This window comes from Colletotrichum scovillei, assembly GCF_011075155.1.
Source record: "Colletotrichum scovillei strain TJNH1 chromosome Unknown Contig00006, whole genome shotgun sequence".
NCBI lineage: Eukaryota > Fungi > Ascomycota > Sordariomycetes > Glomerellales > Glomerellaceae > Colletotrichum > Colletotrichum scovillei.
In genome coordinates this window covers 5,071,480-5,593,039 of record NW_023336264.1, presented here as the reverse complement: position 1 = coordinate 5,593,039, position 521,560 = coordinate 5,071,480, and the positions used below count along the sequence as shown (strand labels likewise).

The following is a 521,560-nucleotide window of genomic DNA, read 5'->3' as shown; positions in this document are numbered from 1 at the left end:
TCATATACGACACCGTTGGGTGACAAATTTCAGCCTATAAGATGTATGTTCTGGCTAGGGTTACGAAAGACCTATTGGTGTTCTCTCACCCTGTGAGCTCTAGACGTGAATAAGGCAGTGCCATGGAATCACATCTGGATATTGTAGAACATGAAGCCCGCTCAAGTCGTTTCATCGTAAGTATCAAGACCCCATAGGATTCTCGACGTCACGTGTGAGTTGCACGATCTGGCGATGTTGCGAAAGATACACCCTTCTTCTCGCTGTCTCTCACCGACACTCACCTGGACAACCCCTCGGTGACTCCGTCTCACCGACATGTCGGTCTAGGTCCGTCCCTGAAGACTTGAACGCACCAAAGCGAGTAAACACCCCCCTTTCTAAACCCCCCAAGGCCAATCACCAGCGGTTAACTTCCCCGCAAGTTCCGCTAACTTGGGTTCCCCGCAGCATTCAATGCGCCCATCTCCCCCTAGGGTCTGGCACACTTACCCATTGGACGCCAGCAACATCCGAAATCCGCTAGTCGGGCAATTTTCGATGGAAGCAACGCCGGAGAGACCCCAGAGGAGGTCACAGGTGAAGAGGAGATCCAGTCTTTTTCCTCCTCCCGCATGACCTACCGAAACCTTCCGATCCATGAGGTGGGCTTTGGCCGATTTCACGATACTTGAGTTGAGCTTCACTTTCATGTAGTAAAGACTGGATTTAGCCGGTGAACAGTTGCATTAACGCCATCAATTACGTTTCTCACGATGCTCTCGCCCATGGCTAAGGATGACGAATCAACCGCGGCACCCTTCGACCGGGTAGAGAACACAGGCTCTCAGTCTCAGTCTCAGTCTCAGTCCCATTCTCAGTCACAGTCTCAAACTGAGTCTCACTCTCACTCTCAGCCTCAATCTCACTCTCACTCGCGTTCTCATGCCCGATCCCACTCCCAATCCCAAGCATTCTCACACTTCGGGTCAGCCGTGACACCAGCTGCTTCGTCAACATGGGGCCTCGGCGAGCCAACACCCTCACACCATCTCTCGTCCGAAGCATCAACGTCGCCGGCCGAGTCGTGGAGATTAGATGAGTTCGTCACCGACCCCGGGTATCTCGCCTACCAAGAGGAGCTGAGATGCCTCATCTTCAACACGGCACAAACGGCAGCTCCCACGCGAGAGGGGACGCCGGAGGCAGCTGATGGCGGCTTTTCTGCCGGGGGCTTCGCGGCGCCGGGTACCATCTTGGGCGATGAGGGAGCCGCGCGACGGCAGGCCGGCCAGATTCTGGGAACAGGTCGGAGGTTGGAGTATTTGAAGAACTACGTCGGAGAGGTCGCGACATGGGTGAGTTCGTATCACATTTAACCTCTTTACCACGTCGTTGCCCAAAGCTCATTCTTCACAACAGCTCGACATGTTCGACAGCGACAGGGCTTTTGGCATACAAGTTCCTGTCCTTGCCCGAAGCTCCCCTGCACTACTCTACGCCGTCCTCGCCCTCTCGGCGCGACAGATGGAGCGAAAAGAGGGGAAACAAACATCGTTTGACAGCCTCGAGCTGTACCAGGAAGCTATCCGCCTACTAACGCCATTACTGCAATCACGAGACCAGAAGATCATTCCCATCTGCACAATTCTGTGCTGTCTCGAGATGATGTCTGCCAGTGCACAGGACTGGAGGAAACACCTCGAGGGGTGTGCCGCGCTCTTCGAATCCTTCTACGTTCACGGCTTCAGCGGCGGTCTACTTCAAGCTGTTTTCTGGTGCTACGCGCGAATGGGTGTGTTCTGATTCCTTGAATCCTTTTTCTACGAACGGATCCTCTTGCTAATACACCCATCAGACCTATGCGGTGCCCTCATTTCGGATGGAACAGAAAGCACCCTTCTCACCCCCTCAAAATGGCTCCCCAGCGGCGCTTCACACAACGAAGCAAGCGAGCTCTTCCACCAGTCTGGAACCCCCGACATGCACGCCAACTACGCCGTCTACCTCTGCGCCAAAGTCTGCGAGCTCGTCGCCGACAGGACGCGCTACTTTGAACTCGGCGACGCAAGCGGCTGCAGCAGCCCCGATGAGCTCACCGACCGCTGGATCCGCCTCTGGGAAGACCTCCAAGCCTGGACGCGCGACCGGCCGCCAGAGCTGCTGCCCGTCCAGAGCATCCAGAGCAGCCCGTTCCCTCAGATTCTATTCCTGCACTGGGCGGCCATCTCTTCGAACCAGCTGTATCACACGGCCTGTACGCTCTTGCTCGGGTCCATGCCACGGCCGCTGAACCTTAAGCTGGGTGGTGTTACGGGCTCCGCCATCTGGCATGCGAAATGCATCTGCGGTATATCGCTCGCGAACCCGCACCAGGGCTGCTTGAATAACGCCATCCAGCCGCTTTGGGTCGCAGGTCGACTTCTCAGTCACAAGTCGGAGCACGCTCTTCTCGTGAAGCTCATCCGCAGCATTGAGGCTGTGACGGGATGGGGCACGTGTTGGAGAATTGATGATCTCGAGGCCGCTTGGGGTTACAAGGTCCGCAAGGAACTCAGAATCGCTGATATGGTTAGGTGATTCATTCTTCATTATCATGATGATTACTTCAACTGCTTGTGTGGTAGTTGTCACCTTGGCTAGAGGGGAACGTGGTGTGCCCGCGTCCACAAACCATGATTATTTACATCAACCCCCAATCCTCACGAACTTTCGTCGAAAACCCGTCGACGTTCCATCCAGTCGTGGATTTGATACGATCAAAGCACCCCAAAATCGCCTTTTGCTGAGGCTCATACGTCATCCGTTGCGCCGCCAGATACAGCGACGCAACCAAGCAAAGATCCCAACTATCTCTCCGGTCATTGTTCAGCGCGATCCCGCAGACGCGCTGAGCATGCCAAAGCGGCGACATGGACGACGACGACGACGACTTCTTACCCGCCGCCGTCGCCGCCTGCAACGTCCGCGGCTTGTTTTGAAGCAACAGCAACATGGCTGTATGATACAGCTGGTTCGCAAAAACGGCGGCACCATTAGTGAAGAGGATTACAGGGAAGAGCGTCTCGTCGCCCCCGTCCATCTCCACCATGGGGCGAAATTCCTGCGCCCGGTTGGTGTACCAGGACCCGAGGGCGTCGCTAAGCATCGTCCAGCGGTGGACGGGCGTGAGCGGGACGCCGCCGCCGAGGTCGAGATCGGCTGGGGTCTGTGGTGAGAAGCTGCCTGAGCAGAAGTTGATTACTTTTGCGCAGAGGAGGAGGGGTTCGATGGTGTATTGGAAGATTGTCTCTGCGATGGTGGAGGAGTTCCACTGTTGTGGGAGCGGGTTGTAGGATAGGTGTTCGGGGATCGAGATGGGGGCCCCGGTTACGAGTGCGGCTGCAAGTTCTGCTTTTTGTTAGTCTTTGACTAGCTGTGATGTGATTCGTACATCAGGAAGGGGATGTCGGAGCGGTGAGTGTACCTAGTCGAACCAATACTGATAATATCGAAACGGTCTTTGGAGTTGCTTCCGCCAGCGCCATGTTCCAAAAGTTGTGATCTATGCTATTAGACAGGCTATTCCAGCCGCTGGGGATGTTGGAAATGAATCGGCATGCCGTAGATAAAGTCAAGTGGACCAGATCGCTGTCGTTGATGACCGGTCCGCTGAGCTGAAAAGGTTTCGCCTCAGCCAGAGACTTGAGGTATTCGACGTCACCGGATACGATGCGCAGATCGGCCTGCTGTGCCGTTGCAGCAACAGCAAGAAGCGAGTGAAGAACCGCTTCGGATTCGATGGCGAGGCGAGAAACGTAGAGACCAAAGGTTTGTCCCATATCACACAAGTCAAGCTGCGAAACAATCATTATTAGCAATTCAAGGACCAAACCCTCATACACACTAGGCTTGGTGTTGGACTCACCCATGGCGCGACCTGGTACCTAAAGTGACGCAACAGCTGCAGCAGGCGATCTTGCGAAATGCCGCCGGCCGCAGACACGCCAGACCCTCTCCTCTCCCTCGTTGAGTTCGGCGACAGCGACATCATCTCTCCGGGGCTCACCACCCCAATACTATCACCACCACCAACCGCAAAGGACCCGGAGCCATGATCAGGCGACTGACCTAGCCCCGCTGGCCCTTCGTTTCCGAGCGACAGCAAGACATTTAAGGCCGTCTCGTAGGCAGCGTCATTATTTGGTGATGGCCGCGTCAGCTTCCCCGCAATATCGAGATTTCGCACCGGTGATGAGAGGCTCTCGTGACTCCCGAGGCTACCCAGACTCTGAGGTGGCCGCCATTGCTCGAGCGGCGGGTGCTGGCGGCCGTGATTCAGTGTCGCGAGGCTCGGCTCGAGAGGTGATGGTTTAGTCGCCGCCGCTGCCGATGGTTCTGGGGGTTGAGTATCTACGTGGAAGGTTATCACCGTTTGCGTTGGTGTTTGCGAAGGCGGCGGTGGCGGTAGAGATGAGTGGTTGCGGTTCAGATCGTTTGCGATATTCCCGTTGACTCCGTGTTGCTCGCGCGGCGGAGACGATGCATGTAATGACGGATCTTTGGCGGCTTGTTTGGACGACCCGGCACCTACGAACTAGATCTATGTGTAAGTCGAGAAACACTAAGCCGGGTGATGGTTCCTAGTTGTTTACGGACCTGAAGGCGCGAGTATTTTGGCGTTGTCGCATCGGGCACCTTGGGCGAAGGTGACACCGTCAATGCATTCTTATTCAAGAACGTCAGTCTGGGACCGTAGTGGCACTCAAAGTTTCCGTCGATGCAGCGCTGACATCGTGGCTTCCCTTCATCGCCTACGTTTGGTCAATAAAGAGTGTCAACAATAACTCGATGAAGCGTCACCGAGTAAACATAGCTAAGCTGCAGTGTCATGCGACGTCATGCCAGCTCTGCTCGGTGAGATAACATCTCAGTGGGTCTTGGACAACATTTACGAGCAATAAGAAAAGAGACATGGACAAAGTGAGAGAGAGGCTTACATTTGCGCCGTCGGACCCGACATTTCATACACCCCGTCCGCGTCCTCTTGTGTCTCTGTTTCGAACCTCCTGCTCCTGCTCCTGCTCCTGCTCCTGCTCCAGAGCCGCTTGCTGATACTGAATCCGTATCATCCGTCATTGTCGCAACCGGCTGCTATGTTTGGGGTGCTTGTTGTGTGCCCATGGCTGAAGAACGGACAACGGCGGCTGGGGGGGATAATCTTGTCGGATTGGGAAGGCGGAAAAGGTCCCCAACAAATAGTGGAGGGTTTCCCGAGGTACGGGCTTGCCTCCAGGAACTCTGTGAGCTTGGACGGGGAAGAAAGAGCTTTGCTGGAGTCTCTGGAGAAAGTTGGTGCGTGTGGAACAGGGGAAGGACGGGGTTACGGCGACAAGTCGGGCTCAGTTGACGCGAGTGCGGTTCGGGATAAGCGTTTGCAGGGACAATGCTGTTTGTGGATATTATCCGTGGGGTTTGATCACTGATGGGATGGTTCTCATGCTTTGGCGAGTGAGACGACATTCAGTAAGTGTGCGGTTAATACGCGACGAGTCTTCAATTCTGAGATTTACTCTGCCCGGACAACTTCCGATGCTATCGATGTACTTCTCTTGAGTCTATTTGCTAATAACGACTAGACACTCGGCTCACAATTCCCATTCAACCATGAGGTAGGCTTCGTCTCCTTAAGCGGGCTTCTAACCCCTCGTGGCACCCAGTCGAACACGAGTCAAACCGGGGGACGCTAAGCGCGGGGATACATGCCCTTTTCTGAATCATCAGTGCTTGAGATTGCCATATCCGGTAAGCTCTACCACCTTGCCTCTCATTCTTAACCCCTCCATGATGATGCTCAGAAGAACAGCCGGAGGGATGGGCGCTCTACTGACGGAGGCGGGGTTGTGTGCGCTTTTTGACTGAGGGCGGGGTTAAACGCAAGAAAAAAAAAGTAGAATCTTGTCACAGAGAATATTAGAACTCAAAGCTCGTCATTCTAGAGCAAACTCATCTCATACATCACGCAACTTCTCTTCCTGTCACTCTAGTATCTATACCCCCTTTGTAAAATCTTCATAATGGGCAAGGACACCATCACTCTCGCTTCCGGCCGTGAGATGCCCCTCGTAGGCTTCGGTCTGTGGAAGGTTCCCCGTGAGACCTGCGCCGATACCGTCTACAACGTGAGTTTTATTTCAGCACTCAGCTCTATACACGAGTAACCATGTTTTCTAACCCGTGATTGTAATCAATTAGGCTATCAAGACCGGTTACCGCCTCTTCGACGGCGCCTACGACTATCAGAATGAGAAGGAGGCCGGTGAGGGTGTTCGCCGCGCCATCGCCGACGGCTTGGTGAAGCGTGAAGACATCTTCATCACCACCAAGCTGTGGAACAACTACCACCGCAAGGAGCATGCCGTCGCCATGGCGAAGAAGCAGAACGAGACCTGGGGCCTGGGCTACATTGACCTGTTCCTCATTCACTTCCCCGTTGCCCTCAAGTACATTGAGCCCTCCAAGCTCGAGTACCCCGTAAGTTCATGAATGTCGCCATCATTCTAACCAAAGATTTGCTGACTCGGAGACACAAAGTGCTGGTGGATGGACGCCGCGCAGACCATCGTCGAGCCCGACAACGTCCCCATTCGCGAGACCTGGGAGTGCATGGAGCAGATCGCAGACGAGGGCATCGCAAAGTCCATCGGCGTCTCCAACTTCCAGGCTCAGTCCCTGTACGACATCCAGTCCTACGCCCGCCACCCCATCTCCGCCCTGCAGATCGAGCACCACCCGTACCTCGTTCAGCCCGACCTCATCTCCATGGCCCAGGAGAACAAGATTGCCGTCACGGCCTACTCCTCCTTTGGCCCCCAGTCCTTCCTCGAGATCTCCAACAAGCGCGCCACCGGTGCCCAGGGCCTCTTCGAGGTCGATGCCATTAAGGCGATCGCGGACAAGTACAAGGTTACCCCCGCGCAGGTCCTGCTGCGCTGGGCTACCCAGCGCGGCGTCGCTGTTATTCCCAAGAGCAACAGCCAGCACCGCCTGAAGCAGAACCTCGAGGTTAACGGCTTCGATTTGACGGCCGAGGAGATCGAGTCCATCTCTGACCTTGACCGTGGTCTCCGCTTCAACGACCCTGGTTTCTACCTGCCCCAGCGCCCTCTGCGCATCTTCGCATAAGCGAAGTCTGAGATGAGCGTTGTGGTGATGTATGGATTTGGATAAAAACAACCTTGACGGGCTTGGTAGTCATAGAACCTGCTACGAATTAATGAAAACAATTTTCCCAACTATCACGACCTCATTCGTATTTTCTTGCGCCTGTTTCGGATGAGTGACAAGTATCTATTCCAACAACAAGAGTGCACTTGCTTGCCATCTTCAAGTACTAAGGCTCTGATTATTCCCCGATTACGTCGAATTGACCGTGCTGTCTTTCGCCGAACCCGCATCGATGACGGCTCGGAACTCGGCGGCTTCGGGGGTGACAAAACGAACCGCTTCCCATGATCCAGACCCAATCATCTGGACGAACTATACGCAGCCGGCATGTTCCCCGGCGCAATGATCTAGAACTGCCGGGTGGTGCTTAACATATCCCAATCAGGCAACGACTTGACGAAGGCGCGACAGAAAAGGCATCCTTAGTCGCTCGGTCGGTTCCCCGCATGTTGCCCAGACCCTTAGCTATGTTGAGCTGTTGGAAATTCGGACATTGTTACCGGCAGAAGGGTATCACACGACGTTGAAAAAATAATAATTGTTTGACGGGACGGGACGCATGGCGGTCTATAGGATAGGAGCGCCTCCACGACGATTCTTGTCAGATTAGATTTCCAGCCGTTTCCCCTTTCACATCACGTTTCTTCCAGCGACTATCCTTGAACATTTGTTTCTCTCTTCCGTGTTGATCCCAATTACATCGTTTCGACCTGGCTAGCAGCTGTCCATCTACTTGAAAAAGCAGTCGTTTCTCCAAGTCACTGTCATCTCCCTTTCGTTTTATTCCCGGACGCCAACCACCTGCAAGATGGTCGCTACCACGATATCGCCAGAGGCGCCTGTCAATGGCATTGCGCCCACAAAGTCTAATGGCGTCGTCGTTGTAACAGAGTTGAAGCAACACAACCACCACCATCACCCCGAGCCTACCACCGTCAGTGCCGACCAAGAAACCATCCAGGCGCCGCTGCCAAATCCTTCGCTTGTAGTCACAGCCGATCATCAGCTCAAGGCAGAGGAGGCGCCCGTTCTCGCACCAAAGGCGGGAGAGGCATTGGTCCACGTCAAGGCTACCGGAGTATGCGGGTAAGTTTCGCTGGTCACGTTCATATTTGTCGAACGCGCAACCCGCCTTAGTACGACTGGAGCGCAGGTTCCCTCTACGAAAGGATATTTGAAGTTCGGGGCTGACTTTTGGAACGTTCTGCAGGTCTGACATCCACTTCTGGAAGACGGGCCGCATCGGAACGCTTGTATTCGAGGGAGACTGCATCATCGGTCACGAAGCAGCAGGCGTCGTTATTCGCGTCGGTGAAGGCATCAAGAACCTCAAAGCGGGCGACCGCGTCGCGATCGAACCTGGCGTGCCCTGCGGTGAATGCTTCCTCTGCGTCGACGGACGGTACAACCTCTGCGAAGATGTTCAGTTCTCTGGTGTTTACCCATACCACGGCACGATTCAGCGATACAAGTGCCACCCGGCCAAGTGGCTTCACAAGTAAGTCGAGCTTACCCTCTGAGAGTATCTCAATTGGATATATGTAGATATGTACCTAACACCGGACTCTGTATAGGCTTCCCGACAACATCTCCTACGCCGAGGGCGCTCTCCTCGAACCCCTGAGCGTCGGTATGCACGGTATCCGCACCGCAGGCCTCTCCCTCGGCGTCGGCGCTGTCGTATGCGGTGCAGGCCCTATCGGCCTCGTCACCCTCGCCGCGGCCCGGGCCTCAGGCGCTCACCCGCTCGTCATCACAGATATCGAGCCCTCCCGCCTCGCCTTCGCCAAGACGTTGGTTCCGAGTGTCATTACGTACAAGATTGACCCCGCGCTCGGCAACGAGGGCAACGGCAAGGCTATTCGCAAGCTGTTTGGCGACGACGAGTACAGCGCTCCCAGAACGGTGCTTGAGTGCACTGGTGTCGAGAGTAGTATCTGCACTGCCGCTTTCACTGTTCGTCGCGGTGGTACGGTAATGGTTATTGGTGTTGGAAGGGAGATTATGAACAACTTGCCATTTATGCACATTTCTCTTGCCGAGGTAGGTCGACATGCATACAGACTAACCAGAGCCGAGGACTAACAGGATTTCTCTAGATCAAGCTTGAGTTCATCAACAGATACCGCGACACATGGCCCGCCGGCATCGCATGCCTGAGCAGCGGCATCCTCGACCTCAAGAGCCTCATTTCTCACACTTTCCCTCTCGAGAAGGCCGTCGACGCCCTTACTCTCGCGTCAGACTACAGGAACGGCAGCATCAAGGTTCAGATCGTAGATGAGACTGACTCGCCCATCTTCTGAGGCGGTATGCAGGGAGTTGAGGGTTTAATATCAGGGGGCATGGGCAGGTCTAGCCAGGTAATGAGAATTGCATCAAGTAGCATACTCAGCGTATATGGCGTTACGGTTTATCGATTATATATACAAGCAATCTTCTTACGGATCCATTCATCACCTCTCAGCTTTGATCTACGTTCAATGGTCATGTTCGAACTTGATACGGCTGGAGACCTTGGGGTTTGGGCTCGGATGGGCAGAGTTCCTTGCAGCTTTGTAATACTCTGCCACGCTTTCTATTGAACTGCCTTAGACTGTGGATCACTACTGGTAGTAATTTGTTGTGTCTCACCTACCCATACTATGTGTTGGCCTCACTGACCAGGCCTGTCCTCGTGGATGACATGGACGTCCGACCCGTTGTATACTGCAACCGCCAGAACCTCCCGGTGACGATAGTCAGCCCACCCCTCGGTCCATACCATCGCATACATTGTGGGGTGTGGGTCTTCAAATTGGTCAATGATCTGGCACTTCCAGGGCCTATCTGACTGTTCCAGGTGGATTTCTTGCGACATCATGGTGTGAACAATCGCCGCGTCAAGCTGCCTGAGCACTGGGAGGAAGTGGGGGGAAGCCTCAGGGGTCGGAGACTCCATCCACAGGTCTTCGAAGTGCTCTAGATATCTTTGTTCTGCCCGTCTTCTGCGGCTGTCCGGAAACCGTGAGACTGGAGGCGGGTACCAGTAAAGGATGAACTCGCACATCTTCTTGCCGTAGCGAATCTTATAAACCATGTCCATTCTCTTCCTCTCCGGGTTTGACGGCCTGTGTTTGCTAAGTGCCATGTATGGTGCTGCGCTATCCGGCCATGTTGATAAGCCGAATGTCACCGATTCTATGGTTGGGGTTTGCTGAGACTCATCTTGGGTAGGAGAGGTCTGAATTTCTTCATAGGCAGGAGGTGGATCGTCAGGCTGGCGGTGTTGAAGAGGACGACGGGCGGTATCATCATTCTCGTGGCCTAGGCCAGGGTAATTAGGTGGTCGTGCGCTCATTGTTCTCGTTGGATTAGAAGTGATTGATGCCCTTTCTTAAGGCCGCATGAGTGTGGCCATGAACTAAATCTTTATACTTGGTTTAGTTCATACATCAGCAACTCGGTGTTGGTGAATCAAGGCAATCCTGGATCATTCGGTGCCAATGAATAACATCACTTCCTCGGAACTTAGCCTAGTTTCCATTCACGACATGCGTATATCTTAGATAATCAGGAGTGTGTTAGGGTCTGATTAGATGAAAGGGTCGTTCCATGTTGCTTTGCAAGATTGAAGCTACTTCAGGTAAGTAGGCATTTAGTGTAACGGAACTAGGCCCGAGATATAGATGTAATAAGGGCCATTTGACAGAGATTAGAAGGATTCCATTAAACAGTACATGATTCTCCCAGTTGTTGGGCAAGTACAATCCAATTTCCAACGGAAGTGGCATTAGATATCAGTCTCGTCGCCAGATCAATTCGGATGATATCATTCCCAGTAAATGCAACTGGAGTTCCAACCGGTACCGTTCTTGAAGCAATATTAACATTCTATTTTCCCCTTGGATCATAAGCGTCAGACTCACGAGTTATATACAGTTGTAACAGCGGTGTACTGCCAGTTGTACGCAATCTGGACGCAAGTATGTAGGATGAAATTGGGCGTCTGCGTCACATTGGCTGTTGGGGCGTTGCCAGGTGCTGTCAGGGCGGCCCAGAGTCCATCGATGCCGATAGTTGGAGGACCAAATGCGTCGTCGTAGCTCGTGAGATTCTGAGAAACGATCGTCGCCAGCTCCGCCTTGCTAGATACGCCAGGGGTTGAGAAAACGCTGAGCCACCGTCTTGTGATATCCCATGCTTCATCTTCGCAGAGACACAATGCTATCTCTCTTCTAGGAGATAGAAATGACCCACTGGTCACCGCTGCAAGAGCAGTGAGTAAAGTCGATACTAAAGCAAGAGGACGCATTGTGATCAGAGTAGGTACCAAAATTACAAGCACTGGTGGTATTGATGGTTGACTTTCCCTCGAGGGGACCGGTCCTCTTAAATTTCCAACACCTCCCCTTCCACGTGGCAAAGATTGTAGGCTTATTGCTAGAACAGACATGAAACCATCAAAACAATATCGCAGGAATGCGCAAACTCGGTAGCTTTCGGCTGGTCCCGCGAGATCATCAGTCGATACTGATTGAGAGGAATGTGGCGGTTCAACTTGCCTGCATCCGGAGATCTTCGAGGCGCCACAACAGCAGACACCAAGCAAAACAAACTTGACTGACAGCCATTTTGCGTTTGCGGTTATTTCATACATATCTTGACCAACAAGGTGGTATGCAGTGAAAATTGAGAAAAAGGACCCAGAAACGTTCACCTAAATATGATAGGTAGCAATCATGCCATCTCTTTGGCTCAAGTACGAGTGAGACATCTTCTGGCGTCTTGTATGATTCTGGGAGCTTCTTGAGAATTTTCAGCCGCACGACAAGACATAATAGCGAATCATCATGTGGAGATTACTGCTCTAGAGACTGGAAACAACGGTGCTGTTTTTCTATGGACTATGATCACGTCCAAGCCTGCATGCAGAAGTACGTTTGAGATCTAGATTGCTCAACGTCAAATTTCTCTCGTACATTAGAGACTCATATGGGCGTCAGAGAGACGGTCCTTGAAGTTGATCGTCGGTACTGATATGGGAAAGGTCCTGTATCGTAAAACATCTGCACAGCATGGATGGCACACCTATTACCCGTAGGCTTGTCTGCTTCACGGGCCCCGTTTATCATCAAACGTTTTTATTTTTTTTTTTGTCTTTTGCTAGACTATGACGAGCTGGAAAATGCAGAAATTCTCTATCTCGCTCGCGGGAAGGTAATTGGGGATCCATCAGCCAACGCGACTCCAGGCCCTTGAATTCTACCAGTCATGGCCGTGCAAGATCTCAATTGTGCGGGGATAGACTTTTCAGTTAGAAATCTATGAATAAAGCCCATGTATCCCGGATCACCTAACCAAAGCTTCGGTTCGATGCCCTTGATACGCTGATCAAGCCAAGCAAAGATCAACCAAAGCCTATTCGCTCCGCATTCTGATCTGCCCTGAGTCCTGTGCTTCTAGACATCGCAAATGCAAAAGCCATTCAGCGGTCAAGTTTGAAGTTTTTGCACCGATCCCCACGAATCCGCGGGAAGGGAACAGAGGGAAAGATCAGCGGCCTTGGCCTGCATCCCAACCTTGCAAGTTGTACGGAAAACGGAGACCATCGATCCCCAACTGCAGGTTTGAATTTCGGCAACTGCACACCGGGGCGGACTACGCATGCTGTTGTCTCTTTGGCTGGATGCTTGTGAAGCCCAATAGGCTTCCGGACGTTTGGTCGTGTTAGTACTGGCAGGTTTCAGCAGTTCATGCAACATTGCAACCGCGAGATGCGGGCGCCCGAACCATCACGGCCAACCTGTCAAGTTTCCGCACGGAATCGTTCGTCTGAACAAGGTTAAGATTACCCTGGTCTCCGTCGACCCCGTCGTGGTATCCCTTCTTTCTCCAAGGCCCAATGGCACCGAGCGTCTGCCCACGTCGGCGCCCGCCCACCTGGGCAGCAGGAAATGGGTGTCCAGTCCGAAGAACATTCGGCAGGCAGGGAAGTTCCATTTCCCACAATCCCAGGATCTAGGTTCTCTGCACCGCTAGTCGTGTCAGACCACAGCGGGGCCGGCTCTTCTAGTGTCGGGGTCCTGGGCCCGTCGCGGGCTGTCATTGCCTGTCAAAATTGGCTAATTCCTTGGGCCGACACTTGACAAGGTCCTCTTGTCCATGTCCATGTCAATCACTGCCAGAAGGAGTCTCACTTGCGGAATCTCCATCGCCTCATTCTCTCTAAGTTGGGCGGGATGGGGCCGAAAGCGCGTCTTTCTTGACGAGAAGAAAATCGCTCCATTGTGGGAAGGTGAATAGCCAGAGACTACGATTCAGGTGAAGACTTCTTGCTGAGGACGCCTCAAATCTCAGCTAGTGTGCCAGTCCGCTTCTATCACGTCTTCTCTAGTGTTATTGAAACCTTCGTTGGAAACCCTTCTGCCGGGACTATGTAGCTCCTAGCCCTGCCGGCGGGCTCAGTGCTACCCAAATACACTTTGTAAGTTTTCATAAAATCGCTGACTGCACATAAGGAGATCGCAAAGGATGGAGACAACGCGTAGACCCTGCACCAATCTCTCCACTAAGCGTTCGCAGGCACCGACGCCAAGCCCGCATCATGTAGTTGAGTTTCGACCTAATAAGAAAACCCAGGATGGGCAAGGGCACAACCACTGAGGAGTCGAGAATTAGAGTTGTAGTCGGGAGGGAATGGAGTCGGGCTCCGTACCTCTTTGGCAAGGGAGAACGAACTCATAATATGCACTCACGCACTCTGATTCAGTCAGGTTCTTGCGTAGTAGACCGCCGAGAGATTCAGGTCCACTGATAGGCAAGATCACACGATCATCGATGGCGTCTTGAATCTCAGCAGATCAACAGTAAACCAAATTGAAATTATAGAAGGGTATCCAAGGTATTTAGTATAAACGTGCAAAAAATGGCAGCGAACTGCAGCCGTGTATGGTGCGGACTAGTAAATGCTTACTTGCTCGCACCCGGCAGATCCAACAAGTGGTATTATTGAAACCCTGGCGGGATGTCCCGCGATCCACAACGCCCGAGAACACCGATTAAAGTTTCAAGCATCGTCTCCAGCTCAGAAAGCTGCCCCCTTCGTTGGTTTGTCGATCGTTTTATACTCGCTTGAGTGTCGAGATTCCGAGTCGTTTACGCTGGTGTTGGATTCGTACTGAACGTTGACGTTTGTGGTTCTGACAATTCCGTTGTATGTCATGATTTCCTCTTCAGAACCCGATGGAGAGACACTGCGTATTTCCGTGCAGTGCGCTCTTGAGCGCATCTCTTTGAGTGTAATATCGTTGCTCTCTTGCACCCCGGTTGGATTCCGCAATGAGCCGGTCGCGTATTTCCCGTAATATCCTTTACCGGTCGTCTTCTTGGTCGTACCGCCGAACAGCTTCGGCATCCATCGGCGGAATAGAGGGCGCAATGCAGGAATGCAGGCACAGAAAATAGCCAGATTGACCTCAACGGTAGAGCTCACAAGGCCAATGTTGTGGAAGTGATCGGTTCCTGGAGGTGATGGGACGAAGAATAGCTTGTAGATCTGGATGACTCGGATGACAGCAACAACCGTAACTCTATTAATCCGAAATCAATTAGCTTTGACCAAGGGTTATTGTCACTTGGAAATTTCACTTACACAAGACCCATCAGGAAAACCCCAATGACTGCCATTTTGGCCGCCAAGGGCATTTTGAGCCCGAGAAATATCCAAAAGGGCAAGGCGAGTACCAGGAGGTCCGAGACGATCGTGATACAAGATGCAATGACGTGAAACGAGTTGTCGACGCATTTTGTGCCCGGCTGGCCTCGCAGAGAAAAGTCCCAGTTGGCCTCCATCGGTAGGCATTGGAATAAGGCGGTAAAGAATACAGCAACTGCGTGGCATGCGTTGAAAATGTTGAGTCCGATGATTGCGGTTCGAACGCCTCGCTTCTGGCCACCTAGTCGGAGTAGAAATACCAATACCGATGCTTTGACCAAAGCGAGCACTGGATTGTAGGCCATCTGTACCAAGAAGTTCCACCACAACCCGGCCTTGTTGTCGAAATCCTCGGGGACATTTACAGCTCTCCATCCGAAATAATTTAGTTTGACAACTGAGTTCCGAAAGTGTCAGCTTACTAGCTAGGCCGCCAGTCCTTTAACTACGTTCCACTTACACATGAACAGAGGAGGTGTCATTAAGACTGCAAATAGCTGTTTAAGCATTAGCTACATCCTCAACCAAGATTATCTCCATATGTCCCATAGGGAAATATAGGGTGAGGCTCGTACCAAGGCTAGGCCACATAGCCAATCATCTAATGGTTTATTGTAAGCCTCAAGCAATAACGAATTCATGCTGACACCATACCTAGTCCCCATTGACGCGTGCTTATCCGACCATACGCCCGCAGTCCAAACGTGCAAACCGATAGAGCTGGAAAGAAGAAAATGATGATGATTGCAGTCTCCTGAAGTGGAGGTGTGGGTATCGTCAAAACATCGGGATGCGGCGGCGCGCCTCGAGGTAGTAGATGAAATGGCATCTCGGCCAGATCTGTGACGGTATCCGCTTCGGAAAGGTCGATTAGTTGCGAGAACGCGCAAAAGACTCGGACTAAAGGTTTGCGGTAGTCGGGACGGAGCGACTGGGACTAAGATCACCAGTGGAAGAGGAGATCCGGAGAAGAGGCAACAGGTCCCATCGCAGCCTTATGGGAATCGGGAAATCCTTTAATGTTCTATACTCTGTACCGAAATCTTTTTGCTGCCCAAGACTTTCTCGTTTCGTGCGGATTAATAGCACCAAGACGAAATACGACCTTCCTCTATATTAGCCAACCAGCACCAAATGGCAGATCTCGACACACGGATCCAACAGCCTGCCGCCCAGAGGAGCTGAGCAAGTCAAAGTTTTCGGCTGACCCGCGGAAGGATCCCCTCTTCGGTCTCTCCCTTCATCATCTCTGATCAAGAAGGATCGCCCTTCCATTCCCCATATTCGCTTGTTATGCAGAGCGCCTCACTTCCCCGGACCAATGAAGTATGCCAGCACATTCCAAGACACGCATTGTCTGGAGGGATCCGAAATCTGCAGTGGGCAGGGTTCAGAAAGTTACTCAGAGTGGTTTGAGATGAAGAGAGGGCAGACAAAAGGGCCAAGTTCGACCAACCAGTTCCCAACCTGAACCAACAAAGTTTACAGGCACACAGGCAAGAGAGAGTCAGTGACTAGAAATGCGTACGTCTACGGTTGGGGTGTGTATCGCTGCAAAGAACAGGAAAATGGATCCTAGCTGCGCCGAGCCTGACTAGCAACCGTGGCGTTCCGTTGAAGAAGGCAGACGGGCGGCGCAGAAATCCTCCGAGTTCCCACCCGTTCGACTGCCTTGAGCGGCGCAGATTTTCCAAACGGCCGGTGGGCAGTATGGTCGCTCGGTGTGATCATTGTCGGGGCCCGGGAGACCAATTTGGGCTGCTCATAGATCAAATGAAGTGTTCGAGTCGTTGTCAAAGGCGCACGGTTGCTGACGATATTACTCTGATCGGGTCTATCCCGAGAGTCTTGGTATCGATGAGGGGCCCTCAGTGCGTGATTTTGACTTCACAAGTGCATTCTAGAACGATAAGAAGCTCCAGAGCACTCGCTTCCAGGTTCAAAAAAAACCTCCCTGCGTTCGGCTTCTCTTTGACGTGGGTGTCAAAATAGGCGGCTTGGCAAAGTGGCAAGGGAATAAGCTAGTGCCCCTGAGATGATGCAGGACCGGCGGGACATTGTGCCCCGAGGAGGGGCCAGTAGGCAGCCAATGCCATTGAAGAATATTTGGATTCCACTCCGACATTGGACTTTTCGGCTGCTACGTTGCAGTTGCGGGAGGAGCTCTGATAGTCTTGACGAGTTTGCAACTTTTGGAGTTGGAGTTGTGTGTAGTAAGGTAGTTTCATCTCATATCTAAACGAACCACAGACGTTGAAAAAAGGATGGCCTCCGCAAAATAAAGCCCAACTTCTACAGCGCGGCTCCAGGTACGGCTACTGAACCAACCCGCAGCAAACTGCCGCGAGTGCCGTGAATATGCCGCTGTGTGTCGACGGAAACGGCGGTTTGCTAGGAAGACGTTGGGGGTAACTTAGGGGCTAGACAGTAATTAATTTCGCCCAAACCCTGGCCTGCCAAGTCTTCGTATACAGGCATCCCTGCTAGGCCATTGCGAAGCCCCAAGGAAGCAGAAATGCCATTCTCCATCGGCTCGGCTGGGAGTGGGAAACCACCCCTCGAGGATGATCATCCTGCTTTTTGGTCCTTCCAGGTGCCGCTTCTTTGATAGCAGCTCCTGGCGATGGAGTCTTCATTTTGCCTATACGGACATAAGATGCGCATCGGGTAGCCAAGGCCATGTTCCTCGTGGCAATAACGTGGATCCCGGCAACCTGGGAGGCATCATGCGGCTGATAACCAATAGCTTGCAAATGCTGCATGTAGCCACGTGTGGGGGGAGACTCGGGGAGAGAACTGACAGGACATGGAATGGTCCGAGGCCGTTGATGATCGTGGACGTATATATCTCCAGATGAGGAGCACGTCCATCGTGAACTCTTTTTCTTGTCCCTCTCCTCATCCCACTTGCATCCAACTTGCAAGGATCCTTAATCCTCTTCGACAAGCAGATTACCCTTCTTGTCAAGATGCCTTCTCTCGGAAGAGCTCTGTTGCTCGCCGCGGCCATGCCGCTGGCCAACTTCGTCGGAGCCCAGAGGCTCGTCGTCGATGGTGAGACCATCGGTAAGCTGCCTCCTCTCCCAGAGTCATCCTCTGCCGATTCCATCACCACCCATGCTGACCACGTTTTGCAGATGCCAACGAGGCCACTGTTGCCCCCGCCGCCGAGGAGTTCCCCGAGGCAGACATCCCCGAGGAGACCATCCAGTTGACTGATGCCGTGCTGGCCAACCTCACTCAGCTCGAGCTCAGCAACATTTCGCTCTTTACGTTCGCTGACGCCTCGAACATCGAGAAGCGCACTGAGCCCAACAACAAGTGCAAGCTCTTCCCCGGCGACTTCTTCTACCCTTCCGAGCCCGTATGGAAGGTCTTCAACCTCTTGACTGGCAACTCCCTCATCAAGACCGTTCCCCTCGGAGCTGCTTGCTACGCTGGTGAGCACTACGATGCCGAGAAGTGCCAGTACCTCCTCGACAACTGGACCAACTCCGACACTCAGTAAGTTGTCTTGCCTTGACTGATACCAGCACCTCAGACTAACATCCAAAAGCGATGAGGACCCTACTTCGGTTATGTCCCCTCTCTACCAGGGCTCTACTTGCCAGCCCCAGAACGCCGCCAACAACCGCACTTGCGAGATTGGCGGCTTCCCCCTCTACTCCGTCAAGGCCACCAACGTAGCCCAGATCCAGCTTGCCGTCAACTTTGCTCGCACCCTTAACCTGCGTCTTGTTGTCCGCAACACTGGTCACGATTTCTTGGGCAAGAACACCGGTGCCGGTTCTCTGTCCATCTGGACCCACAACCTCAAGGGTCTCAAGTTCATCAAGAACTACAAGTCTGCCGGTGGCTACGAGGGCCCTGCCTTCAAGCTCGGTGCCGGTGTCCAGGTCTCTGAGCTGTACGAGGCTGCCAACAACGAGGGCTACACCGCCGTTGGCGGCGAGTGCCGCAGTGTCGGTGTCACCGGTGGCTACATTGCCGGTGGTGGTCACTCCCCCATGAGCCCCGTCGCCGGTCTTGGTTCCGATCAGGTCCTCAGCGTTGACATTGTCACCCCCGATGGTCGCCACATCACTGCTGATGACAAGACCAACAGCGAGCTCTTCTGGGCCGTCCGTGGTGGCGGTGGTGCCACTTGGGGTGTCGTCACCTCCATGACCGTCCGAGTCTACCCCAAGACTCAGTTTGCCGGTCTTACCTGGAGCCTCAACACCGCCGAGAAGAACATCTCTTCCACCGTCTTCTGGGCCGCCATGGAGGCTTACTGGCGCCGCTTCCCCGACTTCTCTGCCAAGAAGACCTACGGATACTCGACTCTCTTCCCCGCCGGTAACGGTGCCTACCTCTGGAGCATGCGCCCCTGGTTGGTTCCCGGCATGAACCTGACCGACTTCAAGGCCATGGTCGAGCCTCTCTTCACCGAGTGGGCTGCCCTTGGCTTCAGCGTCGAGCCCGAGTACTTTGAGCACGACAACTTCTACGCCACTTGGAAGAACCACTTCCCCATGGAGAGCGTCGGTACCGACACCGTCCGTACCGCTAACCGTCTCATTCCCAAGGCCAACTGGGAGGACCCCGCCCTCCTTAACGAGACTATCGCTACCCTCAAGGGAATTATCACCGAGGGCTCTGCGCTGATCCAGTACAACATCAACGCCGCTGCTCCCTCCGACGTCACCGCCAGCTCTGCCAACCCGGCCTGGCGTGAGGCTCTCATGTTCGCCATCATTGGTGGCGGCTGGAGCGCTACCGCTACCCAGGAGGAGATTAAGACCGCCAACGTCCGCATCACCCAGGACTGGATGGGCCGTCTTCGCAACATCACCCCCGGCGGTGGTGGCTACGGCAACGAGGGCGACGTCATGGAGCCCGATTTCGGCCAGGCCTTCTTCGGTTCCAACTACGCCAAGCTGTACGCTCTCAAGAAGAAGATTGACCCCTGGGGTGTCTTCTACGCCCCCACCGCCGTCGGCAGTGAGGACTGGTACATTGCCCGCCAGGAGGATTGGCTCACCAAGCAGACCGATCGCCTGTGCAAGAAGTAAATACAGCTTAATCTTAGTTGATGATGACGGACGTAGCAAGCACGGAGTTAAGGGGCCGGCTTTAGTGTATATACCTAAGTAGACTCATGTATAATCGCCTTCTCTTCACATTTCTGTACCGTTCGCACGTATATATTTGGATATGTCCTGGTATGGATTGTTCATAGAAACATATGTCACCTCACCCTTCATGGGCATCTGAAATTAGCACAGCACCTTTAAAAAGAGTTTCCAAACCAATGCTAGTTGGCGCGGCGTCTTAAGCCATCCAGTGATGACCATTGCCCCCTCAAACGTTGACTCTGGGCTAATGGAAGGTTCACGTCATGGCTTCGGGTGGGGTGAAATGACTGTCGTTGAAGGCCTGAGAGCTGCCATGATCTTCCCTTGCTGTGAACCCTTCACCGTAAGAAGTATTCCTTCAGTCGCACACCCGATTCCGACTATCACGGCGTCATGAACATCCGGTGCTATTGCATGGCTTCATCGGTTCGTGTCCGGTTCCGTTGCGGACCTCATGTTCGAGCACCCTCTGTCTCCTCCGCATCCGCGGACCCGCAAACAAGGCTCAAACCGTCTCGACTACGGATACCTAAGTATGAATAGGAGGATTGATGTGCTTAATGTAACTTCGAGGACTCGATCTCTTGGCGACTTGGACGCTACAAGCGAGAGCGGCACAGTGGAAACGCGATCGAAAGAGGAAGCTCGGAAAGGTTCAGCAAGAGGCCAAATTTAGACATCAATTGAGTTTCCGCGGTGACAGGATTACCATGGTTACAGCGCTGGACAGTTCTTCTAATCATTGGAACGCATAATTGAGAATTACACCTCCAATTGCCATTTCCCGTCTCGTCTATTTCTCAACTGACCACATATCGCCATCCCCAATTGCGCGCACGAGAATTAATACGAGAGTCGATGCGGTTCTCATGCGCGTTGACTCGGGCGGCGTTGCTCATTTCGGCAGTTCACTGGAGATCCTTGCTGTCCTGGGGATCATAACGTCGCCCTGGCAGTGGAGTGGTCGACCTTTCTCGCGATTTAAGCTTGTCCGCCAAGCTTCCAAGGCCTCGTGTTCACGATGGACTCCTCCAGTGTTGGACGTCTTGTCTTGGCCCGTTGCCGTCATTTCCCTTCTTGATGGGAATGCCCTATGTATAAAGAGGTAAGGCAGGTAGCGATGACGGGTCTGGGGAATCGTGGAGATCTTTCTAGGGTGTCGCTCCTCTGCACGAACCGCATCGCCAATTTCCACCGACTTTCGATAGGATGATTTCGCGTGCCGCCGCAGCGCTGCTGCTTTCCTTTGGAGCATCGTCGGTTCTCGGGTCGCTCCGATGCTTCAACGATGACTTAGCCGCTATTGAGACGCCGACCATTGCGCTCCCAGCCTACGTAAAGCGTCAAGAGTCCAAGCCGGTCGACGTGTACTTTCACGTCACCAGCACCGTGGCCAACAAGGACAGGATCACCGACGCAGTTGTCGATGCCCAGGTAAGACCTGCTGACGCTCTCGCCAGAAGCAAATACTGACCGAATCCCAAAAGTTTGAGGTCCTGCACTCAACCTACCTCAAGCACGGCTTCGAGCTGAACCTCGTCAACGTCTCGCGCATCGTAGATGACGTCCTCGGCAAGGGCTTCTACGAGGAATCCGGCATCGGCATCCCCGACTTTGAAGGCTACGTCGCCTGGCGCACCGCCACACGCCGCGGGGGCTACGATGCGCTCAACGTCTACTTCTTCTCGGACCTGGGCGTCAGCCTTGGCGGGCAGTGCGCGCTCGCGGGTGTCGTGCAGGAGGGCAGCCAGCAGTTCTATACTGATGGATGCTGGGTCAACGGCGACTCCATGCCTGGCATGACACCCCGCAGCGGCAACGACACGACACCGCGAAAGGGGCATGTTGCAGTTCATGAGGTCGGGCACTGGTTTGGTCTGCTTCACACGTTCCATGGGCGTTTCTGTGAGGGGATTAATGATCAGGTTGCCGATACGCCTGCGCAAGCTGGTGGGAGCTCGGGGTGCCCTGTCGGACGGGACTCTTGCCCTGATTCGCCTGGTTTGGATCCCATCCACAACTTTATGGATTACTCGGATGACACTTGGTGAGTGAATATGCGGTGATTGAGGCTCTCCGATTGGAGTTGAAGATACTGACTGTTGATCTAGCACGACTGAGTTCACTCCTGGACAGGAAGAGCGTATGCACCAGCAGTTCGATGTGTACAGAAGATGGCAGGGTTAGATTTTGGTGGTATGATGGCGGGATGCTGCTGTTTTTCTACCAGTATTCGGGTTTCTCCCATCACTAGCTTCATGCTCCGACCCGAGCATAATGAAGTCATGAGTATCGGTGCGTTAATCATCTCAAGTGACCGTGTTCGATTCTTGGACTGTACAACTCTGCCTGTCTCTCAAAGCCTGCAACGCCGTCTTCCGGGCTATCATTAACTGCCCTGGTGTAACCTAAGTGCTATATTGCCGCGGGCAAAGGTTACAGAACGTTTTGAGAATGTCTTCATCGTACTCTGGTAAGAAATTGCATTGTCAAGAATCTTCTCCGCGACTCTAGGCAGAGAAAGGCCGACGGGATGGGGCTTATCCGGGCCCGAAAGCATCGTCGGCCTCGCCGGGGCGGCGTGACCACCATTCTGACGCACACCCAAGGCAGCTCAGGCGTGAAGAGAATCCTTCCAGGCTCTGAGGCTGGCAAGTGTAATAAGTAATACGAAACTCATGCGCAGTGCTTGTAGACTTGCAGGTTTATAAGTACTAAGGATGCGCCCGCAACCTCCGGTTCAGCCGTGTTGCGACACAACGATAGCAACAACCAGGGGACGAGAGACGCTTCTGGGTTGCAATATGGGGGCCGCTCTGGTAACTTCAGTAGGTCAGAATGCTGGCTCGCGGCGTCCGTCACACCGAAGACTCTTGGCCGTGTACAAAGTAAGTATGCAGAGAGAGTCCGATGCGCCACTTCTAGCCTTACGTCGCCCTATGTGGCGCCTGCAACAGAAATCATTGGTTGTGTATTTCGAGGCATCCGATTGCCTTTCCAAAGATCCTTTCATTTCTGCCTTGAAATTTTGAAATATTTCGCGACTGGCATTTGAGTCATTCACCTTGCATGCGAGGTATTTCAAAGCCTGCGGCATGGTTTTCGGCTCTTGCATTTCCCGTGACGACTCTCTCCCCTTGGGGCGTTCAGGCAGAGTCGAAGGCATACTCCGCGTCTTCCAGAGTCGCACGATGAAAGAGGCCCGTAATGTTGCTGAGCGATATACTACGTGTAAATCCTTCCTGAATATGAATCTTTGGTTCTTTTGCTCTCAGTGACAGGTTCACCAAGCCAACTTGCGTCTGCCAGTGACTTCCGCAACGTGAACATGGATCCGCTGTCTGTCACAGCTTCGATCATCACCCTGATCGAGGCATCGGGTATCGTGAGTTGATTCTAAAGTCCAAGTTCAAGACATAGGCTGACGGGGTGCGTTTCGAATGTTGTAGCTCACAAAGTCCTTGCATGGCTTCATTCATGGTCTGAAGACGGTGGATGCCAGAATCACTAGGCTCTGCGAGGAGCTCAAGAACCTGACGAATCTGCTAGAAGCAGTAGAAGGGGCCTTGAAAGATTGCCGGTCCTACGACCTTGCAAAGGTTGAAGAAGACTTGCTGCAGCAAAGCGACATCGCGCTTGCAGACTGTCAGACCACTCTGAACGACTTGAAGATGCTCATCGAGAAGGTCAAGAAGACGGCAGGCTCTCGAGCTCTTGGATGGAAGATCAAGGCCATGTTCGACCTCTCAGTCCATGGCAATGAACTAGTGGCATTCCAAGAGAAAATTCACAAGTCCAACGGGGCTTTGCAGACGATATTTCATACCATCACTGTGTCAGTATAACCGTCAATATGTCGAACTATCCCCTTCTAGAAGCTAGTAAAAGTCGCCTCTTGTTGAACCTGGCCAACTAATCCGTCAAGTCACAGGTCGCTATCTCTCAAGAGCAAGATGTCCCACACTCTGATCATGGACGAATTATTCAGATTGAGGCAGTCTATTGACCGAGCTCATGAAATATCGGCAAAGCCATCCGAAGTGTTTACGCACAGCTTCAGTCGCCTATCCGACGCAAGACTTTCTAGGAACCTGAAAGCTCTGGCGAAAGCGGCAGATGGCTTTTACTCTACTGCAAGCTCGTCTGCAGGCACATCACGAGGAGACTGCAGCGAAAGAACCTGGAAACCCTCATCGTCCGCCGGCTTCAGTGGGCCAGGTCATCTTTCATCGTTTCAACGAGAAAGAATAGAGCGATTCATCGTTGATGGTCGAACTCGAAACGGATCCATGACTCCACAGCTGCTTCCGCAAGTGAACACTTCGTTCCACAACCTGTCACCTCCAGAAACTTGTTTTTCGCCAGTCAGAAGCAACCCTCCAGCTCCAGATGACGAGGATGAACTAAGAAGTCTGGAGGTTGCCGCTGGTGGAGACGACAAACCAGAAGAAGAAGAAGAAGACGAAGAAGATGATGATGACGAAGCTGCGTTCAGTAGGGAATATATTCTCTGCATTCGCCAGATTGCGATTGAGAGCATCAAGGCTCGAGACTTCACTAAAGCTGGCGACCTGTTGGAGAAAGCTCTTGCACGATGCGAGAAAGCTACCGCAAACAACGAAGAGCACAGCCAGAGTAGCTACATCTCGATGCGCAGCCTCAAGATCCAGCTTGCCATTTGTTATTTCTTCCAGGGCAACTGGAAGTTAGCTGAACCTGTCGTTATGGGCTTGGCCTCTTCCAAGTCCAGCAGGGACAGTGTGGTGTGCAACTTATTGCATGCTCTGGCACTTGCGTACTTGTCTGAGTATTCCTTTGACATCGCTCTTGACACCTGCAAGCAAGCACTCAGGGGACACGCACGCTTATCCAAACTACGCAAGACCGATGTCATCATGCAAGACTTGAACAATAGTTTAGGTTTATTGGCTACGACGTACGACATGACTAGCGACTACCTCAGCGCAGAAGTTTTTCGACGCAGGCTATCACCTGGGTTTAAGTACCGGCATCCGGCCAATGTTGCGGAATTCCTCCAAAATCACTCTGACTTTCTCACTGTGGCTCTGGGACCGTATACCCTCGATCCAGCCTGTGTGGTTTTACCAGACTCCCCGATAGGACAGCCCAGTGATCAGGATGCCACCACGAGCTCACCATCTGAACAGGAGGTGTCACAAGTCCGATGGGATGGCTGGGGAACCATCAACCATCTGCCCTCGAATCTACGACTCAACATGGCGAATCACCGGCGACTTGAAGTTGATACGAGCAAAATAGTAGTCGCCCGCTCAACATCGTGTACCATCGAAGGCCACACAGCCGATGAGAGTTCGCCGACGGAAACAATCCTAACAAGCCCTGCGACAACAGCATCTTCACCTAATACCACACCTGAGAGTTCTCCTGTGTATGGTCGAATCGCTCGTTCATTCAGCGCCATGGGGTTGAACAGGTCAATAGCTAGGGCAGAACCTGGGTTTGGCACCGTTTCCGAGCTATCACTGCCATGCGATTCTCGCCGACAAAGCACCCGAGATACCAGACTGCCTCTGCGTCTAAACCGAGAGCCCTGGAGCGCAATCGAACCGGAGCGCCCTACAATGCTTCCAGCGGCAAGGCATACAGAAAGGTGGGCATGGATAAGAAGTTGGCGGACGCCTCAATCCGTCGGCGTGCTCGATGAGCGACCCCGGCCTGCCAAACTCCAGAGACGATCTGCTACTCGAGTCCCGGGGCGAAGTCTGACTGTAAGCGAGTGGTTTACTCCCGCAAAATGGTTCCGTACTGGCCGAACCGTTTTGAGACAGGCAAGTTCCTATCATCGCGTTGTAGTAGCTGCGGAACCCCGGCGTATGCCTGCCGGACCAGGATTCTCAGAACTCAACGGCAATGCTGTATCGGAGCTGGGAATTACTAGTCCTACTCCGGAGCTCGGACAGCATCAGTCGTCGCCGATCTCAGCTACACCTCAACAGGTACATTTCTACGTACCACTCTCTGGAGACAGATCAAACGTAACGGCACTGATGGAAGTCCGTGAGCTGGATGCAACCCCGGCGATCTCGTGCGCGTCAAACAATGCTACTCAGATATAGGCACAAACGCCTTGGAAATCTCGAGCTCATAGTCAATCTTGGAAAGATAATAAGGTCTCCTTGGAAGTTTCACATAGATCAGCCACCATCCAGACGATGCAGGGCATCAAGCCAAAGTAGGGGCTTGACTATGAGCTTCAAGTCGTGTTTATTTCAATAGTCAAATACCTAGCCGGGGGTTTTCTGTAGAGAATGCACCTCAACTTTTCATAATGCTCAAGCAATGATTTCTCGCATGAGCTGACAGGCACGTACCTCATTCCCCGCGGTTTCGCATCGCGATCTTGAAAGAGCATCACGGCCCGGAGAACGCCGGGCCCCACCAGGCCGTTGCAGCCCGGCACGCTGTCCCCACTCTCATCGGAGATGGCCCCACATAGCGGCGGGATGACGTCGCAACCCGCAATCTCGATCTGGGCCAGTCATTTCCCATTATCTTTATTTCTTTCCGCCCACTTGGATACCACGTCCCATCCCACCATCTGCCTCCCGCTGGTCTCTCTCCCCACGTGCTCCATCACGAAACCAACCAACTCGAAGAGTGTGAGGAGATGACTCTAGCTCACCCAGAGAGGCATTTTCCCACCACTCACTCCCCAAGGCGTAATCTGAAACCCAAGGCCAACAAGAGAGCAGCTTGCTTGTGCTGAGTGGTCAAAGCTAGCCAGGAGGACTCCCCCCCGCGTGGCGCATCTATCGCACAACTTTTGATGTGGCTGCCAACTTCCAGGATTTTGTCATTGCGCTTGATGATGCCGCTGCGCAGGGGTCCTCGACGGGGGTCCTCCCCGGCTGCCTGACAGCACCTCGAAGCACGGCAGCCTATGGCATCGCGCCTCGACGCCTCCATCACGGACCCGTATGACGTATCCATGGGCATCTTCAGCCACACGTACGCACATGCGTAGTAAAGTATGAGAAGGGATGGGCGAGTGACGACTCTGATGATGAAAGTGTGTGCGAGAGAGCTGGTGCTGGTGCTGGTGCTTGGGCTGGGCTGGGCCTTTTGGATGGACGTATATCAGGCTGATGGTCCACGTCGTGTTTCCCATCCGTTTATGGTGTTCATCTCGTTGATCTTATTGCATACTTGACTGTACTTTCCATCATCCTACAAACAGACAATATCACCACATTTCTTAATACTCTTCAACAAAATCCTTCATAATGGCAGAGTGGGCAAAGCAAACATACAACACCCAGTACGAGAAGTGGGTTCCATGGCTCGAGGACGTCTACCTGAGATGGTTCACCAAGGACAACAAGGCCAGCTACGCGACTAAGGGTAAGCCACCAACGCCTTCACGAACCTCTCCCATCACACTAGTACCTGGGCTAGTCAGTAGCCGTTGAGAATCCGTACTAACGTACTCGTGTTCAGATACCCTCGACAAGAGCAAGGTCACCGGCGTCGAGCAGGTCGACACTCTCCAAGACGGCGTGCACAACCTCGCTGCCGGCCAGGTCGGCCAGGGCGGTCTCCTCCAGCCCGTTGGCGATATGGTCTCCAAGGAGGGCGTCAACCGCGCCGAGCGCCAAGGCAAGGATGACGAGGGCGGCTACGTGCCCACCGCTGTTCCCGGCTCTGGTGCGCTGAACCAGGCGGGCAGCGGTGTGGCTGAGGGCAGCAAGACCGTTGCCGGCAAGACCACTGAGGGCGTCAAGGGCGCTGGCGGCTTCGTCGGTGGCCTGTTTGGCGGCGGTGCTGGCAAGACCAAGCAAGAGCAGAAGTAAATACCTCATCAACAACAAACATCGACTCTGTAAGGCCGGAAGAGCTTGCAACTTGTTGGCAACCTCTATGCTAGCACCTGAACGGGGGAACTCAGCGTTTTGATGCTGTCTTTGGATTACTGGCGTTAGATTGCGACGGAATTTTGTCGATTAGCTCTGACCACAATACCCACATACGGTCTCTGAATTGAAACTCATGATAATTGCAATACTTTGTCTTGATAGCCGTGACAAATTAGCTAGGCATGGCCCATTTCAGACAAACATTCTGCCCACATTCGGATGCGGCGTGAACGATGCGACTGTTGGTTGGTCCATGTCTGCGGGTGATATCGATGCCGTTTGCTTGCCTGCATGCCTGGTTGGCGGTGCTGGATGCCTATCCATGAGCGTTTGCTGGTAAGCCAGGAAGGTTGCGACAAACAGTCCCCTATCCCCAGAGTCTTCCCATTCAAAATTTCCAGCATCGACCTGGTTCCTTCTTCCTTCGCTAAGCCTTCTGCTCGTCGAATCGCTACCTACCGAGATGAGTGACCAGGTCCATCAGCCCGGCCATACTGGCACTCGCTCAATCGCAGGCCCCATCGCCCTGGTTAGAAAGCTCAAGAGGAGGATATCCTGCGTTCGATCTGATATCAAAGCCAGGATATTTCCAAGTGCAGCCGTTCCCAAGCTACATGTATTCACTGGCAGCGATTCCTCAGAGACCCTTGTGGCGCACGACGAGATATATCACGCTTCCGTCGAAGACCTGTTAGGCGACATATCTCACCATCACAATCACGACTTACGCAGGCAATCCCTTATTGACCGATCAAGTCTAGGTTTGCTAGACAGGCTTCCAAAAGAGATTCGAGAGATTGTATATCGAGAACTATGGCGTATGTCTGGCCTTGGTCAGCACATCATCTTGACTGAAGCCGGCTTTGGGCATTCCAGATGCTTATTTGAAAGACTCGAGTCAGGTACCATTGTCGAAGGAGATAACGCTTGGGAGTTCAACTGGATGGGCTCTGATTCTGATACCAGAGGATCAGTATCGCTCTGGTACAAGCGAGAGATGTCAGCGTGGTGTGATCACTGGAAATGTGAAGAGGCGAGAGATGAAAAAGAGATATGGCGATATATTGCGCGGTGCCGAACAGGTCACAGAGACTCGGTCGGAGCTTCTTCACCGTATCTACCGATGATGCTGACTTGTAAGACGTTGTAAGTTGGAACTTTCCACTTAAGGGTATGGAGAGGGCTTTAAAGACTCCCGCCCTCTATTATAGTCACTTACACAAAACCATGTAGATACGCCGAATGTTCCTCGTCAATCTACAGGTCTACCGTATTCACCATCACCGATATCAACCAGGCACGGAACCTCTTCGGCGTCCGATGGAAGACGTCCAACAGTCATCCGCTCCGGCGCATCAACTTCTCTTTCAGGCGCCAGGCAGACCAAGGGAGCACGTTCGAGCAGTGGGTAGAATCATGGAGCGCGATCTTAAGACTTCTCGACACTCCTCAGCTGATGACGGTCAATCTCTGGCTGGACAGTGACATCTACTACGAACGATACTGGTTATCCGTGACCGGCAACGTCCTCCGGCGGGTCCCGGAAGCACTGGCCCACAAAGTCGCCGTCAGCCTCCCGCCAGACGGACACGGCGACCGCATTGCGGGGGCCGCGTGGCTGACGGGCCTCGACGACACTGGCGTGCGCTCGCTGAGGCGCGAGGGAGGCAAAGTTATTCATCCTGATGTGAGACGGGCGCGGGTTTGACTTTGCGGGGAAGGATGGACGAGTCTGGAACTTTTGGGTTTCTCCTACCTGACCTTACGTGAGAGGAGGGAAACATGTGAGATTGGCCCGATGGGATGGGTGCCGTTTGAAGTGGTGATGGGACGACGCATGGGATGTGGTAGCCTGGAGGGGCTGAGAATCGGTCTAGATTTGTGTAGCCCGGGAGATGGACGGCAGGATAGCCAATGAATTAGTCTCGTGTATCTTGGAGATCTGCTCTGCCGGCATGCGCTGGACGTCGATGATCCCCGTCGTGAAACTGCGAGACGCCTCATCGGCTGAAGTGCTGTGGACTAAGAGCTTGCGAGAAGCTTGCTAGGGAGTGCCGCGGAGGGGATCCCGGGCGTCCATCATCACACCCTATCCGGCGGAAGCGAAGGAACACTTTTTCGCGTTGGCGAAGTGAGCGAAAGGCACGGCGGGAAACTCTAAAGTTGGTCCATCGTCCTGTCAACGCTCAGAGGTTCGACTGACGTGCGCGTAAGTTCTGGACATCATTCGTACTTAGTGTAGTGTAGTATTGTGTAGTATCTGTAACGAAAGAACCATTCAGGTACCGCGAATGTAGCCCGGTGCGTCTTCGGCGAATTCACATAGGCAACTTCGGTCTTCATTGTCAATTGGTTGGGGGCCGTAGTCTCGGAGCTTACGCCGCTCCATCTCTCGGTCGAGTAGGAGAGCTTGATGATGGTGATGTTGCAACGATGCGGGGTACAGGTAGCTTCCGGTCAGCGACGAGGTAGCAGAGAAGACTACATCGTTGTCAGCTTGTCAGGATCTTGGCGTGAGCTTGTTAACACGTTATGGGACGGAGTTGCTCGTTCGTTTGCATAGCTTGATCTGTCACTGCCTCGTTTCGACATGGCAACGGAAGCGGACGGAATGTTGTAGTTCAGTATCCGTCACAATAGTACGCGGAGTTCACATTATCACCGGATAGCGCGGATCATAATCGTTGTCTGTCAAACTCAATGCTGAAAGTAATTGGCCAGGGGTTGGGGGAGCATTTCCTCCGAAAGCGATAGAAAAAAGCTTGGGATATTGAAAACATCGTGAAGGTCCAAACACCTCTGATTGAATATGATCCACTGGGCAAAGTGGGATGGGTAGGGAGGGGTCCCGGCCGGTGCGATTCATATCCTGCCCCAAGTCTCCGGAGCTCGCGACATGTGTTCAACGCCCGCCGAGAGACTGGGTGCCCGGCCGATATGGGCCGCCATGATACGACTCTTTGATGAGAGCTGATAATCACGATGAGTTAGCCTGTCAGCTGCATTCATCGAACCATTTCTTCACACTTCCCGGTTCTTCCCCGTTCCAAGAACCTGCATTAACGCGTTCGGTTCTTCGGAAAGGGCACCGTTTTGGAGACATCTGAGGATCTCGGATAGAATCTCAAAGACTCTCACAAGCTCGCAATTGCCTCTCTTCTACTCCGTACAGGGGGGAAGAGTGCTTTCGGTTCACGGCCGAGAGTGGGAAAACGGGGTTCCATGCGACATGTAGACAAGACAGCACCAGCGCAAGCGGGAACCCCCGGGGGCCCGTTTCGCGAAAACTTCCATCAGGGACGGCCGAAGTGGGCACGACAGGCTCGACAAGATCGGAATCCAGATGGCTGATCGGCGTTCTGACAGCAACTTGCCTGGTCTGGCAAACGCAAAAGCGACAGGAGGCTCTGCTTGGGTCTTCTTCTAGCGCCTATATCGCTCTCATAGAAGGAGCCGGGGGTGTTGCTTAGACGCTGCTTTTCGAGCTAGTATGGTATAGAAAACCCCTCGAAAGTGGGAATTCTGCCTTGGGTCAGAGCTTCTATGCATATCTGCCGACTTTTCTAGAGAGCCATCGAAATCAGGTTTTCAATGATCCGGGCGACAGAGGAAAGAAACGGCCTAGCTCAACACGGCGAGGGGTGATGTTTCGGGACGGCGTGAGCCAGAACTAGGCATGCAAGCCATTTGAATTTCCCAAGTTGGGCGCAAACGCTGTGAGAAACTCACGAGACCTAAGATTCTGTGCCCTTCTTGGCGAGTGTACAAGGCCATTTGAATTTCCCAAGTTGGGCGCAAACGCTGTGAGAAACTCACGAGACCTAAGATTCTGTGCCCTTCTTGGCGAGTGTACAAGGAACTTTGGTGCAGGCTGACCCCATCCTTCTGGCGGGGGTCGCAAAAGCGAAGCTATTCACAGTCTTGGAGCATTTCGACAGAATGTAACCTCACCCTGACCACTAGCCCAGCAGCAGCAGCAGCACCTGCCACCTCACCGAACCCATAGCAAACCTGTCCACCAAGGGGTCGATGGTACCTCGCCATTAAGCTACCTGCAATCAGATAGGGCCGCCGAGGATCGAGACCGCGAGAAGGCTGGAGGCTTGTCTTGAAAGGTTCCGAAAGCAAGATTCTTGCTGCATGGCCATGACTACGCCGCGGCGAGTTCCTGTCATTCTCTCACACATCGTGACTCGAGAGGGATTTCATCTACATCTCGCAACATCGGACCATATTGGCCTATGCTTCTAACCTTTTTCTTCCTTGCCGGGCTTGCTGCACGTAAGCCTACCCTGTCCGCCGTTGGCTCCCACATGAGCTACGTTACCCTGTGGCGTGGGCCCTCCGCCAGCCGGAGAGTATGGATGAAAGTTGGATAAAGCTGCCGTATCCGGATGTACCGTCCAGGGCGAGAAAAGAAGCGGGCGTTTTCCACGATGCCCCGAAACCGCGATGCCGGATATGGCACGAAGCAGAGGATGGGGGAGTTGCGCCCGCCTCGTTCCCCATTTCAGCCACAGCCGACAGCATGTCGTTGGAGGGGTTAACAACTACACTAAAGATTTGCCTCGCGCGTGGGCAGCAAGGAGTGTAAGCGGCGTGCGTTTGAGTCCCCTGGAAGCTCATCCTCCTAGTCGGAGAATAAAGGCAAGCTCCGGGCTGGAAGTTGGAAGTTGGAAGGGCTGGACCTCTATAGCCCTTTGGGGGACCCTGCGACTCGCGAGAGGCACATCTGTATATTCCAGTTACCTAGTCCGGAGGAACCAGGTGCACCGAAGCTACGAATTCTAGGAAGCTGTGTTAATCCTGACTCTGGTATTGCACGGCCCAACGATGTTTCGCAGGGGTCTCAACGGCGCCAGTCAGCAATGCGTCAAACATGAGTGTTCTGTGCTCGACTCTGCATCAAACATGTCGCCCTCCGAGCGTTTGTCAGTTTCCCACCCAAGACACAAGTGAGGCTGGCGCAAGAATGTGGCACAGAGGCTGCTGCTTACGCCATCATCTGTCATGTGAGAGGAGAGGCACAGAGGGCAAGCGACATGAAGCAAGATCCGCAGATCCGTGAGCGTCCGTAGAGTCAAAGATTCCGCAACCGTGTACCGGCGCCGGTTTGTGCGGGGAGGGGCTGCTGCCGACAATCCACCAGCCTCCCCTCTCGGTCCGTGTAATGGAAAGGATCAGGGGAGCAGCGGAGGAACAGAGTTGTGGCAGGTAGCTTGCTGTCAAAGTCGATGTCTGGATCACTGGTGCGGAAGACTAGCAAGTTGTGCGAGGCCGGGATCAGGAAAGATATTCGGTCTGGCATATAGCAAAGAGGGAGTTAGAAGTGAGGTCCCGGAGTACTGGGGGTTGGTGTCATCGGAAGGGTATGGTACGGCGCCTAACAATCTCTATCTCGGACTAAGCTCACGATGGCTACACTGTATCCGTGACAAACAGTGGCAAGCCGGGTGCGGGGGAACGGTATCCCTGGAGGCTTTGGAGATATCCGTACAGATAACTTGGTATTAGCAAACAAAGATGCGACGGACGAGCCCCTGTCGGTTGGCACCGAAAGGAACGTTCACTGTTCACTGCAACTGGGCTGGTCGGTGCTTCTCGAGATTCGCGCCGTTGAGACGATACTCTGCCCTTGCCCTGACCCTATATCACCAAGCATTTATAGCCTTGTGAGAATTTGACGACAGTCGACACCGCATCATTCATCAAGGTCCAGGTTGCGAATCTTGTTCTGCGGCACCCACACGCGCACCGCCAGGGCCAGCGATGCTGGAACCACTCTGCCAAACGCCGACGATAGCGAGGTGCCATTGTCACCCCCTTGACGCTGTCATGACGTCCCGCCTGCTACCTTCTGCTTTCCTGTCAACGATGACACGGGCCCAGTTGACGGCGGCGAGGATGGAGAACAGGATGAACGCACCTCTCGTCGTCGCCTGGCTGTCAGGACTTGTGTGAGATCAGCCTACTGTCAACAGCGTCACATCGTGAGGTGTACGAGGAGCAGTCAAGGACCGGGAGGGCACGGCGCGATACGTGCCATCGACGGAGTGGACTTTGACCGCCGCGCTGTCAATCAACCGGTGCTGCTTTTCCCACCGCTTTCGAGGTCGATGACGGGTGATGTGACGGCCTGTTACTGTAGGAGACAGAGCGAGAAGCCCCGGGGTCAGCCAAGGTCGCGTCTCCGGAGCTCTTGAGATGATCTGATTTGCGGCATGGCGCTCGCCTTGCATCATGTAAATGCAATGATGAGGTTAATTGTCTCTACGTGGGATCCTCCCAACACCCAAAGCCCTGGATCTAGTGCTTCTTCTCCTACAGAGTCTCAGCTTGACTTGCATAGCTGAGTTATCTCTGCGCCGGCGATGGAAAATCCCGCTGCTTAGGCCAAAACTTAGCTCAGCTCACCCGGGATGAGGGCTGCTGCTAATCGACGTCGCATTGGGGGCGGCACATTTACTACGTAGAAGTCTCCCCGCGGTATTTGTTTGCTTGTGCTGGTTCTGCACCGCTCGGCCCTGTGCGAGTCTGGCCAAGATGGAATACCTAACACCCGGGAGGAGGGGACGACGAGTAATCTGTCGACTTAGACTTCAACTCCAAGGCTGCATCCTCTCCATGGGCTGGTCTTGGCACTTTCAAAAGTTCGAATGAACGAACGATAGTCGATGCAGAGCTCTTGTTAACCATTCCATATGCTTGCCGTGGGAGCCTTCTCCTGGCGATGTTTCCCTCTAAAACGACAACCTCCCCTTCCCCGTGAAAATCCTTGCGATGCGCCGCCCATGTCGTTCGGGCCCAGCCCATGCTCTCTTGGCGTAGCTCTCGACAGAGTATCATTAAAGGAACTCCATCGACGAGGATGGTGACGAGCGGACAAGCTTGAGCCATTGGACCGCCTCTATTCGGTGATTGAGATTCCTCTCCTCGTCTGTCTGACAACTGTGTAAGGATGTTGTAACTACACCATTAGGGCAGAGCAACGATATTTTGTTTCCAGGATTTCTGTCCCACGCTGAGACATGCGGCAGCCTCTTCAGCCCGCGGCCCTCGTGGCAGCATCTCCCAGGATGACAAGCGTGGGAGTAGGAGGAATGCAACGTCGGCGAGGGGGGATAGAGGTCTGACTATTGAATGCGGGCGCGCTTACACCGAGGCGGTGACTGCGTAGATTCAATGTGCATAGTGGCGGCGGCGTTGTCGAACAGGTTTGCGTAGGTATACCAAGACTCCCGACTCGTCCTCGCCTGGTATCTGGTCTCGGTATGCTTTGCACCCGAGATGAAATTCTCGGCGTTTTTGTTTCTCAAATCAATGACATCGGGACTAGGAGGAGGCGCGGTGACAGTAAGCTTCATGTAGCGGCTTCAGGCAAGGCATATAATTTAGTAGACAGCATGGGAGATTGCGATGAAATAGAACCGCGCTTCTTTTTGAACCAGTGTCGGTTGTCGTTAGACCACTGCGCTTCTCCGAGTCGGGCAGCTAGAAAGCGGACATGAAGGGGGGGAAGACGAGGGGGAACAGTAGCTGTCTTGGACTCTGGGTATCGTCGAGCGTTGCTTAGCATCAAGGAGGACGAACAAGAGTGGTCGCTTGGTTAGCGTCGAGGAACCCAATGTGCAAAACATTGGCATACCTAGCGTGGCATCCTATCGCATCTTGCCTTGCCTTGAACCATCCTACACAAGCCAAGCTATCTGCATGGGCAGAGATTCTGTCCCTCCCCGGACCAGTAAGACACGTCCTCTAGGCAATGGAGGGGTTGCGGTTGAACCAGATAGTTTAGCCTTCATTCCTAGCACTCGGAGAGCGGGTTGGAATGCTGCCGGGGGTCCGGGGGAGGAGGTTATCGTGGCTTTCCCCAGAACGAGGGGGAGAGGTTCCGCATGCGTCGGCGAAAGAGGCCGAGATAGAGAGTCAGAGTCATGTCTTGTTTCCGCATGACCCCTCTGCGATAACTGTGTCTTCTGCTTTGGGACAGAGTGCCCTCGACGATGAAGTCATTTTATCCTGCTTCAGGTAATCCGTCAGAGTTTGGGTTCTGAAGGGTTACTTTTCTGATAATGCACACGGATAGGACTCTGCAGCTCAGCCCCTACATCCAATATTCAATATCCCACACCGCATCAAATGGTGGCTCGTTCAATGGCTTGGTGTAAGTTCGCCAGGGCCGCATGGATCGCCGACGCAAAAGCAACCAGCCGCGCGCTATTCATCTTCCCCAGATTCTGGAGCTGGCAATTGTAGGCCGTGCTTACAGCAGAAGTGCGCCCATACCGATATCCTCTGGATTACCTATGTACATCCCCCTCAGCTTTCAGGAATGGAAATCATAGTTCGGCCCCTCCCCGCCATCCCCGGGCAAGCCGGGGGTCTCATAGCCGTCTGACCTGGTCGCAGCCGGGACCCGGGGCGTCTGTTGGCCGCACGCAGTACCACGTTCGGGCGCTATCCTGTGAGACTTGGCTTGCTGTGTGTGCTACCACGCTGCAACATGCTGTTGGCTGATGGCTGAAAGGAATGTCACGGGTGGGTGTGTTCGTGCTTCAGCCTGCTTGAACTGGTGATCAGTTACAGTCAACTGATGGATGATTCGGGATGGGCGCGCTGCTTTGTGTTTTGCAAAGTGAAATGGTCAAAAAGCGGCCACGACGATTGCTCCTGATGCAGGTGTGAGGTTCGGGTGTCATTGAACCAGCAAACCCGTTGAGGCTGCAATGACCCTGAACAACTCATCGCAAGTGACCTCATAAGGCTCGTGGCCGTGGTCGACGGGATGAATTGTTGGTCGAATAAGATGAGCCTGGTTAATATGGGAGACGCATTATGACTAAGAAGCGAAGCAGAAAAGCCAAGTTTCTGCCCTTGTCTTGACCTCATGTCTGATCAAATCGCGTGTGCGGTTCGTTAGTTGTCGCACGGGGGAGTCCAATCAATGACCGTTTCGCAATTCCATTTCTCGCAGTCCCGTCAATGCCGTCGGGACTGGATGAGCTGTAGTGTAGTGAATATAGACAAAACGCATACGTATTGGCGTATTCGTACCGCACTGTATTTCTCCTACATCGGTGACAAGAATCAAGGTCCTGCGTCTCTTCTCAGGGTCCGTAGGGAACGCGCCACTCGGCCAGCCGAGCCGCCCTGTCCGAGTTCTGAGCTGGGCAAGCCGTGATAGGGGTACCGGTCCACGGCTCACAAGACATGAGGGATGAGAAAGGGCTATGGTGGAAGGTTACCATTGACCGTATCTCTGTGGTAGGCATCCGCACGGGAAACGCTGGAGCTAGCACGGAGATGAAGACAGCCGGAAGAGGCACTTGCAGTGGAAATATAAGCCGGCCTGAGAGCGACTGATATTGTTCTGAGGCCAAGAGGCTTGGAAGACGAATACTCGGAGCGCGGCCGGATCGTGGTGCCTTGGCGGGTATGGACGGGGTGGAGTCGACAGAGTCCGCTTCGGAGGAGCAACACCACCTTCGGTTTTGGTTGCTTGAACATTGTGCAAGTTCGCCGCTGTATCCATAGCGGCCGTTGTTGGGCCTCGAGGTCTGATTCCTGTTGGTTGGCCCGGGGCATGGCGCGCCTTGTCTTACATGATGGACTCTCACCGGAGGACCGCACCCCCCCACACGAGCTTGCACGTTTTTCTCACCAGCATGCAGCATGGGATTGTGGGTCTGGAGAAAGAACGCCGAAGGCATGTAATCATGAATGGAGACGGCGGCGGCGGCGGCGATGGTTGAGGCGGATCCGGAGTCGGGTGCTGTTTTGAGGTCCTATGCGGCCATGCCAGGCTTGAGCTGTGGAGTTCCCCTGCAAGTAAGGCGAGATAGTTGCATGTCAAGATGGGCCAATGGCTTTACGATGGATTGAGAGTACGTCTTAGATATCACGATGCTCAATCGACTTGGTGTTGGCCGTAGACAGTGCCTACCTATTCGTACATGTGTTGGGTCCCTCCTATCGTGGAGTAAGGCCTACGAGGGAAGCAAACATGCCGTTTTGGGCCTTGGCAACCAGAGGACGGGAATTAGAAGCCGAGACTTGTGATTACGGTTCCGAGTTTCGTGATAACGACCTGTTGACTTGCATTGGCGCCGCATTACGGCCACAATATCTGGGCCCCTGAGCAGGGATCGTGTCACTTGCCTCTCCGCACATCGCAACGCAAACATCGGACGTGGCACTGGAAAGCAAAGGTGAGATTCTTCGCGTTGTTGCGTCTGTTCCCCAAGCATCAAATGTCATTCAGGATCCGGATGCCGGATCAAACGAGAACAGCACTCCTTGGCCAACGTTCCCTAATTTCGTTCTTCCCCATAGCGTCCGGAAAGGGCATACCGAGGGTGCGGGGGGAACATAAGGTCATGTTCATGTTCGTCACGGTCGAGGGGGGCCTTCTGCTCGAGATGATCTGAGGAAAAATGGTGCTTTGAACGCAGTGCTGTCATCTGTCACATTGTTGGCGAATGGACGGGGCGACATCACCCAAGCTCCCCGGCGGACTGGCGATTGCCGCATCTTACATCACCGTCGCAACTCGCCCCTGGCTGGCCCTGCTTGGCCAGCGCTGGATGTTGCACTGAGCTTTTGCCGGCCGCTGGAAGTTGCTGCCCTTCACCGCAAGCCCTTTCGGCAGTGTGATGGAGGCTTTGGTTCTCTGACCGAGCAATATCGAGAAACCTGGAGACGGCAAAAAGGGGGGTTTGCCTAACGGCACGAAAGGATCTCGTAGGGGTAATAGGGCGAAGATCACTCGAGAAAGCAGGGTAACAGAGCTGAGAGACCACTGAAGCTCCAGCAGTGACCACACCGATCCGATCTCGTGGGAAGGATTCGGTCCTCAAAAAACAGGGAAAAGCAAAAGGTATGAGCAAAGACTACTCCGTACGGGGTTGATTACTGCATGTAGGGGGTTGTTGTAGGACAGACCAGAGGTACCAGAGTGGCAGAGAGCCACTGGACAAGGGGACGGACGGCAGCCGAAGCGAGGGGGATCATTAGTGACGAAGAGGAAAATAAGGAAATAAAAGAGGGCAGAAGAAAAGGCCCTGGAGATCATTACATACATACAGAGTACAGGACAGGGCCATCTCCGTACGTGCGTTGAAGATCAATAATGGGAAACCGGGAAAAACTTGGTGACACCAGGCACGCCGCACGACAGGACGGAGGACATTGCCATTGCTAGTAGACAGCGCGAAGGCGGTAGAGGATCAATCAGTGTCCACTAGCAAGACTGGGCCGTCAATGTGCCCCGGAGAATTGGGAGTGTGTGTCCTGGGACTGCCCACGACTCCTGGACTCCTGGCAGGCTATGGCGTTGGTTATCCCACTCTGGAGACTCGAGTTTGGTGCCTTGGATTCTCTGGAAGGGGTAACTTTCATTACATCAACGTCCATGGGGATGATTGGCCGGGCGAATACTCCGCGACCTTGGGGGGCGATGTGAACCGTGAACCTGTTCCGGGCTGAATCCTGACGCGACGGGCTGGGATGAGAAGCGCGTTGGTGGGATTTCCTCGGTGGATTAGGAAGATCGATCGAGATTTGGGGGTGCGATTGTACAGGGAGGAGCGTAATTGTTCGCTGCCTTGATGTCTGGTTCTCTAGTTTCTACCGCGGTACTGTAGTGTACGCATACTAAAGACGGCCCTTGAGGGAACCAATGTTGGCGGGCACTAGAGCGGCAGATACAACTATTGTGTCGGATAGGGACTCCATAGCTTGAGCGTTTAAACTTGTAACTCGCAGTAGAGCCGAATAGAACGGCAGTCATGATGGTGACATCTTCTCCCGGCATAGTGTAGTCCGGAAGCTTGGGCCCAGCGAGGGGTTTACGTGCAGCATAGCAGTACAACAGTAGTCACGGATGTGGATGTTCGATGAGTGGAGATGGACGGGAAGAGACTGAGTATGGGAGACGGTATCCGAGAGGCTTTGGTGATTCTCATCCCCATTGTCAAGCTGGTGGTGAGAGTACGCCAGCGAGCAACGACAGCACGACGACCGCAGCGCCGCAGACTGACAGCCATTGTGGACACTGGAGGCCCGCGAGGGAAGGGTAAGAAAGTGGGCTATGGCGCCGTGGGAAAGGCAAGCTGAGAGAAAGACTCCATAGTAAGAGTATCCATGGAATCTCCAAGATAGACACAGGGTGAACGAAAGATGGCCAGGAGAGACAGACGGGTTCTCGTTGAACCTTGTGGATCTACCTATGAAAAAGTAGGACCCGGCGATGACAAGACCGACGAAAGGCCCTCTCTCTATCTCCTCAAGAGGGGAAGGCTACGGCGGCAGCGAACCAATAGAGGAGAGCGGCGCGAGCACACATCCAGAAGACAGAGTGGGAAACATGGGAGAAAGAGACACAGACAGAAAGTGAGAGACATGGGGGAGAGGGAGAGAGACCTTAACCAGCAAAAGAGCTGCCCCAGGCGCATGCAACGTTGGACCGGGGCCCTTGTCACCATTTTGTCACCCTGTCGAGTGTCGCCTTGTCACCCTCGTCCTTGGCCTGCCCCTGTCCCAGTCTGTCCAAGTGTCGTGCTGGCCCCTGGTCCTGGCTTCTTTTTTGCTTGCGGGTGCGGTACGTGCTTGCTTGGGCTTTCTGTCTCGTCCCTCTTTCTTGTCAATGGGTGTTGTGTCACTGCGGTATCCGGATGGATATGTGTATCTCCAACAAGAAGAGTTGGCCATGATATCAGCGGTTGTGCTTGTTTGCTCTCTTTCAGTTACGAAAGCTATATGACGGTAGACATATACGCTGTGTGGAAGTTCATCCCGCATCGGCGACTTACCATTTAGTCGTCACCATGCCATGCGGTACCACCATGTTGGGCATGGGCATTTGATTTTGATCTGGCGGTATCTAGTGTAGTTCGTAAAGTTGGTAAATCCTGCAGCTGCTTGTTGCTTATTGCTTCGGCCGGCCCTTTGCATCGCATCGCATCGCATTCGAACCCCCGTTCTGTCCTGTCCTCAACTTCTTTGGACAAGAGTGCTAGTCCCATCTTGGAATATCCGCATTCGACTCTGTGGTGTATTCCCGCACATCCGTACAAATCCCACGTTCTTGGGTTCGTCGTCCGAGTTCGACGCTTACCTAGTACATAGTTCTTCCTTGGGCACCACCACTACCATCACAACCATCGCCTCGTCCGCCTCGGCGAACCGCACCCCTCACGAACGGGATCAATTGAGGTTAATTCTCTCAAGAGTGTGGTGGGTGTGAGAGTGAGTGTGTGTGTGAGTGGGCATACGATACTCTATCTCAGGTTTTCATCTCAGACCTGCAGCGTCGGTCTGCCTTATCTCGGCGGTGATCTCACACCCACAAGAAACAAAACAACAAACGCCAACACCGACAACAACATCTGCGCGTTAGGATTTCACTTCTCCCTCGTCTCGTTGTTGTTTATTGTTCTCCCGCGACTCTGCACCTTGGCGAAACGGCATCGTCCCTGCGACTCTTGATCTCCCTCCGGCCTCAGCCCTCCTTCAGCCCTCAGCTCCCACTATCGACGAAACGTGCCTCGTCTAGCATCATCCCTCTCTCTTCATCTCACGCTTCAGCACGCTACCCGGACCCGAACTGCGGTGATCCCACGGATATCAATACTTTTAGCGATACCAAGACAAGAAAAAAAAGGGCACAGACGATCGTTGGCCGCCCTGTCGTATCGTTCCCTTGGGTTTTCCCAAATTCCCCTAGCTTTTTCTAAGTACGGAACTGGCACGACTGGGATTGCCGACTCTTCCATCATCATCTGTGCTCCACAGAGGGTCTGGCTTTAAGCGCGACGACGGACGGCGGACGGCGGACACGAGCAAAATAGAAACCCGAGACCCTCTTGTTCGTTTATCAGCCTCTCTCACCGGGCCATTGTCATTGTTCCCCGTCGTTTCCATCCAGGTCGCAGATCGGGTGCGAGGACCCGAAGTGTGGTGAACAAGGTCCTTGTGTCTTGTTGTTCGTGTTTACCGCATAGCAGCTCAACAAGCTCGACAAACGATTTGTCTTTGTACAGAGTCGGTGTCTAGTGACAGAGTCATTCTGTATCTAGCCAAAAAGTCAAAGCGAGAGACAGGAAAATAGAGGCGTTGTTCAAGACGCGAAGAAGGGGGGGAAACATCACCATCATTCATCGTCACCGTGTGGTGCTGGATCCCTCTTCAGGCGTGGCTTGGCTCGCTCTCACTTTCTGCACCCACGACTTGCTGGAGAGGAGGGAAAAAAAAGGTACATCTACCTCGCAGGCTCCCGAGCAATCTTAGCACTTGTCGCTCTCGGCTTTCCCGACCCAGGGAACCTCCCACTCTGCCACCTTCTCTCCACCACTCATCCACCCACTCATTCTCATTCTCACTCTCACTCTCACACAGGCCTCACTCCTGTTTTCACACACCCCTCTCACCTCACTCTTGCTCTCTCATTCAATCACTCTCAGTCTCAACTCTCACACCCCCCTCCCTGGTCATTCACTCCCACTCCCACTCTCTCTCACTCACGATCCCAGCCAAAGGGGACCCCTCCCAAAAGGCCACAAGGTGACAGAGCGCTAAAAGGCACCTCCCATCCGGCTGCCGCTGGCCCTGAGAGCTGAGCTGAAGCGCCCAAGAACTCCCCCCAGGTCTTCCCCCCCAAGTACCCAAATCTCAACATTTCGCCCCGTCGACCCGCGCGAAACTTAAGGTGCCTTACTCGCCCGCACGCTGCCCGGGAACCCGACCTATAATCTCCCTTCTCTGCCCAACTTCCCGCTCTCGGATTATTTCTCTCCAAATCCCACGACAGCCTCTTTCTACCTCATAACCTCACCCTCCTCCTCTTCCTTCTGGTTCCTGCTCCTGTTCCTACTCCTGCTTCTACACCCCATCCTCTGCAGGTGTACAAGACTCCATCCCATCGTGACGATCTTGAAGGACCAGCAACACCACACAAACCCCCACGAAAGACAACACCTATCCGAAGGAGGACGACGACAACATCAACAGCAGGACAGAGCCTGCCTCGCAACCTCACATCAACCGTAGTCATGCTCGACCCGTCAGCGAGCCGGCGATATCAGCCGATGGACTCTTCCACAGTCTACTCCCACTCCCGCACACGCACGACGTCCTCAAATACATTCCCCATTCAGAGCCCGACGCCGATGCACCTACAACAGCAGAATGCCATGAACCCTCAGCAACATACCCGCCGCTCACCATCAGTAAACACCTTCAGCACCTCCTCGAGCATTCCTCCACCCGCCGCCTACCGCACCTCGCCCACCACCGACCTTCGTCGCTCTACCTCCTCTCGCTCCGGCGGCGGCAGCCCCCAGCCGACGGGCTATGTCGCCCTTCTCCGCAAGCAAAAGGCCACCGTCTGGTGCGACCGCGCCCAATATGAGGATCCTCGCCTCTTGGCCCAGCAGCGCGCCGCCAAGATGCGAGCCACCCTCGAGGTCATCGGCGGCCAGCGAACCGCCTCTGGCCTCTCCGCTCCCTCCGGCGGCAGAACGAGTACCGGCATCAGTGCTACTGGCAAGGTTGCCGCCAAGATCCGTCACCACGGGAAGCCCGCAGTAGTGGGCTACGCTCCGGGAGAGCACCACGTTGGCGTCGGCGGCGTTCCCATGCGGCTGAGTGCCACCGAGGTTGAGGGCGAGGACAGCGACGACGACGACGCGCGCTTGCATCACAGACGGACCGGTAGCAGCGGCCGCAGTAGCACTGCGAGCCGTCGTGGCCCGGGTTACCGATCATCCGGCGGCGGACGTAGATGGAGCCCGGGAGATACACCCGAGAGGAGTGGTAGCATGGTCGAGGACGTACCGGAGGACGCCACGCTGGGCGACAACGCGAGTGGCAGGGCCATGACGACGGGCTCAGGGAGCAGTGCTGAGCGGGCGGACAACGTCGGCGAGCTGGGCAACACGGCGGCGGCAAGATTGGCGAGCAACTCGCTCATGCATTCGACCGTCACCCGCGAGAAGAGCGTCAAGGGTGCCGATGACCTACGCAGGAGGGGCAGCGTCGACGAGCGCACCACCACGCTCACCGGAGGCCGTCTTTACATCGCTAACCCCGATTTATGAGAGGCCACGCTGCCCTCGCGGCCCCGTACATACGTGTACGGACAAGCCGCCGACTTTCACAATACGTTACGAGCCCATCGGGATGGGCTTCATTCGCTTTACCACCGCGACGTGAGGAAAATGATTCGACATCTCTCCGACTTTCCTATTCCTTCCTCGTCATCGCCAATCTGTACGAACGTCTCTTTGAGGCATACAAATACGGTCGTTAAGGGGGGTGGGGGTGTTGGGTGAATTTCTTTTACTGTCACAAACTTGCATCACTCGGCGTTTTACTTGGGGATTGTTTTCAATTATGGGTGGGATGATACCATACAGAGACCATCCCGAGATGACACAGTTCGGTAAACCGGATGTGCTGGGGAGAGGGATCGAAATTCGAGTCTCCTTGTCAAAGATTTTCCAACATTGTTTCCGCTCTACGATCGCTTCCTACGGGCCTCTCTACCTTTGTTCCTACCATTTCCTTGGCTCGGACTCTTTTTTTTATTTTCCTAGGCCGCGATGCTCCTCATATGAACAGACCATACTGCGATCTGTTTCCTAATCTGTGGACAAGACATCAAAAGCGAGATAGGAGAGGGGACGGATGTTAGGCAGAAGAAGGGGAAGACAAAACCAAAGACGAATTGGGCAGGGCAAAGGGGGCGGAGGATGATACCACGGTTGAGATTGAAGGCCCTAGTGGAAGCTGTTTGGAATCACGGGCAACGGAGAAGGCGAGAGAGAGAGAGAGAGAGAGAGAGAGACAGAAAGAGAGGCTGAGACAAACAGAGAAGCTCGAAATGCTCGAATATGAAAAGCCATTCCTGGGCATCGCGATTGAACAACCCTTTTTTGCCCGTATTGACCTATACTATCCTATCAAGCTGTGTGTGTGACCTATGGTGCCCAGGAACGTGAATTTCGGGAGAATTGGTTACCGAAAGGTTGACTCAGCCCAGCCAACCGACCTCTGGGGGGGATAGTCAGAGACATTGTCTCCAAGGCTACGTAGCTATAGAGGATCGTCTTGGCTCGTCACGGAGTAAGGGGAACACCTTTCAGCCGACCCAGTAATAATGATATTACCGTAATGCTTCTTCAGCCGCACGCCGTTTTCATTTGCCACATTTTCTTGGGGGGAGGTTTTCGATGAGGGGATGGTTCAGGCTAAGTTTCCAAGCATGGCAATCTGTAGAAAACTCTCTCTTGGAACCAACCCATTCCCGCGTGGTTGGAAATGGGAGACGCCAAACCCCATCCTGCAAGATCCGGGGTTGGGAGGAGGATGTTTGACTCGAGGGGCATGTGGTGAGCCGCTTGCAGTGCTACCTTTTCACTTGGTCTATCCGTACAGAGCTACAGATACACTAAACTATCTACTTTACCGGCCAAACCTGTCATGTGTTCCAAAGATAGTACACTTTTGTAGATCTAACCTCTTCCTTAGCTTTCCCACCTCCCCTTCGGACTTGAGGCCGCCTCTCAGAGTTCAGTCTCGCTACTCCGTACGCTAACTTTTACCGTAGGTTCGTAGGTTAGGTAGCACGGGATTGCCATTGCTACCATACCCATAGGTACCATTTTGGACTATCGCAATGCGCAGGAACTACTGCGACACTGTCAGTTCGTCTTTGACACACATGCAACCTCGTGTTTCGAGGAGGTTCTGACGGTTGACTTGTCCCAACTTTCCGTACGGTTGGCGCCCCCCCTTCATTCTTTGGGTTCGAACGGAGACCCCGTACCCCAAAATGTTGTTTCTCAGGGTCTTTTGGTCTGTGTCTTGTCGATGACATGCATTTCCTGGCTCTCGTGGCTCTCTTCTGTAAACAGTACCAAAGAGTGCCCAAAGCAACACATGGTGGGATACGAGAACTTCTCAAGGCAGTCGATCGCGGACGTCGCCTTCAAGCGCACCCAGCAGCACCCACCCAACATTGATCTTCAAGAGGCAAGTTACATGGCAAGGATGGGCATCAACGCCCAGCACTCGGGAAACGCGGCGCCGCAAGGTCAGCGACTTGAGGAAGTTGAGCGATAGACAGACACACAGAGTACAGGATACGCCTCCTTCTGCAGGCCATCCGTCCCTGGCATGAAGTCCTCGCTTCTGCATCTCGTGCGTCTGCTCATTGCTGGCTTCCTCTGTACCCTCATTGTTTACCTGCATTTTTCGAGCGGGTATCGCTGCGAAAAAAGAACCACCGCCACTTAGCGACAGTCAGGCAGGGATCCTTCCTCGCAGGCGGCAAACAATCATCATCATAAGGGTCCTAGTTGACAGAGGGACCTTACGCGCAGGGCGGGCGGCGTTGTCGATCACTTCGTGTTTTCGCCCACCAAAAAAAGAAGAGCAAGACCCCTAGTTTTTTTTTTTTCTCTCTTCCATTTCCACCTTTCCACCTTTCCTCGGTGATGATTAGGTATCGCTCTTGTCCGTCGACTCCGTCTGCCCCGATTAATAGTGATAGGCAGAGACAGGCACAGGGTTGCGGGGGGGACATCGGGGTGAATGGAGTAAAGATGATGACAGGTGGGAAAGGATAGCCAGAGGGTGGGAAAAAGAGAAATGGCATCATGATGTAACGTTCTGACTTGAGCCAAGACCGATTGACACCGAAAGGCGGGTCTCCCCTTGCTGGTGAGGTGTGGTTGGATGGTTTTCGCCTTTGATCTCCACTGAATGTTTGGCGGCCCTTGTCGACGTCTGTCTCGGTGTGGTGCGAGGAAGATGTCAGACCGAAGCTGCAGACCGAGATCTCACCGAGGAAGAAGTAACCCCGCACTGACCATCCGAGCTGGGGTTCAGCCACATGAGGCTAGTGGGCAGAGACCATCAGCCACAATGCGGCCTTCCTCGTCATCGTGCTGACATAAGCTCCAATCTGACCAAAACGCGTGCAGGTGGGGGCTGCGTTTAAGAGGTTTTGTTAGTGCGCAACTCGCGGGAGCATTGAACGTCGAGTCCATGAACAACCAAAGCAAAGGAAAGATATTAAGACTCCTGTGTCTTTCAGGGCGAATGACGGGTTGTGTAAGAGTCTCTTCTCAGATGGACTATTGTGTTCACTCGAAAATACGTTAGAACTTGCCGGGAGCGTTCTCTTCTACATTGATAGTTGCTTCAGTGGCTCTAAAACTACATACAATTCACACCCGTTTCCCATTTAACAAAGTTTCCCCATAACGCGTCGCCCAATATCCAGTCGCCCGCTATTGGCAGGGCCCAATCTCCCCTTTCTGCACCAAGAAGGAGCCCTGCCACTAATTCAAATGGTAATGGTGCCTACCGGCCCAAAGACACGACCCCCGGCCTCCTCAACGCCAAATTTACGCGTCAGTCGCGTCCCGGCGGAACGTCCCCAACCTTGCCTGTCAACCTCCACAAACGGTCTTTTCCACTTTGCGAGACCGACGACCTGACCTGCCGCCATTGAGCCTGCCATCACGGCCCTTTCCTGAAGCCGAACGACACCTCATTGATTGTTCGAAATACCTGACTGTCGTCTCACCAGCGATTCACTCACCAAGTACGGATACCTCTTCTCTGCCTTGGTTGCGGGATACTCGATCCATTTCAATCTTCCCCACCACACCAACTGCCACGAACACAACTTCAGCCCCATTCTACACTTTACGCGAACACGACCAACCGACGAGCACTGTCGCGAACCTTGCGACACCCGGCGTCCGATGCCTCTATTCGAGCTGTCATCCAACATCAAACGAGAATCAGACATGGAGGCTAGCGGCCTGAAGAGAAGTCACGATGACTTCTCCGGTGACGAGGTCACCATTGAGGATCGTGGCTTGCAGAACGGCGTCAAACATCAGGCCACCGAGGCCGTGGTCCAACCCAGCAAAGGTATGAGCTGCCTAACATGTCCATATTGTGGCCATTATTTTGCTCCGATCATTCTCTAATCTTCGCAGCTGGGTCTCCCGCCCGCCAGATGCCTACCCGCGATATATCGCCAGCCCCCAGTAGCCCAAGCTCACTGACCGATGCCGGCACCCTCACACCAGAGCGCGGCTCGCCCTCACCCGACCTCACACCTATCAAGAGCACGAGTCCCCTCCAGCAAACCACAAGCGCCAATCCCGCTTCATCATCAAAGACACCTACCTCAACAACCCAACCCACCAAACGGAAGCGCCGGACCGCAGCCGAAAAGGAGGCCGAAGAGAAGGAAAAGGCACAGAAGAAGAAGGAGCGTGAAGAAAAGAAAGAAGCCAAACAGGCCGAAAAGGCAAAAGCCGACGCTGAAAGACAAGTCAAACAAGCCGAAAAGGCAAAGGCCGACGCCGAAAAACAAGCTAAACAAGATGAGAAGCGCCGTAAAAAGGAGGAGGAAGAACGCAAAGCGCAACAGGAAAAGGAGAAGAAGGAGCGTGCCCAGCCGAAGCTCATGTCCTTTTTCAAGGCACCCGCCACGCCCAAGAAGGATGCTCTGGTGCCTATCATCAAGTCGGGGAGCCCTTCCAAATCCGCACTTACGCCAGACGCCAAATCTCCCGCAGCCAAGAAGGAGGAGCTATCAGAATATGAGAAGCGGTTCAAGCCGTTCTTTGTGCAAAGCAGTGTTCGCCTGGCCAAGAGCCCCTTCGAGATGGACGGCGAGGCACACGAGGCCAAGACGAGGATCTTGGGAGAGTATTTTGATGGAAAGAGAAAGTCAACCCAAGGGGGCGGCTTTGATCCTATCGAGGTTTTCCAGCTTCCGAATCGTCCTGCTCCGCGAGGCAGAATCTACCCGCCAGTGCGATTCAGCATCGAAAAGATGCGAAAGCTTACACAAGAAGCAAGCAGCGAAGAGGACAAGAAGGCCATTGCAAAGGATATTGCAGATGCGCTGAGGAAGGTCCCTACAAAGTCACTCAAGTTCTATCAGGATGTGCGGCCCCCTTACAGGGGCACCGTCACCCTCAGACCCTATCAAGCAGGCAAATCTGGCATGCGACGCCTCGCCCGAAACCCCATCCGCCGCGACCAACTCCCGGTAAACTATGACCACGACTCGGAAGCCGAATGGGAAAGTGAAGGCGAAGACGTCGACATTGACGATGATGACGACGAGGATCTCGATGCCGACGGCGAAGACATGGACGAGTTCCTCGACGACTCGGAGGACAACGGCCCTGCTCGGTTCGTGAGTGCCAACGGCCTCGAACCGGAGAGCACCGGCCTCTGCTGGGAGGATCGCACACGCAAGGGTCCTAACCGTACCGTGTACGAGCACAGGATGGAATTCATTCTGGGTAAGCCATACCCCGTCTCCCGCTCATGTAGCCGCGTTAACACATGTTTTGAAGAGAGCCTCGAACACCACCATAGCATCGATCCCTTCTCGACGGAATACTGGGAACCCGAACCGAAGCCCAAGCCTGTCGGTCGTCCACCTAAAGACAAGACTGCCAAGGCTCAAGGGATTAAGGACAAGGCGGTCAAGACCCAAGCAGCAAAGGACAAGCCTACCACAGATTCGAAGCCGGCCGATGCCTTCAAAGCAATTACCTGCGGTAGCACAAAGAACAGCGTACAGTCGCTGCCGAAGAAGATCTTGGAGAATAACAATCTCCAGGAGCTCAAGAAGGTCATCGAGGCGAATCCCAAGATCGCCAAGGGTGGCCTGGTCGATCTCTCGTACGTTGCACTTGCTCACGCCAAGATTTCCCGCAACGACCTGAAGGAAGCCATCGCCATGATTGCCGAAAAGGTCGGCGGTAAAGGACTTGCTGGCTCCTGGGCTATCAAGTCAGGTTTCGACGTTTGAGAGAGGAAGCATTGGCATACTGTGAGAATTCGGCGTATGAAAAAAGGGAAGGCGTACTATTCTGATTCGATGAGGATACCTCGGCGGACATGTTTGTTCCCACAGTTTATTGTCCGCCATTGTTCATGTTATTTGGGAGGAGTATGGGCTTCGTTTCTGTTTTTTTTTCTCCAAGGTCTTTGAGATCGTTGTCGGCTGAGGGAAGATACAGGCCGGATGGACGAAGCCCCCAGCATCTTTTACGAGCCACCGACAATAGTGGTGGATTCTATTGCATGTACTACATGCCTTTGCGCCTTTCGGGCGGTTATGATATGATGGCATAAGGGCGGCGTATAGTGGATTATCCCAATTTCTTTCTTTCGGACGGTATTTCGCATGGATGCATAATTGCTCTCTGGGCCACCGGTGGCAGCGGCGTTGGTAGGCTCAGTAGATGGTAGGAAGACACAAGTCTCAACATGCTTATGTCCCTTCGTGTCTTACGCATGAGATTCCCTTCGAGTACTGGTGCCGATTAGTAGTCTATCCGCTTTGATTTGAAGCCACCGCCCAAGCTTCCACAGCCGTCATCCGATAAAGTGCTGCTGAAACGCCTGCTTCCTATGTGAGAGAACTTGATGCTTGTGTTCTATGGTTCATGACCTGACTTTCACAATCTGACTGGTGGGTGTCCAAGTTGTCGGGCCCGGGAAGTCGGCAAGCGGCGAAATTGAAGTAGATTACATCGGTAGTGTCGGGTTGAACAATACGAAAAAGGCTTCTTGAAGTAAGTCAGACGAGAGAGTCAGACGAAGGTTCATTCGGCCGTGTAACATATAGATTGCTGTTGGTGCGATTCAGAACTACGAGTCGCGCACTGCTGGCGGGCTGGCCAGGCGTCGGACCCTGCAACTCGGGTTCATGAAGACGAGACAAGCTTTCTGCGTGAGTGCTTCTCATCTGGGGTACCTGGCTGCGCTGCGCCTACGTTGCCTACTTTGGTCACAGACAACGCTGTTTAATCACCGTGCTCTCCGACTCTCAGGCCGATTATCCGGAGAAGTTCTGCCATTGGGTTCCGGGCACTCCACACGTGTAATTCGTAGGCTATGTTGACTCATGAGTGATGAAGGGAGGCCGCTTGGGTTGGAGTTGTCGCAGCCCGCGGGAACACTGCTCGGGATGAGGGTTCGTCCTATGCTTCTTTGAAGCAGGTGCTTAATCTAACCCAGGGGAAACCTACGCCCACGTCGCGCCAGTGAAAGTTAGTTAGAGGAGTTCATCATAACTCGACAAGATGATGGACTGGAAGACCTTGAATTGCCAAGCATGCCAAGATATATATAAGCCAACATGCGTAGAGCACTCAGATGCAGTAGACAGCAGCTTTCTAACCACGCCTTTCTTTTACAGTAGTTGTCACCATGCAACATCCACTCCTTAGCATCGCATTCCTCGCCTCTCTGGCCTCGGGCTACTGGCTGCCCGAGACACTGGGCAAAGACCAGTTCAAGACCTGCGTCGTCCCCAAGTCCAAAGGCGACGACGCCCCGACCATTCTTTCGACGGTCAAATCATGCGGCAGCAACTCCCGCGTCGTCTTCAGCGCCGGCACGGAATACAGCCTCCTCACTCCGCTAAAGTTCTCCGGCCTCACAAACGTAGAGTTCCAGATCGAGGGCAACCTCACCCTCTCAGACGACCCGGCCGCCGTCTCCGCCGTGGTCAACAACCGCTCCATATACCCTGGCCACTGGATCACCGTCGCCAACAGCAAGGGCGTTACCTTCACAGCCTCTAACGCCCAGGGCGGGGGCTGGATTAACGGCCACGGCGATAAGTGGTGGTCCAGCGCCAACGTCAGCAGCAACAATGGGCGCCCGCACATGTTCTCGTTCGGCGTGACGAGTCTGCGGCTGCGGGGGCTCAAGATCCTTAACCCCGTGGCGTGGTGCTTCTCAATAAGCGGGCAGGATGTCTACATGACCGACACCGTGCTAGACGCGCGGTCCAAGACTGCGTTCCCTTTCAACACGGACGGTATCGACGTTGGCGGCTCCGATATCGTGATTGACGGGTGGACGAGCTGGAACGGCGACGATATCATCAACGTCTCCCCGCCGGCTGTCAATGTGACCATGCGCAATGTCGTCGGATACGGCACGCACGGGATCTCGGTCTCCTGCGCGTCTGGCTCGGGTAGCGGGTACCTGTTTGAGAACGCAGAGATCCACGACTCGCTGTTGGGAGCTCGCTTCAAGGGCTCCGTGGGTACGACGTGCCAGATTTCGGATGTTACCTGGCGCAACTTTACAATCACCAACACTGCTTACCCCATTCACTTCATCGAGGACTATGTCGATCAAGAAAAGGGCGCTGCCGGGAAGGACGCTTCGCTGGCTGCGTTTGCCAAGAACTTCCGCTGGGAGAACATCAAGGCGCATACTGGCTCGGGTCTCAAGGATGGCAGCTGTACTTCCAGCCCATGCTGGAGTCAAAGTCTGGGTGAGTTCTAAACGATCGAACTATACCTTGCTAGATGATACATGTACGAGAGGATACTAACATGTTACTTTGATTTTCAGGCGCCTCAACCAAGAAGGGCTTGTACCTTATGTGCAAAGACGCGGCTCATTGTCAGGACTTCACCTTCAAGGACATCACCCTCGTCGCAGCTGTAAGTCTTCACAGGTGGCACCTATGATGAAAGGATTAGTCTTGCTAATAGCATATAGGATGGCAGCGCAGGTGAGATGGAGTGTGTTGGACTGGAGGGAGCCACAGGCCTCGGCATCCCATGCACGAATGGCACTTTGGCCGGAGGCAAATAGAAGAGATCTGACACGATAATTGAAGGCGCAGAGCCTTGAGTTCCTTTAAGCAAATAAACCAATGTAATCCAAATCAACAGGACCACAGAGATTCCAGCATCGTGGCGCGAGCATACACTCATGAACTCACAAGGGTGACTTCGTGTTTTTTTGAGCCTCTTTATTAGTCTTGTCAAAATCACTTTCCATCTCCCAATCCCACCTACCCCTGATTCTTGTAGGTATACGAAGAGAGGGGACTATGTGGAGAAGCTCCATCAATGGTCGAAGTAAGCATTAGGAGATGATCCACGCAGTCATGTCTTGACATGTCGTCGAATTGAAAAGATTCCGCGCCATTGACCTTAGACCATAGGTAGGAGTGTGAATGGAGGACTGGGAGAGCGATCGATGTTCTGATGGAGCGGTAGAAAGTATGTGACTTTGCTAGCCCAGAGATACTTTAGTAGAGATAATCAACCCTCCCTCACCACAATGTACCAGCTCATACTGTGCGAAATGATATTTCAGCCATGCTTGCAAATATAAGATAAATGAAATCCTCGTGTGGAACAGCAGAGCTTCAATTGCCGGACTCCTCTTAGCATAGCTTCGGGCTCTTCCCAAGGCAATGCTCAAGTAGAATGAGCAAACACCGAACATGACGAAAACATACAACATATGGCCAACTATAATCAATTACTGCCTACACTCAATAATACCACGAACCCCATCACAGCTTAGACTTTTCAACCCTCTGCCCATCAGCCCTCCCCGGCGCCGGATCCTTCTTCGTAACCTCAGCCTTGAGACTAACAGGATCTCCCAGCTGCGACGGGTTCCCGCTCTCGAGGTCCTCTTTGGCAACGTCCTTTAACCGTCTCTTGTCATAGTCCTGCACGGGTGACCCGTCCGAGTTCTTGGCACCTGCGGGACCACCGCTGCCCTTGGACTGCTTATTGGAAGAGGAAAAGGGAGGTTTCGAATCCGCTGCCGCGCCGAGGTCCCCTTCCGTCGGCGAGAGCTTCGAGACTTCGGCTTTGAGCGAGACGGGGTCGCCTAGTTGCGACGGGTTGGAAGAGTTCGCCTTTGCGGCGACGTGTTTGAGGCGCTCGAGTTGTTTTTGCTGTTGGTGAGGTGGTGTTAGTTAAGATCTTGAGCGTAGATCAAGCGCAAAGTTGGGTTGTGTGCTTGAGAGTGAGCAACTTACGGGAGCCATTGTGTCTGATTCTGAAATCTACTTGTTTCTATCGATAAGCAGAAATATTGATGTATAGCAATAGGGAAACGAGCTCCATTTTAAACTAACTCTCCTACCAGCAGACGAAGGCCGTTGCAGAATGATAGAATGCCAGCCATGGCGTCGCGCGGTCTTTGACGCCTTCATCTTTGATGACGTGTATGACTTACCAGCCGAGGGCCACAGCGTGGGACACAAACCACACCTACAGCACTTACCACCTTACAATGATTACCACGCGGATGGTCCCGTCATAGGTAATAAGTAAAACAAGCCTCATCGGATCTCCCAATTGCGGAGAAATGATCTCAGATTGTTTGGTAGTTAACGGGAGTTGAAGACATGTGACGACGAGCTAGTGAATTGGACGATCTATCCGTACTGCGGTAGACTTACATGAGTTCCTCGTGCATTTCATCTGCTTCACAACACACGTGCAATTCCACCTTGACGAAGTAACATCTTCAAGAAAAGAGATATATATACTATTCTAATCGTGGTATCTGCGGGTGCTCTTCAAGATGCACTGGATGCTAATTACGCTAATCTCCTAAAAATACAACAATACTACTCTCGTGATGCATTCAACCATCGGACCCCGTGTGATTTATACAACTCGTCACCCCGAACCGAGGTCTCCTTCTCTCCCTCGTCATCGCTCACAAGCGCACACGAAGTCATGACCTTGCCGCAATCTGCGCCGCGCTCGCAACAGCCTGAAGCGGCTCCAACTCATCCTCCATGTCGCGATCCGTCTGCTCCACCCCCGCAACCTGCGCATTCACCCCCGACCCGCTACCTCCACCATTCGTCGCTGTCGTAGCAGTAGCCGCCGTCGAGCCGTCCGCCGGTGGTGGCGCCTCCTCCTCTTCTTCGTCAGGCTGGCCCATGCCAATGACGTCGATCCAGTTCCAGTACTGCACTTTGCCCTCGCACCGCTCAAAGATGACTTTATCGTCCATGACACCGTCATCAGGCCCGTTGTCACCGTCCTCGTCGGTCGAGATACCCAGCTTCCCGGACCCCGTCCCGTCAACGAGGTCACCTATCCACGTCCGCGCCACGGGGACGCCATTTGCGCGCATGAGCTGCAGCTGCGCGCGCAGGTTCAGGCGCAGGGCGCGCTCCGGCTCCTCCGAGTTGAAGATCTTTTTGGTGAGCCAGGGGAAGAGGATACCGAAGTCGGATTGGGATAGATGCGCAGAGGAGCGGACGTAAAAGAAGTTTGGCTCGGGCAGGCTGACGCCGCTGCGGCGGAAGATTTGTGGCGTGATCACTGACGCCGAGGGTTGCGGAGAGAGGACGCGGGCGGTGACGTGGAGGTGGTCTGTCCATTTGTAGAATGCGTCGGACTCGACGGCGAGGATGGCGTTGCCGCCTGGCGCGGTGGACGTGTTTGCGTAGGCTGGGAGAGGCAGGTTGAAGAGGTCTGCGGAGCCGGGGGCGAGCAGCGGGAAGCACCACATGTCGAGGAGCATGGTGACGTTCTTTGGCGTGATTTGTTTGCACAGGGACGAGTCCGGTCGCGGTGTAAATAAGGGCTTCTGTACGTGTGCGAGGGCGGACGACTCGGCGTAGTAGGTCGTCTTGAGGAGCTGGACAATGGAGGCGGAGCCGAAGCTGTGGCCTCCGAAAATGATGCAGCCCGGCTCATGGACGTGGAGCTTGTTCTTGAACTGGGTCAAGCTGGGTGTCGACTTGTTGAGGTTGGACATTGCGAGGCCGAGGTCCATGTTGAGGGTGACCATATGGATCATGCCGAGCTCCCAGAGACGGATGCGTAGCTGGTCTTCACGGGCTTCGTAGATTTCGGGGCGGGCGTCATGGTCTATGCGGACGTAGGGGATCACGCGGCGGGTGTCGCGCATGAAGTACTGATCTTGTTTGCCGGGGATGCGGACAAAGGAGGCCACGGCGCTGCCGTCGCGGTGTTCGGGGCAGATGACGACGATGCCGTGGGAGGCGAGGGAGCCTGCCAGGTGGGAATATGTGTTTCGGTTGCCGCCGAGGCCGTGGGAGAAGATCATTGTCGGCCATCGTCGGTTCGGGGTGTCTGGGTCGAGGATCTCGGCGTTCTTGTGGACGGGAATGGTGGTGTAGTGCAGATGTCGCGGGAGGAATCTGTGGATTTACGTTAGTACAGCACCTTTTGCGCAGGTACTAGAGGAGTGTTCGAGGAAGAGGGGGCACCTACGAGACAATGTCTGCGAGCATGGGACGGATGCCAATGAACTGGGTGTACGCAGAGACATGTTGTCGTTGGGGCGAAGGCAACCAGTTGATGCGCTTGCCGTTGGATTCGGGAACCGCGGGGTAGAAGACGCGGCACTGGACGGTGTGGATGTCTGTTGCGCTGTAGGGGGTCGGACTGGGCGACTCCAACTCGGAGACGGGGATCTCAATGTCGACGGTGCCGACCTTGTGCGGGCCGGTGTAGTCGGGGAAGGACGGCACGGGGCTCATGCGGGAGAAGAAGGACGCGACCTTTTCGGCGGCTGTCGGGGGCGCTTGCGCGGCGGGCGACATGGCTGCTGCGGTGTCGTCTGTCTGTTTGTCTGTCTGTCTGGGTGTTACTTTTCGAGATGCGACTGTCGCTATGGTGATTGCTTTGCGTTGTGTTGCACTCTGCGCGTTGAGCTGTCGGTCTGAGGTGTGGGCGAACGCAAGGGATAAATCGAAGCGCAAGCCGACGTTGGGAGGAATTAGGACGCAGGGAAGAGGGAAAAAAAAACACGGGATCGAGTCCGGGGGTATTCGCAATTAGGTAAAGAACCAAGGTATTCGTAAGTATGGGATTGCGCCGGCAGGGTGAGTGGTTCGTTCAAGGGTTGAAAGAGAAGAGAGTTTCACGTTGAGTCCGAAAAGTTGTTGCTGGTCCTGTGTTCCTGTGTTGCTGTGTGCCCTCTTGCAAGCTCTTACAAGCTTTTTGCGGTCGGATATGCGTGTGTCGCGATGGTGTTTTAAACCAATGTTTCCGTCGATGCAAGTTGGTCCCGTCTTTCAATGCGGTGATCAATGCAAGCCGTCGTCAGCTGAGGTGCTCAGATGTATCCGTCTAGACCGTTGACAGCGTGTACGAATAGCAGGCCAATAACAGGGGTATTATAATAGGGGTGGGAACCGGCGTCTTCTTTATGGATCGATCGAGATGGGATTGCTGTAGCCCGTACTTCGTCGGAAACAGATGAAGCTTCGGCAATATCCGGCGGGAGCTTGTCTAGCACTGATGTATTCCGTCGTGTATTGAGTTTTTTTGCAGCTAAGCAAGCTCTAGAGGATGTATCTGTAACGAGGCGACGAAGAAAAAGGTTGGAAGTTGTGGCCGTGACAGCTGAAGGATTAAAAGTCAAGTAATGTGGATGAGTGGGAGCAGGGCGAATTAGTCGACAGAAGCGCAGTGTCCCGATGGGATTTCGAAACCCGATGACAATTAGCTCGGAGCAGTGTTCCCTGTTGGCAGCCAGCCTCACTCCAAAGTCGACAAGGTACTTGGTAAGCTGGTCCTCCAAAACTTGTCTGTTGTTGATTTCAATGCCGTAATGTTCCTTGCAGAAGAGTTGGAAAAAGTCATTTCAACTTCCAAGGTAAGTGGAAGCCAACAAGTCAAGACAGCGGACAGACCTCCTTTTGAACATGAGAGACGGCACGAACACCACTTCCGTTGAACCTCTAGGAAGAGGCTAGTGGAGAGAGGCAACTAGCAAAGCAGAGAAACCCGACAAAAAGGCTGCTTTCGTCTCTCTGGAACCAATCACGCACTCTGGACCGAGATGGTCTTGTGGCCACTTGCCCGAGGAGGAAACGTCATCCATCTATTCGTACTTTAGCTAAGGTACGGATACCACAGGCGTACCGGTAGGTGTTGAGTCGTGCGAGCTGGAGCTTTGTGCGCCAGAAATTTCTTGCCTCGGTCAGCCAAAACGGCTTAGCAGACAGAAATGAGGCGAAGCTGGGGAAAAGCTCTGGCGTTGGTTCATCGCGTTGCTGCTCTGTGTGTACTGTGTAGTGCGTACTCTGTGGACGAAGCTTCTTCCCACTTGCGGCCATCCCGAGACCGAGATGATCAAGGCACGTACAAGTAGGAACGAGTGGGACGTGAGCAACGGCGGTTCCGGCTCCTTTTCCCGCAGAGTCTACGGAGTATGTATCCATCCATCGAATGAAGAATATTGCTTGGCGGTGCTCTAGTTGCCATTCGTGATTGACGTGTTGTGGCGTGTGTGGTTCCTTTTGGGGCGGCGCATGAACGTTGGGTTCTTATTAATCTCGGTCAGGTATTACTCTCAAGCTTCTTAGGCGCGCATAGACTCGCTGGATTTAAACGTCTCGTCGATCAAAAGTCGCCAACGTCTTATCGCTATCTCGATCGCGATCAGTTTGGGGTTCCCATTCCCAAAAAAAAAATGCGACCACCTTAAGGCTCCATCATGGCGGGGAACAGGGAGGTTCCTTGGTTCTCGAGGTGCGTGATGGACGGCCGAAGCAGCCCAGACTCTTTTGAAGACTTGGCATGGTGAATTTGGTCTGTATCAATCGCATTCTCGAACTAGTGGTCCTCTCCATTGTCGAATTGAATTGGTCGGTGGTCCATTCATTCGAACAAAGTGGATTGTCAGTAACTGTGAAAGACGAGAAAAAGAGAGAAAGCGAAGGTGACAGGGAACCAACGTCATCGTCGGCCCCTGCAGCCTCCGACCCTCCGACCCGCCCCCCTCTGTGTACGTACCTAGGGCATTGGTCTCATGGGCTCCTCGCTTCGGTCCGGATGAGGACCCACTCAGCCCCGTCGAATTTTTTTTTCTTTTTCGGCTCTGCCCCGCCACCGCCAGTCGGCGGCTTCTTCTCTCTACGCGGGCACTCAAGGTCCAGTACACAAACGGGCACCACTCCAAAACACCAGGAACAATTCTTGAATCCTGATTCGAGGCCCCCCAGCATCCAAGATCACCTGATCATCATACGGAAGGGTGGCCGAGTTGGTTATGGCGCCAGGTTAAGGTCAGCTTAACATCTGTTTCCTGGTGGGGCAACCCGCGCGAGTTCGAGTCTCGTCCCTTTCATTTTTGGATTTTTGGATTTTTGACCTTCTAGCATGGTCTATATAAGTCATTTTTAATACAAGAATGGTTTCGGCCAGTGACCATCAGTAAGGTGTGCCAGTACGATCATCCTATGGAGTTCAAGGCGTACGTGGACGGATATCTCGTAGGCATTCTCAAACAGCTCTACGATCCTCCCCAATCACCAAGACAGACTTGCCACTACCCACCTCCGCCTCAACTTCAATCTCAACAAGCACCTCATCCCCAATCAGCCCAGCCGTGACCGTAGTATTAGCCGGCCGAATCCCATGACACTTGAAAGCCCATCCATGGGCCTCTGATACCTCCAAAACGTCCTCTTCTCGCTGAAGCATCACCCTCGTCCGCACCACATCCGCCATGCTTCCCCCCAACCTCTCAAGACTCCCCTCGATAATGTCCAGTGCAGCAACCGCCTGAGCCCGAGCAGAAACTCCTCCAACCACGGCAGCAAGCCCAGGCTGGAGCTCAGGTGGCGGGTTCGCCGTCGTCCCAGACACTCGTATCACACTCCCAAATCTCACGGCACGCGAGTACCCAGCAACGGGCTCCCACTTCCCGCCAGAGCGGAATTCAACCTTCTCCCCCCTAGCAATAGCCTTTTCCACCTCGTCCAACTCGCTCTTCCCCGAAAGGTGATGATGGCTCAAGTCCCCCGAAGCCGTCAAGAACGGCGGTCTCCTGTACTCGTCGCCGCAATCCCCCGGTATATCCTCCAACCCTTCCTGCGCAGCCTCAATCTTTCTCCTGTCTTCTTCATCCAGCGAGAAACCAAACACCGCGAGGTTCGCCTCGGCGTACTTCCCGCTCTCGGAAGTCAACCTCGCCCCAATGATGACTGCTTTTACGACAGGTATATCAAGCACCCAACTCACCGCCACCGCCGCAACAGAAACGTCATGCTTCTTAGCAACATCAGCAACGGCACCCAAAACACGCTGAAAGGCGTCCCAGCCACCCGCGGCGTGTATGAAGCGGAGGTACTTTCGCAGACTCCAATTCATCCCCTCCCCGTCATCCTTAGGCTCCGGCTTGCCAACCCACTTCTCACTCAGAAAGCCTCCAAGTAATGTCCCATACGTCAAGACACCAACCCCGTGCCGCTCACATGCCCTCGCCATCCGGCCCCTCGTCAGCCGGCGATCAATAACGGAGCACGAGACCTGGTTCGTGGCGATTTCGTAGCCAGAGTAAAGAAGCAGCTCCAAATGCGCCGCGTCGACATTGGTAAGTCCTATATGTGCAATTTTCCCCTGTTGTTGCAGAGTGCGCAGGTGAGATAGGTTGTAGAGGTACGTGTCGTCGGTGTAATCCCAAACGTGGTACTGCATCAGCGCGATCTGCTTCTGGCCCATTCTTTCGAGAGCGAGGTCGACTGCTGCCTCTGCTGTCTTGAAGGACTTGTCACCGGTCTCGGCGGGACACCATTTTGTAAAGGCTGTGACGGGGGCGTGGGAGGGTGAAGTATGGTTACGGTGGCCGATGACGAGCTCTGCGGGGCCGTAGTGGTCTGCCATGTCGAAGCCATCGAGTCCAGCTTGGATTCTGCCAAGGATGTCAGTAAGCTTATCCGCTAATGAAATCTGGGAAGCTGCAATAAATTCTCTAGTACAAGGGCTTCATCGCGTCTGCTGCTGCCGCGACGTTAACATCCTGGTCATGCCCGCCGGCGAGTTGCCAGAGGCCGTTGAGGATGCGGGGTATCTCGATGGACCCCGCGATGGTCGTCCGCTCGACTTTTGGCAGCGATTTTGCAGTCATTTTCGTTAGGATCTGTGGCGTACGGATTTAGTTAGGAAGTTGACACAAAAGTATGGTGAGATGAAGTGTTGACATGTTTGAACCAGTCTCAAGGTGAGGGGAAGTTGTTGCTTAACAATAAAGTCTGCCCAACTCTGGCCCCCAAGACGTTTTCATATCACATCTCAAATTCACGACTGTGAGTAAAGTTTAATCAACAATTCTATTGTCAATATCGTATACAGCATCATCTCAAATCCCGTATCTTCTAATGCCCTAGAACTATTCTCCTCCGGTCATAAGTTACAGAACTGAGAGCTGAGCTGAGCTTCACTTCAAGTAATTGCGATCATATCTCTCCGGAAATTGTCCAATGATGTCAGCCAGCACCTGAACCGCCGTATATCTGGACTGTGAATAACAAAGTCAGTCAAGATCATATGACTAGCGTTCCTCCCTGAGTGAGGACTTACGCTGGTTCGGCACTGGGAAATGGCCATGCCGGCAAAGTAGAGATTCGAATCTGTTCAAACTCAAGTTAGCATCACGATACCCAAACACCAACACAAGAATAGAGAGCAAATATACTCACGCCCAGAAAATGTCGTAAGCCCAGGAACCTCCCCCTCCTCATCCACCCCAAAAGCACTCACATTCACCAACTTGCCCGCCGTCTCCTCATCAACGAACCCGCTCCCCTTCCACCTGGCAGGCAAATCCACAACCTCATACCCAGTCGCCAGCACCACCCCGTCCGCCTCAACAACCCTCTCGTTCCCCGTCTCCCTATCCCTCACCACGACACCCTCCTCCACGAACCCAACAGCATCGCCCCTCGCAATCTGAATCCGCCCGCCAAACACGAGATCAAACGTCCCCGGCTGATCAACATAGAACGAGCTGCCTCGCTCCTCAAACACCTTGGTCATCAGACACGTATCCCGCTCAACAGCGTACCCCAGCCCCTCGAGCGCCAGACTCCTATCCTCCGCCCTCGCGATCGCCATCCCGATCGCCCCGCGCGCCATGTCCCGCATCATCCCGACCGGCAGCGACTCCTGCAGGAAATCCGCCGTGTCGACGGGTATGTCGCCCTGGTACCGTATCATGAGGATCGGCGCCACCGTCGCGAAGTCGAGGAGCACCGTCGGGCTGCGCTGGAGGATCGTCACGCTCTTGACGTCCGGGTCTGAGGCTAGGTTGCCAGCGACGTCGTGCGCAGAGTTGCCTACCCCGACTATAAGGACGCGTTTGCCCTTGTAGTCTGTCGGGTTGCGGTACTCTGCCGTATGCTGCACCGGTCCCGTGAAGAGTTCCCTGCCTTTTAGCTTCGGGACGCGGGGGTTATCGTTGCCGACGAGAAAGCCGTTGGCGAGGAGTATATTCTTCGCCTTGAGCTTCATTTCCTTCCCCGTCTTCACGTCCTTGAGCTGCACCGTCCAGATCTTCTCTGCCTCGCTCCAGGTGTTTTTCAAAACGGCAACCCCGCCGAAGAAAGGCAGCCCTAGCTCCTCAACCGCTGAAGAAAAGTACCGCGTGAGATCCGTACCCTTGAGATACTTGGGATACCCCTCGGGCACCGGGAACCGCGGCAGCTGAATCATGAAAGCCGGGTGGTGAAGTGTGACGTTCTCGTAGCGTTTCGTGGACCAGTTCCCGCCAGCCTGCGGCTCAGCGTCGAATACGGCTACGTTGGCGCCCGCGGCGTCGAGCTGGATTGCGTTGGCGATGCCGGTGCAGCTGCCGCCTACGATAATGGCGTCCAAGACTGCGTTGCCGCCGAGGCGGGGGAGACCTTGTGCATGGGGGTTGCCGCGCTGAGAGGGTTCGATGAGGGATGGGCTTGTTCGCGGGAGAGTACCAAACGGTTTCTCGTCGAGTTCGACTACGGCTGTCGTCAGGACGCAGATCTGCCAGCCTTTGGTATCCGGCCCGGGGATGAGTTTGGCGAGGCCGATGCATTTCGACGCCGGAGCTTCGGTGCGGAAAGTAAACGGCACGTCTAGCGTTGCGAACACGGGGCCAAGACGTGCCCATACGGCGTCCATATCCATGTCTTCATCCTTGTCACTGGAGAAGGCCGAGGGACGACGCGTCTTGGAGAGAGTCTTCCACGCTGCGACGACATCGTCCCTTGTATGGATCGTTCGCTTGTCAAAGGTGAGAGTCAAGTGGTCTCTCCAGAAGCACTTTTCGGCAAAGAGCTTTCCAAAGGCGTCCCAGTCGCCCTCGCGGATGGCGGAGGAGAAGCTGTTGAGGAAGGAAGCTGCTTCCTTTGCGGCGTTGATGTTTTCTTCGCCGTCGAGGGGAGGGACTGTGGGGATGTGGGAGGGGAGAGTGCGGACTGGGACGCGGGTTCGCTGCTTTGTCTTTGTCGTCATTGCTGCTAAGGAATATTTTGCAAGTCTGAAAATGTGTAAGTTTGTATAGTGAGTAGGCAGGCTTAATTTGTGGTTGAGACTCGTGTAAGTCTGTCTTCGGATTCTTCAAGAGCGGGAGATGGAAGCACCTTTTATCGTTTCTCAGCAAGACATAGAGTCCAGGGAACTATGCCCTCACAGTTGTCATGCCATCCAAAGCTTTCTGAAGTAAGACTTCCATGATGAGGAACCGAGGGGTGTTGTGGTCGTCAGATTGGAGAACAGACAAAGCCACGGGCGTTTGGTGGCTTCCTCTTACATGTCGATCCCCTCCATACGGAAATATCGGAGGTATCACAAGAATCTTACACGCAGCGGCCCTGCGAGCCATTAGCGTGGCGGGGAAATGGGGTTGGTGGTTCGAAGCTCCTACGGGTTGCCCGATTCGGAAACAGGGACGTATCATGTTTGAATTTGGTATTTGTGTGTACCTTTTCCAAGGTAGGGTGTGTAAGAGATGACTGCCGCTGGCATAGTCTAGGTAGATGGACGCCAAGCGCTCATCATCCATGGCCGTGGAAAGACTTCTAGAAAGAAAGTCGTGAGGGATCGGGACCGTCCTGGAATACGAGTGCGGGTTAGCGCAAGTGAATGAACGGTAACGCTGCAGGGGGCCGATCCGGAGATATCCACAAGCCCCGCTCCGCCGCCCGGCCTCCGGTGCCCCCGCCCGCATTTCTCAGTGCGATTGAGCCAATCGCCTCCAACACCTTTCCTTGGCTCGTATTGCCGTCCGAGTCTGTGGTGCCGGGCCGGATTCTCAAAGTCCCTCCTGATGCCCACAGCTCTACGCACCACCATTCACGCAATACACCTTGTAAGATGAGGACGGGAACAACCGGTAACTCGAATGGAGATAACATCCAGGTACTTTACCTTACTAAAGGATGTCCTTTGTCATCAGATAGTACCTCATAGGATAGCGGCATCATTCCTGTAGTATCAAAGTTAACACGCTGCTCGGATACTATTTTGCCTCCACCTTAGATGGTGGCCTTCGTCTAGTCAGGTGCGGACTTAACATGGAGGAACCGTGAGTGACAAGAAGGCAAGTAAGAGATTTCGGAAGATGAATAATACATCGATCTGCCTTGCGTTTGCTAATTTCAGGAGTAGTATTGTGTGTCTACATATGACCAATTGCTTAAATCACCACGGTTGAGGCCACGGTGCTAGATGTGAGCGATGGCAAACAGCTGTTGGTATAATTCACCTTCAATTATGGCAAGCTAAAGAAAGCATGTCAATTCAAGTGCTATATGAGTACTAAACTGTTCAATTCAAATTGTATTCTCGTACTGATTATTCTTAAAGGGTTGATTTTCTTCGATAATAAGGTACTTTGACTAATGGCCTCAACGTGAGGTCTTGTAGCTTTATCAGCCGTGGCCAGCCAGGTACTCACTTAACGAGACTTGAAAACATTGCATGTTGCTTTAGTAAGGTGGGAGTATTAACTTCAATCAAGGTTGATCACAGTTGTCCACCTTGAGGCACTGCGTTTACTAAGTAGGCCCATCACCTTGGGAACTTGAACTCAAATGACGCCATTGTAAGCCAAATTGCGCAGATTCACTATCGTGACTTAGCTAAGCATCTTACCTCAGCAGCGGTGCAGTGACCTGCTTAAACTGGCCAAGCTCTGCCCCATGCCCCCCTCATTGGGCCCCATGGCAACGGATTCAACGCTGTGCGATAAGCACCTCTTTTGTCTGCTTAGGTAAGATATGAGAAGGCGATAAGACAACGACCCCAGACATGTCGGCCCGTATCGGCGTAGGCTCATTCGCCGGAGCCAATCGAAGCTTCCGGCGGGTCGCAGATCCGCTCGGTTCCAGCTGCCCCGTGCCTCTTCGTTCCTGCGCCTGCCATGTTGTGCCTGTGACCGACTCGGACGGGAAGCTCCAGCTGAGGTGTCTTCAACCGCCAACCTCTACGATTCCCACTCCGCCTCTTCCTACCTTGTCACCTTGTTTGTCTGACCTTGACTCTTCTACTCTCTTCTCTACGACATCCACCGCGCATTTATCCTCCACAGCATCGCGCAACCTTACCCATTCCAATTCTCAGGCAGCGCGCATCGCATTGAGGGTCAATGAACCGCTTCCTCATCTCCAACTCAAACACCACCGTTCAAGCAACCCACCCCCTCGACGCCTCGCCCGCCATGACCAAACACACTCCCGACTCCCTTCGCTCCCGCGTCTCTTCCCTCTCTCTCCGCCTTCAGGCAATGGAGCACGCCGAAGCTCTCTCGCGCTCTCAATCCCCCGCGCCCTCCATGTCCGCCTCCACCACCGCCGCCGCCGCCCCGGGCCCGGCCTCGAAGCACTTCCTCCTCGCCGACATGAACGGCCGCCCAGCCTCCCAGAACCCCGTCTGCGAGTCCTGCTGGAATACCCTCCGCTACAGCGAGGTCCGCCAGACCGTTCGCGCCGCCAACCCGGCCGCCTGCAAGCTCTGCGCCGTTGCCGCCAGTAAACCAGAGGCCTACACCCAGCCCTTTGTCGACTTCCTGTCTGAGAACCCCACAATCTTCCACGCCGTCTCCTACTTCAAGGACAAGCTCGCTGCCGCAGGATATACTGAGCTTCCCGCCCGCGAAAGCTGGACCTCCAAGGTCCAGCCCGGAGGCAAATACTGGACCACCCGCAATGGTTCTGCTCTTATCGCCTTCTCCGTCGGCGAGTCCTACAAGCCCGGCAACGGTGTCGCCATGATCGCCGGCCACATCGACGCCCTCACCGCCAAGCTCAAGCCTGTCAGCTCCAAGCCCACCCGTGCCGGATACCATCAGCTCGGCGTCGCCCCCTACGCTGGTGCCCTCAACCAGACCTGGTGGGACCGAGACCTCTCCATCGGTGGCCGTGTTATCGTCCGCGATCCCGAGACCAACAAGACGTCTACCAAGCTCGTCCGCCTCGACTGGCCCATCGCCCGCATCCCCACCCTCGCACCCCACTTCGGCGTCGGCATGATGGGCCAAAACAACCCGGAGACCCAGGCCGTCCCCATTATCGGCCTCGACTCTTCAGACCCGGACGCCGCCTCCGCCACCCCTGTCGAACCCCTCGGCCCCAAGGGCGCCTTCGTCAACACCCAGCCCCCCAAGCTCGTCAAGCTCGTCTCCAAGGAGCTTGGCCTCGCCTCCCCTACCGAAATCGTGAACTGGGAACTCGAACTCTACGACTCCCAGCCCGCGCAGACGGGTGGTCTCGACCGCGAATTCATCTTTGGCGGCCGCATCGACGACAAGGTTTGCTCCTGGGCCGCCCTCACCGGTCTCCTCGCAGCCGACTCGGACCCCAAAGACGGCATAATCAAGCTCGTGGCCCTCTTCGACGACGAGGAAATCGGATCCCTCCTCCGCCAGGGCGCCCGAGGCAACTTCCTCCCCCTCACCATCGAGCGCGCCGTCGAGGCCCTGAGCGAACATGCCGACGTCGCTTTCGGTTCAAACGTCATTGGCCAGACCTTTGCCTCCTCCTTCCTCCTGTCTGCGGACGTAACCCACGCAGGAAACCCCAACTTCCTGGGTCTGTACCTGGACGAGCACATCCCCAAGCTCAACGTTGGTATCGCCATCTGCGGCGACAGCAACGGCCACATGACCACCGACGCCGTCTCCACGGCCATCCTACAGCGTGTTGGCGAGCTGAGCGGGTCCGCGACGCAGACGTTCCAGATCCGCAACGATACCCGCAGCGGTGGCACTGTTGGACCCATGCTCAGCTCCGCCATGGGTGTTAGGGCTGCGGATGCGGGATTGCCGCAGTTGAGCATGCACTCCATCCGCGCCACGACGGGTGCGCTGGACCCTGGTTTGGGCGTCAAGTTCTTCAAGGGGTTCTTGGATCTCTTTGAGAAGGTTGACGCGGAGTGGCAGTAATTGTTCATGGGTAAACCAAGATGGCACGGAGTAGAGGTGAACGTATATAAGTACTCTAGATATTTGGTAGGCGAGGAGTAGGAGTGAGGTTGTTCAAGCGCGGCGTACTGCGTGGGTGTCACCGTAGAGAAGCACGAAGTTACGATTGCTTGTAGATTTATACAATATGTACCAGCACAAATTAGACGCATCATTTTGGTTACGTTCCAAGTCAATATTCACGCAACCACTTCTTAAGACAGTGTTTGTTCTTCCCATTGTTCAAACAAGAATGCTAATGCGAATTAATAATGCTCCAATGTCTGCTCATTAGTCGTAAGCAGACCCTACGCCGAGACCCTACACCAACTCCTAATTATGATGAATCGACCGTCCCCCACGATCACGCACAAGACCATTCACCTGCCTTATCTCCATCGAATCCGCCTCCGACCCACCAGACCGGATCCCTTCCTCGTCGTCGTCAGAAGCAGACCCCTCGTCGTCGTCATCGCTCGCCATCCCGCCCGCCTCTTCCAGCTGCTCCGTCTCCGCGTCGACGGGTTTCCTTCTCTTTTCGAAGTCCTGCCTGTGCGCCTCAGCGATGATTTTGGAGAAGCTGCGCTGGATGGGCGTGATGCCGGACATGACTCTCTGTCTGAGGGTGCCGGATTCCTCGGCGCGGGGGTCGGATGACGCCGCTGGTCTGGCGGTGGTCGTTGCGGATGTGGTAGTAGGGCCGCCGCCGGTAGAAGCAGCGGATGCTACTGCGGCCTCGCTGGTCGTTTCTTCTGGTACCTTGCCATCTTTACCAGCGTCACTTTCAATCGAAGACCGAGGCGCGACGAGGGGTTCGATGCGATACGGGAGGGGGACGTCGCGGGAGGCCTTGTATTGCGCGACGTTGGCGCAGTGTTCGTTTTCGACGCGGAAGAGAGTCCACATGCCGCGGCGGGAGACCTCGGCCAGGGCGACGAGGAAGGAGACGATGGTGGAGTGCTGTGTGTCGTGGGTGAAGATTGCGTAAAAGATCCAGGCGAAGCGGAGGATTGGGTCGGTGACCATGATGAAGTAGTAGGGCCAGCGTTTCTTGAGGGCCGTGATGTCGCGGAGGAGCCAGTGCCGGGATTGGGGTTGAAGGAGGGAGAAGTCCATGAAGAGGTCCCAGATTGCTGGGATTGGGTCAGTATTCCACTGGTAATGGGATGATGAAAAGGAGGGCTTACATGTGTAGATTGCGTTGATGGAGGAAAAGGTGATGAACATTGCGAGGTTGCCGTGGGTGTTGTTGATGCGGTACATGGAGAGGGAGACGGCGGCCATGATCGACATTGTGTACTTGCCGCCGTTGACGAGGTGAGGGAAGATGTTCCTCGTGTCCTTGTAACGACGCAGACATTGTAGGAAACGCCAGATGGGAGGCAGGGCGCCTAGGAAGCCGAGCAGTCGGGAGTGGCTGGAGTTACACTGGGCCGGGTTCTCCCAAGCGTTGGCGTATATACAGAAGAACAGTTCGACGTTCTGATAAAAGGTCAGTCGAGAATATCAAGGGGGAACAGAGGAATAAAAACTTACACACATGGCGTACGTCAAGGAACAGTAAATATCGCCGAGGAAGAAGTCTCGGAACTCGACTGGGTACAGACCAGCCAGCAATAGGCGCCACTACGTATATGATTAGATTATACCTGTAGCAGAGAGGAGGTAAAAAACTTACATGAGCGTAGGCGAACCACCTTCGACTCCTTGCCATGAAAATAGGCGCCGGGAGGAAGATGATGAACACGGAAATAGCAATCAGGACTACGGGATAGTATTCATACACCTCGTTCGTCCCGTACTCACTAAAGTTGAGCCATATGAACACTCCAAAGATGAAGGTGAACAAGCTAGGGAACTCGGCTAGCTGCCGCCAGTCGAGATTATGCCGGGTATCGAATTCGAAAATAAAGGGGTAGTTGATCTTGTTCCGCGTCCAGATGGCACAGTTGAGACAGAACATGCAGAACAGAAGCAGCATCAAGAAGTACCCGCCGTAGATCTGCAAGAGGTAGCTGGTGCGTGACCGTACCTCGGGATCCTTGTCGAACAGCAGCTGGCCGCCAAAGACGGCGCCCTGGATGGCGAAAACCAGTCCAGTACCAAGGAGGATTCCGCAGCGGAATGCACTCCCAGACTCGTCTCCCGGTCTGCGACTCAGACTTCGCAACTTGCCAGCCGCGAGTTTGTGGTTGCCACGCTCAAAGTACCGAGCATATAAGTCTTCCACCGCCTTGATATGGCCGTCCACAGCGTCACTGTTGACGAACCACGACTTGCTGACTTTTTCGTTCATGTAGCGGTACTGGGGCCGGGCGTTGACAGCCTTGTCGTACTTTTTGTTCAGCTTGCGGAACGCAGTCCGATTCAGGAGAGCGTAGGACTTGAGCAGTTCGAGGCCGCGGTAGAACTCTTGCAGAGCGAGCTTGAGCTTGCGTTTGGCGGTTCGGTACGGGACGTCATGTTCGTGGGGTCGTCGGATGTAGTCCCGTCCTGCGTCGCCGCCTTTCGGGCGCATGACTGGGGTCTGGGCCATTTTCGACAGTGCCTTGGAATTTGGCCCCGGGCGGAAGATCTTGGACTTTACAGGATCGATCCAGCCGAGGGGGCCCTTTTGGGGACCGTCCGAGTCGCCGTGTCCGCCGTTGAGGAAGTCGATCTCTGCCTGTTGCTTCTGGACATGCAGCTCTTGGGTCCGCCGGTTTCTCATTTCGTGCAGTTGGTCCTTAAGCAAACTCAGACGTTCTCCGGCCTGGTCCTCCTTCAACTTGTAGAATGCCTCGACCTTTTCCAGCTCAGAGTCCAAAAAGTCAAAGAATTCCTTCTCCTTCTGCCGGACTAGGTCGATAGCCAGCCCTTGGAGCCCGTACTCTGGGTTCGTCCCTGATCGGTTCAGAGGTGACGCGTTTGAGAACAGGCGCCTGAGACCACCTCTCGGCGAAGCATTATAGGCAGATCCAATTGTCGCAGAGTGGGGGAGCCGTAGCGATGAAGGCGTGTTCTCGTGCTCGGTCGGGGGCGGGCCAGAAGAGCGAGGGGCATCCGCAATCATGGAGGCGCTTCTCTGCAGTACCTGGCGGGTGGGCTGGTCGTCCTGGGCAGAAGCGGGCTGCGGGCTGGCATCACTCTGGTGAGAAGGCACGCGCATTGCCGGCCCGGGCAGCTCAAAAGTTGCCTTGCGGTCCAAGGGGGCTCCGGTATCATGATTCGGCGGCGTGTGAACGAAGCTCCCGTACTGTAAATCGGTCGACCCGTTGTTCAACCCCTGACGTTCGTGGCTGGTGGAAACGGGAATCGCTCGTGCTGGTGTCGCGGGCTTTTGTCGTGCTGAGCCGACCGGGGCCGGGCTGTGGCGGAGCGAGGTCCGCTCGTCGGGATTTCCGCCTCGCGAGTGTCCATGTTTCTGGCTATTGAATGGCGAATGGCTGTGGAAGAAGTTGGCGGCGATGCGGTTCTCGCTCTTGCTGGCGTTGTTTTGGGGGCTACCGTTGGCGCGATTGATGGCACGGGAGACGGCCTTGACGTACTTCTTGCCGGCCTTGTAGTTGAGGTACTTGATGCGCCATTCTATGTGAGATAATTGTCAGTCAGAGTAGAAGGATAGCAGAGAAGCCATTCGCAGAGAGACAAGGGCGGCGCGCACCTGGTACGAGGTCTTGCTCGAGCTCCTTTGCAAACTTCATGACGTAGTGGCGCCCGTTGCGCAGCGCGGCCTAAGTAAAAGGTACAGGAAAACAGCGTTTACCGAACGAATGGAAGAGGCAACGCCATGTAAACTCTATGAGGTGTATTGAAGTAAGAGCATGTGTGTATTCCAGGGTACTGTCGAGAGATTCCAACGAGTCGAGTCGCACCGCCTCGTTCCCAGCTTGGCCCTTGTTTTTGTCGACGGGAAACGGGGGAATTTCAAGGTGTTTGGTTTTAGTCTTGTTTTTTCTTCGAGGTGCGCGCTTGGACGAAGCGTTCGCCTGCAACTTTTGGGCAGCCAAGCTTTTCGTTCCATTGCTTTTCAGTGCTTGCAGCTGCCAATTGCCCCCCCCGCCTTTTCTTTCGTCTGGTGTTCCGTTCCCTCAACTCTCATGTCTTATCGTTATCTGATTACCCGACTGAGTCCCAAACTGTCGATACCAGCAACGGCTGTCGCCAATCGCAGTCCAGTGTTACAGCACGTCTTCGCTATGACTGCCGACACCCGGCGCCGAAGGTCGCTGTATCCCGGGCTCAAGTGTTACCTAATGGTACCTGACAACGCCCATACCAGGCGACGGGAAGGTAAACTCAATTGACAAGTCCCAAAAACGGTGTTGCTTATGTCAGCTCGGAAAACGCGCCCCGAACGGTACGGAATACTTCCACTTGGCACTTGCCCTGTAAGTTCCGTGTAACTGCCATTGCTTTTCTTCGCTGCATCTTGTGATCCCTTCATCTTGACGTTTGACCACCCTTCTCAACCTCCCTGACTACTTTCCGTCAATATGCTGTCACAATGGGCTCAGCGGTCGAGGAACCCATAGCTCTATGGGGTTTCCTCGAACTTCCCACTTCATGCCACCCAACAAGACCCATCTTGCACTTACGGACTGTCTCGTCCAGAGAGCACCATCCTCAGACGTCGAGTCAGAGTTCAAGGGGTTCATCCGACCTCAGCAATGCATCTTTCAGGGTCCTGAACTGTCACGCTACCATCGCCATCTGGCACTGCCCTTCCCTGGTCACATCCTGGCTCAATCTGGCTCGGGATAAACGGCCTGCTGATATGTGACTTGCGCTGCAACCAACTAGCAGACAAGGGCCAGCCGCCTGCATACATGATGCATCCATGACCCAGTCACGCCAGCAGTTTCCTAGACGCTCTGGCTCCAGAGACATTGCCTGAATGGCCTCATGCGAGTCCACAGCTGTGTCAAGCTGCCTGTTGATCACCAATGGACTTTCTTTTCCAGACACAAAGCATGGACACATGTTAACGACGGGGAGACGGCGAGGAGCTACAGCTCAACTCCCCATGCAGTTTTCACGATACGACGCCGTCAGTCGCCTGAAGAAGGGCAGGCTAACCATAAACCGAGACTTGGCCCTTTCCAACATGTAGACTTCCAACAAGCACTCAATACGGCCTGCCCATCGCCAACTTGCAGCAAACCAATGCACGGGTCGTTGGGCCGTCTCGACCCATTCGATTCTCTGGGCGCTTTCTACCCCCAGTGGTCTCCAGTGCGCTCCACGCATGTCGACGCGGCCGGGCGGAGCTGTCGTCAAGGATAAACCTCGATGCCCTGCACTTCACCACATCGGGCAGCCCGTCGACCGGGCGGCCCTCCCCCAGTTCCCCGGGGCAAGGCAGCCTGAGCCTAGGTCCCTAGGACTCAGGAGGCCAAGGCCACAGAGTTGTGTCGAGAGAACATGGGAAGTCGACGGATAGTAAGGAGAAAAGAACGCCGTCGACGGGAGCCGGGCCAATAGTCGATTCCTTCGAACGCCTTCGAGACCACCATGGGCAGGGCCGAGCCTTTCAACGGTCTTGCGGCGGCTCCTCATCAACTACCTACTTCAGTGGTGTATTCACACATCTATATCCGCATGTGCCAACGGCGAGGTGGCAATCACAGCTTGACGCCATGCAGCCTGCACATGCAACGGGCGTGATCTCACCAGAGGTATTGGCTTCCAATTTGCAGCTGTACGCAAGACCGTTGCCCTTTGAACTCGCTTAGATCCAGGAATGTCGAGGGCGGGAAACCATGCGACTTCTATCCGCGAGACACACACATACACACGGCTGTGTCATGCTCACGAGGCGCGGGATCACACAGGCCGAACCAAGACAATTCTTGCCTGTTTCGGCGCCTCATTCCCGGGCAAAATTGTCACATTCGCCGACGAGCATCACTCGCTCAGCCGATTCAATAGTACTGGCCACCTTCTGAGCTGTGAAGGTAGCTGCAGTCTCACAGCTATTCTGTTGCCCAGTATCTCGACATTACAAGCTACAGGCGACCTTGCTTATAAGTGGGCGCGATATGTGGGCTTGAGGGGGGCACGGTCTCGCCCCCGACTTCGCGGTGACACCAACCATGAGTTCGCGAGTTGAGCAACAAGTCGTCACGGTCGTCAAGCCTCGAGGACTAGAGAGTCGAAGCGAACATAACCGATGATCTTTGTCTCACCACGGGAAGCGATCCGCAATGATTCCCGCGCCAAGTCGCCCCCTTTGGTCAGCAAGGTACGCGATCCTATCGCTGTGACAGCGCCTGCAGCGAGATGGCAGCTGCGCGGCCTCAATGTGCCCTATGTGCGCATGGAAACGAATGGGCGGCAGACGGCGGCGGAGACTCTCCTTTTGGGTACCAATTTTGTTTGGCACTGGTTGGGCTGGTTGGTTTGTTGGTTGTAACTTTTTTCCCTTTTCCCTCTGTTGGAACTTGGGTCTTTGGAGACGAGCTCCCCAATATGGGACAAGATGGACCCTATGTGCCGCATTATCGCATACGCCGCACTTAGCCCGCCCAACCCCATCTCAAGGGAGAACCGGTCGCACGAAGAGGGTGGGCTTTTTTGTTTGAAAGAGCCTGGGCAATCTTTGATTATCCTTGCTTTTTATGTACGAATCGGCGCATCTTCCTCTATGGATGGGGAGAGATGAGCAAGCGGGCGGGCGTGCCATGGCCCATGGGTCATGTGCAAGGCGTGTTTGTTCTTTTTCCCTCTCCGCAACACCCGCGTCAAGTTTGCTTGAATTCCCAAAACTGCAACTCTGGTTGGGCGAGGGCGAGGGCTTCTTTACCAAGTTACCGGGACGGTTGAACATTCCACAGCCTTGATTGGTTGCATACGGCTTGCCTCGAGGGTGCAAGTAGCTATCCAAGACACTGCGAAGCAAACAACCCATCTATATCTGGTCTGGCTTCCCTCTTAGCCCCCCAAAAGCTACCCTTGCCTTGCCTGCCCTCTCGTCCTCTTCTTGGATCTCTCCGCACTCTCTTGTTAAGGGTGACTCTTGCGACGACGACAGCTTTTTGACCTCTAGTGATTACTCGACACCCTACTGTACGGCAGACCACCAACATGACACTCGAAACCAAGGCTACGAATCTTGATGAGGCTATGGATCAGCCAAGTCTCTTACATAGAGCCTCTAAGAAGTGCCTGCGGGTTCTCAGGAAAGCTTCAATGAGAGAAAGGTCACGGCCTGACGACAAGTCAAGTACAAGCGGAAGATCTTTGGCCAGCAGATCATCGTTCAGGTCATCGTTCTCAACGTCATCTCTGTTCACGACAAAAACTATAGAGGAGGATCATATGACCTTGGACCGGCCCATCGCAGAGGAGCCTATCAGGGAAGAAGTCAGCTGCGATGGAAACAACTTGAACGAAAGCCTTATCGACGAAGAGTTTACGCAACAAGCGAGTTCGAAAGCACCGAGGAGAGAACATCACCAGGGCCAGTCGACCTTCTTTCGGCAGCTGCCCCCCGAAATCCGACATCAGATTTATAGACATTTCTGGATCTCGGCCGGGGTCGAACGACATGCTTTTCTACGAAATAGGAAACTCTTGTTTTCTCCCTGCATCACAGATCATGAAGCGCCTGATGAGCGTCAGATCGGGGTCGCCAAAGACTTCCAAAAGTCCTCTTCCACCGCGGAGGTCCAGCCTCACCCGAAATGGTTCAGAAGAATGACGTCTCCTTGGTGTAATCACTGGAAATGCGAGAGGTTATGGGAGGATATACGAGACGGACGCGAAGTAGACGGGAACAAGAAGCAAGCGTACATGTTTCTTCTCCTGTCCTGTAAGCGGATGTGAGCTTACCCTCCTCTCCCTAATCTGACGAGCAGCCCACTAATCATGACTCCCATTAGATACAACGAAAGCATAGAATCCTTCAGGGAAGCCAAAACCCTAACAATCACCGACGGTCAAACTCTTCACCGCATCCTCCGCTGGCCACGTCCCACGTACCTCCACCAAGCTCGCCGCCTCAACATCTCCCTCCGCCACGACAGCGGCAATTTTCTTTACCTCAACGGCGCCTCCATGTGGCACATACTCTCCGAGCAGGACTCGTGCCAGGCGGAGAGCATCTACCTCTGGCTCGACGCCGAGTGCCCCGTCACACGTCGCCTGCTGCCCGAGTTCCGCGAGCTGTACGACTGTGTACCGCCTTCCGTCGCGGCACGCCTGACGATTGATTTTCCCTGCGACGCCGAAGACGGGTTCTGGGCGTGGGAGGACGGGGTGGAGATTGAATCGCAGGAGGACGGTGGACAGCTGAAGAGGTTAGGGCCGCTAGTGCCTGAGTTCCGGGTTGTTGCGAGGGGGCGGCAAAGATTTAATGAGACTTCGGCGGGGTATGTTAGTTGTGTTGATCGGGGGAGCCCGAGGAGGAGGGTTTTGAGGGTGAGTAATCCGTTTGAGGATATTTTGCTCTATGGGAGAGGATTCGTTGATGGGTCATACGTGTAGCCGAAAATATGAACCCGTTACGGGTCTGGTTAGATGTCATTGGGAGTAATCTCTGATTCGAAGACGAAAATTGCACCATGACTATACGGTTATGTCTCTGTGAGAATGGAAGCTTATTGAGACCCCTGAGCAGGATGGACCCAGCTCGTTGCCCCAAGGGAACGAGGACTGCGGTCTAGCCCCTGATTTCAACGCTTTTCCACCCTACCTAATGTCACAAAGCCTCAGTCAATAGACCTTTGTCACCTTGAGCCGCTTAAAGGCACAGTCATCATCCTTCCGATACGACACCGATAGTCGCGTCTACCTCCATGGCTTATTCGAAAATGTCTGGACCTATCCAGTCGTCGTTGGTTTCCTTCCATGGATGGACCAACTATTCAAGTTAGCTCAATCATAAGCTAGGTTGTCAAGGCTACTTACATATTGTAGTAAGCATGGATGTTCTTGTTCGCAAAGTCTTTCCGAGCCTCCATGGCGAGGATCATGACCTCTTCTTTTGTCCAGTCGAGGCCTCGGGTCAGCGGCGCCATGAGAAAGCCTTCCCAATTAGGGGCAAAGTTCTCGTAGTTCCAGAGCCCAATCTCCTTGTGCTTCTTGTCCTTGGGCCAACTGTTGGTGGGCCATTTGAACCGCTGGATGTGCACGTCTTCGAAGCCAATCTCCTTGATAACGCCCTCGAAACGGCTGAATTCCTCGTAGGGGACCCCTAACTTGGCGATGGCTTCGCAGCAGAGACGGACGCTCTTCATCAGCGAGGTATCCTCTGTGAGGGTCCCATCGTCTGAGAGGGGAACGGCGTCGATGTCGTTGAGCTCGAGGTAGCCGCCGGGGTTGAGGTTACTAAAACCAGTTTTCAGCGTTCATGACGGTCAAACAGAGACGTGGGGCTCACTCGAAACAGCTCTGGAGGAATTGTCTCCAGTTTCTGATGCTGCCCGTCATCATGCGACTATGGATGTAATCGAAAGGCCTCGAGAACAGCCACGGCTCCTCGATATCGTCAATTTCGAACTGCACATTCGGTGGCACGCTGGTATGTACTCGTCAGCTGTGAGCTTCACTTGGAGGAAGCATCCTTCTTCCTACAATAGAGGCTGTATCGCCGATAGATCAACACCAATGACCTGGGAAGGAAATCAGCTTTTGTGAATTCTCTTACTGATACTGATAACATAAGTCCTCATACCTCGGATTCTGGGTGTTCGTCGCCAAAGTCAATGGCCCAGATTCCGGACCCGGTGCCAATGTCGAGCGCTCTGCCGACCTTTGCGTCTCGATCGTTTGGCGGTGCAGTACCCAGTCGATCATCAAAAGTTCGGATAAACAAGTTGTGTTGAAGGTCTGATGCGGTTGTATCAGTCTTCTTCTCAGCAAACTGAAGGCATGCGTCGTAGCATCGGTCTAATGAGCAGATGACGAACCTAGGCGATCACTTTCCCTCTCGTCGTTAGGGGCGGCGTACTCTGATAATATCATTAACATACTACTAGTGTCTGATTATTCCATTCTCTGCGGAAACTTCGAACTCACTGCCGTCCTTATACTTATGGTAAGTTCGCCCATTTTCGATACGATACTCCAGAATAGAACTAGTCACACTTGTTGTAGACGAAGCTAGGCTTGCCTAGGTATTGAAGCATATATGAGTTCACCGTGCAAGTTGCCGAGGAATAAGTAGTGAAGCCAAGTAGTTGCTTACATTGCTCAACGATGAGCCATCGGTGTCAGTCTGGAAGGGAATACAGTCTCAGAATATGGAATCTCTACACCTTTTCGAGCACCTGTAAGTTCGCGGGGAATCGTACCTCGTCAGCCGCCAGATGTTCATCCGTCGGTGTTTGCATGGTATAACTTATGTCTTTGGTAGTGGGATGGCGTAATGGATTCTAGAGATGAGAGTGATTTTGCTATGCCTTGAGGAAATTCGTGGGGTTCCAACAAACAGGTGGGAAGAGGTTCCGCTGAAGAAGCGGGAACGGGTGAGTATCGGTTCATTCGGCAAGGTAGCATGTAATATCTGCTCGCCATTGCTACCCCTCTTCTGCTAGGTAGACAAGAAAATGTAATGTTCGATGTCACCCCTTGGTTGGTCGTGGTTGTGCATATCACCCCTGCAACTAGGAACAACTGCATGCGACTATGCGCCTATGCGGCGTAGATATCAAACCTAGTGTCGGAAAGGCCATAAACCGAGATCAAGATGGTGACTAGCTAGCTATGTTGAGCAAAAGGAATCCGAATCAGATTTTGACTTTTTACATTCAACACCAGCGGAGAAATCAGGTTTCTCGCCCATTGTAAATTGAATCCTCAAGCCTTCACGGGCTTCTTCCCATAGATAGACCAGCTATCAAAGTTAGCGACGTACTATCACTCTATCAAGCGGGCTCACTTACATCTGGAAATAAGCGTGTATGCTCGCATCATCAAAGTCCTTTCGCGCCTCGACAGCAAGCTCGTGAACCTCCTGCTCGGTCCACTTCAATCCGCGCGTAATTCCAGCCATGAACATACCCTCCAAGTGCGGCGCAATGTTTTCATGATTCCAGATCCCCAGCTCCTTGAACTTCGAGTCCTTTGGCCAGCTATTTGTCGGCCACTTGAACCGTTCAACGCGAATGTCCTCGAACCCGACCTCGGCCAGGACGCCTTCTAGGCGGTTGAACTCCTCAAATGGGGACCCGAGGGCCGTGATGCCTTCGGACCAGAGGCAGAAACTCCTTTTGAGGGCGCAATCCTCGGTGAGGGTGCCGTCGTCGGAGAGGGGGATTGCATCGATATCGTTGAGTTCGAGGTAACCCCCTGGGTTGAGGTTGCTGTGAGAGATGTGTGCATTAGACGGCGGGGATGCTTTATGCGTGTGTGTGGGAGGGACTATGCGAGCGAAACTCACTCGAAGCAACGGCGGAGATAGATCTTCCAGTCTGCGATGCTGCCCGTCATCATCCGGCTGTGGATGTAGTCAAAGGGAAGCGAGAAGTGCCAGTCCTCTTCGATATCTTCGACCTGGAACTGCACATTTGGCGGCACGCTGTAGTGCAATGTTAGTTTTCGCTTCAGGAATATGATAGCTGGTATGGAATTGGAAAGCTCATACAATGTTGACTGAACAGCCGATAGGTCTACGCCAATGACCTGCGTATTGAACGGTTATTACTTGCAAGATCTTATGTGGCCACGTAGTCTACGACTTACCTCGGCATCGGGATGCTCATCGCCAAAGTCGATTGCCCAAATGCCCGATCCAGTTCCCACGTCCAAAACCCTGCTGACATTAGAGTCTCGTGCGTTAGGTGGCGCGGTTCCTAGTCTGTCGTTGAAGGTCCGGATGAAGAGGTTGTGCTGTAGATCTATTCCCCCGTGTGGTGTCTAATTAGTACCTAGCCCTTGACCTCGATGTGTTGTTGCGAGAGAGAGCCTTACCGAGTCGATCGATTTCTTTATCGTCGTTGGGCAGGTTATATTCTGGTATTGTGAGTGATGCTGCAACATGAAAATAGGTGCGTCCGAGAACTTACTTCCGTCTTTGTATTTGTGATACGTCCGGCCGTTCTCAATGCGGTACTCGAGAATTGAGCTGGCTACGCTGGTTGTCGACGAAGCGAGACTTTGCTGTTCGATTCTGAATGAGTTCCATGACAAACACGCGGATGAGAGTAGAGGCATGAAAACTGGCTTACATGGCTCACGGAGGAATTGTCGTTGACATTCTGTATAGGAGACAATGAATTAGTATCGGTATAGATGGCTGAATGTCGACAGATTATCCCACCTCATCTGCCGCCAGCACACCATCGTTATTAACTGCCATGACTTTGATGAACCGCTAGAGAGCTGGATATTGCGAGCCTCTGGGATGCCGAAGGCGCGGGCCGTATGAAGTTGGCGGGGCGTTGCGCTGAAGATATAGGAGTCAGCAAGCGTCTCGCATCAGATCATCGCTCTCTGACCTCGGTGATTTACCCCCATCGAGAGTTGCCCTTCGCCCTACCCCTCTTCTTGTCGGACAATAAATGCATGTTGGTTGTGAACATGCTATCGATTCTGCATCTTGACCCTGGCACGTCCAGTGACAGGGACTGGCTGCATGGAATAGCATTTGGCAAGCGGCACGGGCAGTACCGGGCGGCTACGCGGCTTGTATCCGCAACCCCTCGTTCCGCACCCGTAACTTGACAGTCCCATCTTTATGGACTCGCATTAGGGTATTGTACACCCAAAACACTGTGCTATCAATCTAGATTTGGCTCATAGAGCTCTTTCATTCATTATCGTGCGGAGTCCCTGGAGTACAGAGAACTGCACCTCATTCTTCTTGAGTTCCGAAGGGTGTGGGACAAAGGTGCCTGGGCATGGGACGGTCTCTGAGAGATGCATATGAGTTCGGCCGTAGTAAATACATGGTGAACTGGGAAATTCTTAAGCCTTGAAGTTGTGATAGTAATTAAGTCAAAGGGAAGTTGAGCGGTGGCATCTTGCGTGGGGAATGATAGTCTGCCAACAATCATAAAGTATGTTTACCTCAGGAAGAATACAAAGAAATAACATTCGCAGCCTCAGCTTTCTAGATCGCCAACAGATTTTCTAGAGAAAACAAAAATTGATTATTCGTAGAGTACAACTCGGTATAAGCTACTATTGTAGACTAAATTGGGATTATCGAGTTTTAGTTCTACTCTTAGTCTTCTAGTCTCAGTGAAGGTCTTAATCTCGATGTGTCAAGTGGCACAACTCCGCATTCGGCTTGGTTTCCGAGGTCTTGGTTGCTAAGCGAGCAATACGAGCACTGCCTTGCGGAGCTCCATCGGCTTTAAACGCCGTCCATCCATTTCTTCGGCCGGCGTCAACGTCAGCATCAGCGAATGGAGGCTCGGAATCTTGGAACTCCCCGCCCTTCCGACTTCCCGCCAATCTTGGATCATAAACTCGAGATCTGTAGAAGACCTACTGAGTGGGTGTGTCTGATGCCGGTAAGTCTCTCCTCTCTTTCCGGTGACACCGCATAGCAGCTTCTAGGGGTTCGTCCGCGACTTCGGGTATCAAGGAGCATCGGACGCGATGGAGGTCCTTCCGGAGCGGAGGATTGCAGCCAAAATTTCGAAGAAACCGCACAGAAAATCCAAGCTTGGATGCCACACTTGCAAGAGACGTAAGATCAAGGTTCGTCTGATGATATACTGTTACCCTGCACGCCACCTCTTCTTTTAGTGATGGATCCTTGGGCCCTACCGGGCCTAGTATCGTCCATGCACCAGACCACAACACCTCGGCCGAATTCTCACAATATGACCCATTCGCGCACCCAATATCCTTGACACTACTTTACTTGCTAACGCTGGCTTCTTATAGTGTGACGAACTGAAGCCAGCATGTCAAAATTGCGTGCGTCACCTGGTGACGTGCGACTTCCTGCAAAGTCGCTCGATGGCGATATCAATGCGCAGCATGCAAATCACCTTGCAAACAAGCCTTGACGCCAGAAGCGCAGACGATCTAGAGACATCTACGAGACCCGCGCCAGCTATCGACCAAGCCCTCAACTTTGTCGATTTGGAGCTGATCCACAACTTCACTACCGCCGTATACATGACACTATCAACAGATGACCTCGTCCGCCAGATGTGGCGAGTCTCGGTAGTCCGCATGGCGCTTAAATGCGAATATGTCATGCGAACTTTGCTCTCCATATCGGCTCTACATCTAGCCCACCAGCGGCCAGAACGAAAGGAGGCTCTCGTGGCTAAGGCCCTGCTTTATCATCGATCAGCCTCAAGGGAAGCAATGGAGCTGATGAGCGCTCTTGATGAACGAAATGCCGAGAACTTATTCTTGTTTTCACTTCTTACAATATTCTTCGGTAAGTGATCACTACGTGAGTGGATCACGAAATGCATTGTTGCACCTCGTTTTCCCTTTCCTATCTTCAAGTCAATTCGAGATTGCGCCTGCACGGGCAGTACACTGGCTTATGATTGAAACTTAGCTCTGGCATCGGGACGCTATCTGAAGGAATCAGTGGTTGTCTGGGAATCCGCATTCCCGGACTGGACATTCCTCCTATCCGGAGCTTGTTCTCTTATCAAACTCCTCAATTCGAAGAACTACGAGGGTCCCTTGACTCCTCTGTTGACATACGCAAAAGAACGATTCTTCACTGCACGTGATGACTCGCGAGCTCGACCAGCTGCCTTGGAAAGTCTGCGAAAGCGCGTCAACGGCAGCAACATTGACAAAGAGTTGCTGCGCATCCATAGTCTGGCTATTGACGAATTAGGTCACCCTCTTTCTCTTGCTCTGCATAGTGGAGGTCGTGGTATGGACATCATGGATATGTTCATCTGGAAATACTTCGTGTCGGATGAGTTCCTACCTTTGCTTAAAGAGCCGAGGGCGAATCAGGAGGCCATTGTTATTTATGCCCACTTTTGTGTTGTGCTGAAGAGATTAGAGAGTCAATGGTGGCTTCAGGGCTGGTCGATTCATCTCATATCACAGGCGTGGGAGTTGCTAGATGAGAGCCACAAACCTTGGATCCAGTGGCCGATGGAGGAGCTAGGATGGGTGCCCCCAAGCTAATCATAGAGAATAATGCGATGAGCTTTGTGACTTGGAAGCTAGATTATGAAGATTAAATGGGTACCAAGCCGGGTAGTCGTAGTTTGTGTGACTGTGGCGGCATCTCGTAGGCGAGGCTTGTACCACAATCTTTGCGGAACCAGTAATGTAACGACTCAACGAAGAGACATCTTGATAACTCAGTTGCACACAGAATAACCACAGTCCGTGAGCGCGGTATAATAGCGAATGCTGTGCCAGTTGAGGGGTTCACAGAATATACAATCCAACATCACACATTGAGGAGCCAATGGGGAGTTACGATGCCTCTACTACCAGGTACTTACGTCAATCAATTCCCTCGTATCGCATATCTCCCAACCTAGTTTGGCTAGGACGCCGCATATTCGAAAGAGACACCTGCTAAGCCGTCTACTTCTCTTATGATTCAACGAGAAACCGGGAACCACGTTCTTTTATCTTCCTGCAAGCAGCTCCATTTTAGGTGGAAGCAATCGCCTTGCTTCAGCCTGATACGCGGAAATCAATACCCTCAAAGTTACCCCGAGACATTGATTAGTTCACGTTCCGTTCCCTACACCAACGGCCGATAATGGAAGAAGCAAGCTCAGTCATCAGTGTTACCAAGTTATTGCTCAAATAGGCAGGTTCAATTGTGCTTCTACAGTTGGACGAAAGGCCGTCTTGGCAGCGCTTGGCATACTAGCAGTAACAAGCAGTTGAATTAATACAGTGCAACCACACACCGCTAGCGCCAGTTGTGAAGCTTGTCTGCCATTCGACCAACACCAAGACTCATCCCACGTCTTCCGCCCGGCCCCTCATCAAGGCCAGGTTGATCAACAGATCAATTTAAGCTTATCGGTCGAAGCCGGCGCCCGACCGTATTACGACGAGCATATTGTTCCTCTCGGCCTGATCGCTTCATGCAAGGACAGAACCTCTGCCGAGCCACAGAACAAGTCCCCACACTAATCTGACTCTCTCTCGCTTGGCTATCAATAACACTAACTTGACCGCAGAACACAGAAGGTAGCAGATATCGAACCCCGCGGTTTCCACGGGTGCTTTTTCGAAGACCCCGACTCAACCTCAGCTGCAACTGAGTCTTGGTATCAGCCAGATGAGGAAGGCGTATGAAGCAATGGAAAGACAAGTCTCGGGCTCGTTTCCGGTTTCCTTCTATCAGCTGACGCGCCTTTTTACTCTTGTAGTACAGTTGTTACTGGGCTTCCTGTTAGGGCATCGTTCCAAGCCGATTCAGCTCGCTGCAACGTACGAGGCAACTTCCAGAGTCCCGAGAATAGAAGCCCAACAACGACAAGATGACTTACATCAAGAGAGATGGATGATCGAGTATATATAGCCCAGATCTCTTGCCATCAAGGTTCCCCTTCTTAGCTCGACATCCCTCTCAGTCTCGCAACTCCTATCCAAGTCGCTTGTTCGCTCCCCGGTCCCCGGCTCACTCTTGTCAATATGCACTTCAACCTCGCCCTCGTCGCGGCTCTTGCCGCCTCCGTTTCTGCCGCGGTCACCCCCGCCGTTAGATTCGGCTGTGCCACCGAGGATCCGTCCGCCGAGCACATCGAGATCTCCAAGAAGCTTGCTGAGGAGGAGGCCGCCAACAACGGTACTGTCAGCCTGGCTGCTCTGGCCACCATTACCGTTCCTACCTACTTCCACATCGTGGCTTCCTCCCAGACTGTGGCCAATGGATACATCACCGTAAGATCTCCTAGCTTCATAGCTTCATGCTCTTTCTCCAGCTTCACTTTAAGCACGTTTCAAAGAGGACGGTCACTTACATGGGATATGGGTGTAGGACAAGATGGTCACCGACCAGTTGGCCGTGATGAACTCCAACTTCGCCCCCCACGGCATCCAGTTCAACCTGGTCGAGACTACTCGTACCATTAACTCCGCCTGGGCCGGCTACAGCAGCCAGACCGCCATGAAGACTGCCCTCCGCAAGGGTGACTATGGCAGTCTCAACCTGTACTTCCTCAAGAGCGTCGGAGGTGCTTTCGGAATCTGCACGTTCCCCACCACCGCCTCCCCCGGCTCCTCTGCTTTCATCGCCGACGGCTGCACCATCCTGTCGTCCACCGTTCCCGGCGGAAGCGAGACCAACTTCAACCTCGGAAAGACTGCCACCCACGAGATTGGTCACTGGTTCGGTCTTTACCACACCTTCCAGGGCGGTTGCAATGGTGGAGACTCCGTTGCCGATACCCCTGCCCAGGCTAGCTCTTCTTCCGGATGCCCTGTCGGCCGTGACTCTTGCCCCAGCATCGCCGGCCTCGACCCCATCCACAACTACATGGACTACTCCTACGAGTAAGTTACTATCCCGCTTGGAATCACAAAAGCTTCTTGCTGACGTATGATACAGCTCTTGCTACGAGGAGTTCACCGCTGGCCAGCAGACCCGCATGCTGAGCTTCTGGAACAACTACCGCGCCTAAGCTGTCCGCGTTTGCGCACCTAATTGACTTTGACACCGGCATGATACAACTACAGCATGCACCATGTAGCGTCTCTTGTATATATGTAGTTTGAATTCAAAGTTGTGCCTACAAGAACCTGAACTTCATGTTGTTAAGTTTTGCTTCAAGCCTTAGGCTATTGTCTTGCGTCCAGAATTACGGGGTTCCCGATGATCTCACCTTGTTCGTCGATATCATTGCAGAGTTCGACAGTAGACTTTAGGAGTTCTCTGAACAGGGAAGAGCAGAGGCAACTTGTAAGTTGCATGCCTTCCAGGCAAGTACTCTTCGCAAGTTCCTCACTTCTTGATCCACACCTTCTAAGTTACTTGAGGCTCTATCACATCCTTTTTAATCACACAATGTGAACTGCCGAGGGAAGCTACTAAGCGCATTGAAATATTTGGCATCGACTTCCTCAGAGACTATATGTCATTCATGGCTTGTTTAGGCTTTATCCTACGGATAACTGCAGCCTTGTTTCTGGTGTGCCAGTCTCAACTCTCCACTTGCCTTCAAACTCTTTCCTGGACCGTACCGTGATAGGAATCGGCTCAGCAGGAGAATGCAATGCCACAAAGAGACCTTCAACCTTGGGCATTCTCCACTCCCTCCCAGATGGGCCTTCGCCCTTGAAATCTGGCGCAATTTCAAAGTCGAGTTTCAAGGTCATCAACGCAATCAGCGTCATAGTACCGGTAGTCGCAAACCACCGTGCAGGGCAGACGTGAGGTGCCACGCCCCAAATGGGAAAGGAGTGAGGTGCCAAGTCTCCCGGAGAGGCTACACCCGGCGCATCAGGCTTCTTCTTCATCTTGATGAACCGGTAGGCATCAAAGGAGGTGGCGTCTGGACCCCACGTTTCCTCGTTGCGGAGGATTGGAATGCCGTTGATCTGGACATAGTTGCCGCTTTTGAGGAGCTGAGTCTTATCGTCTACTGTGATTGTCGTGTCGCGAAGAACCTCTCGGATGTGTGCGTGGATGGTGTGCAGGCGCTGCGCCTCTTGAATCGAGGACAGTAGTAGCGGACATGCCGACTTGATGACCGAGATGTCTAAGCTGAACTCGCCATTTTCGTCCTTCTTGACTGCCTTGCGTACTTCATCGCGGATCGCATCGACGAGCCACGGGCGAGAGAAGACCTCAAAGACGGACCACCATGTCGTTGGGACGTAGTTAGCCAGCATAGCAATATCAAAGCCAATGTTGATACGCCCAATATCGCGTGGCGATACTCCGTTCTCTGCCATAATTCGTGATCGACCCTTGAGAAGACCTGAGGCTGTCTCTGTGCCCCCGAGGCGAACGTATTCTTCGTACCGTAGGCCGTTCCGTTCCCGCGCTTGCATTGCCTTTTTCGCAAACAACTCTGCAATGATACCTCCCGGAAGAAGCAAGTGTGCCTTATCAGCGAAGGTCCTGTAGATTGTCAGCTTCTCGTCTAGAGCTCAGTCCCCTCAAACGAAGTTTACAAGGGCTATCAGAAAGTACGTACCAGAAGTCAGCCTCATGATCAGGGTTCTTGAAGGGGTTAAGAGGACCGAACATCCCTTCCGTTGCTGACAGCCCGACGGTGTGCTTCACCCAGGCGAACAGATCGATCGGAACGCCTGTTTCTGATGATTCGAGGGCACTTGTGGCTAATTTGTCAACAATTTCGAGTTTCACCTGAGTTGCAACAAGGCTCATGTCATCGAGCTCGGGACCAGCTGCTAAAGTCGTGCGTTGGACTCTATCAAATTCCTTGGCCTCGGGGCCACCTCCTAGGTGATCTTGTAAGTTGGTGGCCTTTTCATCGGCACCGCTAAAGTTGTGTGCCGCCTTGGCTGCAAAGGGCGCAAAAGAGATTGTCCTAGCATTGCGCTGGATAGACGAGATGAATTTGCGTTCTGCGATAATGTAGAATTTGAAGGAGAAGATGGGTGCAGAAAAGATCTTTGACTTGGCGTCGGCCCTGTCGTATCATGTCAGCCTGAAGATCATCCAATGTTGAGATCGAGCAAGCAGGAACTTACCCAACTTTGGTAAAGTAGTTGCCAGAGCCGTACTTATTCAGACCGAGAAGATGACCAATCAATGGTACGCGAGGTCTGATGTACTCTGGCTCTTGCGGACTTTTGGAGAGGAAGAAGAAGGACTCGAGCAAATAGCAGCCGATGACAACAACCGCGAAGACCGTGCCGGCCAGTGCAGGGAGCTCCATTTTGCAATGTTCTAGCAGTAGGATCAGTCGCAAAGAAAGGGAGGAACACCGGAAAGCCAATAGGGACAATCGGAGTCATATATCAAAAGCGTTGACCTGCCGCAGATCCTTCAAGGGGCCATTCGTAATCGTATTAGAAGTTCGGCAGTCGGCTGTCAGCATTATGAACCCTGTTAGGCATCGAGGATGGTCATCGAAAATCCCACTGGAACGTCTACACGAAAGCTGCATTTAGTTACTCCACAAAGCAGGGGGGTTGCGCTAGTTCGATAACGGGGCTGTTATGGACTAAGGAACCAGTCGAAATCAGTAATTGCGTAGGATTGATTGGCTTGATGGACCGCCAGTCTAATGTCTCACGTCAGAACCTTCGAAATGACTGAATCCCTTTGACAGGCAATTGAAATGGTTCGAATCGAAATCCGGTTTCGCACATAGCTCTGTAGCCACATGAGTGACTTGCCGTAAGTGAGTGTCTTGATGGTCGTCGAATACTCGGTTCGAACACTAAGACTGCAATGCACAGGCCCTTCGGGATATTTCGCTTACAGACGATGCGACTCTTAAACTTCCGTCACGGTCTCCGCGGTTTCCACATGCTGGTTGTTAATTTCGCAGCAGTAACCTCTGGCCGCAGCCCCAGCAAAATGTGTAGCTCGTAATCCATGTGAACCCAAGTAAGCTGGAGTCTTGCATCACCCTAATTAGACGGTTACCTACAAGACACTAATCCATAACTTAGATATTAGAATAAGATATGACTGGAAGTTAAGTATTTCAGTTATCGATGACCAGCTACCACCTGCCTCTCTGCGTAATCTTCAACCAGAAGTCATGCGTTATCCAAAACCCAGCACTCCACAATCTCATCGGCTTTTCAGGCTTTGCAATAGCAAAATCGTACCTGCGTAGAAGCTGCAGGTGAAGATGTCAAAAAAAGGTTTTATACAATAAAGAAAGAAACAGGACCTTACCTCAACGAAGACCTTGTTTAACTCCATCAATGCAATATTCATCCCCATGCAATAAAACTTGCCATACCCAAAGACCATGTCGGTAGTTGACATCATCGCCTTATATCTTCCTTCATCATCGGACATTGCTGCCTCTATCCACCTCTCTGGCCTAAACAGATGTGCGTCAGGTCCAAAAATGTCCTTCGATCGGCCGATGCTGCAGACGTTCTCCCCCAGTTGTGTACCAGGGGGCAACTGATATCCATGGACGATGTCCCCTTCTGATGGGACCTGCTTGCTGACGATGCCAGTAGACGGTGGGTATAGACGGAGACCTTCGCGGATTACAGCTTGAAGATATGGCATGAATCTCGCTTCCGAATCTTTGATCGGAGAGCTAATCATCTTCTTCGAGACTAGTGTATCAATCTCGGCTCGGAGGGCTGTGAAGGCTTGCGGGTTGGATAGGAGTGACAAGAGAATCATACGGATGGCCGTTGCCGTGGTGTCAGAACCAGCGATGCTATGAACAGTCAACTTTCGAACAGGCCAGGATCCTACGGCGAACGAGGCGCTCACGTCTCAACGTAGACTTCCTGTATTAGCTCTTCTCTCGTCAGACCAGCATTGATAAATGACTGGATCATGTCCCGGCCGGGCTTCGTATCCGGAGCCAACCGTCCATCAACAAAGGTTTTGGCAAACCTGAGCCAAGCATGTCAGTTCTCTCACTTACTCACATGATCTGGGTGTTCAACATCCACTCACCCCATAAGCGCCCCAAATCCAGCTGCGTCTCCGGACTTTGGCAGCCCCAGATTGAGAGGCCAACTGTGCATAAGCGTAGCCAACCACGGCACGTTCCCCATAGTGATCATGACCGGAAAGAAGGCGTCTTTCGTGGCAACATACTGATACAGATCTCGGTCTTCTTTCAGGAAGCCGTATGGGGTGCCGAAGCCAAGCTCGCTAATGACATCAAGGGCAAAGTAAGTTGATTTACTGGCCATGTCCATCGGTCTGAAGTCCTTTGCGGTGGAGATATACTTGCGATCGATGAGGTCAACGAACGCGGCGATATTCTTATCTATACCGGCTTCAAATCCTCCGTTCTCCAAGCCCGAATACTGCGATTTTCAGTCAGCAACGAGGTTCTAACCTACGCTGAGTACAGCAAAACTTACACCAGGTCCCATTTTGCTCTTCAAATACTTGCGCTTCTCCTCATCGCGCATCGAGAATAGATGATCCTCTCCTGGAGTGGTTCTTCCGACTGCATACCACTCGCCCTTGGTATACTTACTGCGAGTGCCGGCGATCTTTTTCAGCGTGTCTCCATCGCTGAACATGACGGTATTGGGACCGATACGAACCAAGGGGCCTTGAATTTTGGGTCAACTTATCCGCCACATCGGGCCTGAGATGCGGAAATGCTCCTACCGTATTTCTCATGCAGTTCCATATAGTACTCATGAACCGACCCATTTAATGCAGCTCGCGCCATCGAAAACCCAGTTATTCCATGCCAGAACGGCCCAGGGACATGGGACAGCCGATACCAAGAGGAGAATTCCTTCACCAGCAGTCCCAAGATGACTGCGACAGCGAAGATCAGAACAACAGCCATCTTTTCGGTCGTGATATCCTCAAAAACTCGGCGGATCTGATGGATGTTGTAGATGTTGAAGAGTCAAAGTGAGGTTCTCTGGCAAGAAACGGCGGAGGGGTTGGAGTCTCAGCTGCTAGGTTGAGAGCTACCTTAGTGCCATGTGCCAGCCATGCAGACGCCGCTTTCGGTGTACCCCCCCGTCTAAGCTTCAGGTCGTCACATTTCGCTTCTGAGCCGCTCAAGTGACACCTCATTTGAGACGCCTCGCTGACTAAAATGAGACGTTCGAGAGGACCACGAGACCTACCCGCCAGCCCAGGCTAAAAGAGGTAAAGCTGAACAAGATAAGATGCGATTTCTTGCAGTCAAAAACCGCCAAAAGAACCTCTACTGAACATCAGCTGACGCTTCTGAGTGTGCGCGCTTATCAGTTCCCTAGCCACATTTTAGAGTCCGTTCGATACTGTAAGCATGAAGTCTGATGCGACCAAGTTAGGTTGACTCTTGATAACATTCGAGTGTTCTGAGATCAGTTTTCTCAACAAGTTGCAACAACAACTCTGAGGGAGAAATTTAGCATTATTGTATCAATGCCTACGTCCGACAAGGGCCAGAGAATCGACCCAGGACTGGCTCGCCGCATTATCAACAAAAGGTTAAGTTCTGAGTTTTCAGTCGAGATTTATTGCAGTTATAGTCAAGCTACCGCCAACACGCCCCTTTGGCCCAGCGACCCGAAAATTCCATATTAACCTCTCGATGCACACCGATATATAATCACCGTCCCCACTCAGGCATTTCATCCTGATGATTTCACACACGACCTCGACCTCGACTCGCAAGTCACCGACCTTGGTCTCCTGTGCGCGCGCGAGCCTAGTATAGGCCAACGAGGATGTCACCTCGGACCCGAGCCGTGAGGTGAACCTCGGCTTCAAGGTCAAGCTTGATACCGACCATGAGGCCGGCGTCCTTGAGCTTGCCGTTGTCGTCAACGGGACCCTTGAGGAGGTTTCCTGCCGAAGTATCGTATCAGTCTTTTGTTCATGGCCTATAGGGAAGAGTGTGAGAGAGTAAGGTAGAGGGGATGACCTTACCGATGGGTCCGTTGGCGGGGCCGGAGAGACCGGGCATGGGGAGAGAGTTACCGAAGCCGCTGTTCTGGTTGTTGGTGTTGTTGTTGTTGATGGACTTGGTGTTGTTAGTGTTGTTGAGAGACGAGTTGGGGTTGCTGGTGCTGAGAGAGTTGTTAGGGTAGCTGCTGTTGCTCGTGCTCGAGTTGAGGGGGTTGCTGGAGCTGGTGGTAGTGGTAGACGGGTTAGAGGTGGTGGTGCTGGTCGGGGGAACCGAGTTCTTGGTTCTAAAGGGGAGGAAAATTCAATTGGTCGTGGGCTCAGACCTGTTGGGTGTGCTGGTCATACTTACGGGGAAGACATGGTTGCGGTGGTGGTTGACCGGGGACGTGGAAGGGGTAATAGAGGCGGAGTGGATGGACGAGGGGTTGAAGGTCGAGGGGACGAAGGTCTAGGAGACGACGGGCGGGAGGGCTGTGAGAGTGAAGATGGCGGACGTGGCGAGGCCGGACGATCAGGAGAGGACGGTCGTGAAGAAGACGGCGATCCCAAACTTCGTACGTGGATAAACTTGAGCGATGGTCTCTGGCGAAGCTCAGGCTTTTCAGGCGGTGGCTGCTGGTCCGGCGGAATCTTGTCGAGAGACTGCTCGGAAGGAGATCTTTTGCGAGAGTGCCTGGAGGCCGAGTTGCTAAGAGACTGAGGAATCTTGGTGCTGCCGAGGAAGAAGACGGCCATGACAGCTGGGCATCTGCTTCCTCTTTTATCCTCTGCTCGACGGCCATGAAGTGAGACATTGTCGCACAAGAGTAATATGAAGATTGGAGAACATCATCCAATTTTCCTTTCGTCCGGACGTCGCCGTCGTACGCTGCTGTAGCACTGCTGCTGTCGCCGCTGCTTGGGGGATTCTCGACAAGGATGCCATAGGAACCTGGTGGTGGAGATTTCTGCAATGGAGAGACAGCTCATTGACTCTCTGCCCGACGGGATATTTCCCGCGCAGCTCCCAGCAAAAGAAAGCACATCTTCGCTTTCGGGGGTGATGCCTGCTGATCGGTGAGCCTTTTACTCCATGGGAAAGACTTGAGCGGAATACATCGGGAGCAAAGTTCTGCCAGACGCTGGCATAAATCCATCCTCCGTTGGGCTGCATTGTCACCCTTTTCCTACCTGTCGAGTACACAATCGAGGCATCACCTAGACGATTGGAGAGCAAAAATGGTAGCACAATTTATCGTCGCCTTCTCGGCGGTCTTCGGCATGGCGGAAGCTATCCGACATACACAACAGTCAGCCAGGAGGAAAGAACATCGCAGCCGGAAGAATAACCTCATTATCCGCTGCCGCAAGTCAACTTGTCACTCCCCAGATATTCACGGGAAACATGTAGTCCTCTCGGGAGACAAGGTATCTCAGATCCCAGCCACACCAGTCCCGTTACCTTGAGTCCCAAACTAGATTTGCTAATGAAAGCTGCTTGCTCCCTTCTTAGCTATTTGTCGACACCGGAACTGATCCCGATTCTGCATTTGGACACCAATTTGCGGGCTACTTCCTGCCGTACCCAGACAGCCAATACGCCGGTCTGGTCTCAACTATCTGCGACGAGCCGCCCATCATGAACTGGATCTACGTGGATCGTGACACGTACGAGGTCAAGTTCGGGACCCGGCCGTACGCTCAGCACAACTACACGGGCCCGTTTGATTGCACTAGGCAAGACAAGCGACTCACATTCGCCAGTTGGGAAGGATTCTGCGTCGTGAAAACAGGGAACTTTTGGTCTCTCTACTTTGACGTCGAGCAGGACGGGCTAAAGTCGAAGCTCCCAGAGGGTGTGACTGCCCTCGAGGTGGATCTCTTGCGCGTCGAGGTGCCTGTTAAGCCGGTCAAACCTGAGGAACAGCAGCAAGCTGGCGGCAAAGAGTCCGGTCAAGAGGGCAAGGAGAACGGTGGCAGTGGCAGTGACGGCAGCAACAACCATGACAGCAGTACCAGCCCCCAAACGGGAACAAATGAGGTGGAACTAGAGTCTCCCGAGGTTGACTGATGTGTGAAGATGCTAGGGGGCGAGAGTAGCAAGGGGAGGCTGTTCATTGCTTTGAGGGAATCTTACTAAGTAGAACAACCAACGTGTTCAGGACAGCTTCATGAACGGAGAAACAATTTCATACCTTTAATCCCAGCTATTGCCTTGCCGAGTATGAAAAGTGTGGTCCATCGGACGATTCCCGCTCCCATTTCGCAAGGATCCATGTATCACATCTTTTCCATGGCGAAGAAAACGGTTTCCAATGGCAAAAGGGGGAAGTCCCAGCCGCCCCAACCCCGGATTCCATGTAGGTACCTCTCTTGAGCCTTGCCCCATGGATGTTCCACTCAAACTTGCAGTTGCCTATCCTGCCACGATGAAAATAACGCATCCTTCGTCTAGACTGGATTTATGACCCGGGCGCGGTCTGCGAATGAACAGGGGTCATGCAGATCTCCCGCTGCTGGTCTTTGCTTGACTCCATAATCCGCGAGCTGAAGTCGGGACGAAACAGTCCCTGCGGCCAGGCCTCATCCCAGCACCGATCATGGAGCCGTCATCGTAAATCTGAACTCGACTTCCGGCTTTTACCTATACGACACGTACATGAAAGCTCGTCTGCATACCTTACCTTACGGGCACCTCACATCGCAGCGTTGTGGAAAGTTCTTTCTCCTTCATCTTGCCGAGATGATACCCGCCCTATTGTTCGTTGTCCCTGAGACATTAATGGCGCCAGCCTTGCTGCATGGCGTGACTTTGAAGGTTTGTGCCCACCTTTTCCCGGTTCCGCTGCGAGTGCGGCCGACGGCTGAGGCTCGAGAAAAGCAATGCCGCGGCGCTTAGTCCTTACAATGAGGGGCCCGCATTGTAATATCGTGCCAGCTAACCGGAATTTGAATTCGCTGTAGAAGTCACGCCACATTCGAGGTTGGTGATTTTAATTTCATTATTTTTGAGCGGTCAAGCTCAACTCGGGGTTTCTTAATCGACTCATCCATCTTATATTTGCAATTCACTGGACCCCTTCCTTTTGTTCTTGTAATTCAAGTCCTTCATGCTCCGTGCGAAATCACAACTCTTCGCCTTATCGCTTGCAAGATGATCTGATCTTGACAAATCCGCTTCCGAAGAGAATGAATCAGTTTACTCGCAAAACCCAGCAAATCAACGTTGAACAGTCGCAAGCCTGGTGTGTTGGCAGATACCCACCTAGATCGTTACCCCACACCCAGCCTCACCCGCACTACCTAACGGGATCAACCTCGCGCGTGCCGGGTCCCTACGGCGGTGGAAGTTCGTGGGAAATATTCTCAGCGGGACCAAGACTCCAGACTCAAAATCCAGGAGCAGGAGAGGAAAACAGAAAGCGGGGTGAGACCTCAACCCGGGCCGGTCCAATCTTTCCAAACCTGAGACCGGACTGTGGTCTTTGCATTTCGCAGAGGCATAGGAGTGGAGTTGCCGCTGCGCCAAGGGATGCTACTATTGTCCTTGTACGACTGAGAGCGCCATTGGGAATCCATGACGGACCTCTCAACTCCCTTTGCAAAACTCTGCAAAATTTCGTGTCTTCACGACAGCCCGTTATACCAGACAGAGCCGTCAAAACCAGGCTGTAGTCTTTGCCCGGTGCTCAATCTCCTCCGTGCCAGCCTCCGCAAAATCGAGCCGGTCTCTTCCGGCCCTCAAACCCAGCGCCGCCGAAAGGCCCCGAGATCCACTCTTCGGGATGTTGTGCAGAAACTCTAAGCCCCGGATCCTAGCGCTCGTTACCTAGCATCCCGGGAACGATCGTGACTATGCACCCACCTGCAACGTGCGTAAGCCGTGACAGCTTCGACCCTGCCATAAACCATTGGGTCCAGAGAGTTCGGAGCGTGGCGGTTCAGACATCAGGAAGCATTGTAATGTCCACACCGGAGCCCGGCGAGATCCAGCCACACGACAAACTCCCAGCAAGGCCCAGCCTTGTCTAGATCCCTCGCCTCGTTGGCCTCGTTGGCCTCGTTGGCCTCGTTGGCCTCGTTGGCCTCGTTGGCCTCGTTGGCCTCGTTGGCCTCGTTGGCCTCGTTGGCCTCGTTGGCCTCGTTGGCCTCGTTGGCCTCGCCGTCCCAGCCGAGCGACTCGCGAGGCCGTGGTCACTACAGCAGTACATACATATGTTGGGCCGACATCACCCGAGCGGCCAGCTGGAGGAGGGCCCGCTATTTGATCCTGCAGCCTGCCGCAGTGGCCTGATTCCCCAAGGCTTCGTGGCCCTTGGCGAATGGTATATCCTGGTTGTGTCTCGAGCTTCGAAGCCTCGAACTTGGATTCTTGCCAAGGCTTCGTAAATACCATCTAGAGGATGATTGACGTTGAGTTCTCTCCGACAGGTGGCTAGGTGAAACACGTATGTGCTGTTGTGCATTGTACTCACCTTGCTGATGCAAAGTCATCATCCGGCCTCGACTGATCACATATTGAAGGGGCCACTAAGGGATTATGTGATCATTCTTGAACGGCACTTAGACTCCCTTAACCTCCCTTCCTTGCCAGCTCACTTCTGCTAGTCATATCTATTCTTCCTTTTATCCTAGACATGTAGTTACGTAGAAAACCCCATGATTTGCGAAGACTCTGCGAGTGATTATTCTGGAGCAACAGAAGTAGCATGCACGCATCCTCTCCTGCTAGCCATGTTCGTCAAACGTCTGCCCAAAATCAAACGGGAATCAAGGGTGCCAGCCGCGCATAGCGGGCTCACAGCCCTGTCTACAATGTTCTCCTTCCAAAGGGGCGGGACTCCCGCCGATCACTGTCGGGAGATTTACATTCTCCCACATGAGCATAATCTGATCTCGGGTAGGTACACTAGAAACTTGCGCCCTCATTGGCCCGAAGTCTGTGGAATTTCAATGACGAGACCACAGGTGCATATTTCCGTCAATATCCAATGTGTCAATAGCGCGCCTGCAGCTCGGATAAGTGTCGATCAAACAGAGATCGTCTCCCGCGGCAAGGAATTCGGCAGTGACTACGGAGTACTCTCTCACAAATCTCAGGGGGTGAATACATGCATATGGCAACGTCTTGGGGTGGCCATCAAGGTTGCCTTCACGGCATAAGAGTTCTTCTCAAGTGGAGTTAGAATGTGGTGCAATGGTCATGAGCAGAAATGTTGTAAAAGAAAAAGGCACAAAATTAACTAAGGCCACTCTTAAGACTAGAAGATAGTAGGTATCAATATTATATTTTAGGAAAAGGCTGCATTCGTTTGCCGTGCAGCACGGAGACCGTGGTCCTCTATAGGTAATTACATAAGAATAGACATTAAATCCCTCGCTAAATCGTGATTTATGTCGACTTGAAAGAAACCGTCGCGTTGGACTTTTGCAACTTCTCGAGCTCATCCTTGAGGATGTACAAGCTCAGTCTCACACCGGCACCGCAGTACTCAGTACTGTTACCAGGACACTTGAAAGAGCAGTCCTTGGCCGTCACGTTGGCCGCGGGGGTGGTGCCACCTCCGCCACCGATGTTGAGGGCGTCGCCGCACCAGCACTCACGACCGTACTCGACACCAGCGTAGTTCTTGTTGTAGCAGGCGCTCAGACACATGCTGATCGTCATGTTGTCGCGGTTGATGATCTGGGCCGGGAGGAGACGGCCGACTTGTGGCTCGGAGAAGCAGCCGTAGTAGGTAAAGTTTTCATTGCCGGTGGAGATGACTGGTCCGGTCGGGGTGGGGGTCGCGGAGGAGGAGGTCGATGTCTTGGTTGACGATGTGGAAGTGGAAGGAACCGAAGAGGTGGCTGAGGCCGATGAAGTAGCTGATGTGACAGACGAGGTGGCCAAGAGGCTGGTGGTGGAAAGAGTGGATGAGGTGGCCGAAGCCTTAGTAGTCGCCGGGATGGACGTGTTGTTTGCTGAAAGAGTGGATGCAACAGCCTCGGCCGTCACTCTAGCACTAGAGGTGGTAGAGTTGGACGGAGTCAATGAAGCGGTCGTGCTGATGGTGCTGTTAGACGCTTGCTTCTCGGCCAGAGGAGTTTCGGTGGTGGTCGCGGTCGTGGTCGCGGTTCCATTGGACGCGGGTACCAAGGAGGCAAAGGCAGCGGCCGTGGTTGTAGTCTCAGCCGATATGGTCGTCGCAGCCACCGGCGAGTACATGTAGACTTGGAGTCGGTCACCGGCACCACAGAATTGTGTGCTGTCGCCCGCGCAGGGGAAAGAGCAATCTTTCTGGTTCGCTGCGAGAGCGCTGCCGGTGCCGAATTCATCGCCACACCAGCACTCCCGTCCATACTCCGTACCGAAGTACTTGAGGCCTTGACAGAAACCGCCGCAGGACTCAAGGGTCATTGAGTCATTAGCGTACGTCCGAGAAGAGAGAGCGCGGACGCCGGTTCCCTCGGTATAGCAACCTTGGAAGAGCCAGTCGCCAACCCTCTCGTTTGCTGGAGGAGCGGTCGAAGTCGGGGCGGCTGTAGTCGTCGTGGTAGTGCCAGTCGGGACTGCACTCGTGGGCTCAGGCAAGGTGCCATCGAGCTTGTATAGGTTGAGCCTGGAAGGTCCACCGCAGTATTCGGTGCTATTATCCGCGCAAGCCATGCTGCAGTCGGCAGCAGGGGCGGCAACTGAGGCGGCGGCCAAAGTGTTTCCGCACCAACACTGTCTCATCATTAGTTGAAGTGTTCTCAAAGTCATTTATGGGAAAGATTTATAACTGACCTCCCCACCGTACTCCAAGCCGACATAAGTATACCTGCTAGCGGCACATGCTTCGACACACAGAGCAACAGTCTTTCCAGTTGTTGTGACTAGGTTAGGCAGGGCGCGTGTGTCGGCGGGCTCAGTGTAGCAACCCTGGCTCACGTACTGACCGACACCAGGGTTCACCTCAGGGCCCGATGGGTTCGGGTTCGGCGTGGGAGTTGTCGTGTTACCGTCCCATTGAACAGAGTCAGCAAAGACGGAGATGTAAGCTCCACCTTCGTTGGCTCCGAATCCGTTACCACCGCAGATTTGGTTGAGGTCGCCGCCGCAGTCGAAGTTGCAGTTGCGATCGTCCACCTTCAGCGTGGGGATGTTGGGGCCACCCCAACATTCAGTGTGATACTGAGTACCGCAGAAGACGGACCCCTTCTCAGCACAAGCAGCGATACACTTGCCGTTGGTGCTCGTAGCGTCGCCGTACAACTGGTTTGCAAGCTGGCGGCCGGGGTTGTTTTCCTTGTAGCAGCCGATATAGCGGTACTTGCCCTGGCCATTGCCGAGCAAAGGAGGTGCTTGTTCGGCAACAGCAGTACACTCGAAAGTGAAGAAATGCTTCTCAAAGTTGGGGTCGTTGGTGTTCATAGTCCAGGGTGCCGTGCCACTGTACGGGTCGGTGTTCCATTGAGCCTTGGGAACAGTGCACACCAGGGTTGCCGTGGCGCTCTCGCCAGGAGCCAGAACAGTTCCTTCGGCAAGATCAACCTGGTTGGCCGCTTGGATGATGCCGGCAATACCAAAAGGCGGCTTGGAAACGGTGAGAGAGAGCTTGACACCACCCTCAGCAGCAGCGTTGGTGACACGGAACTTCAAAGACCGGGAGGTGTTCTCGGTGACGTTGCCAAAAGTGAAGTTCTTGGTCGCGTCATACTCTACCCATCCGGTGCCATCGGGCGTCTGGAACTCGACGAGAGCCACAGGAGCAGGGCCTGCAGAGCCAGCAATGGTAAACGCCTTGGTTCCGCCATTGGAAACAACCTGAAGATACGCGCCGAAGGTGCCGCTGACAGAAGAGTCGAAAGCGATGCGAACGGTGACAGCAGTGTTGGCAGGAATTGTGGCCGGAACGTTGGTGAGGGTAAACTTTCCGACGGTAAGGGTAGCAGTGGCTCTGTCCCAGCTGGTAAAGGGACCCTGTGCGCTGCTGGTGGAGAACTGGACGTCAGTGATGGAAAGGCCCGAATTACCCTGGTTGGACAAGATGACGCTCTCGTCCGTTCCACCCGCTTGGCCGGCAATGACGCCCTGGAAAGTGATGGTCGGTGGAGTAATGGACAGCAAAGGACCCGAGCTCTCGCCAGTACCAGTGAGTCTGATATGGGTACCTTGGCTGTAACCCTCGGCCGTGTTGGTTGTGTTGACGACGATGTCGGAAGACACGAGACCAACGGTAGTAGGCTTGAAGGACGCGCCGATTGTGAATGTTTGACCGGCAGTCAGAGTGAGAGGTACTGTGGGAAGTCCGGAGAGGGTAAAGTCTTCGGCCTCATCTAGGCCGATGTCCGAAACAGTGACACCAATGACGGCCGTGCAAGTGATCGTGCGTGGGTCGCTCGTGGTTCCAACATCAACGACACCGAATTCGTTGGTAGCAGTGCAGTTGATAGGTGTCGTGACCGGCGAGCCAAAGGCGTACAGGTAGCCTAGGGTGGTACCTTGGTACATGATACCATCACCAAAAACGGCTCTCGTGAACTTTGTGCTGCCCGGAACGCTGAAAGACTTGATCATGTTCAAGTAGCCATTCTTGGGGACGGCCTCGAAGATCTTGAGCTGAGAGCCCTGTACGTCCAAAGTCCACAGAAGACCGGTGCCAGCTTGGCCGTTGAGAGTAGTGACAGTACCGTGACTGACACCAAGGATGTAGGCGTTGTTCTGAGGGCTGTCGGCCACCTTGGTGAAAGAGGGGACTCCGGCCTCACAGGAGAACTTGAAAACGTGAGTCGGGTATTGAATGACTGTTCTTGTTAGTGGCTCTGTTCGAATACGCGGATGCTATGAGAGGTACAATGGGGCTTTTGCTTACCGTTGATGTAGATGTAGCCACCTTCGCCTGGGTACACACCCGCACCGGCGTAGACGGAGTTCTCGTTCTGGTACACCTGAATCACATTGTCAAGGCCATTAGCACCGTTACGGTAGCCACCCAAGTCGTCCAAGTTGAGCCAATACGTCTTGCCACTCTTTCCAGTCACCACACCAATGCGCTTTACGTCGCCACAGGAGAACGTGCTGGGCAGAATCTGCAGGGGACTCGTTCCCAAGTCCTTGTCGGCGCCGTCCAGAGCTTGCTTCTCCCATGGCATGAAGAAATCGACCAAGCTCAAACTTCCATCGGCGTTGATTGTCATGTGAACAGCGGCTTCTTCCAGAGATGTCGGGGGCGTGCGGCCGTTGACGGGAATGGTGCTGAGCTGGGAGGCGTATCCGTTACCAGTAGCGTAGAACAAAGAACCTGCATCATCGGAAGCGAGACCGCCGCCAGACATCCAGACACCACCGCCCTTGACATCCACGGGGACACCGTCACCTTCGGTAGCGAAACGCTCGACGTTGGCACCACTGGTCTTGTCGAAGCCCATAATCCAACCTGTGAAGTTATATTGAACACAGTGAGAAGCAAAGCCAGCATAGATGTAGTTGCCGACGTGCAAAAGAGCAGGTCGCTGATGATGAATACCGCCATTAAAAGAGCGAATAGGGTTGTTCCTCGCTACGGTGCCTTCGAGGTTGACGGGGAAGTTGGGTTTCTCGCTGAGGTCGTTGACGTCCAGGGCATGAAGGTAGTAACGGCCAGCAGGTTTTCCTTGAGCAACGCCGGTCAAGGTCTGGTCGACGTACGTCTTGGTGGTGAGGTAGAGGGTGTTGGTCGAGGCATCAATTACACCAGTGGAGGTGACTCCGACGTGAGGTTCGATATCGTAGCAGCCATCCAGATCGGCAGACAAGAAGGGAATGGCGAGGCTGCGGGAAGCGATGATGCTGCCCGTCTTTGCATTAATTTTGTAGACATTATTTTGTGTAGTCGCGACGTAGACGTATTGCGTGCTGTCACCGTCGGGCGTGTAAACGAGTGGCTGAGAAAAGATCTGCTCTGCGACGCCGCCATATTTGCCGGGCAGAGGTGTGCGGAAGAGCTGGCCGAACTGGGAGCTCCCCACGACGGAGGGGTCCATGTTGTGGTTTCTTCATGATGGGATCTAGCGTTAGAACTCTTTTCTTGGTTTTCATGACTGGCCGCACTGGTCCCCCGCCGAGCGGATCGCCGGAGGAGACGATCGACGCCGGGGAATGAGAGTGTGTCTGGAGAGATATGGGGATCAAGGGAATGAATCTTGAACTTACGTCTGGTACCCGGCTCTCGAATTGTCGCCTCCCCAGGTGATGGTGTCTGTTGAGGCCAGGCCATTGGCAAGGCCAATGAGGGCCGTCATCACCCACGTCTTGAAAGCCATGATGAGTGGCTTGTGACCTTCACTGGCGAGATGGCCGGGCGGAGTTGCGGTGGTTTGGCTCTAAACGAAGGAAGCACAAACTGGCGTGAGGGGATGGGAAAAAGCAGAACACCATCGGCCTGGAGGGAAAGACGGGAGGGCAGCTCTCGATATTATCTCTAAATTGGATCTTTGGCTCTCGAGCGCGTTCGGCTCCAAAAGCTGCTGGGCTGCTGCGCCCACGGGCAACGAGAAGCGTGGGACCCATGCAGGGCCGACCCATGGATGATTGGCGTGGCATCAGCAAGCCCACCCATGATGCATCGCATCCCGGCCCGTTCTCGAAAGCTAGCGGACAGGCCTAAAGTCCTAAACCACCCCGGACGGTCAGTCGATGGGGACGGCAGCACAGATCTGACCAGTGAGCCGGCGTCTTGTCACCAGGCCGCAGGAGCTGGGCAGGCTAGATAGGTCTGGGATGCAATATGCGGCAAGGTATGCGCAGGCGAGGCCGGGGATGGAGGGGATGTGCCAGTCGTGGACCTGTTCGAGGCTGGCCTCGAGCAATATTATCATTGGCTTGGCCCTGTGCCAATGCCTTTGCCTTTGGAGTTCGCCGTGCTGCTCTCGAGTATTCTGATAGGTGTCTGGAGAGAACGACAGAGCGCAAAGTCTTGATCTGTGATCCGAGCTGCCGACTTGTCACTCGTGAAAGGCGACGAAAGACGAGCAGGCCCCTGACGATCGCACTGAGAGCCTATACTACACAGTAAGAGCCTAAAAGGTACCTAGCAGTAGGTATTGACACCGCCCTGTCTGCCAATGGATACTGGAAGGGAGCACGAAGAAAGTCCAGCCTCAGCACTAGAAGGCGACACGAAGGCCATGCTTGCTGCGATGCAACGACAACGACAACGGGTGTCGGCTTCGCTGGCGTTGGCTGGCGCCGCGTGCGATGCCGCGGTGCAATGCTGCAGTGACATGGTGGTATCTTTTATTGGGGATCGGCGGAAGTATGCAGGCTGCCAACGCCACGCCGTCCGGTGTTTTGGGGCACACTATTCCCAGCCAGGCCAAGGGTTTGGAGCTCGAGAAGGTTCGGATGATTTTTGCTCGTTTTTCTGGCTGCCTTTGTCTGTCTGTCCCTGGTAAGCCTGGCTTGAAGCAACGGCTTGGAAGGGCGGACAGACATGGAAGACTCGGCAGTGGCCCGAGCGATACACGATGTGAGGCTTGGAGGCGTCCGACGGCGCCCGGCGAGACGGACGGGAAGGAAACGGCTGGTCGATACGGTTACTTGTGGATAGATGGCGCAAAGCCCAACTGGCCATCGATGCAGGGCGTGATGGATAGATGGATGGAGGGGTCCGAAGGGATGCGATGATAGTCGATGATGGGATGAAATTCAAGGATCTAGGGATTGGCGGATTGCGACTCGCCAGCTCGTGCAGCTCCGAGGCGTAAAAAGACACCGGCCATGAAAGATAGGCATTGTGAACCTGTATTCGTTCGTATTCGTCGTTCGATCTTCAGAGTGTAATAACACAGGAACAGTGCTAGGGATTAGGCAAGAGCCCAAGTGGACGGGAGTGTTGGTGCCGGGATGATTCAGGTTGTGTGTGTGGGCGAAGAAATGCAGCTTTTTTGACGACTTTCCTGAAGGAGAAAGAGGCAGCAGGTACGTACCCACCCAAGATACGGTTAAAATGAGGCACCGTGGACCGTCTCCACTCCGTCCAGTACGTACCTCAGTACGTCCCTGCTCTTTGCCCCACATCACCACCTGCGCGCTGCGAGAGTGGCTCGGTTTAATCGCCGATGACCCGACAGACTCCACCAGCCCCCGCCAGGATGTTTTTTTGCTGGAGTCGGCCCTCAATCGCCCTCCTTCTCTTTGTGCTCCTCTCTGAATCCCTCCTCACTTCCTTGCGGTTGACCTCCCCGTCCCTGTCGTCCATCATCAGCCTGACAGTCTCCGAATCTCCATAATCCACAATCATCGCGCAAAAGTGGTTCGTGTTATGGTCCGAGATGTCCTTGTCTTTTGGCCTACCATGCTCATGTTCATATCTAGATACCTTGTACACAGTCCGAGAGTCGACCTCGGTGTTTGCTTGTCTATGCCAGCACCCGAATGATCCTCCCTCTTCGCTGCAGGGACCCGTGAAGAAGACCCCAAGGACTGGTAGCGAAACATGGCCTCGTCGAACAAAGCAAGAAAAACAAAGACGCAACAAAACAGACAGGCAGATAACAATGTCCCATCGAGCCTGAATCACCAACGGTTTGCCAAGCACACCAGCCAGACACACCTACGTAGTATACGGATACACAGTACGGAGTACACATGCAGCAGACGTCTTCCCAAGAACCAATACAGGATGCCATGCCACCGGCTGCGCGTCTTCCAGCATGAAGCAGGCTGCTGCTGCTGCTGCTGCACGACTGGCATTGCATCCAATCCCCAAAAGCCAAGGCCTCAACGCTGGAAATAGCACTCTCCAAGTAACCTGACCTGCAGCTGCCCCTAATCTCCCTCAAGCCTAGCGCCACAGACACGCGAGTCTGGCAGAGACAGGTCCATCTTGCAAAGACAATCTCGACATGGAATGCCAACGCCTTTGTTCCTGGCAAAAGTCTTCTCAGTCACTCTTGTCGGTTTATGGTGTCAGTTGTTCTTGCTGTGGAGTGAGTGAGAGTTCAGCGCCATCGAGCTAACGACACATCAAGAGCCCGAGGCCCCATTCGTTTCAGGCGGCAAAGAAACACCAAACAATGCACTAACAAAATAGTAGTACAGGTACCCACGACGCCAACGAAGCAATCCAGGAACAGATCGGACCTGAAGATGCCGCTGCTCGCTAGCAAGACGCCACTTATGCAAACTCAAGCCCCTTTGCCTTTCGCCGTTTCTTTGACGCTGCCCGCTGGCTCTTTGAGAAGCGGCGTTGGGAAACAATCAGACCGTCGCCCACGATAGACATACAGCATAAGGTAAGGTATAGATGGACCGAAGGCATAAAGATACATCGCTAGCGCTTCTCGTATTCCACCCATGGCCAAGACGTCACCTCCCCTTCGCTGTCCGGCGTTCCTGGCTGCCGTATTCTTGCTTTTGTTCGCTCTATCTGCTGTTAGTTCCCACTACCAGTATCTCCTAGAGCGTCAATTTCTCACTATACCCCATTGCTGGTCTCAGTTTGCGTAGTCGTCGAACCCCCTAATTTGCGGTGTTTCCTCATCGCCATCACCTTTTTTGTTCTTATACTTTCTTCTGTGGCAGAGAGTCGCTATTGTCTTGACTCCTGTCTCATTGGTCCCCTATTATCCGCAATGTCTAAGTGAATTCTTTTTCTGTCTTTCCCCCTTTGACTTTCCTCCGGCCGGACATGTTCCGCCCGGACAATATCCAGCGTCGCCAAGAGCTTGTCAAGCCTGACTTGCAGGAGACCATTGATTCCGTGCCTGGGGACTGCAGCCTGTCACCAAGAGAGACCTCACCGAGCGACCAATCTCGGTCAGCAACACAATCAAAATCTGGTGTTCAAAGTTTGCCCGGCTTCTCACGACTTGCTGATTACCTACTGTGGCACGTATGGGTGCTCCCACTAGAGGATGATGATCTTTCTCTCATCAGGCCACACAATCTCCAGAACCTCATCTCCCTGGTGCACTCCCTTTCCTCGACCGACGTAGCCCTCAGCTCCCCTACATCGCCTAAACCCAACACCACCCCGGCTCTCCGTCCTTCCCAATATCGACAAGCACCAACAAACATCGGCACACCCGCACCACGGGCCGGACGGCACGGCGCCCGGCAGAGAAGAAGCGAAAAGCCACCCAGCACCACCCTACCAGCACTTCTACGAAGCGCTTCATGGACAAGAGGCTAAGAGCCCAATCAAACGCCCCATCGCAACTCTCACCGTGTGGCGTCAGAACACTGACCAGTGACCCCATCAGGCTTTGCTGCTTATTGACTCGCAACGTGGTTTCGCTCAGACGCTGAGCTTTACGGAGGTGCTTGTCTGCCTTAGCGTTTCTGACTTTCTTCTTGTCGTCTGTTTTGTCACCTATTTTAGGTGCTTTCATCCCAAAGGGACGGATGGACCGGCAATTGCTAGCTAGGCTAGCTGAACAGCTGACACTTTGGGACAGGACCAGACGAAAGCCAGAGACAAGCGACGACAGCTTCACACGCGTCCTTTCCGTCCCTGCGCTTGTGGCTGTCTTGCACGTTTGCTCGTGCACCTGCCTGTCTCCCTGATGCCGCGAGCTCTAGATCGCAACCCGAGGTGGATTGAGATTTCCTGAATGGGCCAGTGCCGATTCAATCAGCCGACTTTTGCCGTAAGACGGCGTGGGCTGCAGAGTGCAGCAGTGCAGACTGCTGCAGATTGCAGGCACCTTCACTGTCTGACCATGCGGTCAGCACGACCCTTGGAGAGTTGGAGCTTGCTTATCACAGCGTCTCACTGCCAAGTGCCTGAACCAAGTTGGAAGTGGCGAGTGAGCAGTAGATAGGCACCTCAGGTCCCGCTGTCTGATTGTTGGCCGTCTTTTTGACCGCCTTTGATCTGGTTATTTGATAGAAGGGGTATATCTCGCGGTCCATATGATTTCAAGACCTGTCAGAACTCGTGGGCCGATCGTGCATCCGACTTCGACCCTTGCATCCCGTTACGATTGACTGGCGGGTGAATCTGAATCATCACGATTCATCCGGTGGGCGATCCGTTGGAAGAAATTGTTGAGTGAAGTATGGCGCGTCGCCTCTCGATGCTGCTGCAATGCCCACGTATCGTAGTGCTCCTCCCCCACCTCTTCCAGCAGCGACAGAAATCGGTCTTCCAAATCCTCAAAGTCCACGTTGAAATGTCCAGCCGCGGAAGCGGAAGGGAGCCCGCCACGATAAAAGAACAGAGGCGCAAGCCGATCCAAACATATCGCCGACCCACGAAGCGGCCTATCCGGATGAGGATGGCACTCCAGAAGATCATCCTCCCGCGGCGGCCTGCTGAGATCCAGGGCTCCGAACCGCGTCAGTACGCGCTGCTCGCCGACCAGGTTCGGGATGTTCTCGCCGCGGTTGAAGGGCGTGAGGAGCAGCTCTGGGACGCCGAGGCGCTTCCACTGCCCTCCGAAGGGGAAGGCGTCCCAGTACATGGGCAGGATGCGCTGCCTCACCATCATATAGTTCTTCTCCCAGTCTATGAACTTGATGTTGAGGGTTCCTATGGCCTTGAGGGAGCCGAGGAGGCGCGCCACGTCGTTGGCCTTTGCCCAGTGGCAGAGGAACGGCGCGTTCCACTGGCGCCAGAACTTTTCGGTGTCGAGGATGGGTTCACCCTGACATCCTCGATTCTGGGGTATGTTAGTCGATACATCGCGACATGTTGGATCATGCATGGACTCGGGGCCATATAATCGGGCGGAACGAACGTGAAGTCAGAGTGCCGCGGAGTACAAGTCATAGTCGTGAAGATGGTCTTGGGGTAGGAAGATAACATACATTCTTGTCAATCATCATGAAGCGAAAACCGCTTGTTTTTCTGGGAACATGATGCGGCGAGTACCACGGCGCATCAGCCGGAAACCACGGCCCCCGAAACTCCACAAACACATTCTCAATCTTCTTCGCGTCTCGAAGCTCGTCAAACACGAGATTATCCATATGATTCACATGAATATACCGCGGCGCCGGGAAATCCGCGCTCTTAACGCTATGCGACGCAGCGATGGTGATCCACTGGTCCTTGCGACATGTCGCCGTGATGCGGATGGTGAGGCAGGATATCTCGCCCGCCTCGTTGCGGGGAAACAAGTGCGGCGCGAGTTCGCGGGCGGTTTGCTTGCAGGTGTTGATGAGGCCTAGGACGGGCTGCTCATCGCAGTTGAACTCAAAGTCGACGGGGAGGGGCGCTGCGACGAGGGCCCAGATTGTGTTGCGGAGCTCGGGGGGCAGCTGGAGGAGGGGCGAGTTTTGGATGGTGGAGCCCATGTTTTGCGCCTGGTGTTCACTTTGTTATCTAAGATTTGGCTCTTTTCGCTTTCCGCTCTGGCATAGAGAATTCACAAGATGCGAATGAAGCATCGTCGTTTCACTCGTGAGTGAGCACTCAGCTTCGGTTGGGAGCATGTTTGGAAGGTCACGTGGCGGGCGGTCGCCTGCTGCGAGATCACGTGGTGGCTCTGCTGCCTGGAGAGACGTCTCCCACGAGCAATCCCAAAAGGCACAGCATTGCACTAACTTCAAGGAACACCTGGAGACCTCTATTTGCACAGACTGTTCCATTCTTGATTCGAATTTGTCTCGAAATTCAAGAGAAAATGCACAAGTCAGACTGCATTTTGGTACACCTACAGTGGAGTCGTCAGTTGACTTAAACATCCCCCAAACGCTTCTTCAACCTTGATCGTTGAAAGCCATCCTCAGTCTACCAAGGTCGAAGAAAAGCTAGAGCTTAAGGTTTCTGATCTATTGCTATGGATAGGCAACATAGGGTACGTTACGGGGTTCCTTAAACTAGAGGGTTGCTCAAACGTCTTCAAAAGGCGGGACACTTCTTACTTCATTTCCCAAACGCTCTCTGACCTCACCATCAATGATCTGTCCATCACTCTGACTTCACAACCATGGATAAGACTTCTCTACTGCACAAACTACCCGGAGAAATCCGCAACAAGATATGGACGCTGCTCTGCACCACACCCGCATGGCGACCATACCGAGAGAGGTTCGGGCCGACGACAGGCATCCTCAACTGCAACAAATACCTATCCCAAGAATTCTCATCATTCCTCTTCCATCAGAACCCAAGAGGCGAGATCCCGAGTCTCACCATCGTCATTACGGCTACGTGCCGAAGAGAAGCCTGGCTATCGTTGGCAATCGAGCCCCAGTGCCCGATGGCCAATAGTTATCACTTCAGCAATCGTATCGACAACGAAAGGTGCTTCGACGTTAACGACATGGACAACCCGGTCTTTGACGTCCTCCGCGAAGCCAAACAGATCAACGTAGTCAACATTCGATTCGAGGGCCCCTGGTTCGTCAACGACGCACCGCTGTATTCGCTCCCCGAGAAGCAAAGAGCCCCGTTTGGAGAGGATCCGATTTACGATGCAGAGGCCTTTTGGCGGCAGTGGGATGTTCCGTTTCTTTGTCACTGGGCCAAGGCACAGGACGTTGCTCGGCTGCTCGGGTCGTTTCAGAGGATCGGGCAGGTGGCGATACACTTCAACGATTGGGGTCGGGACAGTCGAAGAGACGGGGAAAAGTATTGGCATGCAATACCGTTCTACACTTCCATCAAGGACTCGGAACTGAGGAATCCGGCTAAGGTATGGAGGCTGCTGATAGAATGCTTCTCATACGGGGACGCGGATGGGATGAATTTGCTCAATATCGATTCTTCCGAGTACAAGACCTTGTTCGGCATCATTACGTTTCCCACGAAAAAGAATCCCGAAGGGGGACTGGCTCCCCGCTATTACCATGAAGATGGGTTGGCTGATCGACTCGAGGGGCTTGGGCCGATCAAGAAACCACAAACTCTTGAAGAAGCCCCCAAGCACCATGTAAACCGCCTCTTCGCCGCGTTTACATCGCTTTTGGAACAACAGAGCGACGACATTTACGACGTTTGGGCCCTTCGAGAGCACCGAGCGGCGACATTGGATTCATCGCCCAGGAACTTTTTCCACCGACTGCAACGTCAAGGAAAGTATCCGATCAGCTAAGTTCAAGTAGGATAATGACAAGATCATAAAACTCTCTGAAGAATCGCGGTCTCCGACCGGTGTGAAGAACATGAACGACATCATGCCCAAGCTCGATGCCTCCGTTTCCACGTGCACCAGATAGATAGTCCGCCTGCCATGTTCAGGCATGTTTTAAATGTCGTCAATCCTCGTGCAGCGGTCACATCTACATTTACGGACTTCTACCCAGCGGACGAATACGCGATAACCAATCCGACTTTCCTCATTGACGGGCACCCATGTTAGCTCCGCAGTACAAAGCGGACCGCAGCCCGGAATGCAACGTTGTTTAACCCGCAGTCATCTTTAGCTCGCTTATGTTCCACAACGTCGCCTGGCTTGCATCAAGTCGTCTCCTCGTGATGCGAGGGGCATCGAGGGCTTGTAAAAACATCGTGGGAGAGGTGAATCGTAGCAGAGTTTAGAGAATTGCAACATTTTTGGGCTTTCATCTCACTTTTCGTGAAGATGAGTTTCATCCCCGAAGCCATCACGCCGACGTCCGTCCTGTCATGGCAGTCTGCAGCTACGCTCCTCGTCATATGGATCACCTATTGTCTAGGGCGCGCCATCTACAATGTGTCGCCTCTACACCCTCTCAGCAAGTTTCCTGGCCCCAAGCTGGCTGCCGCCTCGTATGCTCCCGAGTGCTGGTACGATTTCGTGAAGAAGGGGCGGTACACCTATGAGATTGTCAAGATGCACCAAATCTACGGTACGTGATTCATGTTGGGTGAGACTCAACCTCCCTCAGATACATCAGCTGATGGAGAATAATCTAGGACCCATAGTCCGCATAAACCCTGACGAGGTGCACTGCAATGACGTCCGCTTCACCGACGAAGTCTACGCCATCAACGGAAGAAAGAGAGACAAGCACATCCACCACATGATCAACCTACCAGATCCGTAAAACTCCCACCGGCACTTCTCATGTCTTTAGCTTGCTTGCCTCTAACTCCCATCACAGCGCAACCTTTGCTACCTTTGGCACCCTTGACCACGATCTCCACCGCAGACGGCGAGCCGCCGTCGGCAAGTTCTTCTCCCGGCAGCAGATGCTCAAGCTCGAGCCGCAAGTCTACGCATCAGCGCAGAAACTATGCGACAAGCTTCTTTCGTTTGCTGGTCCGGATGGCGAGGTCGTGCCTTTGCAAGACGCCTATAGCTGCTTTACGACGGACGTGATTACCGAGTACTGCTTTGGCGAGTCGTTTGGGTTTCTTGAGCAGAAGGAGTGGACGCCTAATTATCGTTCGGCTGTTTATGGGGCACTGGTTCATACGTTCCTGTTCAAGTTCTTTCCGTGGACGAAGATTGTCATGAATGCTGGGCCCTAGTGAGTGCAATTCCAGAATTACCTGCTGGAGCGAGTTTCATCGACAAGAGCTGACTTGTCTAGTCTCAAGAATTACCTACCCAGGGACACGGCTATCTTCATCAACACCTACGATGTAAGTTTACCTCTGTTTCTCGCTCGTCATGCATGAATACCCTCAGAGAACGGCGATTGATAAACAAGCACCACAGACCGTCATCCCAGCCCTCGTAGAGAAGGCTAGAGACCGCAAAGTTACAGGCACAGATGCCAACGCTCGCCCTAACGTCTTCGCCGCCTTATTCGACTTCGATCTCCCACCCGAAGAAAAGACGGTTCCACGACTCACGTCCGAGGGTGCCATCATGATAACCGCAGGAACGGAAACAACAAGCTACACGCTTACAATGATCAGCTTCCACCTCCTATCGAACCCCGGAATCTTGGAAAAGTTGACACGAGAACTTCAAGGGGCGGTCAAGGATCCGAAGCACCTGCCAAACTGGCCCACGTTGGAAACACTGCCGTATCTGAATGCTGTTATCTCTGAGGGTCTACGGCTGGCGCCGGGCGGGTCGATGCGCACTGGCAGAGTCGCTACCGAGGAGGATCTCGTCTATCGCGGGGAATGGAGGCCTGAAGAGTCAGATGTCGATATGGATGTGTGCCATGTCATACCCAGCGGATGGGCGGTCAGTATGAGCGCTATCATCTCACATCTCGATGAGAGGATGTTTCCGAACGCCAAAGAGTTTATACCAGAGCGGTGGATCGATGAGAACGGTCAGAGGAGAAGAGAGTTGGAAACTGGATTCATCCCGTTTTCCAAGGGAACTCGACAGTGTGTGGGAATGCCGTAAGTTTTTGACTACCCCTTGCAAATTCGTTGTTGACCCGTACTGATCTTCTGTATAGACTCGCCTACTCTGAGTTATACATCGCCTTGACTTCTTTGGTGCTGAGGGTCTTTCCGCGCATGCAATTGTACGATACCACTTTGCGCGATGTTGAGTATGATCATGACTTGGGCGTGCCGATTCCCGCGACCGAGAATGGCGTAAAGGTCAAGATCGTCTGAGTTACTAAAAAGTCACGGTCCACCATGAAGAGACATGCTTGCTAGGAAGTTGAGGCGATTATCTCCGAAGTTCTCGTTCTTGTCAGCTGGTCTAGTACAGGGGAATCACCATGCAGGACAATATCTGGGAAACCGCTGGTCTTTGTGATTCACTAACAAATATAGCAACGCCTCTCTACCATGGCTCCCATTCAGTCACTCCACCCATCTCCTTACATATAAGAAGACAAAGAATGAGAACAACGAACCATCTTCCACAAACATCCCTCGTTCCCATAGCCTCTGCGATCAACTAAGCAAAACCAGTCTCTCGTCAACTTCTTCGTCATGAGGCTCAACATCTGTTTTCTCGTGGGTCTGGCTGCCATCAGCCAAGCCGAACAGGTCTCAGTAATCCCCATCAATGAGACGACATGTCACTCTTTTCCCAAGGCTTCTTCAATTGAATTTATCCCTATCAATGTAACTGCAACTTATTCACCCCTCAAGTCTTCGTCAATTGAAGTCATCCCCATCGACGTGGTGACAGGCCACTCCCTCCTCAAACCCTCGCCAACCCAAGCCCCATCGAACTGTACATGCACGCACGAGGACACGAGAAAACCAGCCACCAACAACCGCCCGGCTGAAGTCCCCTACTGGGGCTTCAAACAAAGCTGCACCGAAATCCACGGTGACGGAGACGAAGAAGCAGTCATCTGGGCTTGCTGCGACACGACACACGGCTACGGCATCCAGAACCGCTTCCGACTGGGCCAGTGTATCGAGAATGCGCGCGGGAAGCTAATTCCACGCAAGAACGGGGGATTCTGGCATACTTGTGAGGATTGTGGACTCAAGGATCCGGAGAGACCGACGGTGTATAGCTGCAAGTGCTGGCCTATGCCAGGGCATGGTGCGAAACATGAGCGTGTGGAGGCTGAGATTGAGTTGGTAAGTATTGGGGGTAGTCTGATTTAAGTAAGAATGAGAATTTGGTGCTAACTATACATCTAGAACGACTTCATTGGTAACGATCATGGCAAGTTGGTTTGCTTCGGCGTCACGGAGCAACGCTATTGGGGAAATTGCACCAACAACTTTCCTTGGGATAACTAGACTACTTCAATAGAAAATAGATACACTGAGTCTCCTGATACTCTTCAAGACTCATAAGCGTGAAAAACCTTTGCGATAATCTTCCAGCCTCCATCAACCTTGATCAACGTGTGAAAGTCGGTGTACGCCGGGCCGTCGGGGGTGTTCTCCATATCGACCTTGACGACGGCAGTTGTGGGCGTGATACCAATGACGTCGCATCGGGTCTTAAGAGACGCGCTTGTACCGTAGGTGTCGAAGAATGCGTGAAGATTGGTGTACGAGCCTAACGAGAGTGTGCCGTCGGCCGGGGCCCAGCCGGTCATTTTTGCGTCCTTATGGAATGCGAGATCGAGGAGGGCGCGGTCTGCTTTTGCGACGCTGTCGACGTAGTGTTGAACTGTCTTAATGACTTCGTCATATTGTGACGTCGGGATCGTCTTGGTGTTTTTGGACATTGTTGAAGGCTGGTGTTTTTGATGTTTGAGGTTCGGGGACTTGTTGATCGCACCAGGTGTAGTTAATTATTCAAACCTCGGTGTTTGGGCCTGGCTTCTTTACACTACTTGTCGTCTCTTTTAAATACTTGAAATATAGCCTGTATTTTCTTTGAAAATAGGTCCGCGCAACTAGCCAGAGGTGCTTTCAAATCAAGCTCCGTGGAATTCCACTCCAGGTAATGTTCTTTTCATGCCAAGGAAAACACCTTGATGGCACCAAAATGAACCCCACTGAGGCGCAGTGAAACAGCTGTCGAATTTTTGGTGTTGATCCGCGGAAACCTGCCAAAACCGGAGAATGAAAGAATGCACCTCCACGGTGTGCTAGAATACTTCAAATGAGGGTAGTTACTTTCTGAGCTAATATTACAGCCAAGATTTCACTCGCCCGAGAGGACATATCTCGTATGATATTGACAAACACGTCTATAGGGGGGTACTATGTGCAAAGCATGTAGAAGGAGATAGGGACATGTCAAGTGAGATCTAGCCCCGAAGTGAGAAAGGATTTATAAAGAGAGTCCATTATTTAGATACCACCTAACCTGAAGTAGGGGGAAAAGAAGAGACGAAATTTTGCACGACCTCTTTGGCACGCGTGAAATCCTCGCCGCCACTAACCACATTATGTATGAACTCGTGAAGCGCCCCCATCTCCGATTGTTTCATCGCGCACTAGGTGTACAGTTCATTCATCCGATATACATATATCGTGGATATTAAAGCTTTTGGCGCTTAAGAATCAAGAACCAAGAACTCCAACAATTCCGTTATTGGTATATACGCGCATCTCCGATACCCAATCCTTCCGTACTTAAGGACCTTACCTTTCACGGGCGACCAAGTTTACCAATTCCATTTCTTATTTTACTCATTACAACCCCAGCCTCGACGTTTCCAAAGACTTCCAACCTGTTTTGTGACCTCGACAGAAAGTACAACCGAAAATACCCGAAAAGTTTAACAAGATGGACCGCCAGCGTCTACAGAGCAATGCACTGCATAGAAGTTCCCTGGAGAGAATCCCTCCTGAATTACTCATAGGAATTTGCGAAAGCCTAGACAACGTAAGCTCTCCAGATCCGCGTCACTTCGGAAAATCCCTCAAAAGTCTTGCGTCACTCTGTCGAGCATCAAAGCTTCTGCATGCTCTCGGAACAGCTGTGCTCTATCGGCGATTCCAATTTCGATTCAGCAGAGAGGAACCCAGCTTGGGGAGGCTCGTACAATTTATCTTGACGATCCAGCGGAATTGTCTCCTGGCTGGGCATGTAAGAGACCTGGATCTTGAGATACATCATGCAGATTATCTGAGCTGCCTGTCTTTAGACCGCAAAACGACTGTCCACGAATCAGGAAGAAACCTAGAATTGGAACTTGTATTGTCAGCACCCACGCTCCTAAGTCTCCGGTATTCTACTTCGGCCTTGCAGTTCGCGATTGTTTTAGCGCAGCACCTTATCATACGGCTGACACAACTGACAAGATTATCAATGAGGTCTCTTCATCCTAGCTCAACGCGCATAGTAGGTAATTGGGCCTATCTCAGGAGAAATGGACGACCAAGGAGCTTACCACTTTTACGAACCGTGGCAATTCAAGCAATGGAAGCACCCACAGCGTCCCAACAATGAAGCCCTAGTATTTTACAAGCGCTTTGTCAAATCGCGCCAAACATCACCTATTTGAATACTGACCTGGTTATACCGTTGCCAGCATCCATTCACATGGCAAACGCAACCTTTCACCTGCGCAGCATTGAGCACCTCAATCTGAACGGAACAGAGATAGGGTATGAAATGCTGTCTTCATTGCTCCACTCCTGTGGACCACTGAAAGATTTCAAGTATCGACCGGCCGGCTGGAACATATATGGATGGCCTTCTCGGACGCGAGAAACTGCCGATATCACCGCTGGGTCGATCCTAGATGCACTAAGACCTCACGCAAACACGTTGAAGGCTTTGGAACTAAACATTATGGAAAACGTCTTCCGTTCAGGCCGCCGAGAGCAGCTGAAATCAATGCGACATTTCGAAACTCTCAAATACTTGGCACTGGACAGCTTCTGTTACGACGGGGGACAGTCCCTGGGAAGAATTCTCCCAGGCAGACTGGAAACTATTGAGATCACATGCATGCATGAAACGATGCATGAAGATATCTTGGAGCTGGCGCGTTCAGCCAATTGGCTTCCCAACCTCAACACGGTTAATTTATATCCTTGGCCCAATAGCACGAGCTGCCCTACGAGTATCCTCAAAATCTCGACCATTGCTGAGCAGTTTCGACAAAGAAACGTAGTATTCTCATTCTCTCACGGAACATATCTCAACCGTGCATCCGAAGAGGACTGTACTAGGTTTCTGACCCGCTTGGCCCCGTGGTGCTCTTCCTCCGGATAGCTTGAGACAATAGCTTAGCTAGAATATGATTAGCTGTTTGGGTAGCACTGACGGAGAACAGCCCCGCTTCGTAGCCGCCGAACCGACATGGACTAAGGTAAATATGCTGATTCATCACAATGGACTAATCACTTGGTATTCATCATCATTGTATAAACTATACACAATTATTGAGCAACATCAGTCCTAGATGTTGTTGGCAGTAGAGCTGGTAATTGTCAGAAATTATGGTCAAATTAACCTTGTTCATAGATGTCGAGAATCAAGTGCAATAATATCTTCATGTGAAATCACAATTAGGGGCTGATGAAATCAGCAGAGAAGTGTATGTTGAGCTCCAAACGACCAGAATTACAAATCCAACCCATTTCGATCACCTACTTCATAGTCCACTTTCAATCACGGAGATACCACACAAGGGCCTCGAAGCCGCTTCTCAGAGGTGACCATTGACACACAACTTGCAGTTGTTTGACTAGAGAGTTTGTAAGCCTTCCGACTGAACCGAGAACGATCGAGATAACTAACAGCTGACAAAATCGTGGCTACAACAGCGGCTGAGCATTTGGAGTCTTCCTTCACATCTGGTTTCAGATTTCAGATTAGCAATTGGCAAGAAAGTTTAATTTTCGCTAGTTTTATTGTTTCACCCTGAGTACCTGATTAAGGTGCTGTCGAAGGCGTGAATTCGAGTGGATTGAGGGTGACATCACGATGGAAATGCTTACCGAGGCCGCGAGCAGCGATCGCCCACATGCAGGTGACACCACCAGGGGTTACAGATCCAAGGCAGCCTTAGCAGTTGTTAGCAAAGGACAGGAAATGTAAGACGAGGGATTCTCTTACTAAAGAAGCGGCGCCAGCCACAGTGCATGAACGGCACGTTGCTCCTCTTGTCGAGATCTCTGTTCTCAAGGTCCAAATCGGTGTCTAGCGGAATTGTCAGGCTGGTACTCTTCGAAGGATCTCTTGCATCCCGAAAACTTCATTCCAGTTGGAAAACGAAGATACCTTTGAAGTAAGCCTCGAGGGCCGTCTTCCAATCATCAGGGAGGTCCTTCGGGATCTCAATGTTCTCAGCAGCTCTGAGGACCAAAGCACCTTCCGCAGAAGGCAACTCAGCTGGGATGGCTAGAGCCAAAGGGGCCATAACAAGGCAGGCGATGAAGGAGCTGAACTGCATTGTGAAAGGTTTGACTTGGGTAAGATTCAAATACTTGAGTGATGAGACTGCTAGAGCTGTTGTTGTCGATGTCGAACAGAGTCCACGAAGACGCGAGTCTGTTGAAGCTATTTATAAGAATTCTTTGAATCTCAAAATACTTGCAATCTCAAGACGATTCACATGTAATCTCTTCATCACTATTGGGGATGCCTGGCCGCTCATCATCATGATCGCTGCTCCATGGATTCTACGGTCTTCACTGAACTGAGGTGGTTCATCGCGAGATGCTTCACTGCCACGCGCATCACAGTCAGCTCCTTATTGGTCAACAAAGCTCATTCTTGCTACTGAGCCCGCTGTGGAACGTTTAAGAGAGTTCATCGGAAAATAAAAAGCTTCTCACATTTAATTTCATTTCAGAATGGGGAAAATCGTTGTATGTATGGTTGGTCAGTTAGCATGTCAGCGAGTCAAGGTGCAGCCGAACATCCGAGCCGCGACTGACTCCTTGACGATCCATGCGCGAACTTAAAAAAAGTCAAAGACGGATGAACTGTGGTCTGGGCTTCGTGTTGTCCACTCAGATTCTCACAACAACTCCACGAGGATTTGCTGTCATCAAACTCTGTCATATTTAAGTCAAACCCCCCACTTCCTGGCACCCCCCTGTTTCTGGCACCCACAAAAACGATGGGATCACAACCCAACCTCCTCATTACTATTAACTATTGATCCTCAACCACACCCACTACAATACAACTGCCAGCCTCACTAGGGCATTCAGAGTCGCTGGATTCAGCCGTAATAACCTCCTTTTCACCCGCTTCGATTTGAGCCCGATGGATATCCCTGATGTTCGCAAACTTCGTGTTGGGATCGATCTGAACAGTCTTCCTCTTCCTAACTGCAGCGTTGGTAACTTGGCCCTCAGGTGAGCCAGCTGCTGCTGGGCCTGCCAGTTGCCTGCCAGGCCTGCTCTGTGAAGCCTTTTTTCACCTTCCTGAACAGCAGCCGTTGAGTGCTGGTATCATTGTCGAGTTGGGTGTATAAGTGCAGTTGACCGCTGAGCTCTGCCAGCTTCCTGGGTGTCGACCAGACCACTGCAGAGGAAGCAGAATCCCATGGCTCAACAGGGGTAGTTTGTTGACCATTATGGCATCGCTTTTTGCCCCGACTGGTTGGTTTGGGTGTGGTGGGCTGCAGAAGGCTCAGGTAATACCATAGGGTTCATCAGGGCTTAACCATCGCTACAGGGTGTAGACCAGTCCACTTCCAACCACTTCTGATGTTCGAGACTGATAGACCAGCAAGTCAGCCTTCTGGTAACAGTCCAGGAAGTTCCTTTTACCTATAATGGTAGAGTCGTTCCATTGAGACAAGTAACCGAGCTCCTTCCGATAGGCTGACTTAACAGGGCTGAAGACAGACTGGTCAAGTGGCTGGAGGACATGAGAGGAGTGTGGTGGTAAGAACAGTAAATGGATATTGTTAATATAGCAATTCCACATGAAGTCTGTCGTCGTATGACTCCCATGCCCATCCACAATCAACAGTCGAGCCTCGCCCTCAGCCTCGGGCATAGTCTGTGGGATAAACACCTTCTCTAACCATTCAATGGCAGTTAAGTCTGTAGTCCAGCCATTATCTGTTGCTGTAAACTCCCACCCATCGTATGGAACCAGATGTAATGGAAACCACTGTTGTTGGACCGTCTTCCCTTGAAAATGATAAGAGGACGAAGTGCCCTACCCAAGGCTGAGATACACTCAATGATAGAGACCCATGCCCTCGACCCAGGTTGTTTCTTGCGAACAGACGTCGTCTCAGCCATGCCCAGCACTAACCCATTAGCTCCTGACCCTCGAGGATGCCAGTCTCATCCATATTATATCTGTTGGCTGGTTTGATGTCCTTGATCTCAGGGATAGCAAGGAACTTAAACCAGTTCCTAATGACCTCAGTAGATGCCCCATTAACGCGTCTAGAATCGATGGAACGACTTCTCTGAACCTTAATGATAGGGTTCCTTCTCACGAAGGCATAGATCCAGCCTTTTCCTAATGGTTTGGTATCCCCAGCAGCAGCCAGAACTCGCTCTGCGAATTCCTTCACCTGTTGGTGCGTTGGTGCGAGGCCCAGCGAAGCCTGAATGCGAACCCATTGTGCCAGCTTACTCTCCTGGTCAGGAGACAGCCTCTGCCAGTCAGCAAAAGCCACTTTCCTAGTCTGACCACCTTGGAGACGTAGTTGGAGGGTTGATCGTGGTATCCCATACTCCAATGAGGCTCTCTTTTGACTCTTGCCGTTTGAGATGTCCTCGAGAGCCTGACGAAGCTGATCTTCGGTATATTGAGGCATTAGATATAGAAGAAGGTATGTGCAAAAAATGAGCCCATTTGGACTCGAATTGAAAATGTTGTGATAAAAGGAGGTTGGGGGTGGGCATTGCGTTGTGGTGGATTTTCGCGTTTTTGTGGGTGCCAGAAACAGGGGGGTGCCGGGAAGTGGGGGGTTTGACTTATCGGTTGCTCGGAATGTAGCCATGTGAGTTGGAAAGGAACAGCCATAGTCTTCACGATAACTGAGTTCGGGATCGTTGTGAAGTAACGCAGCAACGTGGACACTGGCGAGGATTTCATAGGATACTGGGCAATCAAAGTGAATACGAGTTTGGAATTAGACTTGGAGCGGATAGTTGCGTTCGTGGAGTTGCGCTTACGATTTGCCAAACAATTATCATGAGCGTACTGGGTTTGCGTGCAACATCGCATGAGACACATGCATATATAACGCCCAAAAAGCTCCCGATGGAAACAGAAAAGTATTGTCCATACCAGCAGAAAACTACCACCGCACACTCTCAACTCTAAGCTCTGCACTCAAGATTTCTCTTAACTCCCCTACCTTACACGACAAAGTCACAATGGCACACTTCAGCCGCCCCGTTCTTCTCATCCTCACCACTCTCTTCCTTTTCTACGGCTTCAGCACCGCCTTCCCATCTCTCGCGGGGGCTCTCGAACCCCGTTGCTGGCGCAAGGCCTGCGACCACTGCGAGCGCGTCACCGTCACCATTGATCATCCCGGCTCCTGCAACAGCGTCAACCGCGATAATCTCAAGGCAGCCATCGACAGCACCTTCGTCAACTATGCCGGCAACTGCAGAGGCGAAGAGGCCGGCTTCAGCAACCAGGCGATTGCTGGCATCCAGGGAATCGGTTGCAGAGTTACTGTCAACTTCCCTCGTGGCAACAAGGGTGTCGACTGGGGTGGTTTGATCGGTTCCAACCTGGTTGGAACGGGAAGCTGGGCAGTCTCTGGCACCTCTACCGATGGTAGCGTGCACTGCGGCGGTTCATGCCAGTGGTAATCACATTGAAATCACAATCTTTCGATGTTATCGCTGCGTCATTGGTTTTCGGAATGATAGGTCCAATAATTGCGCAAACAGTACATACATGGGATGTGGCCTAGGTGTTAAAGCCAAGTTTCACAGGCAATTGGACCTGACTGGATATGTTTCGCTTCTCTTCAACATGCATTTCAATGCACCAACTTGAGTCAGATTATCATTTACTTTTAGTTTCTCAAATTCACTGTTATCACCAATCATTCTCCAGTCTTATTATCGAAACAAGTTTGCTGCGTTATTGAAGCTCAAAGTTACTAGCAGACCGACAGTTGGAAAAAGGACACCATAAGGCAGTTCCACACTTCCACCCAAGTCGATCTGATAGGAAGTTGGGCGCCTAGACAAGATCAAATGACCCTATTGTGGACTATTCGTTGGCTCTATCCCCTGCCGCTTGTTGGCCCAGTCTCCGCATCCCGCGGGCTGCCCATCACTCTTGGCTGCTGACATGCCAAGCAGGAGCTGGTAGCGTATCAGCCTTGAGATTCGTTGCAAACGCGAGTGCGAATTCACAGCCACAAAGGATGCTATTGCCTGCACGGTTCCTCAGGCATTTTCAAAATCTTAGAAGTTCCTAGAAAACACAGTTTCATATAAGGCCACTTCCTCCTCTGAATTGAGGAAAGACTCCATGTTGTTTTGCAATCTGACTAGCTGGTTTCACACTCTTCCTGTCTTCATTCGAAAGAACCTCTCTACAGTGAATACTGCCAAATATTGAGATACAAGAGCCTTCGAAACGCCCCAAGGTTATGGTATTTCTTTCCCAGATGATCCTCAACAGAGTACTAGTACGAATATGCTGGCTACTATAAGCAGTGAAAGCAAAAGAGCGGCTTCTCAAACAGCCGTCAGCTTGTTGCAAAGCGTTTTGGAAGAACGCGATAAGGTCTTTGTAAGGACTGGAGGGAATAACAGCAGGAAAAAGCATGGCCTGGTGGAAGAGATTGCCCAATCGGCGGCGGCAGGTATTGGTACCATCTCTGAAGCCTTGCATCACAGAAGAGAGAAGAAGTCCAGAGCACTGGATCCACAAAGGCCCTCGAGTCATTCAGGAAGTATCAGCAACACGGAGTCTACACCGATACAGCTTGACGAAGGAACAGGGAAAGCGAACACCCCTGACCTGGGAGCAGCAACGCCCATGTCAACTTCGCCACCTTCTCAAAACATACATGATCTTGCATCAGCTTTCATCAAGCGACACCCGTTGAAAACTACTGGAAGTTCTGAGGACGGGCAGAGGCTCTCTCTGCCAGTGCTTGTGCCCCAGAGACGGCCCGAGAAGCGAGCGCGGGGTTTCATACGAGCATACGCACCCATGCTAGTCGACGTTAAGATCAATCAAGATACTTTCCTCGACTTCATCGATACCCTCAACAAGTCACTGGAACCCAATCCTTGGATCAGTGCCGTCAATTTGGCGGGCTTTGCAGGAGAAGCGCTGCCAGATCCGGCGTCGCTGCTCTTTGGATTCGCCGTCGAGGCTGCCACCGAGGCCGTCATGGAGGGACAAAGTCTGTTCTGCTCCAACAAGTTCTTGAACTGCGTCAATGCAGACTTCTTCATTCCAAGAGGGTTGGTCTGCCTCGTTGTTACGTGGCAGCCCGACAACGACTGCGACCAAGTCGCAACCAATTTTGTGGAGGAAGTGGATACGCTACAAACCAAGCCTGATTTAAAGCGGGAAATTTCAGATGTTGCTGCAGGGAAAAAGAAGCCTTCAGAGGGCTGGCAAGAGTTGAAGACACAGATGGGCGACTTGATGAAGCCCACTCGTGGCGACTTCAAGTGGCCTGAACCGGCGCCCCTTATCTTCCCGGACGTTAAGAGCACTCCCAAAAAGGGTGACGTTGAAGCTAAAAAGAAGAACGCTTGGGACAGAATGGAAGATTGGATCAACAACCACTCGGACAAACGCGCTCAAGCTAGCTGGATTGACGAGAACAAGAATCATCCGAGGATGAACTTGATGCCACAGCCAAAGTTTAAGTCACGATACGCTGACCCGAATCATCAAGTCTCTAGCGGTGATCTTGTCTCTTTGGTCACAGGAGGTCGCTGGAGGCTTGCTACGGACACAAAGGACGAAACAAGCAAACGGCCAGAGAGGATGGCTGATGAAAAGTGTGACAAAGAGAAAGGGTTGCGGGAGAGTAGTAACAAGGACGAGAAGAAGAAGAAGAGTACAACGAAGGATAGAAAGAAAGGCATCCTGGAAGCGGATCGAGAGAAGAAGGACGATGGCGAGACTGGGGAGATAACAGCTTACCAAGAGAGGAGCCTGGAGACTGTTAGTCTGAGAAGCCACACAGAAGAAGGAGGCGCTGAGAAAGATGTCGGGAAAGATGGTGTAACGAATACAAAAGACATATGCAGAGTTGGCGAGATTGAAGGTGGAGACAGGGGCATGGTCAGGGCCAAAGAGGCGAAGAAGAAAGCCGGTTCTTCAAGCAAGTCTGGTGATGTCTTCAAGGGTCTGTTCCAAAAGGTAAGCATGATGGCTGAGTACACCTCCGTAGAGTTTGATGCTGATCACACACTAAAGGACGTACTCTATCTGGCTATCCTTGAACTACCCTCCCAAGGGAAGGCCGACTGATGATCTAATTGGCCTGTCTAATGAGCATCATGCAAACCAACAGACATTTCAAACCTGGCTGTTTCAAAAGGGTGGCGGAGACATGAACCAACAGGGCTTCTCGACTTGTAGATGCGCGCTAGGAAGTTAGGCGCCAACACTTCCCTTGATCTCTAGCACCGCGTTCTGACTAGGCAACCACGAACTTCATCTTGAGCTCCCCAGCTTCATATGAATGCGACTAACGTATCTTGGCTGAGGCATGTTGTGATTGGGGGCAGGGATCCAAGTTGATCCACAAAGCTGCATTTGGCGACTTGGAACCAACAAGATCTCGGATTCGGCGGCTAGGTGAGGCTCAGTATGGCGCTTGACACCTTCATCCAGATGGAGCTTCAACGAGTTGCATTTCACAGTCTGGGTAACTCCGCTTCTGCAATGTTTCATACCCCTCAGCAAATCGTGAGTGCCTTACCTTATAAGAGCTCACGCTCTCGATCCCCCTTGACACTCATTATTTCTGTCCACTTGTCTTTCCAACATATCTAGGCCCCCACACTAGGAAGATTCCACACTCGAACTGGATTCTTCCAACCTCATATTATTTCAGCTTGGTTCAATATTCAATCTATGATACCACCAATCTAAGGGCCTTACTACGCAGTCCCACACGGAGATGCTCGAAATCCCTCTCCCCCAAAGTCAACTAAAGACTCACCATGTATCTGATGATGCACCGGAAACAGCTTTGATAGACTCAAAGCCCACGGTCTCGACTCTGAACTACCTTACCGAGAATGATGTGTTCGATTTATTGTGGTTAGCCTTTGACAGCAAGCAAGCCGTTCAAGGCGTTTTCAATGGTTGGTGTTGTCCTCACCATGTGAATCTATCACCGTCGCCAATACTGACATAATTGAGTAGTCCAAGGTGCTGTGGCTGCTGGCAAAGCCGAGTTTGTTGTATTTGCTTGGCAAAACCTCATGATGAAGGATCATCTGAGGGATGTTATTGAGCAGCGTACTTGGCAATTATGCAAGGAACGTCAGGTTCCCACATTCTTTGTCTCTAGCATGTATTTTCTGGGTCATGGTTGTGGATTTGATTACGCTATTCGCGCTGTAGCCGTTACCTTCCAGGAAGGTAGCGAGCTAACAAATGAGATCAAAGACATGAAGAGGAGGATTCAAAGGCTCAGGAGTATTCTTTATGACTCCGAAGCTGAAGAGTCCATCGACAGCGATACACTCGAAGGTCATCTCGATGAATCCGAAGATGAGAACCACATGGATACCGTTGCTCTCGGCAGCAAGCCTGGCGACTTGGAGCATGAAGAAGCTATCCTCATCGAAAACCTTAGTGGCAAGCCTGCTGATACTGAGGCTGAGGAAGCAGGTCGTTCAAGCTTTCTCGAAAATAAGCTTCACGACATCGAAGTTCAAGATCCAGCATGCAGCGAGATCCTCAGCGGCAAACCCGATGGTCTCGAGGCTGAGATGTCAGCCTCAATAGGTGTCCTCGAACGGAGGCCGAGCGACCTCGAGGCTATACAGCCCGTGCACGCTGATAACTTTGGAATTCTATCTGAGGCATCGGAATTCGCACATTCAACGCGTACTGACAGCTTCGAGTACCTCAAGTGTATCAAGCACGTCGGGCGAGTCTGACGACTTCGATCCTTTTGAGCCAAGTTGCGCTGATAGCTTTGGAAGCCAATCGAGCATATCTGACGGCTCTGTTGCTGGAGATCCCACTTGTGCTGAGAGTATGGAAGATAGCTGATGAGTTCGTGTTGGCACATCTCTGTCATAATCGCTTGAAGAAATAAGCAATGTCTGGGTTAATCGACATTACGGTAGCTACATGCTTCGCATAGCTCGGTCGATTAAGCTGATGCGAATAGAGACACTACATCCCATCGTTTCCTTAATAGCTACATGTTTGTGTCTTAACTAATTACGCTCAAGGCAATTATGTGAGTTACGATGGTGACTTTCTTGATGTGTAGGTCACAACGTGTTGTTTAGTCCGCCATAGCAATCCCTGGCTCGCTTGCAGGAGTGGGGTCGTCTCAACTCAACCCCCATTCAATTTGCTTGAAACAACCTTCTCCCGAAGGCTCGTCTACCACGAACGTTCGACAACACCATCCAAATTCATATTCGACGACTTATGATATGCTCTATTGCCCATGACAATTCTCAATCATGCAAATCTCGGGCGAATTGTCGGGATTCTCGTGCCGGAAGGGCGCAGGATCGTCCGGCCGCCCGTTGACCGGTCACCCGAGCTGACATGTCGATCACAGGCACAGCCGACGCATCCCACGGGAACCTGAAGAAGCTTAACCGGTGATTTTATATCCTTTGCCAACGGCGACTGGTGCAAAATCCAGTCTTGCTTTACCGCCAAATAGGCAAGTGCCGACAACTCCTTCACGATACGACGTAGCAATGCATGGTTGCGGGGGCTAGGTGCAACCTTCGGCCTGATGTGCCATTAAGTTCGGACGACAATCTATCCCACCCCGGCTCAAAATGACCCTGTTCAGTTCGTGTTTACCCTGAGGCTTTTGGCTGGAAACCCCCTTTGAGGATGAAAGTGCCCTCCAATATCCGTATGTCGTTCGCCGTGAGAGCCGTCTAAGTTTAGCGGCACTCGGATCGTCATGTCATGGGGGGGCCCCTGCGTCGGAGTGTTTCGCCTCCTTCCAAAAGCGATGTTTCCAGTCCCTGGCAGTGGGTGGAAAAACTGACGGTGTGGAGGTGACTTCATCTATCTCGAGGGTTTGGCGGGGCTTTGACAGGGAACGTGAAGCCGAGCTAGCAATAGACATCAGCCGACTGCCATCAACTTGAAGCTTGGTTCAGGAGGTATTTGACCAAGCCCGTTTCCCGCCCGTTCGTCTGGTCTCTTGGTCGAAAGAGCTTCATCGCCCATCTTCAAGAGCGAACAAGACTGCAGCCTCTCTTTACAAAAATGGTCTGGCTCAACCAAGCCGCCCTCTTCCTGGGCAGCGCGCTGCTGGTGGCAGACGTGCTCCCCGTCGGAGCCGTCCGCACCATCATCCCCAAGACGAGCTTCGACTCCCAGTCTAACTTCGACGCCGACTGGAACTACCTCTACCCCTGGGGCACCGACCACAACGGCGGCGCTCGCATGACAAAGGACAACGTCAAATTCAGCGGCGGCACGTTGACCATCACAGCTAACAAGGTCAGCGGGCAGCCGCAGGCGACGCATGGCGGGCAAAAGATCAACATCAACTACCTCAGCGGAGCGATCCACGCAAAGGAGCACTTCAACGTCTCGCGCGGGGGCGGATACGACTTCAGCGCCGAGATCAAGGCGACAACGACAAAGGGCACGTGGCCCGCCTTCTGGCTGACGGCCGTCCAGGGGTGGCCGCCAGAAATCGACATGGCGGAGTGGAAGGGCAGCGGCAAGGTCAGCTTCAACACGTTCAACACGAGCTCCATCGTCGCTGCGAAGGACGTGACGTACCCCAGCCCGGGTAACTTCCACTCGTTCAAGTGCGAGACGCGGGACTTGAACGGCAAGGACGTGCAGGCCAAGTTCTACATGGATGGCAACCTCATCACGACGCAAGTCGGTGCCGGGTATTTTGGGAAGCCTATGTACTTGTGAGTAAAAGCTTGGCTTCTAAGCGTGAAGTTTATCAAATTACTGACACGAGGGGTGAACAGGATCATCAACTTGCAGATGGAGGGTTCCTCCGGTTCGCCCGGCCCAACGAGCAGTAAGTTTTCCTTGCCAACCTATTCACGAACTCAAATCGCTGACAACCCCACCACAGACACGGAATATCAAGTCCGAAACCTCGAGGTACTGAGTTACAATCCTTGAAATGACGGAACGAATGATTCGAGCGAAGCGGCATAGTTCATGAGCACGTTTTGCGCTCTACCTTTTCTGTATCTATTTCATACTTAGGAGCATACTCCACGTACATATCTTTGCCATAGTACATACCATGGATGGCACTGTCAAATGCAGTATTTAGTGACGTGAAGTCATAGACCTACCTGTGAACGTACCGGAGGCTTGCTTGATTAAATATGCATCTACGGCTGTCAGACGTGGATATCAGTCCCATGAGTGGATATTTGGCTTGCTCAGCTACAATGCTGGCCAGCTTTCTCTGCGGCGATCGGCAAAAGAGCCCGTTCATAGTGTAAATACCTTGGTAGTGCCGCTGCCTCCATCGCCGTCGCTATTCCTTATCGTCTTCTTCGATTTTGTCCTTTCCGCCGAACAGATCAACAACCCTTCTTAATCGTCTCGCGACCGCTACATCAGCGGCGGTCCTGAGGTCTTGGTCCTCCCTGTGGGGATCAACGCCGAGCTCCATCAGCACTTGGAAAGACCTCTCGACATCTTCCATCTGGTCCCAATTGACGCCTGTGTCTCTAACATTCCTATCAGCCACGGCGTGCAACAACGTGCGTCCCCTCGCGTCCACGGCCATCAGGTCTACGCCAAGCTCTATGAACATAGCCAAGGAGGTGTCGTGAAATATATCGTGGGCGAGTGCGTAATCAGCGTCGCGTGTTCCCTTCCACCCAGCTGCCATGAAACTGAACACGGGTGTCTCGCCCGAGGCGTTCCGCGTGTTGATGTCAATGGTGATTGCTACGTCTCGAAAGAGAGTAGCCGCATCAGCGCCCGCTGTCTTCTCACCTACCAAACGGGGTGCGATTGTATGGAGTGCCGAGTTGCTTGTTACTGGATCGGACTCGCTCATCTCAGCACCTGCTGCCATGAGGTGGCGGATAGCAAAGGTAGACATCTGAGAACTGTCCTCATACTTCTCCAAGGCGAGATGGATAGGTTTGCGGCCCTTGAGATCCGCCATATGAACGGCGTCCGGTCCGTGGTCTACCAGAGCAACGAACGCTTTCCGATGAGGCTCATCAAACTCGGTATCAAGTGTACAAAACCAATGTAATGGTGTGCGACCCCCATCGTCCGCAAGCAAAGGATTTGCTCTGTGCTCTAAGAGGACGTGGACTGTATCAGTCATTACAGTTTTTGGCCTTGCATCCTAAAAGCACGTTCCTATATCAGCATCGGAAGACCCTCAAGAGGCTCGTGAATCAAAGCACTATATTGGCTGTAAACTTACCAAGTAATGATAGCCGGCTCGGCAGAGGGGAATGCAGGCTGAAGCCAGGAGTGTGCGGTCGCAGCCACCCTTGCGGTTTATGTGCTCCTCAGTACAGCGAGGAATAAACCCAGCAACGAGGCCGCGGTCCTCTATGATACGTTGCAGGGCAGAACTGCCATCTGTGTAAGTGGCCCAAGGATTAGCACCCTTACACAGGAGCAATTCCATGATAGCTAGTTGCCGCTGCTCATAGTCAGCCGGTGAAGAGAAACTATCGGTTGGTCGGGCCGCTTCATGGAGAGCATAACGCGGGTTTGCAAACCGCTTGTGCGCCCCCAACTCGCGATGAATCTTTCTTCTGACATATTCTTCTTCGCTTTCCTCTTCCTCTTCATCGCTTGCACCCTGGTGCTCTGATTCCTCAACGCCCCTGTTGTGGTACTCGGCAATTTGTTGATGGCTGGCCACCTGCGACAGCTCGTTTGGATCCCCACCAGCGTCCAACAGCAGCTTCACCGTCCTAGGCTCCATGGTTTCCTTTATTGCCCGAGCCACCAGCCCTGTGAATTCCTTCATACTTGCACCGTAGTCCAGCAAGAGCTTGACGATACCGGGCTCTCCCCACATCTCCAGTGCGGAGAGGCCAGGCTCCGTCGTACCGTCCACCTTCCTGACCATGACAGTCTCATTGGGGTTGGCTCCGTGTTCCAGCAGCACGCGAACCGCTTCCTCATTCCACCTCCCAAGAGAGCCTGATCGAGTTCGATAGATGGCCGCAAGCAGCGGCGTCATGCCAGTTTTGTTTCGCGCCTCGATGTCGCCTCCTTGGGCGAGAATGTACTTCAACGCCTCAACTTGCCACCAGTGTCCACCTTGAGCGAGGATATGAACTGCTGTTCCCCCGCTCCGGCTATCTACGACATCGACGTCAATGCCAATCCTCTCTATGAGCAACTGGATAATGTGTAGAGACGGGTGAGATCGCTCACAGGCTGTGCCAAGCAACGTGCCACAGAATCCACCTCCTCCTTCTTGGATCCTCGCCTGAGCTCCCAGCTTCACAGGACTATCGCAAAAGTGCCCAAGTAATTCCACGCATCCCCATTTGACGAGGCAATGAAGCAGTGTGTCGTTTCCCTCGGGGCCATATCTCAGTGCAAGAACATTACCCCCAAGCTGAGCATACTCCTTTACGCTGTCATAATCGCCATCCCTCAGCGCAGCGGATAGCATATCTAGGTGGAGAGGCTTGCCATCCTTGAACTCAGTCTGCGCATCCAGGATCGCTTGGCCACCAAGAATAAAGCGAGTTCGTTCCTCAACCGGCGCCGCCCCGAATGCCCAACGGCCTCGCCAGTGCCCATCATGACCTGAGATGCCCTCGTCACCCGGCAGTCTTGCTTGTGATACCCGCGCTTCCTCTACGGCTTTGTTCTTGTCCGTGGCCAGGATGAACTCTTCAGACTGACTGTTCCTGTCACGAATCTTCGCTCCTCGTGAAAGCAGTTCTCTGACCATTCCCCATGACCTTCGTTCTACCGCCAAGTCCAAAGGTGAAACTTTTCTTATCTCGTCGCCATCTCCTGCCCTAATTGTAGTCTCGGCTGTGAGATCAACACCTGCTTGTTGAAGCATCTCAATCATCTCGGCAGCGTGAGTGGGAGCCTCTGGCAGTTTTGCCAGACATGACAAGCCATGACTTTCCGCCATGGCATGCAGTGGTGTCAGCCCCATTTCATCCTCACGTCGAGGGTCCGCTCCGTTACATAACAAGGCCCAGACGCTCTCTGGACTTCCTGATCGGCAGGCATAGTGGAGTGGCGTTCTACCTTCACCGATCATATTGACGTACTTCCCGAGCACACCACGTTCCCGGTATTTAGCTAAAAGCATGACGACAACGCCAGCCTCACCGTGGCGAGCGGCGAGGTGAAGCGGCGAAAGACCAGTTGCAGAAAGCGCCATCGGATTAGCACCAAACTTGACGTGCACACTTGCCGCAACTTCCCCAAGTTGGACAGCAAAATGAAGTGGTGTGAAGCCATCAAGATCAGGTTGGTTGATGTCTAGGCCTTGAAAGTAGGACGCAGTAACAATACGCTCCAAAGTGTGCAGGTCCCCCGCCAGGTGAAGAACTGTCTGCCCCTTCGCATTGCTAACTAGCGGCGAGACCCCAATGTCGACTAGCACTGGAAGTATCTTTTGCGCATACCAGCTGGATAGAGATCTTCTTTGAAGCTCCACAAGTAAGGTATGAATAGGAGTGTCTCCGTCGGCACTCGTGATGGCTGGATCTACGCCTTCCGAGACCAGGAGACGAACCCAATCAGCTGACCTCTCGTGCTTTACTGCGGCGTGCAGCAACGTTTGACCATCGCTTGCACGCTCTTTAACATTGGCACCGAGCCGTATGAACTTTTCGAGGACGTTGAGATCTTCAGATCTTGGCTCCGTGATGGCCCAGAGGACATTTCGGCCCAGATCATCCTTCACGTTAACGTCCATCCCAAAGCTTATCAGGGCTCGGAGCGTTTTCTCGTCATCGCTGCCTGCCGCTCTAAAGTATTTATGCCCACCATTGTATCGTAGGAGAGGAGGCTGTCCTTTCTTGTTTTTTTTGCTGAGACCCACGCCGGCTTGCAATAGCCTCTTTAGCAAAAGTATACATTCTGATTCAGGGCTGCTGAGATTCCCCAAGCAGCCGAGAATGTGGTGGAAAGCAGTGTCTCCGTTGTTGTCCACAGCATTTGGGTCAGCGTCGAGGTCCAGCAGCTTGTTCAAGCTCTCGATGCACAACTGCTGAAAGGACTGATGAATGGACTGGGTGCCGAGGCGGTAAAGAATCTCGAGGAAAGGTGTCCTCCCGAGAGCGTTACGGGAGTTGATATCAGCCCCACGGCTAACAAGCATATCGATTAGCTGGGCCTTACGAGGATCAGCAATGTGCATAGGCGTATTTCCATCCTTGGTCTTCGCCTTGGGGTCCGCACTCATCGTGAGAAACAGTCCGGTGAGAATTTCTGCGGATTTGTTGGAACCGTCCCAGTTCCAACGTAAGTCGGCGCTTCGGAGAGAAAGATGTAAAGGTGTCATGCTCGTGGCATCATCCCAGCCATCCACAGTGGCATTGACATCAGCGCCAGCCCCAACGAGCGCCCGAACAATCTGCTCCGCATCTTTTTGATCCCCCTTGGACAGGCGATATGTTGATCGCTGAACAGCGAGGCCGTGCAGAGGTGTTGGCCCTCCCTCATAATAGCCAAGCCTGTCTTGCACCTTGCTGCCACGGCGAGGCCAGCATCTCTTGTTCGGGTCTGCGCCTCGCCTGATAAGTAGCTCGACCACGCCTGGCCAGCAGTTCGCTGTTGCTTGATAGAGTTTCGTTTTTCCCTCCCAGAGAGAATCAACATCCACTTTATTCGTATCAAGGAAAGTTTCAATGATCTTCTCATCGCTTGCTTCTTGAAAGAACCGGTGGATCATATCAGGTGGAATGAATGGCATGAATGCTTCTATCATATGAGGATCTTCACCTGCGAATGCGTAGCCCAGCGCGGTCTCTCTCCAAGTCTCGACCTTCTCTTCCTCGCGCTCATCATACCCTTTAAGAACTGGGCCTCGTTTAGTAAGGGGGTCGGCGCCAGCATCAAGCAGGAGCTTAACAACGGATAGATGCTCGTTATACACGGCCCAGTGAAGGGGTGTCAGGCCATCCTTGCCTGAAGCGCCTGGATCCGAGCCCTTAGCAAGCAGGAAGCTGACGATTTCGGCTTGGCCACTTTGCGCTGCGTAAGATAGCGGTGTGCGGCCATCCGAATCACGAGCTGACAGGGATTCTGGCCATGTCTTCGCAAAATGATCCAAGACAAACAGCGGTAGTGATTGGTGGTCTCGGATCGCGGCAGCCAAGTGGAAGACGTTGACAGAAGCCGATAATCGACCCCGCCAGCCCATGAATAGCGCCCAATTCTCCAGGGCAGGTTTCTCAGGTGTAAAATAGCGGTCAAGCGCGGTCAAGAGATGGTGAGTAGGACCGCCTTCGGCTGCTCTGTCAAGATGAAAGCTGAGGTTGCTCGCGGCGTACTCGGCCAGGGGGTGACATATTCGTGTGTCAGTGCAGATTTCATCCCGCCTAGCTCTCTCTGAAGAATGGTACGAGTAATTTTCAAAATAAGAGCCGAAGTCCTGGTTTGCGCCCGTTTTGTCGTCAATCGTCATGTCGAATTTTGGGCAGCTATAGAGATATTCCAAGGACAGCACCGCTAGCATGCTGTGTGAGGTCGCGCTATCCAACACCGGAAATCCAGCGAGATCAGCATCGCGACTGACATCTTGTAGAAACTCGGTAAAGGAATGGTGAATCACCGTTACGGATTCATCCTCGAGGACCTCGAGCAATCTTCCGCAGGCAGCTCGGGCTAAATCCTTGCCCTGCCGGAGATCAAGCTTAAGCATACGAGAGAGTAGCGAGCCAAGTTCGATTAGCCGCAACGGCCGGCTTGTATGCGTCACGCACATGAGAATCTTAGCCTGCTGCTCCTGTTCTATGCCACTGCGTCGGGCATGCTCAGCCAGTGCGCTCTCATAGACTCCATGCAGGGCCCGAGGGAGGCGGTCTAGGCTGTCAGGTAGGGTCTCTTCCGTGATGCGACCGTCCTGTAGCCCCTCGACGAGGCTATCTAACACGAGTCGCGCATGGAGGAACAAGCCACCTGCCCGGTCGCAAATGGTCTTCGCCACCAGCTCTTTTTTCTCATCGCCAAGGGCCGGCTCAAAGGTAGCCATGCGGTCGTCGACATAACGAGCGACATCCGAGGAAAGAAGGGCAGGGTCAAGCTTGAACTGCCTTATATGCGGGTCTGCAAGCGCCTGCAATATTTCGGGTAGCGGCCTACTTGTCATCATAACCCGTATCTTCTCAGGCTTGGATGTGCCAAAGGCGACGAGCCGTCGAGCCATATCGCCGAAGTCGCAGTCGTCCATCTCGTCCAAGGCATCGACCACACAGAAGACCTGTTCTCCCACACCTTCCTCAGTAAGAGCCTTGGTAATGGCGGGCCATACCAAGTCCATCTCACAGTCACTGATGGCATGATTCTGCGACAGCGCCATCAACGATGTCGCGAGGGCAGGGCAATGAGGGAGCAACTGCGCCGCAAAGTCACGCACGAGGTACTTTGCTCTATGGTTCTTGTCGACAATCTGACGGAAGAAGAAAAAGAGGACAACTCTGCCTGACTGCTGGAGCCAGTGGATGGTGTTGGCGGCAAGGACAGACTTGCCAGAACCTGCGACACCGCAGACGTGGAGGCATGATGATGCCTTTGGATCTGCATGGACGCCAGCCCAGGCACGGAGGATAGATGAATTTTGGAACCACCTGCTGGTACCGGGAGCGTGCGATCGTAGGTGCTTCATGAAACCATTCCCTGGCGAGAGAAAGTCGGTGGGCTGGAGCCATGCGCAGAGGTCGGCGATGAGTTTCTGGGGCGGGTCTTCGGGTTTGAGGGCAGGGGCTGGTACCAAATCTCGAGTAACGAATTCAAAACTCTGCTCTATATTCGCGTCTTCCATCGTTGCGGCACTATGCTATATCGACCTGGGTACAACACAAGGTATGAATAGGTGACGACGGGAGTATCTCAGTTGGAAAACTGCTGACTTGCTCAGCGGAGAACTCTATTGGAACGGGTGACTCTATCAACTTACCATTAGCTTTGCAAATCTGGAATCTATCGATTGATCCGTGGTGGTTGTGAACTTTGCAGGAGGGAAAGTTGGAAAGATGGAAAACCCAAGAAAGATAGTCTATCGAGACAGTGGGAGTATCCACTAATGCCGTGTATATATACTGTGTGTCCATACCGAGAACCGCCCAAGCGATCAGCAAAGGTAGAAAATATGAACAAATCTGGAATCTATCAGTCTGTATGCCCGACGATTGACTCATCTATAGCGGGATGCGAAAAGTTCGAGTCCGCATTAAAGTCATTGGTGTACTTGTCCATGTATCAATGATCTAGTTTAATCGGCAGGAACCGGAACCCAGCGCAATTCCGATGGACGGTTTTGAAGAGTCTCTTTGTAGAAATTTATCCTTGCGATAGCACATTGCGAGGTAGTCATTTGGATCGATATCAAATTGCGATCCTCATCTCTAAGTACCTTGTTATCGACGAAACTTAATTCTTGTGAGTCACAAGTACAAGAATATAGTTTTAATAAAACAATATAGTACCCACCTAGCACTTGAATTAAAATACTTTTTCAAGCTTACCATAAGAGAAAGATAACTGTACTGCCGACTGCTTCCCATCAGAGTTCGCAACTGGCGCTATGGCTTCAACCGTGATGGCTTCACCATGATGGCCGCAAAGGGTGAACAGTGCGGAATTAGGGGGCAGGGTAGTGTCTACATGTACTGCGGCAATCCTCTAGTAATGCAAAACGATTGAGTTAAACAGTGGCGATCCTCATCTCAGCATATCCCCTCATGCGCTGAACAAAAGACTGCAGGGGCGGGAATACGAACGAGAAGATTGTATAATTGGCTCCTCAACCACGCTGATTTCTAAGGGAACTAGTGGCTGTTTCAGTTATGTGCATGCCAAGCTGGACCTGTCCAACTGATAGCAACGAAGGACGTTAGAAGCTATGCTCCTAACAAACGATGCATCTAAGGCTCTACAGCAACATTCTCCGTCGTATCGTCCCATGAAATTATTGGGATTTATAGAGAATCTAGATTGTCGTTATTGGAAAGCTAATTGCTTGTAACCAGCTCGCCGCTGCCGTGTCAGCTACACGGTATGTCGCCGACGAGATGGGTTGTTCGCCGTTCCTATTTAAACTAACCCCTATTAAGATGTCACGTAATAGGGATAGTAACTGCGCCTCACGAAGCGCCCGTTACGTGCTTTATTACGTGTATATCACTTACATCTTACATATAGACCTTTTCCTTTTATCTATTCCTACTTTAATAAGTTAAGCTACTTTATTACACTCCGTATGCCTATTATTGTGTGCTATAACTCGTGACATAAGACCTCTTACGATCTATAGCCCGATACTTAATTATATTTATAGACTATTTTAATAAGTTTTTAATACTAACGAGCCTGCTCTTAACATATAGTAAAAAACTAGTTTTAATACTCTTTTAATATAGTTATTATTATTATAAATACGTTTATTTTATAACTATTATAATTTAATACGTATAATAAAGTTAGGGCCCTGCCTTATAAAACTTATAATAACTATTATATTATATATATAAAAATACAAACTTAAAATAACTCCTCTTAAAATAAAAGAACTATAAATAAATTATATAATTATAATTATATAATAAAATAAAGAATAAATATTAAAATAAAATAAAATAGATAATTATATATAAATAAAATAAATTACTATTTAGTAAATAGTTAAGTAATTATAAATAATAATATTATACAAAATATATTTAAAACAGAGATTTATATATAAAATAAACTTAAGCTAAGTATAATATTTCCCTAGTTATTCTATAGTAATTACGTATAATACGTAACCTCATATATTTAAATAGCTTAACTATATCCCTCCTATAAAGAGGATAACTATTAAAATATACGTTTATATTACCTATCTTTTACTTCTATATTACTTTCTATATTATTTTTAATCATAATCTTATTTTATATAATACGTCCTAGTTATATAACTACTTAACTAGGCTATAGTCTTACCCCTCTATTAGAGTGCTGTTTATTAAGGAGACTATGTTACTAAGCTCGAAAATAAACTTCTATAGCTTTTAAATAATTAATTTAATATTAAATTTTAGAATTATTTTTAACTATTTTTAAAAACCTCTTTGAATAAAATTATAATTAATTATTAAAACCTTATTTATTTTATAATTTATAAATATAGTTTTAAAGAAATTATTTATAATTATATTATAATTATTAAAAACTGTTTAATTTACTTATTTTAATACTTAATTAGGCCTTTATTTATTATAACTAACTAGTTGTAATAAGGTAAATCAATAAAAGTTAGGGTTATAAAACTAAGTAATAATATCGTAGTTATAAATAGCTTTTTAAAACTATATTTATAAGTCGTAAAATAAATAAGTTTTTAGTAATTAATCGTAATATTATTAAAAGATTTTTAATATAAATAGTTAAAAGCGATTATAAAATCTAATATTAAATTAATTATTAAAAACTATAAAATCTATTTTTAAACTTAGCTTAAGCTTATTTTATATATAAGTTCTATATATTATTTAAATAATATTTTTATAATTAAGACTAATATTATAATATTAGTTTTAAAAAATAGACTATTTTTATTTTATTAGTCTTATTTATAAACTATTTATTATTTATTAATCTTTTTATTATTATATAACTTATTTATAGTTTTTATTTTATTAAAGTAACTTTTATATTAGTATTTTTTTATATTAGTATTTTTATATATATATAGTATATTATAGCTTTTATAAGCCTACGGTAGGCCTTAGTTTTAATTATATATATTAAATCGTAATATTAAGTCTCTTTTTAAAAATCTAGTCCCGTAAACTTATAAATAAGTATTTATAGCCTAAGCTAAGGCTAATTAAGTTATTTATTTATTTATTATTTATAATACTAATACTATATAAAGTTATATAAAAAATAAGTTTAAAAACGAAATTTAAAAAATAAAAATAAAGGATCGTAAATACTTTATACTTCTAAAATTTATTAAAGCTCGTTTAATAATTATTAATATACTTTATATTTATTATTTTTATATAAAAGTTTTATATTAGTTTAGTAAAAATTTTTATTATAAAACTTATATTGAAATAAAAAGCCTTATAATAGAGTATTAATAGTTTTAATTTATAAATTCGTTTTTTATTAATATTCTTTTAATTTTTATTTATTTCTATTTTATTTTATATATTACGTACGTAAAAAGCTTACTTTACATAAATATATCTCTATATATAGTTTCTTTTTAATAATATATATTAGTATATACGTATTTTGTTAAGTTAAAAGTATAATAGTACTTTATAATATACGCAGAGCTTTTATTAAAAAAGGTACCTATATCTAGCTATATTACTAGCTACTTATTAATTATATAGCGCAATACTTAGGCGAGTAGACGATTAGTAATACTATTAAAGTTAGAGCTACCTAAAGTTATGCTATTATAATTTTTAACCCTTTTAATCCGTATTATATTAGATTACGGCGTAATTAACGTACTATAAATATCCTTATTTATAAAACCCTAATACCTTTAAAGTAAATATAAAAGATTTATTAACCGAGCTATTAAATAATAAGTAAATCCCTTTTTCTATATCCTTAAATCCTTAAATCGTTTATTTTTATTATAATAACTCTACTACTTAATATTACGAGCAATATATATATAATAAATAACTTAATAAACCTACTTATAGCTCTTAAGTTTAATATTATTACCCTAACCTACCTATACTTAAATAACCTTATTTTTAGCCTCGACTTTTATTATATCCTTAAGGGTACGTCTTATTTAATAATACCTTATTTTCCTCTTTATACTCCCTAAAAGACGGACTTTTATTATTTACTCTAATTATATTAAAAATAAATAGTATTTATATTAAGTATGTTAAAGCGTATTTAAATAAGTTAAAATTAATAAAAGTCTTTATTTTAATTAAAAGCTAGGCTACTAATAATAATATTATTTTTTATTAATATTATAATAACGACTACCTGCTTTATAAAGGCCCTAAGTATTTAACGTTATTTATGATTAATACGTAGTACGTAATTAGGCTATTATATTATTAAAACTAAATTATATTAATAATAAATAAAGCTAGAACGAGAGGAAAGCGTTATTACTAAATCAGGTTAGTTAGAAATAAAGTCTAGATTATTAAAAGTCGAGTAATAAAATACTTAGTACTTAGTTTAGTAATATAATTATTATTTAAAAAGTTAAAAGTTGAAACGTTAGCTATAATATATAATTTTAAAAAGTTATTAGTAAAGTAGTAATAAGTAAGTAGGTTATTATAAAAATAATTATACTTTTACTAATAATTATTCCTAATAAATCACTATAATAACTAGAAGCCTTAATTTTTTTATAATTTGAAAACTTAATACTTAATAAAAAAATAAAAGTAAATAAAAAGCTTTTAAAGTTTTATAAAAAAATTAACTCGTTTTTAATTATTAATAATTATTATTATTAATTATTTATTTTATATTTAAAAACTTAGAAATTAATATAAGAATATTAAACTAAGACTTTTTATTAAAAATATAAAAGTAAATAAGTTTAATATTTTAAAATCTATATAAAATATTTATAAGTATAAAATAATTAAGGAGTTATAGTTTATATAAGTTTTTAATAATATAAACTAGTTTATTTTTAAAATTAATAATAAGTTTACGTTTTTAAGCTTATTAATACTTTTTAATAATCCTTAAAAATTATTAAAAATTTTAAAAGTTTATAATAAGTTTTTATATATTTTTTTATATATATTTTTATTTAATTAAAAATTCTTATATTTTATTTTTAATTTTATAATTAATAATTCGTTTAATTTTATATTTTAATTTATTTAGTTTTATAATAATATAATTCTTTATATAAATACTCCTTAATATTAGTTTAAAAATAAAATATAAAAACTAAGTAATATTTTATTATATTTAGGAGGTTTAGTTTATAATAAATATTTAAGATTTTTAAATAATTTTAAAAGTCTAAGTTTTTATAATTTAATTTATTACTTAATTATTTTATTTTAATACTTTAATAAAAAGATGAGTATTATCCTCTTTTTTAAAAAATAGTTTTCTATTTTTAATTTATTAATATACTTTTTATATATTATTATATAAATTTAAAATTTAATAAGATCTTTATTTAAAGTTTTTAAGTTTTTATATTTATTATAGTTTTTATAACTTAGAGTCCTTATTATTATATTTCTTTATAAATAATTAGTTCGTAATTATAATTAAAATAAAATAATAAGTATTTTGTATTTTTATTTATTATATTATTATATTATTATATATAAACTAAGTTATTAAAAATAATAATACTTAGTTACTTTAATTATAATTAATATAATAATAGAAATAAGTTTTTAAAATCTAGTTAATTCTTTTTATTTATTTATTAATTTATGAATAAAAATAATAAATAATTTATAATTTATACTAAGTTATAAAATTAAAAATCTTTAAAATATTAAAATAAATACGCTTTTTTATTAAAAATAATCTCTTTAAATACTTTATAATTTATAATAATTATTTTAAAAAACGTATATATAAATTCTTTTATATTATTTAATTTTTATAAAATATAAAGTATATATATTTAATAAGTTAATTAGTAATAATTAAAATATTATTAAATTATATTTTTATAAATAGTTCTTTAAATTTAAGTAGTTTAATAATAAAGTCTTATAAGATTAAGTACTATATTTTTAATATAAATAATAATAATTATAGTTTTTATAAAGTTTATAAAGGCTATTTTTTTTTTTATAAGATATATAATCCTTAATTATATTAATAATTTTAATATATATATGGATTTATTATAATATTAATAAATCCGTTTTTATATTTTTATAATACTTTAATAACTATATATTATACTATATACTTTTATAATACTTTAGGAGATATTTTTAATTAAATTAATATTACTCTTCTTAATTATTATTAAGAGTTTATAAATTAATATAAAGTTTTTATTTATATTTATATTTAAAAATAACTTATATTTTTTAAAGACCTCGATTTTATAATTAGGTTTTTATTAAAAGCGTTTATTTTATTATTTTTAATTTTTTTAATAAACTATTGAAAATAATATTTAAAAAGATATTTTAATTATTAAACCTATTATTTATTTAGGTTTTTAAATATAATTAAGTATATAAAATCCTTATAATTTATATATATTATAACTTAGTATTAAATAATTATAGTTTTTATTTTTAAAAGGCTTTAATAATAATTATTAATTCTTTATTATAAATTTAATAATTAAGCTCGGTTTTATAAAAGTTTTAAAATAAAAGTATAAAATTATAAATATCTTTTATTATTTTATTAACTAAGTACTATTTTTATAATAAAGTTTAAAATATTGGTTTTTATTTTAAAAGTTTTATTAAGTTTAAAATTATAATAATTAGCTCGGTTATAATTTTATTCTTAACTTTAATAAATACTTTTTATATTTAAAATCTTAAATAAATAATATATAGTGGTTTTTCTGGCTTTATAAGTATAAAGATCGACTTTAACGGGATTATACTTTTAAAAAAATTATATAATACGGTATATTTTTAACTATATAATACGCATAATATACCCTAAATACGCGCTTAACATAATATAATGATTTTAATACAAAACTACTATTTAATTTAGGATAGGTAAGTTACCTTTTTACTATATAGTAGTACTAGTTAAAAGGTTAATAATAAAGGTCGCTATAATAATTAACTATAATAATTAGTTATAAAAATTAGAAGTAGCCCTTAACTATAAAAGTTCTAAACTTTAATAATAACGTAGAGGTTTTTAAAAAAGGGTTAAAAGGCTAATATTTATTACTCATATTAGAGCTCGTAAAGATCTTTTTATTCTTATTATTTCTAATATTACTTAAAGCTACTCTCTATTCTAATTAAATAAATTTATTAAATAAATTTACTAAATAAACTTATTAAATAAACTTATTAATATATAAACTACTACTTTATTAAAATACTTATTAATAAGTTTATCTTTTTAGACTAAGTACCCTCTTTAGCTAGTTTAATACCTAGCTATTATAATTAATGTAAGTATACTTAAAGAGTAGTATAGTATTTTTAATAATACGGAATCTAGCTAAGTAATAGTACGAACGCCGTTAATAACTAAGCTAATATAAATATTAAAATTTAATAAATTAATGCTGGGCTAAAAATTATACTCTATAGAGCTAATAATTAAAAAATAATAATAATTAAGAACTAAAAATACTATTTAAAAATCTACGGATAATTAAAAAAAAAGAGCATATTATATAAAATCTAGCTACTTACGCGGGCTAATATTAAGAGGTATTATATATATTAAAGTAAGTATAGCTCGCTCTTCAAATAGCTAGATATAGCGGAAGGTCAGGAGCTATTAATAAAAAAGAGATAATAGTTAAGTTAGTTAACTATTTTAGTTAGTAATTAAGTACGGAGCGCAATATACTTAGTTTTTCTTAATACGTAATATATAATATGGCCCTAGCGAATTATTTTGTTAGGGGGTAAATAAATAATATATTCTTTTATATTAAACTATTAAAAATTTTATAATATTAATATATTTTTAAAAATTATTAATAAAAGTTAATAAGTTTTAAAAAATTAAATATTTTTAATATTAAAAGTATAAACTAATTCTTAATTACTTTTATTTTAAATCGTTATATATAAATTTCTCTTAGTATAATAATATAGCTTAAAAGTCTATTTTTATATATAGAATTTATAGTTCTTTAGTTTAATAAAAGCTTTATATTTTAAAATTTTTAAAAATTATATAAATATATTTTTATATATTTTAAAGTTAAATAAAATAACAAAAGGATATTATTAATATAAATAATAATAAAAATATTAATATATTCTTTAAGTACGTAATTAATCATTATTTAAAAAGTAATAAGTACGTTAATAAGTTTAAAAGTATAATAAAGTATTTAAAAAGTCTTTTTATATTTAAAACGTAATTTTTATTCGTTTTTTTAATTTTAATTTAGTTAAATATTACGTTAAGATTTATTATAATAAATTATTTAGCTCTATATAATAGTTTTTAAGTTTAATAATAAGAGATAAAAATAATAATTCTTTTAATAATTAAATTAAGTCCTTAATAATTAATTATAAATTATAATTTTCTATTTTTCTTTAGTACAAAAATATTAATACGTTAATAAGTTAAAAACTTTAATATATCTTTTAATAAATATTTTTCGAAATAATTGTTAAGTTTTTATTATTTTTATTAATTAAAAGTATATAATAAATAGAACTATAATTATTCTCTTTTTTAAAATCTATTTTTATATTTTAATTATTATATTCTAAAAGTCTTAGTTTTTATAATAAATAGTTTAATATATTTTTAATACTTTTAAGTATAATCCGGAATAAATCCGATTTTTAATTATTTATTATTAATATAAGTACTTTATTTAGCTTTATTTTTTAATATAAACTAATTATTTTATTTTATTTTTAATTCTTTAAGTACTATATAAAACTTATTTAAACCCTCTTTATAAACTATTTAATAATTAAATCTATTTATTAAAAGTAGTTTATTTTTAATTTATTTATAAATTATATTTTTATAACTATATAGTTCTTAAAATTATATTATATTTATCCTATTATATTATAAACGATGTTTTTAAATAGTTATAAATATTTATATAAAAGTGCATACTTTTTGAAATATATATTTTTATTATATTAAAATAACTTCTTTTAAAGTTATAAAGTAGGTATAGTTCGTTCTTTATTTTTACTTAATACTATATTTTTAATAATTTTTAAAAATATGAATTTCTTTTATATATTTATCTTAACTTAATATATATAATAAGGCCAGGCTTGCCCTATAGGACTTATAATAGCTATTATACTATATATATAAAAATACAAATTTAAAATAACTCTTTTAAAATAAAAAACTATAAATAAATTATATAATTACGATTATATAATAAAATAAAAAACTAATATTTATCAAAAAATAAGACAGATAATCATATATAAATAAAATAAACGACCGTTTAGTAAATAGTTAAATAATTATAAATAATAATATTATAAAAAATATAAAAACGAGATTTATATATAATATAAACTTTAAATAAAGTTTAAAAATAAACTTTTATAGCTTTTTAATAATTAATTTAATATTAAATCTTATAATCGCTTTTAATTATTTTTATTAAAACCTTTTTAATAAAATAATAATAAATTACTAAAGCCTTATTTATTTTATAATTTATAAATATAGCTTTAGACTATATACAATTACGATATTATTTATTTAGTTATTATAGCCTTAATTTTTATTAATATACTTATTATAACTAGCTAATTATAATAATATTATTATTAATTATAATACTTATTTATTATTTTCAAATATTAATATTTATTATAAAATACTCTAAACTTAGTATATAAGTTATAATAAAAATTTTATTTATAATTTTACTTTTTATTATTCTTATTTAATTAATACTTTTAGTTTTTAATTATTTAAGATCTAGTACTCGTCCTTTTTAATAAATTATTTATAATTATTTTTAAATTAATTTACTTTTATCTTTTAATAAATAAATATAATATATTAATTATATTTTAAATATTCTATTTTTAATAAGTTTCTTCTTTTTAAAGAATAATTTATAAATTTATAATATTTTAATATTAAACTAAATATTTAAAAAGATATTTATTATATAAATAAGTGCTTAACGTTATAATAAAAGTTTTTAATTTTTTTAAAATTAACTAGTTCTTAGTTATTCTTTTTATACTTATTCTTTTAAAGTTACTATTTATAAGTTTTAAGTATTAAATAAATTCTATATTAATCTATTTAATATATTTCTTAACTTCTTTTATATTATTAAAATATTTTATTAAATATTTTAAATTTAATATAAAAATAGTTATTTTGTTCTTATTAAAAATTTATATTGTTAATAAAATAAGTCCTAATTAAAATAGACTTTTAAATAAGTTCGTTAAAAAGACTTTCAAAATAAAAGCGGTTTTCTTTAAAATAATAATAATATTTATAATTATTAATTAAGTACTTTACTTAAAAAATCTTATAATATAGTTAATAAGTTCTTTTTAAAAAAGTTTATTTTTAAAATAAGTAATATTTCCTCGTTTATTTTAGGGTTTTTAATTTTATAAAATAAGATAAATTAATTACTTTTTATTTTATAAATTTTCTTATATTTAGGTTACTTTTTGTTTAGTTTTCTTTTCTAAAACTAATATTATTTATATTAAGTATATTCTCACTAATAATTTCTATTTAAGTACGTTATTAAGTAATATTACGAAGTTTATTTAAATTATAAAATAATTTTTAGTTTATAAGCTATTTTTATTTTATTTTTAAATCTCTTGTTTTAAAATAAGGTCTCTATTTAATTCCTTAGTATCAGACTTAATAATAGTATTTTATTTTTAAAACTTATTTTATTATTAATTATAAATAGTAATATATATAATAATAATTTTATTATAATTTTTCTATTAATAATAGCTTTATTAAGCCAGTTATTAATTTTATAAAGAATTTTAGTATTAAAAACTCATTGATTTATAATTAAAAATTTAATATTAGTTTTTAATATTAATCTTATTATAATAAGTTATTTAGGTTTTCTTTAAAATACTAACTTATTTATTCTTTATTATTTTAATAAATAAAGTAATTATTATTAAAATATTTAGTTTATAATAATAATTTATATTAATTTTTATTTTAATTTTTAATATAGTTTAGCTTATTATATTAATAATCTTAAACTTATTTTAAATTTATTTAAGTTATTAATAATTTCGTACTATATATCTTAGTTTATTATAATTATAGTACTTAAAGTCTTTTTAAATAGTCCTTAGTACGTAGTATTAAGGTTTATAAGTCTATTATATTATTTATAAAACGTTAGTTTTATTATTAATAATAATTTCGTAGGGCTTCTTTTATTTTAAAAATCGTAATTAATATTATTTATTAATATTAACTTATAATTATTAATTTCTTTTTTATTATTAATAAAGTTTAATATTAAATTTAATAACGAGTTTAATATAAGTTAAGAATTCTTTTAGAGCGTTAAGTTTAAATATTTTATTTTTAATTTCGTTATTTAATCTTTTATAAAAATTAGAAATTTATATTTATTTAATAGTATTTAACTTTATTAAAAGCTTTTAAATTCGGTTATATAATAAAAAATAAATTTAGTTTATTTAAAGTTTTTTAAATCATTTTTAATTTATTAAACCTCTGTTACGGCCAGCTAGTCGTAGTGAGTATGTTAGCAGAAGTTGAGGCTGCGATAACTAAGTAAACAGTGTCGTAGTCGTGGATAGCTTCCCTGAAGCTATGTCTGTAAATCGTAAGGTGGGTAGGGCTTCGGTGATCAATCGTAGTCTTGTCAGAAGGGGTTCTCAGTGAAGATAGCTGAAAGCGATCGTAAGATCTGATACTAAGTTGATTGCTGAAGAAGCTATGGAAGTCTGTCCTTGTGCCCGGCTCAAGTCCACACTATATACAAGTCTCGTTCCTGAACATATTCTTTGTCCGTATGTTTACCCAACGGTTCCCGTGTTCTGAACATACGGGTTCCGTATCGTGAAAGGACGGACCCCGTATCTCGAACGTACGGAGTTCCTTATCTCTTATCGTCACGTGACTTGTCCCATAGTTCTTCCGTCCCGAGAGGAGTCGCCCTGAGTTCGTGTTCCCGCATATATGGTGTGGTAGCCGCCGTAGGTCCTGTGGGGCAGGCCCTGGCCTTGTCATGCGTGTTGGGTCGTAACATCAGCTCCTCCTCTCAAAGGTCTAGTCCTCTAGGCCTATAAGTAGGTCCCTTGTTCCCAGGTTGGGGAATCATCAAGCTTGCCTTTCTAGCGCAATGTGCTGACACGATGTCAGGTCGTGTTGAAAAACGTTCTTTGAAAAACACTATCTCGAAACTTCGGTCGGCTTGTGACGACGTGTTTGATCGTTTTGGTTCTAGCGACGTTATGCCCTGCACTCGGTGTTTTCGCGCCAAACGTCCATGTCGGATGGCTGATGGCGCCAAAACGTGCCAAGGCTGCAAAAACCTGAAGCGTTCTTGCGATGGTCTCGTTGTGGCATCGAGTCGTTCGTGCTTCCGCCGTTGTTCCGGTTTCTTAGGCTGACTATTTCGTAGTGCAACGGCTGAGTGACCAGCGTCAAGAATGGGAAGAGAAGGAGGAGCAGGCTAGCGACGCCTTGCTCGATCTTCATGAAAAACTGGCTCGGATACAGTCAGAGGTTGCTGAGGCAGCGGGCCGTCTTGCTCGTATCCGGGCGATCCGAAAGAAAGTGAAGGAGAGGCATGTGGAAACTTTTGCTCGTGGTATGCAGGAGTTGGAAGAAGAGGATGGTGTTCTTCCTGCGCTGGATGCTCACGAGCGGTGGGTCGTGAGCGATCTCCAGGCTGCTGGCGTTTCTAATGATGCCGACTGGCCTTCTTTCGGGATTGGCGACGAGTTCGCGTCCCTGGGGCCGTTGGTGTCGTCTTCTGGTAATCCTCGAGAAGCTGTCGAGAGTTCTGGAGGTTCGTGACGGGTTCCCATGTGTTTTCCTCGTGTCCGTAGTTTTCCATTTGATTAAAATTCTTTTGTTTCGTTCCTGACTCTATGGTCGATGATTTTTCGACTTCGTATTCTGGTTCATTGGGTTCCACGATGATGCAATCTTCTGTGTGAGCCCCAGGTGCTGGTTCGAGAAGTGAAATGTGAAAGACTGGATGACACTTCATCGTGTCTGGTAGTCTCAACTTGTAGTTGACGTTTGAGACTTTCTGAATGATTTCGAAAGGTCCGAGCTTTTAGTCCAGTTTGTCGCTTGGTCGTTTTGTTTTGATGTTGCGGCGAAGGAGGTAGGCGCTATCTCCCTCTTCAAGGTTGGTCCTCCAATCCTTGATCTATTCGCGTTTTTCTTCATGCGTTGACGTACAAACTCGAGATCCAAAGATGCTTTCTTCTGGATTTCTTTGAGTTTTGCCACGCTGGCCACTGCTTTAACAGCTTGTGGTCCTTGTCGTGCTTCTCCGTACACTGTTGGCTGATATCCGTAGTTCAAGTAGAACGGGGATTCTCTTGTGCTTTCGCCAACTGCGCTGTTGTATGCGAATTGGGCCATTGGTAACAATGTTACCCAGTTGTTCTGATCGTAGTTCACATAACAACGGAGGTGTGTCTCGAAATCTGGTTGATTCTTTCTGTCTGTCCATCGGTCTGCGGGTGGAAAGAGGTTGACAGTTTGTGATCTGTACCAAGTTGCGAGATCAGGGATCTCCAAAACTTTGAAGTAAACAGAGAGCCTCTGTCAGAGATAATTTCCTTCGGCGTACCGTGGTTGGCAACAACGATTTTGAGGAACGTGTACGCTAACTCCTCTGCGCTGCTGGCCTCTTTGTAAGGTATAAAGTGGGCGAACTTGGTGAGTCGATCGACTATAACCAAGATGCTGTCGTACCATACGTTCGTGAGTGGTTCTTTGGACTTTGGTAGTTTGACGATAAAGTCCCATGAGATTGATTGCCATGCTTCCGTTGGTGGTTGCAATGGTTGCAGCTCGCCATAGGGCTTGTGCGGGCTGTTCTTGCTTTTCTTGCAGGTCGCACAGTCCTTAATTGCTTCCGCAATTTCTGCGCGTGTGGCGGATTTGTCGTAGTGCTGGCGAATCCGTTTCCACGTTTAACTCCTTGGTGACCGTGTGCAGGTGCACTGTGAATTTCCATGATGAGCTCAGGGTCATCCTTCCAGTCGGGCTGGTACTGATCCTTCTGGCTATCATAAGAAGCTTCGTAGTTGGTACAAGGCTACCGTCTTCTTGTTTGAGGATAACCTGTGTCTCCTCGGGGACCGTGACTTCGTGGTCGGGTCTTCTGCTGAGAGCGTCTGCTCTGCTGTTTTCTGAACCCTTCCGATAAATGATTCGGAAGTTGTATTCAGATAGGAACTCGCTCCATCTGACTTGTCGTTTGTTCAGGTTCTTGTTTGTCGTGAAGTTCGCGAGATTCTTGTGGTCTGTGTAGACTGTGACTTCATGCTTGGTTCCGGATAACTGTGGTCTCCATTCTCGAAATGCTTCGATGATGGCCATCAGTTCTTTGTCGTGGATTTGCCAATTCAATTCTGCTCCGTGAAATGCTTTGGAGTAGAAACATGGGTGAAGCTTTCCTTGTTCGTCTCGTTGTCCCAAGACCGCTCCCATGGCGAAGTCTGAGGCGTCAGTCTCGACTTCAAAGGGCTTCAGGGGTCTGGAATTCTGGTAACTGGTTCCGAGACGACCATATTTTTGACCTTGGTGAATGCTTCTTCGCACTTGGGATCCCAAATGAATGGGGCATCCTTTCGTGTCAAGTTGTTGAGAGGTCTGACGATGTTGGCATAGTCCTTGAGAAATCGTCGATAGAAGTTGACGAATCCCAAGAATCCTTGTACGTCCTTGACGTTCTGCGGTGTAGGCCAGTCCCTGACTGCTTCCACCTTTGATGCTTGCATGTGGATTTGTCCTGGCGTGATGGTGTATCCGAGGAAGTCTACCTTCTGTACGTGAAACTCGCACTTGGAGGTTCGGCGTACAGTTTGGCATCCTGGAGTTTCTGAAATACCATGTGGACATGCTCCTTGTGTGTTTCGAGGTCGGGAGAGAAGATGAGAACATCATCAATGTAGACAACAACAAAGATGTCAACGAACTCCCGGAGTACGTGGTTGACCATCGTTTGAAAGGTTGCCGGAGCATTGGTAAGTCCGAAGGGCATGACGAGGTACTCGAAGAGTCCTCTGCGAGTCCGAAATGCCGTCTTCCACTCGTCTCCTTCCTTGATTCGAATCTGGTTGAATGCTTCCTTGAGATCTATCGCGGTGAACCAGTTGGCTCCGTGAAGTAGGTCTCTGAGCTCAGTGATGAGGGGTAAAGGATAGCAATTCTTCTTCGTGATTTCGTTGAGTTTCCTGTAGTCGATAACTGGTCTCGATTTTCCTCCTTTCTTTGGTACGAAGAATAAGGGGAATCCTGCGGGGGATTTCGAAGGTCGAATATGTCCCTTTTCGAGCTTCTCGTCGATGTACTCGTCGAGATAGTCTTGTTCTTCTTGATTCATAGGGTATATTGGATAGAACCCGGGTTGCGTTCCTTCTTTGAGTTCGATTTCCATATCCCAGCTGCTGTGTTCTGGTAACCCTGTTTCTTCAGGTTCCATGAATAGTTTCGTGTATATCGGTACTCCTCGGGTATAGTCTGGAGTCGTTGCGATCCTCGATCGTCGGTACCAGTGCGAACATCCTGTCGTCTTCTATCGTCCTGATGAAGGCTATGTATCGTGTTTGTTCTTGTTCTTCAGGTGTTGCTTGAAATCCGTTTGAACCCTTTTTCTTAGGTCGTTCAGTGACTGGATTTTCCCATAGGACCTGGCCAGTGGTCCAATCTATCCGTGGGTTGTGTTTTCGTAACCACGAGATTCCTAGGATGACGTCGATGTCTCCAATCTCCGTGATGTCGTACTGTAGTTGTTCTTGTTGATCGTTGATATATGTCGAAAGGTGTACGGTCTCTCGATTGACATATCCGTCATCATAGTCAACTCTTTCTCCTTCTACCGTTTGTAGTTTGTATGGATTGTCCTTCCATACCCATGGTAGGTCGAGTTTGTTCATTACTCTTGGTGATATGAAACTTCCTTGTGCGCCGCTGTCGATTATAGCGCGCAGTCTGTGTCCGTGTATTTCGAGTTTGACCCATAGGTGTGCGTCGTTGCACTGTCTGGTTGCACATAGGAACTTGTCTTCGATTTTCGCCTTTCGTCGTTCCTTTGATTGGCCTTCCTAGTTTTTGACAGTCTGTTTCTCAGTCGTGCTTCTTGTTCAATTTGTTCCTCTCGTTCCCTCCAGGCTTGGGATTTGGGAACGTAGTGGATCTGACAATGGTCGTGTCTACATTCGTCCCATTCCATGTCGTTGCTGTTCTGGCATCGCATAGGAAAGCATGGGTCTGGTTCGAATGTTGCCTTGTCGAGTCCATTGAAGTATGTGAGCGTCCAGTTCGGTAGTTGGTCGTCGACGTAGACGTCCTTGATAGGTCGGTCGTCGCGTCTTCGGGGGTAGAAGCGACTTTCTTTCTTGGGTGAGAGATGCCAGAGACACTTATCGTCGAGGCATTCTGCCCAAAATAATTCTTCGTGGAATGCGTCCTTGGTGTTGAGCAAGGCTATCTCCTGACTAGTGGTGTCATAGGTACTTCCTTAGGTTGACTAGTTCCGTGGAACTGTACTGTCTGGTCGTCTTCGTACGGATCAATGTTCTTACACCGTGGTTCTTCGGGTTCCTCATCAGAGCTGGTGTCGTCCACACTAGGATAGAATCCATGGTCGATCTCCGTCTGAGCACGTCGTCGAGCGACGTCGCGAGGTTCGTCCGAATCATAGGGTGATTCTTCGTCGAAGGTGTGGCTGCTGGAGCCGATCTCAAGTTCGTCCTTCTTGAGTCGAAAGTCTACCTTTCCATTCTTGATTTCGAAGTCAAGATTGGGCCTCTTGATTACTTCGATTTTGTCTTCGCGTTCTAGGTTCTTGAGTTGTTCTTTGACCTTGCGAATGAATTTTTTGTTTCCGTCGTCTCGTCGCATCACACAGATGGATTTGGTCGGGATGTCGTCCGATGGGGGTCCTTCTTCCTAAGTTGTTTCTTGTTGTTTCGTCGTGCCATGTGGGCGAGATTACCCATGATTTCTTCTGTGTCAGGGCCTCTTTCTTCGAATTTGAGGAGTTGCTCCCTTGTACTTGCCTGAAGTCTTTGCATGATTCTTTCTTCAAGGAGATGAAGGTATCCTTCATGATGGGGTCTGTCTTGGCCTTCTCTTCTATATTCTGGCAGATTTGAGGTATGGCGACACATTCGATGTTGTTATCCTCGAGGTGAGAGGTCGGTAGATGGGTATCTCTTCTTCTTTGGTTGCCACCGCTAGGGTCTTGACAGGTGGTGGGGTGGTGTCGTATCCGGGTCGTTCGTTGTTCTTGGGTTTTTTAGGGTACCATCCGGTTTGTTCCTTACTGTCTTGGTGAATAAGGCAGTTGTCGTCGTAACAAGCCGTCCATGAGAGTTGTGCGTGGGAATTTCCTTGCTCGCGATATTGGCTCGTTTTTCTGGAACGGGTTGGTGTTGGATGCGTTTGGGTTGTCGGCAGTCTCTAGCCATGTGTCCTGGCTTGTCGCAGTTGTAGCATTTGAAGTCCTTCCTGGGGCGGTTGTCTTCTCTCTTGGCGACACTGAGATCCATGGGACCGTCATGTTGTCCGTAGGCAGTGCTTTGTCGGTTGTTGTTCCAGTTGTTGCGAGGTCGCTGGTTCGCCTGGAAACTGCGTTGAGGTTGCCATTGGTACTTGCGTCCGGTGTTAGGTCGTTCCTTCCTTTCCTTCTTGCGTTCATAGAGTCGGTTGTCAATTCTGATGGCGAGTTCTCCGTACTGAAGGAAGTCTTCTGGTCTGTCGAGCTTGACCAGCTCGTCCTTGACTTCGTCCTTCAGTCCTTGGTAGAACATGAACATTTTGGTGTCGTCAGTGAGGTCCAGTTGGGCACTGAGACGTCTGAATTCGGCGGAATATTCCTTTGCCGATTTGGTTTGTCGTAGCTGCGCTAGGTCGCGTTCAGCTTGTCGTTTCTCGTCAGGGTCCTGGAATAGGGACCTGAGAGCTTCTTCGAATCCATTGAAGTTACTGTAGATGTCGCGTACTTCAGTAGAGCACTCGTCAAGAGTTTCTTTGCTGAGATATTCTTCCTGGATAGGTTCAAACCACTTGAGGGCTCGTCCCGAGGAAGCTGGCGGCGTGCACAACTTTCTCGGTTTCGCTGGTGAAGTCTCCGTGATGGAAGTTCTGATAGTTTTGACTTGAATCAGAAATCCCTTGAAGTACCTGGGGTGCCGTCATAGGTGATGGGTGCGCTGAGTTTGAGTTTCTGTCGTCCTCCTGGATGGGGTACCAATGATGTTGGCAGCGGCTCGAGTGTTGACCTCTCTGAAGCGCCTGAACATTGGTACTTGCTTCTTGTTCTCTGAGTCGGATGACTTCGTTCTCCAGGTCCTGAATGCGCTGAGGGCCATTCCCGAACTGCTGGATCATGATCTTGAGGTTTTGGAGCTCATTCGCGGTTTCGTTGTACATGGTCTGTACCTTGGCGATGTCTGCGTCTCCTTTCTTGACTCTCTCGAGTCGATCGTAGGTCTCTTTTTGAGGGTGACCTCATCGTCGGAGTCGACGTTCATAGGAGCTGTCTCCATTTCCTCGGCCAGGCTTCGAACAGGTTGTTTGGAAGAGGCTGAAGAGCCCGGGGTAGGAGATTTGGCTGAGGCGCGGGACGACATCGTTCGTACTGTTTAGTTAGTTTTTCGTAGAGTGAACTTACTGAACAGGAGCAATCAAAGTGTTACGGCCAGCTAGTCGTAGTGAGTGTATTGCAGAAGTTGAGGCTGCGATAACTAAGTAAACAGTGTCGTAGTCGTGGATAGCTTCCTGAAGCTATGTCTGTAAATCGTAAGGTGGGTAGGGCTTCGGTGATCAATCGTAGTCTTGTCAGAAGGGTTCTCAGTGAAGATAGCTGAAAGCGATCGTAAGATCTGATACTAAGTTGATTGCTGAAGAAGCTATGGAAGTCTGTCCTTGTGCCCGGCTCAAGTCCACACTATATACAAGTCTCGTTCCTGAACATATTCTTTGTCCGTATGTTTACCCAACGGTTCCCGTGTTCTGAACATACGGGTTCCGTATCGTGAAAGGACGGACCCCGTATCTCGAACGTACGGAGTTCCTTATCTCTTATCGTCACGTGACTTGTCCCATAGTTCTTCCGTCCCGAGAGGAGTCGCCCTGAGTTCGTGTTCCCGCATATATGGTGTGGTAGCCGCCGTAGGTCCTGTGGGGCAGGCCCTGGCCTTGTCATGCGTGTTGGGTCGTAACAACCTCGTTTAAGTTTTAAAAAAGTAATTTTAAAATATTCTAAAATCCTATTATATTAATAAAAATTATAATAATTTCGTTTTTATAGTTTTTAAAATAATTATTATTATAAAAAAACTTTTTTTAAAAAAGTTTAAATTATTTTAAAGCTTGTTTTTAAAAAAATTATTATATAAATAACTCGTTTAGTTTTATTATAAAAGTTCGTAATATAAAAGTTTAATAAAATTTAATTCAAATTAAAAACTTTTAAAATATTTATTAATATTATTAAAAATAATAAAAAGTTAAGTTTAAGCTTTTTATTATTTATTAAAGTTTTAATAATCTTAATAGCGGCCCTATAAATTAATTTCTTAAATTAAGCTATTAATTTCTTTTTTAACTTTAAAATTATTATAATTTTATTTATTATATTTTATATAACAATAATATTTCTTTTTTTAAATTTAAGCTAAGTACGTAGTATTATTATTAAAGAGCTTAATTAGTTTTTAATTATATTTAATATTTTTAATAACGCGTTTTATTTAAATATAATCTTTTAATTAAAAATAACGTTCTTATTAAAATTATAAAAACGTTAAGTATATTATTATTAATAATAATTAGTTTATTGATTAAGTTTTTAAATTATTATTTTTTAAAAAGAAGAAATAAGTAAAATATTATTAAAAATATTTTTGTTTTTATTATTAATAAGTTTTATAAAATTAACTTATTAAATAAGAATAATTAAAATATTGTAATTAGTTAGTTATAATAAAATATATTAATAAAACTTAGGGTTATAAAGCTAAATTATAATATTATAATTATAAATAGCTTTTAAACTTATATTTATAAATTATAAAATAAATAAATTTTTAGTAATTAATTATAATTTTATTAAAAGGTTCTTAATATAAATAGTTAAAAATAATTATAAAATTTAGTATTAAGTTAATTATTAAAAAAGTTATAAAAGTTTATTTTAAAGCAATTCGAGCTTATTTTATATATAAATCCCGTATATTACTTAAATAATTTCTTTATAATTAGAACTAATATTATAATATTAATTTTATAAGGATAAATTATTTTTATTTTATTAATCTTATTTATAAACTACTTATTATTTATTAGTTCTTTTTATTATTATATAACTTATTTATAATTCTTTTATTTTATTAAGGTAATTCTTATATTAGTATTTTTATATATATAGCGTATTATAGCTATTATAAGCTTATGGGGTAGGCCTAGTCTTAGTTATATATATTAAGTCGTAATATTATTATTATAATTAAATTAGTTTTATTATTTTTATAAAAACGTTTAATATATATATAAACGTTTTATAAAATGATATAATTTTGAATATTTAAATTAAAAATTTATTATAAATAGTATATTACGTAAATAAAACTAATTATTACGCTACTATTTAAAAAGTAATTTTATAATTAAAGTAGTATTAGAGTTTTATTAAGCGAGAAGATTACGTATTTAAAGTCCTATATAGCTCTTTAATTTTATTTAGTAAAATCGTATTTTATAGTATTCAAAACTGTGATACGCGTAAGTAATGATTATAGAAAGCTGGTGGTTATTTAAGTCTTGATAATAGTAATTTCGTTCCCGTAACCCGATTCTTGACCTATACGCTCACCCCGCTCACCTACGCTTACCCTAGCTTACTACGTTAGAAGCGGCGGGGGATCCGGGGACACCTGGGCGACATATTGGTAAAAAGAGTAGGGCGAGGATGTCCGGTTGTGGGTTGGTCACCCTCCTAGTGATTCTGCTTTCGTCGACGACTTTTCAGCGTATTTGAAGAGGTCTCATGTTCTTTGGTCGTGAACTTCTGTCTAAGTCATGCCTTTCTTATACTTGCTCACTTGTTTATGTTGTAAGGTATGGGTGGGCGGGTGGTCTACTAGATAAGATGGATGCGGTTTCTCCCTCGTCATTTTTTCTATCGCGCAATTAGCTGTCGGACTTGTGGGAACACTTACCTGTGAGAATATCTCCTCTGGAAACAAAAATAAGTCAACAGTCAGACTAGGTTTCTGCATCTCTACTACCTACAATGGCCGGCCTAGGCCTAGTTATACTTGCATTCCCACACGTTTGGGATAGCGCTGCATAGCGAGCAGAATAATTCTTTGAACCACGATTCTCAATAATGATCACTTGATGCTTTGACAGATTTACAGTCAAATCAAAGGCCTTGTGGTCGAGCTGCGACAAAGCCGATCCGTGATCTGTTCCTTCATACCGAAGCCTTCCACCTTTCAGAACAGTTAAGAAAGGCCTCATCAATAGACGCGAAATAAGCAAAATCCAGGCTTTGTGCCATACAATGATCTCTGTAGTTGCCTCTTCATTGTGAGAGTTTTTGGAATTTCAAGCATTCGAAGACTTCTCTATCAGATCAAACGATGCTCTTTCCGGGCCAACAAGGTAGGGTACCTTCCTCACTTCATTCCAAGGAAGGAAATGCTGGAAGACGGGAGAGCAGGAGCGAGTGTGCAGCGCAGAGCTTACGTAAGTCGGCCCCGCTGATGTAGGATGATGAACTTGGTCACGTGGTACCGTGTTGGTCTCGTGTCTGATCCGCTCGCGTCCTCAACCCCTGCTACCTTTTCCCTCCCCCACCATCTTTGATTCCCTGGACTGTCGCGTCATTCACATCGCTGTTCACCAAGTCAAAGCCGGTTCGACAATGGAATGTCACGATGCCGCGGTCCAAAACCCTTCAAGCGGCAGAGAAGAAGGCCATCGAGGGCAATAACGAATCGCAAGATAGCCAAGCCATTTTCGACCGATATGTGGCAGAATACGGGATCGGCGTGGTACGTACGGCCATATTTGCTTTTTCTAGGGTGGCGTTTCCCCCCAGTGGAGGCGTATTTTCTGCCTGCCCTGAGCATGTCTGGTGGCTCTGCTGCTGTGCAATGGATTGGATTGGACTGGATTGATTGCGACAGTTTAGCACTGCGACGACACAGGCCTTGCTGCGACTTTGCGCTAACTATTTCGGGCACCACCATAGACAAGCAGCTCGCCCCCAAGACCATCGTCCACCGCGTCGCGACACACTTCGAGAGGCAATAAACGACATCGCGACAGTCTTCTTTTGCGCCATTCCGATCCGTTAAGCCAAAGCGAAAGTCAGCGCACTGCTCAATCTTTCCCCAGCACTGCTCCTCTGGTAGCGAGTACAAAAAGCGCGGTTTGTCACGCCCCCACCGACTCGACAAGGATGTCTCACATGGGGCTGGGATGGCACTGACCAGAATAGCTACCCCAGCACGACCTTGATCACGAAACTCCGTTACCCGCGTTGCCTGTTGTCGCTGCCGCTGCGGATGCCGCTGACCCAGATTGCGGCCCAGACTCCGACACAATTCCTGCGAGCCTGCCCTCGACAAAACTCAACATTCGAGACCATTTCAATCGTCTTGCATCACAACCAAAGCCTCATGTCCACTACGACGCGATAAATCCGATACCTGACGAGGTTCTCGCATCATGCACTACCGACAGAACCGCGAGGAAAGTCAATGCCCTCCCTAGAGCTTCGGGCCGCGCGCTCTACACGAAAGTCAAGATGGACGTCTCGCAGCAATCTCCTACTCAAGATAACGACGATCGGGACTACGAGAACTACTACGAAGGCCCTTCATTCATCGAGACGAGTCCCATTTCGCAGGACCACAGCGCCGAGCAGCCAGCGATTAACGAGGAGGATTCCGCAGTTGTCGACTTCGGCAATCTCGACCATCTAATCCAAAGCGACACCCAGGGCGATACTCAGGGCGACGAAGAGCCTTCATCTTTCCCCGACCATGCCGCCCCTGTACATACCCGTGGAGCTTGGCGGAATCGCACCTCCAGTTCTCAACAACAATCCTCCGTTCAGCGTACCGACGGCCAGTCCCCTTTGCTGCCGACCGCCCCTCCGCCACAGACCCCAGCGCAACGTCATAACCCTTTTGCTGGGAAGAAGCTAGGCGACCCTGCTTTAGCAGGATCTCAACTTTTTGGCCAGACGCAGTTCTCATCCGCCGTGAAGCATTTCAGCCCTACCTCTTCGAGACCATCGCCACACGTGTATGCCCACAACTCCATATCACCCAACATAGCCGAGACGTCGCCTCTTAAGAACCGGTACAACGTCACATCGCCTCCCGATTTGCTGTCCTCGAGTCCTCAAGCTCTGCGAGTCGAAGGCCCGGCCCCCTACGACCACCAACATAGCCCGAGCAACTCTGCGCCTCTCGAAGATGGCACTATACCGGAGTCACCGCAAATGCCCGCCATAAACACACGGAGCCTACCAGAACCAATGGGCATTTACGAAAGCATGATGGAATCACAAAAGAGGAAAAGAAAGAGTGCCGAGGTCCAGCCCGAGCTTTCGGGAGAGGAATCCGATGACGTGGCCGCGAAAGTCGAGCGGAGGAAACGTGCGGCAATGAAGAAGAAGGCGGCTGCGCAAGATCTTACAGCTATTCCTGTGCAGCGCGCAAGCTCTAATGCGTCTGTAGAAGTGCCCTCAACGACTCGAAAGCCGAGGAAACCCCCGCCGAAGAGGATGCGATACCGTGCTCGACGTGCTGACGAGAACTCGACTGCATCCGAAGATGAGGGCGACGGGTTCACAGTAGCCGATTCACAAGGCCACGCAACCGATCAGCCAACTCGTACCAGAAAGTCGCCTGACACTGTGGAAGTAGGCAATGGCACGAAAAATGGCCTTGTCTCGAGCAACGATGCGGTGCCCGACAGCGCCGGGCCAACCCAGAAGTCTACCTCAAATGGCGTGGCACCTGGCACAGAAAGTTCGGGCAACGGATCTCGGCCCAAAGACCTCCTCATACCGGAAACCAGTCCCAACAACACTCAATCTCGGCCGGAAGGGAAAGATGATGTACCGCTAGACGCGTCAGTTGACGTTAAGAAGTCACAACAGGCCGAGGAACCAGATGCACCGGTGATCCAGCCAAAGGACATTGAAGCCGAGGTCGAGCTTTTACCCGAGACCCCAGAGCCCTCTCTCCCTCAGCCTTCTCGCCGCTCGAGCCGCAAGTCCAAGCCAACCCTCAAGGCACAGGTTCTCAAAGGTACTAATAGTGCCGCCGTGTCCTCAGATGCCGCCGCAACCAACCTTGCTACATCGCCTACTAAAGAGGAGCCAGATGCACGTCGACTCTCGCAGGGAAATGGTGCTACCGTGGTCGACGAGGCGACAGCTCAACCAAAAGATGGAATCCATGCAGTAATGAATTCAACGGTGAGCGGCGAGCCACCTATGCCGTCTTCACCGCCCCTACCAAAGGCTGTCAATGGTGTTGGGCCTCCAGGTACGGTTCTTAGTGAGAGTCTTGCCGAGCAATGTCCGGCAACGCCCGACACTCGTGCCAATCCCGCCGCTCCAACTGCTCCTGGCTCAACAACATCAACGCTCAGCGTACTCACAACTACGCCGGTTCCATCCTCCAAGAGTCCGACTGCATCACAAGAATCGGTGGAACTACCACCTCTCTCACCAGATAAGTCCAAACGCGGACGTCAGCCAGCCAGGGCCTTGCCTACACTCGCCACCGGATCAAGGGCTGCCAAGCAAGGAACCCGGAAGCAGGTTCGGAGGGCAACTCGCCTCGATTCCGCGTCGACAGATGAGCTCCATCGATCACCATCCGTCAACGGATTCGAGAACAGCATCATTCAACCTCCGAAGACTAGCGTCAGAGGCAGCCGTCTATCGATGCTCTCTCACACATCGACGTCTAAAGACAACGCTAGCAAGCCTCCTATCTTTGCTGGCATGGCATTCGCGATATCTTTCCAATCGAAAAAGGACGGTGAAAAAGTGGATCACTTCGAGCAACGAATGGGTCAAAGTCGCGAAATAGAGAAAATGATTCTACAGTGCGGAGGCTTGTTGTTGAGCAATGGCTTTGACGAGCTCTTCGAGCCCAACGCTCTCGGAAGCACGGCAACCAGCCCAGCCTCAGAAACGAGGGATGAAAATCCACTAACGCTGACCCCGTTTGCGCAGACCATTGGTTTCACCGCCTTGATCGCTGATGGTCATTCTCGCAAGGTCAAGTACATGCAGGCTCTCGCTCTAGGGCTACCGTGCATTTCGGACCGTTGGATTGCTACTTGCGTTTCGAAAGGGGCTGTGGTCGATTGGCTCCCGTATCTGCTCTGCGCTGGTCAATCCACTTTCCTCCGCGATGCCATCCGATCGCGCTATCTCGCGCCCTATCCGGCCACTGACGCACGACTTGTGGACGTCATTGAGAGGAGGCCGAAGATGCTGGAAGGCAGCCAAATCCTCCTCGTGATGAAAAAATCTAGGGCGGAAGAAAAGAAGATGCCATACGTGTTCTTGGCACATGTCCTCGGCGCCACACTGTCAAGGGCATACAGCGTCGATGAAGCAAAAGAAACCCTAAGGCAGCGAGAACTACTGGAAGACCCGTTCGACTGGGTCTATGTTGATGAACACACTGGATCGGAGGAAGGATTATTCAGCACTGTTGCCCCCTCGTCGAAGCCTACGAAAGCATCGAAGAAGCGGAAGAGGGCTGCGCCAGCAACAGACGACGCTCCCCGACCGCCAAAGAGAATCAGGACGTTGAGCAACGAGCTTGTCATACAGAGCCTCATTCTAGGACGGATGATTGAAGAGGGCGAAATGGAGGTCTAAGACACATGAGCGACCTGAAGTGTATTACTATGTTAGATCTGGGATGGAAAAAAGGACGAGGGGAGTTCGTTACAAGGTACTTTTACGGCGTTTTAGCATGGCACGGACATGTTATGAGGATGATACCTTTAAGCGAGAGGCAAGCCTTGATGTGCTTTTGGTCAACGACCAATACCACCATAGTTATTCGAGATGAATCAACACGATTGAAGTCATGTTTCCTGCGAGACGATGAGTCAATTCCAGCATTGTTTCACGAGAAGCACAAAGTAAATCAAGTTATTGAGCGCGAAAACAGTAATCAATTCAGTGAAGCGATGGAGCCAGCCATGCCTTGATAACAAAACGCCAAAGAACTCCTCATAGTACCTAGTTGCCCATCATTCCTGACCAATTCGACATCTTTTGGCATTTTATGCCCGGGCCGGGGTCCCAAATCCCACGATTACTGCTTCCTGCTCACGCTCGAGCCACGGCTGGGCGTGGGGGAGGGCGTGGTAAGGCCAACCGAAGCAATCGTGACCTTCTTCTTCTTCTTCTCCTTCGGCTCCGCGCTGCCCTTGGCGCTCGCCTCAACCTCTTCCTTCTTAGAAGGAAGAGGAACAGGGAGCGCCGTGGGCAGGAGGCGGACGTTGGACTTGCCCGCGCCCAGCTGGGCTCGGTGGGTTGCCGCCGCGGAGCCGAAGGAGCCGATTGCGACTAGGCCCTTGGGAAGTTCCTTGGTCTTCTTGGTGCGCTTGGTGACCCTGTTGCTTGTCTTTGTACTGCTGGGAATAGGGGCAGGGTCACCAGAGGCCTTGTTGATCGGCTTGCCTTTGGTCTTGGGCTTCGGCGTCTTGGGATCGGTCCTGGCGTTGGGCGACTTGAGCTCAGTCGACTTGGCCTTGGTGCTCTCGGTCGAGGTCTTCTTGATGACCTTGTCGACCTTGGAAGGAGGCTTGGGCGACGACTTGCCCTTGGCGGAGGAAGGAGACGACTTGGTGACGTGACCGGGCTTTTTCACTCCGGATGAGACGGGCTTCAGGACGTTGACCTTGACCTTGGCCACTCTCTCGATCCGAATGTTCGCAGAGCGCGGGGCGGGCTTCAAGAAAGGCATCTTGAGTTGAGGTGAATGAGTATGTAGAGATAGAAGAGAATAGGTACGGTTGGATGATGGGCCGCGATGCGATCTCTGAGCTCTGTAAAGTAGAAAAGATTTAGTTGAGATGAGTGATGGATTTCCGAGCAGGAGTAACTAACCTTTGGGGAGAAGGAGCGTCTTCTTATAGCAACTTATGAGGCCAGAAAGGTCGTGTAGACGGCTTTGCGGAGATGAATCCCGGCACAGGAAGTCGTGAAGGCTGAGAGAGTTTGACGGTCCAGCCGATAGGGTCCAAAAGTTACCAGACTTTTGGAGGAGGTTAAAGGAGATACTGGGAGTGAATGTCAGCTTTGCTCGTCCCTAACTCCGATGGAATTAACTCACAAGGTGTCGTGGAAGGATGTCGACGACTGGGAAGTTCGTGGCGCGTACGGCTGAGGACAGCGAGAAACAAAAGGTACCGGACCGAATTGTCGAAGAGAAAATTGAGGTTGAGGCCGGCTCAGGGTATCTGGTAAGTAGTGGTTCGGCGTAAAATAGCTCGATGAGGGAAGAAGAAGGGGAGGTTGAAGGTGAAGGTGAAGGCGAAGAAATCGGCGATTGAGATGATGATGAAGCTGGAGGAAGAGGAACAGGGAGGAAGAAGAAGAGGATGAGCTCTTGGCACTTAGATTGGGGGAAGAGAAGAATCTGCGAGGCAATTTTGAGAGCGGTCAGTGAATGTGAAGTTGTGCCCTCGCTTCTTGAGGCCTGACTCTTGAGGAAGCAATCGAAAAGGGAAGGAGCGGACTGGGTTGCGATAGATTCATGATCGGAGGGTGGTAGGATGAATACGCATTTGGATATCCTCCTGTTCCAACCGCACTGTCGTGAGGCTGAGGAGGTAGTCACCCCTATTCAGGGTGAAGTCCACATCTCGGAATGGAGATGGGTGTAAAGAGCAGAGATTTGGACGACCAGCATATCGCGACCTTCGACTATGAGCGAAAAGGCACAGGCAAGCGGGAGGAAGAACTCTTTGATTTCCTAATAGATTGATCCAAATCAGCCTTTGCTCGCAGTATCAGTGAGGTTGTAGCCCATTGCGTTTATGAGTTTCAAACATATATCAGTCGCAAATGCAACAGACTCCCCTTAAGATTCCTGTTACTTGACACTAGAAGCACTATTTAGCTACCCTCCCGAACATCTGAGTATAGTACACATGGCCATAATTACACGATGGCTCACTTGACAATGGGCTATCAAATTCACAATCGCCGAGTCGGCTACAATCAGCACCTTTTAGACCCTTTGGAGCACCCATTCTCTGGTCACCCGACAACCTCATGTATTTTTTGGTGGCCTCGCTCTCTATAAAATGGAACCACGCAACCTCACCTGGTTTTGGCGAGTCGCTCAATCCGAATGTTGGTTGAACAGGGATCTGGCTTAAGGAAAGGCATCTTTACATGTCAAGGCATTACAGTGGAATCCTTCATCACACAGTTCTTGCTACATCTCTTGCGTCTACCAAAGATCAGACTTCTTCAATTATCATCATTCCCGCCGTAGTAGTCTATCGTGGATACTGTTTGTACTACGAGAGAGCCACGTCATTGAAGACAGTGAACATCTCATCGTCCTCTGCAACACCTCCCTGGCGTTCCTCCTGGTACTTGTCGAGGTATCTCATCCAGTAATCGACGGCTTCGATCAGCTCCTTCATCTTCTGGGTGTAGACACCCTCCTTCATCTCATCGCTCTCAACCAGATCACGAAGGTAAGCCTTGCGGCCGTTGACGAAGAGCTCGTGCATGGCCTGGCAGGTCTTGGGGGAGACATCGATCTTGTGCGAGGATGGGGTGAGACCGCCACCGACGATTCCCTTGGCCTTGATCTCATCCGCAACGGTCTGATAGAATCCTTGGTTCTTCATCTCATGCACGTCATCGTTGAGGATGTAGCCGAACCGATGGCTCCTGATCGATCTGAAGAGTCGGGTGACAAACGCCTGGATTCGGATGCTGTCGATGCTGTGGGTGCCCTGGAGACAAAGAGCTTCGACAAGACTCTCTGCCTTGTCGTTGGGAAGAAAGTCCTCATCGGTGAATTTGAAGCCGACGGAGAATGCCTGCTTGATCGTGTCGGTGAGTAGAACCATGGCTTTGGTGGTCTTGAGGAACGGGCGAACTTCCGGCTGAACGCTGGATGGAAGTTGAGCTTGAACTGCGGGATAATATTTGTCAGAACTTTCGATCTGGCCAAGGGCGGCTTACAATAGGTTACTCACGACCCGAGAGCTGGCGCTTCCTCTCGCGATTTTTGTTGGCTCGGCGAGCCAGACGCTCAGCATCCCATTGTTGTTTGCGACGAAAGTTGCGAAACTGTCTGCCACTCATGTCCTCGACGGCAATCTGATCCTCTGCTGCTTCGGAAGGATGGTCCAACGGAACGGACGGCTCATCCATCTCCATGGATGCGATGGTCTTGGGATCCGAAGAGTTCGACATGGTGAAAGTAAGATGGAGATGCGATTGAGATGGACTGAATGAAATGAAAGATTGATTAGCATGCATCTGAATGAGGGAGTGAGACGGCGAAAAGCATCGGAATGACCAACCTGGTTGTTCGTGTGGTAGATGGGGATGAAGCACAAAGCTACGATTCGTGATGTGGGAGTAACAAAAAAAGAGAAACCAGGGATGGAAAATCACGACGAGGAAGGCATGGAAGGACTCATTGGAATGGGAAGGAGCAAGTTGAAGTTTAGTTAAGTACCGAGCATGAGTGGGCTACAGGTGATCCGTGAATGATGAAGTTGAGCGATGAACAGTCTATAGGGGAAAGAGTAGGCATTGCTTTCAACAAGCACCGTCTGAATGTGTCTATGGTCTAGTGGTGGAGTTGTAAGCCTGGTTCGGCTAATCGAAAATTGGTGACCCTACATAATGCCACAGGCAGCTTGTTTTTTTGTCATTTGTTCCCATAGTAATCTTGGTGAGCTTCTATGCCATAACAATTGCCGCGCATCATGAATAGGTACCGGTACTTGTCCACCAGTGTGACCCAGTTGGCTAGAGGTCGCCAGTTCGAGTCGGACTGTCCTCGGCTTTTTCCCACCTATCTCTATATTTCTAGGTCTCATGGCCTTGCTTCCGACGTAAGAGATCTCTCATATGGTACGGTTCCCAGACTGAAGTGCTGAAACTTCTTTTGCGATGGATCTGAGGGGCTCATTCATTCTCTACAGGCCGAGGATGACGGGAGAGAACTGCCCGGGCCGCGCTTGCTGCTGAGGTTCCCGTTGTCCAGTTAACTCTAACGGCGAATGAGAGACATTTTTTTGGACAGAAGACCGCGGATTTCTTTTCTAAGATAGTCTCCCTATTGGGCCCTGAGAAAAACCCTGAGAGGTGATACTCTCCTTCCGTGTTATGTGTTTGGAATCCTTTGCCGTACGGGTGCGGTGGACCCAGTAGCCCCACATTGGGTCGGCCGACGGGCTCCGATACCGACTCCGGCCCCACTCATGGCACCCAGCCTTCTGAATGAGACGCCAGCGCTTAGGGCCTCATGAAGAATGAAAAGCGAGCTTCCGGACTGTTTCAATACTTGAGGATTCCATTCTTTTACTTGTTTTGTTTGCCCCTTTGACACGCACCAGCTGTTCGCTGACGTGGGGCTTTCAACGACAAGAATACCACCACAATGAGATGCCTATCAGAAATCCGTTGAGTGGACACGAGAGCGCAAAGAAGCCGAACAGGATTGAAGTTTGGAGTTTATATAGGCCCTTCGACCCAAAAATACCGCTCAACTACGTTGCAGCGTAACCTTGGCTCTTTTCACCAGGGCGTCAACAAACTTATTACCTCCTGTCGAAACTTCGGCCAGGCGGCGGGCGATCAGATCGGCTGGCTTGATTACATACTCCGGTATGACAACGTCACCCTTCTTCCACTCATACAGAAACTCATGCTTCTTTCCTTTACTCGCCATCTTCTTGGACCTGATGAACCCTTCCAGGGATCTAGGATTGTACGTGGCATGATTAGCCACACGATAGTTGACAGACGGGTGGATCTCCTCATTCGTCTGGCCGAGGTCATTGCCGACATCGTCTTTCTTATACTGTCCAGGAGTTCTAAACTTTGACAAGAACGGCACGGCTCTCATGATGGGCGCGAATATGTCGACGATTGGCCCCGTGGCCCAGGCGTCTTCCGGGTCGTACAAAGGGGACTTGAAGAACATTTCGTAAATCTTGCTGTAGTCCAGCCCCTGGCGCACGCGCTGCACCACCCAGCTTACACCGAAGGGTTGCTGATGGCGCGAGCGATGGATGAGCCGGTTTCGAGATAAGATTTCGCGATCGGCCAGCGTCGACATTGTATACTTCCCATCCTTGTATCCGTGCTCGTCGTCGAGCTGGATGAAGGTCTTGATCTGGTCGCACATCCAGGTGAAGGAAATCAGAGCAATTTCTGCGACATTGTCAGCTTCCTTACTAGGTCCGGTAGATGATTATCTGATGACTCACGCTCAAAATCAAAGGGAAAGCCGTAGAGAAGGCCTGGATTACCGCCTCCGATATTGATATGGCCGCCAGGGAACCAAACCTGCCGCAGCTCAGGTTGATCACCGTTGAGCTGGTCCGCCATCTCACGCTCAATCAAGGCCTTCCATGCTTGTGAGAGTTCGTCTTCTGTGGCCCTCGACTTCGCTTTCAAAAGTGACCTGAACTCCTTGGCAAGTTGGTCCTTTGGCTGTCCGTGACAGTCAGGGCATTGCTCCTTCTTGAGCGGGAGACGCCACAAGGTGGGCGTGAATGGCTGCCGATGCTCGTCAAGGGCTAGTGCATGGTACGCATGCTTGATATCTGTAACTTGTCAGATGTGTCCGGGCTTTTAGTCTGGTAAGGTTACGCTAGACTTACATCTACTTAGGGAAGGGTTGTGAAATCCAAGGTCATCGACGCCAAGCCAAGGGGCAAGTCTAGCTATTTTGGTAGTCGCGCTCTGGGTCCAGGTCAAGCCTGGAATACCCAAGCTACCGACGGTATCAAATACCCCAACGACCTCAATGGCTCTAGTAAACTCTGGGGGAAGATTATGCGGCTTTTGGTCCCAGTGATGATCTTCTTCCTCGTGCCCCTGCCAGTCTTCGAACCCCTTTGCGCGAACACCGGTGATCCACTGTCGGTACTCCTTCGATGAACGAAAGTTAAAGCTGTCGTTATGGCCATGTCTGCGGTAGAGGTCATACAAAGCCGGGAAGTCATCCATCTCCTGGGGCTGGATGATTCCAATATCCGTGATGAGTCCCGCGACCGAGCGAGCTGTGTATGCCCCTCGAGAGAACCCAAAGAAAAAGAGTTGGTCGTGCGGGGCATAGTTCATAACGATGAAGTTGTATGCCTCGATGACGCTGGCCACCAGACCATCGCCGAAAGTAGCCTGCCTGCCCCTCTCAAGAATATTCACACCACCGCCCGTGCCGACGCCGGCGCTGTAGAAGACGACCTGCTGGCAGATGCTATCCTCTTTTCCATCTTCTTTGACCGACCCCGTCAGCGCGATGGAGCGGGCTAGGCGGGTTACGTTGGATGGGATGTTCTGTTGGCCGCTGACGGAAGATTGCCAGGTCCCGTCGCAACAGATGATGATGCGCTTGGGGGTTGACTTCTGTCCTTTGTCGGGTACAAGAGTCTCGCGGGAAACTTGCAGTTTGTCTACTTCCTCGAGGTAGTTGGCGGAGAGAAGGGTGTCTTTGGCTTCATTTGTCGCTACTGTGTGGTGAGTCTTGACGTCTGTCGTCCCTTGGACGAAAGAGCGCCAAAGATTTGACGAGTTTGTACTTGAAGGCGATTTGGGCGACATGTTGAAGTTTGAAGAGGGGGTGGATAGCGATGATCAATTGTCACCTGCTAGGGATTAGATGGCCATGGCGGAGAGGTGGTTATCAAGCAGATACATGTATGGGAGTGGAGGTAGAAGCTTTCCTACAGCTGTATGCGCGTTTCTCGCGGACCAAGAGAAGTCATTGTAGCTAAGGCTGAAGGGCTGAGCGAATTCCCCTGCAGATGCCGTTCCCAGTCAAGCCAGTCCAGCCGAACGCAGTGCTTACAGAAGAATCAACAGATGACTTTACACGTGAAGATCACCTTCATGTATGATCTTACATGACCTTTGTTAAGAAACAACCACTCTGCTGCAAGCTTTGTTTGTAGAGCCGATAAAATACCACATGCGAATCAAAGAAAGACAGGGCTGAAGCAATCTGAGACAACAATGCCGGTTGAACACGGCGAGAAGTCTTAGCAAGGCCAGGTAAATTTCTCCCTCCCTATTTCGGGACGGCTCGTGGCTAGCGGCAATGGCATGCCTGAGCGCGTCTCCATCCTCGCACCACGTCCCGCGTTCGGCACCCCGTTATCTCAACTGAACCCGCGCTTCCAGCTCACCAAGCATTCCTCGACGCGTACTGAATCACATGTAATTGAAGCCGACCACCTCAGAATCCTATTACCGTCTCCGGCGGCCCAAGATAACTCCCCGCGACAGTCCCGTTCACCGCCAACACGATCTTCTCAAGATAGACTTCCGGCGAATTGACCTGCCAACGAAGAGTATGCTTCCCCACGCCCATCCGCGGCAGCTGCACTACCTTTGTCCACACATGATCGGCCACATTGTCGTTCCACTCTGGAGGCGTATCACCCGGTGTAGCAGGGTCGCCAAGCACGCGTGTAAAGTTTGCGGTGCCGCTACTCTCAGCACCGTCATCTGCCAGCGAGAGGGAGAATTCCATCGGAAGGTCTGGGTCTGTGTCGAGTGCGCCGTTGATGTAGGCCGTCGCGTTTATTGTTTTCGAGATGTTGGAGAAGATGTAGACGTCGTATTCTATCCATGCGGCACGAGCTGCTTCTCTGGACCGTCTAGCAGCAGTAAACGGTCTCAGGCCGACGGATCCTGATTCTGAGCGGGAGCCTAGATGCTCGATATGTACGAATGCCACGCCGACATCACTCTCGGATTCAGCGGATGCTCGCTGGTAGTGAGGTCCCTCGATAGAAATGAGGCCGGCCGTCTCAGGAAAACCAATGAAGCCCTCAGGGGCTTGATGGTTTAGCACAGGGATGTGAATCAGGTCAAAGTAAGGAGCCGGACCCCACTCCACGCGAATCGAAACAGTCTCGTTGAAGTCCGCAGGTACTGAGTCCCAATCAATGGAGACTTCAATTCTCTCCGCGGGTTTGTCGTCAGACAAGACGCCGAAAGTAGTGGTCACAAGAACCCAAGGGTAAGGAACCTCCAGCGTCCAATTGATGGGCTTTCGGTGATCGCCACGGTGGAACAGCTCGATGAGTCGGGACTTTGGCCCGTGAGGTTCCATAGCCGGCAAGACTGGAGAAAAGCCCTCGTCGGTTGGTAATGCCGGATGGATAGAGCCGCAGATACGACCTTGACGGTATGCGCTGAGAGAGTTCTCGACGTAGATTCCGAGCTCGCCGACACCCCAGTCGAATGCTTGCCGCTGCTGGACATATGAAAGGTTGGCGACCACGTCGCTGGACGAGGGCCGCCAGTCCGTGAGGTCCATGTCGTATTTTGGTGTAGTGAGCAAGCCTTTCCATTTGCCGTCTAGCATGGCATCGTATTCTTCAGTGAGGTCGAAGTCATCGTCAAAATGTTGGAGAACCTGTTCGGCAATCAGATTTGCAGCGTTTCGCCTCTCGTAGCTGTATTGCCTATTTCTTCCCGAGTTGATCACGATGAAATGGTAGTGATATCCGATCAAGGCGGGATACGTGAGAATATGAAACAACGCGATGCGACGATCCTCCGGTACGACCTCGTGAAGAGCCTGAGCCTTGTCTGCCAGCTGCTTCCAAGCCTCGAGAACTCGTTCTGCCTCACGGTAGTTGAGGATGGAGTATGTCGTGGGCTGTAGTATCTCGAACTTGCGCATCCCGACCAGGTGGCTGTACGTCATGAGCGCAGAAGAGATCTCTTCGGCGTGCTCCAGACCAAAGTCACGAGCTGCGAGTGCCGTCAGGTAAGAGGGAATTTCGGCAAAACCGAACCTGCTCGTGTTCCATGCCATGTCCATGGCAAAAGAAAGTGGTAGCTCGTTGGGCTTGATGTCGCCCACGTTCATGACCCAGATTTGTCGGGCGCCGCGCTCGTAAGCCTGAGATAGCTCTTTGTAGACTTTGGGCTGGATGAGAGTCAGAAGCCTTAGTTATCCTACGATGTTTTCCTTGAGACTAGAGTGGACTTACAAAGTTGTTGGTGTTTTGAGACTTCCAGCTCTTTGGTTTGCCAACATACTGGAAGTGGAAGTAGACCTGTATAGGACCAATATCAGGATTTTATTCTCTTATGAAATCCAGGTGACGACTTACTCCGATGCCTCCGACTCTCTCACTCTCTGAATCGGTCGGTAGTCGTTGAATATTTCTCCAATTGTCGTCAGTGAACATCAAGGTCACGTCCTCAGGAGGATTCAGGCCAGCCGCATAGTATGTAGCAACTTCCTTGTATATCGTCCACACCTCTGGAGCAGTAGCTAAAGTCAGTCAACAGGCTTAGATGTACAGCAGCGGCAACTGCTGAGGAGGGGTGGGTTCGACTCACGATTTGTCGCCGTGTTGTTTCCGTGATACTTTGCCAAGATCTCCCGTTCTGTGGCAAACACATCCTCAAGAACAGCAATCGGATCGTCAGCATCGATGGGACCATCGTCAGTGCCTCGCATTCCCAATGTAAAGTAGGACTCATTGTTGCCCGCTCGGCGAATCCCCTCTTCCATGAAGGCGACCACGTTCTCTTTGTTGTTCACCCAGTCCCAGTCGCCCTTTGGATCTTTCTTCCACTCATTGCTTGCTCGTTGCATGGGCTCATGGTGGCTCGTAGACACGACAATGCCGTAATCATCCGCCATTTGTTGATTTCGCGGGTCATCCGTGAAGAAGATTCTCCCGGGCTTGGGGATGTAACTCGCCCACATGGCAGGCCAGATGAAGTTGGCCTTCAGTCGGAGGAGCAGGTCGAAGACGTGCTGATACAACTCGGAGTCAAGCGTAAAGTTTCCCACGTTATTCTTCTTCCTCCCCCACCAGCCGACGAGTGCGGGTGCTTCGTCATTGATGAAGAGACCTCGGTATTTCACGCTGGGCTCGCCGTGGGTTGTGATCTTGTTAAGAGCAAAGATTTGGGTGTGCTTGGTCGCCGGCACGTCTGCCCACCAATGTAGACTATATTAGTGATGTAATTAGCTCGACAAAGTCTACGGACAAATTTCTGATGCCTTCCTCATTCTTGCAACACTGCGGTAGGGATGCTTGTCATTCTGGACGCCGGATCCTTGCTTGGCTGCAGAAGAGGAAGGCTAGGAGACTCACGGCGACTGTCCACTCTGCTCAGAAAGAGTATATATGCCAAAGATTACGGCTCGCTTATCGCTTCCCGCGATGACAAGAGCGTGGGATATCCCCGGTAAAGGACTCTCAACGACCTGGGTTCGAAACGTCTCCCAGTTCCCGCGAATGTCCTCAACTTCTATCTTTTCGCTGTTGACAAGCTCCTGAATCATAGCAGATTCGACTGTTCCAGCAATGATTGCAACATCGGCGATGATTGTCGAAAATGCTGCCGATGCCGCGGTTTGGTTATTTTCTTCCTGGGCTGTCCACAAGTGTACGGATGGCTTTGTTCCTGTGATTTGCTCGAAGTCGTCGGCCAAGCTATTGACTGCAATGCCGATACCTACAGGGTCGTCGGCATCTTGAATTAGAGTCGCGTCCTGAAGCTCGATAGATCCCTCCGAGGCTTCGAACGCGATGAAAGACTCTTCTAGTAGAGCCGTGATGAGGCTAGCGCATGCCACCGACCACATCCATTGGATACCTTTGTGTACCTTCATAATGGAACGTCGACGAGCCTTATTGGACTAAAGTAAAACATACACGGATGAGATGGACTTGATAGAACGAAGGTGGTTGCTTTGCTCTAGCTCCGCAGGTTGGATATATGGACATGAACTGTGTAACACAGCATCGCGTGATGACCGGAATACTATGTCGTGACAAATGCTGTGGGACGGCCTTCATATCTTCCATGCCACGTCTGTGCAGTTGAACGTGATGATAGCATGGGAAGCTTGATGACGTCCATAGCGGCACACCTCATGAGGTGAACTGGGAAGGGTAAGCATTCCCGTGGGAACAAGGCGACTTCATTTGTTGACCGAGTGAGTGTTTGCAGCTTGACCATCTTGGCGCGGGGTTGCGGGGTTGAGGACGAGGTAAGAGAGCATCGCGTGGTCTTGGAATGATCCTGTGCAGTTGTGCAAGCGGACGAATCATTTTCTACTCGAACCCAAAGGTTGCAGATTGCCAAGCCAGATCAGAGCTTATTTACCCGGAAGGAGACCTGCATGGCCTTCATGTACCCCGGCAGAATTATCCCGATGTCCGAGCATCTCTTGGATAAAGACGATCATTCTTGAACAGTGTGGGTATGGCCATGAACAAAAGCAATGCTGTTCTCGTAACGCCTCCTCTATCTCACTTGGACGTCGACGTTTCTATTCTATCATCGGTTTGTGCGGTCGTAGCTGAGCGTCACTAATCTTTGGTCTCGTCATGTGCATCCCCTCTCTTCTGGAAGACAACTCTGGTTGCGGAGAGATGCAGTTGGCTTCCAGAAACACTCGAAATATCTCAATCATCATCCATGTTGCCATCCGAATAGTACTCAAAGGCGGTGGGCAGTGGTGCGTCTTTGCTGTTGGGGCCGTCCGGATCAACTTCATCCACCAAGTGCTTCTTGACTTCCTGCGCGACAGGCTGGGTAGAATCCACAGGGGCAGAGCCTTGGACTGGTCCCAGTGAGTGATGTGTATGGTCTGCTCGCAACATCATTGTCATCCACTTTGCCCATTCCCAGGGCTTCTCTCGGCCAGATGGCAAGCTGTTGAAGTACTCCCATCCCATGACTCCTCCGAACCGCGCATAACGATTTCGGAGCGTCAGAAGCACAGCGCCGAGCATCTCCCACGGAACCCATCCGCCGCCGTTCTCGGGATTTGTGACTAGACCCATGACGACCTTCTCCGGTGCCCAGCCCTTTGCTAGGATCATCTCGTACATGATCGGGTTGCTGACGTCGCCCCATCCGCAGTAGAACTGAGCATTGTACCAGGCAATCTCCTTCCCTCGCATGACCTCCAGAGCCTCGTAGTCGAAGCCACTCAGGTTGTTCTCGGAGTTCAGCAGCGCCGCGGCCACGGGCGCCATAGAAATGATGAAGTCCTTGCCAAAGTCTTGTCGCACACGGTCAATGAGCCGTATAACACCGCCTAGGCTCATCTCCTCTTCGACGTCGAGGTCGATGCCATCCAGCCCTCGTGAGCGAAGCATGTCGCGCAAGGGTATGTAGTATTTTTCAAACTTCTCCTCGTCCCCATCCAGCCTCTCGTAGGAGCCCTTGGCAGCGCCGCCGAGCATACCAAGTACCTTGACACCGCTGGCCTGCAGCACCCGTAGCTCAGCCCATAGTGTTAGGAATCGCGGGTTATCGGGGGTATGGTCGTTCAACGTGAGGCCATGGGGATCATCGTTAATGTGTATCGCCGCGAGAATCACGTGGGTGACGCTGATCCCTCCTTGGGTAAGGAGGGGGAGGATCGAGATGGGCTTGCCGTCGGGCGTGTGGTGTGTTTGGTAGTAGGTGATTACCCGCGGGAGAGGCTGAGGCGGTACGGGCGGCATTGGAGCGAAAGAGGCTGGCTACCTCGATCCCGCGAGGATCGAGGGCTTCCGTATGGGATTGGAACGACAGACGCGACGCGTGGGATGGTGGAAGATCGGGCGGTTGCATGCGCCAGTGCTTTGGGAGAGCTAACCATGCGGGGTGGAAATTGGGAGGTGTTCGGATTGACGGCCCCTCCGCGAGGCCCTGCTGAGAGGTGCGTCATCAGGGCCCTCGCAGCTGACATAAGCTCATTGCTGTTTCGTCTCACTAAAGGCCTGCTTCACTCACTCCCTCGCTCACTCACATCAACATCTCATCTCATCGATCATGGAAGTTGCGCTTCAGTCATTCATTTTGAACCATTTCTTTGATGAATCCTTGATTTCTTGAATTGATACTCGAATACTTGCATTCATCTTTCTACCGATTCGCCATCCACACCCACCGAGATTACAGTCTAAGGCCGCCACATAGATGAAAGCCTAATAACAACGTCCATCAACTACCCCTACCAGATTGGCTGCTTCCCACCCTTATCCATGACTCTAGTCTTGCTCGGATATTGAGATACCACATAGAAGCATCCAACGGAATACACTGTGAGAATGATCCCAATGACATAGTACAACTTTTGATCGAAGATTTCCGGAATTGTGAGCACGAAGAACCCGAAAGGTGCAAAAGTCCAGATGGTGCCGATGATGTTGACGACGCAGAAGCCAAGAGATAGTCCATGCCGGGAGCCCGCCCTCAGGTAGTGATGTGTAGGTCCAAGAACGATGAGGACGTTGGTGAAGCAGAACCATTGCATGACGGATCCCTCACCCATGAACTCAATGGCCAGAAGCACAATCGAGTACATGCCCATCTGCAGCGCCAGGGCGTATGTAATGGCTGCCGAAATTGATGGCTGCTTTCCGAGGACATTTCCGAAGCTGGCATCGCGCTCTTTGGTGATGGATCGATGGATAGTCCATACTTCCAGCATCGTCCAGAGGAAGAGCGCTACCGACGTGCCTCTCAGGTACCAATGCTCCCCGTACTGAGAGGCGGCCTTGCCAAGGGTGTAGGACCATGTCGAGTCGTGGGCGAGGTAGAATGAATGCATCCAGAAGGGCATGGGGCCCTTTCCTTCACGTAGGGTGAGCCGGACAACGTAGGTATACTGGAGGTAGCCGATGATGAAGCTGACGGCAGAAGCGATCAAAATTGGAGTATTGTCCAAACGATAGACCTCCGTCATACGCTCATAGTAGTTAATGTCCGTCATGTTGCCGCTTGATCCACTGAGGTGAGGTAGTAATCGCAAGTGGGATCTTGTACGGAGTTTGGAGGAGATTCGACGCCGGCAAACGGATGCAATCCAGCACTGAATACCGAGTAGGAAAAAATGATCACCACCAGCAGCATTTAGAAAGAGTCTTCTTATAAGACTCCGAAATCTAGTCTAAGGGAAGGCAATGCCCAGACCTTCATAGCATGATCTAAGTCAAGGTTTGAAGACATCGGTGCCGAGATTCCAAGTCGAGACAGTCTAAGCCCAGCGCCAACGCTATGGCCCCCCTAAAATACCGGCAGCCAGGTTCTTGACACGGATGTCCCTGGTTTCTGGGATTCTAAGAGTGCAAGTGGGATGTTGATGTCTCCGCTTCATCGGGGTCCAACGCACACCGCTTGAACTCTAACGTGGGCATCTCAACGTTGTCAGCCAAGCTTCGGCCGAACACATCGCCGCTCGAGCTGACTTTGCAGAATACACTAGGTAGCAGAAGATGAAATCAGAAACCACGTAAGATTCAAAGCTCATGAAGACCTAGATAACCTCTTCATACTGGTTAATCAGACGCTGAGGCACAAGACCCCGCAAAACCACAACGCCAGCGTGCACAATCCCCCATCTCACCGTCGTCAAGACGTCCGCCATGATCCAGACCAAGCCATTCGTCCTCTTCCGCTCTCTCCGCAGAGCAACTTCGCCCCGTACCGCGCGCTCCGACATGCTCGCAACCAGAGCCTCCATCTCGCCTTGCGGATCCCAAATCATCTCGTCGTCCTCAAAGTCATCCTCATCATCAAAAGCGTCAAACGCCCGCCGCGAAGATGCGCCGTACGATCGACTAGGGCGAGCGTGGTGGTAGGCCCAGCAGGTCAGCGTCGCCAGGTATAGACACCACGGCACGTGGAAGAGGTTCATGGCCTCCATGCTGTTCAATGTTCTCTTGGTTTCGACTAGCATTCTCGCCGCGTGCCATGCTGCTTCGGACGCGGATTGCTTGGATTGATCGCCGTTGGCGTCAGCAGCCCCGCCTCGATCTTGCCTTGGGACGAGTGGGTGGTTTTGCTGCTGCTGCTGTTGTATCTCGCAAGCTGACGCAGCCCATTTTTTCACAACCTGTGCGGATCTGTGGTAGTCTCGCTGCTGTACCGGCCTACCGAGGATGTGACGAGCACCAGCGTATATCTGAACATCCAAGAAGTCCATGTTGAGTAAAGCTTGTGCTGAATGATAGAGAGCCTTGTATGCTGCCGCGAACGACTCGAACTCCACTTTCCGAGTCATGTCTTCGTCGACCTCCTGCTGTTGAACTCCCTGGGCCTGGGAGGCAGATCCCCGTTGTAATTGGGACGCGAAGCTGCCACAGAATGCATCAAAGTCGTTTTTCCATGCGTCGTAGGCGGTGCTCAGCAATTTGCGCCAACCCATCCCGAAGCTATCTCCAGACACGACACCCAGGGCCGTCTGATCACGCCGACCCATGTCCCAAGAGATGGACATCAATCCATGAAGGACTAGTATTCTTGAGAATCCAGTGAGGCCAGCTGGCCGCGGGGCTGACGGTGTCAGATAGGATTTGAGAGTTGGCAAGTAAAATAGCCTCTGGTCGCTAAGACTTGACCGCCATGCCGACGCCCATGATGCGGCATCCCGAGCTTCCCATATGCTCTGGCTGCACGGGAGTTCTAGTCGGAGCTCAAAAGCTGACATGCAGAGACTCTGGCAGAAGAGAACTGCGTGCTGCGTATCCCACATGAAACAGAGCAAGGCCAACCTGAGATTCTGTTAGCCTTCTGCTGACTACAACGAATTGCAAAGGGAACATCAAGACATACCTTTTCTTCTGCTCCGCGTCGGCCCACTTCCTCCATGCCTGGTCTAAGATGCCAGCGTTATCTTCGCCTGAGACTGGTGGCGGACCCGGCGGTCGCACAGTCTGGCAATCGGAACGGCGAATGAGATTGATCAAAAGTCCGTGGAACAAATGGCTCATGTCGTGTTGTTTCTGACCGGCGCGCGACTTGCCAAAGCATTCGACTAGCAAAATTGTCTGCAACGTCCAGAGCTCTGGCCTAGGTGAGAACCCGGCATGGGCAAAGATACTCGGCCGGATGACATCGTGTATGCAAACGGCAAGTTGGTGACAGTCCTTGCTCGAGTATGTGGCACCCAGCAGCAGGATGGACAACAGGAGCAAAGGCTCGGTGTTCCTGCAGTCAAAGGTTTCTAGGTGGATGAGGGGGTATGCGGTGTTGAATCGAGTGAAGAATAGCTCCAGGTACGACTTGAGTGAGTCCGCTGATAGTAACGGGTGCTCCCATATTGTGACGCGTTGGTCAGGAAGGTTCGGCTTGGCGCCATCAATGACGTTTAACAGCCTCTCTCTCACATCTTCGCCAATAGGAGGGATTATAAGCGGCTTTCTCAAGGAAGACAATGGTCTTTCTGGCTCGGTCGGAGTTGGCCGACTGGGTGCAGGGTAACGCTGTCGAGCTGCTGATGGCGCATCGCTAGGCCTTCGGGACGACGCGACTTCTGAGCTCCTCTCCCTGGAGTTTCTCATCGCTTGTCGTCTGGCAGCTTCACTGGCGGTTGTTGAGGTGTTGTTTGGTGGACCGGACGACCTCTGTCTCTCCTGATCCTTGCTACTCATCTCCATGGGCTCCGTCCACAGCTGTGCGCTCTTCATCGACTCCGGTGTGATGGCGACGTTTGCTTGCGATTTAGTTTGGGATTGGTTGTTTGCCATGTGAGCTTCAAAGTCTTGACCTAGGGTCGAAGGTCTCGATGTTGCGGTGGGGGCCGAGTTTTCTTGCATGTTGAATAGCCAGTTGTAATCCAGCGCAGTCGTATATGGCATATTAAAGGAGCTAGCAGTGTCGGGTTGGAAGATCTGATCGTAGTCCAACTGTTCGCTCATGAATGATGTTTCGCCCCAGCTACTGGACTGGGTCGTATCGATATCAAAGTGATTCTCCGATCCTATGAAATCGGAAAACTGTAAAGAAGGGGGGAATCCCGAGAAGTTGGTGACAGGTTCAGTTGGATTGAAAACGTCGTGACGTCCAAAGGGATACTGTTGAGCTTCGCTCTGGCTTCCTGGCCGAAGATCCAAGGTCGAGCGCCTATGAAACTCTGGTGATATGCTGTCGATGGAGTAATCTTGGTCTGGCTCAATGTCCAAGCCGGACAGACGATGATCCCCGTCGTGGGGTTCCGGGTCAGGTGAGGGAACTTGTTGAGCTTGAGGGCGCTCTTTACCCCCCGATGCCCGGCCCCGTCCAGACGGATTCGGGCAGGGCCGCTTTTCTACAACAGACCCGTCCGGGGCCTTCCAAGATCGCTTTCGTGTGTCTAGAACGCCGCAGCCTGGTCCGCCTGCTTCGAGATCTTTTTGGCGGTGACGGTCCATATGCCGTTCTGATTGTAGATGAATATGAAGTCAGCGGGCTATTCATTTTTGAAAGACTTGAGATTGAATTACAAACGGTAATAGTAGTCGACATATTGCTGCTTTGTTTCGTCTTTGAATCTACTTACTCAACAGATCAGGTCGCTTGAAGTGAGCATTGCATAAATCGCAGCTCAACCCGCCAGGCATATGGTTGAGAGCATGACGTTGCATATGCTCAGCCCGAGTGAAGCGTCTGTTGCACCCAGGGTGCGTGCAAGAAAAGGTCTTGTCTTCGCCCATCAAGCCTTCTGAGCTCTCTGAGCGACGATGGTTCTCACCAGCACCAGCCATGGCGTAGGAGTCGTTCATAGTTTCACCGCCGAGTTGCAAATTACACCAATCCACTTCCGAGAAAGGGACCTATGTCAGTCGACCCCTGGCAAATGGAAGGAAAGAAAATTTCGATAACTCGAGCCTTGGGCAGAGACTTGGAAAGACTGGCAAAGTTGGCAGAGTGAAACCACGGTTCAGGTGTCTCGCTCGCTTCGATAGGAGCTCATAGATGGGGGAATGGGGATGGACATAGCATCCGAATGTGCCGTCCCACTTCTCCGCATTCCCTCCGGCTTTGAAGAGTAACGATACCCGGTTTCCTAGGCCGAGTAGAATATCCATACTAGGAAGTATGAGAAATCTCCGATTTGTTGATCGCACAACATCCCGGCACTAGGTCTCGGTGCCGCCCCTCCCCCACTCTTGAAGACTCCCGCCACTTCTGATAAGCATCGTCTCTGGCCTCGCAATTCGTATCCGACAACACCAACATCAGTCCGAAGAGATAAGAGTGGGGTACAGGCGACTTCGGCGTGCTGGTAATGTGCTCCAACTGCGGGCGTATCTTATCTAGCTACTCTAGATATGCGGCAAATCTAGATACGAATCGAACTTTACGTAGGACAATTGATGTTCGCGGAATTGCATACCCGGAGAGAGGAGATGTATCAATTATGGCGATCGCGTTGAGTGCACCAAGTAAAGCCGGCAATGGCCGTGAACTACGCCTCTAGCGACAGTGAATGGATGATACAGCCATTCCACTCTTTGACAACGCTGTAGCATGCATTTGTAAGAGCTAAGATAGTATCTAGCAGCCATATAGCTGGATTATTGTATACAAATTTGACAGCGCACCGACAACATCATCGCATAATACAGTCAACATCAGATGACAGGAAGTTGCATAAGATCTATGAGTATATGCACTAAAGAATTAGTGGTCTCCTTCAAGACAGCATAGACCAGCATAACATTCGCGGCCCCAAGAGTAGACTGGAGCCGTGTGCAACCAGACACCAGCATCATGTCGCCATCAACGTCGAGGAGTTATCTGATTCAAGAAAAGCAACAGCGCGATGCGAGTAGTAAGCTTCACGTGAGTCTTCATCTATTAAATGCTCAATGAAATTCGCCGAACTAATCTTTCCTATGCTAGGTGATAATCGTGGGAGCGGGTCTTGGTGGCCTAGGCGCCGCCATCTCGACGCTGCTGGCTGGACACGATGTCACGGTTCTAGAGGCCGCCTCAAATATTGGCGAGGTCGGTGCGGGCATCCAAGTCCTCCCGAACGCCGCCCGCGTCCTATTCTCCTGGGGCTTAGAGGAGAAGCTGGAAAAGTACGCCACAAAGCCTCAGAAATGCAACTTTATCGGCTGGAAAGGCAACTTCCTGTCCGAAATGGATTATCACAAGTACGCCGCGGCAGCGGGAGATTTCCCCTTCTGGGATTTCCATCGCTCCGACCTGCATCGGTGTCTCCTCGAGCGCGCAGTGGAGCTTGGCGCGAAGCTCGAGACGAATGCAAAGGTCGATACTTTTACAATCTCACCGGATGACACGACGGCTACAGTATACCTCGTTGGCGGACGCAGCCTGACGTGCGATCTTCTCGTTGGCGCGGACGGCATCAACTCCAAGCTGAGGGAGGAGTTCCTGCGCAAGCCTGATCCACCTCAGCTGACAGGGGACCTGGCTTATCGACTGCTTTTGAACACGGCCGACATGCTCAAGGACCCCGAATTGAGGCACTTTGTGGAGAACCCCCAAGTCAACTACTGGGTTGGGCCGGACAAGCACGCGGTGAACTACGTTCTCAAGGGCGGTCAGCTCTTCAACATGGTGTTGCTGGTACCGGACGACATGCCCGTCGACGGCGGCAACACCCTGCAGGGAAACATTGAGGAGATGCGGGGCCATTTCGCAGGCTGGGATCCCCGCATCGGCAAGATGCTCCAGATGTGCGATGAGGTTCTGAAATGGAGACTGTGCATTCGGCCAGGCCTGGAACCAACGTGGTCCCATCCGTCTGGCGCCTTCACGATGCTCGGAGACGCCGTGCACGCGACACTGCCTTACCTGGCCAGCGGGGCAGGCATGGCGCTCGAGGACGGAGGGGTTCTGGGTCTCTGCCTCGCTCGACTGACCGACACTTCAGCCGCATCAAAGCGACAGGCCCTAAAGGTCTACGAGGACTGCCGACGGGAGCGGACGGAGAGGGTCGTCCGCCGCGGAACATACAACCAGTGGATCTATCACCTCCACGACGGGCCAGAGCAGGTTGAGCGAGACGCGAAGTTCAAGGAGTTCGAGGAGATGGACGCGAAGTGGCTGGGCGAGGATTCAGCCGTGTTGCCCGCATCTCAGGAGACAGGAGATGACCCCTTTCCGTGGAGGTATCATGGCGTAGGGAGGTGGTTGTTGACATACGACATGTGGAAGGATATCGAATCGAAATGGCCCTCCGAATCGGCCGGCACATCGGCAAAAGGAGGAAACCCAACCCCTCGCGCAAGTTTGTAGAGCATAAGCTTATTAACCTGTAAAAAAGAAAGTACAAACTTTGAATAATACGAGAGCCTTGAGCCGTTGTGGCCTGTTAATTCCCGGCTGGATCGGGCCCTTGTAAGTTGTAGGTTAGCTGCGATCCTAATTATGCAAAACGAGGAATAGTAAACAATAGTCGCAAAGCCTGCCTTACCGTTTCCCCTGCTCCTTTGTTTTTGGTTCGATAGCCTGGCGGCTAGGCTTTAACCAAGATGAAAAACCTCCGGCGGGGGGGTCATGGAAGCTAGACAGTTTTGGGCAATGTTATTAACCACATTGATCACCAGCAAACTCGCGAGAACGTCAAAACGGTGTCGCCCTGCGTGAAGGCGTGCAGGTATTGGCAGTCCCGGGGATTTGGTTCGTTACCAAGGATACAAACAACTCAACCCAGCCAGCTGGGCCAGCTGAAGCAGCTGAGCGTTATATTGACTCTAGCACAGTGGAGAAGGATGCCGTATTTCGTCCAATAAAGGCTTAAGATGTCTTGAATTGAGAGAGATTAAGCAACACCGACCCCGTCTTACCGTTCCCAGGCCGCGTTTCCCATCCCATGTCCATGTCTGAGGGGTAATATCCTCGGAGCCCTCGAGGACTTCAACACCACCAGAATGGAAGAGCCGCGTACGAAAATAAGGTCGACTAAGGAGGAAGCTAAGAAGAAAAGGGGTACGAAATCCGGAGGGCTGGTAAGCGCGCCGCCTAGCGAGCCGGCGCCTGAAACCAACTAACATAGGTCGGCGCACGGTGCCTGGCAGTCCTGTCGAGAGGAAAACTTGGGAACACCAACATGCGCGTGGCACTCACGATAGTACGAGAAAGCTGAACGACAGCTCGCCTAATCAGCGCTTGGTCACGCTTTCTGGCATGGGGAGTAGGTTGATGAGGAGTCCAGAACCATGGGCTCGCCCACGTGGAGGCTTGCCCACGAGGCAGATTCACGGCGGCCGCTTGTTGACATTTGCTGGATCGTGAGCTGAAGCATCCCGAATACATAAGTCTGCGATCTTCCTCCCCATCTCCCGATTCAGATCTTCTTATCCATCCTCATCATCTCAGAAGCTCCCGAACATCCTCAGCTTCCTCAACCGGGTCATCAATACTCTCTTCAGTCTCGCCACGTGCTCTAGACACCTGCCAATACTTCAAGATGCGTTCCGCTATCCTCGTCGCCGCCATCTCTGGCCTTGCTGCCGCCGGCCCTGTCGCTCCCCGTGACACTACTGCCCAGAACGGCATTGATCTGAGTGCTTTCGATGTAAGTCCACACTGCTGGTAAAGCTTCTTTTCTCGCTTCAAACTGACCCCCAATACAGGCTGAGCCTGTTCCTACCAAGGTTGGCCCCGCCGTCGGTGCCACCGTCGAGACTCCCACCTACGACCCGGCGGCCGCCAAGGCGGAGGCCTCAAAGGATGCCGCGGCGAACCCCATTGCCGTTTCAAACTCCACCTTGACTGCCCGAACGGTTACCCCCGCCGGCTGCGGAGCCAAGCAGCCCGACGGCTACGGACCCGTGTCCAACCCGGACGACTATGACACCTTCATGAGCGACCCTCAGTTCACGAACATTGCCACCAGTGCTCAGGTGCCTGCCGGCTACAGCCTGTCATTCTCCAACAAGCAGGGCGCCACTGAGTGCGGCACTTACTTGGGTCTCTACACCATGAAGACCTTTGACACCATCAAGTGCCAGCAGGTAAAGACAACTTCACCCAGAACAAATATCAAGGAAGCAATATCTAACCGTCAATAGTACTGCGATGCCGCTCCTTCATGCTACGGCATCAACGTCTACATGGAGAGAGACCCCAAGTGGGACCCTACCGATGCGTGCCCCAACCCTGCCAGCATCACCAACTACAAGTGCACCCTCTGGGGTTCCGCCGTCACCGCGGAGACCGCCACCAATGTTGGACAGTGGAGAAACCAGTTCCACGTCGGTGTGACTGGATCAAACGGTACGCAATCCTGATCTTCCCCATGCCAGCTATCGAGAGGGCTAACTGACTCCGAACAGGATACTCCAAGCTTGCGCCTCCCCCTTCTTATGCCGACTTCGACGGGCCCTTTGCCTTCGGCGGCGCCACCCAGGCCCCCAAGTCATACATGGGATCCAAGTACTACCCCGGTGTCTACAACCCTGAGCAGTGCGCCGTCGCCTGCAAGGCCAACACCAAGTACGACCACGACCACCCCAGAGCTGACGGCACCTACGATGCCTGCAACTTCTTCAACGCCTACGTCCTCAGCAAGAACAACGTTCCCCAGGGAACTTACTGCTCCTTGTACACCCAGTCTTGGGACAAGTCCTACAGCACCAACGTCGGACAGTGGAGAGGCAGCGACTACTACTCCGTCTCCTCCAGCTACGGATACACTCTTACTGTCCAGGACGCTGGGAAGATCTAAAGGGTCGGGCTTTCTTGCGAGCGTCCTACGCTTCTCGAGGCTCTAGTCACTTTTGACACTTTCAATGCTTATGAGACCATTGAAAAGTTGGACAGGTCTTGTGTGGCGATGCATAGATTGATCACAGACCGATACGATTTCAAGAATAATGAGGCGGAATGAAGAGTGCATTACACACCTAGTCTATAATTAGTAACGGTAGTAAATATTGATGATAATTGCATATTATAAAATCTCCAAATGACATTGGTGGGCCTTCCGAGAAACTTTCTGTATCAGTCATCATGCTTTGGGTCTCTGTCCAGCAAAATTTAGAAGCAAAGAAAACTTGTAAAGTAGATCAGCAGAAACGCCAAATAAGAGTTGAGGGCAGGTGGCAAGACCTTGACTGTTCCCATGTTCCCATGTTCCGCAAATCAAACTTCGAAACTCCCCAGGTCTTCTATTTCATTAAATCAATGTATTTTTCCATTCATGATGATGCTTCAGATGAGACTGCACATGTCGCCTCTAGTAATGATCTTTACATGTAAGCTCTAGTAAGTCTAAGCAATCGCTGTAACCTCCGCATTGTCAACCTTGTAGAACTCATAGTCATTGTATCCCTTTTCAGGAGGCTCCGCCCCGTAGAAAGTCGTCCTGTCGTACGGGTTCAACTCCCACCCGTTCTTCAACCGCTCCACAAAGTCAGGGTTGGCAATGAAGTACCTGCCAAACACAATCGCATCCGCCTCGCCGCTCTTCAACTTCGCAACAGCATTGTCGCGGTTGAAGTTGCCAGCGGCGAAGAAGTGGACACCTGCCGGCTTGAGAATGTCCCTGAATTGTGTCAAATTGTTCGTCTGTGTCGCCTCGGACTTGGTTCCAGACAACGAGGCCAGCTTTTGTTCCTCATCGAGGACTTCGTCAAAGCGAGGCTCGATCCTAAATTGAATCATCAGTGACTGTCCTCTTTTGGAGTGGTTACTTAGAAGCAGATAGTCTTACATGTGCACATAAGCGGGCCTCTCAGTCTCTGACATCTCTGCAATCTTTTGGCTAATGAATGACCAGTGCTTGTTGGGGTTGCTGTCTCTTGTGCCTTGGAAGTAGTTGTACGGCGAAAGGCGGACGCCGACCTTCTCGGGGCCGATAGCGGCACTGACGGCCGACAACACTTCGAAAAGGAATCTTGAGCGGTTCTCTATTGATCCACCGTACTCGTCTGTGCGAGTGTTGATGTTATCGTGGAGGAATTGCTCAAGCAAGTATCCGTTAGCCCCTATCTTCATGTTAGCTTATTCGTAGCAAGCATTCAATGCGCGCGACATATCCTTACCATGAATCTCAACGCCATCAAAACCAGCAACCTCAACCGCCCGCTTCGAAGCCGCAGCCCACTCTGCAGTCAAGCCATGGATCTCCTCTACAGTCATGGGCCTGGGAGGGCCATCCTTGCACGCAGTTCCATCAAGGTAGTTGCCATCCATAGGTTGAGTACCGGAGGAAATGGGCGTCTCGCCTCCACGCATGCCACCTGAAGATGCTCTACCAGTGTGCCAAAGCTGAACGAAAATGAATCCGCCCTTGGCATGAACGGCATCAGTCACCTTGCGCCATCCTTGCAGCTGAGACTCGGTGAAGACGCCTGCGACACCGGGGTAGGCGCTGGCATTGAGGCAGATGTCGGTGGCCTCGGTGATTTGGAGACCGCCGGCGCTGGCTCGCTCGCCGTAGTACTTTGCTACACGAGCGCCTGGAACATGGACGCCGCGAGACTCGAATTCACTTCTCATACGAGTTGTGGGTGCCTATCAGGTATGTTAGCATCTAATGATTGTCATATTTCGTTAGGCTTTTTGAACTCACTTGCACGATGCGATGCTTGAGGCTGATGCCACCCAACTTCAGGGGGGTGAACAGCACCGTGTCCTTGAGAGCGGCAAAAGCCGGGGGAGGAGTAGTTGCTTTGGGCATGGTGTGAAGCTATTCAGGAAATATGGTCAAGACCTAGTATTGGATTGGGGTCTTGATAGGAAAGGGGTGTGCTGAGGTGTGTCGAGCACTAAGAAGCTCATTCACCGTCGTTGAATATGGCAGGTTTTGAACATGTCATCTGAAGCCCGGAACCACAATTGCAAAGCCACTATTCCGTGCCCCTAAGGGTACATTCTGGCGTGTTAGTCGTGATCGTCATGTCGATGCATCGCTGGGAGTGTCTCGAGATGCCCCCATTCCTGTGCAAGAGTGGAGAGTGGGGAGGACTACCTGGGTTGGGTTGGGATGAGTGGGATATCTCGGAAGTGGGGGTGCACTTACATTGAACGCGTCCAGTCGGCAACCTTGACTTGCCGTATCTATTCCTATCTGTATGGTGTATTCTAAAGAGCACAGCCATCAGTCAGTCCACTTCTAATTATCGGTGGTGTTATCCCCCCCGGTGTGTTACATTCGGCAAACCATGGTTTAGTGCAGTCTAGACACGGGGAACTCGGGAGTACGGGAGACCGCGCCTTTCCCCCCACATGTTCGCAGATAGACATGGGGAAAGCTCTCGTGGGGCTGTCATCTCATAGGAGCAAGGGAGACGATAACAAACATCTTCAAGTCATCGCTTTGGTAACAGATTGATGTGAGTCGGGTTCGGGAGAAGCGACTTTGATGGGAGAACACCAACGACTGGACTGATATTGGTAAGCAGTTCAAGCATGGCGAACTTGCAAGATGGCCGTGTTCCAGGTGGGCTGGTTCTTCTTGCCGGGGAATCGCACGGTGCTTTCGTCTGACACAATTCCCTCGACTCTATCAACTCTTGGAGGCCGTGATGATCTCGAGAACTCTGCGTGTGTTCGCGAATGAATTTTAATTTACATCGTACCAGTGGGGTTTAAAATACAATATCCTGCCTGAAATACTCCCTAAGACAATTGTGGCAAACCTAGCCCAAGCTGCATCGGCACCTGGGCCTTGAGCAATAATAGAAACACTTCTGCGCTTCGGCATCGCATCAGCAGAGTTATAGACAAATTCACAAATTGCATCGTCTTTTGAGTAAAGGTTCGGCGAGGAAATTGATGTTTTCATTATAGTGCAGCTCTGCATCAAGGCTTCTAGCCAGGAGCCGAGTTCAGAATTTGCAAGTTGGTCGCAATATCTAGAGAGAAGCGTGCCCGTGGGTCTCATAAGGCAGTCCAATGCAAAACAAGCCCACCACGATCCATAAAGCAGCACTAGCATAGATAGGCACGACAGTGTATCCCGCATACGTCGACACGAACGAAGCCGCAAGGCCGCCGACGCGAAGAAGAGTAGCGGCAATGCCAGTGCCTGTTCCGCGAACTGGGCCGGGGAAAGACTCGGGCGTGAAGGCATACATGACAGCGTACTCTGCGAACATTGGTTAGCGATTGCACATGTATAATTAGAAAACGACTTGAGGACCAACTTACCAAAGTTTCCAAGAATTCCGGTTGCGCATTGGAATCCGATATCAGCCGCTTCCGTGCCCACAGCCGTATAAGCGAACAAGAAAACTCCCGTCAAGACCGCAGATGCAGCCATCATCCAGCGGCGGCCAAAGCGTGTCTCAACGCAGAAGCCGGCCGCGATGGGTCCAAGAACACCGGCCGCAGAAACGATGCAGTAAATCATGTAGGTGTGGTTCAGCGAGGTATTTGCAGAGTAGGTAGACTTGGTTGCGAGGTATGACGGGATGAAGGCGAAGTAGAGCGGGTACGCCACACCGACGGTCAGCCAGATAAGGAACGTGACGGACGTGTGCTGCGCCATCTTACGACCGGCAAACAATTTCTTGTAGTTGTCGGCGTTGTAGTCCCTGAAGCTTTCTTTAAGGATCTCCATGTGGGATAGCTTGGAGCCTCGAGGCGCCATGTCGGGGTCGACCGCCGCAGCGGCGGGGGCAATGCTACCGGCGTCTGACTCTGAAATACCGGCACATTGTCTGTCGATGGCTTGCAGCATTTCGAGGGTGAGGGTTTCCGGTCGCTTGTTGTAGCGCGCAATGTAATTTACGGCTTCGACAGCCTCGGCATCGCGACCCTTGGAGATAAGGAATTTGGGCGATTCGGGGATTTTGAAAGCCACGATACGGATCAGACCAAAGGCAATGGCGATACCACCAAGCGTGATCATGAGGTAACGCCAGCCCATATTATCTTGCATGCGGCAAGGAGCTTCCGTAGAGTCGCAGGCAAAGTTGGCCAAGAAAACCCACGCCAAGAGCGACACGATAACCTGTCCCAAATTCCACCACCCAGACAAGCTGACGAGCAGCCACTGATGCGTCTGGGGAACAAACTCCAGAAACACGACGCTGTCAACGGGCACGTTACCGCCGGCCGCCGTACCGATAATGGCCCAAATGATGCAGAAACCTGTAAAGTTTTGAACGCCGGCCACGGCGCACGCAAAGACGCCGCCGTAGAGGATCGTGGCGTTGAAGGCGGGCTTGCGACCGATGAGATCGGCGGTGGTGCCCCAAAAAGAGGCGCCGACGATCAGTCCAACGTAGTACGCTACGGAGCTGAAGCTCAATTTCGCAATGTCGGTGAACTCGTTGCCGATCGGTGGCCGGATTGCTGTGATTCCCTGGGACCAAAAGTTGTCAACAATCCAGCCGAAACCGTTGACGACGAAGAGGATCCATTGGAATCTAAGAAGGAAGGGAACAACGGTCAGCTTTTCCTCCATCATGCGCCGGTAGTATGAAGCCAGAAAGCGAGGGAGAGTAATCTCAAACGTACTTTCCCATGCCAATCTCGCCCAAGTGCTTCGCGATGAGCTCCGACTTGAGACGGTAGTTCTCGTTCACGGCGCCCGTGTAGAAATCACGGAGGACTGAGTCGCCGACGGAACTTGCATCTCCCTGGATGACGGACCCGGAGGCCGTCTGCCTCAAACCCGACTCCGTCGCATCCTTTGTGACACTCTTCTCGCTCGGAGCAGACATGATGGAAACAGCCTGGTCGATTCGCAAGGGGGGACAGGAAGAATGTCTGAGGGAAAGAAAGAGAAGACGATGAACAGCTTCTGACTTGGGCCCTTTTCTCTCACGAAAGAAAAACGAAGAAACCTGGGACCTGACTTCTTTCGGATCCTCGAATGAGATGAGCCTTGTAGGCGCCTAGTCCCCCAGCTTTATTCAATCCAGGAACACCAAGGGACGAGCTCTCTACCTGACATGAGAGGGCCAATCTTGCAAGGTACCGGCAGCCAAGGTCGCAAGGTCGAATGGATATCAGCCAACACGTTGTACTTGCTTACACTCCACAGCTGGCATAATGAGCGTCCCCGTACATGTATCGCCAGGGGTATCTTTCTCTGGGGTGAAGGACAAATCAAGGGTCCTGATTTCCCACCGGGGAGAAACTGTCTCTCACCTCAGCCTCAGAATGGGGATATGGAGATGATTGCCGTGCTATCACTCGTCCACGGCCGGTACGGAGTATGGGTATCTATCTAAAGGTGCCGCAAGGGCGTGGGCTCTCTCTATCTCTGCCCTTTCACCCGTCACCGACGGTGTGTGTATCGCCCCAATCCGAAGAGCTCTATTCGTCTATTTCCTTAAGGGACGAAAGAGAGACACTTGTACCAGGGATTTATCCCAGAGATTACGGGTCCCCACCCCCACTTTGGTATGCACGGGCTGTTCCAAACCTGACATTGACTCCATTCCGGCTAGGATGTCTGACATGGCGCTCTGCCAATCAACACTACCACGCACCGCGTCAAGCCCGCGTTTAGAGTTCAGAAAACAAGGAAAAACGATTCGACAAACCCTCCCGCACTGCATAGCGTGCGAGTGATGATTTCATAGATGCGGGTTGGCTGTGGTCCGGAGATGGGCACGCAATTCTGAAGAAACCCATATTAAAATGTCTGCAGAGGAAATTTCTGCAAATTCGAGGGACTAATGACATAAGAGAAAACAACATGGGACTTTGTCAATTGCGTCTATTTCATTTTGAGGCCAGAACAAACAACGTGCTTCGTAGTAATAGCCGCAAAGACGACTCATGCTTGTTGAGCTAACATAACAGTCTACATGGGTCTTGCGCCATATCTCGCCCGAATTCTATGTAGCTCACTATCAGTCTGATCTTTTTAAAATACATACGTCACACATGTACGCCCAGTCCTTTCAACGGAGTAATTAACTCAGATCGACCGGTCTCACTGTAGGACCAGCTGATGCTACATGTACATACATACTGCTTCTCGTTTGCCCACACCGCTCTGCCCTTAAGTCGCACCGCATGAAGCGCGATTTAATACATGTCCGGCGCTTGTAAGAAACCGCCAAAGTAGTTATCCAGCCATTGCGCCGCCATCCCACCGGTGCCGCCTTCGCTTGCCTGCCAGCGGCCGATGGTGCCCACGTAGCCGTCCGGTCGGACGACGATGAGGGAAGCTTCGTCCGTTCCGAGACCCCCAAGCCACTTGTCTGTACAGGAGCGTCCTTGTGTATCCAGAGGTGCTACATCGTCGAGGTAGATGGTCCACCCACTCTGTGAGAACACGGGAGGAAGCGAAGAGATCTCAAAGTTCTCCTTATCCGTAGATGCTGGAATACAGAGTCAGCAGCGACACTTCATTGGCTAGGTTGAGAGCGCGGAGCCTCCTCCGACGTGGAGAACTGGAGATAGGACACGAAAAGGGCATGGATGGAGATCAACTTACTGATGAGCGCAAATGTGCACAATTGACTGACGGACGTATACCTCTCAGGGCGTACATGAATATCGTCCGTCCGACTGGCGCGTGGCTTGACTTTGTACGACTGCGCCGCCGCTGCGGAAAGTCTCGTCACCAATGAAGACGCAGATGCTACGCCGGTGCTGAAGTCATGCAGAAAAGAGACACCCGCAGCGTTAGAGACATCGTTCAAGACTGCGTAGATGCGGAACTGGCCCAAGACCGGAATGTCGAGCTGCACGTCGATAGGGCAAGTATCGATATAACGGGTAGCCTTTGCAGGCGGGAGGTTGCATCCCGGTTTCGCAGCGCCCTTGACGCCGTCATCCCGACCCCGGTTGAGCTCGTTCTCGCCATACTCAACTCCAACGCCCGAAATGAACCGCGTGTTCGTCTTGAAGTTATCTGCCAACCGCTTCGCGTCACCGCGAGCAATCTCGTTGGCATGCTCAAAGTCGAAGTTGATGAGATCGTGCGCAATCTTCTTGCGCTCCTGCTCATAGGTCGCAAGCAATACGTCGCCCTTTGCGAGCCCGCGCAGAGCGAGGTTGAGCTTCCATCCGAGGTTCCAAGTGTCATGGATACTTGTGTTCATGCCCTGCGCCGCCTTGGGACTGTGCGTATGGCTGGCGTCGCCGGCGATGAAGGCGCGCTGGGCCGGGTCGGAGAAGCGGGCGGCCACGCGCTGGGCGACTTGGTAGTTGCCGAACCATTCTACGGAACGCCATTTGACGCTGTAGGGTGAGAGGATCAGGCGGGCTTGTTCCATCACATATTCTTCTCCGAGGTCTTTTGAGGATGTTGAGGCCTTCATCTCGATGTAGAAGCGCGTCATGTTGCGTTCGCGGGGGATGATGAGAATGGAGCCGTACTTCTCAGAGAAGACTACCGTCTTGCTCCAGAGGTCGGGAAAGTCGGTCTCTAGTTCGCCATCGAGGACGCCCCATACCGAAGCATGCGGTGAACCTTGGGCGAATGTGTCGGGGATGCTCTTTCGAACGAGAGATCGCGCGCCGTCACATCCCACCAGAAACTCCGAGTTGATGGATGTATTTCCTTCCCCTTGCCGGTCACATTCGATGCTCAATGAGCCATCGTCCAAAGTGCTGTAAGTCTGGAAGCTGTGGCTACGTTTCACTTCGACACCGCTCTTGCGAAGGTCATCAATAAAGACACCTTCAATCATGCCCTGGTGACACAGCAGAATGTACGGTTGCAAGAGATCCACGACAGAAGGAGGGTAGTGGATCGAGCGACTCAACCGGTGCAGGTCAGAATCACTCGAGCTCTGCCACATACAAATGTCATGGACCTTAACACCGGTGCGGAATAGCTCGTCGCCGAGGCGCAGCATCTGTAGCGTCTCAATCGACTTTGGCTGAATTCCATCGGCGCGGCCTACTGTAGTCTGATCTGGCCTTTCGTCAATGACTTGGACCTTTTGACCGAATCTTGCCATAAGAGATCTGTGTTTGCATGTCAGCACGGAGGAGCTGGCCGGGTGTGCGGGGCGGACATCGGAGGGAGTGGGGCACAAACCCGAGCATTAAGCCGGCTGGTCCGGCTCCGACGACGCAGACGTCGGACTTGGATGCGTGTCCATTTTGGTGCGAGCCGTTTGTGTGGCCATTGGTTTGTGAGCTCACAGGAGTTGATGAGCTTGTTGTCATGTTTGCTGTGATTGCCGACCCGAAGTCGTTATGTGGCTGTAGTGTCTAAGTATGGATGTCTTTGAAGAATGGAACGCTTTCTTGTGTAGATATGTTTGGAGTGTGTATGATGCTCTCACCACCAATGCGATCGTTCGTTTGAGCAAAATGAGACTGTATAAAGGTACTCAATCTTGCCTTATCCTCGCCTCAATAACGAATCGTCTCATCATTCAGGGTGGTTCGATATTCGGCCGATGTCGATGCAAATTAACATCCCCCATCATTCAATGCAGAGGAAGCCAACTCTTTCCTAACTGCTGACTGATGAACAAGCATAGCGCCATTGACTGCAATCCCACCCACTCTCCTAGGTATGGCTTCATGTTCCCTATCGGAACCCCTCTCGATCCCCCACTTACGAACGTGTGTGTTCGCCGCACAAGCCAAGTCGCGGGGTCACGGGAGGAATCCGCGGGGAAACATACCAAAGCAATCGCGACCTATCCAACATGCGAAGCTCCACTGATAAGCCCAAGTGGCCGATGGAGACATCCCGAGCGAGGGCGGAGTCGGACGACGATTCCGCCAATCAAGTGGTCTATGCTCCGAAGATCGGCATCCCGAGCATCGTCGGCAAGCCGGGCCCGCTTTGGTTTAGCGTTTGGCACCATCGTGGCAATAGCTTTGCGGTGTTTGTGTGACTCGGCTAAAGATTGAAGATACTGAGAGGCATACTGCGAACTGACGAGAACATCATTCTAGAAAGACTGAAACGGGATTCAAACAATGACGCAAATCACGATCTCTGAGCCGGCACAAGCTTGGCAAGATGTCGTATCTAAGAAGAGACAGCTCCGGGCGGAAGCTATCTCAGCATCCATTGGAGACTCAACGAATGGCCCGAAAGAACTTGAGATCACGACTATAGCTGAAGCCTCCCAACTTGTCTCGAAAGTTTCACGTGGTGAGGTAACGAGCGAAAACATTGTGAAGGCCTACATTCGGAAGTATGTGGATAAGCAACCAACATGGGCCTGCAATTGTAGAGCCTCTTCCATCTCCCTGTGTCTAACGTGGAAACTGATACTGATGAGTCTGCAAATATTAACAGGGCTTCTGAGGTGCACAACAAGGTATGGCTCTCATCCGAAAGTGACAAATCCTTCACTAACTCAGGCATGTCTTAAAAGACGAACTGGTACGTTTCGAAATATTGAACTTGGGCGGGCGTTTTGTTTCGGCAGATATGATACGACTTTTTTCTGAAGATTCAGCTAATATCCGTTACACGTCAATGTAGTCTGACGGAAATTGTATTTGATGATGCCCTGAAGCGGGCTAAGGAGTTGGATGCCTACTTCACCGAACACGGGAAGACCGTTGGGCCCTTGCATGGCGTGCCAGTCACACTCAAGGACCAGTTCAATGTCAAAGGATATGATACAACTCTCGGCTACGTTGGCCGGTCCTTCAAACCTGCTGCAGACGATGCCGTTGTCGTCAAGATGCTTCAATCTCTGGGCGCCGTTGTCATTGCTAAAACGAATCTGCCACAGAGCATCATGGTAAGTAGTTGGACATGTCCTTAATGTCTATGAATACGAGTGCCCCTGCTTTGTTAAGATGCAAAGAAGCTTACATCGTAATAGTGGTGTGAGACGGACAACCCTCTTTGGGGCCTGACTACCAACCCCAGGAGCAAGGATTTTACCCCGGGTGGGTCAACCGGCGGTGAGGCGGCCCTGCTTGCTTCTGGTGCAAGTATGCTCGGTTGGGGGACTGATATTGGAGGAAGCATTCGTATTCCGTCTCACATGATGGGAACGTACGGCTTCAAGCCTAGCGTGAGTCTTATCACTGGCAACCTCAGAACTCACTTGGCCTCACGCGAGAATTGACCAAGTATGGAGCATCACTGACGTACTGATCAGAGCGGACGACTACCCTATCTCGGGGTTCCGGTATCAACCGAAGGGCAAGAACATGTGCCTTCGTCAATAGGCCCCATGGCCCGCAGTCTGTCCACAATCCGCCTCGCCATGGAACAGTTGATCAGCGCCAAGCCCTGGGAGCTAGACGCTCGCTGCGCACCGGTTCCGTGGCGAGAGGACTTATATAAGGAGACTAGCTCTAGGCCTTTGACTATTGGAGTCCTCTATGATGACAATGTTGTCCAACCCCATCCGCCATTGACGCGGGTTCTCCGTTCTGCTGTAGAGCGCCTGCAAGCAGCGGGCCACGAGGTCTTGGAATGGAATGCAAGCTTGCACGAAGACTGCATCAGAACGATGGTAAGTTAAATAAGTCTGTATTTGAGAGACGGTGACTGACTGTTCCTGCAAGGACCTTTTTTACACGGTTGACGGCGGCGAAGATATTCGGAAAGACGTCTTGGCTGGTGGAGAGCCCTTCATCCCCCACGTCGAGAAGCTTCTCAACCGCGGAAAGCCAATTTCAGTGTACGACTACTGGCAGCTTAACAGGCGGAAGTGGGAGTTGCAGCAAGCATACCTAGAAAAGTGGCAATCCATCCGGTCGCCCAAGACTGGTCGCATGGTTGATATCCTCCTGCTGCCACCTATGCCTCACTCAGCTGTGCCGCATGGGGGTTGTCGATGGGTGGGATACACCAAGGTGTGGAATTTCCTCGATTACCCTGCCCTCGTCATTCCCGGAGGCCAGGTGAGCCGAGAAGACATTGATCAGCCGTGGGCGGAGGAAGCTAGGGGAGTTGAAAACGAGTGGAACAGGAAGTTGTGGGAGGATAACAAGGAGACAATGGCTTCTCTTAGTTTGCCTGTGGGACTTCAGATTGTTGGTCGTAAACTGGAGGAGGAGATGGTGCTTGCAGCTGGGAAGATCATCGACGACATCCTCAGGGATAAGAGCTAGATTGTATGTCAATGTTAGAGTAGAAACTTCGATTTTGATCCTGACTCAGAAATCCTGCATGTTTGAATTAGTGATACACAGTAGGAGAATCTGAAAGCTCAACGCGCACACGTTCTAGACTCATGCAGACTTCGTTAACCGACGGACAAAGCCGTGAGCACGGACAATGAGCAATCGTGTTTCAGCGCGAGAATATGTGCTTTAATTTCAGCCGAGCCTTCCCCATGCTATGATAGGTGCCTGCTAGGTAATTAGTCAGTCTCAAGAGTCAATAGTTCAATCAGCGGTCAAACCAATGCGTTGTCGCTAGGAAATTGGACTCGATGCTTCTAATCACAAGTCATCAGGAATTTTGTTACATTGCGTATCATCCACGAAGAAGCAATTTGGCACTAACTTGATTCTTTCAAATGTGTCATTTATGAGGCTACGTGAATCTATGATTGTGTCTTCTTCCATTCCTCGTACTTCTTCATGACCTCTTCCTGGCTGGCAGGCATTAAGCCACCTTCAGGGGCAGGGTTCTTGGACTTGAAATAGTCACTCATCTGTTGACACATGAGCATCAGCATAAGCTCCTACACAATAAAGAGTGGGGGTGGAACCTACCTCGCCCATGGTCACCCACTCAACGCCTTCGTGCTTATTGATGTGCTCAATGATCCGCTCGTGCATGAGTAGCACGTGAGGCCGACCCGAAACATCGGGATGGATGGTCATTGGGAAGATGAACTCATCTTTGAACAAGGATCAGTTCACGAAGACTTATTCGTCCAGCAGGGAGTCCCTCAGCTTACCATATTCTCGGTAAAAGTAGTCGAAGTGGTCTCGCCAGATGTCTTCAACATCCCTGTTGGAAGGCAAGATCAGCCAGCGCCCTCATAATCCACATGAATGTAACTCAAAGACTTACCTTGGGTTCACCCAACCGTGTGAGTTTGCAGAGTTCTTCATAAACATCATTGGTGGAAGGTCATCAATGTACCAAGACCCGGGAATCTCGACCAACCCCGTCTCTTTGCCCTTTACCAAAGGCTTCATCCATTCCTCTGCCTTTTTGGTATAAGTCAAACCCCCCACTTCCTGGCACCCCCCTGTTTCTGGCACCCACAAAAACGATGGGATCACAACCCAACCTCCTCATTACTATTAACTATTGATCCTCAACCACACCCACTACAATACAACTGCCAGCCTCACTAGGGCATTCAGAGTCGCTGGATTCAGCCGTAATAACCTCCTTTTCACCCGCTTCGATTTGAGCCCGATGGATATCCCTGATGTTCGCAAACTTCGTGTTGGGATCGAACAGTCTTCCTCTTCCTAACTGCAGCGTTGGTAACTTGAGCCTCTCAGGTGAGCCAGCTGCTGCTGGGCAGCTGCCAGTTGCCAGGCCTGCTCTGTGAAGCCTTTTTTCACCTTCCTGAACAGCAGCCGTTGAGTGCTGGTATCATTGTCGAGTTGGGTGTATAAGTGCAGTTGACCGCTGAGCTCTGCCAGCTTCCTGGGTGTCGACCAGACCACTGCAGAGGAAGCAGAATCCCATGGCTCAACAGGGTAGTTTGTTGACCATTATGGCATCGCTTTTTGCCCCGACTGGTTGGTTTGTGTGGTGGGCTTAGCAGAAGGCTCAGGTAATACCATAGGGTTCATCAGGGGCTTAACCATCGCTACAGGGTGTAGACCAGTCCACTTCCAACCACTTCTGATGTTCGAGACTGATAGACCAGCAAGTCGAGCCTTCTGGTAACAGTCCAGGAAGTTCCTTTTACCTATAATGGTAGAGTCGTTCCATTGAGACAAGTAACCGAGCTCCTTCCGATAGGCTGACTTAACAGGGCTGAAGACAGATCAAGTGGCTGGAGGACATGAGAGGAGTGTGGTGGTAAGAACAGTAAATGGATATTGTTAATATAGCAATTCCACATGAAGTCTGTCGTCGTATGACTCCCATGCCCATCCACAATCAACAGTCGAGCCTCGCCCTCAGCCTCGGGCATAGTCTGTGGGATAAACACCTTCTCTAACCATTCAATGGCAGTTAAGTCTGTAGTCCAGCCATTATCTGTTGCTGTAAACTCCCACCCATCGTATGGAACCAGATGTAATGGAAACCACTGTTGTTGGACCGTCTTCCCTTGAAAATGATAAGAGGACGAAGTGCCCTACCCAAGGCTGAGATACACTCAATGATAGAGACCCATGCCCTCGACCCAGGTTGTTTCTTGCGAACAGACGTCGTCTCAGCCATGCCCAGCACTAACCCATTAGCTCCTGACCCTCGAGGATGCCAGTCTCATCCATATTATATCTGTTGGCTGGTTTGATGTCCTTGATCTCAGGGATAGCAAGGAACTTAAACCAGTTCCTAATGACCTCAGTAGATGCCCCATTAACGCGTCTAGAATCGATGGAACGACTTCTCTGAACCTTAATGATAGGGTTCCTTCTCACGAAGGCATAGATCCAGCCTTTCCTAATGGTTTGGTATCCCCAGCAGCAGCCAGAACTCGCTCTGCGAATTCCTTCACCTGTTGGTGCGTTGGTGCGAGGCCCAGCGAAGCCTGAATGCGAACCCATTGTGCCAGCTTACTCTCCTGGTCAGGAGACAGCCTCTGCCAGTCAGCAAAAGCCACTTTCCTAGTCTGACCACCTTGGAGACGTAGTTGGAGGGTTGATCGTGGTATCCCATACCCAATGAGGCTCTCTTTGACTCTTGCCGTTTGAGATGTCCTCGAGAGCCTGACGAAGCTGATCTTCGGTATATTGAGGCATTAGATATAGAAGAAGGTATGTGCAAAAATGAGCCCATTTGGACTCGAATTGAAAATGTTGTGTGATAAAAGGTTGGGCATTGCGTTGTGGTGGATTTTCGCGTTTTTGTGGGTGCCAGAAACAGGGGGGTGCCGGGAAGTGGGGGGTTTGACTTAATCGATCTTGGTCCAGCTGTCACCAGTCCTCAACCAATATGCTTGGCAGTCGTGGTGCGACATGGAGTGATCATACTCGATACCGTAGCTCAGCATCAGCTCAGTACCTTCTTCGCTCGTCTCCCACCACGGGGCAACGCTGCCCTTGGGCGGCTTGCCGCAAAACTCTGTGAGCATCTTCCACGTTTTGTCCAGAACGTCGCGCTGCTGCTCTAGCGTCATGTCGACAGGGTTCTCGTGGCTGTATCCGTGCAGGCCGATCTCGTGGCCTGCATCCCGCACCATGGCGCATTCTTCTGGGAACGTCTCCAAGGAGTGGCCAGGAATGAACCAAGACGCTTTGATGTTGTACTTTTCAAACAGCTTCAAGAGTCGACGTGTACCAATGGTTCCAGCCCATAGACCTGTTCAAGCGTCGCAAGGTCAGTGGTGTAAGCTCCAGCTGGTGGTGAGACTTGACGACGAAGACCCTCCATGATTGCAACTAACCTCGACTGATGTCACTAGTACTGTCTTCACCACCATATGACCCGAGCCAGCCGGCAACGGCGTCGATATCCACACCGTAGCTACGGTAACGGGCAGGTTAGTACGCATGCATATGTGACAGCACTACCGTGTCTTGCTCGAGGGACCACTCACCAGACGAGAACCTTCTTCTTTCCCATCGTAAGTACTGATAAAAGATTGTCTTGGGGTATGATTGAGTAAGTGGAAGTGGTGAATATGTCTCTGTGTATCACCTAAACACTCTGTACTTGAAGGTAGACTTTATGCTAAGAGCTTCTTTAGCCTGTATCACTCCAGATATCTCATGAAGCACCACCTGTCATTACTTTGATATCCAGACCAACTCGGAGGCACCAAAGCTCAAGCCTGTGGAAGCTTCCCTGCAGGCAGGAAACGTCTCCACAATAACTTGCCAGTTCCCCGTTAATTCAACTGCATCTACGCTTATCGACGCGGCACCGTCTCAAGTCTCCCCATTCTTGATCTCCAGTGTGTGTCCTGCGGCTTCTAGACGTACGGATGCCTCCACCAGTTGATGCTCTAATTGGATTCCATCCTGGTCACACTGCTTGAGCATCTCTGGCTGTTGGTTTTTCCACTTCTGCATTATCGTTGTTCAACTGATCGACCCCGCCCCCACTTCCACCCTTGACTTCCCCATTTTCCACTTTTGAATGTTCCCATTCTTCATACCCAAACAGCTTTCCGTATCTCGCAGCAAAGATAGGCGAAAGATGGCCGTCTGCTTTCGTTAGCCCCGCGTACTTCAGGAAGGCGACTACTGGAACTCGAGATTGCGAGCATAATTTGACGCATGGAGAGTGAAGGTTGGCGTTGTTACAGTGCAGCGACACTTGAAGCGTAGGATGGGGTTCGGCGGCAACCCCTTGCAAGCGTATACGTACCTGCGCCGATGCTAGGCGCTAGAATGGGGGTTGGATTTGCGATCGGGTTGAACACTCGGCAAGCTAACAGTGCAGTGATAGTTGTGGAACGGGAACAACCGCGATCTTAAGTAATTCGCTGATAGTGTCACCAGAACGGCACTGAATCCATGAACATTCCCAGCTCGTTGCAAGTTTAGTTGTCAATACCTATACGCGATCTCATCTCACGCACCCCGAGGCCCTATTCCGACTTTAGAAACGTCATTGGAATCCTTACAAAGTCCCAATCTTCTTTGCTTATTGAAACTTGTATGAGCCGTACAGCCATCCGTTAACATTGAGATGTCCAAGGTATGTCAGAAACTGTGTACCATTTCGAGCTAGTCAATATTGATAGGTGAAGTTTTCACTCAAAGGCCGGGTTGCCGTAGTCACTGGCGGTGGCCGAGGTTGTGGCTTGGCATTCGCACAAGGTCTTGCCGAGGCCGGGGCAGACGTTGCCATTTTTGACCTGATAGACCCGGAGCCATCTGCTTTTGAGCAACTGTCTTCTGCGAACGGAGTCAAAGCAAAAGCATATGTCGTCGACGTAACGTCTATCTCCAGCTTGGAGAAGGCGTTTGCTGCTGTGGCAGCCGACTTTGATGGCAAGCTCGACATCTTTGTCGCTTGCGCCGGCGTGAACAAGAACGTTGAGTTCCTGGATACTGAAGAAGCCGACTTTGACAGGCTGTATGGAGTAAACTGCAAGGGCCTCTACTTTTCAGCAAAGATGGCCGCGAAGGCAATGATCGCCAACGGCACTAAGTGCGGAAGCATAATCTTTGTTGCAAGTATCGCATCGTACATGGCCATTCGCTCCCAACGATCCACTGCGTATTGCGGTACAAAGGGAGCAGTACGAGCGATGGTCGCTCCAATTGCTGCCGAGCTGAACAAGTACGGGATTCGTGTTAACTCCATCTCGCCTGGCTATGTGCGGACAGAAATGACGGCTCCCTTTCCTGATCTCCTTGAGGGGTGGAAAGACGAAATCATGAACGGCAGGGTAGCGGAGCCTGACGATATCAAGGGTGCCTGTGTCTTCTTAGCGAGCGATGCCAGCAAGTAAGTTGGACCTTTGATGAACACTCATGTACAACTATAGTTGCTAACACTTGGACAGATACTGCCAGGGAAGCGATATCTTGGTTGATGGTGGCGTGACCAAGTGGTAAATAGACTTTTCTAAGCTTAATTTGAACGTAAAGCCAAATTCGTCTTTCTACGAGTTCAGGTGATTTATATTGACCAGTATATAACAATGTCGGGAAGTAGTTTCATAACAATTGAGTCATTCAGCTACAACCTTGTAAGTAAATAATATGCGAAACCATAACTCAGTCATGGACGATACCCAATCGGGCGCAGATGTAGTGTTTGAATATTTATTGCCTCTTTGAGACGTCTGTAATGCAGTTCCATCACTATTACTACAACTGCATGCTTATCTCTAGTAGCGTCACGTGCCGTTGGCCTGCATATGATCTCTTCAACTGTCATGACGTCTGTATCTGACTCATCAATGTAACGAATCATCGTACCTAGTTTACAAATAATTGTCATCCTCACCTCCCGACCTTTTTCAAGCCGCCATTTGTCACTGATATCCGGGTTCCTAGACTTGATCGCAACTTCCAGGCAATGGGCCTTTTCGCCGACCTGTTGGCCATTGCCGCCGAAGAATCGCTAAAAATCTTACTCGTTGCTCCATTGGCTACGCTTTCCATCTACTTCTTCTTCAACATCTTCCTCCACCCACTACGCAAAGTTCCGGGACCATGGAAAGCAACAATCTCTCCATTATGGCTGTGGTACCATTCATATGCGGGGGATGAGACGACCTCGGTCGAAGCCCTGCACCAAATTCATGGTCCAGTCGTCCGAATCGGCCCCAACGACGTTGACATTAGCGACGGCGCGGCTCTTGCACCGATCTACTCTGAGAAAGGCGGGTTCCTGAAAACATCATGCTATAGCAATTTCGACTTTGACGGTCACCCGACCATCTTTTCAGCGCTAGATCCTGCACACCGGGCCGTTAGATCAAAGGCTGTTGTCAGCATGTTCAGCCCGGCCTTTATCCGAAAGGAAGGCGACCAAATACTGAGATCCTGCGTCGAAAGATTGATGGCGCATATCGAAAATGAAGCGGCTTCCGGCAAGCCCGTCAACATGCTTAACATGGGCAGATGTCTAGCTCTTGATGCAGTGACGGAATATCTCCTAGGCAAGACATATGGAGGTATTGCGGAGCTGGAGGCAAGCAGGAACACCAGCGACTCAAGTAGCCTCTCTGCCAGCGAGTTCGTGGACACCTTTGTCGCAGTTGGACGATTCTTCTTGCTTCCGAATTGGATCTTTCACGCCCTCGAGTGGACTCTCCCGAAGGTGTTTCCGGATCAGAAGGTCGACGAGTCCATGAAACTCGTTACAAAGTTCTGCGATCAGGTCGTCACCGAGGCGGATCTGGAGAAAGATCAAACGTACCAGGCTCGTTTATTGCGAGCTGGCATCAGCAAAGAAGAAGCTGCTGTTCAGTGTATGGATTTGATGTTTGCCGGCACAGACAGCACCGGCATGAATTTTGGTGCTATTTGCTGGCATTTGGCACAGTCGCCTTCGATTTATCAGAAGCTCAAAGACGAGCTTGCATCGCCAGAGGCATCGCAAGCCGACCCGCAAACTCTTCCCTACTTACGTGGCGTGGTACGCGAGGGTCTCCGAATGTCCATGGCAAACCCGACTCGTCTTCCCCGCGTTGTGCCGCCCAACGGATTTTCATTCACGACTAAGATGCCTTCTGGAGAGACTGCGAGCTTTGAGTTCCCAGGCGGAACTTGGATCGGATGCGCACCATTTAGCCTGCATTTCAACGAGGCTGTCTTCCCAAATCCGCATCATTTCCAGCCAGAACGATGGCTTGAACCTAGCGAGGAAATGCTACGCGATGCCATCCCGTTTGGACTCGGGCCGCGGCAGTGTATTGCTCGGAACCTTGCTTCAAGTGAGCTCTTCTGGGCAGTCAGGGCACTCGGTATATCTGGGGTGCTGGATGGGGCTAGAACAACAGGGCTGATGAAGGATGGGATCATTGTTGATGAGTGGTTCAACTCAAAGGTTCCTGGGCATGCTATTGAGCTGATATGGGATTCGTCGTAGTGTAAACTGGTAACAGCAACGTCACCAGGGCGAATTCGGAATATCTTGGTGTTAGGCTCAGGGACAATCCAGCACCTCTCATTTTCAAGCTATGTTATAGAGGCGAGCGGGTCCAAAAGCCAATCGAGTTTGCATTAACATCCAAGCTGATCTGGAACCGAAAGGACTTGAACAAGGTCCGGGAGATGGACTGTACAGCCATACACTTGTTAATAACGAACGCAAGACGTCCTGCTAATCCGCCGCAAAACCCTTGACCGAACTTTCTGACGGAAATAAGACCGGGGCAACTGACCGCAAATTTTTGACATCAAGTCAGTGACGCCCTGCATCAAATATCCTATATAGACTAAGGATGCTAAGGATGCTTTGACCATACCGGCTAATATTTCAACGCGAGTCGTTTGTATTGGCCCGAGTCGCCCGAGCCCGGGGACCGGCTTCACGGCCCCAGTTTTACGCCTTGACACGGACATACGGACCAAAGCGGACGAAACCCGGACGAAAAAGCGGGCGAATATGGGACCATGATGCTGCAACTATGCGAAGCTGGATCTCCTATGAGTTGGCCCCCACAGCTAGCAAAACCGTTAAAACCACGCAGGGCCAAAACGACGGGCCGGCCAGGAATTCGCTCACTGTCACTATTACTTGTAGAGCAAAGATCTCGCATCCATACACATCTTCCGCCTAGGAAGTAAGGAACCACAGCCCAGAAGCCATATCTTCCCTATTCACCACTCTCAAATCCCCAGCCCTCCATGTCTCGCAGGTGGATCTTGACTGGCCAGAGCGGCTTTGAGACAGGCCTCAAGTACGAGGAAAACGTACCGCAGGCCGATAGACTGGCAGCTCACGAGGTCCTGGTGGAGCTACACAGTGCCAGCTTGAACTATCGCGAACTCGCAATCGCAGATACGAAGGTAAGTGGATTTCAGCACTGCGGACATCCATGTTCTTACAGTCATACAGGGTACGGCAGCCACCGCCGGCGTTATTCGACAACACGTCGTGCCTGGTTCTGATGGTGCAGGCATTGTCAAAGCGATTGGCAGTGCCGTAACGGCCTTCAAGACCGGCGACCATGTCGTCACTCACCTAGCTCCTAAACATGCCGAACGTTGCGGGGATGATGAGCTGCCGATTTACCAAGACATTGTAGAGGGTCTTGGGCAGACTATCGATGGAACTCTACAATCAGAAGGCATATTCACAGAAACCGGGCTTGTTCATGTGCCTAAGTCTCTCGGCTGGTCGGAAGCTGCAACTTTGACTTGCAGCGGCCTCACGGCATGGAATGCACTCTTCGGCCTCAAAGACAGAGAACCTCGCTCCGGTACATGGGTGCTCGTCCAAGGAACAGGTGGTGTGAGCATTGCCGCACTTCAACTGGCGGTCGCTGCTGGAGCTACCGTCGTCGCTACGACTTCGTCCGCAGAAAAGGAGGAGAGGCTGAAGGCACTCGGCGCGAGCCACACGATCAGCTATCGAGAAAACCCCGAGGACTGGGGTGTCAAGACAAGGAACCTCACTCCGAACCAGGCTGGCTTCGACATCGTTGTCGATGTCGCCGGCAACGACTCACTGTCTCAATCGCTCACCGCGGTGAAGACGAACGGTGTGGTTGTCTCTGCAGGCTTGGTCGGAGGCAAAGCCGAGGTTGTGCCCATGCTGGCTGCTCTCATGCGTCCATGCATTGTCAGGGGCGTGATCTTGGGAAGTCGGGCACAATTCCGAGATATGGTCCGTTTTATCGAAGAGAAGAACGTCAAACCGGTTATCGATGACAAGGTTTTTGAGCTCGCGGAGGCAAAGGCTGCTTATGCGCGATTGAAGGAGAAGAAGCACTTCTCCAAAGTTATTATCAAAATTGACCACTGATGTGTGCACTGGCCGAGTTCAAGTATAAATAGGCGCAATCTGTTTCCAGGTCCTGATAGAATCCTGAATTATTTGACAAGCTTCGATTGTCCTCGGAATACGATTTCCCTGAAATCCCACATGAACGCCGGCCATTGCTGTATGAGAGTTCTACACGGATTGTTGCCGTTGGGCTTAAAATGCGCCAGACACGAACTCAACTCAAAACATGAAGGGATATCCCTTCCATCTGTGAAGCTGTCAAACGGAATCAGTAGAAGAACGCGAAAAAAGATGTCTGCTTCCGCATCAATGGCAGTCAATTCGCTAAGACACATGAAAGAAATGTAAGACTTCTGCATTCTCCGCTCCGACCAGAACAGTACCGTGTACGACGCGACAACAACACTAGGAAATCCACCACGTTTGGTGTGACCGTCGGTAGCTCTGTCGCGACTTCGGTGTAACCCGATCGGCTAATGGTAGATGACAGGAAGTCTGTATTTGCCGTCGTAAGAAAGTTGACCGGGTACATGGTGTTCGTGGTGCTCGCGGGTGTGGTCTCACTAACCGGGATCGCACATTTCTCACACTCGGAAAGTCGCCGTCTTGGCATGCCCAAGGAAAGTATGCATTCCGTCCGAACATGTTGAGAATATCCAGAGAATGCGAAAGTTGACAAGCGCGCATCCTTATTATATGCTTTTCCAATTGATCAGGTCAGGTCTCAATGAGGGCATTCCCCAGTAGTTGGGGCTGAGGACCGGACCAGATTGGCTTCTCCCTTGAGCGGTGATAAAGCTCCAAGAAGATACGAAAGAATGACCTAAAAAGGTATAACGGCTGAGAAACTTTGAGTGTGAGGCCCTCGACAGTTTTCCAACTCAGACAAGTGGCGCAGGGCAGTAAAACCCCCTAGCATTTGGAGAAGCTTCAAGTGAAACATCGTGGCATGCAGAAAGTGCACCCTGCGCCCCGTGTCTAAGTCGGGAAACTCTTGTGACCTTTATACTTTAAGCCTCGCTTTCAAGTCTTATCATCACCTTTCGGGTCTTTAATCCTCAGTCTTTTCCCCACGATTCAACATTACCTTGCACACAATCAAGAACTTGTGCGCAAAAAGGTCCATTAGTCTCTACTTTTGTTGGCATATCTTCCACATAGCGAAGATGGAGAACATGAAGCTTGAGGATCCGGAGGCGGCCCATCCCATGCTCAAGCAGCCGCTTGAAAGGGTACGGGATTGGTTTTCCGGAGTCCGGGCTGGGGAATCGCATTACGGCTTGCTTCAAGGCAATGATGCGGGCTCATCGACAGACCTGCCAATGGCAGAATCATCAGGGAGATCATCGCCCTTTTCAAGACTTTCGACCAGCTGGCGCCCTATGAGTCCAAAGGCCTTCTTCTGGTTGCTGGTGCCATCTTACATCGCTCGCATTTTTGGCCATGCCACGGAGAACTCGATAATCCCAGCTCCGAACAAAACATCGTATCTAAATGGCCTTCGCGGCATCGCGTCACTCATTGTGGCCCTTCAACACACGATAGACGGAGATGTAAGCGATGAAGAGCTCTTCCCGCCCAGCCGCACCTTTGTTCAGATTCAAGCGCCGGCAGTCATCTACTACCTGACTTGTTTGAAGCTTTACTTTGAATCAATTTGACTAACAATGGTATCATGCAGTATCCGCTCATTCACCGCGCTTGGGGCGACAGCGAAGAAAGTGTCTATGTGGTCCAGCTCCCGTTCATCCGCCTCATACATAGCGGAGTCTTCATGGTGTCGGTTTTCTTCGTCATCAGCGGCTTTGCTCTCACGTATGGGCCCTTGAGCAAGTCTTATGCAGCCCAAAGCGCGCCAGGCGGGCAAGGCCCCAACCCCATCAGTTCTTTTCCATCTAGCATCTTCCGGCGTCCGTTCCGACTCTTCCTCCCGACCATACCTATCATCGCGGTCTCTACCGCTTTGGTTCCCTTCAGCGCATTTTATGCCCTCAACAGCACCGAGCCTATGGGACCTGTTGCCGATGGCTTCTGGAGCCATGTGTATTACGTCTGGACCACATTGATAACCATCATCACCTCCGGCTCGGCCAACACTGTCATGCCTCAGGGTTGGACTCTGGCAGCCGAGTACCAAGGATCGTTGCTTGTCTTCCTGGCTTGTATGGCTTTCATCAGGATGTCACCCATGGTGCGATTGCCAGCCACTATCTTACTTCTCATCTACTCCTTCAACCTTCAAAGAGCAACCAACTGTCTGTTTATCGCAGGAATGTTCATCGCCGATTTCCGACTTTTCCGGGCGAAGCTGCCAGAGTTACCAAAAATGGTTCGTACGGTCGTCACCGTCACATCATGGCTGCTGCTTGTGCCCATTATCTTCTTGGGCTGCTGGCCGATGCATGGCGATGCCACCCAAGCCCCTATCTATTCGTGGTTTACTGGCTTCAACACGTTTGGCTTTGGTGTGCACCCATTTTTCCAAGGCACGTGTGCCGTGGCTCTGGTTCTAGTTTTGGAGAACCTGCCTGTCTTGCAGCGCGTTCTCAATACGAAGCCAGTACTGTACCTGGGAGAAGTCAGTTTCAGTTTCTACTTGGTGCATTGGGGCTGCGGTAAGAATTTCCTCAGTTATGGTCTGAAGCTCAAGATGTTGGCAGCTGGGTACAGCTTGATCGTCTCGTGGAGCACGCTTTTCGTTATCGCTATGCTGTCGATCATAGTTCTCGGGGACCTTCACTGGCGGCTTGTTGATCAGAAATCCGTGACATTCTCACATTGGCTAGCCAAGAGGCTTGGTGTATCGTAGACTTGGGGAAACAGAACTAGACATAATGTTTTCTTTGTGAGATCTCAGCATTGCCATCAATGGTTCTTATTTCAAGATCCTTATCTCAAATCTCTTTAAATCACACATTGCTACATGCTTTTGAAAATTTGTTTACATGATCCTCTAACAGTGACGCTTCAAGCAACAGCAATTCGCGCTGGTTGAGCCTCCTGAGCCTTTACCTTGTTGGCCGTGGCTTGCTCCAGACCCTGTTTGTACAATTGTGCCCTCCCATACGACTCTGCATACGAAGCAGAGACTGCTTGCTCAACCGTGACCGGTCCAAACTTGGCTGGCTGCGTCGCTGACTTGCAAGTGGGGATGCATTCAACCAGGTAGTCTGGGTTGCCAGAAACGAAAACGGGGATTGAGTAGCGCTCCTGGCCAGACTTGTTGATAACCCTGTGAATGTTGCTCTTGTACAACTCGTTGGTCCATCTTGCCATGAGATTGCCCAAGTTTACAACAAAGGCACCTTCCGTTGGTGGGACCTAAGAGCGGCTGATTAGTATTAATGAAATACGAAGTGATCAAGAGTGGTGCTCGGTAGTGGGGAGTGGGGTTTCCACTTACGTCGATCCATGTCTCGTTCTTCTTGTCCCATACCTGCAGGCCGTCGACCTCATCCTGAAGCAGCATGGTAATGGCACCGAAGTCGGTGTGGGCACCGATTCCGCGAGTCAACTTCTCGTCCGCATCCTTGGGTTGAGACGGGTAGTGCAGAAGTCTCATTGTCGCAACAGCTCCATCCATGAATTTGGAAAAGTAGGACTCCTCCAGGTCCAATGATAGTGCAATGACCCGCATGAGATCCGAAGCGAGTTTGAGAGCCGAAGAGTAGTACTCCATCGAGGAATCCCTGAAGCTCTGCAGGTCGCTACCCAGACCCTCGGGCCACTGGTTCGGTCCGCTGTTGAGCTTCTTGTTGATGAAGTAAGGGTGGTCCTCTGGGATCTCGGCACCAATGTAGAAGCCTTCCTTGAGTTCTGGTTGAGTTCCCTCCTCGAGGATCTGTGACCTTAGCATCTCGTAGCCGCGGTTCCATGTCGTGTTCTCCTTAGCGACTTTTTGCTTTTCTTCGAGAGGCATGGCAAAGAACTTCTTGGCACCGCCCATGGCAGCCTTCTGCTGCGCCAGAGGCACCGAGTGGCCAACTATCTGGAAGAAGCCATTGTACAGGCAGCTGTCACGCACTTGGTCTACGACCTTTTGTTTCTGCAGAGGGTCCTCAGAGTAGAAACCTACGAGTGGATATCACTGTTAGAACCCAGCTAACCCTTTTCGGCTGCAGCAGCAAGAGGTCTTTTGTAGACTCACCAGAGAAATCAATGATTGGGATTTCGAGCGCTGCCATGTTGCTTTGTGGAGTATTGCCAGAAGGAAGATGGTATCGTCTTTGAAAATACCTTGATCTGATGCTATGATGTTGGCTGATCGCAAGCTTATGAGTGCTGGTTTCAAGTGTCTCTAGAGTATCACTCAATTCTGTCGCAACAGATCTTTGCTGATATAGTTGAAGTTGCTTCATGAGACGCTTAGAACCCTACACGCTCAATTCATGTAAGCCTCAAGGCCACCCACCCCTCTCTCCTCGCGTCTCGGCTCATGCTCGCCCAGACTGGACCTTTGAAGAGTGGGGTGCAATGATAGCATCTGGTGTAGTCGCACCGTCTCACGGCATCGTCCGATTGTAAGTTCGACAGCTCGATATTGACACCACCCTACTCGCTGATAAGCGTTGGTCACACTAAGGTAGATTACTCGCCGCGGATGGCGTTCCGTTCTCGGCCTTCAATCTCTCCCCCGCCGGAAAACCCACTTTCCCCTCATGCTACGGATAGATAAGATCAACTCCAAGATAGCTCCTTTGCAGACCCCACCGAATACTCTTGCATATGCATACTTATGCGAAGAGTTCCTTGAGAGGATCGGAGGTAATAGCACGAGCATGTTGATCGTCATGCGGCTCGGTCTTGCAAACATGTTGCAGTAAAGATGGATTGGTGGTTCGACGAGAGCCGTGAAGTGCAACAAATCGCAGTCGTGATTTTCCATGCTGTGCATGCTTGGAACCCCACTCTTGGTGGTAGTCTTTCTGGAGTCATGTGGTGAGTGAGCTTCAGCTTAACACAAACCCCTAGTCACCCAGCTGGCGGCTTGATCTTCGCCAATGTTTCGTGGGACCAGGGCTCGTAGTACTTTGCTACAGGCTGCAGCAAGAACTGAAATACATGCACGTCGATGATCTCGCTGCCATAGCTCAAATCTCACCGCTGCATCACAAGCAAGTCACCAAGCCGGCCATAGGAAAGAAACATTGTCGTAGAGAGCCAGGTTGCAATTTAGTTTGGAAGGATAGGAAACTAGATGCTAGGAAAGTCATGAGGTTAAACCAACGCTGAAAGTTCCATATGCCATCATACATCGTATTCCGTACAGCCAGGCCGTCCCGATATTGCCAATCGCATGCACCAACAGAGCGTACGGCTCACCAGGCTAGTTCCTCTCGGCCACCGCAGTTAGCTTTCTCGAGTTCCGAGCAGAAAGCTTCGTCTTCGTTCAATTTCCCTGTCCCTGTCTGGCCGAGTAGGTTGGGCGTGGCTGGCCAGATTTCTCGGCCTCCTTGCTCCAACTCCTTTTGCCGGTGCTTCATCACCTCCTCTCGAACCGTATTTTGAAAATGAATCGGGCCCTGAGCGAATGTGTCAGTATTGGACTATAGTGTTGGGGGGGTATCAAGAGTTCGCTGCCGTACCCTCTCTTTCTCTGGATGTAGCTCGCCGCTAATAAAGACGCCAGCACTGAGGTTTTCCTGTGCGCCAATGCACAACTCTCGGTCTTCCTCTAGCACCTGCTTGTAGAACGCATTGATGGCGGCGAACTCGGCATCGGTGGAATCGTGAGAGCGATACACCTCGTTCTCAATTCGGGTCTTGGTTGCGCTGATTGGAATCATTCGCTGGATGTAGAAGAAGTTCTGACTACGGATTTCGTCAGTCTCTGCTTTTTTGTAATTTGTAAACCTTGATTCGCTTTGTAAGGTGACTTACGTGATCGTCACTGAAGTTGAGGGATAAAAGAAGGTGATCGAGCGTCGAAACTCGTCTTCCTCATCTTGAGCCTTTTTGTTGATGATCTCGTGCTCCAAGCAACCTCCACTTGGCTTTACTTGATACTTCGTCAAGTCCGACACTCCCGCAATCAAGGGGTGTGATGTTGGGCAATGGTAGCACTCGTTGTAATTCTCAATGACGGCCTTCCAGTTGGCCTCCAACTCCATGTCCCAGACGTGATCGTACTTGTAGCCTCCTGCAAAGTCAAAGTTTTGCATCCGCGGCTTCTGGTAGACACCGCCAAACTCGTCTTCCCACTTGACGTCTGGTTCGCCTGCTTGGAGGTTAACCCAAATGAAGCCAGCGGGATCCACGCGAACGTGGATTGGGAGAAGGCCATTTTGGCTCTTGTCGAAGCCGGTTACCGTATCAAATCTCGGCGCTTTGGCAAGATTGCCCTTGAACCCGTATGACCAGCCGTGGTACTTGCAGCTCAGAATACTCGCCTTGCCAGACTTCTTCTCCACGACAGGGTATGCTCGGTGGCGGCACACATTGTGAAAACCGTTGATATTGCCATCGCGGTCTTGGACGAGGAAGAAAGGGAAGTCGGCGTAGACGAAGGAGACAAATTCGCCCGCCTGCTTGAAGCGTAGCGAGTGTGTCACCAGAATCCACTTCCTTGATATAATTGCTCTTCTCTCGAGCTGATGCAGTTCTGGGGACCTGTACCACGAAGCTGGAAGACTTCTTGAAGGCTCTGGCTTGGCGTCGTTACTCGCCGAAGAGAACCCAAGGAAACGCAACATGTCGTTGGGGCAGAGATGCAATGAATTGTGGGTACTTGGTATAGAAAACGCAAAGAGCTGTTGCAACGAAGTCTTTGATTGGGATCACAGTCTGAAAACTATGGGTACTGCATCTCTAATCCCGTCTCCCCTCGCGCCTTCATGTTTGATGGCCTCTGCTACTTTAAGACCGCAATTCGGACGTATGACTTTAGGCCAAGAATTAGTCTAATCCGTATTTATCAGAGGTGGGGAAGATGCTTTCGTGAGTTGCTTGATAATGCTGTTGAGAATGGGGGTGGGGTTGGTGGCTATTAGACTGAGGGGGCCGGACACAAGCATCCGGGTGTTGATAAGAGGCCTATAGATCCGATAAAGGCAAGTCGGAGCAGGTCGGGCGCCGGAATTCATTTACGAGGGCCACCCAAACGCGCGGGGTATCGTCAATGTGGCAGATAGTGATAGAGTATTTTTACCTATTTCAGTTAAAAATGGTGAGTTGACACATATGATAAATAACGAAGAGATCATATTGGTCGCCGGCACCAGCTTGGGAAAGGGGAAGCCGTGTCTAAGCGAATATGGCGATATGATGTGCGCAAGACTGGTGACCTCGATTATGTCTGGATTGGGGCTCTACCATTTCCATAAGGTAATCTGAGACTACTACTGCTACCCCACTACTAAGACTATCAAATACTTCTTTTGAATCCAAGTCGTGAAAAGATGTGGTACACGGGAGTAACTACATGCAAGTTCCTACCGATGCACAGTTAGACGGCCCATCTAAGTCCCATGGTGCTTCTAGAAGTACTTTCCGCGTGACACAGTACTAGGTTACTTGCAATGATCTTAGAACGCGACTCTGTGGATTGCACTTAGGTAAAGACTGGTCTCATACGTGGACTCGCTCGAAGCATACGACATTGATATGAAGCTCCAGCACTCAACTCTCATCAGAATTCAAGGCATCTACTTAAGGGAGATCATTGCCACCAAAATGCCCCCTGCTCTTTGCCCAAACGACCCAAGAACAGCACCACCAGACTTGGAGCACAGTCTCTGCATTCTTGCCACTTCAAACATTAGGAAGACTTCTTTGATTGGATGGAAAAAAGCCCGTCGCTCCCTCTGAAAAACTGAAAACTTCTATCCTCCGATCTGCGAACACGTGCACAAAGTCGGATGCGGGCGGTGCAGCCTGAAATGCCCGACCCGTATTGGAATTCCATAAATTTGAAATTGGTACCACAGGCTGCCTCTCGCAGGCTCAACTTAGCCAAGTTCTGCGACAGAAGCCGTTTTGTGGCATCAGGCAGAATGACATTCGAATTGGGCCGCCAGGCTCGATGGTTCGCCCGCGTCCAATACGTCAAGCTAATATGATTCGCTGTGGCACCAACTCTCCTTATATGTAAGCAATGCGGATGGAAACGCTGACAGAAGCTCGCGTCGACCTGTCATATGACCCCTGAAGAAAGCCTGAAGCAGGCTGCAGCTCGGTCTCGTGAGCCACCGCTGAGTCGAGCCACAGATTGTTGGTAAAGGTTGCAATATGTCATGATGCAGGCAGTGCAGCGGCTTTGTCTGGACGGTTGGACTTGAGAGCGCCTTTGATTTGGCGAACAGTGTGGCTCAACCCTTAACAATGCCTAAATTGTTGAGATCTGACTGCCTTGCGCGGTGATTCGCCAATGGACGAGACCAGATCGAGCCAGACGCGTGGTTTCACTGCCCGGTTCCAGCCCAAGGTTGCCTTGCCTGATCTGACCCTCCACGACGGCCAAGTCGGCTTGTTGTTCCATTTCGCATTGTGACTCTCATGTAGGGGCGCTGTTGTGCTCTTGAGTCATTAAGGACCGGATGATTTCGGGGGCGTTTGATATTTGGCTATTATAAGAACCCGTTCCCCTTCTGACGAGGCCTTCTTTTCCGCGAAGAAACCGCCTAAGAGCCTGGCGTAAGGTATTTCACCACAAGAATTCAGACCAATCAGCTTTAGACGACAACATGACGCACCGAAAGCATGCCACCAAAGGCTCTCGGAACAGTAGTCCTACTCGAGAGTTGCCAGCAGATACTTCCAATGCAGGAGCAGCCTATGAAGAATACTATGCAGCCCCAAGTCCCGGCCCTTGGTCATCATGGGTCCGCGATGCTGAGGGCAGGGGATTTTACTACAGAAGCCGAATGAGCGCCACAGGTTTGTTTTGAGTCTCTTCCACCAAATCATCGACCCTTATTTCTGACAAAGTAGTAGGAGATATTGAGTGGGACTTTTCGCGCTCGCCAACGTATCGCAGTTACAACTACATGCAACCAATGCCACGGATGTCCTACTATCAACAACCCATCAAGACAAGTCCGAATCCAGCAACTGCATTCACGTACACGTTCCGTTATCCGTCCAACTCAGCACCGCGAGAAGACCAGCCGACAGCAGGATCTGACTTTTCCCACGATGCAAGCGACGAAGAGTCATTTCCAGCCGCGAGCTCCAGTGTTCTAATACCTGCCATCATCGACGTGGACACCAAGAACAACGTCAAGGTTATGGTTCCGGATCCCAGAACCGGGGAGGCGAAGACAATCTACGACAACAGGCATAAGCATTCCCATAAGAAGAAGATGAGCCCGCAACACAAGGTTGAGCACTGGCTGCACAGAGTGTAGATTAAAATTTGGGAAGACACAGTTGCTGTCTTTGATATCCATGGTCAGTGGATTGATCTTGTCAATATGTACGAACACAAATTTCCAGGAGCAAAAGCAGGGATTTGACTCATAATAAGGTATTAATAGAGATGTTCTTGGCAGAGTCACTGATTTTTACATAGTTTTAATCGCATAATTAAGTACATACAATTTGGACTGTCCCTGCAATCATTCCATAGACAGCAGATTCAGGCATTGCAGCCTCCCAGGACACATATCCATTATAGCTCGTGCATTGTTGCGACAAAACCCCGTTGATTATCTTTCAACGTGTGACCTCTTGATCTCGCGTCCACGTGAGACCAACGTGATGTGTGGCTGGAGCCCGGACCCGAGACTAAACGCACTAAGATGCTCCATCTAGTGGGTTGGGCTCATCGAAGTTTCTTGATCTATAGAAAAGATGTAGCTACTTAGTCGTGAAGATTGGTGGTCCACAGATCTCACATTCATAGCCTTTCTTGGATAAGGCTTCCTCCCATATCTTCTTACCTTCTGAGCTACTAATTGGCCAAATTTCCGTTTCGGGTCGGTTCCCCAGATTCGCTGCGGTGCACCGGACTGCTAGAAACCGTTCTTTAATAAGACTTGGCCCTTAAATCTGACTCACATTTTAGTTGGCGTTTATTTTCAATTGGTTCTAGGCGGAATCCTTCGTCGATACACTTATCCAACGCCCGTAGCCACACCATTCGGTTACCAGGATGGTAACAATGGCTCGTGTCAATCTTACAGGTGCAGCCTATCATCCGCACGCGGTGTAGCCTATTAGAAAGGGCCTTCTGTCAGACCCTTAAGTACTTGATCCCTTTCATCCGTCCGTTCTTTGACATATTCCTGGAAGGTGTCTCACAAACTTGCCACAAAAGCTTCCCGTCATACTCGCCTTTGAATTTGCCGCTATGCCCGGAGGCTTGTCTCCCGCGGGCTTCCGCCCACGGAGCTCAAGCCAAGTGAGGGTGTATTCCCACGAAGAAATCATCTTTCCAAAGCTCTACGAAGAGGCATGGGGCAGCGATGGGTTCGGCGATAATCGAACGGAGCTGGAACGAGCCAGAATATTCCTCATGCGATTTGCGAAGATGAATCCTGACCCATTCACGAGCCAGGAGCTGCAATCAATTGTTATGAACCACGAAAATCGGACGATACCGGCGCTAGCTCTTGCAGTACAGATGAGGATCTTTGGAAATCGCCACGCCAGCTTTGCGGCGACGCCTCTTCTGCAATGCATACGGTTTATGCTGTTGAAAGCCAGGGTGCCGGAGTTCATATATTCGGACAAAACGAAGCTTATTATGGACTTTTACTTCGATCCAACGATGGCAAGAAGCATTGAGCCTCCGCCACCAGATGGTATCGTCTACAAGTATCCCTCCGGTCGTCTCAAGGTCGCCATTGTGGGCGGTGGGCCAACAGCGCTAGCATCAGCAATATCTCTCGCCGAGAAGGGCGCTGGGAAAATTCAAGTTCACGTCTACGAAAGGCGGTGGGTCGTCAAAGATGGCCCGAGGGGTCCTTACATCGACTACCCCTCGACAGCCAGGCGTCGTGATCAGGTTGTCACGCTGCAAGAATCGGTCACGACGTTGATGAGTAAAGCTACTCAGCAGGCATTGTTTGAAGGTCGTCCAGAACGAGTCTGGCCGGGCTCGGCCAATATACAGATCCGCAAAGTCGAGGATCGTCTTCTCCGGAGATGTCACGCCGCCGAATTTCAGGATCTCATTCACCTGCACGCGGAAGGTGTGACGCATGAAGATATGGCAAAGATTGGCGACTTCCATGTTCTTCTGGGAGCCGATGGAGCTGCATCGTGGGTCCGCAAATCGTATTTCCACGGATACGAAAATGAGCGTGGGCGAAGTTATGCCCTGGGTCTCGCATTTGATCGGCCGGCCGGTTTGCCATGGTCGCAACCCCTGAATGTCTTCTTGACTCTGGGTCAGACTCGGTATCTCCTGAACGCTAGTGACTACGATGGACGTGGTTACCTCAACATGCAACTCACAGAGGAAGAGTGGCACAAGATGCTCGCCAAGGATGGTCAGCCAGTCACCTTTGGATATCCTGGCTGTCTCCGAAACCTCGATGGGACTATACCGAAAGGCTTCACAGAGAATCAGGTCTTTGCACCTTCAGAAGACAGAGAGAGTTCATTGTGGAGGTCAATTTCTGACGGCCTCAAGCTCTTCGGCTTCAAAGAAAGCGAGGTCATCAATGTCGTCCGGATTCCAATTGTGGTCCAGGCTGTACGAGAGGGTATCCAGTATCTGCCGCCTTGTGACTCGGGCGCGATCAATCGGCCACATGCCCTCGTTGCAGTGGCGGGAGATGCTGCTATGACAGTCCACTTTTGGCCAGGCCGTGGTCTCAACAGTGGTGTCAAGTCAGGCATCGCGCTGGGAGACGAAATTGTCCATGCGCTCAATGGGGGCAAATTCGTTGGGCTGCCTCTTACCGCTATGAATCAGTACAATAACTTCATCATGAAGTTGCAGAACCGCGAGCATGACAAGCGCAGTATCCCAATACTTAATCAGTCCGGTACACCAGAGACCTTGGGCTGGCTACTCAGCAAGGCAAACACGGTCCCGGACAACGTTGCAATCGAATGGCTTGTGGGTGCCATGACTCAGATTGCGGAACGACTTGAACAGAGAGGCGACTGGGCCTTTGGTCCTGTGGCTAACGTCGAGCCCCAACTTCGGATAGTACTACGACAGATGGACTCTGCAACGTTGAGGGAGATGGCAGTCAGCTTCCCGTGGCCAACACGAGAAATGGGCGGTGCCGAAGTTCTCCCTCTCCGTTCAATGAAGCCAGAAGAGAAGCAAAGATGGCTTCAGGGCATTTGGGGGCTATTGCGAGACGAGGTCGGCCGAGACTCGCAAAAGCGTTCTCCGTCCCGTGGAGATCGAGGACGGCCACAGTCTACATCACGATTCGAGGCCCCGCGCGGTGCAGCCCTGCTTCCGCCTAGAGCCGTTTCGCCGTCGGCACAGTTCCTATCGCCAACGCCTGATAATGCTGCACTAAGCCGCTCAGAGTCAACATTACGGAGAAGCAACGCCAATCGAGGAGGCATGTCACCAGGCCCTTCAGAGCGGACACTAGCTGTGCCTAACGAGCTAGATGGTATGCCATCTTCACGGCCACGCTCACCATCTATGGGTGGTGAAATATCGTTGGGAAGATTGCTTAGTGTGAGTCAGCGTCCGGGCCGCGCCGTTTTGGCCGATGCAATGTCGTTGGCACTATTTCGTGTCGACGGGGATTGATAGCTGGAGGGGAGAATATTCCACCCGTATGCGTGCTGTTAAATAGCCATGATCGTCGGAATCATATCGCAGGCATGTAGAGGCAACATAATCTGAACTTTTGCTATGCTCTTGTGCCTGAACTTTCAAAGAGTACATTGGCGAGAATTGGTTACATTGCGATTTTGTCACTGAAACCAACTAGATTTGAAATCGTCTATCCTTAAGTGAAATCTACGAAGAAATCAAATAGATTTCTCTACCAATGTCGATGCGCAAGGAAAACCCCTACTCCATCACGGATGGATGACTTGCAAGCAAGATGGCGCCTTAGCTTGCTCGGCCTCGCGACTTTGTTTCCTCGGACGACTTCGAAGGAATCTCCATGAATCATGCCAGAAAGTACGAGTGTCCAATGCTTTAGTATTACCAACGATCGGTGAGATCTGGATGTCCAAGAAGCGGTATGTCCGCATAATTCCGAAAATCCGTACGTCCTCTGGCCGAACCCTTGGGTATTAGGCTCCACCATGACTCAAAACCCACTTCTTGCCCGCTCCGCTATAGCCAGAGAAACAGAGGGACACGAGCATCCGGAAAGACACTTATGCCTCTATGTCAACTTGAACTGGGGATAGAAGACGGTGATGAACTACGCTATTTTGATACCGCTGGCAATCACATGCTTCTCTCTTAGAGCTTCGGTGGGTAGAGGACAGTCCAAATCTGAATCACTTCAGGAGTCTTTCGAGGCGCAGAAGACGTAGTTGCGTGCAAATAAGCTACCCACCAAGTCACCAGGTTATGATGGTCTGACCATGTGCCCCTGTCCCGGCATTGTGAAGGTTGAATCTGGAGTGACCCGTTCGCAAAGGCCCCGACCCGGGGTCCGGAGTGGGGCCCGCGAACTGCCGAAGCGGGTCCGGTTCCATTAGTTGCTGGCTAAATCCTGTCGTCAACCCGTCGGTTGAACATTCAGTTTAATTACCCGGCCGAGAACGAGAAGCTGAAAAATAAGGAGTCTTTGTGTCAGCACTGACAGCTGTGGGGGTCATCTAAGATACCTTCATTCTAGCCTAAGCCAAGCATCCGTTAAGGAAGGGCCTTTCACGATGACAACTTCCGACCTCTCCGAACCACGACGCTAGAAATTGAGATACATCCACATTTCCCAGTCGGAGTAGCGTCCGCTGGGAGAGTATGGGCCCGCGATCCACGCAAAAGTGGTTCCTCTCTAGTCTCCAGATTTCAGACTCCATGACGGCATTGCCAGCTATTCTTCAGCACGTTACGCGAGCCAAAGTCGGCCGCCATTAGGTTGAGTGGGAGGGGCGCACGGCATTACGGAACTCCATGATCGAGGGCCGAACTTAGGAGAACCCTAATCCAAAAGTCCCATAGTTTCGCGGCTTCCCGTTCCTTTAACGCAAATAATCCATAATGGATTCCACCTCTCAGATTGCCAAGTCGGACTTTTTCCTGGAACTGGCTTTTCTTGCTCAACTCTTGAATCGCGATGATGGTGGGCGTGAGATAGCGAGATAAACGCGATGTAACTTATACTTACTTTAAAAGCCGCGCCTGCGCTGCCGTGGAAGATTTCCTAGAGGCAGCATACGAAAGACTCAAGCTCGCTCGACTGGCTGATAACTTGAGAAATGCCTTCCATCAGCCTGGCAGCGGCCGTCGCCGGGTTTGTCGCCCTCGCAAATGCGTCTTCAGTACTTCTTCGTGGCGGTACGATTATTGGCTTCGACGAGTCAAACAAATACCTGAACGTCATCCGCAACGGCTCCCTTCTCATCACGGACGACCGCATCACTTCCATCTACACCTCTGATCAACCCTTGCCACAATCATCCAACGACACGGAAGTCATCGATGTCACGAACAAGATCATCACACCGGGCTTCGTTGACACCCACCGCCACGGTTGGCAAACAGCTTTCAGGACCATCGCCTCGAATACTTCACTTGCGGAGTATTTCACGCGCTACGGCGAGTACGCTGCCGCCGGCCTTCTGAGTGCCGACGATGTCTACATTGGCCAGCTCGCGGGTCTCTACGAGGCCCTCAATGCCGGTGTCACGACGACGCTTGATCACGCCCACCACACTTGGTCTGATGAGACTTCAGAGGCGGGGTTGAAGGGCAGCATCGACAGCGGCGCGAGAGTCTTCTGGTCGTACGCCTTCCACAACGTCACTAACTATACCATCTCGGAGCAGCTGGAAAACTTCAGAAGCATCGCGACCAAAGCCGAGTTTGACGGTACTCCTACCACCTTGGGAGTGGCGTGCGACTTTTTTGGGACCGATGGTGTTCTCGCGGATATCACTGCAGTTGTCGGTCTTGCCAAGTACGTCGTTTAACACAAGTTGACAGTGAAAGTCATTCTAACAGGCGGCAGAGAGTTCAATGTTTCGGTGATTACAACGCATAGTCTGCAGGGCCCTTGGGGAAGTAAGTTTTTGACCCTAATCACATAATTGTACAGCTCTCATATTGAACACTTCATAGACACCAACAGTCCAGAAGATGTCCATGCTATCGGAGTACTCAATACCAGCATTCCGGTCGTCTTTTCGCACGCGTCGTTCCTCACCTACAAGGGCGCATCACTCCTCCGCTCCACCAACCAGTACATCTCGATCACGCCAGAATCGGAGATGCATTACGGTCACACACATCCTCACAGCCACCTGATCCAAGATCAAGGCTCCCTCGGTGTCGACACTCACTTCACTTTCTCAACCGATATCCTTACGCAAGCCCGCCTGTGGCTTCAGAGCACCCGCCGCCTGCTCTATCAGCAAGTCCTCGCAAACTGGCGCGTGCCTACCAGCACGCCGATGACTGTCAACCAAGCCTTCCTCCTCGCTACGAGAAATGGCGGACTTGCTCTTCGCCGCCCGGATCTGGGTGTCATATCCGAAGGCGCCAAAGCCGACGTGGTTGTCTGGGATGGCGAGAGTCCCGCCCTCCTCGGCTGGGTTGACCCTGTTGCTGCTGTAATTCTACACGCTAGCGTCGCCGATGTCGAGCACGTCCTGGTGGACGGCAAGTTTGTCAAGAAAGACCACAAGCTGGTGGTGCCTGACTACGCGGATGTCAAGACGCGGTTCCTGGAGAGCGCAAGGAAGATCCAGCGGACTTGGAGGGATATCCCATTCTCAGCTCTCGAGGGAGAGTTCAGCAGCTCGGAAGCTCCCTATGAAGCTCCTCTTTCGGTCGATGTCCTGCCCGGAGGTGAAAGTGGATACGGTACCACGTTTATTTGAATACCGGTGCCGCGGTAACAGGCTGAAATCAGATATGCCAAGCCTGCGTTCCAAAGGTTTAAGAGCGTGCCTTAATAAAGCCAATGATATTAATGTAGTATTTGCGAGTTACGAAAAAGCGCTTAATGAAGCTTAAGTGTATTTGATAATAATAGATAAGATGAATTAACCCGTTGCCATACCGTTCAACTCACCTCCTGAAGTTCCAAACTTACATGCACAATACATACTTTACTCACATTTTGGTAGGTTTGAAATATTTGATGTTGCATCAGAGTCTATCATGAACATTCAAGCTATGTAGTCCACTTTTGAGGATCTAGAGTCGTCGGTTCCTTGATGCCGAGATGATGCGCCGGCGGGATACCGGGCGGTTTAGATGACGCGAGACACCTTGCCAGTCTCCACTTACATCTCCTCATCTCCGCCCGCCGCCTGTCGCGTTATCTTTTCCGGGATCATCCTATCTGCCTGCCAAGTCGAGGGGAAGCTGGAGGCTAAGACAACTTCAACCCACAAGAAACTCCATCATCAACGTTACCCAGCCCATCAATAGTGTTGAACTCTCTGTGTTCCCGAATATCATCCCAGTCTCCGGACAGCGCAATTGCTAAGGGTTTAGCTCCTTGCATCGTAATCAGTCGTGCCTCTCAATGGTCCAACGACTTCATCGAGAAGCCGGGTTGCAGGCCTTCATTAGCGCAATAGAAGAGGATGGGTGCGTTGTCATCGAGGACTTCACGAACCAGGCTTCACTTGATGCTGCGCATGAGGAAGTGCAGCCGTATCTCAATGCGTCGCTTGCGCAATCTGGAAGTACCGTTGGTGCTCTGAACGGTGGGACTGCAACTTGTACGAGGCTCGTCGGTCGAAGCAAAACTGTCCGCGAGAAGTTCTTCTCAGACGCATTATACCAGGTGCGCTTATACCATCTCTATCAAGTTTATGAACCCATTATTTACTAGGTGTGACATTTCACAGGAAATTGCCGATCACTTCATTGGGCTTGAGACCGAACTTTGGTACGGAGATGAACCCACCATCCACAAGTCCGACCCTTTGCTCTCGATCTCCATCACAATGTCCTCTCAGCCGGGAGCGAGAGCACAGAAACTGCATCGCGACGACAAAAACCATCATGCGAGGCACGCCAAGGCCAGTCACTACACAAAGGGACGCGATATGCTTCTTGGTCTATTCGTGCCGGAATGCGACACGTTTGAAGCAAACGGTGCCACCCGGATCGTTCCCGGATCACATCTGTGGGGCGATGAAAAGCCTGACTTTGGAGAAGATGGCCAAAAAGGTGTTGAGAACGCGGAATTGAAGAGAGGCGAGGCGTTTGTTATGTTGGGCAGTCTGTATCATGGCGCCGGACAGTATTCCCTGGAGACGGGATGTCGAACAGTGCACATTATGTTCATGTGCAGCGGCGTTCACCGTCAAGAGGTAAGACGCTGGAGTTTTCAGCCTTTAATACAAAGTACGATTGCTCACGCAAATGCAGGAAATTCCATATCTAAGCTATCCGATCGAAGATGTCAAGACATACTCGGAACTCGTGCGTGACCGTCTTGGCTGGAAGCAGTCGGAACCCAACTTGGGATGGGTTGATTTGAAGTCTCCGGAGTACCTCCTAGAATAAAGCTACAATAATGAGATAGGTAATACGATAGTCTGAGTCACGGGTTTACTGACCTGTATGGTCCCGGAGTGACTGCCTTCCCATGAACCCTAAAGTTAGAGGCTCATTTTCACTGACACATCAAGGTAGTCGGTCGCAAGCACGAGATTCCAGCTCCTGCGAGGAACGTAGAGAGGCAAAAGTTTCACGGAACAGTATGCGGTTGAAGTTTATTTTGACCGCAAATAAGAGGTTCGATATGTGTCGCTCCAGAGGACCCTTTTTGACCATGTCTACCAGGGTTCGATGGAATACTATAAAATGGGACGGTGATCACCTTTGAGTTATCAACACTTTTCTTCCTTTTTCCATGCCAATTATCAAGCTACCATAAGCTCAAAAGCCTCACTTTGTCCCACACTTCAATCATGAAGATTTATTCACTCATCTCCGCCGCTCTTCTAAGCGGCGTAATGGCCGCGCCAGCACCCACGGAAGACCAAATCGCAAAGGTACCAGCGCGCATCTCTAGACAGACACTCTACAATATTCGAAAGGCCTGTCCAACATGCACTATCACGGCCACCCATGTTCTCCGCAGCAATTCAGATCCGAACTGTCCTGAGATCAACGACTGCTGCAGCGCAAAGGCTCCAATAAGCTGTTACGAAAACGGCAAGTTCAACGTCGCACAGAAATCTACACCAAAACGGAATCTCGAGCCGACAAGCAGAATTCAGAAGCGGCAGTGTCACCCCTGTTGCACCGATGGCGATGCTTGGCCGGAGGAAAAGCGCGGACGCTGGTGGGGATGCAAGAACGTCCCGGGATTGGATTGCCAAAAGTGCATGAGCCCCCCGGAATGGGAGTGGATTATTCCTGGGGGCGTCAACGAGAAAGAACGAGAGGATACTGGGGACCTCCCTTAAGTCCTTGAGCATTCTCGAATTCTGTCACGTCGACCATGATGGGTCACAACCTCGAACCGCGAACCACAATTACACTTACACTGGGAGACCAGGAGGCTGAGTTCGGCACGATTTACTTGGATAAACATCTTCGAGAGTTGGAAAGATACATAGGTAGAGACCGCTTGGTACGCACAGGGTCAAAGTCAGTAAAACTCGATCAAGTTCAACACACTTGCTGGAGTCCGAAGGAAACAAGTAGACTCGGTCATAGGCGTCGGGCGTTCAGTTCTTACACCTTCATTGCTCAAGTAGTTCTCAGTACTTCAAAGATCTCTCTTACTTTCGTTATTAAATCTGTCCAGAAAAGTTTCTTTCAACGACTCCACGCCATCTTGATGATCGAAAGACATCTAGGCCACAAGTATCATTGCCACAGGTCATTTTTTCCAGCAGTCAATAGACTTCGGCTTACTGCTCATCTATTTATTGAAAATAAATATTACCAGTAGCTGATATAACTCTGGGAAAACTTACAGAAGTTGATTAATGAGGCCGTGGATTTAGGAAACTAGTTGCTCGGGAATTGACTCACTGGTTCGGCTTTTAGACGCCACACTTTCCAGAAACAGTGGGTCCGATAGCGGCGCCACAGTTTCCGGGCGAGTCAAACTCATCGACTTCCTCGATTTCACTACACATATATCAATAGCTCATCTCGTCGTATTGCAAAACACCTTGTAGTCGATCTACTCAATCGAAACCTGACAACATCAAACATGGCACCTGCTTTGGAGTCCAGCAAGATCGCCTTCATCGGTACGTCCCACGCAACACCAGAAAATCACCCACGATGGCGGGGCTGACGCGGGGTATTCACAGGCGGCGGCAACATGGCCGCAGCGATCATCGGAGGCCTGGTCGCAAAGGGCATCGACAAGCAAAACGTCACCGTCTCGGAGCCCTGGGATGTGAACCGTGAAAAGATGGCCGCTCTCGGCGTCAAGACCACCACATCCAACGCTGAGGCCTTTGTCGGCGCCGACATTGCCATCCTGGCCGTGAAGCCCCAGGTTGCAAAGGGCGTCTGCAACGAGCTCGGCAAGGCCGTCTCGGGCCAGGAGAAGGTGCCTGTCGTCGTCTCCATCGCCGCTGGTATCACACTCGAGGCCCTGCAGAAGTGGCTGGCGCTCGACGACGGCCGGTCCCCGCACGTCGTGCGTGTCATGCCCAACACCCCTGCCCTGGTGGGCGAGGGCGCCTCTGGTCTGTTCGCGGGTAGCGACGTGACCGAAGACGAGAAGAAGTTGACCGAGTCCCTTATGGCGAGCGTCAGTAAGGCGACAGAGTGGGTTGACAAGGAGGAGCTGATTGACGTTGTCACAGGCTTGTCAGGTGAGTCACGCCCAGACACAGGGCGTCAGCCGTCAGCGAAAGAGGACAAATCTAAACACCCCCCGTAGGATCTGGCCCTGCATACTTCTTCGCCATGGTCGAGCATCTCATTTCCAGCGCCGTTGGCCTTGGTCTCTCCCCCGAGCAGGCGAAGCGCTTGGCCACCCAGACCTGTCTCGGTGCCGGCAAGATGCTCGTCGAGTCCCCCGAGGAGCCCAGTCAGCTTCGCAAGAACGTCACCAGCCCCAACGGTACCACACATGCTGCTCTTCAGAGCTTCGAGGCATCCGGCTTCCAGGAGATTGTCAACAAGGCTGTCAAGGCTGCAGCGGATCGCGGTGAGGAGCTTGGAAAGACTCTGGGCAACCAATAAGGCAGTTGGTTCGCAAGAAAAACTGCACCTTTTCCCAGGCCGTTGGGACACTATATGGAGGGTAACAAAAATTACGCTAGGTATGGCTGAAGACCTCAAAATGGGAGGGTTGGGTTTGGGAAGGTAGATACATGAAAAGATGCAAAGATGACGACCAAAGCTCGCTTAACACCCAATCCAACGAATCCGATGATTCATGGATTCTGCAAGTGAGCTATATGGTTGTGCCATTGCTCAATTGCCACGTTTCTCTTCCTCGCACTTTAGCCTGATTTCCACCGTAAGAACTCGACAGGTCTGGTCGCGGGGGGGAGCAACATCAGTCCTGTTCCTCACCAAACCCTTTTGAAGATGAAATCACAATCGGCTACAACACCCAAGGACTCAGAGAACCCTAGGCGGAGCATTCGAATTTCAAATGGTGGCCCTGCAACTGGGCAGCTTATCTGCCCTATTCAAAGGTGCCAACAGATCTCAGAGCCTTCAGCTCAGTTGTCATATCGCGAACCACCTGGCCATATCTCCTAAATCCCTATACGGCATAGATAACCCATCCCCGTGTGGTCTAGCTCGTGTCACATTCCAACCCCAAGACCGTCCAAATTGAAGACAATTGGTCAGGGTTTAGCTTAGTTGCATTTCGTATCCCAAAATTGACTTTGATGTCTCAGTCGCCTGATACATTAACGTGCCCCTTAACTGTCAAGGCTGTCTAGGGTGTGACAAAAGAAGCCGTTCGTCGTGCCCTTACATTTTCGTGGCGACATGGAGTCACCACGGCTAAATCCCGTGACCAACTCCCAAGGAGCTCCATATGGGCTTTGATGTCTCCAATCGACTTTTACTCTCGAGAGCCCTTTCCTCGTTGATAAGGTTGAACACTCTTTCTCTCCCAAAGATCCCAAGAACTGAAATTAGGGCAAATTAGCACTATCCTAGGTACATGCAGAATCAAGGTGTCGATCGCTCACAGCGTAAAGTTAACGTGGTTGCGAAAGTTGCGATGTTACCATTGCTAAGCAAGCTAGCTAATAAGATGCTTATGATGCTTAGGACTACACCATCCTCGTTGAATCGCATGGTGTCGATCCCACTTTCTACGGGCGCAATTAAATCGATACCGAGACTCAGGTACGGGCCTTGAGATCTTGACATTCTGCCGTATCTACCTACCTCATGGTGGCTTCGCGCTAGAAACGTCCGCATTCCCACCGTCCGCCTCACGATCTGTTGCAGAGGAAAACCAGATACAAGGCTGTCGCTGCACGAAAAGTTCATAAAGTAAGAAGGACTGTACATACTACTTTATCAACAGTATCTATTATGGAGGTTTTATTCCGGCTGCTAATCAGCTTCAACTATGCAGGTGGCCGTCTAGCAGGGGGGGCTACAGATTGCCCGTCGGCTGGCCGGCAGTCTAGGATAATGAGCGGGATCATCCGTTCACGTAGCGATTCGACAGGCTTTCACGGTGCCAAGACGTGTTTTTTCAAGAATCTTTGTTCCAGCAAAAGTTTACTTGGTTCACTTGGTAATCTACATGTTGCACTTTAATTCAGTTCTTCAACACTTGTGGCGCGGAGCGGGTTTTTGGCGGCCACGTTCACGATTCACCCATACTAGCGGAAAATTGTTGAGGGTATGAACGCGCGGCATTAGATCTCTTGAGGCATGCGGACAAGGTTGCCGATATTATTCGGCAGCCTCACACGCCTCTCATTGCAACTCAAGACCGGAAGAACGGTTTGCCGTGGGAGTGGCTTTTTTACATCTCTCGGCCGATACATAAGATGCAATGTGGGTTACGTGAATGTGGACCTCCTCTCCCACCGGCGCCTGAGACACGTTTAGAACGCAGGGTGCTGATCCACAGGGCGGGATGGGATGGCAAAGTTACAATTTCGGGACAAGATCATCGCCATTTTGCAGGATGGGGGAACTTGGCAAGGCACTGATGCTGGGCCTGGATCGGGGCCGCAGTCTTGGGGTAGTGGTGTGCGGAGGTCAGTCAAGACTTTGAGACTGCCCCTGTGGCTTAGTGTAAGCTCTCAAAACTTTCGGATTCTTCCTGTAAGTTCCGATATGCGTAGGCTCAACAACTCATTGGAAGGGAACGAAAATGCGAGTGTCCCTTGTCCAGTCACGAACGGGAGGCTGGCTAGGGCGAGGGAAATGGGATTGCTCCACCTGAAGGAATCGCCTTTGACAAAAGCAGAGTCGCTTGCGACATTCTGCAGCAAGCAGGGGTTCTCTGCCTTAGTGTCTCTATTCTTGGGTCGCCTCTTTCACGGCGCACATTCAAACCTTGTGCCGAACTTCGCCCTGAGTCCGCGCTTATGGCGATGAAAGTATGGTCATGATGGACTCTTACGGGGAGGGAAGTTGTTAAACTTGTGGATATGAGAAGAATGTTTTGCTTAAGAAACAAGTACTAGTGTGATAGGGTTCCGAAGAAGTTCCCTCTATGTATCCTCCGCCGTGTGATTGCCCCAAGAACTCCATGTCCCTGATGTTACACCGCTTTGTGTAAGTATGCCCAAAAAGCAAAATTCGTAGTCTCGTAGCCCTAGCAGAACTGCTTGCGCCAAAATTCAACCACCTCGTCCAACTCGGGCCGGTTGTTAGGGTCCCTCTCAACACACCGCATAATCATGTCTTGCCACTCCTTCGGGACGTCCATCGCCATCGCCGTCCATACCGTAGGGTCGGGGGATTGCTCGACCTGCTCGAGGAGCATCCACATCGTCCTGCCCAGACTAAACACCTCCGCCAGCTCTGCGGCCCGGGGACACGTCGTCTTCCACTCCGGAAGGACGTTCCAGTCCGGAAATCCCCACTTCTGATTTCTCCGCGGCGCGCCGGTGTGGGGGGTATAAATGACCACCGGCTTGCCGTTCGCGCCGGTGGAGACGGACGACTCTTCGGCCTCTTGGTCGATGGTTACCTCGGGTGGATGCGTAAACATGGAGAACCCGCTCTGCTCCCAGTCGATGAGCCGGAGGTTGTTGTAGTCGTCGACGAGGATGTTGCCGGGTTTCAGGTCCATGTGGAAGCTCTCGGCGACCTGGTGGGTATGCTGGATCGCGAGGGCCATCTGGTAGCACCACTTGGCCTTGAGACCCAGCGGGAGACGGTGTCCGGCTCTATTGGCGCGCATGACCTGCTCGTCAACCGAGTCTTTGCTCATGACCGGTTGAAGAAAGCCGCAGATGCGGTACTTGTTGTCCCCGTCCTGTACGACGACGAGGACCTTGGGGCAGGGCATGATGTTCGGGTGGGGCGGTAGGGTGCACAAGGTGCGGATCTCGTGGAGAAGGGTCTTTTCTTGGTGTTCCTTAAAGTCTTTGCTGTCTCGCTTGTACTGATCAAAGTCCATCCCCTTGAAGACGAAGGTGCCCTGTGGGGTAAGGCCGGAGGCTTTCTTGGTGACGATCCTTGCTCCCGTCTTGCCGGGGAGGGACCCGAGGATCTCGAGGTCGGCGAAATCCACAAGCTGGAAGTCTGTCGGGCGAGCGGTTTTGCCGAGGCTTGCAATGAACTTGTCGAAAGGGGTGAGTTGGCTGATATAGTGTTCCCTGATGGGAGAGATCTCGCTTGCGACGGCCATTGTAAGTGATATTAGATACAGTCTATCGTGAAGGTCAGATTTCTACTCCTAGAAGAGTTCGGCCTGTGAAGTCGAAAAAAAGTCGTCTTTTTTTGTTTCCAAAATAGGTTCTCTAATAAGAACGGTGAATGAGTATTGAGATTCACCAAAGAGTCGAATCTGAATAGAACAGTCGAATTGGGACGGAAGACTGCATGTAAACTGGAAGACTTGAGAGTTAATACCTTTGACCCATCATCAACTCTGATTGGGTGTCAACTCGAGCCTGCCACGGTTGTGAGTCCCATCTCAACTGATGGTAGCATTTGCAAGGCTCTCTTTTCTTCTTCCGCTGATTGACAAAGTCCCTGTCGAGAATGGTCAAGGGAGCGAGGCAACTTCGGTGAATGAGGGAAAGGGTCCCGGTAGATGCGATTGGGGGTATCAATTGCATTTGAAAGTCGTTCCGGGAGCGCACGGTGAATGTGCTCCGGGATCATTCCAGACCCCTTTTTGCAACTCCTTGTGTGAGACTTGAGAAAGAGAAAGGAATTTTTGAGATATTCTGAAGAAAAGCGATATCACTGCCACTATTCTTTTTTCCCCCTGTCACCCCGGCTAACCCAAAGCCCTAGGGTCTAGCTTGGGACTTTACCTACATGTATGATGCTTCGTCAACGATGTCTTACCTCGCTCTCGCTCATCCTGGTCATCTGACCGGGCGAGAAGTGAGGCGGGCGTGAGATGATATCACGAACGCCATCATCCACGAGAAAGAGTCGACCGAATCCATGCGCGGGCAGGATGCATGCCACTAGGCGGGTGGTGATTGGTGGCATCCCGCAAAGTGGCAGGGTGCGTGCTTCTTCATCCCTCACATTCGATATCTGACAGGTAAGAAAATCCTCCGTCCGGGAAGGGTACGGCCCTAGCGGGCTGGCGGGAGATCAGATATCACGAAATACCTCGTGTGCCTGTTGGCAGAAAAGACGACAGACAAGGGGAGAGAAGGAAAAGAAGGGTGTGGCCATCCTTACCCAGGATCCCCCGGCACGCCAGAGCGACCAGACACCCGCTGTCGAAAATGGGTAAAGGCGTAGGCATTACCATGCAGGCGGCAGATCGGAAGCGCTTTGGATGGTTCCCGGAGGGGCTTAGCCATGCGTGCCATGCTGTTTAAGTCACATTCATCGATGCGTGACGTAAGACACTGGCATGAGACAATAGGGACGCTACAGGTAGGGGGCGCGCGCGCTGAGAGTGAGCCTGTACGGAGTACCTTAGGTCTTGCAAACTGAGGAATTCAGGTGAGCGAGGTGAGTCGACTGGCGATCTTGCCGGATGGAGGCCGAGGGCTGAACGTCATTGGGGGGTTGAGGGTCGGACATGGGTTCAGATTTATTGATACCTATGTGCCGCGGGAGCGCTTCGACCGGGGTGAAAACCCATTTTGCCAGTTGGTTTGTATGTATGTACATAGACGAACATGCGTATGTATGTGTTTGCTCGGACGGTGTCTCCGGGCTAGCTGAACACACAACGTTGAGGAGGCGTCCCCCCAATGCCTGTCTTAGCTTACCGGCGGTGGTATGATGAGGCGTATTTCGAGCATGTCATTGAGACAATCGTAGGTGAGATGGGGGATGTGATATGATATGATGGATCATGGGGGGAGGCCGGGGTTGGACTTTTGGAGGGGAGGGAAAATGTGAGATGAGAATGGTCCATGTCGGCTCCCAGCCCGTTCCCACAGAAAAAAGGAGGTTATCGGGGCGATCGCCGATGTCCAATCGCGGTGGGGTGTCCTGCCGGATAACTCCATAGATTGACCCCGAACCAACTTGAACCCTCGCCGATCGTCCCATCTAATGTTTGTGAGGTGACAGTCTAGCGGGAGCACCCTCCCTCCAGGCTCGACCGGGGAGAACACCCCTTGCCTTCCGTGAAGTGGAGGATGGCGCTTACGCTCGGGTTGGCAGTTGATGATGTCTCACAGAGATCCGGCCAGCTGCCAGCCAAACCACATGGGTTACACTGCGCCCTTCCACTGGTAAAGTGACTGCCGAGATCGGGCCGTATGTCTTTCTCGGAAGGTCGCGGTCGAAGTGAAGACGGTTGGGCTAGTCATCTACTGCCCTATTGTAAGTGGTCGAGTATAGTAGGATCCCACTCTGGGCCCCCTTCCAAACCACAGTTCAGACTTCAAAGTCATCCTGAACCCCAGACCTTGAAAGAAGAATTTCTTCTTTTCCCTCTATGCCGCCCCGGTAATTCTGTCTGATTTCTGTTCCGAGTCGCACAAAAGAAATCGCCAGAGACAATACAGCCCGGAGAGAATGCACTAGTGCGATACTCGAACATTGTTCCGAAGTCACAGGGTCAAAGCGAAAGCGGGCGCCAAAATCAGACCTGCTCACTAATTTGACAACCAGCGCGGGGCTTATTCCCGGCTCACTCAAATACTCAATCAGTCTATGTTTACCTCTACTGTTCTGGTACTCTGGGGACTGGAAGTCATTCTCGCCTGTTCACAAAGGCTCCAAAATGTCTTTCGACATGGCTGTTCTCCCGGTCAAGAAGGATGCACAATCCCTGAAGAGTCAATGCCGCAATGCGCCTTGGCAAGACACAGCTCGTCCCAGTATCATCACAGAGCAAATCAAAACTGATACTGCCTTCACGTCAAAGGGATCTGTGTGGAATGACATGGCGGCTGGACTACACGGAAAGGGGCAATCTTCTCGCCTCAACCTTTCTATAGACAGTCTTCACTGGTTCCGATATTTTCCCGCCAGCCCTCCGGTCCCAAAGTTAGAAAATCTGACGGACGTATTTAACCCCGTTACACTGAAGCCTTCGTGGTTGAAGGGGTATCAAAGGGGTCCTGTTATCCTGGCTGAGGCCCGAGAACTCGATTGAAGATCATCATAAAGCAAGTACCTAATGCGGATGGGCAAGTACCACTTTGTTGGGGACCCCTGAGAAGGCTCTGGCAGGCATGCACCGATGCTGACCAACTGCACTATCATAGTCCCAGGGATCGGTCGGCGCCGAGTTTCCAGTATTCAATGTGTGTGGCTGTCCCTGATGCTCGGTCCTTCGCATCAATAGAGACTAACTTATGTGGACAGCAAGCGCCCCACGACTCTACTCGGCAAAGTGTTCCAAAGTACATATCAAGAGTTGTACGGGAGGGATAGCTCCCTCGTATTCCTAGAGCTAGGTAGCACGTCAATCCTACCTTAATCTAAACCTTTGGGCCGAGTCTCGGAAACCTAAAAAGCTCGGATGTGACGGGCTGGCCCGCGTTTGCGGGTGACAGCGGGAACCAACAGCAGCACACCCTTCTCAACTGGGCTGAAAGGCCGGGTCTGAGATTTTTCGCATGAAGTACGTGACTAGCTTACATTGCTGGCTTCAAGCTTCACTACATTTGGGTAGCATTGTTTTCTTCACGGATAGAGTCAAGAATCCATACTCTGACGAGCCAATTGCGCGTATAGTACTGGAGCAATTTTTGTCACTTTCATGCAACCGAATTACGAGAGCTCCAGCCTCCAATAAGGGTATGATCTCAGGCAAGTCAGTGAGCTTCTTCAATAGATGTGACAATCAATGGGGGTGATTGGCAATTGTTCCATTTTTGATGTGGAAAACTGGAACAAGACTGGGTACTGAACAACCATGTAAAGCTGATGGTGAATTGAACTTATTACAACGACTAACATGTGTTCTTGCTCCACAGATTTTCATTGTCGACATTGCAAATGAAATTCATCGGGCACTCGTCAAACGATAAAACCAAGTACTTAACTTAGATCATATTGCCGAGAGTTGAATATTCGCGATTGTAACTATCGAGCACGTTAGGCACAAAAAGCCGACCTAGACGCGACCTAAGGTAGTTGCTGGCTTCACATCATGGATACCAGATAGTAGTAGAAGAGTTGAGTCACCGGAAAGTGGGTGGTAACCAGCTTGTTTCGAAAACGCTAGAAAAGCAACCTCGGGGAAGGGACTTATGAGTGATCTGACGAACTGCCTGCACACATCTCACTTGAATAGGAGAAGTACATGAATGAGTATTATCATTACCAATAGAACGTTCAGATCTCGAGCTCTGTCAGTCAATCCGAAGATGCCGTTAAGTCATAAGCCAGTCCTGGAGTGTAGCTCGCCGAAGCCGCCGAAGCCGGATTGATACCCGAACCCGAGGATTTCACAGTTGCCGACGGGATTGTGGGGTCCGGCGCCGAAGCTGGTGTTTCTGAAGAATGTGTGTATGGACACAATATGTGACAATACCGCAGAGGTTACCGCAAGAGGTATCAAGATAGTCTTTGCTGAGCATTTCTTTTTCTCAGAAGAGCATGCGGGAGTGAGATCTCTTCAGTTTATCTGAAGCACCTAGCCCGGACGCATCTTATGTAGCATTGTCACACTCACACCGAACTCATGGGATGAGATGTGCCTTGCATCACTTCTCGATCCTCCACCATCCTTCAAGACCAATTGCCGGCACTTTCATGTCTGACGGAGAAAAAAAAAAAAAAGGAGTGGGTGAGTGAACGAGTGGGCAGAGTCGGCAAGTTTGGGGAAAAGCCGTGAGAGGCCGGGCGGCATGCCGTGGCCCCGCAGCGAACCCCGGCGCCAGTGCCCACCGCTTGTTCTCCGGTCCAAGTGCAACCTTCCCGAAGAGGAATGCACCTGTGCAAGCTCGTCTTGGCCTTCACTTGGCTTTCATCGCGTCAATTTCTTTTCTTCCACACACACACACACACACACAAACAAAGACGCGCAGACAGTCACACATAATAGTACACTGACGCTCGCCATTACCACTATTACAAACGCCAATGACCCCCGCCTCTCCATGTCGTCAATATCCAGACTTAATCACGCCGTCAACCCAACTTTGGCAGGTCCTTAATGATTCCCCCGGCTCTCCCCGTTCGAAAACTCCTTTCCTTAGACCACTATGACCACAGCAGCCAGTCAAGATGGCCGTCGAGACGAACAGTCAGCAAGAAATCTGGAGAAGCCAGCGGGCCCGACTGGTTGATAACTTGACAACTTGACCGCAATCCATGTCGCTCTCTTGGCATCCGAGCACAACATCCAACAATGCCACCAACGATGGACCGTTGCACCGTCGCTCGGTGATCTCTCGCCTGCACTGCAGTGGAACACGGCCCACTGCGACGCGCACCTGCATGGCTATCGACGCATGCTTTGGTTCAATGGCACCGCACGGCAAGTTGGTATAAAGAAGCGTTCGCCTCTCCAGGTTCTTACTACGCGGCCTTTCTCGCCTCTGTCGCTTGCCGTTCCTCGCATACCCATACTTGGATACCAGAGAAATCGGGACACCGGACACTCATCATGGCCCGCAAACTTCTCCAGGTCGTTGCCGCTGCGGCCCTCATCTTCGGCGCATCGGCCATTGAACGCGAACCGCACCAGCCCACCGGAGGCGGCGATCGCATTGTCACTTGGAACGAGACGGTTGCCTCCCCGCGATTTGGCGCCAGCTCGCGATCAGTCAGCTGGCTCTCGGGCGTTGAAGATGGCCGCTTCATCTATCTTTCCAACAATGCACTCGTGATCGAGGATATCGTCACCGGCGCAAACGAGACATTTGTGCCCGCCGACAAGATCCCTGCCGATTACGCCGAGTACTGGATCCGGCCGGATCTGAAAAAGGTCCTCTTTGCCACCAACTACACCAAGCAGTACCGCTACTCGTACTTTGCCGACTACTCCATTCTTGACGTCGAATCCGGTGTCGTCGAGCCGCTCGTGGATGATCAAGCTGGAGACATTCAATATGCCGAGTTTGCGCCCGTGGGAGATGCAATTGTGAGTACTCCTGATCAGCGCCACACAATTGAGCTACCCTTGGATGCAGCTAACACTCACCACTAAGGCCTTCGTCCGCGGTAACAACCTCTTCTTCAGCAAGAACGGGACCATTTCCCAAATCACCAACGACGGCGGACCGGATCTATTCCACGGTGTTCCCGACTGGGTCTACGAAGAAGAAATCTTTGGCAGCAGAAGCACCTTCTGGTTCTCCCCCGATGGCGAGTACATCGCCTACCTCAGCTTCAACGAGACGGGCGTCGAGACCTTCACCATCCCCTACTTCATGGGCGGCGAGAAGATTGCACCCCCGTATCCTGTTGAGCTGGACCTGCGTTACCCCAAGGTCGGCAGCAAGAACCCTACTGTGGCGCTGACGCTGCTGGATGTCGAGACTGAGGAGGCCACCCCGGTCGAGATTGACGCATTCCCCGCCGACGACCTGGTTGTTGGTGAGGTCAAGTGGTTGACCACTAACCATGCCAGCTTCGCCTACCGAGCCTTCAACCGTGTCCAGGACCAGGAGAAGCTCGTTCGCGTCGATGTTGAAGGCTACGTTTCTGAGGTCATTCGAGAGCGCGATGGCTCCGACGGATGGCTGGACAACAACCAGGGCATTGAGTACATTGGTCCTCTGCAGAACGCCACGAGAAACTCCACCGACGCCTACTTCTTGGACCTGTCCGACGAGTCTGGTTGGAACCACATCTACCTCTACTCGGTCAATGGCGGCAGCCCGATTCCTCTGACCAGCGGCGATTGGGAAGTTACCTCGGTACTCAAGGTCGATACCGAGCGTCATCTCGTTTACTACCTGTCTACCGAGCACCACAGCACCGAGAGGCATCTCTACTCCGTCTCCTACCCTTCTGGCGTCAAGACGGCCCTCGTCGACGACACTGTCGCAGGATACTGGAGCGCCTCGTTCTCGTCCTCGGCCGGGTACTACATCCTGTCCTACCAGGGTCCCAACGTCCCCTACCAGGAACTCTACGCCACCAACTCAACCACACCAGTCCGCACCATCACCAGCAACGAGGCCCTGGTCACCCGTCTCCAAGAATACAAGCTCCCCAACATCACCTACTTCGAGCTCGCTCACCCCGACGGCTACACCCTCAACGTGATGCAGCGCCTCCCCGCCAACTTTGACCCCTCCAAGAAGTACCCCGCCCTCTTCACCCCTTACGGCGGCCCCGGCGCACAAGAAGTCACAAAGCGCTACCAGTCCATCACCTGGCGCGCCTTCATCGCCTCCGACCCGGAACTCGAGTACATCACCTACACGGTAGACAACCGCGGCACAGGCTACAAAGGCCGCGCCTTCCGCTCCACCGTGGCCGGCCACCTCGGCCGCCTGGAGCCCCTCGACCAGATCTGGGCCGCCGAACAACTCTCCTCGCAAAACGCCTTTGTCGACGCCGCAAAGATTGGCATCTTTGGCTGGTCGTACGGTGGATACCTCTCCGCCAAGGTCGTCGAAGCCAACTCGGGCGTCTTCTCGTCCGGCCTCATCGTCGCGCCCGTCAGCGACTGGCGCTTCTACGACTCGCTGTACACGGAGCGCTACATGAAGACGCTCGACGCCAACGAGGAGGGCTACAACGAGACAGCTGTCCGCAACCCCGAGGGGTTCAAGAACCTGGCGGGCGAGTTTACCATCCTTCACGGCACGGGCGACGATAACGTGCACTACCAGAACGCTGCAGCGCTTATTGATCTGCTCGTCGGCGCCGGGGTGCCCGTGTCCAAGATGAAGTGGCTGAGCTTCACGGATAGCGACCACAGTATCGCGTACAACGGTGCCAATATTTGGTTGTACAAGTATCTGACGGAGGCGCTGTTCAGGGAGAAGAGACGGTCTGGAGATCCGCTTGTTCACCAGTGGAGTAAGAAGAGCTTGCCCGAGACGTTTGACTTTGAGAGGTCTTAGGGGCGTGGTGTCGTCTTCATTGTAGATATTTTAGTATCCTTTTTGAGAACAATTAATGTGTTACACCTGTGCACCTTATCTTTTTTTGTGAGTGGACGCAATATTGTTCCCTCTGGCTCAGTAAACGCTGGTCAGTGATCGAAGATTTAGGCGATTAATATGTTGTCAAATAGAAATGTGACATCAACCAGAAAGAAGAGAACAAATAGTCATGGAGTTCTGATCTACTCGGATCTGATGTACGATAAGAGCAGTACAGCATGCTTTCGGTAGGGTCTGTCGTACATTTAGAGTGTCTTTGTACCACTTTTTAAGCTACTTGACTTACGTGATGGAGAGTGTTGGGGTTTACGGGATTGAAAGTGCAATTTCAAAAGGTTGAGTCGAGAATCGCCCGAGCAGCCAGCAAAGGCAGAATTAAGAAAACAAATCTGGAAAGACGAAAGAAACCACTCCTCGGAGCTTGCGTTTGCTTTCAAAGTTACTTCTCTTGCTCTGGCAATTATGATTTACCCAAGCGCTTCGCCTTTGAGCTCCCGGAAAGCAACGATGTCTTTACAAATATGTCTTCACAAATCAAGCCTCAATCTTGTCATAGCCCGCAGTCCATGGGAAGAAATATAAACCATTTTTGTATTCAAATAACTCACGATCGCAAATAGTATAGATTTGAGTGGATTTGGCATAAAACAAGAAGGAGGCTTCCTGTGATTGTAGACATTCTCTTGGAAAGCTCCGCAAGGTGAGTGACGGCAACGGCCCCACCTTTCCACCCTCACCTGCCACGCTCGGTGAGGCCAAAAATCCGGCTCGGAAAAACACCAGCTTCCAGCTACCTGTCTCCCCCAGAGCCCGCCTTCACTTTTCATCATCCACCACCCAAACCGCCCTGACCCGCGATCGCGACAAGCTACTCCCCTCCACCCATCTCGACCCAAATCCCCACGACAGCTCGCCCTCGATTCCTCCAAACAACCGCAGTCATGACGTCCACAATTGGCATTCCCATCAAGCTCCTCAACGAGGCACAGGTACTTCCAACTCGCCCCCTAATAAGAACCATGCCAGAGAGCTAACCATTTGCGCGCGCAGGGCCACATCGTCACCCTCGAAATCACATCAGGCCAAACTTACCGCGGCAAGCTCCTCGAAGGTACCCCCTCCCTCCACCCTGCCATCCCCTAGCTCAGTCATAGATAGTAGCCCGCTAACATCTCACGTCTCCCCAACAGCCGAAGACAACATGAACGTCCAGCTCAAAGACATCACCGTCACCGCCCGCGACGGCCGCGTATCCCACCTCGACCAGGTCTACATCCGCGGCTCCCACGTCCGCTTCTTCATCGTCCCGGACATGCTGCGCAACGCCCCCATGTTCCGCTCCCGCAACGTCCGCGGTCGCGGTGTCGGCATGGCGCGTGGTCGCGCGACTGTGAGCAGGGCGAGGGCCAGCGGGCGCGGAGGACGCTAGGATCGCAATCCGCATTCGCAGCATGCCTCTTCGACTCGGCCTTGAAGAAACATAGACCGCCCGCGATAAGGACTTTTTGCGCGTGGGAGAGAGAGAGTGGGGAAGAGAGCAAGAAGACACCAAAGGGGAGGACTTTCGAGACGAGACACAGCGCGCATTTTTCCTTTTACGACGGACGCTGCTCTTCCGTCTTTTGAAGAGTCGGAGGAAAGGTCGGGTGAGGAGACTTTTGGACTCTCACTCCAGGGGAACCCGGGGGCTGTTCAGCATCGTCCCCCGGCGACAAAAAAGTTCCAGGCGTTTTATGGGGGTTTTGAAAGTTTCACGGGGGAAAGTCCCCAAGTATTGCAAAGGCGGATACCAGCCGTGGGAGGGCCAGGGAAACACATATGACAGTGCGAGGCACGATACTTGAGGCCTGAGTTCTCCCGAGGAGAACAAAACCCAGGCAGTCTGAGGATGTCACTCGCCTGCCAGCATGTGGGAAATGACGGTCGCTAGGGTAGGCCTCACTCTTTCTCTAATCTTGAAGAGCCAGCCGTCATCCAACCCTCAGCTGACACAGAAAGCTAGGCGTCAATGCTAGAAATACCGCAGCAATAGAATGCAAACGCCTCTCTCGGCGCCCAATATCTCGTGTCTTTTCTCTGGTATCAGAACCTCGTGCATGCATGCTTGTTATGTCTATCATGGACATTGTGTTTATACATTATACAGATGATGATACAAACCTCGTGACAGCCCACACCTCCTTCTTGCTCATGTCACTTCTACTTCAACCGCCTAAGCGCATCCTCAGCCTTCTCAACAAGCTCCTTGGCCCTGCGAAGCTCCTCCGCGCCCTCCACAGCAGTTCCCTCCCTTGACCCATCAAGCGTATCCGCGACGCTCTGCTCCACACCCCGCACCGCCTTGCGCCCTTCTTCTCGCACCTCGCCCTCCCAGTACGTCCGCGCCGTCTCCCACTTTGTCTGCAACCTGCGCAAGCTCCACATCACGCCCAGCGCCGCGACGGCACCGGCCTCGTAGATAGAGGAAGCGTACTGCGATACGTAAAGCAGGCCCGCCAGCGCCGTCGTCAAGGCCGAGGTGCTCGACGCCTGCAGGACGAGTTTCTGCGCGAGGGCCTGTAGTGCGGGAACGGTTTCCTCGTGGAGGTAGCGGCGCGTGAAGGCGATGTGCGTGGGCCACTTGGGCTTCTGCGTCACGGCCTTGGCGACGGTACTGCTCTCGGGCAGGGATTTCTGGAGTTCGGATGTCGGCTGCGCGTACACCGGCGGTTCGGTGGTGGTCGAAGCGACGCCGGACTCTGCGATGCGGCCGGCGAGGTAGACCAGCTCCCTCTCTGCGCCAGGGAGGAAGCGCTGGCTGAGCATGTCGGTAGTGAGGACGCCCACATCGTCGACTCGCCAAAAGAGCTTCCACCAGCCCAGCTTGCGCCACCTCGTGCCCGCAAACGCGAGGTCGAGCTGCTGCTGGAGCTCCTCGTGCGCGAACTGGGACCACTGCGCCAGTCTCTCATTCATGACAGTCAGCCCGGATGATGCGGCCTCCGTTGACAGGCGTCCTGAAAGCAAGCGCGATTCCTCGGCTTCAATTTCTGCGAGGGCGTTGCGGAGTAGTGAGGCGACCAGGAGACGAACTGCTGGCTTGGTAGCCTGGCCCTCGTCCGTCTGCACGCCTGTCTTGAGCCATTGAATAAGGACGGGCACATTACTCTTGTACCATGCCCTCTCGTACTCCATAGCATTGGCAATGTTCTGGCGAATAAGATCAAGTCCCTTGCTGCCCACCGACACATCAATCGGCTGGAACGTGACGCCCGCCTCCTTCTCCACAGGATATTCTGGCAAGTTGACTGCACCAAAGACGGTATCGCGGTACTCAGCCAACGGCAGAGCCGCAACCGAAGCGGCGCCCATGACGCCCCCAGAAACAACCAAAGCCTTGTGTACTGGCGTCGTAATAGGCGTGTACCGCCCCGTGTTGGACGGGATATCCACCGTCGGCACGAGGACAGCCTCCTCAACATCCTGCACCGCCGTCTCGCCCGGTCCCGGCACGGAACTAAAGGGGTTCACCTCCATAAGCAAAAGCTCAATTCCGTGCCCATTCAACGCAGGCGACGACACATCAAGCTCGTGCAGCAGATTCGTCTTTGATATCGTCACGCGCGGCGCGGCCTCCGCGGCATTATGCTCTTGCCCAATCCGCACCACGAGCGGGTGCGATGGGTCATGCTGCGCCAGCTCCCTTTCCCACTCCGCCTCGTCGCCAAGGGGATCCGCGAGAAGTAGTCGGAGAAGGTCCTTTGTCGTCTTGCCCTGCTCCGCGCTGCCGTTGGCGAGGGAGAGAATTGCGACGCGGATCGACTCCTGGCCTGGATCCTGGCGCAGACCCTGGAGCGCGAGCTGTAGGCGGGAGAGGTTCACATGGTTGACGGCATGTTTTTGGAGCTCTAGGAGGGTGTCGATAAGTTCTTGCCTCGGGTTCTCGATCGCGGTGGTCTCTTGTGGCGGTGGTGATCCTGTCGACTCAGTGGACTGGAAGCGGCGTTGTCTCAATGCTTTTCTTGCTTGGTTGCGGCTGTTCGCGGTAGCGTTGGTTCTCGTCGTTGGTCGTGAGGGCGTGGACAGCGAGCAGAATAAGCATACTGCGCGCGAAGGGATTGCGGCATTCTGCTTTGCAGCAGTCAGGGAAGAGGCGGCGCGGCCTGCGATTGGCCTCAATGGGAGTCGCGGTGGCATCGTGAACGAATTGCAAGAGAGGCAGGGAGTCCGTGTCCCGTCTCTTGCTTTCCTGGGTATGACGGAAGAAATAAAAAGTGAACCGTCGAGAATTGGGTTGGTGATGGTTGAATGATGTCGGCCGGGCAGACGGGTGGACAGAGCTCCCAAAAAATGCTTGGTGAACCCGACCCAAGCTCCGATCCATGTGCACCCGTCGGGCTAAACTTCGGAGAACCACTGGAGCAGGGAAGTTTCCCCCCACCCCCGCCAATCTGCCACCACTATGACCACCACTAACCGACCCGGAGGTCCCAACTGTTCACCTCCGCGCTGTGTAAGTCACCGGAGATATCAACCCGACAACCATCTTGACCCCTGGCCTTCCCTCAATCATTGTCTACAAACCTCGCATCTCTCCCCATCCTTCTTCAGCTCTCCGCGACTCTGAACCTTCTCAATCCGAGTCATCCCAAGACACGCAACACCGCGCCAGCCATGGCCCAATCCACCGCCCACCGCCGTCTCCTCCAAGAGTACCGCGCCCTGACAAACAACCCCCCAGAAGGCATCACCGCCGGCCCCGTCTCCGAAGACGACCTCCTCCACTGGGAGGCCCTGATCCAAGGCCCCGAGGGAACGCCCTTCGAAGGCGGCGTCTTCCCCGCCGAGCTCAAGTTCCCCAAGGACTACCCTCTCGCCCCGCCGACCATGAAGTTCCTCGTCGACATGTGGCATCCGAACAGTACGTCACCTCTCCTTTCCACTCTGGAGTAACAGAGAAAGAATATCGCTAACCGCAAAGCGAACAGTCTACCCTAGCGGCCTAGTCTGCATCTCCATCCTCCACCCCCCAGGCGACGACCCAAACCACTACGAACACGCCTCGGAGCGCTGGTCCCCGATCCAGTCAGTCGAAAAGATCCTCATCTCCGTCATGAGCATGCTCGCCGAGCCAAACGACGAGAGCCCCGCCAACGTCGAGGCTGCCAAGATGTGGCGCGAGCGGAGGACGGAGTACGAGCAAAAGGTCCGCGACGGGGTCCGGCGGTCGCTGGGTCTGTGATGCAGCAGGTCTTCCTCCCGGCGATAACACATAAATATAAATACCTTATCAAAAGAGTACCACTCGGCGGACTTTCTCAGTAGAGAGATCTGAAGGATCAACATAGGCAGACATAAGAGGATGCGGTAGACACTACAAGCATAGCACGGCGTTTGGGGAATCAATCAAATGTGGCTTCGAATATTCACTTCCTTCGTCAATGCTTGCTTGCCCGCGTGCATTCGTGATAAATGCCTCCAGCTTTCCTGCTGTCCTTGCAGTACTAAATCCGCTCTCTCAAACGTCTAAACCCTCTCTTCCATGCCCCCGAGGTATTTACAATCCGTTCTCGGACTTGAACTTATCCCAACTCTCGTTCAACGTCGCAAAGACCGTAGCAGCGATAAGTCTCACTTCCGTGCTAGCGTCTTGGGGAAGCTATATATTGTTAGCGCAGGCCCATAGTCACCAAGTAAAGCAGAAATAACGTACCTTATCGGGATGACACTTAGCAATGGCCTTCATGTAGTGAATCTTCACCTTATTGGCCATGACAAGCTCGTGCAGCCCAACCTTCTTCCATCCACTGTTTTCCCAGAGAACCGAGTCCAAACTACCGATGAGAGCACGCAGGTTATCTCTCTTGCCGTCCCTCCATGCCGCAATCTTGGCGTCAACCTTCTCCGACAGCGCAAACTTCTCATCGTCTTCTTGCGCCGCTGCCTGATTCTGCTTGCGCAAGCGCTCCACGGCTTCCATGTTCTTAGCAGAAGCTGCGACAGGGCGGGACCGAGCAGGAGCAGCAGCGGCCGGTCTAGGCTTGGGCTTGGGCTTGGGAGCCAGGGCCGACTGGCATCTTTGTCGGCCAGAGATGGCGGTAGGACCGCCGACGCCGTTCTTCACGCAGGTTGACCAGACGGCGTGGGCATCGCCCCATCGCTCCATCTGTTCGAGGGCCTCGGCCTTGCGGCTCAATGCCTTACCGTACAGATCCCGCATGTCGCGGTTTTCCTGACCGCCGGTGTCGCCTACAACAGACACCTGCTCGCCTTGACCTCCACCAGGACCAATGATCTTCAGTGCAGCATCAGCGTCTTCAACAGCACGCTTGGGTTCGCCATTCTTCAACGATGTCAACGCGCGGTTTGTGAGGATAACAATCGCAAGAGGATGCGAAGATGGCACAGCAGATAGTGATGACGTATAAGATGAATGAGCTGCACCGTAATCTCCTCTCTTGAAGTGAGCAGTTCCATCGAGACGGTGCTTTGTTGACTGTTGTACCGCCGCAGGTGTAATGGGTGGGATGTGACGAGCGGGTCGAGGGGCTGGCTTGGGAGATGGAGGTCTTGCAGGCCGCGAGGCTTGAGCGGGCTGAACGGGTCGTGATGGCTGCGATGATTGAGCCGGGCGTTGAGGAAGTGACTGTGAGGGCTTCGGAGCTTGGGAACCAAAAAGCAGGTCCGGTTCCTCCTGCTGTGGCGGAGGCGCTTCTGGCTGAGGTGTCGCCTTCTTCCTCCTAGCAGGGCTGACATACGAAGCCGCACCGTCGTCCGCCATTGCCAGCTTGCTTGCACGACTTCTTGAATCCGGTATTGCTGGGCCGCTCTGCTGCTGCCATCTAGGTACCGGAGTGCCTCTGCCGCTTGACGGGGCCGATACCGTAGGAGATTGGTCCCTCGGGGATGCTGTCCGGCGAGGAGCCTCTGGTCTCGAAGACTGCGACGATTGCCCGGCTTTTCTTTGCGGCCGACCGCCAGACTCCAGCATCATAGCCTCGTCTGTAGCCTCTGCCACCCGCCGCTCAGGCTGAGCACGATCAGCTTGTGCTGAGCGCATCCATTTCGGCTGGCTGGGGTCGCCCTCGGGTTGGTTGAAGTCCGCCACTGCGGCCGCTACCTGCTTCTTGCTAGTCTTCCAGAGAGAGTTGGCTGTTTTGAAAATGCTATTTCCCATAGCCGCCGCAGTCTTTGAGAAGTCAGCTTCACCGGCGGGGGATCTGGTATCAGCCCGTCTTTGACTGTCCTGTCTGCCACCATCATCTCGCCCTCTCCTTGAAGCAGCTGCTGGATCCTTTCCTTGAGCCTTTGCCTTGGCTTGTCTGTGGGCATCGTCCAAAAGCCAGTTGGCCGCTGCTTGCACGTTCAACCCCGCACCACTCTCTGTCAAACCCCTTCGAGCGTTTTCAGGGGTGAAGCCGTAATCGACGAGCTGCGCGACAGCCCTGTCGAATTCGGCCATCTCACCCCTGGGAGCTGGCTGCCCTTCATCATCTGAGCTGGAGTCAGATGCCTCAATGGGTTTTCCGGGCTCAGGCCCCTTGGGCTGTGGGGTGGGTTGCTTGCGCCGCACTTCTTCGACCGGGCGGGCTAGGTCTCCGAGGAAGTCATCATCATCGTCGTTCGTCGGAGGGGGTGCTGGAGATGCGGCCTTGGGCTTTAGCTGGTTCAGACCAAACGGATCGTCGTCGTCCCCAAAGCCGCCATTGGCAGGGGCAGGCGCCTGATTCCATGCGCTTGGGTTGCTGAGGTCCAAGCCCGGGGCAATCGCAGGCGAGGGGCTCTTCTGAGGAGGCGGAGGGTAGTGGCTAGCATTGTCAACCTTGGTCTCAGAGTTGAAGGCCGCGAAGAGGTCGTCATCATCACTGGCCTTCTTGCCTGTAGAAGAGCCAGGGGACAGTATGCCAGGGGACGTCGTCCTCGACACGGAGCCCGATCCCAGTGTATCCAAGAAACCACCACCGAATTGCGCCTGCGCTTGTTTCTTCCTCTCCTCCTCCTTCTTCCTCTTCTCAGCCTCGAGTCGCTGCTGCTGTTCCAGCAAGGTAAGTTTCGATGTCGGTTTCGCAGCCCCGGCACCACCAAAGCTCATCAAGTTGCTGAAACTATCGGCTGGTGGCTTCGCGAGTGGAGGTTTCGCAGCCACGGCTCCTGATCCTTGGGCAGACAGAGGCGTGTTACGGCCAGAGGGGAACGGGGATGGCGTCGAGTTGGCCGGTCGCATGGAGCCGAAGTAGTTGGCGCCCGAGGGGTTCATCGGCGGCGGCTTGTTGTTCGTCGTGTTGGTCGACGACGACCAGTTCAATCCCGAGAGATCATCCATCTTTAAAATTTGGTGATGGTCAAGGTGTAAACTTCATTTCATGAGCTTCGTGAGGTCGTGAGGGCATCGAAGGTGGCTCAATGCATCGTTTTCGGTTGCTTGTTGACTTTCGAATGCCACTTGTTCCTGCATCGGGCTTCGTTGATTGCGTGCGGTGTCGTGTGCACGTAAGGTGGCATGTGGGACAGGTGTGGCTGAAGCTGAGGTCGATGTGGCTGGTGACTGCCCTTTGGAGGACTGCGCCACATGAGGCGAAGTGAGGAGACACATCGGCGTTAAGAGTTTGGTGCTATTCAGAGTGCACGACCCAGCAGATTTCACGGGTGGCGCCGAAAGCGAAAATAGGGGTAAACAAATGTGCCGCGCTTGGGATGATCGCTGCTGTCACTTTGAGATTGTGGCATAAACCCAATTGCTACTCACTACGTAGTAGGTTACTGCCCACTCCGTCCGCCCATTTCGATGAGCTCCTTGGCCTGGGCCAAAGTCACAAGCTCCGGCTGCATGAAATGAACTCCACACAGCTTCGGAACCCAAGCCACATCGAACACTGCGCCGAATTCCAGTTGCTGGCGAATTCCAGCGAGCCATTGTTTGCACATTCCTGCGAGTTGCAGCTCGAACTCCCCGGAAGCTACATGCCTAGGCCGAAATTCAGCTGGCAAGTGATGGTGACCGTGTTTCCGGCATTCTTCGTCCCCGGTGCTGTCTTCTGTGATCCATATCTCCAGCTTCGAAATGACGTTATAGCAAGTCTACCACTGGCACCAGGTCTACGGCTTCATCAACTACCGCGATATTTGCTGAGAAACGAAGCCCCCGGATCGGATTAACCCCATTGACAAGTACGTCATTACTTCTGGGATGGATAGCGAGGGTCATGGTCAAGGGATAGGAGCGCATCTCAATCACTTCGAAACCCCCGGCTGACGGGTCTCCTACCGCGGCTGTTCGGCCGAACGAGTCCCGCCCAATATCTGGGTCTCGAGTAGGATTCGGGTCCCTGAGATTTGTGCCCCTGATTATTCGGATGGAAATCACTGTCTTACGTGTCGTCGATTTGCTGATGGCTCCATCCCATTGTATCTTGACTCCTGAGGGGCTGGGAGCACAGGAAGGGAGCATTCCTTCACTGGAACGAGCCATGAGAAACTTTGCGGGGTATGTCTTTTTCCAGGGTCACGGAAGGGCAGACGTGACTTGTCGGACGATCTAATGGTCGGTCCGAAAAGCGAATAGAGGCAAACGACAGGAACAAAGATACGGATAGTGTGGCATACGGAGTAAGGTCCGCACCGGAGGACCACAGTGCATGTCTCCAAGCTCATGCGTTTCCGAATTGCAAGTATCAATGAGTTGCTTGCCTATGGTTGTTCTCTGGTCAATCCGTGGATGCAACCACTGTTTCCTCGCTTGGGGAAACAATGAGAGTAAGCTTAAGAATTGACTCCTGGAGACAGGCATACAAATCTCTCGCGTTTGAAGGGCCGCGCAAACGTCGGAAGTTTCTGGGAGTGTGGTGCAACGCACCGCAAATCATTGGGACGACAGGCCTTGGCTGTTGGTGCCATACTCTAGAAGTTCGGATGATTGGCGCACCGCCTCAATCGGTCAAGGTGCTGAAACTCGCTGCATGTATCGCGGTCTGGGATCTTCCCTGAAAGTGATGATCAGGGGAAGAAGATCTCGAGAAGGCTGAGCTGAGCTGAGCTGAGCTGGTGGTGTATTCGTACGGTGTGCTAGCTAGTGCATCCGTACGGCGGTGGCGACGGTAAAAACGTCGTGGATCAGAGGAGCTTCTTCCAACATCATTGCCACATGCCAGTCTGCTTCCTTAGTTCGGACTACAGATACGTGGCTCTTCCACAATGTCGTCACCCAGAAATTCATAATACGAGGATGAAGAGCTGGAGATGCCGATGAGCGCTGATTACGGGCGACTTTATTTTGGTTCGGAGCTGAGTCGCGAGGAGCTGCTCGGTTTGCTAAGTGGGCCGTGTCCATGCCAATCTGAAGATCTGGCAAACGGATCCTTGCTTTGGGTTATGACGATAATCTCAAACTTGACTCGTAGCTGATCAGCGGGAATAGCATATAATTTGCGATGAAAGGCGCGCCGGGAGCCAAAGAGAAGGTCGCACATGGCGAGACATGCTGTCTGTATGAGCAAGTACGCCGCTCATCGGACGAGGAATAACAGTGCTGTTCGGGCACTTTTTCTTCTTGGTGGTTGGGATAATGGCCGCCTGGCGATCACCCGAAAACTGCCGGCCGTTGAAGCGGAAGAAGGAAGTAGAAGAGCGCCAGCGTCATCTTGACATGGCTGAAATGTTTGCTTCTGCTCGTGCGATTAACGCCAGGCTTGAACAGTCACCGAGGGGGTATAACGCGCTGTCGCACGAGGGTGCCAAGTGGCGGCCGTTGCCTCGAGTAAAATGAGACAGGCAGTTGTGTGTGTGTCTCTGGATTAGGGTCCGGCGCAAGGATGTCGTGCGAAGGAGGGGGGTTCAAATTTCGTGATGGAATTGTTTCCTTCTCGATGTCCGCTGCCAAGAAAGAAGGTGAAGGCTCAGCTAAGCGCCTGTCGTGCGAGGGCTCATTTTGACTGCTGTGTCTGCGTGTTAGTATTCGTACATTGGCACCTCATCACTGGGTAATGGCGCGACGCTCAGCCGCACGAGGAATGTTTGTGGGCGCTGAGCAGCAGCGGAGCGTTGGTCTTCCCGGGATCCATGTGAGAATGCATGTGTCGCCCTACGGATAATCTCCTTGGATCGCCAGAATATTCGCGGGGTTTGTTCTCTTGTTCCTGGCGCACAGAGAGCATGGTGGCCGGTCATCCCGATGACAGCTGAGCCAACTTCCAAGCGGGTACGAATATCCGTAAGGTAGCGAGGGTTTGCTCGGTACCACGGCCGAATGACAAGGAGAAGAATGGCAATCTCGTGGTTTCATCGTTGTTGGTATCTACCCGGCGCAAATTTGCCGCCAAAAATGGGCATGATTGTATCTTCGTGAATCGTGATTGCTCCTTTCGTCTGCGAATCTCTACGCAATCATGGGGTCAGAATCCAGAGCTTACTGCGTATGCGTAGAGGTTCAGAGGTCCGGCGCAGCTCTCCTGCCGTGGCTGCCGTGGATTGATCCCGATATCCATATTATTAATTAAAGAGGGCCAGCAGATTGTAGGGCGACGATGATCCGGGGTCGGGTGGCCGGAGGATGGGTGATAGGTTGAAGGAGGCAAAGACAGAGCGTCCGTTGCGGCGCCGGTGTGTTATCCCCTGGTTCAAATTGAGAAGTCGCTCTCTGTGGACGTGGATTGTGACTTCCTCGTCGGAGCCGGCGCCTGCTGGGAATTTTGGCTTCCAGAGGGACTTTACTGCATTAGGAGGGCAGCTTGCAGATGCCTGATGTTAGCGCAGATCCCAGCCGCCCGTTCGGCTCCATTTGACCTTCCGGTCTGGCGGCGGACACCAGTTCAATTGGTCAAAAATGTTAAGAGCTGTCAGGGGGAAAAGGGGCATGATTGGCTCTTGCATTGTTCCATGCAATTGGATCCCACCCGGGTGGAGTACGTACCTGAAGTGAGATCTCCTCCTGCCCCTCTTTCGACCCCGTTCCTGCCTTCCCCCGATGTACCGTTCAAAAGGGGGCAAGAGGGACGCACAACCAACGGCTCAAGTACCCAAGTTCCTTCCCATGTAAGGCAAAGTACCATACTTGGTACCATGGGGTTTATCCATAGGTACCTACTGCGCTGCTCCTTCCATTGTGCGCTGGTATGGAAGTTACGAGACCAGGGGAAGGAATGGAAAGAACGGAGTAACGGCAGTGATAGCCAGTCACAGTCGGCGTGTTCGTCCCTCCTTCTCAAGTAGGGCAGGTTTCGTTTTCCTCCTCCTTCCCTCCCCCCACACCGGGACAGGAGCATCCCGTCACACCGTGTCATTGGCCGCAGATCCTCGGACGAAAGAAAGAAGGGGCCTTTGGGATTCTTGCCCTGGGGAATCGAGGTGTCTCTTCTCTCGGCTTGACATTTTCTTCTTGTCCATCTGAAAGCCACCAGTTCATCATCTCCATTTTCTACTCCATACGACCACTCGACTCCGGATCCATCTGTGATCATCTGCAATGCGGATATTTGGTGGCTCCTTTTGGTCGTTACTCAAGTGGCCCCCAATTTGCCCATGCCCAGCACGGTGGCTGCGGTTGTGGATGCAACCGCCGGTACCTGCATATCGCGTTTGTCAATCTGGAGCCATTCGCGGCATTTCCATGATTATCTTAGTGACCTTACTCTGTACGGCACATGTACTGATAAAAAGTAGTGTAATTCTGCAGACTGCGCCGGTACGCCCCGAGCTATCGCATCACACCGTCCTTCACATCTCCCGCCAAACCGTTGGTGCTAAATGCTTGGTGCCATGCAGGATGCGCAACGATGCAGCCGTAAGCCGAACGTGGACTGGCCAAACAGCTTGCAATGTAGTGTCATCGCCGTGATTCTCCATTTCGGCCGGCTCGTAAGGCCAGCGATACAAACGTGAAGCAGCCACAAGTTTCCAACAGCAGTGTCTGGTCAGCTTCCGCCGCTGCGCCGCCAGCACCGGCTGCCCGACACATCAAAATGCATCGCAGTGGCGCATCGCACGGCGCAGCATGATCAGCATCCCCCATCCGCGCTTCGTCATCGCACCTCTCCGCTGGGTCTCTCGCAGTCACAACTCATCACGTCCCATGCCCAGCAACCCAATTCCATCTCGCAGACTCGCACTGGCATTGCCGGCCATCCTCGCATTCAGTCTAACCCGGTGCTGCAATGGTCCATCTGCAATGTCCGTACCGATATGGGTCGGTCCCCTCTTTTGTGATGGATCCAAGACCGCCGCTTCGCCTCTCTGTTCTGGTCATTGCTTCATGCTTCTTTTACGCTATAGTCTGTCGTTGTATAGACTATAGAGTAGAGTGCAAGAGATTTCGCCTTTTCGCCTCTCGCTTCTCGTATACTCTCGACTCCTGCGTCCGCCGTCGTCTGGAGTTCAGCAGAAAGGCGTCGTGGTTGGCTCCATGGAGTCAAGCATCAAGCATTGGATGATATGCAAAGGGGGCATGGCCGCGAGGGGCCAAGCGGCAAGCGGCAAGCCTTCAGGTACCTTTTCCTGTGGTAGCCAAACGTCGAGGGGTACAAGCCACCTCCCACACCACCGGTACATTCGCCATGTACCCAGCCTACCCCCGTCACACGGCCAGCAGGATCCTGGTCGCGTCGCGCTGGCCCGGCCCCTTGAAGCAGTGCCTTAATCTATTCCAACCCACATCCAGAGCGATCCCGACCACACTGTTCGCCCGACCACTGCCCTGGGGCATATCGCCGTTCCATGCTGGGAGGATTGAGGGAACTATGTACGGAGTACCTAGGCCGGCCGCCAGAGCCCTGGTTCAATCGTTCAGTGGTTGCGTCGCAGCGTCGTAGCGTCGCAGTGGCTGCACCTCGGAGACAGGAGGCGGCTGTCGTCCGCTGTCACTAACACAATCTCGAGCCAAGAAGGAGAGTTTCAAGAGACCCCTCAATCAGAGGCCAGAGAAGCAACGACGCTTACCCACCAGAAGCCCAGTCATGAGGTCCACGACTCCTTTGTACATAGCGGCAGTCAGTGCCCTCGTCTGGTCTGAGCATTGGAGCAATGAACAGATGAATGCTAAGGTAGGGACCACCAGACGAACACTTGTCACTGGCATTTGCAGGCGCAGCGTTGCTCAATCCCAGACCCCTGATAGTGAGGGCGAGCGAGAGATAGAGAAAGATGTATGTTCTCAATGAGAACGGGAAGAGAATGCGCCATTTCTTCTCGTGACCCCATGCTCCCCCATTTCCTTTGCCTTTGCTTGGCTATCCTCGTCGTAAGGTAGAACCAAGCCAAACGGGGCCAAGAGCGAGGAGAGAACAACTTGAGCAAGCGCTCCATCTCATCTCATCTCATCTGTAAGAAGTCACTGCCCGCTTTCCCCGTTTGTTCGCTCGTTCCCCCCGGTGGCCAAGAATGGGGATCAATGGAGATGAGGCATGGCATGGTGGTGCCTGCTTTCTAAAGTAACTTACGCAGTACGGATAGTGACTACTGCGTAGCGTCCAAATGAGAGTGCAAGAGGAATAGGAATAGGAAGAGCAAAGTGAAAGGGGAGTGGAAGAAGTTGCCGTAAACTGCACAGCAAAAAGGGCTCCAGCAAGTTAGCAACGTCGTTCGGCATCCCATCCCTCGACCCCTGTCTTGCGCCCCCCGTTCACCCTTCCCACCCCCCTTGAGAGTTCCCGCCTTGCATCCCACCACCAGAAATGCCATATCCTCTAGCCATGTCTCTCACTCCACCTGCCCACCCGTTTCCTTCTCTTTAGATGCCCTTTTTCTGCATCACCTTCATTCCAGTGTTCACCCTCTTGTCCCCTCGTTTCTCTCCCCCTCCTTTCGTCACCTACACGGGGTCTTTCGACTGTCACTCTCTCAAATCACGCTCACTCTCAACGCTCGCTCGCTCGCACTTGTGGCCTCGCCCTTCTTCTTAGGGTCGTCGCACTCAGCCATTCCTTTTTTTCTGTTTTTTAAACCTTGACAAAAAAAAATCCACAAGCTGCGGATTCCGCTCCTTTTCTTGGCTTTCCTGCTACTCGTAGTCAGGACTAACCAGCACATTCATTTCCCTTGGACCCCGTTTGGTGTGTGTGTGTTGATCGCATTCGTTTCTCGCCTCGAATCTTTGGGCAAACTCGTAGGAGGATCGACAAGACGAAAAGCCGAATTCGCCAACTTCTGGTATCATCGTAACGGTTTTCCAGCCTCCCGCTTCCTCGCAACAAGACCTTCCGACTAGCGTCTTTACGACATCGTCTTACACCGCGCATCGCTTCGCAAATACATCGCGTATCAAACTTTCGACGTCAACACGAGTAGATCAATCAGCTTGTCGTAGTAGAAACGTACTCTGTGACAGTATAAGAAAAGGAATCAGCAACTTCGTCGCCAAATTAGCCAACCTGACACACGGATATCTGTCTAAGCCGTAGAAACGCACTCACTCAACACATTCCGAACCTGGACTCTGCCGGTGGTGCTGGACATCGACGACGGAATATCGTAGGATCTCTGTGTTGTAGCAGCCTCGAGTCAGCATTGCTGAGGATCATCCCCGAATTCTCTTAGACATTGCCGAGCCCGGTCGAAAAAAACATCGCCAACTCTCTCACCGAGCCACCGCCGAAGCCTCCACCATTGAAATCCGTCACGTGTCTAGGAAACCAACTCCCAGCCACTGGAAAGCACAAAAGCTGACGGAAGAAAATCACCTGGAAGGATCAAACTTTTTGTCGTCATTCCGAACAGATTTGCAGGACCCTTTTGTCTCTGACATCTGACCCTGATTTCCTTGTTGAAGAGTCCAAAAGAAGAAGTCACAGGTGAGTCGGGTTACACCTGCTCCTTCCTTCCTTCTCTCCATCACCAACTTCACCGACGACCCAATCAGCGCCTCGCTTAACCCATCGCACCTTCCCTTCACTTTCTGTTGCTTCCTGCCCTACTCCTTCCTCAGTGAATAGCAGCCGGGTCTCCATTTCACCCACTCGTCGCATCTCTTCTCTGCCTGAGAAACTTTCTCACCCACAACACACAACACACCACACTACACCTCGACGGAAAACTCACAAATATCATTTGCGCAAAGCTGACCTTCTCAAAGATCTCTCATTCTCCAGCCTTCCTTCAAGAATCCAACTGGGCTTGGACTTTCTTCAGATCTTTTTCAAGACCAGCAAACGGACTTGTCTTTCAGTTGAATTTTCATACTTTGATACCCATTCAACCCTTGTATCGCCTTATCTCACCTCACCCTTCACATCTCATCACCACAACCTTCCCCTCGACAATATTCATCAATCGCCACGATGAAGTTGTCCAACACCCAGGCTCTGGCTCTTGTCAGCGCCCTCATCAACAGCGCTGAGGCCTTCTGGCGTATGGAGTGCCCTGGCCGCGTTGGCCTTGCTCGTGTCGACCCTCTCATGTCCTTTGGAGGCGCCGCTCCTCACGTTCACGCTATTCACGGTTCCGGCGGTAAGTTTGATGAATCCTTCTGATATTTCAAGCATGCGCTTGCCTTCTTATCACCACAGCATCACTATTTTTTTTTTCATGGGTCGCTAACTCCAGGATCAGGCATCTCTCCTACCGCCGACTTTGGCGACCTTACCGCCAGCGACTGCACTTCCTGCCGTGTCAAGCAGGACAAGTCGGCCTACTGGCACCCGGCCCTGTACTTCCAGGACTCTGCCACTGGCGAGTTCGAGCTTGTTGATCAAGTTGGAGGATTGCTTGCGTACGTCTCTCAGTGCTCTCGAAGCAGCACACAAAGTACTTGATACTGACTGCACCAGGTACTACCTTCTTAATGGAAAGGATATCAAGGCATTCCCCCCTGGCTTCCGCATGATTGCTGGCGACACCAACCGCCGCAACTACACTGCTGGAGACCCTTCCAAGCCCGACCCCCAGAAGTCCGAGTGGGCTATCCTCGGCCAGACTGACCAGTCTGTTCTTCGTCAGCGTGCCATTGGCTTCAACTGCCTCAACTATGGCCGTGACCCCGAGGGCACCCTCTACCGTCACTTCCTTCCCGACAAGACTTATCTCGATGCCAACTGCGCTAATGGCGTCCGGTTCGAGATGATGTTCCCTTCGTGCTGGAACGGAAAGGATGTCGACTCCACTGATCACAAGTCTCACATGGCCTACCCTGACCTTGTCATTGATGGTACCTGCCCTGATGGATTCGAGACCTCGACCCCCAACCTTCTGTACGAGGTCATCTGGAACACCTACGCCTTCAAGGACCGCTCTGGCCGCTTCGTCATTGCCAACGGTGATACTCAGGGATATGGATACCACGCCGACTTCATTTCCGGTTGGGATGAGGACTTCCTCCAGTCTGCCGTCGATACCTGCACCAACCTGTCCGGTCGCATCGAGGACTGCGCCGTCTTCAGTCTCCAGGACGAGGCCACTTCCAAGCAGTGCGAGATGAAGATTCCCGACCTCGTTGCCAAGGACAACGTCACCGGCCCCGATGCTCAGCTTCCTGGAAACTGCCCCATCACCTACGCTGACGGCTCGTCCGAGGGCGGCAACGCCGACCCTGTGAGCTCCACCTCCACCATTGCGGCTCCCACTGTACCCACTCTCACCTACAAGCCTGGCAAGACCGCTACCTCCAACCCTCTCCCTGGTGAAGTGTTCAAGGAGACTGGCAAGATTCCCTACGGCTCATCCAGCTCTGTCTCCGAGACGGTTGCTGCTGAGGCCGTGGCCACCCCTACTCCTGAGCCCACTCCCACTCCTGAGCTCACTCCCACCCCGGTCTTTGAGCCCATCACCACTTCTACTCCGGCCAGCTCCTCTGCTCCGGGTATGTCTTGCGTGTCTACTCAGACCATCACTGCGGTCAATACCGTTTCCATCATTTGCTGGGAGGAGGATATTGTCTACGTCACTGAGTACGAGGATATCACGTCTACCCTGACTGTGACTCCTACTCCGTCGGCCTCGGCTCCCGCCATGCGCGCCAAGCGTCACCTTCACCAGCACCGTCATCACCACGTTTAGGTGATGAAGACGTGTTTTCTCAATTTCTGGAGTTGATACTCCCTCTTGTATCTGGGTGCGAAAAAAAATCAGGGTTGCGGACGTCGTTTTTAAGGGACGCCACATCGGGATGTGGTGGTCTTTTTCTCTCTATCCAGTGGAAAACCTAGCCCATTGAGATGATTTGGCTTCCCATTGGTTCTCTCGCATCTTGCTCAAGAACATTCTCGTTGTCTGGACATTCTGAGCAGACGGACACTTTTTTTCTTCTTGGTGGTAGCTAGCAAGGTTCGGGCACGGTATGGCCTGCGTCATGAGTTTACGGCAATCATTAGGAGGCAAATCATCAAGTTGAGTTGGTCCTTAAAATGTTTCTTCTTTTCATGGTAGTCCGAGTGAGGCGGGCGTCGTAAGGAGGGGGTTGCATTTGCATCGCATTGATTGCGTCCATGTTGTAGGCGTTGTAGGTTGATGTTTGAGAGATACCTATTCGCATTAAGGTTATTCCAACGATTCCATCCACAAGTCACTTTCATCCACGGACCTCGATGCCATTACGTGATAAGCCACCGGTATCTAGCATTCATGACAGAAGCCCACATTGTATGATAGTTCGTCCTTGCATGCCATAAAGTACTGTACCCACCGTTGACCGAATTCCTTATGATGGAACGATAAACAAGTCGTAAAGCAAAACAAAGCAAAACCATGCGAACAATACAGTAATCTCTATCTGAGTGACCAGATATCGTGCTTGCAGACCGAGTCAACGACAAGTAGAAATTCAAGCAAAGTATTCCATCTTCCCCCCCCTTTGCCCGGCTCCTTCCATAAGAACTCAGAAATTTGCCATTTATACAGCTTTTTCCCAATAAATTTTGGAAAAGCTGCGCGTGGGCTTTCTCATCACCGCTCTTTCAGTAAGGAAAGGTACCTTAGGAGGAAGTACCTTATTCAACACGACCCGAGGTCTAATCGAGTCGTGTCTGCCTGCCTGCCATCATCCGTGTCGCCTTCCCAGGGAAGGAACCACCCTACTAAGGGAAGGCGCCGACCGGATATCACGGTTAGGAAGGAGAACGAAGACCTGGGCGCCCACTTGCTCAGGTTACAATTAAAGTGTCAGACTCCTTCCTGGCAGCTTGTGTTGTTTTAGTCTTGGGAATTTGAAGAAGTTGGCAAGGGACTTCGACATACCATCTCATTCGGGTGGACAGACGGTTTGAGTCTCGCATTCGGCGAGGAGGGTATCTTTTATATGCTCCTTGTTGGACTGCATGCATAGTGGTTACCAAACGAAACGCCCATGTCGGCATGAGCTTCCATTTTGCTACCGTTTGGGATCGGTGTGAGTCACATGACACCTTGCTGTGCTTGGGATTAGGATATGGATGCGAAATAATCTAATAGATAGCTATCAGGTGTCTTGTCTAACGGAAGTGAATTGGCAGAGTCTGAAAGGTCTCGTGACGATCGAGGTAGAGCCGGAAGCAAGTAAGGTTTCTGATATGCTTGGAGACATGTTTCCCATCAAAGGTACCTACTGGTGGCAGTACCGAAAAGGGAATAAACCTAGAAGGCACACAAATGTTGAGGTCCAAATTGGGCCTTTCCGAGTGAGGGTGTGGCGCGCTACTGAAGGAACACTACGCGAAAAGGAGACCTGGGCGTGATGTCGGTGGACACTAGGGGGGAAGGAGGAAGATCGAGAGGAAGAAAGGCACCTGGCTGTGGCTTTGTCTTCAGCTCCCAAGAGAATAGTTCTGCCACCGTACGAGACCTTGTAATGTGTATTTGGCCACAGAAATGTTCGATTTCCCGTCCCTTTCGTTTGCACCGCAAGGTGCATGCTTGAACCAAACGTGGCAGAAGAATGTCAAGGTTGCCATCAATAATGCGGTGCTCCTATGGGCCCAAAACAAGAACAAAACAAAGAGGTCCCCGCCCGGGCCCTTCAGACTGTGTTCCATGCTTTCATCTCCTCTAAGAGAAACTCTTAAGAGTTGTCACCATCGGGACAGCTGCGTGCTGTGTCGGATAAAGTAAATCTGCCTGCCTTACCTTAAGGGTGTACGAGACGTCAAGAACGGTGATGAGAAGCCCACGAGCAGCTCTCCTGAGTCATTCGGAAAGTTGGATAGAGGGCAGATTTCTGAGTTCTTTATAAATAATTCCCTTCAAGGGTATCCAAGCGGTGGATCAAGAGGAACAGAAAGAACTTCCTTCTTTGTACAGGCGGGAAAGACTTGATCTGCTGACGTGTGTAGGTATCTACAAGACACGGAACCCCCACGGCATTCCAAACCAACACTCAATGGGCGAGCTTGCCTCACAACAACTTGACAAACCCACGCCAGAGACCCTCGGATGAGAAGACGCCCTCCGGATCGACTTCGCGAGCGACGGCCTTGAGACGACGCACATTCTCCTCGCCGTACCCGGCAAAGACCTTGTCAGTCTGCGCTGCGGACGCGTAGTTGATGTACAGGTAAGGGTGCGCGATCTCAAACTCTTGGGCGTAAGCTTCCATGCGGGCGAGGACGTTTGCCGTCATGTTTTCCACGGCTGCGTCGTCTTGGGCGTTGGACCAGGCTGTTGAGACAAGGAAGACTAGGGAGGGAAAGTAGCATATTAGCGGGATGTCGAAATTTTGAAATAGGGAAGCTGGATGGACGATGAGGAGAGTGAAAGACAGATCAAACTAGTAGGGTAGAATGTATGGACCACGTACTGTACAGGGGCTCATCTTGGTCGATGCCGAGTGCGTTGCCGCCGCGCTGCTTCATCGCCTGGATGGCGGTCGTCGAGAGCGGGTAGCAGATGAGGTTCGGAGCCAGGCCCTCAACGCTGGAGATTGCTGAGACTTCTTCTCTGAAGATTGCAAAGGCCTGAGTGAGAAGGGCGCGGGAGGGGAGGCTGCTTATCGTGCCAAAGAGGTGGCTGAGATGGAAAGATCAATAGTCAGCACGTTTGCTGTAGACCTGGTGGGTGAATGAATCAGGGACCCAAAATAGGGTGAGGAAAGAAGCAGAAACAGCAAGACATACCGCGTGGTGCCTAAGACAGGCGGCTGCAACGTCCCAGTAAGATTCGCCATGGAGCCCGACCTCGCGGTCCTCGTCGTCGAGGGAACACTTCGGATAGCCCTAAAGACCTCCGGCTCCGCGACCGCCGGGTTCGCGTACCATTCGGACCCCATCAACGAGAAGGCGCCCGAGGCCTGGTTGTACATGTAATAGAAGTCGTAGGCCATGTCCATGTCGGCGGTGAGTTGGGGGTTTGTGAAGAGGTCGTAGATGGCATCGAGAGCGCTCTCGGTCTGGTTTGCCGAGGTGTAGGTTGCGCGCTGACTAGAGACGGCGTCCTGGGGAAAGACGCGGACGGTAAAGGCTGTGACGATGGTGAAGTTGTTGCTGCCGCCGCGGAGGGCGAAGAAGAGGTCCGGGTTGCGGGTTTCTGAGGCTGTTGTGATTGTGCCGTTTGCAAGGACGACCTTTGGGTGAGGTTCGTTAGTGATATTGTCTCTCTCTTTGTTTCTCTGGTGGACGAAGAGGAAGACAAAAGATCTCAGGGTGCTGTGTTTCAACTCACCTCGTACTCGTAGACATTATCCAAAGCCCAACCGTACCGACTCGAGAAAGGCGACGTTCCCCCGCCGAGCGTAAACCCGCCGATACCAACAGTCGCTGACCGGCCGCCCACGTAGGACAGCTTCCTCCCCTCGAGAGCTTGGTAGACCTGAATCACCGTCGCACCACCACCGATCCTAGCACGCGTGGGCGCTTCGGTGCCGTTATCGACGACTTCAACCGAGTTCAAACGGTCGAGGTCGACAGTGACGCCGGCGATGGAGTTGGAATCGCCCGCGTTACGTGAGTGGCCACCGCCCTTGACGGCGAAGTGGCACCAACTATCGACGAGGGTCTTGAGGATGAGGGAGACGTCGAGTGCGGTGATGGGTTCGACGCGGCATGCTGGGCGGACTTCTTGCTGCTTTGCGTCCCAGATTGCAAAGGTCGTGTCGTTTTCTGGGTAGTGGAAGCGGGAGGGAGGGAATGTGGCGGATAGCTGAGCACACTGGTTTGATGGAAAGAGAAGTCCTTAGCTTCATGTGCCTTTCACGGAAGGTAGAAGATAGGCCTGGGAAAGGAAAGGTTCGGAAAGCTTACGGCTTGCACGCATGACGCCGAGACTGGCTCAGCGAGCTGGCTTCTTCGTAGATGCCAGTCGATTGGAATCTCGGCTGCTGCAGCTGGTACGCCAATGGCGGCGGCGGAGCCGGCTAGGAGGCAAGAGGTGAGTAGTCCGGTAATGTGCATCTTCACGACATGAATACTTTGCGGATCGAGAGCGATGCACGATGACGGCTGTCCGTAGGTCTTATACTTCTGAGTTCTGGTTTCTCCTATCGAAGGGCCGCCATTGAGGTGCAGCGAAAAACTCGACTTGTCAATATCAGAACGTTTGCACCACACAGTAAGCCGGAGACGTCATACGAGACAGCGTAATGGGATTGCTGATGATTTTCGGCGGTATGGAGATTATGTCCCTTGCTGACAAGATCCTCGGAGATTGAAGTGGAATATCTACGCTTGGCCTCGTAGTGCCCGAGAAAGAAGAAAGTAAAGCGATGACTGAGCCTTGTTCATCCAACTTGGCAGGTGACATTGAGTCGGGAACATAACCCGCTATATGCAGATCAATTTCAAAGAAGGGAACTACCACCAATTTGCCTCCTGCTTTTCATTGAACATAACGTTACGGCGGAAGTATTCGAAAGTGGATCTCCTACTAGGAGGTTCCTAGGTTTACCTTGATTGGAATCTAGTTATTGGTTCAAGACTTGCCGAATAGTAGAGGCTGTATTGTTAGCCCTCGGTCCGATTGCTACCACTTCGTCACCCAAGGATCCATGCTAGACCTAGTCTATCAATAATCACATTGGCTTCCCATTGTGGGGTACATGTAGAGAGTTACTACCTGTCCTAAGGCAAGGGGACAGTCGGAATTGCCGTGAGAGTGCGTTACCTCGAGGCTATATCAATGCTGAGTGGGTGAGGTGGAATGCCCTGCGGAGGCAGATCCAATTAATGGCTGTAATTCCAGAAACTACGACTGAAACTCAGTGATGTGGCAAGAATAATACCAATGGAAAGCCAAAACAAACGCTCCGTGTGTCTGGTAGGATGGGAAGGACGTGTCGTTCACCAATGTCTCCTCGCTGTCTGAAACATGCTAGATGACGGATGCTCATTACTCGAAGAAACTGTATCAGCCATTTCGGTCATAAAGATAATCGCCTTACGACGGCCTCATTAGAGCTTTCATCTTCGTTCATTCTAGTGTCCTATGACAGACCCGAATAAGAGTGGAGGTATGCGGGAAAAGAGAAGAGCTGGCGCGTCCAACTACCGCTCACAGTATTTTAGGGGCAGGTCAATTCTCTCCGTAGTCTCGCGGAAGCAAATAAGAGCTCTACCGAGGGCAATGAACTCATCTAGATGATCCATCTCTGAGCTTAGCAACTCTTGGAATTAAGCTATGGTGGAGGACCCGGGAGATCGGCGAGTCGAAGGAAACCTAGCAGAGTGGTTGTCAGCAGTATCTAGAAAGTGTTAGGCAGAAGTATTGAGTGTATATGTAGCGCCATAACAGGTGACAATCTAAGCATGACTGGAGTTATCAATAAGTCCGGTTGTCGATGACATCCCCGCTTGCTGACATGAAGGTTGTGGCCCTTGGCGTTCCTCATGCTTGTCTTACCTCCGACTTCTTTCCCTATAATTTGAGTCCGCACGCTTGTAAGTAAGAGGATCAAAGCTATTCATTCTTGTTCAAACCGCAATCATCACTCCGGATCGCCTGGCGGTCGGTGAAAAGATGATTTTTTTCCCTCCTTAAAACCCCACCTCACCAATGCCAAATTTGCTTAGGATGGGTTTTAAAGATTTCTCTACCACAACGGCTCCGATTGGCATTTAATTTCCAAAAGTTTTACAGAAATAATCACCGGGGCATTGTCTGAGTCTCTAGACCAAGACGTTATTGGGCTGATTCCTTCCAATCTGTGAGGCAAGCAATAAACACCATCGCAGAGGGAGTTCACCGAAGCATTTGTCCCACAATCTATATTTATTCGGAAACAATTTGCAGGTGATTGCAACAAACAATCAAAATCACCAAGACCATCTGCAGATCTCGAGTGGGATGAAGGGTAGTTGAGAGTAGCGACACCAGGCGAGACAAAGGTCGCTTAACAACGTGCTTCTAGAAGCTGCATGCCACCTACGCCCAACAAACACAACCCACACAACCCCGCCATTGTGGACTGACCCGAAATTCCGTGTCTGGCTGGGATTCTCCAAATTTGGATGAACAGGCGGAATTGGACTCTTGTCGTTGGACGACTGTTCAAAGGATTTGAGCTTTCCCCTCATTCTTTTCATGCACGCGGCCCCATCTTTCCTCGGACGGCGATCCTCCGCGCATCTGGGGCCTCACCGTTGATGGCGTCGTATTTCTCCTGGATGCGACGGTGGCAGCCCACCAACAATTGAAGAGTATTTTGTTTCTTTTGAGGTTCCCTCTCACGGCCTGGTCCAACGAACCTAGATTCATGAGGGGACGTTGAGCTTTTCTATGTCACTACAAACCACGGGTTGGCCGGCAGGGTTCATTTCTAGATCAGCTTTGGATTGTCTTCCCCAGTAAACTTACGCGATGGGCCCAGGATTTTGGAATAACCGGCCCAAGATGCGCCGTGAGCGAAGAACGGCGATCGGCGCTGTAACATTATTCTTGGCCACCGCGTGGCCATCCGCCCATGCCCAGCAATGGGACTGGGATGAACTTGGGGTATGTTACATTCTTCCACTTTGCGTCCGGTGCGACTGAGGGGTTGTCGGATGGGGTGGTGGTGGGTATGATGAAGTTGGCAGATCATGTTGCATGCATTCAGATTGTTTGTCTCCCTATCTATATGAACCCTCGAAGCCACTTTCCGGGCTCCTTATTTTTCATCCCGCCGGCCCAGCTCTTCCCCAGCCCCGTCTTGCAAATCTTGGGAGAAGTGAAGCTCTGTAGCGAGGGTCGTGATAACTGAGAACCTTTGATACCAGACCTGCCATAAACCGGAACCCCTCGACATATTCGCAATGCGCTCGGCCATCCTCGCCGCCGTAGGCCTGTCGTCCACGGCCGCGGCCCTCGTCAGTCGCGACGGCAAGACTGGTCGTCTTCCCGCGCTGGGATGGAATTCGTGGAACGAGTACGGGTGCGACATCAACGAGACGGTATTCCTCACCGTCGCGCAGCACATTGTCGACCTGGGGCTGAAGGATCTGGGGTACGAGTACGTCAACATTGACGACTGCTGGAGCGACAAGGAGCTGCGGAGGGATAACGTCACCAAGGAGATTATTGTCGACAAGGTGAAGTTTCCGCAGGGAATCAAGCATACGGTGGATAAGATCCATGAATTGGGGTTGAAGGTTGGGATCTACAGTGATGCTGGTGAGTTGAACCTCTTCCGTCTTTGGTGTTGCTGAGTCCATCGTGCGAGAATGCTTGATGCTCTAGTGTTTGGTCTTGCGACAATGTTCTGACGCAATTATCACAGGAACTTCTACTTGCGGCGGTTTCGAGGGATCGCTAGGCTACGAAGAAATCGACGCCGCCACGTTTGCGAAATGGGGTATCGACTGTAAGTTCCATCACCGTTCGCCGTTCCACTCTCCCTGCGTCAACGTCATCCCTCGACTTAAACCCTCCAAACCCCTCCACCGTCCCTTAGACTCATCGCAAAACACATTATCGGATCAACGTTCTAACATGCATTCACTTTCTCTACAGACCTAAAGTACGACAACTGTAACGTCCCGAAAGAATGGTTCGACGACTGGAAATACGTCCCCGAACTCTGGCTCGGCGGACCCCCCAACGAAGACCAAGACAACGGCGACCCCGTCAACTCCAAGACGGGCCTCCCGGCCCCCGCAGGCTACGACTGGTCAACCTCCTTGACGGCAGAACGCTACCGCATCATGCGCGACGCCCTCCTAGCCCAGGAAAGGACGATCCAGTACTCCCTCTGCGCCTGGGGCCACGCCCACGTCGAGGCCTGGGGCAACGAGACGGGCCACAGCTGGCGCATGTGGGGCGACATTTACCCAGAGTGGTACGGCCAGCACCAGTGGTCCTGGGGCCTGATGCCGATTTTGAATCATGCTGCCTTCTGGAGCGGTCCCGACGTAAACGGGTTCTGGGGCCACGGAGACTGGGATATGCTCGAGGTCGGCAACGGGAACCTGACGCTGCAGGAGAGCAGAAGCCATTTCGCGTTTTGGGCCGCGCTGAAGAGTCCTTTGATCATCGGCACCAAGTTGGAGGGCATTCAGCCCGAGATTTTGCAGATATTGTCGACGAAGGAGCTGGTGAAATTTAATCAGGATCCGGAGTTCGGGGCCGCGGCGCAGCCGTATAAGTGGGGCGTGAACCCGGACGGAGCGTGGAATATTACGCACCCTGCCGAGTTCTGGTCCGGGGCTTCGGTAGAGGGTACGCACGTGTTTGTGCTCAACACGCTGAGTGGCACCGAGAAGAAGACGGTCGCGTTCAAGGATGTTCCTGGGCTAGAGGCTGGAAAGAAGTATGTTGTGCACGACATGTGGACTGGCAAGGATCTCGGCGTGTTTGAGGACGAGTACGTCGTGGAACTGGAGAGTCACGATACGGCTGCGTTGAGGATCAATGAGGTCAAGTGCGTCAAGAGGGCGGCACGGGGATAAGGGATCCGACCCGATGGGGCAGGGATGGGTTGGTCACTCGGGTTCGGGGCGTGTTTAAGAGTCTATTGGGGTCTTGGATGCAAGGGGCAGAATAGACGTCAATTGCGATGGTTCTGCAGAGAAGAAACCGCACAAAGTGCCATCATACGGGATCCTGAAGTGAGAAAAGCTGGATGATTTATGTTCAGCGCCGATGGTAAACATGAAAACATCCACCATAGAAAACTTTCTCACAGAATACCAGAAAACGCAACGGTGTTATGTACGACCTTGTTTACCTCTCCCGATAGCACGCAATCTCATCTCGCATTTGATTAAACCCGCCGCCCAGCTACCCGCCTCGCGCATACCAGCAGCCCACGAAGCTATTCCCAAAACTCACGCGTCGCCACCCCGCCGACCCGGCAAATTCATATTACCTCACGTTCCCGCAGCACCACCTCTGCTGATCGCTCGGCTTCTAGCCCTATTTCTGCGTGTGAGGTAGACTTTGGATGGGTTACTGGCCGAAGAAGAGGACGTGAGCACCCAAGGAGGATTTTGCCCTCCTCCCTTCCATTGGAATGCATTCCCCAGGACGACGGGATGACAACGCATTCCCGGTGGCTAGATTAGACTGAGACCTCAACCCACAACTCGATTACCCTTTCCAAACAAGAAAACCAAACATGGCTACAGTCATCATCACGGATGGCGGTTGGTTGGGTCTGGGCAGCGCCGCAGCGAGAAGACCCTTTGAGGCAGAGGCATGCTGCCAGCCATTTCCATTTTGTGAGGCGGAAATCCGTGTCATCCATCCTTTCTTCGTCCTCGTGATTCACCTCCAGGCCGTGTTGAATTTTCTCTCTTTCGCTCTGTACGACTCTTCTTACTATTCTGGATTTGGTTTTCATTCTTTCCTACACTTGTTTACACACTACCTACCATTTGCCAGAAGTGCTCACCAGACCGTTTTTTCCTTTCCATCTTTTCTCAACTCTTCCTAATCTAATCCCTAATACGAATACCTGGAGAGAGTTACACAGAAGACAAAAGAAGGGGGAAGCCGACTGTGAATACCCGAGAATACACTCACGCCATGAGAGACCCGGTTCCTGGCCAGTGATCTCATCACCTACAGTCCCTCAGTCAACGATTAGATCTCGTCTTAAGAACACCAAACCCACGCACCCATATCACGACATCTCAGTCTCTCCCCGGCGATGTCGAGCCTGCTACTCCGCATCCGCGAGGAGGTAGACGGGGGAGGGGGCGGAAGCGGCGGCGGTATGACCCTACCACTCGTCCTGGCCATCGCCATAGGAGGCGGCGTTCTCCTCTTCATATGCCTCGCCTTCTTCCTCATCGCCCTAGCAGGCCGCCGCCACCGAGCCCGCGCCCGAGCCCGATCAACGACGCCCAGAACAAGACTCGACCTCGACTCGGATGGCGGCTCCATCCGCACGCCCAGCCCGCGCCCGCGGCGCCTCACCAAGCCGAAGCCGGGCGAGCCGTACGCGGACATGGTCGAGGTCCAGGGGAAGAAGCAACCTCCCCACCGCTCGCTCTCGTCCATCATCAGCGTGCCCAGGAGCAAGAGCTGGAGCGTCTTCAGCAGCACGCCTTCGGAAGGTGCTGGCGGGCAGCAGCGTGGAGGACACCTGAGGAGGAACAATAGCTGGATCGACGAGGATGCGATTCACGGGCCCAGGGTGCAGAGTGATGGTCGGCGGCTGAGTATCCGCGACAGCTTCATCCTACGCACGCCGACGTTACCGGATCTATTTGGGCACAAGGGTGAGGGGGATGGACATTTCGACGACGACGACTTTGTGAATTACTCCATTGAACAGCCTCGGCCGGCCAGCATGCCGGCACAGCGCAGCCAGCCTTTGCGGATGCCGTTGCCGAGGACGGCATCGTACGAGTTGGCCGAGAAGCTGGCGGCTGCTGCGAGGGGCGGACCTCCCGTACTTCCAACCTCACAGGGACCGGTACCTCGGCCGGTGCCATTGCAGCGACTGCGGCACAAGACGACGGAGTCGGATCTGGCTGAGATTTTGCGTTCCACGGAAGAGAGATTGCAGCTCGGTACACCAACAAACAGCCGGCCAGCTACACGACAAAGGGCTGCATCGGCATCAGCTGGGTCCAGCGTCAAGACCCCGCGGGGGTCGCCGACAAAGTCGCAGTCTCCCATTAAGGCCCAATCACCGATCAAGATCCCGTCACCAGTCAAGAATCAGTCGCCCGTCCGGTCACGATCTCCGGCAAAGACTCAGGTATTGTCGCACGTTGGCCAGGCGTTGGACCTTGACGCCCAACGAGCTCGAACACCCAGCCCATCGAAGCGAATGGTTATCCCAATGCTTGTCCAGACTCCAAACCACCACAACAGGAACACTTCGCAATCTTCGGCCGTCTCAGATGCGGACAGTTTGTTTGGCGAAACGACCCCGGAAGTTGAACACATCTTGCCAACAGGACTGTCGAGCCCCAGTAGAAGATCCGAGCACGAGTCCCCGACCAAGCCCACCAACAACGGCGAATCGATAGAATCTCCTGGCAGCGATGCCTCATCGTCTCTGTCAACCTTGTATAGCGTTAACGAACCCGAAGATGACAGCAAGACCGGCGGTACTGGACACGTAGACAGCACCCCCCGCGGCAGGAAACCCAGGAGCCTTGTCATCGATACTCAAATATGTGACCCTTTCATCACACCAGGCCCGCCAGAAGTGCCTCCAAGGAGCCCTAGACGCCAGTCTTCCAGCTTACCGCCCCTCCGACGCATGACGCCGCCCGAAGAGGAAATCCTGAACCGAACACCTACGAAGGTGACACCTGTTGCCAACTCTCCTATACCGAGGCCGTTAGACGTCATCAAGCGTAGTAGCACGGCCGACCAGCTCCAGACACGGTACTCCATCATGATGCAACCATCCGACCTGGCAGCATCGCCCGAGACCATTCGCCCAAAGAGCGTCATGTCGATGAAGCCCGTCTTCCTCGTCTCAAGTAACAGCGTTGTGAGCATGAGAGCCAGCCCTGGCACGTCTCCTGAGGACAATGGCAGCCGGCCAGCGATGCCGAATAATAGGTTGACGTTCGGTCCAAAGGCACCCGTCTTCCCACCGCCATTGGCCTTGAAAGCTGGCTCAGGATCGCCAAATCGAGAGGCCTTGAGAATGGGTAGCCCAGGCGGGAAAATGTCGGCATCACGCGGCAGCCCTTCCCCTCCAGGTCGTGCTGGTCGCCAATCGACCGACTCCGCCGCATCTCCCGTTCCTAGCTCGCCAACTCGAAGACCTCTGCCGAGCCCCGATCTGTCAAGGGGAGGATCTCCGACACCAAAGCGATATAAGCGTGGAATGGCCAGTCCAATTCGTGACCGTGCATTGTCCAGACAGCCGACGCCCAGAGAATCCCGCGTTGAGCGCGTTCTCTCGAGTTCTGATTGCCCTTCGATCGTGCTGAAGCCATCCAGCTCACCCAAGCGGACCTCATACCATCGCGACTTCGCGGTAATGGGGCTTCAGTCAACCGTGGCTCAGCTTCGGCGTATGAATAGCCAAATGAGTACCTTCAGCGCCGGTTCATCTATTTCGGATCCGGACAGTCCGACACTACCAAACTTGAGAGGAGGCGGGTTCAGCCCCGACAGGAGCAACAGCCGCGTAAGCAAAATGGGTCGACAAAACTACTTGTCTTTAGGCACGAGTCCAGGCTCAGCGAAGCGGACCAAGTCCATCAAATCGGCTAGAAATTCAATCGCCGTACTCAAGAGCCGACCAGGTGGGAACAAGCATCTTGATTCGCTACGCGCTGCAGTTGAAGAGAAGGAAAATGAGAGAAGAAACGGTTCTCTGATTCGAGGACCCCGGCCGCTCAACCCGACACCTAGGAGCGCCGGACGAGGGTTGGCTAGAGACAGCGTGGTGACTGTGGAGAGTCCCACGAGGAGGAGAATTTCCAACGTCGATACTGAAGACCAGAAGCGTCTGGAACGGCCGATCAAGCATCAAGATAGCGGTACCAGCTTGGGTGCATACGGGAAAGAGGACTGCCTGTTAAGCTCCCCAGACAGCCTCACTGAGGGGGCCGAGAGACGGAGCCCAAACATGAGGGTTTGAGTTCCAGAGTCTGGGGAATTTTCTTTTGTCCCATAGTGATCCATCTTGATTGAGGAGTGTTGCGTTCAGCGACGGTTAGCGAGTACTTTCTTCAGGGTTGAATATTTCTAAGCTGAGCACGGCGTCATTGTAATACCTAGGCAGTAGGCCATTAGCAAAATTCAGATACAAGCATCACTCAAATCAACGAATTATACCACAAGAAAACCATATCCCCTCCAAGCTGAAACGTAATAGTTGATTGGGATTTTATGCGAAAAAGAATGGTATTCTTACGTCGGTTTCATGAGCCCGAGTCTTATCCATGGTATCAAGTCGTTCCTCGTCAATTCCCAAGCCTCATTCGTGGTATGCACTTATGACTCGTCGACGCGCGGGCGCTTATTGCCCGGGTCGTCATGGCCATTGACGCCATTGTTGGCCTCGTCGTGAGCGCGAACCCGACCTGCTCCCTCTCCAAGCTGGCCGCTTTCCTCCTCCTCCTCATCCACATCCTCATTGCCATTCTGACCGATCCAATTTCCGTCGGCGTCGAAGTGCTCGTGAACGTTCTCGGCCGTAATCCAGCCTCCGCTACCAGGGAAGGCGGGAGGCAGGCCTCCATCGGCGGCGCCGTACAAGACTCCTTCGTATCCCTCGACTGGCTCATGCTCGCCCTCGAAAATGATGCGGCCGTCCTCTTCCTCATCATCCTCGTCGACAGGGTCGGGGTGAAGATCTGAGCAGGCCGAGATAGCGTCGTAGAACTTCTGGATATCGGCCTGGGCGCCGTCAGTGACCGCAGGGACGAGAGTCAGATCGATCGTATCGAAGTCGTCGTCGCCGTCACCGCCGTCGGCAAGTTGCAGCTGCATCCAGATAGCCTGGAGAGGAGCACCTTCGGAGATGGATCCGACCGACTTCACGGCGTGAATCGAGATGGAGGGGTAGGGAATCTGAACGCCAGCCCCTTGGGTCGAAGAGAAGATGGTGAAGGTCCTATGACGAGGATTAGTACAGGGCAACGCGAGTTTCGGAGTGCAGCAAACATACTCTGAAGAGACAAACACGGAGACATGCTGCTCCACGAGCTCTTCCGTGGTCTCCTTCAAGGTCGTGCCATTGGACGCAGAGGCAGCAGTCGAGACATCAGCCGGGAAGATGGCCAAGCTGCCCTTTTGCGACGCTGGGATCCATGCCTTGGCATCCTCAAGATGGAAATGAAGGACAGGCTTTCCTCCGAAGAAGCTCGCAGGAGTAGCCGATTGATACTCCTCAATTGGAGTAAAGTCTCCAAGAGAGGGTGGAGAGCGAATGGTTGTGGGCAGCATGTTGATGATGTGTAAGAGATCCGTGAAAGGACTCTGCTTGGGTTGACCAGTGAGACCCTTCATGGTGGGGTGCTTGCCTTGGAGCTGGAGAAAGTGAAGCTCTTATCGCTATCACCACGTGATGATATTGATAAAGGAAGTGACATTCAGGAACTTTACCAGAAAGAAGGTGGGGGCTGAGGTAATCCAGATGGTTGGACAGTCAGGTGATCGGCCATTGGTCAGCAGGGTTAGGTCGATCCGCACACCCCACCTGAACGCTCGGTGGGGTTTGAGCTTTCCACCGACATTCTCCCAGAGTCCGATCGCACTCCGTTGCCTCGTACAGCTACGCATTCGCATCGCACCTCTTTCCATGGCGCAGAGCTGACGAATCCCCCCCAACCGGCGCAAACACAACAACCTGCAACCACGCTCTGGATCGGCACCTCTGAGCAACACAAAACTTCAACGAGGACTATTGCTACCCTGAACGAGCTTGTATGACCCTCGAAACGGCTCATATAGTCCTGTTCCACCCTCATTTGCACACTGACACCTACGTACTCAAGGCAAGACTCGCTACCCACCATGTATAGCAACCGTACGTACCATCCCGCTCCCTTTGTGTCTTTACGTAGCCCGAGTTACTCATCATCACGATAGGCTCCCATCCGCTCCTTGAGCAGGTCCCCTTGACCGTCTCTCCGTTCATTTCCCTCCCCACCGCTACAACACTCTCCTACAACTACAAGGCTATGCCCTCAGCCCTGCCCCCCTCAGCACTAGGCGTACCAGCCGCAGTCACCGACGATGCAGCAGCTGGAGACGCCGCCGCAAATAAACCCAAGTACGTGATCTCGCAGTCGGGACACGCAGCCCATCCGGATGATATCATCGCCTCGTGTCGCGCGCTACAAGCACACATTACAAAGATGCAGGAGGACGCCGAGCGCGACCTACGCGACCTCGAGACCAGGATAAAAGAGCGAGAGCTGGCTGAGAAGAGAAGAGTTGCGCCCGGCTGGCTGGACAGTGAAGCCCGGATACTCGAGCCGGAAAAGGTCGGCGGGCCATCCGAGGAGGAGGATGGGCATCAGACATCGGCTGTAGCGGGGACCAGTGAGATGCCGTTGAACGATCAAGGTGCGGAGCTAGACCGAGTGTTTGGCGGGTTGAGCATGAAGTGAAGCCTCTTCGGCTGATTGAGATCTTTTGTTTTATTCGCGGGCGTTGTGCATGAAGGCCGGGGCGGCCTCATCTCTTGATACCTTTCACACGGCTATCTTGCCGTTGCCGCGACGGATTTGGTTGGATTGGCAAACCATCTGCATGGGGGGAATCAGACAATGCTTTGGCTACTGATGCTGCGACACAGAGTCGCTTGCGCGAGCCTGATCAAAAGCCAAGCCAAGCCAAGCCAAGCCAAGCCAGCCAGCCTGGGTAGAGCGCGGCTGCCTGAATACTTGTACACACTGGGCAATCTACTACATCGACTAGAAGGAAAAGTATGCAAAGGGTCCAGCTGTATACATTCCAAGCAGCCTTCAGGAGATGGGAACATTGTGCAAGCAGCATGTCTTGGTACGCTGCACTCCTGAGGATACTCCTCAAGCTGGTTGGACTTGTAGGTAATGACCTTCTCTCAATTGACAAGAGCAAAACGCTCCGTCACAAGTTGTCAATCTTATCGTATTGAGTCGAGTACATACAGCCTCACACCCAACTCACTAGACCACATCATCAACCCATCCAACTATCGTAGTTGTTCCTAAGGCTTCGTGCCTCGATACCCCCAAGGCAGAATTAGGCGAGCACCTGGAAGGCCGGATACTAATAAGACTCTATAATCGGGCCAAGTGTATCCGTAGTATATTACGTGACAGCATGATATCGGAGTTTCTAGCCCAGCTTGGAAAGCCAAACCGAGGTACCTGAGGTCAAAGTTCACCCTATAGCCTTGCCCTATAGGAAATCTCTTAGCGCGGATTGGGGCTGAACTTTTCTAGGGGCCGTTTGAATATCACATTCAAATGAGCTCTAGATTTAAGGCTGGGCTATACCTACTTAGCTGGCGATTGGGGGGAATCTCTGGGTTTGGGGGGAGGGGAATAGTCCGTTTGATGGCACTTTTAGCACCGTACTTAACTAAGAACAGGTCTTTGTGAAGCCAACGTACCAACATGAATCAAATGTCCCAACCCGATGCCTGCCAAGATATCGAGCCGGCGCAACCGCTCTAGAGCCTACTAGAGTAGAAAATCTATGGCCGATATGACTTCAGGGTCAGGATGCATCCGGAGATTACTCCGCCCAGTTGTCCCAATGGCAAGGACGGACACGCTCGATGCTGCATCACGTCTAAGTAATCCTACTGTGATACTTTGGGCCATCAACTATCCAATGCACGTAGGTATCGAGTTCCGAAAGAAAGACATGATCAGCAGAACCATCTCGGCTACTTGTACGGTACCTGAGAGCGAGATTACGGCCTGGGAGTCGGGCTCTCAAGTCCCGTCTACCGATATCAATATCTAGAAGAACGCAACTATGGCCTGGAAGTCGGGCTCTCAAGTTCCGTCCACCGATATCAATTTCTAGAAGAACGGAATAGTCTGGTGAAAGGACAGAAGGTGGGCCGAGATTGCATTCTATTCCTGATTCGATTTCTCTTCATCTAAGTGGTCAGTCGCTTTCTGATTTGAGAGCCTAGAAGGACGCCATCCGAACATGAGGCGTACCTTCTTCACACCCCTCAACCCTACAGTCGACAAGTTGCATGAACTTCCATCGCGTTGCCGGACTTGCTTCACCATTTATACCTGCCCGGCAGCCATACTCTACCTTATGCACCAATTGAACTGAAATGAGAACCCTTGAAAGACAAGATGAACCTTACACGAGCTCGTCTAAGACTAAGTAGGTGGTCAGTAAAGGTTGGCGGATTAGCCCGTTGAGGTATACGTTCCAAGTTCAGGGTATCTGTCAACTTTCTTGATGGTGCGTAGCGAATAGTCTGAGAACCTCGGGATCTGCTCCCATAAACGGGCCCTAATTCCCGAAATCTTGCTGTTCCGCTTCGCGTGGGGGAGCCACGCTAAGACTTCGTCCCCTGCCGGAAGTGGCCCCCGCGCCGCCGCTTTGTTCGGCCGGGAATGAGGAACGACCCGAGTCGTGCATGACAAGTTCCGTTGTAAGTCCGGCCTGCCGATATTTGCGAAGGCCGGCACTTATAGTTCGCTCTTCGTCGTTTTGGCATCAAGCCGTGTGGTCTAGCTCGCGGGAAACGGACATTTTCGGTCAACTTGACGCTCGTTTTTTTTTCTGCTTTCCTTAGGGGATCAGCGTGGCATCACTTCAATTTCTGCCCAATAACGATCTTCGAACGATGCAATGTTCCTTTTCGGCAGTGCGGCACTTGGATTGCCATGGTGTCAAACGAGGCGCTGATGATATATAGATGAAGCTTTGGCCGAACCCTTCGAACAAGCTTAGATGTTTATTATCATCCGCTTGATCTTTTCTGAAATACCACTTTATGATTGCAATCGATATCAAATTCTCCCTTCAAGCAAGTAACAATGGGCTTCAAAGTCATCATTGTTGGCGGCAGCGTCTCGGGCCTCTCTTTGGCTAACATGCTGGAGAGGCTTGACATCGACTACACCCTCCTCGAAGCATACCCCAATATTGCGCCACAGGTTGGCGCGAGTATTGGTCTACTACCCAATGGATTTCGCATCCTTGACCAACTTGATTGTTTTGAACCAATCCTCGAGATGGTTGGAGAATACCACCTGAAAAATAGCCTCTGCGGCCCAGATGGCAAACCACTAGGCCCGCCTAGCATGGTGAATATCCAACATCTAGAAGCTAGGTAAGCCGAGGCCGGAAAAAGATGCCGAATGAAAACGTAGCACAATATTGATAATCGGTCTTTTAACTAGGCTTGGGTACCCATCCATCTTCATCGACAGACAGATGCTTCTTCAGGTTCTCTTCGACAACCTGAAGAACAAAGATAAAGTCATACCAGAAAAACGAGTCGAAAAAGTGGAACTTCTCAAGGAAGGGGTGCGTGTACACACCAAAGATGGCTCCGTTTTCGAAGGCGACATCGTGGTCGGGGCAGACGGCATTCACAGCACCGTCCGGGAGGAGATGTGGCGCATCGGCCATGAAGAACGACCAGGCTACTTTCCTGTTGACGAACACTCTCGTAAGTCGCCGATTGTTCAAGCCTGACCTGAAACCTGGCTGCAGGCCCCTCAAGGAGCATAGCTACAGTAGCTCGTATGCTCGTTGTATCTAGACTGCAGGCCTAACGACGTTGCATAGGAGTACCCGTCGCGACGAAATGCATCTTTGGCATTTCCAAACGCCCAAGCAACCTCCCCATCCACAATCAGCAGATGGTCTTCAACGAAGGCCGAAGTTACCTCATCATCAGCGCACCTGGCAATCGGACATACTGGTTTCTGTTCTCGGGCGTCGGAGACACCAAGTACGGAAAGGACATACCAAAGTACTCGAAGGAAGACACCGAGAAGCTGGCTCTGGAGCACTGGGAAGATCTAGTCTTTGAAAACGTCACATTTGGCGACGTCTACAAGAATAAGATCATGGCTACTTTGGTGCCTCTGGAGGAGTACGTCTTTGAGAAGTGGCACTACCGACGAATCGTATGCATCGGCGATGCTAGTCACAAGGTTGGTCCAGATCCCCCGCCTATGTCTGAGACCTTTACGCTGACATTGATTTCCTTGATAGATCGATCCCATCTCTGGCCAAGGAGGTAACGGTGCCTTGGAGGCTGCGGCGCTCCTCACAAATGCCCTGACCGACATGTTGGATAAGAACCCCAAGTCTCAGCCGACGGAAATTGTCGAGGCCGCCTTAGCCCAAGTTCACATCAACCGCCACGAGCGAGCAAAGACCTTGGTAGCGAATGCCCACACCCTTCAGCAGGTCTTAACAGGAAGATCGCCATACTCCAAGATAGTCACCAAGTATCTCGTCCCCGTATTGGGTGATGAAGGCTTCCTCGGCACAGCGGTCCCCATTTGCAAGGCAAGCCACAGGGTTTACAGGCTTCCCTTGCCCCGGCGACGTCGCCTTGTGCCTTTTGACGATGAACTTCCTGCCCGACCAATGACAACCCAAGCAGCATCGGGAATGGCTCTGGCCTTGGCATCCGGGTCTTTCGCGGCATTGCTCTACTACTCTGGCGGTTTCACCCACTTCTCTGAGTTGAAAGAAAGCGTCAGACTATGGATATCCGGAGCATGGGATCTTGGCCTCGCTCAAGCAACTTCAAATCTAACAAAGACATCCTCGCTTGGTATCCTTGTTGAACAAATACAGTTCAAGACAAGTCTCTTCTCAGCTCTAGTCATCTGGCTTGCAGAGAGTCATCGATTTGGCAACAGACTTTCGGTCCTCCTATGGTAGGTTTCCCACCGCCAATGTCCCGCCACACACCAATCTAACGTGAAGAACCGCAGGCCTTCGATTTCCGCTGCCGCTTTCACGACCTTCGGACCCAAAGCCGTTATGCCACTCCTAGGCCTCGGCATAGTCACTCGAGGCACCAACACTCTGCCTGGTAGACACGTACCAGTCAAATACGCCAAGGCGATTCTCCCGTCAGCCATCGTTGGCTACGCCATCCCCGCGATTCTCGCCAGCCTGCCAATTCAAGACGCACAGCTCCGACAAGCCATAGGACTCATTGCATCTGCCGCTCCAGTCATCAGCGCGGCTCTACTTAACGGCATTGCCTCGGTCATACAGAAGGTGAGGGATGTAACCTCATCCACGAAGGCCACCAAAGACGTAAAGGAAACAGGCAAGGACGAGTTTAATGAAATGTACGACAGAAAGGATGTAGTACCTCTCGAGATGGCATATACATTCGCGGCGGGGGCTTGCGCTACCGTCCATATGGCGAGCGCGGTATATCCGATCCTGGCCACAACTTCATCCAGCAACTTGGCAAATGGCCTCAACACGAGCACCGGCTTATTCGGACTCGCTTCTGTTGCTTTGTCCCTCTACTCGGCTTGGAACTTGCGATCAGAGGGATTTGTCACAACCAGGCAGGCATTACTGGGCTTTCTGGGGTCCATTGCCGGCGGCTTTGCCGTAGGCCCCGGTGCAGCGCTTGCAGGTTTCTACTACTGGCGTGAAAGTGTTTTGTATGACTTGAGCGACTGAGGTAGTCATTTGTATCGGGGAGTCCAGAGGAACCACGTTGGAAGGTGTAGGATATTTCATGAATTAGATTATTCCCCATACTTTAGCAAGATGAGTGGTAGAATTGCGTTGCAGCTCACATCTATCACTATCATCATACCATGGCTTACAAGCATCAGAAGTCAAAGTTGTTGCCGGCGCCAGCCAACAGGAACTCCAGAGCCGACGGAAGCTGCAGCATATCCATGGTATCCGCATCAGTAAGGCCCATATCGTCCCCTACGAAGCCAGTGCCATAAGGCTGACCGCCTTGAGACATATTCCCAACTACAGCTGCCGCGTACTGCTCCACAGGATCTCTAGCTAGACTATGCCCTGGTGCCGCATCTATATGCTGTGAGCCATAAGCTGCGCCAGAAACCAGAGGCCGCCCTGGAACACCATTTCCCGTGGATGCTGACGATCCGACAATGGTGTGATCGTTATATCTGAGGATGTCGGTCGGAAGAGAGATCCTGGTAGGATTCTGCTCTCCAAAATTACCCACTCGATTGCTCGCGTCATCAAATCGGGTGGATTGCTGGCCAAGATCGCGATTTCTTGGTCGTTTCGGCTCGAATAGATTCAGCAGGCTTTGCGCGTATAGCCATTGAGACTTCATTGCATGCAATGTCTGTATCATGGATTCAGTATGGCGCTTTGACTTGGCTGCGACGATTGGATTGCTAGAGTGCATTTGGCTTGCTGTGTGAACCAGAGCTGTGAAGAGCATGTGGAGGCTTGGAAGCCACAAGCTAGCCAGCATCTCTCTCTTCCGCAAAGACTCGAAGATGGAGGCAATGGTAGCCGCCGCGTCAGAGCAAATGGTCAGGTCGTTGCTTGCTTCTACTGATGAGGGTCCCGATACTGCCCGAGGAGGCGGCCGATGAAGTAGGATGAGAAAGTTGTTGTATGTGATGTGGAACATTGACTGCCAAATGTCTGGATCTCCTGAGGATAAATGGAGTCGTTCGGGCAGATTGGTGACTAGCTCAGCGAGCGCAATATCGGCTTTCCTTGTCGCCTCAGCCTTTTCTCCTTCTTTGCAACGTAGAGCAACTCGCTTTTTCATGACCTTTGCGAAAATGATGCATAGCTGTGTATGCTGAACTATGAAGGAAGCTTCGGCTTCCGGTGTATCTGCTAGATGACACTCTTCGATGAGTGGTACATCAGAATCGTCAAGGCTTCTATGGTAGAAGTAGAGAGTCAGTTTGGGGATATTCCGGATCGCGGGGGTGATTGGCCGAGCAATCCACTTACATGGCTTGAGGTCTACCATGAGCCATAGAAACCAGAACGTCATATTGATACAAAGTCCACCATAGCCTCCGCCATAGGCGCTTGTCCATGACGTTAAGACCTGACGGTGTAGCATCCCGATGCATGCCCATTCCGTATGCCGTTCGAGCAGCAATACCGATCCAATACCACGAATTCGAGATAACATCCTCGAGGTCATCACATTGCCAGGTCAGAAGGATAGCAGCTTGTAGGTACGTCTCGCGATGTTGCTCGAAACGGCAGTCGAACAAAGCTTTCGCTCTCTTAAAGAAGACCGCCTTTAACGCTTTGAGCTCCTCGCGCTCGTTAGACAAGACGTGCGCTCCGACGAGTAGGATAGCGTTTAGTAAAAGTAAAGATAAAGGCCGTTGCCTGGCAAAGTCTTCGTTGGTCTCTGTGTTATTGTACTTTTTCATGAAGAACTCTTCGTCAACAATGGGAATGCCGCGATTAATGTGCACAAAGTAAGCCTTAACAAGTTCATCAGCCAAAGCCTTGGTAGGTAGTTCCAAGGCTTCGGGCGGCACTGAAGACATCCTCGGTGCAAGAGGGTGACTCCCGAAATGTAAGACATTTTGATCGGGCCGTTGAGATCGCTGCCGAACGAGGTAGTTCAAGTTCGAGAACTCGGTCCCGATGAAGTAAAGTCTGCCACTTGGTAGAATATCTTGGTATCCTGTCTCTTCTCGGTCAAGAAAATCAGCCAAATTTCGCGTTGCGACCTCAGTAGCGTAATGGGTCTGAGCATTGAGCTCGTTTCCTGGAGCCGATGCTGGCCGCGAGTCGACGTTGACTGGTACCCACGGACTGGCGGCATTCGATGCTGTTGGCGTGGTTGTGGGTCTAGAGCTCGGTGCTGTTGTTGTCCTTGGCTGAATAGAGACATTGGGGCTCCGAGATACCCTTGTTGAGGACCTAGTCTTCTTCTTCTCAAAGATTCGACAGTCGGAAATGTTGTTTGCTTCGCATTTGGAGCATGGCGTGCCCTTTTCGAGAATGTCGCAACGCACTTTTCGTTGATGACACGTCACGCAGGCCCTGCCGTCTAATGATCAGAGACACGATTGTCGGTCAGACTGCTTCTTGAGAATGGGTAGAGCCAGTGAAGGGGAGAGTTGAAGGACCGGGGGTGCCATACTGGTTCTCGCTCTCTTCGACGCCTGGCCAGACGCCGATCCTGTCGGAGAAGATGCGCCTCTACGCCCTGTGGCCGACATGACTCTGTATTGGCGGTAAGCCGCCTTCTGGAAACTTATTTTCCGAGCGGAATCTAGATTCGATCACAGCATCTCTGGTGTGATGGCGCGCCTTTGACTGCGCTGACGCAAAGCTTTACGGATGTGGAGGTAATGTGGACTGGACTGGATATAAGTCGGAAGTTGTGGTGGATTATTCAAATACCGAGAGACGTGGCCTCGGGAGTTATGTCAGCAGAATTTGCAATCTCGGAAATACGAACCAATCAAATCTCTTTTCATTTTTCACATGCCTTCAATCTCTGTTAGTGCGGAAACTTGGGCAGCTTCTTGTCGGACACTTTAACCAATTACAACTATGGGGAATGACTTGTTCTACTTCCGAACGGCTTGCGAAACATTGAATGCAGTAGGAAAATGGAACCAAATACGTAAAACAATCTAGCAGGGTCTTCCAGAAGTTTTTTCTTTCATATGTTCGGGTAGCAATGGGCAAATATGGAGTTGCTTGGACATATAAGAGGAGCTGGGCAGTTCAGTGACAGTCTGAGTGCCCAGGACTGCACAGACAAGATCACAACCACTTGGACGAACCTCATTGAGCAGACTTCAGACGCAAAGTACCCTCGAGGACTATAATGGATGCACGTCCGTTCGAATACACAAACGAAGAAGATGGAGACCCGAAACAAGAATCTACGATGGCACGGGATGTTGAACTGAGCGGCGACACTTCCGACGGCTCATCTTTGAAGGAAACAACGGAGGATTTACTGGACGCTACGACGTTGTCGCCTGTAAGTGGTTCTTGCGTCGGGAAGTCTGGTTGAACGATGTTCTAACTTTCTGCTATAGATGCGCAAATTGCACATTGTTGTAGCCGGCTTTACCTGCACCTTTAATGGCAATCTCGGGTCATCCATGCCTTCAGGCGCACTTGACGCCATCAGCGAGCAGTTCGGAGTTACCGATCGCGTTCATCTGATTCTTCTCAACTCATTATTCATGTGCGGCTACGTGCTTGGGCCTCTACTATTTGGGCCCTTGAGCGAGTACATCGGCAGACGACCGGTGCTGATCGGGACATACTGCGGATACATCATCTTCATGCTGGCCTGTTCTGGAGCACCAACTTACCCGGTGCTGTTGGTTTTCCGTCTTCTTTGTGGCATCAATGCGGCAGCGCCAACTACGGTCATCGGTGGGCTCTACGCCGATATCCTTGATAATCCCGCGGTTCGAGGAAACGCCATGGCACTTTACATGACAGTCACGACTGTCGGCCCACTGATCGGGCCCATTGTTTCGGGCTTCTCGTCTCCGATGTCCTGGCGATGGCCCTTCTGGATCGCCGGTATCCTCGGAGTATGTGGATTGCCTCTCGTTCTTTCTCTGCCGGAGACATACGCGCCTGTTCTCCACAACAACGCGGTCAAGAGGCAGCTGAAGAGAAACAAGGGTGCGGTTGATGGCAAACAGCAACAGCAACTGCAGTTGCAGCCTTTTAACGTGCGAAAGATCTTCCTCCGGCCCATGAAGCTCTTGTTCACCGAGCCAATCCTTATGGCGACATCTGCGTATCTGACGATGGCATACTCTGTGTTTTACCTGTTGTTTCAGGCCTACCCAGTCATCTTTAAAGACTTTTACGGCATGTCTCCCGGGATGGCCGGACTCGCGTTCCTACCTGGTAAGACGACGCCCATAATGCTGCAATAGACGATGAAATGAGCTAACATATCTGCGAAGTCGTTCTTGGGGTGTTCTTTGCCCTTGCCATCTTCTCCGCATGGACGCATTATCACGACAAGCAATTCAAAGCCGGGGTCGAGTGGGCCTTAAAGCCTATTAATCGCAGATTACCTCTTGCATGTATTGCCGCTCCTCAGTGTGTTCACCCTCCACAATCTCATACCTTACACATTTGATAAGAAGCCACAACTAACAATCGTTTCTGTAGAATGGTTATAGCTCTGTTCTGGCTTGGCTGGACCGTGTGGCCATCTACATCCCCTGTCTTGCCCATGTTCAGCGGTGTACTGTTTGGCTGCGGATTCAACCTGCTCTTCATGGGCATGATCAACTACCTCACAGACGTTTTCCGGCAATATTCTGCTTCAGCACATGCAGCCGCCAGCATGACACGCTCAATCGGAGCCATCACCCTGCCTCTAGCGGCAGGCAAGATGTATGGCAACCTTGGAGTTCATTGGGCTCCATCAGTTCTGGGCTTCATTGCCTTAGCCATGGGAGTAATCCCATTCATTTTTATCAGATTCGGCGATAGCCTCGCTCGGAGCAGCAAGACAGCACGAGAGGCGTTTGCTATTGGAAACTGAGATGAATAATTAACGAGCACATGATCATAGAATAGTAATGATTAGACATAGACGATAGACATATTAATACTTATTGCAAAGCCTGAAACCCCCATTCGAGAATTTCCCTCACTAGGCTTACCTCGGAGAGTACCCACTACCCAGTTCCGTGGTTCCATTTTGAGAGATGCGCTCCCCAACAGCATGATGGGTTGTTCCATCTATTGTACTGTGGATAGGCCAATTGAATTTTCTCCGAAGCCGCTATTCTTCGAAGAAAGACCATGGACTAAGCCAAACATTCCATTTACGCAGATCTTTTAGCTTGTGCTACGTTGATGAAGCTGCGGCTCAATAATCCAATACATGTCGTGGCTGTATCCACAATCACTATTGAAACGGGTTTCAAAGCATAAACGGCCATACGAAACCCAGTCTACACCAGGAGCAATCTTGAAGGCATCATCATGGCAAAGTCTCAAACATTGTTCGGAGTACCCAACACTAGACTCCGCAGTAACACAGATCTTCTCTCTCATAGGGTATCCGTCACCTTTAAGAGCGAACAACAGGAGTGACTCCGCAATTTCAAATAGCAAGTGAGTCTAAGGAATCAGGAAAATGAAATTGGATGAACTACTTAACCGAAATCTTTCCATTCTGTTTATCGACGCTGCCGTGCGCCGCATCGGAAGTGGGTGCCGTAACGGTCTGCAGACCCACTGAAACCCGGACTTCGGATTTCTTGGCATTGCCGAGGTGCGAGCTCAACACGGAGGACAGTACGGAAATGGCAAGTAATTCGCCAGATGAGCCACTTAGACCATAGGCCTAAGACAATTTGATGGCTTAACCGTGACTTACATACAGCGTCTTCGTAGCAATTCGCTCTAAAAACTGAAAACCATCAAGGGTTTGGCGTAGGAGAGTGAGAGTTCACGTTAGGCTACTCTTGCCTGGGAGACGAGGGGATATTTACTGTGCAGCTGGAACGAAGATGTTCGGCCAATCAGATGAGCTTATACATGCAAGTCGGCCGAGAAAGAGCTTCCAGTAGGCTCCCGGCCGGATAGATACCCAGAAGAGGCATGCCCATGAAATGCGGGTGTTCAAATAAGAATGTGGCTTGAAGACGAAACCAGGATATACGGAATGATGATTCATAGATATCAGCCCTGCTCTAGTGAGCCAGAATTAGCTACATACGTATAGTCTGTCTCTACGCTGACAGGTATCCGTCGCCAATGCGGGTATGGGACGAGAGTACTTGCATCAAATATTATCGCGAAAGACTAGGGGCATGTTCTGCAAATCCCCATTCTCCACCCGCTAGTGTCGGAAAGAGATGTGCTGCCACGAGGTTCCAGCTTGGCAGACCGTTCCGAACCGTTATTTTCGATCTGCGTGTCAACATGCTCCCTAGGCAGATCGTTCAGGTAGCGATGTGGCTGCTATGTAGCAAGCCCCTTGTCCCCAGACAATACCCCTGTGACCACTTCGTCGATGTTAAAGCTCAGCCTTTCCGTCCAACACCAAAGTTTCTCGTGGAAGCCATCAGTACGCAATATTCCTCTCCTAAACTAAGCCTCCAATCCAAAGTCGCTCTTAGGCGAGGGCCACCCAAACGGAACAATGAGCGAAGCAGGAGGTGAAACAAGAATACTCAACCGCTCAAGCTTCTAGATTTATTACTAACACCACCGATAAAGCTACGTACGGATATGTCGACCCAAACTTCGTCAACCCTGGCGGGAAATGGGACACGCCAGTCATTATCTACGGCTACACTCCATCTTTCGTCCTTACAGTTCTCGCCGACGTCCTCTTCTTCATCCTCCTCATCGTCCACACGTGGCAGATCATCCGCTACCGCAGCTGGTACTTCGTCACCTTCCCGATCGGCCTCCTATTCGAAATCGTCGGCTACGTAGCCCGCTCTCTCTCCGCCAAAGCCAACCCCTATAACCTCATCTACTTCATTCTCAACTACTTCTTCATCGTCACGGCACCGGTCTTCCTTGCAGCCGGCATCTACACGATTCTGTCCGCACTCATCAACCGTCTTGGGCGACAGTTCTCGCCTTTACCGCCCAAAGTGGTCTTGTGGTTCTTCATCACCTCGGACGCCATCGCAACCATCACGCAGATCTCGGGCGCCGCTTTGATCGGAGTCAAGCAGTCGCGTCGCGAGGACCCTACGACGGCCAATAACATTTTGCTTGGAGGACTTGCCTACCAGGTCTTCTCAATCGGGTGTTTCGTCATCACTACGTCCATATTCCTCTTCAGAGCTCGAACGGCGATCAAAGAACATAGGCTTACCACTTTCGTGGCTGTATTTTCGGCGGCGACGTTGCTGGTTTACCTGCGTACCTGCTTCCGTCTTGCCGAAACTGCGGAAGGTCTTGGGGGTTATCTTTACTCGAATGAGGTTTTCTTTGGCGTGCTTGAGTTTGCGCCCGTGGTGTTGGCGGTGATATTGCTTTCAATCTGGCACCCGGGGAGATGTGTAGCAAAGAAGGTCTCCGGTGGCATTGATGAGGCAGAAAAGGCTAGAGTATGTAGTCGTGAGTCTATTCAAAAATAGGTTCTTTGACAGAGTCGAAAAGAAAGAGCGGGAATCACTGCTTCCTGCCCAAAAAATGAGGATAGCTGTCATTGATAAAGCTATTCATGCTCTCAATACTAAGTCCTCATCATCTACTCACACACCAACACGGTGGATATCTTGCTGCATCGGTCGTTTGCGCGTCTATAGCTGCCCATAGCCTCTTCTCAAGCTCGGTTCCCTCCTCCACCGCCGCCTGCCCAAAGATTCCCAAACCAGGCATGGGCTTCGGCTTCGATCCTAGAAACTTTCGACGCGCATCGACAACCCAGTCGATGAGCCTTCGCAAATCGTAGCTTTGGCGAAGCCGTCTCTCCATAGTTCTCCGCGCGCGGGAGAAAGATCTGGATGCGGGTGACTTGTCCGTAGTCGACTCCATTTCTCTGGCCAAGATAATGAATCCCATGGGAACGTCATCCATATCGTTAGACTGCGGATGGCGTGCGACAATCTTTTCCATTGTCTGAAAAGCAAGCAAGAGGAATTCTTCAAGCCAGACCTTGATTGTGTCACGTCCACCTTGCTCCATGATCTCGGCAAGGCCAAATAAGACGCGCCGATGCTTCCCAAAAGTGACACTGTCCAGCTCGTCGTCGAATGAAAAGCCAGGAAGACTCTGCAAAGCGGCTCGCAACGGGTGCTGAACCTTGTACGCTGTAGGCGATTCTCCAAAAAAGGAGCCTTCAGAGGTGTCGTCGCCGACGAGAAGTCGATCCAATTCGGAGGAAAGTCTTGAGTCCGCGGTCTTACTTTTCCACCGCCTTGACTTCTGCTTCTCCACCTTCGCGGATGTCTTGACATGTCTGTAGTGTTGCGCTGGGCTCGGCTTCCGGCTGGGCAGTCCGCGCGCACCTCGCTTGGTGTCTCGCGTGATCTTTTGGTGCGTTGTTGGGTCTTGAATCAAGTTGGATGTCGAAGCATCTCCTATCACACTGACTGGGGCCATGTACGCTGACTCTGGTGCAGATAGTCCTACCCTAGGATGAGAGGCAACAGGAGGCACACCAAAATGAACCGGATTTTGGGTATTGCCCATTTCCACTTCGAAGTCTCTCGGACCGCCGGCCGAGACTTCCATTTTGGATGAAGCCTTAGTGTGGGAACTGATGGGTGTCAGACAGTATGGTTTGGTGAGGGTTAATGGTCGGTAGGCTTGACTCATGGGCGAGTTTTCGTTTGTCGCATGAAAATTTTCCGCAGCCGCTGAAGTGTTACTGCAAAAACGTGACGAGTTCGCCGCAAAAAGCAGCTGATTGTGGAAGTGAGGGCCTGAGAAGGTGGGGGTTTGTCAGAGTACTTGAACGTGTATGGCGATAGTGCTAGAAAAAAGGAACGACGTTGAAAATGGGCGGGAAAGATGGCATATCGGGGAAAGTCAGAATTAAGCTCGCGGGTAGGGCTGCGGAATTTTGTGGGTCTTCGGGCTGCAAGACTCCACGGAAGAAGTGCAAGTCAGAGAGCCGGACCTTAAGGAAGTGTCGGAGGAATGAAAGGGAAGTTACAAGGATTGAGCAAAGGCATTCAAACAATGGAACACTAGGTTGATGTTTGTGCTCTCTTATTTCATTGCTCCTAATTTCTACCTATTTGACCATAGAATTTACCTGACATGAGTCAATGACGGCGGTGCTGAAAGAACAGCATACACATATCGTGCCTAACCCAGTTCAAAAGAAAATGAAAGTTTATTCAAAGAAGAAGCTAGAACTGTTGCTTGTTGAGAAATGTTTGTTGTGTCTGAGGGACAACAATCAAATTGGCGTCACTATCCAGGTAATACCAGCGATCAGCCTTTTCTGGTCTTGGGGCAGCAGGATCGATTCTGCTCTCTGCTGGGATGTTGAACTTCGCGGTTGTTGTTGCTTTGTTAACAAAGCTATTTTGAACATCTGGTCGAGAAGTCTGGTTATAGTTGATTTCGTTAGAGTCGACCTCGCCTCTTATCAAATCCGCCCAAGTCTTGTGGCTTTCCTCGACGACACTTTGCATATAGGTGACATTCTGGTACCAATCCCCGATAATGTTGATGACTGGATCCCCCCGAGCTACTTTATAGTGCTGCGAAGTATTAGTTAGCCTGGCCTTTCACGGAATATGATAGGGAGAATCACAGTCCACCAGTTTCGGAATATTTTGATAGTCCCAGGGCGATACTTTTCAACATCTTCGAACGCTTTGAACAAGTCAGCTGATGTAACATCATCTTCAGAATTAGCTGGTGACCTCACAGTTGATAATGGACGCCATGGGATCTTTGATGTCGATGCCGAGGATTTTCCAATCCGTTTCGTTGCCCTTTGACAAATCCCCATTAGCACATCTCAGATGATAGACCGACGATCCAATATGTCGTAGACTTACATCAGCCAAGGCAAGACCACCGAGAATCTTGACTTGTTTCACCTGACCAACGTAGCCGCGGCTGGATAAAGAGTTAGTCACTCAATGTTTGATAGACGCAAGGCCTGATGAAGCCGCAGTCTGCCTATGACTTACTCTTGACCGATATCGAAGAGGTCTACAGGGTCGTTGTCACCTAAAAGATGAGTGAAAGAATGGTTGTAATTTGGACTTTCCCATGTTTGCGGGATAGACCCGTAGATGAACGGGTAGGATTTGTGTGGCCACACATTCTCCACGTATCTAGGAGCACCATTCAGAGAGTCATGAACGATAGGATCTGGAGAACAGGACCATTAGAACGGCGTAGTGTTTTCAATCGAAGAATGACTCACTTAATGGCTCGCTCCTCTTGAGTTCAATTTTACCATCTTGCCATCTGGGTACTTCAACGACAAGATTGACCACTTGCTTGTTGCTCTCATCCGGCCAAACTGGCACATCATGCCAGAAGGAGATGGGATCACCGTCCTTTTCGAGCCATATCCTCCACTCCTAAAGTCGAGTGTTTAGCATGAAGGACAAGCCGAATTCGGTTAATGGGGCTGATCACCTCTGTGTTGCGGGCACCAACTTCCCTCAAACTAAGGGCGCTGTAGTTGAATCTGTGGGAGCTAGTCCAAGCAGCACTGCTCGAGACCGAAAGCGCCGCAAGGACGAAGAAACATCTGCTCGACATGATGGCTCCCTTTGAATCAAGTCTCTATCGTGAGGTGAGGTCATAAATCGTGTGCTCTTGAGATAAGGTAGCGCCAAAGAAACACGCCACGCACTTGGTGTATTTTGTATGTCTACTGTGGCAAACCCACACCGCTTCCGTCTATCATGGTAAGCCGGCCCCTACAGGGAAAGGGGGCTGAAAAACACGTCTATATTTCTGTAGCGGGGACTGCCAGCAGGGAGGAAGGCTGGGCATAGGGACAGGCGGGAGAAGCTCTGACGCGAGGATTGGATGGGCTTGACGGGAAAAGATTAGATTGGAGATTTTGCATTGCAATCCAGGGATCCGCGCTGTCACTGTTGATGAGTTGGTGCGGGGATGGTTTGTTAGAGCCAAGGATACAGGGTTCATGAGACAGGCCAATGACGTAGAAAATGCAACGCACGTGGGAACGCTGTTGTTGTTCGAGCAGCAGAAAGGGGGATTTTCGTCATCGCTAATGAAAAATCCCATATGCTTAATTTGGCAGCTTTGTCACTGCAATGCATGGAGAGTCCTGCGGAAAATCGCCTATTCTTGCCCTCACTTGTGCTGTGCCGGCATTGATTGCCACACTGACGAGGATAAGAAGGTTACGGATGTACCGGTGGGTCTGCAGTAAGACTGTCTTGATCCCAGTGTCATCGGCCCCTAATCGGCCATGATGAGTCCCTTAGTATATGTCTCTGATAGAGTTGTCGTTATCTCCGTTCACCTAACCGTCAAATTGTAACTGACGAAGATTCCTCCAAGAAGCTCTGCTGTGTGCACGTAACTCAAAGCCTGAGGCTAGCAGTTGACCACGTCTCCCGCAGATGACAACGCGATGGACAGAAGAAACCGTCAATGTCACTGAAAAAAGTCGTGACTAATTGAATCACCAAGCAATCTTAGAGTCGAACACCCCAGTAGTGCCATTGATAATTTTCTAGCCTATCGCTCGAGGTATGTGGCCATCAGGAGGCTACCGGGTATTAGAGAGCTGGACCTTCTTTTGAACATCTGACAGCAGGCTATCACTTTATGGGACAGATCCTGGAAAGCACAGCAGGTCGTCTCAGTGCCTTCCGCATGGGTTTGTCACGCAGAGACCGAGATTGAACGCGTTGATAAGGAATTCAGAGAAGGCTCCAACATCGGTATCTGCCAAGAAGTCGAATGTGGTATGATGGAGACTATGTTGTTGATTATTTTCAGTTCTTCGATCGGATGGACTTTCCATTCCAAGCCACCACACGGAACTCAACCACATCTGCGATTATGGCGTTGCTTAGCGTGGTACCACGACCCTGAGAGTGGGTACAACGGACTGAGCTTTGTCCTGTCCATAAGGCATAGAAGGCGTTGTTCTGGTGCTGGTCAAGACTAGACGATCACAACTTTCGTCAGCACGTAAGACTGGAAGGAATAATCCATTTTGTGGATTGTTATTCTACTTCAGTTGCAAGAGCGCAGAGTAGGCTTTGGCTACACGCCGCGAATGTCATCAAATGGTGACGTCAAGGAAGCCATGACGTGTTTGGTTTAGCGCACTATTGTCTCGCAAGGCATCACACCGGTATTTGCACATTGTCCACAACATCCTCATCTCCACAATGCTTCGCCAAGCCGTTTCAACACAGAACATATCGGTTTGATTACTTAGGCGAAGTGATTTATCATTACGAAGGCTCTACCGTCTTGTTGTCTGCTCCCGTAATCTGCTTTCCCGTCGACGGTCGCCACATAGTCTTGAACGTCTTGGCAACATCACTTTGCCTACAACATGGAAACACACGATAAGCAAAAAGCTGAAGGAACATTCTTATTCAACGAACGGAACGATCGATCTTTACTCATGCTATTGCTACAAGTCGCTATCAAACCCCTCAGGCCTAAGCTAGCATCCCCATCCAAGCTGCCGCCCAACGCGGAGCGCCTGACACCACCCAAGAACCCACGGAAATGCCATATAGAAGAGAGGCAATCGGAGGGACTATGGCTGTATGATATCACTCAACAATCGAATAGCAGAAGTGACAGAGAACTGAGCCCGCGGCGTCAACGACGAATTTTGTACTTTGCCGGGGGAGGGTGGCAGATGCCACCGAGCAAGAATCATTGGACTCTCTGCATGGAACTTGTCCGACGGCTCGACAACACAACAGTCACGATCATCTCTGCACCTCTCGCACCGAAACACCCTGTCTCAGTTGCATTCCCTCGCATTCAAAGAGCGTACAGTTCCCTTCTAAGCGAATCACATGACGCCGGTGAAAGTGTGATTGTTGCCGGTGACAGTTCAGGCGGTAACATTGCACTAAGTCTCGTGGCTTGGACTTTGAAGCACCCAAATAAGGAGGTTGCGAACCCACCTGTTGCTGTCATGGCCATCAGCCCTACAGTAGACCTTCGTCATGAACTCCCAGAGATCAGAGTTATGGAGAAATCCGATTCACTCCACACTTTCGAATCCATCAAAGCCACTGCTGAGGCGTGGTGCCCCCCGGAAGCAATTAAAGAGTCGAGCAAAACTTTGCAACGAAATCAAGGGGATAATCATGTCTGCTGCGACTGGGGATTGAATGATCCAAGAGTATCTCCCATACACGCCGATCTTGGGGTCTTTCTACAACACAACGTCCGCATATATGGAGTCTCTGGGTCATATGACGTGTTAGCACCCGAGACTATTGCTTTCCGAAATAAGTGCAAGGAGCATGGAGTCTCTGGAGAGTGGCTATCATGGGAAAGACAAATGCATTGTTTTCCTCTTATGTTCAAATATGGGCTCAAGGAGGGTAAGGAAGGCATGGACTGGATGATTCATGTTCTCGATAAGCACTGATGAGATATGAGCCCCAACCAGTTACAGCATTGACCAAAGCTGAGTCGCAAGTATCTCAACATGTCATGGGCGACTGACCGACCATTTCTAAGTATCTAATGCGATAATGTTTAGAATAAAGAAGTGCTCTTGATCCGACCTGTTCTGACTTGAGGTATAATTTGCATGGTGTTGAGCTACAGTGTACTGGTAGTATACTCTTCAGGGCACGTGAATCTTTCGGTGTTTACCTTATGCATCCTCTTCATGCTGAGTCGACGTTGCCCTCTGGACAACCCCTTCAAGGGAATATTCGTAAGTCTTGCCGCTTCACCATTGAAGATGACCACCACTTCTTCTGACGTATGGCCTCGGGTTTTTGAGTGGAAGAAGTGGATGATGATCGACCCAGCCAAGAGAAATCTAAGAAACACAACGTATTACTTCCAATCAATAGCTTCGAGTGCGGTATGATTGACTAAATTGTTGAAGAAAATTCCCAAGTATGTGGTCATTTGCGTCGGAACTGTACCTCGAGTACGAAGTTCGTATGGCTAGATCTAGGATACAAGTAAATGTTAGCAGGCCACATACTTCTGTTGTGTTGCGTTGTCAACTTACAAGACAATGTCGTAGAACTCGTAGACGACTGATGGCGCCTCAGTAGCATCAAAGCTACCAAATAAGCCAGTAATGGCGGCGAAACTTGAATAGGAGCCCGCCACAACTGACGAGTAATAGCAGTCGACGGCTGAGTCGGTCAACGGAGAGGGCAGCTAATACAGCTAGGATGAGAGTCCAGATTTGTAGAAAACCGTTGATGGGCGTTTGATTCGTGACAAAATTGATACCAGTTGTATCTAATACCGCCCAGAGATAGTACGGGACGATATTTTGCCCGGCCCAGTATCCCAGTAAACACAGCAACATTGAGATGAAAGCTCCATGTCTGTTTGCCGTTGTTGAGAACAACTCCATTCAAGAAGAACTCTTAGCCGCCATCTCATCGTCTTTGTTGGTTCGTTCGATCTCAGTCATCTCGAAGTCGACGAGAATGGAGTTCTGGTCTCCCCTGTCATGGAACTTGATTAGTATACTCCGAGCCGTCTTAGCCTGACCTTTTGAGACGACAAAATGGGACAATTTCGTTACAAGGATGACGACTGGGAGGATGAGAGGCGGAGTGCTACATAATCTGCAGCAATCATGGGATTTGGCACGAGCAGCTCTTGTCGAAATTCTGGGCTCCAAATGTCACCCATACCGCTAAGCTAGATCCAGCAAACCATGCAGTGTTGTGAAGTCTGTGACATCATCTCTTAGCATTCTTTTCTTAACGTATCCAAAGTGTCATAGTCAGATCTAGCCCCTACGCCGTGAAGATTCCGTGGTGCGATGGTTACTCCAGTTCCGTGATAATAAGGGGCACAATAGAACTCCACCAGACACTGGGCTGGCTGATGATGACACGATCGATGATGAATCCAGCCTTGGTGATGAGAACGCTTGGAGAAAACAGCCAACACAGAGAAGAGCGCATCCTAAAAAGAGTCCTTTTTTTCGACTATAGCGGTTCGCAAAATATGCCACCACGGGGTAGACAAGCGTACCTTAGACGAAAGCGCGCGAACGGCGTTGATGATACCGAGCCATGATCCCTTGAGGGAGTCCATGAATGTCTGCCATTGAGAAGAGCCAAGAGACCGTTCATGATTGAGCGAGCCATCGCAGCCGTTTGCTGCACAAAGCACGGCCATGAAGACGCAGTAGAATTTGAGGCCTGTGAAGTGTCGTTGTGTATACTACGGAGCCCCGTCGTCTGGGAGAACAGCGGCGAGTTTCTGGCTAGTGCCTAGTTTCTTACTGGAAAATCGAAATCTGCCACCCATAATGTCAACAAGTTAGAGTCGGAGAGTAAAGCTTTGAAGTTAAGGTATATGGGAAGAAAGTCGACTCAACTGACGGGCCTCAAACTGCGAGGAAGCGCAAAGAGGAAGAGCTCTACGAAGTATTGGCTTCTTTGCGTGAATCGTAGTTTAGTCAAGTACTTTCTCAACTCTGCGAATGAAAAGGTTTTGGAGGTACCAAACACCAAGCGCCTTCTGCGACTTGATTGAGATTTCTCTCCGGAAACTTTGATCTTGATAAAATAAAGTCATATTCATGGAGTATCGGCGAATTTCACCTTGAAGACGGGGTGTTGACCTGACCAGGGGTACTTAGAGTTCTATTTCTGACAACATTTTCCGGTAGCCAACAGTCACGTCTCCCAAGAAAAAACATTCTTGCGGGTAGTGAATCCTTGAACTAAGAGCATGCGCGCAGGTCAGGCTTCGGATGAGAGGCATCCCCGTAGCAGACAGGTGTTTTGGCGCGGGATGCGGGGGGTCTACAAACCTGTGTGGGATGTGTGTTGAAGAATCCCCGTTACATCTCCCAACCCCGCGTTCTTAAAGCAGAAAGACCACTCGGGTAGAATCATGCCGTTTGGAAGACACATCAAGAGGCTATGCAAAGTAACCGGGGATGAGCTGACTCTGAGAGCTTCGGCCGTCACTAAACGTCTACCCCTGTCGCCGATTGGGGATATTGGCGTACCCCCTCTACGACGATGTCAGGAGATTTTCGGGTCTTGTGTACGCGAGAACTGGACCTACACAGCGGCGGTGTGGTATTACTTTGTCACAAGAAATCAACAATGTTACTTGAATTACTTCATGGTGACTTTACTTGGGTAGGGAATGTGCTCTTGACATGTATGAGAGCAATTCTAATGTTTTTCTTCACATGTTGAAACACAGAAGACAAATACATATATCAGTCAAGTGTTGAGCTGGTTCTGCACCAACAAAACGGTATCTTGGCTCAATGGGCTAAATCTTCGTTCTTATTGACATGTACCCCTAAGATGGCTACAGCGGACCTCTTGACTCGTCGCTCAAGGTAAGGCCCCATTACGACAGCTTCCGTATCACACAGAAAACGGAAAGTATCTGCTAACTGTCGCATTCTTCCCCTGACGAGTCTGGCAAGCTCGGACAACTAAGGTTGAAGGCAGGCCGCGAAACATCGCTATTCCTCGTGAGACCAAACTCTATGCCATTATTGACCTGATCAGCGTTGGAGTCGAGCAGAATGTACCAGAAGACATTGAGGCTCGTTTGGAAGAGGTCACAGCCGACGCTGGTCCAGTAGAGACGAGCGTTCTCAACTGAGGCGACGGCAGCTCCTTGAGATTTGCCGGCTTGGGGAGGCAGTTAGCGTCCGAGACCATGTAAATCTTGAGATGTGATGCTGAGCGGGAGTCTTACCATGCGGCCATCCAGTTTCGGTGACCCACACCTCCTTTCCATTGCCACAGGCACTTGTACTTCGGGCAGCGACTTCCCTTGTTTGATCCAGAGCAGATATGAATAGGTCAGGGGCGTTTTCAATAGTATTGTTTTTATCGGACTCCCAGTAGGGGAAGGAGTTGTGGCCGAGCCAGTCGACAGCTTCCACAACGGCGGCATTTTCGGGTAGAATCCATGCAGTGTAAGTGTCGACGTGTCCAATGGGTTTGTTTGCCAGGGGAGGTATGCTTTGCTTGATCAAACTTCGAAGATCCGCAATGTACCCTACGATTACACTCGCGTCGGCACCCACGCCAACATATTTACCGGTCAGACCGCTCAAATGCCGGTACAAATCTTCTGAGCCGACGGAAATGCCGATGACCAGGTTGGTGAAAGCCTCACCATACTGCATGTATGCGGCCGTAAGAGATCTGAGTTCATTGATGTACATTTGGCTGCCGGCGCTGGCCCAAAGTCCGACCAGAATCTTGGTGTTGGAATCGATGGCGGCCTTGTAAGCCGAAGTGGGTTCAGCCCATGATGAGGTCGGGTCGTATGTATTGTTACACTGGATGGAAGTATACAGACGAGCCGAGGTGAAGTTTTTATCATCTGCGCCGGCAAGTGTCTTCGCGTTCTGGAAGTAGCGTAAGAAATCATCGTAGCCCCTGCATGACCCATCTTCGTTCGTGGCGCCATAGTTGAATCCCAGGAGGCCCGGCTGGTTTCCTGCCAGGACGGTAGTGGCCAAGGACGCGGCAACTGCGGTCATCAAATACATCTTGAATAGTTGGGATGGAGATAGCTGAGGATCATTCGAGAGATGGGTGAAATTTGATTCTCTCCTATCCCCTCAGCAATAGAGTACCAGGCAAGCATCTTTAACATGGTGGCCATCCCGATTTTCTTTGTTTGCAACGAACAGAGCTGGGTCGAACAGTCCTCTTTGCTTGATGCCCCACAAACTGCCACACCTCTGGGTGGATCCCTTTTCTCTTGATTCTAGGAAACATCTCCTTTGCTATCATTCTCTCAGTCTTTTGTGCGATAAAACCATCAGGGCTAGTGACCCGAGCTGCCCAAGAATCCACGCATCGTCCAGACCATTCCCTGAATATCAGCCAAGTTTCCTTGATCATGTCTCGATTGTAACATGGTGTCCATAGGTAAGGTAGTCAGCTGGTCAGACCGCGCATGTGCTTCATCAAACCGTAGGAGTGGAAAAACCTTCTACACTGTACGGGTAGAGTGAGAGATCGGGCCGGGTGAACAGAAGGATCATCCGACGCGGGGCTAGCTCAGCGCATCTCGGGAATTGGCGACATCACAGGGCTTTGAAAGCAGCTATCGGAACGGCCAGTGATGCGTTAGCCGCACATATCATGCAAGGACGATGACCACACTTAGCGCGGCCCCATACCCGAAGTGAAATATGGGTGCTCCGAGAGGGTGTGAGAGGGCACATCTAGTCCCTCAGGGGCGCGGCCATCCGAACATACCTGAACTGATACATTTCCACGCCCGCCCCTGATTATACTTCGCCATGACCTTGGTCCCAGTCGATGCGGACGCGCGGAAACATGGGTATACTCAGAATTACTCCATCATATACCGGGCCCTTGTCGGGAATTCCTGACTATGAATCGTTTGACATGCTTCTCGGAGTCTAGGGTGAATTGGGAAGGTGAAAAGATATTGAAAGTCTAACGCAAATAAAATTTCATCCGGATGAAGCATCGAAAGAGAGGCGAGCGGGCAGGAATCTGACAATAGAATCGATGTGGGTGGGCTGCGCCGCTGCGGGCGCTCTACGCTGGCTCCGCGGTCATTACGCAAGAGTCGCATGTCTCCTCATCTCTGTCGGCACAGAGAGCGGAAGTGGATTCTGGTCGTCCCATCGACTACATTGGAAGTAGGTGAAAGAGTGAGAAGAGGCCGCCCTGAAGTACTGCCAGCCCAGTGATCACGTGGCGATAGGTAAGTAAGTAATTAATTAGATACTCAACACCATCACGATTATTGCTGCGGAGAAGCCACATAGAAGAGGAGGTGTGTTGGAAGGAAACGTAGTGCAAATGAGTATTTCCATGCTGTGTTATGGTGTTTGTTCATGCCACAGGAACATAGACAGTGAGGAGCGTCAGGTTTTATTTTCAGTCTTTCCTCTCCTATAAATTCGGGATTGTCTTGAATATCCAGTCATTATAACCAAGAAGTAAAAAGTGTTCACCCCCCCGGTGCTGAATTTGGGGCTACATCTCTTGGTGCTCATGCTGGGAAATATCTGGTGCTCATTCCGGGATTCGAACTCGGGTACTCGTATGCGCTTAGCCTGTCGTCGAGTAGGCTGGTTGGCGATTTTAATTGTTAACCATGAACCACTCCACCACCCAGCCAGTTTGACCTGACCCGTCGACCTAGACGGGCGCCTGCTGACTGGTGACGAGAATGGGCTCGAAGGGGGGTATATACCCTTCTGTCGTGGTAATATGCGGCAAGGAAGGCATACACAAGGTCGCCCTGGCCGTACCTTCCTCTCCAGGTCTTTGGCCTCCAAGGTGTATAGGAGGAGCATCACAAGACCGGGAAAAGATTAATGGAATCGGAAAAAGAAATATAAGGTCAGTCTTGTGTGATACTGATCCTGAGGAAAACTGCCATATCTGTCCGAAGATTTTGGACAACACACAGAGTCTCGGACGGAAGAACTTCGACCAAGGTAGCGAGGTACGGCGGTGCCATGGCAGGTCAGTCAATAAATTGTGGGAGCCCTGGGCATGAAATCCCGTTGCCGACCTGAATGACACAAAATACGAACACAACACAATATAATCCGAATGACTGTGTCAAAGGAAGATGGTGAAACTTAATATCAATGGCTAAAGAGTACTCGTCCTAGATGCGATAGCGAACCTGTAGAGTACCTATTTCAAGACATCTAGGAGCTTATTACATTGACTAACTCTTCTTTAGCTGGCCGCTCTGACAGCGGCCAAATTTATACGAGGTCAGATGGTGGCACCGCAACTCGCCGACTCCCCAAGCGTCAAACTCGGGTCAAAGACTAGTGGGTGACACTGCAGCGACTTAATTGATGCTCTTCCTACATTGACCAGCCTTCACTGTTGCACATGGTGCTGCTTCGATGTTGAATTCAGGTACTGGTACGCTGGCGACTGTTCAAACACAGCCTCTCTGTCCCGTCGGCAGCCTGTGCTGCATCACGGCGAGCCAGACCTCTTGGCGGCAACGAGGCCCCAGGCCCCGGTACACATTTCAAAGAGACGCTGGTTTCAGATAAATAAGGTTTGGGTGAAAGGACAACTGGTCATGAGATAATATCGAAGTGTGAAGGTTTGTATTGCTGTCGATGAACGATTAGCCGGAGGTCAGCGGTTCTTCTCCTCATTCTCCGCTTTCAGTCACCTGGAAAACATTCCAGTCCACAGGGCCTCAGCGCATCACGGGGAGACTTGACCTGTATTCGATCCATCTCCCAATTCATGCTATATGTTACAGTCCGTCTTGAGGATATATCGAGGGGACTCATAATGTATGACGTGAACGCCGGAAGATGTTACGAGAAGGGCACGAACTCTGACTCGTTTAGAGAGTATAGCATACAAGACACACGATGGCAAATGCAAATAGACACTTCTTTCTCAATTAATAATCATGGTTTTTTGATTTTAGGAGCCTGATTACCTAAATGTCAGGCAATTCACCAAGAGCGAACTTATGGATACCGTATTGGACTCCTTACATCGTTCTGCTCCAAGTCCTTACGCCAGTATCTCCATAGGACTTTTCGCGCAAAATGACAACATCCCCATAGCTAGCCCACAGCTCACATTTGGAAGCGATCAATGGCGAGCGCGAGCTCCTTAGCCTCACGCTTCTCCACGTTCTCCTCGCTGAAAGCAATCCAGCTATCGACAGCCCGGATCAAGCCAACCATCTTCTTCGTGTATGTGTCCTCCATGACGCTGAAACCGCTACCAGCGCCGGCATCGTCTCCATCAGCACCACCCTCGCCCTCCTTGGCCATCTCTCGCAAGTAAGCCTTCCGAGCTCGGACGAAGGCGCCAAGTATCTCCTGGCAGGTAGTCGTCTTGATGATATCGTCGGCCCAAGTTTCGGCTGGCCTTCCCTTGGCAATGGTCTGCTTGATGGAGACCTCGTGGGCAATGTTCACCCAGAAACCCGGCGTGAAGCCTCTCTGCTTGGGCACCTCCCTGAAGAGGGTCTTGTCGGTGAACTGGTACTTGAATCGCTCGCACTCGTTCAGAATCATGCGCATGAAGTCGGCGATGCGGCCACCTTCACCTTGGAAATTGGTGAGCTTGCCCTCGAGCTCGAGATAGCGGCAGACATCGGTGGCGGCCTCCTTGCTCATGAAGTCGAGGGGTGAGAAGGAGAAGCCGGTTTTGAAGACGATGTGAACGATGGTCGGAAGACGGTTGGTCGCGATGAGGAGCTTGTCCCCGGCGGTGAGCATCGAGGATGGGACGTCGTACCAGTCCGTTCCGCTGCCCGGTCTGGGGCCAGTGCTGGGTCCTGAGACTGTAAGGTTCCCAGGGTGATCAGTCCGATGCCTTTATTTTTTGTTGGCACCGAAGAGGGAAGGGGGCTGTTACTTACTTGCATTTCTGCGCAGGTGACGGAAGCTCTCCTTCTTCTCGCGGCGGCTGATGTAGACTGCGTTGTTTGGCTTCGCGCTCTTGCGATGATATTTGAAGCTGTTGAACTTTGCGAACTGTCGATCCATGGCGGGGCCAATTGGGATGGGAGTGTTTATCGAGCCAGCCGCGCTGGTGGCTTCGATCTTGTCGACTTCCATCTTTTCGGTAGAAGCCATGATGTATTGTAATGCCTGCAAGTCTGATGGAGGTAGACGCAGGAAGGTCGAGATCGATGATTGTTCGTTGTAATGGTTAGATTCGGCAGTCTTCGAGTTTCGAGTACCGACTGCTGTGTGGTGTGACGGGAGAAAGGAATTTCTTCAAGAAGGTTCTGCAGGTTATTTCAACAAAGAAGGAGCTCAAAGATCTTAACCCTTCCCATGGGACTGTTCAAGGACAAAGTCCATCATTCCTCGGGCCGTGGGTGAATGGACTGATTGTCGACGGGTCCGGCAAGGCAACATCAAAGTGACTGCTCTGGAGAGGGGGTCAGGGTAGGCGTGCTCGCTGCACGGTCCGAGAGTAACATTCGGCAGTAGGTTCAGACGACAGTTGTCCACGAAAGGTTGGTGATGATTTGGAAGACTTGCCGAGTGCGATGCTTTACAGTGTTGAGTTTTCACTTTGGCTTGGCGCAATGAAGGACAAAGATGGCTGAAGGTTCTCGAAAGTTGCGCCCACTTTCGGCAGGTTATCCCTCTGCGTCGAAGAACCCCTGGGGGAGGAGGTCCAGACTTCAGGGGCTGGGGGAAAACCTTCAAGGAGTTCATCGATCAAGGCTTAGCGTAGTGCGGGCCGCCGCCCTGAATCTTCTCCATCGATCCCCGAAGCCGCCGGCCTTCACTAAGGCAGTCTGCCGTTCGAGATCAGGCAACATTGAGTTACGCTAGAGTAAGAGAGCCCCATGGTCGGACCAGACGGATGGACAGAAGTGACCCAAGTGGAAGGAGACCTATCCGGGAAGGCTTTCGAGTTGTGATGAATGCCGACCATTCTTGAAGATGAAGACAGATTTAATGAAACCAATCCAATATGCCTTACAGGAGTCTTCTTGGCAGTCTTTTTGATTGAAGCTGAAACCCGCGGGCACGACAGACCTAAACCAGAGAGCACGGTACCGTTGTGCTAGCACTCTTAGGGCATTTAAATCGTACCCAGAAAATGTTTTCACCCGTGAGCCTTGCCAGGGAGGGTGTCTAATGGTAAAGATTCAGCTACGATTGCAATCCAGAGCAAAGAATTCTGGTGGAGAGGGAGAGTAAACCATTAGAAACATGAGATCCTTCCTTCTTCGCCGACTTGAAGAACCTCTAAGAGCGTTTTACTACAATTCGTTGTTTATTGCCTAGAGAAGTGATATTCTTTACTGCGGCGTCTGGGGCGCTGGGTGTAGAGACTCGACTCACGTGGGAGGTAAGCGTACGACCCAACAAGTCTATAAGGCTTCATTCCGAGTATCTTGATCCCGCCATAGGCTATATTGCATTCTTACGAGTCTCTGACTTGTTGCTTAAGATAGTGGGACTTGGGTTCCCTACTTAGGCATTGTTGGTGTTTTGCCAGAAGGTAGGTACGCAGAGGTCCGACAGACTATCAGGATCATCAAATACCAGTCTTCCACGGCGTTTAGTGACTATAGTGATTACGTGTGCTGGGTACTCAGGGACTGGCCTAAGTATGTGGGCAACAGTGGTGGGCAGAACACTAATCCATGGCGCAGTTCTCGGACGGCTGTCCAAACAAAGGTACATATACCGACGTACAGACTTGAAGCCTTGTTGTACCTAGGTAACTAATATCGGCTCGGGAGGTGGGAAAGCGACCCGTGACAGTCTTGCCCATTCACGAGAATTACCGCGAGCATCATCTCAATTTCCATTCCTCTAGCAATACGGATATTCGGTTTACCTTTTTCTGTCATCGGAGAGTTGATTGTCTGATAAATTTCGAGCTGTTTTTCGGTTCTTGGAAAATAACTTTCGCTTCTTCATTTCACCCCGCGTTATTTGCTGATCGCTACAAGCACGTCTACGGCCGTAAGTACATCAAACTCGACCTGGGCACAGATCTTCCGCAACGCCTAGGAGGGATCGTTGGTTCAACTATCTCTATTTGTCTACCCATGGAATAATAGTAAGTTTACGTATACATGAAGAGTTTCGGAACGCAACCCAAGCCCAACTACCCGGTCTCCGACGAGGGACAAGAAATAGAACGAGACCGAGTAGTGAGGAGCAAAGCAAGGTCAGCAAGCAGCATGGCGAGCCGTGCCGTAGTTTAGCAACAGTCCAGGATTCTAGGCTTAGCCACATCTGGTTCGTGCGGTTTGCCTAGCAGAATGAGCCGTGGTCATCTGCCACTCCTCGCAGCGATAAGAGTGCCTGTTTGTCATATATCAGATTTCGTACACGAAACATCCTAGGACTGGAGTCGAAACTCTCGCCATTTCCTTCCTAATTGTGCCATTTCTATCCGTAGACTCTAATGAACACGAAGCCGCCAGCAGTGTGGGTGGCTCTGCGCCCGTGAGCAACCTCACTTGGCATTTTCAAATCCCGATGCCCGTCTCTCAGCGTGCGCCATACCTTTGGGGAGATTATTTATTCACAAGAGTCAATGCTGTCAGGTCGGCCATTCGAATAGTGGCACACCCCGTCGAGTGCGCACTGATGATGGCATTTGCTTCTCCGACGGCAATTGGACTTCTTCCTAGGCCGGAATAAGAGTGGGGTACTAACTCCGGGCAGGGCAGTCAAGCAGATGTTAACAGTGTTTTCACTGCCGTCTGAGAGCGTGGATTCCGCGAGAAGAGTTTGACCAGCTTCGGCAAAACGGGCACGGCTCGAATTTGGGCTAGTGTAGTTTCCTTCTGCGGGCGACCGACACCGTCAGCAGATCAGCCTAGCTTTATTTACTCAGACTAAAATGCCCAGGTATTTCGTGGCCTTTAAAGAGATAGTCCATGACAACAAGCCTCCAGTTGGACTTGATTGCACGGAGGTAAGCATACGGCGAACTTCAGGGCGAAGCCCTTGTGCCAATAGAGACGCCTGCCCGTGGCATTCTGAAAAAACGTTGAGTGACTTACCGTCGACGATATTACGTTCATCATGAGAAATTGGGGCAATGTCCGATCAGCAAAGAAATAACCTCGGATCGTAGCGCGTGTGATACGTTGCGTAGCGTGTGACGGGACGTCGTTGGGGCGTCCAGGTACCGGCCCGCGGCGGCCCGCACTGTCAAGCCCCGACGGCGTCTTCACCTTACCTCGGTGAGTCCAGCACACCGAGGCATAGACACCTCACCGATCCGCCCCACCGATAGCTCTTTTCGAGCGTCATCTCCCACCGACGAACCCGGCCAAAGCTCGTCGCGTCAATAAGCCATACTCTTTCTGCTCTTGGCCACATGAAGTTCTGAATTATCCCGACGGTATTCACCCAAGATCTTTTCATTTCCACGGACTTGAGCCTGCAAAGGTTACCTCCCGTCTCAACAAGAAAAATGTTCGCAAGCCGCGCCATCGCGAGGTCACGGCCAGCTCTCCGCACAACCCGCCCGCCAACAACGAAACCATCCTTGCCTTATACCTCGACGAACTCTTCCTCTTCTTCATCTCGAGCGGCAGACCGCATCCTCGACCGCGTGCCCCTCCGATTCCAAAAATACACCACCGGCCTCCGCAAAGCGCCCGTCTCGCATGTAGTCGCATTCCTAATCCTCCACGAAATCACCGCCGTCGTGCCCCTCCTCGGCCTCTTCGGCTTCTTCCACTACACAAACTTTTTACCGCTCGAGTACGTGACGGGCCACTGGGCGGGATACGTCAGGGATGGTGTGGGGATGGCGGAGAGGTATTTTAGCAGGAAGGGGTGGTTTGGGTTCGAGGCCCAGGACCGCGGGACGATGACAGGGCAGTTGGACGAGGAAGGGGAGGTGGATAGCACGCAAGATATGTTAGAGAAGTGGCAGAAGGATGGCAAGTACAAGGTTGTGGTGGAGGTTGCTATGGCTTGGGCTATCACGAAGGCACTGCTGCCGGCGAGGATACTCGTCAGCGTGTGGGGGACGCCGTGGTTTGCGGGTGTCATGGGCAGGGCACGTGGATTATTCAAATCCAGCCGGTAGTCACGATTGAAGGTCTCAAACATCGCATCACGTTCCTGGGAGCATTTGGGCTCTTTGTTTGTGCTTTTTGATTGACCTATAACTTTTCTTTATCAACCTAACATGGCGACATGCATCCCACCCGTGCGGCAAGCGTACGGTGGACGTCTACGGCTCGTGTATAGTGGCGGAGTAGAGAAAAAGCATCTAAGGCTTCTCGTAGATCCAGTCGAACTGGGAGGCCTTGTAGGAGACGACATCGCCATCCTTGAACCAGAGGGCAATCTCCTTCTTGGCGTTCTCGACGGAGTCGGAGCCGTGGCAGACGTTGCGGCCGACGTCGATGGCGTAGTCGCCACGGATGGTGCCGGGGGCGGAGGCAAGGGGGTTGGTGGCACCGAGAAGGACTGTGAGATGTGTATTAGTATGAGGTTATTCGGCTGAAGGGGCGTGTGTAGAGGAATAGTGAGGGACTTACCACGGCCGGTCTTGACGGCGTCACGGCCCTCCCAGACCATGGCGCAGATGGGGCCAGAGTTCATGTCTGCGAGGATGTCAGCTTGAAATCACGATGGGCGAGGCATTGGGGATGGAACATACACTCAATGAGACCAGCGAAGAAGGGCTTGTCCTTGAGGTCGGCGTCTATTTGGGTGAGTTAGTTCTGCTTGGCGAGGGAAGCGAGAGGAAGTAACGAACAGTGGGCCTGGAGGTGCTCCTTGCCGGGGGTCATGAGCTTGATGGCGACGAGCTTGAAGCTGCAGGAGATGTGTTAGACATGACAAACTTGCCCAGAGTAGGTAGGGCATCATCTGGGAGAAAACTTACCCACGGGTCTCGAAGCGAGAGACGATGGGGCCGATCAGGCCGCGCTGTGGGAGAGTCAGCTTGCTGTGTCTGGCAATTGGCGAGTATCAGGTGAGATGGAGCGTACCTGAACGCCGTCAGGCTTGATGGCAATGAAGCTATCTCGGGGTCAGCTTATTTTGTTCTGTTTCGTGGTGGTGATGTGTGCCCCTCTTCTGCCCGAAACCTCCCACGATGGCGGGGTAAATTTCAGGGTAGCGGCGGGAGCTCAGAGAGAAGCATGTGGCAATGGGGTGCATTGCTAGCTTGATGGGCAGGAAGTTGGAAAGGGATTGAGATGTGTACTCACGTCTGCTCGGTAGACATTTTGGGAGAGGTATCAACGACGACTTTGGGAGTTGAAGATGGTTGATGTTCTTGGTAGATTGTGGTGGTGACAACGGAAGGGGCGACGGGAGGAGAAGAAAGGTCTGCTGCTGACCGCTGGTTTTGTTGGCTCGAGGAAAAAATTATGTACAAACCGAAGAGGAGAGCGAGAATTATGAAAGTTGGTGGGGGCAGCTTCTCTGCTGTCCTGCGGGCGTACTCGGGGAAGCTTGCATTTGCATTATTCTGCTGCGGCTTCTTGTGCTTCGAGGCGGGGTCGTTGTCCTGCGCGCCGCCGCTGTGGTGGTGGGGTCCCGAGTCTGCCATTGGATGAAAGCAAGTACTGCTGCGTACCTAAGGTGCTAAGGTAGAAACGTGGTGAAAAGGTGTGGAGATTGCTGTACAGTGTACCGAGCTTCTGATACGACAGTTTTGGAACTGTGAAGCCAGACCGCCTAGTTTTTATTTTTGACAGCTCAGCACTCATGGCAACCAAAAGGTGGAGGTTCACCGTGATTCGAAAGAGAGGGTAGGGTGAGGTGAGGTGTGGAATGGCATTAAACCGAGGGGAAGGTTCCTTACCTATAGCACTTGAAATACAAAACGCCAAGCTCAAGTTTCTTTTCTTTGGATCGTCACATGCAATTGACCTTGCATTTCGCTCAAGAGAAGCTCAAAAGTCATGCAGTTTTGGGTTGATACATAAGTAAATAATCGTGTTGCGCGTTGATTGAGATTCTGGTTGTCAGGTACGAATCAGGTACCTATCTTCCGGTTTACTGCATCTCGGATAATCTCTTGACTGGTACACCCCTGTGCTCTAATTGGGTATCCGGGATAAGGTACCTCTGTGTCTTCTGTGGGCCCTGCTAGGCCATCCTGTCCAGTCCCGCCATTTCAATCTGTCACTGCCACTTCACTTGACATCAAAAGAGACTTGACAGAAAGCCGATTTCCTGCTCACGCGTATCATCGTCCTCGACGTGACTAGTGACGTTACCAGTGAAGACGAAATTCTTCTTGGATTCGCTATACAAAGGCCAGCGTGTACCGTTGACTAGAAATCTCAGCGTCAGTAGGCATCCCGTCGAGGTCTATAGAAGACCGCACTCACCGGATCCATTACTATTCGGGTCACCTGTCGCAACAAAGCTAGCCCATGCCGTTGCCATGATGGAAGCCAGTTCAGAGAAAGACTGAGGCTTGTCTTGCAGAGGCCACACGTCGTAGTCGTCTCTGCTTTGGTCGTCGAAAACGAAGAAGATCTCTTTCGCATGCGTCGCGCCAATGTAGCGAGGCAGCCCGCTGACGATGACATCCCACCGATACTTGTAAAGACTGGAATACCAATTGGCTGATCAGTAAGCAAACTTCAGAACGTTAGTGCGGGTATCCTTACGGTACGTTGTATGCCGCCCACATCTGAGCCGTGTAACGAGTGGGCGCGATGATGTTAGAGTCACCAGCAAGCGTAACAGCTCTCTTGTATTGATAACCGAGTTCAGCACCGAGATCGTCCGGGTACGTGGCTAGAGCCTGTTCCGTTGCGTTCTTGCGGTATAAGTCGAACACTCTACTTGCAACCGTCTCATTGGCCTTGAGCGAAACAATGTATTCCCTGAACTGCTCATCCGTGTCAATCTTGGATGTCGGATAGAACGTGGCGTTGTCGAAGTTGTTGCCCGGGATGAAGGCTGATCCTTCGTCTGTGTTGTGGCCGATTATGTATGGAACCTTGACGAAGTTGCCCTTGGCCAGCTGCGCTCCTGGGGCATTGGCAACGAAATCGCCGTCAAACACTTGGACTTGTTAGCCCAGGCTCGATGATATCCTAACCAATGACGACTCACCTAATCCGTAGGAAGCTCCTGAAGTGGCTGTAGAATTGACTACAGCGTTCAAAACCTCGATTGGGATGTTCCGTAGACATTCAAGCGTATCAGTCGTAGTGCAGCCTGTGGCGAGTGTGATATTCTCATAGACTTCGTCCCACTTTGCGATATCGAGGACTGTATTGAAACACTTCATCAGTCAGAGAGTCGTAGCCTGGCAGATCGTGACTTACACGGAGAGAATGGCGAGAATCCAGCAGGAGCTCCAGACTGTGAAATGGCCCCTCTGAACAGTCCGTCGTCGCGTCCATTGTACGCCAGAAGCTGGGCACCGACAGAACCTGCACCCCTAGAAACAAAGATTCATCAGCTCGGTTCCATGGTTTCACTGTGGCTCTCGAAAAGCCTAGAGAACATACGCGCTGTTTCCGAATATGGTTACTTTGGTAGGATCTCCTCCAAAGGCGGCGATGTTTTCTACGAAGAGTTAGCTGAGAACGCCTCATCAAGGACTTAAACAAGTACGACTTCCCTTGTACCCAGTGTAGTGCCAATCTTTGATCCCTAAAGCCAAGGTTCGCAGCTCCAGCAGCCACAATTTCAGACCCTCCTAGAAAGCCAAAGGCGGAAAGACGATAGTTGAAACTAACGCCAATGATGGGCTTCCCAGCTGTAACAGAGTCCCGAATAATAGACGAGAAGTTCAACCGAGGATCGGCGCTGCCACCTTGGAAATAGCCTCCACCGTAGATGTACACAGCAACTGGTAGCGACTGATCTGTGTAGTTAGAAGGGCGAACGACGTTGATGCTCAGACAGTCCTCGGAGATCTTGAAACCAAGTGCCGCGAGCCTGTTGTTGTCATTCTATGGCAAGGTTAGCAGGCCCATCCTGCACATGAGGTTCATCTAACGATGAGTAGGGTGATTCGGCCGCGTGAACGTACACCGTAGCCGTAGCAAATGTTGCCGAATTGAGTAGCGTCTCTCGATCCAGTCCAGGAGGTGTTCAGTGAAACTGGAGGCGAGAATCGAAGGGGACCTTGAACAGGCGGCTGGGCGAACGGCATGCCGAGGAAGTAGTCTTGGTTGAGTAAAGGCAGATGAACGCCCGTGTAAGAGCCATTTCTAGTTTGGACTTGCGGTGCCTCTTGACAAAGACCACCAGACAGTCCGGCGAGTAACAGAAGGAGCACGCGCGCCATGTTTACGTCCGGATGAATGTTCCTAACTATAACCAAGTAAGGTTTCCATGGGATTTGGCGTCTCTTATATCGCTGTCATTTATGCATCGTGGGCAGAAGATCACATTTCATCGTGATCGTTGTCCTGAATATCGTCACGGTTCTTGACTCGCAACCCTGTCTTGATGACTGTTTCTTGGTTATTTCCGTATCGCTTAGAGCAAGAACTACTGGATCTCCTTCTCAATCAAGCAACTTGCAGGCTACTTTGATTCTTTCGAATGATAGCTCATGAAAATGATCAAACAAGCCTTTCCGAGATGTCCGCCTTGTGCCGCCATATCCGGCAATTTTGTCCGGCACTTGTTCTCGGAATCGCATCAGACGTTCTTGCGATGGTGATGCGGATCATGAGATGGTGAACGACCGAGCCAACCCGGCTCTGCTGGATCCACCCATTCCACAACCACCGCCCAGGCCAGCATGGAACAGATCCCGAAGAACGAGCATATGTAGCAGTCACGAAGTGAAGAAATAACGTGATATCAACCCTCAAGAAGCTTACGATCTCAGACAACATCAGGAAGGCCCTCATAGACCATTGACGTCTCGCCCTTAAGCGTGCCTGACCATATCATCCATCGCAGGGGTATGACATTGCCCAAAAGCATCGTGTAGGCGCATATATCGCACGTTCATAGATAGAAGGCACCATCAGCCTTTCCTCATAGAAGATGACCGAGAACCTACTAACATTGCCATCCGCATGTGGTCTGGAAGTTGTCTACTCCCATGGCGGGGTAAATATTCGGTCAGTAAGGTCTATTCACCTATCCGTTTTCGAATATCAGATTAAACATGTCTTCTTCGATAGGCCCCTGTCTCCCGCAGCAAGCGACCCGCGCTAAGCCTAAAGTGGAGCTAGTCAAGGGGACAGCTGTTGAACTCAGGCGGCGTCTCACCTTCACAAGTACCTTCCACCCAAACGTCACCAATTCCTCCCACCCAACCCGATTCAAAGTGTACCAAAAACCACCACAAACGCGCGACGCGAGAGCACCACAAAGAAGAATCGCCTTCTTTCTGCTCTCATTCCCATGTTCGCTTCTTGATTCCAAAATTCCTCCTCGCACTTCATTCAATCCTTTCGGACGAACACCCAATCGCCACACCCCTCCGCCATGGGGACCATCGGCAAGTCGTCCTACAAATGGACGACCTTCTTTGGTCTACTGGCGGCACTTAGCTGCATGATCCAGCCCGCAGGTAAGGACTCCCGTGACGCAATGACCTTCCTTTAACCTCACTTGTGTTGAATTCACGCTGCTTGCTTCCCAATACTTGACCTAGTGATACTGACAAGGCAATCGCAGTCATGGTTAAGGAACATGACTTCAAGAAGTGCGACCAATCTGGCTTCTGCAAGCGCAATCGCGAGTATGCCGATCACGCCGTCTCCCAGTCCTCGACCTGGGCCGCTCCCTACAATATCCTTCCCGACTCTGCCTCCCTCAAAGACGGCCAACTCCAGGCTGTAATCCTCAAGACCATCAACGCTGCCCAGGAAACCGTCCGCCTCCCAATCACCGTCTCCTTCCTCGAATCAGGTACTGCTCGCGTAACCGTCGACGAAGAGAAGCGCCAGAAGGGAGAAATCGAGCTGCGAAACAACAGCCCTGTCCGTAAGGAGCGCTACAACGAAGCCGAGAAGCACGTCATTGTTGGTGGCTTGAGCCTCGACAAGGAGGCCAAGGTCGCCTACCAGGATAAGGACCAGATCACCATTCAGTACGGCCCTTCCTCCAAGTTTGAGGCTGTCATCAAGTTCTCGCCCTTCAGTGTCGACTTCAAGCGTGATGGATCTTCCCACATCAAGCTCAACGATCGCGGTCTGCTCAATATGGAGCACTGGCGCCCCAAGGTCGACAAGCCCGCCGAGGAAAAGAAAGAAGGCGAAGAGAACGCTGAGAAGGCTGAAACCAACGAAGTCAAGCAGGAGGACGAGAGCACCTGGTGGGACGAGACTTTTGGCGGCAACACCGACTCCAAACCCCGTGGTCCCGAGAGTGTTGCCCTCGACATCTCATTCGTCGGATACGAGCACGTTTTCGGTATCCCTGAGCATGCTGGTCCTCTGTCTCTGAAGGAGACCCGTGGCGGCGATGGCAAGTACTCTGAGCCCTACAGACTTTACAACTCCGATGTCTTCGAGTACGTTCTCGACAGCCCCATGACTCTTTACGGAGCGATTCCTCTCATGCAGGCGCACCGTAAGGACTCCACTGTCGGTGTCTTCTGGCTCAACGGCGCTGAGACTTGGATCGATATCACCAAGGAGAAGGGCTCATCCAACCCCTTGGCTCTTGGCGTTGGCTCCAAGACTAACACGAAGACCCACTGGATCTCAGAGGCCGGCATTCTCGACGTCTTCATCTTCCTGGGCCCGACCCCCAAAGACATCTCCAAGACCTACGGCGAGCTCACCGGTACCACCGCCATGCCCCAGGAGTTCTCTCTCGGCTACCACCAGTGCCGCTGGAACTACATCTCCGATGATGATGTCAAGGACGTTGACCGCAAGTTTGATAAGTTCAAGATTCCCTACGACGTTATTTGGCTCGATATTGAGTACACCGATGGCAAGAAGTACTTCACCTGGGACGCCGACATGTTCAAGGACCCTATTGGCATGGGCAAGGCTCTTGATGAGCACGGCAGAAACCTTGTGGTTATCATTGATCCCCATATTAAGAACGAGGGGAAGTACGATATCACCGAGCAAATGAACGCCAAGGGCCTAGCCGTCTTGAACAAGGAGGGCAAGACTTTCGAAGGTTGGTGCTGGCCTGGTTCTTCTCACTGGGTTGATTGCTTCAACCCCAAGGCTGTCGAGTGGTGGAGTGGCCTCTTCGACTACTCCGCTTTCAAGGGCACCATGGAGAACACCTTCATCTGGAACGACATGAACGAGCCCTCTGTGTTTAATGGACCTGAGGTTACCATGCCCAAGGACAACATTCACTACGGAAACTGGGAGCACCGTGATGTGCACAACATCAACGGCATGACCTTCCACAACGCTACCTTTGAGGCTCTTCTCACTCGCAAGAAGGGCGAGCTCCGTAGACCTTTCGTCCTTACCCGCTCCTTCTACGCTGGCTCTCAGCGTCTTGGTGCCATGTGGACAGGAGACAACCAGGCGTCGTGGGAGCACCTGGGCGCTGCCGTTCCCATGATTCTGAACCAGGGCATTTCCGGATTCCCCTTTGCTGGCGCCGATGTTGGAGGCTTTTTCGGTAACCCCGAGCCTGAGCTGATGGCACGCTGGTACCAGGGCGGAGCTTTCTACCCCTTCTTCCGTGGCCACGCTCACATTGATGCCCGTCGCCGCGAGCCTTACATGCTTGCGGAACCGTTCAGAGGCATCCTCACTGCCGCCATCCGCCTTCGCTACAGCTTGATGCCTTCGTGGTACACAGCCTTCTTCCACGCCCATCGCGACGGAAGCCCGATTGTTCGCCCCATGTTCTGGACGAACCCCACGGAGGAGTCTGGCTTCGCCATTGACGATCAGCTTTTCGTCGGATCGACTGGTCTTCTCCACAAGCCCGTTGTTGAGAAGGACAAGGAGTCTGTCGACATCTATATCCCTGATGACGAAGTGTACTACGACTACTTTACCTACGAGAAGCTCTCCACCAAGAAGGGCCAGTATCTCACCAGGGACGTCGCCCTTGACCAGATCGCGCTTCTGATGCGTGGTGGCCATATCTTCCCTCGCCGTGACCGCCCCCGCCGTTCGGCTAAGCTCATGCGCTTCGACGACTACACCCTCGTCATCAGCGTTGGCAAAGACGGTCAGGCCGAGGGTGAGCTGTATGTCGATGACGGAGACTCTTTCGACTTCGAGAAGGGTCAGTACATCTACCGCAAGTTCAAGCTTGACGGCAAGACCATTGCATCCTCTGATGCCGAGGGCCGTGACTCCAAGTCCGTCAAGGAGGGTTCCTGGCTCAAGGCCATGAAGGAGGTCTACGTCGACAAGATCATTGTTGTCGGCGCTACCAACCAGCTCAACAAGAAGGAGGTTACTGTCACATCAGAGGGCAAGAGCTGGACTGTCCCTGTTCAGTACCACGCTGCCGAGAAGGGCTGCGCCGCCTACGCAGTTGTAGGCAGAGTTGCTGCCCGTGTTGGAGAGGACTTCAGCATCGCGTTGGCTTAGGACTGTCCAAGGATACGAATTCACCGTCCGAGGATGAGGAGACATGCTTGAGTTGGTGCAACACCTGTCACGTGCTTCGTCGTTGGATCTTTCGCCTGAGATGTCCTGAACGGCAGAACTCGACGGTCAGGAGACGGGAAGACGACGGAGACGCCTGAGCGGCGAAGCACACTAAGAATAGAGACAGTGAGCTCCACAGATCGCCACAAGGGCTGATGATTGAGAGGCTTAACAAGTCATTAGAGCGCTCCATTAGAGAGAATTGACGAACACGTTCATAAAGATTGCTTCACTTGAGCATATCCTCCTTGCCCCTTCGTGACTCCATGCGATCTCGGTTAGTTAATCTAGAACTGGGGCGGTGGCTTGGGGGTGGAACGGTGCAACATCCGTCGGGGCTCCTCCGCTGCAGTGGATAGACTTCGTGGAGCCTCATTCCCAAGATTTTCCGCTCCCCTCCGCCCCCAACTTCCGCCTGGAAACAATCCACGATGGCGTGAGTTCTGGCTCTGGAACCCACCTTGTCCGGGGGGCCTGTTAAGCTTCAACCGAGAACACAGCCTCGCTCGCTTGCGATGGACTTGATTTCCCTGGTGGATCTCTGCATGGCGAGATGTTCAGGGGTAGTGGCTACAGCCTACAACCATCTTGTCCTGGACGACGACTTTGTTTCTGCGCTGGGAAGGGCTCGCTCAATGCGCCGAAGATTGAGGTCAACCCTCTAGAATGAGAGCGTGTTGCTCGCCTAGCTGACTCTTACTCCATAGGTAATCCGACCATCGACTCATTGTCTGGGGCTATCTGCGTTCGGATTCCGACTAACTTACACGCTCTGCTCACCGAAAGCAGAAGAGATATCAAAGCATAGCTTCTCTGCGGATATTTTCCCTTCACGATTCAATTGCATTGCTTCATTGACTGACTGAGGGCTCAATCTTCCGAGCAACTTCACCGAAGGCGGTTTGAGGGCGTTGCTCTCAAGTAGACCTGGGAGGCGCTCGTACAGCTCATCACTAAGCAGATGATTCGGCATAGAGACCTATGTACACGATGTGTAAGCGACTCACACGGGTTGGTGAGATCTTATGGAAGCCGAGCAGGAAAGAGGGAGAACGGGAAAGACGTACAGGCCAGTGTACCAGTCCTCGGTAGGTATGCGCCGTCGGAAACGCAGTGAAGACAAAGACATCAGTCACTTTGGTGTTGCTTGGTACCTCCTCGGTGTTTGCCTTGCCCGGACGGACTGTACAGAGAACTCCAGGTCTGCCGCTTAGAGCAGCGGCTGCCGTCGCCGAGGAGCTTGCGTTACCGATGGTGTCGAAGACGTGTGATAGCGTCGGTACTGCAGTCTGGAGTTTATCTACTACATCAGCGTCATTGTAGTCAAAGACATAGGTAGCCCCGGCATTCTTGACGTAGTCGAAGTTGCGGGGGCTGCAGGTGGTGGCTACCGGGTAGCCGTGAAGTTTTGCTAGTTGGATGGCAAAGTATCCGACGACGGCTATGTTTGGAACGTTATCAGTAGCCTCAATCTTGTTTATTGAGGAATGCTGTGTCCGGTCATCTCAAAACTTACAACTTCCGCCCCAGATCAGCACAGGAGGCTTAGTGGTAGATACATCTCGCGAGAGGCCGAGGCAATCTTCGGAAAATAGTGCCAGGTACGCAGTGTTTGCGGCAAGTGGAACGGCGCTGGCCTCGGGGCCCTCGACGGTGTTCGGAACCTTGAACGAGATGCGCTCGTCGGCGATGCAATAGGATCTGTGCAGTTCGGAGATTGTGAGCAAACCTACTTAAACGAACATGAACGAACACCTACGAGTAGGCCCCAAGACCCTTCATCTCCCCTATAAGTGCAAGTCCAAGGTCAGTGACGCACAGTCTGTGAGAGCCCTGGCGAAACTTACCACCCCAAACTAACGCGGCGATTCTATCACCAACTTGCAACCTGCTCACATTTGGGTGAGTTTGCGTGACAGTGCCGACAAAGTCACAGCCTAGGACAGCGCCATCTCCGAATGCATCAACGTCAAACGCAAGCCCTGGTGTGGAATGAGTAAGCTAGGAGCCAAACACAAAGCTGGAGTCCGGGATGAATGAGTTGCGGGGTGCGAGCCGCGGAGTTTGAGTGGCATAGCTTGCATGACATACTATCTGTGGGATTGAATGCTGCCCACTCGACGCTGACGTAGACTTGGTGAGGTTGGAGCCTCGGTAGGCCGACGTTTTCCACAACGAGTTGTCGGTTCTTTTGAACGACGGCAACGACCCTGTCCATGATACTGATGTTGCGAGAGGAAGGCTTGTCGCAAAAGGTTCAAAGTAACTCACAAGCACAACGGTGATGGAAGACGGATGAAGTTGAAACTGACTATGTACTTACTTAAGCGTACCTTACTCTGGGTAAATAATAAGCACACTGACACCAGCAGCTCTGTCCCTCATTTACCCCTCTCAAACCCTGTTCCCCACTAGATGAACGACGGCTGCCTGCTCTTCCATCTCTCTCGAGAGCCAAGTAGAAACTTATGAGTAAGGATGCAATGAAGCTTAGATAGGACAATCGTCTAAGAAGTGCCGATGATTACCTTTCAGTGGAAGAGATCCAGAAGGCGCGCGTTCGGATCCCGCCGTCCCCGGGACTGCGAACCCGCGTCTTCGCATTCGTATGCCCCGCATCACCGCTGCATCGCCGGCCCTTGCAGGGATAGTCTCGGTCTACATCATGACGACGGGTATCATCTTTCTGGGGAAGTGGTCACTTCAAGCATGCAGTATGGAGAAAGTACGCACATTTAAACGATTCCGGCATAGATAGTGACGATGCGCTGCAACTCTACTCGCAGTGCTGGCAGATTGGTTGCATGATTGGGCAATTTTCACCGCCGCCTAAGGTCCTCACCCGCGGAATCCAAGCCTTGAGACTCACACGAAGTCTTCTCTTCCTGGTATTGCCCAAGCTACCTCGACAAAGTCCCTATGTTATACGCGTATAGACCGCCATGACTTCGATCTCGTTTACACCCAATCTTGATGATGCCGCGGTACAAGGTCTTGGAAAGAAGTCTGGGGTAATTTTCTTGCGAGACTTCACGCACAACTGTAGATCCATCTCGTGAAGAACGTCCCACAGACACTGAATATGTTCTATAATGACTAGTCTAGCCCTATTGGAGGAGTCCTTCCGATGAGGGCAACGACACGATCCAAGACCCGCGTATTCAGTCAACGACGCCCATCTTAAAAGGGAGCTGGAGCTCCTTCGACCTTGCAGCAGAACAAGTATCTCGACGCTCTCACGGACTCAGTTCCACCAAAGAGATATCATGCGTGGTCTACGATCCCTCGCCACGCTCACAGCGTCATTAGCTACAATTTCTGAAGCTCACAGCCTCGACAACTTCGTCTCTCCTCCAAACACCTATCGCCCAAAGTTCAGATACTGGTGAGATTTACTCTACCCAACCCAGCCCCCCTTGTAGTCCTCGGCACTAACATCTCATCATACATAAGGCTCCCCGATGCCGAAGTTGACATCGAAGCTGTCACCCGCGATGTGGCCGAGATAGCCTCTGTCGGCGCCGGTGGCCTCGAGTTCTTACCATACTACCAGTTCCGTGCGCCATCAGCAAACTGGTCCACTTACGGCTACGGCACGAACGCTTCTCGAAACATCTTCCGTGCGGCTATGCAGGCCGCCGCAGAAAATGACCTCCTGTTTGACTTTGCGATTGGCGCGAATCAGGGGCAGGGCGTGCCTTCTGAGCCGGAGAGTGTTGGGCTGGCCTTGGAGTTGGTGAGTGTTGACTTTTCAGCTTCGTATCTCGAATCTCGTGACTTGCATCTTTGCCTCTCTCGGGTGATTTTCATGATATACGGGAATCGGAAATGACTGACACCAATTTGTTAGGCATACGTCAACATCACAGTCGCCCCTGGACACGTCTTCAACGGGACCCTTCCCCTTTCAACTCAACCCGCGAGCCCCTCCCTCCACTTCTTCATGCACCCCTGCGAAGAATTCGGCCAGCAGAACCTCTCTTTTGTCTTAGCTGTCGAAGAAACATCAGTATCAAATGCCTCATCCACTGCCATCAACCTCGGCCGCGTCATCGACATCACCACCTTAGTCGACCCAGCCACGAGATCCATCTCATGGATGAGCCCCAAAGACTCACAAAGCACATGGCGCTTAATGGCTTGGTACACACGCTACACTAATCAGCGGTCCATCGACGGCGCACCTGACGCAGCAACGTGGGTGCAGAATGGGTCCTGGGTCACCGACCACTTCAGCGCCGCGGGGGCGAAGAAGCTGACGGGCTTCTTTGACGAGTATATGATCCCTGAAGAGCAGGACAGAGAGCTCCTCGTCCGCGTTGGGAAGTATGGTATGTATAACATTTGACTGACAAGACACAACCTCCACGCCATCTTTACAATCTGTGACTAACTTCTCAACCTTCACTAGCATGGGAAGACAGCATGGAAACGGTTACAGCCCTCTGGTGGACGCACAACTTCGCCGACGCCTTCCGCGCACAAAGGGGCTACGACATCACACCCTGCCTCCCCTTCCTCATCCAACTTGACAATTACTGGGCGGCACAGAACCTCCCCTACGGCGAATCCTTCCTCTCGCAGGACAACAGCACCCTAGTCTCCCGCTGCAACGACGACTACCGCCTCACCCTCCAAGCCGGATACGAAGACTACATCCTTACAACCTCAGAATGGGCTCACAAACGGGGACTAAAATACTCCAACCAGCCAGCCTACAACCTGCCCCTAAACATGCTCGACTCAATCCCTCTCGTCGACGCTCCCGAAGGCGAGTCCCTAGGCTTCGACGAATCCCCTTCCCTGTACCGCCACCTCTCCGGCCCAGCACACATGGCCCGCAACCCCGTCGTCTCCTCTGAAGCCGGCGCCGTCAACGGCGCAGGCTACACCCAGACCATCGCGGACCTGCTCCGTATTGTCCGCCGCGGTCTCGCGGGCGGGATAAGCATGAACGTCCTGCATGGGTACGCGTACTCTGGCACTTACGCGCAGACGACATGGCCTGGGTATACCGTCTTCGCGTACACGTTCACCGACATGTGGGGGCCGCGGATGCCGGCGTGGAGGGGGAGCAGTCAACACGTCGGCGGTAAAGGTGACAACGATACCAGTGATGGGTTCATGGCTGATGCGATGGCATATGTTGCGAGGAACCAGTTTATCAGTCAAGTTGGTACCGCGAGGGTTGATCTCGCGTTCTATCAGTATGCGGCACCGTTCGACAAGGTGGTCTATGAGAGCGACAACCTTGAGAAGATGGGCTTCACGTACGACTACCTCGGTCCTGCAAGCTTCTCCTCCCAGCACGCCGCCGTCAACGAGAAGGGTATCCTCGCGCCGGATGGACCTGCGTATAAAGCTCTCATCTTTGCCAACCAGACAAAGTTGACGCTGGAGATGGCGATGCAGACGAGAACATTCGCCGAAGCAGGGCTGCCCATTTTCGTTATTGGGAGCGCGGATTTCCAGAGCGTTGGTGTCGATGGAGCCGCTTCAGTTCCTGAGATTATGAAGGGGTTCTTGAGATGGAGAGCGTGATGGTGCTCAAGTCCGCGGAGGAGGTACCAGCTGCGCTTGCTGCTCTCAACATCCAACCTCGGGTCTTGTTTCTGGAAGGAGGTGAGGTCGAGAAGTGGTACTCCTTCTCGCGAAGCACAGATGATGCAGAGGTCGTGTTCTTATATAACGACGGGGAAACCTCCACGACCACGAACGTCAGCATTCTCGATATGGAGGGCAGGTCACCGCACGTCCTCGACGCCTGGACGGGCTCGGCATCACCACTTTTACAATACACTGTCGAGGAGAACAACGTCGTTGTCCCGATGACGCTCGCCGCGAACCAGACTGCCATCCTCGTCTTCTCGAATCAGACCTCATTCTCGGACGATGAACACAACACGTCTTTCCTGCCTCGTCCGCCAAGCACTCACATAACGTCAACCTCTGGCCCCCTCGAAGCCCTTCTTTACACCACATTCCAAGATCCCAACACAAATGCCACGGCCAGCAATAACCGCGTCACAGCACACCTCGGCCTCGGGACCACAACACTAACCCTCGCCACCGGCCAAATCTTAACTTTCACCACCTCTCAGCTCCCAGAAGCAACAACTCTCGACGTATGGAACATCACAGTAAACGACTGGCGCGGCAGCAACAACTCCCTCTGCATGGAAACCGCCGTCACACCTTACCGGTTCCCCAACAGCCCGCTAGCGCCCTGGAAAGATCTAGACCCCGTGAACCTGAGCAACACAAGCGGTACAGCAACCTACGAAACCACCTTCCGAACCCCATCCTCATCTACCGCGGCACAGCGCTTAGGAGCTCATCTTCACCTGGGTGCCATCATAGACGCAATGACGCTCTGGGTCAACGACGAGAGAATCATTCTCGACGTGAACAGCTCGCCTGACGTTGTGGTGGATATCACATCCTACCTGAACCCCTCCGAGGGCGCCGATAACGTGGTCCTAGTAGAAGTTGCTTCGACGCTGTATAATCGCGTGAGACCGGAGCAGGACAGCATCATGACGTCTGGTGGCGCTGCTTCACGTGCGGGTGCGAGTTACTTCGAGGCTCATCCGGCTGAAGAGTATGTACTCAAGGGGCCGGTGTCGGTTCAATGGGTGAAGGTTGTTGACATCCTTTGACACAGCATCGTCCAAAATTTGCAGCCAATCTGTCGTGACGCATGCCACACGTCAAAAGGCGACGAGAACTTCTAGTTTCTTATGAAATATGACTTCCCTGTACATTGAAACTATTCTTGACAGTATTTGAAAGTATGAACATAAGCTGTACGTAATTATCGCCGAATCTGAACTATGTTCTATAAGATCCAACTTGAGGATAATAAAAGTACGGTGTATCGACTTCTCTGTAAGCTACTTTCATCTCGTAGCCCACTCCAGCCACAACAAACTTTGAGCTTGCAAGTGGGTGGTCGCGTTGCAGGAGTTGCGACGCCCCATTCGCTATGAATTATGCAGCAACTCAGGGGTAGGGTTTGATATACGAGAAAGTATGGCAAAGTGTCGTCTCCTCTAACCAAATTGCATGGCAGAAGAAAAGCAAAAGCCAAAGCATGGACGGCATGGACCCGAGACAAGCCAATATGATTCGCATTAGCGGTCTTGTCGAGAGATAAAGCAAACTCTCTTCATTGGATCCTCTCTTTTTCATTCCCGTAATCGCCGCACGGGGCACAGGCATGGTGGTCGCACGTCGTTGAGAATTAGGGGGGTTCAGGGTGTTTCGCGCCAGGAGCCTTGCATGTGAAGAAACGTCGCTGTCGCGTCGCGGACTCGCGGCGGCTGTCCTCCGCTCCGGTACTCCATAGACCGGTGGGCTGGCGTGCGTTTGCTCCCATATGCGCTAGGCGGGCGGCTGCTGGTCCCCGGAAGGGAGCCCTGAAGCGCAAGGTCAGGGCACGTCGTCGGCAAGGGATGTTGGATTAATTCTGGCTTGATATGGGCGGTCGCGAGCGATAGCACGGGCAGCGGATGGCGTGTTGATTCGTCTAGAACGTTGAGCAATTAGCAGGGCCAAGGAGCGGTCTGGCACTTCTCAATATTATTGCGCCTGGTTCAAGCGGCTTCGCAATCAAGGGTACGGGGTCGTGGAGGTCAAGGGCTCGCTGAGATCGCTACGAGAAAAAGCGGACACGAATTGTGGCGGTTGGCGATGCTTGTCACTCTTTTTCCCAGTCGGAGAATCGTGGGTCAAGGGATCTGCTTGCTCTGAGTTGTCCTCCCGGACTGATGCCGATCACCACTTCGATGGGAAGGGAATTTGCGGGCGTAGGATTGCTATTCGGGAGATGCGTGCAGACGAGCTCGGGGACCGAAAGCTTGAATGTCGAATCTGAGCGTGAGCAACGCGCCAGCCATCGCAGCCTCTGTATGGTTCGCTGGTGTGCGGCAGAGCATGACGACATGCTGGCAAGTTTCTAGACGCGTGGTTTGACGGTGGACCAACTGGAGTGCTAGACAACTTCGATCATTCGACGCCGATCGAGTTTTCCGACCGGCCTAGAATTTCTGGAATGGTTCTTGAGGTCCTATTGATTCGGGTTGCTACTGACACAGCCACTGGAGAGTCGCGATGAACTGCGGCATCCTGACGAAGAGCCTGATTTTCTTTGCGACTGTCACTGCCAAGTGCTAACTGACAACGAAAGAGTCGTGTAGCTATTTTGGGAGCCCAACACCATCGATTTGGAGAAAACTTTTTCGGTGGCTGCAGCCATTATGGGGTGAGTAGGGTGCGTGGTACCTGCATCCAGCACTCTTTCAGCGGCGAGCGATGTACCGTCCGCTACCACTGGAATGGGCAATGGCGGTGGTGGCAAACGGGCTTCAGGGCAAGCATGAGAGAAAACGGACAGGCGGAAGTCTCAAGAGGGCAAGCCGGAGAGTGACTTGGTGATCATTTCGGGCTGGTGTGTTGTGTGCTGTGTGTCGCACTGCGTCGGAACCCTTTTGGCACTAAGGCAGCTAGAGACGTGGGAAAAGAGAGATTTTCAGGAGGGTCGGAATTCCAAGGACGCTAGAAGGCGTTATCGCCGTGATGGTGTTGAGGCGAGATAAGGCATGTCTCAAAGCGTCAAATCGTGGTGGTGAGACTGTGAGACTATGAGATATTCGTAGCCTGTGGTGTCGGTACGGCTACATGAGTCTGGTCAGTGGTGAAACGCCTCAAGTTCCGACGGCAGCCTGTGAATTGCGGCCAGCGACATTGGCGTCCTGGAGTCTGAGTGGTTGGTGAGCTACCCTTGCAATTGTCTGATGTTCTGCTGTGGCTGCAGTCATCTCTCTCTTGCTCCATTTGCGAGTGATCCATGACTCTGTGGTATCGTCAATGAACCCGACCGACTGACTTTCACCTGCTGATTAGAGTGTACGAAGTACTCCATAGCCTGTAGGAAGCTTGACAAGATGACCCTGCGGAGATTTGGGAGCTCAGTTTGGAGTCGAGAGTCCAGACCGACTTAACGATTCGGGGAGAGAGCAGAAATTCTGAAAACTCTTCTGGACGTTCTGGATTCCAGGACATTGCAGATGAGGGGGGGATCATGGATGCAGCGATACCATGGACAATTGGCAATTGGAGGTGAACGAGGTTGGGCTCCGTGTCTGAAGATTCGGCAGACTGTCGGTCGTGGGCCAAATCCAGCGACGTCGGACAGTGACGGCATCGGGCGTTGGAAACAGTGAGCCTCGAAAGATTCGGGGGACGGTGGGCCGAGCTGAGGGTTAGGGGCTCAGCGGCCGGGTCCTGGAGTCTTGGCAGGGGGAAAAACGGGCGAGGAGGACCCGTTTTGCCGTCGTCGAAGGCGGAACATGGAAGGTCCAGGAAAGACGCCGTGTGACGTCAGCCGTGGCGGGTGGATCCATGTTGAGAGACCAAGAGAGTGGGGGTCCACCGCAGCAAGAGGAAAGAGCACCCACGCAGGTCGCACCTGCACCCGACCTTCGGTCCATAGGCACAAACCGCAATTTGAATGAGAAGGAAGGTGCGTGTTTTGTTGGAGGTGACCCGACACGAGGAAGGATCCGACACTGGAAGCTCAAAATTGGGAGGAAGGGGCCCTTCACGGCCCACCCAGCTGAAGGAACTGAGGCATAGAGAACCCCTTTCATTGGCAGACGAATTATGCAGTCCGGAATCCGAGATGGGTTGGTTGGTTGATTTGCATGCGTCGCGATGTGACAAGGGCGGGTGACGGCCACTTTTTGCATCAAAAGATCGAGTGAGCCATCCGCTGATTAGCCGCTGCAGACACACGGCAAAATCAGATCAGGGCAAACTTCAGAGCATTCAGAGGGTGTTCTTACTGCCGCCAAGACACGCCGGTTCTGCCATGGCTTCCGCTCGTGGAATGGATTTGCGGTAGTCCCTCGTATCAATACCAGTCTGGCCCAGCCTTGGTCTCTTGTCTACCACTGGCAGTTGTTCTCCCGCGCTTCGGGCTTCTGTAAGTCACCGTCGTCCCAGTTAGTGCCAAGTATCTTGCACAACCTCGAGGGAGGGCAGGTGTGCTAAGGGCCTAAGAGAAGGTGCTGAGAGCATCTGTCGTCACTGGCTGGTGCTGGCACTGGTGACACAATGGCCTTTGGCCTCTTCGGCCCTTTCCACAGTAGATTGGGCATTGGCGACAGGCACGCATTACAGCCATCGGACGCTATTTCTGTTGAGGGTGGCTTGCAAACTTGATGCTGCTAAACACCTTACTTAAGGCAGTTGGTGGTATTCGGACGGCAGTAAAGTGCACCAAGTGATGCCGTGCGCGAAAAGTGGCGGCCATGTGCGTATGTGCTGGTGTTTTACCCGCGCGCCCGTCTTCATGCCCCTCCCCTGGCGTGAAGGTATGCCGGCATAACATGGCGATTCGGGCGGCAGCGTGTGTGATCTGCGACCGTCTGTTCGCGGGATCGGGCGAGACGGTTCAGTCGGTTGGTGGCGTCGGTTCGTTGCGACGCAGCGGAGAGCCTCACTATGCGACTGCGTCTCGGTGTCTCAGACGAAGGCCACCACCCGGGCCAGGGATGAGGCGTGCGGATGGACAGGCAATACCGCAGTGGAAAGGCACCAAAAGGATCGCGATGACGGGCGATCGTGGGTTTGACCCAGTGGGGGTCTCCCAGATCATTGTGCTCCAGTATACCTACCAAATGGATGCGCAGCTGTAGTCTCCAGATTCTCCCCAGTACCAGTCATCTGCCATTCGAACGGAGAGTCGGAGACAATGTGAAGCTCGAAAGTGATCCATTGTTGGTTCCGATGATGTGTGGTAGGCACTTCTCAATAGGGAATCCGATTCGCATCATCTTCTCCATGCGCGCATGTGCGGTGATGGATGTCTATGGGGCATATGACGATGAGGACAATGTGTAAACGACGACGATGTAGACGCTAGCCGCCATTCAGTTTAGAGCTGCCGCGGACCGGCGACGAATATTCGGCGCAAGGGGCGTGATGTGAACAGAGGAAAGCCAAGACCTTGGTAGTGCGACAAATCGATCAATGAGTGATGCTGACTACTTTATCCACAGCTTGCAGTGCACAACAGTGACCATCTTACAATGCAGTGCAGTGCAGTAGTTGCCGTGCTGCAAAACACAAAGTTTCGGTCGAGAGAGAAGTGGAAAGGCAACGGGGCTCTGCAATTCAAAGTTAATTGCAATGTTGCAGCGAGAAAACCAGCCATGGCCTTATCGCCCACTGCGGTGCTTCCGAGTAATCAACTTGACGGAGAGGATATTCAGGGTCCCTCCCTCCCCCCTATGTGCCTTCCGTCTGCAATGCTTACCACGATACGGCAGGAAGCGAGTGGGTGTGGTCGTTGAGAAGGCAGGAAGGTAATTCAAAGCTCCGGGTAGACGACTTCAATCTCTGGACTGAACCTTTCCCCAGCCATTGGAAACCACCTGTATCCGTCCTCACCACCACGGAGAGAAGAAGAACAAAAGCGAGGTGTGCATAGGGGGACGAAAGCTTCCTATCCGTGGAAAACAGCTACATCCCAGTGAAGTAGGCGCTCGAGATTCCAAGGTTTCCAGGTTCACGAGTTGAATGTTCCCTGCAGCGGCTCTCCTGTCAGATAGCACGGACCCGGTTTTGAGCCCAGTGCCAGCCGGCATATCGCTGTCGCATTCGCTGCCACTGCCACCCTCCACTGGTGCAGCTTGCCCAAGCTCCCACTCCGAGAAAATGTCACTCAAAAACATGAACAGCTCCTTCTTCAGCTATCGTAAAGTACGTAACCAAGGTACTTTTTCACTTACCTAACTTGGTTCACAATTCGAGGATTTCTACAAGTTAACTACAGTTCCAGTATATGCTTTGAGCAGCAAACACCAAGGGAAGAGATTCAACCACCAAGAAATGCCATTGCCAAAGCCAGATGGGCCAGATTGATGGCCCCAACATCCAGGTCCAAGGCCCACGTCCAGCTAAAAATGGAGACCCAATTTTTAAATGTTAATGACGAGCAAGCCCCCCAAGCAAGATCATCGCGCGTCGACCCCATTCTTTTTCTCTGGGCACCGACGTGGCGCCGCGGGTCGAAGCAGCGATTCACAAGCGCCACCACTGGTCAACGTGAACAGAGCTCGGACGTGCAGATAGAATTCTGGAGACAATTCTTAGAACCGTCGCTGTCGTCAAATTCTTGGTTCCCACCCCGTCCCTCTATACTTCATTGAGCTCAAACACCACCCCCGGGGGCCCCTCTCGCCCTCCAATGCCAGAGGGGAAACAGAGATCCAGTTTTACTCTACAAGTCCCTGTTTCTCTAAAAATGACCGAGAGAGACTGGGGAGTCGGAGTGTCGGGGACTGAAGCAGTACCCATTTCTTTGCTGCCATTGCCTACCAAAGCTCCCATCCAATGTCACCAGGAGTGTGAGGAAAAAGAGTCCAGACTGCGCGACCGCTTGCTGATTAACAAATGCAAGCACATGGAAGTGCTCGTGCCTGCCATTTCTGCTGATTGCCTATTCGGTCTTGGCCCCCTTGCTCTTTCCCTGTTCACTTATTCCCAAGGTCTCCATCTGAATCTGAACAAGTACGGGGATACTTGGTGACTTCCATCGAACCTAAGCTTTCCCATCGACAAAAGACGGGAAGGTGCACCTCCCAAGAAATATTTCATCCTGCCCACCTCCCCTCGACCTTTCAACAAGAGCTCCATCCCCAGCTCTTTCCCTCCCATTTTTTTCCCCAGCTTTACCTCCGCTCCAGGTACATCTCAACCACGGGGAAACAGGAAGGTACCAATTTCCGACTGGAGTCTTCTTGACTGAAGAGTCTTCTGTCATCCTCACTCGTGTCCATCCTCGTCGCAGTTCCTGCCGGTGGTCATAGCTACTCACCCCGGAACACACACCGCGGAGTACCTGCGCCTTTGTCACCACCAACCGGAGGCAATTCTCCCTCACCGAGAAAAAGAGCGAAACGACCCGACCGCGAACGCCAATCGCGAATTTACATCACCTTGCTGGCACCCTTTTGCCTCTGACGGCATTTATCGGGCCTATTCGCCTTCACCTACACAAAGCAATAGGGAGGACACCTTGATCCCTCTTAAATCATAACGACCACAACATTTTATTTTGGACACACATATCCCACCACCCACTTACACCACATAGTCTTGCCCATCTCAACCGACGGCCCCTCGCGGCCTCTTCATCCCGCCCACCATGACGACGCCAACAAATCATCGCGATCGCGCCAATTCAGACGAAAATGAGAAACATTCTCAGCATACAGACGATAGTCTCCAAACCGCAACTGATCCCAATTCTCAACCAACCCATCCCGAAAAGTTGACGAGATTAAACACCGACAACCACCTTCATATTCCCCAAGAGACGCACGGCGGACCAATGTCGCCGCAAGACTCACGCGAACAAGCCTCACGCCTGAACGACGATTTGGAGTTGTTGCGCGCCGAACGCCTCATCTCCAACCAAGAACATGAGATGTCCCAGCAGCGTTCTCGCCAGGGTAGGACCCGCGAGATGGAGCCCGAGGATGTCTTCGCAACCAACGGTCCAAACCCTGCCGATGCCGCCAAGCCACCGCCCGAGAAGAAGGCCGGTGCCTTCGCCTTCGCATTGTGGAAGTGGCTGAGGAAGTTCCCGCGTGTTTTCCGATACTTTGTCTATTTGATTCCCGGTGCCGCGCTTCTTCTCATTCCGGTTCTTATCGGTCACTTTGCCGTGGATGCCGAAAGCGCCACTGTTGGTGGTGCCTACGGCGTTTACCTCACTTGGTTCGGAATTTGGCTCGAGGTTGTCTGGTGCTCACTGTGGGCTACGCGTATGGTTACCAGCTTTATGCCCCTCACCTTTGGCGGTATTGCCATTGTCATGGGCTCTTCGAACCATAAGAAGTGGAGGGATATTGGCCAGGGTCTCGAGCTGCACACTGCCCTCTTCATGTGGATGCTCGCCATTCTTTGCTCCTACTCGCCCATCCTCGAAGATCACCGCGTTCTTCCCGATGGATTCAACCCGGACACCGACACAAAGCCAGACCTCAAATGGGTCGATATCGTTCAGAAGGTCATTATCGCTTTCTTGGTCCTCGCTGCTCTCAATTGGGTTGAGAAGATCTGCATCCAATGGATTGCCACATCTTTCCATCAGCGCACCTACGTTCAACGAATCGAGACGAATAAGAGCGATATCGACCATTTGGTCCACCTTTACGAGCACTCCAAGATGCGAATCAACCGTGAGGACTCTATCTGGCTCACAACCGAGAACGGCAACAGATCTGGCGCCCGTACCCCAATGGGTGTCGTCGGAAAGAATGTTCGCACTGCCTTCAACAAGGCCGGTGGTGTTGCGGCTCGCGTTGGAAACGACTTCATAGGACGAAAGGTCGCTTTCAACCACGCCCGCAAGATCACTTATGAGATGTTGCGTAACACGGGTTCTGCTCATTCTCTTGCCCGCCTCATCTTCCGGAGTCTCGCCAAGGATGGTCAAGAGACCATCTACCTCGAAGACATGCAGTCTGCCTTCAAGACTAGCGAAGAGGCCGAACACGCCTTTAGCATTTTCGACAAGGATCTCAACGGTGATATTTCCATGGAAGAGATGGAGCTCACTTGCAACGAGATTCATCTCGAGCGCAAGGCCATTGCTGCCTCGTTGAAGGATCTCGATTCCGTCATCAAGAAGCTCGACAAGGTCTTCCTCGTCATCATTGTTATTATCGCCATCATCGTCTTCATCTCCATTCTCTCAGGCTCTGCCGCTGCCGGTCTCGCTTCTGCCGGATCCAGTTTCCTCGGTCTCGCGTGGCTGCTCCAGGCCAGTGCTCAAGAGTTCCTGCAGTCCATCATCTTCGTATTCGTCAAGCACCCGTTCGATGTCGGTGACCGTGTCACTGTCTACGGCAACACTGGTACCACGGGAACTGGCGACGATTACTACGTCACGGAAATCTCCCTGCTATACACCGAGTTCAAGAAGATGGAAGGTCACATCGTACAGGCACCCAACAGCGTGCTCAACACCCTGTTCATCCTCAACCAGCGCCGTTCTGCCGGCCTGGCCGACCCTATCGAGCTGAAGCTGGGTTTCGGCACCGATCCCGAACTCATCGAGGAGCTCAAATCTCGCATGCTCAACTTCTGCCTCGAACACAAGCGCGACTACCAGCCTCGGATTATTACTGAAGTCCGCACTCTCAACGAGGTTCAATCTTTCACCATGAACTTGATCTTCTTCCACAAGTCCAACTTCCAGAACGAACTGCTCCGTCTGCAAAGACACAACAAATTTGCCGCCCAGCTTATGGCCGAGGTTCGCGCTGTTGGTCTCCAGGGCCCTTGGCAGGTGCAACCTGGTGGTTCCCGCAACACACCTTTTTACTGGGCAGGCGGTGCTCCTCCTTCGTACGACTCTTCCAAGAACGGCGGTCCCAGTGGCATCGAGCCTGCGACGCCTGGAGGCGATTCTCACTCCATTCACTCTACTACTCAGCCCACTACAGCGGGCACTGCGGTGGCCACTCGCGCTCGCGCCGATTCCCGCACCGGCATGACGCCTTTCATTGACAACAACTGGAGCGATTTCCAGGACGTGTTTGAGGCTCGCAGAGAGGTCCACCAACCGCACGTCGCTCGCCTCCAGAGCATCCGCGAGCGAACCGACCTCGAACGCCCAGAAAGCGCGACATCAGGCGCCGCGGCCTCACGAGCTAGTCACGACTCTGGATCTCAGCGCCGACGCTTCTTTGGCCGACCGCGGAGTTCCAGCCGAGCCAAGACCGGCGACATTGTTTAGATCATACGACAGACGATGAGATCTCTTTTTTCCAGCAGAACAAAAGTCCTTTTCCCTTGCACCCAGGCTCGGGACACCTACACTCTTTTCATAATGCGATATTTGTAATCAGCGAAGCGAGAGAAGCGACCTGGAGAAGGAGAAGATAGAGAAGAGTTTGCATGATCACCTGTGCGTACGAAAGGATATGGGTAGAATGCCCGAGTATCTGTCGCAAGGTGTCGACGGAGTTTTATTTCAGAGAAATTGGCATTAGGAGCGAAAAGACGCTTTCCTTTGGACAGACAGCAATCGGGGTAAAATACCCAAATAGAAGCCTCGATTCGTATTTCATCTTGTGTCTACCCATTCTGCTCCCTTGCTGTAATTGGCAGCTTTCGATTCATCTTCAGTTGCTGATTGTGCCTTCGTATCGATAGTTATTCTATCGTGTTTTTTCCTTTCTCCAGGCAATTCGCACCAACCCAACGCGGGTTTATTTCCTGATATCGGGCTGCTTCTGCGAGGGCCAAGTGACATATTTCAAGAGGCGTGCCAGGCGTCGCCTCTGCCATGCTTCCCGATACTGCACTTTTCCCCCTCCTTTGTCTCTCCAGCCAAAAAGCATGACCAGCGAGCATGTACTCTTCTCCTGAGGAGACTAATTACCATGAGAGGTTCGTTCCGATGTGGACCGGTAAGTGGAGGTTGGAGAAGGGACTTTCAACGGCGCAACCCCTCCACCAAAGTAATTCCTCTAGATAAATTCATACTGGAAAATTGAACCAGAGAAATAACGTCTTTCTCAGAACAATTCAGCCAATGTCCCTTGGTTTTGTTAAAATCAAGAATATTGCGCCAGGAATCCGTCACATCCCGCTCCCTTCGGGACCCTCCTCCCCCGGACTGCGATGCCGGGTTATCCGGAACAAGGTGCGGCGGCTTCTCCGGCAAAAGATGCGCCCTCTGATAGTGCCAAGGATATATCAACATACCTTAATTTTAAAGGACCGGCTTTACTTGCCATTTCGAACAAGCCAAACCCGAGCTTGCGGATAAGGTTTTGAGTCTTTCCGGTCCCAAGTCCCAAACTTGCTTTTTCGGTTAACCGGGAAAGTCGGCATGCTGGATGGATGTCGTATCCCAAGTACGTGAGCTTTTCGTGAGGCAGCTCCTGAGAAGACGTACCTGGGATTAGATATCTTCATCTAACTGTCCTTTCGCTTGGCACGGTATGCTTCTTGAATTGGAAAAAGACGTCACAAGGCTTCTTTTGGAAGTTTTGGTGCACTATCGAATCGTGGTTTCCTTAATCAACATGAATCCCCGGGTCATAAACTCAATTCTCAAGACGTCCAGTTGAAGCGGGGCCGCAATGGTACAAGTCCGGGATGGGAGGCCCGGAGAAGTCTAAAAGGGCAACTTTACATGGGCGTCTCCAGGGAATGGGCTGGTTCTATGCATACTCGCCAAGGATCGCACACTTTATTTTCCAGAGGCATTATTAGCAGTCCACGGGAGAATCGTGGACCAAGACGGTCAACATGGAGAAATCGGATCATCTGATCTCTATCTTAAATCGCCAAGACACGGAGCTCTGCACCGATATGGACGATTCAGGCACGAAGAAGAAGATCCTTCAGGGCTGGATCTTCCTAGTCTTGCTTACAAACAGTCTCTCTTGTTTAAAAGACAGGTCTAACGCAAGTTGACGATGGCCTCAAGTGGTTGTAGGGCAGTACTAGCTGTCCCTACCAGTCCCACCGGCCGTTCGTCCATTACACAAGGGCGACATTCCATTCGTTTCTTGCAATCCCGCAAAGCCCACCCCCGATTCTCATCCTCACGAGAACATCACACGACACCTTTCGTTCTTCACACGCTCCCAATTCCGCAGGATTCACCCTCGTGTGACACCGAAACCATGGCGAGGATACTCCTCTCTCTAGCCGCCCTCGTCGCAGCAACGACAACCACGTCCGCAACCTGCACCAACCCCTCGATCCGCAAACCATGGACCGCCCTGACGGAAGACGAAAAGGCAAGCTACGTGAACTCGACGCTTTGTCTGATGGACCCGTCGCAAGCGCCAGCCAAAGTCGGAAGCTGGGGCGCGACGAGTCGTTGGGAGGAGTTGGTTGTTGCGCATATTGCGCAGGTTCGGTATATTCACACAGTGGTACGTGAAAACAACACGTCGAATGCCTGGACCAATGCCGTTGGGCTGTGTGACTTCCGCCTTGAGAATTGTGTGTCGAAGTATTGTTGTTCAGAGAGACTAATACCAGGTGATGGAATAGGGCGCCTTGTTCCCCTGGCATAGATGGTACACCAAAATCCACGAAGACCTCCTCCGTAACGAATGCGGCTACACCGGTCCATACCCGTACGTCTACCCTTCCCCCCCTCCAAACAACTTCACGTTCAACCAACTCACCCATAGCCAGCTACTGGGACCAACAAACAGACCAATCCCTCTACCCCATCCAAAACGCCTCCGTCTGGGACACCGCATCCACCGTCACAGCCTTCGGCACAGGCCGAACCGACGCCGCAACAAATTGCATCCTGGACGGCGCCTTCACGGACCACCGCGTTCGCTTCAACACGCAGCTCGAACGAGACGGGACCGAAGGAGGCGGCGTCTGCCTCACCCGCGCCCTGAACCAGACGGCGTTTGATACCGTTTCCCAAGCTAATGTCGTAGAGCCTTGCATGGCACTTGACAAGGGTGATGATTACGGCGAGATGTTGGGGTGTCTTGGGAATACGCCGCATAGTGGTGGGCACTTGGGCGTCGGTGGCATCGTGAGTCTCGTCTTTTCCTTCGAACCGTCTCCCGTTGCCTCAGCATCGATCAGAGTGAAAGGATTCCTCTCGGCAAAACGTCATCCAATCCAACGCTGACTATAATCACAGATGCGAGACCACGCCCGCTCACCCGCCGACCCAATCTTCTACCTCCACCACACGAACTTCGACCGCCTCTGGTGGGAGTGGCAGACGTCCTCCCCCAGCAGGCTCTACGCGATGGGCGGCCGCAACGTCGCGGCGAACCAGATCTTTCTCGACGCACAGCCAAAGATCCTGCCCGAGGATATGTTCCTCCCGTACTTCGGGGACGGAGGCGGCAACGTCACGACGCTAGACCATGTTTTGTGGATGCCTGGATTGGCTGAAAATATTACCATAAGGGACACGATGGATGTCCATGGGGATAAGATGTGTTTTGACTATGTTTGAATGGGGCTAATATCGCTGGGATGATCGTCTTGGGATTGATATAATGAGATATCAAAAAGGTCGAGGCCTGGGACTTGTTGAAAGGTGTGCAGCCCTTGTCTTTTGGCAACTCCGCGAGAGTAGAGCGGGGGGACCGCCGGAACACCGCCATGAAAGGAAGCTAACGAACGCTTTCGTTAACAGTTCAATGCGGAAATTCTGATATGATGCTTGATTTGAGGTCTATGAGATACATGAGACCATTGAAACAATACTACAAAGTCGCCACCACAAGATATATAAAGTTTGCTTGTCCGAAAGGCCGTTTGATAAGCTGCTCTTCCCAGTATCTCGCATTGTTCCCTTCTACCTTATGATAAGCAGACTTCAAGCTCAACCTTAAGCCATACACGTCAGCAAATCGACCCCATCCATATCAATACGACAGCAAAACGTCATATCATAGACACAAGCTCAAAGCAACAATGCTACCAACACAGTGTAGCAAAAGTACAATTGCTCTCGATGACGACCTCGGAGTACGCTGGGTAGAGTACATCGAAAGCGGAGGCAATGGCGGTGTTGTATTCGTCGTTGAATTTGGTTGCGTTGCACTCGCTGCAGTGGATTCCCATACCGGGCTCCGGCCACTGTATCTCGTACCCAATGAAGCCCTTGATCTCTCTGGTAGCCATGTCATATGCTGTGAGGTTGAAAGTTGCCGGTAGGGTGAGGGTGTCGTCAGAGGTGTCATTGGCAAAGGGGGCTGGCCCGTGATTGTAGACGAAGTAGCCATCAGAGCCTTGGACGGTACCAAGGTTTTTGAGTGCGTTGAAGAAGACGGGCAGGAAGTTGAGGGGAGTAGCGTTGGTGCCTTGACAATGGGCCGTGACGGTCGAGTTGAGACGGTTCGAAAAAGGGTATGGACTGCAAAAGCCGTCTGTGGTGAAGAGGATACTGCTCAGGAAATGGGCAATGGTGCCGTACCAGATGGCAGGGCGAGGGCTGACCTCGACCTTGACGCTAAGAGTTCTTCCTTCAGCCGAGGGGTTGTTGGTACCACCTGTCGAGGCGGTTCCGTTGTCCGTAGGAACCCATACGCCAGGCAGTCTGGCCCAAGGAGTTGGGCCGTTCTCAAGGTGGTTGCAGATGAAAGCCGAGACGCAGGTAGAGTTGCCGGAAGCGCTCATACTGATAGGGCGTCCGCGATAGGTGTAACACCAGAGAGTGGTACCGCCGTCTTTGGTGCTCATGGCTTTGCTGGCACGCAAGAGCTCTGAGGTGCCGTCTTCGATCCAGGCAGACCAGGTATCGCCGTTTGAAAAGGTTGCAGAGGCACCCTCGTAGTTCCAGGGATATTTGCCGTCATTGTAGGGCATCTCGACAATCATGTCAGGAGGAGCAGGGTCGGTCTCGGCTGGAGTGGACCAGATGGCACCTCTGTACCAATTCATCTGGCGGGACGTTGACCAGGTTAGGTTCTCTGGATTAGAGCCAATGCCGCAGTCAGCCAGAACCAGGTTCTGGTCAGCGTTGGTTTGGGCAAGGCGGTGCAGATTGAAGGGGTTCAGGGAAGACATGACCGTAAAGGCCTTGAGAGTGCGTGAGAAAGTCATCTTGCTGAGGGGGAGAACCAAGGTAAAGACGGACAATAGGACGGAACCAAGAAAAAAAGCGAGGGTTTAAGTTTCGAGGTGATGAGGTTTCGGTCCAAGATTTGTGGTGGTGCTGAGGTGTTGAGGAAGAGACGGAGGAGAATGGATGGAGGTGAGTGATGGGAGATGTACGGCGAGTGACAGAGGCGTTCCAGAAGACCAGCTTGAAGATGGAAGGAGGGTCCAATAAGTTGAAACTTGTTCTTTCCATCTATCAATGTTTGAGCCTTGAAGGTTCTTGCTATGGGAAAGAAGTAGACACGAGTACCTGAGACTCGGCGTGTAAGTGACCACGTTGTGACCGGGTGGTAACTTCCCTCAGAAACCAAGACCTCAGAGCAAGATTAAGAAGGACGGAGAAGGGGAGGTCATACTTCCATTAGAGAAGAAACGGTAACAGTAACTTCGGTACCTTCCTGCCACGATGGGCACAGTCTGTACATGGTGATGCTTCACTTGGGACTGGCAAACTTGAAGCTACAATGGCGCTGACAGAAGCTCGGCCGACTGCAGCAGGAAGGGCAGAGCAGAAGTGACAGCAAGCATTCCTCTCATGGTATTCTCGGAAGACTGAGACTATTGCCTTGGACCTTCTCATCTCAAGGCTTCCATTGTGACTCAGCCTTGTATCTGATCGGGTACAAGGTGGCATTCGGGATGACCCTTTGGCGTCTGACATGGAAACGGCGTGGGCGCCCCATGCACTCCCAAATGATTCCTCGAAGCTTCGTAACACGTGGAATGCCGGGTAGTGCCTTGTTTCATCGGTCGGATTATGGGATGGCATTCGCGACTGGAGTTAAAACAAGGATGGACCTTGACGACTGGGTGATCCCTCTTTCAAGCTGTCCTAGTGCTGTCGAGGGAGGCAGAATCTTCAAAGCACTCCACAGGGTAACAATGATCAAGGACATCATTTCTGAATCCTCGTTTGACCAGCTCCAAACAACATGAACCCTCAGGATGATCCTTTAATGGCGTCGTATTAGGCAGGTGTGTGAGTTGAAAGTTCATAATCAAAGAGTCCGAGGTGTAGAGGTTCAACAAGATGCATAGTCAGCAAACGTCGTTGTCCAATAGAACAGGGTAGATTGCCGGAGATCAGCCACCATCACCACACAGACTCCGCTGAAGCGGTCCGGGGGATGCTACCCAAGCACCAAAGACACCCCCGGGCAAGGCCCAATGGACCCCAAAGACCCCTAAAAATAAAGCCAAGCCGCATTGGGGGTGGAGTGATCTGCACCTTGTACTCCGTACCCTACAGGGAACTTGAAGGGAGCAAATAGTTCGTTGCCTGGGCTTCAATGTACTGCGGTACACTATCTGTAGCTCCCCGCTCCATTCCTCTTTCATCACACGCATCCTCGAACAGACAGACAGAGACAACGCCCACGTCCATGCAGCTCAGCCGCACTGCAGCTCAATCTAGTCTAGTCACCTATTCGCACCTCTCTGCCACCGTTTATTACCTTGCCCAGGTGCTATGCCATCGAAGCCATGTCGCAGAAAAACAACGCCTGGCGCCACGTTCGCTCCCCTCCTCCCCTTTCTCTCTCTCCGCGACCATGTCGTGTCGCCATCGCGAACAACCTTGACGCGGCTATGAACCTTCGTCATCCTGTCTGACGACTGGCTCTTCGAACTATTGCTCTGATCCCCAACAACAACGAGATCCCCGCAGTAGGCTCAGTATCACATACCCCGAGAATCGGACTTCGCCCGTCCGAAACCACCCAACAGTGCTGTTGGTTGTGTCTGCCAATCAGATTGCGACTCTGCCCGAAGTCCTACGAAGGAAACCCCTCCAGCTTCTCGAGGCTCTACGATTCCACATCTCCCCAGAGCGAGAACACTCGTCGCCTCGGGCATCATGGCGGCCCTCCCCTCCGGTTGGGAATGGGACTACGATGGGTCCCGCTGGTTCTACCGCTACAAGCCCAACGGCCATGTCCAATTCCACTTTCCGAAAGAGGGCGACGAGTTCCCAGACTTTGTCGACTGCTTTTCACCAGCCCCCGAGCTTGCCCCCGAGGAGAAGCTTGAGAGCCAACAACAGCTCAAAAGACGAACCACGGCCGATGCCAATCCAACATCAAAGATGCGCGCTACTGGCGGACCCATGTCCGACTTTGGGATGAGTCGAAGTGGTTTTGGAGGACCCATGGGCAATGACGATGACGATAGCGACGGCTTCTTCTTCCAGCCCGAGAACTTCATGTACCTTGGCCCCGGCGCCTACGACGACATCAGTCCGGAAGCTGACGAGGACGATCGCGAGGAGGTATTGGGCAAGCCTGGCGTTGGTGGAAGCGGCGAAGGCAGCAGTACCAAGAACCATGCGATGCTCGATGTTGCTAGTATGAAGTCGGGCGTATCACCGCTACAAAGCGAGACCAACACACCCTCTATCATCAACAGTGTCCCTGTGCAAGGGGCTGAAGCTGTGTCTGAGGCACGCGAAGAGATGACTACTGCAGGGCAGCCTCTCAACGTCAACACTAATACCAACCCGGATCCCAGCCAGGCTCTCCCGCCCTCTCCTGGCGTTCCGCTCCTTGATTCAGTTGAAAAGCATCGGCCTGGATTCTCATCTAATTTCCATAGTCCGCCATGGGATCCAGTAGGAACCATGGCCGAAATGGCAACGGAGCACACGGCGCCAGCTCACATCGAAACCCACCCTGACCCGGTTGAGATGGCCGACACAGCAGTGCTAGCCCCCATCGAGACGAATTTTGCCGACCTAGGTATTGCCGAGTTGCCAGAGCGGACGAGTCCGGCGGAAGCGAAGCCGCTATCTGCTCAGTCAACCCACGATTTGCTGCATCAGACGAACATGAGTGACGCAGCCCTCTACGGCGCTACATTTGGAACCGGATCTAGGCCTCAAAATTCGTCACCCTCTCGGAAATCTACAGCATCTCAGGGACCTCGACGCGATTCAGGAACAGGGATCATGACTCCCGATCACTCTCTGCCAGAGGTGGTGCCTTCGCCGGCGCCGCAACCAACACAAAGCCCCTCACCAACTCCGAGCGGAAGTGGTCCCTTCAACATCAAAAGAAAGCCTTCCAAGTCGGCGGGCAAGCAGACTCAATACCAACCCTATGTACCTGGAGCAGTCAGCAGCATAGCTACAGAGCAATCAAGCACGACTGACTACAAACGCCGAGAACATCGTAATTCCCTTGCTCGGGATGGGTCCCTGATGATGGGACCACGAAACAAGTTCGACCAGACAAGTATGCCCTCTGTTCTCAAGCCTCCTCAGCTGCCGCCCAAAGTTCCCATTGACTCGTCTCAAGCCCCAAGCACTCCCGCCAATCACCAAAAAGCCCCCGGCACAGCCAGTCAAACTTCAGGTCTCGTCACACAGGGGCCTTTGCAACACTTTCCATCAGTTCTGAAGCCAGCAAGAGGACAGCCACAGAGCAGAGCCCCGGAGCCGTCGTCTCCGCAGTCGGCATCTACTGATTGCCCAGGCAAGAAAGGGGCGGGGATGGAAACGCAATACACTCCATTCCAACCAGGTCTCGCAAGCCAGAAGGCACCTTCACCATCTCATCAAAACAACACTCAAGCTTTTGCCTCCCCCGCCACAATCTCGCAGACATCTTCTAGTTGCCAAGGCCCGCATGTTCAACGACCCGAGACGACGCCTATTCAGTCATCGCAAGACCAGTATCGAATGGCTGACCAAAGCGGTCAGCTTCCTGCACCGAACACCCCATCTGCACCCGCCTTCCTTCAGCGTCCGCGAGCCCAGAGTGATATTCGCCAACAACCATCTTCCGTTCAACAACGAACATCGATAGACTACCCCCGCGATAATACGCAAAGACATGACTCTATACCTGACGGGGGACGACCTCGGCAGACGTCGTATGCTTCAAGCGAGGTCTCGTCCCTTGAGCCCCCGACAGGCAGCCAGTCATCGGTTCCCCTCCAAACTCCGTCGCCGTTGGAGAGCGACGGAAGACGCCATTCCTCTGGCTTCTTCCATGGTGCTAACTCGAACTCTTATTCCTCCCAGTCCGGTGCTGGGTTTGGCACCGCAGGTTTGAGGACAGCATCAACTTCTGGTCCCTCTGCTACGCCGACAACAATGGAGAATGCCCGACAGTCCTACAAATTCGCAGAGAGCCAAGCTCCTCCAGCTCGACCAGGGAAGGTTCCAGTATCATCGGTGGCCACGGCTCAGCCTGATCAAGTCATGGAGTCTCAGGCTTCTCGCGAAACTTACACTCCTTCGTCGAATCGCCGTCACTCTCTACCGCCTAGTAGCACGGCGAGCCAAATAGCGCTACCGGTGTCTCAGCAATCGCAGCCAGAAAGATACGAGTTGTCAGATCAGAGTCAAGGCCAAACGAGGCCTCATTTCGACTCGGTGCATTGGGAGACAAGCGGCACCAGTGCTGCTGAGGCTGCTCATGGCATTTCAAGGCCGTATTCAGTGCATCCTATGGGGATGCAATCAGGACAGCCAAGTATTCCAGCCTCAGGAGTCAAGTCCGTGATCACTTCACAACCACCATATCTAACCGATGACAACCGTCGACCCGTGACACTGACAAATCGCCCGTCTCGTCCCACAGTAACTCTTCCTCCCCAACAAGGTCTTGGCCCAATGAGCCCCTCCACGCCTATAAGATCTCCCGGTCACCTACTTCACCCTATTCACGAGCACAATGAGATCGACAGTGTGATGACCTCTGCTCCTAATCCCTCAGGAGGGCGAATCTCTCCAAATACCGGAGGGCGTTCTTCTGAATCGAGTTTCGCTCCCCATCCAGCATACTATCCAGTGGCGAGCAACACCCCACCGGATCAAGCTACAGTCAATATTGCAGGACTACCTCAGACGAGCGCAATGCGCCCCGGATCAACCCCGCCCGTCATGCAACATTCGGCAAACGGAAAAGAAAAGGGAGGCTGGCTTTCCAAGTTCAAGAAGGGAGGCTCTAGTAAGTCCGGTGTCCTTCAGAAAGCGCCGCCGCCACCACAAGGTATCCCGATAGCTCAACAGCCGATGCAAGGTGCACCTCCTCCGCCAGTTTCAATGTCGGGAAACCTTATGGCTGCCGGCTTATCAAAAGATCCTAGGGAAAGCCAACAAGCAATGCCAGTCCTGTCTGGACAACCAAGCAATGTGCCCAACGCCCAATATACGCCATTTGCCCCGTCAAGCAGGCCAGAATCTTCGTGTAACCAGGCCTTCACTCCAAACACTAGCAGTCTTCAGCAAGCCCCAGTTCGCCAGAATTTCCCGGTTCAACGCAACGCGTCTCTACCTGCAGGGCTAGCGTCTCAGCCTATCTCTCAAGCTCAAGGACACTACATGGCCGGAGAACAGGTTCAACAACGTTCAGCCAGCGTGCCACCTGGAGGCTTGGTACTACCTTCAGGTTCACCCATGGACCATATGGACAATCTCTCAGACGCTGCTTCTGTTTCGACAATGGACGTATCTGAAGCTCAAGCACAGCCAGTACTAAGGCCGCAGCTTGTCACAGTTGAGCGGCATGCTGTTCAGCCAAATCGAGAGCAACCCGTACCGCAAAGTGTCGGCCACACCACTCCATCGGCCCGGCCGACTGCCGAGAGGCGTCCTCTTGATTCCAAGGCGCTTGCAGACGGCGAACTGACTGTCCCGCCTCTATTCTCGAAGCCTCAGCCAAAGACTACCGTCAGCGCCGTTCCAGTAGATCAAGCTCCTGTTGCTCAGAATAAGTGGGCGAAGAAAGCTGCTGTGGACTACTCTGGGGATGACTGGGGCGATGATCCATGGGACTATCAGTAGACACGTAGATGAGACTCAATCATGCTATTATGACTGGCCTATATCAGCTACAAGAGTCTTATCTGAATGACAATATCTAGATTTAAACAATCTGTACATGTAGATACCACAACGTTTCGGTCTCAAGTACTCGGACCAAACCGTAATTACTGCCATCGTATTCACATGAATTTCAAAGGATTCTCGCCATGAGCAGTGAAAGAAGCAGAGCCAAGCCCGAGTACACTACCTGAGACTACCATCGGCAAGGGAAAGATATCAAAGTAAGCTACGATGGAAGATTGATGTCCGGCTGGTGCTTGTCCTATGGCTCGGGATTAAACTATACTCTGAAGAACACCATCCTAACCTCTAATTCACATTCCGACACCTTGATCTGGTGCCTCCCCTCCATCCCTGATCAAGCCTCCAACTCCCCCACATCGTAAGATCAGTGTGCGCCATCATGGCAATCTGGGAATCGTCCTCATTGGCGCAGACTTCGCCCACTTCTTTGTACACACGTTGGCTCTGCGCGTCCCAAGACTTTGATGTGAAGATGCTTGGAATGAACAGCGTCAATGACACAGGACACACTAAAGATGTCTCTACGAATGCCATCATCTTTGTGGCATATTACATTAGTAAGACCCTGAGGCCCAAATTCTCTCAATCGACTCTGCCGCTAATCCACCCCCTCGGCTGTGTAATGATGCTGGTATTGTATGCGTTGAGTATCTTTGCAACGGAGCATTGAATGCTATACTACTGGAGGGAGAAATGGAGGATAGTGAGACTGGAAGCTGCGGGGGCAGATGTCCGAGTATACTTGGACACGGCACTGGCTGTCACAACTTAATGAACAGCGAGAATGTGTATTTCCGTTATATTTCGCAAAAGGAATTAAAGCACAGATGTGGATGAAGACTTGCGAACTCCTACGATGCTTTGTCGGCTTTGACGAGTGATGCGGTGTTGACTTGTCAATGACAATGCGTCCTCAAAGACTTTGTCTCACTGTTTGAACAACCTTTGTTGATGGAATCATCGCCTTTAGTGAATGACCAACGAGGTAGAGACCTCGGCCATTGTGACATTATTCAAGGTCGGGAACAAAAAGAGGCCTTTGTAATCTCGATGGCATTGTTTTGGAAACTGCCAGCTTTGAGTTCAACACTGTCGATTGACCCTCAAGCCTCCGTGGCTATCGTTGGGAGAATACTTATTTCGTCTTCATCCTTTCCAACGTTGATTGAATTACAACACCATCATTATACCAGCACAGCCGATTACCAACACTACCAACAGACAAAGTTTAGTATACCCCAAATCCCAACAAACATACCCACAAACTTGATATCTACTAAGTTGACTACAGCAATGGCGCCACCGTTCCTTAGCCGTCCCGAGATTCAACGCCTCGTTTCAGACTTTTTGGTAGATTTCTACAATCGCGAAGACGTCGAAAACTGGGAAGATGTACAAAGAGCGACTATCGACGCCATGGGAGATATTATCGTCCAGCTTGCTCGGGCGCAAGCAGAAGGTACACACCCCTCTCCGGACCCGATGGACTTGGACGATGGTGGGGCTGTACAACCCGAGGAACCAGATTCAGATGACACTTCGGACCCAGATGACTTTGTGAGAGACGACATTCCTCCCCAAGCACTCAGAAAGAACTCCAGCTCCTCAGACTCGGACTTTGAGGGCTCTGGGAAGAAGAATCCCCGCAGCGGTAAAGGAGCTATCAAGACTAAAGATACTCCCCGAAAGGACACCAAGGTAAAGTCTGACCGTGTTGCGAGCCTCGAGGCCCGCAAGACGAACAAATGTGTGTTGGGATGTGGCTTGGGCTACACGACGACGGACCGCCTCAAGAGAGTAAGTTGCTTTTTGCTTCCCCTTTGATTTACAATTCCTTGAGGACAGATCAGCTAACAGCTTTGACAGCATTACAAATCTCACCATCCCGGTTGGGAGACCGCAGTTGTGGCTGCTGGCCAGACCATCTTTGCCAATCAGCGCGGCTACAAGAAGTGAGAAAACATGAGAGGGGGCATTATTTTTCGATATCAGAGGTTTGTTGTCTGCATGGTTTTGCTGACAAGAGTACAGAAAGGGGGTTCTTAGTTTTTGTCTGACTTGGATTTTCAATGTCCGGGTTTCAGGTCTTGGGCGCTGAGTTGAGGAGAAAGAGTGTGATATCAAGCAGGATAGCGTGAGTCAAAATTGAGTCAGGGGGAGTTGAGTGGTTGATATGTCAAGACACCCCATAAAGCTCGCTGTTCAATCCTAGTCCTTAACGTGCCTCGCGTAGATAAAAGATCGACGATCCTTTTGACTTTGTTTGCTACTCTTCTGTAATCCTCGCCGGCACCCGGCGTTGCGGTTGCGCCAAGGCATGTCCCGCCGTAAGGGGGCTACCGCACCACTCAGGTGAGTGCGCGTAAACTGTCCCTATCACTGACAGCTTCCTAGACACATTCTAACTCTAGTAGACGCCTTCGACCAGGGCCAATGTGACAAGGTGATGTTGGACCATTCAGACGTCCGATAGCTACGGAGAATTTCATGGGTGACGGCGGCGTCTATTCGTCCATGCCATCCCACCGGCCCGTTGAAACAGACCGTCAAAGTTCAAGGGATGTCCCGCTAGCTTGCCTGATGACAGGACCACCGGTTCATCTTAGACTCGGGGGCTAATGGGCTTGGCCCACCTTCAGACGTCAAGTCGGCGTTCGGCAGTCAAAGTCGATGTCGGACTCCTGCCGGCGGCATGGCGAAGTATAAGGTGATGAAAACGCCGGCGCTACGTGAGCTGTCACAGTCCAGTGCGTTATTCTTCCATCTTCCGCGGGTCGTAACAACTCAGTCCATTCTTTTTCTTCAGCACTTTGGCAAATCTGCCTTTCCGTTCCTTAGTCCATTTCTCACCCAACATGCGGTGCTCTACTTTCCTCGCCCTGGCTGCATCAGCCTCCGGCGCGTCCGCTCATTACTTCTTCCCCCACCTCATCGTCAACGGCAACTTCACCGGCTACAACGAATACGTCCGCGACAACAGCGCGGGCTACATGCCCTTCAAGAACGGCTACGACAGCACCGACCTCCGATGCCGTACCGGTTCCATGGAACACGCCGCCACTACGGGCGTCTACAAAGTCAAGGCGGGCGACGAAGTGGGCTTCGGCCTCAACTTTGGCGGCACGATTCAGCACCCGGGTCCCATGCAGGCCTACCTCTCCAAAGCACCGGGCGACGTTCGCGAGTACGACGGTTCCGGCGACTGGTTCAAGATCTATGAGCTCGGGCCAAAGTCCTTTTCAAGCGAGGGTATCGAATGGGGCGTCACCAACGTCGGCAACTTTACGTTCAAGTTGCCCGAGGAGACGCCTGCTGGGCAGTACCTCATGCGAATCGAGCACATTGGCGTTCATGGAGCTGGTGACTTTGGTGGTGCGGAGTTCTACTTCAACTGCGCGCAGATCGAAGTTGAGAGCGACAGTACCGCCGTCCCCGGCCCGACTGTCAAGATTCCGGGATTGTACGACGGCCACGAGCCCGGTATCGAGTTCTACATGTACCGTCCGTGGATCGTCAACTTCACGATGCCCGGGCCGGCTAGATGGCCCCAGCCTCTTGTGGAGAACGTCACCGCACAAGGTGTCAGTGTGGCTCCGACAGCTACCCCTTGGACACTCCCGGCAGTCACGTCCACAATTAGGGGACAGGATATTTCGTCCTCAGCGGCGGCAGTCGTGCCCACGAGCCTTGCCTCCGCAGCAGTGCCCTCTGCCAACACGACGTACTCGTACACCCCTACAACCGCGATTGGCGCAAGTGAATCAGCGGCTTCCAAAAGTGAGATTAGCGAGTTGGTGGTGCCAACCGTTAGCTCCGCTGCGACTTTGAGTGCAACGGCTGCGCCTTTGACCACCACTTCCAAGAAGTCTCGATGCCCACCACGAAGCACTGTGATCAGCACGATTTACGTTACTGCAAGTGCTTAAATCAAAGCTCAGAGAGTTGAGTGTCTTCTTCTAGAATCAACTCTTTATATCTGTGATGACACATGAGTCATGCGATGCTGGGAGTTGCAAAAGACGAAGTGCCTTCTGCAACTTACATGTAGTTGCCGCATTGTCAAACGTAAACACCGGGGTCAATACCATGCCTGGGCACGCTGCAATGGCGTTGAAGGCCAAACCTTGAAAGTCAGGCTAGAGCTTGTTTTCTATTCACTTCTGACTGTATTATTATACTTTTTAAATCAAATATGAAACCCTTGGCCAGGTACCCAGATGCTATAGATGAGCAGCAGCATGACCCTATCCGGAACTGGTAACTTTAGTGAGAAATGGCAGAAGCCTCTTGGACTTCGAGGTGCCTTGAGGTAGTCAGCACAGGGCCGTCGCCTAGATCTCCGTACCCAGGGTCGAATGAGGTGCCTAAGTATCCAAATTTGAGTCCATGAAGTCCCCACTATCTTCCTAGATATCTTAAGCTCAAAGCAATAGCAGAAATGTCAGTGTGTATGAGACAAGAACTAGCATGGGACACGGCACGGGATCTTGATATCTCAAAGAATCAAAGACCTACGAGTGAAGCCTGGCTAGTCGCCGGCAGTCAGGAATTGAAGTTTGCAACATTTCTCACGCGGCATTTGCGCTTCATGCCTGCCTGAGGTGAGATACGGCGCGCATTGCTCTTGCAGGAATGAATTGGAGAAGAATGATCAACCACCGAAGCAACAGCCGCCCGGAGTCGAAGCCAGGCACGAGTGTGTTATTGCCCACCATATCGCAAGGCAGATGATGGTCCTTCCACACGTAAAAGTCCAATGCCTTTCTGCAAAATTATGTGCCTGCTAAGCCAAATACTCTTTCATTCGTGACGCAATGGCACCTCCACCTCCCTTTCCTGGGCAGCCTGCCTTGCTCTTGACCTCTACCTACTTGCCCAGAGATCTGGAAACCACCGCCGCCCGGCATAGGACCAGAAGGTCCTATCTTCAGGTTACCTACGGAAAAGAGGCCTGCCAGCTTCCCACTCGGCGAAAGATGTATGCCTATCCTGCTTTCCACTTAAGTAGAGTAAGGTACGCAACGCAACATCCGTCTTCCTTAGGCCTGTTGAGGAGATCCTTCCAGGTTTGTAAAAAAAGACATGATTGAAATATCTTACCCCAGCATCTTGCCCCGATTTTGGCCACATGGTGATTTGACGTGAAACAGGGAGACGAATCCACTGTGCCCAGCCATCAAGTTTCAGCGATTCAGCTAAGATAATTCCCGTAAAATGGTCCTGAGGATCGTCACCTCGTCCTTTGCAGCTCTCGAGTGAAAGTCCTCCAAGCACTTACTCAACGAATAGTGTGTTGCCACCTCAACCTACCTGCATGAAATCGTGATCGTGCCTGCAAGCAAGCGCGTACTTCCTTTGGGGCCTCTCCGTCTGTGTAAGAGAGAAACAGCATGCAGCCTCACATCCTCTTTCTCGCAATGATCATTTGAACCAAGTATTAGAGCAAGAGTGGATGACGCCTGTGTGGAAGAGTGAAAGCCTTTAAACCTCTTCGTGCCCCCGTCCACCCCGTTTCTGTTTCTTCATCTCTTCTGCCGCCGATTCTTCTTCTCTCAACTTTCCGTCTCTTTTCCTCCGACTATCCCCCAACTTTCCCCCGACTATTCCGAAACAATACTCACACGATGGCACGCAACAACAGAAGCAAGAGCTCGCCTATCCGGACCTACCTCCAACATACGATCAGCAGCGGCGCCAAGACGCGTGCTGCCCCTCCGCGCCCCGACCCCAGCCCCAACCCCGACTCCGACTCCGACCACGGCCCCTGCCCCAGCCCCGACCGCAATCTCTGCCGCGAGCCCGCCGATGCCTCCGCCGACTGCCCCGGCCCCTGCCACTGCCAGCAGCAGCAGCAGCAGCAGCAGCAGCAGAAGAAGTAGCAGCAGCAACAACAGCAACACCAACAGCAGCAGCAGGCCAGCAGCAGCCCCAGCAGCACCAACACCAACAGCACCAGCACCAGCGGCAGCAGCAACGGCAGCAACAGCAGCAGTAACCCTCCCCGAGGCGGAGCGGGAGGCCATGCGGGTGGCTTGGGAGTCGTGGGCTGGCATGGCGGCCGGATTGGTGAGCGTGGGGTACTCTTTTTGAGCTGTTTGTGTTCTTGCTGTTTGCCTCCACGATGGTCTGCGTGCGGCCGGCCTATCGGCCAAAAAGCCGGAAATGAATGAGAACTTTACTTTCTGATTGCCCTGGGTTGAACTGTCTTGAACTTTTGGTCGTGAAGTCTGAAGAACCTCTATCCTGAACTGCTAGTCCTATCATTTACGCTGCCGAAGTCGCCTTCTCGCGGCATGCGCAGTCCACTAGCCGCTACACCCGTAAGATACTTATCCAGGTACCGACTGATTGTCAAGATGTTTGTTTCAAAGTGCTCAAGATAGTTTCAAACTCTGAAAACGATCGGGGCCCAATCTACGTTTTGACACCTTGACAGCCTGAGTACAGGGTCACTCAGAAGTTAAGCGTTATGCCTTTCTCCGAAGACCCTGATAGTTTGACGAAACGAACAGGTGACGGGTCACTTGAGCCCTGATGGGCGCCGTCTAAACTCACATATATCTTACGTATTTGGGTATTTATGGTCAACATATCCCCAACATCTTGTTGCTATTCTTAGTACCGCAGCTCGCACACTGAAGAACCGTCTCGCCTTGACGGATTTACCTATTCATTCACAGGTTCACAAACGGAACATGGCTTTATTTGTACTCGTAGCGGCAATGCCGCATCTCATTCGGTCTAATAGATCGTACAGAGAAATTGCAGCTCGACGGAAAGACAACCGTCCAGAAACAAATCCCTTCCAAGAGGCTCAAGCTGAATCGCAAGACTTGTCTTCAGCTCCACACACAAAAGCCAACGCATGTAAAGCGTCACTACAAGTATCGGACTCGAACGCCAAAGTTGCGCAGCCTGTTGATAGGCTGAAAAAAGACCCGGCCCAACCTCCAGTCTTGAGCCGCTTTCTTCGATGGATTAAAGGTTACCCGAGTCACCCCATGAAGGAGAAGTCGGACTTAGGACCAGGTCTCGATTACGCCTTGCCACTCAATCTGCATCTGGCCATCGCTAAACACCTCACTATGGCCGAACGCGTGGCCTTGGCATTGACGAGCAAGAGAATGCTGGCAATCATGTCAAATGAGCAGTTTTGGCTAAATCGGGGGTCTAGTGAACGTCTGGATCTGTTGAAGCTACTAGAGAGGGACGCCATCAACACACGCAGAGAGATTCTTTGTTTGCCCTGTCAGGTTTTCCATGATCCCTTCTTATCGGTTCCACCAGTCGATCCCGACTCAAGTTGGGCGCCGACCGAATTAGATCGCCCCTGCGTTAAAGCAGTCTCAGAGGACCAGCACCAGAGATTCTCGTCTCCCTACCTTCCACATGAATTTCATTTCAATATGGTCAAGGCCTTCCTGCATTCGAAACGCCATAAAACGGGCTTCTTTGAATCAATACTCCCTGTCCTGGAAAAGTCTACTATTTGTCGTTACTGCTATAAAAGAGAGGAAGCCAACGTCCAACAAGGCTTTGAATGTAGGGTGTCAAGCGAAGGGGATTTGCTGATGAAGACAACCACGAGACTCTTTGCGTGCCGCGACCCAAACCAGACGAGGGATAAGGTTCGATTCGTCGTTGATATTCTCAAACGAGCCGAGTTTACAACTTGCTGCAAACACGTTGACTGGGTAGAAACATACCCCTTCATATTCGACTACGATGGACTCCTTACCGATGAAAGCAAACTTCACGCATACCGCGCTTCGAAAGGGTATGGATACGATCCGGCGAAGAAAATTCGCGACATTTGGGATCCAGCCGTCAAACCGCGATATGGACCCAAGAACCACATATCGATCACGCACTGCCAGTTTTGTTATACGAACTACGAGTACGAATGGAAGGACACCGAGGACGGAAGTCGCATTGTTTTTCTCATCTCGTACAAAAATCTAGGCAAGGGTATGGATACGAATGATCCCAAGTGGTCGTCGCATTTCGACGACCATATCCCTGATGCAAAAGCCGAGCCTCGCAGATCCCACTACGACGGGTTCACTCGGCGGCCTCACTATGCTTGGCAGGAGAAAGCTGATGAGGCACCGTGGGACCCAGATTATTGAGTTCCTTCCAGCTACCTTAGCGAGTTACCATGCTGGGTTATTGGGGCCTCAAAAAGGCCAGAGGCGACCTCCCGCTAGCAAGTTACTCACCACATGTCAATCGATTAAGCGATTGCTTGTCATCATACCGTTTTACAAAGAACATTGAGGTTCGGGTCGGAGGAAACACAATCGGAGCCGACAGGAGTTCGGAAGTCCATCTAGACGTGGGGTGAAGGTACTGGTGAAGGCTGTCTGCTGGAATTCTGAGATTATGTTGGCGCTTTAGATTGAATCAATGATTTCTCAGTTGAGAAACCGCTGAACAAATGTCCCACCAAATCCGAGCATGAGATTGATGATGTCAAGACTTCCCTAATCATCCCAAGTCGACCCCTGTGACAGTTGGATGTGGCTGAAATTAAGGTGTGGCGTCAGCGGATTTCAAAGCACGCGATAACCCCCCGCATGCACGCGATAGCGAAACAGTTATCAATTAGTAAGAGCCCGAGAGCCGCGACTTACCTTCATCAACATTAACGACACCATCACGGGTACCAACCGCAGAACCAGGTAGTGTCACCATCTTCGCGTTGGAACCATGGCAGCACAAAAAGACTTGGAAAGCCAGCCGCAGCAGTCGGACGAGCGGACCCCGCTCCTGGGGACATCCGCCGAGGCCGGATCAAGCCAACAGCCGGGAGACCATCGGAACGACGATAACGGAGCCACCGAAGGCATTCAGGATCCGGAGCAGGTGCCCCTCATCACGGGCCAGGATGGAGAGGAAAAGAAAGAGAGGACGACTAGCTGGTGGTTATGGCGGGCGTTCTGGGCAGTTCTCGCCGTGTTCGTCCTGGCTGTCTTTATCAAAGGCTGGACTGATGCCAAAGACACCAATGTGAGTCGGTCGGACAATGGGTCAAGTAAATCAATAACTGACTCATTATCCCTCAGTTTGACCTCAAAGCAGCTCTTATGAGAGCTCTAGGTGGTGGCTTGAGTGGCGCCGCGGCTATGGTCCTACAAGTTTTGACACTCATGGTAAGTACATCAGAGAGATAGGCGGAAGTCGATGCTTCATTGCCAGTGAGTAAGGACGTTACTAATCGCGAATTATCTTCAGCCCATCCGAACTATCATGAACTACCAGTATCGCTTTGGTTCTGGCTTCAGGGAGGCAACTCGCACTCTCTATGAAGATGGAGGAGTGCGCAGGTACTACCAGGGAATTGGAGCCGCACTGATCCAGGGTATGTAGCATATGGACCCTTTCTTAATGACACCAATATGTCAGAGTTGTGCTCACACACCGGTGAACAGGACCGGTCTCCCGCTTCGGCGACACTGCCGCTAACGCAGGTATCCTTGCCCTCCTCGAGTCGAATTCGTTCTTGAATCAGCTCCCTACCCTCATCAAGACCATCTTTGCCTCCCTCTGGTAAGCTTTTAAGACCTTCATTTTATTCACGCGACCGAAAAGCCATCATTAGGATGTATGCTAATATAGAGTGACTTTGAAGTGCTGCTGCCTTCCGCATGATCTTGACTCCCATCGATACCTTGAAGACGACGTTGCAGGCCCAGGGAGCGAAGGGTACCGCTATTTTGAGACAGCGCGTCAAGACGAATGGCATCGGTAGCTTGTGGTGGGGAGCTTTTGCGACTGCCGCCGCCACATTTGTCGGCCACTACCCTTGGTTTGGAACCGTCAGTTCAAGACTTTTTCTACACTGCAGGCGCAAGTCAAAACTAACGATCGTTGGTAGTACAACTACCTTTCCGCCAACATTCCCGAACCAGACAAGAGTGACATCTTCGTGTGGCTTCTGCGTCTTGCTTTCATTGGATTCTGCGCCTCCGTCATCTCTGATTCTGTTTCCAACTCGTTGAGAGTGGTAAAGACCTACAGACAAGTCAACGACACGCAGATTTCATACTGTACGTCAACGCTTCTCCTGACGAAACGTATCAAACATTCTCCATGTGCTTGTCATACTGACCAAAACCTTTCCTAAATTGCAGCCCAAGCCGCAAAGATCGTCATACAAAGAGAAGGCTTCCTCGGCTTCCTCGGACGTGGCCTCAAGACCCGAATTTTGGCCAACGGTCTTCAAGGGATATTGTTCTCTATCCTTTGGAAATTGTTCCTCGATCTGTGAGTCACACGCCGACTGCCCCATTGCAATACAGTCCTAACTCTGAATAGTTGGGAGAAGAAAACACACTCTTAGTGTTCATCACGTTGGACCCTTGCTGGACAGCCCTGAACAAGGTAAGGGGGGAATTTGAGAGCCATCTAGCTCTCTGCGAGCAATCATTATAGAGAAGGAACGAAGATTGCCCTGAAGAGGTAACATAGATGGGCATTGTCATAATTTGAGTATGAGAGTTGTATTTACATGGAGTCTTAAGTGTTCATTGACATTGGTGCGGAGCTCATCCGATTACTCCTGCCTCAGGTGTCAGCTGCTTCTTGCTATCCGGCAGTCCGACCAGCAAATTCGACCCTAACAGCTTGAGCTGGCCCACATGGGGCCTCCGGTGTAGAAAAAGACGGAAAAAGGAGAGTGTCTCTCGCGAAAACTGCTCCAATCAAGTATTACCTCGCATAGTATCTGGGTAAGCGGTGCTGGTGTCCGTCCCAAGAAAGTTCAGCCAGTCCATGATCTTATGCATCAACCCCTCCTCCAACTTTGTGTTACCAATGACGTGGTAATTTGTTGTCAGATGGAGAGACAGATGTGAGTGGCCGCTTCGTACCGCAAAGAAAATCAGCCTAGAGCCAAGACATATGTATGTCTGACCTGAGACTATGATTGAACCGACGGGCCCGAAGGACCTGATTTATACCCGAGAATCTGGTTGAAACTAGAATGTACGGCAAGGGTGATCGACAGTCTCCTGGTCCTTGAAAATATCTTCCACTTCTGAACGCCTTCGGAAGCACGTTTCGGCAAGTATATGCGCCCATTTACTTTGGAAAATTCAGCCCATGCATGACTTGTGTCACAGTGAGGAAAGTGCGGATAGAGGTTCCGTTCATTCCTGTCGTATCACAAGCACGTATTCCATCACTTGGGCTTGCGTCCTCAAAGATGATTCCGTTTGTCGTCGTTATCGAACGAGCTCGACCCGCTTATGCGGAGAGTGGTGGCAATCAGGATATTTACTTCACTCGAGCCTTGATTGGAAGGTACGCAGTCATTAGTCCCGACTTGTAGCTTGGTGGCACATACAGCCGGGATTTGGAGCGAGCTACTTGACACATAACGTTTGTGGTCAACTCTGCGAAGTAAATCAAGAGCTGTGGTTTTTTTATTCTAGAGATGCCATATCCTTGCTAGTCGCTTTGTCTGCATGCTATGAGGCGCCTCTAGCTTGATTCCAGTGTAACCCAAGCCGGCTCCGATATGCGAATAAAGTCGGGAGTGCCTCGAGGGAGACATCAGGCAGCTTTTTCGGATTTTGTTCCGGAGACTAAGGTGATCAACTGGAGCTGAGAAGCTTGTCTTCAATTAGATACAGTGGCTTTTTCTTCTCGGATGTCCCGTTCAGAGGCGCAAGATAAAGTAAGTCGTACTGGAGCCGGAGCCGCTTCATGATCTCCTGTGCCTACCAGGTTTGAATCTTATTTGAGAGCGAGAAATGCCGACTACGTAAAAAGCGTTGTCAATACAGAAACTAATGTGGATGATCTCGTATTGACGTGGTCTTCACTCTTTTGAGGGGTGGACAGGGTCTAAGAAAACGACGCTGATAAGGCACAATTACGCCAGAAGCCAACTTATGTGGCAAGCCCTTGCGGGATGTCCAATCCTGAGGAAGATCACGACAGTTGAAACTTCTCGTATGGAGTTGAATGTGGCTTCAAGACATCGTTGAGAATTAAGGACACTAAGAAAGCCCACGAACCAATGGGGCAATCCCGCTGTCAAACCCCCAGCTATGAACGTTGAGGTTCCACATCTACGGACTTCCCCAGTCCCCGCTCCGAACCCGGGCATCACAGTGACGGCGATTTGGACCGGCTACCTACCGTAGACTTCTGGTTCCCCTTGCAGCTGCTTCCTTCTGCCTTGTTCCTGTTAATTGCCCTCTTGAGTCCGAGTCGCTGCCTGGCGCGTGCGCCGACGCGGGAGGCTTCCGCGACCAGTCTGTTCGTCCCGTCTCGCGATCTCGCGAGTTCGATGTCATCCGATGTGTCCAACCACTAGCACGCGAGATGACATCTGATGTAGCCAGTCGCTGATTATCTCACACAACCCAATGAAAATTTCAGGAGGGCTCGCCCCCCACAGGTTAAGAAGTATCCTTCGGCGATCTTTGCCCCGCGGGCGGAGGGGGCGCCACAACTGCATGTCAGCACGGCACTGAGAGTGCCGCCTGTTTTAGCAGACTACTGTCCAATCTCGTATCTTACTGCGTCAAAAGCGCAAGTTCGTCCTGAGACTCTCACTGGCACGAAACTACAGGTACAGTGTGATGTCGTGCGCGTAGTAAGCCCTTATAGTGCATACCCGCGCTCCTGATGGTCGTTCCCGCGCGTGCTCGGACGATTTTAACGAGCCAATCTAGTACGAGCTGTCTCAAAAACTTCAACGACATGTTTGACTGAGTCTACTATAGCCAGAGCAGAATCTGAAGTTGACGAAGTTAAACAAAGTAGAAGAATTAGGCATGTGACGGAATATTTCGCTGGACCTTTAGCGCAGTTTTGCATGGTGTCAAGGGTCCTAGACGGAATCGGCTGTGGCCAAGTCACGATGTGACACTGCCCCTGCCATGCGGCGCAGGCGTCTTCTCTATCCCTGCTTGTAAATCCTGCAGGTCTCTCATCGGAACGAGCCTGTCAATGGGGTCTTGAGACATATCCCGCCCTATTGATTTGCCTCAGCGATAAACTTGTGCGTAACAACAGGCTGCCATCTTAGCTTACACAGGAATGCCCGATGCGCCTCTCAGGGCGTCTATTTGCCAGATCGGGAAAGCCAGTGACGAACCCTGCAAGCATCTAGAGCTAAGATATCACTTGGCGGTGATGTTCAAGGCTGAAAGGAAGCACAGATGCGAGGGATGCTTATCCTACAGACCCCTAGCTCGCTCTGCTTCGGACTTCACGGAGTCAACATCGTGCGATTCCATTCCGAAAGCAGGCAATCGCAAGATTTTCATGCCCGTTCAAGGTGTACCGAATTGACCTCATGTACACGTCGCGCCGTGTAACAAGCTTCACCATGCGGTCTCCGGCGTGATGAGGAGCGTCTGAACGCTCCCATTTGTTGTCTTCCCGCACTTTCAGCTGGGAATGCCGATGACACTCGAATCCGAGTCTCTTCACAGAAAGGGACTTTGGATGGTTTCGACCAAGTCGACCCAACCAAAGGTCTTCCGCCAAGTTTACCAGCCCTACATGCTGCAAGGTTGAGTAACTGCTTCTCGGAATCTCGGGTAGTTACGTAGCAGTATATCTATCTGCAATGCCACCCCTCCGCTGTCTCCATTTCCCCTTCCTGGTTCCCCAGAGCATCCACTGTCACCCTCTTCTCAAGCAGGAAACTTTGAGAGCCTCATTATGGAGAGCTTTACTCTCGTCATATTTTATCTTGGCATTCTAGTGGTGCCTGGTGTCCTATTCTCTTCTCTCCGACGCTTGGCAGGATGGTCCACAAAAGCATCGGTGGATGGCAAGACATCCAAGCCTCCTGCCAAATTCCCTGGTCCCAAGCAATACCCAGTCGTCGGTCGGGTCCACGACTTGCCCAGATTTGCCATGTGGCTCAAGCTCAAGGAATGGGCAGATGAGTTCGGGCCAATTTATCAAACCAGCATGCTTGGCCAGAAGTTCGTAATCATTTCTGACGAAGGAATGGCTCAAGATCTCCTCATCAAAGATGGCAACAAATTCGCCGGAAGACCCCAGATCAGGGCGCTCATTGACCATAAGTTGGGTCCGGCATATTCTGCCTTGATGGACCGCCATGGTGAGTAACACCAGAACCATGATCAACTTGACAATCGACCCGAGGCTGAATTTATCAACAGATACTTGGAAACATCAGAGAAAATGGGTCCATGCGGCTATGGCAGCTGCTCACCAGCATCACTTCTATGGTCACATCGAGAACGAGGTCAAGCGGTGGCTGGTGACCCTCCTTGTTGACCCAGAGAAATTTCACGGAAACACTCGCGAGCTGACAGGACGCATCATCAGCCGCCTTGCTTGGGATGACTCCACACAAGGACGGGCCTATGGCGAGAGTGCCATTGAAACCTTGACAAGGATGTCCATCTCTGGTCCCATTGTCAACACCATGACACCACTGTGGCACATTGCAGACCTCGTTCGATACAATCCTTGGCGCAAGTACGAAGTGAACCGAGAGAAGAACCAGCGTGCTTGGTGGTTGAAAACATTCAGGCTTGCCAAGGCAAGATATCTGAGAGGAGACTTACCATCAGACACGTGGACCTACCGGTACTTCGAGCAGCTGCAAAAGAGTGGAAATGAGACTCTTAAGCAGACTGAGAAAGCCGAAGACTTTGCAGCCTGCATGCTTGGCTTCCAATGCCTTGTTGGAGTCGTCACTATTTCTGGGCCTATGCAGTTTTTCCTGATGTGCATGGCACTCCATCCCGAGTGGCTGAAGAAATGCCAAGAGGAGATTGACAGGGTCTGTGGCGATAGGATGCCGACTCGCGACGACTTCGCCGAACTTCCAACCGTAAGAGCCTGCTTGAAAGAGACCCTCCGGTGGAGGTCTGGGGTGCCTCTTGGTGAGTAATTTGTTGCGGAGATGACGAATTTGGAGTAGGTATGAGTACTGACAACATCTGCTCAGGGGTTCCCCATCAGTGCGAGCAGGATTCTGAATTCCGCGGCGTGAAGATCGAAAAAGGAACAATTATACTTGCATGCGAGTGGTATGTCTCCCCGCGCTGTTCTTAATCAAGCCTTGATTGACGCGACCCAACTGCAGGAACATCAACCGTGTCCCGGAAAAGTATCCCGACCCAGAACACTACCGCCCGGATCGCTACCTGGATCCCAGCTTTCCCACGTATCAGGAGCCACTCAGCCGGTACCCGAACTTCCGCGATGGTGTCGGCATGCATACGTTTGGGTGGGGTCGTCGAACATGCCTGGGCCAGAACCTAGTAGACGACGAGATGTTCGTCGCTGGAGCAGGCGTATGCTGGGCCTTTGACATGAGCCTCAAGAAGTGCCCCTCCACTGGCGAGGACGTGACGTTTGACACGCAGGCGACGAACTCCAACGTTATTCTGGAGCCTCTGCCATTCCCAATGCAGTTCAAGATCAGAAGCCCTGAGCGAGCTAAAGAGGTGTTTGAGGGGTACAATGCCGTCAGGGATGCTCTGAAGGTTTGAGTAAGTCTAAAGCAATGATGTGATCCAAGATTGTGTTACATAGATAAAGTAGAAAACAGTGTCATGTTGTAACAAAGTTATGCAGCAAGTCCATATCCAGTTGGTATTGTGATCCTATTTCTTACGGTACACATCTCCTGTTCTCTCGATCTCAAGGTTCGCGTCCTTACCACGACCCTCCTTCTCGAACTGTCTTACGAGGGGCAAAACCTCCCGTCCAAACTGCTCAATCTCTTCATCGTAGTGTAAGAAGGCGGTGAGCACTAGGTTAACACCCAAACTCTTCAACAAAACGAGTCGCTCAGCAACTTGCTCCTTAGTACCAATGAGCTTTGTCTTGAAGCCATCGTTGTACTGTACCAAGTCGTCAAACTTGCTATCGGCCCACATGCCCTTCTTGTTTGAGGTGCTGGCCCCAGCTTCTTGAACAGAGGCCCGGAACGCCTCGACGGCCTCCTTGTCCGCCTTGCCTTGGATCTCCTGCAACACGCGAACGGCCTCTTCTTCTGTTTCACGAACGATGACAAAGCCGTTCACCGCGAAGCGCACCTGGTCCTCGCGGCCGACCTTTGCCGCGCGGGCCTTTACGTCCGCAATCTGGTTACGGAAACCATCGAGGTCGTTGCCGTTCATGAAGTACCAGTCACTGACCTCGGCGCCATTGTTCCTGGCGTCGTCGCTGTTGCCGCCCTGGAAGATCTCGGGATGGGGTTTCTGGACTGGCTTAGGATTGAGTACATAGTTCCTGTAGCGGTAAAAGTCACCGCCAAAGGTAAATCCTGTGTCCTCGGGTGCGGTCCAGATGCCTTTGAGACAGCGGATGAACTCATTGCTGCGACGGTAACGCTCAGCATGCTCCAACCACCATTCGCCGATGGCTGTAAATTCGCCCTTGAACCAACCGCTCACGATGTTAACGGCAATGCGGCCATTGCTGTAGTGGTCGATGCTAGCGATCTGCTTCGCCACCGTCGTGGGATTCCAGGGCCCAGGGAGAATAGCAGCAATGATCTTGACTGTGTCTGTTGCTTGAAGAATTGCCTGCGAGAAGGACACAGACTCATGTTGGTTTGCAGCACCATATCCAGACGTGAAGCGAATCTGTGTGAGGCCGTACTCGATGCCAGCTTGCTCTGCAGCCTTGGCGTATTTGACGTTGCTAGCCAGGTCCCAGTTTGTCCTCTGCGGGATCTTGCTGATGATCAAGCCCCCTGAGACATTGGGTACCCAGTATCTGTCAAGTTAGCTATTTGTCTGCAACGTTTGAGGAGGGAATACCTACGCGAAAAGCAGTCGTTCAGGGTCGCTATTGAGGGGGTGTGGTTGAGCGCTCATTTTCGCTGCGACGATGTGAAAAACGTAGGGTCAGTGGCTGCCAATTTTGCGCGTCAATTGTAATTGCAAGAAGCGATAAAGTCCCTTTTCACTTTGATCCGGTAACACTGAAGCAGATTGAGATTGAACGATGTTGACCAAGCACACTTTGGAGACGGGGAACGGAAGAATGGCAGGTTTTCAAATCCTATCATTAAGGCCAGTGACATAGCAACACTGACAGAAGAGGAGATGTGATCAGCACATATCAAACCATCATTCTGTATCTACCAGGATGTAGCTATGAGCTCGCTGGCGCGTTCTGCGCGATATATCCAGATCGACGTTGCGGAGGAAGTTCCGTCGAATTGACGACATTGGCGAACCTATGCCTAGCTCTGACGTGATTTTCAAATACCACTTTACGACGCATGCCGGAATTTAGATTGATACAATCGGAGCCAGTCACGGCACTTGAAGAAGCATGTGGTGCTGAGGGGAAAGGCTATGTGCCTTGCCGCTCACCCGTCCTCTCCAAGTGAGGCAATTGCACCATTATCAACTCAATGGCGAGATCGCCAGATCCCAGTTGACTGGGGTTTCCCCACGCTTCGATGGCTGCATCCACCCCAACATGGCGCGATGTAGGATTGGACCAAGATCTGCGAACTTTAATCTCAATCAATTGATTGAGACGAGTCTGAGCTTTCTACCACAGTAAGGTCTCATTGCAATGAGCAAGGATATAGCAAATTTTCGGGAAACTCACTGAGACCAGGGCCATGTCGTCGGGTTCATAGCTAAGTTCTCTTTGATTTATCTGCTGAAGGATCCGAAAGACAGACCTGCGGCTGCAACTCTCTACTTTTTTCTTCTTTCAACTTTTCTCGTCTGTTGTCCTACTTCGACTAAAATGTCCATCTACTCTTCAGCCCCCAATGGGGCAAGCGAGAAAGGGGTCGAATCTGTCAAGCCGGAGCCTACCTTTGAGAGATTCGAGACAGTAAATCATGGGCCTCGATTCACTGCACCAAGACCGCTTCCTACAGCAGCGGTAAGTACCACTTTACACGAATTGGTGATCCTTCCAACCATGTTTACTGATCAAAATGCCTTTAGACCTCACTTCCGATCGGAGCTTTCTCTACAACCTTGACGACGCTTTCCCTGAGTTTAATGGAGTGGCGAGGAGTGACAACAACCAATGTCTATATCGCAAACTTCTTCTTTCTAGCTGCCTTTGGCCTAGTAATATCTGCGCAGTGGGAGCTTACAGGAGGAAACGGCTTTGGTTACAGTGTCTTCAGTGCTTTCGGTAATCTCGAACGAAATCGCTTTCATCGCCTCCTCGATTGACAATTAGCGTACAGGCCTCTTTTACGCAGGTTACGGTGCCATATTGACTCCCTCTTTTGGGGTTGCCGCAGCATATGGCGATGATACCAAGCAGTTGAACAATGCTCTCGGCCTTTTCATGATCAGTGAGTGATGTATCAATTGTTGCAGTCAAAAAGTCTAATGCAAGGACTCTCGCGCAGTCTGGAGTGTCTTCGTTCTCGCCTACCTAGTCGCTACCATACCGACCAATGTCGTTTACATCCTGATCTTCATTTTCGTTGAGTTATGCTTCGTGCTGGTGGCTGCTAGCTACTTCGCTGCTGCCGATGGCCATGATAGCGCATCGGTTGGATTGAAGAAGAGTGGTGGCGTTTTCGCGTTCCTCGCTGGGCTTGTTGGATGGTAGGTGTCTAGCTGTTGCTGAGAACCGTTTTTTGCTCAACTAACATAACTCAGGTATCTAACTTTCCACCTTCTGCTAAAGGACTCTTTGGTAGAGTTACCATTGGGTGAGACTTCTCAGTACTTCCCCAAGACTCGGAAGAAGGTCGAGTAGCTTGCCACATTAAGACAACAGTACAATTTATTTATAGACCTGATGAAATGGGCACAGAGATATGTTGTATTCTCGAGAAATAAGGGCAAAATGGCTTGAGTAAATGAGAGAAGAAACGGATTCCAGCCGCTATTGTATCGAAGTGATAGAGACTGGTTCGTAGTCACTAGTCATACGCTTAGAATGTACATACCAGACGTTATGTAATCGCAAAATATATGACTCTCCTCTAGAACTCAACCTTCATCCTACGATCCGACCTAGGTGTCAGCTGTTAGTATTCGTTCAAGACCTTGAATCGCAGAGAAGTCAATTTGGCGGGAGAGGAAAACAGCATAATGGAACATGACATCTTGTGTCCTTCATCTACCTTGGCCGGCTGGATTGATGTTACAGGTGACAAAGATTGACAGCTAACCTCGAAGGATCGGAGCAGCCCATAGCCAGAAACTCAACTGAATGAAGTTCTTTTACGATGAAGCCTGATTGGTGCACTGCGAGGATATTCTGCGATTGCTGCAGAATAGCGTATATGGTGCCATCCTCGTGCTCGCAGACCCCTCTTTCAAAAACTCTCTGCGACAAGTCAGAGCAGCTGCCGAAACAATCATACTTTCAACGTCAGATAGAATATCTGCTCGATCACGAAAATCTTCTCAACAGGCAATTGTCCCTCGACAAAGGTAGTTGAGCTCCAATGTGACCTTATCCCTGCATGCCTCGCTACCTGTCGGTATTGGGTTGGGGGCCAGATGCGGAGGTGCGAAGTACACCCATGCGCGGACCCTAAGTCGTTGCGATTGCGACATATCACAACATAGCTGTGGACCCTCGCGCCACTGGCGACGGCGGAACGGAGTGCCGGCTATCGTTGAACCGTTAGACTACGGAGGCGGCACGGGCGGGCGTCTTTGAGCATATTTAGATATATGTTGGCGCAATTTGACATCAGAGATAGAAGGGAAACATTATTCATCCAGTCCTCTTACACGTCAGTCAAACGTTTCCCCGCCTGTTACAGATTTCTACTCGCATAGATCTCTCCCCCAAATTCATGCGAAAAGACAATCACTTGTTGGGAACACCCAAGAATCTAATTTCAAAAGTCGTTCAAAATGAGTAGCAACGCTCGTTCGGTTCCTGCAACCGACCCCAAAGTCTACGACGAGTACCAGCAGAAGTGGTCGTCACTTCCTACAGACGAAGCAACATGGCTTCAGCGAGCCAAAGACGTTGCAGACGTGCTAGCCGTAGATGCTGCGCAGCGTGAGAGGGAGAACAAGTCACCTAGAGCTGAGATTGCGCTGCTGAAGCATTCTGGTCTTCTCAAAGTCCTAGGCTGGAAGAAGTATGGCGGTGGTGAGCAGCCGTGGAGTGTCGGCTACAAGGTAATTCGTGAGGTTGCCAAGGGAGACGGGTGAGTTTGACCGAAGATTGAGTACTTTTGAGAGTTGAATTTCTGACATACTAGAATAGATCAATTGGCATGCTTCTGGGATACCATCTGCTCTGGTCAACGACGGCGAACGTCATTGGGAGCTCTGAGCAGGCAGACCGTACTCAGGATCTCATCATTTCCAACAACTACTTTGTTGGTGGTGCCGTAAACCCTCGCGACAGCGATCACAAGATCACTTCAGACGGCGACAATGTCATCTTCAATGGCTTCAAGAACTTCAACACCGGTGGAGTTATCTCCGACTTGACTGTTCTCGAAGGTGTCCTTGAGGGTACGGATGACCACTTGTATGCGTTGGTGAAAACTGACCAGCCGGGGATCATCTTTTCTCACAACTGGGATAATGTTGGCTTGCGTCTGAGTGAGTCTGGAAGCGTCAAGATTGAGAACGTCACTGCGCCCTGGTCTGATGCACTAGGATGGAATGCCGTCGAGAAAAAGCCAGATGACTCGATTCTCAAGATCCCGTTTGCAAGCCTGCTTCTTCCCACGTAAGAACCCAATTCTCAACACTTTGAAGGCAAAACCTAACTATTAGAAACAGGATTCAGCTCGTGTTCAGCAACTTCTACATCGGTATTGCATGGGGTGCGTTAGATTTTGCCTCGGCCTACACTAGAAAGAATACACGGGCCTGGCCCTTCGGTGGTGATGTAAGTGCTAGAACAGCCCCAATCAATTATACCCACATAATACTAATAGCGGACTTCAGGACAAGGAGAAGGCCGAGGATGAGTTTTACATCTTGTCCACCTACGGAAACTTCCTAGCTCATCTCCGTGCAGCCGATGCACTTGCCGATAAGGCGGGTCTCGAGATTGATGCATTGTACAAGTACTCTGGAGATCCATCAACTAGGGCTAAGGTCACTGCAAAGGCTCGAGGAGAAGCAGCGGAGTGGGTTGCTAGTGTCAAGGTCACGGCAACTGATACGGGACTTCGGGTTACGTCCGGTGTGTTCGAGGTGACGGGCGCGAAAGCCACCGGAACCAAGGTTGGCCTTGACAGATTCTGGAGGGATATCAGGACACACAGTCTGCATGATCCTGTGTCTTACAAAAACCGCGAGCTCGGTAGATATCAGCTGCTGGGCGAAATTCCTGAGCCAACATGGTACACTTAGAGAAGACACCAGGCGGAGGTATTAATGGATGTAACGCAATTTGAGCTTTGAATTTCTCTCATTCTCAGCAGACTGATCGTCGCTCAGAGCTTGCAAAATACAAATCTTTCCCACTACCATCTATGGCCTTGGATCAATAGCCTAGACGTCTATACTTACAGGTCTATATCGTGGAATTGTGAAAATGCTTGATAACTCCCCACAGAGATTTTACAGAGAGGTCGACGCATCGGCAAACTTACTCTTGCCCCGAATAAGCTTTCCATATCTGAAGAATAGGTAAGGAAAAACCATCATTCCAATGGCCAAGAAGCCCAGAAGTGACGAGGCCCATTGAAACCCGAGCCTCACGTACATCTGATTTCCAAACAGCGGGAATGCAGCTATGAAGGGATCAGTTCGATTATGCACCAAGACTCGCAACTCGTCTAGGGACACTTACCAGCCGCCAAGCAACGGACAAAGGAATTGGCAGCTAGCGCACTGGCAGCATATCTGGGATATGCTTCAACCTGTTCTCTGTTAATGACTTTCTACAGTCTTGGTAATTCTTCTGGGCTACGCACCAGAAAGGTCCAGATACCAGTGAAAAGAAGGATGTTTCTGTTGGGAAGAACATTGTGTTAGTCCAAAACACTGTCGAAAGGGCGAAAACGATTGCATGCATATTTCAAAGCCCAACAAGACTTACCCAGCCCCGAACATTGCTGTCCCAACGATGGGAACTATCCAATGCACCCAAGGATACATAGACCAACCAAAAATGAAAATTCCCATTGGAACAAGAATGGAACCGAACATAGCGGGTGGAAGTCGGAACTCAGGCTCGCTGCCATCTCCATTTTCGCCTTGGCCCTTGTTCTTCAACATGAGTCTTATCCTGACTTTATGCCATACCGGATCGGTGGCAATACCCAGCAGCATACCAACCAAGATCCCCAGAAAGCTACAGCCAATCTGATAGAGATTGAAGCCATAAGTCTCTCTAAAAACAAGAGGGAACGCTCCAAAGAATAAGTATAGTATGCCAAGTAGCAAAGCCGAGAATAGGCAAAGAGAAAGACACATTGGCTCGAAAACGAGGAGCTGAATGGGCCGCAATAACGATATCCCAACTGCACCGAGCACAGATTTGGAATGCATCTCCGAAGGTGCTTTCCAACGATCATCCCCGGTTTCTTTCCGAAGATTGCGAGCCTTGTTCCTTAAGAGAATGGGATCTGATGTGCTATGTCAGTTGCGACTTCTTGGAGGGGGGTCATCAAGCTTACGATAAGTTTCGGGGACAAGAAAGACAATTCCCAGCTCTAGGACAAAAGACCACATTATGAGGACGTAGAATGTCCAGCGCCACCCGGTATAATAGTTGATGAACCCACCGACTAAGGGTCCTAGGCTTGGTCCAATGAACGGACAGATGGAAAATAACAGCATGGGCGCTTGCAATTCGTCGTTTGAAAACAAATCTCGGACGGTTCCAGCGGATACAGCTTGGAAAGCGCTCCCTGAGAACCCGTCCAAAAAGCGAAGGACAACTAATGTGGCGATGTTTCTTGCTGTTGCTTGGGGGATCAGAAAAAGCAAATGGCAAGTGGACGAGATCAAGTAGATAGGCCTCCGCCCATAAAACTCGCTGAGAGGACTGAAGAGCATCGGCCCTAGCGACAAACCGAGGACAAAAGTTGACAGTCCTAGAGTCGAGACGATCCTCGAGTTGTGAAATTCGGCCTCCAAGTTGGTGTATGTTGAAGTGTAAATAGAACTCGCACATGTGCTTTGCAGGTGTGGAGTGTTAGCGGTGACACAGACTCCTAGGGGTTCTAGTGACCATAGATCTTACATGCAGAGCGCCATTTGTGAAACCACCATGGTGATTAACCACTTTCTCATCTTACTGTAGCTTCTTGGACATAGCGGGTCGTTATCGCCATCATCCCAATCTACCAGAAATTGCCCTTCGGCGCGTGTCATAGTCTTGGCGCAAGGTAACGAACCAGGGCCCTCCAAACACTTCGTGCAGGAACTGTACCTAGAGTTCACGACGGCTTCCGTAAACTTCCCAGCGGCTTGACCGTGATAGTGCGCGGTTTACTGAGTTGCAACGCGGCAGTGTGCAGCAATCTTGTCAAGATGTGAGCTCGCAGCTACTCGATCATTATTCCGTTACTCCGGGCATATTTCCGCCAGTTACATTATCGAATTACTAAGCTACCTCATGTATGTCACCCTAGGTCGATGTCGATTCTCATACGCAATGGCCGGCAACGGAGGCACTAAAGCGGAGACGGAGATGGAGGTAACACCGGGAATTGCGACGGAGATGCAACGGAACTCCAACCAGACCTTGGACCAGCGATTTGATGGATTGCGAAAAGTGCTATAAAAGTACTCTTGACCAAAGGCGTAGAAATTGGAAGAAATCAAGTGATAAGGACGATGTCACTAGCAACATAAATCTCATAGTTTATTACTAGTCTCAACGGCAACTTTTCATAAGCGCTTTTTCCTCGACAAGAAGTCTTTCGTCTATGAAGCTCTTCGAGCTGCGAGCTACACTCGCTGTGGTGGGGCAGAGCCAGCCGAAGCCATCTCAGTGTGCTCTCGCATTCCCTCCGGCGACGAAGAAATCTGGTTAGAGAATGGCAATTGGTTGCAGACCGCGCCGTCCAAGCCGCGAAAGCGAGCTTGACGAAGAACGATCGACGTGGTGCGCAGCATGCCTTTGAACGCGCTTCAGATCATTACCGCACGGCCGAATTCTACCGGCGCGACAACGTTTTCGAAGACGAACTAATATCCAAGAATCTCATCGATTTAAGTACCAAGATATTTTACTCTGCAGCCGACATCATGCCATAGAAGACCATAAGGATACAAATACTCTTTGAGGGGACTATTCTTCCGGGACCGATGATGCAGCCTGGCAAAAGCCACAAACCGAGGCCCGCGATCATCTCTAATTGTGGCTTCTAGTCCACCAGGGAAGAGATATCCTACATGATTGGCCAGGCGGCACTTGAAGAAGGCTTCAATATTGCCCTTTTCGATGGCTCTTTATTTATTTTCTGGCTATATAGCACACGGCTACCCGTATAACTACCTTACCCAAGCAGGGGAATTGGAATAAAACAGAATGGTCCGAAGCTGCACGCGCGGAGAACTTGACATTTAGACTGAGGTAAAATTTATACCACCCTTCTCAGCCCATACTTGGTCTCAAAACTGGCATTCGGAAAAGTCCAGTTGTGTAACAAATGTTCCATTCTCAATTCGTAGCCTTTGGTGCAAACCCTCACTGAATCCCGACCACTTTTGTTGCATTGTCGCAGGGTTGCCTTCCGCGGCCATCGCAGTCCAGGCCTCAATGATGGTCTGGCTGATCTTGCGTTCGGCTGAAGTAGCCTGACAAGTTCCATTGCCGAACGGCTGATTCTTCATATTTCCAAACACAAATGGAAGCTCCGCGGTGTGGGTAGAATCGAAAAATGGTGCCAGTTCTGACGTAGGGAAGGATTCGTCATCAATCGAAATCCATGGACAAGAAGGCGTATGGCTGAAGCGGTATGCAAAAGCAGGCGTACCAGCATTTGTCGTCGCCCTCAGGGTTCTGTAAGACGGACACTCAAAGCTAGCCTGTGCGATGTTGTAGGATATGGCCTCAACTACGGCTGCAGATGTTGACCCGGTGCTGTTAGTATTTGCAAGCGGATAGGCCTTGCCTATAGGCACTCCGACGTCCCCCCACTGAGAGAGGAAATCAGTGTGATTAGCTTCTGTAACAGGTGTTTCGACACACTCGAAGATAGGAAGGACTAATAAGGTTGCGTCATCGTAACCTGTGGACTTGTTAGTAGAGTACCGAGCCTTATCACCAAACAAGCCATTGACATACTTTAGCCTGCAATGACTGGTACTTTGAGCCAGTCTTCAAAGGCTCCTCTGTGAACAACTCGCCATCCTAGATTACAGAACTCAAGAAAGTGATATTTGGTAAGTTGACTCCCAGAACCGTACCAAGCTCGGCGCCATTGAGACGGCTGTCAAGAAGAGCATGAGTGTTCAGGAACGCGTCCTGGAGCTCTTTGACGGACTTGCCTTGCATACAAGGGAGCTAGAAACTCGTCAGCCAGAGTGTCAAACGTTCAAGCCCGACTCAAAGGCTAAAGTCATCTGCACTTACGTCTGTTTCGCTGCAGCCCAAAGCCGCCGCAAAGCTGGATCCGGCAAGTTGGGCTGTCTCGTACGGCGTCAAGTCTTGCTCGCCTCCCGATTCTAGAATAACGGATGATACGAGACCCCTGGCCTGCAGTAGCGTAGAGAATGCGAAGATGTCGTCTGCCCCGGCACTCTGTCCAAAAAGCACCATCTTATCATTACTTCCTCCAAAGGCAGCGATGTTTCCTTTGACCCAGTTGAGCGCTGCAATGTAATCGTGTACGGCCATGTTGCCCTCGACGCCGGCGCTATCAAGGCTAAGGAATCCCAAGGGCCCGAGCCGATAGTTGAAGCTGACCACCACGGCCTCTGTTGCAAGGTTGCACCCATCGTAAAGCGGATGATTTCTAGACAAATGAGAACTGCGTGACGTTTTCTGTACCCATTCCTTTCTCATTTCCCCTTACCTACCCTGGCATCCAGGCTGTCAAGATGACTGGAAAGCAAGTTGGGATTACCTGTCCATTGGCTCCCATAGGCCCAGATCTGAATACCTTGGGACAGCTTGACGCCATGATACCTTAACAGGATGATTCATCCATTGTATGAGCGTATTGTCAACATGATCTCCCACTCATCCCTAACTTCTCGCCGTACTATCTGATACCGAGGTCTCCTTATCACCCTTTTCATCATGACCTCCACCTATACCAACATCACCACCACAATTTGTAACGGATTAAGCTATTTCTTTCGGTGAATTCTGCAAGTCATATAATCAAAGCATCTCAGTGGGATAGCGCCAAGGACTGGTTTACTTGTGAGGATAGCAGCCGTCATGGGAATATATGGTTAATTACTTTATGTGTGCATTGGACGGTGTGCTATGTGCCACCCATAACATAGGGCCAACACGTCTTCGCGATGCAGAACACTAAGCTACTCCTGAAGCCTAATATCATGAGGCTTATCACTACTGCTCCAGTGTGAACAACATCTCTGAAGGGGGGCCGTCCGTCACAGAGATTCCGGCGATTCCCTTGCCAGCCGCCTTGGCCACTTCTGAAGCCACCACTCCGTAAGGACTAGCCATCAAGGTGTTCCAGCCCTTCGTCTCACCGAGGTCATTAGTCGTAGTGAAACCTCCGGTACTCTCTCCAAGCTCTGTGCGTGCGTTGCTAATCGCGGTTTGGGTCGCCGGGTCGACGATCTCGGAGAACTTGATCGAGGTAACCTCGTTGATATCCAATGTTGTGGCTGACCAAAGCTGTGTAATGACCGAGGTAAGACTGAGGCCGAGGGGAAACTGGCTTGCCCACGCTTCATTGGCAACAATTCTGTATCCGTAAATATCGCACAGGACCTTCACGATAGCTTGTTCACCGTTTGTAAAGCCATCAGTGTAGATCGCCTTCCAACGTCCAAGATCCTTCACGGAGTAGTCTGAGCCGCCAGTTGCGCTGCCCTCCTTTGCCTTGAAGGTGAGCTCATATCTGGTAGATTCATCTGCTGTAGCAGAATTGTGGAATGCCTGGCGCATATCTGCCTTCTTTGCCGGCTTTCCCGGAGGCTTCAACAGCTCCGCGCGCGTATCGTCGACTGTGAAGCCCTTTGGTGGTCTAGGCCGGGGTTCGGTCGGCTCGATTGTTTCAGTAACATTGCCCTTGTACCAGTATACTGCTCCGCCGTTGCTGAGTCCGAGAGGAATCAACGAGTTGATATCGATAATAAGACCTCCTTCTTCCTTTGACTCTCGCAGCACGCAGTCTGCGATAGACTTGTCCGACCGTGAATCATATCCACCACGAGGGAGGATGTAGCCGACCTGTTCGAAGTTGCCGTTGGCTGGAATCATCCAGATGTTGTCTTCTTTGTCGTAGCCAACAACACCACAACGGATACGGTTACCAGTGGCCTTTTGGAGGACTTGAAGAAAGGTTAGCTCCAGAAAACAGCTGTGGAGTTCGGCCTCGGTGGTGCGCTGGTGTCAAGACTTACCAGAGCCATCTTTATCGCCACCGTCGACTACATCGGCGGGTAAATACCAGGGATCAACCGTTCCCATCGGTTTCCAGACAGTTTCGCTTTCATCTCCAGGGAGAAGACCATCGGTTTGCGCCTTGACAGCAAGCAGGCTGAATGCGCCCCAAAGGGCTAACTTCTGAACGTTGATCATGGAGTACTGCATGCTGGTCTGGGTTCAATGTCCAAGAGCAAGTCTTTGAAGTCTCACTCAGATGATGCAGGCTAATGATGCTCGGGGACTCAAGAGTATTCGTATATAATTGTTCCCCGACCACATCCGTGCATGTTCTCGGTCAGCTTAAGCCCTCATTTACCAGCAAACAATAAGAATGGGTTTAGGGCCACTATGGCGTAACCTTCTTTGAGTGCTTTCATACTTCGTCACTTTGGTTTTTTGACATCACTGTAATTGGGTTTGCCCAGGAATAAAAGGCAACTCTCAGGCCTCCGTTATAGCAAGTCAGTCGCCATGCTGTGAGAAGTTTGGTTGAAATTGCCTATGGGCCTCATAATGAAGGTATGTTTTAGTCCCTTGGTCGCCTCACTCTGTTTTCCCTCGCCAAGCATGCCGTTCGTGCTATTCGCTGACTGGGCGCTCTGAGTAAGTTTGCTGAAATAGTCTCCGGTTCGGATATAGCCGCCAATTTGGGTTTTAGCGATTAATTCAACTACGCTCCACTCCTGGTGCGGCTCCCCCGGGTATTAAAGAGCCGCTAAATGTCTGATTCTGCCTTAAGATGCGCTGCTCCCAACTTCCCAACTACCACCTGAAGCCAGAGTAGAGTTTGCACTGCTTCCGAGGTGCCGAAAAAGTATGACTCGGGCGCGTTTCTGGTGAAGCCTTTCACGACTTCATCAACTTTGGTCACAGCAACCCAGAACCATCACTTGACCTTTTGCTAAGGACTCATGATTTATGCATGTTTGGTTGGCTTACTTATTGCCTTCATCCTACGTGAACAACGCATGAGGACTGTCGAAACAATCGTCCCAGGTGTTTCCTGCAGAGGCATAAAATCTCTCTAGGACCTCTTTAGCTGCGACTGGGAGATAGATTCCCATCCTCTGACTGTCTTCCTTCATACGCCCCAGAACGAAGCTCCGCATGGGCAGGTTCCCACTCTTCGCCTCGAACCCGGCTACAATCATTGGCCATGTGGTGCAGATCTTCAATGCTGGAGAGGCAAGCGAGGCTCTGAGAAAAGAGAACAGCCTGTCACGATGTGTTTCCTTGACCGTCATCCAATCCTTCGAGAAAGGAATGACCTTCACACTTTGAAGAGAGGAAACACCAAACAGTGCCACGGCTGACCGATAGGTCTTGGCCATTAAGAGGTGTCCATCTGCTAAAGGCTCCGTGCTACTAGACCAGACTTCGGGCGAATAGTCTAGAATCTTATCTAGGAGACGCTCTGCTTCAATCCTGATCGAGGTGAGAGGTCCTCCAGGTTGAATGCACGTTGCTTGGAAGCGAAGGCGGTTGATGTGAATGATGTCGATGAGTAAGTCGACTGGACATGGAAGCTGGGGATAATATCCAATCGAGAATACGTCCCTCACTACATTCCGTATCTTGAAGTTTGCGACTGGCGACACTTGGTCGTGGGCGGGGCTAGTTGTATTGGCGAGATTCTCGATGCTAGACGACGGGCTGGAGTTAGTAGCAGGTGACGTATGCCGTGATTACCACGCCGAAGCAAGGCTAGTCTCTCCTAAACCCTGTGGCCTTAAAGCCATATTGCACAAGAGACACTCACACTTTACAGAATAACACGAGGGACTTGAGATGCGGCGACTTTTGACAGAACACATCCCAACCACCACGCATAGCAATCAACGCAGCAAACCCATTCAAGTGGACACGCCAGTTAGGCTCTGTTGCACTCCCCATAAGCTACATGCCGTCAGTGTCAGGTTGCGCATGGGTGTGACAACATTTTCTCTCTTACATCACCGAAAAGGAAGACGATTACGCCAGCCAGAGTTGCGTCAGAGCATCGCGTACTCTCGTTTTCGATCTCCTTATTTAAAGCCTGGATCGCTGTAAGACGATGTTGATAGGCCCTAGCCCTGACCTCAATTGCGTAAGCGTCATTCCTTGCAGGCGAAAGGCGTGACATCCGGTGCTCGATTGCCATAGTGACTAGGCCATGTCGTCGGTATGCTTTCATACCGTGGATGTGGGAAATTGGTACAACCCACGGGCTCTTAGTGAGCTGGTTCTCGTAGAAGTATGGGTAAACCTGTTCGTTCCCTATGGATAAAGTACCGAGGTGTTTGTCAGCCCATATCTTTCGGCATGCTCAGGTAGATCCATCGGGATAAAACGGTTCAGGAGCACTGTTTGGAAGTCTGACTAACAGTAAACCGAGGCCTCAGCAATGTCGCATGTTTCCGTCCGGAGCTCTTGTCCGGGGAATACATGGATGAGCTGTACCCGGCGAACTTCTTCTTCTGGAATTTTCGGTACCGCCTTTTTCTTGCCGCTACCCTTCGAACCCTTCTTGGCGATGTCTATCCTGTCAGTTTTCGGTTTTCGTCCGCCCCTCCATGTCCGCGTCGTGACCTGATTAGGGGCCACCCAGGTCAAAGGCTTCACGTTCTCATACCCAGGGCACACTATGCCGCTTAGCTTACACCTGGAGCATACGGGACGTTTCGAATCGCAGACCAAACCCCGGCGCTGGCATTCCCAGCAAAATCGCCTGGTGCTGCCGCTGCCGGCGCTATTGTCGTCAGGGCTCTCTGACGCACCAGTAGAGGGGCGCGGCTCTGGTGATGGCGCCATCGATCTGACTGGGAAGCGGGAAATTGAGGGGAAAGACTTGTACGTTTTAGGTTATTGGAGGTATTGATAGGAGTCGCCCGTATATATTGGCGGCCCGGGGTCATTTCGTAATACGTGTGCCTCCTGAGGGCGGGAGAGCTACCCGCGCAGAAGAGGGGACGTTCCGCGGACGCCGGTGACTGGCGATGCGAGACACTCGGTGGATACTTGCAGCTCTTGGCTCGCTCCTTCTGCGGATCGGATAAGGCCTCACGAAAACCGTGTCTTTCCAGCATGATCTTGGGGCTGGTTGCAAGCCTGCAAGGGACAGTCGATTGTACTGTCAGAACTAGAGCCGGAAGAGGCAATTCCAACTTCGTGGCAGTACAGAGCAATATTGGGCTTTTCACTTGCCTTGTAAGACTGTGAATACGTATCTAGCCAGACTGTTCCGTGGACCAGGGTTATTGTGATGCATGTTGGTCGCTTTCCTAGCTTTAGTGATAGTCCTAATAGGGCCTGCAGCATTGGATGTGTAACATGATGACGCAAGCCTGGTTCTGTCAAAGCATTTGTCGTAAAACCTGTTCCGAAGTGTAAGTAGTCAGGAAACACTCGGCGTTTTCGGTTAGACCTGCTTCACAAGTGTGCATGGAGTTTTCAACTTTTATTGAAATACCGGGGCTTACATCAGTTCTTGGAAGACCAATTGGCAGTGAGACCAGCAAGATAGTAATAGCGCACAAGACGACGAAGATGCAAAAAGTCTGGTAGGACAAAATGATTTCATTGCATTTAGACTCGGGGAAAGTATATCCGGGCCAGGCACATAAGGTAGTACAGATCAATAGATACTACTCTCCTTCCTTCTCGAATCACGCATTGTATTGATTTGACTAAGTGCAAGAAGAACACATGCATGGAAGTCAACATCGACCGAACAAACTCGAACACAGAACTTCGAGGATAGAAGAATAGTCTTCTCAGGGCATGTAAATTCGATTGGACCCGGTACCTTAGGATCTCAAAAGACAGTTGAGAGTACTTTCGTAGATTCAAGCAGATAATTGCTACAGACCGCCGAACTCTCTTTACAGGACATGGAAGTTCAGCCCATGAGATCAGCACATTGTTATCTGAGACCGATGCTGCAAAGGCAAAAGCAGATGGATCTACTTCCCCATCAAACTCAGTAGAGGTGTAAGGCGTTCGATCGTAGAGACCAGAGAATGGCTAGAACGCAGTCTTTACAGGAGTCAGCCATGTGCAGAGATTTGGCCGGCCCTTTGCACACAGCCGCGCGCGAAAGGACAGATGGTCTCCCCTGCCAAGGATCGGCGAAATCAGAATTGGCAAGTTGGATCCGTGTAGATCGTCCCCAAAAGCGTCGCGTCTCCGGGGCATGACACATGTCAGGCTTGCCAGCCCACATCAGACCCTTTGCAGACGGACAGAGTCTCCGACCTACAGTCTCGGCATTGATAAGATTTTTATGTACTGTGACTAGCACATCTTAGAGGGTGAAGAGATCATACTTCTTCATCTGTGCTCAAAGCTGCTCCTCGTTCATATGATGACATTGAGGCTTGTAAGGTTACATGGCCATCGAAGAGAAATCACGAAGTAGGATTTTTCCTCTCAGGGAGATATCTGCTGTGGCCTGTTGTCAACTAGACTAACACCTGTTGCAAGGAATACTGTAGACACAGCTTTCTTGGCCATCGGCGGTGATTCTAAACTCGGTCTTGTCTCTTGAAGTTTCTTGAGGCTGTGCAACATTTCGGGCACGGATATCAGCCCATCTATGTATTTGATACACTTCACAATGGCCGCCAAATAATGGAGACGCTGTGCAGGAATTGGTCGTTGAATGGCATACGAGAGAAATAGAAAAGAATACAACACAAAAGCTGAAGCGTGAGTTCTGGGCTTAGCTTATATTTGGGATGGTATGTACAAAACTTATGGTAGAGCATGTTGTGGTGTTTTGCGGCATCAGTTTGAGGACATAGAAAGGAGATACAAGCCGGAAACCCCACTGCTCTAGGTATGAGAACAGCGAGTACTGGCATTATGTGTCGACTGGCCAAAGAGTATGTGGGTAAAGATTTGCCCGCCCCTTACAACTGTACGCGGAAGAGCTCCGACGAGGTCCTTGTCTGTCAAGGTTAAGCATGCCATCGCGGGGGTGGGTACACACCTATTTACAGTTTAGCATCCGGCTAGGGTTCGTTTAAGGTGTCAGCCATCTGCATCTATCTCCACTATGCTGGTAAACTCCGGCTCTACTCTTTTGCGATCTTCGAGAGACGACGTAATCGCTCTCCTGTAATCTCGCCATTCCCTCAAGGACTTTCGGACAGTTGACTAATCCGCCCGGTTTACATGACAGCCCTCTTCAGGTGGCAAGACAATGTGACAGGTCATTTGTCATTATGTAAAACGGCTTAAGCTTAAAGAAAGTGCCGTCTTTTTTCTCGTTTGCACGATTCATGCCTTCGAGTTGAAATTCCTAACGCCAGAATTTTGAACGAAGTAAACTTCGGGTACGGAGGGGACTAGCTCGTAGGAAACTGCCTTGTAGCAAAATGACTCTCAGCCTAAAGTATCCAGCTGCGAGACTCGCATGGTAGTTCGACCGGGCCCACCGTCCTGTCCACCGTTGCACAACGAGGCGGTAATCGAGTCCGCTGTGCCGCGTTCCGAGACGGAAGCATATTGGCCCCGGGGTACTGAAGATCTCTGAAGATCTGACTGCCTATCCCGGTAGCCCTATAGCAGAAAACGTCCTACCCGGTATGCTTACGTGAACTACTGCGGTGTCGTCGTTGTCGTCGTCGCGCAATGATGTGATGGATACTTGATAGCAAGAAGTGGGCTGTCCAGTAAATTGCCAGGGCTGTTCCACCGAGCAGTTGGCGCCACCTCAGGGGCAATGATGATGGTAGAGCGTAGTCAAGGGGGGTCCCCATGCTATAGACAAGAGTTGGAGGCTGTGTGTTTCGTTGAAAGTACCGCCTCCCTCTCCACGAAAGGCAGGTCGACGCTACACCGAACGAAGATCAGATGATGGTATTGCCCAGTACCTACGGTTGTAGTCTAAAGCTTGAACTTTAGTCTACCAGCAGCTTGTCAAAGGGGCAGGAGCATGCGACTTTGTGAAATACCTAGGTAGATACAGGCAAGGTCTGGGCCCTTTGGGCCCGAATTAGGTCCGGCTGTTGCACCCAAGCGCGTTTCTATTCACCACTCATATGCGTTGGGTGCCATTAATTAGACTGTTTGATGCGGGGTGCAGAACGGGACTGCATGAGGTACAGTACTTTACTCGGCTTTTTGACCTAAATTGTAGGATCCTTGAATAGCATCGATATCGACAGACTGTTCAGTCGTCTACATGTCGGTGTTCCCGCTGCCCTAGCTATGACCCAGATTTAGGAAGTATTCTGGAGAGGGCATGAATCGTTCAAGTCTGAATTACGCGTCCTTACTCAACTTATAGAATAGTAGTGTCTTGAGGCGTACAAAAGGAACGCCGCTTCGCATCCTTCACATGATCTTCTTTTTTGGACCACCCAACATTCTTTACACTCACTCAGTCTTTCATTCACAAAAGCTTGTCTCTCATTATGTTACCGCTTATGCTTCTTGGCGCCCTGGCGCCAAGTGTTCAAGCCGTTGCCCTGGCCAAGGGTAACACGACCTTTGAGCAACAGTGCGCCTCTTTTGCAACTTCTCTGCGTATCAACGGAGCCAACTCCACCGCCTCCGAGTACGTCCCAGCAGGAACCACCCTGCAGTTCCCGAACGCGGATCCCACTTGTGGCCGTCCCTCTCAGAATGTCACGGCCAACATCTGCCGTGTCACCGCGCGCATCGCTACCTCGCCTCGCTCTGGTCTCAAGTTCGAAGCTTGGCTGCCCGAGAACTGGACCGGCCGCTTCCTCAGCACCGGCAACGGCGGCCTCGGTGGTTGCGTTCAGTACGAGGATCTTGATTATGCCTCCTCCCTTGGCTTCGCTTCCGTGGCCACTAACAACGGTCACGATGGTCAGACCGGACTCCCGTTCCTGAACAACGAGGATGTAATCGAGGACTTCGTGTATCGTGCCCTGACGACTGGTGTCGTTGTCGGCAAGGACGTCACCAAGTCGTTCTACAACAAGCCCCATACCAAGAGCTACTATCTCGGCTGTTCTACTGGAGGCCGTCAGGGCTTCAAGCAGGCTCAGGCTTTCCCCGAGAACTTTGACGGCATCGTCGCCGGAGCCCCGGCATTTTCCTTCAACAACCTTACTTCCTGGAGTTGCCACTTCCTTCCCCTCACCGGCCAGCAGGGCGCTGACACCTTCATCCCCATGACCATGTGGCCGACCATCCACGATGATATCCTGGCCCAGTGCGACGAGCTGGACGGCGTCAAGGACGGCTTCCTCGAGTCCCCCGACCTCTGCGACTACAAGCCCGAAAGCCTCCTCTGCGGCGTCAACAGCAACCAGACAGACTCCTGCCTCACCCAGAAGCAGGTTGAGACCCTCCGCGGCATCTACGCGCCCCTGATCGACGCCTCCGGCGACCTCGTCTACCCGCGCATGCAGCCCGGCGCCGAGCTCAGCGGCGCACCGCAAACCTACTTCAACGGGCAGCCCTTTGGCGCCTCTGACTGGTTCAAGTACGCGATCCTCAACGATTCGACCTGGGACCCGGCCACGATCACCCCCGAGGACTACGTGCGCTCATCCAGCCTGAACCTCTTCAACGTCGAGACCTGGGACGGCGACCTGTCCCCCTTCCAGAACCGCGGCGGAAAGCTGCTTCACTACCACGGCCTCATCGACGGTACGATCTCCAGCGACAACTCGCCCAGGTACTACGAGCACGTTTCTCAGACGATGGGTCTGGCCCCGGCCGAGCTGGATGAGTTTTACCGTCTGTTCCGCATTTCCGGCCTTGCGCACTGCAGCGGTGGCACCGGAGCCGCGTTCATCGGTAACCAGGCCAGGAACACGGCGAGCCTTGACCCCGAGGAGAACGTCCTCATGGCCATGGTTCGCTGGGTCGAGGAGGGTATTGCTCCTGAGACTGTTACCGGTACCGCTTTCGTGAACAACACTGTAAGTGCCGGCGTCGACTACAAGCGTCGCCACTGCCGCTGGCCGACACGTAATGTCTTCAAGGGAACTGGGGACTACAAGGACGAGAACAACTGGGAGTGTGTGCCGATCTAACCAAGAGGTTCTCGTGGTGACAGGAACTGATTTAGCAAGTCAGCTTGTCGATACATGTATTTACAAGGTGGCAGTTCCGTATTTTTGTGCGGACAACTAAAATATTACCTACGTACATGATGTTCTTGCAACTCCCTAGAGCTTTTCTATCGTAGAAAGCGAACTCGATAACTTCGGGAAGCAAATGACGCGGTGATACCCTGTGACACTTCAATAGGATGCAAATTCTTTCAGATGAGTTCAAATTCGACACGGTCTGTAAGCAAGAAGTGCAGTCATGAATATTCATAATTATTAGTACTAGGTGTATAATCATTCCGACGTTAATCCAAACGGTCCTTACTTCTAGACCTTTGGCTAGCCTCCTGAGAAGGGGCTAATGACTGGGAGCCGACTTCGACAACGCTCATGTCCGACCGAACGTTGAAGGTCCGGCCTCTCCAGTTCACCGTAGAGCCGCAAAAAACAGCCCAGACCCAAATTGGAAGAGCCAAAAACTCTCTTCCGAGCCACGCGGGCAGCCATTCCAAGAAGGACCTTGGAGGTGCTCCACCAGGTGTCGCAGTGCCCCTAGCAAACTTTGGCGTGTTCTTGTCCACTTCAACAGTGTACCCAGCATGAAGGCGGTTGTATGTGAACCAATCGCACGCCATCCAGATAGTTGTGAAAGCCGTCCAGTAGAGGCCAAAGGCACCCCAAGTCTGCGATGTTCCAAAGGTGTTGTGGAACCAGGGGAGAGTGGTAACAGCGAAAGCAAAGTAGCCGCAGCAGGTCAGACTCTCAACACCAGGCTCGACCAAAGTGGCGGCGAGAACAGTCCACTTTCGCGCACGAAGCCATCGAGCGCGACGGGCAAAGTATGCATGTACAGACATGCCGGCCATTGGTTGAACTGCAAGGTCGCCCATAACGAGTCCGTGGTTCTTCATGCCAGGCAGACTCGACTTCCACAATAGATCGCCAATCAGGTGATCCTCGCAGATGTACTCGGAGAAGTAGTTGATGCCCTTGGGTAAGTTCTTGTTGGATAAGATCGGGTTTTGGGCTGGGTCCGTTACGGTGTCCAGGTGCGATTTGCGAAACATGTTGCTCTTGCCAACGGCACAAGGGGCGACGCCAACGGTGTTGATCGCGCTGTAAAATTTGGCATGACTTGTGGCCATGAACATCTCGTCGAGTCGGCCTCCGCCTTGGGTCTTCGCATACTCGAGGAACGAAATGCTTTGGCCTTTGCCGGTGATGTGTTGCGAGGAGCTAGAGTCGGAAGTCGAAGATAGGAGCGTTTGCGTCTCAGCTGAAAAGTCCTTTCGAGACACCGTATCGACGACGATTGGCAGAAGGTGTACAAACTTGTACGGCTTGACTTGTTTACCGCCCGGCCCGTATCCCAACAGCTTGTCAACCATCCGACCAGCGACGCCCTTGGCAACCCAGATGTTGCAGTCCATGACCCAGATGATGTCTCCTTTGGCTTCTCGATATGCGCGACTGATGTTTCTGATCTTTGGGTTGGGGCCTAGGTTGTCGATGTGGCCGTCAGTGCCATGCAGAAGCGGATCTTCCTCCTCAACCAAGACTCGAGCGTCAAAACCTGGGAAATCCTGTACTAGCTTCACTAAGACGGGGTATGCCGGATCGCTCTTCTCGGCCACGCAGAGGTGGATCGTCAGCTTGTCGCGCGGGTAGTCTTGTCTGAAAGAGGACGCTATGCATTCATAGAGGCCATGCTCGAGACCCTTGACAGGACGGATGATGGTGATGTGCGGTACATCTTCTTTGCTCAGAGAGGGGGAGACGGCGGGTCGCAGGCGAGATGAGTACGAGAGGAAGCTGAAGAGGGTCAGTGGATGGTCCGCATCATTTAGAACTACACTCACATTCTGACGATACCAATGGATTGCACTGCATAGACAAATGTGCTCCATCCAGCGCAAACAATCGCAATAGCTTGCGCCACGGATGACCAATCTGCCATTATGGGATCGAGGCGGTTTTGCGCTGCGCGATGCGCGGAAAGGAGGTTTTGGGATTAAGGATAGCTGGTGCGCCCGAGCACCATGAGAGGGAGGAAACCGCGGCGGCAAAAAGGAAAAGAAAATTCGTCACGAAATCGCCGACAACATGGCAAATGTCAGACTCCCGAATCCTACCCAGAAGCGAGGAAATTGGAAATTGGCCGTAAGCGCAGCGGAGACGGGGCCGATAACCTTACAAAAGTCGGTAGGACCGGAGACTGGGAGTCGCGTGGCATGGGATTTCGACGCGCCCCACCAAGCTCGAAGCTTGAAATTGTGAGCACCAGCCACATATTGTACCTTGGGACTCGGGAGTAGTAGCTGTGGCGGGAGCTTCGGTGAGGCCTGAGGCTCGAGCCTGGCAGGATTAGGTAAGATTCATCATGTATCTATTGGCTGTCCCCACCCGAGTTATTCCGGCCGGAGGTGAGAGCCGGGCCTGGGCACGGACTAGTGGGTGCAAACGAACCTTGAAAGAGTCAGACGGCGGGGGCTTTGACGGAAGCGAGCGATGGATACGGCGGAGACCTTTTTCTACGCTGAAATTTTCTGCGAGCAACACCGTTTCCTTCCTTCACCATCCACACACGTCTGCCGAACAGGATCGAGCTGCCTCGAAAAAGTGAGGTGATTTTCGGCTTGCATGGCCCAATTGACGGGTGATCTGTCGGCTGGACGGGTGGAAAATTCCTCAATCAAGTAAGTTACTACATAGCTCTCTCAATCTCCTCTTCCCTTGGTCCTGAGGTGGTTGCCGCGGCTGGCCAACACTTATTCGGTCGCGCGATGACTCTTTCGCGCGGTTGAAAAGAGCTGGCTTCGCTGCTCTTCCACCTCGATGTTTGCTATGATGACACCTATTACCCATTGTGCGAAGAGTGCGTCTTCATTGAACCTCTGTGCCGCGAAACAATATAGACTACAACGGTATCTGATGCAAATTTTGGACACATTTCTTGCTGTTCTTCGAGCACTGAGCCTTGGACAATAAGCTAACCAGTGCCCCAAAGACAGACATGATTTGCTAGCATACAATGTCGCAAACTAAAATTACGGCTTCACAGCCGGCGCAGGCTACGATGCCTGCCCAGAGCTCCTCGAAGTCTCCGACGACGTCGCGGCCGCGAGGCCCCCCGTTGCACAAGATTTACGAGTTGCCTGCTCCCATACGGACATTTCCGCTTCCTAGCTTTTATCCGAATAATCCAATTTCTCTTTTCCATGTCCTTTTCGCATGGACGAAACAAGCCTTGTTCCCACCGCCTGCTGAACCGTCCATTGTGCACGAGGGTATCTGGTCCCCAGAATCCAAATCTGTCAACATCATCGACGAAAAGTCCATGCGCGCGCTGTGGGAACAAGGGTTCTACGGCAAGGGCAACTTGAGTCGAAGTGAGCCCAACTGGTTGAAGCGCGAGCATGTCAGGCGAGGACTGGTGCCAGGCCAGGTCAGCGAGCTGGTAACAGCCAACAGACGTGAAGAGCGAAGGCAGATGAAGTGGGAGAGAGCCAAGACAGAGCAAGAAGCCATCAGACAATTACGAATCCAGGAAGCCCAGTTGGCGACTCAGGTGTCAGGAGATGGCGTAGTCAGCTCTGCTACCCTGGCCACCGAGGCTGACGCCATTCTTGATGCAACGAACAATGATGATCCTGAGCGAGAAGCCTCGACAGACGCGGATACCCTGCCTGAGCCACTTGTTCCCCTTAAATCAGCGCTTGCCGCCAAGTCCAACCACCTCCAAGCAAACGGCGTCGATACGATAACAGTGGCGCCTGTCGCCGAGCCCGAGGCCATCGGCCAAATATCTGCCGAACCCTCGACCTTTCAAGGGCCATCTACAGCTATCGAGCCGGCCAAGATTGTCAAGCCCAGTGACTTCCTTCATTCGGTCCAAGATTCTGAGGCTGTCGACGAATCCGAAAAGGCTCTGCCGGTGGATGAAGTGCCCTTTACACCACTTCCTATCGCATGGAATGCTCCCGTTGGCCCATTGCAACTGCTGTGCCTTCCCAACTCGCATATTCTGTCTGCGACAGCAAACTCAGATGAGATTGATAGGTTGAATGGTGGTGCTCGGCAAGTCAATGCCCTCCACGAGCCTACGACATTACAGGAAGTTGGCTTGGATTCCTTCGAGCTCCAAGCCAAGGAACCTCTCGTCAACGGCATCTCAACTATATCAGGGATTGCGTCGCCGGTTGGACCCTTGGAGCTTCTATCTCTTCCCAACGCCGAGCCTGTCACCAATGGGACGATGAATGGCGACCACGTCACGGTGACGAACATTAACGAGAGCCCCCTTGCCGACACTACTCCCTCCGAAACACCTAAGCTCTCGACGATTCACGAAGATGTGGGCGTGAACGGTCACCTGATCAATGACTTGATAACGAATACCAATGGCGACAAGTTGCTTCATCAAAACGGGTTGAATGGGGTGGCAAAATCTGCTGTCAGCTCTAGCGAGATTCCATCGACACCAAAGTCGGCCAAACGCCGCAAGAGCGTTCGTTTCTCGCCCAAGGTCGAGTCGGCCACATATCAGCTGTCCGATCCGCCTAGCCCTAGCCTCGCTCTCTTCAACGGAACCAACGGAAAAGCGACACCGCCTGTCAATGGCACGCCATTGGGCCCTAGCGTCTTGGAGGCAAATGCCGACGGTGCAACTGCATCGGATGATGTCAAGAAAAGTGAGAAGCTAGACGATGTCCCTGCGGAGCCAGTCGAGGTCGTGAACAAGGAACATCTCCAGCTCACATCCGAGGAAGCTTTCTTCCTGGCTTTCGGCATGGGCGCTCTACGAGTTGTCGACCCTGTCAACAAGGCTCCGATCCCAACTCCCGAGCTGTTCGATCTCTTTAGACAATATTCCTACTTCCCCCGTCGCCCTACAGAGGAGCTCCAGCCGGACGATGGCTTCTTGGTGAATTACGCCGTGTATCATCACTTCCGGTCCTTGGGATGGGTTCCCAGAGCAGGTATCAAGTTCGGTGTCGACTGGATGCTGTACGCCAAAGGACCTGTGTTTGATCACGCAGAATTCGGCGCTATCCTCCTGCCATCCTATTCCCACCAATGGTGGAAGGACAGTGACCGCAAGATCCCGCGCAAGACCTGGCACTGGCTTCACGGGGTCGTCCGTGTCCTCTCTCACGTCCAAAAGAGCTTGGTCCTGGTCTACGTCGACATTCCGCCGCCTCCCCAACTAGAAGAGGCGATGAAGAAGGGACCGGCCGAGGTCTTTAAGTTGTACAAGATTCGCGAAGTTATGGTTAAGCGGTGGTCAAGCAACCGAAACAGATGATTTCTCGCATTTCATTTTCACGATCCGGGCGGGCGTTGGAAAGGGCATGGAAAAGTTTGGAGGCGAATGATACAAGCCTGGTCTTGGGCATGGTCTGGCGGTGCTGACCATGCATGGGGATCCATGGTTTATACGAGTATTGGGGAGTGTCTATGCTGGCATAAGCATTGAACACATTGTATGAATAAAACGGAAGACTCGGACTACGGCATATTCGGCGACAGCATGCCATTGCCTTTCTTGCTACCATAGAATACCCCACCATGAATGTAAGATGATGATGAGGCAATCTATCCTGTCAATTCACAATCGTCTCGGTTCACTAGTGTGCAGATTTACCTGGCGTTTGCAGTTTTCTCCTTTTCCCCACGAGTCACGTCCTCGGCCTCCCGCGGGTTAACCGGGGGTGCTCTCGCCGCTCCCCGGCCCCGGAGTCAACGTCTGTTCTCGGGTTGTCCAAGACTTTACCAAGCATACCCAAGCCAATTCTTTCCTCCCCTTCATCACAGAGGCCCCCTTCACAAGTTGACACCGCACCGTGACCACACAAGCTTTGCACAATGGCACCAAGCGGCCAAGACTCGGGTCCTCGTGTCCTATTCGGACGAACTGCGACGGTCAATTTTATTCCAGGGACCGAGCCAACCCCACACCGCGCAGATGGATTGGGAATGGTGGTGTTTTCCCCGACCTCGCCCCGAACACCCCGCGATCTATCTGAATCCTTCTAGAGATCTAACTGGGCTAGATGCCGTCCGCTCGCCCGGCGTGCAGGAGGGTAGGTGAAGCTAATGCCGGCGACAGGAAATGGAGTGGTGTGGTGTTCAATACCTGCAGCAGATGACGTGAGTAGCATCTCTGCTCAATTCAATTTCCTGCCAATCCCAACCCCAGCACAAGAGAAGGAAAAAAAGATGAGACGACGGGAAAGCTAAGGAGCCACGGGAGCTTTTAGTCTGCTCAAAGAGCTAATTTGTCTCGGAGAATCGTTGCATTCCTCCACCAGTTCCGAACGTGGCTAAGCTTTTGGGGGAGTCGGGGGGGCCAGGGGGGGGAAAAGGCAAGAGGGGTAATCTACTAAACTTTGTCTTCATCCCATTGACGGAAGAAAATTCCCAAGCTACGGCGACTACACCATCGCGAGTGGGGGACAGCCAAGTATCCCAGCATCATCCCAGACCTGCCAGGGGTGTGGAGTAAAGTAGGTACAGGCCGTTTCCTTTTTGCCTCTCGCCGGATTCTACGGTGTAATACCCTAAGCTTTTGTTGCTCGATCTAATTTACCCTGCAGGACTTTGGAGATTCGGGTTCGTTCTACCAAGCGAGGGGAGCAAGAAGCTGGGTTCCTGACCCTGGGAGGTGCGGCTGTCTGCTTGGGGTTGCATCAAGGGTTCGAGAGCTTTTCCTTGGCTGCACCGGCGTTCGACGGGGGACGGCGTGGCAAGGTTTAGGTGGTAAACGAAGCTGTCGGTATACTCGTAAAGGGTAAAGGGGGACCCGAGATGGTTCTCGTATATGAAGAGGATGGGCGTCCGGTGCGACGAAGGACCTCTGTGTCTGGTGTTGCTCCTACTTCTCCAGCTTCGTCTTCAGCTTCACAGTCATTACCACGCAGCACCCAGCAAGCAGCAGCACCTCCTAAAGAAGAGCTGAATCAGACAACCACCACAGAAGACTCCACGATGAAGCCTCAAGCCCTCCTCTCCGCCGCGGCCTTCCTCCCGGCCTTTGTCTCGGCTGCCCCGCCGGCAGACAAGAGAGCCGCGAAGCCTCCCGCCTTCTTCCTCGCCGGTGACTCGACCACCGCGGTGCAGTCTACCGGTGGTGGCGGTTGGGGCAACGGCTTCCTCAGCTTCCTGAAGAAGCCTGCGTTCGGCACAAACTACGGCCGCAACGGACGTACCACGGTCGACTATGTCAGCCAGGGACACTGGGCCACCGTCAAGGACGCAGTCAAGTCCAACACGGCCAACTTTGATGTCTATGTGACGATTCAGGTGAGTCTTACACTGCCTCATCCTTACCGTCACCTTCTGAGACCTGCTAACACGGCGATCAAATAGTTCGGCCACAACGACCAAAAGCCCGAGAAGAACATCTCCCTCGACCAGTACCAAACGAACCTCGGCAACCTCGCCAAGGAGATCAAGGCCCTCGGCGCGACGCCCATCCTCGTCACCCCTCTCACGCGCCGCAGCTTCAACTCGGCGGGCGTCGTGACCAACAACCTCTCCAACGAGCGCGAGCGCACCATCGCCGCGGCGACGGAGACTAAGACCACCTACATTGACCTCAACCTCAACAGCCGCAAGTACGTCCAGGCCATCGGCGAGACAAAGGCGCACTCGTACAACCTTGTCGAGAGCGACAACACGCACCTCAACGCCGAGGGCAGCGTCGTGTTCGGCAGGCTGGTGGCGGACCTGGTGCTGCAGAAGAACAAGGGGCTCGAGCAGTGGTTCACGCCCAACAAGACTTTGAGCGATGAGATTTGGAAGGCGATTAACAGCTCCACTGTTTAAGGGGGTTTACTTGGGAGACGCCTATCCTATCGTATTTTTTTCGTATTCAGCTGGATGTTGATAATATCTATTCAAATTGCTTCCTAACCTTGCTTCGTTGTCAATGATTGCTGTGGTGTAAACTTTGCTAAAATGTGAGATTTGAACTTTGTCGCGGGCAGAATATTACACATGCTTTGATGGGTGTCTAGGGGCCCTCATTCTTACTCGTCACTTTCCTTCCAGTCTGGAAAATCAGTCCTATGGATCCAGTGCAGGGGCCGAATGTGACAGTCCACAAGTCAAGCCAACTCCCTAATATGATCTTCCACTGAATGTGAGTTGGAAAGAGCTGAACTTTCCTTCTCCAACCTTTGAAGAACTAGAGAGCAGAATAAGATTATCTTACGAGGACGATTATGACAAGTGACGATGCCTATTTCGAGAAACCCAAAAAGTCTTGGGTCAACACGATCGAATTTCGCGTCGCAAGTTTAGTCGGGAAATCTCTGTCAGCCTCAAATCAGATTCCGCAGTGTATCCCGTCGGCTTATAGAACAGCAATTATACGTGTGTAAGTTGGAACCGGCCTTGTTAAAGTAGCCAACATCTGGCATGTACCGAACTGGCACGGCATTGGTAGTAATGCCAAGTGAAACCTCAAGTAACCTGTCTCCATCCCCGCTACTCATGCCGCCATGAGTCTGTGTGACTTTCCCACATAGTTGCTCTACAGATGGACCGTTGCTGGATGGAGAATGATGCGATTGTGATGCGAACAACCCAAGATCATGATCCTTGCATATGAAAACTCATGTGAAGGGGCTTAGCTACGCGGCTCGAGCTCCTAAAATGGTGCCGGAGGTGACGGTCACGAGGAGTTTTTTTTCGCGCGGGTCAATAAATCATACACGGCATGTGATATCGGACTATCTCCGGATGCTAAAACTGGGATAAGCTGCGTGTGCAACGGAAATCGAACCTGTCCTTGTGTCTATGTTCGTCAGCGTCAGAGAGAGTGGTGAGTATAGCGTAGTGAAGGCTGGGTGACTGCACTATCCATCTAGAGCATGGGCAGCAAGGATTCAAATCAATATCGGGTTGCAATGGAACCAGGAATGGCATATTTCAATGGAAAATTGAAGGTTGAGATGGAAAAGATAAGATAAGATGGAAGACTGGTGGAAGACTCGCAGAATGCGTAAAATGCATGTGAAGAAGGTGCCCCTCAGTCAAGGTACAGTGCGGCATACAGTGACCAAGCTCCCCCGCCTTCCCCAGAAAAAGATGCCATCCGACCGAGGTTCGTCCCCTCGTTTCGGCCCCTTCCTGCCCTGTTGCTGCCGCTGCTCCCCCAAACTCTGAGGTGGGAGCTTCCGTCCCGCCGTCAACGGAGGCTCGAGACCGGAGCTTACCTTAGGGCAGTGACGAAGTGGGATTGGACCGACCAACCTCCCCTCTTTAATCGGATCATTGTCCGCTCACCCAGTCTTTACTGTGCACTCGGAAAGTCGTACTTTCTTATTCTCTTACCTTATAGAGCCCCTCCCTCGGCTCTTGCGATACAACCAAGGTCGCGACATCCCACCAAGCTAACCAACGCCAGCTGCGCATCTCTTGCTGTTCTCCTCGTCGCGCAGCTTCCCAGTAGCTGCCACGGACTCCTTGTTCTGTGTTTCTCGGCTCCCAGCGTGCAAGCGCTCGACAACGCTGCATTCCTCACAAGACTTGGACCATGGTCCTGGCACGAACTCTCCGCCCCGCGGCGCGGGTGGCACGCCTCCTCGAGCATGCGGCGACGAGACCGACTATCCCCTCTCCTCTCCTCCGCCGACGTGCCCTGCCTTCGGGCATCGCCAGTGTTCACACCACCTCTCCAAAGACCCAAGAAGCCGCGGCCCTGCGCCAGGAACCACAGTCCGAGGTGGCTGCGACGATACCCGACGCCGCGCTGCGTATAGACCCAAAAGCACATACAGAACCAGAGCGGGTTAAAGTTGCTATCTTGCCGAGTCGCCAGAAGCTTCTTATCGCCGGTCAAACTCCCGGCCAAGAACATACGAAGCACATTGACGTGGCTTGGCTCCGAGACCGCTGCGGTTGCCCGCACTGCGTCAGTCCCTCCTCGGGTAACAAGTCCTTCTCCACCGCCGAAATCCCAAGCGGTATTGCCTTCGAGAGCGCAAAGGAGATGCCAGATGGTTCCCATGAGATCCGCTGGACAAACGACATCCCGCGTGCTGCCGACGTCGGCCACGTTTCCGTCTTTCCCGCCACCGGCCCCCAGAGTCTTGCGGGGTTGTTGACCGAACGGCCAGTCCTTTTCTTCCACCATGCCAGTGTAAAAAAGGCCGAGAGATATCTGTGGAAAAGGGAAACTCTTCTTGACAAGCTCGAGAGGATCGATTACAAAGACTACATGGAGGGAGGCCCGGCTTTCAGGTCAACTGCCCTCTCGCTCGCCAAGATTGGGCTCGTTTTCCTCACCAATGTGCCCCAAACCGAAAAGGCCGTAGCTGATATAGCTCTGAAATTTGGGGCCGTCAAGGAGACATTCTACGGCCACACCTGGGACGTCATCTCTAAACCCGATGCTGAAAACGTTGCCTACACCTCCTCTTACCTAGGCCTGCACTCGGACATGCTCTATCTCGACTCACCGCCTCGCATCCAGCTCCTTCATTGCTTGGAGAACTCGTGCTCTGGGGGTGAGTCCATCTTCAGCGACGCCCTACACGCTGCCACCTGGCTCGAGAGATTCCAACCCGAGTCCTACTCTGCATTGACCAAATACCTGGTTCCCTACCACTACGCCAAGAATGGTTTCTTCTACCGCCAGGCTCGACCCGTCATCGCTGATAAAATTGGAGAAGACCGTGAGGTCTGGTGGTCTCCGCCCTTCCAGGCCCCTCTCCCAGGCACGCCCGATAAAGCAAGCTCTGAAATTTGGCAAGCCTGGATCAAGGGAGCGCGGATATTCCAAGAAACCCTGGAGCAAGAAGACAACATGTACCAGCACAGGCTCCAACCGGGCGAGTGCGTGCTGTTTGACAACCGCCGCGTTCTTCATGGTCGCCGTGCATTCGACACGGCAAGCGGGCGTCGCTGGCTTAAGGGTACATATGTCGCCGATGAGGATTTCAAAAGTACCATACGGCCATTCCTTGAACCCATCTGAAGATATGGAGGACGGATCTGAAATCCAGAAGCCAAAGCGAACTTTATTCGCTCAGTCAGTCGAGATCATGTATGTAAATATACCTTAGTCTGGTGCATTTTGGAGAACCGGCATTGTGGTACTGGTTTTTAGTCACAAAGCATGTATACACGATGGAGTTACATGTCCAAATGGACATCGTGGTAAGCCAATCAAGGAAATTGCGGTTGCTAGTCTTGAATTACCTACGTATCGTCCAGCAACTTACTTTTCGACCAACGAAGCCTAACGCCAGACTGAAGAGGAATGAAGAACACGTGCTCTCTCCCTCTCATGATGCACTACTTTTTTTGTATCTGCGGAAAGGCAAATGCCCAAAAATCACTGCCCAAACGCCCCGTCGTCAATGTCATATCATGATGTCCCTCGAACCATTCCTACTAGGAGATGCCAATGCCTCCTAATCCGTACCAGTGAACATGCGTTTCGCTACTTATCATATGAGCCTCGCTTGAGCTGCATCAGCCGCCTCTAGCATCTCAAGACTCCCAGTTCTTAGCCTCGACACCTTCGGGAGGGACAGTCTCGACCTTGCGGTTCTTGACGTCCTCCCAGTCGGTGCTGAGCGAGGTGCCGTTGCTCTCGGTGAAAGACTTCATCATGGCGCGGCGTGCCTCTGGCGTAGCGTCCTTGTACAGCGTCTTGAAGAACCCGTTGATATCGGAGCTATCGTCGTCATCGGCGCCTTCGAGCTTGTCCCAGTTTTTAGGTCCGGACTTTGAAGAGGTCGGGTATGCGGGGCCAGAGGTCGCGGCGACCTTGGGTTGCGCAGTTGCGGTTGTAGCGGGCGATGGGTTGGACTTGTTCGCTGCCGGAGCGGCGCTGTCGGCGGGACGTTGAAGTGTAGGCCACTTGACGGCCTCCGCCTTCTTGAGTTGGAACTCAATCTTGTTCGCGGTGACGGTGTGCTTGGAGCCAGCGGGGTCGATGCGGCCATGGAGATGGATCGTGTAAGAGGGCTCATGGCCGGGAATGTGCGACATACTAATCTATGGGGGAGCTCTGTTAGCATTTGCCCGGGTTTTCGTGCTGATCTCAAACGCTCAAGGGAGACATACCTCAGATTCGCCATAGTCGACTTTGAAGTCGTCCTTGGGGATGTTCTTCGCAAAGACAGTCACAGTCAAAGTAGTACTGCTCTGGAAGAAGTCCACGCGCACATCCTTCTTTGGCTGTGGCTTCGCGACCGCCTCCGCCTTGGCAACCTCAATCTCCTCCTTTGTAAACTCCTCCACCTCATCCGTGTCGGGGGCATCGAGCGAGACGTCAGGCGCAAACTTGACCGTCACCTTTCTCTTCTCATCGTCCCCAGCAAGCTTCTCCAGCCCGCCCAGGATCTGCAGCCGCAAAGCGCAAATGGAGTTCCAGATCGCCCCAAACTTACTCTGCGCCGGATCCTCCGTCTGCCGGACAGCCGTTATCTCGTCCTGCAGCGCCTTCCTAGTACCCTGCGCAAACCCATTTTCGTCGACCTCGGGCGCTCTCAGCTCGGCCATGCTCTTGCCCTCGACCATGCGCTGGGCCCAGGTGGCGCAGGTATCCGCGTTGGCCAGCTCGCCCAGGCGGAAGTGGGCGACGGCGCGGCGGTACTGCGCGTCGGCCATGAAGGGGCGGTTGTTACGGCCGGCGGCGGCGACTTGGGCGAGCTCGGCGTCGCGGAGGGCGCGGCGGAAGTCCTTTGTGCCGATGTAGGCCTTGGAGCGGCCGATGAGCCACTTGGGGGATTTGATGACCTTGATCGCCTTGGAGAGCTGGGTGATGGCGGTTTCCCAGTCTCTGTTGTCGACGGCGGTCATGCCGGCTGCGCCAGCTGTGTATTCGGACATTTTGGAATGTTTGCACCTTTGGATGCTGGGGGAATGGGAGGTATCCGATGCGGAACGAAGTGAGCTTGGAAAGTCGAATGAGTGCTGTGCCGTATTGATAACTAGGACGAAGTCTCAAAAAAGAAGAAGCGTGGGTTGAAAGGAGATAGATGGCAACCCGTTTGCAGTAGAAGGGAGAAAAGCAAACGGCCAGAGAACAAACGGTGATGCAGGAAAGGTAGCTGCAGGTCCAACAAGGTTCGGTCGGTGCTGCCTCCAGCTCGGAGGGGTCAGACTGTTCTGGAAGCTGTGGTGGGGCAGCCTCCCCACTTTCTGCCGCTACGCTCGGTCAATATTCTCACCATCGGGCTCACCGAAATGGACCGGCTTCACCGAATATATGTCACGAAGCATCGCCTTATTCAGGTAATTGCAGAAGCAGCGCATATGTAAGGTAGACAAGATTGGTTTGATATATAGTAGTAATAGGAAACAAGACTCTCTCGCAACAAGAGTTCGGCCCCTCTATGAACATTCTGTAGGAAAATGTCAACAAAAAGTCGAAAAAAAAGTGACCACATGATGAATCGAAACACCGCCGCCGGAAACCCTCGGGAGCATCACCGAGGGAGTCCCCCGATCAAGCATCTCGACTCGTGGTGATAGCCGAAGCACTTTTTCTCCCTATAGCCTCCTGCCTCCTGCCTCATTCGAAGCTCATTACGCCTGTCCGTCCCGACGTCGTCGAATGCGCCGCTATAGTACTGTCACCCAACCCTGATTCGAGTCGTGGTAATTGTCGGGTACCCTACTTCGCAGTCTCGCAAAGTCCCAGAGTCTTTCATCAGTGCCTCAATGCAGAAATCGTGTCCCATTAAAATTAATTATGTTCTACTATTGATAAATGACCATGTTCTAGAAGTGAAGGCACCGGTCTAGATCTCTACAAGTCCCCCTTGTCGCTGATGCCAGGGGTGATCTTCTCATCTGGATATTTGCGGGCAAACATGCCAAGCGCCTTGATTGGGAACGTAAACTTGTAGTTAGGATACGCAATCGTGCAACTCTTGTTGAAAACGCCTTCCATCGTCTCCTGGAGCCATTCGCCGTTCGCCTGCTGGCGGTCCATGATGAATTGAATACCCTTTCGAAGGGGCTCTATGTGAGGGTACTCGGCCTCCATCAGGCCGATTAGGGCCCAGGCAGTTTGCACTACCAGGGATCCTCTCGGGTGTTCGTGGTACTCCATTGTCTCCGAAGCCTACGATCGTTAGTTCTGATGCCCGCATTCATTGCATAGGAGCTCACTGACCTTGTAGCTCTCGGACCATCCACCATCCTCTCTCTGCTTGGAGATGAAGAAGTCACAACCCCTCCTGGAGACCTTGCTGGTGCTGTAGGTGTCTCCTGCGAAGGCCAGACTCTCCAACGCAAACATACCCGCATAGGTGAAGCAGATACCCCAGCTTCCGTACCAAGAACCGTCAATATTCTGGTGGGAACGGATCCAGTTCACGGCCCGCTTGACAAAGATGCGGATGTCATCCTTGCGGTAATCGGGCCAGTGCTTCTGGAAGAGCGACAAGACCGTGACGCAGGCAGTAGTGCATTCGGGGTAGTCGTATTCGATCATGATGCGGCCAAAGACCTCGGCGGCATTGAGCAACTCCATGTACTCGCCCCCGCGACGCTGTTCGTATGAGCCCACGCCTCCGGTCTCGTTTTGGTAAAGAAGAATGGAGTCGATAGCATCAAAGATACGCTGGTTATCGAGAAGCTGAGGGTAGCCCTCGGTCTTTTGCAGCAAGATGACGGCCTTGAGAGCCTCAGAAATACAATCACTGACAGCGTAGCCTTGTTCCCTGTTGCTAAAAGGCCAGCCACCCTTGCGCTGCTGGCGGTAGCACTTGTCCGAATCTTTGCAGTTTTCACGAATCTGCTGTCTGTCGAGGAAGCCGAGGGCCTTCTCCAGCATGGGGCGCCAACGATCATCAGTCTCGAGACCAGCAGCGACCACTGACTGGATCATGAAGGCGGTGTCCCAGCATTGGACGCCGTTGGTGCCGTTGCCCAGCATGCCCTCGGCGTTGACCCAAAGCGAGTCCATGATTCTGTCGGCGTGTCGACGAACAGTGTAGGCTCCTGGGCCGTCCCGAATGTAGCAGACGATATGGTTCATCGGACCGTTGACTGGCGCCAGACCTAGGTAGTCCGTGTTTGCATCCTCCATGTCCACCAAGTCGCTGGTCCAAGCTTCAGCTCTCTCCTTGATCCAGTTTGTTCGCAAATAGGGGTTCCAGATGTTGACCAAGCACCAATTCACCGTGTTGAGCAGCCAGGACTTGGGGTTGTAGTTGTCGACCTGTGCAATACTGTTGCGGTTCGCCTTCCAGTTAATGGATGCCCAGTTCTCGGGGAAGAGCTCCTTCTTGAGGTCACGAATGACTTCAGTCTCTTCACAAGTCCAGCGCTTGGAGTATACGTAGGACATTGGTAGGAAGACTTGGCGAATGTGAACCCACCACCGCCAAGGGGCGATAGGCACCCAGTCTGGCAGCAGCCAGATCTCGGGAGGAACAGGGTTGACAATCTCCCAATCCACAACTCCCAGAACAGCGAGCCACCACTTGGCCCAGTGCGGCCCTTTCGTTGCGCCACCGAGCTCATGGAGTCTTGCTCTGGCCTTGACCATGATGGGCTCCTCTGCATCGACGCCAATGAGGCGCAAGGTTGTGTAGTTCATGGAGGTGCCAAAGACGGTGCTGATACCCTCGGTATGGAGACCCCAGCCACCCAACTCAGGATGCGCGCGGGCGAAGAGATAGTTCTTGATTTCGGTTGCGAAAGCGGACGAGATGGGCGTCTTGGTGACATACCAGGCGATAACGGCACTTGGGAGGAGGAACATGGGGCCGCCGTATTCGCAACCCCAGTCGCCGTAGGGAAGTTGCAGCTTTTCGACAAATTCGAGGCCATTGCGTGTCGCATCAAGAGGGTTTTCTGGCTCGGGAAGGATTGGGAGGTCCTGTGTGTGCGGGAGACGTGTTAGCGAAGAACAGTGGCATATCCGTCACTCAAAGTCGCAACAGTATAAGGTGGACTGACAAGAGGAAGACCCAAGTAGTACTTGTCGGCGTAGGTCTGGGGCCATTCCTTTGCGGCATCGTCGCCCTCTAGATACTTCCAGGTGTGTCGACCGTCCTCGTCCTTCATTCTCCATTTCGTGCGATCGGTTTTGGCGTCGATGCGGGGCTTCTTGGGCCATTCCTGCTCGGCGATGGCTTCTGCGACGCGCTTGCGAGACTGAACGGATTTGGCTCCGAGAGTGCCATTGCTCGAGGCAACGGATGGGGCTTTCTCGGCGACCATGGCAGGCGGTAATTGTCCTCTTTGTGACGTCGGTTGAAGTCGTCGACGTTGTTGCGGTGCAGAGGAGGAGCGATGTTGAGGGCCGCCTGGATCGAATTGGAGGGTGGTGGGATGGGATTCATGCACTTGTTAAATGGTGGCCCAGTCAGCTCCCAGAAGGCGGCGCCCCCTGCGCGTCTCTCTGAGGCGGTGTCCCTCCAATGACAGGAAGATGCATGTTCTCGGGAGAAACCCACCACATCCTCGTACGAGATCCCTGCTGGAAATCAGGATTTGGTGGAGATGGAAACAGGGTCATCAGAGGTGTTCATAGTCCATCTTGATTGACATTGACAGTCCTTGGACTCTCGAGGCATCGTTGATGGTTTGTCGCAGCTGACTTTGGCTCAAGATTGTTGGGGGCATTTCAGCTGTACATAAGGTAAGTTGACGGGCGAAACGCAAATTCCCAGGCCATTTGACAGGTGCCAGGATGTCGCACAGTTGCAGACCAGCGCAAAATAAACTTCAGCGGCACCGGCTTTCGAGAGCCTAATACCAAAGATAGCTTAGGTAAGATTAGCTAAGCTGTCCATCACTCCATCTTTTGCTGATTATGTAATGACTTACCATTTCCCCATGCCGCACGGTGCTCTTCCCACTAGCGGCATCTCTCTCATCATTGGCCAATGGCTGTTGATTGTGGAGCGCCTCCTTCGTCCGTTCCTGCAGCTCCCACCTCCAGCTTCTCTTGCACACCCTCTTCTTCGTACGGTACCAACCCTCCAATGAAAGACAATCCGCCAAAATCCTAGAGTCTGACCAAACTTTGCGCGCGCGTCTGGAGGGTTTCGAGCTTTGTCAGTTCATTCTCAGAATCATTGCCTTGTCTTTGATTTGATGGACCTTGCTACACCCCCATTGCTCAACGGCCGCCAACAGGGCCAACTAACGACACAGCTGTCTAATCCGAGTCAATCTAGCAACGTCGTGACCATCCCCGATCCGGATCCACATAGGAATGCCATCGGGCTCGCCATTGTGAAGTTGGAAGATATCTTGATATCTGCCCGAGAATCACTGCTACAGTCTCGGGAAATATCTATCCCCTTCAGGACCCGACCTTCCAGAAACCGATCAGTGGACAATCATGTCTCATCTCGGACGACACGATTAGCAGTTCGCTTTCCGGGCCGCACAGTGGAGGAAGCAACCAAGTTCAGTTCGTAATCATGCTTGATTGACGGGAATTGTTCCTGACGTTTAGCCGATACAGCACGTATCATGCGCATCATGCAACTGTCCCTGAGCGCCCTGACGGAAGGCCGGCTGATAACCAAGAGGTGTGCGCTCCATGATCTGCCTCCTGATGGTGTCAAGTGCTGAGAGCATGGCGGAACAGGAACATCTACTACCAGGACACCGGTTTATTCAAAAGCCAGTCCATCGTCGACAACCTCGTTGATGACCTTGCCTTTACACTTGGCCTTGGGAGGGAGGATCTCGGCATAGTAAGTGGCCGCTGTCCTTGATAGACGTCATCTTACAAACGTTCCTCAGGTTGCGGCAAGTAAAGGCCTCGTATCGGGGCCTGTTATCATGCGTTCCAGGACTTCCGAAATTGACGCCGCATCAAGCGAGCATGTATGAAGTCCCAAGACTCGACCACTACTACTGCTGACCAAGATCCAGGGGGCCCTTATACCCTCGGCCAGGACCGTCTCCAAGATTGACTTTGGTCCTGCGCAATGGGTCTTAGTCATTGAGAAAGAGGTTAGACAGGGCTGATGTTGGCTACAGAACGTTGCTGACTGGAACAGGCAACCTATCGGACACTAGCATCGGCGAGGTACTAGGAGACTTCAGCCTTTGGCATAGGCATTCTGGTCACAGTCAGTAGAGTTGCCTACGGGAACATAGATACTCCAACTTTCTGACATATCAATAGGGCAAAGGTTACCCAGATTTGAACACCAAACAGTTCGTACATCTCCTCCACACAGCCAAGCCTGAGCTTCCCATCTTCGCTCTTGTGGACTTCGACTGCTATGGCATCGCCATCATGCGCTGCTATAGCCACGGCACAAAGGGGCATGCACACGAAAAGGCAACGACTGTGCCTAACATGCAGTGGCTCGGCGTAAAAAGCGACGATCTCGCTTTCCGTCAGGATGCAACCCCTAGCTACGGGCCTGATATCAACAGCAGCGAAAGGCGGCCCGGTGCGAGCACGTTCGAGTCCTCCAGCACTCTTACTTTACGAGACAGAACGCGCGCTATCAACATGATCAAAGAAATCGAAGAGGACGGCACCGAAAATGATCGAGATTGCCGACGAGAACTACAGGTGATGCTGTTTCTCGGCATCAAGGCAGAGATCCAAGCTGTGGACACTACAGGAGACATGTCGAGATGGCTCGATGAGCACCTGAAAACTTTCTGATCTGCCGCATTCGCGCATGTGCGTTTCTGGGGCTGTCTTTGGAATCTTTCTCTCGATTTAGGTGCTGGCTTGACGTTTGCTTTTGGGCTGGCACAAGGTGAACAGTGATGTCCATTGCAGAGGAAGAGGAGCCGTGCGGAGTGTGCATACCAGCTTCTAACACTGTACCTCCCCACACATCACCCGAAAATTTCTACCTCACTTTCAAGACTCATTTTAGATCCTCAGACAGCACTCACAAAATCTCACCGAAAATGGCACCCAAACTCTCAGAAGAGGAGATTGACGATCTCATTTACTTTTCAAGGGCCGGCGAGCTCGCTGATCTCGAAGAAACTCTCAAGTCCCTGTCGGAGCGCGAAGGCGCTTCCGTAGGCGAGATCATCACCGCCGCCAAGGATGAGGGCAAGTCAACCTGCCTGCACATGGCTGCCGGTAATGGCCACCTCGGTAAGTCCTGGCTTCATTTTCAGTCCGGAGATTTCAAGAATTTTTACCTGACTCGTTGTACAGATATCGTGAAGGCTCTTATCACAGCCTTTGACTGCCGTCCCGCAGACGAGAAGAAGGCGTACGTTGACGCCGGCAACGAATTTGGCAACACAGGCTTGCACTGGGCGTGCTTGGGTGGACACCTTGAGGCCGTAAAGTACCTCGTCAGCCACGGCGCTTCCCCCGCGGTGGCCAACGACAAGGACCAGATTCCTCTCGACTCGGCGCTTTTCAACGACAAGCGAGAGGTCGCGGACTGGTTCCTGGCGCAATCTGAGAAGATGGAGGGCGGAAACCAGGAGGAAGGTCTGAGTGGTGCTGCGTCTGGTATTGAGATTGAGGATGATGGTGCCGTTGAGGAGGACAAGGGCAAGGATAAGGCTGGCGAGAGCAGCAAGAGCTCATAGGGTGGATCTGGCTTATGAGTTAAAGACAAAAAAATCAAATGAGTGAACGACTGTTGACGACGCCCGAGCGGGCTCTTTTGCTGTGTTGAGAATGGGGGCTATTTGAGGAGTTTACTAGACTCCATCTACTCGCAACAGCAAGCGAATTGACTTGGCAAGGACTGCATCGAGTTGCAAGGGTCATCCATCACACCCATGGCTCCTTTCGAGCTCGACCATCTACAAAGGCATCTCAAACTCGCGACAGTATTGCAAGGTTCCAAGACAAGAACTCCTTTTTCGACACTGTTCGTGGCACCTGCTAGTCATTGATGTCCGTTTCATATCAACAACTAAATATTAAATCATATGATGCTGTGCCCCCTTCATGTTAAGGAATCTAGAATCGGCTGTCTTAGGTGCATATCCGATGCAGGGGTAAATTGTCACCACACGAGGCATTCTTCATGTTTGCTTGCATGCGGGTTATATGATAGCTATCTACCCATAATTATATGTCGAATGAGCGAAAGAAGAAGAGTTGTTAACAAGGTTCCGGAATCAAATAATAAGATGACAGAAAAGCCAGTGAAAGAATAGGAGCTGCCAACGAATGTTCCGCACTCCTATTTAGAGACGCAAAGGAAAAAAGGGAGAAAATCTCAACTATACTCTCCCAAACTGCTGCTTCAGTAGCCCTACGTCTTCTGAGTTCTCGACCACCTAAAGAGCCCGCTTCTCAAGCCCACACTTCTTCAGACACTCCTCAACCTTCAACACAAGATTCTTCGGAATAGACTGGCGCACCCGGTCAATATCCTCCCCAGCAATGCTCGACCCAAACGAAGTCTCAATCACATCGTCGCTCAGCGCAAACAGCTGCGCCGCCACCATGGCGGTGCCGCCCTCATCCGAGGTGAAGGACACGACGGCCGAGGCCGGGGTACACCCAGGGTTCATCTGGGTGTGGAAGGAGCCCTGGGGGAAGACCGTCATCTGGTTCGGGCCCAGGTCGGCTCGGATGACGCGCTGCTTGCCGGAGGCGTCGAGGACGCCGGCTTCGGGGACCATTTCGGTGATGAGGCGGCCCGAGGTTACGACGAGGAGTTCGGAGGCGCGGGGGTGGAGGTGGAGGAAGGACATTGCGCAGGCTTTTTATTCGTTAGTAGCTTCATCTTTGGATCTCTGGAGTTGTGTCTTCGAAAGTACCGGGTAGGGAGGCGACGGCCATGCTACCACCGAGGCCGGTTACGGCGGGGAAGGTTTGGCGGTTGGCGAGGGCGATATGGGATTTGTTGAAGTCGTAGACGAAGTATTCGTCGTTAGGGAGGAGACGGTATCGGGCTGCACCGCTAGTAATGTATTAGCAGCTGATTTCAGTGTCAGTCTAAGTTGAGAATTTTCACTCACCTCTCCGCGAGTTGAAGTTGAGCAGTCAAGCTGAGACCCGTGGCCGACTCGTTGTCTCTCCGATGAGGAGCAGCCATGGCGAGGGAGGACAGGGCCATGGCAGCAAGGGGAAGGTTTGCGATGAGCATTTTGATGGTTGTAGATGTCAGTGATCTGAGGAGGATGAGTATTAAAGCAGTTGCTCTGATGTAGCTGGTCTTGTAACGAGTCTGTTGATCCAAATCACTTCACCTGGGTATTATAATGGCTTTTATATGAAGATATTGACAACTTCAACGAAGCATCTCAATGCATCTGCGACATTACATTCCAAATCATCTTGATCCATATCACCATCTGACAGTATCCCAGCTCTGCCCCGTCGCAGCTCGAAGAAAACATAAGCCATCTCAAAGGCTTCAACTACTCTATCTAGCTGAACACCGCCGCGCTCGCTGCCTTGAAGATTGCCCGACAGATGAAGTGACAAATAGTTCTTGACAGATTCCTGAACAGGATTGGCTCATTTCTGCAGTCATTTCCACAATAGGGCGCAGTCTGGTCCAGTTGACGGGGCCCCAGATGGAGCCGAGGCTGAGTCTGACGCGCTGACGTAGTCTAGTAGACTTGCTGAAATCGCCGAATCGGGTCACCATATCACCACTATGTACAATAAGATATCACCTAAATGGACCGGCGAGCTCCAAACGGGCGCTGAAGAAGTCTCAGCCTTCGGTGCGGTCGAACTGCGGACATTCACGGCGTAACGACCGGAGATCGCACTTTGCTGATAGCGCCGTCCGCACCTTCCGTAGATTCACCTGTCATTCCAGGCTTTCATCTGATATTCTCTTCACTGCCTGGATAAACGGAACACACATCGGAAGAAAGCTTCATATACCCCGTCAGTCCCATTCCTGTCACCAGCCAGCAGGCGCCCGTCTAGGTCGACGGGTCAGGTCAAACTGGCTGGGTGGTGGAAAGGTTAATGGTCAACAATCAATTACGCCCACAGCCTACTCGACGACAGGCTCCGAGTTCGAACCCCAGCATGTGCACCAAGAGATGTAGCCACACCGGTGGTGAACTCTTTTTTTGTTCGGCTACTGAGCTGATCGAATGCTACTCTATATTCACTTAGGATTGTAGGAAATGCCCAGCTACTCCTCACTTGCATTTTCCCTGTCCCCTAGGCAACGAATTTCGACAATTTCTTTTCTGTTTGGGGTACATCCTATCTATCGTTAAGATTGTTAATTTGTACTTCTTGTTTACATAAAGGTATGCTGATAGCTGTTACATCTATTCCAAGACGGTATGGATGGCGAAGGGGACAAAGTCGTTGACCGAGCAAATCACAAAGACGCAGGCTGCTTCAGGAAAAGCTTGCCGTCTCTGTCTGATCAACCTTCATGGTTCCCTACTATGCCTATGCCGCTTCCATCACGGTTTCTTCCTAAGGTTTCCCCCTGTCTGCTGAGCACAATCTCCTTCGACTGATGTAGAGACTAACCACTTTAACAGGTTCCCTTGGTTTCAGGCTATTCATTCTAGCTTTGAAGCGGCTGATATTACAAGATATAGGCCGCCGTCTAATTTAAGCCGTAAAATGATTGAGGACTTTGGAAGGTTCTTTCTTACAATTCTAGCCATCACAGTGACTTTATAGCGGAGTTTATAATAGGAACATCATAGAGTCATCTAGCACAATAATGCTCTATCTGTTACATGTCTGTGCGCTTCACTCTATCAGTGTTGTTGAATATCAGAGAACCTGTCGGTGTAAGAGTCACATCGGGGCTGAGTAAGTGCCGACGCCGCCACCTTGGCCAGGGGTCTCCAATTACTGAGTCAACGACAATGTTTAAAGTATGAACTCGTGCCTTTGTTTGTGAATGGTACTGAATTTACTGTACGAGACATATTCCTTTTTGTCCACAATAAAATAATCCTTCAAATAACGAAATTTCTTCATTTCTCCTTGAACTAGCATTGGCAGTTTTGATCACCCTTGACACCCATGGCGCCCGGAACATCATCCCGCAACACGGCTCAAATGCCACGCCTCTTCAGCGAAAGCGAGCTCCGTCGCTTCGAAGACTGCGCCAATGAGAACCAAACCCTCGCGGACTGCTGGGCAGGCGAGCAGATCGTCATCGTAGCCTGCGAGCTATCAGACAGATACCAGTACGCCGACCAACGCAATTCCAGAGCGATAGAGATAAATGTCATGTCACCCGCGGACAAGTCTATTTGGCGATCCTTACCTCTTGATGACAAGAAGCATGACGCCTTCAAGAAACATTGCAGCACCAGAACAATTCGCATGCTTGAGAAGTCGAAAGTCAATAAGAGTCTTCAGCCAAAGCCTTGGTCGTGGTATAACGTCGCCGCTGCGCATGAGACGTTTGAGCTCTACGAGGATGAGGCGCGGGCTAAGGCACAAGAGACGTTTGATGCGCTGGGCGGTCAGGCGTACGCGACGGTGTGCGTTGTGAGCTACGATCTTCGCGAGACCATGGCTGCGCTGGAGTTGTTCAAGGTTAAGTTGCCTTCTTCCAAGGTTGTGTTTGTGGACTTGATCAAGGTGCTAGAGCATCAGACGAGGGGCGAGGGGGTTATTCCGGAGCAGCTGAGAAAGTACACCGATGACAATATTGCGACGAGGAACGGGAAGCTTGATAGGCGGCCTGGGACGCCGAGGGGCTATCTCGGGATGCCGAGCATAAGGTTGTTGGAGGTAGTTGGGCCTGCTGCTGAGAGCCATAGGGCGGATCATAAGAAGCTTGAAAAGGAGAATGTGGCCTTGGAGAAGATTGTCAAACGGATTCGCAACGGATAAATTCTTGGATTCTTGAGGTACTCTGACGTTGGTTTCGTTATCTTAGCCACTGTCTGATTGGACGAGGTCAACTTCCTTCTCCATCAACAACGTTAATCGAAAACGGCAGTGATGTAGTTTGACATGAGCCAATGATAATCCGATGTTCTAGAGCCACTGCCTTTGAAGTCTTCCTCGTTCTATTGTACTTGGAGCTATGTTGCGTTAGACGAACCGAAGCCTGAAGCTACAACTTCATACAGGTCTAAGATAGTCCGCAACTTCAGTTTGCTGAGCGTAGGCATTCGCGATATTGGCACGATGGGCTTTCTCGCCTTCCAAGAAGAAGTTCCGAATCTCTTCCGGACTCATCTCCGGACGCACGCTCTTCAGATTCTCCTGAATTCGCCGCAAGCCTTCTCTGGCCTTTGCGCGGATCGAGCCAACATTAACGCCTACCAACTTGCCGTCTCGCTTCAAAATCTTCCCATCCACCATGACCAAGTCAACGTCAGCGGGAGTAGAGTGAAGCACAGCAGTACCTAAAGGATTCGCCGATCCGCTGAGCGCGCGCTTGCTTGTGATGACAACTATGTCAGCACGCTTTCCAGGTGTCAGCGTGCCAATCTTGTCACCGAGACCGACGGCCTCGGCACCGTTCCGTGTGCCCCAAATCAGGGCATCCCGGACGCCAAAGTCCATCTTGAAAGAGACTCGTTGATCGAGGTGTTCTGCGCGATGATCTAGCCCGCGCTGCACTTGTAGCTGTAGTCGCATCTGAGATAGCAGATCGGGCGGGACAGCGCTCGACGTGTCGATGCTCAGCGATGGCATCAGACCATGGGCGAGAGCTAATCGCAGGGGAGGAAAGCCCATGCCCATCTGTATATCAGTGTCAGGCGCCAGCGCGACTTTGCCTCCTGTCTCAGCGATGAGACTCATCTCATGGTCCGTCAGGTTCGTGCAATGGATGTATACGTGCCCGGGGTGCATGTATCCCATATCTGCCCTGACCTCCAAGTCGCTCGTGAGGTTGGAGGCGGGAACGGCGCTCGAGTGCGAACAGCAAAGAAGATCTTTGTCCTGGGCGAGTTTCACTTCGTCGCCCATCCAAGTGAAGGGTGTCGTGCCTGACTGGCTGAGCTGTAACGCCACGCGGACGAGTCCTTCGCCTGAGTCTTCCTTGGCCATCCTTTCAACATGCTCCATGCGTGCTCGCCAGCCTTCTTTGCCCGCAGGAACGTCACCGTACTGATCGCCACTCATGCCGTAGCAGAAGAAGGCCCGGATCCCAGAGTCCTTGAGACCCTGAAGCTCCGCTTCTGCGTGCTCCGCCGAGTGGAAGGACTCGCAGGTGTCCATGATGGTAGTCACGCCGCTATCGATAGCCTCGAGGGCGCCTACAAGAGCTGAGGTGTGCATATCCTCCACGCCTGTCGCGGGCAGCCACCTGGTGTACGTGTTTGAGAGGAAGTGCCACAGGTGCTGATCTATGCCGATGCCGCGGGTAAGGCACATAGATACGTGACGGTGGGTGTCTACCATCCCGGGGATGACGACGCCTTCGGTGGCATCGATGACTTCGGCATCTGGTGCTGATATGTCGCTTGCGTTGCCGACGGCCTTGATGATGCCGTTCTCAATGAGGATAGCACCGCTGTCGAAGTCGCCAAGGGATTCATCGAGAGTGACAATGTAGCCGCCAGTAATGAGGTACTTGCCAGACATTGTTGTTGAGATTCTAGTGAATATTGGGGGTCTATGGTATGAGGGTTCCCAAGGTGATAGGATGAGAACTAAGGATGTGGTTTTGATGACCTTGTTTCGACTACTGAATTCCAGGGACCATTCGACTATCTCGCTTTCATTTATGTCCTTTCGCAAGTCATGTTCGCGCTCTTTCGAAAAGCGCGAAGGTGGACAGTAACTGTCAGAATACCGACGCTCGCGCCTCGCGCTGTTGAGTTGCGCGTGTTTGGAGTTCATCGACATTATCAACGGGCTTTTCACGCGTCCCGATTTCCGTGATAAAACCACTTGATCCATCAATGAATCACTATCAAGCGGGACTGCGTGGTACTCATGAGCGGATCACAGTCTGCCAGCTCATGGTCTCTAGGGTATCCTACATTCACAGCTTCACCTGAGTGACTACATACGAAAGTCACACGATGCTAACACACCAGTAGATCAAACAATTCTTAAAAGCCACCGGCTTTCCCCCCTAGAATCAACAAAAGACGGAAAGACATACTTCTACCTAGTGCCGATGATTGAGGATAAAACGGATTTTTCCAGGTTGAGTGTGCAAGATAGTAATCGATGAGAAAGATCACGACGCCTAACAGGATGAACAACTTCTGTGCGTACTCAGGATGCAGGTGCTCCGCATCGTAGTAACCGCTGCGGCGAGAATGTGGATCGGTAGTCGGCGCCGGTTACATTGGGCTCACGGGCCGCTCCGTGAGCCAGAACACAATCGGATGCATCGTGCATTTGTGGTAATTTAGCAGAGAGCCTGATCGGGGCAGGGTAAGCGCTCGAAATGTCCCGTTCCACAATTTCAGGCAACACTTTTGGAGTCATATGAAAGACTTCACCGTCTCCCAATTTGTGGGACGCGGGGTTTACGAGATTTGGCGATGGGCAAGGCAACTTAGACGGGTGCTTTCAAGTGGTGTTGTCAACGAGTAGTTAAGTGGAAGATCCATACAACCTAGGTTTCGTCACTCCGTGCTACCTTACTTCGGTTTGCTACCTTAGACAGGCTCCGAGAAGCCCGTCCATCTCCGTAGCTTGCCCTTCAGACAACACTTTGTGTCTCTGAAGAACCTGCGATTCAGCCCCTCGCCAATAATCAACAAACGCAACACGCCGAAATCTTGCGATCCGCCACCATCGTGAGTTTTCCAACAAGACACCTTCGCTGAGGCTCGTCACCCCCTAAAGTTGTCTTCCCGCTGATCCAGATGGTTTGAACCAGTGCCTTGAGCGATGCCTTGAAGATCATCGACAACGCTGAGAAGCAGGGCCAGCGCCAAGTGGTGCTCCGTCCTTCCTCCAAGGTCATCGTGAAGTTTCTCCAGCTCATGCAGCAGCATGGCCATATCTCGGACTTTGAGGAGGTCGATGACCACCGAGGCGGCAAAATTGTCGTTCAACTCACCGGCCGGTTCGTGATCCATGTCTCCTGATTGTTATGCGAACAGTTCTTGGCTGACCCTTTTCAGATTGAAAAAATGTGGCGTCATCAGCCCTCGTTTCAACGTCCGACTGGGAGACCTGGAGAAGTGGGTTGTCTGACTTCTGCCTGCCTGCCAGTTCGGCCATGTCGTGCGACTCGTGCTTACCACGTCCGCCGGTATCATGGATCACAACCAGGCCCGCAGAAAGAACGCCTCGGTCAAGATCCTTGGATACTTTTACTAGACACTCCCAGACATAGAAACATGTATATGGAGCCTAGGCATTGTGAGGGGGGCTTAGCATTTGGCACATCGGAGAACTTGTTCAAGGAACTCTAGAGAACCCCTCGATGCGGAAAACTCAACAGAAAATTCAATAGCAATACCGTTGCATTGACAGAAGTACCGTTTTTGGAGCATCCCATCGTGAAATTTCCTGATGAACTGGGTGCAAATCTTGCTGAATCCAGAGGACCGAGAGCAAATCACTTGGCCGGCAGTGTTTTTGGATTGGATGCTGGGTTGACATATTCCAACTCCATGTGGATTTTGACGAAAATGATCGCGATACTTGATTAGGTAAGTGGATGATTTGCAGGCATTCTCTCATTGGGTCCTTCTTTGTGCAAGTGGACCCTTCCCGGGTTTCTTATCGATAAGAGCAGTGCGACACCGTGCAGACGTGGGGGTCCACTCATCTTGAGTTGCGCCTTCCCCATTTCCACTTGGGATGTGTGGGGAAGGGGGGCATTTTTGGGGGAGGAGCAGCTCAACACGCCCATCCCCCGCGTTGTGCCAGACACCTGAGGCGCAACTCTGCTAATCTCCAATTCCATCTCATCTTGCGCCCACCTCCCGTCTCCATCTCACCGGCTGTCGCGAATATCTTCAGCCCGCCCTGCGCAACTTGCTTGGCGTGCTACAACGTACCCGCATCCCTTGCCCATGAGAGTATCACCGCCTCAAAAGGTACATACGGGCTCAGCAAACCATAAATCCAAGCTACGCTTAAGCACCAAGCGTCTCTCTTGATGATGCTCTCATGACCGTTGTCGATGGCGAGCCATCCATCTCCCGGCCAGCCTGGTAGTGCTGCAGCCAACTACAAGCGTGCAAGTCGCAGAGGTGCTCCTCGACGATTCCCCTGCGAACACCCGGGTTGCGACAAGTTATACTCGAGAGCAGAGCATCTCCAGAGGCACCAGTTGAACCGTGAGTCAACTCCCCTGTCCAGTCGCAGCCCTCGTAATGTCACAAAGCGCGGCCTGACGCGTCTCTATAGACAATCCCAAAGAAATCTTCATTTGCGATATCCCTGGTTGCGATCAGAAGTTTGTTCGCGCTGATCTGCTGTCGCGTCACAAAAAGCGTCACTCATCGTCGTACATCCCTCGAAATCGCGCGCCCAGCTTCGCCTCTGCCGCATCTGGCAACCAATCCGGCCCGGCTGTGTCATCTCCGACTTCTGGCGCACCATCTCGGCCAGCATTTCCTCAGCCTTCAACAAGCGGCCCTCACGATGCCGCCATCTTGCTAACTCCCGATTCTGCTACGCCCACACCGACAACGGGTGCATCAAACCCGTCCCTTGCTCAGCATGTCAATAGGATCAGCCAACCTACCACCTGGCCGTCCATCGATGATATGGCTGTCGAGATGATGCGACCGAAACCGCCTTATTACGGACGCGATCAGATGACCCTCCCCGAGGCACCACCTCTTATGCCGTCCTTTGACCCGAGAGGATTCCAGCCCGACGAGGCACTTTCACGGGAGAACTTTGCCGTCTGGCTATTTGACTCTCAAGCAAGCTTCAGCGACTTCAATGGAGTCGCCAACCTTCCCTTCCTCGAAGGTGGCCTTGAATCAACTTTCAACAACAACATTCCCTATGACTACGAGTCACTAACGAGTCGTTCACAGCTGGATCCGACGCCACCTCGGCAAGTTGAAGTTAGCGACGAACTCATTAGTGAGCACCGGCGGCAGGAGGTCCTCAGGTGGCTGAAGGTTTTCCGACACAAGCAACCCAAGTACGAGCCGCGTATCGTTAGTCTTGTACAGGAGAGCAACGGAGACTTACCTGCTCTGAGTCTCGAGATGATGAGAGATTGTTTACAAGAATATTGGAAGAGGATCTCGCCACGCTTGCCGATCGTTCATCAGCCAACATTTTCTTCGAATCGCTGCTCCATCTTCTTGCTACTCGTGATGATTGCCTTGGGAGCTGCATCATTGAGTAGCAGAGACTCGACTGGCAACTTGGAACCGTACGGGGGGCTGGCAGACGTAATTATCTCCAGCAGTCGGTGGGAAATTCTCACTCATGAGGAGGCTTCAGCGCCGGTGGGCCTGTCCATAGCTCAAGCAATGCTGTTGCTCGAGTTCTACGAGAAGATATTCTCTTCCAGGCGCATGCACGAGAGATCGCATATATACCACTCGGCCTTGTTGAATCTTCTTAGGAGAGGAAGCCCTCTAATTGGACGAGCAGGAAGCGAATCGCCCCCAGAGGAAGAAGCCCCGGCACCGAACGACGGACCTGCTTCGGACTCGAGAACGTGGTGGGTTCGATGGGCCGAGAGCGAATCCATGCATCGCGTCGTTTTTGCGGCCTTCATGATGGACACTGTCCATGCAGCCATGTTCGGCCACAACGCCGATATGGCTCCGCATGAGATCCGACTTCCCCTCCCATGCGACGATGGTTTGTGGACAGCCGCGACCCCGAATGTCTTCCGACAACTCGATGGGAACTACAGAATGTACGGTATCAAGCAGGTGTCCTTTCTCGATGGACTGAAAAGTGCTTTGCACGGACAGGAAGTCAAGACACACACTTTTGGACGCATGATTATCATGTCGGGCTTGCTTAGTGTAGGATGGCATCTGTCCCGTCGAGAGTCTCACCTCAAGTGGCTTGACCTGCGCACACCCAGCACGGAGACCCACGACAGCTGGAAAAAGATCCTTTTCCGCGCTTTCGATGAGTGGAAAGAGTCCTTTGACAGCGCTGTTGGTGCGAACGATCTATCCGAAGGGCTAGGACAGCCACCAAGCTCCAACGGGCCCATCCACTCGGCCGCTGTTCTCTACCACCTAGCCCATATCAGTCTTCACGTTGACATCGTCGATTGTCAGGTATATGCCGGCGCAAAGCGATTGGTCGGTCGCAAGGTCTCAACCCGCGATCATGCCAATGCTGTTGCGAGAATGAGGACCTGGTCGAATGCACCATCCACCAGGCACGCCGTTTTGCATGCCTTCAGACTGCTCTACCGGGTTCTTGTAGACCACAAAAACCCAAAACGGCGGACGAGCAGCTTCGGCGCTTTGCCTGAACCGGTCTCTGTTTACTACTCCTGCCGCAGCGAGCCGGATCCTCATCGGCCGTGGATCATGTACTATGCGGTCTTGACAATATGGTCTTTTGTACAGGCTCTGGGCATCCCCAATAGGAATACGCCCCTAGGAAGGTATAGCGAAATTGCTCGTTACCTGGCCTACTTCTCGAGTCTGGAAGAGTTGAATGAAGAGGCCACGAGGAACCTCAACGAGAGGTTGCCGGAACTACTGGACCTGCTTGAGACAAGCTTCAAGCAGTCGCACTCGGAGCTCCTGAGAGAGGCCAGTGAAAGGCTCAAACTTTGCCGCGAGATGCTAGTATGAACGTGGTCTGGACATTCCGATGAGCTCCTCAGTGATGGGGATGGCCCCAAAGAGGGCTTTGCCAGCACGCAAGAGGAGAGACGAATACTGTATGAGTCGGGCGCGGAAAGATCCTCTGTGAGACTCGCCAGTGTCACGCCAAAGCGCGCTGGGCGCCTCAACAGCGACGAAGTTGATGATAGATGTATGTTGCGGATGCTAGGTCTCGTGCCATTGATCATGTGAGATGTACTGACTCACTCTTTAGACCCGAAGCTGGATTGCCCGTGACTCTAAGCCTCTCGAATCAGCACTTGGCTTGGGCAAGACGGTCATAAGTTGCCAACAACTATGTTCTTTACCAAGGATTCATGGCCAAATTACAGTGTATGCGGCCTCCGACGTGAATGTGTCAAGGGCCATCAGATGTTTGTGAGCATCATACTGTCCAAGACAAATTGGATTCTACAGGATATGTATCTGGCGTATGGGTATCATCCTTGACGGCATATGAGAAAAAGGAGTAATCCTGAGACTGATAGTATACAAAGAGAACTTGAACTATTCATCAACGAATATCTGTTACAGGATGAATGGGTTACAGTGTTTGTTCGGCTTGCTTCACTTCCGTCGCTTCTTTCCATCACAACATAGCCGCTACTCCGCGGCACCAGCACGCATACGACCTTATCGCAAATTATACCCTCGCGGATGAGTTTTCCACGTCAGGAGCCAGGCCCTATCCCTATGCAGCCGCACCGGCAGCAGCATCAGCCTGCGGGAGGAAGAAGGCGAACTCTCCATTCATGTTGGCAACCTTCAAGGTCAACTCGTTCTCCTCGGCTTCGAATTCGAGTTCACCGAGAGCCGGGTCGATGATGAAGGCGTTGAGTTCCGGGAAGAGGCGGCCTACTTGTCCCTTGCTGATGTCGAGGGTATCTACATCTCATGTTAGCCCATCACTGCCAGTTGAGCAGGACTCAAAAGTCTGACTCACTTCCTGGGTTGAGAATGTAGTCAATCTTTGAGAGAGTCACGCCCTGTGCACCTTCCGCAAGGCTGACTTTATACGATACCGCCTCGATGGCGGTGAACCCCGTGGGAGGCGGCGCAGGAGACCTGTTTTCCGTCACGGTGAGGGTTCGGCCGACTGCGTTTTGGAACTCGACCTCGAAGCGTCCATTTTTCTGCGAGTGATGAGCTTCAGATACATGCGTATGTCATCGCCTTTGATAAGAGTAAGACTTACTGCAGGAGGAAAGAGGACATCTTGCTTGACATTCGCGCCGCCTAACCGCACGGGGACGATGAATTGCCCTTCAATCTCCTTTTCATTGGGATCCTTTGCCTCCTCGCCGCCGGCAGCGCCGCCTTCTGCTCCTCCGGCTGCACCTCCTTCTGCTGCGCCTGCCTCGCCTGCGGCAGCTTCTTTTTCGGTAGCTTTTGAGGCAGTTGTCGCGGCGCTTTGTGCGATGCTTCGGTCTGCGAGACTCGAATCCGTGGAGGCTTGTGTGATACCGTTGTTTCGGGGAGATATTTCAGTAGTCGAGATTGGCAGTGACGCTGCCAGGAGGAGTTGGCATGAGATGGTGGCAAGTGTTGAGAGCCTCATTTTGAGAACGAAAAAAAAAAAAAGTATATTAATATGAGAGTGAAAGGATAGATTGTGAAAGAGATCAACGCGGTTGACTCGTAACAGCGGGCTTGCCGCGGAGAAGAAGAGTTGATGAAGTGAAGTATACTGGAATGGGAACAGAAAAGAGCGCAACCATCACGATGAACGCCGGTGGGCGGCGCCTAGGTACTCAAAGAGGTTATATGCCCAGACGGACTGATTTCGCTGATAAGATTCTCTCGTCTACGACAGACATGCACGGGGTTTGGCTGTGAGGGCCGCCGACTCGCCAAGAAGGACGGCATCATGAAACCCACACAAGACCGCAAGGATGCGCAAGTAGACGAGTCCTCCCCCCACCATCCGCGCCGCCAAGGTGCGCCAAGGTGCATCTCGAGAGCCTCATGATGGACGAATGCGGTAATTTGGGGGGTTTGTCACCTTGCGTGCTGCGCGTGCTGCGCAACGGCGAGCGGCTGGTCATGCCAGTTTGTCGTTGAGCTCCGGCATTGGCGCTGCTTGGCGGTGTGGCAACTCGTCTCTACTTGTCGTTTTCGGGCGGTATCTCATGCGGGGAGAAGCATCGAACACTGGAACCAACGACGAAGTGATAATGCACTATGAGTTGATGCTGAAGTCTGGGTGTTTAAGAGCAGTTCCATCAGAGGCCGGCCGTGGGTTATTTAGATCGTGGTTGAATGGAGTTGCTGGACTAAAGACTAAGGTTGCGATCTTCTGAAATTCGTCTGATTCCCTCAGAGAGCGCCAGAATTTCGCCGTTGTTAGTCGACAGCTGCCCCAACAAACCCTTGCTTTCCTACCACCCTTTCTCAACTGTCCCCTAACGATCCTGAATTTCGGCTGACTTTGAAGGGGTAGAGTCCGAACCCCCTTCACCAAGTCTCAGATGACAGCTGTTGTAGGCTAAACTTAGACTCTCAAACGTGAGCGATCCTTTGGTCGAATCAGCACGCTGAGAGACCAACGGACCCCCTGTCCTGGCCCCCAACTGCCAGGGGTGTACAGCACCAGAACAGGCCAACAGCAACTCTACCCAGGCCGGCGGATAGCGCTCATGCGACCAGTTGCTCCGTTCACCGTAGCGCCTGCGGTGCTGCGATGCTTGCGCGAGTTGCCGCGCCGGCTCAACTTGCACCAGACTGAAACGCGGGCGTTGGATGGCGTCATGGAGCTGGTTCAGGTTTGCACAACCGGAACCCCCCCCCCCCCCTTTGGTTCTGATCAACTCTTGGATCGAGAATTCCTTCTCTTTTGTGCGCTTGGTAATCTTGGTAAAAGCTTTTGTGCTCTAGGCGAGAAGATGAACGGTCGGGTTTGCTTTGAGGACCGATCACACAAGTCACTGAAGAAGGAATAAGTCGGGTAATTGAGACGATTTTTTTTAATCTTTTTATTTTTTAATCTAGAAAATGTTGGAGGATGAGTCAGGAGCATGTCTCTCATGAACGGCATTTAGTTCGCCTTGGCAATCAGCCCATTTTGACTCGTTCTTCGATTCTGGCAATATCCCGGCGAGTGAAGAGCTACGGTCACTTGTGCGGCCAAGATGCTGGCCGGATTGGCTTTCGTCCAAGCTTGACGCCGGTGGTCATCTGCGATTAAGCAATGGCTCCAACGATTGACCTTGAAATCCGACTTGAGGCTGTATTTTTAGCCTGAAGACGGGTGAACAGATTTAGCCATGATCTCTACCTGATAAGGATGTTTGTGTTAGTACACACCCTCAACGATGAGGCTCAAGTCAAGACTTTGGCCGCTTGGCGAGCTTAGATCTTGCGATTTTTAGAAAGAGTACCCAGGCAGTATGATTTTGTTGCAACAGCTGCCTCTCAGAACACAGTGTCACTAATGATGAAGCGCAATACAGAGTTTCTAATTTATGTTGAGGCAGCGACACCTTCTCAATCAAATGCTTTGGGTTGGCTAAGCCGCTCAAGAGCATCCCGGGCAGCACCGCCGATGCCCACGGCAAGCTTCCCCCACGGTCGGATGGACAGCACGGCCAACATCGGCTTAAAAGCGGGGCTGCACCGAAGTTCCCTACCGGCAAACCCGGCACATGTCTCCTGCCTATCTCGGTCGTGCAACTCTCACTTCACGTAAGCATCATCTTCAACCCCTCAAACCACTGGTGACTCACGTGTGGCCGCGTTCTTCCACGACGACGTTCGAGTATCTTTTCCACCATCCAAGATCGCCCAATTACTTTCTTGCGTATTATCGGCGTCATGGTTACTAAACGGGTGGCCCGGTACGGCGACTGGGAGAGCCCAATCACTGTCGATACTGTGACCTCCAAGAGCTGGTCTGTATCATCGCCTCGAGTCCATGTAAGTGATCTAGGAGGCATGACGACCAATTGAAGTGCATTTACTGATTGATGTAAAGCGTCAATCGGGACGAGCGTACTTCATTGAGTCGAAGGATGATGGACGCAAGGTTTTCGTGGAGATTACCAAGGATGGTGGCCTCAAGGATCTCCTACCAGCACCCTACAGCGCTGGCAACACAGTCTACGAATACGGTGGCTCTACTTACGACGTCGCGGCGGACGGTCGCATCGTCTTCTCCAACCGTGACAACACCGTCAAGACCCTCGACGTTGACACTGGCAAAGTCTCGGATTTGACCGGCGACTCAAAGCTGCGATACTCCAACTTCAGCGCCAACCCCACGAGCCCCTGGGTCTTGGCGAACCAAGAGGATCACACCATCAACACGCCTCACGAGATTCAGAATCACGTCGTCGCTATTCATGCAGATACCGGCGAAGTCAAGCGCGTTGTTAAGGGCGCTGACTTCTACTACACCCCTCAGTTCAGTGCTGACGGGAAGAGGCTGACCTGGATGGAGTGGGATCAACCCAATCTCCCATTCGCATCGGCCAAGATCTTCGTTGCGGACTGGACGTCGGAAGCGACAGTCGAGAACGCGGCCTTAGTTGCTGGCAATAATCGGGAGGGCGCTGCTGAGCCTCGATGGGGCCCGGACGGGAGCTTGTTCCTTGGTATTGAGGTTGATGGATTCCGGAGACTGTTCCGTCTAGCTCCTGGCGCTGAAAAGCCTACACAAATCAAGTTGAGCGGACTGGATGATGCTGAGATCGGAGAGATCCGATGGTATCAGGGAAGGTTGGTAAACGCGAAAGTTTCCAAGTTGGGTGAGATATAACTGACACCGCTACAGTCAAACGTACGCACCACTTTCGGAACGTTACGTAGCTGCGGCAGCGATAACTTTTGGCGAGGCCCAGCTGATCCTTATCGACCTTGAGAATAATGATTGGAAACCCATCGGGTCGTCTGGCATTTGCGGCATTGTCAACGACGCGATGGCTCGCCTAGACGACGGATCTTTGCTCCTTGTTGCGGACGAAGCCGGCTCTCCATCTGCTTTGTACAAGATCGATGTCATCAGTGGGGACACGACGATTCTTCGAGGGACCACGGACGAAAAGCTGGACGCTGCACTATTTTCACAGCCGGAGCTTGTGAAGTTCGAGTCGAAGGAAAAACCATCTCGCACAATCTACAGCACCCTGTGGATGCCAAAGAACCCCAAGTTCCTCGGCCCGGACGGTGCGAGACCTCCCTTAGTCATTTCCTCGCATGGCGGGCCAACAGGCTACACCGGCTCTGGTCTCAAGCTGCGGACTCAGTATTTTACCGCACGTGGCTATGCCTATCTCGCGTTGAACTACACAGGCTCGACGGGTCATGGCAGGGAGTATCGTGAGGCACTCTTTGGAAAATGGGGCATCGTCGACGCCGACGACGCAGCTGAAGTGGCCAAGCACTTGGTTGAAGCAGGCAGAGTCGGCAAGGTGGGTATCGTCGGTGCCAGTGCCGGAGGTTATAACGTCCTCCAGGCCCTGGTCCGCCATCCCACAACATTTGACGCCGGATTCTGCGTCTGTGGTGTCAGTGACGTCAAGAAGCTGGACGAGTCCACGCATAAGCTAGAGTCCGAGTACATGGGGGCGCTTGTTCTGGATCCGGGTATGACGGACGAGCAAAAGGAGGAAAGATATCGTGAGCGAAGCCCCCTCTACCACGCCGACAAGATCGGGGCCCCGCTGTTCCTCCTTCACGGCGTTGCGGATACCGTGGTGCCGATCGAGCAAGCTCGGCTCATCTACAAAGCTGTCAAGGATAAGGGAGGGGATGTGAGAATCAGGGAGGTTCAGGGCGAGGGCCACATGTTTGGTATGCCTGGAAGCCCTCGCCTTTGGTTAGAAGAAGAGGAGGCTTGGTGGAGATCATACCTGCTCTGATGAATATTGGGAGAAGGCACTCATTATCAAGCTTCGATGCCACATTCCATTCACTTGAAATGAGTATAAAACCGGACACAGCACAAGTCTATTAATTCTTAAACTTACTGGAAGTAAACAAAACTCTTCTCGCATGCATAAAGCCGGCAAAAGACCCGAGGACTAATACCAGTCGTCATCGTCGTCGTCGAGTGTCTCTCTGCAGATCATCTCAAGATCCCGTTTCTTCTCCTTGCGCCTTTTCTCAGCGTTAAATCTTGCGGTTGTTCTCTTAAACCAGAGAATACCCCTGTTCGCCCTTCGGGGTTCGGTTATACTATGTAGGTGAGAAAGGTCGATCTTCGGCTGAGTGTGAGGCGGCTCGATATTAGCCATCTCAGCGTCGTCCGACACAGTGTAATAATACCCAGTCAGCCTCAGCTCGGCACCCTCCTCCTCAGTCAACCCTTCCTCCTCTACGACTTCCTTGAACTATCGGTGCCACATCTTCGATTCGTAGTAACTAGGGTACTGTCACGAGTTATGGCACACAGCAATAGGCATACGGAGTATAGTAAAGTAGCTTAACCTATCAAAGTAGAAGTAAACAAAAGGAAAAAGTCTATATATAATATATAAATAATATATACGTAATATAATACGTAACAGGTACTTCGTAATCTACAGTTACTATCCTTATTACGTAATATACCCCCTAATTACTACTATAAGGGAGCTATTATACCTAAAATAAAACCTCTAAATACCCTTATAAAAGCCCGATTTAATTAAATATAAATAAAAAAATAAATATAAAAGATATATATTTTATAAAGCGTTTATTATAAATAGCTTTTATTTAAAATAAATAAAATCCTAACTAAAAATAGTATATAGTTTACTACTTTTAGTATATAAATTAATAAAAGTAAGGCTACTTACCCTCCTCGTATATATTTAAATTCTTATAATACTACTTAGTTATTATTTTCTTTTCTCTTTTAACCTCTTGTAATTACTATAAGTACCCCTATTTATTATGCATACTAGTGCTATTAAATTATTTACTAATTTTATTTTAAATATAAAATATAAATATTTAATATATTTAATAATAATAATAAGTTTTATATATTTTTTATAATATATTCTATATATATAATATATAGTTAATTAAAAATTTAAATAAATAATATTAATAACGAGCCCCTCGTAATAATCTCCTCCTTATACCCCCCTTTTATACCCTTTTTTTTTATACCCAAAGCCCCGGCTACTAAGCTCCCTCTCCCTAATTAAAAAAACGCTATAATTATTAATAATAATACTAAGAATCCTTATAAATTTAAAACTTATATTAATAATCTTATTATAAATAATAATAAGATTAATAATAATAATAAAAGCTCTAATAATAAGCTTTTTAACCTCTTTATTTTAGAGTTTAAAAAAAAAAAAAAACAAATACTCTTTAAATAAAATACGTAATATATTATTATTTTTAAAATTTATATTTAATTTATTTAAATATTAAAAAATATAAGAGCTCTACTTACTAAAAAGTAATAAAAATAAAAAATATTAAAAATTAAAATAAAACCTATAATAAGTTTAGTTAATTTTTTTATTATTTAAGGCTTATTTAATATATACTTAGTCCTTAAAAGCTTAAAAATAAGGTTCTTATAAAATAGGATATTTAGTACGTACTACTTAAAAATAGCCTCTATTTTAATAATTAAAATAATAATAATTATTATTTTAAAAAAGCTATAGCTAGTATATATATTATTTTAATAACTATTTAGCTAAAAATTATATTAACGTTCCTCGTTATATAGCTAATAGCCTAGGCCCTTATTAAGGTTATTATAAATAGCGTTTCTATTCTTATAAATATATTATCCTTTTACTATTTTTAAAAACATATTTTTAATACTAATTAAAAAATTTTTTAAAATTTAATATATAATAAATTAGATAAAAAATATAAAGTTAAATATAAAAATTATATTTGTTTTTAATAAAATAAGTTTATTTTTATAATAATCCTTATAATTCCTCTTATAAATATGCTTATATTATTATTTTTAAGTATTATAATTATTTATAATTATTTATAACTAATTTTTATTATTTTACTTATTCCTACTCCTAAGTTATTAATTTAATAATCCACCTAGCTCCCTTATTATTTTAGCTACTTATAGTTTTAAAAATTTTAAAATATATAAAGCGTAGTTCTTAATACGTATTTCCTCCTTTTTATTATTAATACTATAATTCTAATAGTTTTATTTTTTTAAATTAAGAATTTAAATAGTAAGTATAAGCCTAGGTCGTATTTTTATATATATATACTTTATGGAGTAAGTTTATTTTAAGAGTTTTAAGTTTTTAAGCTAGGAAAAGTTTTATTTATTTTATTTTAAACTTATGGGCACACTCTTAATTTAGTTAGTTATTTATTTTTAAATATTAAGTTTTTCTAAGTATAGTTTAAATTAATTATTTTTAATTACTTTAGTTATTTATAATAAGTTCTTATATATTATAAAAGTTAAGAAGTATATAAAAATATTTAAACTTAGCTAAAAAAGTTCTTAATAAGTCTATTTACTAATATATCTTCTATTAATATATAAATAACTTTAAAGCTATTTTTAGTATACTCTTATCTAAGTTATATATTTTATATATTAATATAACGAAGCTATATAGCTATTTTTTATTTTCTTTTATAATAAGTTAAATTATTTACTAATTATTATAATTAATTAATTATACTTTTTTAAATTAAGAGAAATATTTATAAAAAGCGCTTTAGAACTATTATTTTTTATAGTTTTTAAAATAAAAAGCTTAGCCTTAGTAATTAACGTTATAACTATTACTTAGCATACTAATTTTTATTAAATTAAGTTATTAAAAAGAATATTATATATTTTTATAATAATCGTTATATTACTTTATTATTTATAAAGCTAGTATTTTTAATTAGAAATAATAATTATATACTTAGTATATTATTATAAGAGAGTATAAAATACTTTATTATATAGAGGTATTAGATATATTAGTTTATTATTTTAATATAGGTTATACTTAGGTTAGTTAAGAACTATAATAATTATAAGTAAATAAAAATAATATTTAGTTTAATTATAATAGCTATATAAAGCATATTCTATATAAAGCATATTCCTAACCTTTTTTAAAAGCTTTTATTTTTATTATTACCCCTCGTTTTATTTAAACTTATATTTGAAAGAAAAGTAACTAAATTTATTAAATTTATTAAATTAAAGCGCTTAATAACTTATTTAATATATATATCGTAAACTAAGTAAACTTTATAAATAGTACGATTTTATATAATCCGCACTCTAAAGAAATAATTAATTAGTCTATTTTTTAAAATTAATATATTCTTTTATATTATTAACGACCTCCTAAGTTGCTTTCTAATTATCTTAATAATATAGGATTATAAAGTTATTAATATAAAATACTAATATTATTTTCCTATTTATAGTTTAGTAAATATAAATTTTGTCGTAATTATAAATTATATTTATATTATAAAGTATAAAAATAAAAGTTTAGAACTATAAAATTAATAAGTCTCGTAAATTATATAGAGCGTATTAAAATTTACTTATTTTACTAATAACTTTATATTTTTTAAAAGTTTAATAATTATTAGTTTTTATTTTTAATAAGTACGTTAAGGAATACGTTAATAACGTTATATTAATTAGCTTTAAAATTAAATTAGGTAATTATTATTATTATAAGCTAGAAAGCCTTTATAATAAGCGTTAAAGCGTATATATTTTATAAAAATCGAGTAATTATATATCCCCTTATATATATATATACTTTTATTTTATAAACCTCGTTATTAACGTCGCTTATATATATATACTTATTTTAATAAAAATAAGATCCTTTATTTAGGATTATATTTAACCTCCTCTTATATATTAATATCCTTTAGCTTTTTTATTTTTATATTTATAATATTCCTAAGTAGCTTTTATAGCTACTATAAAAGTATTTAATATTACTAAACTTCTTTAATAAGCTTAAAAATTAACTTTATTAAGCCGTGTTTTTAACTTATACTAAGGCGCTCTAAATAAGTCCTATAAACTACCCCTTTATTACTTAGTAAAATATTATATATCTTATATTACTTTCTTTTATAACTTTTACTAATTAGGTATAAAATAAAAAAATAATCTTAGTAATAGTTATAATAATTACCGTTTTTATATTTAAATATAAGAGCATAAAAATATTATTATTAAAGTATTATAAAGATCTATAGGCTTAATTTAAGTATCTAAGACCTAACTAAGCTTTACTTAGTACTTATTAAAATAGTTTTTATAAGCTCTATTCTTATATAGTAATAGAAGTTTATTATAAAGGTTCCTTATTAATATTAACTTTAGTATTAAGAATTATATCTTTATAATTAATACCTCGTTTACTACGTATTTTAACTTCTTATTAAAAACTATTAAAAATTAAGAGCTTAAAACCTTTATAATATATATAAGCGCTATAAAAAAACTATAAATTATATAAAACTATTTATAACCTAGTTATTATATCCCTTTTTATCCCTATTCTTAAGCTTATATAAAAGAGTTATTTTAAGGGTTAGTAATACTAGTAAGGTTATATTAGCTTTGTTAATATTATTAACTATACCCTAGAGTACGTCTATTAGTTACTTAGTATCCTAAATAGTTAAAAACTTATAATAATACTATCTTTAACTATAAAGTTATTTTAAATATTAGTATTTCTAAAATCTAAATTTACTTCTAAGTACTTAAACTAATTTATTATTAACTTTAAAAGTTCTTATATTTTTTAAATTATTAAATTTATTTATTTATTTATAATAGCTTACTCTTGTATATAAAATTATAAAAATTTCTTTATTAAACTTAATATTTTTATAATAAATACTTACTTAAGTATGAGTACCTAGACTTTATATAAGTTATACGTTTTTAATATATATCTAACTAAGTATTTTATATACCTATAAAGAAGTACTTTATATTCTTTTTAATATATACCCTTTTATAATTTTTATAAAAAGGTATATTTAGTAATTATATATATAAAAATTATTAAAATACGTAACTAATTTTAAATTTTATACTTAGTAGCCTATTTATTTATTACTAATATTAATATTTTTTTATTAATTAATTTTTATTATAATAAGCAAATTTCTATTATTAACCTCTTATAAAATAATATTATAAATAAAAATTGTTATTAATATTATTTTATTTTATAATTTTTAAAGAGGTTTATAAAAAGTATATCTTATGAGCTTTAATAATTATAAATTAACTTACTCTCTCTACGTTATTTATAAGTTTTTTATATATAGTAATAAAAGCTCTATTTTAATTTTTAGCTTATTATACTACGTTTTATATACGTATTTAACGTTTATAATAAAGAGGGCGGTTTTATTATTATTTTTAAAAAGTAAATTAAAGTTCTTTTTATTAACGGATTATCTTAAGGCTTTATAGTATAAATAATACTTTATTTTTTATTTTATTTTTAAAAAGAACTCTAAGCTATTTATTATATTTATTTAAAATTATAAATATATATTATTATCTACTTAAAAATAGCTTAAAATAAAAAGATTTTAATATATATAATATTATAATTATAAAGCTTTTTTAAAGTAGTCCTTTGAAATTATTAACTTAATTTTAAATATTATATATACTTTATACTTAATTTATAATAATAATTTAATATATATATTATAAGTCTTATAAAGGAGTTAATAAAAGTATTAAGCTTAAAATAACTAGTCCTAAAATACTATAAGAGCGCTATTAAATCTTTTATAAATACGTTAATATAAGTAATAGAATTTCTTATAACTAACTAGTAGTATAATATTAACTAGGTTTTATAAAACACGTTTAAAATTTATAAAAAAATAAGATTAAAAAGCTTATATTTAAAAAAATTAGGTTATTTTTTAAATAAACTACTTCTTAATAATACTTTTATAGAGTATTCCCTATTATAAAATATAATCTAAATTATAATATTAAAATATACTTTTATTAAAAAGAGTTTTAAAACTATATTAATATAAAATCTCTTAATATAAGTAGCGTTCTAAAGCTTTAAATCGTACGTTCCCCGTTCCTCCTTTTAAATCTATTTAAAACGCCTTTTATAATATAAATACTACGTATAATAATAAGTAATATAATAATACTAAATTTAATATAATTATCGTTACTTAATAATATATAACCTGGTTTAAATAGGCTTTTATTATTAATTAAATATATTATTTTATAATTATTTATTATTATACTCTAAAATAATAAATAAATACTACTTATAGGTACTAAAAATTATATTTATTTTTATTTCTTAACCTTTTATAAGTATAGCGATAATATAATTATTATCCTAATTTACTAATAAGCTCGTTATAAGTTAGTTAGAGAATCCTTTTAATTATTAAAGCTTTTTAGGGTTCTATTATTTTTAGTTAACCTACTTTTTTAAGCTTATTATAAAATAATTTTTATTTATTTAATTTAACTATAATAAGGACTTTTCTATATAGCTATTTATTATTTATATTAAGGAACTATTAGTATTATAGTTTATAAGTACCTATTTTAATTTTTAATATACTAAAAGTTATTAGTAATATATATTATTATAGAGGTAATTAATATCCCCTTTATTATTTACGTTCTTAAATAAGTTAGAGTATTTAGTAAAATAAAATAAGCCCCTCTTTAGCTTAAGCGTTTAGTATATATCTCTTATATTATTAAACTAAATATATATATAATCTTATTAAGGGTCTTAGTATATGTTTTAAAAACTATTAATTTATAAAAATTTTATAAGTATGTTAGCCTTATATAAGGTTAAGTCTAGATTTAACTATATATTTAAAAAGTTATATAGTAATTTTTTATTAATTTCTAGGATATTATATATCTTAGCTGGAAATAAGCTAATTATTACTCTTTATATTAGCGTTAAGGGTTAATACTAATCCTTATTTTACTAAGGACTTATTTATATTCTTAGTAAACCGTATTCTTAATTATAGCTTTAGAGGGTACTAGTTCTTATTTTAATTATTTAACAATTTATTATATACTAAATTTAATACTATCCTTAATTACTTTTTAAAATATATATTTATAAAGAGTAGTATTAACTAACTTTCTTAATTACTAAGTAAGAAGTTTAATATATATATTAATATTATTATATTTAGAGGCTATAATTTAATAATATTTAATAAAGAGCTCTTATTCTTTTAAATATTTTTAAGTATATTTTTATAAATATAGTATAAGGATATATTTAATTATATAAAATAGGTAGTATTATTAGTATTATAAAAAAGTTTTAAATAGATCTTATAAGTTATTTATACTTAAAGAAATTAAAGGGGTTATATTAAGAATTAGGGCTAAATTATTAATAATAAGTCTCTTATTCTTATTAATTATTTTTAAATACCTTATAGTATACTTAGTAAGCTCGTTATTTTTTTATTATAAATTAAAAATATTAATTTAAAATTAGAAAGTAAAATAAATATTATAAGGGAGTAAAGTATATTAAAGTTTAGAATATTTAAATTAATATATTTTTAAACTTTAAAACCCTTATTTATTAAATAAAAGGCCTAGAACTATTTAATTTAATTATTATAGCTAGTTAATTTAGCCTAGCTAAAGGTAAATATAAAAATATTAATTATATTAAAAGATTATAAGGATTATATTAATAAGTATATTATTATAATATAGGGTTTTAATTAAGAGTTAAGCTTATAATTATTACGAGTTATAGTATATAATAATAAGTATATAGAGTATAATAAAATAGTTTAATTTATTAAAGTAGAAGTAGATAAAAGGAAAAGGTCTATATATAGTATGTAAGTGATATATATGTGATATAGCACGTGACGGGTACTTCGTGGTCTGCGGTTACTATCTCTGTTACGTGACAGGTACATACCTTTTAACTTTTTGAATTTTTTGTCCTCAAGGTGCTCCTTCTAAGTAAGTTGCCGTGCTTCTTTGAGGGATGCGGGAAGGCCGTAGAACTTGATAGAGGAGTATACACCTTCACCCAAATCGAGACGGACAAATCTAGTTTCCTTGCTGTCAATTATGGGGCGGAGACGCCACTGGTAGTTATGTTGCTCGTCAAAATTGCGCAAGCACGTCTCTATGATGACCTTACGAGTGCGACGAAGGAGGTTCTTGCTTTCTCTGGCGCGCGTCTTCCAAATGTCGATGCAAGGCTCCTCGCCAGAGCTTCTCAACTCCTGAACAGTTGGCAATCTGGACGAAGTCTCGGCGTAAATGATATCATGCTTGTGGTTATAACACTCTTCAAGATGCGTGCCGGCGGGGTATGAAAATAGATTATCCTCCCACCTACGAAATGGAATGAGGTCGACCAGGTTTGTATTCAGCGCGGGTTTTTCGGTCGCAAATTGATGGAACCCATCGGGGCAGGTTTCCAGAGCAACAGTGGGGACCTCGATAGCCTTCAGGTTTCGACACCTTATCATCGTCTGCCAGAACGAGTCCCATGGCACCGGGCCACATCCCTGTGTCGTATCACTGGCGAACCGGACATTGCAAGGTGTACCGCGCTGATCAGCACTCAACACAGTGATGGAAGAGATGAGGTCTCGATATCTTGGCCGGACGAGATTTTTCAAGGCCGTGATGGCCTCGTGACCGCTGAGAAAACTGAAGTTGTTCCGGGACCAGAAGAGGGGCGCTGCTTCGGCGTGCACCTGTCTGTTGGTCAACAGCAGCCCGAGTCCCTTGCGCTGATCGCAGCGGCACATGGTGCTCCCAGGCCAGTAATAACTATCTAGATCCCATATAAGCCGGTGAGGCTCCTCTGAAATTACGATGTCTTTGAGCAGGAAAGCGGGGGGCTCTAGCAGTCTAAGACGATCGGAATGCCAGAAGCAGTCAGATTTGTGTTCAATGTCCCTTCTTTTTGGTTCGATAAGGATGAACTCATAGATGAGGTAGCGGATGTCAACTGGGAGCTGACCGAGGCAGAAAAGTCCTTTCCGAGGTTGAATGTATTTTCCAGGTGTAGGGCGAATGTTAAGGGTCAGGGCGGACATGGCGGGTGTGACTTTGCCTGTGTTCTGCAGCTTATTGAGAGAGTTTGTCATGATAGAGTCTGTCGAAACTTGGTCGGAAGACAGTGGATGGGTTTTCTTGGAACTGAAGTCGTGTATTTGTGAGTTTGTTTAGTGTCTCGTGTAGATGTAAAGTGCTTGATAGTGATCTGTTTCATATGTTCAAAAGAATGTACACTAGCTGGCATCTTCCTTTTCTATCTAGAGGTCATCACCATAATTCTTTGTGTTCTAGACCACAAGACAGACGACAATGGCGAAGAACAACCGTCATGACTTCTGTCTTTATTAGCAATACCTCAGGCGGTCTTTGCGATGTTTATGTTTTGTTGAACGAACAAGGCCTTGTACGCGTGGTTCTTTGGTCAATGTCAAAGGGTCTTTGAAGCAGTACCCGGCTCGCCATTCAAATGAGTTCGGGTTCCTTGTAAAGAGGACTACGATTAATTTCTTGCAGGACGTGGACGAAACAGGATTTAATGTATTTCAATGAAGATCGTCCAGTAAGAAGGCCTGCAAGGCAGTGCTTCTCGTGACAAGCTGCCCAAGACGCCGCAGTAGGATGCCAAGAATGTGGAGAAATTCTATGAAGGAACCCTGTGTATGCCGAAAGATCTGCCTGGTTCTGGTTTCATATCAGAGGTACAATATTCGTTTCCTAAACAATTAGGAAGAGCAGTGGCGGGATGCAAGCGAAACGCAAAAGTCGCAAAGCAAATATTCGTACATCCAGGTCTAATAAGGCAGTTGGCAACAGCTGAAAATTGCATATCAGACCAGCGTACCAGCAATTCGAATCTGTGATTGAGATGATTGATGTATTCCCCCATTACGATTAGGAGTTCGTCCTGTTCTCAGAGGAAATCGTTCACCTCATCTAAACCCCTCATTGCCAACGGTCGCCACCAGATGGCCAGAATCGCGATCGTGTGGGATAGACTAAGACCACTAGCTCCCACAGCCGAATCCGCCACCCTAAGAACAATGGATCCAAGGAGGCAAACATGGCTCTCGCTCCATGCAGAAGAAAAAAACTCAAACGTTCTCCTCTCCCCTCCGACTTCACCGAGACTAAGCAGAATTTCTGTCCGCTGATATCAAGCAGTCTTTACTCCGCAACTGACAAGTCTTAGACCACAATTCTCGATCCACAATGTCGACACGATAACGCTCGAGACCTCGCTTGTGGATAAGTCAAACCCCCCACTTCCTGGCACCCCCCTGTTTCTGGCACCCACAAAAACGATGGGATCACAACCCAACCTCCTCATTACTATTAACTATTGATCCTCAACCACACCCACTACAATACAACTGCCAGCCTCACTAGGGCATTCAGAGTCGCTGGATTCAGCCGTAATAACCTCCTTTTCACCCGCTTCGATTTGAGCCCGATGGATATCCCTGATGTTCGCAAACTTCGTGTTGGGATCGATCTGAACAGTCTTCCTCTTCCTAACTGCAGCGTTGGTAACTTGAGCCCTCAGGTGAGCCAGCTGCTGCTGGGCAGCTGCCAGTTGCCAGGCCTGCTCTGTAGCCTTTTTCACCTTCCTGAACAGCAGCCGTTGAGTGCTGGTATCATTGTCGAGTTGGGTGTAGTGCAGTTGACCGCTGAGCTCTGCCAGCTTCCTGGGTGTCGACCAGACCACTGCAGAGGAAGCAGAATCCCATGGCTCAACAGGGTAGTTTGTTGACCATTATGGCATCGCTTTTTGCCCCGACTGGTTGGTTTGGGTGTGGTGGGCTTAGCAGAAGGCTCAGGTAATACCATAGGGTTCATCAGGGGCTTAACCATCGCTACAGGGTGTAGACCAGTCCACTTCCAACCACTTCTGATGTTCGAGACTGATAGACCAGCAAGTCGAGCCTTCTGGTAACAGTCCAGGAAGTTCCTTTTACCTATAATGGTAGAGTCGTTCCATTGAGACAAGTAACCGAGCTCCTTCCGATAGGCTGACTTAACAGGGCTGAAGACAGACTGGTCAAGTGGCTGGAGGACATGAGAGGAGTGTGGTGGTAAGAACAGTAAATGGATATTGTTAATATAGCAATTCCACATGAAGTCTGTCGTCGTATGACTCCCATGCCCATCCACAATCAACAGTCGAGCCTCGCCCTCAGCCTCGGGCATAGTCTGTGGGATAAACACCTCTCTAACCATTCAATGGCAGTTAAGTCTGTAGTCCAGCCATTATCTGTTGCTGTAAACTCCCACCCATCGTATGGAACCAGATGTAATGGAAACCACTGTTGTTGGACCGTCTTCCCTTGAAAATGATAAGAGGACGAAGTGCCCTACCCAAGGCTGAGATACACTCAATGATAGAGACCCATGCCCTCGACCCAGGTTGTTTCTTGCGAACAGACGTCGTCTCAGCCATGCCCAGCACTAACCCATTAGCTCCTGACCCTCGAGGATGCCAGTCTCATCCATATTATATCTGTTGGCTGGTTTGATGTCCTTGATCTCAGGGATAGCAAGGAACTTAAACCAGTTCCTAATGACCTCAGTAGATGCCCCATTAACGCGTCTAGAATCGATGGAACGACTTCTCTGAACCTTAATGATAGGGTTCCTTCTCACGAAGGCATAGATCCAGCCTTTTCCTAATGGTTTGGTATCCCCAGCAGCAGCCAGAACTCGCTCTGCGAATTCCTTCACCTGTTGGTGCGTTGCGAGGCCCAGCGAAGCCTGAATGCGAACCCATTGTGCCAGCTTACTCTCCTGGTCAGGAGACAGCCTCTGCCAGTCAGCAAAGCCACTTTCCTAGTCTGACCACCTTGGAGACGTAGTTGGAGGTTGATCGTGGTATCCATACTCCAATGAGGCTCTCTTTGACTCTTGCCGTTTGAGATGTCCTCGAGAGCCTGACGAAGCTGATCTTCGGTATATTGAGGCATTAGATATAGAAGAAGGTATGTGCAAAAAATGAGCCCATTTGGACTCGAATTGAAAATGTTGTGATAAAAGGAGGTTGGGGGTGGGCATTGCGTTGTGGTGGATTTTCGCGTTTTTGTGGGTGCCAGAAACAGGGGGGTGCCGGGAAGTGGGGGGTTTGACTTATCGAACATGCGAGCCGCGATGACATCCTAGTAAGAGGTGCTGTAAGCTAAGCCACAACCAGTAGGAGGGGCGTAGGATCAATCGGATGAAAAGAACAAAGCACCAACGCAACTCCTCACTTCCCGTCTCTCACGCCGACGGGCTGCCCGTAGGCGTCACTCTCGAGACAAGGCAGCACGACCGTGCTCCTCGATCTCCTCACAAAAGCCCATGTTTCGCGGTCCAGGCTAAGGGAGGGAGAGTTTATCAGTCTCAAGGCTCTGATTCGTCGGGTTCATGCATCCTCTAGCTCGTGTCGATGCGATCAACCGCGTCCAGAAAGCAGGGAATCCAACCAAGGGTATGTCATAACCGAGCATCATCTCAGCTGTCCACTGCGAGCGGTGACTGGGGGAGGGCAATTTGGGGGGACTCGGGAAGAAATGTCGAGAAAGAAAAGCTGCATGTTTGGCTCTGTTTCCCTCGCTATCCCTCCCTCATCGTGCGTCGGCGGTGCATGTGGTGCTCAGAAGTGTGGCGGGTGTTTCTGGGGTCGATTGGTGTCTCGCATAATGGATGGTCAATCTAGGCCTATCAAACCCCCGGGACAACCCCAGACTCGACGTCACAGACGGTGGACGCACGTCAGCTCACACCACCCTCCTCATCCTTTTCCATCTACGTCATGCCCCAAAGATGCCACAGAGCTTCGCAATGTATATAGAGCATCAGCCACACCAGAAAGAACAGTCTTTAACAAGCCAACTCGAGGCAACACTACTCTGTGAAAACCAGACTTTTCAGATTATCGTGAACCAGAAACACAGAGTTTTCCTACAGTACCACATATTTTTCCATTATGCCATCATCAGTAAAGAACCACAGTGCTTCTGTGGAAGGTTAGTCAGCTCTGAAAATCACCTTACCCAGGCAGAGTGTCAACTCGAAGAGTTGTGAGGTTGCATCCGTCACTAACACGAGTCGTCCCACCAGCCGCAACTCCCCACAAGGTCTCCTCCGCCAAAAAGGCAACGGCCGCTAAGGTCGACGAACGGAAATCGCAAGTGACGCCAAAGAAGGTCTCCTCAGCCACAGCCGCCGCTAAGGACAATGTATCGACCAAAGATCACGCTACCACCACGCCGGTAACAAAGAAGGTCTCTTCCTCCACACACAAGCCCACATCATCGGCATCCAAGCCTGCAGCATCCGCTTCCAAGACTGCATCCTCTGCATCGAAACCAGCCACATCCTCCGCACACAGAACAGCCGACCATGCTTCCAAGACGGCCAAGTCAGCATCACACACTGCCAATAAGGCTGCCAGCGGCAGCAGTGGCGCAGATCTTGTCAAGAAGATGAGGAGAAGAAGACTACCCAGTACACAGAGACGACTGGCTCAGACATCGTGAAGAGAATCCAAGCCCGCAAGGCTGCGGCCGCAAAGGAGGCTGCCAGAAAGGAAGCAGCTGCAGCACGGACTCACGAAGACAACCTGCCCAAGAAGAAGCCCGCAGTCGGCGCGGCACCACAGGCTGTACCCAGAGCTCCCGTCACAGTACCCAAGGCCGCACCCGTCAAGAAGCAGGCCGCCCCTATCCCCGCACCTGCTGTCAGGAACGTCCCTGCTGCTACCACCAGTCCAGCCAAGGTTGCGAAGAAGGAGAAGGTCTACGCCCCTGGCGCTCTTGTGCCTACCGCAGAGCACGAGGCCCGGAAGGCCAAGGCTGCTACGCCGAAGAAGGAGAAGCAGTACCACCCTAGCGCCCTCACTCCCACGAATGAGATTGAGGCTCGTCGCGCAGCGAAGAAGGCCCAGGCCGGAGGTCCTGTGGGCCAGGTCACGGATACCGTCGGTAAGACCGTTGGAGGCGTTGGCAAGACTGCCGGTGGAGTCGTTGGTACCGCCGGCCGGACCGTTGGCGGAGTCGGACGGACTGCTGGTGGCGTTGTCGATGGCGTCGGCAAGGCGGCTGGCGGTACCGTTGACGGCCTGGGTAGAACCGTTGGCGGCGTCACCAGCGGCCTCGGCAAGCAGGTCGGTGGCACCGTTGGAGGTCCCCTCGGCAAAGGTGTTCAGGGCGCCACTGACGGCCTTGGTAAGACTGTTGGCGGAGCCACCAGCGGCGTTGGCAACACTTTGGGTGCCGCTACTGGTGGCCTGAACAAGACGCTGGGCGACACCACTGGCGCTCTCGGCCGTGGAGATTTGATGGGCACCGTCGGCGGTGTCACTGGTGGAGTTGGCGATACCGTTGGAGGCGTTGGCAAGGGATTGGTGCGTCATCATCCAGTACTCGAATGGCTACGTGGGATACCTTGATATTAACATGTTTCCAGGGTGACACTGTCGGCGGTACGCTCGGAGGTGTTGGTGCCACAGTCGGCGGACCGGTTGGTGGCATCGTCGGCGGAGTCGGCAAGGGAGCCGGCGACGCGGTCACTGGTATCACCGGAGGTCTAGGCAAGGGCGTCGGTAGACTTGGCAAGGGTGATGTCCTCGGCGGTGTAGGTGAGGTTGTTGGCGGCGTTGGCGATGGGTAAGCAACTATATTTGTTCAATCACGACCAATCTCGCCTTACTAACGTTGACACAGCGTTGGCGGCCTTCTCGGCGGTGTCCTCGGTGGTCTCGGAGGAGGCGGCCAGGAGAACAGCGGCGGCCTCCTCGGAGGTGTGCTTGGTGGAGGTGGTGACGGAAAGGATGGCGGCGGCGGCGGCCTTCTTGGTGGTGGTGGCGGCAAGGGTGGTGGAGGTCTGTTGGGACTCTGAGCTGTCAACGATAAGGAACGTGTAACAAGTTTGTAACATCATTTGAGCGATGGGCGATGGTTATGATGGAAAAGAGATGAGAGATTGCGTATCACTTTCTGGAAGGTTGTAAAACAGGCAACAAATCAAGCGAATTGAACTTTTCCAACTTAACACCGCGGGTTTCCATCTTCACGAACTAGCTTGAGCTTGTGATCAAAGACTTTGAACGATATGAAGCGCATTATGAGAGCATGAATCTTGACGGTACTTCTCGTGCGTGATTGATTGACAGAATTCGACTTGCAGTTTTAGTGATATCCCGTTTAGTCCTATAAGGGCCCAAAGAACCTGTTGATTAGCTACCGATTTGAAGCGAGATACTAATGTTGATGAACATGTACCGATGTGTGATACAAAGTACTTGGCTGTGAACATTTCACTGAGGTCACAGAGGCCATCACACTCAATCGTTGGTGAACCTGTCACACCGATCCCATGGACGTGGTGGCCCCTTAGCCACTTGCTTGTCTCCTGGATTAAGGTGAGACACGCATCAGTCCTTGGCTAGCATAGTCTCCGGGGCCTAGATTCCAAGAGACTCTTCACTTCTCAAAGTTGGCATGTAAAATTGTTATTCATTCCAGTCTCACAGCACCGGGGCACGTGTCAAGCATTTTGATACCTGCCGTGGCTAATTCGAAATAGCGCAAGGTAAGTGGCCGGAATAAGATATAGGCGCTTCACAATAAACTTTGCTTGCTCAGGTGTCGACGAGGGATATTTGGCGCAGTGACAAGACAAATTGAAGAATCGAGGGGCACGAGATATGATAGGGAAATGTTACCTTGTCTACTTTAGCGGTCGACATGAACTTTGGTCCACTGAATACAGAACAGATAGACCTTAACAAACTGTTATCAGGTTTAATAAAAGGAGTCCGGATTTCGCAGTCATGTGGGGGTTTGTGTTGGCTATTGTGTCGAGTCACCTCACATAGCAGTAATTAGTCTTCCACCAAATGAGGGCCCATGCCACATACTTACCCAGCGAGAGACAGGGCCTGAAGGAATATTCGTGTAAAGCCTCAATTTCACAGCGAGTCTGGAAACTCTCCAAATCTAGCATGGACAACTATCCACCAACCGTGCAATCTATCGTTCACCTCATCGCCTAGTCGTCTTTACCCAGGTAATACTGTGACATAGACCCAGGCCCTGTAGAGAAATCTCGATCTGCGAAAACTTATGTAGACAAGTAATGTGGTATTAAAATTACGGAATAGATGGTATTGTGGGATTAGCACCCTTTTACACCAATTATAACACCGCCATCGCCGGCACGATGTATAGTAAAGCCGACATGGTATCAACACCTTTCAGCCCCTGCTTCTCAGGGAAGTCTTCTAGTTCTTGTCCTCGGGGCAGTCCTTCTTGTAGTCGTCGCCGAGCTGGCCGCGGACAGCACCAGGTACGGCAAGGCTTGAGTGAACATCGGTGAAGAATCCCTCGGGGTTCTCCTCAATCTGGCTGACCTTGAAGCCTGAGCCGGTGTCGACACCGGTAGCGTTGACGCCGGTGACGAAGGGGCCGGTCAAGCAGCCGACGCTGCGGCGGACGTTTTGGTATCCCTCGACGGCGACCGGGTTAGGGAAGGCGATGCTGGTGAGGTTGGGTTAGTATTCTGATTCAATCAAGCTATTTTTACATGAGCTTACCGAGGGGGGCCAGCCTTGCCCTTCTCTGCCTGGTGGATGTGGGTTGCCGTGCGGGCAGGGGACTGGTACTCGCCCTGGAAGTTGACCAGGGTGATGTTGTAGCAGATGACATTCTCCTTGGAGTTGATGCCATAGTTGAAGTAGCCGATGGCTCCGGCCAGTCCACCAGTGAAGGTGTTGTTGTTATCGACGACCTGGTCAGGTGTAGCGATCACGTCGTAAGTCGAGGTGAAGTGAAAGGGGCCGGAAGAGCCCCAGCTGCCCTTGCCTCCCTTCTTGGTCCAGCCGACAGCGTGCTTGATCTCCTCGACAATGGGAGCGGCGGAGGCAGCAGTAGCCAAAGCCAGGGGGATGATAGCGAACTTCATTGTGATGGTATGGGAGATAGTGATTGACTGGGGATGAATGTACAGTTAGGGTTGATAGATACTGGAAGAGGTGGATGAAGATGAAATGATGTGATACAGATCGGAACTTGGTGACAATGAGGGAGTTCTCATCTCTGTATATGTAGTAAACCTCGATATCCAGGTATGAGCTACATCTCAGGTGCATCTTCGGCAAGTACGGTCATTTCCCCTCAATTCCACAGCGCCTCTACACTCACTTGCATCATTGCTACGGCCTGGTGATGTGTTCGCTCAGCCAAGAACCGGAGGAACGATCAAGCGCTGTACGCCGGCGCCATTACCGCGGTCTGGGCTGTCGTGATGAATGGGCCAAGGGAATTGAGATTGCGGTGTTTGCCTCCCGTTCTCTCGTAGTCGCCGCGGCGCAGCAAATCGTCGAAGAGTTGGGGGCTCCTTGGCACACTTTCCTAATCCGGGGAACATCGAATACCAGAAGCACGGTTATGACGCCGCCGATCACTTGGGACTCGGCAGCGGAAGCGCGACTTGCCGTCCACAAGTCAACCAAGTGGGAGAGTTTATGTCTTGTTTAGGTTCGTCCGGTAGCGTCAATATTTCGAGGCAAGCTCCTTGGCGGTTGCTTGGCCCTCTCCCCCAAATATGCTCACCGCGACGCGCCGGATCGTTTGCCAATGCCGCCCAACAGAGAATCTGACGTGGGAAACACTTGGCTTCCGCGGCTTGCTACTACGGACATTTGAAAATCAATACTCCGCTGGCAGTTTTGACGATCTTTTCCATCCCACCCGCGCCAGAACACAGCCCGTTTTGGGCGCGCTTTCAGGAATCAATTGCTGGGCATCTTCCGGAAAGCCTCACATCCGACGGAATATCGTCTAAAGCTAAGTAAGATGCTTTTTGTGCTTTTTTCTTCTTCTCCCTCCCAAGTTCGATTCAACCCTATTTTCGCTCGGCATTTGTAAGGATGACACCGGCGGTGTTGTTGGATCAGCAATGGTCTTGGCGATGAAGCAGCGCCAATGAAGTGAGACTTGTCTGACATCGCTGGGAGCACGTTATTTCTGTGGCATGAAATCGCATGTTTCTTGCCCTTCAACTAAACTCGACACCCACTATGTTCCATCGCAAACGTTGTGCTAAAACAAGTTCTTGAAACTCGACTGACTACATGTATTTTGTACTGATTTTCGGTGACTCAAGTACAGATTCCTCTCCGAGCTCCACGCAGATGTTAGGGAAGTAGTCAAAGAACAAGCAGCTGCGAACTATCTGCATTGGATGTTTACATCCAACAAACACATCAAGCCACGCAATTACGATTATTCGGAAGCTCATGCGCGCTCGGCCTTCGTCGTATGCACGAATTGGAAGATCGGCAACGTTATCGACAGGAAACAGCCACCTCGCCCGGGAAGAGACCGGAGAGACTCGAGGCTATTGGTTTTCACGAACTCAGCTATTGCATTGAGATACGTACAATTGTCAATGTGGTTCAAAATATTGCTCTATTGAGGCCATACAAGGAGAGGTAGTCCATTCTGCTTCCTGGGTTAGATCCTCACCAGCTAGCTGGCCAACAGCCGGCGCCCTGGACAACATCTCAAACATGCAAGATCGACAAGAAATATAGTGGCTGGGTCGGCTCGCTACGGTTCTAGGATCTGTGCACTTGTCTACATCTCAGGCTATGACTTGAGGAATCCAAGATACTAGCCGCATGTGGTAGTGTCGTTGATCAGCCTTATTAAGCTCTTCTCTTGGACAGTCGTTAGATGTGAGTTTTCATGGCTCGGGCCATAATCTCGACAACAGAGTCTGACCCACGACGACAAATGCAGAACAATCGTACAGGATAATCAGTCTTCATCGCTGCGGTCTCAGCTGGAATGCACTTAGTTCCGGTCGGTTAGGTCGTTTTCGAGGGTACATCAGCTGAGCAGACACTTGCTCGGTTTCGCTGTGCCCACAATAAACAACGTCATCCTTGGGTGGTGGTAGGGATATCGTTGTTAAGATTTGGTTGCTGATGACAGCCATCAATTGGCTGCTGAAGAGACAGAACTCACATCTGTGAGAAACCGAGATTACTGCTAGTAAGTATGAGTTCTCATTCATGCTTCCTAGTCTACTACCTCTGGCTCGCTGCATATCTTCCTGGGCAAGAGCACAAGTACTTCTGCAGAAGAGCCCGAAGCTTTAACCTCCGAGGAGGGCTACGCCTAGGGCTCCTCCTAATAAAGGGGTTTGAATCCCGTGGAGCCCTGCTTTCAAGTGAGAAGTATCACTAGCGCGCCTATTTGCGCATGACAATCGCATCGATGAAGGTTCATTCGCCCCTTTTCTGGCTTTCGGCTACTCGGTCGGACCATCAGTTGCAAGGAAACATTAGCGGAAGTTTCGGACCCTGAAGGCCGCCAATAAACAAGCTTTTCAAAAGGGGCTGATCACGAGCTGAAATACAGGGGATATCCAAGACTTTCAGATGAGTTGCTAAGGCTTGACAAGTTGCAATAGTTGAGCCTCCACATTAAAGATCTTCAGGGACGGGGAAAAGGCTAGTGAACTCGCCGATTATATGGGTTAATCATGATTCGTTTTATTAACATCATGCTCAAAGTGCCCAGTGATGATCCGCGGAGTTGAAGCACGAGCCACATTCATTAACTCTACGATATTGAAAGTCTTCTCAAAATGCTAGAAACCAACACGAATAGCTCGCGATGGGTTCGTAGCTTTCAACTAGCGTGCCGTTCATCCGATGTTCGAGCGAGTCACAGGGAACCTCAGCTCCACAGGTTCCGGGTAAGTCTTGCGGACTCTAGACCCCGCTTCAAGATATAAAGACATTTTGCCAAGCCGTTGTATCGATATATTTCCGTCGCAATCAGCATTCAACTTCCATCATTTTATCTACCAAATAACCAAAAATGGTATCTCTACTTCACTCTGTGCTTCTGGCATTCGCCGGTATTGCTGCTGCTGGCTCACTTGAACCCACCGCAACTCAAAGCGAGTGCACAACAACGATAACGGTTCTCGATCCCGGCTTCACTGGCGACTACCAGCCAACGAGCACCATCACAATCTACAACCAGACAGTAACCATTGGAAAGCCTACAGACTGCCACGGCTGCAACCACGTCACAACTACCGTGGCGCCGGCGCCTTGGTGGGGTGGGATCGGCCCGGAGATCCAGAAGGTTATCTACGTCCACGCAACGACACCAACTACGATCACGTCACCCGTCTGCGCGACATCGACACCGTCTTCTACGAGTGCACCATAGCCCTGGAAGAAGTACAGAAGAAAATTCTATAAAAGATTTCCTTAGAGATTGTACTTCGGAAGTTAGGGTATTGGCTGGCGCTTTGGATCGATCACGTTTACACTTGGAGGGCTGAAGATGGAGGAATCCCCCGGGCCTATAATGCTGCCTGACCAGTCAATGGTTGTAGTATCATTAGCCGACAATATGATTGATAAATCCACGCTCTGAAGAGATCCTTGATACGTTAAATATCTACACTCATATTTCCCATAGAGTAGCCTTTCATTGTATTTGTTCGCTTGGTTAAGACTTGAAGAAGCTTCATCAGTCGTCAGCATCGGAATCTTGCGTCCGGACAAAGCTAAGGAGGTGTTTTGAATCCTCGATGTACGTCTCTCGCATGGGTAAGAGACGCTTGAAATCATCACTGCCTGACGCTATATGCCCTTGTGTACACGTACTTATAACAGGCCGGAAGCAACGCTAAAGCTGCCTCAGCCGTGTGCATAGTCTCTCTCGGCGCTCTAGAGGGTGTTATTGCCCAATACGATTTTCGATACTTCAAGGCTCGAAAACATTTGTCTCTTGTTGATATCATTCGCACAGTATCAGACACAGTATCAGAAGAAGAATGGTCTCTTGTGTAAAATCATGTAGTTTGACATATAGGAATCCAAAATATTCATGTCCACTTCGAAACCACCCCAGCCCCATGGAAGCTACGTATACCTATGTATACAGTAGACAAGTTCCACTTGACTCCGATGCCCATAGCTGGGCTGAGAAACTAATCTTTCCGCTGATGGAAGCGGCAAATTAGGAAATCCCTGATTTGTGAAGAGTTCAACATCCTATAGGATAGGTAGTCCGAAGGGATCAAACATCCCCAAGGCTGAGCCTATTTCATTAGAGCTGAAGCCGATATGACCCAGTATGTGGCTTATTTGGCCGGGTACCCAGCCGTATACGTCCTGCAGAGCGTGGGCTATGGGCGCAGCATCATTGCCAAACACACTTTGTAGTGCCGAAGCCACCAGTTCGCCGGCAAAACCATTTTGTTGCAAAAGTTGTGCAATCCCCCGTGGTGTCATACCAAAAGCACTTTGGAGACCCCCCGCTATCTCCCCGGCGCCGAAACCTGCTCCCGTCATGATAGATGCTACCTCTCCGGCATCTTTGTTGAAAGCTTTTTGCAAGACGTTTGCCACCGATTCGATCCCAGTAACTATGTCCTGCGCAACCTTGCCTGCCCACGCCTCAGCCGAGCTCAGCAGACTTTTGAACAGTTGCCCAGCGTTTTGCTCGATGTTGCTGAGAATGGACGACAGCAGATCGCTTATGCTTTTAATATCCACATCAACTGTGAATTTACCGAAATTGCAGGTTGCGCCCTCGAAGTCGAAGTTGCCCCAGACTTGGAGGATGATGTCCGACAAGCTTGAACTCAGTGCGAAACCCGCATCGACCGATGCCTGCAAATGGAGAGAGCCTAAACCGACCCCACCGATCGAAGGTAGCGATATAGTGTCATCGATGCCGTACTCGAATGCGGCGCTCAAGTTGTGATAATCGGATAAAGTGCAAGTCATATTCGACGTTAGCAACCCGCCGAAGTTCACGTCAAACGTAATGCCGCTCGGTGTGACATCGGCGTCCAGGTTTACACTTTCTAAACCGAACAGACTCACAGCACCGTTGAGGTGCAGGAAGGGCGAGGCCAACGTCTGGACCTCCAACTCTGCGCCACCCGATTGCACCAAACACTTCGTCGTGGCATTTTCGATTGCCTGTTTCTGCGCTGCCGTGGTGACTAGCTGATTGTTTTTGATAGGATTACCGCTGGCATCCACCTTAACGGAAAACCCGGTGCCATTTCCGGTTATCGAGAATATGCTGCCGAATTTCAGGGGAGCCATCTGGATGCTGGCTGTTAGCCCTGTCGTGAGATCGATCTTCAAGTCGCCGTAGAACTTGATGTCGAAGATGCTGGCAACTGCGCTGAAGCCATACTTCATGTTGGAGAGCGACCCATCAGGCAACACTACAGGTTTCATGGGGTCTGCAGACCATTGGAAGGATAGATCGGTAAATGACACCGGTACATCCACAGGACATTGAAAGTTGGTGAAGATCGTGAAGACGTCTTCCAGGCTCATCTGAGACACATAGAAGGAAACGTAGAGGGGGGTCGGCACATCTTCGATCATCTGGCAAACAACCACGAACGTGTCATCGTCAAGGCCTGTCAGGGGACCGCTGCCAGAGTCACCTATGTGCAGTTGACCTGAAAGGCCAATCGCCGCACTTGGTGGCTCAAACATGATTCCGATGCCTACGCCAAACGCATCAAAGTGCACGCCCTTCATTGTTGGTGGCGCCGGGAGAGAGGAATGATCTCCGTTGACAACCACGCTGAAATTGGCCTCAATGTTGTCTATGGCCATGGTCACATCGGCATCGAACTGCTTTCCGAATATAGTGAGCGGGACGTCACCAGTAACTTCAAAGAAGACGAACTTGAATAACGGGTTGATTTCAATGGTAGCGGTGGGTTTGTTGATGGTCAAGACGGACGAGCTTCCGAAAGGTACGTGCATAGCATCGAGGTCGATAGAAAGGCAAGTGCCCACATTGCCCGATTTGAAGGCATAGTTGATAGTGACTGACATCTGAAGCTGTTGGACTGTGAACAGTGATCCAAAAAACTGCAGCGCATCATCTGACTTGGCAGGCAGCTTCTTTAGGTCTATCCCTGCTCGAAGTACCAGCACATCGTTGTTGGTAGTATTACAAGTGAAGCTAGTCACTACGATGTCCGGAAGCGAGGCTGGCCAGGTTCCGCCCAATAGCGGAACAAGAGTCTTGAGCGAGTATAGGGCAGGGGCTGAGAGCTTGCCTTTGCCCTGTGCCTGCTCAGCAGTGTAAGCAATGGCCATCATATAGGTCGCAAAGGTGCAGCTCGCGTAGGTTTGTGAATGGGCGAAGAAGTTGTCAACGGGTTGGACTTGTGGCTTTGAGGAGTCTTTCCAGAGATTCTTGAAGGCCAACGTGAGCGGGTCGTTTTGATTATTGTTGATAAAGGTGATGAAGTCCATAGTTTGTGTCATAGCGTTGACATCAGCTTGCCCAACGCCATATGGTCCCTTGCTGAACCCTGACAAGTAATTGAGCCGTGCCAAAGGGGCATTGGACGTTGCATTCTTGACGATCAGCACTGCGGCTGATGGTTGTTTCAGTGACACTGAACCCGTGGTATTCGCTGGCACCGTTATGATAGAGGTCAAGGTACCAAGATAGTTTGTCTCATCTTGGGTACCCTCATTGAAAGAGTTGTAAACCGTGACACTAAAGTCCAAGCTATTCGTAAAAGGTATGCTTTGGGCAGACATGATGACAGTTAGGCAATCCCTCGCGTAATATCAGAGTGAATGAAAAGCAAAGGATTGAGATTTCTGAGAGCCGTGGTGACTGTTATGGTGGTAGTAGTGTCTGGTACTGGGTTTTACGCAGAGAAATGTTGACTGTCGTGGGGTGAAGACTGCCATATATATGGTTGTTAATAGTGGCGAGAAGCGATCGCCTCATGAGGTAGATAGCTACTTTATGGGTGGGCCCGCAGGTTTACCCGTTCCTTCCGACATAATTGGAAGCATCTGCTCCCCTCGCCGATGGTACTCAGAATGCTGCGGGGCCCTCAATTCTAGATTATGCCTGTAACTGCAGCAAACATCCAGACCATTGTAGCCGGATGGAATAATCAGCTCATTCAGCCCTTGGAGGCTGATCTTGTGGGCTTATCATTCTTCGTACCTGATAGTTAGTCTGGGGTTGTCTGCACGTCTAAGGAAACGCAACTTAGTTGCATACCTTAGTTCACACGATTATTGGTTTGAGAATCGGTGTAATGGCCAGTTTGCGTTGCTTCGGTCCTTGGGCGTGGCTGGCCAACTCGGCACAATGCTGAAAACAGCATTTTGAGGCTGCATGGTTCGAGGTTCGACTTTGGACTAAGTGAGGTGGCGACTTGATTTGAAGATAAAGACACAAAAGTAGTTTGCAGCTGAATACGGCTGAAATTGTGAGTCTTTACGTACTGACTCTTCTACATAGGGAGCAGCCTCGACAATTCCGGCCATGCGATTGATGCTGGAAGCGGATGGATTTGGTCAACAGTGAATTATGGGCTGGCTGACCCGGATCAACATAGAAGATGTTGGTTAATTTACGCACGTTAATTGATAAGGTAGTCAGAAAAATGGCTGGCTGGAAATGGAATGTTCTTTGCTAAATCTTCAGCTCCTTTATGGCAGAGATGGTTAGGCTTCGTGATAGTTGATCGAAAGCGAAAGAGGGCATTCAGCCTCATCAGACAAGACGTGATTGGATAAGGACCGAAGAAAACGGCCCAGACGGGAGCATACCTAGTGCGTTTTAGCGCGCTAGCGGGACATCGAGACGTTCAGCTGCGTACGAATGTGGAAGAGGGAGAAATGGAATCTAGCCCACGATTCTCCCAAGTGTGTAAGGAAAGTGCTGTTTGAGCGGGCTTTTCTAATCGCACTGGTTGAGAACGCTCTGCGCCATCCTACGACACATCTTCCAAAATCTGAGTGAGGGAATTTGGGTTCCCGCAATGGAACTTCAACAGCCTAAGCGCAGCCATTACAAAAGTAACAACACAGTTCAGACCAAACCGTTTGCGTCCCTGCCCATGAGTATTGTACCAGCAACTTGGTTTTAAATAGTCGCGAAGAACACCTAATTTCATGTCGAATCATATTCACGATCACTTCTTCTTACGATCACCTGATACAATATTCTCGAATCGCTTCCCTCTAGTAAACTCGGCCATACGTGCTTGTAATCTTTACTGTGAACAATCATGGGTTCTACTACTACCAACCCTATTGCCACAATTACCAACAACTCGGGGTACGATGTGGACATGTACGATGTCTTCAACCCCAGCACCGACCCAAAGACGCCAGGGCCTTTGACGTACACGCTACTTGGCACTGTACCAAACGGTACCGCTGCTAAGCAGGTACCAACCATTCATTTTGCCAGCCAAGTGCAGGCCATGCTTACAGGCACCATCAAAGCACTCAACGGCAATTACTATCAGCAATTTCCTGTTGCCGTGCTGGCGGTTTCCCCTTTGGCAGATTCAAACGCCTTCACTATCACTAGTGACACGCAGCAAAGCATGGTGGACTCCTTCAAGTTCATCAAGTACGTGCAGGCGAATCCATCCTCGCAGCTAGCCACCGAATTTCGCAAAGCCCTAGGCGACAAGAAAAGCCAGGAACAGGCGGTCAATGACTTTTTCAAGGGAACCGGCAGCTTTCAGTCGTGCACGATAACTTCTTGGACAGCAGTCTTGACCTGGCAAGCTCAGTTCACGAACCCCTGGCAGGGTACCTACTACCTCTACAGCCTGGGCAACGGCAGTAGCAGCAACTCCGGAACCACTTCGGGCTCATCAGCCCCGGCTCTAGTAGCAACTCTGGCCATTGCGGCTAGCGCAGCGGACTGCTCGGCAGTGCTGACAATTGCTGGCACAAACGACGAGAATACGCCGGTAGTGATGGCAGGCGATGGCACCATGCAGGAGCAAAATCAAGGCACTGGCAATACATCTGTGGCGCTGAAAACGAGCTGGCTTAACGTAGCACAGACCAGCCAACAGAATGGCAAGACTGTGTCTAACTATGTCATCGGAGCTGCTTTCACAGGCACCATCAACGGGGTCAATGTGGCTGGCAACCTCAACCAGCTGGCCATTCCAAGCCCTTCAAAGCAGTCGACGAGCGCCAATGACAAGAACTCGGCGAACGGATTTTCTCTTAACAGCCTTGAGGGCTTGGTTGGGATGTTGACAAGCATTGGCATGCTGTACTATATGGCGAAGGACCACAAGCAGGCCGAGACGCAAACGAAAAACGATGTGCAGAAAGAGGCAACCAGCAAGTCGGACGCGCAAGCAAGAGAGGCCAAAGTTAAAGCAGACTATCAGGCCATCGACGTACCTCAGGTACAGGCAATGTCGGTGAATGTGGAGCTCACTGTGGCAAACGTGCAGCAAGGCTATAGGGAGGTCGGCCAAGCCCAAGACATCCAAAACAAGCAAGACGCTGTACGAGAGCAGAGTGGCAAGCTACTAGAGGTACTAGAAGCCGGTGCCCCGTCAAAGGCTACAGAAACTGCGGCTGAAAACCTCGTAAAGGCCCGCAGCGGGCTTGAACAGGCGACAGACCTTACCGAGACTGCGGATGCTCGAGAGACCGGTTTGACTAATGCTTCTGCCACGCTCGCGGAAACGAGCGCCGACATTCAACAGGCGCTGCAAGACGAGGGGAGCCAGCTTTCACAGGATGAGGAAAAGGCACTGAAAGACACCCGGGAAGCACTGGACAAAGTTCAGGAGGAGGCCAAAGCCCAAGAGGAGAACCGAAAGGAGCAGGAAAAGCAGGACGATAATGATCCGAGCGAAGAGGTAGATGACAACCAATTTGATAACCCTGAGTCAGCGGACAAGCCTGACTTCGAGGGAGGGGAATAAGCCAAGATAGTTGGGTGCGACGGATCACTGTTGCTTCGACCATCCATCGTGTATTGGTCTTCAGTCGGTTTGAGTTTTGGGGACTATATTTTGTTTACTGACACCAATTTTCGATTTATGGAATTCGCTATTGTAAACCGCGTTTCTTGTTTTTTTTCCTTAAGATATTGCGCGCCAAGATCCAGGTTCAAATGACCCTTGTGTAAGCGCGGTACCCTGGATATCAAGAATCTTAAGCTAAGACATCGAAAATACACCCTCGCTTGGAAAGTGCTGACTGACTTCCATGGCGCAACCAAAGCGCATCTGTGACTCCCCTCACAAATACCAAGAAGATTCAATGACTCGGTTGCAGTGATGAGTTAAAATAAGAAGTGTTTCATTTAGTGGGAGGGTATCTAACAGAAGGTATAGGCAGTCTGACTATACCGCCGTGAAAATAGTATTGTCAAGAAATCCGTTGACTTTGGACACCCCGAACCTTGAATGAACCACCAACACGCTTGCAATGCTGGTGGCTCACATGTGGGTGAGCTTCGTGCTCTCATCTTCATGTCCATTGCCACGTGCTCCAGTCTCGAGCAGAAGCGTCCCTTCAAATGGTTCAATCTCTTTGCATCCACCCTCTACCCCATCCCTGTTGCACTGTCTCGCTTTGCGTTGTCGGAACACCATTTACCACTCCTGCACTACTACCATCCGTGCTCTGCGAGACATCTGCTTCTGAAATTGTAGATATGCCTAATCCTGACGATCGCATCGTACTTGAGTCTGGTGACACTGGCGAGACCACCGAGTAGAGCGTATTTCGAGTACCCGTATCAGTGACCGGAGAGACATATGCCGGGGGAGGCGAATTCGTCGTGGCGGTTGGGTCGTAGTTGTCAGCTGGCAGCTCACTCAGCTGAGTCGGGGGATCAGGGTCCAGCTCCGCGACATGTCGATGGACGCCGGTGACCCTACTGGCCGCAACGGCTGCTGCTGGGTCGAGCTCGGATATCGGTCGTGGATCGAGTTCGGACATTGGCCTCGACTCTCCGCTCAGTTCCGATTTGTATGCATACACCTCGCCTTGCTCTGGTCGTGACTTGGTACTCCCCAGAGCAGCGGCACCTAATGCTCCTCCCGCGGCTGCAGCTCCCATCTCCGGTCCAACGTTTTCATTCGATGACATTGCTGCGGCATCTGCTAACTTCTTTTGACGATATTTCATGAAGAACTTGTACCCGATGAACATCAAAAGAAGAACGGCAAGGATGATCCCAATCGCAAGTCCAGCTTTCGCGCCATCATCCATACCACTTCCACCGTCAGGTGTCGATGTAGTTGTCACAGTCGCCGTAGTGATGCCTCCAGACCCAGTGCTCGTGGTAGTAACCACGGTTGAAGATGATGTTGTTGATGTAGATGTGGCGGCGGTCGGGACGGCTCCGGTCACGTAACAGTTCCGGATCTGATTAAAGATAGAGCTGTACTGCGTACAGCTGGCTTCAAGCTTAGTGATGTCGTCGAGATCGTCGCTGTACCAAGAAGACATTCGACTCCTGAATGAGGCATAGGTGACGGAGAGTTCTAAACCAGAGAGTGTAGACGTATAATCGCAAGCCGTAGCCCCCCATGACATTGACGTGGTTGGCGCATTATCCAGGACGTCGGCTAGGTCTTCAGCGCATTCTGAATTTTGACGTCGGATCTGTTGTGAGCGAGCGTAGATGTCCGGCCGAGCCGATGCCGGTTCGGCAGCCGTAAGCAGGCCGGCCAAGAGACCGAGGGCGGAAGCGAGTTCGGAACGCATCGGGGCGGACGCTAGGAGTCTGATTATCAGATGGGTTTCCAAAATCAAGAGCCCATGCGTCCACGCGGTCTGGGGAAGTGCGGGACGGAGGGCATTTGTGTTTAGATCTAGACAAGAGAGATTCCGCCGTCGACGGATTGACCCAGAGACAACGTGATCAAGAAACGGGACCACGCGGCCATTGGAACCCCGGCAATCTGTCCAACAAATACACTACGTCAACAGCACCCGTCACATTCCGTGATTTTCGCTGTCCCATCCTGCAAAAGTCTGCACTATCGCAACTCCACCATCCATACTGCCTTGTAATCCACCGCCGGATGGGGACTATCATCGCTCGGCCACTGCTAATTATATAGAGGTGCAGCTGCCAAGCATGAGCGGACCAACAGCGACGGTTCGTCCCAATGGGCCAAGAATGGTCCGGCCTGGGATCTCAGCCACGGTGATTGCGCTGAACAGGGCTGTGTTGTAGGTGATCAACAAGAAACCAAGACACCAAGTTACCCAACATGTGGGGAGACGTTGTTTCTCTCGGGTTCATCCAATTGGATCGGGATCATCTTTTAGATGAAACAAGATGGGTTTATCCGCGTTCGCCCTACTGCTTGTTGAGCGGACGAGTCTTTGGGATGTGAGAGCCGGCAGCAGGTCGGCAGTGGAGTTCTTGGGGGAGATTTGATGTGGATGGTTTAGGTTGTTGTATCTTGATTGGAGCTTCGCTACCAAGGTTTCTTTTGACTTTTTCTTACTACGTACTTCGATTGCTCCGGTCGCTAGCTGGGTTGGCAGCTCTACCGGTACTGGAGCGGGGTCTCCAGCCGTAGTGTAGTCGAGTAAGGTTACGAAGCTGATCCCCGCCATGGCAACAGCAACAAATCATTTTGGTCAGTTTACGCGACCTTAGTGAATCATGGGCTCGATCAGATGAAGAGCAGATTCTGTCTGGAAGAGGAATTCAGAGACACGCCACCGTGACGTACCAGGGCTATGGGAAATGGGGTGACTGAGGCTGGGCCTAGGAAAAAGCATCCAAAAACATTCTTGGCGTTGAGGTCGTGGGACTGACCAAATGAGGGGCGGGTCTGGATCAACGGGAAGACATAGGGAACTCCGAGAGCAATCTGATCTAATCGGCAAGATAATAGCTCTTGTTGATGTTGTACAGTTTTCACATTGTCGTGTTTCTCTTCGTTCTTTCTATGCCTATCACGCACTACTGGCACTGATGTCTTCTAGAATATCTCAGTGACTGGCAAATCGATCTCTCCAGGGCTTTGAGCGCTACTGACGACAGTTTAGCAGACCGTCGTGTTTCCTGACTATGTTCGGTACATTTGGGTCAGTGGCCCGCCCTCCTGGCATGGTATCGCCTTGCTCCTAGGGCACTAGAATGAATCCGCGACTCATGACCGGCAGACCAGGAACCTTATGAGGCGCCTTTTTGGGGGGGCACTGGGGGGTCAATCTCAACCCCAAATCCCCAAAGAGAAGATTGACAGGGCACACAGGTGGGCCGTCAAGGGGCAGAGCTGTCCGCTCATGTCCGCTAAAGTGGTGGATCAAACCTAGCACAGGGGAAAGGCAATTAAGCTCAATTTAACCTCGTCGTGTCCGTGGAACGAAAACGAACAAGTGTCTTGTGACGAGTGATGGTGAGATAATAAGAGATCTAAATGGTATCAAATGCTGGTCCAAGGAAAATTGACAAAAATAAAGAAGAGATCGGCAGACTCATCAAGGTCGTCATGATATCTCGCCGGCGCATCCGTGACCGCCTCTCGAGCTGTCAACCCCGGCCGGAGCGCCGACAAGGTGGTCTCAGCCACGCACACAACTCCCACGTCCTGCTCTCCAAGCTCCTCGGCGCGCACACCAGTGCAGCCAAGCTTAAGCCCCCCCCCCTACACATGCAGTTTTCCCATCGTGAACCTTGTAGTCTTTTCACTCGTTGATGCGATGTTGCCAAACTTCTTGCTCAGCCCTTGCGCTGTAGGTGCTCGCGCCCAGAATGGCCCTCATCTGGTCGACGCCCAGAAACATGACCTGACGTGCAACGAACCAGCGGATGCCCTCATGGCAGGGCGGACTCGTCAAGCTACCACGGTAGGTCCAGAATTCGTTGAACTGCAGCACGCTGTTCAACGCCGGCATGTGGTCAATCTCGATCTCCTGCTGGACGCCGACGTCGTTGAAGCCGATCATGGGCGGCAGCTGGTTGAAGAAGGTGTTGTTGGCATTGCCGGGGTCCAACCGGATCGCCAGCACGGCCTTCTCGTGGCCCTCCTCATCCACGTGGACGAGGTGCAGCTCCGCCTTGGACCTGTCACCGTTAACCGAGTGGTCGGCGGGCGAGTGAATGTGCCAGCCCTTGAGGTAGAGCTTCATGTCGTCGTAGGTGAAGGACGGGTTGCCGGTGTAGACGCCCTCCGGATGCGTGACGGTGAAGGCGGGGCCGTAGCCCCAGTTGTAAAAGTTGCCCGCCGTGTGGTTGGGGTAGTCGAATCGGAGGATGTGGTTCAGCGCCAGTCCATTGTTGAGGCTGAGCGCAATGGGCGATTGCTGCGTGCCGGTCTGGCACAAGGTGTAGTCTGAGTGCCGGCGTCAGTACATGTACTCCCAGTCCAGACCATCAGGGACGATCATTTGGCACGAATGCAACTTTAACTTACTTGGATTGAGACGGCCCCAATTGAACGAGGCCTCATAGGCCCAGTCTGAAGCCGGCAACGGAGCCATCTCTGCACGCTTCCTGTCTGCCATGGCATAGTGGTTCTGGTGTCCCGCACATGCGAGGACATCAGACGCCATGAGCAGCGCGCCAAGGAATACTGTCGTGATCATTATGATAGCGGGATCTGAAGAAACTAGCTGCGATTTGCGATAGACCTCCGATCGTAACCTATTACCGTGAGGGCCTCGTCAAGCTTTATACTCTATTACACGGCAGCGAACTGCGGGGCGAAGCACGGAAATCCTCCTGGTCGGCCTGTATAACCTTAGGGAAGTGGGTTCATTTCCGCCTCCCGTATGCAGTGTAGCTGGCCTCGAGAAATCCTCCGAAGAGGGAAGGACGAGAACCTCGAGATGCATGACTGGTAGAACGTTGTAGCCGCCGGAGCCAAGACCTGCTAAGCAAAAGTAAAGGTAAGGGAGCACTGCTTTATCGTCAGATTCTGAACCCTTGATGCCGCGTTTTCCATGATGCTTGGCGCGCAGGACACTCTCTGGGCGCGCCGTACTAGAGATGCGCCGGAAATGATGGGCAGAATCAACGCATGAACCCGAGTACAGGGTAAACTCTGCATCGTTATACCGCTGGCTTTGCGTGAACCCCCTCTAAAGGTACCGCTATTATCGCTGTTTTGTCCGTAAATTGCCCGTATTATTAGCCTTTCTTTATCAATCATATCCCGCAAGCACGGGGCAGAGATGGGACGGTGGCGTAAAATTACAGGATGCGTTAGTTCTAATGGACAGGACAACCTGGGCACGGCTGGGCACGGCTGGGTGAGATACGCCCTACCGGTGGCTAAGTCCTTCCTTTCTACAGCTTTTTTACACTTGGCGGCGAGGCCGTTGTGTACCTTCGTGTGGCTTGGCTGACGCCTCATCGAACGTGTTTGTGTTTCTACCAAGACTCCGAGGCGGGGAACCTAACCCATTCACCCTCAATTCCTTGGTCGAGCCCTGGATCACGGCATCTGGAATGGCGCTTGGTCCAAGATTCGTCCGTACTCACGGTATGTTTCTCATCCTCGACTATCTTGGCCCTAGGCAGAGAGAGTACCAGTGAACAGAGCAAAAGGGGTTTGGTCCAAGCACGTGGTCAGAATGCTGATGCGGCTTCCTCCGGCGACACAAAGTCTAGACTCGGACAAGACTTAGACCGCTTATGTGAGATCTCATCTGAACGTGAATTGAGGTTGGTTAATATCTGATCGTGAATTAATTCGTGGAAATCACGAGTGCCAAGAACTACTGCAAGAGTGTGGGCAGCCATGCAAGACATGAGCAATCTGAGACTGGCGCTAGTTCTCAGGAGGGGCAAGCCGGAGGGAGGCTCAACATCGCTTTCAACTTCCTGGCCCCATTGCTGAGAGAAAAATTTTGAATGACTTTCTGTTGATACCTTATCTTCTTATGAGTCGACGGCAGTGAATCGCAGGTGGCCATGTTTGCTCTGGCCGCGAAATGGGTACAAGTCATCTTGAGCGGGTGTAGCTTCACTCAATTCTACCGACATAGAGTCTTAATTTGGGAGCAGGGATGACTATGGACAACAATGAGGGTCATTGGTAGAATGAGCTGCTCCCAGCATCTAAAAACGACTTTCTTGTGCAAATGAAGTATTTCGCGGCAGATAGACACAAGCAAGATCAAAAGACTTGCCAGCGATGGAAAGAGTGTTGTGATAGAGCCTAGTGCATAGAATTATTTGTTTCTTAAAACACCTCAAGACAAGCATCGCAAAGTCACTATGAGCCCACTTGGCAGAATCACGAATTGAATCTATACTTAGGATAGTCAGGCTTTGGAATCCCGGCATATGATCGTGATGTAGACTAACATGCAGGTTGTGTTTGACTTACATGGACAGTAGTACTATTGGAACCGAAGGAATTGCCACAAACTCTTGTGAACGAGATTCATCCACAGTGGATCATTGGCAAGGAAGGAATATTGTCAAGAAATGCTTTTGTGGAAGGTGAGAGCCGTGAGATACCAGATACAGAGATAGGGTATATACCAAGAAGAGTATGGCTTTCTATGGGTTTCAGGCGAAAGAATAAGCCGGTCAAGTAGTTGACATGAATAAGGCAAAATTCAGAGGCAACGCGGTAGGACTGAGCAAGTTGCCTGAGCGAACATCTGTGAAAATGGGACGCTGCGCCGTGTCGAACGGCAACCTTGTAGGCCACATAAACTAACGTTCATTAGAAGCTTCAGTGTAAAGCGTTGGACAAGACGATAAGGACTTCTTTCTATCAAGGTGCCAGCCACTGTGTTTCTCACACTTCCCTCATCCATCGAATTGCAAATTCATATTTCCCGTTTACATCAACATTACCCACCACGGAATATCACTACATAGTGAGTATATCCAAATCTTCGTACAATACTTGACTCTATCTCAAGTATGCGGCGCAAGAAATGTAGATGTGGCCTTAGGAAGAGAAGCTAACAAGAAGCAGATCAGTCACACGAAAAACACATTCACGTCACAGCGGCCCAGGTAGACTTTCGTTGAGGAAAAAAATGGACTCACGCTGGGCTCTCACAGAAGAATGGTCTAAAGAGCAGGGTAACTTCACCATTTGGGACCAGGGATCCGACGACGCTGAAGCCCAATTCATCTACATCACACCAACTACCGAAGACGACGCAACTCCCGAGAAAGACAGCGCAGTTTCCCACGTAGGACGCCGACAAGAGCTCGAGCCAGGCGTATCGCCAGAACAAGCAGATTTCGACGATGTTAAAAGGCCTTACAGGTGCGATGAGTCGAATCTCGCACCGGTAGAAGTATGCAAGATCCTCCTATGGGAAGTTCAGCCTGCTCTGGCACGGCACACGACAAGGAAGGAGCCGCGTCGGTACTGTCTTGACCACGAGAAAGGCAAGTGTTGCATCGGCCACCGAATAGGCCCCGCGCAAAGGGCAAATATCAGACAAGGAACATTCCCACGAATAGGAGAGGCCTTAACGAAGTTGATTTACTTCTGTACGAATACGAATAGGATGTATGGGATGACCTCTGGCGAATGTAGGGTGACAGTATATGGTGTCGATGGTACTGCGTGGGTTGATAATGGCTTTATCCCCGACCCAGTGAAAGTGAAGGATACCTAGTTGAGGGATGAATTCTTTGGTTCACTGTGAGCCAGTTGAGGTATTAGCAGTTTGGAAGGGGGCGGGAGCGTTTGGGTGAGGATGTAGTTCTGCGATTGACACATTGATCGATCACGTAATTACATCATGAACGATGGAATCGGGAACAGAAGGCGAGGGCCAGCCAAACCCATGCATCACTCCCCACGCTGGAAACAAGATAGATCCATTGGGATACTCAGTCAATTATAATCAATCATCACAAAGAACTCAGCATACCCGTCCCATCATGACACCCAATGTACTCAAAGAACTGCTGCTCAGGCTCTAGAACCAGAACCTCATGAAATAATGCCAAGGACATCTGGTCCCCCAACCTCTTGGCATACTTCGCGAACTCGGCGAAGATGGCCAGGTGCGTTCTGTGCTCTTTACTCCAGCGCTCCAGCGAGGCGAGGTTGTCAAAGTACGCCAGCCCGAAAGTCCGATCATGCCCGCCCTTGGCCGTCACGGGGTCGACGATCTCCATGAAGCGGCAGCTGAAGCAGCCGGCCTCATCGCCGTGGTCACGAAGGTATTCCATACCTCTGACCAGCGGCGGCTGCATCGCGTCGAGGTAGATTTGCCGCTCTTCGGGGAGCGATGAGGACCAGTCTTGTCCAGACCGGATGACGGTGAGGTTCTTCTTGCCTTGGACGCGGACCCTCTCTGGCAGATGGGATTCGCCGTTCTGTGATGTTGATCCGTTGGTTTTCTGCTTGCTTGCTTCTTCCGGGTCTCCGAGAAGTTCATCTGTCTGGGATACGGGCAGGCGATCTCGCATGCTCCCCCAGTAGACATGCTCCTTGATGGGACCGCTAAGGCTGTCTCTCATGTGTGCTGCACCTTCCGGTACAGCGTTGGAAAACACAGTCTCAAACCGATCGGCCGTCGGGAGAAACACCTCCAAGAACCACCCATGCCGTGGCTCGTCCCCGGGCTTCGCCTCACTCCACCATGTTCGGAAACCGCTCTCGGTAGACCACTCCTCGTACGCGGTCTTGCTGGGCCAGTACGCAAACACCGCAACGTTGTAGAAACCCCGATTATCTACCACAGCCGCGGCTTCGTGGAAGGCCGGGCGCGAGGCCGGTGCGACTCGATCGGAGGTCGTGAAGGAGGCTATCGTCTTCAGTGCGCCGCCGTCGTGGAGGTCTACGGATGCGTACTGGGCGCCGATGATGGCCATGACTATGTCTTTAATGGTCTTGGGGAAGCGCGAACTGTATAGCTCGAAAGGTGGTACGAAGCCTGGTGGCGCCTTTGCGGGAACGGTGCGCTCTTTCCGGAGCCATTCTGGAATTGCGGATTCGAGTTCCATGACTGCGACTGGGTGTTTGGTGAAGGATGGAGATAGTAGTGTGGTGGTGGGAATCAGTCAATGGTACAGCGATTCTTTTTTCGAAAGAATTGTTCAAGGCACTGGGTTACGTCTGGAGGATATAGACGAAGTTCATCCTATAATCATTGCGGACTTGAATATTCCGCAACTTCATCTTGTCGGACTGATTTCCAAACCACTTGTCGAGCTATTCTAGAAACGATTCAAACGAAGTTGTGGTGTGAACACCATCAGGGAGCATATCAGATAATGGGAACGTAATTGAGACGGAACAGACGGGCAGTGAGGTCATAGAATCCAGGGATCCGGCGAGGAGAAGTGAAACCTACGCGTTTACAAAGATAGTTCGGGCGCATTACTCCCAATTCTAACCAACGGCATAATCGATAATACCAAGCTAATCATGGATGCACTAGATAGGATAGTGCTCAACCGGTGAAGCTAACCCCACCGACCACGCGGATCGCGTGCATTACTCTTGTCTGCAGGCTTGAACCCCTCTCCCTCACCGAATTACCCCGGATTTCATTGATAACGCGCTAGTGGCACAGCTCGGGAAGTGACACGACATCAGACGGAGGGACCAACGATGCGGATAGGGTATTGCTTAACCGTTGGGAAAATCTGGGGAATATGTAACTTGTAGGAGATAGAAGGGCGGCTGGGTCGGGTTAGTTTGTGATGTTCTTTTGGCAGTAAACAGACGATCTCCAAATGCGTTGGATAGGATAGTGCTGAGCCGCTCGCGATGCGGCACAGGAGAACCCCTCATCTAGATATGTTTGTTGGAGCAGGCGGAAAAGAATAGCCTCGCTTTTGAGCTACAAAAGAGAGAGAATCTGCCCGTGAATGAAGTTAAGTTCAGATGAATATCATTCAGCAATCCAACAGTCTCTCTCATTCCACCTCATAAACCCTCAATACCCAATCACTCTTACCTTAAAATCCACTCCGGATATCTCATAATAGAAATGGCTCCCAAGCTCAAGATCGCGGCCATCCAAGCCGAGCCCGCCTGGAACGACCTCGAGGGCGGTGTTACCAAGTCCATCGCTCTCATCGAGGAGGCTGCCAGCAAGGGCGCCAATGTCGTCGGCTTCCCTGAGGTCTTCATTCCCGGATACCCATGGTGAGTGAGAATGAGACACACACATCCTTCCCATTTTTCTCGTCCGCGACGGACCCCTTCATCTTGCTCTCCGCGTCAATGGTTTGGCTAATTTCTTACCGTCGAAAGGAGCATCTGGGCCAAGTCCCCCACCGATAATGCCGCCTTCATGGACGAGTACTTCCGCAACTCGCTCGTCAAGGACTCTGACGAGATGAAGCGCATCTGCGCCGCCGTCAAGGAGGCCGGTGTGTTTGTCGTCCTCGGCTACAGCGAGAGGTTCAAGAACACCTTGTACATTGCCCAGGTAAGACACTTGTCTCTTTTCTCTTCCCTCTCTTTCACTGTCTCGTGAGTATTGTTTTCTCACACATCAAAACAGTCCTTCATCGATGAGAACGGCGTCATCGTGCACCACCGCCGCAAGATCAAGCCGACCCACGTCGAGCGCGCCTACTGGGGCGACGGCCAAGGCGAGTCCCTGCAGACCGTCGCGCCTAGCACGCTCCACCCCTCGGTTAAGATCGGTGGCCTCAACTGCTGGGAGCACACGCAGACGCTCCTCCGCTACTACGAGTACGAGCAGGACGTCGACCTGCACGTCTCCAGCTGGCCCGTCCTCTGGCCTCACCCGACCGACAAGGACGGCGTCAGGCAGGCCGACTGGCCTCACCACATCACGGACGAGATGAGCATGCGCTTCTCGCAGGTGGTGGCGCTCGAGGGCGCATGCTTCGTCATGGTCTGCACGCAGGTCGTCAGCGAGGAGTCCAAGAAGCGGTGCCGGATCGACGAGTTTGGGTACGCGACAAACTCTGTCGGCGCGGGCGGCGGCTTCAGCATGATTTACTCGCCCTTTGGCGAGGAGCTGGTGAAGCGCCCGCCGCCTGGGGAGGAGTGCATCTTGTATGCTGATGTCGACCTCGCGGAGAAGGCCAAGGCGAAGCAGAACCTCGATATTGTCGGACACTACTGCCGTCCTGACCAGCTGAGTCTGCGGGTGAACAAATACCCTGCGCGTCCCGTTCACTACGCGGCCGACCCTTGAGAGGAGGATATGAGGATGAATCAATAATGAGATCAGAGGCTGTTTCTAGTTAGTAGTAGTGATGGATGATTGAGAATTCCCAGGAAGCGATAAATCCGTCGGCGAGTATGTCGGTTGAGTGTGTCTTTTGTTGTCAAACAGAGAGTAGAGGAAGTTGAGCGGCATATAATTAGTTGTGATTTCGCTTAGTTAGTAATTATCTTCATTCTCTCTCTCGAAATAATTCCCCTCCTACTACCTCAGCTCAGAGTCTCAGCTGAAGCCCCCCGTCCCCCTCCATTCCCCTTTGTGTTTTAGAGTTTGGTCTAGTAGAAGCAGACGGGTGGATTGGGCGGAGCTTTTTCGATAACTGAGCGTGCGTTGATTGGGGAAGTGCGGGGTTTTCCCTCTCCCTTTTTTCTTTTCTTTTCATAACTGAAGCGCGTCGTTGGCTCCCCTCCCCTCCTCCATGATCCATCCCATCGGTAGTTGAATAATATTGAAACTGCGGTCTCTACCACATCGTCGGGACCTGTCAGAAACACACATCCACACTGACTTGCTGGATGGAAAATGCCTCTTCTGTCAACCGAGTAAAATCTAGCCGACTGGGCCCATATTTGCGGTTATTTGCTTTCCTTGCTCTCATACACACAGTACTCCCCCCCTCAGAACATGCCCGCGTGTACAGACTATACGGGCTTTTGATACACACCTGAGCCATGTCGACCTCTCTTCCCCAACGGCAGCCCGAAGGCAAAAAGAGACAGCGGGTCTCCATCGCCTGCCTCGCGTGCCGGCAGAGACGCATGCGAGTAAGTCGTTTCCCCGTTCATAACCTACCTCCCAACACTTCCCTTTCGCCATTCTTCCTTGTAGTGACACAAGAAACCCCGCCAGTGCGATGGACAGCAGCCCATCTGTGGCTCTTGTACGAGGAGAGGCACCGAGTGTGAGTTCCAGCATGCGGACAATAAACGCCGGTAAGTCGTGAACCAGGAGCCTTCCCCTCTCTCTCCCTCCCTCGCCCTTCCCCTCTCCCCTTTTCAAAGGTTCCAAGCTCCAAGCTCCAAGCTCCAAGCTCCAACCCCCCCCCCCCCCCTTCTCCGGTCTCCCCGCGAGTCCCACAAAGATGTGGATCTCATCACGACCGGTTCGTGCTTGCTGCCGCTGACAGCCACGGCCGTATGTCACCGTCCCCAGACCACCCAGCAAGAAATACGTAGAATCCCTGCAAGCCCGGATCAGACATCTAGAAGCCCAAGTCGTCGCCCTAGGCTCCCAGCCGGCCTCCGGCGACCTCGCCGCCGAGACCACCGAAGACCACGACCCGCAAGACGACAGCGCCGGCGACGACAACGATGACGGAGGCGGTCCCCTCTCGGACCTCACCGGCCTTGTCGGCCGCCTCAACGTGACCGAGGACGGCCAGCTGCACTACTTCGGCTCCCAGTCCTCCTACAACCTCGTCCACGAACAACCGCGCGACTCAGCCACGGACCCGCGTGAGCCCTCCCTCAAGATGCAGCGTCAGGGACTCCTCGCGGCCGCGCAGCTGGGTAAGATGGTCACCGTCCCAGACGAACTGCAAGCCCACCTCCTCGAGCTCTACTGGCGCTGGCAGAACCCGTGGAACTACGTCATCCACAAGAGCGCCTTTTTGCGGAGCTACCGCGGCGAGGATGACGGGACGTATTGTTCGCCGTTGTTGTTGTGTTCCATCTTTGCTATTGCGGCGCGGTATTCTGATCGTCCTGAGCTGCGGTCCGTGCCGGATGATCCTAGTACCGCTGGGGATGCGTTTGGTGAGCACGCCAAGATTCTGCTCCTGTATGAGAGTGAGGCGCCGACGATTACGACGGTGCAGGCTGCCTGTCTTCTCGCGCTGAGGATCATGTCGGATGGCAAGGAGGCTTTGGGGTGGCTATACTCTGGTATGTTATGCTGTTCCATTTTGAGATTTGTGAAGTTGACCTGCTAATGAATGTCAGGAAACGCAACGAGAATGGCACATAACCTTGGGCTCCATCTTGATTGTTCCAAATGGGCCACTGCCGGTCTGCTCACCGAAGAAGAGGCCGAGGCGCGGAAAGTGACGTGGTGGGGATGTTATGTCGTCGATAAGTGAGCAGTCTCCTTTTGTTTCCACTTCTTCCTATTCTTACTTGCGATGTTCATCACATCTCACATGAGACTGTGACAGAGCAGCTAGCTGACATATCCCAAGGCTCTTTTCAACTGGGCTGGGCCGGCCAAGTAGCACGCCAAAATCCACCATCTCTTGCCCAAAACCTAGCATCGATAGCAACGAAGAGTATACTCCATGGCTACCGACGTCAAACAGGCTGGGCTCCGAAAAGTCTCTCGGGGTCCATTCACACATCTCATCAACAGCTTGCCATGTATCAGAGACGTTTACCATTGCTTGCGAATCAATGGACATAATGTATGTCGGCGCCAGCCTCACACCTGATCTGCTTTGCGAACTCTTCTCACGCATTGTCTCTTTCAGATATGCCGCCAACAGCAAACTCTCGACACGAGAAATTGAGGACGTCGTCAGCAAAACTGACGTGCAGTTGCGGACACACTACAGAGAGCTGCCGAGCTACCTTCGCTTGCCGGCCTCGCCCAAGGTCCCAATGCTTCCTCACGTTTGTCTTTTCCAGTACGTTCTTTTCTGATAGCATTTCGATATCCCCCCACTTTCTAAAGAAGTAAGTAAGCATGTCAATGGGCCACGACTGACCAATCATTCTACTGCAGCATTCAATATCATGCACACTTAATCCTCTTACATAGACCGCTCGTTCATAAGCGAAAGAGACGTTCGGTCAGCGTGAATACGCCAACCGATGACGGTAGCATCGATGGAGATGGATACGACAACCAGCACATGGCAACATGCCGTCACTCGGCGGCTGAGATTTCGAGGTTGCTGCGCATCTATAAGCAGCAATACACGCTGGTAAGTGCTTTCTCCCCTCTCGTATTCGGATTTGCCCCTGGCCGATGGTTGGTTCCCATCTCACACTCTGAACAGCGGCGTATCCCCATTGCTGCAGTCCACCTGTGCTTCTCGGCCGTGGTAATCCACCTAATTGATGCCCGGCCATCGAATCCCAACCGGCAGCAGGCGATACGGCACTTACAGACGTGCGTTGATGCTCTGCGAGATTTGCGGACAGCGTGGTGCGCGTGGAGCGACAGGGCCTTGCGAGCGGCGCGGCTCTTGGCGAGAGAGTGGTACCAGTGTGAAGATGTCTCACTGTTGCAGCATTGGGGTGGACTTAGCGGGGTCGAGGGCAGCATTTCTGGACCAACGGCAAACGCAGCAGCAGCAGCAGCCGCCGCCGCCGCTACGGGAGTTAATACCGTCGGTATCCCGAACACAAATGACCAACAGCAACAAAACCAGCACCAGCCGTATCAACAAGGTGGGACTGCGGACGCGGACAGAATGATGGGTCAAGGACAGACAACGGATGGCGACGTTCAGGGTGATCCTCTGGCTTTTCTTTTTGACGTGGCCACGCCTGACCAGTACACGGATAGTCTGGTGAAGGAATGGCTGGCGGAGAGTGGTTACGATGTTTTGAATACGGTCGTCGAGTGAAGTCGATGAGTAATCTTAGCGGGCGTCTTTGGTGTGTTCGAATGTCTCGGTATATCTCGCCCTTTGTGTGGAGAGCCTTGGAGGGAGATGGATGCTTTTGCTTTCTCTAGCTTGTCAGTGTGTATCAGCGTTTTGCCTATCGCTAAGAAGACGAATACTTAGCAGTGACTACGGTAGGTATACTCGATCAAGCATGTCGCGTCAAGGGGTCAATACGGCATTTCCAAGTCGCAGCAACGCCGAGTCCAGCTGAATGACTCGTGTTATATGGGCTAGTCCAAGCCGTCTGACGCAAGAGAGGGGTCTCAGGTTCAGCGCCGGCGGCAGATGCCGATGTATGTACGTCTGGGTTGAGGTGTAATGCAAAACGGCGGTTGAATTGTGCAACATTATGCTCAAGATCGCTGACTGGTGGTTCCCCTTTGAGTCTAGCAGCACAGCTTAGCTCGGAGGGTACGGAGCGTCGTCCGCAAACTCTGGGGCCCTTGGTGCCCCTTGGTGTCCTTTGGTGTCCCTTGGATGGTGGTCAATGGCATGGTTCAACCCGCACGGGACAGCCGCTGACGGGTTTGATGCCCGATTTGATGCAGAGTGACGGTAAAGTCTGTCGGGGTGCGTTGGCCCTTTTTGCTGGTCTGATTGCTCCGTCTCATTTCTTCCCCCTCCTTTTGTGGTTTTTTTTTTGTCTCTGGTCTCCGTATCCGTCAGACTGTGCTGCTGTTTGTGGCCGAGTTTTTTTTCGTCTGGACCCTTTTTTGGTGATGGTGTTTTTGGCACTTTCCATCGTGTTTTCCCTTCCCAACTGCCATTGTTCCTACCTCCGCCGTAGGTATCAGGTCCTACCAAATCGGTTTCGCTTTCCCCATCTCAGATCGACCTTTCCTTCTCCCTTTTTCACTTTCCCATGCTGCCATCGGTGGAGGGGTGTACCCAGAACCCACTCAATATCAGGAGCGTGCTCCGAACCCCTCCCATTGGCTGGCATCACCCGTACAGCCAATGGGAGCACCTCCTCACATGGACCCACGTGATGGATATCTGACCTGGGCCCACCGATCGAGATTCGAGACCTTTCACTGTCCAGTCACCAGTGTGTTCCTTCCTCTTCCCGAAATCCCAACTGAGCAAGCATCCGGGTGGGATAATTGAGAGAGAAGGAGCGGAAGCCGCACTCGCACTGCACCTGCATACAGTTTGCGATTTACCCTCGGTCGTTCCTGCTTACTCTGTTTCTTTTCTCTTGCATTTCATTTCGTATTCCTTCTATCCGAGTCTACCGGTATTTTACCCTCCAAGGAAAAGGCGAGTCTGACAAATCTGGCAACCCGCGCAGACTTGCATTGCAGTCCCTCTCACCGGGGGAAGGAGAGAGAGAAAGTGAAGAGAAAACGCAACAAGGGGAAAGAGCTGGTCCATGCGTTTTGGGGGTTGAGGTGAAATTCCTCAGCAAACTGCCGTTGGAACATCAAAAAGTGCCACGGCCAACCGTCTCATCCGGAACAGACCAATAAATCATCCCGGGAAAAGAAACGAACAAAACAAGCAGCGGAAAAACACAAAAGAGAAAAAAGGGAGGGAGGACAAGGCAACTTGCGGTCAAGCTTGAATCTCATGTCGCTCCCCGCAAAGCGTCGTCGCGTCATTCTACCCGCACCGGGTGCCCAACCCTCCGGATCGTTCCCATCAACTTCATCATCACTGGTAGCAACGCCGTCTAACCAGCCCTCCGCCTCGGGACGCGGATCGACCGGAGGAATCGGAAGTAGCGAGGAACCGTTGTTAGGGAACGACACAAGTCGCGATCTTCAGTCCAGAAGTCAGAGCATCGACTCATCCTCAGCCGATGCCAAGAAGCCTAGGACCGCTTCTAAACGACAGGTTATTGCAGTTGCTTGCGATAACTGCCGCCGGAGAAAGGCAAAGGTGAGTCAAAAAACCACTGACGCAAACTTTTCTCTCTCCCTTCACATGAGAGAAAGAGAGGGGGGTTGGCAACCATGATCCGAGACTGAGAGATTCCACAGTGCGACGGCCATCGCCCAAAATGCCAACACTGCTCCAAAAGGGGCGTCGAGTGCCATTATGAGGCCAACCAGGGCGAGACCGTGAGTCTTGCGCTCAAGCGCAAGGCAAACGATCTCGAAAGCGAAAATGTCCAGTACAGGGAGCTTTTTCGCATGGTCTGCACCAAATCTGAGGACGAGGCAAAGGAGATTTTTCGCCGCATACGCCTGTCTGGTGACCCCCTCAGAGTCCTCGAGTCCATCCGCCAGGCAGAGATTCTGCTCCCCTCTCTCCCCGTCAATGACCGCGTGAGCGATTCGCGCCTAGCAAAGCTCAACGAAAGGGCAATGGAAAACAGCCTCCTCCGCGTGCCGGCAAAACCCTGGACCACAGTTGCAGACGATGGTATTGTCTCCGAGTTGATTACCGACTTTTTCAGTTGGGACAATGCCAGTTGCTTTCCCGCCGTCGAGCAGAACTTGTTTCTCGAGGACATGAGGTCTGGAAATATTAAGCGCGCCAAGTGGTGTTCTCCAATCTTGGTCAACGCAATGTGTGCAGTTCGTGCTGTAAGTCCTCCCTCTCTTGCATCTTTCTTACCACTGCCTACAATCTCAATAGAGCATATCGTGACTAACACTTCTCTGTAAGCCATTTGTCGCAACCGTCAAAGAATTTCATACCTACACAGGTCAAGATCTGGCGAGGTCATTCCGGGAAGAGGTTATGCAGCTGGTGGAAAAGAGCCATGGCCGGGCGTCAATCCCTACAATCCTTGCCCTTGTCCTCGTGGACTGGTCAGCGAGTATTGCAGGTGACGAGGCCAGCGCCAAAATGTACCGCTTCATGGCCTGGGAAAGGTACAAACGCTTCAAACCGGAGCGACGCTTCGCCCAGCTCAACAAAGACGATCCAAATGATGCGATTGAAATGCTCGTCATCTCGAAAGCTGTGTGGGCCATATTCTTGATGGAGAGGTACCTAATCCCTTCCCATAACGAAACAACCCAACTGTCAGAATCCCCAATATCAAACTAACACTTTGCCTCGATAGCCGCGTATCGTATTTCTACAACTCAACCGCAGATATCCCACCCCCGTCAATACCTAGGTTATTCGACAACTGTGGACGCGACGCACTCGAGCCTCTGGGCAACGTAGACGTTCTCGGCCGACCCTATCTAGAATCTACAAACCTGATACCAATCGTCCCTGGAATTGCAACGGTTGTATCCGATCTCGCCAGGCTTCAGTATGATGTCATGTCGTACCTCACGTCTGGCAGTACCATCAAGGGAAGCATCGAAGATTTGAGACGCAAGAAGCACTGGTACTGCAGATTGCAGGAGTTCAGGGAAGCGTTACCCAAACGCTTTCAAATAGAATACAACTTCACTCCTGCAACTTGCTTCTTAAGGCAAGTTTAGGAATTCCGATCGTCATCGGCGAGATAATCAAACGAGAAATCATGCTAACATCAATCAGGATGCATGAGAACGAGCTAGCCTATGCTGTCCTACAGTCACTCAGCCCATCAACCATCTTCGACACTCCCTTCACCCCACACTTAACAACCGTGAAGTCCCTCTGCCTCCAGCACTGCATCTCCGACACAACCCTCGCAGAGTCATACCTACAACGCTACTGTACGCACTCGTACATCACCCGCGTCATGTTTGTGGCGATGCAACACCTCATGCCCTATCTCAACGAAGGACACGCTGCCACAAATGACCTCTTCACCCGCCTCTGCATGATGGGCGGTATCTCGGCGCGCGTCGTCCGAATGTCAATGTACCTCCTTCAAGCGGTGCAGGCCATGGCCTGGGCAATGAAGCAGGACATCCCGGCCACCGCGAGGCCTTACCTCGATCCCTGGGTGAGGCTGGCAATCCAGGAGAGCGAGACAAAGGCACCGAGCTACGCTGTTCCGGACCGCGATGAGATCAAGGCCCTTCTGGCCGACGATGACCAGAGCGATGGGGGATCTGGCGAGAGCGGCGCTGAACTGTGGGCATTGGTGGAGAAGTGGGCTCTCAGCACCGGAAAGGGTCTCTCATGATATGTTCATACAGTTAATAGGGAGCCTGGCGTTTTGGAATGGTCTGCATGGCATGTGGTACAAGCGTGTTTGGTCATGACGGGGAGCGAAGGATCTTTTTGAGCATTTGCCGTGACTGTGGCGGTCATTAGCGGAACAGAGATTTGGGCTGCGCGAGCTGCCAATGTTGCTGCCAGATCATGACCAAAGGCTGATGCAACATCGTGACAGTGAACATTCGAAGCCATCGAGGCTAACTCTACGCTCCGAGGCTGGGCAAGTGCCCGCAGGCACCAAAGGATCAAGAAGATTTACCTTACCTCCATGGGACCATAATCGACTTCTTTGAGTGGCCCGGTTGTTCCAAAGCCTTGGCTATCGAGAGTGCATCGAATTGCGCACCAATCAGAGCCAGCGATTCATCCCGCAAATTGTTAACGATGTCTTAAGCATATGACTGGGGGTAAGAGATTGATGTCACCTTCCCACTTCGTAGCGGCAACCCCCTCCAGCTTCTCCAGATGAAGCAGATGTGGACATTTGAGTTAAGCTTGATAGATCCCGCCGGAGTCCCGTCCGTGCTTGCAGGACCGTTCGGTGGCTGTTCCGGATCCCTTGCGTTCGTCTCTCTACATCGAGTATGCGAGTATGTCATGAAGAGCCTATTCCGCAAAGTTGCAGCACCTCGTATTCTTCAACTTCCACGAAAGCTCTAGCTTAGCTGCCTTTACCTGTTCTGGGCCTGTCTGCTTTACTCCAAGTTGCTGGCCATACACTGTTCCATCCACCCGTCCCCTCCTTCTCCTTCACACGGGCTTTCTCGAGGCCACCAAACGCTTGCGAGTCCGGAGACATGCCTTCCGTCGGTGATCGATGTGCACCTGGCTTGAACGGGGCTTTCGGTATATACATGTCATGATACGAGGAACGAAAAGGAATGCACCTCCAGTGTCACATCCCGTCGAGTCTCCGCACATGCGCAACGACGACACTTCTTTCTACCCTTGCAATTGATCGGTGTATTTCAATCAGGCGAGTTACGTCTCGAAGTAGGTACTAAAACGTTGGAATATCCCAAGCCATATAACCTGGCATCCAACGCTGGTCCGTCTCTCCCCCACGTTGCTTGACGGAACTTACTGCAGTTGCGGCTTCTCTACAGACTTCGCTCAGGCTATCATCAAGATGCCTTCTCTAGCCTCCGTCGTCGTCACTCTCCTCCAAGGCCTATGCGTTGCGGTCCAGGCCCAAACAACAATCACTTCCACTGGAAACCCCATCATCGCTGATGGAACCTACTACACAGCAGACCCAGCCCCCTTGGTCGTGAACAACACAGTCTATATCCTCACTGGCCGAGACACCGCCCCGGCAAGCCAAAATGCCTTCATCATGAACGAGTGGGAGATGCTCAGCAGCACTGATCCGCGCCCCTCCGGAGCCCAGTGGCAGCTACGCACCAATATTGCCCGGCCGGAATCTGTCTTCAAGTGGGCTGCGTCCGGGACTGCCTACGCCTCTCAAATCGTGCAGGGCCCGGACAAGAGATTCTACCTCTACGCCCCCGTCACGCAGGCCTCAACTTCGAATTCTGATCGGTTCGCTATCGGGGTTGCTGTCTCGGCCAACCCCTGGGGTCCATTCACAGATGCTCACCCCAGTGGGCCTATCGTCTCGCAGTCCGTCCCATCGCCAGGGAACACCATTCAGAATATCGATCCAACAGTCCTCCTTGACGATACCGGGAGGGTCTATCTCTACTGGGGCACATTCGGTCAGCTCCGTGGCATCGAACTCGCGACAGATATGGTCACGACCATCGGACAAGCCACAGCAGTCAACAGCCTGACGGGCTTTTTCGAGGCACCGTGGCTTCTTAAGCGCAAGGGAACGTACTACATGCTCTACGCCGCCAACAACGCCGGCCCAGATTCGCCATGCACCCCGACATCCTACCATGCCTGCATCGCCTACGGAACCGCTTCCTCGCCCCTGGGCCCGTGGACATTCAGGGGCGTGATGCTGGACATCGTCTCCTCGACCACATCACACCCGGGTGCCTTTGAGTTGAACGGCCAGTGGTACCTAGTCTACCACACCCGAGACGCCACAGGAGGCGGCCACTTCCGCCGCAGCGTGGCACTAGACTCCATGACCTGGGACGACAACCAGTCACCCCCGCGTATCAACAAAGTCATCCAGACCCGTCGCGCTCAGCCCGCCGCGCCAGCAACTCGCAACATCGCGACCAAAGCCACAGCAACCTCCGTAAACCGCACCCCGATCCAGTACTGGATCAAATCCATAAACGACGCATGGATCCCCGGGAACCCCCTCCCGCCGGACTACTGGTGCTCCTACGACGGCGCCGCATCCCCGCAGACTAACACGCTCATTTTGACGTGGCCTTCGGCCGTGACGCTGAACGGGGCGAGAATGGTGCTGTTCGCTGACCAGCCTGCTGGGTCGAATATCGGGGTGCCGCCTCCTGCGAGCTGGCGGATCGAGTACTTGAATGGGAGTGGTGCGTGGGTCGCGGTCACGGCGACGTCTGCGTATCCTACTGCTGTTACGGATAACCCTGCGATTGTCAACTTTAACCAGGTTTCGACGAAGAGTATTCGTGCGGTTTTGGTGGCTTCTGGTGGGAATGGACAGTATGGTGGTGTTGGTGTCAAGGAGTTTGAGGCTCTTGCTCCTACTGCGCAGTAGACATTCAGAGAGCACGCGAATGGGGGTCGCATGCAAAACAATGAAGTTTCCACTCCTTATTCAACATTACACATTCTTCCGTCATTGAAGTAAGGTGTCCCAAATAAACTTGCATATAAGTATCCCGTTTCAATATTCACGGCATGTCCCTTTACACATAGCCCCGACTCTCGTCCAAGAACCCCTCCATCAAAGCTTTGCCCGAATCTCAGGCTCCCCCAAAACCTCATGCTTGAACCGATACACAATATCACTAAACCTCCCCTCCGGAAAAACATAAAGCCACGTCATGGTCTCCCCTTTGCCGCAAAACACGCCGTGCTCCGCGTCCCCAGGAATCCATACCAGCTGGTCCTTGGACACGGCGTGCCGAACGCCGTTGATCTCGACTTGCCCGCTACCGGAGAGCACGTAGTAGATCTCGGCCTGCTTGTGGCGGTGCAGCGCCAGGCTGCCGTTGGGCGGGCAGGTCGCCACGCCGGAGCTGAGGGAGTCGGTTACTGTGCCCGGGGCGGAGACGAGGGTGTGCCATGTTGCGTTGCCGCGGGACTGTTCGGGGAAGGATTCTGGGGGATTTGTTGTGGAGGATTTGAGGTCTACTATGAGGGGTGATTCTAGGGTTTTTGTTGCCATGTTTTTTTGTGTTTCCTTTTCTTGTCTCGGCACGAAATCTTGGGACGGTGGTCGTCTACAAAGCGCGCAGTTCCTATCGTGATTTTGGTGATGAAGAATTATATTCATGTGGAGGTCTTATACCATTCGTCATCTATCCCTCCTATTCCGACTCCGGTGAACTAAGAACAAGACGCCGTCTTATCCAGTTTTTTAAGTAACGATGGTGTCCGTTGTTCGTACTATAAGTCAAACCCCCCACTTCCCGGCACCCCCCTGTTTCTGGCACCCACAAAAACGCGAAAATCCACCACAACGCAATGCCCACCCCCAACCTCCTTTTATCACAACATTTTCAATTCGAGTCCAAATGGGCTCATTTTTTGCACATACCTTCTTCTATATCTAATGCCTCAATATACCGAAGATCAGCTTCGTCAGGCTCTCGAGGACATCTCAAACGGCAAGAGTCAAAAGAGAGCCTCATTGGAGTATGGGATACCACGATCAACCCTCCAACTACGTCTCCAAGGTGGTCAGACTAGGAAAGTGGCTTTTGCTGACTGGCAGAGGCTGTCTCCTGACCAGGAGAGTAAGCTGGCACAATGGGTTCGCATTCAGGCTTCGCTGGGCCTCGCACCAACGCACCAACAGGTGAAGGAATTCGCAGAGCGAGTTCTGGCTGCTGCTGGGGATACCAAACCATTAGGAAAAGGCTGGATCTATGCCTTCGTGAGAAGGAACCCTATCATTAAGGTTCAGAGAAGTCGTTCCATCGATTCTAGACGCGTTAATGGGGCATCTACTGAGGTCATTAGGAACTGGTTTAAGTTCCTTGCTATCCCTGAGATCAAGGACATCAAACCAGCCAACAGATATAATATGGATGAGACTGGCATCCTCGAGGTCAGGGAGCTAATGGGTTAGTGCTGGGCATGGCTGAGACGACGTCTGTTCGCAAGAAACAACCTGGGTCGAGGGCATGGGTCTCTATCATTGAGTGTATCTCAGCCTTGGGTAGGGCACTTCGTCCTCTTATCATTTTCAAGGGAAGACGGTCCAACAACAGTGGTTTCCATTACATCTGGTTCCATACGATGGGTGGGAGTTTACAGCAACAGATAATGGCTGGACTACAGACTTAACTGCCATTGAATGGTTAGAAAGGTGTTTATCCCACAGACTATGCCCGAGGCTGAGGGCGAGGCTCGACTGTTTTGTGGATGGGCATGGGAGTCATACGACGACAGACTTCATGTGGAATTGCTATATAACAATATCCATTTACTGTTCTTACCACCACACTCCTCTGTCCTCCAGCCACTTGACCAGTCTGTCTTCAGCCCTGTTAAGTCAGCCTATCGGAAGGAGCTCGGTTACTTGTCTCAATGGAACGACTCTACCATTATAGGTAAAAGGAACTTCCTGGACTGTTACCAGAAGGCTCGACTTGCTGGTCTATCAGTCTCGAACATCAGAAGTGGTTGGAAGTGGACTGGTCTACACCTGTAGCGATGGTTAAGCCCCTGATGAACCCTATGGTATTACCTGAGCCTTCTGCTAAGCCCACCACACCCAAACCAACCAGTCGGGGCAAAAAGCGATGCCATAATGGTCAACAAACTACCCCTGTTGAGCCATGGGATTCTGCTTCCTCTGCAGTGGTCTGGTCGACACCCAGGAAGCTGGCAGAGCTCAGCGGTCAACTGCACTTCACCCAACTCGACAATGATACCAGCACTCAACGGCTGCTGTTCAGGAAGGTGAAAAAAGGCTTCACAGAGCAGGCCTGGCAACTGGCAGCTGCCCAGCAGCAGCTGGCTCACCTGAGGGCTCAAGTTACCAACGCTGCAGTTAGGAAGAGGAAGACTGTTCAGATCGATCCCAACACGAAGTTTGCGAACATCAGGGATATCCATCGGGCTCAAATCGAAGCGGGTGAAAAGGAGGTTATTACGGCTGAATCCAGCGACTCTGAATGCCCTAGTGAGGCTGGCAGTTGTATTGTAGTGGGTGTGGTTGAGGATCAATAGTTAATAGTAATGAGGAGGTTGGGTTGTGATCCCATCGTTTTTGTGGGTGCCAGAAACAGGGGGGTGCCAGGAAGTGGGGGGTTTGACTTATTGGTCGGCGATGTGGAGACCCACACCACCAGTCCGGCAAGAAATGCCTTGTTGGGCATGTCGAGCCTCGGGGTCTCAACTCTTTGTCCGGATAAGATAACTACAACCAACGACTTCCGTTGCACCGAGTTCTTCATCCATCGGCACTGATATGATGGTCACTCCATGTATGTTGCTAGCAGACCATGCGAAGTAACATAAAAGAAGGACTGCTGATGGGACGCTTGCTAGGAACTCCTATGACTAGGCTTTCTATCAAAGGTATACTAATAATAGATGAGGGCGTAGCTAAAAGCCTTCTGTATCAGTAATGCCATTTACACTAAATGAATCTCACTCTATCATCACCAAGGCTTCTGATAGAAATAACCTGACTTTAGGCCCATGAATTGATGACACCAGACGGTCAGTGCATCATCCGAATAGTTTCGCAGCATTGCCCCTCCTCACAGCTTCGACCTTGCTGGTGTCGTTGAAAGCCTCCTCAACGTCTTGATCAAACTTGATCCTCCCAGCCTCAGCCATGGCCCAAGGTGTGAAAGGCGTATCCGTTCCCCACAACAGCTTCTCATAGCTCACCCACCGGAGCAGAGAAGGAATCGCCCAGGTAACCGGCCAAGGTCCAGCAAGATCAAAGTAAAAGTTTTTCGCTAGTGTAGCTTTCATGAATGACTCCGTGAGATTGACGTCCGGCGTGCTATAACTGACGATCCTATCGAGAGTTGGAACGAGACCGCCGCCGGCATGAGGCATAATCCACTTGATGCGAGGGAACCGCGTCGGGATCTTGGAGTAGAATAAGTCTGCAAATGTGCGAGCCGTGTCGAATGGGAAGTCGATGGTCGGCGCTCGTCCTTGCCGGCCTGCCACCGGCCTGTTCAGGGAAAGCCATTCCGGCGGTGTGATACCGGGGTCTTCTCCGTCGATTGAGAATCTCAAATGGTTATGCTCAGTGCAAGGCGCGGTAGGGTGCTCGAAGATTGTGGCGTTCACCTCGTTCAGTGCCTTGTAGACTGGGTCGAGATCCGGGTCGCCGAGGTACATCCCGTAAAAGTTGGACATAAGCACGATGCCGTCAGGTTTCGGGTCGAGTTGGGTGAAGCAGTTTTTGATTTCTTCCACGGACGCGCTCACATCTGGGAGGGGAAGGGATGCAAAAAAGCCAAACTTTTCGGGATACTTGGCTTTTACGTCTGAAGCATACTCGTTGACCTGTCGTGCGAGTTTGATGGCTTTCTCTGTCGCGGGTTTTGATGGTACGGAAAGGTATACCCCCGGGCTGGAGATGGACAAGTATGATTTCTCAATGTTTTGCGCTTCCATGAAGTTAAGATGTGCCTCGGGCGTCCATTCCTATCACCCCGTATGAGCATATCGCAGAGCTTTTCCGGGTGCACATAAGGATTGATACTGACGGGGATCCCGGGCATGCCATCGGGCCCAGGTAAATGCCCAGCGTCTCTGAGCGCTTGCGCGTAAAAGTCTGGGACGTAGTGCGCATGCACATCTATCTTTGGTTTCGAGGATACCATTTGAGTGCCTCCGAGTGTGAAACTCAGCAATTGGCTGATGATGATGAAGTAGAAAAGTGACATGCTAGCTATGAGTTGAACTTAACGTTTCCGCCTTGGGCGAAGTTGGTAAGTACCACCAATGCGAGATCAAAGCACATCAGTAAGCTTGATTGAACTCTTCGGCTTAGGCACTTATGCGAGCTGCAGTGATCATTAAATACATGTGAAGGACGCCAATGCACCAGCACATGTCTCCTGATCCGAAGCCTTTCCACGCCGTTTCCTGCGCTGCGTCACAATGGCCAGGTTAGGTTGCTTTTGTCTCGCAGCAGCGCGCATAGCGGCATATACGAGACGCCACGCTTACAACTATCCAGCAGTCATTCGCGCAAGTTCATCACTTACATGCAGCCGTATCGATCCTCAATTACAATGCCGGGGAGATAGGACGGGCAAGGACGGGTTCCATGGACTTTTGCCAATTGGCTCTTTCTAGGATCGACGTCTCATTCCTCATCATGGCTATGAGCCGCATCTTCAATGGTGGCATGATCGCGCACCAAACAAGCTGCACTTATCTTTGAAGCACTAATAATGAACGAGTTTATTGATCAGATCTCCCTCTCTATCTCATTATCATACGCTTACCACCAATGCTACATTCTTTTCCGCCGGAAGCAATTACTTCAGATCGCTCAATTCTCTTCTAGGCCACGCCCTATGAGTGGGCGATGGGAATGATCGGTCCCACGACCACTTCTTTACTAAAGTCTCCTCGAGAGATCCGTCGAGCATCTGCACAACATATTTACCCAGTATGGGCAGGAACTTCCAGCCGTGAAAAGATCCGCAGGTTGCGACGTAGAGATTCTTGCTTGCAGAGTGTGGGGAAATGATGAAGTCTTCATCGGGCGTGACAGCCTCCCTAACACGTGTGTTAGCAAGATATTGCATTTTTTATCTGGCCTCCAGTCCTTCAGGAGCCCCTATACATACCAGCAGATACGATAGTTCTCGTTCTTGAAAGCGTTGCTTCCCTTTCCAAACAAGCTTTGTCCAGCATAGTCGACGTCTTCTTTCAGAGCATCTGGTACCTCGAGCTGCGCATAGTCAACTGCCGGAGGAGGTGCAGATATCTGGCTTCCGTTTGCATGAGTCTGAGTGTTTCTGAAGATGATCTGACCCCAGAACTTCAAGGTCTTGTCTTTGGAATGGGGAACACTTCCATTGCTTGCGCCTATACAAACTTTAGTAGTTGAAACACAGCGGAGTTGACATGGAGTCTGCCCTTCCATACCTCTTGATGGCGGCACCATAGAAATGCCAACTGGCCCGTCGTAAAGATCCTTTGCATTCTCCCCAAAGACAGGCGTGAACCCCTCGGTAACAGCTGCTGCTACGAACCTCTCACCAGCTTGAAGATCCTTTCTCTCGGGTGCGCTATCAGCAAGTAACTTGGCCGTGTAAGCGCCCGTAGACAGGATAACTCGTGAGGCGGTAATACTCTCGCCCTTTGACGTCTTGATACCGGTTGCAGCACCATCGTCATCGAACTCAATTTTTTCAACTTTTGCTTCGACATACTTCACCCCAAGCTTCACAGCTTCTTCAATCGTTCTCTGCAACGCCTCCTTGGCCTCACCCCATCCACTATTCTTATTGACAAAAACCTCCTCCACATTAGTGAAATCAGCATCCTTGAAAATGCCGCCATACTGCTTCTTGGCCTCCTCGACAGAGAAAGAGTATAATCCAGAGTCTACTCCGAGCTTCTTGTAATTCTCCTGCATTTGTTCTGCAAAGTTATTTGGCGAGACCCAGTAGACGCCGCTTTCATGGTAGTATGGCTTCCAGATCGGGTCCTCGGACCAGTACTTTTTGGCTTCGAGGCAGAGGCGCATGTACTCGATATCGACATAATCGGCGCGCACGACCTTGTTCCAGTCCCACGAGGCGGCGACACGGATGGGGGCGTCGTAGGCGTTGCGGTCGACGAGGGTGATGCTGGCGTTGGGATAGGCGCGGATTAGGTGCAGAGCTGTGGAGGCGCCAAAAACGCCAGCGCCTATGATGAGGTATGACTCTGTTGAAGTGGCCATTTCTGCAATACGGAGATGTGTCAGCTTGTTGATTTTGAGTCTGCGAAAACCACACTAAAGACTGTGAGTCCAAGTGAGTCGCATCTTGATCCCCGTTGTCGGACACTGCCCGCACCTCATCCCCGTCTTATCTTCTGACGTCATGTGATCAAGTCGGCACGCAATCGGCGTTGGGCCGAACCATCTCCACTGCAACATGGAGCAGGTCACATTCATCAGTGTTGTCTCGATGATATTGGTGGAGGTGTAGGTTTATAACATTCCTGCCTTTGGCACACCTAAGAGTTGGGCTCTATTCAGAAAACCCCGCTGGGGATGAGAAGTAAAGAAGTCTATTCATCTTTGACTCATTCCCGGACTACGATAACTGATCAACACTTGGAATTCAGTAAGTAAATTGAGACTATCCCTCCATGTCGTCTGCAATGTCATCGGCGTCGTCGGCGTTACCATTCAAACCCCAGTACACAACAGTCTCCATGGTCTCAATAAGACTTTCAGGGTGGGACTTCCATTGTTCGCGAATGAGGCCTTTCGCTCCGGCTCCCATCTGGTTCCACCGCTGCTCATCCCACATCACATAGCCCCATCGCCTTAACTCTTCTGGTACAAACCCTCCAAAGACGTTGGAGTATTGTTCATTCCATAACAAGACCCACGCCAGCGGTGGTGAAAGAGGTGGCACGTCGTCACCCGTGAACTTCATCGAAGTCTTGGCCCTTTCAAGTTTGTCCCTGGCTGTTGGAAACCGCGGCGACGAAACCCGTCTCTCGTGTTGCGCTGACCAATCTAGCACATGCTCGAGACACTCATCAATATCTCGATTCATAGCGAGGGTTGACATCATCTTGTTCACCAGAGTCTCGTGGTCATCAATTCGCAGCAGACGCAACAATGGTCTCAGGCCTCGCGCAGTTGTGCCGTTCATAATCTCTGCGGTACTCCATGTCAGCTATCTAAGACTACGAAGTTTGTGTTGATGACAATTTACAGAATCTTTTGATAGAAAGGAGAAAGCTGCCTTCGAACTTACCACTGCGTAGTGCGGGAGTGACGAGATCCCAAGAATCGAAAGGTGTTAGCCCCGAACTTCGATCATTAAATCTCGGATTGGTATCCGCAACGTCATCTTTCACCTCATCAAAAAGTCTGTCGTACTTAGATTTGATGAATAGGTAGACGGACCCAAACGCCTCTACGTCCCATGGGTCGAAGATTCCGAAGAAGGTATCACAAATCTTATCACTCCGAAAGCCATAGGACCGCACACCCTTGTTTCGACCGAATAAGTGGCAATACGTCTCGAAGCGGTAGATTGCCCTGTAGATGCGTATCTCCTCACTTCGGCTTAGACTTGTGACGTCGTCGGCTCCTGTTCTTGTCGAGATGGATGTCTCCCCCGACGTGAATTGCGATACAGATGAGACCGCCTGCCGGAGGTTTTCAAGCGCCCAATTCGCGTACAGACGAGCGATGGGTCGAGCTACAGAAAAATGGAAAGCCGCTATCCAGCGAATTTGACCGCCGCTAGGTCTGTCGAAATCTCCGATGTTATGTTTTCCTGAAAGTACGGTGTCATAATCATCCGACAGGAACTGTTCGCACATGTCGTCTGTTCGCTTCGGTCCGAATATTGCTACCCGAGACCTAAGGGTGGCGAAGGCGTCAACATAATACCCATCAAGTTCCTTGCTCAAACAGGTGAAAAGCAGAGTATCGCGGGCCTTTCTATACTGTGCATGCAGTACAGGAGATGCATTTATAACACTATGAAGCGTCGGTAGATCCGGCATCCACGATAGAAGAAGAAACCGAAGCTCGGCTGGTAAAGATTCGAGACGAGAAGTAGATTTTGAGTAATCGCAAACAGCCTGATGTTTGAAATGATCAGAGACCTTCAGAGAGTCCGAAGCATTTTCGGCTACCAGGCTATCTGAAGTAGATTCCTTCCCCAGCCAAGGAGTGGTCTCCGGGGGATTGGAAGTAGCTTTTGTCTTTAGGTTACAAAATGACTTCAGAGAAGGCGAAGAGACTTCAGTCTCCAAATAGGGAGAGTCGTTCGGGCGATCTGCCGTAAATGAACTGTCAAGACAAAGTGATTCTTCCAGTGCGTCAGAAGCAGGTTCTTCTCTGAGACGAGAAGAGTACTTCCTGGAGTTGGGAATAGTTTCGTCTCCAGCGTGGAGCGAGGATTCAAGAGGATCGGAATCGGTCTGATCTTTGGGGCGACAAAAAAGCTCTGGAAAATAGACAGTACTCTCGATTTTAGTGTCAAACAATTCTTCGATGCCCTCGGCCATTGTTGCCATTCTCTCTCCATCATCGTTGCCACTTCGAATGCGGCAGGGTTCGCTGTCGTTGTCATCTTCTGTTGACATGGCTTTGCATCTTGACGATGAAGAATAATTGTTGATCTAAGCATGTGTATAAAGGAGAAAATGATCCTATGGGATACTTTGGCACTGTCGAAGAGAGAGAGAGAGAGAGAGAGAGAGAGAGAGAGAGAGAGATATTAAAATTCAGGTAATGGTGGGGTTGTGTTTATGAGGAGGAAGAGATTGCGTTGCCGCGCCGGTCGCTGAACAGAGTGGCCCAGCCTTGTTACACACATTGTCTCTTTGTAGCTTGATGCGATAATGCAAATTACGTCGTACCAAGGAGGTAGCTTGCACTACGATCTAAGCTCATAGTCCCAGCCACAGTCATCCGTAAATTGAGTTTCTTTGCTATAGATATCGGCACACTGCATGTCGTCCGGATTTGCTCTAAGCGACGTCGGGCAAGAGATCACTGACAAGACATCGTTCACATTCCAAAGAGATGTCAAAGGGGCCACAGCATTCGATACCCTGCATTTAAGAGTTCATCTACCTAGGCAATGACTGATGTGAACTCTGCACTTGTGAATCATATCAATCTAGAAGTGCCCGATTGTATGAGTGGATAAGCGCATGTTGACTTATGTAGTTGGTATCATACTGGTTATATATGATGATATGTGCCATTGCCGCGTTTGTAAAAGGCATTTCTAAAGCTTCTCTCTTGTTCTTACATCAATGTCCAATTACTTAAGGTACTGGGACCTGACACGAAAGCTTCGGTGCTGACACTTCTTTTCGACTTTAAGTCACTTCTCAGACTGATTCAAAAGGGAATCTCTTAAGCAACATCTTTATTGTTCATAAGTGGCATCGGTTTAAACGACCCGTAAACTTCCTAGCAGCATTTGTTTCTCGACTCGTGACAATCACCAATACCACACGTTACGCCACAAACTCGACCCAATGATATCTGCTGCCTGTTCTCCAAGCGCATAAGTAGCTACCTGTAGGTTTGCAGAAATAGGAACGGGGAACACGGACGTATCGACGACCCGAAGTCCTGATACCCCCATCACTCGTAAGTCACTGTCTACTACAGTGCCCATGGCGGCTGTGCCGGCAGGATGATAACATCCACTACAGGATGCCTCGCGTTAGTAAGAAGCCGGGAGATGTAGTAGAGGTGTGTAGAAGAAAGGAATTATGCGAAGGAGTGACCTACCCAGTGTGACCGCGTACCAGGGTGTCTACCTCTTCATCGGTGGAATCCTCCGTCAGTGGGTGATCCGTCCCATCGCCGTCAATAATCTCTCGACCCATAATGGTCATGTTAGATGACATGAGCCTGACAGCCTCCCGTATCGTCTCTCGTGCGGCAAACCGGTCAAAGTTGGAACCCAGAAAATTTGGGTCGATAATAGGGTCGTCCTTGATATCGGCAGACTGGATCGATACGGACCCGCGACCAGTGGTAATCAGAACGACGGAGACGAGCATGATTGCAGATCCGTCGGCTGAGATCCCGCTGTATAGGAGTTGATGTGAGGAAACGGCACGGTCTCGATTCAGAAGTGGGTGCAGCATCGGGTTAGGGGAGATCCCGCCTTCGTCCAGGGCAATGGCGTCTGCTAGGCCTTTCCTGGGAAGCTTGGTGGCGGTGATAAAGTCGCCGAAGCCGCCAAGATCGTACTGCGGCTGCTCGAATAAGGGATTGCCTGATCCCTTGGCCCAGCCAGCGGAAGGATCGGCGAAGTGCCAGAATGTGGGGAGGAGGATGTGATCGTGCAGGTTCTTGCCGACGGCTGGCTGGTCCAGAATGACATTGATGCCGTGCTCTCGGAGCATGTCTGCCGGTCCGATGCCGGAAAGCATCAGTATCTTTGGCGTGTTGTAGGCGCCTGCTGAGAGGATCGTCTCACGCGCAAAGATCTTTGTGCCGTTCTCGAGTTGTATGCCGCGGGAGACAAGGGGGCCTCTAGGAGACCGATCCACAAGGACACGAGCGACGAGGCTGTCAGTTAGGACGGTGATGCCGCCGAGATAGTAGACCTGTGACGCCAGTTGGCGCTTGCCGTGATGTCTATTTTCTTGGATGTTGCCTACGCCGAGATTGTCGCCGCCGTTAGAGTCAAGAGAAGGCAATGGATTGACGCCGAGTTCTCTCCACGAGTCCATCAGCGGCTGGCGCAGTGGAAAGATACGGCCCATCTCCACTGGTGTTTCGATCTTGACTGGTCCTTGATGCCCGTGAACCGACGGGTTTGTAGTTTGGTCCCAAAGCGTCTCCGTCTTCCTCATGTACGGCAGCTGGCCCTCATACGTCCACCTCTCGTCGTCTACCATCTCGCCCCAAAGATCGTAGTCGACCTTGTGGCCGCGAACCCAAGCGCCTTGTTCATGTCTCGTCAGCGAGGATCTAAAAGGCAAATGGAAAACTGACAGACGTTGGCTATACGCCCGTCATGTTCCTGGCCACTTACCTCCGTTAATGGCAGTGCCACCACCCAGCCCTTTGCCAGCGAGGGCGGACATAGTTCGGTTGTCAACATTTACTTGTGGCACTGAAGTAAACGACCATGTGTGATTACGGGTGACTTCGGGGTCCGTTTCGATTGCCTTCAAGTCTACAAGCTGATGAGTGTTGGGGCCAGCCTCAATTAGGAGGATTTTGAGGGTCGGATCTTGCTCAAGGAGTCGGTTTGAGACGACGGACCCCGCAATTCCAGCTCCCACCACAATGCAGTCCCAAATGATCATCCTGATGAAATCCAAATTCGTCTTGCTTGTAAGAGGGAAAATCGAGCTGAGTGGGTGAAACCAAAGAATCGTTTTCCCGAGGAGACGAGTTGTTAAGTACTTACTCCCACGAACGCCCGGTAGAACTGGGCTTCAAAGTTTCAAGGGGAGGGTAGAGTTAATGGAAAACAAGGGATGAAAAGAGACATGATTCTCAATTGTGTCTCTGGCAGTTCAAAGCAGCTTCATCGAGGGAATTCGGGAAAAGGCCATGAAATTTCAGGCAAAGCGGTCACGGCAGTCGGAGTTGTGGGCATCTAGGGGTGTTTTTGGAATGTTGGCAGGTACGCTGTGTAACAGTAACACAGAGGCGAGATGTTGAAGTTTCAAGACACCCCGTGATGCGGACACGTAGATTCTCGCCGATCTTTTTTTTTTTTTGACTCAATGATTGATAGATAGGATAGCTTCCAAGCTATGACCGAAGTACCGCTTGAAGGTGCTCGACATGATGCATTGCAGTGATGTATCTGGTGGTGTTGCTATCGCTAGATGGTGATATGATCAAATGGAGCGACTTGTCGCTAGTAAGGTAGGTAGCCATGCCGCTGTTCATAGTCATCGTATCCTTCATACTTGTCGCTACTTAGAACTGCTTTATGCACTTGGGCAGCAAAAGCTGGATAAGGTCTTCTCTTGTTGATTCTTGACCGTGTGGGAGTCGTAAGGCCACATGCACGGAACGATAAACACCGAGTTCTTAATTCTACAATAAGGCCAAAGCCAAGGCATACTTTAAGGTGATATCGCAATCGATAATGACTGGAATCGATCGGCTCTTAGTAAGATCATCAGTCAATTCGGAGTCATGCATCGATAGCGGAGGCTATAACGAGCTAAAACACATCAGGGGTTTGTTCAGTCGCTGCATACCAGGCTACATCCAACATGATTTTGCATAGAATACAACGAGGCCCAATGGAGGAGAGTAACAGCGGCTTGCCAGGTGTATCCTTCTTTGACTTTGAGCTATCCACTAAATTTCGGTACACAAAAATAAATGAGTACAATGAGACGACTTGTGAATTTTCCAGAAGTATAGGCAAGCCTACTGCCATATCGTATAATTGTACTCTCCCTGATTGAGTTACTGTCACCGGATGTCTGCTCCCGATTTTGAATAAAAGTTGAATGTGCTTCTTCTGAGCTACCGAAGTACCATCGAACTAGGTAGGCTTGTTGCTTTGATGGGCAAAGAGCCTATCTCTTCAGAGTATGTAACAGGCTCGGTTATCCCTCAACTCAATTTGGCTGGTAATCATTTACATCAATTAATATGTTCATATCCCTAGGTACTTCAGAGGCTCTCGACTGTTACGGGCTCGCTCCTCATAGGGGCCTCCAACCTAGATTCTCTATAATCCTCGCTACATGTGCCGGGCTGGTTTCTTACTGGCGGAGGACAGTGATAAACAAAAGCACTATAGTCATACTATTTACCACTCATACGAAGCGAAATAAGTAGAAATCCTAGCAGAACGCAAGAAAGAGATCACGAGATGGGGGCGAAAAGGCTTCGCCACCAGCCGCTCCGAGTTATCTTTCGTGGTTGGGGGCTTGGGAATGCTACAGATGACTGACTATCTACTCTACATACTGATGAGCCTGCCTTTTTACACTCATGTCTGCAATGACCGAAGTCAGTTGGGCGGTTCGGAGCGAGTCACTCCTAGCAGCCCACGTGGCTCATGGACCAGCTCCACAGACATCATGCGACATTTTCAACTCATTCAATCGCCTAACTTACGCATTTAATTCAATACCTTCTTGATGCCGGCGTTGGCAAAAGACGTTTGGTATTATTCTACAATTTGAGGAGGCGCAGTGATGCGCCGGACCCACGACTGAGGCGGGCCGCGTACGGTGAGCGAACCACATGGAGTGAATATATTCCTCCTGCATATTCTCATCAGCGAGCACAGGCTCTGAACTGCCAGATATTCCTTGGCCGGGTGTCATGCAGCCATGCATGCGCACCAATTCAGTCTAGCTGCGGCACAGCTATCGCCCGGCCAGGGTGAGACCGCGAGAGGCCGGCTCGTACCGAAAGCACATTTGTTCATTGCTACATGTAGCTGGACAGAGGAATGCCAAGATCGTGGGCTCACATATTTTGATCAGATTTGGAGTAATTACTTAAGGCGCTTGTCACCCCGAATCTTTTCTTACGTTGTTTCTGCATCACTGATATCCCCACCAAAGACGAAATTAATACACTCCTCAATGCAGCATCGCTTCGATCTAGATTCTCAAATACAGTAATTTTGTTTTGAGTAGGTAGCTCAAGCATGGACTATCAACCTTATATAACAGGATCCGTATTACGGACCGTCCTATCCGGCCTTGTAGTTCTCCCCGCCTTGGGATTCTCCGTACTTGTCCTGCGTAAGCCCGGTGCCAAGCACGATCACACACGCCGATGGGTTGACTTTACCAAGATTGCCCTGGGACTTTGGAGCATGTGAGAAATTTCTTATCATCGGTGCTTATAACATCACCGCACCTCTCGAGAAAGCTTCAACGGTATCTGTTCCAACACATTTCCGGTCATGAGACTAACATCGCCGACGCTTTATAGATCTGAACTCCTCATTTTCATTTACTGGATTGTTATCACAGTCTCTTACGCTTGGCGGAAAAACGGCTATTTCTCCTTTCCGAATGAACTTGTCTATGTCTATTTCGTCGGTGGGCTGGTCGGATACCTAGGCCATGTCGCCCTTCTTCTCGCCTTCTTTTCTCTAGCTCACGCCTTAACTCAGCTCCGCAGCGGGCCCGATAGCGATGATTCCCAAGCCTATCGCATCGGAAGAAAGGTGGTGCTCGGCCTGTCGGCTCTAGTGATCCTGGTAGCTGTGGCAATTTTTGCCTGTGAGGTCGCTGAGATGGTCTTGCTCGATATCCTCCCTCGCAGAGACCGCTACGTACCAGGTGATTGGGACAATGCGATCAGGCTGGGATTTGCCGCCCGATACATGGGTGTCATCAACATTGGCTTTCTCTTTGTTGCGGCCGTCGGTTTGGTTGGTTATGCCGTTGTATCCTTTAAGACTGCCAGGGGCAGTCCTACCCAAAAGGTAGGCAGTCTTTACTTGGTCTTAGAGACAGATCTGAACCCATCTGAAAATGTTGCTAACCCGAATTCACTTGGTAGGCATCTACTCTTCTGCTCATTGGAGTCTCTCTCTGGCTCATAACCAGACTGTATAGCTTCATCACCTCTATCATGGTGGTGACGAATCATTTTTGGGGCTGGGGTTCGACGTACATTGGAGCCGCAGTTGTTGATGTGATCCTCTCCGTTTGGCCATCGTTTGCGGCTCTCATGATCCTCTACGTTTTAGCGTCTGACAACACGTACAGTCTCTCAAGGCCTCACGATGAGGAAGAAGATGATGAGCAGAGGATTTGGGATGAGCGAACACAAAGCACTTGAGGTCAGTGTGCCATGTGGAACGACTCATCAGCAAGACTTTGTACCCGATCGTATGGCTTCATCTATTCTTCTGATAGCTCTTTTGTGGAGGTAAAACCACCTAGGCCTAGAGAATAGTGAAATTGTTATCAATGTACGAGCGAACTTTAGAGAATGAAGCTTTTTTTTACTCCTGAGACTCTCAAAAGTCGACCACCCTCATGCAGATTATGAGAGCGTCGATTTCGCTCTCGGTCTTGGGGTTTTATGAAAATATAAATCGTCGCGGATAGATGTTCGAACCTCAGAGGAGAGCCAGTGTGCCGACGGAAAAGGTCTACAACTCTCAATTCAGGAGTATCTGTTAGGTCCAGTCTCTATATCACCGGTGGAAATCAGAAAAATTCTAGGATATAAATGAGAGCACAGGGTAGCAGACATCGACGTTGCGGGATCGGCATCTTACGATGTTCGAAAGGTTCGCCATTGTGCGAATAGTGGTGCATTGCTGAATGTTTTCCAGTCGTGGCATTTGAGATGCGTAGCTGTTAAGGCTCTACTCCAAATAACCTCAACTGACCGCTAAGAAGCGCGGCCAGTCTAAGTTCTCTACTAACTTCCATCAAGCTTTGCCAATCTCCACATCCCAGCCCGTAACAGCACAGGGGCGCTGGAAGAGACAAGCTTCGGGGAGTTATTACAGCAAGACGCCGACTCCAGCTGAAACTTCCCGCCTTGGCGACAGGAATTCTTTGCCCAGACGCGTCGTCATCGGGTTCGCTGTACACGGCCCTGTCAAACAAGCCTTTTCATTCTTTGTACGCTCTCTACTGTTCAGCACTCTCTTTCCCTGTCATTTAGTCATTTCGCTATCGTCTCATTGCTTCACTTTCCATGTCTCTCGTTGCGCTCGTCCCTTAGTACCGACCTCAAGAAAGGAGCTTGAGAAGATGCCACGTCTATCAGACGAGGTGGAGGAAGAGCACCTCCTGGGCGCCGAATATTCGGACCACGAAGGGGTGCTACCAATGGACCCGTCCGAACCGTCACCCCGTGCCGGCTTCCGAGCTTTCCAGAGACCTCCGCCGCCAAAATGGAGGCGGCCCTCCTCCGGTGATGGCGGTCTCGGCGGTGCTGTCGGCGGGATGGTCTACAAAGCCGGCTCGCGTCTTAATGCCGCTCTGGCTCCGTTCCGTGCCCGATCGCCGCGTACCATCATCTTTATGCTGGCTCTCCTCAAGTTTGCCATTACTATCAAGGGCATGATGCTTATGCTTCCCATGATGAGGCTCATCGAGGATGACATTTGCCATAAGCACTACAAAACCAGCCCCACGGAAATGATCCCGGAGATGAAGTGCAAGGTCGACGAGGTGCAGAAGCAGCTTGCTTGGCTGGGCGGGTGGCAGTCTCTCATCGGTGCCGTCGTAAACTTCCTCGTCGCCTTTCCTTACGGTGTCTTGTCAGATAGGTAACTCATGATTCCCCTCCCGTGTGAGAGCAAGATTGAAGCTATCCTGCTGCGTGTCCATTCACCTTATCGCTAACACGATTTCGGTACGTTCAGCATCGGCCGGAAGGCAGGCCTCGTCTTCGCCTACATTGGCACTATCGCCGCCTTCAGCTGGTCCCCTTTCATTCTGGCCAACTTCCCCGAGCTGAGCATCTACTACCTCTTCTTCGGCTCCTGCTTCTTCTTCTTCGGCGGCGGCATCGTCGTTGTCTTCAATAACGTCTACGCCATGGCCGCCGATATCAGTACCGAAAAGGACCGCGCCTCGAACTTTGTCATCCTGTCCGTCGGCGCCGTGGTCGGTGGTGTCAGCGGCCACGTCTCCGCCGGCTTCCTCATGGAGAAATTTGGCCCCTGGGTGCCGATCCGTATGGTGTTCATACTCACCCCGTTCGTCTTCCTCATCATCATGCTTCTGCCCGAGACTCTCCGCGTCAAGCTCGACAACGAGAACGAACCGCCGAAACCGCAGCTGCCACTTGGCGACGCCATCAAGGAAGGCTTCCTCAAAGGGATGGTCCAGCTCAAGGACTCTCTCGCGATCCTTAGAAACCGCAATATCCTCCTCTGCCTTGTGCCCTCCATCGTCGGCAATCCCATCATGACGGCAAACTCCTCTACACTACCGCAGTACGTGAGCAAGAACTTTGGCTGGACGCTCGCCCAAACCAGCTTCCTCCTCTCCCCACTGGGCTTCCTACACCTCGGCACCCTCGTTCTCCTCCCATGGGTCTCGAAAATCGTCGTCGACCCCCGCGGCCGCTTCCGCCGCACCGGCTTCGGCAAGGACGCCCTCCTCGCCAAGGCGTCCTACATCATGATTGCCGCCGGTGCGCTTCTCGAGGCCTTTAGCCGGGAGATCGTCGTCTTCCTCCTAGGCCTCGTCTTCCAGACCTTTGGTTCGGCCCACAATCCGCTTGCGCGCGCCATGATCACCGAGTTTGTCGATCCGGAGCACACGTCCCGGCTGTATGCACTCACCAGCATGGTCGATACTCTCGGGTCTCCGCTCGGCGGACCGGTACTGGCGTGGGCCTTCTCGGTCGGACTTGAGAAGAAGGGACTGTGGAAGGGGTTGCCGTGGTTCTACGTTGCGTTCTTGGCGTCCTTGACGTGGGGGGCGCTGATGCTTGTAGAAGAGCCGAGGAAGAAGGGACCCATTCACTTAGAGACGGAGAGCAACCTAGAAGCACTAGACTATGAGTCAGGGGCGGAGGATTAACCCCGTATGAGGCTCTTCTATCATTCGATATCGTTTGCTTGGTTAGTGGTTTCATTGCATTGTTTTCTTCTGGGATAGATAAGGCGGTATGGGAACTGGGTTAGACGGAGTAAAAAGCATAGACAGGATATTTCATGTAAAATTACCACGACTCAACGGTATCGCAGGCTACCGTGGTCAGCGAGGGAAGGGTTAGCAGGCGTTCTGAATCAATTCAATTAAAGCTGGACAATATACCGCGGACCACTTCCGGTTGCTGGGCGAACAATTGACAGCCAACTGACTGGCAGGGCCGACCATTTTCATGAATGGGGAACCATGGCGCCGGTTATTGAAGTTGACAACGGGGATCATCCCCGACGGGGCAAGACGATTGTGGATTCCCGCCGCCTCGTTGGCATCGACAACATCAGCTGCCATTCGCCCACGTGGCTGTCGCTGGTCTTCAGGTGTCTGTCGCGCAATGGGGGGAGACCCTCGAATGAAGATTGTTGTGAGTGGTACGCAAGGCTAACATGAGGCATGCGAGACTACCTATCTGGGTCATCTATATCATTAATGAGGGTATTTGTTCCATCGTGCAAGATTCCCTCACAATGGACCACAAGGTCAATGCGCATGAAATTGGGCATTTTCGGGCTTGGCCGCGGTGCTGGGTGGGTTGCCTTGATTTTTTCTTCAGTTTGTTTCTGTTGTTCGTTGGGCATCGTCATGCCTTAGCTCCTCAAGACTGCCGATGAACATTGTCACCAAGATCGCTATGATCTCGATGCCATTAACAACAGACTCGCTGGTCCGGCGGATGGTGCATATCGTCATCGTCATGGGTGACAGACCAGTCAGTCGGCTCAAAACATGAACTCATGGCCTCTCCGCTTGCAAAAAGAAGAGCAGATCAGGGAGCACCAGCCACACCGAAACCACTTCCCCTCTGTTGTCTTCGTCAGTCTCCAAATCCTACCTAGTTCCCAAATGTCATGGTCAATGGGCGAGGATCCCTGCTGTTTTTGCGATTACTGGCCACAAACATCAGCATCATTCCAAGCTATTAGATCGTGTTAGGTCTTATCCAGGTCTCTCGAGTTTCATAGCGGCGCCGAATCCTTCGATTCTTGGCAGGTTTCTAGCGTGTGGCTGTTCCCACCCACATCCGAAGAGTCTCTATGATCAACAGATTCTCCCAGCTGCGGCTACTTGGAACTTTTCTCTGAGAGATTCGTAGAAAATGGAAAAACTGCGAACATTGAGGGCCACAATTGGCCGGCCACAGAGAATAGTAGATCGATCCGCTGTGGCTCAGTTCGAACAAGAACCAGAGTGTAGACTAGCTCTGTCTCCCGTCATCTCGGTCCGTGGCGCAACCCTACAAGCACCGATGATCCCAGTTCACAGCCCAATAGTTCAAACCGGAACAGTATTGACTGATTTCCTCTTCAACAGTTCACCACTCCCATTCCCAGGTGTTGCCCCATTTCGCCGCCGCCCTCTCAGTTTAGTCTTCGCCCTGCCAATGCGGTTGGGTGGTAAGACAAGAGAAAAAACCAGACCCTTATTTTGATCCGTCCAGCGCTACGGGATTACCCACCCCGCACTCAGTGGGCGCCGCTGCACTGCAGAGGCAACCCGGCCGAATAATGTTCAAGGGCGAGGGTCTGATGTCATGGGGTGCCACGCTTGCCATCGCTATGCTATGACTCTGTTGCTGGGGACTTGGAGGGAATAGTCACCTTTGATCCTTTCTGCCACCGAACCAACACCGAGATGGGACTATGGTTGGGCATTCATCATGTCTGCCAAGGATTGCTGGGCGAACATATAATGCCTAGGCCTCGGAGAGAGCCCCCCGTTGTGAGTTTTTGTCACTGACAGATTTTCTCGTGTTTTGACTCCATCGTCAAGAACAAGAACTTAAGTAAAACCTAAACCCGCCTGTGTATCGTTACTCGAGGCTTTGCCACAATATTTGAACCTCACGATACCCTCACGATACCTATTTAGTATTTCATTTCCTTACACTTGAACTCTACATACCGTTCGAAAACAATAATATCTCTTGTATCTTTACCTTATCTACCAACAAGCAGCCGCTGCACTCCCCTCTATCCCACAGAGACAATAAAACCATGGCCACTTCCGACTTAGAATCCAAAATCCGCCAAGCGGCCGTCAGAAACCGCCAGCTCCTCGCCATCCTCGCAGACACAGACAACGCCATCCCCGACCTCCGCCAGCAACGCCGTCTCATCACAGACCTAGACCACCAGCTCAAAGAATCAGACAGAAACACCCGTGCCCTCGACAGCCGCCGCAAAAAGGAACTCAAAGACCATGAAAAGTTCCGCGACAGCGTCATGCGCCGCTTCGTGCACAAGGCCGTCGGCAAGCGCGACAAATTCGACGAGCGCGCCGCCCGCGAGGAACGTGAATACTTTGACGTCCTCCAGGACGAACACCGCGAAAAAGAGCTCAACAAAAACGTGAAGCAGCAGTTGAGCGACGCGCGCGAGGCGAGCAAGGCGCTTGAGGTGGAAGCCAGGCGGCATGATGAGGCGCAGTGCGAGCTGGACAGCCTCTATGATTCGATCTTTGCGGGCCCGACGCCGAGTTACCCCGAGGAGGATACCCTCGAGCAGTCGGCGGAGCAAGCCCTGCACGAATACCATGATACCCGTTCAAAAGTCGAAGCTGAACAGCATGCGATACGCCTTCTTACGGATGCGATGAAGAGGATGGGCGATTCGTTGCGGCACATGGACGACGCCTTGAGCCACTCGCGTATGGACATGTTCGGTGGCGGCTCGATGACGGACATGATGGAGCGGAGTGCGCTGCAGCGCGCCGAGAGCGCAGCGCAGGAAGCGAGGATGTTGGTGATGCAGGCGCAACGGATGACGCCGTATATCGGAGATCTGCCGCCGATTAACATCAACCACGGCAACCTCATGGGAGATGTGCTGTTTGACAACATCTTCTCCGACATGGCGTTCCACGATGAGATCAAGAAGTCAAGAATGTCGATTGAGAAGTGTGCCCAAGTTTTGAGTCGATACCTCCACGAGACTAGGGACCGACACATGTATCTCTCGCGGGAGCAAAAGATTCGCGGTGAGAGGCTGGAGAGCACGCGCACGGCGCTGCAGAAGGAGCGGGAGAGGTTATTCGAACAAATTGCTGGGGGAAACAGTGACATGAAGTTTGGATCTGCTTCCTCCAGTGCTATGCCGGTTGGATTGAAAAATTGAATGGTAAACAAATCGGTGTGAGTATATGGTCGCAGTGACGTGCAAGCCAGGGAGTTTGGATAATGTTAGCAGCTTTAGATACCAATTTGCATATCACATGTTACGTGTCAAGGAAATGGTTATTGTTCAATACTTCAATTGGATTTCATTTCATCATAGTATATCTGTCCGGCCGTTGATAATACACAAACACTATCTAGTAGTCCATGCGCTCGTGGCGGCCACGGCGCTCACTATATCTATGTGTTAGTCCCTGTTCGATGCGCATGGATGATGTGAAGCTTTGCTTACGGGTTGTACTCGTCCATGTCACCGTATTGCTCCTGGTACAGGTGCTCGGCCTGCTTCTCAGCGTGTCTCTTGGCCTTCTCGCGGTCGATGTAGTCCAGGCCCTTGGTCTCGAAGAGCTTGTCGACCTCGGCGCCGGCAATGCCAGCAATCATCTCCTTGGCGAACTGGTGCTTGACGGGCTCGCCTGTATAAAATGATGATTAGCAGGAGTTATGGATGAGTTAAGGAAGTTATGAAGCATACCGTTCTTGCGCTGGCGGTCCTCGAAAAGCTTCATGGCCTCAAAGGCAGCACCACCGGCAACGATCTCGTGGGAGAGCTTGCCCTCGTGCTGGCCCTCGTAGACGGCGTCACGGTGCTCCTTGGCTTCTCCGAATCCGAACATTTTGAATGATTTGGTGTTTGGTGTGGGGTGTGGTGTGGTGTATAAAGTCAATTGGTTTGTAGCGATGTAGTTAAGTTGGAAGTGAAGTAGTAAGCTTCTCAAGACCAGATTGAAGAGCAGCTCGAGGGGTTCTTATGCCCCTCCAGCAACCAGGTCAAGCTCTCATGTGATCGACAAAGGGCCCATCTAAGCTTGCTCTATTTCGAGAAAAAAAACCCCTTAACCTTCCTGTGCCCCTGGATTCACACTGCCCGATGACATGATGGAGGGGTCGATCCAGCACCCCTCGACCCTCATCCGTCAACGCTGGCCACGCCTGCCTCTTCTGCCACCTTTCACGGAGGCCGCGTCCCACCGATCCATGCTCTAGCTCGCGAAGCCATTGGACACAGGTTGGGAAACCGACGGGAGGCCTTAGCTGAAGCATCAAACCCTTGACGCGGCGCGGGGTCTGGCAGGAGGGGTCTAGTCTAGCTCGATCCTCATCGAAACCAGTTCTGACCCAGGAAAGGCACGTCTCCAGAGGCAAGCTATTGGACGAGCCACCGTCTGGCGTCTGGCGTCGTCTTTGCCGACTTAGCCTTGCCCGACATGGGCCTGACGTAAAGCCGTGGATGTGTTTTGGCGGGGTTGCTCGGCACATCGGCAGCGCTTTCGTTCTCGCGGGAGTCGGGGGACCTGAACGAGTGACGACGGCTTTGTCCGCGTTTCCACGGCCGTGTGTCCTTTGCGGGTTATGATTCGAGGGACAGTCCGAGGAGGAGGGGTTTAGATTCCTGAGCCCACCTCTCTCGTTCTGTCTCTCTTTTCCTCTACTCTTGCATTCAAACTCTCGGGTCAAGCAAGAGTAGCCAACGGCTATGACTGAGCAACCCAACACTGGACGAACACAGCTAAACAAAGGTTCTAGTCTACAAGCCTCCCTTTGAAGTTTGCAGCCAATTGAGCTAGATCCAAGATTTGAGATGTTGCCCGGAATTCCACGCTTGTAGCCGATTCGGTCAAGCCCCGCCGGCCCGGGGAGTTCGGCATTGGGAGCTGCGTCACTATGTCAGCCACCCCTGCTGGGCTGAACCAGAGACGAGAAAAACAACTGGGGACGCGCTGCGGCAAGAAAGCTTGACCGTCGCGCGGCTAACCGGCAAAGAAGGTCTCCATGCGCCGCCGCCCCCCTGTGTCTCCCATTGGAGCTACCCATATCCAGTCTTGTTACACAATATGCCCCCGTCGGGCCTCTCTCTCATCAGGATCGAGCAAGTTTAAGCCAACAGAGTCTCCAGCCCTTATGCAGCTTCGGCATATACAGCCCACTTAACGTTTGATCTTGAAGAAAAGACAGGTCGACCCTGCATAACTTGGAGTGAAGCTGAGGTCCGGGTCCCTCTTCAATGACGTGTCAGGAAGCTCCGTGCAACGGGTGTCTCAGAGACTATTCAATCCGATGTACTCTACAAAGAATAGGGGGGATGGAACCTCGAGAATGAGGGGTAGCTCTCGTAAGGTGGGTGAGAGTTGTTTATTCTCCTCTGAACCGTCCAAGTTCTAAACCAATCCCCCCTCACCGCTTGAATCGACGATTCCAGGCCCTCCTTCATGACAAAGAGCGGACGGAACCTTGACGGGTGCCATCCGGGTCCAAGAAGATAGCTTGGATGCACTACTTACTTTTGTGACTGGCTGGTTAGTTGGCTGATTGGTTGGCTGGTTGGCTGGTGCTGGCATTGCTGTTCCAAGGTTTCGACTTGTGCCTTGGAAACTTGCATCCGCCCGGCAGCAAGCTCAGCCATGCGTGAGGCTTTCGTAGACCGCTGGTCCGCGGCCCTCATAAACCTGCTGATCTTACGAATGCTGCTCCAGAAGAAGCTTACGCATCATGGATCAATGTGAGACTACGGTTTCGTCACATTGCTTTTCTCCTCCAGAAAATCTCACGGCACATCTTGTGCTAGAGGCTTTGGTGAAGAATCGATTCAATGGCCGAGGCTCGCGTGGTATGGTAGCTACCAGATCATCGATGGCCCGGCACAAGACGATCACCTTTCTTGGCAACAGCGGGATCATGCATCGTCGGAAGCCCCCCGGCTTGGCAAGGGTCCAGACGCCAGGGGTCCTAGTGTCCACCCTTCTCAAAGCTAGTGCAGATAGCTTCATGCCAGCTCTTCCACCACCTTGCTCTTCTGTGCACGAACGCTGTTCTGCAATGAGTGAGGCCTCTTTACCGTGGAAAACGACTACTCTGTGAGTAGGTGCTGTCACTGAGAGATTAAAGGTACTCTTTTGTTAATCCCCCGATGTGAACTTCCATCTTCACACGAGCGTGATGCCGCCACGAGTTGCCTCTAGCTTTGCAAGTCGTAAATTCCTCGCTTTTAATGCCAGTCGATGCCATCAAATCTGACCTGTCTATGATTTACCACCAAACTTGACAAGGTACTCCTCGTGCGCCTTCTTCTGGCTCTGCCACTGTTTCTGCAGCTTCTTGAGCTGGCTCTTGGGCACGTCACTGCCGTCCTTAAGCTTAGTTGGCAGTCCCTCCGCGTCCCACTCCGAGTACTTCTCATCTCCCTTAAACAGCTCCGTGTGGGGAAGCTTAGCCTTCTCCCACTTCTCCTTCTCCGCTTGCTCACGCGCTCGTTTCGCCTCTTCCTTGGCCCGGGCCTTGTCCGCTTCCCTGGCCAACTTCTCGTTCTTCGCCGCGATCAACTCGCTGGCAGGTACAAACTTGATCAATGATGACTTGCCATCCGGCCTGTCATCCAAGTAAACTCCGAGATTTGTCAGGTCTTCGTCACGAATCCGATCTGTAAGAGATAGGATGGCCTTCTTCGTCTCGGGAGACACTGATGACACGATACGACGAAGCTCGTCGCGCAGTCTTGAGGTCGCCCGCAGGTACGGCAGTGCCAATTGTTCAGGGTCGCGCATACCCTTCTCAGCCAAAGCAGAGAACTCTGCTTCCGGGTTTTGTTGCGACAACAGGGCGGAAACGGAATCGGCCGAAGTCTTCAGTGCCTCGACGTCCGACTTCACGGTCTCGAACACCGTCGCGTAGGGTTGCACGACAGTGTTGGGGTCAAGCTTCGCGTTAGACGCAGGTGCAGCCCAGCCAAGGCCGTCATAGGGCGCCGTGGCATTCTCGTCGAGACCGAATGTTCCAAGGATCTTTGTGATCCAGCGGGCGACGGCAACAAGCGCGGGTACGTTAGCCTCTGCGTCTTGGGAAACAACGACCTTGTTGGCCTCGCTGACAAGTTCCTGAATAACACGCATCGCTTGAGGGGTATCGAAAGAGTTGGTGAGGGCGATTTGCAGGTCAGTCTTGGCTTTCTCCAGACTGCTGACAAGTCCTCCAGTGGGCTTCTCTGACAGTGACAGAGATTCAACACCATCAGTTGAAGCGCTGGCGTCCGCCACATATGCCTTGACGTTGGTGAAATAGTTCTGCCGAAGCGTTAGCTTAGAAATCATTGTTACGATACGGCTCAGAGACTCACGTTGATAGTTGCCTCCCAACTGGACGCCTGGGCGCGCATGTCGGGGGAGATCTCGACGCCATCGTTCCATTTGCCCATCAGGAACACAATGCGCATTCCTCTCGATGTATAAGTCGTGGCAAGGGCATCTTGGATAGTCTGGAAGTTCTTCAAGGACTTGGACATCTTTGAACCGGAGATTGACAGGTGACCCATATGCATAAAGTTGTTGACCCACGTGTGCTCGCCCTTTGTGTTGTCCACGTAAAAGGCCTCGCTCTGGGCCAACTCGTTATCGTGGTGAGGGAAAGCCAAATCGATACCGCCGGAGTGAATATCCATCTGGGCTCCGAGAATGTCAGAGGCCATGACGGAGCACTCAATGTGCCATCCCGGGCGACCCTGACCCCATCTGCTCTCCCAGTACGGCTCTCCCTTCTTGGACTTTTTCCACAGCGCAAAATCGCCTTCATTGCGCTTTTCGCCCAGGTTCTTCGACAGAGCCCCCTCTCCATCCTCCTGCAGTGATTTGTCGTTGCGGTTGCCGGGTCGCAGACGAGCGTATGTGTTTCCGGCCTTCTCGAAAGCTGTGATATCGAAGTATACGGATCCGTCAGACTCGTATGCGAATCCCTTGTCCACAATGCGCTCGACAAAGCTTGCAATCTGGGGAACGTATTCCGTAACGCGCGTAATGACGTCGGGTCGCAGGCAGTTGAGAGCGTCCATATCATCGAAGAATTCCTTCTCCATGCTCTGGGTCAGATCGGTAAAGATGGTCTGATCGCTTGTATCGATGGTCTCCTTGTAGAGGGAGTCGAGGTACGGCAGAAGAATCTCATCGGTTCCAGGGAAGAACTTCTTGTCCTTGATCGCAAATGCAGCAGCGTCCATGTTCGCAATGTGCATCTTCGTCTTGGCCTCGTCGTCGCCAGGCTTGCCTTCCCCAGTCAGGGTGCCGCCTGCAAGAACCTTTCCGTATGCGCTGTCTCTTCGCTCGAGGTAGTTGTTCTCGTCGAGGTCGGATGATTGGATCAGAGACAAGCTCTTCTCGGCGTATGCGCGGAAAGCTGTCAGGGTAAGCTTCGCCAGCTCTTCGTCCGAGTACTTCTTCTGCTTCTCAAGTTCGAGGAGACGTTGTCTTCGGGCCTTGATAATAATCTACACCACAGGGAATGGTCAATAAAGCCTGGTGTGTAAGTGGAAAGCTAGTAAGTCAAACCTTGTCGTCGACATCAGTGATGTTCATAACAAACTTCACATCGGCGCCGAAGTAGTGCATGATGATGCGCCGGATGATGTCGGTCGACACATAGTTGCGGGCGTGGCCCAAATGACTCTTGTCGTAGACAGTAGGACCGCAAGCATACCAAGACACCTTGCCCGGGTTGATAGGTGTAAATGGTACCGGTTGACCGGGCTTCAAGGAGTTGTGCACCTTCAAAGACTCCATGGTCGCGATGGAGGAACAAGCCCTAGAGAATCGAAATTTGGGTATCTGAGTGGAGAGAGAAATGGAAATTCTGGTGAGTCTAAAGAGGCGATTCATCCAGAATAAAAGACAGGGGCACAAGGAGGGTAGAGTGCATGAGAGGAGGGAGTCACGTCGAGAGGGTCGGGTCAAAGGGTCGAACTTAGAGGGTTGAGTCACTCAATTGGGAAGGGAGGGGACGGCGACTTTGTTGGAGGGAGCAATTAGCCGCCCACCTATCAAAAATGGCCGGTGTGACACCATCGTCAGCCTCGCAGTCGATTGGGGCGCTGTGTCAACATCTAAGTGGTCGAGCTCATAATCAGCCACAACTGCCCCGCGCTTAGCCACAGTCAGCTTTTTTTCAATTCAGCCTCGCGAAGTTTTTCTTCTACTGCCCTCCGACCTGCATTGGGTAGGTAGCTTTCCTGCACCACTCCAATTGTCCAGAAAGGCATTCTTGGTCGATCAACCCTGGCTCATCACTAGCCAGCATGGCGACCGAAATCACAAAAATGGCGAAACCCTCGCCATTCCTTCAGCCCGGCCCTAGAACGTCAGCCAACTCCATCGCAATCGTCCAGCTCTCTCGCGACAACCTCGTTCCTCTCATCCTCCAAGATTCTACCGGTGCGGTCGACGGCTATGCCGAAGGAGCGGTCCTCAACACACGATTCGGCTCATTTCCCCACTCCACTCTGATCAACGTACCATGGGGATCGCAAATTCGTGCCTCGATTGTTGACACTGGCTCCAGAGGCCGCAAGCGCAAGAGGAAGGAAGAGGAAACGGACGCGTCAACACCAGCAGCAGGTGATGAGGCCGAGGCAGAATCCAGCGCTCCGGTTAAGAAGGCGGCTACCGCCGCGAGCGGCTTCGTGCACATTCTTCAGCCTACCGCCGAACTCTGGACCGCGGGCCTGCCGCATCGAACACAAGTCGTCTACACCCCCGACTACAGTTACGTCCTTCAGCGCATACGAGCGAGACCCGGTACCCATATTATCGAAGCTGGCGCAGGTAGTGGTAGTTTCACTCACGCTTCGGCGCGTGCGGTTTACAGCGGATATCCGGAAGATGAGTATCAACGAAAGGGCAAGGTCTTCAGCTTCGAATTCAACAAGGACCGATATGTGAAGATGCAAGAAGAGATCACTGCGCATGGGCTGGAAGGCATCGTGAAGCTTTCGCATCGAGATGTTTACAACGGCGGTTTCCTGGTGGACGGCAAAAGCCCCGAGGCAGAGTCGGTGTTCCTCGATCTACCCGCGCCCTGGGAGGCCCTCCCCCACCTGTCACGACGAAAGCCAGCGACAAAGGACACGGAAGGCGAGACACAAGAATGGATTTCTCCGCTTAATCCCAAGAAGTCGGTCTACATCTGCACCTTCTCTCCCTGCATCGAGCAGGTACAAAGAACGATCAATACAATGAGACAATTGGGATGGGTGGACATTGACATGATTGAGATCTCGCACAAGAAATTCAATGTCATCCGGGACCGTGCTGGGTACAGCCAGCCCGATCGCGGTATCGCGGCGAGCGCACGCGACGTGGGCGAGGCAGTCGGCAAGCTTCGCGAGATCGAGAGAAGAACGAGAGAGTACCATAACCCGGCAGACCCCAACTCGGCGGACGACTCACCGGCGGGCAATGCCATGGACGTGGATCCAGCGGGAGAAACTACAAATGGCGATGAAGAAGAGGGACCCTTCGCAGGCAAGCCGTGGTTGCAGGGTCGCATTATCCACCGCGCGGAGCCGGAGCTGAAGACGCATACCTCGTACCTTGTTTTCGCTGTGCTGCCGCGCGAGTGGAGCGAGGAGGACGAGGCCGCCGTGCTTGCAAAGTGGCCGTGTGGCTCAGAGACTGGTGTTATTGGAGCCAAGGACAAGGAGACGCGCAAGCAGGAGAAGCGCGACCTCCTCGCAGGCAAGGGGAAGAGAAAGAAGGGCAAGTCTGGGAAGGCTTAGCTGCCTATACGAATAATCGCTGTCGAATATCACTGCAAATGGTCATGAGAATGGTAGATACCCTAACATCAGTGTCGGGACATTCCGAGAGTATGGTGGTAATTCATGAGTCAAGACGAGTACACCTCCGTTTCTTATGGCAGCTCATCGTGATTTTACACAATGAAATCCGAGGCCAGTGTCGTTCTGTGAAAACGATGCAATAGACAATCGGTTGATCAACGTGAAATCTTTTCTCATTCAAATTGTTGCTCCGTCCCTGGCTACCATGGCTTCGGGCTGTCTTCCCTTACCCTCCACCAAAACTCCAGCCTTCCTCAAAATATCGACTGTGTTGTTCACAACCTCGGGCTTGACACCCTCCACGCCATCCGCAAATTTGACCGTCTTCAGCCACTCCCTGGCATCCGCCTCAGAGTAATCCAGATGGGTGCTAATATACTTGACAGCCTCATCCTTGTTCTCATTGAAGTGCTTCACGCCCTTGTCAAGCTTCTCAAACAGATCCTTGATCCTCGCGTCGAGCTTCTGACCGTCCTTGGCCAACGCCGTGGACGCGACAATCTTCCAGCTGCTCCAGGGTGTGTAGATCTCGCCTACACGGCGGATCTCACCCGAGTCGTAGTAGCGCTTGGAGGTGAAGTGCTCCCACATGAAGAAGTCGGCAGCGCCGGAGTTGACGGCGTTGCGGAGGTTCTCAAAGTTGTTGAGAATCACCGTGTTAGAGAACGGTGCCGGGGTGGACGGGGTGAGCCAGCCGTGCTGGTCGGCGAGGACGAAGCCCATGATCTGGCTGCCGGAGCCGATGCGGGAGACGCCGATCTTGCCACCCTTGAGAGAGTCTACTGAGGTGATTTCGGGGCGCTTGGCACCGGTTGAAATGGCCCAGCCTGTTGGTTCTTATGTCAGTACTTTTCTGAGAACTTGGCCTTGTGAACCTACAGAGGGGCGTGTCAACGTAGGTGCCGACGAGACGGTAGCCGCCATCCCCGGGGGCGTCTTCCTTGCCGAGGCCGGCGATCCAGCCTTCTGTCAGACCAATACCAATGTCGATCTCGCCGCCGCGAATGGCCGTGATCATGTGTCCCGTTCCGGAGGGGAAGGGAACCAAGGTGGCATCGAGGCCGAAGTGCTCCTTGGCGAAGTAGAGGGGCGTGGAGAAGTGCTCCGGCACGTAGCCAATTCTAAGAGGTGAAGCCATGTTTGATGATTTGACGGAGAAAAGGGTGAGAGAGTGAGTCAAAGGCCAAGTCTGTGATGAGTTGTAGAAATGGAAGAGTAGAGCGGAAGCGGGACTTTCGAGAGTTGCGAGTCTCGGGCCGGGACGAGTGAAGCGGCCGATGACTGTACGCCTCACTGACTGAGTGAGTGCGGGGTCCTTTCCACTGCTTTCCAGGCTCTGCGTGTCAGCGCCGTGGTCCGTCCACCGGTGCAGAACTCAGCGGGGCCGCTGTGGGACGCCCGGCCCTCCCGCCGGGGCGGCCTCAGTCTTTTCAGTCCTCAATTATTTTGCTTTCTTAATCATCACATTATGTTCGAATGAGAGAAGGCCATTTCAAAGCTATCAACTACGTTCATTACGAAACTACGTTCATTACGAGAAATGTCATCGGTACAGCTAACAGGACTCAACCGCACGACACTGGTGCTCTGGAGCTTACGACGTGAAGGTTTTCAGTTGAGATTAAGGCTGCAATGATGAACTTAGAAATACTAGTCTTGGCAGCCGACCAGTAGTAACGGAACTGAAGCATTTCTATTAGCTATGGAGCACATAATTTGCGAGTTGGATTTATGCACATAATCATGTCAACGCCTGCTTCCCAGCACATTCCTGAATGCTTCAGTATCATATCTGCAACCACAGGCTTCTGGTCTGTGGCTGAACTCTCCCTTTCCAAAGATCATAGTAGATCCGGTAACCAGACCTACTAGGTATTCACTGATCTTAGCCATCGTAGTCCCAGTCTCGCTTCGAGAGGCGATTGAGGTTCATGCATGCAATATTGTGATGGTGAACTGACTCTTGGGTCAGCCGTCAGACAAGCCTTGTCGGATCTTTACCATATTCACCACACGAGGATTGATCCATTGCCGTCGGAACTTTGGTGGCTGATAGCCTTCCTGGGAGGCTACTCAAAGATCTTCATTCTGACATACTCAAGAAATCTTTCGACCATATGTGCTCAGATTTTGGCAAACCAAGAAGCAGGATGACGCAAGTCTGGGTGGGATTCAGTAATTCGTCGCTGGTGAAGTTACAATGCTGTGTCTCCTGAGAAGTTTGGAGCAAGATCACTCCTACCACTCACATATCACTCCTTATCCATTGAAATAACGCATATTACAATACTTCATAGGGATATAAGTGACCTCTTTACGACCAGCAGAAAGGTGAAACGATGTTTCTCATAAACCCTGTCAAGGGTTACAAAAAGGTGAAAGGGGAAAGCTTTGTTAAAACTAGTCATTCCCCTGGATCGTCTTTAGATGTGTCCTTGTCATATTTAGGAGAGATCGCAAATGTTGTCTTAACATTGCTTTGCACCCATTTCCAAGACAGAGAAGCAGCCATGATGTGCAGACAACATTCACTTGTAGCCGATTTCATGTTCATGATTGGCATACGAAAAAAGCCACGCCTCCCGGTCATGATGGTCTGTTCACGTAGTCTACAGTCACTCCTCTACGTCCGCAACCAGCAACCTCCACTTGCCACGCTCTACATTAACGTAAGTCTCAAACTTGGTTTCCTTTAGTAAAACGAAACAGGAAACACAAACGCTAGTCACGTGTCTGCCGCAACAGCACCAAGATCGAGTCAAGTTTGGGATTACAACCTTCGGAAAATAAAACCTTTCCCACTTCACACCGCGCCGGTAGCAGCTGATTTATCCCATCGCCAAACCCCCAAACTCCCGAATGGAACTGCAAGATGATGATCCTCACGAGCGACAAGATGAGACTGCCGACCTAGGACAGTACCTCTCGGATGCCTATGGACCATGTCTATGTGAGCCGACTCCTTCCGCATCAGGCTGCCATCATACGAATATCTTCGGTCCAAGATCCGCCTCGGGAAGGCCTCAACTGAAGAAGGGCCAGGAGAACAACGTCCTCATCTACTCGGGCTGCTTCAATCCACCGCACCTGGGCCATTACAATCTCCTACGACGCGCATTTGAAGACAGCCAAGATCTCAACGTGATCGCTGCCGTCGTATATCCGGTCAGCACAAGAGTACTGGAACGCAAGGCCGAAAGGAGACAGCAATGGCTCATGTTCAACGTGGCCGAACGCGTACGACTTTGGCACGGTGACTCGAATGAGCCTCAGTAGTACTGGACTCACGACGGTGGAAGGCTCAAGTTTGAAGAGATGTGGACTCGTGTTCTGGGAGCAGTCAAGCGAGACGGCTTCGATCTCAAGTTTATTGAGGTAGCAGGACCTGATCATGTCGTTCCCACGCGTGTATTCAAGCCGTTTGGATGGGATTTCGAAGTCTACAGAACTATCTTGAGCAATGCTGGAAGAGAGTTTGATCTTGTTCAACCTGGAGGGCAACTCGAGAGAATGCGTGGATATGGGTACTGGGAGGATGCTATCGACTATACCAAAGCTGCGAATCCAAAGAACGACTACACAGACTCGGAGCACGAGTTGGTGGAGGAGCGAACCATTGTCAGCAAGTCGCGCTTTACGCTACTTATACCTCCATCGATCGTCGGGGCAACTTCACAGCTACATGAAGGTAGATGGATTAGTTTCGCAATCAAAAGTACGAAGACATACGCTAACAAACACATGTATCAGTGGATCGTCTCATAGCAGACACGGACAACAAACCAGTCACAGTCACCGACGCTCTCTCTGAAACACACATATCAGAAAACGATGCTGGCTCATATGAGAAGACGGAACAGGGTAGCTACATTGTTCCCGAGGGACGGAGAATCAAAGTTTGTAGACGAGTCGGGGACTCGGAAACTTGGATTCGCTTCGTTCCAGCGGATGCCGCGCCCTTGAAATTCAGCTCGACCCGAATTCGGCGTATTCTGGAAGGAGGATTTCTGAAGGGAGGGAATCTGGCGGGAACTAGTTGGACGCGAAGTATGCTGGAGGATGAGGCCCTTGATAGTGTCAAGGAAATGGTCCTGCATCCGGAGGTGCTGGCAAGGATTATGCTCCAACGACATGGAATCAAACGACTTGATGAGACTTGACGGGGAATTGGATTGAGCTTGATGAAATAGGCAGCGGGCTTGGGCAGGCAGGATTCTTGAGGTCTCTCCTAGCACAACGTTGTTTGGGTGTCCACAACCTGGGACCAGTTTCTTTCGAGATAGCTCTCTTCTTGAATTCATGGCACTGCTATAAGAATTCTTCGACCGTGTTTCTTTGCGGCTTTCTCCATTTACTCAGACAAAGACATGGTTCGAGCTGATGACAGGCCATTTCATCGTAGACAAGAAGCACACCCTTGGTTCATTTTCTCCCTTCTGCATACCGACCAGAATCAAGTTCGCATCCCAAGCAAATTTCAATACAATGGGAGGCACAGCCTGTCCCGAACTCAAGCACATACTATGAGTTCAACCAATCTTTCAAGCTTTTCAAGTTAGTAGACCATGACAGTGCCACAACCTCGTCTCCGTTGATCAATGCTGTTTTTCTAGAGCAAATTTCTTCCCACCCGAAGTCTTATAAGGTTGCAAAAATATCGAGCAGAACTCTCTTGCATAAGATCTGTCAATCAGGAACAGTGGCGAGTACCCATAGTACTAGATCAGTCCGTTTATAAGTTGGTGTGTGGTCTATCAAATTCCTTGCCTTCAGTGGCCTATCACCACCAAATGAGGAATTGAGAACCTCGATTACCGATTCCATGTCCCACAGAAACCAGGCAAAACTACGTGACTTTAGATGTGTCTACGAACTTCACAAAATTCCATGCAGAAATATTAGCATGCCGGATCAATTTGCTCAAGGGTTATGCATGTGCAACGTCATTCTAAGTTCCATAGCAGTGGGCATTATCAACAACAAGAACACGGGATTAAAACGACTGGGACATTCCCGTCTGATTCGGGCTCACATAGTCAGCTTCTCCGGCAAGGCTTCGAGTTGGTGAAATGGATAAACTCGTTATAGGTCATGTCCTGCAGTAGCGTTATCAATAGTCACCAGCTGAAAGCCAGATGCGGAAATATTAAGAGACGGGCCCTAGTCGACGAGCTAGCAGCCCTACAGTTTTGGAGTAACGCAAACACATAAAGGGAGGACCCTGCCGATAAACACCCTTCACTGATCGTGCATGGGCTTCCCTTGTGTCTGCCTCCATAGCCGCGGCTTTCGTCCCAACGATGACGGCAACCATGCCTTCCGTGCCGCCTTTGCCGGATCAGCAAGACATTGCTGAATTCAGCTATATCGACGACAAGGTAATCCTGCCCTCGGCATCAACTCACATCAGACTTCTCGAACTCTATCCATCGACACACGGATTTGACGCCGCATCCGCATCTGCGTCCGGAGCACCCAGTAATACAGACGAAGGTGATTCTGACAACGCGTCGTCTCACTACTCGAGCCCTCTGAGATGCGCCCTCTCGACGACCCCGATCGCCACGCCGCGGCTATACAAAGCGCTGTCATACACCTGGGGTACATCGGGAGCAACTCACAGCATTGACATCGAGGGTGCGAGCTTGCTCGTCACGGCCTCGCTCGACACGGCGCTGCGACACATTCGTCGTAAAGATGAGCCCGTCACGCTCTGGATCGACCAAATCTGCATCAACCAGGAAGATGGTGCGGAGAAGGGAAATCAGGTGGCCCTCATGACCCAGATCTACACCAAAGCAGAACAGGTCATCGTCTGGCTGGGTCCGGCAGAGAACAACTCCGATGCCCTTATGGAGTGTTTGCAAGAGATTGGACAAGAGGCTGCTGACCTGAACATCGAGAGCTACCTCACCAAGGAGGGACTGCCGCTGCTGCACAGGATCATGAGAAACGAGAACCCAGAAGACCCAGTGACTATGCAATATCAGCCTCTAATGGCCAAAGCCGTGGCCAAGTTCAAACCCCTCTTACACGAGATGATTGCCTGGAACGAAAGGGTGTGGTTCACTCGGGTCTGGATCATCCAAGAGCAAGCTCTCGGTACCGACCCATTCTTCCTCTGCGGGTATAAGACAGTAAGACTGGACCTGATCCCTCTCGCTACTCTCGTCTGGGACGGGTGCATGTCAACGCTCAGCGTGCCGACTGAAACAAGCGAGTTCAGGCAGCTACTGCTCAAGGCCCAACAACGACGTTTGAGTCCTTTGATGTCCCTGAGACGTAGGCGCCGGAACTTCATGAAGGGCATAGGACCGGGAGATGACTTCTATTACGTCTTGAAGAAGGCGTACGTCGATGGGGCCGCCCAAGTGACCGAACTTCGAGATAGAATCTACGGTTTGCTCAGTATTGCCAATGATGCGGATATATTGGGGATTACCCCAGACTATGTCACCCAGGATAGCCGACCCACCTTCATCGACGCAGCTCGCGCTCTCATTCGTGTCGGCCGTCTAGAGATGCTCTCATTCTCACAGTTCCCAAAGGACGTTGAAGGGCTGCCATCCTGGGTTCCGGACTGGAGGCCGACCCTAGAGCATTCTTACTTGTACGCGTTCGAGGATGCAGACCAGCGCATCTTGCAGGCTTCAGGCGGGACCTCGACTGAGCTTGTGCCCACGGACGACCGCGACGTGCTCGGGATTCGCGGTATCCTCGTTGACACCATCGAAACAACAGGTGACGCGTGGAGGTGGGAACAAGGTCAAGAATGCCGCTACAAGCTTCTCCAGACGATCAAAACCTTGTGTGAGGAGGCAGCTGCAAAGGGATTTAGCCACGAGATTTACGAAAACAGTGACAGACAGGCGGAAGCCATGTGGCGGGTGCCCGTGGCAGATCTGTACTGGAACGAAGGGACTGTCTATAGGTACCAACGACCCGATCCAGCCGTCAGAAGCGACTACGAGGACTGCATGCATTGCCACAAGATGCTCTTCCTGACGTTCGAGGTCTTTCCCCCAGAGGAACGCCAGCAGCTTTTGGACGAGTTCAGCAGACGAATTCCGGGGCAGTCTAACTACAGTGAGAACATGGACAAAATGACTGGGAAGCGCCCATATATGACGCAGAAGGGTTACGTGGGCATGGGTCCGGGCAAGGCATGCCCGGGCGACGTGGTGGTGATACTGTTCGGCTCTCGGATCCCGTACGTCCTGAGACCGTCCGGAGACGGGACGATGTACTGTTTCGTAGGGGAGGCATATTGCGATGGAGTCATGGACGGCGAGTTGTTGACTAAGCGGGAGAAGACCACGTTTCTGATTGCGTGAGTCGTCTGGTTGTCCATTAACAAGAGGAGGAGAAGAGGGGGAGAGGACACGTCTGAGAGTTGGATGGGAGGCAAAGAAGCGCTCGAGCAGCACAGTTTTATTTTATCTGGGGTACTCGTCGAGTGTTTCCTCTAAAGGTGTTCTGTTCGACCGTCCGATCTCTATGTGAAAAGTCTATGGAAAGAAAAGCCAGTTCCCTCAATGCCCGCCGTGATGTGTGATGGTATGAATGCAATCCGTGAGATACATCAATGAGAAAAATGAGAGATAAAGGGAAATCGTCAGGTAGAGACTGAAGGGTATTTCAAAAAAGGGAAAAAAGAATCCAATTTGGAATTGTGCGCGCTGCTTTTTTTGCACGCTGATGAGATATGCTGCCCCAAAAATGATTAAACTCCTTTCGCTCGGCCAGAGCGGAAATATTGCCAGAAACCTCCCAGACATTCGTCTGGCGCTATGAACATTGAAGCATGAACAGTGAGCCAACCCTGGCCCAAGACTGCGCAAGTACGAATCCGTGTGCGGAAGCGCATACTGCGATGAACCCTGCGATCGAGCCGCAGGCAACCCGTTTCCCAAACAGTCTCTCTCTCTTTCCTCCTCCGCTGTGCCGAGAATTTGCTCAGTGGTCGTTGTAGTCCTCGTCTCTCATGGTGTACATGATGTCTTGGATAACGACGGCCCTGATGTGGTGGTACAGAACGAAGCAGTAAGCTCCTAGTAGACAGACACTCATTCCTGTTGCGAACCATTTCACGGCCTCGTTACCGAGCTGGTTCGCGATGGTGATGGTGGCGAGAGTGAAACCTGTGTTGGGGAAGACCATGGCCCACCAACCCAAGTGGAAGTAAACAGGCGGCGATGAGATGACGGCGATGGTAGCGATACCGAACCACCAGGCAGCCAAGGCCCACAAGAAGATGGCGCTCATGAGAGCAATGGTCCTGATGATGCCAGCGTCGATGATGATTCCATCGCGGTCGGGGTCGAGGTTGTTGGGCAGTCCGTTGGCCATGCCGATGAGAGCGAGGGCAGTGAAGGCCGGGGGACCGACGTTCATGAACAGACCAGGGCGATGCTCACGGTGGGGAAGGCCTGCGGACATGAGGCGGCCGACCATGTGTGCGTACATGAGGACGGCGACGGACAGACCAAGACCCTGGCAAGTGAGGCCGGCAACGACGATGGGCACTGCCGCGATCTCGGGCTGGGTGTCGGCGATGACGGAGGCAATGGTACCAGTAAGCATGATGGGGAAGATGGGAAGAATCCATGTTGGCATCATGGTCTGGAGGCCAAAGTTGTGCCTGGCAAAGACGAAGCTGTACTGGCCAATGGCCAACATGAGCGTGACGATGAGGTAACCCCAGAAGGCGACCTGGATGGCCCAGACGAGGGTCTCATCGTTCTCGGGGATGGCGTATCGGTTCGTGCTGGTGATGAGCGTGGCGATGGACAGGAAGAAAGTCGGGAAGAAGAAACCCTCACGCTCGTGGGTCAGGGACTTCTTCATGTCTCCGGGGTAGAGGAAGAATCTTGTCAACATGGCGGAGCAGACGAGGACGAAGAGGATGATGTTGATGACATAGACGACGGTACCGATTTGCCTCAGTCCGGGGAACTGATGCGGTTGTGCGAAGATGAGGAGCGCGAGACCTCCCGTGCTCATGGTGAGGGTGTACCACGCCCAGGTGAAGTGGTGGATACGTGCCTTCCAGCCCAACCTCGGGCGGTTAGGGTCGTTGATGTCAATCATTCCGAGGCCGGGAACATCGCGAAGGTGGCTGTGGGCGGCGGCGTGAGGTGTTGTTCCCTTCTCCACGACGGGCGTGATGGATGTGTTGTAGCCGTCCTTCTCCGTCTCCTTGCCCTTCTTCTCGTCGACGAATCCGAGGTCTAGCGGTGCCAGCTTGGGTGAGTTTGGTCTGGACGTCTGCCACTCTGCCGAGTTCTTGCGTGTCGACACCTCAGACTCGGTCCACGCCGAATGTTGGGGATCTCTCCGATCCATTGTGGAAATCTTTTTTGGCGTTTATTTTTTGTTGTTTTATATGATGGTGTGTATGCTCGCTGGTAGTGACCGGTCGAAGCAGGATACAGGCAAAGCACGTCGAATCTCGCAGAGAATAAGTCGTTCGCTCGCGTATGGGGTTGTTGAGTGAGTGTCGGTTTGTGGGTAAAGACCAAACAAGAGGAAACTGGGGAAAGACGGGGTATGAAGTTCTTGATATATGGAGGCGACGATGGTGAATGTTGTGAACCAAGAACTAAACAGAACTAAAAAAGGGGCACTTGCTGTCGCTGAACAAGGGGATTCCAGCTCCGGTGGATTGATGCTAAGATTGGAGGTCTTGGACCGGATGATATATCTCGAGAGACTGGAGAAGATGAGAGGGTGCGTAATGAGTCCGGTTCTTCAGACCAAGCCCTGGTTCTCAGAATAGATACTGACTGACTGATAAAACAGGGTATCAGTCTGGTGGAGACAGGTACGTGCAGTCAAGTCAAGGTGAGAGGCATCAGTAGTAGCAGCAAGAAGCAGGGGGGAGTGAAGAGAGAACAAAAATACACCAAAGTGTGTGCGTATGAGACAAGACAGTCCGGTAACTGGAGACTGGACGTATTTGGTTTCTGCCACCCTTGTTTGAGAAGTGGAGGTTGTATGGCAGAAGGGGAATGGATGTGTCTGCTGTCTCTGTCTCCTCCAGGTGTTTGTGAGGCTCACTGACCTTGGAACAACTGTGCGGTACGAGAGAGGGCACGTCTCAACACCAAATTTGGCTCGAAGTTAAGACGGGAGACCCGCAGGAGGGCGTGTACTGTAGGGTGTCTGTCCTATCCATGCCAAGGAACGCAATATTGGGCTGTGAGAGGAGGGTATGGACGAGCGACGAGGAAGATCCACAGATATGAAGATCCAAAGCGGGCGGCGATATACCGCATCGCGGTAGCATATGGTTACGTTGGCTTTGGTGGCCGAGTGTTAAGACATCCTGCAAAACAAGACCTAGCTTGATGCTGTGTGTGTGTATATGTGCAGCGTCGTGAGGGTGCAATGGGAAGTCGTGTAGTGAGGCTCTTTGCGAGAAACGTGGGCTGGCGTTTGGGTGAGTCGTGGTGGCGGCCAGCCGGCTCGCGGGTTTCCAAGACGTACCCCCACGACCGACCATGCACAGGGTTACCCAGATGAGCGACGACCGTTCACCAGAAGAGGAAGGATCTCAACGTCAGGGGTTGGCTGTCGTGGGTCCGGCAAGACGGCGAGCAAGAAGATGGACAGGCTGGTGGTTGAAGGAGAGTTATGGTGAAGGGCGCCTACCGTCGCCTGTCTCAGACCAGGGTCACAAATGCGGTAGCTGATGTACATTGATAGGAGAGAAGAACCTGCGGCCAGGGTCAAGGGGCAGGCCCATCGATGTGAAGTGATACAAGCCTCGAAGTATTTTGGGGCCCGAGGGGTACTCCTGGATCGACACGGCTTGGGCAAAGACAGCAGTTCGGTCGTAGCCGTGCCAAGAATACTGCGTACAATGAGAGAGAGAGAGAGGCGTGCCAGGACGGGAGATGGACTAGGAGTGCGTATGAGATACTCACAGAGAGAGAATGAGAGGTAGGTTGGGTCGGCCAATCGGGGGGCCGCCAGGACACCAAGGCCGCGAATCCTCGCATGTAGGGGCCGTGTGTCACACACACCCGCGGCTGGCTTGCTTCTTTGATTCATTCTTCAAGACTTCCTTATCTGAACAATGGTGGATGGGGGCCATCTCGGCGTCGATCACCCACGCACCGCACGGGAAATGGAGGGGACCATCATAGCTGCGGCTCTCTCTCTCTGCTGCTGCTGCTGCTGCTGCTGCTCCTGCTGCACCTGTCCGTACGGACTCGCAGACATAAAGACAGTGCAGGGGTACAGGGGTGTCTGGTAGGTATTGAATCGGGAAATATTAATAGCCCATGCATACGCCTGTTCAAAGCTCGCCTCAGGATGGGCTGGAACATCACGTCTTTGGCAGATACCAGACGACATATTCGTAATTAGTAGGCAGCAGAATACATCATCAACTGTGGTAAGGAACAGCAAGATAGGAAGTATACGTATCCGATCTCAGATTTCGTGGCGCCCATCAGAGATATTCAGGTAGGACACGCACCGTGACGCACGTCAGAGTCCAAGGGGGCGTCTGCGCACGCGCGGCGCGCTTCTTTCGTTGCGGTCCGCCCTTCCCTTTCCCTTCCCTCCCTCCCGCGCCGCCGTCGCCGCCACCACGGGAGGATGATGCTGGCAGCTGCAGAGCAACGCTTGAAGCAGCGCTGCAGTCTGCAGCAAGCAACAAGCATAACTCGAGTTGGGAAGGGCAACTAAGTGTGTCCCTCACGGGGGACCCCCGGCTGTCTGAGTCGGGACATTCGTTTCACGATCTGAGCTCTGGCCGCCAAGAGATGGGAGGACCCGCCTCTTGGACCTCGAAACACGTTGCTGGGAGTTGTTGAGAGAAGAGCCATGACGGGATTCGCATGCAGAGCTTTTTTCTTTTCAAATTCCTGTGCAATGCAGATTTGTCCCTCAGCTGGCTTTACCCTGTTTGCTGGCTGACTGTTGCTGTTGCTGGCCGCCGCATGGACTTGTGAGAATGGAGACAGAAAAAGGCCAAGCCGGCCTCAACAATATTGGACTCCTGCCAGCTCGTGTCTATCGTCTTGGCCACAGTTCGCGCACTGAACAGAAGAAGCGTTCGTAATGAAGTGCTGCGCATCTTTGCCAAGGCCGGTTCTAGCTTGACATTTCGAATAATTGTCTCCGTATGTCGTGATGAGACTGAAGGAATGCTCCATATGGTTCATCTGCAAACATCGCCCTGCCGCAATATGTTCAGTGTCACCACCGGTCGAGACGTTAGCGGCCTACGCCTCACTTAGATGACGGGCGCGAGTCACCCAGATCATAGATGGCTCATCGCCCAAAACGCCTCAACCTTAACCAAACACTCGAGAATCCACCCCCACTTGCAATGGACACGAAAATGTGTCGGGACCGACGAAGAGCCTCGACACAGAACGTCTACTGCAGCAGAAGGGCCGCCGGGGGTTGCAGTGAAGGGGATCCTCTGGCGTAGAGCCCGGATTCTTCCCTCTCCAGTGTTTAGTGTATTTTCGGCGGCAGCGCAAGTCTGACGGGATTCAGGAGACGGAACCCACCCGGGCGAAACACCGCTCTGGCCGGACATGTGAAGAAGGCGACCAGGGATCTGATTCGGGACTCAAGGGGACGAAGAGATAAGCGTCGAACAGCCAACGGTGACACTCGACGGGGATGATCAGTAACAATTCCCTTCTCTCGATTCCCATACCAAAGAGTCAAGACTCAAACTTCATCAACACGACCCCTGGAAAATTCGCCGTACCTGTCCCGCTGTCGGGCCTGCGGCTGTCCCACCCGTCCAAATTAATATAGAAGTCAAAAAAGAGGGCCGCCCGTCCCGTTGCCCTCCCAGATTGCCCCTTTCAGGCGCCCTCCCTGGCCAGAAGTCTCACACCTCATGCCCCCGGGGGTCCTGGACTTTCGGGTCTTGGAGGCTTCATGGGTGGCTGGCCCTCGTCGATTCGGAGGTTGTAGAATTTTTGACAGCTTGGACGATGACGAAGATGGACAAAGAGAGAGATGACTTGTCACGGAAGATTTCTGCTGATGGTTCTCCGCCTCTTGATCGACGTCTTGGATGCCCAAAGAGCCGTGCCGTTCGAGCCTAAAGTGACAGTGATGACAATTCATTGTTCAATGCCCGCCACGCCTACGGATGTTAGTGACAACGAGCAGTGGGCAGTGGTGAGCGACAAAACCACACACACAGACAGCCGCCACAAAACGTGGTCCTTGATGTCTTGGCCCCTTGGCCATCCATCCATCAGACTGAGTAAAAAGAGGGTGTGCATATGTGCGACCGCAAATCATAGCTGGCTTATTTCTATACCACAGAGTCTCTCAAAGGTGCTCGGTCGAATTCCCCTTCGCTCTGTGTGCGAGGCTTGAACAGAATACCACCACACGATGCCGGATAGGAGCATCTCACAAACACTTGAGCAATTCGGACGAATGCTGGCGGCCCTGCGTACTAAAGCGGTAGAGAGCTGTACCAAGCACACTATGAGAGATGCTAAACGTACAAAACCCCTAGAGCCGCCAGTTTCTATTCTCGTGAATTCTTGGCTCTTGTTTCTTCTTTGGTGTCCACAATCCGATTAGAGCTCGCGTTGCGTCTTGTCTTTCTCATGTTTGTTCGCGAGCGAAGCCTTGGTGATGCAACTCATCTCTTCGAACATTGTGAACAACTTGGCGTTCTAGCACCATCGGTTGCTCCACACCAACAGAGAAGCAGTGGCGGTGTTTCTCCATGGAGCGATTGATTGTGCACCGCAACCCAATGAAGCTCTCAAAGCAAAAAGTGTATGGAACGCCAAGATGATGCATCACGAACGGGACATCGCCAATAGAGGCAAGTCAAGAGCACATACGTGGTATCTCTCTAGAGTCTAAGGCAAAGTCTAGTGCAGCAACCCAAACACCCTGTCCATGTGATCTCATCCAGCACATTTTGACGTTCCTCGCTTGCTGACTTGGCTTTCAATAGGGCGCCGGTGGGTTTGCACATCTGCATCTGCATCAACCCGTTCCGGTAGCTTCGTCTTCTTGCTCAATCTCTTGGCCAGATTGGGTGACATGATCTACCAAAACGCCCAGCGCCAAGTAGGAAAATCCCCATCTGCTGCCTTTCTCCCTAGCCCACATCGCGCTTCAGTCGCGGCCCACAATCGGTCAACGGAGTCCAAGACGGCCTTGTCTTCCTGTCTTACTGTTGTAATGCATCCCAGCCAGCCAGCGCGCAGGACGATCACATCTACACTACGACTGCGACACCGCCGCCGCATCGCCAAGGCGTACCTCGAAACGTCCGGCTCAACGCCCGCGGTGCGACGATAAGCATTGCCCGGCTGCATTCACTGCCGTGTTCGCAGCATTGGCAATGCACCGCCGCATCATAGAAGAGGGTCCATGTCGATGATAAGAGCGACGGACTCATCAACTATTACCTTCCCGCCGTGGCAGTGGACACTACCTCTTGGCGAGAGCCTCACTTGCCAAGTTTACTACCCACTCAACCAGCACATTGAGAGACTTGTTAGGTGGTGTGTATTTGTAAAAGGCTGCCAGAGGGAAACAAGCAGAAACACCAAGCGGTGACTATAGCATCGCACGGCCTGCGTCGATGCACCGCCTTTCCTCATCTCCATATCTCAGTGGTGAACATCGCCGCCAAGTGATTGTTGACGCGTCGGGCCTCCATCCGCACCACTTTTCTCCTTTGAGAAAGAAGTTTGTCCGTCCACTCCGGCCACCGAGAACTAGTCGTTGCATCGTCAACGACGACTCTCCTTGAATCATCCATCAGCCATCCGTCAACATTCCTCATCATCCTGGCAACCTGGGACATTTGCTGTATCTACACCGTGACATCCCCTGTGGAGCGTTCTATTGATGGAGTCTTCTTGGCAGTATTGGAACTCGTCGGTTGTCCAAGCAAGTCCAAGAACCAAGACATGCAAAGTTGCAGATCATCCGGCGCCTGTACGTAGAAATTGAAATTGCCCAAAATTTCACATCGTTGTCTATCCGTCCGCTAGCTAGCCCACGGAGCCTGAACCTGTCACCGCGGACTACCGGCTCCTGTTTGCGCGCGCTAGACTAGGGCCAAGGAGACCGTTTTGATTATTTCTTTTGTTTTCTGCTTCCTCTTCATATCGTTTCTCGACGTAGGGTACGCTACTCTGTACGTCACCTTTCCAAGATCAAAGCAACCAAGGATCATGTCCAAACACCTACCTCAGTCCAAGCAAAACCCGGCCAACGGAGAAACGCATTCCCCAATTTTCCTTTTCACAAAACTTATTAAAAATTCAGTAAAGCATTGAACCGCCGACCTATAGACCGAAAATTCTGTGGCGCCTCCGTAAAGCCCCGATGCGGCCGGCAAGTCTCCCATGTCCGGGTCACCGTGCTGTGTTCCTGAATGCTGGGACCAGGTTGCTGATATTCTGGTGCAATATCTCGCAACCATGTGAAAGTGACCGGGTTTGGGCGTGTTCCATGTCGTTATCAATCAACGTCGATGCCCGACAAAACCCGTAAACCCCCCTCTGGGCCCTGACTCAATAAACACTTTCTCTGCCATCCTTCCATGTCGGGTGTACCGTCTCCTCCCTCCCTTGCTGCTCCGTGCACGGAACCCGACTGGACGGGTCTGGCCCGGCGTATCTTCCGGCGGGCTACCTCCGGCGGCGCCCAACGAAGAAGACGGCCGGACCACCGTCGACGAGTCGTGCAGCGAAGCCAAGGTGCAGGGGCGATGAGGGTTCGCGGCCCTGAATTTCGAAAAGCAATATAGAATAAGCTTCATTCCTTTCGGTCTGATATTTTTTTAAACACCCTTCGATTAATCTATCCTAATCGCCGCCGGCTGACATGGCAATCTATCGCCATGCTACGCATTCAACCACTCAAGAACGCGAAGGTACGTTGAAAACTCTGCAATGCAACCACCATCGGCAGGGCCGTATATGGAAGCTAGGGAGCTCCCGCACCTCTATGGACAAATAAGGCAAGTCATCGCCAGAGTCTTGGCTCGAAAAGAGGTCTGCCACGGTATCAGATAGATAATCGTCTGCCCACTGCAATTGAGTACATTATGTCTTAGTGTCCCTACTTTCTAAGGATGCAATACGCAAAATCGGCATCAAAATAGCGAACTTCTTGATGCGGCATTTCTATCGTCAATGGAAGGAGATGAGATATGTGCTCACCATGACCGGAGACATATGCAGTGCCCCAGTTTCCTGTTGATGGAGCCATCAACCAACAGTCGCCAAGCCCAGAAACTGCAGATATTGGCCATTCTCGGTAAAGAGAATTGTCTATCTACGACGTCCATCTCTCTAGTGTCCCAAACTTTTCACAAGAAGCGATCACCTACAGCTTCATTCGTAGGAATTGAATGTTTCAATGCCGGGCCTATCATGGCTGAATCTGAATCCAGATAGGTGCATGTGGCAAAGAGCAAAGACGGCCAGACAAGATATTGCGTACTTGTCTAGGCCCGCGCTGAAAGCCCTATCTCCCCATTGAATAAGAATAGAAACATCAAAAAGCTGCTCCATACAACGGGGCTGGTAGCGCCCCGTAATCCCGCGCCCTCGACAATTACGAAACGATGACCCCTGGGACCGGCCTGTCTCAAGGAGTTGAACAACGCAGACACTAACACCCGCGCGGTATCCACAATCAAAGAGCCCCTCGACTCGAGGTACACCCAACGCGGATACATTGCTGTCTAGAACAGTTCCACCTAGTGATGTTTCCGCGAACCTCTGAACTGTAAGAGTTTCACTTCTGGGTTATTATTGGCTCTCTACTTCGCCTGCCAGGCTGCTAGCTAGATAAGCTAATGTGAGCTGCAAAGTCAGCAGCCGCCCATGGCAGCCTATCATACGCACCGAAATTTCAACGACATCGATGATCGGCTTCCTATTTGTGTTGGTGTTCGCGACCTCAACGGTCGCAGCTATTTCAAGACAACCACTCCAGATATAACTTGTTCAAACCTCAAAGGCGTCACTGATATCAAGGCTCGTAGACGATCTGAGAATCTTACGAAAATTTCACGGAGCAGTCTGTACTTCTTCTTCGTACTTTACGAATGTTATTTACACTCTTTCGAACAATAACCCTCTTCACGTTAAGCTCGTACGATCTTGCATCGATTAAATTAAAAATCAAGGGTGTGTGGCTCAGAATGTTCATACCTTTCTGAGGCTAGAGTAACCCATACAAATTTACAATGCACTCTAGAAATGGGGGCCCTTTTCATATCGAGAGTAGTAGCGGTCTGATGTTTGACATTAAATTATATGATTTGGCTCCTGAAATCCCGTCGACTCCGATTTACGGAGGCTGTCTTTAATAACGGCAGTAAGAGATAGATCCCTGTCATTCGTGGACACATACAGACGTATCCCTCAGTGCCCTCCATCAAGGACATGTTCAGGAACTTCTTGACTGGTCCACGGGCATTTCCAACTTCAGCTCAGGGGGTCACTATATTGAGCGATGGAACTCCCACTGTCCAGAGCCGGTTTGACAGCAGGACAGCGGTGAAAGACACAGGTTTCGTAGACTCACCCCGGTGGATCAGGGGTTGGTTTACCAAATGTTCGTGAACCTTGGTTCAATTCTCAGTAACCGCTGATGGATGTGCAAACATGTACGAAGATGACCTTGATGGCTTGCAGCTTCGATTTTCATCATCGTATAGGCACAGGTACTGCGAATCGCTCGTCCTGCGTTACGATAAAAATGGCGGTCTTTTCCAGATAGTTAAACGTCAGGAAAGGGGGTAAGGATCACAATCCCACTCGCACCTCATTCAGTGACTCGCCAGTGGAATTTTCATGAGAACAAGTGGTTTCCATTCTGTGACTACCGGTCTTACACTGTACACACAAGCGTTACAGAACCATTCTTCAGAAGACGGCTAATGTCCAAAAGATCCCCCCAAAGCGTCTTACCACAGCTCGCAAGTGGGCTTCTTGTCCTTGCACTGGAAGCTCTCCTTGAACTCCCGACTGTTGGACATTGTGCCAAGAATACGGGCCCACTTGGGCGCATGAGGATCAGTATAGATCCGGTTGATGGCTGTGTCCTTCCGAGACATGCCACACCACCAGTTGGAGTACGTGACGAAGAAGAGCTGATCTTGCGTGAAGTGCTCGAGGCCCGGCAGATCCTTGTTGGGGTGCTTGTGGGCACGGCGCTTCCAGGCCTGGTATGAGGCCGAGAGTCCGCCGGCATCCGCAAGATTCTCGCCAAGGGTGAGGCGTCCATTGACGTGGAGAGGCTTGTCATCCGGTCCTGGGACGGTGAAGTTGGAGTACTGGTCAACGAAGCATTCAGCTTTGTCCTTGAAAGCTTGTACAGTGGCGTCGGACCACCAGTCAGTGTAGTTGCCGTTCTGGTCATAGTGGCGGCCGGTGGAGTCGAATGCGTGGCTGAGCTCGTGGCCAGCGACGGAGCCAAAGGCACCGTAAGACATATAGGCAGGGACTTCGACGTCGAAGACGGGGAACTGCATAATGCCCGCCGGGAAGACGATTTCGTTGCCGGGAGGATTGTAGTAGGCATTGACGGTAGGAACCGTCATGCCCCACTGCTCCCGGTCGACGGGCTTGCCGAGGGCTGACCACTCGTAGCCAACAGCAAACTTGCGAACGGCGAGTGCGTTCTTGAAGAAAGTCTCCGGGCTGATGTCGACGGAGTTGTAATAGTCATTGAGGCTGGGAGGATCCATGATATCGGGGCTCTTGGTCGGGTAGCCGATCTTCTGGATGATGTTCTGAACCTTCTCCATGGCCTTGGTGGTTGTCTCCTTGTCCATCCACTTAGCGGCCTTGAGCTTCTTGGTGAACTCTGTCTTGATGTCGGTGATGATGGTGTCGCCGAACTTCTTTGCCTCTGCCGAGAAGGCCTTCTCAACGAAGAAACGGCTGAGAATCCAGCCCAAGCCGTCGTCAACGTGACCAACACATGTACGCCATCTTTCAGGGGCAGACTCGGGGTCCTAGATATTAATCAGTATCATGCTGATCGAATGCACAGGTTAAGCTTACCTTTCCAGCAAGCTCATTCTTGAAACGCTTGTAAGGCTTGAGAGCATCGGCGTCAACGTAGGAAGAAAGGGACTGGACAGCCTTCCAGATGAAGTAGTTCTGGATGACCTCCTTATCGGTCCCGGAAAGAATTGTAGACAACTCAGTCATGTACTTGGGTGACATTACGATGACACGCTCAACGACAAAACCCTCGGGGACGAGATCGTGGATCAAGGCCGTAAGCTCAATTTCCGGAGCAAGAGCAGATGCCTCATCGATGAGCATGGGGTTGTAGGTTTTCTGCTTGGTTGTCAGTTTCGTCGGGTTCTAGTGCTGAGATGTTCCTTCAACTCACAGTGACATCCTCGAGCTCCTCGGTGGGAGGGGAGGCGGCTGCCAGAAGCTTCTCAAGATCAACAACCTTGGCAAAGTTGTCCTTGTTTCCATCCGGGTAGATGTTACCGAGAACCTCGACTGCAACTCCGCGGTACTTCTCGACGAGCTTCTCATCTTCGTATCGCTCCTTTGAGGGAAGTCCCAGGCTGTACGGAGGTGCGACAGAAACAACGACAGTATCGGGGTCTCTGTCATCCGCACCAGTGCCGGATGCAACGAAAGCGTTGACTCCGTATCGGGATAGGAGCAGAATTGTGTCTTTGGTCGGGCTCGAGTCGACAGAGGCAGCCGCCTCGAGTGGGTAGCTGTTCTTGATCTCGTCCAGAATCTGAATGAGGGGCTCGACGCCGATCTCCTTGATTTTGTCCTCGTCAACACAAGCATCGTACGCAGCCTTCATCTTGTCAAAGTTCTGCTCATCGGCGGACTTGTCCGTGGATTCGAGACGGAGGGGCGAGAAGTACGAGTGCTAGAATTCGGTTAGCAGAGGTCGCGGCCATGGTTTGATTGTGCTGACCTGGGAGTCTTTGGGGTAGGGAGCCTCAAGGATGTGACGAAGCAGCAGCTCCGAGTTCTCGGACATGATGGTGCCGGTGAAGGCATCGCCTTGGTCGGCACGGAGATCGTGTCGGTCCCTCCATCCTCCGCAGACAAGCTCCTCAAAGTCGTTGCATGGGTCTAGCTCCTTGTAGTTCGGCGACAAGTTGTACAAAATCTCAGAGGCGGCATGGACACAGGCTGGTGTCATGCAAACGGGCGTCTTCTCCTCGTGGATGGGTTTCTGGGCTACACCAAACAACTTTAGTAGCTGTCTACGAAATCGCCTGAGGGGTCCTAACCTTGAGGGATGTTATAGTATAGCAAGCCGGCAGCGGTAGCCAGGACGAAGACCTTGACAACAGCTCTACCCGCAGAGCACCGTTGGGCGTACGGGCATCGCTTGGGCCGGCCGTAAGACACGCCCTGCTCCGGCTCCGGGATAAGCGGCGCCTTCTCCGACATGACGGGCGATTGCGTGATGAGGGCCTGTTGATAAAGCTCTGGCGATAAGACGATTAACGAAACCAGCCAGCTGAGAATCGAGATGTGTGTGTGTGTTGATAAGGGGAGATCCAATGACTGGATAGACGTTGGTTGCAGATGGGAGGTGGATCGCGTGAGATCTGATGGAGCTCTCGGAGCTTTGGGGGGAGCTTGGAGCTGGAGCTCCTGGGCGATGACGCTTTGAAGCGGAGAAGCAGCTGGAGTGCAGCTGGCGGGGCGACTTAGCCGAGGCTACTTCGCGTGTGGGCGAAATTGGCAGTGACTTCAAGTACCTCGGGATTGAGCTAGGATGCCTGGAACGGGACGTGCGCCGGGGAAACTCCGCTCAAACTTGGGACCCTTGGCTTCTGAGGCCTCTCGCTCATCTCTCACTCACTCATGAATCTCATGATGGCTAATGAATGGTAAGCTTCTCACTGGGTCACTCACTTTGCGCAATACAGAACCCGTGATTGAGCTCTTTCTTTCCGAAATTTATACATATTGGACTCTCAGCAGTAGATCGTGCTTGAAACTCACACCTTTCCCTCTCGATGCACCACCATTGCGCGTCTAGTGTCTCATTCCCTCAGAGCATGTCTGTTCCTGCAGTAGCTCTGGGTACTGTGTTTTACAGTAATCTGATCTTCACATATGATCGAGTACCTATAATCTTTGCATCAAAGACTGGATAGACTAGGCTCCGTGGCGCTCGGTGGACTTTTCGGCCGGCCCAGTGTGGCGCTTGGTCGTGGCTTGTAGTTGTAGCCTCTGGCCTGAGTCCTGACTAGGAAAGACTAACTTTCGACGGAGGAAAGCCATCCTCAAGAACTAGCTCTCCAAGTTGCTTTGTTGGTTCACACTGGATGAAAATTCAATGTCACGAATCACGCTATCATGGATAACCCGGACATTCCGGATCAATAATCATTCATCAAACATCGAGTCCAGCGGTTCAAGATTTCCGATAACGGCTTGAAGTATCCCGAGCACTCCGAGCTCACCCTTCGGTTTCTTGAGCATACATAACCGATGGTATCTTTGCAAGAAAGAATGCCAATCAACTCATCATGCGCGTGACTACGTACGCCAAGCTCTACCCCACGCTTGAGATCACCAAATTCATACTACCCCTCACCACCAGCCAATCCTCCGGAGATATAAGCTGCAGTCTTATTGCTTGAATTCGGCTCATTCAACGCTGGCTCACGTTGCATTACATGAACGCTACGCCAGATAGGAAGTTCGCAGGATGTCACGTAGGCACCATGAGATGCGGACAATGCGGGCTTTGCAAGTGAGATTGGCCCATGGCATTGGTCGTAGAAGACTCAATGGTCTTCCCTCCGTTTCTGCCTTGATTCTGCTTGCTTATGGAACTTTTGAACTTTGTAAGAGGGGCTCATGATGTGATGAGCAAATGATGATTCTCAAAATTGCATGTTTAAAAGTCAAATGACTTGATCATTCAAGAACTTTGGATCTCCGATATTATCAAGTGAATCGAGGGAATACCGCGATAGTTCCATTATGCGACAATCTCTTCTGTCATTGGCCTTGACGGTCACAAGTGTCTACGCTTGTCAGCGTGACTGGGCCGCGCTGAACCGCCGCATCGAGAGCCACAGTCACCACGATCATGGTCACAAGAAACGAGACATGGCAGTGGAATACCCACCTTCTCTCACGGAATATGAGTCTATACTTGTGAACTCCTTTGATAGCAAATCGCTCGACGAATGGTCTCACTACTATACGTCTGGAGATCATCTTGGCGGACACAACCGAACTCTAGCTGAGTGGACGCAACAAAAGTGGATCGATGCTGGCTGGGATGCTTCCATTGAGGAATATTGGATCTGGTATACTGCTCCTCTTGAGACTACCTTGAGTTTGAATAGACCAGATGGAAGCGTCCACAATGTCAGTTTAATTGAGGACATGCTAGAGGAGGATCCTACTACCAGCTATCCCAACCGAATTCCGGCCTACCATGCGATGAGCGGAAGCGGCAACATTAGCGCCGAATATGTTTACGTCGGGTATGTTGAACTGAGACCCACGAAATAACTGCTTTCAAGGGTGCTGACCCTAAGATGCAGTCGCGGACAACGCGGAGACTTCCAGGCTTTAAAAGATGCTGGAATCGAATTGGAAGGCAAGATCGCGCTGTCCATGTACGGTGCGATTTACAGAGGAACCAAAGTGAAGAATGCACAGGTATGTCTTACTCAATCTGCGGGATGGTTAGAGAAAATTGACATTTCAGGACAACGGCATGATCGGGGCTGTTCTTTTCACCGACCCTCTTGATGACGGAGAAATTACCGTTGCAAACGGTTACCTTGCGTACCCAGGTTAGTCCATATCGTAGCCCTGTACGTTAGGTTCCACAAAGACATACTTGGCTAAGACATTGGATGACTCTAGATGGCCCAGCTAGAAATCCTTCTATGATTCAGAGAGGCAGTGTCCGTTTCTCCTCGCTGTACTCAGGTGATCCTTCTACAGTCGGATATGCATCAGAGAAGGATGGCCCCAGGAATGATGTGACTCCTTACAACCCAACCATTCCATCTGTGCCCATTAGCATGAAAGATGCGGTGCCATTGCTCGCCGCTCTTGATGGAAGCGGCTTGTCCGCTGAGCAGGTGAACCGCAGCAGCTGGATTGGCGCACTGCCGAACATCACTTACAGCAGCGGTCCAACACCAGGTGCCACCCTTGATATGGTCCATTTCATGAACCAGACGGTTGCTCCCTCTTGGGATGTTATTGGTGTCATCAATGGAACTCATCCCGACGAAGTCCTCATTATCGGGAATCACCGCGACGCTTGGGTTATTGGGGGTGCAGCGGATCCAAACTCGGGCTCTGCAGTTCTCATAGAGCTTTCCAAAGCCTTCGGCAAGCTTCTGGATAAGGGATGGAAGCCCCGTCGTACGATGTATGTATGCTGATTCTGTGTTTTATTGTTCATGCGAGGGAGCAAAACTGATTCGACTTCTAGCATCTTGGGCTCTTGGGATGCTGAAGAATTTGGCTTGCAAGGGTCGACTGAATGGGTCGAAAGTCATCTGCCTTGGCTCGTGACGAACGCTGTCGCCTATTTGAACCTCGATTTCGCTGTTTCGGGTCCTCGAACTGCTCTTTCTGGGTCAGGCGAGATCCAGACGGTCGCCATTGAAATGATGAAGAAGGTTCTTTTCCCTGAAGATTGGGGTGTTGGACCAACCTTGTACGACATGTGGTTCAATACTACTGAGGGTGAGATTGCTCCTCTGGGAAGTGGCAGCGATTATGCTTCCTTTTACCACAATGGCATTAGTGCTGTAAGTCTTCTAAAGTACCGCTGTTGAGATAGGTGAGACTGACACATAAGCAAGATCGACATCGGATCCGATGGGGGCAAAACTGACCCGGTCTACCATTATCACGGGTAATACCAAGTCATTCACGTGATTTCAATGACGCATATGACTAATGGAGAGTAGACACTACGATTCGTATACCTGGATGGCAAAGTTTGGAGACCCAGGCTTCAAGATCCATCGGGCAATGGGCCAGTGGCTCACCTTGATCGCATATCATATCGCCGATGATGTGATCATCCCCTGGGATCTGCCCAATGCCGGACGCGTGCTACGAAACCATTACGAGGATCTCAATGAGACCATCGCCGGGGACTATCCCAGCCTAAGTCTATCACCCATTGACGACGCGATTACCGAGTTCGAGACCGCAGCCGAGCGCATCGCCACAGTGGCCAAGCAAGCCCTCGCTTTCAACGACACGGTCCTCATCGACGTGATCAACAGCAAGTACCGAGACTTCTCGCGTGGCTTTGCGAGCGCCGGCGGTCTCCCTGGACGCCCGACATTCAACAATGTCATAAGTGCTCCCGGTCTCGATAACGGCTACGGCGCCGACGTCTTCCCCGCCGTACAGGACAGTCTGAGCTCCGGCAATGAGACGCAGGCCCAAGAGTGGGTGGAGAAGAGCGCATCTGCAATCTCCCGCGCCGCAGAAATCCTAGGCATCTAAGATGAATAGACCTGTGTGTTCTTTTTTGCTTTTTTTAAGTATTTTACATGATGTGGGTTGCATCTTAATACATCGCTCCAAAGAAATCTAAATATCAATCTGCTTTACGGTACAGTCAGGGTATTATCGATACTTTTCGCACTCCTTTGCCAATCACATTACCACCAACGTTGTTGTTTATGAATACATGTAGCCAAATAGACATTTACCAATCACTGAGTTTGCTGCTTCCTTTCTGCGAGTCTCCGTATAACGAGCGATCAGGATCGCTCTTAGAAATTTGCAGCAAGCTATCGCTCGTAGTCAGTCGCCTCAGCGGGACTCTATCGGGAATCAGGGTGGCGAGCGAATCCTTCTTCGTGGAATTCGCTGTCGAACTCTCGGGGACATCATCCGTGGCGATGGTTGCAATGTCCTGGGACACAATCTTGACGTTGCCGGAAGCTCTGGTGGAAGTTCTATTCGTGGAGATGTTGGTGACGTAAAGGAGCTCGGGGAAGAGTCGTCGGACGAGAGCTCGGGCTGCCGGCATGCATGCCACGATTGTTCCAACGCAAAGCTCGATGTGGGACCAGAGTGCCAGGCCAAAGAAGTCGTCTAATCACAAGTCAGCGAGATGGACTTTGATAATCAAGGATTACGTTAACTTACAGGTTGGGTTCCATGATTTGTTGAACTGTGCTACACTGCGCAAGCGAACAGCACTGACAATAGTGATGCTGTAACATACAGATTAGTCGAAAGACAAAATAGCAAACGTGGGTGGCTGAACTCACAAGATGCCAACGCCAAACATAGACATGATACCGGCTTTCTGCCTCTTCTGCAGGTTGAGCCTATAGATCTGCGTGGCTGGCAAAACCAGCATCCAGAGATCAAGAGCGATGTTGATGGCCGCATGAGAGAGGGCCATGGCAGACAAATCAATGCAATAACCGGGGTGTCTGCCATCCCATCCAAACCAAAAGTAGCTGAGAGGTTTGCATTGGTTCAAGTTGACAATGACAAATGTGACGCATACAATGATGTTGAAGATGTGCGTCGCCCACAAGATTCGGCGGAAAGTCTCGGTGAGTGCTCCGAAGATGCGTATGTAGAGAAATAGTATCGACGCTTTGATGACTGCAAGGGTCACAGAGTAGACAATCTCAAAAGCGAAGAAGCCCTAAATTTGCGAGTCAGTTATGTTCTAGATGTCGTTGAGCTCCCGAACTTACCCTGATGAAATTTGTAATCTGGTCCACTGTGAGCGTCCAAATGTCTTTTCCGAATCCCTCTTGCCGTCCAAGATGTGTCGCGACCAAGAACGCAATCATCATTGCCTTTGAATGCAAAGGTTAGCTGAGACCTCATGTCGGGGCCGCTCCGCTAGACTTACGTATGCAAAGGTAATGGTTGTATCGTCCAAACCCCAAGTCGATAAACCTATCCATTTCGTCGCCAGCCGCATGGCAAAAAATAAGGTCACCATTCCGAAGAGAAATGACGGGACCCATGCGATGGAAACACCTTCATCATGATAAGCGAATCCGCAGTCTTGCCATGTTCGATTCTTCGTAACTAGCAGGCTCGTGTTAGCATCTCCCGGCATCTTTCGACCAACAGCTATAATATTCTTACTCAAAGCTTGCTGCACGCTGCACTGGACCCGAACGCAATGAATTACGGCCATGTTATAGTTCATGTCTTCGCAGAGACATGTCGAATTACTGAACTGGCACGATGTGTAGTCGAGGGGTTCGAATAGGCATGGTAACTTGGGTAACTTGTCAACACCTTTGAGTAAGATTTAATTCTGGAATCACTTACTGCGCAATCTGGCACATCATCGTAAAGGCCATACACTAATGGCAGGCTTGCCAAGAAAGATAGTAAAATAAGATATGGCTTCATCGCAACAATCATGTGGTTTTCGCTGTGGTATCAAATTGTGTGGTGATCAAATCATGACGGAAGTGAAGGCGTCCAAGGACTCGTGGGGGTGCGTTCCGGTGAACACCAAAGTCGGGAAGACCAGCAGTGCGAGATTGGGCAGAAGAAGGATCGAGAGAAAATTGTGCAACCATGAGAGGGGGAAATACCTGGGAAGGGTAACAAATATGGATGAGGGCACGGCTCGGATCAGCCGCCGGGGAGGACGGGGCGTCGTCGTGCAAGCCACGGCGGAGATGGCAAAGTAGCCTTCCGGGTGCGGACAAGTCGGCCCAGACCACTGGGGCCGTCATCTGAAAGACTGCCTGACGCTGGGAGGAGAAGGGGGGGAGGGGGTGGGCGTGTTCAAGTGTCATCACTCGCACGCTTCTGCGGTATCCCACGTTTTCCGTCCGACCTATGACTGCCTTGGGTGGGAAAGGCCATGGTTTCCTGGTGTAACTTTACGGCTAGACCCTGAACTGAGGGACAAAGTCTCAGATGCCCGCGGAAAGATGTCCTGCAGGTAGGTTCCCACTTCTCTGGCTGAGGTGCGGTCAACGCCCCAGAATCTGAATCGAGGGGACGATCGGAGCCGGGCAGAGGCCTGAAGTCTGTGTGGATTGGTCGGTCGTTCGCTTAGTTAAAGTTTGAGAGCCTTCACGAGGACGTCTTCCATCTTCTGGAAATCGACAGGCCAAGCAGACATGGCAAGACCGCCGAGGGAGGCTCGCCATCCGTCTTCTGGTGCTGGCGGAAACGAGAAGCGGTTTAACCGAATGCGGCTCAAAAATGCCTTTAAGCCTCTTTTTCTCTCTCGCTCTCTCTCTTTTCCGACTACGCCCCATTCTGCGCCTCAGTAGATGCCGAAGGCACAGTCGAGCTTGACCATAGCTCAGAGACACGACTAGCTCCGATTTAGACTGTGGCGGCCTGTCGACTCCATGTCGGATCGGCCGCTAGGCCTCGAGCATCCCTTTCAAGAATGTGTTGGGGCCGGGTATTATCACGTTTCGGGGCATGGCTCGCGCTTGGCACCGCAACGCGAGCCATTCCATTCTTTTGATGTGTAAGTACGCTCTTCCCCTTTGCCAGCGACTTGCCGATGATGCCAACGAAGCCTCTTGGCGCAAGGAAAAGCCGGCGTCAAGTAACGAGAGGAATTGCCGTTGAACCAAAGTTCTGGGAAAAGAGATTTCACTTAGACTGACGATAACCTCAAGGGCAGGCCCCATCACGGCATCCCATCCATAGCTCAACAAGGCTGTGCAGCTTCTTGATTTTGCCCACCACCTAAGCTTGAAGATTCAAGTGCTGCCAACCGACCGCCTCGTAGAGCCAGTCAATCACAGAAGGTGACTACGAACTTGCGTACCATGGGTTCAGGACCGAGACCTTTTCTCTGAGCTCGACGGTATCCTTATGACGGACTTCCGACTTTGCCGAGTGTTTCCGGGACCCAATATGATGCCATGCGACCGGATGTGGATTTGATCTCATCAGAGGCACGAAAATCTTCAACGAAAGTTACGAAACCCTTCCAAGCGCGTTGTCTGTGTACGGCTGCCGAGCACGCTTAAACGCACCCGGCATCCGTCAGCTGGATTTCCCCTCCTCAGTCCTGACCGAAAACGTGTGTAACCGCTTGGTAGATTCCGGGGTGTGCCATTCCTGCGGCAATGACAATGTCGCATTCCAGAGGGGGATTGAGGGGGACACATGGAGACCGGTTTTGTGTAACCGAGCTTATTATTGACAGGCTCAAGAACTACCTTACCTCGAGGAGTATAATTCATCCATCTTCACACTTGTTATAACAACGGCTCCCCTCGTTTTCGGCACTTTTTCGCTGGCTCTTCCTAGTCTGGACTTTGTCTGTGTATAATGCGTCTGGAACGTGGGACTGGACGATATCTTATCTGATCAACCGTCCTGCGTACGCATCCGTTGAATATGCAACGAGGCATGTACAACATGTGAAATCTAAGACCTTAGCCGGTTCCAGCTCCTTCTTTAGGCAATCCATATTATTCAAGCATTTGTCTAGACCTTCGTGCCGCCATACCAGACCTTAACCAAGGTCTCTGTGGACGGGAGGATCACGGACAAATGGCAAGGAGGCCATAGTGTCGAAATCTTTCCTAGTTCAAATTATTTTCAACTCATGTTCTGACTTCATCCATCAAGTGAGTTTGTGCTACATAAAGCAACCACCTGCTGATCCTCCATCATTATCCGGACTAGCGGAGGTAAGAGGGCAAATTGACTCGAACATATGATCGTGTTCACCATAGATATGGGCGCGGGCTACAATCGAAGGGTCGAAGGCTAAAACGCCAACAGCCGAGCCTGGATGACACCACCCTGTGTCCAGGGTTTATCTATGCCTTGATTAGTAGACTTGACGGGGTGTAAACTCGATCCGGAAACCCGTATGGCACTACTCCTTTGGCAGCAGCTGGCCCCCCTGGCCCTGGGCGTCTATCCTTACCCGTAAAGAAGACTTCAACTCCAAGACCCGGGCCCTCCTCCGATCCACCAATGTCATCGAGGCAAAGCTCAATAAGGCTAGCCTTTCGGCTTTTGTCCCTCTGTAGGAGGTTCCGTGGTCGGTGACTGTAGGTATTCAGCTGAGCATTTGAATAATCAACCCAACCCTCAAAGGCTGTAGTCTCGGAATGAAGGTTTAATTCTCGTGCCCGGTTGTCCGATACGATCGTGGAGAAGATACTCGCGCCTCTTCTAGCTTCCCCATGCCGCCAACCTCGACAAATCTATCAAGTGGATCAGGTTGATAACAGAGAAGTTTATTCCAGCTACCAAGAACTAAATCAGGGGTTCTAGCCCGGTCTTTCGGCCACTTCCGTTTGTGTGCAATGCGATCTAGGTCGTGGCTTTTTGCCGCCTTAATCGTATCAAGTTCAAAAAGATCATATCTTGCTCGCCTCCCTTATCTCAAACTATCAGCTGACGAAGGGTGTTAGTGTGATGAGTCCAATCAAGCTTTAAGCCACGAGTAGCCCGATCGTTCCCCGATTTCCAGGCTCGATCCGTAGGCTACCTTACTAGTACGGTAATGAGTTTTTTGACTCACCCAAATTGATTCCCTGACCTGGCACAATCCTGTTCTTGAAGCTGCGGAGCTGACGTGAATGTTCACGCCCCGAGACATATATCAAGTTCATACGATGCCTCATATGAGGGGCAACAAAGTGTTGGAGGTAATACAAGTTCCAGCCCCAAGTGCCTTGGGAAGATGATGCTACACATGCAGTTATCTTGCATTTTGTTCATAGTTCTACCGCAGTTCAGATTTCTATCATTCACATCAATGTGACTTATATCTCAAGACCTTATGAAGTTATGATAGGTACTTAGTAGGTAATCTAGATAAATATGGCAACCAAATGTTGACTAGAGTGTGGGTATGTTTGTTTGTGTGTGCTGTCATCTCCGGCATTTGCTTGAAACCTCCGCGGATTAATTCAAAAGCTTCAGTAGGGCCGGAGCATGGAGCATAAAGTCATCGCCGCTTGGCGGTCTCACTGAGAGCTCACGTTTTCTACCAAGTCAGGTTACTTCATACCCCCGTCCGCAAATAACCAGCCCTTCGAACGTAGTCAAATGGATAAGTACCACATTGACCCCTAGAAGTAGTTGTGTGTCGATCACAGCACTCCACAATTCCATAATAATTACTAACACTAAGTAACTTGCCTTGATTCATGCTATTAACACATCTCCCAACCTGCAAAGGACTTGGATATCCCAAGCCTGTTTGTCCGTGATGCATAATAAAACGCTTTGTCGAGAGTTGCCCGAGCCATCAGCAAATGGAGAAAAGAGAACAAATATAACGGGACGCAACCTCCCGCATGATTGCCCCCTTTTCACCATTACCACACCCATACAGTGTATATCGAAGTACGTCCCAGTGATGGCATCGAAGATATGGTCACTATTTCACCATCAGCAAATGGAGAAAGAGAACAAATATAACGGGACGCAACCTCCCGCATGATTGCCCCCTTTTCACCATTACCACACCCATACAGTGTATATCGAAGTACGTCCCAGTGATGGCATCGAAGATATGGTCACTATTTCAGCCTATATTCAATGATATACATGTCAGCAGAGCAATCTGTCAGCCGATGGTAAGCTTAATAATCATACAACAGTGAGTATGGTTGCGCTGTGAAGCAGGAAGGAAGGAAGAAATCGTCGGAGCCCAGCCACTTCTACCTCCTGGTAAGTGGCCCTGAAGGGACGTAGGTGGGTGATAGGGGCCAAGGGCTGTCCACAAAGCCTATATCACCTTCCTCGTTGATATTATTTTCTGTTCTAGCAGTATTCTGGACGCTCGAGTGTGTAATTGAACAGTTATCTTGACAAATTTGAATTCTGGATGGGTCCCCATTTTCATCCCAACATCCAAGCCACCTGACCTACAGCCTCATTCACTTGGATGGCAACCACACACGGCCCATCCAAACCCTCTATCTACAACTTCTTTTTCTCAATGTTTACCAGCCCTGGGGGACGCCCCGGGAGCGCCATAGCCGAGCGGTTAAATACAGAGCAGAAAATTCCCTAGGGGGGTGGGATTTTCATAAGGCCAGGGTTCAACCCCTTAGCCCGAACTTTTAGGAGAAGTTTTCTAGATATCTTTTTCTTTTAGTAATTGTATAACATCCATTTAGAATCTGCATGTTTTGTGTTTAAAGGATTTCATGTTTTGTTGTGTCCACGGAAGGGATGAGCCAAAGCCTTCCACAAGCATGCCGTTTGCTGCCAGTCATACTGTACTGACTGGCAAATGATAGAAGAATTGTATTATGATGTCTATAGGCAATAAGAATGTGAAATATGTAATGCGTGGTGGAAAATGGCCTTCCTACCCACTTAGGTCCTCCTCGGAGTGATTGATGCGCTTCCTATTTCTTCCTCCCTCCATCTTAGAATACCTAATTCAACATACGTTTGCTGAACTTCGTATGGGTCGGGAGGTTTCCATACTGACATGTATACCGGAAATTTCCAATTTTGGATGAATTTGACCGCTGCTCAGTAAGAAAACGCCATGATCGATACACGAATCGTCGTATTTAGTCCTGCGATTAGCTCCGCAATGGCAGAATTGGCGCATCAACCCTCGTAAACCTTAGCTCCGCAATGGCAGAATTGGCGCATCAACCCTCGTAAACCATCTCGACTAAAACTTTGCTCCCACCATATTTCTTTGCACAACATCGACTGTAACCCTGATTTAGGTGTGCACCATTCTTCACATTTGCCACTAGGTTATCCATGAGTTGCTATGGGAATTACATTCGATTCAAAATCTAATGGCAGCTTCCGGCCTCGGATACGCGTTGCTTCTGAGTGAGTAAAAGGCTTACGTGTATTCTTGGAAAGTCTCAGTCAAGGTTTTGGTGCGACCTCAGACCGTGTGTCATTCTAGATGCCCCCAAAGGCCGAGGCCTGGTGTCTCGGGTGGCCGAAGACTGAGAGATCTGCAAGACCTCGTGTTACATAGGCTCTCAGTCAACAAACGGTGGGATAAGACACAGTTTTATTGCCTCCACTCCCACGATATCTCCGTCTATGTATGCAGGTATCTTTCAAACCCCTTTGATTGAGGCGAAGAATGAACACTGAGAATACATAACTTGATGGACACCCTTTGCTCATTGTTGGATCATCTTCAGGTTGGCATACCTTAGCTTTGCTCGTAGACCACAACCGTAGTTTCATGAGCAACAATAACCATTGCAAGATAAACAAGGGATTGGCGTCATGTATTGATCAAGCGGACGCACCATAGGCGATTGCCTCGTAGACATGTAACAGACCGCTAGACTTTGAACGGCACGTGCGGTATGAATTTCTCATTGCTTCAAGTCGAGGCGGAATGATTACATCTTCAATTCTCTGGTTCCATGTACAGGCTTATCTTATCTAGTGGGACGTTGCGAATTACACGCTTTAGCGCTATAGAAGGGAGCTGCGATTAAGGGTCTTCTTCTATTCACGAGATCATTGGTATCAGACGGTCTGGCCAGGTTGACAGCATCAAACTTACGACCCCAGAGATCCACTATGCCAGCGGTTGTAGATCCGTCATGCCATCTTTTGGCTTGATAGCCCAGAAATGATGGGGGGTGCTCAAAGGTGGAAATACTCCCTCGAGATTGTCTCAGTTTGGAAGAGGATGTATTGTTGTTGTAACAAATTCGGGCCCAATTTTGCGTCCATCCCTTCCCAGTCTGCCGGTAGACGTGCACTGCCCACGTACCCGAGAGTTGTCTGAGCGCCTCTTGGGGGCTATTAAGCTTGGGAACTTGGCCCGCGGATTGCCGATGTACTCGAGGATTGTACTTAGGAACAAGTCACTCTTTGTTGGACACATGTATTCAAGGGAGACTGTCGCCGGGAGAGGAGACCAGCCCTACTGAGCTGTAAGCAGGGGGCTTAGATGGAAGGACCCAAAGAATGTAGCTCCCGTAAAGTTTCCCATTTAACCCACGAAGAAATAGTTCCAGACCCGACTCCCTTAGATGGCGAGCTCGTGTCACCGATTGCATCTTCGGTTTAGTGATCACTCACTTATTCCCCGTTACAGGATGAGTTGACCAAAACTCGTTCATTGATAGAATGGTTCCACTCACGGTAGCCAGCTCTATCCATAGAACGAGACCCTGAACTCCACACGATGAATCCTTGCAACTTGGCGCGCGTATGGAGACGAGATACCTAGACGGACCCATGGGATGTCGTAAGAGGAGCGTGACTAGCATGTCCCCAGTGACATTCAAGAATTGGTAGGGCAAAAGGGAGGGTAAAAAAGTGAATTACCTAGCTTCCCGCACTAGCAGGCATGGGGCCAGGCCTTTTTCGAATTATTCGTCAATCCAGAGCGCGCAACAGCAACGTGACCCAGCGGTTTTCGGTCTCAGAATGCCCGGGACATTCTCGAGTGTCTGTTGGACTCTCAAGACTCTTCCGTCATGGACTACTCCAACGAGACAATGCAGTGGCTGCCGTCCCTGATTATGAGTGGTCGGAGGTTGCACCGAGAGACATGCTAGCCCAGCCACGGGAGGGCAGAAGAGTGAGAGTGAGAGTGAGACTCACTGAGAAGCTGAGAGTGAGAGTGAAAAGTGAGAAATGCCATGTTTGGGGCCATGGAGCTTGGGCCCCCACTAGACCCGCTGTGGACACACGTGAAGCTCGTCTGATTTGCCAATCAGATCTTAGCGCCTGCGGAAAACTCAGACAAGTAGGCGCGGATTGGCTGGTTGGTGATATTAGTCATCGGCAGACCAGAACGAGCGGATTTGCTGGCCGACGCGGGTTGGTTCTTTTTTCTTTTTTTTTTTTTTGTTCTTTTTTTCTCCATGGTGTTTGTCACCACCTCCCACCCCCCCGACCATCCAACCACCACGAAAAAAAAATCACAGCAGGTTGTTTTTCTAAACCTGCTTCACCGCCCACCGAATGTTCGTCTCCGCGTCCATACCTTCCCGGGATCTTCGGATGGAACAGGCCAACAGTCAACACCATGTCTTCGGAGCAAGATTATCAAGATCTTTTCGGTCCTCAAGCTAAGAGGGCTAAACGTGGTCGAGTAAGTCGATGGGGTCGAACCTCTTTTCTGTGTGATTCCTGTTCCCTTACCGGGGTCCGGGTGACATGCCAGGAAAAAAAAAAAAAAAAAAAAAACTTCTTTGGACTTCAGCTAAAATTTCATCTCTTCTCTCTCGACGACGACGAAAACTGACTTCTTACTCGAGCAACAGCTCCAGACCGACAAGTCGGCGAATGCCATTCGAATACGCGATAATCAACGACGATCACGCGCCCGCCATAAAGAGTTCGTCGACGAGTTGCAGCGCAAGGTCCAGGACTACGAGAAGCGGGGGACTCAGGCCTCTTTGCAGATGCAAAAGGCTGCTCGAGACGTTGCCTTTGAGAATTCACGACTCGCGACCGAGAATACTCGTCTGCGCGCCCTGCTCGTCAGCAAGGGCGTATCGAATGGAGAGGTGGACGCACACTTGCGATCATTCGATGACGAAGGCAGCAAGGGCTCGCCCAGTGCGTCAAACATAACGACACTCGCTCCCATCCTCAACACGCCCATCCTCCTCGAACCATCACCGACCCAATTGCCCCCGCTACAAGAACACTTTGGCAAGGCGAGCTTCTCGTCCGAGACGGAGAACGAGCACCTAGCATCCAAGAGAAAATTCGGGGACTCGCTGCTCCCGCCGGTGCTCACCCTTACTCCAACTCCAGATGTCCAACAAGCCTCCCCTCTAGACAGGCTCGCCGTGCTCGCCGACGCTAGTCTCAATCGCTCCTCCCAAACTGGCTCGGCACCCAACACTGTCTCGGAACCCTCCAGGAGCCCGCATCCCTATCATCGTCGGAGTGAGTCACCTCCCCGTCCCTTGGAATCCCATCGGCAGCTCCCATCGGCTGCCTCGCCGCTGGAAATGTCTTGTAATGCTGCTGCACGCATCATTGCCGATATGCAAGGACACGGCGACGATCGGGCTACTCGACTGGCTTTGGGCTGCGGCGTCCAGGATGAAGAATGTTTTGTTAGAAACACGTCTGTCTTCCGAATGCTCGACCATCGATGATGAGGCCAGCCCAAATGATCAACCACCTCGCGACAAGCCACGGCTCCTGGGTCGTTGGCCCATGGTACCTTGGGTGCTATCTGTGCAACTCTACTCAGTTATTTTTGTCGTTGGTATGGATATCCCGCGCAACATCAACGCGTGTGGTTATCCGAAGACGCAGCTCCAAGGGCCTCGGCTGCGCCTTGGTACCGCCAGTCCATCTGCTCTAAAGCTGATGGGACCGGTCGAGTGCGACTGGCGAAAGTTTGTTCCTCAATCGGTGGTATCTATCGACCGGCTTTGCAGGCAGACCTAACAGGTGCGCTCGACTCTGCTTGGCACATAAGCACGGCCGCCAACAGAGATCGAGGATAGACCGTACAAGCTGAGGGTAGTCTCACGAGCCGCACGGCAGATTGACCGATCGCGTTTGAGAAAGCCCCCCTTCCGCGACTCTTGGGCAAACATGCTTCGCTCGAATTTGATACCCTCACCTTTTCCTGCCTCTATGTGTCCGAGAACTCTTCAAGCAACATACCAATCGAATATCGAGTAGCTGTATCGTTTACTGTGCGAAGTATTCGGAGTCGAGGAAGCTCGCATTGTGCTTCATCCTGCGATCGCTCCGGAAGCGCTCAGGTAGCTGTCAACAACCTTCACCCGTTGTGTTTCGATGGTGTACCTGTTCGAGTTATCAAAGACACCGCGCCGAAGCAGCCTGTGGACTCATTGCGTCCTGGGCCATCGCGCGACTGTGCCTAGCATGGCTTGAGCGAGTTCACGAATCCAGAATCATGGCAATGGGGAATGGTGCATCCTAGAGCGACACCATTCGAGTAATTGTTACCTATCTGTACATGTAATCTTATAATGTAAAAGGCCACGAAGCCATGCCCTCATCACTGCGTAATTTAAGCTGAGTTACATACTTGCAACCGTTCATACCTACATGTGCCAAGTATATGCATGTGTGCCTTTTCTTTTTTTCTTTCTTCTTTTTCTGCTAGCACTTCTCGTCCAGCCTTCGACTTTCACTCTCCCTCTCCATCTTAGCACGACATATTGACTGAATAGTTATTCGCCTGCTTCAGCGTCATACTCTCGAGCGAGACTGAAGTTTTTTGTACCTTACTAGATTAAAGTTTATCAATTAGGCAAGGTTCCCCTTCATCTCATCCCAGAGATGTCAGTCCTAGGAACTTCTTCGCGACACGCGCTCTCCCCCATTCAACCACCCATACCACGCTACACCAGCTCACATCCTATTCAGCAGGCTTGATAGACTGCACGAATCGAAACAAATCCGTCGGATCATAGTCAGCCTTAATCCACTCCAACCTATTCAGATTACTCCCCCAATATAATCGCACCGCCTCGGTCTCGCTAATCTGAGAATCTGGATAGTTCGCATACATCCCCCACTGGTCGCTGCCCAGCCCCTTGGTAATACTCTGCCTCAACCCCTGGAGCAGCGCGAACCCGTCGGAAGGATACGTCTGGCTCGTCGAGACGCCATCCTTGAGCTGGAAGAGGAGCATCTTGTCGCGGTGGACGTAGGCGGTATCGTTGGTCTTGGGCCGCGCCACGGCCGAGTTTGCGCCCCCGTGGAAGTTCATGTGCATGTACCAGGACCGGGTCGCGGTGAGGCCGTTCTGGGCTATGGCGTCGACGAGGGATTGAAAGGTTGTTTTTGTGAGGGCGGGGGTGGTGAGGCTTGATGCATAGGAGTTGTCGTGCTGTTGAACGCGTTAGTAGGTCTCCCCCCTTTTGCAGCTTCGGTGTGTAAGGTGCTAGTTACCTCGTTGTACGTTGCCGTCGTCACGTCGATATCCGTCACACCCGCGTAGTGCTTGATAAAGTCGATCCATCCAACAGTCTTGGAACTGGACACTTTGGCACCAATCTTTGCAAGTAATGGCTGCACCGCCGCGCGAAAGCCCGCATCATCGCCAACATACGCGCCGTTCAGGTAACTCCCGTCATTGTTAAACGTCGTCGACATTGTCAGCTCCGCCGGCATAGTCTTTGCAAACTCCTGCGTGTCCAGAAGAACCTGCGGCAGCTTCGTCGTGTCCCAGACCAGATCGATATCGAAATACGTCATCTTCTCAGGCGCGGCAAAGGTGTTGAACTCGAGTTCTGCCACAATGACCATGGATGAGCCGGCGCCGCGGATGGACCAGAAGAGATTGGGTCGTTCCGTCGCTGAACAGCGCGTGATTGTGCCGTTGGCGAGGACGACTGTTGCGGCTTTTATCCAGTCTGTGGCGAGGCCGTAAGTATGAGAGACCATGCCGTGGCCGCCGTGGAGAGCGTGGCCGCTCACGCCAACGCTGTGCTACGTATAAGCCAAGGTCTAAGATCCATGGATCATTTGGATCAACACTCACGCTGGGCATGTTCCATGCGATATCGCTCTCTTCCCCTGATTATACAGCTCCGTGGCTACGTGTCCCAACCGCGCACCAGCCTGGACCTTGGCCGTTCCGTCGCTCGCGACAGTCACGCTGTACATGCGGTCTAGGTTTATCACAAGATGGCCATCTTCGCCGCCGTACCCGGTCGAGATGTAGCTGTGCCCGCCGCTCTTGGCGCTGACCCTGACACCGCTCTTGGAACCGCACGTTACCGCAGAAGCGATTTGAGCATTTGTGGTCGGGACGGCGACGAGAAGTGGCTTAACGGGGACGCGGAGGTTGTATGGCGTCGGGGTTGAGGATGCGATGGGCACGGAAGCGGTGCGGAGGCAGGCTGTGAGGTCGTCGAGGGGTGCGCTGAGGGCTAGAGTCGCTTGGACTAGCAGAGCTATGGCGAGATGCATTTTGACGAGCTTGTCAGTCTTACATCGCATTTTGCAACGTTTCTTGAAGTTGCCTCGGCCGGGGAAACTGATTCACTTATAATTCTCTTACGAAGACCTCTGCATAACGTCAGAGTCTTGGCATATCTGATCATGTTCTCACCTTCCCACACGACCTGCGCCGAGTCTTCCTCCCGAGCTGGGGTTCTAATCCGTAGGTGAGCTTGATTTGCCTCACTTCATGATCGTCATTAGGTGATCTCAGCTACTGGGTAATACATGCATCGATTCTTTCTCGTTCCTGGGATCCTGGTCCTTCCCCGGCGTGGCTGCATAGCATTCTCGCCCCGTCCCAACGAGAGCCTGCAGGTCGGGTACGCTGCATGTCAGCTCGTGTATGCGCGTCTCAGCCCATGAGATTTCGCTTATGTAAAAGTCATTACTGTTGTAAAAGGACGCTCTGCAACACACTGTGGTGATCACTTGAGAATGTTAGTTGAAGCGTGGCGATATTTTGTAAGGTAAGGTACCTTAATATGTAATGGTGATTTTCTGTGTGAGGTTGATGTTGATATCGGCTTAGCATAGAGATTTGATAGCGAAGATGCTTGAATTAGTATTATTTAAGTCCAGATTTGAGTAGGGACAACTTATACTTGAAGTCCTTTGATCCACACTCATACGGAAACTTGTGATTGAGCACGTCGCCATTGTTCTCACGTCCCATCTGAAGTACCTTATCAAAGGATCCTAATTAATTACCATTTATGAATCTCAACATCAACTATTCCATCGTAATTTTACTTGAGGCAACTGGTATGTTCTCCAGACTGCGGCAGGCTGGATCGATCTGCAGTGCATAGCCTCAGCACAAGCGCCAATGGCCTCTTCACTGCAACCCAACAACTCTTAGGCTGCTCATCAGGCAGACTGATAGATAAGTAATTGAAATCCAGGCGAATATTTCACGTACATTTAAAAACACTCGAGAATCCTTCATATCGCAACGCTTGAAACATCACTCAATCGTGGTGCACAACTAGTACCGATCATTGATACTCGAAATGAGTTCACGAACTCCGCTGATTCCACCTTCACCAGCTGCTTACATGTCGAGCAAGCACGCCAGTAGAGCTAACGATGAAGAAAGCGGGAGTCACACCGTCAGCGATCGAAATCACAGTCAACCCTCAGCGTGGCATAATATCCTCAGTGCAGACGCGAGCTCCATCATGTCCTTGTCATCCCGCACTCGGATTTCTCTCCGCCATCAAGCCGTCTCACTAGATGTATTAGGACACAAGATCGTCATCCAGCTCCCAGGGTTCCAGCGCCAGCACTTAGGGAAAATAACACACCAGGCTGGCCACGAGCTTCCATTGTTTGAATGTCGTCCAGACTCCGTAGGCCCTGCACCAGGCCTCATCGAACCCCGACGACCTCCTACTGGACCCTCTGACCATACACCAAGGACAACCGAGGCACCGAAGGATCCCCCTGTAACGTTGTCTTCTTCAGCAACCGAAACCCCTATCACTTGCAAGAAAAGAGCCGGTAGACGTATCGTCAGGGGGAAGGCCAGTCCGCCAAATCCAGTTGTCGAACGAAGGGACGAGATATGCGACGTGCTGAAACCGCTGCCCTCCACTGCCCCATTCATCTTGCTCTGCCAGGGCAAAGAACAGGATGCTGTCATTTCCGCCATCAACCTACCAGATGGATTGGACCCGACCACGGTATGGGCTAAATTGTCTGTAGTCGCGCGGCAGTGCACTCGGCGGTGGAAACGATTGCTTGGCCCTGTGAGGCTTGAGCTGGTAAATGTAAGTGAATATCTTATGGTTTCGGACATGGAACTTAGAATACGAATCAAAACCCAGAGCGTAGCTGACTTTGGAATCCAAAGCTGAAAATTGTCGGCCAGCACGCTCAAAGATCGGGTGCATTCCGGGGACAGTTCCAGATCGTCAACGTTGCTGAGAGAATCGAGAAGCTCCAACAACTGATCGATGACTATGAATGTTACCTGACCGAACCTTCGAATCCTGACATGGACGAGTACGATTGCTACCATGACCTAGCAACGGACAGGGTTCTGCATGGCTACGAGGTGTGCTCCTGGGCATGGGGGGATGACCATCGAGTAAACGAACCCAGCTGCTGCGACGTTCAGATGCATGTGAATAGACTGAAAGAACTTTCAAAGCTCAAGATGGCTTCAACCTGGAATATGCTTCTATCCTATCCCAAGCTAGCTGTGGGAAATGATGTGCTGTACGATAAATGGATATATTCCTCAAAGTGAGCAGGTCTCCCGTGTCTTTGCTGTTGTGCGGTGGTAGGCCTCGTTTAAGTTCCTTGCTGACAACTTTTCAGAGATATCCTACCACCTGTCAAAACTGCCGTGGTTCGTGCAGTGGCAGACATGGAATTCGTCGGCTTCCGCATCGTGGAATGGCCCTAC

General features: G+C 51.0%; 156 protein-coding genes and 2 further genes across 156 annotated transcripts; 85 read left to right on the top strand and 73 right to left on the bottom strand.

The window, feature by feature from the left end:
• Positions 1–755: 755 nt before the first annotated feature.
• HER10_EVM0007377 (C6 zinc finger domain-containing protein) lies at positions 756–2,559 on the top strand (the record flags this gene model as incomplete). Its single annotated transcript, XM_035476935.1, has 4 exons — positions 756–1,337; positions 1,402–1,774; positions 1,838–2,388; positions 2,422–2,559. The coding sequence occupies 4 exons, from the start codon at positions 756–758 to the stop codon at positions 2,557–2,559; spliced, it is 1,644 nt and encodes a 547-aa protein (XP_035332869.1).
• Positions 2,560–2,639: 80 nt separating this feature from the next.
• HER10_EVM0010560 (uncharacterized protein) lies at positions 2,640–5,097 on the bottom strand (the record flags this gene model as incomplete). The annotated part of the gene is made up of 5 exons (XM_035480016.1): positions 2,640–3,369; positions 3,446–3,815; positions 3,887–4,555; positions 4,618–4,772; positions 4,959–5,097. The coding sequence occupies 5 exons, from the start codon at positions 5,095–5,097 to the stop codon at positions 2,663–2,665; spliced, it is 2,040 nt and encodes a 679-aa protein (XP_035333265.1). The 3' UTR covers positions 2,640–2,662.
• Positions 5,098–6,035: 938 nt separating this feature from the next.
• HER10_EVM0001851 (aldo/keto reductase) lies at positions 6,036–7,143 on the top strand (the record flags this gene model as incomplete). Its single annotated transcript, XM_035471586.1, has 3 exons — positions 6,036–6,140; positions 6,214–6,492; positions 6,553–7,143. 3 exons carry the CDS (start codon positions 6,036–6,038, stop codon positions 7,141–7,143), a joined length of 975 nt encoding a protein of 324 aa, XP_035332213.1.
• An 850-nt stretch (positions 7,144–7,993) lies between these two features.
• On the top strand, positions 7,994–9,491 carry HER10_EVM0006879 (sorbitol dehydrogenase; the record flags this gene model as incomplete). Its single annotated transcript, XM_035476452.1, has 4 exons — positions 7,994–8,271; positions 8,396–8,683; positions 8,760–9,228; positions 9,285–9,491. 4 exons carry the CDS (start codon positions 7,994–7,996, stop codon positions 9,489–9,491), a joined length of 1,242 nt encoding a protein of 413 aa, XP_035332811.1.
• Positions 9,492–10,785: 1,294 nt separating this feature from the next.
• On the bottom strand, positions 10,786–11,544 carry HER10_EVM0010489 (uncharacterized protein). The gene is made up of 2 exons (XM_035479946.1): positions 11,094–11,544; positions 10,786–11,038 (listed from the first exon to the last, which is right to left on the bottom strand). Exons 1-2 carry the CDS (start codon positions 11,477–11,479, stop codon positions 10,894–10,896), a joined length of 531 nt encoding a protein of 176 aa, XP_035333252.1. The 5' UTR covers positions 11,480–11,544; the 3' UTR covers positions 10,786–10,893.
• Positions 11,545–14,251: 2,707 nt separating this feature from the next.
• On the bottom strand, positions 14,252–15,710 carry HER10_EVM0006045 (uncharacterized protein; the record flags this gene model as incomplete). The annotated part of the gene is made up of 5 exons (XM_035475642.1): positions 14,252–14,756; positions 14,819–15,278; positions 15,342–15,378; positions 15,457–15,482; positions 15,536–15,710. 5 exons carry the CDS (start codon positions 15,708–15,710, stop codon positions 14,252–14,254), a joined length of 1,203 nt encoding a protein of 400 aa, XP_035332715.1.
• A 2,031-nt stretch (positions 15,711–17,741) lies between these two features.
• On the top strand, positions 17,742–19,935 carry HER10_EVM0003585 (uncharacterized protein; the record flags this gene model as incomplete). The annotated part of the gene is made up of 3 exons (XM_035473257.1): positions 17,742–17,947; positions 18,019–18,385; positions 18,438–19,935. The coding sequence occupies exons 1-3, from the start codon at positions 17,851–17,853 to the stop codon at positions 19,933–19,935; spliced, it is 1,962 nt and encodes a 653-aa protein (XP_035332404.1). The 5' UTR covers positions 17,742–17,850.
• A 1,272-nt stretch (positions 19,936–21,207) lies between these two features.
• Positions 21,208–22,185, top strand: HER10_EVM0004630 (metalloprotease MEP1; the record flags this gene model as incomplete). The annotated part of the gene is made up of 3 exons (XM_035474266.1): positions 21,208–21,432; positions 21,486–22,045; positions 22,110–22,185. The coding sequence occupies 3 exons, from the start codon at positions 21,208–21,210 to the stop codon at positions 22,183–22,185; spliced, it is 861 nt and encodes a 286-aa protein (XP_035332524.1).
• A 1,141-nt stretch (positions 22,186–23,326) lies between these two features.
• On the top strand, positions 23,327–23,843 carry HER10_EVM0012058 (uncharacterized protein; the record flags this gene model as incomplete). Its single annotated transcript, XM_035481461.1, has 2 exons — positions 23,327–23,383; positions 23,448–23,843. The coding sequence occupies 2 exons, from the start codon at positions 23,327–23,329 to the stop codon at positions 23,841–23,843; spliced, it is 453 nt and encodes a 150-aa protein (XP_035333456.1).
• Positions 23,844–27,263: 3,420 nt separating this feature from the next.
• On the top strand, positions 27,264–29,601 carry HER10_EVM0007375 (uncharacterized protein; the record flags this gene model as incomplete). Its single annotated transcript, XM_035476933.1, has 4 exons — positions 27,264–27,381; positions 27,478–27,826; positions 28,443–29,039; positions 29,127–29,601. The coding sequence occupies 4 exons, from the start codon at positions 27,264–27,266 to the stop codon at positions 29,599–29,601; spliced, it is 1,539 nt and encodes a 512-aa protein (XP_035332868.1).
• Positions 29,602–40,810: 11,209 nt separating this feature from the next.
• Positions 40,811–44,800, top strand: HER10_EVM0002098 (uncharacterized protein). The gene has a single exon (XM_035471824.1). The coding sequence runs from the start codon at positions 42,941–42,943 to the stop codon at positions 43,985–43,987; it is 1,047 nt and encodes a 348-aa protein (XP_035332236.1). The 5' UTR covers positions 40,811–42,940; the 3' UTR covers positions 43,988–44,800.
• A 2,521-nt stretch (positions 44,801–47,321) lies between these two features.
• On the top strand, positions 47,322–49,746 carry HER10_EVM0004180 (chromatin assembly factor 1 subunit A; the record flags this gene model as incomplete). The annotated part of the gene is made up of 3 exons (XM_035473832.1): positions 47,322–47,837; positions 47,906–49,231; positions 49,286–49,746. The coding sequence occupies exons 1-3, from the start codon at positions 47,666–47,668 to the stop codon at positions 49,744–49,746; spliced, it is 1,959 nt and encodes a 652-aa protein (XP_035332472.1). The 5' UTR covers positions 47,322–47,665.
• A 1,406-nt stretch (positions 49,747–51,152) lies between these two features.
• Positions 51,153–52,559, top strand: HER10_EVM0009235 (exo-polygalacturonase; the record flags this gene model as incomplete). Its single annotated transcript, XM_035478727.1, has 3 exons — positions 51,153–52,233; positions 52,314–52,405; positions 52,464–52,559. 3 exons carry the CDS (start codon positions 51,153–51,155, stop codon positions 52,557–52,559), a joined length of 1,269 nt encoding a protein of 422 aa, XP_035333090.1.
• A 712-nt stretch (positions 52,560–53,271) lies between these two features.
• HER10_EVM0012508 (uncharacterized protein) lies at positions 53,272–53,757 on the bottom strand (the record flags this gene model as incomplete). Its single annotated transcript, XM_035481902.1, has 2 exons — positions 53,272–53,664; positions 53,749–53,757. 2 exons carry the CDS (start codon positions 53,755–53,757, stop codon positions 53,272–53,274), a joined length of 402 nt encoding a protein of 133 aa, XP_035333516.1.
• A 524-nt stretch (positions 53,758–54,281) lies between these two features.
• HER10_EVM0001507 (platelet-activating factor acetylhydrolase) lies at positions 54,282–57,557 on the bottom strand. The gene is made up of 2 exons (XM_035471252.1): positions 55,973–57,557; positions 54,282–55,899 (listed from the first exon to the last, which is right to left on the bottom strand). Exons 1-2 carry the CDS (start codon positions 56,302–56,304, stop codon positions 54,456–54,458), a joined length of 1,776 nt encoding a protein of 591 aa, XP_035332171.1. The 5' UTR covers positions 56,305–57,557; the 3' UTR covers positions 54,282–54,455.
• Positions 57,558–58,993: 1,436 nt separating this feature from the next.
• On the bottom strand, positions 58,994–60,691 carry HER10_EVM0006142 (uncharacterized protein; the record flags this gene model as incomplete). The annotated part of the gene is made up of 3 exons (XM_035475736.1): positions 60,472–60,691; positions 59,580–60,404; positions 58,994–59,504 (listed from the first exon to the last, which is right to left on the bottom strand). Exons 1-3 carry the CDS (start codon positions 60,618–60,620, stop codon positions 58,994–58,996), a joined length of 1,485 nt encoding a protein of 494 aa, XP_035332731.1. The 5' UTR covers positions 60,621–60,691.
• Positions 60,692–60,929: 238 nt separating this feature from the next.
• Positions 60,930–62,980, bottom strand: HER10_EVM0005284 (uncharacterized protein; the record flags this gene model as incomplete). The annotated part of the gene is made up of 6 exons (XM_035474906.1): positions 60,930–61,010; positions 61,073–61,122; positions 61,192–61,693; positions 61,745–62,416; positions 62,489–62,872; positions 62,915–62,980. 6 exons carry the CDS (start codon positions 62,978–62,980, stop codon positions 60,930–60,932), a joined length of 1,755 nt encoding a protein of 584 aa, XP_035332602.1.
• Positions 62,981–64,922: 1,942 nt separating this feature from the next.
• HER10_EVM0013403 (EXS family protein) lies at positions 64,923–70,856 on the bottom strand. Its single transcript, XM_035482763.1, has 5 exons — positions 70,570–70,856; positions 68,605–70,493; positions 68,463–68,552; positions 68,114–68,408; positions 64,923–68,059 (listed from the first exon to the last, which is right to left on the bottom strand). The coding sequence occupies exons 1-5, from the start codon at positions 70,607–70,609 to the stop codon at positions 67,260–67,262; spliced, it is 3,114 nt and encodes a 1,037-aa protein (XP_035333617.1). The 5' UTR covers positions 70,610–70,856; the 3' UTR covers positions 64,923–67,259.
• On the top strand, positions 65,187–66,908 carry HER10_EVM0004489 (aminopeptidase I zinc metalloprotease; the record flags this gene model as incomplete). The annotated part of the gene is made up of 1 exon (XM_035474131.1): positions 65,187–66,908. The coding sequence occupies one exon, from the start codon at positions 65,187–65,189 to the stop codon at positions 66,906–66,908; it is 1,722 nt and encodes a 573-aa protein (XP_035332505.1).
• A 3,150-nt stretch (positions 70,857–74,006) lies between the features above and the next one.
• On the top strand, positions 74,007–75,392 carry HER10_EVM0004838 (uncharacterized protein; the record flags this gene model as incomplete). The annotated part of the gene is made up of 2 exons (XM_035474469.1): positions 74,007–74,728; positions 74,789–75,392. The coding sequence occupies exons 1-2, from the start codon at positions 74,031–74,033 to the stop codon at positions 75,390–75,392; spliced, it is 1,302 nt and encodes a 433-aa protein (XP_035332543.1). The 5' UTR covers positions 74,007–74,030.
• A 182-nt stretch (positions 75,393–75,574) lies between these two features.
• On the bottom strand, positions 75,575–79,206 carry HER10_EVM0002034 (methyltransferase domain-containing protein; the record flags this gene model as incomplete). Its single annotated transcript, XM_035471763.1, has 9 exons — positions 75,575–75,768; positions 75,816–76,235; positions 76,288–76,425; positions 76,482–76,519; positions 76,582–76,736; positions 76,817–76,858; positions 76,926–77,019; positions 77,095–77,124; positions 79,168–79,206. The coding sequence occupies 9 exons, from the start codon at positions 79,204–79,206 to the stop codon at positions 75,729–75,731; spliced, it is 996 nt and encodes a 331-aa protein (XP_035332231.1). The 3' UTR covers positions 75,575–75,728.
• Positions 79,207–80,265: 1,059 nt separating this feature from the next.
• Positions 80,266–81,971, top strand: HER10_EVM0003384 (uncharacterized protein; the record flags this gene model as incomplete). The annotated part of the gene is made up of 3 exons (XM_035473062.1): positions 80,266–80,555; positions 80,745–81,252; positions 81,379–81,971. Exons 1-3 carry the CDS (start codon positions 80,454–80,456, stop codon positions 81,969–81,971), a joined length of 1,203 nt encoding a protein of 400 aa, XP_035332384.1. The 5' UTR covers positions 80,266–80,453.
• A 940-nt stretch (positions 81,972–82,911) lies between these two features.
• On the top strand, positions 82,912–84,479 carry HER10_EVM0011787 (metalloprotease). The gene is made up of 3 exons (XM_035481206.1): positions 82,912–83,699; positions 83,797–84,311; positions 84,367–84,479. Exons 1-3 carry the CDS (start codon positions 83,451–83,453, stop codon positions 84,437–84,439), a joined length of 837 nt encoding a protein of 278 aa, XP_035333418.1. The 5' UTR covers positions 82,912–83,450; the 3' UTR covers positions 84,440–84,479.
• Positions 84,480–84,914: 435 nt separating this feature from the next.
• On the bottom strand, positions 84,915–86,665 carry HER10_EVM0010863 (uncharacterized protein; the record flags this gene model as incomplete). The annotated part of the gene is made up of 3 exons (XM_035480310.1): positions 84,915–85,881; positions 85,958–86,416; positions 86,478–86,665. 3 exons carry the CDS (start codon positions 86,663–86,665, stop codon positions 84,915–84,917), a joined length of 1,614 nt encoding a protein of 537 aa, XP_035333299.1.
• A 795-nt stretch (positions 86,666–87,460) lies between these two features.
• Positions 87,461–89,248, bottom strand: HER10_EVM0012036 (putative cytochrome P450; the record flags this gene model as incomplete). The annotated part of the gene is made up of 6 exons (XM_035481440.1): positions 87,461–87,580; positions 87,640–88,144; positions 88,201–88,326; positions 88,390–88,748; positions 88,806–89,002; positions 89,062–89,248. 6 exons carry the CDS (start codon positions 89,246–89,248, stop codon positions 87,461–87,463), a joined length of 1,494 nt encoding a protein of 497 aa, XP_035333453.1.
• A 350-nt stretch (positions 89,249–89,598) lies between these two features.
• Positions 89,599–92,585, top strand: HER10_EVM0008270 (uncharacterized protein). The gene is made up of 2 exons (XM_035477797.1): positions 89,599–91,713; positions 91,799–92,585. The coding sequence occupies exons 1-2, from the start codon at positions 91,525–91,527 to the stop codon at positions 92,354–92,356; spliced, it is 747 nt and encodes a 248-aa protein (XP_035332976.1). The 5' UTR covers positions 89,599–91,524; the 3' UTR covers positions 92,357–92,585.
• On the bottom strand, positions 90,107–90,666 carry HER10_EVM0011068 (uncharacterized protein; the record flags this gene model as incomplete). The annotated part of the gene is made up of 3 exons (XM_035480510.1): positions 90,107–90,246; positions 90,328–90,590; positions 90,656–90,666. The coding sequence occupies 3 exons, from the start codon at positions 90,664–90,666 to the stop codon at positions 90,107–90,109; spliced, it is 414 nt and encodes a 137-aa protein (XP_035333334.1).
• Positions 92,586–95,677: 3,092 nt separating the features above from the next.
• HER10_EVM0000905 (WSC domain-containing protein) lies at positions 95,678–100,551 on the bottom strand (the record flags this gene model as incomplete). Its single annotated transcript, XM_035470672.1, has 4 exons — positions 95,678–96,994; positions 97,055–99,054; positions 99,123–100,282; positions 100,442–100,551. The coding sequence occupies 4 exons, from the start codon at positions 100,549–100,551 to the stop codon at positions 95,678–95,680; spliced, it is 4,587 nt and encodes a 1,528-aa protein (XP_035332097.1).
• A 3,560-nt stretch (positions 100,552–104,111) lies between these two features.
• Positions 104,112–106,608, bottom strand: HER10_EVM0003911 (uncharacterized protein). The gene is made up of 2 exons (XM_035473572.1): positions 106,043–106,608; positions 104,112–105,894 (listed from the first exon to the last, which is right to left on the bottom strand). Exons 1-2 carry the CDS (start codon positions 106,529–106,531, stop codon positions 105,211–105,213), a joined length of 1,173 nt encoding a protein of 390 aa, XP_035332445.1. The 5' UTR covers positions 106,532–106,608; the 3' UTR covers positions 104,112–105,210.
• A 182-nt stretch (positions 106,609–106,790) lies between these two features.
• On the top strand, positions 106,791–108,273 carry HER10_EVM0004775 (uncharacterized protein; the record flags this gene model as incomplete). The annotated part of the gene is made up of 2 exons (XM_035474408.1): positions 106,791–107,034; positions 107,176–108,273. The coding sequence occupies exons 1-2, from the start codon at positions 107,017–107,019 to the stop codon at positions 108,271–108,273; spliced, it is 1,116 nt and encodes a 371-aa protein (XP_035332537.1). The 5' UTR covers positions 106,791–107,016.
• Positions 108,274–108,762: 489 nt separating this feature from the next.
• Positions 108,763–110,690, top strand: HER10_EVM0007083 (trichodiene oxygenase; the record flags this gene model as incomplete). The annotated part of the gene is made up of 5 exons (XM_035476649.1): positions 108,763–109,009; positions 109,077–109,203; positions 109,265–109,613; positions 109,795–110,468; positions 110,528–110,690. 5 exons carry the CDS (start codon positions 108,763–108,765, stop codon positions 110,688–110,690), a joined length of 1,560 nt encoding a protein of 519 aa, XP_035332835.1.
• A 327-nt stretch (positions 110,691–111,017) lies between these two features.
• Positions 111,018–111,788, top strand: HER10_EVM0012547 (uncharacterized protein; the record flags this gene model as incomplete). The annotated part of the gene is made up of 2 exons (XM_035481941.1): positions 111,018–111,623; positions 111,687–111,788. 2 exons carry the CDS (start codon positions 111,018–111,020, stop codon positions 111,786–111,788), a joined length of 708 nt encoding a protein of 235 aa, XP_035333523.1.
• A 44-nt stretch (positions 111,789–111,832) lies between these two features.
• Positions 111,833–112,225, bottom strand: HER10_EVM0004546 (uncharacterized protein; the record flags this gene model as incomplete). Its single annotated transcript, XM_035474187.1, has 1 exon — positions 111,833–112,225. The coding sequence occupies one exon, from the start codon at positions 112,223–112,225 to the stop codon at positions 111,833–111,835; it is 393 nt and encodes a 130-aa protein (XP_035332512.1).
• Positions 112,226–115,108: 2,883 nt separating this feature from the next.
• Positions 115,109–115,855, bottom strand: HER10_EVM0012764 (uncharacterized protein; the record flags this gene model as incomplete). Its single annotated transcript, XM_035482150.1, has 5 exons — positions 115,109–115,147; positions 115,201–115,256; positions 115,401–115,466; positions 115,519–115,602; positions 115,684–115,855. The coding sequence occupies 5 exons, from the start codon at positions 115,853–115,855 to the stop codon at positions 115,109–115,111; spliced, it is 417 nt and encodes a 138-aa protein (XP_035333547.1).
• A 2,905-nt stretch (positions 115,856–118,760) lies between these two features.
• On the top strand, positions 118,761–119,207 carry HER10_EVM0009403 (uncharacterized protein; the record flags this gene model as incomplete). Its single annotated transcript, XM_035478891.1, has 1 exon — positions 118,761–119,207. One exon carries the CDS (start codon positions 118,761–118,763, stop codon positions 119,205–119,207), a length of 447 nt encoding a protein of 148 aa, XP_035333110.1.
• An 841-nt stretch (positions 119,208–120,048) lies between these two features.
• On the top strand, positions 120,049–121,851 carry HER10_EVM0012864 (uncharacterized protein; the record flags this gene model as incomplete). The annotated part of the gene is made up of 2 exons (XM_035482244.1): positions 120,049–121,740; positions 121,798–121,851. The coding sequence occupies 2 exons, from the start codon at positions 120,049–120,051 to the stop codon at positions 121,849–121,851; spliced, it is 1,746 nt and encodes a 581-aa protein (XP_035333560.1).
• Positions 121,852–122,816: 965 nt separating this feature from the next.
• On the top strand, positions 122,817–123,497 carry HER10_EVM0012882 (ribonucleoprotein-associated protein; the record flags this gene model as incomplete). Its single annotated transcript, XM_035482262.1, has 2 exons — positions 122,817–122,874; positions 122,956–123,497. 2 exons carry the CDS (start codon positions 122,817–122,819, stop codon positions 123,495–123,497), a joined length of 600 nt encoding a protein of 199 aa, XP_035333562.1.
• A 1,312-nt stretch (positions 123,498–124,809) lies between these two features.
• HER10_EVM0010029 (glycoside hydrolase family 16) lies at positions 124,810–125,697 on the top strand (the record flags this gene model as incomplete). Its single annotated transcript, XM_035479499.1, has 4 exons — positions 124,810–125,046; positions 125,125–125,474; positions 125,538–125,590; positions 125,648–125,697. The coding sequence occupies 4 exons, from the start codon at positions 124,810–124,812 to the stop codon at positions 125,695–125,697; spliced, it is 690 nt and encodes a 229-aa protein (XP_035333189.1).
• A 367-nt stretch (positions 125,698–126,064) lies between these two features.
• HER10_EVM0009310 (uncharacterized protein) lies at positions 126,065–132,707 on the bottom strand (the record flags this gene model as incomplete). Its single annotated transcript, XM_035478800.1, has 3 exons — positions 132,313–132,707; positions 126,973–132,246; positions 126,065–126,861 (listed from the first exon to the last, which is right to left on the bottom strand). The coding sequence occupies exons 1-3, from the start codon at positions 132,530–132,532 to the stop codon at positions 126,065–126,067; spliced, it is 6,291 nt and encodes a 2,096-aa protein (XP_035333096.1). The 5' UTR covers positions 132,533–132,707.
• Positions 132,708–154,465: 21,758 nt separating this feature from the next.
• HER10_EVM0003856 (UbiD family decarboxylase) lies at positions 154,466–158,710 on the top strand. Its single transcript, XM_035473519.1, has 3 exons — positions 154,466–154,649; positions 154,850–155,029; positions 155,099–158,710. Exons 1-3 carry the CDS (start codon positions 154,533–154,535, stop codon positions 158,516–158,518), a joined length of 3,717 nt encoding a protein of 1,238 aa, XP_035332437.1. The 5' UTR covers positions 154,466–154,532; the 3' UTR covers positions 158,519–158,710.
• A 253-nt stretch (positions 158,711–158,963) lies between these two features.
• Positions 158,964–159,617, bottom strand: HER10_EVM0010115.
• Positions 159,618–161,181: 1,564 nt separating this feature from the next.
• HER10_EVM0004324 (uncharacterized protein) lies at positions 161,182–162,094 on the bottom strand (the record flags this gene model as incomplete). The annotated part of the gene is made up of 2 exons (XM_035473973.1): positions 161,182–161,810; positions 161,875–162,094. The coding sequence occupies 2 exons, from the start codon at positions 162,092–162,094 to the stop codon at positions 161,182–161,184; spliced, it is 849 nt and encodes a 282-aa protein (XP_035332482.1).
• A 533-nt stretch (positions 162,095–162,627) lies between these two features.
• Positions 162,628–165,748, bottom strand: HER10_EVM0006632 (peptidoglycan binding domain-containing protein). Its single transcript, XM_035476213.1, has 3 exons — positions 164,521–165,748; positions 164,125–164,463; positions 162,628–164,068 (listed from the first exon to the last, which is right to left on the bottom strand). Exons 1-3 carry the CDS (start codon positions 165,461–165,463, stop codon positions 163,398–163,400), a joined length of 1,953 nt encoding a protein of 650 aa, XP_035332790.1. The 5' UTR covers positions 165,464–165,748; the 3' UTR covers positions 162,628–163,397.
• A 349-nt stretch (positions 165,749–166,097) lies between these two features.
• HER10_EVM0000940 (uncharacterized protein) lies at positions 166,098–169,511 on the bottom strand (the record flags this gene model as incomplete). Its single annotated transcript, XM_035470705.1, has 5 exons — positions 166,098–167,804; positions 167,869–167,934; positions 167,992–168,143; positions 168,224–168,843; positions 168,991–169,511. 5 exons carry the CDS (start codon positions 169,509–169,511, stop codon positions 166,098–166,100), a joined length of 3,066 nt encoding a protein of 1,021 aa, XP_035332100.1.
• Positions 169,512–169,886: 375 nt separating this feature from the next.
• On the bottom strand, positions 169,887–171,495 carry HER10_EVM0006988 (chitinase). Its single transcript, XM_035476556.1, has one exon. The coding sequence runs from the start codon at positions 171,358–171,360 to the stop codon at positions 170,311–170,313; it is 1,050 nt and encodes a 349-aa protein (XP_035332822.1). The 5' UTR covers positions 171,361–171,495; the 3' UTR covers positions 169,887–170,310.
• A 356-nt stretch (positions 171,496–171,851) lies between these two features.
• Positions 171,852–172,613, bottom strand: HER10_EVM0002228 (uncharacterized protein; the record flags this gene model as incomplete). The annotated part of the gene is made up of 1 exon (XM_035471949.1): positions 171,852–172,613. One exon carries the CDS (start codon positions 172,611–172,613, stop codon positions 171,852–171,854), a length of 762 nt encoding a protein of 253 aa, XP_035332254.1.
• Positions 172,614–173,156: 543 nt separating this feature from the next.
• Positions 173,157–176,537, bottom strand: HER10_EVM0004439 (uncharacterized protein; the record flags this gene model as incomplete). The annotated part of the gene is made up of 3 exons (XM_035482955.1): positions 176,160–176,537; positions 174,455–176,039; positions 173,157–174,393 (listed from the first exon to the last, which is right to left on the bottom strand). The coding sequence occupies exons 1-3, from the start codon at positions 176,380–176,382 to the stop codon at positions 173,157–173,159; spliced, it is 3,045 nt and encodes a 1,014-aa protein (XP_035332500.1). The 5' UTR covers positions 176,383–176,537.
• Positions 176,538–177,364: 827 nt separating this feature from the next.
• On the top strand, positions 177,365–178,870 carry HER10_EVM0006437 (FAD binding domain-containing protein; the record flags this gene model as incomplete). Its single annotated transcript, XM_035476021.1, has 2 exons — positions 177,365–177,445; positions 177,506–178,870. The coding sequence occupies exons 1-2, from the start codon at positions 177,374–177,376 to the stop codon at positions 178,868–178,870; spliced, it is 1,437 nt and encodes a 478-aa protein (XP_035332763.1). The 5' UTR covers positions 177,365–177,373.
• Positions 178,871–179,663: 793 nt separating this feature from the next.
• On the top strand, positions 179,664–181,496 carry HER10_EVM0009892 (uncharacterized protein). The gene is made up of 4 exons (XM_035479364.1): positions 179,664–180,152; positions 180,211–180,591; positions 180,649–180,853; positions 180,913–181,496. The coding sequence occupies exons 1-4, from the start codon at positions 180,045–180,047 to the stop codon at positions 181,302–181,304; spliced, it is 1,086 nt and encodes a 361-aa protein (XP_035333168.1). The 5' UTR covers positions 179,664–180,044; the 3' UTR covers positions 181,305–181,496.
• A 316-nt stretch (positions 181,497–181,812) lies between these two features.
• HER10_EVM0004607 (NADH:flavin oxidoreductase/NADH oxidase) lies at positions 181,813–183,416 on the bottom strand. Its single transcript, XM_035474243.1, has 4 exons — positions 183,153–183,416; positions 182,623–183,094; positions 182,292–182,565; positions 181,813–182,228 (listed from the first exon to the last, which is right to left on the bottom strand). Exons 1-4 carry the CDS (start codon positions 183,258–183,260, stop codon positions 181,850–181,852), a joined length of 1,233 nt encoding a protein of 410 aa, XP_035332518.1. The 5' UTR covers positions 183,261–183,416; the 3' UTR covers positions 181,813–181,849.
• Positions 183,417–184,349: 933 nt separating this feature from the next.
• HER10_EVM0002520 (major facilitator superfamily transporter) lies at positions 184,350–186,337 on the bottom strand. Its single transcript, XM_035472227.1, has 3 exons — positions 186,047–186,337; positions 184,733–185,955; positions 184,350–184,670 (listed from the first exon to the last, which is right to left on the bottom strand). Exons 1-3 carry the CDS (start codon positions 186,250–186,252, stop codon positions 184,438–184,440), a joined length of 1,662 nt encoding a protein of 553 aa, XP_035332291.1. The 5' UTR covers positions 186,253–186,337; the 3' UTR covers positions 184,350–184,437.
• A 1,233-nt stretch (positions 186,338–187,570) lies between these two features.
• On the bottom strand, positions 187,571–189,667 carry HER10_EVM0011215 (FAD binding domain-containing protein; the record flags this gene model as incomplete). The annotated part of the gene is made up of 3 exons (XM_035480652.1): positions 187,571–187,866; positions 187,983–189,463; positions 189,537–189,667. 3 exons carry the CDS (start codon positions 189,665–189,667, stop codon positions 187,571–187,573), a joined length of 1,908 nt encoding a protein of 635 aa, XP_035333356.1.
• A 1,200-nt stretch (positions 189,668–190,867) lies between these two features.
• HER10_EVM0011773 (amidase) lies at positions 190,868–192,541 on the top strand (the record flags this gene model as incomplete). Its single annotated transcript, XM_035481194.1, has 4 exons — positions 190,868–191,214; positions 191,299–191,493; positions 191,581–191,940; positions 191,993–192,541. Exons 1-4 carry the CDS (start codon positions 191,155–191,157, stop codon positions 192,539–192,541), a joined length of 1,164 nt encoding a protein of 387 aa, XP_035333416.1. The 5' UTR covers positions 190,868–191,154.
• A 437-nt stretch (positions 192,542–192,978) lies between these two features.
• Positions 192,979–196,139, bottom strand: HER10_EVM0000548 (polysaccharide deacetylase; the record flags this gene model as incomplete). The annotated part of the gene is made up of 7 exons (XM_035470324.1): positions 192,979–193,089; positions 193,151–193,278; positions 193,339–193,391; positions 193,455–193,620; positions 195,495–195,875; positions 195,961–196,040; positions 196,114–196,139. The coding sequence occupies 7 exons, from the start codon at positions 196,137–196,139 to the stop codon at positions 192,979–192,981; spliced, it is 945 nt and encodes a 314-aa protein (XP_035332050.1).
• A 1,071-nt stretch (positions 196,140–197,210) lies between these two features.
• On the top strand, positions 197,211–198,085 carry HER10_EVM0013086 (putative short chain dehydrogenase; the record flags this gene model as incomplete). Its single annotated transcript, XM_035482455.1, has 3 exons — positions 197,211–197,219; positions 197,272–197,975; positions 198,034–198,085. The coding sequence occupies 3 exons, from the start codon at positions 197,211–197,213 to the stop codon at positions 198,083–198,085; spliced, it is 765 nt and encodes a 254-aa protein (XP_035333580.1).
• A 1,155-nt stretch (positions 198,086–199,240) lies between these two features.
• Positions 199,241–200,069, top strand: HER10_EVM0001094 (cytochrome P450; the record flags this gene model as incomplete). Its single annotated transcript, XM_035470854.1, has 1 exon — positions 199,241–200,069. Exon 1 carries the CDS (start codon positions 199,329–199,331, stop codon positions 200,067–200,069), a length of 741 nt encoding a protein of 246 aa, XP_035332113.1. The 5' UTR covers positions 199,241–199,328.
• A 761-nt stretch (positions 200,070–200,830) lies between these two features.
• On the top strand, positions 200,831–201,950 carry HER10_EVM0009871 (zinc-containing alcohol dehydrogenase; the record flags this gene model as incomplete). The annotated part of the gene is made up of 2 exons (XM_035479343.1): positions 200,831–200,992; positions 201,042–201,950. 2 exons carry the CDS (start codon positions 200,831–200,833, stop codon positions 201,948–201,950), a joined length of 1,071 nt encoding a protein of 356 aa, XP_035333161.1.
• Positions 201,951–203,607: 1,657 nt separating this feature from the next.
• On the top strand, positions 203,608–204,840 carry HER10_EVM0004829 (acyltransferase; the record flags this gene model as incomplete). Its single annotated transcript, XM_035474460.1, has 2 exons — positions 203,608–204,386; positions 204,756–204,840. 2 exons carry the CDS (start codon positions 203,608–203,610, stop codon positions 204,838–204,840), a joined length of 864 nt encoding a protein of 287 aa, XP_035332542.1.
• A 43-nt stretch (positions 204,841–204,883) lies between these two features.
• On the bottom strand, positions 204,884–206,264 carry HER10_EVM0004221 (putative 2OG-Fe(II)oxygenase superfamily protein). The gene is made up of 3 exons (XM_035473873.1): positions 206,080–206,264; positions 205,336–206,003; positions 204,884–205,253 (listed from the first exon to the last, which is right to left on the bottom strand). The coding sequence occupies exons 1-3, from the start codon at positions 206,114–206,116 to the stop codon at positions 204,900–204,902; spliced, it is 1,059 nt and encodes a 352-aa protein (XP_035332476.1). The 5' UTR covers positions 206,117–206,264; the 3' UTR covers positions 204,884–204,899.
• A 902-nt stretch (positions 206,265–207,166) lies between these two features.
• Positions 207,167–208,748, bottom strand: HER10_EVM0003487 (Rieske domain-containing protein). Its single transcript, XM_035473162.1, has 3 exons — positions 207,813–208,748; positions 207,518–207,743; positions 207,167–207,454 (listed from the first exon to the last, which is right to left on the bottom strand). The coding sequence occupies exons 1-3, from the start codon at positions 208,622–208,624 to the stop codon at positions 207,251–207,253; spliced, it is 1,242 nt and encodes a 413-aa protein (XP_035332393.1). The 5' UTR covers positions 208,625–208,748; the 3' UTR covers positions 207,167–207,250.
• A 1,760-nt stretch (positions 208,749–210,508) lies between these two features.
• On the top strand, positions 210,509–211,378 carry HER10_EVM0012033 (uncharacterized protein). The gene is made up of 2 exons (XM_035481437.1): positions 210,509–210,806; positions 210,864–211,378. The coding sequence occupies exons 1-2, from the start codon at positions 210,614–210,616 to the stop codon at positions 211,274–211,276; spliced, it is 606 nt and encodes a 201-aa protein (XP_035333452.1). The 5' UTR covers positions 210,509–210,613; the 3' UTR covers positions 211,277–211,378.
• Positions 211,379–212,220: 842 nt separating this feature from the next.
• Positions 212,221–214,599, top strand: HER10_EVM0005385 (fha domain containing protein; the record flags this gene model as incomplete). The annotated part of the gene is made up of 1 exon (XM_035475006.1): positions 212,221–214,599. The coding sequence occupies one exon, from the start codon at positions 212,221–212,223 to the stop codon at positions 214,597–214,599; it is 2,379 nt and encodes a 792-aa protein (XP_035332619.1).
• Positions 214,600–216,236: 1,637 nt separating this feature from the next.
• HER10_EVM0007997 (amidohydrolase) lies at positions 216,237–217,859 on the top strand (the record flags this gene model as incomplete). Its single annotated transcript, XM_035477535.1, has 3 exons — positions 216,237–216,937; positions 216,989–217,041; positions 217,099–217,859. The coding sequence occupies 3 exons, from the start codon at positions 216,237–216,239 to the stop codon at positions 217,857–217,859; spliced, it is 1,515 nt and encodes a 504-aa protein (XP_035332951.1).
• A 542-nt stretch (positions 217,860–218,401) lies between these two features.
• HER10_EVM0007198 (phytanoyl-CoA dioxygenase) lies at positions 218,402–219,504 on the top strand (the record flags this gene model as incomplete). The annotated part of the gene is made up of 3 exons (XM_035476762.1): positions 218,402–218,776; positions 218,841–219,308; positions 219,367–219,504. The coding sequence occupies exons 1-3, from the start codon at positions 218,513–218,515 to the stop codon at positions 219,502–219,504; spliced, it is 870 nt and encodes a 289-aa protein (XP_035332847.1). The 5' UTR covers positions 218,402–218,512.
• Positions 219,505–221,102: 1,598 nt separating this feature from the next.
• HER10_EVM0004760 (NADP oxidoreductase coenzyme F420-dependent) lies at positions 221,103–222,314 on the top strand. Its single transcript, XM_035474393.1, has 3 exons — positions 221,103–221,210; positions 221,274–221,786; positions 221,855–222,314. Exons 1-3 carry the CDS (start codon positions 221,171–221,173, stop codon positions 222,157–222,159), a joined length of 858 nt encoding a protein of 285 aa, XP_035332535.1. The 5' UTR covers positions 221,103–221,170; the 3' UTR covers positions 222,160–222,314.
• A 2,245-nt stretch (positions 222,315–224,559) lies between these two features.
• HER10_EVM0007241 (phosphotransferase enzyme family protein) lies at positions 224,560–226,425 on the bottom strand. Its single transcript, XM_035483034.1, has 2 exons — positions 225,991–226,425; positions 224,560–225,788 (listed from the first exon to the last, which is right to left on the bottom strand). The coding sequence occupies exons 1-2, from the start codon at positions 226,197–226,199 to the stop codon at positions 224,726–224,728; spliced, it is 1,272 nt and encodes a 423-aa protein (XP_035332852.1). The 5' UTR covers positions 226,200–226,425; the 3' UTR covers positions 224,560–224,725.
• A 1,515-nt stretch (positions 226,426–227,940) lies between these two features.
• Positions 227,941–229,418, top strand: HER10_EVM0007410 (uncharacterized protein). Its single transcript, XM_035483037.1, has one exon. The coding sequence runs from the start codon at positions 228,290–228,292 to the stop codon at positions 228,662–228,664; it is 375 nt and encodes a 124-aa protein (XP_035332875.1). The 5' UTR covers positions 227,941–228,289; the 3' UTR covers positions 228,665–229,418.
• Positions 229,419–230,540: 1,122 nt separating this feature from the next.
• On the top strand, positions 230,541–233,540 carry HER10_EVM0009367 (uncharacterized protein; the record flags this gene model as incomplete). The annotated part of the gene is made up of 2 exons (XM_035478857.1): positions 230,541–231,604; positions 231,672–233,540. The coding sequence occupies exons 1-2, from the start codon at positions 231,128–231,130 to the stop codon at positions 233,538–233,540; spliced, it is 2,346 nt and encodes a 781-aa protein (XP_035333103.1). The 5' UTR covers positions 230,541–231,127.
• Positions 233,541–234,418: 878 nt separating this feature from the next.
• HER10_EVM0008398 (LSM domain-containing protein) lies at positions 234,419–235,636 on the top strand. The gene is made up of 3 exons (XM_035477922.1): positions 234,419–234,571; positions 234,633–234,693; positions 234,773–235,636. Exons 1-3 carry the CDS (start codon positions 234,524–234,526, stop codon positions 235,009–235,011), a joined length of 348 nt encoding a protein of 115 aa, XP_035332993.1. The 5' UTR covers positions 234,419–234,523; the 3' UTR covers positions 235,012–235,636.
• A 145-nt stretch (positions 235,637–235,781) lies between these two features.
• HER10_EVM0006490 (uncharacterized protein) lies at positions 235,782–237,758 on the bottom strand (the record flags this gene model as incomplete). The annotated part of the gene is made up of 1 exon (XM_035476073.1): positions 235,782–237,758. One exon carries the CDS (start codon positions 237,756–237,758, stop codon positions 235,782–235,784), a length of 1,977 nt encoding a protein of 658 aa, XP_035332772.1.
• Positions 237,759–238,235: 477 nt separating this feature from the next.
• On the top strand, positions 238,236–238,803 carry HER10_EVM0010381 (ubiquitin-conjugating enzyme E2-18 kDa; the record flags this gene model as incomplete). The annotated part of the gene is made up of 2 exons (XM_035479843.1): positions 238,236–238,482; positions 238,550–238,803. The coding sequence occupies 2 exons, from the start codon at positions 238,236–238,238 to the stop codon at positions 238,801–238,803; spliced, it is 501 nt and encodes a 166-aa protein (XP_035333236.1).
• A 154-nt stretch (positions 238,804–238,957) lies between these two features.
• Positions 238,958–242,025, bottom strand: HER10_EVM0005918 (UBA/TS-N domain-containing protein). The gene is made up of 2 exons (XM_035475520.1): positions 239,275–242,025; positions 238,958–239,220 (listed from the first exon to the last, which is right to left on the bottom strand). Exons 1-2 carry the CDS (start codon positions 241,882–241,884, stop codon positions 239,119–239,121), a joined length of 2,712 nt encoding a protein of 903 aa, XP_035332699.1. The 5' UTR covers positions 241,885–242,025; the 3' UTR covers positions 238,958–239,118.
• A 6,275-nt stretch (positions 242,026–248,300) lies between these two features.
• On the top strand, positions 248,301–251,977 carry HER10_EVM0005619 (uncharacterized protein). Its single transcript, XM_035475227.1, has 3 exons — positions 248,301–249,992; positions 250,095–250,254; positions 250,313–251,977. The coding sequence occupies exons 1-3, from the start codon at positions 249,824–249,826 to the stop codon at positions 251,535–251,537; spliced, it is 1,554 nt and encodes a 517-aa protein (XP_035332656.1). The 5' UTR covers positions 248,301–249,823; the 3' UTR covers positions 251,538–251,977.
• A 1,868-nt stretch (positions 251,978–253,845) lies between these two features.
• HER10_EVM0005510 (FAD binding domain-containing protein) lies at positions 253,846–255,835 on the bottom strand (the record flags this gene model as incomplete). Its single annotated transcript, XM_035475124.1, has 5 exons — positions 253,846–254,126; positions 254,248–254,456; positions 254,564–255,009; positions 255,108–255,593; positions 255,686–255,835. The coding sequence occupies 5 exons, from the start codon at positions 255,833–255,835 to the stop codon at positions 253,846–253,848; spliced, it is 1,572 nt and encodes a 523-aa protein (XP_035332637.1).
• A 2,434-nt stretch (positions 255,836–258,269) lies between these two features.
• On the top strand, positions 258,270–260,302 carry HER10_EVM0013199 (alpha-galactosidase; the record flags this gene model as incomplete). Its single annotated transcript, XM_035482563.1, has 5 exons — positions 258,270–258,371; positions 258,635–259,028; positions 259,135–259,218; positions 259,368–259,423; positions 259,598–260,302. 5 exons carry the CDS (start codon positions 258,270–258,272, stop codon positions 260,300–260,302), a joined length of 1,341 nt encoding a protein of 446 aa, XP_035333598.1.
• Positions 260,303–260,995: 693 nt separating this feature from the next.
• Positions 260,996–265,758, bottom strand: HER10_EVM0010105 (uncharacterized protein). Its single transcript, XM_035479575.1, has 2 exons — positions 265,447–265,758; positions 260,996–265,392 (listed from the first exon to the last, which is right to left on the bottom strand). Exons 1-2 carry the CDS (start codon positions 265,722–265,724, stop codon positions 264,771–264,773), a joined length of 900 nt encoding a protein of 299 aa, XP_035333200.1. The 5' UTR covers positions 265,725–265,758; the 3' UTR covers positions 260,996–264,770.
• Positions 261,505–263,378, top strand: HER10_EVM0009494 (uncharacterized protein; the record flags this gene model as incomplete). The annotated part of the gene is made up of 2 exons (XM_035478980.1): positions 261,505–263,310; positions 263,358–263,378. 2 exons carry the CDS (start codon positions 261,505–261,507, stop codon positions 263,376–263,378), a joined length of 1,827 nt encoding a protein of 608 aa, XP_035333121.1.
• HER10_EVM0006138 (uncharacterized protein) lies at positions 263,470–264,414 on the top strand (the record flags this gene model as incomplete). The annotated part of the gene is made up of 1 exon (XM_035475732.1): positions 263,470–264,414. One exon carries the CDS (start codon positions 263,470–263,472, stop codon positions 264,412–264,414), a length of 945 nt encoding a protein of 314 aa, XP_035332730.1.
• A 265-nt stretch (positions 265,759–266,023) lies between the features above and the next one.
• HER10_EVM0011907 (uncharacterized protein) lies at positions 266,024–267,381 on the top strand. The gene is made up of 2 exons (XM_035481319.1): positions 266,024–266,307; positions 266,370–267,381. Exons 1-2 carry the CDS (start codon positions 266,295–266,297, stop codon positions 266,891–266,893), a joined length of 537 nt encoding a protein of 178 aa, XP_035333430.1. The 5' UTR covers positions 266,024–266,294; the 3' UTR covers positions 266,894–267,381.
• A 1,608-nt stretch (positions 267,382–268,989) lies between these two features.
• HER10_EVM0005193 (FAD binding domain-containing protein) lies at positions 268,990–272,312 on the top strand. Its single transcript, XM_035474816.1, has 5 exons — positions 268,990–269,580; positions 269,651–269,922; positions 270,042–270,412; positions 270,474–271,150; positions 271,208–272,312. The coding sequence occupies exons 1-5, from the start codon at positions 269,285–269,287 to the stop codon at positions 271,917–271,919; spliced, it is 2,328 nt and encodes a 775-aa protein (XP_035332594.1). The 5' UTR covers positions 268,990–269,284; the 3' UTR covers positions 271,920–272,312.
• Positions 272,074–274,818, bottom strand: HER10_EVM0005031 (fungal specific transcription factor domain-containing protein; the record flags this gene model as incomplete). The annotated part of the gene is made up of 4 exons (XM_035474657.1): positions 272,074–273,195; positions 273,233–273,747; positions 273,778–274,266; positions 274,812–274,818. The coding sequence occupies 4 exons, from the start codon at positions 274,816–274,818 to the stop codon at positions 272,074–272,076; spliced, it is 2,133 nt and encodes a 710-aa protein (XP_035332574.1).
• A 237-nt stretch (positions 274,819–275,055) lies between these two features.
• On the top strand, positions 275,056–276,756 carry HER10_EVM0006265 (major facilitator superfamily transporter; the record flags this gene model as incomplete). Its single annotated transcript, XM_035475856.1, has 5 exons — positions 275,056–275,214; positions 275,273–275,436; positions 275,467–276,107; positions 276,167–276,305; positions 276,378–276,756. 5 exons carry the CDS (start codon positions 275,056–275,058, stop codon positions 276,754–276,756), a joined length of 1,482 nt encoding a protein of 493 aa, XP_035332747.1.
• Positions 276,757–277,525: 769 nt separating this feature from the next.
• On the top strand, positions 277,526–279,322 carry HER10_EVM0005399 (RTA1 like protein; the record flags this gene model as incomplete). The annotated part of the gene is made up of 2 exons (XM_035475019.1): positions 277,526–277,532; positions 278,445–279,322. The coding sequence occupies 2 exons, from the start codon at positions 277,526–277,528 to the stop codon at positions 279,320–279,322; spliced, it is 885 nt and encodes a 294-aa protein (XP_035332621.1).
• Positions 279,323–279,431: 109 nt separating this feature from the next.
• HER10_EVM0007720 (uncharacterized protein) lies at positions 279,432–280,421 on the bottom strand (the record flags this gene model as incomplete). Its single annotated transcript, XM_035477266.1, has 1 exon — positions 279,432–280,421. One exon carries the CDS (start codon positions 280,419–280,421, stop codon positions 279,432–279,434), a length of 990 nt encoding a protein of 329 aa, XP_035332914.1.
• Positions 280,422–280,964: 543 nt separating this feature from the next.
• Positions 280,965–282,693, bottom strand: HER10_EVM0008515 (inorganic pyrophosphatase). The gene is made up of 7 exons (XM_035478033.1): positions 282,297–282,693; positions 282,079–282,238; positions 281,840–282,023; positions 281,705–281,765; positions 281,572–281,638; positions 281,455–281,516; positions 280,965–281,401 (listed from the first exon to the last, which is right to left on the bottom strand). Exons 1-7 carry the CDS (start codon positions 282,420–282,422, stop codon positions 281,045–281,047), a joined length of 1,017 nt encoding a protein of 338 aa, XP_035333003.1. The 5' UTR covers positions 282,423–282,693; the 3' UTR covers positions 280,965–281,044.
• Positions 282,694–284,208: 1,515 nt separating this feature from the next.
• Positions 284,209–285,270, top strand: HER10_EVM0009716 (uncharacterized protein; the record flags this gene model as incomplete). The annotated part of the gene is made up of 1 exon (XM_035479193.1): positions 284,209–285,270. The coding sequence occupies one exon, from the start codon at positions 284,209–284,211 to the stop codon at positions 285,268–285,270; it is 1,062 nt and encodes a 353-aa protein (XP_035333149.1).
• Positions 285,271–288,112: 2,842 nt separating this feature from the next.
• HER10_EVM0001484 (GPI-anchored cell wall beta-1,3-endoglucanase EglC) lies at positions 288,113–289,449 on the bottom strand. The gene is made up of 2 exons (XM_035471229.1): positions 288,561–289,449; positions 288,113–288,493 (listed from the first exon to the last, which is right to left on the bottom strand). The coding sequence occupies exons 1-2, from the start codon at positions 289,363–289,365 to the stop codon at positions 288,246–288,248; spliced, it is 1,053 nt and encodes a 350-aa protein (XP_035332166.1). The 5' UTR covers positions 289,366–289,449; the 3' UTR covers positions 288,113–288,245.
• Positions 289,450–292,233: 2,784 nt separating this feature from the next.
• Positions 292,234–294,007, bottom strand: HER10_EVM0005573 (uncharacterized protein). The gene is made up of 2 exons (XM_035482988.1): positions 293,226–294,007; positions 292,234–293,147 (listed from the first exon to the last, which is right to left on the bottom strand). Exons 1-2 carry the CDS (start codon positions 293,440–293,442, stop codon positions 292,432–292,434), a joined length of 933 nt encoding a protein of 310 aa, XP_035332649.1. The 5' UTR covers positions 293,443–294,007; the 3' UTR covers positions 292,234–292,431.
• Positions 294,008–296,248: 2,241 nt separating this feature from the next.
• Positions 296,249–299,080, bottom strand: HER10_EVM0012194 (nucleoside diphosphate kinase). Its single transcript, XM_035481594.1, has 7 exons — positions 298,530–299,080; positions 298,308–298,338; positions 298,202–298,245; positions 298,073–298,131; positions 297,974–298,018; positions 297,852–297,917; positions 296,249–297,780 (listed from the first exon to the last, which is right to left on the bottom strand). Exons 1-7 carry the CDS (start codon positions 298,871–298,873, stop codon positions 297,581–297,583), a joined length of 789 nt encoding a protein of 262 aa, XP_035333479.1. The 5' UTR covers positions 298,874–299,080; the 3' UTR covers positions 296,249–297,580.
• On the top strand, positions 296,771–297,394 carry HER10_EVM0005523 (uncharacterized protein; the record flags this gene model as incomplete). Its single annotated transcript, XM_035475136.1, has 1 exon — positions 296,771–297,394. The coding sequence occupies one exon, from the start codon at positions 296,771–296,773 to the stop codon at positions 297,392–297,394; it is 624 nt and encodes a 207-aa protein (XP_035332641.1).
• Positions 299,081–299,472: 392 nt separating the features above from the next.
• On the bottom strand, positions 299,473–301,582 carry HER10_EVM0006722 (lipase 2; the record flags this gene model as incomplete). The annotated part of the gene is made up of 8 exons (XM_035476300.1): positions 299,473–299,603; positions 299,652–299,884; positions 299,946–300,345; positions 300,397–300,568; positions 300,637–300,727; positions 300,798–300,855; positions 300,998–301,244; positions 301,325–301,582. 8 exons carry the CDS (start codon positions 301,580–301,582, stop codon positions 299,473–299,475), a joined length of 1,590 nt encoding a protein of 529 aa, XP_035332796.1.
• Positions 301,583–302,542: 960 nt separating this feature from the next.
• On the top strand, positions 302,543–306,601 carry HER10_EVM0008002 (glycosyl hydrolase family 31). The gene is made up of 2 exons (XM_035477540.1): positions 302,543–302,827; positions 302,935–306,601. Exons 1-2 carry the CDS (start codon positions 302,743–302,745, stop codon positions 305,784–305,786), a joined length of 2,937 nt encoding a protein of 978 aa, XP_035332952.1. The 5' UTR covers positions 302,543–302,742; the 3' UTR covers positions 305,787–306,601.
• An 8-nt stretch (positions 306,602–306,609) lies between these two features.
• Positions 306,610–308,064, bottom strand: HER10_EVM0011392 (uncharacterized protein; the record flags this gene model as incomplete). Its single annotated transcript, XM_035480825.1, has 6 exons — positions 306,610–306,825; positions 306,914–307,287; positions 307,363–307,547; positions 307,606–307,633; positions 307,694–307,828; positions 307,938–308,064. 6 exons carry the CDS (start codon positions 308,062–308,064, stop codon positions 306,610–306,612), a joined length of 1,065 nt encoding a protein of 354 aa, XP_035333379.1.
• A 1,725-nt stretch (positions 308,065–309,789) lies between these two features.
• HER10_EVM0009747 (uncharacterized protein) lies at positions 309,790–312,505 on the top strand (the record flags this gene model as incomplete). The annotated part of the gene is made up of 6 exons (XM_035479223.1): positions 309,790–309,989; positions 310,083–310,177; positions 310,258–310,559; positions 310,623–311,345; positions 311,375–311,668; positions 311,948–312,505. 6 exons carry the CDS (start codon positions 309,790–309,792, stop codon positions 312,503–312,505), a joined length of 2,172 nt encoding a protein of 723 aa, XP_035333151.1.
• A 5,950-nt stretch (positions 312,506–318,455) lies between these two features.
• HER10_EVM0009982 (mechanosensitive ion channel) lies at positions 318,456–322,249 on the top strand. The gene has a single exon (XM_035479452.1). It carries the CDS (start codon positions 319,060–319,062, stop codon positions 321,658–321,660), a length of 2,601 nt encoding a protein of 866 aa, XP_035333181.1. The 5' UTR covers positions 318,456–319,059; the 3' UTR covers positions 321,661–322,249.
• A 1,314-nt stretch (positions 322,250–323,563) lies between these two features.
• On the top strand, positions 323,564–324,882 carry HER10_EVM0003305 (uncharacterized protein; the record flags this gene model as incomplete). Its single annotated transcript, XM_035472987.1, has 5 exons — positions 323,564–323,627; positions 323,673–323,818; positions 323,940–324,025; positions 324,087–324,447; positions 324,559–324,882. 5 exons carry the CDS (start codon positions 323,564–323,566, stop codon positions 324,880–324,882), a joined length of 981 nt encoding a protein of 326 aa, XP_035332379.1.
• Positions 324,883–325,349: 467 nt separating this feature from the next.
• HER10_EVM0006377 (uncharacterized protein) lies at positions 325,350–326,477 on the bottom strand (the record flags this gene model as incomplete). Its single annotated transcript, XM_035475963.1, has 1 exon — positions 325,350–326,477. One exon carries the CDS (start codon positions 326,475–326,477, stop codon positions 325,350–325,352), a length of 1,128 nt encoding a protein of 375 aa, XP_035332757.1.
• A 1,563-nt stretch (positions 326,478–328,040) lies between these two features.
• On the top strand, positions 328,041–332,535 carry HER10_EVM0002209 (uncharacterized protein). Its single transcript, XM_035471930.1, has one exon. The coding sequence runs from the start codon at positions 328,390–328,392 to the stop codon at positions 332,317–332,319; it is 3,930 nt and encodes a 1,309-aa protein (XP_035332253.1). The 5' UTR covers positions 328,041–328,389; the 3' UTR covers positions 332,320–332,535.
• Positions 332,536–333,678: 1,143 nt separating this feature from the next.
• Positions 333,679–334,341, top strand: HER10_EVM0005982 (uncharacterized protein; the record flags this gene model as incomplete). The annotated part of the gene is made up of 2 exons (XM_035475580.1): positions 333,679–334,182; positions 334,252–334,341. The coding sequence occupies 2 exons, from the start codon at positions 333,679–333,681 to the stop codon at positions 334,339–334,341; spliced, it is 594 nt and encodes a 197-aa protein (XP_035332708.1).
• An 801-nt stretch (positions 334,342–335,142) lies between these two features.
• Positions 335,143–336,710, top strand: HER10_EVM0007000 (cellulose-growth-specific protein). The gene has a single exon (XM_035476567.1). It carries the CDS (start codon positions 335,241–335,243, stop codon positions 336,309–336,311), a length of 1,071 nt encoding a protein of 356 aa, XP_035332824.1. The 5' UTR covers positions 335,143–335,240; the 3' UTR covers positions 336,312–336,710.
• Positions 336,711–341,006: 4,296 nt separating this feature from the next.
• Positions 341,007–342,902, top strand: HER10_EVM0007833 (uncharacterized protein). Its single transcript, XM_035477376.1, has 8 exons — positions 341,007–341,394; positions 341,451–341,537; positions 341,620–341,746; positions 341,817–341,934; positions 342,017–342,203; positions 342,263–342,434; positions 342,519–342,651; positions 342,703–342,902. The coding sequence occupies exons 1-8, from the start codon at positions 341,095–341,097 to the stop codon at positions 342,725–342,727; spliced, it is 1,149 nt and encodes a 382-aa protein (XP_035332933.1). The 5' UTR covers positions 341,007–341,094; the 3' UTR covers positions 342,728–342,902.
• Positions 342,903–346,014: 3,112 nt separating this feature from the next.
• On the top strand, positions 346,015–347,975 carry HER10_EVM0004902 (cytochrome P450). Its single transcript, XM_035474530.1, has 4 exons — positions 346,015–346,477; positions 346,539–347,270; positions 347,336–347,417; positions 347,474–347,975. Exons 1-4 carry the CDS (start codon positions 346,069–346,071, stop codon positions 347,880–347,882), a joined length of 1,632 nt encoding a protein of 543 aa, XP_035332555.1. The 5' UTR covers positions 346,015–346,068; the 3' UTR covers positions 347,883–347,975.
• A 21-nt stretch (positions 347,976–347,996) lies between these two features.
• On the bottom strand, positions 347,997–349,217 carry HER10_EVM0002779 (methanesulfonate monooxygenase; the record flags this gene model as incomplete). The annotated part of the gene is made up of 3 exons (XM_035472474.1): positions 347,997–348,737; positions 348,792–349,116; positions 349,165–349,217. The coding sequence occupies 3 exons, from the start codon at positions 349,215–349,217 to the stop codon at positions 347,997–347,999; spliced, it is 1,119 nt and encodes a 372-aa protein (XP_035332321.1).
• An 892-nt stretch (positions 349,218–350,109) lies between these two features.
• On the top strand, positions 350,110–351,090 carry HER10_EVM0001505 (uncharacterized protein; the record flags this gene model as incomplete). Its single annotated transcript, XM_035471250.1, has 5 exons — positions 350,110–350,250; positions 350,316–350,511; positions 350,567–350,677; positions 350,735–350,936; positions 350,991–351,090. The coding sequence occupies 5 exons, from the start codon at positions 350,110–350,112 to the stop codon at positions 351,088–351,090; spliced, it is 750 nt and encodes a 249-aa protein (XP_035332170.1).
• A 1,115-nt stretch (positions 351,091–352,205) lies between these two features.
• On the top strand, positions 352,206–353,672 carry HER10_EVM0000408 (acyl-CoA dehydrogenase domain-containing protein; the record flags this gene model as incomplete). Its single annotated transcript, XM_035470191.1, has 4 exons — positions 352,206–352,507; positions 352,567–353,040; positions 353,094–353,202; positions 353,262–353,672. 4 exons carry the CDS (start codon positions 352,206–352,208, stop codon positions 353,670–353,672), a joined length of 1,296 nt encoding a protein of 431 aa, XP_035332031.1.
• Positions 353,673–353,882: 210 nt separating this feature from the next.
• Positions 353,883–355,643, bottom strand: HER10_EVM0011558 (major facilitator superfamily transporter; the record flags this gene model as incomplete). Its single annotated transcript, XM_035480986.1, has 7 exons — positions 353,883–354,055; positions 354,115–354,184; positions 354,239–354,275; positions 354,364–354,892; positions 354,944–355,138; positions 355,175–355,446; positions 355,513–355,643. 7 exons carry the CDS (start codon positions 355,641–355,643, stop codon positions 353,883–353,885), a joined length of 1,407 nt encoding a protein of 468 aa, XP_035333394.1.
• A 1,987-nt stretch (positions 355,644–357,630) lies between these two features.
• HER10_EVM0001554 (uncharacterized protein) lies at positions 357,631–358,116 on the bottom strand (the record flags this gene model as incomplete). Its single annotated transcript, XM_035471298.1, has 2 exons — positions 357,631–357,783; positions 357,853–358,116. The coding sequence occupies 2 exons, from the start codon at positions 358,114–358,116 to the stop codon at positions 357,631–357,633; spliced, it is 417 nt and encodes a 138-aa protein (XP_035332176.1).
• Positions 358,117–358,800: 684 nt separating this feature from the next.
• On the bottom strand, positions 358,801–360,015 carry HER10_EVM0005908 (NUDIX domain-containing protein; the record flags this gene model as incomplete). The annotated part of the gene is made up of 2 exons (XM_035475510.1): positions 358,801–359,753; positions 359,826–360,015. The coding sequence occupies 2 exons, from the start codon at positions 360,013–360,015 to the stop codon at positions 358,801–358,803; spliced, it is 1,143 nt and encodes a 380-aa protein (XP_035332697.1).
• A 788-nt stretch (positions 360,016–360,803) lies between these two features.
• On the bottom strand, positions 360,804–362,084 carry HER10_EVM0003653 (uncharacterized protein; the record flags this gene model as incomplete). The annotated part of the gene is made up of 3 exons (XM_035473319.1): positions 361,802–362,084; positions 361,610–361,746; positions 360,804–361,491 (listed from the first exon to the last, which is right to left on the bottom strand). Exons 1-3 carry the CDS (start codon positions 362,021–362,023, stop codon positions 360,804–360,806), a joined length of 1,047 nt encoding a protein of 348 aa, XP_035332410.1. The 5' UTR covers positions 362,024–362,084.
• Positions 362,085–362,208: 124 nt separating this feature from the next.
• On the bottom strand, positions 362,209–362,640 carry HER10_EVM0007771 (uncharacterized protein; the record flags this gene model as incomplete). Its single annotated transcript, XM_035477316.1, has 1 exon — positions 362,209–362,640. The coding sequence occupies one exon, from the start codon at positions 362,638–362,640 to the stop codon at positions 362,209–362,211; it is 432 nt and encodes a 143-aa protein (XP_035332924.1).
• A 3,608-nt stretch (positions 362,641–366,248) lies between these two features.
• HER10_EVM0004392 (tannase and feruloyl esterase) lies at positions 366,249–367,847 on the top strand (the record flags this gene model as incomplete). Its single annotated transcript, XM_035474040.1, has 1 exon — positions 366,249–367,847. One exon carries the CDS (start codon positions 366,249–366,251, stop codon positions 367,845–367,847), a length of 1,599 nt encoding a protein of 532 aa, XP_035332497.1.
• HER10_EVM0007319 (ceramide glucosyltransferase) lies at positions 366,338–370,183 on the bottom strand. Its single transcript, XM_035476878.1, has 2 exons — positions 369,725–370,183; positions 366,338–369,677 (listed from the first exon to the last, which is right to left on the bottom strand). The coding sequence occupies exons 1-2, from the start codon at positions 369,820–369,822 to the stop codon at positions 368,171–368,173; spliced, it is 1,605 nt and encodes a 534-aa protein (XP_035332859.1). The 5' UTR covers positions 369,823–370,183; the 3' UTR covers positions 366,338–368,170.
• Positions 370,184–370,422: 239 nt separating this feature from the next.
• HER10_EVM0010589 (tRNA intron endonuclease) lies at positions 370,423–373,457 on the top strand. Its single transcript, XM_035483124.1, has one exon. The coding sequence runs from the start codon at positions 370,897–370,899 to the stop codon at positions 373,168–373,170; it is 2,274 nt and encodes a 757-aa protein (XP_035333268.1). The 5' UTR covers positions 370,423–370,896; the 3' UTR covers positions 373,171–373,457.
• A 780-nt stretch (positions 373,458–374,237) lies between these two features.
• On the top strand, positions 374,238–375,709 carry HER10_EVM0003865 (GDSL-like Lipase/Acylhydrolase). Its single transcript, XM_035473528.1, has 2 exons — positions 374,238–375,167; positions 375,234–375,709. Exons 1-2 carry the CDS (start codon positions 374,673–374,675, stop codon positions 375,690–375,692), a joined length of 954 nt encoding a protein of 317 aa, XP_035332439.1. The 5' UTR covers positions 374,238–374,672; the 3' UTR covers positions 375,693–375,709.
• A 1,304-nt stretch (positions 375,710–377,013) lies between these two features.
• HER10_EVM0004328 (TfdA family Taurine catabolism dioxygenase TauD) lies at positions 377,014–378,911 on the top strand. Its single transcript, XM_035473977.1, has one exon. It carries the CDS (start codon positions 377,407–377,409, stop codon positions 378,847–378,849), a length of 1,443 nt encoding a protein of 480 aa, XP_035332485.1. The 5' UTR covers positions 377,014–377,406; the 3' UTR covers positions 378,850–378,911.
• A 236-nt stretch (positions 378,912–379,147) lies between these two features.
• Positions 379,148–380,920, bottom strand: HER10_EVM0004255 (CS domain-containing protein). The gene is made up of 2 exons (XM_035473905.1): positions 379,947–380,920; positions 379,148–379,877 (listed from the first exon to the last, which is right to left on the bottom strand). Exons 1-2 carry the CDS (start codon positions 380,712–380,714, stop codon positions 379,368–379,370), a joined length of 1,278 nt encoding a protein of 425 aa, XP_035332480.1. The 5' UTR covers positions 380,715–380,920; the 3' UTR covers positions 379,148–379,367.
• A 466-nt stretch (positions 380,921–381,386) lies between these two features.
• HER10_EVM0011929 (squalene/oxidosqualene cyclase) lies at positions 381,387–384,495 on the bottom strand. The gene is made up of 3 exons (XM_035481339.1): positions 383,799–384,495; positions 382,006–383,718; positions 381,387–381,954 (listed from the first exon to the last, which is right to left on the bottom strand). Exons 1-3 carry the CDS (start codon positions 384,060–384,062, stop codon positions 381,637–381,639), a joined length of 2,295 nt encoding a protein of 764 aa, XP_035333436.1. The 5' UTR covers positions 384,063–384,495; the 3' UTR covers positions 381,387–381,636.
• Positions 384,496–384,941: 446 nt separating this feature from the next.
• HER10_EVM0010842 (type IIB DNA topoisomerase) lies at positions 384,942–386,484 on the top strand (the record flags this gene model as incomplete). Its single annotated transcript, XM_035480289.1, has 5 exons — positions 384,942–385,263; positions 385,318–385,384; positions 385,444–385,552; positions 385,898–385,933; positions 385,990–386,484. The coding sequence occupies 5 exons, from the start codon at positions 384,942–384,944 to the stop codon at positions 386,482–386,484; spliced, it is 1,029 nt and encodes a 342-aa protein (XP_035333297.1).
• A 254-nt stretch (positions 386,485–386,738) lies between these two features.
• On the top strand, positions 386,739–387,383 carry HER10_EVM0006564 (uncharacterized protein; the record flags this gene model as incomplete). Its single annotated transcript, XM_035476147.1, has 2 exons — positions 386,739–386,934; positions 386,998–387,383. 2 exons carry the CDS (start codon positions 386,739–386,741, stop codon positions 387,381–387,383), a joined length of 582 nt encoding a protein of 193 aa, XP_035332784.1.
• Positions 387,384–388,085: 702 nt separating this feature from the next.
• HER10_EVM0001061 (uncharacterized protein) lies at positions 388,086–388,900 on the bottom strand (the record flags this gene model as incomplete). Its single annotated transcript, XM_035470822.1, has 3 exons — positions 388,086–388,513; positions 388,572–388,714; positions 388,773–388,900. The coding sequence occupies 3 exons, from the start codon at positions 388,898–388,900 to the stop codon at positions 388,086–388,088; spliced, it is 699 nt and encodes a 232-aa protein (XP_035332111.1).
• A 1,850-nt stretch (positions 388,901–390,750) lies between these two features.
• HER10_EVM0008035 (uncharacterized protein) lies at positions 390,751–391,593 on the top strand (the record flags this gene model as incomplete). The annotated part of the gene is made up of 1 exon (XM_035477572.1): positions 390,751–391,593. The coding sequence occupies exon 1, from the start codon at positions 390,772–390,774 to the stop codon at positions 391,591–391,593; it is 822 nt and encodes a 273-aa protein (XP_035332953.1). The 5' UTR covers positions 390,751–390,771.
• Positions 391,594–391,827: 234 nt separating this feature from the next.
• HER10_EVM0006522 (amidohydrolase) lies at positions 391,828–393,300 on the bottom strand (the record flags this gene model as incomplete). Its single annotated transcript, XM_035476105.1, has 1 exon — positions 391,828–393,300. One exon carries the CDS (start codon positions 393,298–393,300, stop codon positions 391,828–391,830), a length of 1,473 nt encoding a protein of 490 aa, XP_035332776.1.
• A 2,298-nt stretch (positions 393,301–395,598) lies between these two features.
• Positions 395,599–398,448, top strand: HER10_EVM0011466 (uncharacterized protein). The gene is made up of 2 exons (XM_035480899.1): positions 395,599–395,969; positions 396,040–398,448. Exons 1-2 carry the CDS (start codon positions 395,813–395,815, stop codon positions 398,424–398,426), a joined length of 2,544 nt encoding a protein of 847 aa, XP_035333385.1. The 5' UTR covers positions 395,599–395,812; the 3' UTR covers positions 398,427–398,448.
• Positions 398,449–399,150: 702 nt separating this feature from the next.
• On the bottom strand, positions 399,151–400,017 carry HER10_EVM0001850 (uncharacterized protein; the record flags this gene model as incomplete). The annotated part of the gene is made up of 3 exons (XM_035471585.1): positions 399,151–399,344; positions 399,403–399,592; positions 399,655–400,017. The coding sequence occupies 3 exons, from the start codon at positions 400,015–400,017 to the stop codon at positions 399,151–399,153; spliced, it is 747 nt and encodes a 248-aa protein (XP_035332212.1).
• A 2,142-nt stretch (positions 400,018–402,159) lies between these two features.
• HER10_EVM0000472 (prolyl oligopeptidase) lies at positions 402,160–404,386 on the top strand. The gene is made up of 3 exons (XM_035470252.1): positions 402,160–402,371; positions 402,430–403,172; positions 403,228–404,386. Exons 1-3 carry the CDS (start codon positions 402,270–402,272, stop codon positions 404,312–404,314), a joined length of 1,932 nt encoding a protein of 643 aa, XP_035332042.1. The 5' UTR covers positions 402,160–402,269; the 3' UTR covers positions 404,315–404,386.
• Positions 404,387–412,403: 8,017 nt separating this feature from the next.
• Positions 412,404–413,501, bottom strand: HER10_EVM0005878 (uncharacterized protein; the record flags this gene model as incomplete). Its single annotated transcript, XM_035475481.1, has 1 exon — positions 412,404–413,501. The coding sequence occupies one exon, from the start codon at positions 413,499–413,501 to the stop codon at positions 412,404–412,406; it is 1,098 nt and encodes a 365-aa protein (XP_035332692.1).
• A 3,920-nt stretch (positions 413,502–417,421) lies between these two features.
• HER10_EVM0003376 lies at positions 417,422–419,334 on the top strand.
• Positions 419,335–420,718: 1,384 nt separating this feature from the next.
• Positions 420,719–421,765, bottom strand: HER10_EVM0002366 (uncharacterized protein; the record flags this gene model as incomplete). The annotated part of the gene is made up of 2 exons (XM_035472081.1): positions 421,031–421,765; positions 420,719–420,974 (listed from the first exon to the last, which is right to left on the bottom strand). Exons 1-2 carry the CDS (start codon positions 421,396–421,398, stop codon positions 420,719–420,721), a joined length of 624 nt encoding a protein of 207 aa, XP_035332273.1. The 5' UTR covers positions 421,399–421,765.
• Positions 421,766–424,328: 2,563 nt separating this feature from the next.
• HER10_EVM0012217 (uncharacterized protein) lies at positions 424,329–424,688 on the top strand (the record flags this gene model as incomplete). The annotated part of the gene is made up of 1 exon (XM_035481615.1): positions 424,329–424,688. The coding sequence occupies one exon, from the start codon at positions 424,329–424,331 to the stop codon at positions 424,686–424,688; it is 360 nt and encodes a 119-aa protein (XP_035333481.1).
• Positions 424,689–425,521: 833 nt separating this feature from the next.
• HER10_EVM0008743 (uncharacterized protein) lies at positions 425,522–428,059 on the bottom strand (the record flags this gene model as incomplete). Its single annotated transcript, XM_035478253.1, has 1 exon — positions 425,522–428,059. The coding sequence occupies one exon, from the start codon at positions 428,057–428,059 to the stop codon at positions 425,522–425,524; it is 2,538 nt and encodes an 845-aa protein (XP_035333034.1).
• Positions 428,060–429,552: 1,493 nt separating this feature from the next.
• HER10_EVM0000859 (uncharacterized protein) lies at positions 429,553–431,232 on the top strand (the record flags this gene model as incomplete). Its single annotated transcript, XM_035470626.1, has 1 exon — positions 429,553–431,232. One exon carries the CDS (start codon positions 429,553–429,555, stop codon positions 431,230–431,232), a length of 1,680 nt encoding a protein of 559 aa, XP_035332090.1.
• A 386-nt stretch (positions 431,233–431,618) lies between these two features.
• On the bottom strand, positions 431,619–433,715 carry HER10_EVM0003406 (uncharacterized protein). The gene has a single exon (XM_035473083.1). The coding sequence runs from the start codon at positions 433,025–433,027 to the stop codon at positions 431,837–431,839; it is 1,191 nt and encodes a 396-aa protein (XP_035332387.1). The 5' UTR covers positions 433,028–433,715; the 3' UTR covers positions 431,619–431,836.
• Positions 433,716–434,822: 1,107 nt separating this feature from the next.
• Positions 434,823–435,910, bottom strand: HER10_EVM0002168 (carbonic anhydrase). The gene is made up of 2 exons (XM_035471893.1): positions 435,700–435,910; positions 434,823–435,618 (listed from the first exon to the last, which is right to left on the bottom strand). Exons 1-2 carry the CDS (start codon positions 435,869–435,871, stop codon positions 434,972–434,974), a joined length of 819 nt encoding a protein of 272 aa, XP_035332246.1. The 5' UTR covers positions 435,872–435,910; the 3' UTR covers positions 434,823–434,971.
• A 3,208-nt stretch (positions 435,911–439,118) lies between these two features.
• On the bottom strand, positions 439,119–440,219 carry HER10_EVM0011195 (phenylacetaldoxime dehydratase; the record flags this gene model as incomplete). The annotated part of the gene is made up of 1 exon (XM_035480633.1): positions 439,119–440,219. One exon carries the CDS (start codon positions 440,217–440,219, stop codon positions 439,119–439,121), a length of 1,101 nt encoding a protein of 366 aa, XP_035333355.1.
• Positions 440,220–441,562: 1,343 nt separating this feature from the next.
• On the top strand, positions 441,563–442,396 carry HER10_EVM0000119 (aliphatic nitrilase; the record flags this gene model as incomplete). The annotated part of the gene is made up of 2 exons (XM_035469914.1): positions 441,563–441,655; positions 441,776–442,396. The coding sequence occupies 2 exons, from the start codon at positions 441,563–441,565 to the stop codon at positions 442,394–442,396; spliced, it is 714 nt and encodes a 237-aa protein (XP_035332000.1).
• A 460-nt stretch (positions 442,397–442,856) lies between these two features.
• Positions 442,857–446,293, top strand: HER10_EVM0000674 (fungal specific transcription factor). Its single transcript, XM_035470445.1, has 8 exons — positions 442,857–443,190; positions 443,276–443,358; positions 443,579–444,309; positions 444,367–444,499; positions 444,603–444,821; positions 444,888–445,043; positions 445,142–445,343; positions 445,419–446,293. Exons 1-8 carry the CDS (start codon positions 443,098–443,100, stop codon positions 445,989–445,991), a joined length of 2,190 nt encoding a protein of 729 aa, XP_035332069.1. The 5' UTR covers positions 442,857–443,097; the 3' UTR covers positions 445,992–446,293.
• Positions 446,294–446,687: 394 nt separating this feature from the next.
• Positions 446,688–450,215, top strand: HER10_EVM0006351 (uncharacterized protein). The gene is made up of 5 exons (XM_035475938.1): positions 446,688–447,914; positions 448,016–448,564; positions 448,647–448,972; positions 449,050–449,412; positions 449,481–450,215. Exons 1-5 carry the CDS (start codon positions 447,603–447,605, stop codon positions 450,055–450,057), a joined length of 2,127 nt encoding a protein of 708 aa, XP_035332752.1. The 5' UTR covers positions 446,688–447,602; the 3' UTR covers positions 450,058–450,215.
• A 1,006-nt stretch (positions 450,216–451,221) lies between these two features.
• Positions 451,222–452,748, top strand: HER10_EVM0011662 (glycosyl hydrolase family 43 protein; the record flags this gene model as incomplete). Its single annotated transcript, XM_035481086.1, has 3 exons — positions 451,222–451,518; positions 451,612–452,568; positions 452,641–452,748. 3 exons carry the CDS (start codon positions 451,222–451,224, stop codon positions 452,746–452,748), a joined length of 1,362 nt encoding a protein of 453 aa, XP_035333410.1.
• Positions 452,749–452,937: 189 nt separating this feature from the next.
• HER10_EVM0000459 (uncharacterized protein) lies at positions 452,938–453,381 on the bottom strand (the record flags this gene model as incomplete). The annotated part of the gene is made up of 1 exon (XM_035470242.1): positions 452,938–453,381. One exon carries the CDS (start codon positions 453,379–453,381, stop codon positions 452,938–452,940), a length of 444 nt encoding a protein of 147 aa, XP_035332040.1.
• A 1,493-nt stretch (positions 453,382–454,874) lies between these two features.
• HER10_EVM0000549 (transposase) lies at positions 454,875–455,393 on the top strand (the record flags this gene model as incomplete). Its single annotated transcript, XM_035470325.1, has 1 exon — positions 454,875–455,393. The coding sequence occupies one exon, from the start codon at positions 454,875–454,877 to the stop codon at positions 455,391–455,393; it is 519 nt and encodes a 172-aa protein (XP_035332051.1).
• A 75-nt stretch (positions 455,394–455,468) lies between these two features.
• HER10_EVM0001864 (FAD dependent oxidoreductase) lies at positions 455,469–457,168 on the bottom strand. Its single transcript, XM_035471599.1, has 2 exons — positions 456,899–457,168; positions 455,469–456,836 (listed from the first exon to the last, which is right to left on the bottom strand). The coding sequence occupies exons 1-2, from the start codon at positions 457,076–457,078 to the stop codon at positions 455,898–455,900; spliced, it is 1,119 nt and encodes a 372-aa protein (XP_035332215.1). The 5' UTR covers positions 457,079–457,168; the 3' UTR covers positions 455,469–455,897.
• Positions 457,169–457,614: 446 nt separating this feature from the next.
• HER10_EVM0000881 (FAD dependent oxidoreductase) lies at positions 457,615–459,096 on the bottom strand (the record flags this gene model as incomplete). Its single annotated transcript, XM_035470648.1, has 3 exons — positions 457,615–457,922; positions 457,994–458,234; positions 458,295–459,096. 3 exons carry the CDS (start codon positions 459,094–459,096, stop codon positions 457,679–457,681), a joined length of 1,287 nt encoding a protein of 428 aa, XP_035332094.1. The 3' UTR covers positions 457,615–457,678.
• A 3,247-nt stretch (positions 459,097–462,343) lies between these two features.
• Positions 462,344–464,174, bottom strand: HER10_EVM0002639 (GMC oxidoreductase; the record flags this gene model as incomplete). Its single annotated transcript, XM_035472343.1, has 3 exons — positions 462,344–462,554; positions 462,640–463,807; positions 463,898–464,174. The coding sequence occupies 3 exons, from the start codon at positions 464,172–464,174 to the stop codon at positions 462,344–462,346; spliced, it is 1,656 nt and encodes a 551-aa protein (XP_035332305.1).
• A 2,327-nt stretch (positions 464,175–466,501) lies between these two features.
• On the top strand, positions 466,502–467,691 carry HER10_EVM0009397 (uncharacterized protein; the record flags this gene model as incomplete). The annotated part of the gene is made up of 3 exons (XM_035478886.1): positions 466,502–466,674; positions 466,792–467,290; positions 467,368–467,691. The coding sequence occupies 3 exons, from the start codon at positions 466,502–466,504 to the stop codon at positions 467,647–467,649; spliced, it is 954 nt and encodes a 317-aa protein (XP_035333106.1). The 3' UTR covers positions 467,650–467,691.
• Positions 467,692–468,387: 696 nt separating this feature from the next.
• Positions 468,388–470,551, top strand: HER10_EVM0003026 (major facilitator superfamily transporter). Its single transcript, XM_035472715.1, has 2 exons — positions 468,388–469,099; positions 469,196–470,551. The coding sequence occupies exons 1-2, from the start codon at positions 468,579–468,581 to the stop codon at positions 470,361–470,363; spliced, it is 1,689 nt and encodes a 562-aa protein (XP_035332353.1). The 5' UTR covers positions 468,388–468,578; the 3' UTR covers positions 470,364–470,551.
• A 1,935-nt stretch (positions 470,552–472,486) lies between these two features.
• On the top strand, positions 472,487–473,605 carry HER10_EVM0010959 (uncharacterized protein; the record flags this gene model as incomplete). The annotated part of the gene is made up of 2 exons (XM_035480403.1): positions 472,487–472,888; positions 472,997–473,605. The coding sequence occupies 2 exons, from the start codon at positions 472,487–472,489 to the stop codon at positions 473,603–473,605; spliced, it is 1,011 nt and encodes a 336-aa protein (XP_035333313.1).
• Positions 473,606–473,729: 124 nt separating this feature from the next.
• HER10_EVM0002602 (uncharacterized protein) lies at positions 473,730–474,536 on the bottom strand. Its single transcript, XM_035472308.1, has 3 exons — positions 474,140–474,536; positions 473,897–474,080; positions 473,730–473,838 (listed from the first exon to the last, which is right to left on the bottom strand). The coding sequence occupies exons 1-3, from the start codon at positions 474,279–474,281 to the stop codon at positions 473,802–473,804; spliced, it is 363 nt and encodes a 120-aa protein (XP_035332299.1). The 5' UTR covers positions 474,282–474,536; the 3' UTR covers positions 473,730–473,801.
• Positions 474,537–476,643: 2,107 nt separating this feature from the next.
• Positions 476,644–479,421, bottom strand: HER10_EVM0002483 (tRNA synthetase class I catalytic domain-containing protein). The gene is made up of 3 exons (XM_035472192.1): positions 478,977–479,421; positions 477,776–478,915; positions 476,644–477,722 (listed from the first exon to the last, which is right to left on the bottom strand). Exons 1-3 carry the CDS (start codon positions 479,301–479,303, stop codon positions 476,685–476,687), a joined length of 2,505 nt encoding a protein of 834 aa, XP_035332287.1. The 5' UTR covers positions 479,304–479,421; the 3' UTR covers positions 476,644–476,684.
• Positions 479,422–479,740: 319 nt separating this feature from the next.
• Positions 479,741–481,198, top strand: HER10_EVM0000812 (tRNA methyltransferase complex GCD14 subunit; the record flags this gene model as incomplete). The annotated part of the gene is made up of 2 exons (XM_035470580.1): positions 479,741–479,984; positions 480,057–481,198. 2 exons carry the CDS (start codon positions 479,741–479,743, stop codon positions 481,196–481,198), a joined length of 1,386 nt encoding a protein of 461 aa, XP_035332086.1.
• Positions 481,199–481,438: 240 nt separating this feature from the next.
• On the bottom strand, positions 481,439–482,511 carry HER10_EVM0012941 (uncharacterized protein; the record flags this gene model as incomplete). The annotated part of the gene is made up of 2 exons (XM_035482316.1): positions 482,141–482,511; positions 481,439–482,088 (listed from the first exon to the last, which is right to left on the bottom strand). Exons 1-2 carry the CDS (start codon positions 482,397–482,399, stop codon positions 481,439–481,441), a joined length of 909 nt encoding a protein of 302 aa, XP_035333566.1. The 5' UTR covers positions 482,400–482,511.
• Positions 482,512–484,120: 1,609 nt separating this feature from the next.
• Positions 484,121–485,421, top strand: HER10_EVM0003465 (uncharacterized protein; the record flags this gene model as incomplete). The annotated part of the gene is made up of 3 exons (XM_035473140.1): positions 484,121–484,498; positions 484,538–484,949; positions 485,027–485,421. 3 exons carry the CDS (start codon positions 484,121–484,123, stop codon positions 485,419–485,421), a joined length of 1,185 nt encoding a protein of 394 aa, XP_035332391.1.
• A 1,121-nt stretch (positions 485,422–486,542) lies between these two features.
• HER10_EVM0011750 (heterokaryon incompatibility protein) lies at positions 486,543–488,564 on the top strand (the record flags this gene model as incomplete). Its single annotated transcript, XM_035481173.1, has 2 exons — positions 486,543–488,377; positions 488,425–488,564. Exons 1-2 carry the CDS (start codon positions 486,562–486,564, stop codon positions 488,562–488,564), a joined length of 1,956 nt encoding a protein of 651 aa, XP_035333415.1. The 5' UTR covers positions 486,543–486,561.
• Positions 488,565–489,217: 653 nt separating this feature from the next.
• On the bottom strand, positions 489,218–491,021 carry HER10_EVM0008522 (C4-dicarboxylate transporter/malic acid transporter; the record flags this gene model as incomplete). Its single annotated transcript, XM_035478040.1, has 1 exon — positions 489,218–491,021. Exon 1 carries the CDS (start codon positions 490,604–490,606, stop codon positions 489,218–489,220), a length of 1,389 nt encoding a protein of 462 aa, XP_035333005.1. The 5' UTR covers positions 490,607–491,021.
• A 7,711-nt stretch (positions 491,022–498,732) lies between these two features.
• Positions 498,733–501,889, bottom strand: HER10_EVM0007909 (peptidase family M13). Its single transcript, XM_035477449.1, has 5 exons — positions 501,525–501,889; positions 501,203–501,471; positions 500,645–501,154; positions 500,308–500,589; positions 498,733–500,258 (listed from the first exon to the last, which is right to left on the bottom strand). The coding sequence occupies exons 1-5, from the start codon at positions 501,685–501,687 to the stop codon at positions 499,206–499,208; spliced, it is 2,277 nt and encodes a 758-aa protein (XP_035332943.1). The 5' UTR covers positions 501,688–501,889; the 3' UTR covers positions 498,733–499,205.
• Positions 501,890–503,238: 1,349 nt separating this feature from the next.
• HER10_EVM0004734 (peptidase family M28) lies at positions 503,239–505,752 on the top strand (the record flags this gene model as incomplete). Its single annotated transcript, XM_035474367.1, has 7 exons — positions 503,239–503,750; positions 503,811–503,928; positions 503,978–504,065; positions 504,139–504,655; positions 504,719–505,040; positions 505,095–505,147; positions 505,203–505,752. The coding sequence occupies 7 exons, from the start codon at positions 503,239–503,241 to the stop codon at positions 505,750–505,752; spliced, it is 2,160 nt and encodes a 719-aa protein (XP_035332533.1).
• Positions 505,753–505,763: 11 nt separating this feature from the next.
• HER10_EVM0009957 (CFEM domain-containing protein) lies at positions 505,764–507,973 on the bottom strand. Its single transcript, XM_035479428.1, has 7 exons — positions 507,562–507,973; positions 507,373–507,508; positions 507,131–507,312; positions 506,970–507,074; positions 506,529–506,917; positions 506,404–506,471; positions 505,764–506,349 (listed from the first exon to the last, which is right to left on the bottom strand). The coding sequence occupies exons 1-7, from the start codon at positions 507,655–507,657 to the stop codon at positions 505,958–505,960; spliced, it is 1,368 nt and encodes a 455-aa protein (XP_035333173.1). The 5' UTR covers positions 507,658–507,973; the 3' UTR covers positions 505,764–505,957.
• Positions 507,974–515,090: 7,117 nt separating this feature from the next.
• Positions 515,091–517,190, top strand: HER10_EVM0000838 (uncharacterized protein). The gene is made up of 2 exons (XM_035470605.1): positions 515,091–515,293; positions 515,466–517,190. Exons 1-2 carry the CDS (start codon positions 515,228–515,230, stop codon positions 516,312–516,314), a joined length of 915 nt encoding a protein of 304 aa, XP_035332088.1. The 5' UTR covers positions 515,091–515,227; the 3' UTR covers positions 516,315–517,190.
• Positions 517,191–517,558: 368 nt separating this feature from the next.
• On the bottom strand, positions 517,559–519,117 carry HER10_EVM0011385 (uncharacterized protein; the record flags this gene model as incomplete). Its single annotated transcript, XM_035480818.1, has 3 exons — positions 517,559–518,032; positions 518,095–518,629; positions 518,687–519,117. The coding sequence occupies 3 exons, from the start codon at positions 519,115–519,117 to the stop codon at positions 517,559–517,561; spliced, it is 1,440 nt and encodes a 479-aa protein (XP_035333378.1).
• Positions 519,118–521,560: the final 2,443 nt, after the last annotated feature.

What these genes read in the sequence shown, in the direction of transcription:
- HER10_EVM0005573 (XM_035482988.1), bottom strand. Translation starts at nt 293,442, where the DNA reads ATGGCTTCTACCGAAAAGATGGAAGTCGACAAGATCGAAGCCACCAGC. An exon ending in TCACCTGCGCAGAAATGCAA is followed by an intron (nt 293,148 to 293,225) that starts GTAAGTAACAGC and finishes GGAACCTTACAG; the next exon opens with TCTCAGGACCCAGCACTGGC.
- HER10_EVM0001507 (XM_035471252.1), bottom strand. Translation starts at nt 56,304, where the DNA reads ATGTCGCCCGCCGCGCAAGCGCCCCCGACAGCCGCCGAAAAGGTCGCG. An exon ending in ATGCTCGCAGACATTGTCTC is followed by an intron (nt 55,900 to 55,972) that starts GTAGGTGCCCCC and finishes GTAAATCCACAG; the next exon opens with ATTCCTCCCGCGACATCTGC.
- HER10_EVM0011787 (XM_035481206.1), top strand. Translation starts at nt 83,451, where the DNA reads ATGCACTTCAACCTCGCCCTCGTCGCGGCTCTTGCCGCCTCCGTTTCT. An exon ending in TGGCCAATGGATACATCACC is followed by an intron (nt 83,700 to 83,796) that starts GTAAGATCTCCT and finishes ATATGGGTGTAG; the next exon opens with GACAAGATGGTCACCGACCA. An exon ending in TACATGGACTACTCCTACGA is followed by an intron (nt 84,312 to 84,366) that starts GTAAGTTACTAT and finishes CGTATGATACAG; the next exon opens with CTCTTGCTACGAGGAGTTCA.
- HER10_EVM0002098 (XM_035471824.1), top strand. Translation starts at nt 42,941, where the DNA reads ATGCTCGACCCGTCAGCGAGCCGGCGATATCAGCCGATGGACTCTTCC.
- HER10_EVM0010105 (XM_035479575.1), bottom strand. Translation starts at nt 265,724, where the DNA reads ATGCTGCCCACAACCATTCGCTCTCCACCCTCTCTTGGAGACTTTACT. An exon ending in TCCGTGTTTGTCTCTTCAGA is followed by an intron (nt 265,393 to 265,446) that starts GTATGTTTGCTG and finishes TCCTCGTCATAG; the next exon opens with GACCTTCACCATCTTCTCTT.
- HER10_EVM0000838 (XM_035470605.1), top strand. Translation starts at nt 515,228, where the DNA reads ATGTCTTCGGAGCAAGATTATCAAGATCTTTTCGGTCCTCAAGCTAAG. An exon ending in AGAGGGCTAAACGTGGTCGA is followed by an intron (nt 515,294 to 515,465) that starts GTAAGTCGATGG and finishes CTCGAGCAACAG; the next exon opens with CTCCAGACCGACAAGTCGGC.
- HER10_EVM0004221 (XM_035473873.1), bottom strand. Translation starts at nt 206,116, where the DNA reads ATGGCAGCGCTCGAAATCCCAATCATTGATTTCTCTG. An exon ending in CCCAATCATTGATTTCTCTG is followed by an intron (nt 206,004 to 206,079) that starts GTGAGTCTACAA and finishes ATCCACTCGTAG; the next exon opens with GTTTCTACTCTGAGGACCCT. An exon ending in AGAACGAGACATGGATCGAC is followed by an intron (nt 205,254 to 205,335) that starts GTAAGTGGAAAC and finishes AGCCGCTCTTAG; the next exon opens with GTCCCACCAACGGAAGGTGC.
- HER10_EVM0002168 (XM_035471893.1), bottom strand. Translation starts at nt 435,871, where the DNA reads ATGATCACGACAGTATTCCTTGGCGCGCTGCTCATGGCGTCTGATGTC. An exon ending in TTGGGGCCGTCTCAATCCAA is followed by an intron (nt 435,619 to 435,699) that starts GTAAGTTAAAGT and finishes GCCGGCACTCAG; the next exon opens with ACTACACCTTGTGCCAGACC.
- HER10_EVM0004328 (XM_035473977.1), top strand. Translation starts at nt 377,407, where the DNA reads ATGGTCCTGGCACGAACTCTCCGCCCCGCGGCGCGGGTGGCACGCCTC.
- HER10_EVM0006351 (XM_035475938.1), top strand. Translation starts at nt 447,603, where the DNA reads ATGTCGCTCCCCGCAAAGCGTCGTCGCGTCATTCTACCCGCACCGGGT. An exon ending in GCCATATTCTTGATGGAGAG is followed by an intron (nt 448,973 to 449,049) that starts GTACCTAATCCC and finishes TTGCCTCGATAG; the next exon opens with CCGCGTATCGTATTTCTACA. An exon ending in CCTGCAACTTGCTTCTTAAG is followed by an intron (nt 449,413 to 449,480) that starts GCAAGTTTAGGA and finishes AACATCAATCAG; the next exon opens with GATGCATGAGAACGAGCTAG.
- HER10_EVM0006988 (XM_035476556.1), bottom strand. Translation starts at nt 171,360, where the DNA reads ATGCCGCCCGTACCGCCTCAGCCTCTCCCGCGGGTAATCACCTACTAC.
- HER10_EVM0002209 (XM_035471930.1), top strand. Translation starts at nt 328,390, where the DNA reads ATGGCGGCCCTCCCCTCCGGTTGGGAATGGGACTACGATGGGTCCCGC.
- HER10_EVM0006632 (XM_035476213.1), bottom strand. Translation starts at nt 165,463, where the DNA reads ATGTCGCCCAAATCGCCTTCAAGTACAAACTCGTCAAATCTTTGGCGC. An exon ending in CAACCCTTCCCTAAGTAGAT is followed by an intron (nt 164,464 to 164,520) that starts GTAAGTCTAGCG and finishes GACAAGTTACAG; the next exon opens with ATATCAAGCATGCGTACCAT. An exon ending in CTTTCCCTTTGATTTTGAGC is followed by an intron (nt 164,069 to 164,124) that starts GTGAGTCATCAG and finishes ACAATGTCGCAG; the next exon opens with AAATTGCTCTGATTTCCTTC.
- HER10_EVM0007241 (XM_035483034.1), bottom strand. Translation starts at nt 226,199, where the DNA reads ATGCAATTGATACCCCCAATCGCATCTACCGGGACCCTTTCCCTCATT. An exon ending in GAGTTGATGATGGGTCAAAG is followed by an intron (nt 225,789 to 225,990) that starts GTATTAACTCTC and finishes CCTTCACGATAG; the next exon opens with ACTGTATCTAATATCACTTA.
- HER10_EVM0004902 (XM_035474530.1), top strand. Translation starts at nt 346,069, where the DNA reads ATGGAGAGCTTTACTCTCGTCATATTTTATCTTGGCATTCTAGTGGTG. An exon ending in GAGGTCTGGGGTGCCTCTTG is followed by an intron (nt 347,271 to 347,335) that starts GTGAGTAATTTG and finishes ACATCTGCTCAG; the next exon opens with GGGTTCCCCATCAGTGCGAG. An exon ending in ATTATACTTGCATGCGAGTG is followed by an intron (nt 347,418 to 347,473) that starts GTATGTCTCCCC and finishes ACCCAACTGCAG; the next exon opens with GAACATCAACCGTGTCCCGG.
- HER10_EVM0004607 (XM_035474243.1), bottom strand. Translation starts at nt 183,260, where the DNA reads ATGCCCAAAGCAACTACTCCTCCCCCGGCTTTTGCCGCTCTCAAGGAC. An exon ending in TGATGGCGTTGAGATTCATG is followed by an intron (nt 182,566 to 182,622) that starts GTAAGGATATGT and finishes ACATGAAGATAG; the next exon opens with GGGCTAACGGATACTTGCTT. An exon ending in AGGCCCGCTTATGTGCACAT is followed by an intron (nt 182,229 to 182,291) that starts GTAAGACTATCT and finishes GATTCAATTTAG; the next exon opens with GATCGAGCCTCGCTTTGACG.
- HER10_EVM0007833 (XM_035477376.1), top strand. Translation starts at nt 341,095, where the DNA reads ATGGCAGCACAAAAAGACTTGGAAAGCCAGCCGCAGCAGTCGGACGAG. An exon ending in TGGAGCCGCACTGATCCAGG is followed by an intron (nt 341,747 to 341,816) that starts GTATGTAGCATA and finishes ACCGGTGAACAG; the next exon opens with GACCGGTCTCCCGCTTCGGC. An exon ending in TGGAAATTGTTCCTCGATCT is followed by an intron (nt 342,652 to 342,702) that starts GTGAGTCACACG and finishes AACTCTGAATAG; the next exon opens with TTGGGAGAAGAAAACACACT.
- HER10_EVM0007000 (XM_035476567.1), top strand. Translation starts at nt 335,241, where the DNA reads ATGCGGTGCTCTACTTTCCTCGCCCTGGCTGCATCAGCCTCCGGCGCG.
- HER10_EVM0005918 (XM_035475520.1), bottom strand. Translation starts at nt 241,884, where the DNA reads ATGGATGATCTCTCGGGATTGAACTGGTCGTCGTCGACCAACACGACG. An exon ending in CTAAGTGTCATCCCGATAAG is followed by an intron (nt 239,221 to 239,274) that starts GTACGTTATTTC and finishes AACAATATATAG; the next exon opens with CTTCCCCAAGACGCTAGCAC.
- HER10_EVM0004760 (XM_035474393.1), top strand. Translation starts at nt 221,171, where the DNA reads ATGGCACCTGCTTTGGAGTCCAGCAAGATCGCCTTCATCG. An exon ending in CAGCAAGATCGCCTTCATCG is followed by an intron (nt 221,211 to 221,273) that starts GTACGTCCCACG and finishes GGGTATTCACAG; the next exon opens with GCGGCGGCAACATGGCCGCA. An exon ending in CGTTGTCACAGGCTTGTCAG is followed by an intron (nt 221,787 to 221,854) that starts GTGAGTCACGCC and finishes CACCCCCCGTAG; the next exon opens with GATCTGGCCCTGCATACTTC.
- HER10_EVM0008398 (XM_035477922.1), top strand. Translation starts at nt 234,524, where the DNA reads ATGACGTCCACAATTGGCATTCCCATCAAGCTCCTCAACGAGGCACAG. An exon ending in AGCTCCTCAACGAGGCACAG is followed by an intron (nt 234,572 to 234,632) that starts GTACTTCCAACT and finishes TTGCGCGCGCAG; the next exon opens with GGCCACATCGTCACCCTCGA. An exon ending in CCGCGGCAAGCTCCTCGAAG is followed by an intron (nt 234,694 to 234,772) that starts GTACCCCCTCCC and finishes TCTCCCCAACAG; the next exon opens with CCGAAGACAACATGAACGTC.
- HER10_EVM0013403 (XM_035482763.1), bottom strand. Translation starts at nt 70,609, where the DNA reads ATGAAGTTTGCAAAGGAGCTCGAGCAAGACCTCGTACCAG. An exon ending in CGAGCAAGACCTCGTACCAG is followed by an intron (nt 70,494 to 70,569) that starts GTGCGCGCCGCC and finishes TATCTCACATAG; the next exon opens with AATGGCGCATCAAGTACCTC. An exon ending in CCTTGACGTACGCCATGTGT is followed by an intron (nt 68,409 to 68,462) that starts GTAAGTTTTTAT and finishes ACCTTTTATCAG; the next exon opens with AACGTCGAACTGTTCTTCTG.
- HER10_EVM0008270 (XM_035477797.1), top strand. Translation starts at nt 91,525, where the DNA reads ATGGTAGCACAATTTATCGTCGCCTTCTCGGCGGTCTTCGGCATGGCG. An exon ending in TAGTCCTCTCGGGAGACAAG is followed by an intron (nt 91,714 to 91,798) that starts GTATCTCAGATC and finishes CTCCCTTCTTAG; the next exon opens with CTATTTGTCGACACCGGAAC.
- HER10_EVM0000472 (XM_035470252.1), top strand. Translation starts at nt 402,270, where the DNA reads ATGGTTACTAAACGGGTGGCCCGGTACGGCGACTGGGAGAGCCCAATC. An exon ending in TATCATCGCCTCGAGTCCAT is followed by an intron (nt 402,372 to 402,429) that starts GTAAGTGATCTA and finishes ATTGATGTAAAG; the next exon opens with CGTCAATCGGGACGAGCGTA. An exon ending in ATCCGATGGTATCAGGGAAG is followed by an intron (nt 403,173 to 403,227) that starts GTTGGTAAACGC and finishes ACACCGCTACAG; the next exon opens with TCAAACGTACGCACCACTTT.
- HER10_EVM0009982 (XM_035479452.1), top strand. Translation starts at nt 319,060, where the DNA reads ATGACGACGCCAACAAATCATCGCGATCGCGCCAATTCAGACGAAAAT.
- HER10_EVM0008515 (XM_035478033.1), bottom strand. Translation starts at nt 282,422, where the DNA reads ATGTCGAGCAGATGTTTCTTCGTCCTTGCGGCGCTTTCGGTCTCGAGC. An exon ending in CAAGAGGAGCGAGCCATTAA is followed by an intron (nt 282,024 to 282,078) that starts GTGAGTCATTCT and finishes CCTGTTCTCCAG; the next exon opens with ATCCTATCGTTCATGACTCT. An exon ending in TATTCCGAAACTGGTGGACT is followed by an intron (nt 281,402 to 281,454) that starts GTGATTCTCCCT and finishes AATACTTCGCAG; the next exon opens with CACTATAAAGTAGCTCGGGG.
- HER10_EVM0003026 (XM_035472715.1), top strand. Translation starts at nt 468,579, where the DNA reads ATGCCACGTCTATCAGACGAGGTGGAGGAAGAGCACCTCCTGGGCGCC. An exon ending in TACGGTGTCTTGTCAGATAG is followed by an intron (nt 469,100 to 469,195) that starts GTAACTCATGAT and finishes CGGTACGTTCAG; the next exon opens with CATCGGCCGGAAGGCAGGCC.
- HER10_EVM0012194 (XM_035481594.1), bottom strand. Translation starts at nt 298,873, where the DNA reads ATGGCAGACTCGGGACCCCACCACCACAGCGGCGGCGCGCAGGACAAC. An exon ending in AAAATGTCTACCGAGCAGAC is followed by an intron (nt 298,339 to 298,529) that starts GTGAGTACACAT and finishes ACCCCGAGATAG; the next exon opens with CTTCATTGCCATCAAGCCTG. An exon ending in TCTCGCTTCGAGACCCGTGG is followed by an intron (nt 298,132 to 298,201) that starts GTAAGTTTTCTC and finishes CATCTCCTGCAG; the next exon opens with CTTCAAGCTCGTCGCCATCA.
- HER10_EVM0002520 (XM_035472227.1), bottom strand. Translation starts at nt 186,252, where the DNA reads ATGTCTGCTCCGAGCGAGAAGAGTGTCACAAAGGATGCGACGGAGTCG. An exon ending in GGCGAGATTGGCATGGGAAA is followed by an intron (nt 185,956 to 186,046) that starts GTACGTTTGAGA and finishes CTTCCTTCTTAG; the next exon opens with ATTCCAATGGATCCTCTTCG. An exon ending in CGGAATTCTTGGAAACTTTG is followed by an intron (nt 184,671 to 184,732) that starts GTAAGTTGGTCC and finishes CAATGTTCGCAG; the next exon opens with AGTACGCTGTCATGTATGCC.
- HER10_EVM0003856 (XM_035473519.1), top strand. Translation starts at nt 154,533, where the DNA reads ATGCCGCGGTCCAAAACCCTTCAAGCGGCAGAGAAGAAGGCCATCGAG. An exon ending in CAGAATACGGGATCGGCGTG is followed by an intron (nt 154,650 to 154,849) that starts GTACGTACGGCC and finishes GCACCACCATAG; the next exon opens with ACAAGCAGCTCGCCCCCAAG. An exon ending in TAGCGAGTACAAAAAGCGCG is followed by an intron (nt 155,030 to 155,098) that starts GTTTGTCACGCC and finishes TGACCAGAATAG; the next exon opens with CTACCCCAGCACGACCTTGA.
- HER10_EVM0004255 (XM_035473905.1), bottom strand. Translation starts at nt 380,714, where the DNA reads ATGTCCGAATACACAGCTGGCGCAGCCGGCATGACCGCCGTCGACAAC. An exon ending in TCGACTATGGCGAATCTGAG is followed by an intron (nt 379,878 to 379,946) that starts GTATGTCTCCCT and finishes GCTCCCCCATAG; the next exon opens with ATTAGTATGTCGCACATTCC.
- HER10_EVM0011466 (XM_035480899.1), top strand. Translation starts at nt 395,813, where the DNA reads ATGGCGAGCCATCCATCTCCCGGCCAGCCTGGTAGTGCTGCAGCCAAC. An exon ending in CCAGAGGCACCAGTTGAACC is followed by an intron (nt 395,970 to 396,039) that starts GTGAGTCAACTC and finishes GCGTCTCTATAG; the next exon opens with ACAATCCCAAAGAAATCTTC.
- HER10_EVM0009892 (XM_035479364.1), top strand. Translation starts at nt 180,045, where the DNA reads ATGCGTTCCGCTATCCTCGTCGCCGCCATCTCTGGCCTTGCTGCCGCC. An exon ending in TTGATCTGAGTGCTTTCGAT is followed by an intron (nt 180,153 to 180,210) that starts GTAAGTCCACAC and finishes CCCCCAATACAG; the next exon opens with GCTGAGCCTGTTCCTACCAA. An exon ending in ACACCATCAAGTGCCAGCAG is followed by an intron (nt 180,592 to 180,648) that starts GTAAAGACAACT and finishes AACCGTCAATAG; the next exon opens with TACTGCGATGCCGCTCCTTC.
- HER10_EVM0007410 (XM_035483037.1), top strand. Translation starts at nt 228,290, where the DNA reads ATGTCTTTCGACATGGCTGTTCTCCCGGTCAAGAAGGATGCACAATCC.
- HER10_EVM0002483 (XM_035472192.1), bottom strand. Translation starts at nt 479,303, where the DNA reads ATGAATCGCCTCTTTAGACTCACCAGAATTTCCATTTCTCTCTCCACT. An exon ending in TCACTGATGTCGACGACAAG is followed by an intron (nt 478,916 to 478,976) that starts GTTTGACTTACT and finishes CCTGTGGTGTAG; the next exon opens with ATTATTATCAAGGCCCGAAG. An exon ending in GTTGGGAGGCAACTATCAAC is followed by an intron (nt 477,723 to 477,775) that starts GTGAGTCTCTGA and finishes ACGCTTCGGCAG; the next exon opens with AACTATTTCACCAACGTCAA.
- HER10_EVM0005193 (XM_035474816.1), top strand. Translation starts at nt 269,285, where the DNA reads ATGGGCTTCAAAGTCATCATTGTTGGCGGCAGCGTCTCGGGCCTCTCT. An exon ending in TCCTGTTGACGAACACTCTC is followed by an intron (nt 269,923 to 270,041) that starts GTAAGTCGCCGA and finishes GACGTTGCATAG; the next exon opens with GAGTACCCGTCGCGACGAAA. An exon ending in AGACTTTCGGTCCTCCTATG is followed by an intron (nt 271,151 to 271,207) that starts GTAGGTTTCCCA and finishes GAAGAACCGCAG; the next exon opens with GCCTTCGATTTCCGCTGCCG.
- HER10_EVM0012033 (XM_035481437.1), top strand. Translation starts at nt 210,614, where the DNA reads ATGACGCACCGAAAGCATGCCACCAAAGGCTCTCGGAACAGTAGTCCT. An exon ending in AAGCCGAATGAGCGCCACAG is followed by an intron (nt 210,807 to 210,863) that starts GTTTGTTTTGAG and finishes ACAAAGTAGTAG; the next exon opens with GAGATATTGAGTGGGACTTT.
- HER10_EVM0008002 (XM_035477540.1), top strand. Translation starts at nt 302,743, where the DNA reads ATGGGGACCATCGGCAAGTCGTCCTACAAATGGACGACCTTCTTTGGT. An exon ending in CTGCATGATCCAGCCCGCAG is followed by an intron (nt 302,828 to 302,934) that starts GTAAGGACTCCC and finishes AGGCAATCGCAG; the next exon opens with TCATGGTTAAGGAACATGAC.
- HER10_EVM0002602 (XM_035472308.1), bottom strand. Translation starts at nt 474,281, where the DNA reads ATGTTCGGATTCGGAGAAGCCAAGGAGCACCGTGACGCCGTCTACGAG. An exon ending in GGACCGCCAGCGCAAGAACG is followed by an intron (nt 474,081 to 474,139) that starts GTATGCTTCATA and finishes CATTTTATACAG; the next exon opens with GCGAGCCCGTCAAGCACCAG. An exon ending in GACATGGACGAGTACAACCC is followed by an intron (nt 473,839 to 473,896) that starts GTAAGCAAAGCT and finishes ACATAGATATAG; the next exon opens with TGAGCGCCGTGGCCGCCACG.
- HER10_EVM0007319 (XM_035476878.1), bottom strand. Translation starts at nt 369,822, where the DNA reads ATGGCAGATTGGTCATCCGTGGCGCAAGCTATTGCGATTGTTTGCGCT. An exon ending in TCCATTGGTATCGTCAGAAT is followed by an intron (nt 369,678 to 369,724) that starts GTGAGTGTAGTT and finishes GACCCTCTTCAG; the next exon opens with CTTCCTCTCGTACTCATCTC.
- HER10_EVM0003406 (XM_035473083.1), bottom strand. Translation starts at nt 433,027, where the DNA reads ATGCGTTCCGAACTCGCTTCCGCCCTCGGTCTCTTGGCCGGCCTGCTT.
- HER10_EVM0003865 (XM_035473528.1), top strand. Translation starts at nt 374,673, where the DNA reads ATGGTTCTCGTATATGAAGAGGATGGGCGTCCGGTGCGACGAAGGACC. An exon ending in ATGTCTATGTGACGATTCAG is followed by an intron (nt 375,168 to 375,233) that starts GTGAGTCTTACA and finishes GCGATCAAATAG; the next exon opens with TTCGGCCACAACGACCAAAA.
- HER10_EVM0001864 (XM_035471599.1), bottom strand. Translation starts at nt 457,078, where the DNA reads ATGTCACTTTTCTACTTCATCATCATCAGCCAATTGCTGAGTTTCACA. An exon ending in ATGGCATGCCCGGGATCCCC is followed by an intron (nt 456,837 to 456,898) that starts GTCAGTATCAAT and finishes ACGGGGTGATAG; the next exon opens with GAATGGACGCCCGAGGCACA.
- HER10_EVM0003487 (XM_035473162.1), bottom strand. Translation starts at nt 208,624, where the DNA reads ATGTTGCGTTTCCTTGGGTTCTCTTCGGCGAGTAACGACGCCAAGCCA. An exon ending in TCAACTTCAGTGACGATCAC is followed by an intron (nt 207,744 to 207,812) that starts GTAAGTCACCTT and finishes CGAAATCCGTAG; the next exon opens with TCAGAACTTCTTCTACATCC. An exon ending in TACATCCAGAGAAAGAGAGG is followed by an intron (nt 207,455 to 207,517) that starts GTACGGCAGCGA and finishes ACATTCGCTCAG; the next exon opens with GGCCCGATTCATTTTCAAAA.
- HER10_EVM0003911 (XM_035473572.1), bottom strand. Translation starts at nt 106,531, where the DNA reads ATGGGCTCCACCATCCAAAACTCGCCCCTCCTCCAGCTGCCCCCCGAG. An exon ending in TCATGATGATTGACAAGAAT is followed by an intron (nt 105,895 to 106,042) that starts GTATGTTATCTT and finishes AACATACCCCAG; the next exon opens with AATCGAGGATGTCAGGGTGA.
- HER10_EVM0000674 (XM_035470445.1), top strand. Translation starts at nt 443,098, where the DNA reads ATGTCGACCTCTCTTCCCCAACGGCAGCCCGAAGGCAAAAAGAGACAG. An exon ending in CATGCGGACAATAAACGCCG is followed by an intron (nt 443,359 to 443,578) that starts GTAAGTCGTGAA and finishes CACCGTCCCCAG; the next exon opens with ACCACCCAGCAAGAAATACG. An exon ending in CCTCACGTTTGTCTTTTCCA is followed by an intron (nt 445,044 to 445,141) that starts GTACGTTCTTTT and finishes ATTCTACTGCAG; the next exon opens with CATTCAATATCATGCACACT.
- HER10_EVM0010489 (XM_035479946.1), bottom strand. Translation starts at nt 11,479, where the DNA reads ATGCGTCCTCTTGCTTTAGTATCGACTTTACTCACTGCTCTTGCAGCG. An exon ending in GTTACAACTGTATATAACTC is followed by an intron (nt 11,039 to 11,093) that starts GTGAGTCTGACG and finishes TATTGCTTCAAG; the next exon opens with AACGGTACCGGTTGGAACTC.
- HER10_EVM0001484 (XM_035471229.1), bottom strand. Translation starts at nt 289,365, where the DNA reads ATGTATTTGATGACCGCAGTTGCCGCGTCCTTGGCCACTACCGTCCTG. An exon ending in CGAAACTGGATGGCCGCATG is followed by an intron (nt 288,494 to 288,560) that starts GTAAGACTCCCG and finishes TGCCTCCCCAAG; the next exon opens with CCGGCAAATCTCAAGGAGCT.
- HER10_EVM0010589 (XM_035483124.1), top strand. Translation starts at nt 370,897, where the DNA reads ATGTCGCAAACTAAAATTACGGCTTCACAGCCGGCGCAGGCTACGATG.
- HER10_EVM0005619 (XM_035475227.1), top strand. Translation starts at nt 249,824, where the DNA reads ATGAAGTTGTCCAACACCCAGGCTCTGGCTCTTGTCAGCGCCCTCATC. An exon ending in CGCTATTCACGGTTCCGGCG is followed by an intron (nt 249,993 to 250,094) that starts GTAAGTTTGATG and finishes CTCCAGGATCAG; the next exon opens with GCATCTCTCCTACCGCCGAC. An exon ending in CAAGTTGGAGGATTGCTTGC is followed by an intron (nt 250,255 to 250,312) that starts GTACGTCTCTCA and finishes TGACTGCACCAG; the next exon opens with GTACTACCTTCTTAATGGAA.
- HER10_EVM0007909 (XM_035477449.1), bottom strand. Translation starts at nt 501,687, where the DNA reads ATGTCGGAGAAGGCGCCGCTTATCCCGGAGCCGGAGCAGGGCGTGTCT. An exon ending in CCTACCCCAAAGACTCCCAG is followed by an intron (nt 501,155 to 501,202) that starts GTCAGCACAATC and finishes ACCGAATTCTAG; the next exon opens with CACTCGTACTTCTCGCCCCT. An exon ending in AGGAGCTCGAGGATGTCACT is followed by an intron (nt 500,590 to 500,644) that starts GTGAGTTGAAGG and finishes ACAACCAAGCAG; the next exon opens with AAAACCTACAACCCCATGCT.
- HER10_EVM0011929 (XM_035481339.1), bottom strand. Translation starts at nt 384,062, where the DNA reads ATGGTCGCCGAGAAAGCCCCATCCGTTGCCTCGAGCAATGGCACTCTC. An exon ending in ACTACTTGGGTCTTCCTCTT is followed by an intron (nt 383,719 to 383,798) that starts GTCAGTCCACCT and finishes CCGCACACACAG; the next exon opens with GACCTCCCAATCCTTCCCGA. An exon ending in GATGGTCCGAGAGCTACAAG is followed by an intron (nt 381,955 to 382,005) that starts GTCAGTGAGCTC and finishes TAACGATCGTAG; the next exon opens with GCTTCGGAGACAATGGAGTA.
- HER10_EVM0009957 (XM_035479428.1), bottom strand. Translation starts at nt 507,657, where the DNA reads ATGATTGTTGCGATGAAGCCATATCTTATTTTACTATCTTTCTTGGCA. An exon ending in CAGCGTGCAGCAAGCTTTGA is followed by an intron (nt 507,313 to 507,372) that starts GTAAGAATATTA and finishes CGAGCCTGCTAG; the next exon opens with TTACGAAGAATCGAACATGG. An exon ending in AGATTACAAATTTCATCAGG is followed by an intron (nt 506,918 to 506,969) that starts GTAAGTTCGGGA and finishes TCGCAAATTTAG; the next exon opens with GGCTTCTTCGCTTTTGAGAT.